The sequence below is a fragment of the Camelus ferus genome, chromosome 3 (genome assembly GCF_009834535.1).
Source record: "Camelus ferus isolate YT-003-E chromosome 3, BCGSAC_Cfer_1.0, whole genome shotgun sequence".
NCBI classification, from domain to species: Eukaryota; Metazoa; Chordata; class Mammalia; order Artiodactyla; family Camelidae; genus Camelus; species Camelus ferus.
Genome location: NC_045698.1, coordinates 61,385,948 through 61,962,663, shown reverse-complemented (window position 1 = coordinate 61,962,663; position 576,716 = coordinate 61,385,948). Strand labels below are relative to the sequence as shown.

Here is a 576,716-nt window from a genome sequence, read left to right as displayed (position 1 = left end):
ATTTACTAGCTTTGAGAGGCAAAAATCCTCTAAAAAAGGAATAAAAGTGTATTTAATATAATGTCATTGACTTTACGTACAAAGATTTGGCTGTTGTTTATCTCGTAACTATCAATTTTCAATTTGCTCTGACGTGTTCAAATGGCAAAACCCACAGGGTTTCTGTAACAAAACAGTGCTTATCTAAATAGTGCTTATTAGATGCACCATAATTCTCTGTATTTTTCTCTATGCTTCCCATTAAGTTTAAGACAGGAATTAATTTCTCTCTCTCTCAAAGGTCTAGCTCAGCACCTGGTAAACTATTGTCACTTCATAAGCTTTTATTATTTTTTCAGTAATAACCCATTAAATTCATAGATAGGATCTCTGCAAAATAACTTTGGTTTGCCTCCAGACCACACCTTTGCTCAACTACCCTGTTCACCCACAAGAAAGAAAACTAAATCAATTTAAAATGTTTAAAAACAATTGGCAGTGTATATTCTACTGATAATAGGTTCCTTTGGTATGAAAATCTTGGTAGGCTCAACAGTATCTTACTAACATGGGTTTTGGTCTATTCATTGTAATACTTTCTTCATTCAGTGTTAGACTGGGGATTTTAAATCTAAAATACCACTTCTGGATATGTATTTTCTTCTAGGGAAATTGAGAGCAAAATTTGATTTTAAAATCAAAGCACAAAATGAAGGTTTGACAGAACTAATTGGTAAGAAGTAGTTATGAATGCCCATCAGATCACTTTCCCATTCAATGAGTGATTCTTAGTGTTTTGAGTTAGCGTTAAGTGCTAATTTAGCATATATTTGTAGGAGAAAGTGTTCATGTTTATTTTTTAACAAATAAGTTATTGAGAAGTGAATTAGACTGGATACATATGAAAACTTTCTATTTTCAAAATGACTTATTCAAACATATGACTATCACTAATCAATTAATAAAACCAATAGTTTGCTGGATTATAAGATGCAATTAAAGGATATCAGAATTTCCCTTTTTTGTCTCCAATTTGGTGATTGGGCAGCCATAAAACGAAGAGGGATGTGATTGTAACTTTGAATTTAAATTTATCATGAAGATGGGATGAATGTGGACAGAATGATAAACAACTCATTTCAAATATGGTTCAGAATAGAATATAATTATCTCGAGCCCTAGAAAGCAGGAATTGACTTAGAAGCTTTGTAGCAGGTAAAATTTATAGAAAAAGCAAAGTTCAAAGCTTAAGAGAATTTTAAGGCAGGCTTAGAGAATACCAAGGGTGACAGACGTGGATAGTTGGCCACATACATAATACACATCCTAATATGCCTTAAGAATAAAACCACAGTTTTACTTGTGGCAGATCTGCCCAGTTAAGTAATATTTGTTTTTCTAGAATTTATCTAGAATCTCCATGTGATATGTCACTGGATTCCATAACAAGAACTTCTCCTCCCGGTCTCCCCTTTCCATTTAATAACTACTTGGTTTATGGATAAAATGCCTAAATATTAAGCAGTCATTTCGTACCTATATTAATAGAGGCCTCAGCCGACAGACAGTATCAACCACCAGATGTCTGAGTAAAAAAACCCTTAGATGATTTGATCACTCAGTCTAGAAGTCCTCCAGCTAAGGCCCCACATTGCAAAGCAAAAGTAGGCTATACCCTCAATACCCTGATTTCCTGACTCGTAGAAGTCATTATCATAATACATTATTAGATTTGGGATAATTTCTTACACAGCCACAGTAACTGGAACAATAAGTTGCTGAGTATGCAAATTACATTGAATATACAAATTAGGTAAGTAGAAATAATAAATGTTCCAAAGAAATCAAATATTTAATGTGTCTTGAAAAAGCTTGCTCATGAGAAAAATTCTTATCCAGGTTAAACAACATTTGAAACTTTGTTATAATGCATTAGAAACATTGCTGTAGGTATACTTAAATTTTCTCAAAGCTACATGGTGTTATCTGGAGTTAAAACCTACAATTTCAAAGGAGAGGGCAGTCTCATGAAATGAAAAGGTGCTTCCAGTTAGTGATCACTCATCTGAACACATCATTTTTGGTACTAAATAGAAAATCTGAAGAACTATGTAGAGAAATTAAACAAATTCATAAAGTATTTTCTCAGTATTTTGGGGAAAAAAGTTGTAGCATAGTAAGTTTTGGAATAAATCTTCATATTAGATTTCACCAATTACGGTTGTAAATAAAGATGGATCAAGAAGTAGCATTTCAACAAGCTTCACAGAATGTATCGTTTCTATATTGAACGCCACCAGGTACTGAGAATCACACAGACAAGAAGCCTGAGATGGAATGTCATTCTTGTATGTGTGCCTCTTTTCCCCATGGAGATCACTTCTATCCTTCTGTCCTATCCTTTCCTACGAGAACTTTTTCCTCCTAGGTAGCAGACAGGTGCAGCTACCAAAGATGCTTTTGTATCACTTCTACTATCATCACTCAAAAGCTCAGACAAATTAAGCTTGAAAAATCTTCCCATAGCAAGGGGAAAACACATTTCCTAAATAAGGAAAAATGTGAAAGCTTTGTATAATCTTTGCAAATACTCACTTTCAATCAGATTATTTCATTTACTTTTTCATCAGTTACAGACATCTAAACAACAAAGATAACACATTTTAGAAAAAGATGAAGTGTAATAAAGTCATGCTACTTTTAAACAAATTTTCGAATGATATGGATGTATAACAAAAGTAAAATAAGAAAAGTTCAAAACTGTGCACCTAATTTAATGACCCAGTAGGTTTGGGACTATTTATCAGCAGGGACTGTGTTTTATAATAACAAGAGAGCAAACAAAAAATACAATTTTTACATTGTACTTATGTATAAAACTAATGACATTATGTTAATTTAATTTTACAAAATATTTTAACTTGAAGAAATGTTTTGTGCTTAATCATGCTTTCATTTCCTGAGCAATGAGTATAATAAAGTTTACAAGTCTAAAGAGTTTATCCTTTACTGTGCCTTAACTATTAAAATTGAAATCTGAAAAAAGAAAAAGCAAAAAATAGTCTAACCTTCTGATGATAGGTAAGCACCTGTGTTCTATTTCTCTTATAAATGAACAGTAACAGGGTGTTTCAAAAATCTTATTACTGATGCCAAGAGCCATATTTAAATGGTGAGACACTGAACAACGAAGACAAGTGGGTTGCATTTGGTGAAGCAGCACTGTAATTCTAACCTTCAAACACTAGTTAAAATTTCATGAGATTTGGAAATAAAGACAGTTATCCTGCAGTAACTTTCAGCTGCATGTGTAAAAAGGAGAGAAGAACTCACTAACTTTGACTCCTGTAACATTCAATTTCATTAATTTGATTGATTCAGATACAAGTCATAATAGCTGAGAATTTCTTGAAAAATCAATCACTATGTAGGAGAAATGTTTGTTGAAATGATAATCAATGTACAAAATATGATAGTGGTACAAAGCTTCTTTTTTTTTTTTTTCTCAGAGAAAAACATGGAAAGTCAGAGCAATAGAAGAACACAGATAAAAATAACTACAGTAAGTTAGACTAAGTGTTACTATTACTTTCTGTACTCCAAATAGCATTCTAAATAAATAAATCTCTTTGAAAGTATAGAAAGAAATAAAGCCAAAAACCTTCACCAACAAGGATTCAGGATAGTTGAATGGCAAGATTAGTTCTAACAAACTATTGAAAATAAGAGAGGTAAAAGTTTCTTTTTTCCCCACTCTGAAGTGATTCTCACAAATGAGCCAATACTACTTAATCTGCACATAGAACAATGAGGCAAAAATGATTTGCCTGCAGTGAAAATTAATGAGGTAAATATCAGCTGTTTCCATCTATACTTAAAAATTTTTTACTTCAAATCTAACATTCTCTTCCTGATCATTGTACTTGATATGGGTTGATCAACATGAGGGTATATGGAGTAGGAGCAATTTGAAAGTCTATGCCATATGATCTTATAAATCTGAGATTTATTTAGACAAATGAATGAGAAATAAAACTGGAAGTTGTGCATGGTGTGTAATTAGGTGGCTGAAGATACTCTAGTAAGTTTGGTCAAGAGTCCTTGGGATTCCAATCAGAATGGCTAGCCCAAAAGGATATAGAAGTCTTGTTCAGGTGGAGAATGAAGGAAGAAAGGAACAGAAGAAATACTTGAAACAATGGTAGAGAATTAAACCATAGATCCAGGAATCTCAGAGAGTACCAAGCAGGACAAATCCCAAAAAATTATACTTAGTCATATCATTTTCAAACTTGAGAAAATCAAAGATAAAATTCTAAAAACATCACGTGGAGGGTAGGATGCTTTCCTACTGAGAAGCAAAGAACTGCATTCCACTTGTATTCTGAAACTATGCCAACTAAGAAGAGTAGACTGAAATATTTACAGTACTGAGGGAGAAAAAAAGAGGAACAGAGCACATGGACAACAAGTAGAAAATAGTAAAAAAAAAAAAAAAAAAAAAAAATTTCCAATTATATTAAAAATCACTTTAAACATCAATAGTCTAAATATATCAATTAAAAATAGAGATTTTCATAGAGGATCAAACCATAAGAACCAAATATATGTAGTATATGTAGTCTATAAGAAACCTACTTTAAGACACATACATGTAAATACACAAATAGATTAAAAGTAAAAGAATGGAGAAAGACATATCATGCTAGCACTAATCAAAACAAAGGGTAGGGTAGCTATATCAATTTAAGACAGATCAGACTACACAGCAGGTAAGTTATCAGAGATCAAGATGGCCATTACATAATGATAAAGAGGTCAATGATTCCAGAAGACTTAACAATACTTAATGTGTATGCACCTAACAACAGAGCATCAAGGTACATGAAACAAGAACTGACAGAATGGCAAGGAGAAATAGATGAATCCACACTATCAGAGCTGGAGACTTGAATATCCTTCTATAAGAAATGCACAGATCCTGCAGGCAAAAAATCACTAAGTATATAGTTGAACTGAATAGCACCATCAGTCAACTGTATATAATTGACATCTATAGACTACTTCATCCAACCACAGCAGAATATACATTGTTCTCAAGCTTACATGAAATATTCACCAAGGTAGATCATAATCTGTGTCACAAAACATACCCTAACAAATTTTAAAGAATAGAAATCACATCTGCTTTCAGACCACAGTTGAATTAAACTAGTAAACAGTAACAAAGAGAGTTGGAAAATCCCAAAATACTGGGATATTAAACTCCACACGAAGGTCAAAAAATTCTTGAAAACCTTAAAAATATTTAAAAAAAAAAATAAAAACTTACTAAGATGTGTGAAATAAAAGTACCAGCAAGATGGCTAACTAGGAGGCTCCCCATTCATATCCAAATGCAACAAGTATTTAGTAGGCATCCACGGACAAAAAAAACGCCTTTGTGGGAGCTTTGAGATCCAGGTAGGAGCTTGTAAAATTCCCAGTGGAGCCCAAGGTAGTGGAAGGATATTTTGAGAAGGGAGGCCTGTGCCTTGGTGGCAGAACTGCCAAGTATGATCTTGACTACAAACCTGGAAACAGCCCCAGTCCCTAAAAGATGCAGCTACACACTCATGTGGTCTTGGTCCTGCTATTAGTACCATCTGCCTAGGGATCTGGGAGGAGTCCTGTCTACCCAAGCCTTGGGTAACATCAGTCTTGATTCTGACTGTGTACCTTGTAGAAGCCTGTGAACCATCTCACTATCTCAGCTGCAGTTCAAGAGCAGTCCTGCCCACCCAGTGAACAAAGAAACTGTCTGCCTCCCCCAGAGGCAGCCTCGCAAACCTGAGTTGCAGCTGTGGGCCCTGAAGAAGCCCTGTGACTTCCATCCAGCCCCACTCAGAAACATCCCCAAGCCAGTCTTGGCTGCCTGGCAAGCCATCCCACGGCATGACGGGAGCCCCCCAGCAACCAAGGAACTGGCAGGAGCCACACCCATCTATGCACCTGGGGAAAGGCTGGCCATCTAAGGACCCAACAGCAGATGCTTGTCCCAGCAGCAGCCCTATTGACCAAGTGCTGGAGGCAGTTTCACCTGTCTGGAGATCAGACAGAATCCATGCCCACCCAAGTCCCTGGTAACAGACCTAATGATGGTGAACCCTACTCAGGCAGCGCAGCAGCCATGTGACCAGGCTCCAACTCCACATAATTGGGATCCCAGAAATAATCTCATCAGCCTAGGGGCATGATAGGAGAATGTCTTTACCTACCAAAACCAGTCTGTGAAGACTATAAGAGGTGTTTGCCCTTTCAAATGCACGAGCACCAATGCAAGGCTGTAATGATCATGAAGGATCAGGCAAATATGACACCGCAAAAAGAAACTAAGAAAGCTTCAGTAACCACTCCAAAGAAATGGACATCCACAAATGGCCTAACAAAGAAATCAAAATAGTAAACTTTAAAAGAAGTTCGATGAGATACAAGAGAACATAGACAACTAAATGGAATTAGGAAAACAATCCATGAACAAAATGAGAACTTTAATAAAAACATAGAAACTATTAAAAATAACCAAATAGAAATTCTGAAACTGAAGAACACCATGATGGAACAGAGAAATTCAACAGACAGCATCAACAGCAGACTTAATCATGCAGTATCATGTGGGCTATATTCTTTGTCTTTTGCCTCTCCATATAAAATTCAGAATTTTTTAAAATGATATCCACAAAATAACTTATTTGGATTTAGATTGGGATTGGATTGAATCTGTAGATCAAATTGGGAAGAAGTGTTATCTTGACAGTCATAAGTCTTCCTATCCAGGAATATGGAATATTTCTCTACTTAGTTGATTTAGGTCATCAGATTCCTGTAGTTTTTCTCACATAGATCTTGCATATATTTCGCTAGCCTCACACTTAAGTATTTAATTTTGGGGTATGCTAATATAAATGGTAATGTGTTTTTAATTTCAATTTCCACTTGTTTTTTAGCTATTGTATAGGAAAGTGATTCACTTTTGTAATATTAACCTTGCATCTTGGAGCCTTGCTATAGCTGCTTCTTAACTCCAAGAATTGTGTTGTCAGTTCTTTCAAAGTTTTCTACATAGTCAATCATGTCATCTGCAAACAGTTTTATTTCTTCCTTCTCAATCTGTTTACTTTATTTCCTTTTTTGTGTGTAATTGCACTAGCAAGGACCTACAGTTTATAGGAGTGGTGAGTGGTAAACTGAGTTTCTCATCCATCACATGTGACATTAGCTTTAGGTATTTTGTAGATGTTTCTTATCAAGTTGAGTAATCTCTCTTCTATTCCTCGGCACAGAGAATTTCTAGCACAGTGAAATGATTATGTGCGATACTACACTGATAGATTCATGTCACTACACAGTTTCCCAAACACACAGAAGGTACAACACTAAGGGTGAGCCCTAAGGTAAACTATGAAATTTATGTGATGTTTTGTCAATGGAGGTTCAGTGTAGGTCAATATAGTGGACTCCTCTGCACGTTCTAGCCGATTTTGCTATGAACCTAAAACTACTGCTAAAAAACACATTTTATTAAAAATGTATTTTTAAAAACTTTGCTGCAGTAACATATAGCTGCTTATTCTTTACAGTCTCTGATTGGCAAAGGTTTTCTCTTCCTTTCTTTAATAGTGTTGCTCTAATCTTCCTTAGCCTTTCGGATTTTCTAGCTTAGAATCCGTGTGTCATACTGGCTATCCATTCTTGTAATTTTTCCAGCTAATGCTAACATTGTCCTACGTGATTAATATGATTGGAGCTATAGATTCTGAAAGTAGTGAGAAGAACTAAGCTTAGGGGTATGAAAAAAAACACATCAGACTACCTTTGAAAGGTAATCTTCTCAGGTTACGTCATGAGGCAGGGCTAGATTCTCCATCACTGCACCTCTGCTCATCCAGGAGGCTCATCAGAGTGTTGGGTGTTTGGGCTCAGACATTTCTAAGCCTACTTAATTGCCCTTATTCTAATCCTCAGGGGCCCACTCTCTCCCAATAAGTGTTCTGACATTTATACAAGAAATCTGGCAAAGCTGTGTATTGAACTTACATTGAAATTCAACAAACAGCAGATTCTAGCTACACATCTAATTTCCAGCTGAGTAAGGCTTTCAGTTACAAGGAATGAGAGATACTTTTAGGGCCTTCACAAAAACCCCTTGGTCTCTGACCTTAACAAGGCATGAAATTATTGTCTTTCTTTATTCTCTTTGTTGTATTGACAGAGTCAGCCTTGTACAACCCATTCTCCCTTCAGCAGTCTGTAACAGCAAACTCTTGGTCTGCCAAAGACTAGCCTTAATTAGACACTTCATTCCATGTAATTTTAGGTAATAATGTAGTCATTCATCTTACCTCAATATACCACAGAGTTCCCTATTTCTAGCAGTAATGGAAATCAGATTTCAAACCACCAAGCCATATTCCCATCCTTCAGTGGCTCTAAGTATTGTAAGTAGGAAATGATTTAATTCAGGAAATTAAGTGCTTATAAAAAAAATGCCAAAGAGTTGAGGATATGTGTTCTAGATGTAGAATGATTTCCAGAATATTCTGCTGACCCCATCGCTTGATAAGAGCTATTACCTCTGGAGGCATAATGGAATCAAGATGCTACCACAACTGCTGTCAGGATAACTGCCTCTGGATACCCTGGGAAGCTGGACAAAGAACCAACTGTGATCCTGACATTAACCAGATCAGGAAGACTCTTCTGCTACTCATGCCTTTATAATAGTGTCTGGACGTTCTGTAAGCTGAGGAATGGATGATAGACTGAAGCAGAGAAAGTTCATGTTACCCAACAACTTAATACTACTTGTATTGTTTTATAATCCCTTGCAAGTTTGTACATGTACATATGTAATACATATAATTTTTCATTAACTCTTCAAGACTCCTATATGCATTTTTAATTTTTAGGCTGGTCTAGTTTTATTTTGTCTGTAGTAAGAAATTCTCAATTGCTGATCTTTTTAAGTAATTTTGTTAATTTACCACTGTTTTCAAATTGATTTAGAGACTTAAGCTAGGCAGGTTTTTTTAAGTTTTATTGTTCCTGTTCTCACATCTATGCTTAACTATTTCTGTGCAAAGAATTTCCATTTTCCTCCACAGGTGCTTTTGGTTTCCTCATCCAAAAGTAGGTCTTCTGTTGAATCCTGGTGGCTCCTACCCTCAGGGGATATTGGAAATATCACATGTCTGGTCTCTTTTCCCACAGAGCAGTGGAATACCTCCATGACACTTGTAGCTGTGCTGAGCTCAAGTAGAGTTGCAGCTTCAGCCCCAGTAATCACAGTGGACATTCTCTTTTGATCCACAGCAATTCTTATTTTTGGAAATGACTATCGCTTTTTAATTTTTTTTTAACTATTTTACCATTGCTATGAGTTTTACATTGTGGAATGGCCTCAAATGTGAGCTTTATTAGTATCTTTTAGAATGAATGTGTGTGTGTGTATGTATGTGTGCGTGTATACACAGGGTGGCAGGGTAGCAGCATACCAAAGAAATGTGCTGCAGAATTCCAGAGGCGGCCTGAGTGAGACATGAGACAGTTGAACCAGGTCTTAAAGGCATGGCGAAGGTTCTGGAATGAAGGATTCTGGGCCAGTCATGGGGAGCTAACTGGAAGCCGCAGCAGAGATGATGGAATCCAAGGAAACATCCTCACTTTGGTGAAGGGAGATTTCTTCAGTGGACAGCTGGTACCAGCTCTGAGAGCCCTTACTTCCATTTTCTGCCGTGATGTGAGTCACGTATGTATTCTCTATCGTATCATAAGGGACAGTGCTAATGTGTCATTCTTGTAAGCATCCAAACATGTATCTGTATTCCAATTTAAAAAAAAATGACACACCCACACGTACATATATGTGAATTAGAAAAACTGTCATTTAGAAGCAAGGCTGGAACTGAGAAGTGGCTGCCCCTTTATATGATACTTAAAACATTTATGAGTGTAACTTAGAGATACAAATTTTTTCTTGTACCACGTCTGCCAGACAAAAAACCAGATACTGAAAGCAGGCAATTTCAAGTGTGGCAAAGTCACAATGAACAAACGCCTGCTAGAGTCTGACAGCCAGGCAAGGGGCTATGCACATCAACACAATCTTCAAGTGCAGATCTGACCAGCACCCTGCTAGATGGTGTTGGGAGTCAAGGAAAAGTCAGGCACAGTTTTTAAACACATTGTTTGTATTGAATTTTTTTTCATTTAAAAAGAGGAAGTACCAACAAAAGGAAAGAAAAAAACTTCGAAGAAGGTTCCTCTGAACATGATTTACCACTGGAAAAAGAAGAAAACTTTAGAAAATGCTTTGCGGCTTTAGGGTTAAAATGGTAGTACATATACGTGTAATACTGTTCCTGTCAATCACCAATTTAAGCACTCATGATTCAAAGTGAACCAAAGAAAACACTATGGGCCTAAATCTGGGAAAGATTTCTGCTTAATAATTCTTGACATATTTTTGTACTATAGATAGAACAATCCATACTCTGGACCAAAATAAATCCTCCAAATAAGATAAGTACAAAAATGCAAAATACAGTGAACAACCCTATCGCCAACAAGTATTGGCCTCCTTTCCTCTTATACCTAAGTAGAACTATGTTGATTCAATCGTTATATTCAGAAGTACAGGACCGAAAAAAAGCAAGGAGCAGTACCATGGAAGAAGTAAGGATTTAGCATTATTATGTTCAAAGAAAAATTCCAACAGCAAATGAATATTGGAACAGGAGAAGTTTAGCACTGAAGCAGCAGATGATGGAAGCTCAGTTTACAGAACTACTTTACGAATTGCAAATCAAGCTTAGGATGGTGCTTCAGGCTGAGATAGAAGAGGATAAACCACCTACCATCAAGTAAATAGTGACAGGGGCTGTGAGACTGTGGCATCTACCCTGAGGGCAAACACTCTGCCCACCTAAGGTGAATAAAAATACACCTAAATTACTACCTCAGTATAAAGAACAAGGAAATTATACTTAATAGTCAAGGGAAACAATAACTTTGAAAATAACCTTCACAAGAAAAATATATACATAAAAAATAAAAATCAAGCAGCAGCTTGTTGTCCTCAAAATAATGCAAGAGGAAGTGAGTTATAGGAAGCAGAAGTAAAAAGCCTTAAGGATAAAACTGACTGAGTTAAGATGGAAAGGGTGCTGGCAGCATAAAAGAGTGGCATAATAAAAATCCACATTGGAGGTGGTCCCAATTGGATTTGATCACAGAAAATCAAGTCAGTGGTATGAAGGATAAATTTGAGAAACTTATCCAGAATGCAGAGAGAAAGATTAAAAACTAAGATAACGTGTATAAGGAAGGCATAAAAATCCAATCTAGGAATTTAAATTATTAGTTTTCCAGAGGAAAAAAACAAAAGTGTCACAATGCACAGTGACCCAGACAATTACTTCTTGATCTCCGAAACAAACAACAAAAGAAAACCTGAATGTATACAGATAAGCTATGAAATAGGCTCACTGAGAGTATACCACAGCCTCTGTTGGATGGACCTTTAACTGATGCAGACTTTTGTTCTTATAAATAACCTATATGAGAAGCTTTGCGTGCGTTTTGCTTTCTGTTTGTGGAGATCTGCCTTGAGGCTGCATTCCAATCAGTGGAATTTCCAGGTCAAAGAGAAAATATGTGTTTTTTTTTTTCTGATAGTGCCCAATATCCTCTAATGGATTTGTATAATTTTTCATGCTTATCAGTCATACATGAGAATGACTGTTCTCCAAAGCTTTGCCAACTGAGTTTATGGTCAAACTTTTGGACTTCTGCCACTCTGCTGGTAAGAAGTGGTATTTCAGTGCAATTTTGATTTACATTTCTCTTTGTGTTAAGTGATGTTGAAGACATACTCATTTTTGTGGGTAATTTGCCTTTTCTTTGAATTGATCCTCATTTATTTCCACTTTACTAATTAACATTTGGTGTGCTCAATTTTAAGAGCTACTTCTTTGGAGATTATTCCTTTAAGAGAAAAGCTGGTAATTTCTTCTAGTTCTTCACTTCGATTTTGCTTACAGAGCTTCTCTTACACAGACTTTAAAAGTATATTTTTAAATTTATCAATTAGATCTGTTACTTATACTGAATTTTGAATCATACTAGAAAGGTTTTTATATTCCAAGGTTATAAAGGAATTCATCCTCATTTTATACTAGTAAATCTATGGTTTTTATTTTACATACAGATTTCTGACCCATTTATATTTTACCAAATGGCTACCCAGATACCTCAAAATTTTTAAAGTCTTTGTTTCCCCCACCATACACACACTCATTTCTGAAGCTACATATACCACATTTATCTTATATTTTAGCATCTATTTCTGGATTTCCATTCTATTCCATTGGTCTATCTATTCATGTGCCAAATATGCCATTTAAATTTACACTGTTAATAAAGATTTTACACAGTATGTTATAATAATTGGGAGAGCTACCCTTTACTTTTTTCCTACATTCAGACTTTGCCTATTTGTTTTTGATTACTTTTCTATAGGAATGTTTATTGAGATTGCAACTGATTTATATACTAAGTTTAGACCTAAATCCTAATGATGTGGAATTATCTTACCTAAGAACACTAATGTCTATTTATTACTCTTGATTATTGTAATATTCAGATATATTTGAAGTTTCTAAATTTTGTACTTTTCTCATTTATGATCCTAGGTAATTCTCCTTTACCCACTTTGAAATCTCTTTTCACTGTGTCTTCTAATGGTTTACAGTATACTACATGATGGCTAATGGTTTTTATATATTGATTTTTATATACTGTTACCCCAATAAATAATCTTCTTGTCATTCTCTTGGGTTGTGATCAGGTACACTATGATATCATACTTTTCCAGTGCTCATGCCTCTTAATTTCTGTTGCCTGATTGCATTTATTAACACCTACAATATCTCCAATAAAATCCTATTGATGATAGTGTGAATACTTTCAATTTTCCTTACTCTATCAGAAAAATGTTTTCTCGTTTTAAAAAGATGCTGACTTTTGAAATGAGGTACATATTCTTTACCTTATTAAGGAACTATTCATTGATTTCTCTTCCATTAACTTTTTTCCTTCATTTTTTAAAATCGAGTAGTTATCGGATTTTATTGAATGCCTTTCTAGCATTAATGGAGGTGATCATAAGATTTCTTTTATGAGTTAATATGTGAATTATATTGATTTCCTAATGTTAAACTATACTCAAATTCCTGCAATAAACTTGGCCATGATTTATTATTTCTTAATATGCTAGAATTCTGTGCGTTTATTTAGGTTTTTCATCAATCTCCAGTTTTCTCTACAATGTACAGACTGTACATATGCGTTAAGGTCTCCTTTTAAAACATATCTGGAGTTTTTTTTTCATACTCTGTAAGATTTTAGCAGCATTGCGATTATCTGGTTTTTGCTTAATTGGTAGAATTCCCTGTAATACCATTTTGCCTTTGTGGTTTTTTTTTGTTTTGTTTTGTTTTGTTTTTTTTTTTGAGGTGTGGGGCTGGGATGAGATGTGGTCATAGGTCTTCGATAACTTTTTCCATTCTAGCGAAGTTAGTCTGGTTTAACTTTCTTTGTCTTCTTTGGACAATTTGAGTATGTCATATTTTCTTAAATTATCTAATTCATTTAAGCTTTTGCTATTTGTAGATCTATATGTAAAGTAGTCTCATATTCTTTTTCTTAATTTCTTGGGTTTCAATATTTGGCCTTCTAAATTCTTATTTTGTATATTTGTGCTCTTTTAATTTTATTGATTAAATTATTTAGCAATTGGTCTATTTCTCTATTCTTTCCCAAGAACTAGCATTTTATTTATTATTTCACTAATTTTTCTCATATCTACTTATTTTCTATCTTTACCTTCATTTCTTTCAGAATACTTTATTATTTAATGACTATTTTCCATCTCTATATTGATTCAGCATTTAGTTATGAATATTGCTCTGGTTAATGTTTTAATTGTATTTTGTAGAGTCTGATCTATAGAATTTTTTTTTATCATTTTTTAAAGTATTTCTTTAAAAAACTCATTTATTCTATTTAATAGGTTTTTAAACAAAGTTTTAAATTTCCAGGTGGAAGAGATTTGTGAGTTTTTAAATCTTTATTATTTTTAGCTTTAATTTCTTTACAGTGATGAGATAATATCTTTTGTATTATTTTTACCTTATTAAACTTACTGAGTTTTCTTTGTAAACTCATATATGCTCATTTTAAAATTATGTGTACTATCAGTGATACAAAGTAAATATACATTTTTAAGGGTTCCTAAGTCTCTTAGGTTTTTCTACACTCTTACCTTTATTTTGGCCACTTGATCTTTCCATAGCTCAATCTCTGTCATAATCCTATTTTATTGTGCTTCTATTTTTTGCATCTTCTGAAGTTTCCACATCATGGAGATGCTATCATGTTCCTTGATGTATAAATGTTCATAATTGTTTTATCTTCATTTTAAACTGTGAAATATATATATACACACACATATGTAATTAATCATTGTATTATTCAAAGCTTTATTTTTACTAAAACTTATCTTGACAAATGTCAATTATAAACCCTGCTTTTATTTTTTGTTTTTATTTTCTATATCCATTTGCTCCTGTACTTCTATCCTTCTAAAGTTTATATTCAGGTTACAGTTGGGTTTTACTCCATGATGCAATCAAAATGTATGTGAGCTGAACCCTACTTAATGATTTTAAATGTTTAATATAGTTTTAAGAGTGTTTAAAAAATAAAAGGTAACAATTAATACATTTAACAAAAATAACTTACTAGTTATGGTATATATCCAAAAGGAGTGTAAAAGGAAATTAAAAATCAAACTGAAGATTCTCACCTATTGCTTACTACCCAAGAGTCTGGTCATTTAAATTATATCCTAAAGTCTGTTTCTCTAAATAGAAATAACAATAGTATTTACATCATAGCATTGTTGAAAAGCTTATGAGTTGCTAGTGAAAATAGTACTTGGTACATAGTATGTAGTATTTTTTATTTTCAGTAAATCATGATAAAATTATAAAACCCAGAAATCCAAATTCAATTATGATAATTAAAATTAATAAATTAGTCAAACTGGAAAAGTCATATATAATTATATGCTGTTTACAAGAAATTCACATGATGTGACAAAGAAAGCATAATAAAGATTGCCAATAAATATATGAAGCAAAATTTTTTAAACTATAAGGAAATAATCACAATGAACCCCATCAATATGGGAGATTAATAGTCTTTTCTCAGGTTTTGGTGACCAGAGAGACACATGAATATAGAAATAAAGAGTTTGAGACATAAACTTAACAAATGGCAAAATAATAGACTCTTCACTTCACAAGTACTATCTTATGATATGTACTCATCTAAAAAAGTGGGGCATTTACTAAATTGTAAAAGAAATCCCTCGAGAAATTCCCCAAATCAAAAGTTAGGCGAGTAATATTTTTGGATACAATATCTTATTTTAATAATGAAAGTTCAAATAAACAAACACAACAATCTATCAATCACTATAAAATTAATCTGCTATTAATTCTTATGTTCACGGTTAAGTCATTAGAACATACTTCTAAATATAAAAAAAAATGGGAAGGTAGTTAGCCAAACCTGAAGTGTGGAAAAATTCTGAACATTTGTTAATAAATATGGAAAAGTAAAGGTAAATGAATGCCTAATTCTATTCTAGAAGTGAAGGAAAGGGTAGGGGTGCTAAAAAAGAAGAGAAAGTTCATAAAAAAAACAGAATTATTAGAGCAAAGAAAATGATATATTTGATCATCAAATCTTTGATCTTTAAAGAAGCCAATAAAAACAATATAAACCAATGAGTTTTTTTCATCAGAAGCAATTCAAATAAAAAATGACAGAGGGAGAACACAAAAAAGTTAAGACATGACCACACAGTAGGGGTTTATTTATTGTGTTACAATAATGTATTAGCTGTAAATCTATTCTAATAAGCCAGACTATTTCAAAGGAAATGGAAAAATAATTATCAAAATTAAAACAAAAAAATTTAAAGAATAACCATGAAATAAACTTCAAAAATTAACACAGACTTACCTAAAATGGTGTAGGAGAACAGACAAAAACCTGAGGTGTAGTAGCTGAAAACACTTTAGAGAGACTGAAATAAATGGCTGATTTTAGGATGAACTGGTAAAGGACCATTCTGGTTCTTCTGCATTGATCATTTAGGAGGAAAATACATTACCCAAGAGAATTAAAATTCTAACACAGAATGCTTTACCTATGGCAATTAATTGCTAAAAGACCAAAAAGAAAACAAAAACAAAAACAAAAACACTTATCTTATATTACCCATTAAAGTAAACTTCCTTTGATACCTGCCATACACATAGTTCTCACCTAGAAATACATGGCCTTGTAACATTCTCTGTAAGTCCATTTTATTAGCATGCACTCTTTCAGCAAATGTAACTGTTTAATTCTAATAGCTCTTAGGAGGAGCCTGAAACTTTCTTTTGGATTCAGAACAGCCAAAATTAAGAAGCTGTCTTTTCCAGTCATATGAATTGAGAAGCATTAGCCTCAGATGTGTTTGCTATAAATTCCCATGTTGAGAAGTAAGTTTCTTGATAGCAGAAGATGCAGAATGGAGGCCAATTATTTTTAAGCTGGATTAGAGATAGTTTGATAAATTTCTTGTCCAATGAGTAAAAGATACACATCTAGTGGGAATAATGTATAGATTATATTCATATTAAGATCAGTATGTTAATAAGTAGTTTGTAATAGTTATCTTCCTGGACGTGCGTGCTTAAAAAAATATTTTGTCAGCAAGTGCTTACTAAATTTATCTTTAATTTTCAGTTCATAGTTTCATAATACGCCTTTCTTTTAGATTTTATTAACCATTCCATTTACTCAATGTTATCTTAAAAATTAATCAATGCACTTTCACTATTGAGTAAATTTGCAATGTTTTCTATGATTCTAGGGGAAAAGGTGGTTTCTATAAAACTGCTAAATAATCAGTAAATACAAGTTAAAATACTTTATCAATTTTTCTTTATCAAATTTGGATGTTTAGATTTAACAGAAGGTATTGATAAATTGATGTAGCAAAATGTCTTTGAAAATTGACTCTACCAATATTAGTTATTAATGGTTTACTCTCCCAGGCATTTCTATGCTCACATGTTCTATGTGCTACTAGGTTGGGGTGTTCCTTAAAATTCACCAGATCATATCATCAAGCTTATAACTTTCAAAGTAATTTTGTGAACAGAGCTGGTGTTCAATACAGTCTTAGCCAATTGATTTTTTAAATATTAATTATAGTATAATTAAGGGTCAAAAGAGTCTCAAAGTACAGTGAAACAATCTTCAGATGTAAAATAGAATGTAGGATTTGGATGAAACTCAGACTAAATAGATTTTAAGGGTCTACAATTCTAATATTTAAAGTCACTTAGATGTTTGAAGTTTTACATTGACTTGTTAGTACAACAGATGTATCAAAATTAAAAGTAACTCCTATCTTAGTTATACATAGTGTCTCAATGAATGTTACTGTTACTTAGAGTAGCAAAAACTTATTTTGATGTGTACTGAGTGGCATATTGGGATTAACATTGAATATGGCCCCAAATGATGATTTTTTTAATAATACCTGTAAATGCATGCATAATTATAGATAGAGGACTGATTAGTATTTATTAGGTTCTGATTATTCACAAGCCATTAGGCTTGGATGATTTATGCATTACATATAGCTACATATTCAAATCAAGATGCTTATTTAGAAAATTCACTAATACTATTAGCAAAACCAAAGGCATATTGCCACTTAATACTCCTATCATGTAATACCATGTTCTTTTTTTCCCATGTTCTTAATATGAGTGCAACAAAGCACTATAAGCAGTGTGTCAGTTTCCATTTTGCATTTATTTACGTGATTAGCATCTCTGTCTCCTGATAGACTGTAAACTCCATGAGGGCAGGTACCATGTATGGTTTTACTTATCATTATAGCCCTAGTGCTCTATTTAGTGATTTAGCAGATAACAGATGCCCAAAAATATTGATTTAATAAATCAGCAAATGAGTAATATAAATAGCTACAGTGCACTCTGAGAATCAAAGCACTGAATTAATTTTAAGTGTAATTTCTCATGTATGTGTTCTTTAAAATTCATCCTATACTTTTATTTAAAATGCAAAAGACAAAAGCAGAAAACCAAATTAAGAATGTATTTGAAAGGAAATTTGATTATTTAAGAACAGCTAAAATTTATTGTGTTAACTGCTGTTCAAAAGATCACTCATTTAAGCTGCACAACCTCCTTGTGAAATAGATATCCTTGTTATTCCAATTTTGCTAATGACTACACTGAGTCTTAGAAAAGTTACTACTTCCCCAAAATTCTCCAGCTACCATGCAAAAAAACTGGGATCCAAACCCATGATCTCTTAAATCTAGTCCTGGATTAACCTCTGTAATATATTTTCTTTCATTTTCTCATGCAGAACTACAAAACATGTAATCATGTTTCATATGCTTACTATTTATTTGATTAAATATTTAAGAAGTTTTATAGTTTCTCTTAATGACAATAAAGTCTCAATGTTTAACAACTGGTATATTTTCTTTATTAAAAAAATTATTATCTATGCTGTGATTGAAGACCTTTTGTGAATTCAATGTAAAATTCCAAACAATCAGTAGGTTCACTGTTAAACTGAGGTTATTAGTGTGTATGTCATTTTTGGATGTGTGTTAAAGAGGTGACTCAATGATAGAAGATACTTCAAAACAAAAGGTTTAGCAGTTCTGGTTTGTTACAAGGAAATCTTCTACAGTATTTTCTGTAGGAAGGTAGTTCATCCCTCTTTGAGGCTCACATACTCCAATCTTTGATAACAGAGTTAGTCAAGTGCCAAAATCTCCCCAGAATATACAAAACAATGCATACCATCTGAGCTCTCATAAAGAAATTAAGGTGTGAGGTCAATTTGTTATTAGCCTTACTTGACAACACAGCATCGCTTTACTTTGACTCTACTGCTGGCATCACACTAACAGGCACATCACAACAAATGAACTTAGCAGCTGCCTGTGAACTTGTATTATTCATATTTCTGGATTTGGAGAATCTAGGTTAAGTGGTGGGTGCATTTTAGTTTGTCTAGTTCCAAGGACCTTTTATGTATGCTTGAATCTTCTAATCAGAGTTGCCACCATTTGACTCCTAGATACTCATCCCAGGCTAAGGTCCCTGGAATCCTGTCACTTTCTTCCACACTTTTTATAGCCATTTTATGAAGTTGGCAAAAGTTACTGGAATTCCTACAAAAATAAAGGGATGAAAATAAAGGTATGGAAGGAATACAGAATGTAACTACTGCTTAACCATTTCTAGGAATTGAGGGTACAACATACCAATTACCTATCATGTGATACCTTACTGTGAATAGAGTCTTGTCTCTAATAGAAAATGTTTTATTTTACCAGTGTCCTTTTAAAAATATTTAGCTCCTTTCCTTGGATACCCAAGCCCTAAGCCATGATAACTGTATTAACTAACCACCTCATCAAATAAAAGCAATTTTACTTCCTTTTTCAAAACCTCAACTGTTTTCTCTGAACATGTTACTGTCATTATGCTCATCCTAGACATATTTTGATCCTATTTTACTGCCTCATATCTAACTAGTACCATAGCTTTTATCTACCTTCCTACCAGCTATTGCATTTTATTCTTTCTATTCCCACTAATGCTAAAACCTTGTTCAAACTGCCGTCTCTCCTTTGTAAGCACAATCATCATCTCACCAGTTCTTGTACCTCAAAGTCTATTCTCTACACTGTTGCAGAATGGTCTTTCTAAAAAGAAAGGTGATCAGGGTTAAAATTATTAATTCCTCCCCTAATTTGAAGGATAAAGTTCAAACCCCAAGTTTAACATATATGGTCCTTGGATGCTGCCTACCTATGTAAGTTTAAATTTCCACCCTTCATATTAGACTGTATTCTAGATGTGATCATCAACCTGGAGTTCACTTGCAAATCTTCTTACAGATTCCTCTACCAGGAATGCTCTTTTCTGCTGCTCCCACATATGCCACTGGCTACTGGTCCTTCTAAACTTTGTTGGATCATCTTTCCTGTTGGAAAGTCTACATAATGCACTCAGTCTATGTTTCCTTCCTTTGCACCCTGTGCACACTTTTATCATGGCTCAACATCCTACTCTGACAGTTGGCTATCTGTCTTTCGTTAGACCATTAGCTTTGCGATAGGCAGCATCTAACTGGGCTCACAATGATCCCCAGCTCCTGGTGTGCATAACCTTGTTAGTCCTCTTTCTGGAGTTTGACTTAATGCCTTCTTTTATTAGAATCCATCAGAAATAATGGGATGACCCTTCGAATACTAGGATATAAAAAGACTGTGGCTTCCATCTTAGGGTAATCACTCTCTCACTTTCTTGGCCTGAGGGAAACTAGCTGCCACACTGTGAGCTGCCTATACAGAGAGGTTCATGTGGCAAGGAACCATGGCTTCCTGTGGTCAAGAGCCACAAGAATGAGGTTAGGAAAGGACAAGCTTCAGGTGAGAGACTCCAGCCCCTCTTGGCAGCTTGACTGAAGCTTCATGAGCCTCCTTGATCCAGAGAAACCCAGCTAAGTTGTCCCCAGATTCCTGACCCACAGAAGGTGAGACAATACAAGTCTGGTATTTTAAACTGCCAAGTTCTAATGTAATTTGTTATGCAGTAATGGATAACTAACAGAAGTATTAGTATTTAAGTTTAGAGAACACGGACAATTGACTTTGAATCACATATACCTATTATTTGTGTTAAGTGAATTCTCTTCACTTGAACTTTTACTTCTAACCCCTCGATCTAGTTAAGGCATTCACACTTCAAGCATTCCGAAAAAGTTGACAACTTTGTTCATCAGGAGTGAATAATTTTTCTTCAGAACAGCAAATACAGCCTTCCAATCATACAAATACATTATAAATCAACATGTGAATATGCATATCCAGGGGCATATATACAATGTTATAAAGATAAAATGGGAAGAAAAGATTCCAATGTTTTCCTCTAGGATCATACTTTCGATTCAGCCATATAATGTCATAATTTAAGGCATGAGTTTTATTTTAGGTTTTCAAAATCAAATGACACTCACGTAGGTGGCACCATGTCTACATATAAGAAGGATGCCCTATTTCCCTAGGCATTAATTTGACTTTTTAAGCTAAGAAAACCCATCTTTTTCCTAGAAAGAGAACTCCACCAATTATCCTTTTATTATGTTTTCATAATAACAAATATTGCCTCGTGCAAGATTTCCCCATTAGTGTTTTATATTTAAGTGCACAGTCTGTTTAATCCTTCGACTTTATCATACTTCACTGATTAATCTAGTTTAAATACCATAAAAGTCCATAACCATTCCTATAAAAACTTACGTTTGCTTATTAAACTCGCTACTTTGCCACTGTCAAACGCAGGCAATAAAACTGTGCATAAATATAATGGAAGCAAACATTTTTGCAATTGCTAAATAGATTATATCTGGTTCATATGAATGCTTTCAATTTTATACAAACTTTATGATAAGCTACTAAAATATATTTTACATAAATATATTTAAATATTTAAAGTGTGCCTCTGGCTGTCTCGTATGGTGCCTCTTCGTTGAATAGTCCGGGACATGATATATTTATTTTTACAACACACAGAAGGCTGTTCTTAAAATGTTCAAGACTTTCATAGCGAAAAAGCAACTTCAAGTTCAGAGAAGTTGAGACAAGTAAAATATACCTGATATTTATTGCATATACTTTAATTATCTGTTATCTAACTCTTAAATCATCATGGCTGGTACACTCAAAGCTTTGTGTGGGAAGGCTGAATATGAAGATGGCAAAGAAAAATACTTGAAACTCGGCACGAAGTAATACCACAAGTAAACTAATTTCTAAGTGTTTCCTAGGATGGCTGCCAAAATCTGTTAAAAGACAAGTTTTAACAATTTTTTTCCAAAAATTATGCCACGTTGTCAAAAGAGCTTTGAACATCGAGCACTTTAGGAGAAAAAAAGTCACATAACTGAAGGACTGGGTAAATCTCCTCAAAGTCCAGTCAAGTACATGCTCTTATAAATAACAGCAATGGGTTGTATCAGCTCAGACTGGAGCTTGCTCACCACCACAATGACAGATGGCTTTAAAAATTGCCCAGCATTGGATTGAGATGAATAGGCTGTTTGGTTTCTTACTCAGCAGTACTATATATACACATATATGTATTTTTTCCTTTCTTGGTTTATCACTGCATACTTTTCACATCCATAAGGGAGATTAGTGTTCTCTGGGAAATGGAAATTGTTAATACACATCCATCAGCAGAGAACAGAATGAACAGAGATAAACACGGAGAAGAACACATTCCATTTTTCATCAGATTCAGAGAGAAAATGATCTATTTTTCATTCAATCAATGATGGCTAAAAATACCCTGGACTTACTATTCCTACTTGTGTCTAAACACAATTCATAAGTCTTAATTCATTAGACTAATGTGTTTATAAGGCAGTTGAAATGTCAAAGCTCTGCTGGATTTAGTATAAACTTAAATCCCATTACCTGGCAGGCATTAATTGCTTATGGAGCATAGGGATCCTTCCCAAGGGTCTTATATGTTTCCTTTTGTCATTCTGCTAACTATTCTGTCTAGACGAACTTAAAGCCCTTAATCCACCATAGGGATCAATAAACTGCACAATAATTCAGTCCTAATAATTAGCTTTCACTTAAACACAAATGGTCATTTCATTGTGAACTGCAGTACAAAATGATAATGAAATAATTAAAAAGACAGATGAAAGAGTGACTTAATAGGGAAGAGGCCTTACTGTTCAATTAGAGGCATTACCATTCAACCTTTTTATTACTGCCACAACCTTTCAATTTTTTAAAAAAAATAACACTTCAAGCTCTGCTCATTTAACCCATGGCAGTATCACTATTATATGCAGTCTTATGATGTGATCCTTATGCTGTGAAGCAGCTGTCTCCCTGAAATTATTAAAATGGTGAAGATTTGATTCAAAGGTCTATAAATTGTATATAAATCATAGTACTGTATTGTCCTGGTTTCTCACATAAGGGATTTTCCTGAGCCTTCCCAATTTCTTTTTCAACAGTATTAGCTCTACAGACTTCTTCTGAAACAGCCTCAAAATTGTGTCGAACAGTTTTAAGATACTGGCTGCTCTGGAATAAATCGTAAAGGCATCTCATTTCCACCCCCTAGAGAATTTCCTAGGATATTCTATAGTACAAAAATTTTTCATATTTGCTGACCAGGCAATTTAGTTCTAAGTCCAAAAAGGTACAAAACTTCATTAACCTTTTAATACGTTCTCACAGATGTAGGGTGATAGATATGTTTGAATCTTTATGATCAAAGCACTAGCCTAATAGCAAAATCTTTCACTTTACCTTGGCCAGGTCCTGCTTTCATTTTAATTTCTACTATATCCTCACATCCTACTCCAGCTTTGCCAGTAGTTGGAGATATTCATGATCAATTTCAGCAAAATCTGCCACTGTTCTTCCTACTGGCTCAGGTGACAGGGCCCTTGGGCTTCCCAAGCCTCTTTGAAACTAAGGTACAAGTCTCCAGGAAAAGTCTCAGCTCATTACTCCTGATCAGACTTGGAAAGATATTCCACCAAATGGACATCCCACATGAGACATATCTGTATGTTCCAAATACTAAGGGGATATGTCTTCAAGTTAAAAAAAAAAAAGTAATTAACAAGATGTCAATATTAAAAAGAAAACTATGACCATAGTCTTCACAACATAGCTTCACAGTACCTGGCACAAAACAGGGATAGGGACTCAAATATCTGACGAAGGAATGAATGAAAGAAGCTTTAAACACATAAAGGCATTTACTCATTTCACTTCTCTTCTGTCTCTCATTCATTACTATTATATAGGTTTACAATCTCTTAACTGTTATTCCAAAGTAAAACAAACACACAAGATTTTTCTCAAGTTTGACACAGAAGACTCACTTGGTAAGAACTTGACCTGAACCAACAATAGGAGGATGCATGCAGGTGCACACACATGGTTTTCTCCATAGAGCACAGCTTCAACCACACTTGATACATGATGTAATATATATAGCATAGGTTCCATTTTCCTTTTTTAATACATGAATCATTCTGAATTTTGAAATCTATTCAGTGGCAAGGGTTTTGGACAAGCTATTGCAGATTTGCAGTTTACTATTTGTAAACTATAATGAAATAGCCAAAAAAGTAAGATTAATTGTTTGCAAAATTCTCCAGTATATGGTGTAGAAATTTGGTACTACAGAGACTAAGTCTCTATACTATACATCAAGAGTTACGCTTATTTCTCAGGTAAGTCATAGCAACTAAGAAGTGTTCTCAGGAATAAGCTATTAATCCACATAAATTTTAACATTAACCACCTGGAAACAGAAGTCAGAAATCTGCATGGACCATATTTGAAAAGGAGAATTAAAGAGCAAGTGCTGATTCAACATGCCCATGTTTCCAAAACTTGCCTCACAGGTAAGAATCACCTGAAACAGTTACAAGATTCCTGGTCCCTTTCCTGGAACTCCTGAGTCACTGTATCTGGAATGGACCTTAGGAATTCAGTCAACATGGGTATATAGATAAAACTGTCTTTATACTACAGAATGGTATCTTGTCCAGTTCTAGTCAGATAGCAGTTTCAAGTCATTTTACTTATTTTACTTTCATGCAAAACACAGAGTGTTCTCTTATGTAAATTTTCTTTCATGGAATTTGAACAAAGATATATATGTAAATAGCTATCTTGTGAATGAATAAATGAACATCATGGTTTATAATTTAGTATTTTATGAATTTGTTGCTCAAAACTAAACCTGAGTCAGACTTTGAGGAATTAATAATTGACTAATTTTTCAAACTGAATTTCTGGAAATGTTAAGCTGAGAATCTCACTTGATTATTTTAAACCCACTAGGACTTTTCTGACCTGCTCCTTTACACCCAAACTAGCCAGCTGGTCTCCTTTTAAAATCTATTATAGCAATATTTTCCTTTACAAAATTTTATTGTCTTGTGTTAACACTATATGAAAACAGTATGTGATATTTACGGTATTAATATTGACTCTGACTCTATCGACTAAATTGAACACAAAATGATCCACATAATCACGAAGACTAACTTAATACAGAGACCCAGCACTAACTACTGATGCCAAGTTCTACATGTGACTATTTCTACATTCCTAAAATAAAATGGGCACTTTTTACACAAAGCAAAACTAAGGTCAATATGTTCAAAAATCAGAAACAGAGGTCTTTTTTTAACAATCCTTTTACAATGTTGTGTCAAATTCTAGTGTAGAGCACAATTTTTCAGTTATACATGAATATATATATATATATATATATATATATATATATTCATTGTCACATTTTTTTCTCTGTGAGCTACCATAAGATCTTGTATATATTTCCCTGTGCTATACAGTATAATCTTGTTTATCTATTCTACATTTTGAAATACCAATCTGTCCCTTCCCACCCCCTGCCCCCTTGGCAACCACAAGTTTGTATTCTATGTCTATGAGTCTGAGAAACAGAGGTCTTAAACTCATGTAATATTTCTCCTGTCATCTGTCATTTTCAGAACTCATTTTATAAAACTTGATTTCTAGTTGCTCATTCACCTTATGGAGTTCAACCAATTATTAAAGACTTTTTACACCCTGTTCTTTTGATTGCATTCATGTCATTCTGTTTACATACATTCTTAAACTAAGATGGAAAAAAAGAGAAAGAAAATGGACCAGAACACTAAGACAAGTCTATGCGACTATTTCATTATTTTCTTTTTTGATTATAACTACCATTTTTGTGGCCATAATGATCTTACAATTTCTGAACATAGCCTGCAGTTTAATGCCATCTACGTTGCCATACACTGTCCCCTGTGCCATGGATCCCCTGCGCTACAGCCACTGGCTTTTCTGTAAAGTCAGCTCAGAAGTCCTATTCTCTGAAGCCTCCCTTCATCTTACATCCTGACCTTGACAGAATAACCCCACTCCTCTTTTCTGCTAACAATGACTGATTTTCCCATAATTCCCAGTTCAATCTCATCACTTAGCCATCCAAGCTGGAACCCTCATAATTGTTTTCTTTCCAAATCCTTCCTCTTCTCTCCCACACCTGTTCTGTCAGCCCTACCTTCTCCAGGCACTCTCCATTTCTCTTGTAAGCTCCTTCCTACAGCCACTATCTCTCAGCCCTTAACCAGCCTCCATGCTCCATTTTCTCCTTGTCCAGGCCTTCTTTGCCTCTTCAGCCAGGGTCATGTTTCTAAAAATGAATTTCTGATCATGGATGAAGTCAAGAAGTTTCAGCAGGATACAAGTTATTTCACACTGTGACAACATTCATCATTCTTGTTCTATCAGTCCCCATTCACTACAGGTAAGTCTGCACTCCAACCAGCTGAATTTCGCAGAATCCCCTAGATGCCTTTGATACAGTTCATTACTGTTCAGTTATTCACCCCTTTTCTTAACCAGGGAGACTGTAGTCCCTGCTCACCGTCACATAACCGCTTGTGCTCTTGAGCAGTATGTAGCACACTGACCCTGACCTCACTGATTTGGGGCTCAGCCATGGGACTGCTTTTGGCTGTGGAGAACATGGAAGTGTGACAGAGGCCACATCCGAACACAAGTGGTAAGTGTGATCTCAGGGTTGGGCTCACCCTCTTGCTCTTCCTTTTGGCCTGAGAGTGGCAGAGTCCCCCACCAGGCTGCTCCTCTCCCCTGCCCCTGAGTGAGAAAGACTGAGTGCAAAGCTCAAGCAGCAGCCGTCTCATCCATCCTGACTGTTTGCACTAATGAAGACGTATTTTCCTCTGTCTTCACCAGAAATATTTCTATTAGTACTTCAAGCACTACTCAGACTCCTTTGTGAGGCTTTCCTTTAAGTTGAAATTGATAGCTTTTCCAACACTATTTCATAGTGGCAACCACATTGTATTTTAATTATTTATTTCAATGTGTGTTTCAATCTCTTCAACCAAAATGTGACTCTTTGAGGGCAGTAACTCCCTGCCTACAATTTACAGTGGCTAACATTAATCCTGGCCAATACCAAGGGTTCCACCGTGTGTTTGACTAACAATGCAATGTCTAATATCAAATGAAGGAGTAAGTTTACCTCCAGCAACTCCACTGATTGGCAGCCTTCCAAAGGAAGTTTGTTATATGTTTTGAGCGTATTAACATGATGAAACAATTTATTTTGCACTTACATAGCATTTACTGTGTACTATGATTATAATTTCTTTTAAAAGGTACCTTGTCTTCATCATCACAATAATCTTATGAGATAGTCATTATTGGTATCCTTATTTTCAGATGAACTAGCTAAGACACAGAGAGGTTAAATAGCTTGTCTAAATATTTAGTGATAGAGCAGGCATTTGTATCTCAACGTTGGTCAGAGGTCACTGGTTCAATCTAGCAATATTAATACATAATTTAAAACCTCAACTTCCTTAATCTTTTTTAAAGAGAAGGTGTAAAATCAGATACTGCCTATGTGAAAGTCTGTGGTACCTAAAGACCAATAGTGAAATGAATTCCAGAAGCTAAAATTTTAATTCTCTGTATTAAATATTAAATCTGTGATAAGTTTGACTCTGCCATGTTTCATGGGGCCAGGCACCTCTGAAGGGAGTTAGACGGTGACCTCCGCCATCCCACAGATCAGGCCAGCTTGTCTCTTTGGGTTCACAGGGTTTCCAAGAGCTAAGAAATGGCCTCATAGGAAATTGCTTCTTTTTTAGTTGATTGAAAAAACCATGCAACTAGTTAATGAGTGTGAACAATGTTATTCAGTTTTCTGATGGAATAGCAAAGGTTAAATGGAAAGTAATAAATCTAATATATGTGCTCTAAAAATTCACCTATTCACAGATGAATTATTCATTTGTGTGTATCTCTATAGGAATTCTTAAAATGAATATAAGATGTGTTCATTTTCAACATACCTTGAAATAAAGCCTAATTGTGTTTTATATGTACGCAGAAGCCAGAACATTTGAAAAATCCCATGCATTAAAAGAAATGTGAGGTCAAGGAACTGAGACTATTACTGTTGCCTCCTAGGAAATTAAAAATGTACTAGAGGAAAAAGAGGAAATATCAGAGAGCGCTAAAAATGAAACCGTAATCTGATTTACTTAAATGAGTGTAGATACCACTTTTGCACCATGTACAAATGTGGTTTCTAAGCACACAGTTGTGTATTTATTTGAAGGAATAAAGCACTAACTTATTTACTTATTTAGCTGACTAAAATAGTCCAAAATTCTTAATGAGTCATTTGTTTGTATACAGTCCATCTTTTCTCCTACCAGTGTGTGAGCCTTCTCTCTTCATTTCACTACCCAGAAATTGTGTAGGTAATTAGAGGAACATGTTGTCTATGGAAGCCAACTATTTGAGTAAGTCCAGTGATCCTTTATTCCCAAGACTCTAACTCATACTCAGAGGGAGTTATTAGGTAAAATTTTTCAATATATATTTTATACATCTTATCTATACTATAAATCTACCTCACAGAATTTGGAGTACTCTTGTTATAAAGAGTAACCAATACTGAAAACATCTTTTATACTTTATCTTTTATCCAAAGGGAGACCCAGTAGCAGCAGTCACATCTTTGGCTTCATAACAATTACTGGAAATATGTTTATTTACCATCAAACTGTATATACAAATTCACAAAGCTATGAGTCTACTAGAATACATCTTTTCCTCAATCCTTAGAGAAGATATATCAAATGGAATTAGTTTTTACTGTAAATCATCTCTTCTGTGTTACTCCCATAAATGTTCCATAATTAAATATGATGGAGGGAATAATAAATATAATTAAGAATAGGAAGAACGGGCTGTTCTAAAAAAAAAAACTTTCCATGAAGGTCAATTGCTATCACTGGAATTTTCTGCCTTTTTTTGCCCAAGGACCATTGGAAGACAGATTTTGTATTTCCCTGTCAGCTCATGTTTGACTTTTGCCATTTATATAAATACAAAGTAAAAAGTCATAGAAGAGGTAATGGGTGCTTCCAGCTTTTCCACTAACATAAGAAAGATGCAAGGGCTCTAATATTCTTAGTCATTGACATTTACAACTATGGGTTTGTTTTTAATACAGGGCAGTGAGCAATGTACTTAAGGCCTCAGAAAATGCTTTATGGCATACACTAAAGGTGAATCACTTTTTTACTAGATTTATTAGCTAGAGGAATTGCAATCTCAAGAGGAAATTTAGCCAGTTTTAACCCAAGTAAGTGCTTTTCATAGTTATTTCCTCTTGAATTCTCAGCAGGACTCAGGCATTCTAAATGTCCTATTCAGGGATCCTGATTTCTTTCCCCCAGCTGGTTTCTGCCACCTTGGGTACTGACAGAGTACTCATTAACAAACTAATTGATTTTTATTAATTATCTGCGGTATAATCTTTCCACTGTTTTCCCCCCTAGTATCTAAGCTTATTAACTCTAAATACACACACACACACAACATAATTAGTCCTTAAGAAACTTTGGAATAAGAATAAACTCAAACATACAAATCGCACAGATGAAAGTATTAAGAAAAAGCTAAATTCTCCATTTTTACAATGCCACTTTACAAAAGTTATATAGAATTATAAATACTGAGTGAAAAAGAAACAGAATTAGGGAGAAGTCTAAGGTAGCTTTTAAAAGCAGTTCACATATTAAGACAAAATGTACAGTTGTGTATTTAAATCATAATTAGAAGAAAACTATTCAGATGAAAACATAACCCAGTAAAGAACAAATTTTCAGCAATCCCAGAGAACAGCCACTTTCTTACTGTTTTTCTGAAGGGTTGGTTACAGCAGGCTTTAATAAAGATATAAGTCAACATAAAATGCATTATTAAAATGTTATCATAAAAAGAAATAAAATTGTGGAAATGTCAATCTAATAGCCTCAGAGGGAAGCAATTTAATGGTACTGATGAAAAACACGGAGTTTGGGATACAAGTTCCCATATCCAAGTCACAGCTCTGCATCTTTCTAACTATGTGATTTGGGGCAAGTTCCTTAAACTCCACAAGCCTCAGATTCCTTATGTAAAACTAAGTTAATAATAGTATGCATATCATCAGGTTGTTGTCATGAAATGAAAGGAGATGATGCTTGGTGCCACTGCTAGCATATAATAAAGCCTCAATAAGTGACACATGTGTGATGACTATATCATCCTTTTTATTATTTAGTCCTACACTTACTGATGTACACGTATCAATACAAAATAAGGTACAAAATTGATTTTAAAAGAAAGTTACTCTAAATTTCCAATTGTTATTCAGTATTTTATGTTGATTCTTTCACGAGGTCTAATAAAGATTTCATTATGCTAGTCCCTACCGCCCTCAATCACACACACTTTCTCCATTATTTGTAATATCACAGGTACCACACTGACTTCGGCATCAGTATCATGTTTCGTTTGTCTCTTGATTGGTTCTCACAACAAAACCCATCATTAAATAAATAAACAAGTAAACTTAATTACCTCCTTCCAAAAACAAACAAAAACAAAGTGAAGTGATCTTTATGTCCATATCTAGAGAATGAAAATTTCCTTCTTTCCACTTTGATAAATGTTCTATCTCCTCCGTGCTCTGATTTCTACTTGTCAAGGAAAAAAAAAAAAACTAAGTGAATTTTTTTACTAACATATTACTGGTTGATAATAATTTAAACACCAGGGGGGTGTTTAGGAAGTGGTTCTTTAGTGATGAAGTTGCAGGTAGTACAGGATAATGAGAGTAGGACCAAAGAAGTTGCTACATTTCCCAAACAGATATTTCTTGTGTATTTATATAGAAAGTTGGACCTGAATGCAGTTACACTTCAATTTAAATCTTTAAATATATCAGGATATTCTTATTAGGTGATAAATACTTATAACTTAATGTGAAAAATACCAAAAAAAGTAACAAGTTGAGAATACCTGTGTAACATGGGTAATAAATTCACAATAGCAAAAATCCAAAAACAAGTCAAATGTCTGGCTATAGGTAAGAAGTTAAAAAATTACTTCATGTGATGAATACTGTGCCTCCATTAAAAAGTCAGGCTCTTTAGTTATTTTCACAAGACTGCCATTTATATGTACTGTAAGATCCTGTGAAATAATACATAGATGACTGAAAAAGAACGTACACTACATACATTCTGTCTTAAGTCACATTAAATGAAAAGTTATCATATCATATCATATCATATTCAGCAGTCTTCCTCAAAGAAGCTGAAGACTGACTATTGGTCAGTCATATTTTTATAAAGGTATAGGGTGAGAACAATGTCTGTTATGTCTCAGTTTTATTCCTTTCCTTAAAAATCTACTCATTCTTTGTAACCCTGTGCAATATACTGGAGAATCTTAGAAATCACACATACTTCTCAGATTTTCCACTAAATTTAAACAAAACGCTATTAACATTCTTTGGCTGTAGTTCTGATGTGGATGTGAATTTTTTCCTTTGCGAAAGGCAGATCACTGAGAGGGTCATGGAAATGGGGCTTTGCGTGCATTTCTCCGCTTCCTCTGGATACGCTGAAAACACTGTGTACCACATGTAAGATTATGTCCAATCACAGAAGCCCAAGTAGCCAAGCTGAAATGACTCCAGCCAGGCAAAATCCAAAGCACAACCCATATACGGAACGATTCACACACTGCTCATGGATGACCTTTCATCTGATGCTGAACAACTGGTTTTGAGAGTAAATCCTCAAGATTATAAACTGTAGCAATTTTTTTTTAAATACCTGTGGTTTTTCCCTGTTGTTCAGTGAACAAAAGAGCTATAGTCTAAAAAGAATGAAAACTACTAGCATTTTATTTCACTCTTAAGTCATCTAAATTTTGACTCAACTTTGTTACTTCTAGAGGAAAAAGTAAACGCAAATGAAACACAATTTTAAAACCTGGAAAAAGTATGAAGAATACAGAATAGTGTATGATGCAACTCTGTAAACCAATCAAAACTGTTAAAGCTAGTCACAGTATATAATTTTTCAATAAAAATCATGGTAGGAAATTAAAACACCACCACCATAGACGATATATAAATAAGAAGCACAATTCTCAGTGTTATGATGTTATGATGAGCTGCACTCAAATATAAATTCAAAAGCAATGATTTTAAAGCAAATACACAAACACTTCTCTATCTAGGCTGTATCAACTTAAAAAAAGTTTTCAACGGCAAGGAAGGAGACTACAGAATTAGAGAAAAGTCCTATATCTAACACGAAAGTACTATGACCACTTTGTTGGACAGAAACAAGATTACTACAAAAACTGCAAATCATGATTTGTGCTATTTCTGAACCTCCATTTACTTCCTTCTCAGGCATGTTTCCTGTGATAAACTGTGAGATTTAATGAAGTCATGCTAATAGGAATAAGCTCAAATCTTGGTGAGAATCACACAATAACAAAGAGAAAAATCAATGATTCTACTAGTTAGCTCTTTAGAAAAATGTTCACTTAGGCAGGGAACAAGGGAATTAGGTATCTACCTTTGTGCTTTTATCCTTGTAGGTCAGTTAATAGTCCTATCACAGGCCCAGTAGGATCTAATTCTATTTTATGCATGAACGCTAGTCAGGTGATATATTGCTCTTTAAGTTCTAGCATCACATTCTTTTTCTTCACTGTGCTTACTTTGAAAGCAAATTTACTACTCATAAAAATAAGCTGTTGACAGTGATTCAATGTCCACAAAGACTGCTATTTACCTGTTTCTCTATGCACCAACACTCGAAGCACCAAACGAAAGGTTCCAGTATTTGGAAAAGAGAAGCAGAGAAGGAGGATGAGGGGGAGAGAGAGATCATTTGAAAATGAAATAATTATTTACAAACTACTTTCAGTGCAAACACTTCCAATGACACTATTATTCTTTATATATTTTCCCTCATTTCCATTTTATTTAACAAAACGCACAAAAGAGATCTAAAATATTCAGAATTTGGGGGGACTAAGCTAAGCTAATATGACTAAATTATTTCTATATAGGACTTGCAAAGAATTAAAAACATTCCGACCCCAAAACTAGAAAGTCAACTTCAGAAAGCCAAAAAAAATTGCCTTAGATCTTGACATCTGCATGACCCCTCTCTGCATCCCAGCTATCCAGCAGTTTGGTGGCTGCAATCCAAACGGTGGAATCATTGTCCTGCACAGCTAATCTTCAGAGTAAAGATTCCCATAATTTTAGGTACCCAGGATGCCTCAGCCAATCCCAACTTTGTGATACATCATAGTTTCAGCAAAATTTTAGGCACACTGCAATTGCTCACTACTTGTTTTGTTTTTCATCTTCTCAAAAATGAAAATTACTTTCTTAGAAATAATTCTAGTGAAGAAAGATAGTTTTGAAATCAACAGCTATTAGATGTATATACATATACAAGACACGTAAGCTGTGTTATATAACATTTTGTACATAAACTTGTGACAAAGTACACTTTTACTCAGAAGAAAATAGTTGTTAAATACCCATTTTATCTTTCTTCTTTACTAGAAGATATTAGCCATGTCCTAAAAGCCATGCCTTAGATGTTCAACTTATGGCAACATATATAAGAATGAGATGGAACAGAATGATGTAAAACAAATAAGTCATGGGAAATGAGCACATGTATTAGAGCAAAATTGTATGTGTATGCAACTGATTCAAAAATTTTGCTCACCACCTATTTATTGATTCTCTAATGTTAGCCTGAGTGCTTATATTTTGAAATGTAAAACAGAAGAAATTCAATTTCTGTAACCAAAGAAAATCTATTCTTCCTAGTTTTAGAGAGCAATAGAATTTTTTAAAATATCAGCACGCTCTAGAAAGGGGAACTACTAATAAAAATCCTTAAAATTTCTATATTTACCTAAACGTCAAGAGAATGATGAGTCTGAGTAGAAAGTATAGCTATAGAGGACTAGACAGAGGAATCTCTCCTTTCTCTCTACCTGGGGTAGGAGTGTATTATATACAATGCTGTAAGGGGAAAGGTTCTGGGAGTCAGAAGACTTACCTCTTTTTTTTATTTTGTTCCAGCTGCACAATCTTGGATAAATCACTCAACTCATTAAAAATCTGAACTATGTGTTTTAGTTTGCTTTTAAGGATTTTGTTACAGATGCATAATCTCATACATGCTAAAACAACATTTTGGAGTAAAGAGCTTACCTCTTCAAGTACTAAATTTTAGGATTTAACTTATAAACCTGTATTCTATTTTATGAAAAATAATTAGTTTCCTGATAACATGAAACTACTGTTAATGGCATATTCACCTCATTAGGGAAAAATCCCACAAAAACAATTTGCCAAGAAGGACTTTTCAAAGATGTAATATTTGTAAAAAAATGTTGACTTCTGCTTATGACTGCTAGAAATGTGCAAAGTGACTTTTTTGTAAGCTCCATTTCTAAGACTTGGTTTTTATGACTTACTGCTGATAAACCATTTGTATGGTAAAATGCATTTCTGCAGTTCTGTATTTATGATAAGCTAATTTCTAGAAGTGGCTTGGCATTCAGGGTATCCTCGTGGACCAGCTGAAATAAATGCTGACTGGATTCTTCTTTTTAATAGGCTTTATAATCCTGAACTGTTTTAGTCCATGGTACAAGAGAAAGAATAGTGGAACAGCGAGTCTGATGCACTGAATCCCAGGCAAGTGAATGTGACCTTGCTACACACGGCTGTGTAGAGGGGGTAGATGAGGAGATGGAGCTATCTGTGAATACGTTCAGCTAGAGGACAAAAAGCAAGGAATGCTGCTCCAGAGAAGAAAATGCTTTATATGGTAGATTTGTGAAATACCACCTTGATACATTAAACAGAAATATTCCTTTATTTACCAGATTCTAAGATAATGATCTTGATTTTTCACCTGGTAGCAACTCTGTTAAGAATCTGCCTCCAATATCAAAAGTCTGACTAGTTTTGTAAAGGGCTCTGTGTGGACCGGATTGATTCTAGAAGTTTGAGTCACTGTCTCTCTTAGTCTGAGACTCCTGGGACAACCCAGATTTTTTTTAAGTATACGTAAATTTCCAATTAATTTGTTCTTGTCACTTGGGAAATACGTTGACCTGAAACTGAAATCAATCCTCTGAGAACACTGTCAGTAGCCTTTTCAAGAATTATGTAGCTAAACCTCAGTTTAATAATGATTTGGCCCAAAACAAATTTGTTCCTTAACCATGAATCGAATAATCACATAGAGGATTACAACCATGTGATTCTTCGACTTCTAGTAATACCTAAATAATTTGTTTTTATTTCACTTTTTGTTTCTGTACAATTTTTTAATATGCTACAATGTCTACACTCTTCTATAATTGGAATATTTTCTTCCAAACCTAACAGCTCAACAAGTACCAAGATAATAAGATATGTATCTTAAAAATCATTCATCTTCTTAAACTTCGTAATTGAAAGTATTGTGGAACTAGCATCAATTACTTTTATTAAATATTCACATTGAACTTTTCAGAGTAACCTCTTTTCATACCATAGGCAGGTATATTAGCTTTAATTTTTTAAATAGATTTGAGGGATTTATACATTTGATTTCTTAGTCAATTAGAAAATTGCCTTAAGAACCAACTATTTATGTAATTGTCTGCAGTTTAGGAAATCAGTTACCCCAAGTGAAAAAAGTCAAAAAAGAGAAGAAATACAACACCAGTATTTGAAGAACATGGTTTAGACATTTTAAGATGATATTTAAATGTTTTGAAGAATTTCTGGTTTATCCTAGGGCTCATTTAGCCAATAAACTTAGAAATATTAAATATAGGAGCATTAATATTCCTAAAATGAAATAGAAATAGGTGACATAGGAAAGCTGAGAAAGTCCTATTGAATGAAAATGGGTGAGGATAATAATATCTACAGAGAGGGTGACAAGGAAAGAAAATTAAAAGTCTCTTAGGAAATATTCTGGTCAAGGCGATTATATCTATATCTTGTTTTATGGTACAAGCCGGGCTGAAATTTTATAATGAAATGACCCTGACCTGAAGCCTCCTTTGTAAATGACTAGTGCCTTAATTATTTGCATCTGTGAACTCAAATGAACATACTTAAGGATATATCAATATGCTCATAAATCATCTGCAGGCGATAAGTAGTCCAACATAGATAATTAGAGAATTTACGGAAGGCTTACTCCCTCTGTTTATCTGCTTATGACATTTGCGGTACAGCCCTAACAGCAGGATAATTACTAGATTTATTCATCAAACAAAATCATGCCTTCTGGGAATGCACAGTGACTCCGGTTTTAGGACTAATAAAGACATTTTTCACCAAAACTCAAGTACTAATTTGCTCAATAACTAGCTGCAATAAGCTTTTATGGAAGCACTCAAAGAAAAAGCTTGGCACCAGAGGGCAGATAATTAAAGGTGCAGTATCCCCATACAAAAGGATCTGAACAATTCCCTGACCATATTAAAATTTAATTGTTGAATGTTAATTGAAAAAAATATAAGTCGCTTCTGTTCTCTGCATTTCAGTAATTATTCTCCTCAGATCAAAAACACATCTTCATGTCAAAGTTAGCAACAAAAGAAAGCCTAAAGTAAAGTGCTCTCAACACCTGTCATAGGACACCCCTATAAAAAAGAAATAAAAATTAAAATGTTTTCCACAGTAGTTATCTTAACTAAAGCTGGAATGCATCTGCTTTGAATCTTCCTCCCTCCCTCAACCACCCCTCCTCACACACACAAATGCAAGAGTTATGGTCGCTTGTTTTTCATTAAAAGTTTCAACAACTTTGTAATGGCTCGGAATATTTTAGTGATTTGAGAACCTAAGTATTGAACTGCATTTCCCCTTCATAATTCTTTGAAAGCCCCATTGTTTTATTCATTAGGAGTCCTTTATGTTCACAAAATGGAGCCACTTCAAATAGGGAAGTATTCTTAACCAAAATCTTTTGAGTATTAATTAGGTAAAGGGATAAGAATCTAGAGTTTACTTTTCCACATAGAAGGTTGTTTCTCAAAGAATTATTGAAGAATCTCAGTTAAATTCTAAATGTTTACACCATCATTCTGCTAACAGAAAAATTATGAAATTCTGCTAACAGAAGAATTATGAAATATCCTTTTCCAAATGTTTCTACGTGGGACCACGAGGGTGTTCCCCAGAAGCTAAGCTTTTACTACACCAAAATCAGAAATGCTCCAGCCCTTGGGTTCACTTTCTGCTGCAAAGGAATGATGAACTACACAAAATGCAGACTTTTAAACTCATATTTAATTGTTTAATGTCATGGCTCTTGGTAGAGCATTGTTGCTTGAAAAATAAATTGGGTAATTCAATTAAATGGCTACAGAAGATACATCATATCAGATGTAGAAAGGCACTAACCCCAGCTTGAACTTGACGTCCCACATCGCTTCACTTATTTGACAAATGGATTCTTGAAAATAATTGAAACACATGGCTGCCAGCATAGGTCAATAATACTTTTTTGCCATTCAGCCTCTTAACAGCTTCCATTTTTTCTTGCACTGTGCCATTCAGGGCAAAGATTGCATTTGCCTGGTAAATCATGCAAGCATTATTACTAAAATGGGACTAAATGCAATGAAAATGGACTACATAAAAGTAATGGCACTTAAGTAAAAGGAAGACCATCTACTAGGGCAAACACTAAATGTCAGAGTTAAATACTATATGACATTACTTCCATTACAAGCTCATATTATGCACATCAGAAAGCAAACTCACTAACTATAGCCGCATGCTACATTTTCATATTGTTAACTTAAACAATGTTTTCAAGACAACTACTGCTAATCCAGATTTAAAGCAGAGCTATGGATCTGCTATTGCAAGCTTTTTCTCCCATCTCTCTTTAACTACAATATTACATTTAAGCAAAAAGCGAATCACTGCCTAAATTTTCAATTGAACATCACTAACAGATTTAAAGACCAGCAGTGGTCTATGTGAAAACACTGGGGGGAGAAAAAACTGAATTATAAACAAAGAAATTTAAAAGTTCTATTCAGATAAAAAGCCTCTAAATGGGAGGAAGAAAAAAAAAGGGAAAATATGTGTTTTAACCTAGAGTATACATACTGGGAGGTATATTTTAAAAATCATAATTAATTCTTAACTCTCAACTTTGTGTTGATAAACTTTGAATGATCAAGAGGGAACTAGTAGATAAAGCAGATGTGAAGATCTAAATAACAGACTTCATTTTCCATTCAAAACAAGAGACCACCCGCTTCTTAGTATTTGTGTTTTGGTGTGGTTTTTGATAAGAAAAGGTGTCCCAGTTTCTTAATGTTCAAGCCTTCAAAAATTATTTCACAATCAGACAATACTGCAATCAAAATACCTAGGATTGACTCATGCCCCCAACCCGTGGCCAGGAGCCAATTACTAAACACGTTTATGCCTCAGTTTTCACATCTGTAAAATGAATATATAATTTCACCCTCATGAGTCTCTTAAGAGGATTAAAGTATTCAATAAGTTCCTAGTAAAAAAAAAAAGGCTCAGGAAATGTCTCCAGGCATTGTAGATAGACAAATATGAACCAATCATAAGGTATTCTCCTGACAAGAGATGTTCATAAATGAATGTGTGCATTTTAACATTGGAGTCTCACTGAAATATTCTTAGGTCATGTTCAATTTTTTGACCCTTCCTGAATCATAAAGATCTTAAAACTTTCATTTCATTGATCCTTATCTTTCCTTTTGACATTATAACTTCTTAAATTTATACTGCAACTATCAACATCCACTGATTTTAAACTTCAGATGAACCCAAACCCAGTTGGCTTCCTTTAGGAGCTAACTGGGCCATTGAAGTTCCTAAAGCACATTAGACAACTCCTCTCAAGTCAAGCCTCGTAAGCACTGGGAGAGCAAACTACATGGGCCCCTTAAAGAGTGTGATTATGGTTTAAAAATTTCTTCATGATTCAACAAGCCCCTTGTTTGTTATTCTTTTCCTTTTTAAAGCAGATCCCCTACCCCTGCTCCGACCCCTGCTGCCATTATTCAGCTCCAATGTAACCATTCCTTGAGACTTTCACTGCAGCTAAACATGTGTATATCTGACGGGGATGGTGGTTAGGACTTATGACAGAATCATTAATCAGCATTTCTGTTTTGCAGGTTTATGTTTCACAGGATTTTGGTTATTAAATAAAGTGAGTCTGTCAAAAAAATTTAATTGATTTGTGGAATTACATTTCTTAACTTTAGGTTTGTCTTGGGCTTTCAGGGAGCTAAAGCTTTGTTAAAAAGTGACACTCAAAACCCCAAAACACTGAGTGGATAGAAAACAGAGGCATCTTTTTTGTCAGAACTATTCTTCAAGCAATACAAAGAAAAAAAAATGTAAAAACAGCTATAACTAAAGAGAAAGGATAAATCACAGATCACAGACACAATCCCATGTTTCAAGCTTCAGGATGATGTTCTTGATGTATTATGGAGACCAATAAAAAAAACTAAGATGCACAGATTCATATTTACCAATCAAGAGTGTGCAATGAAATTAACTTAGTTATGACAATTAATATAATTCTGCTATATTTATCTTCATACATAAAGTATAGTAATTTAAGGGTTATTATTAGCTTTGGTTTGAAATACTACTATTTCTCTGCTATTCACTGCTTACTATGGGTAATTTTATTTTGTACAATCTTCTTGCAAAATAGTAATTCTTTAAATTTGAAAATCAAAGACCATACAGCAAGACATGTGTATGCACTCACAGGAATAAATGTTTCATTTCATTCTAAAATGGACTTCACACGCAAAAAATACATAATCTATTTTTAAAAGATTCTTTTAAAAAAAATCTAATGAGAAAATTTCTTGGCCCAGAAGCTTGATTTAGGCAGGGTATTTCAAAATTCTCAAGGCTTACTTTTCTCAATTAAGGATTATGGAAACAATCCTGGTAAGCCTAAAGGGTTTTGAATTGTGCTTGTAGAACATTAAGCAAACATGGGTATCTCCAGATTCACAAAGCTCCAATAAAACCATGTGTATATAATTAGATCAATCAACAGGAGCCATTATGAGATATATGTCAGAGTAAGTCTCACAACAAGCAGCCAGCCATGTACGAAGAATTAACTCCATCCACCAAAGCCCGAAAGCGCTCAATAGACAGACATCACTTAAATCTATAGTGGTATTAAATCTATTAATGGTGTGTGGGATAAATATTTTTTCAGAAAACAAGGAAACATTGTTTTTATTTTAATGTACTTTTTACTAATAAATGACAAAAGTAATGGAGTTTTTACAAGATAAACTAGGTGTTTTCCAAAGAAGTCTTACTTTCTTTTCTAAACCAATACCAAATGCTACCATTGCTCCTTGGAAAAACAAAAAGACCTTACACCAAAAGGATAAGGCGGTATGGAAATAAGGTTTTACCTTAAAGTCAGACAAAATAAAAGGAAAGAAATCAAAGGGTAACTCCCTTAACAAGAGCTACTACCTCAGGCCTCCTTCCAGTCCTATGGCTTATACGGCCCAAAATACAATGCAACAACTGCAAGAATTTTTTGTATCACTTCTTCCAAAACATTACAGCATTTTTTAGCTTTCATGAAGAAGAACTGTAAAGTAAACAAAGTACTTTATAACGTAATAGGAAAGAACAAATCTGAATCCATATTAGATCTGTTCCTTTGGCTTTAACCCTGCGCCCTGTTTTCTAGGCTTAGTCTTGCTAGCTCTGCACTCATGTAAAGATAACAAGTTACAGAATACAGAATGACATTTGTTTTGTTGGAGGTTTTGCAGGAGAACCCTTAGCTGGCCCACTTGGACAGCTGCAAGAATAAAGAATTCCTACACCAGGAAGTTTGCACCAACCAACCACACCCCCTCCCCTTTTTTTTGTATAAAAGGAGCCTGTTTTCTGACTGGGGGAGGATGGTTCTCCAAGACATTAGTCGGCCATCCTCTCAGCCTGCTGGCTTTCTAAGTAAAGTCGCTATTCCTTGCCCCAACACCTTGTCCCCCGATTTATTGGCTTGTCGTGCAGTGAGCAGAATGAGTTTGGACTCGGTAACAATAATAGCAAAAAAAAAACCTTGAATAGTTTTGACTCTAAACCCAAAAGTTCAGTGATTTAAACACATACCTGTATTGATTTGCCAGGGCTGCCAAAACAAGTATCACGGACTAGGCGGCTTAAACAACAGAAATTCACTGACTTACGGTTTTAGAAGTGAGAAAATCCAAGATTCAGAGGTCTACGGAGTTAGCGTCTTCTGAAGCCTCTCTTTGCCCGGCGGATGGCTGCCTTCCCTGCCTTCCCTGCAGCGTCCTCTCGTGGTCTTCTCTGTGCGCACGTGCTTCCTAATTGCCGTCCTTATAAGGGCACCAGTCACGTGGGCACAGGCTCACCATGTGATCTCATTTTACCTTAGTTATCCCTTTAGAGGCCTTATTTCCAAATATAGTCACCTTGTGAAAGGTTTATTCAACATATGAACTTTGGTGAGACACAATTCAGCCCATAAGAATGCCTTCAAAATTTCATTATTTACTTTTTTCTAACTTGACTCGTTAAAAATATTTGCACTGATTATTGTGGTCAGTGTTACAAACATCTCAATAGTGGTCGCCAAACTGAAGTGATTGTCACAATCACCTGGGAGCTTGTTAAATCACAGATTACGGACCTCAATCTGAGTTTCTGATTCAAGATATCTGGGAAGGAGCCTGAAAATTGGCAACCCTGATCAGTTCCCAGGTGCTGCTGATACTGTCAGGAGCTACATTTTGAGAACCAGGGATCTAGTACCAAGTTTTCAGAACCATTTTTGTAGCATTAGTATCCCACAAGATGTTAATGGGAACTTTTACAGACAAGTGACCAATAATCAAATCATTTTGGGCTATGCTACACATGCAAGTATCCTCTTAAAGATTTTAACGTATTATTAGCTTATTAAACACACATATCTATTGCATTATAATTTCTAAGAATGTCCTCAATAAGAGAAAATAATTTAGCTCTGTTAATTTTCTAAATGAATTTGTCTATGTAACTCAGGTTTTCAAACAAAAACTTCTAACATATCATACATCTTTGGAAACATAGGTTTAACATCTTCAGTTGTCTCACTTCAAGCCGACATTTCCCAAGCTGTGTTCCATGGAAAGCCACCAGGTATTTTAAATTTTTTTTTTAAGCTACATGCCTGAATTTTTTAGGGGGAGATAATTAGGGGTATTTTAATTTGTATTTTTTAAATTTTATTTTTATTTATTTTTTGTTTTGTTCTTTTTTTGGTGTGGGAGGTAATCAGGTTTGTTTTTAGAGGTGGTACTGGGATTGAACCCAGGACCCTGCGCACGCTAAGCATGCGCTCTGCCACCTGAGCTGTACCCTCCCTCCACCACTAGGTATTTTATGGAAGTGCTAACAGGTGTTTCAGAGATGAAAGAAAGGTCTTCCCAAGTTTGGAAAATTTCTTCAGTAAAAAAAGCCTTGCCATTTTACTTTATTTGATCTCAAATATTACAAACTCACTTGAACAAAGAATATATTTTATCATTCAAACCTATGTTTCATGAAACACGATCAATACCCTGCAACTGAGCTATATAATCACCTTATTGAACTATAACTAAACAAATTTCCCAACTCAGACATTTCCTTTATGTTCATTTCCATAATTAAATCTGCAAAGACTTTTTTTGGAAAGACTAGGAATATATATACATATATTCAATGGAATTCTATTCCATTATTAATATCTAACACAAACACACGCACGCACACACAACAGCTCCTCTACCATCATCCCCTAATTGTGCTTGTATCCCAGAAATTTGTAATCACTAAATTAAAAAGGTAGATAATCAGTGTGGGTTGGAACAGTTGCAGTGTTACCACATGGAAAAGAACTAGAAAATGCATTCAGCAATCAACTGCATACCAAATGCAGGCCTTTTTTGTTTAGAAATTTTCACAAATAAAAAGTGTGTTCTTGTGCTCTTTTTTTTCTACACAGATCCTTTTCTTCAATCCTAAAGTAGAGAGTGTTAAAGGAGGAAGAAATGAATAGAACTAGTTAAGCAACAATTATGTTTTGTAAGAAATATGCTGGTTATTTTACATACGTTATTGCAGTGGATCCTCTTAGTCTTGGATATGGATACTGTCATTTTCATTTTACAGAGGAGAAAACTAAAGCTCGTAAATGCAAATTAGGTGCACTAAAATTAAGGGATGATAAAGATATTGCCCCTGATATCAATGCATTCAAATCTTGTGAACCAAGACTATTCAAGAATTTAAATAATACTGTATTAAAAATTATGTTCTAGATTCAAGCCCATAGATGAGGCAACAAGGAAGGTGGGAAGAAATACTAAACAGTGCCATGCATCTCATTCTAGAAAAAAATTTTTAAAAGCATTTAAGAGTAAAACCATAAAGCATTTGTAAAGGTAAAATGAGTTAGCACAGATAGCCTGACTGATATTAATTGCCAAATACGGTCTTTATTATAGTTTCTCAGGGATATAAGATGTGAGCCACAATATGATAGCATTATTTTAGATTTTTATATAAAATTTATACTTAAAAGTATAAACCAAATGAATTCTGATAAAACCAGATAATTCCACTGAAGTGTGAAACTCATAAAGAGTAAACGGTGAGTCATGATCATAAGTGGATGCATTAGGAAGCATATCTGGGTATTTTTAAGTAATGCTGAGTAGCTATGATTTGAAATCTGTTTTCTCCATTTTTAGACACTTCTCTTGAAGAGTTTCTTTTTTTAAGCGATGTTACTCCAGAGAAGGACTAACGATCATCACCAATGAGGAGAAAAATCCAAAGAAAAATTATTTGAAGATAGCTAATAATTTTTTTAAATACAGCAACCTACGAAGGGAGAAGAGTAGAACCTCATTGTTCACTTACCATTAAAAGCCCCACTATGAGCCATGTGGGTGCAACTGACCAGAAGATGAATCATTCCTTCCATCTCTTAGTTTTCACTCTGTAGTAGGGAAGGTGTGACCTATTCACAAAGAGTTACAATGTTAAGTTTCAAAAGGAATGGAGGTTCATATTTTTCCCTCAAAATCAAGCAAAACATCAGGAAAAGAAAGTGGAATTACAGTTAGGCTTTGACATAGATGAAGATGAAGGAAGAGAGACGTCAGACTGAAGGACCAGCATAGCCAATTGCACAGAGGAGAGTGTTACTTAGACTTCAAAATATAATTGCATAGGAGCGCCAGAGGAACCTGATTTGAACATACTTCAAGTCAACTTGGACAACTCCAAACAAAGCAGCTAAAGCAGAAAACCTGATTAACCTTGTCCCTTAACCTCTGTATTCTAATCTTTTTAAAATCAGTTTGACTTGTATTTAAATGAGGATGGAGTGAAAGTATGAGTTACTAACCTTTAGCATTAACAGTCTAAGGATTGAGGTATATATCAAGTTTGCATAGAATGATTTGTATATTATTATTAATGACAAATATTATTTCATTTGATCTAAGGTATTTATAAATTATAATTATGGTTTGTTGTCTATAATAATGAGAAAAATTTGAATTAATCAGCAGGGAGAACACTAAGAATTCTGTTCCATTATTAATATCTAATCATCTTTTATTGACTACTTTGATTGCAAACACTTGAACTTTTCTTTAAACTAGGCCATTTCTTTTCAGGTAGTGTGTCATTTTGACAGACACTGAGAAGTTTTACATGTTACTGCTCTGATGCTTACACTGTGGAATTAGGGATGATTATGAAGACCAATAGAAAGTTAAAATCAAAGGATTTTCACTTCATTTTGAAAATCTGAAGAGTGTCATGGGTCCTCATTATATTGTAGGAACTTGTTTTGCACTAGTTTTTAAAAAACAAAAATGGAACACATTATTATTATGAATAACACTCTGAACAGAGATTTATTTAAAACGTATAAAATAGCATGAGAATGGAATTTGCATACATAAAATAAAATGACTGCAGACTACATAAAAATGTGACAAGTACCCAAATATCAGAGTACCCAAAAGTGCAGCTGTCTTCTCTGCTTCTTCAATCTTTGCAAACCTGTGTGCGAGAAACTGAGTGAAATTATCTTAATATAGTGATTATCATTTATATAATCACATATAAGTAAACCCTTTCAATAAATAAGTTCCAAACCTAGAATCTTACCATATTACAGAATTTTCATAAGGGTAGTTCTCAAGAATCCTTGATGATGATTTTATACACACACACACTCACACACACACATTTACATATACCCTGTGTTCTCATCTATCTTTGTATTTCTCCTCTTCCACAGCCAAGGGTAATACATTAGTTTTCTGTTACTCTTATAATAAAGTACCACAAACTGATGGCTAAACACAGCAAACAAGATAAATTTATTACATTAACATTCTGGAGGTCACAAGTCCAAAGTGGGCTTCAATTTATCTAAAATCCAGGTGTTAGCCCCACATTTCCTTGCTTTTTACAGCTTCCAGAGCCTTCCTGCATTCCTTAACTCTCAGTCCCTTTCCATCATGAAAGCCAACAACTGCATCACTCTGACTTCTGCTCCCATCACTACATCGCCCTCTCTGACTATCCCACCTTCCTCCCTTATAAAGACCCTGGGAAGTAGTGTGGACTTATCCAGAGAATTCAGGATAATCGCCCCATCTCAAAATTCTTAATGGAATCACATCTGCAGTGCATAGTAACATACTCCCAGGTGCTGGAGAAGAGGATCATTATTATACCTGCTACAGGTAATGCAGAGAGCTTGACCTTCCCTCCCTCTATTTTCTTAACTCCTAATGTATTCCTTAAATGTCTTCAAATTGGGCTATTACCCCAACCACTGGTCTGATATTGTTCTTCTTCACATCACAAAGAAATCCTGCTGCCGAATGTTCTCAGCAGGTTCTTACCTTCTCTGACTACTCTCTTCCACTTCTATTTGTTGACTCCTCCCCCTTTCCTCAAACTCTTTCCTTGGGACTTTCATGCTACTCTTTTCTTTTCCCCCCAAACTTTCCATTGTTCTTCCACATGTTTTCTTCATGAACTCCTCTTCCTTCTTTCTCTCAATACTGCCTGTTGTCCTTGACCTTGTCCTAAATCTATCCATTTTCATCAGTTCCCAATGATCTTTTCTATGTCTAAGTCTTCTACAGTGATTAGTCCCAAATCTCTGTCCTTCATTTAGACCACTGTCCTGAACCGTAGAAACAAGCTGCTTGTCCTTTTGGATGGCTGAAGAGAGGATAATCATTTACTAGAGTCAAGCCAGACCTCCCTCTCTCTCTCCCCTAAAAGCAATATTCCTTTCCTAGTCACCAATCGAGAAAATGTGGGATCATTCTCAACATATCTCCCTTCTTTTAAACCTCAGGTGTAACCCTACCACATAAGCACCAAGTCCTCTTGTTTTAATTTCTTAATATTTCTTGAATCTAGTCCATCTTCTCAGTCACTGCCTAACTGCTGGTCATAATCAGTTACTGCATTTGTTGATTCCACATCCTCATAACTAGTCCTTTGTCTCCAGCCTTAGCTCCCAGTGACCCCAGCCTCCACACAGCTACCAAAACCATCTAATATGCAACTATGACAAAGTCACAAAACTACTTAAAACCTTCAGTAACTGCAGCATAAAAGCATTAATTCTCTTTCCATCTAATTTTTATGATCTAGTTTCTTGGGCACATGGAGTGTTTGTTCTTCCATGCCTCCTTGCTGCACTGCCTTCAATGCTTTTCCCTAACTACTTTTAACTCCACTTTCTGAAATGTTTTAAAATTTAAATGAGGCAATGTAAGAAAAATGCACAGCATAGTTTCTAGAATATAATAAACATTTAATGAACATTAATCCCATTTTCTTCTTCTCTTATGAGAACTTCCCATATAACTTTCTCGATCACTGAATGTTATTGGTCCAACCAGTTAAATTTTGATCTAGTGGCCATCTATTAGGGCCAATTCAGGACATTTCTCCTTCTTTGGATTTTATGAACAACATATTTCATTCCTAGGGATAGAGTGCCAATGAAACATTTTACCAACTACTTAAGAATAAAGTTCCAAACCGTCAACCTATCACACTCCTTGACTAATCATTTAGCTTCCTCAACTTAAACATTTTTTTCTCTTTTTCTTTTAATTTCACCTAGATGATCTACAGTAGCACCACTGACGTATCATATAGCAATATCATACAAACATGCTTATTATAAATCTATGTGAAAAGGAAATCTCTACTCACAAAAGTTTTCCACCATTTTAAAAAAAAACGGTATTTTACTCCTTCCTGGCTAACGTGTACTTTGGAATCTCAACAACCCACAGATTAAACTTCTCCTTCATCCCACTTCCCACCATTTCTCATCACCTCCACCATCTCCAGCCTGGTTCATTTGCAGCCTGCCATCTCTTCTCAGCTCAGCAACCAGAATGATCTTCTTATAATATAATTCAAATTCCACTATTCTTCTGCTTCCTAACTCCCTCTGCATGAAAGTGTGGTTTTTATACAAGCCTGCTGGGACTGACAAGATCCAAGCTCTGGTGACTTCTCCTCCTTCTACTGCTGTTCTCACGCTCTTTGCTCCAGCCCCTCACTCTTCCTCAAACACGCCAGGCACCTGGGATGTCTCTTCGTCTGCCACCAGGATCGTTTCCCCTCTTCCTGTAGGTGTTTGTTTGAGTGTCGCTTTTTCAATCATCCCTCCCTGACCACCCTATTAAAAGCTGACACTCCATATTTTTCTTTCCTGCTTCACCTTTCTCCCTAACATTGACATTTTAATTTTATTTTTAAATATGTCTCTGCCTTCTCCTTATTAGACTGAAGGACTATGAGAATAGGGGATTTTCTCATTTTTGTTCACTGTATCACTAGTAAGCACCCCAAAAGTGCCTGATACATAGGTGGTGTTTAGTAAGTATTTGGGAAATAAAATTTCTGTGATAATTCTGTAGAGACTTAGTTTTCACCTTCACTTGACATCAAGTTTTTCAATTTATTTTGGTATCCTGGTAGGCATGGGAAATTTATCAGGACAGCACTGATAAATCTAATGGGAAAGAAATAAGTTTCGTACTTCATATCTTTGCCCAGAGCTGTTCTTCAGTGACATCGTACTGATAATATAATCTGGGGATTCAGTACTTGAGTTTAAAAATAAAGTTAAAAGGCATCAGATCAGTTTCACGGGTGCATTAACATTTATGGGACAAATGCCCCTAACAGGAAGGGTATTTCATGCTCCTCGTCACACAAGAATGAACAAGGATTTTTCAGAGATCTTGGTAGTATATGAATTACAATATTTTGAGCCATTGTGGTAGTAAAAACTTGCTACAGGGACTTCCCATAAAGGAAGGTAATCATGTTGCAGGTTTTAAGACATTTAACAACTAATGTTACATCTGCACATAAAGGAAAAAAAAAAGATCTTTTTGGATATTAAATCTCTCTGTGAATATTCATAAGGCAAAATATTTAACAATTTTTGCTTGCATTCTTCTCTCTATAAAACTATTTTTGGGTTATAAGACAGGATTTTTTGTGTATGTACTATGTCAAATACTTGCATACTATCTCTAATATAGCTTCCATATAAGTTTCCCTGCAGTACTCATTCTATATATTTGAAGGTCTCACTGAAATACATTATGTAGGTTAATTGCTGGCCAATCATAATTATTCATGTGTAACTTTTCTTCACAACTTAATGGTATATAATTTCATTTTCTAAAACCAAAGGATTCCAGGTAAACTAAGGTCCAAACAAAAAACAAAATGTAACCTCTACCGTTGAAAGTACTGTTAATTGGTAAAATGTAATTCTAGTTAATATCTCAGTATTTTTAGTTAGTAAAGAACCATATTCAAATGAATTTGAGACCAAAAAAAAGTAATAATAATGATTAAAGTGGCTTTTATAGGTCACTTAAAAGGATATGAGGAATTTTTAGTTCTCTCATAAGAGAAACAGAACATTAATTCTCTCCAGGCTGTCAAGAATCTATACAATTTCCCAAGTACAGCGGGTAAAACAACTCACATTTACTGGCCCTGCCTTGGAAAGCTTTCTTTTCCCCCTAAATCTGTAGTTTAAACTAATTGCATGTAAATAACATTCTTCAGTAAAAGTACAGTAACTATAAAACTATTTCTCTTGGGGACACACCTAAACGACTATAATCAAACATTTACAGAGGATTCTTTTGTCACATTACCTTTATAAAATTAGCCAAATATCACCTAAAAGCCTTATTGAATTCAAGCCCCGAATGCTGAAAAACTTAGGGTTAAATATCTTCATGGAAAAATTACAATAAATATTGTCCTGGTCCTATTTTCTTGACCCCAGAAATATAATTAGAATCAAGGAATAAAGTGTGTTCAGTCAAGTTGGGTACGTTTAGATAAAACAATATATTTTATGTGTTTATAATCCCATCTCCAGCTTTTTTTCCACAGCTGTACCATTAGGGATTAAACAGGTTGAAGGATCATGAAGGGATATTCCTGTTACTTCAGGTCTTCACTCATCCAAATATGCAGTTCTCTGGATGTTGATAAGGGAGACACAGATGTGCCAGAGATTATGTGGAGATACCACCTTGCAATAAGCAATCATTTCAAAATATTTACATTTTTGAAAAAATATAAATTTCATGAAAATCTAAGCAAAAAAATTAGCAAATGATGTTGAATATAATTGCAAATTTGGAAAACACATTCTATTGATTACATAGATTTGTTTTGTTTTGTTTAACTCTTGTTCTAATTGAAGTGAGATATTTTAAAAGCCATTTTACCTATGAAAATGACCATCAAGTTTATATATATATATATGTATTTTAGAGAAAGAAAGAATATTTTACTAGGTTATAGATAGTAACCTCAATTTCTTTTCATATCCAAAGAACAGACAGTTCTGAAATACCTTAGTAAATCACCAACATTCACCTTTTACTTATATTTTGATGCCATGGTATCCAAGGGGAATCTGAGGGAAGAGGATTAAGCTGAACTCAACAGCAGAGTTATTCATTACCTGACATGCCATGAAACAAGAAAATAAGAAAATGTTAAAGAGCTCTGCCATCACTCTCTATCCACATTCCTTCTCCAGCTATCACAGTACAGCGGGGAGACAGCGGAAGCCAATGGAATCACATCTCATCAATGAGACCCTGGAAATACCCACAGTTTCTCTCCATATCCTGCTTGTGTGAGCCATGTTTCTCACTTACAACGTGGTATGAGTGAAATGTGCAGAAATTCCTCAGTCATTGCCTGGCACATATTCTTACACCTTACCCAACTCAAACCCTCAATTGTGGCACTCTTATTTAACCTATTTATTACTTCTTCCCTGACAAATGTACAACTTCATGACTATAAAAAGAGGGAAGTTAAAAAGTAATAAATAATCTTTGTTGTGAAAGTAATTATAATTTAAACAGTCACATGAAGATACATTAAAATACAAGTGAGTATTATACGGGGTCTAGGTCCTACAGTAAGAAATAAAAGGCAAACTCCAACTGAGTATTTGGAGGGAAATCTAATAGGATCCCGCTGTGTAAAATGTGCAATAAAAATCTAAATGAGATGATGTTTGTCATTGATTTAAAACATTCATAGAGGTGGCATTAGATAAATGTTCAGGGAATCATCTTTGCATTAAATTATACAGAGGATTAGTCTAAATTTTAAATAGTTGTGCCAATTGCTTTTTAAGGATAAAAAGCTGCAGTTCATTAAAATCCTGAAGTAGCTTCATAATAGTAATAGATAGAAGTCATGAATGTTAGTTGACATGACTGAAATCAAGACATCTTCACAGATATCCAGGAAAAGTATAGGCAACCCTTCAGTAAAAGGTCACAAAATTGATGTCCATATGCATGTTTACTAAATGATTAGCCTCAGCTTTGTAAACTACAAATATCACAATTCTCAGATCTCGATATCAGAAGAACAAGAATTTTTCTGAATGCTTGTAATCTGTATTGTGATTAAAGTCTTAAAGTGAATTTTGAAAGGCTTTATTTAGACTATGTGTCACCTTAATATATGTTAATAAAACTGGACAGTTTTTATGTGTTTAAAAAAATAGTAGTGTAGGGAAGTCAGCGGGTTAGTGCAGTAACCAGGGACTACAAAAATATCAAAACACATTTACCACTCCCACCTCAAGGCCAGAAAGAGTGGGGAAGGGCAATTACCAGAACCAGGTGAGACAGAAAGAGGTCTGTGGGGCACAGTGCCCTGGGTGGAGTTGTAATCTGTGATGGAGAGATGTGGACAGCCTCAGAACAACCCTGTGGGGAGGTATTCTGGTGGAATAAACACCTAGCCTCAATTTCTCCCATCCCTCCCATCCCCGCTGAACCCCACATGCCAAATCCAATAGGAAGCCAGAGGGCAAAGAACCCTGTTAATATAATCCACTCAAAACCATCACCCAGGGAACATATCAAAGAGGAAAAAGACAGAGAGGATGAGCAGGAGCAAATGGAAGGTATCCAGCACATGCCTTTAAAAACATATACCACTGCCTTTAATTCTACACATACAAACGTCCAAGAAGTGGGGCTCCTTGGACAAGCTGCATTCTCATTTAATTCCAAAGTTTAAAAAATTCAAAAGAAGTGCTTCAAAAATAATTAGCCATAATAATGTGTCATATGATGATGAACAGTGGTATTTTCTTTGTGTGCTTATTAGTGTTTTGTCTTTCTCAGCTCTGTTATGAGCTACACAAATTCCTGAAAATGTAAAGCATATAGAAAAATTTATTCTGTGGCAAAGAGACTAAGCAATTTAGATTCTCTGAGCAAAATGCAATCAGGAAAACAGTGGTCTGAGAGAACAGACAATCTCCCAAACTAGGAAGGATTTAATCAACGAACACGTTTTTTTGGGGAAAAAAACGCGTTGAATACATTCAATATATTTAGAACATAAGTAAAAATAAACAAGAAGCGAGAAACTCTTTGAATAATAGATAATAAATATGAACTATTGCACAGGCCTAAATCAGACAATAATAATAGCTAATATTTACTGAGGACTTTTCAGGAGCCAGTCATATTCTGTGAGACACATTTAACGTGTGCTCTCACTTAACACAATATTCCTAAGAAGCAGAGGATTATTTGTCCCATTTTACACATAAGGGAACCAGTTTAAAGACTTTAAGTAGTTGTCCAGCCCACACAGCTAGCAAATCGTGCAGGTAGGAATCGAACTTGGCTTTGTCTGAGACTCAAACCCTAACTCACTTCATAACAGTATTATTGCATTATTATCCTTTAATTTTAAAAAAGTTATGTCTATCATACTCAGGAAGGACAATATTCTTATGTGAAATGTATCTAAACTATAAATATTTGGCATTTTAGAAACTGTAAGTTTGTCAGATCACATTTTAATTCTGGCAACTTACGGTTTTCCTACCTTATTTAAATCTACAGTTAGCATCATATTAGTTATGCCATTATTCAGATTAAAAGTGCAGACAATTTTTCTGTAAAACTTCTCTTCTTTTTCCATGGGACAGCAAGGATTATTTTGTTGTTTCCTTGGTAGCAACTTCATGCTGACAGTGAAAGCTGAGTAGGATTGCAGGCAAAATATATTGATTCTTTCCAAAAACAAGGGTCATATTTGTAAGAGCAGGGTTGACACAGAAATCAGAGAAAAAACATATAATGTGAAGATTTAGAAAATGTCTTAATTCTTATATCCTTCAAAAGGTGTCATGAGCTATCCAAGCCATATGTTACTAAGTCCTATCTTACTAAGTTTCCTTGCATATATTATATACTTACAGAGCTAACACATTGACTCTCAGCTATGCCGAAATACAGAACCCTCTAAAATTGCTTTGGAGAGTGGAAAAAAAAGATTTTTTTTAATTTAAAAAGTACCTGAACTAGTTTTGTGCTTTGCTTCTCTAATTACCTTAAAAATTTTACATATCAAAACATGACATGCTATAATCCATCAGCTGCTATAACACAGCATAGTAAATCATGATGTAATAGATCATTTGCCATGGCTCAGTGCTTTCAATAATGATGTGATATAAATTTATATGAAAGCATGTTTAACACACATATTTTCAAAATTTAGCTCTCTTCTTCAGGAATCAGCACACTAAATATTGAGCACTGCTCTTTAAATTTTTTTTGAACAGAAAACACAAGTATAATATTCTAAAGAAGAAAATTCTTAGTATATAATGGTATTTTTATCATTAGACTTTGTACAGATTTCAATCTAATGTCCTTCATACATCTTAATCTTCCATATATAATAATAAAAATCTTTATGATCTATGGATAATTGGACTGGATACGTATAATCAACCCTCAATTATCATTTCAGAGGCAAGAAAGGAATCACACAGACAAATGAAATTCTCAGATAAAACAAGAATCAGACAATCATGGAATTTAGAGCTGAAGGGACCTTAGAGATCAGAGACTCCAACCCCCTTATTTTACAGGTGAATACATTGAGCTCATGAAATGAAGGGGTTTTTAAAAGGTCTCACAAAAGGTTATTTGCCCATTGAGGACGTGGATCTTCTGTTTTAGGATCTTTACACAGTCCGACAGTCTTTGAAGAAGTCCTTCCAGGTGAAGTTCAACCAGTGCCTTAAATATATCCAGCAACACTGAATTACAGTTTTCCAACTCTGTCCTCTATGTTACTTCAAACTCCTACCTAACTGCTTGAAAATACTGCTCAAAAGTAATCACTGTTTGCAAATATTAACTACCATATATAAAATAGATAAACAACAAGTTTCTTCTATATAGCACAGGGAACTATATTCAATGTCTTGTAGTAAGCTATAGTGAAAAAGAATATGAAAACAAATACATGTATATATATGTATGACTGAAACATCATGCTGTATACCAGAAATTGACACACCATAAACTATTATGCTTCAATAAAAAAAAGAAAAGAAAAAGAAAAAAGTAATCTTTTTTTAAGACTTACAGGGATGCTTAGAGTATCATTTGTCAGTTGGCTAATAAAAGCCATTAATTTTCCTGAGTTCAATATCCTTCTGCTCAATGTATTTTGATGAGGATATCAGGGACAGAAAAAGCAAGAAAGCCAAAGAAAAACGTACTTGAGTCAATGTCCTTAAATAAGAAAGTCCAAAAAAATAAAAAGGGACTCATTCACTCATTTATTTGACTCTCTTTCATTAAGTACTTAAATGTTAATGACTTCCAAACTTTCCTTCTAATAAAACTCCACTCTTCAGGATTCTGAGGCAGTAGCCAGGGTGAACCCAGTTATCTGCATCTTTACTCGTGATTCCTATGATTAGACAAATTTGAGAAAATGGTACTATGTGAAAATAATCAGTGGCCCTTTAGGAAAAGAAGGATTAATAAGAAAGAGATACTAGTTTTGTGGAGTTTACAGTCTAGAAGTAGAGATAAAAATACGAATAAATGATAGGTGTGTGCTGAGCCCTCATCTGAGTAGAAAAGGGAAACTTCCTGGGATGAATAATGAGTGAAATTTTTATAGACAGAGATGGAGAACATCACAGGTAGGAGAGATGGTATGTGCGCAGTTAGACAAGAGACATATAGACAGATGGGAGGAAAAGGAGGAAGGAAAGTATAGCGCCCATGTGTGAGTAAGTGAAGAGCTAGGTTTGGCTACATTGGCGACACATGAAGAAGTGCAGGTGGATGCACGCAGGAATGGTGTCTTGGAACCCCATCCTCAAGGGTGAAGGTCCAGACTCAGCAATCTCAGATCTTCCTTCAGCGTGGGGGCAACCTGACTGCAAAGGTTGGGATGTTCTGAGAAGTAGTTTATATGATGAATTGGAGTAAGGATAAACCAAAAACTGGGCAAACCATTTGGGAACTGGTTGGCAAGACTAAATTAAACCTTCAGAGTATTTCCAAGAATATGAATCTGTATTTGGTGTTTTGGATATTTGGACGTAGGACATTTACAAAGGCGCCTCAGGACTGCCTAACCAATTGTTACACAATCTCATCTGTTAGGACCTTCCAGAATTAGTAGATACCTATCCAATTTTTAGACACCTCCAGAGCAATTCATTTCAACGTTTAATAATTCTGTCAGAAAATATGTACCAATATCTAATAAAAATCCCTCCCCTAATGTTTTGGTTCAAACCTCTCTGTTCATTAGTCATTGGGTAGAAGCAACCTGTTAATTGCTGTTGATCCTATTGCTTTTAAAACGGCCACTAAGACATAGCTTTCTCTCCTCGAAAATTAGCCGTTCAATTCCATTAACTTCTCCCTATATTCCTCATTTTCAGCTATCTTCTTGGCTTGTACTTATAATTTTGGCTTTCCTGTTAGCCCTACGCATGTTTAGCTATAAGGCCTAACTGGGTCTGTGTACTGAATACATGTTAGCTTTTTTTTCCCTTTTTTTAAGCAAGTCAGACACATTTTTCATAAAGGAAGTATATGTGTTAAGTATTTGAAAAAATAGTTCATGTAAGACAAAACAGAAATATTTTTGTATATTCTGTTAAATTTTAAAATCCCACTGTTTTCATTCCATTAAAATGAATAAAATGTTTCTATGATTTTAGTTAAATCTTACCAAGAAGGAAAGAGAAGGTAGTTGGAATTAGAAAGAACTTTCAATGCGTCACATGAAAACTTAAGACGATTTGCCTATAGACATTTTGTGAGGTAAAATGCTACAGACTAGTTTTAAATTTTAAAACAAATGGAAATACAAATGCAACATATGAATGTAACATACACCACCACATATAACTTCACTACTCCTAACTCTAACAGTTATAGTACACCTAAATGAGACAGAGCCAAGTTTAAGAAAGGAGAGAGTGCAAAGTACAAAAACAAACATTTAAAGAATACAAGATTTTTTTAACACAGAAATTTTTGTTGATATTGCTGAATTGTCTTTAAAGATTTTTCTATTTTACATGATAATTAACTAAATGTATATCTTTCATTTACTGCATCCTCATTAATTCTAAACATTATCACAGTGTGAATGTGTCTGTGTGTGTGTGTCTATTCCAACAAGTAAAAATCCCTAAAGTTATTTTCAATTTTTTGTGTTATTCTAGTGAGAGATGACTGACTAACTAAGCCTATTTAATTTCCAACTTTTTGGATTAAGGATAATAATAATAAGTTTATCATTATTATTCCTATATAGCACTGTATATTTTTATTGAAGCATCTCACATACATTGTATCATATGTATCTCACTGTGCTCCTTAATGTATGGCTTGTCACCTAGTTATTATAATTTAATGGTGAAGAGACAGAGATTCAGCGGCATGACGTTCACCGAATCACGCAGTGGTCACATGGCACTCTAACATCTGCTGAGTCCAAGCAGGTTATTACGGGTAGCATCGGCTCACTTTTTTTCAGAATTAAAGGTCTACATGATTATAGGCACATTTTAAGGAAGAAGGTGATAAGACTGATTAAAGTAATACTGATTTAGAAGTGAGTACAGGACTTCCAAGAGTTGGCAGTTGGAGTATTTGGGTTTGTATTCAGCAGGGAGACCAGTGTGGAGGCTGTATTTGTGGGTATAACAAAGACTAGGTGTAGGTAAGATCACTCGGCTTTGCGAAGCCAGAACTGTATTTGAAGAAGGAACAGGGTGAAGAAAAGAGGTCAGAGTGCAGAAGTGAAGGGAAGAGAATATTGATTTCTAGAAGAGAGCTGTGAGCCATAAACTGAGACGTGAATAGATTAGGAGCTATGCCAGTGAGAAAAGGCATATTGTCCAGTAAGTGTACCAGAGGAAGGTGAGAGAAGTTGGTCTCCAGAGGATAACATGGAAAAACTGGAAGAGACTTGAGCATGTTTTTAATGCTGATATGAAAGAGGAAGTGGAGGAGAAAAGGTAAGGCACAGCTAGAATGGGAATAACAAACGAAATGACGTTCTTATGAACAGGGACATCCAGAGCACTGAAAGGGGTATTTCCTTTAGGAATGAGGATCTCACTCTCATTTCTTTAGAGGGCATGTGGGTGGATTTGGTGGCAAGATGTATTTTTATCCAATTTCTAACATTTTCTCTGTAAAGCAGGAATTACAATCATTTTCAGAGTGTAAATACTGATGTGGCTGACCAAAAAAGAAAAGTTTCAAAGTCAGTACCATCGATAGAAAAGAGACCCAGCTGAGAAAGGAGGGCAGCCAGAGAGCCATGAGGATCCAGTTGACATTGGAGGTCACGGATCTGCAGCGTTTATTCAGTGATGGATTTTTCTTCCATCAGAACTCAGCAGCCCTGGATAAGTCTAAGAAAATACCAACAATTGGACCGATTTAGTGTTAGGACTTTGAAGAGCAAAGAGAAATGGGAAGGAAGGTAACTGGCAAGAGAGTGATTGAAGTGATAGGCTGTCTACTACCTTGGACAGTAAAGCAAAAGAAGGCAGAACCGTTTAATTCTCAGGGTAAAAAGAAGAGGGGTCAAGGTACTAGAAAATCTTGACTTTGTTGAAGCACAGTTATAAAAAGAAATTTATCTTTAGTCAGATCACTGACAACTCTGGCTTATAAATAATTTTGATCTCTAAAAGCAACATTTGGTAAAAATACACAGCTTTGCAGAATAATCTTAGGATCTGGCGACATCAGCCCAAGGCACAAACTGCATGAGTCAAAAACGTACTCAATCAGGAGAATGAGAAGACAAGTCACAGATTATGAGGAAATATTTGTGAAAGTCACAACTGATAAAGAACTACTATCCAAAATATACAAAGAACTCTTAAAATTCAACAATAAGAAAACAAACAAGTGAATTAAAAACAGGCCAAAGACCTTAACAGACAATTCACCAAAGATGATAAACAGATTCGCATCATAAGCCATCAGAGAAAAAGTAAATTTAAAAAATAAGATACCACTACACACCTATTAGAATGGCCAAAATCATGAACACTGGAAAAACTAAATGCTGGCAAGGATGTGGAGGAACTCTCACTCATTGCTGATGGGAGTGCAAAATGTTATAGCCACTTTGAAAGACATGTTGGTGGTTCCTTACAGAACTAAAACTCTTACCAAATGATCCAGCAATCTTGCTTCTTGATATTTACCCAAAAGAGTTTAAAACTTATGTCCACACCAAAACTGACATGTGGATGTTTATAGCAGATTTATTCATAATTGTCAAAACTTGTAAGCAACCAAGATGTCCTTTAGTAGTTGAATTGATAAAGTGTGTTACATCCAGCCAATGGAATATTACTCAATGCTGGGCGATAAAAAGAGCTCTCAAGCCTTAAACAGAACCTTAAATGCATATACTAAGTAAAAGACACCAATCTGAAAAGGCTACACACTATATGATTCCAAATATGATATTCTAGAAAGACAAACTATGGAAACAGCAAAAAGATAACCAGTTATCAGTGGTGAGGAGGGATAAATTGGTGGAACAAAGGATTTTTAGAGCAGTAAAACTTCTCTATACAACAATGTAATGGTAGACACATGTAATTATCCATTAGTCTAAACCTACAGAATGTATAACACCAAGAGTGAACCCTCATGTACACTCTGGAGTTTGGGTGGTTATGATGTGTAATATAGGTTTATCAATGGTAAAACAAATGTACCACTTTGGTAGGGGATGTTGGTAACAGGGGAGGCCATGCATGCGTAGAAGCAGGGAGTATATGGAAATCTCTGTACCTTCCTCTCAACTTTTCTATGAACCTAAAACTGCTCTAGAAACATAAACTCGTGTAAAAAAATCAGAACACATTCCATATGCAGTCTCTATTATGAAATAATGTAGCCCTTGGACACCATTAAATCACATATTTTTAAAAAGCCCAAATTGATATATCTGCCATATGATAAGGTTCAAAAATCGTAAGGTTTAAAATATCCTCTGGCTTTGAGAATGACAGCAGTGATTCTCAAAATGTTGTCCCCCACCAGCAACATCAGCAAACCTTAGGAACCTGTGAAAAATGCACATTCTCTGTCACCCAGCACACTACTAACTCAGAAACTCTGGGGCGGGGCTGGTGAACTGGTTTGGAACAAGCCCTCTAGATTATTCCAACGCACACGAAAGTGTGAGCACTATGGCAATCCAGTCATCCAGCTGGTGTAAGCTGACTTGTCCAGAAGGTCAGCCTAGATTTCTCTCTAATAATTATGATCTCCACTCATATTCTCTGCCAAAGTTCTTTCAAAAAAAGTCTCAGAATAATTTCTTACTCCAAGGAAAGACTAATCAGGCATGAGATTCAGTGGCTGTACAATTAAAGAAGAAAACAGAAATAAAAAGAAGTACTATAGTGCTCTGAATAAGGTTATTAAAAGACTGAAAAAAAATAACCCTTCAAATTTTGATGGAATATTCTGGGTTTATATACCTACAAATATACATGGCTCTAATTTCTTCAGTTTGGGCTATTGTTAGAAATATTGCCATCCATAAAATAAAGAAACCAAGGACTTTCATAGACAGTAGTAAATGGTTACATAATTTAAACAAAATGCAACAATGTGCCAGGATTGAAGAGAACAGATGCACTCGATGGGAATTCCCTGGGCCCTGCCTCCAAAGCAAAGTCTATAATGAAGTCCTGAGGATGTTGTTCATTACCCTTTAGTAGATCTGGCAGTGACAGGGAAAAAGGAGGAGAAAAGAAAGATAGAGAGAGGGAGGAGGAGAGAAAGGAATACGGGAAAGAGAGGATGTGATGGCTACAAGAGAAAATAACTGAATTGTAAAGTTATTTCATGAGACCTGGGAACAAAGACCAAACTTCGGTCCCAAGGCATTGCTTCTCTATGTAGATAAGTAACAGTTCAAGAAAATTCAGCAATACTGTTGTGGTGTGATAAACACCACTGTGATTTCTTGTTGAATTATATTTTCTGCTTTTTCTTTTTTCAGCAAATAAAGCTAAGGATGGCAAGACAAAAATGAAGCATCTGACATGAAACCAGTTTCTAGTTTTCCCTGAAATTGGTTCCTTTGAACTGAGGAAGAGTAATGTATAACTAAGCAAGATTCCTTAGTAAGAGTTGATCATCGCAATGAATCCCTCTCAGTTAAATAACTATTACATCACCTTGACTGGGAATTAAATCAAAGTGAATTAACCAGTTCATTGAGAATGGAAAGGGAAACAAAGTAAACAACTGTTCAAAGTCACCATGGCCTAAAAACATTTTGATTAAAACATTTATTTTACAATAAAATTCAGTCAAATTTTCACTAATATTTGCTTTGAACTTTTGGTTATAGTAGTACTTTTGAATGCAATTTTTCAAATTAATTACAATGAGGTTAAAAAATCAAATAATATATTTAATATCAAATTCAGAATGCCACTCATGGAACACGGTGTTCCTCATGAATATATTCTAAATTTATAAACAATACGAGCACAAAATATTCAGAATTTAATTATATAACTGGTGTATAAATTATTACAAATTATGAATTATTACAATGCCCTGTATATTGCAATGAAACTATTCTCACAGTCATCTATACTACATAGTATCTTAGATGCTAAGTCACAGCATTTGCATTTCTGTAACAAAGAATTTCATTTTCTTGAAACATTCTATGGCCTGGCCTCATTAATTCAGAAAAAAGAAAATACAATTAAAAAGAGTCTTCAGAGGTTCTAAAGTCACCTGAATTTTGGAATGGTTAATGACATGAGTGTTATTAGCTTAAATTAATCCTGTTACTCTGGTAGGTTATACAGAAACTATTCACATTTTAATCTAAAAATATTGCTGTAATTCTGTTTGATCTCTGTGAGAGAAATTTAAGACTGAAAATAGTATATGTGTGTGTGTGTGTGTGTGTGTATGTATATGTATATGTATATGTATGTATGTGTATATATATATATAAACTGTATGGAAATCAAATACATATCTCAGTATTGCACTCTATACAGGCTAGAAAACTTCTAAAAACTTATACTTTTTAATGATAAATTTCTATTCTACTAGATAAAAATAAAAAAGCTAGTTATTTAGAATGCATATGTATGTGGTTATTCAATAATAGTCCTTCCTCATTTTCTAGGTGTGGAAGCTCTTGCTTAAGTTTTGAACTGAAGTTTCCTTTATATTTCACATGACATTTTCAGACTCCACTTTTTTTAAATATGTGCCTGTTTGCATGTTTAACATATACTACCATATAAATATCTCACTTTAAGGAAAATACCATATATCATAGGATCACATAAACCTGCCATTCTTACAAGATCTTCTAACATGTTTTTTAATAGTACACAGATTCCACATGATTTTAGGACTAATAAATATAGAGATTTTTGTTTGCAAAATGTGATGTATTTCAATTTACACACAGTTATTGGGTGATAGCATATCAACACTCGTATGTCATACAAAGTTTTGTCACAGAGACCCTTGAAAGCATTCCTTTAACATGCTTTCTTCTTATTGTTTTCTTGAATGAAAAAGAAGAACAATGCTACTAAACAATAATTTAATATTAATGTGGATAAGTTAAACATAAAAGTGCATTGTCATATTAATGGGTAAAGTTTTTTGAAGTATGGTCAATTTATTGATTTGAGCATGTAAAACTGTTCCTGTTACTCAGGCAGCTTTCTTTTGTTGCATCAAGGATGGTAATTTTATTGAGAAAGGCACAATAGAAGATGATTGATTGTCTGCTTTTGTCATGGAGATGAATTATTGCAGAAGGCATACATGAAAAAATAAAAGCATTGTTCTATAAATTGGCCCTTGATGCTTTGTTCATTTGAGTTCATTGTTCGTAGACCCTAACATGAGCTAATACTAAATAGTATAGAAAATAAAAACATTTTTTTGCTGAAGCAAAATTAGTTTCTTCACTAATGAAACTCAGCTTTATGAAATAACAGTGTCTGCTAGGGTGCTACATTTAAAATGTATAATTTAATCTATGCCAAAAGCTGAGTAGCAACAGAAAGTTTGCATAGCTATTATCATTTTATTAAATTAGTAATAAGAGTGCATAATGAAAAATGAAAATCTTTTTATTTAAAACTTAATGGGAAAGCAGCTCACAAGCAATGCAAATTAAAAAGTGGTACATTTCATTTTAGACAGTTGAATAAAATCTATTAAGAAAAATATAATTGTCAGTAACTGTTGAATGACTTCAATAACTTTTTAATCACAAAATTAAAATCATGACTATCACATTTTCTAAGACTTTTAAAAGGATAAAATATTAGAATATAAAAAAAGTTTGATCATCAATTATGTCTCTAAAACAGGGCATAAAATACTACTTTTAAACAGATGAATGTCATGCCAACTTATTATTTGCTTCTTAGAGGAATTCTTTCTTCCTTTTTATGTGAGGCATGGATAACATCTAACGTAATTAGTCTGTTGTTTTATGAAGTTTGCTTTTTAGATAGATGTTAACATCAGTGACAATTGGATCTCTTCAGCTATGCTACCTTTCACTTAGTTTCTTTCTGATGCACTGTGATTTGCTGAGAACAGAACACTTCATTCCAGATACAGCTATCACCTGGTGTTTGCTAAATCACTGTGAAATTCTTGCAACAGCTGTTTGTTCCTGGGGAAACATTCACTTCATATTGCAGCAATAAACTGATCATTGCCAATTAAATGCCCATTAATTGTGTAAGCAAGGATTACTGCCAGATGTTTACATTAGAAAGAAAAATATCCTTTGCTATTTATTTTCCACTTGTAGGCATCCCTTTTCATGTAAATAATTATGACTTTTGTTTTTTATAATATGCCACAAATTTCAATTAAAAAATTAATAAAACAATGTCTCTGTAGGTTTGATTAACAGATAAGCTATAGTTTATCATTCATATAATAGGAACAAATTGGGGCAGAATCACTTTTTCAAAGAAAAAAATGCTGAAATATTACACAGTGATTCAAATTTTCTTGGAAGTTTATTTGCTATGGTGCATATTTTCTAGAAGTTGTATTTATTTCTTCTCTTTATTCCATTTGGAATAATAAGCCTATGGAATTATGTTCTTAAAAGCTGAGATAAAACAAACTCTCTTACATAACCTATAATGGGGAAGAAAACTATAAAAAAAATAAAGGAATCCATAGGAAATAAAGCAGGTGGCATTTTGATATTTTAAGCTAAATCTCACTGCCTTTGTATTTACCTGGGGCTTCATTCTTTCTCAAAATATTAAGTTCTCTCCAAAAGGCAGCAGTGATGAAAATGGAACATGCACTTAATAATACGTTGTTCCAAGTATTCTGTTTCTCAACATCAAAACAAAATGGGAAATAAACATTAACCATACTGAATATATTTATTACCTCTTTCAGTGTCTAAATAAGTGGCAAAAATGAAAGGAAAAGAAGTGCTTCCATGGCCAGACAAACCTATAAATCATGCTTTTTAGATAGGAGGGCTTTCACAGAACACATCATACACGTATCTCCTTGCTGTGGTGCCTTCGTGTTTCTATAAGGAAGGGCAAGTTCATATATATGTCCCCCCGTTAGAGTCACTGCTTCCAACCCCTCACACCCCAGCCAAACAGTGTGTGCAAGCAACAACAACAAAAAGATTAGGGGGTGTTCTGTTCCTCACCAGATTGAACCAAACCTCCTCTTTGGAAGGTGATCACAGGACACACTCAGAGCTGTGGAAGACGTGAAACAGTAGCATCTGGCTCCTTAAATATCTCCACAGGCACTTGTAATGGCATCTTTGAAGTTTTCTCTGCATCTGTCACATGTTTAGACTGCACATTGACTGCCCCAGCTGAGCACGATTTTGATTCTTTGAGACTTTGAATAGTGTAATCTGTTCAAGAATAAGGCTCAGGAAAATCCCTCATAATATCCATACACAAGCTCTTTCATGATTAAAAAAAGGGGGTCCTCATTCCCATAACTGTTATTTTTTTATGCTGAAATGATGCCAGCCTTTGAGTTAATAATACAGCCTACAATTACATTCCAGCTTTGCACATTTTTTGAGAACCTGTACTCAAAACCACATCTTGCCTGTTTTTTTTTTTTAACCAGTATTATAGAAATTACTACTTGAGAAGGCCTCTGTAAATGTGATGTGTGCATAATCGTCTTGGCACCTGATTATAAAAGAAATCTGACCACTGTCAACTCACTTTGAAAATCATTTTTGATTCAATCTATTGAGCATCAAGTGCATCAAGTGCAGAATTTAAGAATAAAGGGTGATTTGACTTAAATGGGAGATTGGGTGCTATTGACTTTGCATCCATTAAATTAATACACTTCTAACAATTAAGTGATAAAGACTCTATGTAACCCACCTCCATATATGGACAGACTATTTCCTACTAACAGTGGGCCCTCAAAATACATCAAACATCTCCATAAATACAAGTTGGGATTATTAAGTATAGCTTCATTCTCTCCAGTTCCATGGTTTAACAATTTTGAATTGTTAAAGTTGACAAAAATCTTCTTGGTGTCTCAAAATTCAATACTTCTAGTCTCCTCAATTGAGGAAGATAACCTAATAAGTTCACCGATACTAGGGTATCAAAGGCTTAATTTTATTTTCCTCTCCCTTAAAGTTTTCTATTTTAAAAGAAGACCACATGAAGAAGGAAAATGATTCTAAAGACAAATTTGAGCATGTGTGCATACACACAAACACACACCAACATAAACAGAAAACAACAGCTGTTTGAAGATAGGAAGTTTTTTGAGCCGCATTAAATGGTATCATTTTGGCCATCGTTTTCTCTGTTTATAAGATTGCCCTGATGGAACAAGTTATTTCATATAATTCATGAAAAGTTTCATTTTTTTTGCTATTTATCATTAAGGACATCACCTTTAACTTTAAGAATGCAAATATAAAAACAAGCCCCAGGAAGACGCTGACAAGGTATACTCCTGCCTTCCCAGTAGGTCATCAAGAGAATAAATTGGACTGTACACAAATGAGTTGCCTTGTGAGTTTCAGTAACCAGAACCCTGGGGGGAGGCATAGTATGTGATACAAATGGATATGAAACAGATTGGGAGAAATGGGAATTACTTCTAAAGAAGAAATCCAGATCAATTAATAGTGTTAATTAATCTGGAGACTTAATTGTGCTCAATTTGTTCTTCTGGAGTGTTTCCACACTTCCTTCAGAAGCAGAGTACTACAGAGTGTGTAGCAGCTTCTTTCTTCCCCATTCTACCAACTGGAGGGTAACTCTCTTTAGAGTTTCTAATTACTGAGGGCATTATATCTACCACAAAGCTCACCGTGTATTGATATGGCTTTGTTTGCTTATGTCTTTGACCTTCATTATATGTCTGCTTAATATACAGATGTACAATTCGCTTGCATGTGTGTCTTCATATTCACACAACTGTGTTTCCCAATTCAGATTAGGGGGAATTGTCAGTGTAAAATGTGGGGCTTAGGGATTCTGACCAAATCCATGTCATGGCCCCAGGTATAATACAAAAATATTAGAAGTATGCTACAGAGATAAACTGGGAATTTAGGATTAACAGATGCACACTACCATATGTAAAACAGGTAAACAACAAGGACTTGCTGTATAGCACAGGGAACTACATTCAACATCTTGTAATAACCTACAATGGAAAAGAATCTGGAAAAGTTATATATAGAGAGACAGAACTGACTCACTTTGCTGAACACCTGAAACACTGTAAATCAACTATAATTCATTTTAAAAAGAGTATGCTACATGTTCTCAGAAAATACAATAATAAAAGACCAAAATGGGGAACTGCGGATTTACTAGGTTCAGAGGCCACTCTTACTTCACAAATTAAAAGTACAGAGAAATGTCTACCATGAACGTAGTGGACAATTACGGTGCACCTGGAAGTCACGAAGCCTACTTTTGGCATTGGCTGGCAGGAAATGACATGAAGCATGAATGAGAATTCTTTTTCAAGGAACAACTTATAAGTCTTACCTTTGTTTTCAAGCATTCATGCCACATGGTTTCTTCCCTCATTTCCTTTATGGATAACTGAAGAATTCTGGAACAAATTATTGATTTTTATGATTGTTACAAAGAAACTTGGATGACAAATTAATTTACTTTGCATCAGAAGAATTCAGGTTTTAGAAAATGATGCTATAAAAGACTCTAGGAGAAAGATTTTATAGATTCTGAAGGGAGAGAGAGAGGAAGCTTTAGAGAAAACATGCAGTTACTTACATTAATTTCACCATGTATTTATTCAAGAAAGACTTCGAGAAAATATAGTGTAATGGGATTTAAAAAATAAAAAAACTAATTTGTTAAGATTTTAATTCTGGTTCTTCCACTAACTGGCTGCTAACCAGGAGTAGACCACTCTACTTTTATGAGCACTGATTCTCTCATTTGTAAAATAAGAGTGAAATACATATCTAAGTAGCTTCTAGTTCTAAAGCTCACTACTGAATTTTTCTTTTTTCAGTCAGATAGTGTGCCATTTTGTACATGCAGCCCATGGGTCTGCAGATGGCTACCCCAGACTCTTCTAACTGAACAGGGTATTTCCCACTCTCAAAATCCAGTTCATATCATGAGATTACCTGATATTAGTCTTCAAATGCAAAAATGTTAGAAAAAGAAAATACCTAATATTTAGAAAGGGAGCACAAGAAAAGAGATTCCTTAGAACACAAACAGAACTTCACGTCTAGAATGAAAGTATGCCTCCAACTTTATCACACGAATTTAACAAAACCCCATGTGTGTTTCATGACACATCTGTCCCACAATACTCTCCAGAAGAAGAGTCTGCTGATCAAATGAGTCTAAGCCATTATCTATGCTAAGAATCTTAAAGGTTCAGGAATGACAGTTCTGAGAAATCATAGTTAAAAAAATGCTGATCTTTTCCAAATTTATCTAGGCATATGACTGTAGAATCCAATTTAGAAAAAATTGCAGTAGGACATTAAACCAAGATTTGGCTTGTTTTCCTCAGGAAAAAAAAAAAACAAACCTAAGGCAGTTAAGGCTAAGACACAAAAGAAGACTCTATACCATAGCCAGCACAGAAAGGTACAAAACCAAGAGTGTTCCTTGTTGTCAAACTTTCTAGCATCCCACAAACTTCAGTACTTTTGATATGAGTCAAAGAGAAGTCAGGTGAATGCCATGTATCTCTTATCTTTCAAGCTATTAGTGCAAAGAACAGAGGCTTTTGAAGTATAGATACACAGAAAGATGAAACTCCCTATAAAGTTCCATGGGAAGGTGATTTTAGACATAATTGGATTGGATCTTGGTTCTTATCTTTTTATCAAGGATACATTCTCAAACAGTTGAAGGGTAAATTTCCAGTTTTCTACTCAGAGAGGCATCTGTACAAGAAGAGCTGGCCGCCTCTTCTTAAGAAGTTAGTAAGAGAAAGTATATATCCCTCCATCTCCAGTATCCCCTCTAGGCAATCTGGATTGAGACAGCAAAACACACATCATGTTTCATTTTATGAATCACTCCCACAGAACCACTAACAGCTTTCATTAATACTCAACACAGAGTAGACAAACACCACCAGGAGAGGCCAAACCATGGCCAGGGCAGATCTGAACCACTCAGAAGCACCCAGGGACCTTCTGACCTATTAGTAGACAAACTTGCCCCAGTCGTGTCACTACTCTTGCATAAACATGACCTCACACCCATTTCACCTAACTGAATTTTTTGGACACAAGTTATCACTTACTGGTAAGGTTTTACCAGAAATAAACTTAAAATTTATGATAATGATCCTCAGTTATCATGACCACACTGAACAACTCAGGAAGGAAATTTTGGGGAGAGTTGTTGAATGATCACCTCGTGGCCCTTTGAATCATTTCGGAATGCTTCTCCTACAAAGATGTCGAAAAACTGATAAAAGTTGTCTTAAATAAGAGGAGCTAATTTTTCTCACACAGGAAAAACAACAAACAAACAAACAAACAAACAAACAAACAGCTGCTGCTGACACTGAAAACTCTTCAACTAGCTCAATAATTCAGGTCCAGTATATCTATTTCTTTGGCCTTTTCTTCCCAGAGACAAGACTGGCACTACTGCTCAGGCCTCATTTCTACTTTCAACGATGGATAAGGGTGAAAGATAACATTAGACACAATGGTCACTTTTACCACTGAGAGCAACAGGCCTCCTGGCAGGTTCCCACAGACTTCTACTTTAGCTCAAACTGTCACAAAGTCCAGAGGGAGTCTGGGAACACATGTATCAATAGCGAGGAGAGCAAGGATGGTCAAAGGGTGCAGAGGAGCCACAAAGAATGACATATCCCCTCCAAAAATAATTTCACATTCTGTGGTTATAATTACACAGAGCCTTCCCAACATAGAAAAAAAATATCTGACAACAACTATTTAAACAATAACCCTACGACATTTCCTTCTCCCTGACAAAAAGGAGGGCTTTTAAATTTCAATTTAAAGCAATGCTTTTTTTTCCTACTTAAATGAGCTGTGAATAGCAGTGACTTACATATAGCAGTGTTAATCCTAAACAATGTCAATCTCCATTAATGAAATCATTGCAAAGGAATTGGTGATAATTTAATTCAAATCCAAGCTTTATTTTTTCTTTGCTCATGACTGTATTTCATAATCTTTCTAGGATACTCCCAATTGTTTGTTGTTTCAGTATGATTGTCAATAATACCTCTTTTATTTTCAAAAATGTCCTTGCTTAGATAATAAATGATATGGTTATCCAACCCATTACTCTCTCCACACTAATGATTTTGAGGTTTACATTATTAGAACCAGCCATATACCTGAACAGCCATGTATTAGAATTACTATGTATTAGAACTCCATTAACGGAGGCCTACTTAACATCTCCACTGGAAAACTATGCCAAAAAATCATTCATTCAATGGCTCTTACCCAGTCTTCTTTCCCTTAGTTACTATCAGGAAGGGGCCTAAAAGATCAAACAAGGAACCCAGCACTTTCCTTTATGTGCTTGAACTGCCAACTCAGCTCTGTTCCATGGACTTCCAGATTGTCCCTGCCTATAAATAGTGAAGAATGGGTAACCAAGATTAGCTTCATGCTAGACATTTCAAACTGGGATTGGCTGATACAGAAAAAAGAGGCAGTAAAATAAAACTTTACAAGACTATATGAATGCTCCAACCAGAATCACTGAGGTAATTTGAAGAAGTCAATTCAACATGACTTTCTGAATTGGGTTTATGAGAACCACAGATGCAGAATTAACTGCAGATTCAGAAACAGAAGTGTAGAAATCAAACAAGCACAAGAATAACAAAAAGTTAGAATCCCCCTCCAGGATCCCTTTTCTAGAACATTGATGGCAGCACTGCACTTTTGTGGACCCTCTGCACTCCTAGTCATGACTGCAGTCAGGACAACAGTCCAAGAGTAAGATCAGCTCACAGAACAGAGAAAAACACTTCCATCAAGAAGTATCTACTCAGCAGGAAAAGCAGACATGGAAGATTCTTTTTTGCCCTTGCCTACGACGTCCCACAGGTGAGCCACCACTTTATCCTAACCTTTTACTCTTCTGTGGTCTAAACTCCCAATCTCTCACCAAACAACTATAAAAGCCTCCTCACTGCCCTGCCACTATCCACTTTCATCCCACTCCAACGAAGCCAGAGGGATATTTAAAAATAAAAGTTAATTAATGTGATCTGTCTGTTTAAAGTCGTTCAATGATTTCTCATTACTTTAATTTAAGCATATTTGTTGTTGTTTTAATTGAAGTATAGTTGGTATACAATGTTCTGTTAATTTCCAGTGTACAGCATAGTGTTTCAGTTATATATATATATATTCCTTTTCATATTCTTTTTTTCATTATAGGTTACTGCAAGGTATTGAATATAGTTCCCTATACTATACAATAGGACTTTGTTGTATATCTGCTTCATATACAGTAGTTAGTATCTGCAAATCTCAAAGTCCCAATTTACCCCTCCACCTCCACCTCATCTCCCCTGGTAACCATAAGTTTGTTTTCTATGTCTATCTGTTTCTGTTTTGTAAATAAGTTCATTTGTGTCCTTTTTTTAGATTCCACATATAAGTGACATGGTATTTTTCTTTCTCTTTCTGGCTTACTTCACTTACTATGACAATCACTGGGTCCATCCATGTTGTTGCAAATGGCATTACTTTATTCTTTTTATAGCTGAGTAGTATTCCATTACATATCTATACCACAACTTCTTTAACCAGTCATCTGTGGATGGACATTTAGCTTGCTTCCATGTCTTAGCTATTGTAAATAGTGCTGCTATGAACATTGGGGTGCATTTATCTTTTAGAATTAGAGTTTCCTCCAGATATATGCCCACAAATGGGATTACTGAATCATAGGGTAAGTCTATGTGTAGTTTTTTGAGGAATCTTCATACTGTTTTCCATAATGGCTGTCTCTTTCTTTCAGAATAAAAATCCAAATTTTACTGTGGTCTACAGGATTCTTCATGAACTGGAATATGCTTATTTCAAAATTATAAATTTAAACAACTTTCCCCACATTCATAAATCTTTTACTACTCTGGATTTTGTTCAGTTTTTTGAAAGCACTATTTTCCCTTTCATCCTAATACACTGTTCAATCTGCTTCAAAAAGTCTCTACCATCTTTTTTGACACCTATCATCTTTCAGACCTCAGCTTAAACATCATTTCCCCAGGGAAACTTTCTCTATACTCCAGAACTACCTGCAGTATACTCTTATACCTCCACAAGTTTTCCTTTGCAGCACTCAACCTAAAAGTTTGTAAATTCATAAGTGTATACTTTTGTACAACTATTTGATCATAAATAATCTCTTCCACTAAACTTTCTTTTCATTGAATCTTTAGCATAGTGACTTTTATATCCTATGTTTTCAATAAGCATTTATGAAATGTATGACTGAATTAATGTCAATATAATACATATAGCAGACACTCCAAATGAGTCATCCTTTCAGAAGATAATCTTAATAGGTAAGACTATTATAGTCTCCCATAGAAACATCTGTGATTTTCTTTTTCATTCAAACACTTGTCCAAACTTCACTCATTTTAACTGACTATGATGTACTAGATTAAATAATTCATAATGATTATTCATTGTATGGAATAGCACTTTTAAATTTATCTTAAAACTACTTAAATTTTGAGAAATGGCCCCTCATCCTATTCATTTAGAATATTTTTGAGACATACCTTATATGACATCTCATGACTTTAAAAATATTTATCATATCCCTTTCCAGATGCAGCAGACTCTGTGATGCTCCACACAGATTCCCTTCACCAGACAGATACACCCGTCTATCAGCCACTGTTAGCGTTGGCTGCTAGTAGCTCATAGCTGATCCCTTCACCAGAGAAATTGTCCTTGGCTGATGGGGGTCCTCTCTCTCCCAGAAAAGATGAAATTATGAGTTCACGACCACCAAGTCACCAAAAAACTAGCACATCGTGACACATGTAAAAGTACTAATAAAAAAATAACATTTCAAAAAGGCATTTTTCTTCCAAATAAAATGTTTGTCATTGCTATTACAAAAGTGCAAGAATCGGTAAATGTCATTTCAAACTGTAGTTATAGGATTGAGATTTACAAAGGTAATTCTTCCTACCTACCCCAGTACAATGTGGATTAAGAAATTAAATCATTCTAATTTTATGATGTGTTTACCAAATAAATTTAAGCAAAGATTAGGTCATTGGTTCATACAGGAACAAAATCAACATGGTGCTACATGTGAAAAACTACATAATGAGAAAAACAACTAGACATTTTTAACTGTTCAACTCTTATTTTAGGAGCCAGGGAGGGAGAAAAAAACCTAACTAAAGGGTTAAAATTTAGCGGCTCAATCTACTATTCTGGACCACGTAGCCTAAGTCACTTATTCTCTAGAGATCCAGTAAGTGTTCATCAATTAAAATAAGAGAAAAAGACAAACAACCCTTGTCAAGATAGCTATTAATTTCAGAAGTATGGCAAGCTGCTTACTTGGTCTCAGCTTGATCCCTGGTGAATAAAACTGGTTGGTATATAACTGACCATAGTTCACATATGTGGCAGCTTCAAATCTCAAAGGTCCAAGATAAAGACTGCAGAGAGTTATAATGTCAGAGATTGCAGTCAAGGGTTTTCTTGGGGGGCAGAGCTGTGAGGTCAATTTCAGTTGTCAAGCTGAAAGAAGTCACAGTGACAAAACACATGTCAAGTATTTTATTCAACACAAGAGGATTCAAGTTCACTATCTAGACATTACTGTTGTTGTAAAAACTTGACAAGTAAATTAAATTAAAAATTGTTTCAATTATATTTCCTATTTTAGGTTCTTAAATTTTTAGTACGGAAATGAGCAATTCTACTCTGAATGTGCTATCAGTAGCCACAGAAATTCAATATTTAATTAGATTCCATTATACTTTTAAATTATTTTAAGTTTAAGAAAATGAACATTTTTATTAAATAAACATATACAGTTTTATTTATAATTTGGTTTCTCATTCATGCCATATTTGATATTAGCATGTACAGCTATCTGGATCCCACCTTCTTGCTTTTGAATACTGTTTATATTTAGAGGATTCAACTTTAAAATTAAGAAAACTGGATAAAATTTAAAGTAGTAATTTTTCTACCAACAATGTATACAAATAAAACCAAGTACTTCCAGTCTGTTGATTTAACTAAATAATAGAAATTCCTGCAATGAAAACCATTCCATTTGTGTTTCAGCATAAGTTTGTAGTAAAATACAATCAAATTCATGCTTATCCATTTACTCTGTTTAGGTTATAAGAATATGCCCAATTCAGTGGTCATTAAGTTTCACCTTAATTAGCTATTTTTGCACACACGTTCTAATTTTGGAATCTTCTGGAAAGAACAAATGAATCAATAATAATGAATAAAGCAGAGGAAGTATTGTATGTACTCATCAATATTTAAAATAACAGTGAATATTTTACACAATATAAAATTATTATTGTGGCTGTTTCTCTTTGACAAGACTTGCCACTAATGTTTACAGTTCCACTCTCTTCAATAATATTAATAATAACCAAATATATATCAATTGTAGAGTAAAACTCAGTAGACTCCTTGCACAGGGACAGCAGCAGATAAATAGTATCTCAAAACCAAAAACCCAAGTAGTCATTAGTAACGTGAACATTAAGGACTACCATCACTTAAAACCTCATTTCCCATTAAAAATCCTGGAAAGCTGAGGAAAAAGCAAAGAAACTGTGTGTGAAGGATAGAAATGATAGGATAAAAAATTAAGAAAAGACAATTTTTATAAGATAGGTAATGAAGAATTTTTACTCTAAATGCACTCTTCTCCATGGATGGTATTTTGGAATTATCTTTAGCCCCCAAAAATGCCAGATGAATTTAAAAAAGATTTTGCAGTTAATACACCAAGAAGTGATTCTAAATATCTTTACTGCTATAACCCACCTTAAAGGGAATCTTCCCAATAATTGTGTAAATGAGACTTTTCCTAACAGTTGATAGAAAGATAATTACCTAACAGGAAATTTTCAAAGTTATAAAGGCACATTATAGTTTAGAGTAATCTTATTAAAAATCAAATTCACAACATCAACAGATCCTTCCTGTGTTGTGTAATTACATTACAGACACTTAATTGAAATAAACTGGAAATGAAACCTGACCTAGCACAGGCATGCACGGCTGGTTCAGACTCAGCAGGGTGGTACTAGTTCATTAAACGGAGTTTTCACATATGTCTGCCCATCACGTTTTAAGAAAATATTAAAAGTAAGGACACTAGCTCAATTAAACACATTCATATATAAACACTTAAATACAATTTCTCTTATGGATGTAAAGACACACTTGAAAACAATGATATAGATAAAAGGAGTTTATGATTTTATGTGAAAAGAACTAGTTTTCTTTTCTCATGGTTACTTAGAGACAAAAAAGTACATACAGGAGAATTAAGTGTTTCTAATGATAACATACGAATTTATATAAAAATAAGTAACAAAAAGTCCATATTACAAAAATGTTGAAGTCTTAACATTTTGGTTTCTTAAAATCTTGAGAAGCAGCATGTAAGCCTGCTCAAACTCCCAGTAGTATCTTAAATTCATCATCAGTCACTGAAAGGCTGGAGCAAGAAGATCAGAGGCTATATCGCTGTTCAACCAAGCACCATCTACTCTGGATTCTGAAAACTCCTTATGGAAAGCAAGCCAGCTAGAATTTTCTCAAATTCTTCAACCCAGGAGAATAAATTTAACCAGGCATAAATTGTATAAGTTGTATCTTAAGCGCAAATAAACTAATCCAAAAGTAAGTTTCTGCTTGTATGTCTGTGGCATTGGGTACAAGGAATCGGGATTTACAGGTCAACCTAACAAGTGGACATGTATCGGGGGACAGTGCAAACATATTTATTAATAAATAATCGTTTATCAATTCCTTTATATAAATGTTGCACAATCCAAACACAGAAATCCCTGTATAGAAGCTGAGTAGCCCTGGAACACTGGACCAGCCAAGCAGACAAGGTTGGTGCTCTCAAAGCAGGTGGAGGAGAATGGGCAGCCACAGCCACAGTGAAGCTGAGAAGGAAAGACGGAGCCACAGGCCTCCAACGTCAAAGCAGGTCGTGAAAAGGATTCCTTACCTCCTGCAAAATTTCTAGGAATGGATTACTAGGAATTTTATAACATGAAGGGACTAAATTCCAATTATATTGTTTTCATACTTATATAAGGCAAGTTTAAGTTAAATATTCAGTATGTACTATGTTCAAATCACATTCATGTATCTATAAACTTTAGAGAAAGAAACAAAAATTTTGGTTGTATATAAAATCAATATATTTATGCTGTATATAGAGTAAAAATATATTTTATATATACTAGCACAAAATAACAAGAAATAAATGTCATCTCTCTTTGAAAAACTGTAAAGGTTTTATTTTGTTTTGACATTGGCTAACTTGCACTGAAAAGAGGTAATAATTTATTACAATAATTTAAAAATTGCTATTCTTCTTAATAAAAGGATGGACTTTAAAAATTTTTACAATAGATTTGCTAATGCATTTTTTCATAAATACAAATGTATTTTTCATATAATCCTTATTTTTAAAAACTAACAATAAATCAAAATCCTGGTGTATTATGAGGACTAACAATTAGCAGAAAACCTAAAACAAAGTAGGTCCAACACAAAAGGGGACTGACTGGCTCACCTAACAGTGGGCCTTCATAGTCAGTTGGATTTGACAGCTTAACAATGTCAATGTGGACCCTAATTTATTTTTTTTCTCCCTGCTTGGCCTTCTGTAGAGTCAGAGTCATCCTAAGTTTGATTTCCTTATTGAGACAAAATGGTAGAAGGAGTCATCTGCATCGAGACATTTTCCAGAAGAGAGAGATTTTATAATTTAGAAGATGTAACAAAATCTATCTGTCACTTAGTTTTGATCATACCAGCTCTGAAAGCATTCCTGTAGCCAGGGAAATGCCATGTGCCAATTGGCTAAAGCCTAGGCAACTAAACTAATCCCCACGGACAGGTGAATGAGGCACTGGCTTTCACTCATCAAGGACCACTGGAGTAAAGCCAGTTCCATCCAAATTATAGCGTCTGCATTACAATGAAGGGGTGAAATAGCAGACACCATTTCACGTCTATATCAAAGCTATTTCCTTCCTTCTTACTTTCTAAGCAAATCTCAGTGTTGACTGGAGAGCAAACAGGGATCCCTTTATCTCAGGCAAGGAAGTGTGACTTAGATCTGGCCAGTGAGATGTAAGGGTACATTTATTGGAAAGGTATTGCCTGTTTCCTCCCTTTGAACTCAGTCATGTGAGGATGAGAATTGGAGTGACAGTAGTTCTCTTGAGAATATTCAAAGAAAGCCCAGAGAAATTATAGACATTCTCCCCTAGTACTCTGAAACTGCCGTCCCACTAAATATCTGCAGCAACTAAAATGCCACTTTGTTACAGAATTTGTTGACCCTTTCATCACTCCCAAGTTAGCGTGGCCTGGAGAAACACAGACCGTAATATGTCAGCACATTACGGACATAAATGAAGATGACAGATGTATGCTAATAAAACGCAAGCTCCAATCGAGAATAAGCATCAAACAAAAGTGGGGTGACCTTCTTGAAAATTCTGGAATACAGACGCTTATGGGCCATATAACTTTTGGTGAAAAGGCAAGCTCACTGAGGCAGTGAAGCCAGCAGAAAGAAAAGAGACAGTGCAACACTAATGGAAAAACAATAGTATTGGAACATCCACCTTTCCCATCCCTGTTCCTTCAGAAAGAACTGGTTCTGTCTACTACCCAGAAGAGGATAGTTCCATATATTACATAACAATAACATTTCTCAAGCCTTAGCTGATTGGACCTGAAATAGGCAAATGAGCTAGAAAAAGCTAGTCCATTGGCCAACTCAAGTGAGTAGTCAATTATTTTTCTCAACTTGGGAATTTGGATTATGAATTTGAGACTATGAGAAAGTTAAGGTTAAACTACATTAATGTTAGATTGGACATGATATTGAAGGTCCAGGAACTCCTGCTATTTACAGCATAGATACATCTTGGTTCTATCTCTGAGCTTTCTCTTAAATCCATATATCCAATAACATTTCATGATATTCTTGACTTAAAATGAGTACACAAAACACTTAGTACCTTCCTTTTATCATTGATAGTTCATTTTAACCACATCTCTACAAAGACTTTGAGTACTACAATTGTGTCATAAGAAACAGGTATGTCTTTGCTTTATCTTTTTTACCTTTTAACATTAGGAAAATGTTAAAACAATACTTACAAAAGTAGAGCAAATAAATAAATGAACTGCCATGTTCCCATCATTCAGCTTCCATAATGATCAACATCTTAGGTAGCGATTTTTGATTAACTTTAAAAATACATTCTGTACAAACTTGAAGTGTTTGGGGGTCAATTCACAATCAATTAGTGGGTTAGCCTTTAAAAATTTGACTTTTTAAACTGAATTTTTCAATATTGCTTTGCTAGCAAAGTTATATTTGCACACATCTAAAAACAAACAAAAAACATGATTCAGCACTTTCAGGCAGCTTGCTATATTGTAAGTAAAATATAATGTGTTTGGTAATGTAAACTGATACATTTTTATTTTATTTCATTCAATTAATAGTTAAAACAAGCTACTGTATACTCAGAGGGTGTTTATTAAATACTATGATCATCACCTTCCACATTTTTAAGAGGTTATTATTTGCAATGTATTTTCTGATTTCAAATGCTTTATAGTAAATTTTATGAAGTTTTTATTTTGTATCATCTACATCTATATGGGGCCCTAAGCACTTCGCAGGGTTGGAGAGGATAAAAGTATATAATGAACAACATTATTATTGCTAAAATATAGAGTGGCTTTTTAATTCCCAAGAACCAGAAGTAAATCTCTCTATTGTTCTACACATTTGCCCAGCAACCCTCTGGAATTAAGTGTACAGTAATTTCGCAATCTTACATTTATGCCCATGCCATTGCATACATTTGGGGAAAGGTACTAAGAAGCCTATCAAGAAATAAAGACATTAAGGATACTAAGAAAGCCTGGGTTCCATTCCAGGATCTACTACAAAATAGCTGGTGACCTTGACAAGTCATTTGGCCTCCCAGGATCAGTTCCTTTACTTTTGAAGTGTGTAATTTAGACTACATGACATTTGATTTTCCTTCCGTTTTCAAATTTGATGTCTAAATACCCTTTCACAATGAACAAATAGACTTTTTTCTTTGTTAAATGCCACATTCAAAGTTAAATGAAATCTTTCCTTTTTGTCAATGATTACCACTCATAGCTTAGAAAACTTAAGCTTCAAAATGATCATTTGTAGTATATGTACTTTAGAAATTGATGCTCTAGTTATTTAAATATTTGGATTTGGGTAAGATTTTCTCTTCACTCTTGAGATGCTTTGCCTTGCAAAACTATAAGATCTCAGAAAAAAACAGAACACTATTACATAACTATTACCTCTTGCTTTAGAATTATACTTAAAAAAAGAGACTGAGTGTCTTAGATTACTTCAAAAACAAGGGTCTAGAGTTAAAATAATTATTCCATGCAGGCAATAAGTAAAGAAGAGCTGTAATTTTTTTTAAAAGTTCAGGCAAACTTATTTATCTTAACATTTCCTTAAACTTCATAAATTTAACAAGAAAAGTCTCAGCCTTTATAGAAATTTTATTGTTAAATAAGAAGCCTTAAAAATGTCAAGTCTGATCTCCAGTGAGAAGGAGATGAATGTCTAGATATGTACTAGTGCAATGTGGTTAGACTAGCCCCCTGGGATGATCGAGACCTTGAAATGTGGTTAGCGCCACTAAGGAACTCAGTTTTTAAATTTAAATTCAATTTAAATTAAAAATTAAATTAAAAACCTCTTCAAGTATTTGTGAAACAACTTGTAGCTGTGGAACTTACTTTTCCAGTTGTAAATTTTATGAAGTCAAAATATTAATTATTTCTGATTAAAATTTAGTGCCTTAATTGAGATGTAGAAAGTGTAAAATACATGAAAGAAAAAAAAACTGTAAAATAGACCACTTTAAAAAATTGAATACATGTTGTAATTATAATATTTTGGATAGACTGGTTTAAAATAGATTATCAAAATTAATTTTATCTAGTCCTTTCTTGGCTTTAAACATGATTACTAGAAAATTTTAAATTACTTACATGACCCAATCTATATGTCTACTGGACAGTGCTGGTCTGAAGCACTGGTTTATTTGAAGGGAATATTTTCTAAGCAGCAGCAGTTCTTGCTAAATTTACTCATATAACTTCCAATTCTGGGAGTGATTGAACAAAAAATAGAGCAGAACACCTGAGCTTAGATGAAATTATTTCTGTTCATCAGAAAAACTAATTAGAAGTATTTGAGGTTTTTATTTCTATTTCTAGGGAATAAATTTAGAATCACTGGCTGAATTTTTTAAAAATATATCCAGAATTTTAGAATTGGAAAAGACTATCCAAAGTATTAACTTTACACAGAACAAAGTGTACTTCATCTTGTATTTCCAAAGTCATTTAGAAAGTTTATGGTCAAATAGGTAGTAAAATTTCTAATTTTTAACCTATTTTGCCTAAGTTTGACAATGTATAAGAGAATTAAGTATTCAAAGAATAATTTCAATAAAAAAACTATCCAGCAAAGCTCATCAAAAATGTTTGTCTTAAGATTCTCTGAAAGTCCTTTCTGTACATAAATGGTCAAAACAACAGTTTATTTTAAAAAGAAACATCTTTTTTCCAAAGATGGCTTACTTCTTTTGTGATTAATCAGTGTTCTTTCCCACTGTTCTCAAGTGTTTTTGAAAGCTGTATCTCTAGACTATAAGAGCCAATATTTAATATGACTATTCATTGGAATATGAGAGGCCTACAAAGGGTTAAGATTAGGAACAAACTTAAGGCCAAACTGAATTTAAAAAGTTGCTGATGTCAAATACCAGGTCTCCTGGGGAAACAACATACAGGCTGCACCATTGACTTGCCAATTAATCCAAGGAGCTGCATGGCCATTAGTTCAGGAAAGAGACGCTTGCTTGCCCGCTTGCCTAGAGGTAAGAGCTAGGTTTGCAGCTGCCAAGCAGCAGGAAGACAGAAATAAATGGGGGGAAAATTAGGACTAAGAATTGAAGTATTTCATTGTCTTGTCTCAGCTTCAAAGGAAGACCTCAATGTCAAAAAAACTGTGGGAATCTGTTTATGAACAAAGTCTTCAAAATATAATCTTCTAAGTATCTTTAAAAGAGCATCTAAGTAGGTTCATTTTATTAATTTTGCAAAATTCTAAAAAAAAAAAACCAAAAAAACAAATTTACCTGAAAGTTAGGCCCCCATCACTTTACAGAACTACAAATAGGTTTTATATAGTAACCATGTCATATCTGAATCAAAGATGCCAAATTCAGCAAAGAAGTTATTTAAACTCTGTGGGTTTATTATTTGTACATTGGTATCTTCTTCATTTTTGTCATACTTGCCTATTTTCTTAATAACACACTGAAGTTCAGTGTTCAGGATTCTTTTAATTGCCACATGATTAACTTTTCCATGGGAATTTTCAAATATGAAACGATGCAGTGAACATCACTGTATTTGATCCTGACACTGGGAAATTGCTAGCAGCACACACCTACTCTGAAATTAATTAAGAGCATGCTGGATATGCTCTTTGAGGAAGTACTTCATGGTAATTCATAGGGAAAAAAAATTCAACTGAAGGCATCAAACTAAATAGTTGAAATCTCAACTCCATTGTTTTCAATCTACCTCAGTAAAATCACAAGAGTGTTGGGTCATGAGATGCAACTAATGAGGCCATTTAAATTATGCTTAGAAATGTATTTGTAGCTTTCTCCCACCAGCAGTTGCAGAAATATCACTGTATAATTAACATCTTATATTTAATACCTAAAACGTTTTCTGTCTGTCAGAGATGTATTGTCTTATTCTACTTTATCTTCTGTTTTAACTGCAGCCTGGTTCGTGGAGAAATATGCAGGAGATGTAACCCAGGCCTCACAGAATCTAGTTGGGTACCACTTTGTCCCATGCCACCCTCTTTGCACTGAATCAGAACAAAAAGAGTCTCGGGCAGTCGACAGCTTCATCACTGCTTCCAAGTTCAGGTTGGCTGGGCTCCCAAGTCTCTTGGGGTGTGTTGGCTGCCAAAGCAAATTAGTCTCACTTTATCTTTGGGGCAGTGACTTTGCTAACTTTATTGGCTGTGTGGGGCCTAGGCATTCCAACATAAGCAGGTGACAAATTTTTTAAAAAAGTATAGTTAAGATATCGATCCCCTTCCTACCCCAAAATGGTGCAACTGAAAGAATAATCAGAAAAGCTATGAGAGAAGAAGAATCCAGTTAGAAAACATGAAAGAAGTCAGGACTTAAATGATCGTTAAAAGTAGCCAAAAGAGTAGGACAGCATCACTGTAAGATGTGTAACACTGACTTCAGGCCTAAATTTACCATCGGGAAAATATTAATGCCACTGACAAAGCGAATGAAACAACAGATTACCTCCAATACATACAATTATTATATATTTTTAAAAGATGGCAGAAGGAGGAGAACAGAATGGAAGAAGCAATCAAATGTGGGAAACACAGAAAAACTGAACAGGCTTGAATAAGTCAAATGAAAAGTTTATGTGATATTAACAGAAACATCCTGCCCAAATAAAAATGTTTTAGATAAGCTTCCAGTCCATGTCTTTGGTCTTCCAAGTTAATGAGAAAATTAGAAGTTTGTGTGTGTGTGTGTGTGTGTGTGTGTGTGTGTGTGTGTGTGTACACTTGTAATAAGTAAAGAGAACTCTTTGTTTACTTCAAATATGAAGTTTCTGGGAAATAGATGGTGAAAAAATATACACTTTTAAAATTGTATCTCAAGTTGTGCTGAACCCTGAAATAATGAACTCTGGACACCTTTTCTCCCTGTTAGCAATGTTCCCTATAAATCTGGGGCAAAAGTTCAGGTAGCCTGAACATCAGATACTCTTATTTGGCAGGTCTGTGATGGGGCTGGGATCATTTCCTTTCTAACAACACACACATCTCTACAAGTAAGAAAAGATACTTTCTCTTGTACCACTGTAGCCCTAGAACATTAAACAGCACTTGGCACATGATAATACCTACCAAAAGAGTTCGTGAATGAATGAGTGAAAACATTAATGACTGACTAAGTGAATGAAGTACACATGATTTTGATGCAAATTGTCCAAGGACCAAGCTTTGAAAAACAGTGATCTGACATCTTCATTCTTTTTCTTTAATTTGGGGGAATAATGAAACATAATATTTATTGCCGTAACAGACTACACAGGACTTGCCATCTGTGGCATCTAGCTGACTGAGGTAACTGGTTTACTACTACAGGTGTCAAAAGTAATTGGATGCTATAGCAATTCTTTCTGTAAAGACTTCCTTCTTCAGTGATGAAATTTTTTTCTTTCACTTGGTAACTTAGACCTTAGTGCTAAAGTTAATTGGATAGAGTATATGCTTACCTAACTCCATAATGACTCCTCACCGTCAATCTTTTCATCTCCATAGTTATCATCGTGGATTCTCTGAACTCCATGCCTATGCTGATGAGCAAAAATAAATAAATATAGTGGAGGAACCCAGCACTGATATGACAAGTTAATAGCATGCTTACTTATATGATATGTTCATGGTCACTGATCTCAAATATCTCTTTCCACTCTCAGTGAAAGGTTAGGAAATGAATAGTTAAGCAACAGCAGGACTCATGGAAAGGACTCCAGAAGTTTTGAACATGAGGACTTAATATTGTGTCAGGCCCCCTTTATGATTTAAGATACAGAGGAAAGCAAAGATTAAGGGCCATTTCAAACTTCTGGTTAGACTAATTCTCAGTTGAGACAAACTTCAGTAACACTGAACACAAAATGGACTCCCAGTACAAACAATATTGCTCTAGGAAGTATTTTAAGTGCAAAAGCAAGGCTTATGCAAAAGTGGACAACAACAAAGAAAAACCAGGTGATTTTCTATCTGTTGTAAATTTTTGACAGAAGGCCGGAAGGTAACATGTCAAAAGCAAACCCAGGCTCATCATTACTTTATGAGTGATGACTCCATTTGTCTTAGTATTCTATTGTCTCAGTGGTTTCCAATGCATACTATTTTAAAAGTACTCTTGTCCATTTTTTTCCTGTTCTTTAGGGCATGCATGTATAGATCGAAATATAAAAAGAGGAAAGTAGAATAGCAACAGAGATTCAGAAATATGTTGGTTTAGAAACAAAATTAGTGGCTAATCTCCACCACTAAAGATTAGATAACTCTCAGAAAGTCTTTTGGCCTTTATTTTATTGCTTTCTGTTGAATGACCGTGCTCATTCTTCACTGTGTGTGCATTTACTTCACCTGGTAGAGCAATCCTTGTTCAATATTCATACTGCAAATAACAAAACAGGAGCACTTTCAGTAGAAAATGAGTGTGGTGTGTAAAAAGCCAGTCCTCCAGTCAAAGTATAGTTGTAAGACTAGAAGCATTCTCCTTGATTTAAAATTTGAACAATACCGACAGTGTAAGTAGTGATAGTTGTGCGCTTCGGATGGGAGAGGACTAAAATAGTTTCAACTCAAAACAATTATGAAACACTAAGTGAAGAATATACCAATGTATACTTCCCACTAAAGGACTTAGATCTTTGTATTACTGTACTCATATTCTGTGTTTTCAGGTTCATGCTTAACTGGTCAACATGAGAATGGATTTCGTTGGTTCCTGACAGTTCCGTCTATCTTATCCTTTCACTCTTTCATTCTTAAGACATTGTTTCTTAGACAATGCATAATTAAACTACTTCCCTTATATTTTCAACTGCTTATTTCTACTACCTATAAAAGTAAAATTCATTTAGCATAAATATTTGCATTTCTTTAAAATCTATTTGAGCCTCTGAGTTCTTAGATTTAAGAAAATTAGTCATTTCATAAAAACAATTAAGATCATAGTGGCATTTATTTAAAGGAAATGTGAAGTCACTACAAGTTTAGAGACTGATGCTATAATTGAGTAGGAATATTACAGAAGCAACACAGACCAGAAACTGACTAGACTTGTTTATATAATAATACTTTTTAAAGTAAGGGGTGTTCAAATGAAAAAGATTGCCAAAAATTAGATAACAGATATTGAGAGATATTAATACTGAGAGATATTGAACTGATAGTAGCAAGGGTTGGTGACTGAGAGGATCAATGGGGAAACATAATAGAAAAAAACAATAGTAATTATTTAATTTCTGTTTCCTTGGGATAATGGTAGCATCAATAACAAAACTGATGAAATTAAGGGAAAGGAATAATTTGATTTTTTTAATGATTTTGTTTAGAACATGTAAAATTTGAGCTACTTCTGGAGAAATCATACAAAAATATCTTCATCTCAGACCCTTTTACTCAAGGTACCAAGTACCTTTTTGATATTTCTTCTTGAGTGTCCTAGAATTAAAAGGTAACTCAACATGAGCAAAACCTTATGCATATTCTCCTCTTGGTTCTCTTATTGTTTTAATGCAGAGATGGCAAGTCAGAAAGCGGGTTGCCAGATTTAGCAAATAAATTTGGAGTTCAGATAAACAACGAACAATTTCTTTATATATACACATACACACATATATACACATACATACATACATACATACATACATACATACATACATATATATGCATTTAGATATACACACATACATATATTCCCAAATATTGCATGGGACATACTTATATATACTAAAAAAAACCTCATTGTTTATCTGAAATTCAAATTTAACTGGACTGTATTTATTCTGGCATCCCTATTCAGAAGTCAGGATTTTATCATTGAACCTTCTTTCAGTTTCTCTCACTGCCCATTCCACATCAATCCATCACCTAGTCCTGATGGTTTTGCCTCCTAAGTACCTTTTGAATCACCCACCAAGTTCCCCCTTTGGTACCACCACACAGCAGGCTAAACCACCATGATCCTTCAGCTAGGTCACATCCGTAAGTTTCTTCATTCTACTCCTCTAACTCTCTGGCCTCCCTCAAGTTTTTTCTCCAAACTGCATCTTGCATCATATTTTCAAAATGAACATCTGTCATACCACACAACTCCCTTGGACTGCTTGAAAACTGGTTCTCAGGATAAAAATAAAAATGCACTGTCACAGCTTACAAAGGCCGGTAAGATCCAGCCTCTCCTGACTAGCCTCATCTCACATGTGCTTCAACAACACTGGCCTTTTTGAGAGACAAACAAGGACAGTTCTACAAAGGCCTTTAAACCTGATTTCTTCCCATGGTCTGGAACACTCACATGTCTCCTCACTTAGTTAATGTCTACTGTCAGACTTTATGTGTCTTTAAACATCAGTTTAAGCATCACTTCTAACAGCAGCTTTCCCTAGATCAGATCTTATTACATGTTCTCAGAGGAGTCCCATTCATAATCTTCACACAGATTTAATTTTACATTGATTATTTGAGATTATTTGAATTTTCATTTTCTTGCAAGAACTGAGGCACCATGATGGCAATGACCATGTTGGATTTTCCTCACATTTGTATCTTCAGAATAAGCCTGGTGCTGGATATATAGTCACCACCAAATAAATATGGGTTGACTGAACGATATTCAGTAGACATTTGGAGAAAAGGAATTCACATTGGTAAGGTGGGCTGGGGAGAAATTTGAAATGATTTATTCCATAAAAACTTTATAAGATTTGACTAGAGATAGTCATAAAAGGAGGAAAAGTTGATCATTTAATCATGAAGACTATTTCTATTCAGGAATCAGGTGAATGGTTCAGGACTATGAAGGAAAGACAGAAAAGGGAATAATCAGACTAAGGAAGCAAAAGTGTGAAGTAGGGGTGGATCAGCATTTTCAAACACTGCAGAGAGGAAAAAGGAAAAAGAACTGGTACTTAATGTATCAGTTAGGAGGTTAGTGGTGATCTTGAATAAGAATTTTTTTAATGGTGGAATAAAAAGCCAACTGCAAAACAGTAAAGAATAGAAGACAGCCATATGGACAATGTGGGTAAGCCCTATTTTTGAAGAAAATACCCCAAATTTTTCATGTTGCTGAAATTGATTCCACTTAGAATTTTAAAAGAAAACAAATACATGTCCTATATAAAACCCGCACACATGATTCTCTATAACAATGTTAGGTCTGGAAATGAGAAATTATTTCTAATTACAAGAGTTTCCAAATACTTCGGAAAAGAGGAAAAACTGAACACTTATTCAGTATATTCTGTGTGTACAGGTTAAAACACAGGCAGTTTTCTGTAGGAAAGAAGTATCTGTCAGCAGTCAGTATACAACAAAAGAACAAGCCCACTCACTGTCCACTCAACGAAACCTATTTCTTTTTAATGAAAAAAATGTTCTCCAACTGTTACACAATTATAACAAAGGGTATTGGATAACAGAAAAGTTTCATAAAAATGGGTCCAAAATCCTTGTAAAATAGTGACACACTTTAAGATGAAAGTTTCTCAATCACTTAAAAAGCGTAACACATGCAAAACATGCAGAACCATTTTTGTGTACCTGACCTGGAGAGTATGTGTTTTCATAGGTGCTAATATTGAGCTAAATATAGGCCCATTCATGAACTTCATGCTGTTATATGAACTATAATGTTGTTATAACTCATTACAATTTTTGAAGGACGATGCTGTTCTTCAGTTTCTTTCCCAAGTTTTTCATGAACCATTGTTTTCCTTTTGCTGCTTCACTTAATGCAATATATAACATTTAAGCAAGATAGACTAAAATTGGGGGAAAAATTTAAATAAAAATAAAATTTATGAGTGATCATGTGTCAGAAACACTCTGCTGTCTTGAGACTGCTTTCCTCTCCCAAATCTTACTAAAATTTCTTTGAGATTAAAAGTCAGAGCCTTTTTGTGCCTTGATAGTTTTCAGCTGCTATTCAATGCAACTGCTGGAATATTTAAGTGAGAGGGCCCTGGAGAAAGACAGCGCAGACTCTCTTGTCAAGGGACCGACCCCTCACTAAAGCCAAATGGCTTTAAATGTCGAGGGTGGGAAGGCTGTGGACATTGTAGGAAAAAAATGTTCACTTTGGAATAGAGTGTCAAGTCTCCCTCAAACTGAACTAGAAATGAAAATTCAGCATTGCACCATTTTTACCCCCTTAGATATTGTTATGTGAATGAAGAATTATTGCAGAGAAAAGCATCTTTACTTTTATTGCTGTTGCCAGATGCCTTCCGTGAGTAAATATATCTTTCATTATACCACTGCATGTTGGCGTTTTAAGATGTGCTTTTTTAAAAAACTGTCTTATGCCTTGAAAGTACATAATAACCATGTTAAACAACTTTATTTTTCCAAGAAATGGTGCATTTTCTAAGTGTTATCTACTGTAATCATTTTGCATTTAACATGAATTGAACAGACAATCTCCTTCAGATGAACTTTCTGGTGACAAACTTTGAAATTGACAGATTAAAGCTGATTTGGGGTTGTCAAAATACAGTATAGCTATCTGCACAAAATATGCATAAAATTTTACAGATGGTGGACTGCTGGTTTACACGGCAGCTATGCTAGTATACCCACTGCCAGTTAAATTAATAGTGTCACAATCTATCTTCCATGGCAGGTGTAAATGACTTTTAGCACATCAATAACTAGTTTACAATGATGTCCCTTCAGTACTTATGGTTTACCATTGATTTTGCGCTTTGTTCAAAATAGCACACATATAATCCCCATATCTTGTTGTCGGATGAATTTTAAAATAAACCAAGTATTTATAGACTTGAGGAAAACCTATTTAAAAAACAGACCGAGTCAATTATCAAATTATCTGCTAATTACTCCACATAACAATAGGGATTCCAAGTTTATAACTTTTCATCTAACATAGATTAGCATTGAAAGTGAACATTCACGAAGACTATGATATATAAATGAACCCATGTAAAAAATCTTTTTGAAATAGCTGCTATTATAATGTGGACAGTTCAATGATTTGGAAGGTATTCTATGATGAATATTAAATTAACTGAACAACTCCTCATGGTTTAACTAGTCTTTAGTAAAGGATACTGATTTCATGATCACCATCAACATCACCATTATTATTCATAATAACACCTTAAATTTGTATAGCACTTTACAATCTGAAAAGCACTTTTACATGTAAAGTAATCCCTCTCCAATTTTAGTTCCCATTATGTGACTTTCAAATATATGCAAATTTATTTCTATATTTTTTTTTTGCAACTGCTATAATATCAGTTCCTCTCACTTCTACTGAAGATTATTTTGAATAAGGAAACTGGGTGTTGGGAACCTCTGAAGCAAGTTAAAGTGGGTTGTCTAGAAATAGAGATTCTTACAATAGAATCTTTGAGAAGATAAAGAAAGAAAAGGGAAGGAGATTCAAATCAGAAAACCACACTAGATGAGAAAAGGAATGGATGGAAGAGGGCTGATGACAAGCGCTTTGGCAGGAAGCTATTTTGGGGTGACATTTCTAAGAATATGTAACCTAGGATACAAGGAGGCAGTTTGTGAAATACCTACTCGGTGATATTAAGGAGATCATATAAAATGAAATCAACAGTTTTTTGGCTCTAAGCATCCAAGTTACTCTATATCTTATGCTTTCAAAAATAGAAGTTGAGAATCAACAAATCATAATCACAAAAACACATAAATATTACCTATTTGTTGGAAGACACAGAAACAGCAGAGAAAAGAAAAGAGCTCCCCAACATACTTACTATGTGAAAAATTAAAAACTAAATATGAGCATCTCCTTTAAACTGCAGAGGAAAGAACTTGAGAAGTTTACATTAAGTATAAGGTGATAAATGAAAATGGTATAGTACCCATTATTCCTACTTTAAAATGTATAAGCTGTCATTGATACTCTTATATTGAAATCTTAATCTAATGCTCCAGCTTTATGTTTGTTTCTGTGATATTTGATTAAATCTGTAACACCAAACCTCAGTTCACAATCCTATTTTACATTCCATTTCAAATGTTAATTTAAAACTATTGAGAAAATTTTGTTGAGATTTACATCTATTTTTCAGCATAAAATTTAGTTCCTCATGATTTTCTCTATGGTTTTCAAACTGTAAATCAAAAGAAGCTAAAGTAAAAATAAGAAAACTAGGAAGGCTACATTCAAATTTGATCTTCAATTGGTAGGAATTCTCATATTCTGATCAATAATACTGTGTAAACTCTTGTATGAGTGGCCCCTGATGAAACATACCTGCAGATATTCATACCTTTGTGTGGTATCCTCCTAATGTTGTGACTAGGTATGGTCATGTGACTTGCTTTGGCCAATGCAACATTAGTAAGCATGAAGCAAGCAGGGGCTTATTAAAACACTGGAACATGTATTGTTGGAACATGTATTCTTGGAACCTAGAAATCGCCATTCTGTGTGGTAGCCCAAACTGGACACGTGGAGTGGCTATATGAAGGAGAGCCTAGAAACAGAGTCCATATTCACAACCAACAGACTGTACATATTGTCCCATTCAAGCTGTCCCACTTTGCCTCAGTTTTCCAAGTGATCCCAGCTGAAGATCCTGACTTCTGTGTGAGCAAATAAAATACTGTTTGTTTTAAATGGTTTTTTTTAAACACTGAGTTTTAGAGCAATTTATCAGGCAGCCATAGAGGCTTTTTTACAGTGCTTGGTGAGTTTTGAAATGTAGATGATAAAAAAAAAAAAATCAGTAATTGTGGAGGCTGACTACTAATAAAAACTATAAAATGGCCTCTGATTACACAACATAACTCTCCAAAAATTGCACTTACTGTTTTTACCAAAATATAGTTTTAGCTTAGTTTAAAAACAATAAAAATATATCTTGGTTACTTTATTTGGCATAAATGCTATGCATTTCTTTGATTTTTTTTTTAATTTACAGGAATAATACATTCTAATAATTCTAATGCTGATATGTCCTAATTCTCATTCAGAACATGCTCTACTCCAAGAAATACAAGAGATTTAAATATCTTAAATGTTAGTGTGAAGAACACCTGAAAAGATAAATGATATTTCAAACAACACCATTATAGTGTTAGGCATAAAAATTTGTTTTCCATTTGTATAATAAACATATTTACTCAACTTTGCTCACAGTTACTGAATTAAGTTTTTGGTGTTCTATGCTGCAAAAGATATACTGACATCATATATTATTCAAGTGCAAATATCCCTGAATGATTATTAAATAAAAGAAACTATATTTGATCACATTTCCATTAATATACAAATTGTAAAATTACTGTTGAATTCTTTGAAAGGGAGAAAATTTGATCCTAAATCATTATAATGTAACTAATATACTTTGACATGTAAATAAAGGAAAAAAAATAAACCAGAGATTGTTCTCACTATTGACATCTATCATACATTTTCTGTGACACAGAGTAAAAATAGGGTCAAATACACTTTCAAAATTTTTTTAAGAAGACCTAAGACTATAAGAAAATCTGTAAGATTCATTGCTGTTTTATAATTTCCTGAATCTATAAGAATGATATAGAATTTAACTGCGGATAAAATAGAGTGCATTTCCGTACATGTCCCTTACCACCTCCCTAAAAACTTGGGAATTTGTCATCCTTATTTCTCATTCGTTTACATTTGTTTTACGTTATTTATAATGCTTTGAGGAAAGCTGTGACTTTTGACAGTTGAAAATGAACCAAGAAAGAGAGGGAAGAGAGTGCTGAATTTAGAAATATGAATTTAATCCAACATAAACAGAAGTAGCATTCAAATTCATATAATTTCACAGTAAAATTTTGCACATTGGAGGTGCTACCTATCAAAGAACATCTATATTCATCAGCACACGTCTCATCACAGGTAAAAGGAGTGCATAATTAGTAATCTCACCATTTGACATTAAAATCAGTTCATAAATAATGCAGATTATTTTCTTAACAAACTGAAGAAGCTGCTACCTTACAGCATAAAACAGGTTTTAGACAACAGTTAACTGTACTGCAACTGAGAATTCAGCGACTTTATACATGACTCATTGACATTCTATAGGCACCATATTGATATGAGAGCAATAGAGGGTCAATGTGTCGATGACATCACTTTAGTTTCCTTCAATATCACTACCTACCACCCTGGCAGAATCAGTGATGAGCCACAATTATCATTAAAACTGAAGAACTGATAAGGTGATCTCCGCCAAACCAATGTATATAATTTGAACCACTTTCTATTATCTTAAACATATATACACTTAAAAGACAGTCTGCACTTCATTTGGTTCAATTATTTTTATGTGATGATATATAAATATTTATCTACTGAATTAATGCTCACTGTACATTTGAGTTCTGAATTGTCACATTAATATGTTCAACTGAATATAATTCTTCCTATTTTTTGTTATTTCTTGACTTTAATACTTTACAAGAATATTTGCAGCACCTAGCCTCTTAAAGAAATAAAACTAATCAAAAAGTCTGACAATTTCTTGCTCATGAAATTTGAGAAAACAAGTTAGTGACATATAAGCTTCTTATGTACTAAACTTCGTATCATTAAGGTTTTATTCTGAATCAGAACCCATCCTAATATAAAGGTCCATTTTATTACATTTTTCTTACATGATCCTGGACAAAATTTAATCTATCTCTAAATATGAACACAAATATAAATGTACAAAGCAACTTGGACGTGGGTGTTTTTAGGCTAATCTGTGGAAATACTAAGAATCTCTTACAGTTTACACAATAAGGACAAAAATAAAGTGTTAAAAAAATAAAAAAGAAGAAGAAGAAGAAAGAAAGAGGAGGGGCCAGAAAGACATAGTCCAGGGGGAAACCAGCAGGGTCTAGAAGCTATGTGTTAATTCAACACTGGAGGAGAGGGTCAGCAAGTAAGGGCGTGGAGATACTGTGAAAGAAGTGAAACATTGCCTCTGGGGTAAGAGAACAGGAGAAACAGCCATAAAAATTTAAAGGGCACTAGAAATTTACTCAGATGCCAAAGGGAATCTGTGGAAGAATTTATTGGATTCTCTGCATGAGAAATTTAAAGTTCAAATACAGCATCTTTGGACTTACTGACTGATACGCTAAATAAATAGATTTTTTGTGTTTCCTCTATAGACAAACAGATGCATCATATATGCAAGAAAAAATACAAACCCATATACTCCCACATACAAAAAAGAATATATTTGTGATGAATCAGAAGCAGAATACTTCTAATTTGAATTTATTATATAAAGTATAATTTCTACAGAAGCATTTGTGGTAGATGATTCATTAATACTACTTAAGAAACAAAATATTTTATGTAGTAGAATAGTTATGTATTTATAAACCTCTTAGTTCATTTGTAGCATAAACTACCATAGAACATAATGCTTGTTAAAGCAAAAATTGTACCAGACTAACTTAAACAGGCAAGGAAGACTATTCAAGACCATTGCAATACAGGAAAATGGTCAGAGCTCAGTTTCAGCTCAATTCTACTGAAATAAAGAGAGTAATTTTTAAGAGCTGAGTCAGGGGGATTCATAGGCTACTCGTGTTTTCTAATAAGGCTTACTCAAAGGAAAAGTAAATTTGCACACATCTCTAGGATAGGAAGTAGTTTACAAGTTGGAGCAAAGTGTCCCAGAGAAGTTAGTTCTCATAAAGACTTGGAAATAGAAGCACCATCTTCCTTGATCAGACATTTCAAAGGGGTGGTTCCCAGGCCCTTCAGAAAGCCATTCCTGGATTGTAAAACTAGCAAGAAGCTTGTGAAAAGATTATATCTCAAAGGGCAGAGAAAATTTTATAATTACAAATTTCCTAAAGTAAATGATCTAAGAAAACGGAGGTTGGGGTCTAGAGTCAGGAAGAAGTCCATCTAAAGTTTAGTTAAGCTGAGGGGGATGTTAATGCCATTGTTGTCTTGCTACAAAAGCATTGTATTTCATTTTTAAATGATGGTTTTATATGAATATCTCTTACCTTTTACTTTTAGTTCCATATTAAGTCTTTTATTACTTCCTAATAGTTGAATATATCAAGGATTTTTTAAATTAAAAGTGAAAATATAATCTCATCTCAGAGTACAGGTCTATAGTGTCTGGATCTATTCATATCTTCCAAGAAACTACTAAATCTACTATCCTGGATAGATTTTAATGGAACAATCACTTTCCATTCAAGTTGCTCTGAGGAAAAAAAAATTTTAAGTCAATCAATAAACACTGGTTCCTAAATATTTGGAAGAACTGGAAGAAACTTAATTTGTGGTATCTATTTCTCAAGTCCCACCACTGTACTTTGAAAAATAATTTAATTTTGAGTACATTTTGTAAGATAAGCTGACAGTAAAGCTTTTAAGTAAACATAAAGTAAAAAAAAAGCAGAAAAAAGATTTTTCTTTCCTTTCCATTTAGTTTCTGTTTAGGCATAATATAATTTAATATTAAAAGAAAAAAGTACCTCATAGGAAAATTTTCAAACTTTTTCAAACACAAGTTTGCATTAAAAGGCAGCTGAAAGTTACAATTATAAAATTATTGTCAATTATAAAGTACATTATGCTATGTTAGCCAAATTCAAATTCCTCAGTAGAATTTGTTCATCTTCTACTGAAATTTAAGAAGGGAAGGTAGAAGTTCAAGAACACTTAGGACATCAGAGAAGAGTGTGGTAATGAGGCCAAGAGCTTCTCAATCTACACAGAGCTCTCTGGTATTCACCATTTCAATGCACCTTTGCTAAGAAAACACTTGTCCCTCAGATCCTTTTAAGAATCACCATATATGATGAGAGATGTTACTAAAGCTGTGTTGTGGATATAAATTTTGCAGAGATGGTGTAAAAAGATGGAGAAGCACTATTCAAAAACAGTGTTTGGTACATAATAGGCCTTCAGAAGTCACTTGCTGAATGAGTGAATAGCCTCAATTGACAAATACTGAAGAAAGTAAATATAAGTAAAAATTGACAGTCTCATCTTATTCAATTCAATAAATATTTAGTGGGGGGAGGGTATAGCTCAGAGGTAGAGCATGTGCTTAGCATGCTCAAGGTCCTAGGTTCGATCCCTAGTACCACTGTTTAAATAAATAAATAAACAAACAAATAAATAAATAAAAATAATTTTGAACATCTACAAAGTTCCTGTCATTCATATACAGAATACAAAATCTTTCAAATTTTCAAAAAGGTTAACTTGAGGAGATCAAGTCAGCCTTCAGACTATTCTTTAAGAAAGTGAGTCCACCATGTACAATGGGATGAACTGAAAGCAATCCATTTTTCTTGGGAGATAAAGTTGGGAGTCAGATCCTATTTGAAGCTGCTGATACCACCTCTTCTGAATGGCTCAAAGTTCTTCTCAGTGTATATGGTAGCCTATTTTAAAAAACTGGCTTAGAAATTCAGTAAAATATCCCACAGTGAAATAATGTTGAGTTATTATCTTCAAGGAATAGGATCAAAGTCACGTTAATGGAAGGATGTGCCTTCTTCACGAGGGACCAGACTATGCTGATTACTATTGTAAATGTTCTTACTTTTAAGTAATTCCTGCAGAAATTTGCCAGGGCTGCTGCTAGACTGTTCAGTCTGTATCTTACTCTTGACAGAATAAGAATTCACAAGAAAAAGGAGAAAAAGCCTGTGACTGAATCCTTTGACAGTGGAGATCACAAGATACACAGGGCATACGTCTGATGCAACGAGGTACTGGCAAAACCAAAAATTAGAGGCCAGAGAGGGTCTTAGAGAACATGTGCCTGCGTGCGTGCGTGTTGCGTGTGTGGGTGTGTGTGCGCCTGCATGTGTGTGTGTGCACGTGTGCATGCATGTGTGTGCCTGCCTGTTGGGGGGTGGGCAAAGTTCAGGGGCACAGAGCTTTGAGAAGCACTGGTGAAGATGTGGAAGGGAGACAATGCATGCAGCAGGCATGACTCTACAACCTCTACTCCTCTTCTGGACAAGAGAATAAATTAGTTGATGGGACAAATCCTTGCCTCCTGTTTTTTGACAAACTGCTATATATGCCTATCAGGGTCCAGCTAAGTTTGGTTTGAAGGAAATAGATGGTAGCTACTTCTGACCATTTTGAGTAAGCACCCTTTCTCCAACGGACATCCCAGAAAACCCTGATGCTAAATAAATGTAAACAGGAACATCCATATTTACTACAGATGTCTCCTACACAGCCAGGAACACAGGAAACCCTGTGCCACAACAGAAAAAGAAAGATAAAGGAGGAGGAGGTAGTCAGGAGTCTATAATGAAATCCTGGCAACTCTTCAGCCTTTCCTTTATTTTCCTCTCTTTCTCCATTTTTCCTACATCCCAGATTTTTTTCCCTTTCCTCTCAAACAGTAATACAATCCCTACTAACTGTTGATATGATTTAGACAAAGGATACAAAAACATATGATCTGCAGTGCTGGCCATCCTGATTTATATTCCCAAAAGAACTTGTTAACACAAAAGGATTGAGTTGCAAACTGGAGGAAAATTTGAGTAAGAAATGTATCTCTTCTGTCCCCTACCTCTTTTCCCTGTCCCAACAGCCCACCTCTGAACTCACCCAACTGGCCCAGCAGGGGATTAAGATTCAACTCCTAGCTACAGGCCACTCACCAACACTTCCTCATGAGCTGGAGTCTCAGCACAAGGAATATGGAATTTCTACATGGAAACTATACAGACGAGGAAAATTTCTGGCTGAGTTATTCAGAATTGTGTAATATAAAAGAAAATACAAAATCATTTTTAAATGCATGCCTAAGTGTGCATTTGAAATAAGAAATAAAGATAAAATATCAGAAAATAAATGAATACGTCCTTCCATCAGTTCAAAAGGGCACAAACCCAGGTAGGAACTGAATGATTAGGAAGTTTTTCCCTGTAACATATCAACAGTAACAGTGTCAGTGAAATACTTGGGAAACTAAAACATTATTACCAACCATATTATTAGTTCATATTTTAATCTCATCAAAACTAGCCTTATTCTTTATTTTCACTTTGATCCTATGACCAGCTCTTTTTTGCTCAACTACATCTCTCATTCTGTATCAACTCCTCTTAGTCATCTCTCTCTCAGCTGGGGGATACCCGAAGTGACCTTTAAGAAGCTGCATGCTTGAAGCAATTGTGAAATCAAACATCATTTTAAGAAAATCAGTAAAAACTAGATTTATCTGATCTTCTATCAATCGCTCTATGTTTTCTGTATGCTTTTTGTCTAGAATTCTATTTACTACTTTATCATAAAAGTCATTAAACATTTAAAAGTAAAGAGATACACAGAACTTTTATGATTGACTTTGTTTTTTGTAACTCAAAGGCAGCTTTTCTTTCAGAATTTTGGAAATATGTTGAACAATACAAAAATGGAAGAATTTTATTTTAAAAATGTCTTAAGAAGTGGCAGAGAATTCATAAATAGCAAATGTATAAAGAAGTGAGATTGATTAGAATAGAGCATAGATAGCTCTGAAATAATCATGCACAACTTTCTTCAGGCATCATATTTAAGAGTGACCTTTTGTAAACTGACAATACACACTAAGAGTTTATGATGTCCCTTGAACTTTACATGTATTAAATAGTTTAATCCTTACAACCATCCTAAATGGTCAATATTAATCCTCTCATTGTTTTGCATATAAGGGAACAAACACCCAGAAAGATTAATTTAGATTCCCCAAATTCCCACAGCCAGCAAGTAGAGAGGTGGGGTTTCTAACTGAGGCAGTGGCTACAGAATCCATGCTCTTAAGAACTACAATATTCTGCCTCTTATATCTCATTGATAATAGACTATATGGTAGGCGACACATTCCTGCAGGGGAAAAAGTTAAGTGACTTTGCTATATAATGCATTACAATATAGGGGATGGTAGCATAGTAATGGAAGTAAAGAATGTTAAGGAAAGTTGAATCAAAATGATAAATAGATTAGATACAGATATTTCTCTGACAATGTTTTGTATCAGATCCAAAGTATAACTCAAAAGAGGATGATGTAGTCAAGCCTGTATGTTTGCAATGAGCTCAGACTATGCAGGACTATTTAGAAAGGCATGTTACAGAGATTGATGAAACTCTACTAGACTTTGAGTTCATTTCTGGACCATGGAATCTAAGTCTATAACAGAGAGCTGAGCTAGGTAATCTATAAGTTTTTCTTTTTTCAAACCTAACATTCTACGCTCTCATAATAAAGGGGGGAAAAAAGAAAAAAATCATAATAAAGCCATTTAAATAAATTTCTCCTCTTAAAATTGCATGATTTGATAATTTTCTTTCTAAGCAATTAGTTAATGATAATGGAAATGTATAAAATATTTGACTTTTAAATTTAGAAGCAAAGGTGCATGATTCTAATAAAGTTTTAGGAAGAATATAATCAATAAGCAGATATTTACTGAATATATATTATATGTGAAACATTATATCTGATGCTGGGAAATATATAAAATAATTCTAAATTAAAATCCCTATGTTTTCACTATTTTGAATTTCTAACGGAAATGTTTAAGACCAACATGAAATGAAATCATAGCAAACAACTATTTGCAAGTAACAGAAAAGTCAATTCAAAGTAGCTTAAACAATGTAGAAATTTATTATGAACAGTAGAGAAAGTCATGAGTTATGGCAGCTCCAGGACTGGTTAATTCAGCTGCTCAGCAGTGTTAATAGAAGCCTGTGTTCCTTCTGTCAGATCTACTATTCCCATGTGTAGGTCTGTACATACTGAGTACATTTAGCAAAAATTGAAAATAGTCTGTAAGTTAGACAGCCATGATGTCTCGAAGTCTATTTCCTGATTTTGATGGCTGCAGTGTGCTTATGTAGAAAAATGTCTTAGGTTTTATAAATAAATATTAAAGTTGTGAGGCATCAAGTTAACAAGTCAGTCTCAAATAGATTAGGAACAAATTTTCTTCATATACTCTTCTTGAAGATTTCCTGTACAAATGAGATTAGTTCAAGATATAAAAATATTGAATACAAAAAAATATGAATAGAAGTATGAGCTTTCTCAATAAAAGAACAATATGACATAAAGCTTAGAATCATAAGATATATCTGTTACATTTATTTATTTACATAATGTTACTTGAGTACCTAATGGTTACAAGCACTGTGCCTACAACTGAGGACCCAAATGTAAAAAAAGAGACAGAGCCCTTGCCCTCTGGAGCTTAGTCTAGTGAACTGTTGTTAGGAGAACAAGAAAGCATGATATGTTCATGTGATGAAGGAAGTGCAGGATGCTATGAGTACACAGAGGTAGGACCCTAGATAGCCATTTGACAAGGTAGGTATTCTCTAAGAATTGATATCTAAGCTAAAATCTAATGTTTCAGTAAGAGTTACTCAGCAAGGTGTCTGGGAGTGAGGGTGTGCTCAAGATAAGTGATCTACACAGAGATAAGAGTCTGAACTAACGCGTGGAAATACAAGACAAGGCAAGTGTGTCTGACAAACTGAGAATGCTTGATTACCACACTCAGAGCCATTAATTTCCCTCATACCACAAAATCATGGTGGAAATTATTTTGTAGGAGGAGAGACTAGAGATCTGCCTTCTGAGAAGCTTCCCAATGTTTAGAGAAAGTTGGAAGCAAATGGACTTTGTTTCCTCTCTACTCTCAGAGGATGTCTGTTTTCTGATAAAGGATTTCGTTGTAATAAGAAATTTTAGACAGGAGTCAGAAAACTTTTCTTGCCTATGCCAATGTTGATCTACGTGTAACCTTACAGAAGTCACTTTTGACTCTAAAATTCAGTGTTCCCATTTTTAAAGCACGAATGATACTTTGTACCTCTCACTTAGATACTCTAAGGTTTTATAAAATATTCACAATACTGTACAAACACAGATTACTAAGAAATATGAGCTATATATAAATTACCCTTAATAAGGTTTTTTTTTAACCAAAATCTACATTTCCTTATGTACTTAATTTTAAATTAAGCATGACTTCTACAAATTTAAAGGGCATGTTTAATATTTCCTTCACAAAAAAATACTGGAAGAAATGCAAAAGCATCCCACAGATTCTGTATTCAGTTTGGAAGCATATTCTACAAAAGAAAATATATTCTACACTCCCAAAGAGAATGCCAAAAGAACGAGGAAAGCAGTCATGCTGATCCTACCTTTTATATCAACAACAAGAGGAATAAAACTTCACGCTTTCAACCAGTTTTGAATACAGGAAAGCAGCTGGGGCCTCGAATCTTCTTTCATCACCTCAGGGTGTGACGTGATTATTCAGGAAAAATCAAATTGACTTTATAACTTCGGAGAGATACATCTACAAAGAAAAGAAGTGAAATGAAAAACTGTAAATTACAGTTCTCTACTTGAGCAGGCCAAATAATTCACCCTGGTCTCAGGAATAGCTCCTGTGCTTCAGGGACGGAACACAGTTTCTGTGTGGAAAAGGGTAACGTTAAGTGACAGCAGCTAGTGAGGGTTTCATTCGCCTTTATACTTAACTGTTTTTTTTTTTTCATTCATAGGTATACTAAGAAATAACTTAAAGTGTTTTATATATATATATATATATATATATATATATATATATATATCTCAAGATTGACTTCTCTATGTGTGTGCATATGTGTGTGTGTGTTTGTGCACGCACCCTGGGATATATGAGATATCTAGATAGCTATCTATGGATTGATAGAGAGATAGAGACATAGATAGAAAGAGAGAATCCTCAGAGGATAAAAAGTGTATTTCCATCTGATACAATCTCAAAAAAATTATTAAAGTAATCATTAATTTATTTAAATCCTTTTTTTCTTAAATCTGTAATTCAAACCACATATGTGAAAATAATGTGATCTGACCAAAACTGTGGTTCTTAGGGAGGCCTGCATGCAAAGAATGTCCACTGGAAGACAAGTGCCCTTATTTTCAGATTCTAAGCTTCGCATATTTGGAGCATGCCAATAATGGTCCACAGACCCTAATAGAGGAAAGGAAACTCTTTCTCTGGAGAGTAGATAAGAGCTCAATTGAAAAAACCCTTCCCTACAACACTTGTTCACTCAAGTTTGAGGGCCTGGCTTTCACAGCTATTTGCATCGAGGAATAAGATTACAAAAAGGATACTACCTTTTTCTACGTGTACTGTCACCTCTTCAAATGTTGAGTGAGTTGCCTAAGAAAATTCTAAGGTATAGCCTCAAATAATTTAATACTGCCCTCTAGAGGCATTATAATAGCATTAAATTTGCTCCTTCTGGTATGGTTTTATTAAACTTTATTTCCCTAAATTTAAAAGCACAACTTTTTAAAAACCCACGAAAGATAATTAACATAAAGGTTTGCTAAAAGTTGGATCCATTTCAAATTTCATTTATCAAATTATGTTTTAAAAATTTAGCAAAGCTCAATAGCTGAATACAGTCTCTAAAATTAATCTTATAAAAATTGCAAACCATTAGCAAGGTGGCAATGTATACACTGGAGTCCCTTAGTTGCTATGTATGGCTTTTCTGTGAAATCCTGAAGCATCTGGAGGGGAGTGGTTGGTATAAACCAATGCCCTTCTCAGAACAATACCTTAATTAAAATCAGGAAACTCAGAAAATAAGAACTATTTTTTTCCTCTAAGAACAAAGTGAAGAAAGCATCAATCCAAGAGCATTTTCTTCAAGATGTGAATAATACGCAATTTGCTAAAATATGAGTCTGTGACAAAGAAAAATAAACTGCTTCTACAAGTGAACTCTTGAAGACTTTTAGGAATAAATAGATTAAACAAACCAAATTTGGATTTACTATAACAACAGTTATGAAATACATTCAAGGAGAAGATACTCAGGTTTTTGGGATTTCCATGAGAAAAAATCCAGGTACCATGAATTTTAGATACAAGGAGGAAACTAATAGAAGTTTGAAAACTAAGAAACTTTGAAGAGCTTTGTCATAAAACATCTGTGATTGGAGAACTGAAAACTAAGCATAGGATTCCTATTTTAAAAGAAAAGTTCCTTGTCCTCCACATAGGCCTGAAAGAAGAAATTTTACATTATAATTTTTTGTGTTAGGAAACGTGTATGAAGCCTGCTGTCTTTCTTGCTGGCACAGAGAAAGCTCTTTGGAAATAAAGTGAAGTCTGTTCCCTCCATAAGGACGACTTCCTGAAGTGTTTATATTGAATATGTTGGTTGTTATCAATACAAAGTAATAAATTACTAGATATACTGCGTTCTCTACCAATTTTAAAGAAAAGAAAGTGCTGTAGAAAACAGTTACTCCACAATTATCTGTAAAATAAATTACTTCCACTCATTTTTTCCATCCCATTGTTTGCAATCAATCATCCACTCCCATAACACAGAAACCTGTCATTTTTGTATATCAGCAAATGTCATGCACAAGTTGAAGTATAATTATAAAAACAAATATTCAGAATTTATTCTGTCAAATTTAAGCAACTGGTGCTAAATACAGGTGTGTGTTGAGGAAAATTTATCTACATTTACAAATATGTTCTTAATCCTAAATTGCTACTCTAATGAAATCTACATAACTTATAATTTAAATTACACACACATGTACACTTAATTTAAATGACTTTCAAAAAAGCAAATAAATAGCTTGTTTCCTTGAAAGGATCAAATTACTAGAATGAATTTATGGCAATTTGGGGAAAAAAATTTGCATGAAAAAACATTTTAGATTTTGGCTAAAATATTTAATTTACAGGACAATGTCCAGGTAATAAAAATATAAATTTAAAAAGTTTAAAGTTTATGCATTCATGTTTTCCCTCCCCTCTTTCTAGACTGCCTTAACTAACCATTCGACCAGTATGGAAAGGTCTAAGAATGTTGCAGTAAATGTAAAATTAAAATTAGTAGAGGAAGTTAGGCTTAAAAATGCCTATATCATTTATTTATAAAATGAGTACCAAAAGATGGTTTACAAATTCATTTTGTTGTATTTATATATGGGTAGGTTAATATTAAGATATAGTTTAGTAACATTTTTTAAAACTGGAGAACTTATGCTAATTCTCTAAGAGTATAGTGAAATGATGCATACCACAACTAGGTGATTATATGGACAAAATGGACTGGGGTCGGTGGACAGACATTTACATGTTGCTACATATAAACAATTTTGAGGGTGTATAACACAGAGAGGAGAGAGGGAAAATGCAGACCAAAAGATCTGTGTGTTCATCCCTCATACATTCTGAAGATCTTTAAAAGGAATAATGAATAAAATATCCACATCAAGATATTCTATACTTTTCCAAAATTATTCTTCAAACTAAATAAGATTTATGAGGTAAAACTACCTAAAGTAATCATTTTATATAAATGAAACAATAAATTTTAATCAGTCAGCCAGGATAAAATGATTTATTTGAAAGTCAAAATCTATTTCCACCTATAGGAACAAAAGAAAATAAAGACAATAAGATTATCAAGAACTGTGTGTGTTGAAAGGCGGGATGATTGTGGTTGGTGTATTTCCTTGAAATCCTCATTGGTCCAGCTACTAAAAAAAAATGTGATCACATTTCAAAATTAGATAGTATTAAAAGTAAGCATTAAAATAAGTTGGTAGTTCTGGAGTGATACTTCAGATACTACAAATACATTTTTTCCCCTGCTATAAGTAGTGCACAAACAATATTTTTTGTTAAAAATACAGAATTAGAAGTTGTTTTTGGCATCAATTGTTTTGTCCTTTTATATAAAAATTTGTGCACTAAAATCTTTCAATTTATCACTCTATGTTCCGAATATTAATAAGCAAAATAGCATTCATTCACTCAAATAAATGATTTATATAATATTTTAAAAGAGCAACTGATTGGTATATTTTCTATGTTGTTAAGTTTTGGAAATATTTGAACATTTGCTCTAATACTGACCATTATGGAAACCTTCTTCAGTTGGTGTCAGCTATAAACACCTGACTCCTCCAAACTAATATCCTCCCTATGTTTTCTTTACTTATGAACAAGTACAAGTTTTTATCTAAGATTTTCCCTGTTTCCCTCTGTCTCTTCCCCTCTTCTCTTGCTTTCACAGCTCTGGGACTCAGTGTATGACTATGACCCCCTTATAAGGTACTGGACATCCAAGCTCAAATTCTGGGTCTGCCACTTGCCAAGGGAGAAGTTGGCAAGTGTCCTGAAGTCTCTCAGCCTCAGAGTTACTCTGCAGATCAAATCAATACATGGATGCTAAATGAAATTTTCTCTCATTTCATTACAAATATAATTGTATCATGCCTAAAACATAATTTGCTTTTCTGAAATAAATACTGTAATAAATGCTATTTGGCTTTTTATAATCTTAAATTTATAGCTCTGGAAAACTTCTTTCTAAGGTCACTGATTTCCTCCTAAGGTTCAAAGCTATATGGTTCAATAGCATTTGACTCATCCTTTCTTAAAATTCTCTCTTCTTTTGACATCTGTGATAGCACTCTGTTCTGGCTGTTTATTTTCAGCTCCAAAAGATTCTTGTCAGTCTCCTTGTCCTCTTATCCCAGGTGCCTATTCTTGCTTTATGTCTCTGTGCTGTTGCTGTTGTTATTTTCCTGAATGAGTTTTCTTCAACCACTGAAGCCCCCTCCCCTAGAGTGAAATATCTAGCCCAGATTTCTTGCTTGATTTTCAACCTCATAAAAATATCCACTGATCCTCTCCATTTGGATGGGCCCCGAGACACTGCATATTAAGAACCCTTCAATAATAGAGATATATGGTGTTTTCTTCAGAAAGAAAAGAAAAGAAATTCCCTTGTACAAAAAATTTCAGATACATGCCAGATGTCTTAGACTTCAAACAGGACTAGGTGGATTTTCAATATGATTTGACTGAAATCCTTCATAAAATTAAACCAGAATTCATCACATAATTTTGGATGGTTTGACATTATTTTCTGCCACTCATGTATCTATGGTAAATGCAAAGTGCTACTAAGAATACTTCAGGAAATGGCTACTGAGCGAAATGTCACTAAAAATATCTTCGTCTTTTCTCTAAACTTCCTAGGTAATTTGCAGATCACTCTATTCAAAAGCTTATAATGCACATTATTATTTTCTTTCCACCTCATTGCACCACATTTTAACTTAACAGAAATCTTCTTGCCTTCTATAATTTGTCAGTCTTTTTGCACTCTGTCTCCTAAACAAAAGAATCTTTTTAAAAGTTCAAGTCAACCGTCCCATGCTAATAGCTTAAGAAGACAGGAAGTGATAGGTGAAACATAGCTATCAAATTCTAGAGAGATTTTAATAAAATACTTAGGAATAAATATGACCAACGAGGTGAAAGACATACGCGGAGAACTACAAAACATTGACTAAGTAAATTAAAGATGATTTAAAGAAATGGAAAGATCTCCCATGCTCTTGGATTGGAAGAATTAATATTATTAAAATGGCCATACTTCCCAAAGTAATCTACCGATTTAATGCAATCCTTATTAAATTATCCAGGACATTTTCCACAAAACTAGAACAAACAATCCTAAAATTTACATGGACTCGCAAAAGACCCAGAATTGCTAAAGCAATACTGAAGAAAAAGAATGAAGCTGGGGGAATAACCCTCCTAGACCTCAAACATTACTACTGGGCTACAATAATCAAAATAGCATGGTATTGGTACAAAAAACAGACATAAGGATAAATAGAACAGAACAGGAAGCCCAGAAATAAACCCACAAACTTTTGGTCAATTAATCTTTGACAAAGGAAGTAAGAACATACAGTGGAGTAAAGATAGTCTCTTCAGCAAATGGTGTTGGGAAAACTGGACAGTTGTATATAAATCAATGAAGTTAGAATACTCCCCCACACCATACAACACAAAAATAAACTCAAAATAGCTTAAGGATTTAAACATAAGACAAGACACAATAAACCTTTTAGAAGAAAACATAGGCAAAACATTCTCTGACATAAATCTTAGCAATGTTCTCCTAGGGCAGTCTACCCAGACAACAGAAATAAAAGCAAAAATTAACAAATGGGACAGAATTAAACTTATAAGCTTTTGCACAGCAAAAGAAACTATAAGCAAAACAAAAAGAAAACCCACAGAATGGGAGAAAATATTTGCACAAGATGAGACTGACAAGGACTTAATTTCCAGAATATATAAATAGCTCATATAACTTTATAAGAAAAAACAAAAAAAACCAATTCAAAAATGGGCAGAAGACCTAAACAAGTAATTTTCCAATGAAGACATACAAATGGCCAATAGGCACATGCTAATTATCAGAGAAATGCAAATCAAAACTACAGTGAGGTGTCACCTCACACCAGTCAGAATGGCCATCATTAAAAAGTCTACAAATGATAAATGCTGGAGAGGCTGTGGAGAAAAGGGAACCCTCCAACACTGCTGGTGGGAATGCAGTTTGGTGCAGCCATTATGGAAAACAGTATGGAGATTCCTCAAAAGACCAAAAATAGACTTACCATATGATCCAGCAGTCCCACTCCTGGGCATATATCCAGAGGGAATTCTAATTTGAAAAGATACTTGCACCCCAATATTCACAGCAGCACTATATACAATAGCTAAGACATAGAAACCACCTAAATGCCCATCGATAGATGACTGGATAAAGAAGATGTGGTATATTTATACAATGGAATACTATACCACAATAAAAAATAAAATAATGCCATTTGCAACAACATGGATGGAACTAGAGATCATCATTCTAAGTGAAGTAAGCTAGAAAGAGAAAGAAAAATACCGCATGATATCACTCATATGTGGAACATAAAAAAAGAAAAAAAATGAATACACTAATGAGCTCATCTACAAAACAGAAACATACTCACAGACATAGTAAACAATCTTATAGTTACTGAGGGAATGGAAAAGGGGTAAATTTGGGAGTTTGAGATTTACAAATGTTAGCCACTATATATATATATACCTATCTCTCTCTCTCTCTCTCCATATATATATATATATATTTTTTTTAAGTTTCTTCTGTATAGCACAGGGAACTATATTCAACATCTTGTAATAATCTTAATGATAAAGAAAATAAAAACAAATATATGTATGTATATGCATGACTGAGACATTGCATGCATGACTTACATCAGAAATTGACACATTGTAACCGACTATACTTCAGTTAAAAAAAGTAAATGGGGAAAGAATAGTGTTTTAATAAACAGTGCTGGGACAAATGTATATCTATATGCAAAAAATAAAGTTGGATTCCTACCTCATACCAGACACAAAAATGAACTCCAGCTGGATCACAGACCTAAATAGAAGATTCTGTAAGGCATTTATCCAACTAACAAAATACTGTTAGAAACATGTAATATATTTAATCATATTAATAAAGGTTTATAGCTCTGTTGGATACATTTGAGTAATTTTAGTAATAATGCACTTACAAAGCATTTTAAAATTTTAAAAATAAGTTAGCTGTAAGAAAACGTTTACTGGAAAGGAAATATAGTAATGATATACTTTATGATTTAACTTCTTTTAGAACTATTCATATGAATTACTATGATTTTTAAACTAAATTCAAAAACTAATAATAAATTCAGAATTTAAGGTGAAAAGGTTTTTTGGGACTGTCTTCAACTATTTAGAAAAATTATGAAAATATGGATTTTATTTTCTTAAATAGAATATAGGCATTCATTTATTTTTAAATGAATATGAAGCACAAATGATATTTTGTTTTTCATTTGTCAATTTTTTTGACAAAATTATATGATAACCTAAAATTCTGCATTTCATGCTTCACTTTCTCAGCACACAAAAAGAGTCATTTTGGCAAAATATATTTAATGGCTTCAACATTTTCCCAAGAACCTTATTTAACCCTTTTAATTGATTCATGGATGGACCTGAAGACTGTCATTCAAAGTGAAGTGGGCCAGAAAGAGAAAGAAAAATGCCATATGATATCATTTATATGAAGAGTCTAATAAATAATAACAATAATAATGACACAAATGAACTAATTATTATTTTGATTTCTTGAATATGTGTAAGCACGTTTGACTATCCTTTATGATTGGATTACCACATTCTCTTGATTCTTATTTTGTAGTTGGCTTTATTCCTTTGATAACTATGTAAGTTTAAAAAGTTAAAGATCGAATTTGTTCTTAGAAACAATAATCAGTACATACATGAAAACTAAAAAAATGTGCAGTATACTGTTTACATGTATTTATATGCAATATAATGTGTATGTGCAGTCAAACTATAATAATTCTACATAATAAAACTGGAAAAAATGTATTTTCTTTTTTTTTGACTGGTGCTTATTTTACATGTAATAACATTCCTTAATGTTAGGTGAAGAGCTTGATAACTTTTGACAAATGCATGCAGTACTCTAATCATCACTACATTATGACAGAGAAGTCCATGCCCTGATTTACTCACTGAACATCATGCTTGTTGACTTTCTGTTCCTTGTTAACTTTCTGACTCTGTCAACTTTTCACTTGTTAATCAGATCCCAATATCACTTCCATTGACTTCATGAAAATCTTCATTTTCATAACTTGCAACTTTTGTTTCTCCAACACCGTAGTATTAAGCTAAACAAGCAGGAGTCATGAAATGAAAACATGAAAGGAAGTTTATCATGTTATCAGTTTCCTTTTACATCAGGTTGATGTGTGTATCTTTCTTCACCAATTCCCATTCCCAGATGAAAACTCAGGAGGGGCCCCATGAGTTCACTGGTTACTCCTAGTACTAGTCTCAATTCAAAATTTTGACAGTCCAGATTCAAATAATAACTGAAAGGTTGAACTTGATACAAGTTAACCTTTCCAACTTCTTCACTTGTTAGAGGAAAAACCCTGAAGTCTCTTGGAGGCAGGGTGTAAGTTCCTTTCTCCCTCTTTCCTCATATGGTATTCCCATATGCCATTACTAACCTTTCCATTACTAACTAGAGCTTCTATCATTTCCAAAAAGAATAAAGCAAGTAAAGTTCAGAGAAATATGAAAAGAGGCAGGGGGGCCAGAGAAGGCAAAAGTTTCTCAAATAATTCCTCCTATTATAAGATGGCTTCAAGATCTTTCTAGGGATATGCTTAAATCTACCACATTTTCTGTGTTTTGGGGAAGGCTCTGGCTGGATTTCTTCATTCTTAACTCTCATGACACAATCACTGTTGCCCTTTGGCTCAGTGCTTAGTAAGTCCCCTCAGCTTCTTGCATCATCTTATGGCTAGGTTCCTTCATTCTGTGACAGAAGTTCTGACACTGCCCTCTTCTCTCTCACCTGGGCTGCTTTAGTCAGACTCCTGTCCTTTAGCACTCGGTTCACTGTGTTTTCCTAGAGCAAAGAAAACACTCCAAGCTGCTTTGTGATTCAGTTGAAAATACAAGATGGGGAGCTGGCACATCCCTATTTATACTTACATGCTCAGACAATGAGAATCCCAACCATGCTCTAGCCAAGAGCTCTGTAAATACAAGAGTTTCTATATTAAAAATCCAAGTAAAGAGGATGAATGTCAGAATTATGTATAATTTTTCATTAACTTTTAATTAGTTTATACTCATTTCATATAAAATGCTCTCAAAGCAAAGCACTTCATCTCTTTCTTTCATAGTACATTCTCCCTTTATGCCAAAGTTTCATATAATCAGCTCTATGGATCCTGTAAAGGCAAAGATGTAGTTTTACACGTGGAACCTTTGAAAACTTTCCTAGTTTACTTTCCTAACTCTAGATTCTTCCCTAATAATCCACTGAATGTGTTACTATTGGCCTAATCTTCCTAATCTTCCAACTCTGATCAGATCATTATGCAATAGAAATGCTTCAGTGACTCCCTGTTGACAATAAAATAAAACTGTAACCCCTTGGCCTGGTATCATGGCTCTCCAGGATATGACCATCACTCTCTTTATCAGCCTAATATTTTCCTATAGACCTTGCAAGTCTCACAAACCTTGTTTGTGTGCAAAAGTTGCAGAATCACTTTCAGTTCCAAGTAAGTGTCCAATACTTTCTCATATCTCTGGCTTTACTTATAGGATCCCCTAGGACTGGGATATGTGGGACACACACACCCGCACTCCACGCATTTCTCATCTTTGCATTTCTATATCTTATCCACTTCTCAAGATCCAACTCATAAGCTGACCAGTTGGCATTTCCTGATTCTTCCGAGGTATCCTAGTTCTTTCCTTCTTCTAAATTCCCACTTGACCTGTACCTACCTTATGATATTTATTTCCTACTTAGATGTTCTTTTTCAGCTTATTTTTGTAGCTTCTTTGTGAAAGAAACTAATTTTGTATGTCTTTATCTCACACAGAATTTAAGCCACTCCTTATACTTAAAGCCATACAATAAGATACATTGGAAAAAATAGTAATTTCTATGGACTTGCCCTATATTGCCCTGTAATTGTACTGAATTTGAATACCTTTCAAAGTAAGAGAGAACAAAATTTATAATCCTAAACAACGTTTCACTGGTTTAGTATCTGTAGGTATTATAATTCTTCCAAGTAACATACTTACTGCTACTGATGACAAGTAAGCAAAAAAGCACCTTAGGTAAGTTACTCTCAATCTCAGCTTCCATATCTGTAAAATGGGAAAATAATACACTATAAGGATTAAACAAAACAGCACATATAATGGCAGACAGATAGATGTGCTTACTCAATTAAACGATGTCAAAATTCTTAACAGAATATAAACTGTCAAGACCGCTATTGACGCAGCATTGTTCCTTAATTCTACTGCCGGTATACTCTTATTCCCTACTTCCTAAACCATTAAAATAAATATTTTTAAATAAAATTAATATGTGCTGATTTAAAAAGACTATTATAAAGACATGTGAAAATAAAGAAAATCTTTCATATCGTTACCACCTAGCGATAACTATTATTGACAATTTGGTATCAACCATTTCAGACTAATTTCTTTTCTATGTATTTATAAATGTATAAAATGTTTTATTAAATATACAATACTTAAAACTTGATTTTTTATTTAATAATTTATTATACCTCCTCTAAACACATACACATACATCTCTCTTTCTCTATCTGTCAGTCTATCAACCTATCTCCCTATCCACCTACCTCTGCCTCTGAGAAAACACAGAGAGGAATAATGTACAAGATATATATATACACATATCTACTTATAAATTCATGAAATTACCTAAAATTTTTGGTATAGATACACAAGAGTATAATTTCTATGTTAAAATTAAGATTTTATAGATCCTGATACCTATTGCTAAATTGCAACAGTATACAAAATAACCATTTTTTCACACTTAAAAATCTAAGCATTAATATAAAAATTTACTAATTTGCTAAGTGAAAACTAGAATTTTATTGTTTTAATAGGCACTTTTGTTTATTCATGATATTAAACTTTATCCATACATTTATATATATTTAGTTGTTTTATTGTATAATTCTGTCTCTAATGAGAAGTAAGCTAATTTTAACCTAAAGATACCTACATATTTACCTTTTAAAGATTATTTCTTTCTAAGTAACAGTATGCAGAAAATAAATTGAAAACAAACAGTCAGCAAGGTGCTTTTAGAAGCTGACAGGATAATATATTTTAAAAAGAAGAGAAAATAAAACCAAGAGAACCACCAAGCACACAGTGCCTTAAACTCCCACAACAGTATACTAAAACACATAGAAGCATAACACAAGGTTGAGTCATCACAAACATTTAAAGGTAGTTTAACATTAAAAAAAAATAAAATTGTGTATTAGTTCTTAGAAATATTTCATCTAAATTGTTAATACTAGGTACCCTAAAAGTTGATATTCAGTAGTCTAGAAATTTCACTTATGTGAATACTTTATTCCTATATGATAAAAGTTTAAGCATTAACTTTACCTTGTTATTCTATTGTTAAAAGATTCTATTTTTATAAGATTCTTTGTATACATATGGCTTTATGACATCTGAGTATAATTTGGGGTATATGTCAAAGTGACATTTGGACTTCTCAACTCCTGTGTTATTTCCATACTAGTGTAAACAAGAATATAGTATAAATTGGAGGTCCAAATTATCTCGTCTTAACTCTAAATTTTCACATAATATTTCCTTTTAGCTGAGTGAAGATGCACTAATTTTCTTTAAAAAATTATTTTTATCATCAAGATAAAAACACTGCTTAGAAGAATGCCTAGTGTATAGTAAAAACTCAAGACATTTGTTGAATAAATAGCAATAAACAAAGTGACATGCTTAATTTTATGAACAAGACCATGTTAAAGTCAAATGATTACTCTGTCAACTCAAAAATAATTCAGTCATTATTCAAATATTTGATAAAATACTGTTTATATTCCTTGCATATATAATAAATTAATTTCACCATGGATATGAAAAGCATGCAGTATCATCTAAAGAGAAAGCTCTTACTTACATAAGCTAATATTTACAACCCCTAGATTTTAGTCCTGTGGCTCCTCTAATAATTATGTGGTATTGAACAAACTACTTAACCTTCCTTAGTATTATTTTCTCCAGCTGGAAAGTGGTAATAATAGTAACTCCCAATGCAGCACAGATGGTTGTCGTAAAGATAAAGTGAGATAATAGATGTAGAAGTGCTTTCAAATACAAAACTTACATAAACGCAGGATAATATATAGATGTGTTCAGACAAAAGGAAAATCAGAACAAGTCCACAAACGCAGAATAGCTAAATCTGACTGCAGTGCTTTCAATTCTGAATAGAGTTAGATAAGGAAAGATAACCTAAATAAATTCCAAAAGAACTAGGTTTCCTTTATAGGAGCAGCAATTTGAAATAGATAACCTCTAAATGTCCATGTTGTATTCTGGATACCGGCCAAAGGCTCACAGTATTTCTAAACACGAATACGCAGAAGACTGCAAATTTGAAGTTTTCTGTAATCAAATTTTTTCTTACAAGGTAATTTTATTCCCTCATCTCCCAAATAAATGTACATGTAACTGACACAGGAAATCTCAGTTATAGTCACAGTTGGACCACACTAGTATTGTGATCTAAAATAATTATTTTTCTTAATCTCTCAAGGCTTCATTTTTTAACACTAGAAAAATGAAGAGTATGTATACACGATTTCCATAGAGACTTTCAGAACTAAAGATGTACATAAATATAAAGTATGGACATGTATGTGTGTGAAAACTTTGCAAATCCATACATTACAAACATTCAGAGATAAAAAAATCAGAAATTCCCTAAGCTATTGATTCAGTAATACTGTTTAGCACCTAAAAGTTGCCAAGCATTGAACTAGACCCTACTGATACCAAAATAAATAACCAAGGTTCAATGATTCTTAATAGGAGGGAATATTTCAATAAACAAAGAAGACAAAAGTATGTACATGTATGTATGAATTATGCATGGAAAAGACTCCAATTCCTGGCTCTTACCACTTAGCCACAGAATATGAAAACCAAGCACTTTTAAAAAGTTAAAATGTTTTTAGGTTGCTTTTTAATTTCCAGGAAAATAAAGATTTAAGAGATACTTTCAATATTCAGAGGGAAGGCTTATGTACATATGTTCTATTGCCAAAGGATTGTCTAGAATCGATGGCATTGTCTATCCAAAACCTCAAATTAATAGCATATAGCTTTCAATATATTCCCAAATTGCTGTCATATTTTAAAATAGGTATGTACCAATTGAGTTTGATTTCATTTAAACTTTGGAACTAGAGACACTCAAATCAAAATAAAAATAATTCCAATTAAAATTTAAGCCTCTTAAAAATAAAGTTAAATTTCATATACAAAATGGTTCTGGTTTAATAAAGCTAATTATTTCTTACCTTGCTGATTCCTTTATTACAATAATATTTACCAATTTTACTGGTTTCTGGAATCAACTCTTCATTTTTTAAAACACTGTTGCCTTTGTTTTATTCCATTTCTAAACAATTTAGCCCCTTAAACAGCTTACAATTTTTAAAAGTGTTACTTTCATCTTCTACCTAGAAAACTCTTTCTGCTTTTGTTTCTTCTATATAGTTATTGATAGTCTGACTGAGAAATAATGGCATTGTATAACTTTCAGATAATATGGTTAACATACTAAACTTAAATTGGAATTAATCTGTGTCCTGATTTTTTTTTCCATAGAAATAGTTAAGACTGTATCATGGAGACACTGGTGTTTTATACCCATTTTAATAAACTTTCAAATAAATGTAGATTGTTGATAGAAACATAGAGCTACATGGAATGTTTTCTAATTTTGGAAACATAATTATTTAATTTATTTTCTTCAAGGCTCTGGGTAACTTCAAAAAAAGTATCCAGTTCATCAACCTACACAGACATCTCCACTGGTGTTTCAAAAGCCACCTTAAAAGAGCATGGAGATTTCCAGATCTAACAGAATGACAGACAAGAATCTGGAGAATCAACCAGATAAAATTCACTGAAATAAATAATTAAAAAATAAGGAAAAATTAAAATGTAGCAAGGAATTCACCGTGGCTAAAAATTAGTGAAAAGAGAAAACCCAGGCAGCTTAACCTTTCCATGAAGTGTTTTGACAAAACCAGATTTCCTTGATTTTCCATTGATGATTGCATGGGGTCACATGTCATGGGGAACAGGATATAAAGCTAGAGCCTAGTAAGGCGAGGAACATAAGAAAAAATCCTCTTTATCAAAGTAAGACCTCAGTGGACACACCATCAGTGTACTGGTAAAGTAAAAATGAAGGTGCCACAAAGAAGTGAAGAACAAGAAAAGCCAACTGTCTCAAACTTGGCACTAAGTGAAGGGAACAAACAAACAAAATTTCTCCCCTAAGAATATGCTGTATTCATCTCTGCCCTCTAATGTGTAGTAACTGTTATCTGAAAAGCCTCATGTGGAAAATTTAATTTTAAGTTGCCCTGGTTATTATTTGAGGAACTCAACAGAAGCAAGCATGACTCTCTGAGGAAATCAACAGAAGCAAGCACGAATCTTTTTGGAAGAATATAATTTTAACTGAAGTAAGAATAAATTTCTAGACAAAAATCTCTAAGGTAAATAAGCAGCTTACATTTTTAAAAAATCACAAACACATAGGGAAAAAAGGCACCATGAACGATACCTAAAAGAATCAATTGATAGCAGATTAGTATCCTTTAAGACTTTAGATATTAAAATTACCAGCAATCATATATAAAATAATTATGATTAATATGAAGAAATAAATTAAAAAAACAAGTTTAAAAACACAAGCAAGGAATAAAAATCCATAAAGGGTATCCAATCATAATGAAAAAAAGCAAAATATAACTCTTGCAATGTATAATATAATTAAAATGTAAAACCAACTGGACATATTTAAGAGCATAACACTCACTGGTCAAGTGAGAATTATTGAATTGAAACATAGATCCAAAGAATTTACATAAAAGAAATATTCAAACAAACCAACGAATGGAAAGTTTAAAAGATAATTTAAAATGTTTTAATGTACCAGAACTTTGAATTTTAGGAGAAGAATATGATAAAGAGATGAGGCAATTATCAGAGATGATGGTAAAGAATTTTTCAGGCTTATGGGAAAGCACTAAACCTGAGACCAAGAAAGCCAAGTGAACTTCAAGCATTATAAATAAAAATATTCACAAATGTGTCATGGTAAAATTGCAGAACATCAAAGACAAAAAGAAGATATTAAATGTAACCAGAGATAAAAGAAAGATCCAATATAATGGAAAGCAACAGCAATAATGGAAGACAAAACATGGCATATTTTTAATCCTCCCTAATGTCTGTATTAAAGAATATATAGCCCTCTCTATTGTAAGTGGGAGAGCCAACTGGTACAAACACTTTAGAGATAATGTCTTGAAAAGTTAAATGTATACCTATCCTGTGATTCAGCAATTGCACCCCTAGATGTTTATTCAAGAGAAATAAAAATATGCATGCTCCAAAAGACTTGTACACAGATATGCATAACAGTTATACATGAAATCATGGTGCTTCTGGGAGGCTAAAGACAGTGGCAGTGCATAGCTTCCTAACACCCCTATTGACCCAAAAGAGAAACAAGCAAATTAAATTCTACATACAACGATGCCCTCAACATCAGTTAAAGACAGACAATACTGGAACATCAAAATAACTACAAGCAAAAAAAGAAGAATCACCACATCCCTGCATACCATCTTTTCTGCTCCTACTCAACCCCTGCCCTCTCGCCCCGTTGCAGGACTTTGAGGCAAGCAAAAGCAGAGCCAGAAAAACTTTAGGGAAGAAGAAAGAAAACTAGTGAAGGGATCCGAGGGGAATCCAAACAGTTGTCGGAAAGATTAAGTGCATTTTAAATCTAAAGATACTAAAAATGTGTTCAGGCAGAACACAGCAGCAACTATAAGGAAGGAACTTCAAAGTACAAGTGCTTTAAGAGGACAGGTTCAATCTAAATGGGGTACTTTTCAAAATGTATAGCTTCTGGGAAAGAAAATAGAACAAAGAAGAATGGAAAAAAATCACTCCTTGGCAATTGGCTGGTGAAGGGAAAATATATATATATTTTACACACATTTATATAAAGCCTAGAGTAATATATATATATTATATATAATATATATATATATAATATATATACATATACACACATTTATATAAAGCCTAGAGTAAAAGAATATTGCCTATTTCTCTCATAAAGTAAATGCAGCCAATTGAAGTATCATACAACTCTTTAGGAAGGAGGCCTGTCATTTAGGAAAGCTTCTCTAGGTCTGCCTTTGCTTACCTCAAAGTCCTAGATGTATGTGCGTATATGTGGGTAATCTAGACTATTGTCATAACAAAAGAGAACCATAAATGAGAGGACTTAAAACCTCTATTTCACCACACCAATACAAAAAAAGAAAAGAAAAGATAGATTAAGTACCTGGATTGTGCTCTACTAATAAATAAAGATGACATTAAGCTTGGAATCTTTTAAAACATAACACCATAAAAGTGAACAAGAGGAAGTTCAACAAGTTCATATGAAGCTATCATAAAATATCAGGAAACAAAATGTCACATAAACTAACTGAATAAAACCTTCCTGCAAAATAACCAGGAAGTAGAAAAAATGAAAAAAATCAACATTCCATATATGATTGACCATGCTTAATCCAGCCTTTGAGGATATGAAAAGACAGCTTGAATCAGAAATTCAAATACAATAAACAGGAACAGACATAAATCGGGAGAAATGACAAAAAGAAATTGAAATCAGGAAAAAAACGGAAAAATAACAAGTAAAATTATTTTAGAAATAAAGAATAAACTACAAGGTGCCCAAGGTAGAATAGATTTAAGTAGAAATTGAATAACGGGCAATGAAAACAGGCAGGAAAGCAGCCAAGAAAATAAAAATTGTATAATGAAAGAAGTAAAAAGGCATAGAAAGGAAGTAGCAGAAATAGAAGACCAGTAAAAAAGGAGTAATAGTCATATTACCTGAGCTCCTGAAGGAGTAAAACAAAATAATGAATAGAGCAAATACTTAAAACTACAATCCAAAATAATTTCCTTTCTGGTTTGCATCATTTCCTAAATGGCAGGCCTCCTTCCCCTACGGTTGTGTGACTCTTCATTGGCTGCCTTCATTTTTATGTTGAAAATAGTCAAAAATTACTATTCTCAATCAAACAAAATGATCTTAGTTCCTTGTGTACTTATAAAATTTTATGGTTTTTAAAGACATACAAACATTTTAAAGTATTGACTACAATTCTGTAAATTAGAGAATGTGCTATTCCCATCAAGCAGATGGAGAAACTTGGCATGAGAGAGAGACCTCGCTGAGGGTCCTCAGCTAGACAATCATGAATCCAATTCGAGCAGTCACATGTTGAATATTGCTCTCCAACATTCTATAAACCACACTCAAATGCAGTCACTGAATTGACCTGGTCAATATATGTCAAGTCAGTACCATGTGTCAGCAACTGAACCAAGTCACAGGCTGTCCAATCTCTCTTCAAACATCCTTTCTGTGTTATCATACACCTATATTGATGTTGCTCTTAGTGCCTTTCTTAGATCCTTTTAAAAAAATGAACACTCTAACCAGAAATTTTAGCATCTCATTTTCCAAGCCTTATATCAGATTTGCCTACTATGGCTTCTCTTTGCACAAAAATGTGTTGTTTTTTGCCTCTACCCTCCCTTATTACAACTGATATTGCCAAGTAGAGCAATAGCAACAACACAAGATTCTTTGATTTTTTTCTATCAAAAAAAAATTATTTGATTTACCAGAGTTAATAAAAATAGGTGTTTTTTTCCCCTCATGTAGCTGGATCACAATGATTTTACACACACACACACACACACACACACACCCCAAAACCTTTGTCTCCAATATATTTTTCTTCATTTCTACAGTCTCAAGAAGTTTTATCAAAAGTCACATTCTAATGACATAATAACCAGTCTCTATTTTAAGAGTACAATCTCTATTATCACCTACTTAAGAACAAATTAGCTACTATATAATAAATGGGAATTAAATTTAAGATGTAGGAGTTTCAAATGTCTTTTTCAAATACTGCTAACCAAATGTAAGTTCCTACTGAGACTTATACCACATGTAGAAGAAAAGTGTGGTTGATGTACAAAAAAATTGGTTTTGTATCTAAAAATATAGCTCAAATCAGTCTGAAACTCTCATCTTAAAGGATGGTTCTGAATTTCCAGCAGCATAATAGATATCTTCTGTTGAACACCCCACTGTTATCTTAAATTCAATTTAGTTTCTCTCAAAAATAACTTCATTTCCTGATTGACCTGTTTTCAGCTGATGAGTTCATTCTTTCATTTACTCAGGCTCAAGAGCTCAGAACAACCATCGTCTTGTTGATGTTTTCTTCCCCTGTATTAATCAGTCACCATGTCCATCTATTGTTTTTCAAGCTTCTCTCACTTGAACCCTTCGTTTTCATCATTACTACCATGCTAGTCTTCACTGTTTCACACTTGGACTCCTAATGCATTTCCCTGTTTTTAGTCTTTTTCCTCCAATAGATTCTATGTACTGCAACAAGATCAAGATCAATGTCACCAAGACACTACTTCCCCTTTGTCTACATGATGCAGGTCAATGCCTAAAATTGGAACTGAAGAATCTTATAGTCTAATTCCAACCTGCCTTTCTCACCTTCAACTCTTACATAAATTCTTCTCTGACTAGACCAGGATACTCAAACAAACTCACTACAAGATGTTTTGTTGTAAGCTCTTATGTAGATGGAATGTGTCAGCTAGAATAATTTGAATTGACTGACAGCAACTGAGACTCAATTCAAAATTACTTAAATAGTAAGGGGTTTATTATCTCACATAAAATTCTTCAAATGCTATTTTTTGGCATTTTGTTTTAATAGCTCAATGGCATCAATGACAGAAATTATTTCCAACTTTCTGCTAAACCATGCTTGGTATATTAAAAGAAAAAAACATGGATTAGAATTGTGTCAATCTTCAATCTCTAAACCAATCACTTGGTAAGAAGAATGAGGTCCTTTTTAGTAGTTTGGACAAACCAAGTTCCCCCCACTGTAGCTGGGGAGGTCCCAGCATCATCTGAAAGACAAAGACACTGCAAAGACAAATCAGGGTTCAGATAACGAGAGAGGCTAATACGAATTTGTTAATAAGAGTCTATCCTGCCCTCAGAAATTCCTGGATCAATTACACATTTAAGGATTAATATTTATAAAAGTTAAATTGATTTTAGCTACTATAGCAGTAGACTACCTAGAAGAGAAAGTATACTGGCTAGCTGCACAATAGGAAGGAGTTTAGCCAATTAAAACTTTTATAAGCTATTACCACTAATATAAAGAAATACACACACACACACACCTACCTAAACAAGAAAACCAACAGAGACTTCCAAAATGTAGCTATGTTTACAAGACATATTCTTCCAGATGAGCTCTAGATGAGCTCAGTTTGAATGAGGAAACTGGATTTATAGATGCAAATGCCAGGCAGGATCCCGTCAGAAGTACTAGAAGAATACATGAGAACAACTTGGCTTCCCTTAGAATTCTATTCGCGACATCAGTTTCCTTCAAAAATAAATCCAAAGGCACTTTCTTTCCAGGTAATTTTCCTGTTAAGGCCATCTCTGTCACCTCTCTTACACATTTATTCTTTCATTTTCAGGATTGTGTCTTAAGAAAAATTCAGTACTCTCCAGAAGATTCTTTAACTCAGCAAAACCTGTCAAGATAGGATCTTGTCAACTTATCCAGCTGGAAGTAGTGAGCCATTATTTTGCTAGCTCCTTCTTCACTATTCTTTATGAGAATGTTGTCATATATATGCAATATGAGCTCATGGACAGCACAAAGAAAACAATCTTATAAAACATTTGAGAAGAACTTATGTGGAAAAAGCTTTTACAGTTATTAAAAAGAAAAAGACAAAAAAGACAAAAACATTTCTAATTGGGAAACGTTGCATTGAAATCTCTGTAGGAAATGGTCACATTAGAGCTATAACACCTGAGAGAATGATTTTTCTGTTTTGTTTCTGTCCTTAGATTCCCTGTTTTTCTTTTCTTTCTTTCTTTCTTTTTTTTTTTCTCTTTTAATTTCTTTTTCTGGGAAAATAGTACTTGCACCCAAAGCCTCAGATAAAATTCTAGAAAAAAAATTCCACTCCAAATAGTAGCAATAATAAAATGACCTGCTACTTTGGATTCCTTCCTACATGCTAGTCATTGCCATGTGGAAACAAGATGTCTACCTTCCATATCTCTATCTATCTACTGAAGTTGTACTAAAGTATCTGTAGAAGAATGGATTTCAACAAAGACCAAAAACTACGAATCCTACAGTCTCAGGCTTCAGATGATTTTGTGTATCGATAGAGGCAATTTACATAAATATTCCAAATATCTGGAGTATTTGCATTCATTTGACTTGCAGGTGGGCTTCTCTTTTCTGAGTTTTTCTGCTCCAATTTTTCAAATTTCTTTGTCTGCTAACCTGCCTTCACAAATCAAGCTGTTCGTTGGACACTGTTGTCTCCAGTAAGAGAAACTAGAACTGAGGGGTATTTCTCTGGGCCAGATGCCTCAGTGGTAGTTCACAAGCAACTGCTGGAGCCAACTGGATGTTATTTACACTAGAAATTCATCATCAGTGCCACCTCCCTCCGAGTGAGAAGCAGGACTCTGTCTTTTTCTATTAACATTTCATCAAGGGCTGTCCCACAGCAAAGCAGCCTCGACCCCAAAGATTTGTAGCCCTTCTATTCCACAGACAAAGCCACTTCCTAAGAGCCCTCAAATGTCAAAGAGATGGCTAGGTCATGATGAGCCCTGCTGTCCCCAAGATGCTGTGTAAGAACTCACACTCCCCTTCTGCAATATTGGACTTGACCCTGGGCTCCCTTTGTCTGTCAGACTCCTTTTATGGTGAGCTCTTTCTCAAGGACCACACATCTCCTTTCAGTCCTGCTTTCTTTAAGGTATCCCTTATAGGTAAGACATATTATCTTTTTTGAAATATAATTAGAAATAATGATATAGTAAGACCTTAACTTCTCACAAACTTGGTTCAAATTCAATTCAATCTCATTCATGACCCTGGGTAAATCACTTACATTCCCAAAGCCTCATTTTCTGTTTAGAACAATAAAGAGTAATACTTTACTCACAATGTTGTTGTAAAGATCAAACACAATGCTTAGTGCTCCTAACATGCTCTCTAACAAATTCTACATACCAAATTTTACATGTTTTTGTTTTTTAATTTTAGAAGCTTTCCAAATGCAAAGGAAAATCAGTGATGCAAGAGCACAGAAGAAGAAAACAGGGCTGTTTCTGACCCTTTTTATCAAAAGTTTATCGGCTACATATCTGCCCAGACAGTATGTCTCAGGTGTGCTGTCCTAATAATAAATAGCATGAATTACAAATTCGTTTTGATATTTAATTGAGTTTTTAATTCTACTGGCAGATTGGGAAACAGTCACTGTAATATTGGATCTATTTGAAAGTAGGAATTATTTAATGCAACCTAAGAATGTCTAAAACAGTATATGAAAACTTGTTTGTTGACTGTTGTCTTTAAAAATGTATACTGAAATAGCAGATACTCACAGAAATTAAGAAAATATTAACAATAATTAAATATGTGAACCTACCAAAAAATTCTGCATTCCTTCAGAATACACGTGCACACATACACACATATGTGTATTACACTCTGTCACTTACACATGATCTATTCTTTAAGGCAAGTTGATTAGGTTTCTAAGAAAACATAGCAACATATTTTAATAGTGATTTTTAAACTATTGTTAACATTGTTGTAACTGACTGTGACTGAGAAACCTCCTGGAACTTGGTATACACTGACTCTGTTCCACTCTCTTCCTTGTTTGAACACCATAACCTGTGACATACTTGGCTTATTTATCCCCACTTAACAGGGTTATTTGTGTGTATAATTTTTGATTTATCATAAATTCTTAAAATAATTAAATAAGACCCAAAAAAACCCTAATAACTCTGGAAATTGACAAAGAGAGCAAGAATAGCCTCCATGACAATCATATATGCCAACACAAAAGAACTTATTTACAAAACAGAAACAGACTCACAGACATAGAAAACAAACTTAAGGTTACTGAAGGGAAAAAGGGGAAAGGAAGAATTAAACTTGGAGTTTGGGATTTGTAGATACTAACTACTATATAAAAAATAGGTAAACAACAAGGTCCTACTATATAGCCCAGAGAACTATGTTCAATATCTTGTAATAATCTATAATGGAAAAGAATATGAAAGTATATATATGTATAACTGAATCACTATGCTGTACACCAGAAATTAACGCAGAATTGTAAGTTGACTATGTTGTAATTAAAAATACATATATAGGCCATATAGTATATATCGACAGGAAAACTCTTGTAAATATGGAACAATTATGTTTTGGAAACATGTAAAGCATCAGGCAAGCGAGGAAGATCCCAGTGGGAATAAGTTTATCTGTCAGCTGCTTTCATCCAAAAGAGGATAGGTATTCTAAAACGTATATATTTAGCAGCCATTTTATGACTGGTCCCCCAAATGAGAAAGTCAATCATCTTTTAACTCGAGTGAAGTCTAATCCCACTGTCTAGAGATCTTTTTCAACAATAAAGTTTTCCAAGTTTTAATATAAAAAGTATTATAAATCTCATTACCTATTTTCCATTAATTATTAACTGGATGATATTTGAATTCCACTGCCCCGACCCTTCAATACATTCAAAATAAATAACACTTTATCCTCAATAGTGAACAATATTATTTTTGCACAATTTAATCAACTGCTACAAAACACACACTGGTTTCTATCTGTTTGACACTTGCTGTGTAAGATTTATTCCACTTTGTAAACAGAAGTTTTAGAAATGCTCTTAAATGTTAACTTTCTATTTCCTATCAAAGCATTTTTAACAGTGTTCTGATACATCAGCATTTTTCTATCTCAACACCCTAAAAGTAAGCTCTCATAATATTTGCCCAGTTAATAATGCTCAATAGAAATATACATGATTTTTCTCCAATACAATCACAGAAACATACTTCTGCAGCACTGCATTTTAAAATGCTCTCGACTGATTTCTCCACAGAGCTTGCTTGTCACAGCGCTTTGTTAACCCTCCCTCCACAATGCAGTATCTCAGACAACTTTGCCTTGCATTGTCAATTAGAAAGAAAAATAAGAATAACCAAAATAGTTTGCCTTCCAAATTCTTTAGCTGCCCCAATGCTGAAAGCCAATGATGTGTAGAAAAGAAAAACCCTCATAACTCCTTGCCTGATAAATGAGTAGGGAGAATCTGACAGATCAGAACGAGATGAAGCAGCCTAAAACATTTGGCACAATGTGCGTCTGGCATACAGAGACTGCCTGTCAAATGCCTATGACTCCATACAGCAGCTAGGGACCCTATGGAGCAGCAGATGGGCCATTAAGGTAGTATTAATGTAGATGCCATCAGTTTTCAGTTCTGACTGGGACATACTCCTTAGAACTATGAGCAGCTGCTGCCATTTATTGTGACAGCTTCCTGCTAACTTTTGCCAACTGGCACAATCTGACTCTTTGTACCTGAGCTGTTAAATGTGTGCCTTCCACCGTTTTATTCCTCCAGAGAACGCTTTTAATAATCCTCTAAAGAAGGAATGAAGCATTTATCACCAAAGTGAATATCCATACCGTGCGGTTCTATTGTATAAGACTCCCGCCCGGTGTACTTCATAGACCGTATATTAATACGTTTTTATTAAAACCAAACATAGATCTTTCCATATATAGGGAAATGTTAAATTGAAAATTATCACTCATATTAAATCTAAATCTTTAATGTAATGTTGGTGGACTTAACTATTAAGTACCTGGGAGCTTTTATCTTTAGAAATAGTTTTTCTCTAATTAGCAAATTTTTTAAAAAACTATGTCACATGAAACAGAATAATAAATTAACAAACCAACAGTAAGTTATTTTGTGGCTTTCTAAATATAGGTAAATATTTTCATCTCAAAAGGTTCAAATCCACCTGGTGGTTTATTTAATATGTATAAAGAAATTTTAGGTGTATGAATGGATTTAAAAGCTCTCTATCTGAGTAATGTCTACTATAGATCATGAACAATGCATTATAAATGATGGTAATTGTGTATTTATCACCTGCAGAATAATTTCAACAGAATATGCAACCCAACTACTGGCAGAAGCAGAACTCTGCTGCCTTCCATTCACCCAGCTAGACTTCTAGGGATATACTGCATCATTTTTTATTATGTCGAACAAGAAAGCTCACAGTACAGCACAGCATACGGTTTGTCAGACAATAAAAACTGCAGCAAGTCATTATAAAAATGGCTGGCAGACATATTCATTATGCTGAGCTAACATCTTTTCTGCTTCAAATATCCCTACAATCTGACCAATAATCTACGTAGGAGATTTCTAAATAGCTCTCACCCACTCAATATTATACTTCATAGGAAGCTCTGTCCATGTATTTCTACCTGTGCTCCCATACATGTACGCACACACACATACACAGAGACAAACACTAGATCCTAAGGCAGTGAAACTTCTTAAAATCATTTAGAAATGTGCAATAAGGAAAATGCTTCTGTCAGAAAGGCATAGGAAAGTCTCAAAGATGTTTATATTAATAAAACAGCTTTTGAAATGCTCAAGATATATGAAATATAATACTTTAAATACCCCATGTTATATGTCAAGGAAATATGTGAAATAATGATAGCTCATATAGACCAAAGAATAGTGAGAGGAATGACACCTGGATGTCAAGACACTCTCAGTGATTCCTGCGTTTTCTTTCCTGAACAAACCTATGACATTTGACAGCATTTCAGTTTTCTTTACTACCTGGGAGTAGTGTGTGTGTGTATTTCCATATGCATTTATTTGCCTTTGCTTATTATTTCTAAAGGAATTGAAAAGTATTTGCTTCTAGGAGACTCCAAAAAATGAAACATTATATTATGGAAATGGACCTAAAGAAGAATATTATTGAAATTGAGTATGATTTACAAGAGTACAAAGTAAACAAAAATTGTTCTAAAATCTAGAGCCTGACTCTAAAACATGTATGTTAAAGTTTTGATTTATTAGATTAATCTTAGTAGTTGATAATGTTGATCTACTTAAAAGTTACATGGTTTATTGTTGTTCTTGTTTTAACATTTCTGTTCCCACTAGTATTTTTTCACTTTACCTAAGAGTACCAAAATCATAAGACAACATGAACTTATTTTGAATACTTGATGAGCAGTGGTCATAAATGATGACATTACTTTGCAGTAGCTAACGTGCATAAGCCTCTCATAGGTTAACAACAAACAAACAAACAAACGAACAAGAAACTTAACTCTGTAAAAAAAACTGGCAAAATCTAAAACAGTTTTTGAAAATTCTCCATTATTTACTTTGACTCAGTATCAAAGAGGCCACTAGATGGTAAAAATTAGGAAAATAATCTAATAAAGCATTTGAAAAAAAAGGATCAAAACAGGAGGATTGCTCACATTTCATACCTGTAGCAGTGTTCCCTCAGAGGGGTATTTAACTGGGCTTTTGCAGCATGGGGTACTCTGTCTCTTCATGTGGAAACCAAAGGCCAAGAAATAAAATTACCGTAGTGTCTCTGTTCAACAAAAATGAATAAATCCATGGTGACCATGGAGAATCAGGAGAGCATTCTTTCAAGAGGAATTGAGAGTTTTACAATACAGTGCTGATACAATAAATCTAGAAATGATCCCAAAGAATTAAAGTGTACATGCATTTCCAAGAAAAACTAGATTCAGAAAGAGCTACATGAAGTTTATATTATTGCTCTTAGTTGAATGCTACTGCTTGAGAATGGTAGGTAATTTGGGATTTTAAAAGATGTGCCTTATATATGTTATTTTCAAGGAAAAAGCTGAATAAAATATTTTTCAAAAACCAAAGGACAGAAAGGCTATCTATTCCAATGAATTATTAAATAATTCTTTGTAAAATGTAACTCTAAGTAATAAAATGATGTCTGGATAAGAAATTGTATTTGTTGTGATCAGAGCCAGCAATTATGCTGATGTTTTCTACATGCGTGATTTAAATGTCTATTGAAGAAGTAAGAATAAGCAGCCTTACCTTTCAGATCCTATCTGCAAGGGTAGTTTTGTAAATCACTGCTTCATCGTATGTGGTAATGCTGTGACATCAATGAATATATGTACTCTCAAGGATTTTCATCGATGATGTGTTTCAAGCACAGTAGTGAAAACATTTTACTAAAAATGTAGGCACAGAATCTAGAATCTTTGAAATTCTGAGGCATCTTCCCATAGAGGAATCCCTTGTATTTCTAATCTGGTTCAAACTGCTATTGTCACTACTATCTGAATAGAAACATTTCACTCAACTATGAAAGGCATGTAAAGAGGTAAAATCTAAAGGCCTTAAAGAGAGAAGATATTTTAAGAGGTATTTTTATTAGAAATAAGTGCATCTGCATTGTGAACTTTTTTAAGTTAGCAGATATGGACTTCATCATCAATAGTCTTAGATAAATTCACCCCTTATGTTTTGGTTTTATAATCTAGGAACAGGAAAACTCCATTGCCCATTTCAGATGTTTATAATAAATTAAGATCATATGGTATTTGAATATAAAATGTGACAGACTAAGGGTCAATAATATTAATAATAAGTACCAAAATCATGGACTACATCTACAGCCTCACTCAATCCAGTTAGGTATTGTTGATTTAAGAAAATAAGCCAAATGCTCTAATTTTTAAAAATACCTGTTTCTCTTTATCAGTCTGCTTATTTTATGAATTTCAGAAGCATATCAGTATCTTCCGTGATTCAACTGAAGTAAACAGAAATAACTGGAACAGTGAGAGCCAACTTATTAGACATTTACTTGGCTAAAACAGGACACTCTAACGTACAAAAGTTTCCATTGTTAGTTATCTCTCAGAAAATTAACAAGGTTATGATGCCTGTTTCTCCTTTTGCTTTTTAACCATCAAGGGAATAGTTTATCTAGAAAAGTGTTATTAAAAACATACAGAAACTTGAAGTTAAAGCAAAATTCCACCCATTTGCATGTTCTTACTTAGCTCTTCACTTGTAACAAATAAGCATAAAAGTAAGAAACGTCTCATACACATAAAGGAACTGAACTTGATTTCCTTTGAATTTGAAAACTACATTCTTGGCTTTGAGTGATTTTTCTTCTTCACAAACAACCACAGCGCATATCCAAGCACCAAATGCAGATAAGGAGGAATAAAGTTGAGATCCGCCTCAATCATCTTTCACCAAACTTTATCTCTTCCCATTCGTACATATTTCTGCTTATAACTTACTTCCTATTGGAACCTTTACAAACCATGTTAACTAGTCTTAATTCAATGTATACCTTGATTAGGTAGAGGAAAAAATATCTTTGCTTAGCCTAGAACCACTCTAGTCTTCCTCCTAACCCCAAAATTGAGGTTATCAGAAAGAAATAAACAAGCAAATGAGCAATAAAAAGACTATTTTTAAAGTCTAAACTAAGTAATGCTATCAGTTGTTTATTTAAGGAGTGTTTTTTGTCTTGAATGATAACTCTCAGTTTCTCAGCCTCTCCGCTCCATGTTTTCCTTTGTGAGATGAAGTCTAGGTGCACCAAAGTGTGTGAGACATGAAGTAGGGAAAGGTCAGGTGCTCAGATAAAGTGTCCATTGTCTCCTCCAGGCTCTGAGGTTATAGGGGTGCTGCTCACCCAGCTGGCCATGGAGGGGGAGCACCTTAATAGCATAGCCTAGTCTGACCTCTTAGTCTCTTTGGGAAGAGGCAGTGTTCCCATATGATTCAGGGCTCATCCAGGCTCATGTTGATGCTACCAGAATTCTTTCATTTAATCTTTTATAATTGAATCTATAATCATCCGGCAGCAAGGTCCTTCTCGTGATCCCCTGTACTGGTCAAGTTTCTCCTGTTACAACATTGTATAAATAAACTTCAACTCTACCTTTTAGTGACTTGCAAATACAAATTTATTTTTCTTGCACAAAGGTTTGTGGTTTGGCTTGAGTGGCTCTGCTTTAGGCTCTAGGTCCTGTTCAGGTCTTTTTCATGTGTTTTTTATTTTGAGAACAGTCACTACCCAGATTAGGATCTTTTTGTGATGAATAGCAAAAGGGCAAGAGGGGCCAACAGAAACATATGATGCCCCTTAAGACCATGGCACAGACTAACATACTATCACTTCTGCCCAGAGCCTACTCGCCAAAGAAAATCATACGACCAAGCCAAAATCTATGTAGGGGAGGTGTATAACCATATACTCTTGTCAGAAGCAATGGAAATTTAAATATTAGAGAGCGTGAACGTATATTTCTATGACAGGAAATAGTGATGTATTAGGTGTAATAATTCAGTTCACCGCATCTCCTCTGGAAAACTCTAGACTGAGTACCATCTGCTTCATGGTCTTGTCTATGTCCCACTAGCTAGGCCCTGGTTTCTTGTTACCTGACCAGAAAGAACTGCTGGGCTTATGTGTCTGTGCTTCCACCCTGCCTCTCCAGAGACCTTACTAAGCCTGCCCTCCTTCCCTTCTCTAAATCTGAGATAAGAGAAACTGTGGCCAATTCTTTTTTCTTCATTTTTGTTCTTCACAGCTTCTAATAATCCCACTCTAGACTAGAAAAGAAGAAATTTCTACCATATCATATCCTCAGTCTTTGGTACCCCAACTTCCTGGGAAACATTAAATGGCAAACAAGGATATTTTCTTTGTGTATTAGAAGAATTCCATGATGCAAATCCTCCAGGATCAAATGCTAGACAACAACAACAACAACAACAAACAACAACAACAACAACAACAACAACAACAACAACAACAACAACAACAAAAGAAGGAATTTGGAAAATTTTCCCTCTGGGAAACTGCTTTGTTTGCAAAGCTAGAGACCAAATGCATAATCAATCCCATTTTTGAATATCAGAAGCTGAATACCAACTAAGTCTCTCTGACTTACATTTCCTTGTAACACACACCTACTTCCCTTTAGACTTGATGGTTAGGGAGAAGGTTATGTTTTCTAGAAAGCAAGAGATAAAAGCACATTAAGTTTTTTTATATTGCCATTATATATGTAAGTTTATATTTTCCTTAATTTTCTGAGTTTCCACTCCCTGACAATAGACTATGTTGTATATAGTTTTATTCCCCTTGGAAATAATCAGAATAACTATTAGAGATAAAATAAATATATGACATAAGTAATTCAATAACAATTGTCGCCTTGGGAGTTGATTCCTGGTAAAGAAATATTGATTGAAATAGCACTTGCATCCTCATTTGAAAAGAGGATGTCCAAAGGAAAGAAGGAAAAGGAGGGGGAGAGATGATTCTAGGAGCTCAGCTAAGGCAATATGGAGGGAAGAGCAGAATAGGTGTGCTCAGAAAGGAGATGTTTTTAAAACTGAATAAATAAAAACAAAATGAAATGTATCTTAACCCACATTTGTAACAGGAAATTCACATATATTAAAAAAAGAGATAGTGTAACGAAAATACATTGTAAGACACTGTAATGGTGGATACAGGTCATTTTTCAGTTGTCCAAATTCATACTTTGTATAACCAAGAGAGAACTCTGTAAACTATGAACTTTAGAAGTATCAATAGAGGTTCATCAATTGTAATAATAATAAATGTATCACTCTGTTCTTAAAAAACAGCCTTGAGAAAGAGACAGAAGAGAGGAGAGAAAGATATTTCATGTCCTTACAACAAAGGCCAAAAAAAAAAAAAAAAAAAAGAAAGAAAGAAAGAAAGAAAAAAATCAGGCTTACTCATCAGTCCAAGGATCTATAAATGATAGGTTGTGATTTGTATTCAACATTCAAAACTTTGGGCTTGTTTTGAAGGGAGATAATTATGTAGAGATCCTTAGAGAGCACACCCAATCTGGTTATAAAAAGCATAATTCTGGGAAGCGGTACCCAGAAAGAACAGCCTGATCTGGTTTATAATAATATGTATGAGAAAAGTAAAAAAAGTAATTGTGTTAGGGAAGAATATTTTTCAAATACACCTGCTGGAAGAGCCAAGATATTTCCTCGTGTTACCTTTTAATAGGTTGGACTTCATTTTATTCAGAATATTGGTACTTTAACTCAACCTACTTCCATTGACATCTCCATCGAAGGTTAGGATATAAACTGTACAGTATGTATAATTTGTGAAGCTGGTAATAATTTGCTAACGATTAGCCTCAAAAAGTGCCTGTTGATAATTAAGTATCTTTTGATACGAGTAATACAGAAGAAAGTACTCTGAATTAGATATAAATATTATCGATTCCACAACAGAGAACTGTTTCCTTAATGATTTGCCATCCAAGGCTCTCTTTTTAGAAGGGAGGAAACAGCACTGTTTCCAGCAGGCCACAGGCCATCTCATTGTGCCTGTGACAGACTGGCTGGCTAAAGACCTTCCCTCAAATGAGCAACACATTTTGTTTTTAAAATGGAGTTATTCTAAAATACTCAAAAATGCATGTGGTGTTTAACTATGAGTACAATTTAAATCATTTTAATATTTCAAATAAATCCAAGTATTTTTCAAAAGTAATTTTTCATACTTCAAAGTTTTTTTGGCACCTAGGTCATACTGGCAACATTAATAGAGAAAAATAGTTCTATTTAAAAAGAGACCAAAACTTAAGTACAAAGCGGCAGCCCAACTTAAAAACTCTATTTTTTTTGCTTGTTTCCAAATAATACAATTTTTATCATAACCTTTAAGATCTATTTTAGTGATGTATATTCCAGAAAAATTCTCCAGAATCTTATCAGGAAACAAATGGATGCATGTCTCCATATAGCCACATCATTATTGACAGAACTTGTTCTCCCTGAGGAAGAGTTTCCTAAGTGTTAGAATAGTTTTTCTATCCCCCAACTAGAATACCCTTAATACGTATTGTTAAGAAATTTATCATAGACCCTTATAGGTTCTTCTAGGGTTTATCACTGCTCTGCCACTTCATTAACAGTAAAAGACAAAATTCATGCTTTATTGAGCATTTGTTTTGTGCTAAACACTGACAAATGCTTAACATAGCTTATCTACTTTAATCTTCATGAAGACCTTATGGGACAGAAAACCAAAAAAGTAGAGAGATTCATTACATGACAGCAGATCCAACTGTTGCACTACTTGAACTTCATTCTCTAAAAATGTCATCATGCTGTTGAAAACTCCATGTGATAATGGTGAAGGGGTGGAAATGTGGGAGAGGGTGTGGAGGGAGGAAAGAGAGAAGGCACTAAGGAGAGAATGACACTAGCATCAGAACATCTAAACTCACATGGCCTTGGTGGGGAAGCTTCTGCCTTCCCTGCTAACACTCAAGAGGTCACACTGCCAACAGATACAGAGCTCAGCATCATTGTCTACATTTCCTTCCAGAAAGGCATTCGGGACTTTTGTGCAAAAGACTGCTGATCCGTTTTGTGTATGTGGGAGTATGTGTATATGTGTGTGTGTATGTGACAAGAAAGTATAAAACTTTACAATATTTACACTCTCCTAATCAGAAATTCAGAGAGATACAATACTATGACTGATGTAGAAACAGGATCTCTATTGCACTTTAAACCAAAGTCCAGCTAAGGAATTTAGTCTTATATATATGTATCACAACCTCAACAATTCTCATGCCCTTTTAGGCAATAATGAAGTTTCTCAAAATCTAAAATAAAAAGAAGATACCCAAATCAGATAGTTTTACATACCAAAAACTATCTTATATACAGTGAAACACTGGAGAAAGACTAAATGTTCACAACAGTGGAATGTTAAATAAATAAGTATTTATATATAAGTGCCATATATGTGGTAATAATATGTATCTGAAAAGCATAAAGATGTTTTAGAGTCTTAAATTCATGTAGTATCATATAATATTAGATGGAAACCACGGGATTCAATATTGCATAAAAATTCAGAAGGTCATCTTCATATAAAGCAAAGAACATAAGATAAGAGACCCATACCAACAACTCTGAGTGGTGATCCGAGTACCAGGATTGTTTATTTTTCCCGTGTTTTTGTTTTTCTTTACTTACTTTTTGTATTTACTACAAAGAGGAGTTACTATGTTTGTTTTTGCAAAAATAATGCATTTAAAATTATAAACAACTTATCTTGCTGTCCCTATGAAACTAGATAAAACTTTATGAAACTAGATAAAATAAGATTTTTGAATAAAAAAAGAGATTTTCCATTCTGATGATCAGATCTTTTAAAATTATTTCACAAATTACTTGCTAATATCCATGATATTTTCATATTTTAGGTTCTACTTTAACATATTTCTAAATTGTTTAATAAAAATTAATTTTGGTAATTGAACTTATTCAAGACATAGGAAATACCTTTTATTTGGAACAATATTAAGGAATAAGTATGATAGAAAAATACTTAAACAGCTATCATAAATCAAAGAATTGGGTTGAAAAGTGTACATAAAATGCATAAGTAATATCTGTACTGAGACTTAGCATTGCTAAGTGTTCTATTATACCACACAGAAAAGTTCGTTGGAAGAATACTTGCTTGGCTCATTTTGAATACTGGATAATTCTTTAAACTTTGTGTCTAGAGAAAGGGGTCTATGAAGAAAGGACTAGATTTTGCAGTTGAATGTTGGAGTTATGTTGCCTTATCTTTTATACAGCGAGTTATGTTTTCAAAGATCTACATTCAATTTATATTAGTCCTACAATGTCACTGCAAGGCATACAGACCAAATACTTAATGAAGTTTGCAGAGTTTTGTGACTTTTTCCATAGCCCACAGGTTCCAAATCTATGAACAGGGACCAAGTCTTATAGTCCTAAGTTTTTTAATATAACACCTTTTTTTATTTCTAAAGACATTTCTTTTTAACCCAAGTGAGAGAGAGAAGTTGGATAGTAGGATCTCATTGCATGAGTCAAATTATGTCAGGTGAGTGAACTTGTCTAAATACAGGACAAAAGATGAAAATTGGAATTTATATGTGCATAAACTTGTCTGTTTTCCTCCAGTTCCTATCTCAGATCACATGCTTCTCATCTACTATTACAGTGCAAGGTACCTAGAGTGTGTTCCACTGCTGCTCCCAGGGTGTGGAGACTAATAGTAACTTCCTTGTCATTATATAGGCACAAGAAAACACTAACATTTTGCCTCAGAACTCTCAATTAACAGTTTACTCAGGCACTTCTAACATGCAGATCCATTAAAACAGTTTAAAAGGAGTGGGCACTGTAGTCAAACAGTATGTCACAAAATCTATACTTGGCCTTATGGAAATATGTATGTTGTATTCATAGAGAAGCAAGGATACTAAGGTCAGAGTAGCCAGCTCCTTGCTGCCAAGTAATAGGTTTGAATTTTGTCTTGCTTATGACCATTAAAACATTTCAAAGAAATATCCATCACATGCGCTGTTGAGTAAAATAAACTAAGCTGCAGACAAAGCAGACAAAGACAATGGTGCTTCTGAAGTTGGTTAACAAGTAGATGTCAGTCTTTGCAAATATAGGACTTTATATATCAGTTTAATAAATTTTCAAATGCTTTATGACTTCAGTGATTAGGCATTAGAGCTAATTACTCTAAGTATTTTTTTCTTCAAGGCTTACTTGCTACTTTTACTCATTCAACTGAAACAATTAGATTCGCCAAGAGAAACGGGTAATGTCTTTTCAAACCATATTTCCCATAACACTTAGTTTCCTGCAGCAAATCATTAAACAATCAACAGATGCATTTAGTTTCCAGTCTATACAACTTTGAGCAATTATTTTGAAGGGCAAAAGTGGCTTTTTTTCTCTCCTTTGCTACCAAATATCTTCTCCTGCCCCAGTTAGACAGGTTATTAAAGAAACTGCTTTGCTTCTGTGTAACTTACACGCTACTTTCTGTTTCAAAATACTGAGTGTTAATATCAAATGGTATGAAAGGTCTTGGCGCAGGGAAAAGACGAGATTTAAAGTTCACTTTGTGGACAAGAAAATGAGTGACAGTTGATACCCACAGTAAAGGAACCATCCTTGTTAGCAAGGATAAGCACCCCACAATATCACCTAGGAAACTATATGCTACAGAACTGACAAATTATTGGGAACCCCTCTCACCAACTGCCTTTTGTTTCATCCCAAAAATAAAAAGCAAGTGTACTTTAGTGACATGATTTTTTTTTTTCTGGCACCTTTCCATAGCCAATTCCATTCATGCAGAAAAAGGATGAAATTCCATCATTCGAGCATGACATCTCAAAATTCAAACTTAATGAGAGCTTTGGCAGCTTCTGTCGAAGGCAGACAGTGATTAACAAAACACTTCAGAGTACAAGGCACAGCAGTGCTCAAAGAAAACAGTGATGATCTCCACTTAATTGTAGAAAAGCCCAAAGCATCTGCCAGCCGAGGAGAGCTGGAGCCATAAGGAGCTATTGCTCAGATAGGCTGTCATCTCCAGAGATCAACAACCATATGCTCAGCTCAAGCACAAACTCCAAAGAAGTTAATTTCTGACAAAATACAGGGATAAATATGACATTCAAACAAGTGTGCTCACCCATCCTGAACACACATTCATCTGCACGCATCAGATTTATGCATCGTTTAAACACAAGCAAATATAATTTGTTTGGAACACAAACATTGCTGCATGAGTACAGGTATAATTAATCTTTGTCTGCTCCACAGGTTCTTGTGTTCTACTGGTTAACCACGCTTTTCAACAAACTTTTGATGAATGGAGAAGGCACTTGTTGCTTCATACCTAAACGTATATACATCACATGTGTTCAAGCTCTTGAAATCAATGCAACTTTTTAAACTCAAGATGATAAATGAGCATTATTGGTATGATTTGAAATATGATACACATACACTCCCTCACATACACACACACAGATCTCTCTTCCTGTCTATCATCGGTCTGTTTATCTATCTGCCTATCTATCATTCTATCTATGAAAGTAAAGCTGAGATCTTGGTGAAACATTTCTGGGATACCTCTTTGAAAATACAAGCAAAGTTTTGCACCTGAGAGGTACACATTTCTCAGGATAAAATCACTGGAGAAGTTTTTTATTAGTACCAACGGTCATGATGTATTCTAGTTGAAAGTCACACAAGGTAAAAATAAGAAAATAAGCAATAAATGGGTGTCGAGAATAAGGGCTACAAAAAATTTAAAAATAAAACAATAGGAGATTGCATTCCAAGTTCGCTCATCATTGAGAGATTGGAGATTATTCTTGAGGTAATACTTCCTGAACAAATGCAACACGTAGCACCAGATGAACCAGCCTTAGCAGACTCTCAACTGTGCATGTCTTGAAAACAAGGTGTTTAAGCATTTGCACACTAGCCAAATGGCAGTTAATTTTTCAGAGGTGAATAATTACAGTCCTTATAAAAATTAAAGAAACTATCTGGTGGTAAACAAAGTGCTTCAGTAGCAAACCTAACTTCTGCTTTTAAAAGAAACTCTGAATGCCCTTCACAAAAAAGAACTCGATTTCCCCTTTGTTTGTATCATCAGCATCCTCCAAGGTTGCACACTGAAGCTTAAGCATTGGCTTATTTTCTAATCATAGTCACTCTCCCTGTGTGGAGGTTACAGTAGAAAATGTTACATTGTCATGTCCATTTATAAACTTTGTTAGAGTTTGAGTTAACCTGCTATCTTGTAATTTTGTAATTTTGATGCTATTTTGTGTTCAGCATTTTAAAATGTTTTTTAAGATTTCTCTGATCATAGAACCAATTTATGCTTATAATAGGGAATTTATCAAATGCACGCAGGTGCAAAAAGAAAGTTTAAATCACCTTAAAGCCATAATTGGCAAAAAAGAAAACTGGTTAATTTTGATAAATTTTTCTCAAATTTATATATACATATATATAAAATGCTCATACCATTAAACTCATTAAATATGTTTAATTTTCCCCCTTACACTATACTCTGAACTTTAAGCATTATTTGCATAATTACAGATTTGAAAACATTTTTAAACTGCTAACATTCCATTGCATATTTTGACTTATTTTACCATGATTTATTTAACCATTTCTCTATTTGGAGTTTCTCTAATTTTTTACCATTATAAATGATACAATAATGAAATTCACTACAAAAGCTAGTTTTAAGTTATTTCAGCTGGAGTTTCTAGATCAATTGATATGATTATTCTTAAGATTCTTGATACTTGTTAGTAAATTTTCCTCAAGAATATTAATGACAGTTAATTCTTACTGGATATGCATGAAGATTATTATCATTTAATGGCATCTTTACTGATAGATATTTCCTTCAGTTAAACCATGTTCTAGATTACTATCAGAAAAAAGGGTTTGTGGTCTGAGAAACAAAAATGAATATGACAAAATTGACTAAAATGCCTCCAAATTAAGATGATTTGGGTAGAAGGAATATTTACAAATAAATTTCAAATGGAAAACTATGAGAATATTCATAATTTCAATTAGAATTGAAACGTTACGGGTTTTGGGTTAAAATACACTTTTTACTTTAAGAATAGAGGAAATAAATAAAAGTCTATAAATAAGCCACAATAGAAAAGGTAACGAAAAATAGTTCAGAGACAAAGTAGTAAAAGAAATATTTTTGACCCATAAGTATAGTTTATCCTCAGGTCAATAGTATATATTGATTTAACACTTTTGTATACTTTTCAAGTCTGTCTTCAAGCATACACACAGGTTTCTTGAATAAGTTTCTTTGAACATTCTTAACTCTTGAACTGCTATAGTACCTTTTCCATCAAAAGTCATAAAATAAATGGTCTGCACCCCACTGCTTCCATTTCCTCACTACCCTCATCCTGTTTATCCAATCTGACTTCCAATCCCATTATTCCACTACAAACAGTTTTTGAAGCACATAATTATTCTAAGTGTCCCTGGTTTATTTCTAACTTTCTTTCCCTTGATTTTGTATTTCCTTCTTCTTGAAACCATTTCTAATGCTCTTCCCCTTCATCTGCCCCTATTCTTTCTTCCTTTGAGAACGACCTCACTTCCTCTTCACTATCTACATTCAAACAGCTTTTTTTTTTTTTTTTTTTTTTTAAGAAATAGCAAAATCAACACTTGCTTCAGAAAGCCTTCTCCTATGGCTGCAACTCGAAAGAATTCATGGCATACATTTGTCATTGATAACATATCACCTACTAGTACTGTTTTATGAACATGTCTTAACTCTCATAATAAATTTTAAATTGCTTGGAGAAGGCCTGAGGATCTTATATTTACACATTGATTTGCCTATTATTTCATTCTTGTCAGAGAAGCTGTACTAATGGCAGAGTCCAACATCTTAGAAGGACCAGATGACTCGTCTCTCTAATAGCCTATAATTAAAACTGTCTCCTCCACAGTCATTCCTACTGCTCCCTGTGTCATATGATGCTTATTCTACCACTCTGACAAAACCATGAGCATTCTCCCATGAAATAATGAATTTTAAAATATCTAATATAGTGTATATAGAATATAATGAATACTCAATACATCGATACTGCATTGTCTTTCTTACTTCAATTCCCAGTCCTTATTACTTCATTTTCTGTAGAAAATTGCCATTTCTTGGCCTTCAAATATCTGACTTATCTCCCTGTTTGCAGGAGTCTCTCTCCCACATTGTGTGGTATAGTCAGTTCCACTCTAATGTGGCATATATGTTCCTAAAAACTGCCATGCAATGCAAAATTATACAACAAAATTATTTGGCTTAGGGAAAATGGGGCTAGGGGAACAACTTCATCAGTGACCCAGTAAAATTTTTTAAAACCTAACAAAAAAAAAAATAGCATGGTTTTACACATGTTAAGTGGTTAACAAATTCGTATATACTACAATAAATATGGCACTTTATCATGAGAAAATCTGAAGTTTGCTTATGAGTGAGTGATGGTAGGGACAGAGCATGTGAGTTAGTGCGAAGTGGTGGAGGAGGGTTATCTGAAGTCAGGAGAACACTGTAACACCAGTGGTGTGACTCATACTACACACAGTGAACTCGGCTATCTGGTAGATGTCTGAAGTTTGTTTCTGGGTGGGTAGGTGGTTGTGTTTTGTGTATTCCTAAGTGGCTTAGGTCAGCTGAAAAGTTTTCTGCACTCACTTAGTCATTCTCACAATCATAATTAAAGAAACATGAAATTTGCATTATGCTCAAACTGTCCCCCCAACATATCAATGGAAATTTGTGTTTTCGAAGTAAACATGACGTCAGAAGTGCATGCACATACCACATTTAGATGTGCTTTTCTATCCCAATTACAGAAGGTCCCAAACATCACCAGCTTTGTGTAAAATTCAGAACAGGGACAGACTTCAAATGCTCCAGGTTCAATACAAATGCTTCTGTCATTTGGTCCTTATGAACCATTGGGTCCATTTGTACCCCATTTGTACTGTGCTGGGTGGAGCTGCAGTCCAGAGCTTATTATATACAAAAGGTAAAATCATATTAATATCTTTCAGAGTTTATAGCAAAATCATGCCTTCTATAAATAGCTGTTTTCTTTCTGAGAAATAACTTGACTTTTTCTACCCTCCACTGTTAAACAACAGATAACCATGTGCCCTGATCGGCTTAGTGTTATTTAAATTCATGAACTCAGATGTCCCCAACATCCACTGATTGTCAAGTGATGGTTTTACTCATTGTAAAAGTCAGAAGGGCCTGAATGTGCAAGTTGCAGGAAAACTTGACTTACACGCTCAACATGACAATAGTTGCCACTTGTCTATCAATTTCTTAATCCACACGTACGGACTCATAACTACGATTAGTTACCTGAAGAGGAAAAAACTGAATTTGGTTTATAGCTGGCTTTATATCATATGCTAGCCCAGAGTATACCCTCAGGACAGGGCAGGAAGGATAGAAAAGAAAATCTCCTATGGGGTATAACTCTGTGTGACACATTTCATTATCCTCTTTGTCTGGAAGGAAAAATAGTCTGATTTTATACAATACGTGCATATACCATACATGGATAGTGGCTAAGATATGGTCAGAGATTCAAAAATATTTGAAAATTAGTAACTAGCTTAAAGAAATGTATTTGGGTAGATCTATTGAAACAGTTTCAGCATGGAAGGATATTTGTGTCCTTGAATGTTCACCTCCACTGTCAAAAAGTTTCTCAATAATCAGGCAGACAAGCAACTACTCTCTGTGAATGCCATTTAGCCTCTGTTTCCTAGCAACCCACTCAAACTAGTGCTTTCACAATGGGCTTACAAACAAAGTGCCACCGTGGCAAAGACAGGGGCTATGTATGGGCCCAACTAAATGGACTCCCCTTCACCCAAGTGGATCTGGCTATGACTACTGCTAGATGTCATGATGCCAACATGACAGATCAGTCTTAAACCTAAAAATCCCTAAAATCAACCATCCACTTGTTGGCTTGCCCATTACACACCAGCCTATTTCCATTACAGAGAGAACAGAAATTTGACTCACTGGGGGAAAAAAAAAAACACTTTATGGATTTGAATTTTTCTTAACTACCTACCATGGTTTTGCCAGCAAAATCATCTGGTTACTTGCTGCTATTCCATTCATCATCTTCAGGGAATTTGCATTATAATTAAGAAAGTAGGTAAAGATCTGATATCTAGAAGTTTCATTGTTCTTATCATATTACAGAAATAGATGAACCTACAGAACTGGAAGATGGTATAGCAAATGCAGTAGTGTCAGGAGGTAGACAATGCCTTGAGCCATTGAACTGCTGTCCTATGTGATGAAGTGTTTGTTCTGAACCAGCAACAATGTATGAAAAGCTGGAGTTGCTACTCACTGAGATGGGACAGACTGCAGAAGGAGTAAGTATAACAGAGTTTCAGGATTTCTGTTTTGACACTTTGAATTTGAAGTGCCCTTTAGATATCAGTGTGGAGCCTTAGGGAAAAGGGGTCTGGGAAAGATGTACTTATATGAGAGTCATCAACAAGTAGATGGTATTTAAAGATAAAAGACTAGATGAGTTCACTCAGTCAGTGAAAGTTGAATAAATAAGAAGAGGTCCTGTGATTTTATGCTCTCTGAAACCCACCAGGGAGACTACAGGAAGCAGCCCCTAGGCAGGACGACCAAGAGGATGGTGTCTTGGAATCTAACTGGAGAAACTGTTTCAAAAAAGGAGCGAGTGATCAATTATTTCAAAAATGTTACTGCAAAGTCAAGTTGAAAAGCAATCATTACATTTCACAACATGGGCGTCACTATTGCCTATGACAACAGCTGTTGCAACGGATTGATAGGAGCAAAAGCCTGACTGAAATGGGTTCGATAGGGTTTGGAAGGAGAATTCTTGATAATAAATATGTAAACAATTTGGGGGAAATGTATTCTAAAGGAAAGGGGTCGGTCACAGAAATAAGGATAAACTGTTATTGCATGACAAGCAAGGGAAGGTAGAACACAGACACATACGCAAATGCATTAACAGACATGGGAACCTTTAGAAGTTCTCTTCTGATTCCTCCCTGCGTCTGTTTTCACAGTGAAACATGCAGTAAGGTCATCCAGAGTGTGAAAATATGGAGCTGGGACAAGAAGTTTAAGGAAAAAAAAAGAAAATGTGGGATAGTAGTCTAGGACAAAGGAAGAGTATGGGGAATGGAGTAGCACTAAGCAACGGAGACCAGTTCCCTTGCATCTATTTTCCTCTAGTCTCTTTCAGCTCTTCATGCATACTCCTGGGGTGCGTAGAGAGTTATTTATAAAAAGAGCTGAGGATTTGCTAAGCCAAGAAAGATAAGCAATAGAGAAGATGCAAGGGTGTGATTATAAAAATGGTCCACGTGATCTGAACCAGCGGAAGGAGAGGTGAAAATCATATGTATCTCATCCTACTGAAAGCACTTAAATTCCTTCATTTCTGCTTCATTCATTTGTGCTTATAACAAACACAGTTCCTTTACTGCCATTTAAATACTGTACTGTGTGTCCTGAGGAGAAAGTTCTTTCAAAACACAAATAGCATGATCCCGACAGCAGCTCAGTCATAAATAAGTGATCACTGACTAGTTACTACTTTTGTAAATAGTCAGTTGTTCTATCTGTTGTTTCTGATCCACAGAGAAGAACAAAAATTAGGTTGAGGGCTTACCTGTGCAGCAAAACATTTTCAGGAGATAAGAGAGAAGAGGACAAATCATGAGCTTTGAAATCATGCGGACCTGGGTGTGAATTCTGGCCCCATTGCTCATATGGTTTCTGTCACCAAAGAAGGTAACTAGACTTCTCTGCACCTGAGTTTCCTCATCTTTCAAATGAAGATAACACCTACCAGGCAGCTTTGCAGTGAATATTAAACAAGACAATATACATTAGGTAATACCTTGTAGGCCAGTTTATTTTTTAAATGTAGATAGTTTTCTCCACTGACAGTTGATATGCCTAAATTGTATTATCTGAAATGCTTGTTTCCCTGAAAATTGTGTCATAACGTGATTCTATGGTCAAATACATTTTAAAATGCTGTGTCAAACAAGAGTAAACAGTATTCTTGATTACAGAACTTCTGAGAGGGTTTGATATGTTAATAAGCCTTTGAAATTTGAGAGACGGTTATAACATGCAAAGTATATGTATTTGACAAGACATTCCTTTTTCCCCAAATATTTAAATGGCCTACTATTTTACAAGATGTACTGTTGGAAGAAACTGTCTTATATGTTTCTCTCCCTGTATTTCCACCCTAAAAAGTCATTCAAGGAAAGCCAAGCTCTATATACTCTATTTGGCAGAGCTAATGGCATTTTCAAAGGCCATGCCACACTTTTGAAGATTTGGCATCGTTATTTTTCAGGGAAAAAAATTCTACAGCCTCCTGACTAATGAAATAAAAAAAAAAAATCTACTTTTAAGGATAGCCTTCTTACCTACCCCACCAGTCGTCTGTATTTTAAGTTCAGTCAGCTTCTTCTTACTCAATATAACTTTGTTACAGTATGTGTTTTGTCACACCCATAAAATCTGAAAGTTGGAATAGCAATCATTTCATGTCTTAATTTTTTGTAACTTTTTCAATGAGTTTTCACATAATATAATCTATTAAACTATTTTTGTTTGATAATAAATCTTGCTAAATTTTTATAATCAAATTATTCCATGTCTTACACAGAGAAAACAAGTTAGCTTAGCAACTACCTGGATATACAGTTGTTGGAGGAGATTTAAAAAAACAAAAACCCCAAGCAGGGAATAGTTATAGAACTATACAGGAAAAAGAATATAAGGAACTGCTTTTTTTTTTAATCAAAATAATGTCATTCATTGAGCAAGCGCATGACAAACTTTTATTTTTAAAAATTGAAATCCATTTTTCTTTTTCCTTTATTTCCTTCTAGAAATTACCTTATGATGTTAGTAAAGACCAGAAAGTTACTCTTCCTGTCTCTCCCTGATCTTTTATACAGTTAACCAAGAAGTGAACAAATAGCAAATAAAAGATCATCACTTTTTTACATAATCACTTTTTCCTAGAATTGCACCCACATCTCTGGTCTGCCTTAACCACGGAAAACTGACATTTCCCATATCCTCGGATTAGTGTGACATTAACTGAAGCATCACATTCTGCTAGTATCTCTTTCTCTTATTATTTTTATGCATTTTATGCTATTTTTAAAGTCATGCTGTTGAACATATCATGACTCAATAGGAGTGAATCCAAATATCAGATCTTTTAATATGAATACAAATGTCAGAAGGCAGGCAGGTCCTTGCTGGTTGAATTTCCTAACAGAGAACAAGTCCCATGTCCAACTAGAATGCCATCTCAACCAGGTGTCCTTATAAAAGTACAAGCATAATGGTCCAAGCATAATTTTAAATGAATTCAGAAAAATGTGTGTTTCAGGTTAACTTTGGGAAGAAAGTAAAACTTCAAACCTCTAAATCTAGCATCAACCTAAATATAATATGAAAAAAATTCTAAATTGTGTCTTTCTAGGTAATTTAACTATCAGTTTCAGGTTGTTAGTGACTAATTTCAATGAGATAACTTAAAGGTAAAATAACATTCATTCCTTCTTTTTTTGTTGTTGGTTTATTCTTCTTACTGGGTAGTGTGTATAGCCAGGTCATTTAGATTTCCAGTAATCCATTTCAAAAAGTGACCACAGGTGACAGCGAGCCTTTTGACAGTCATCTTTTTAAAATCTTGATCTGAACAGTTGTTAAAGGAAATCACTGAAAGCTAGGTGACCCCAGAGTCTGGGGCCCTTTGACACAACATATTTAGAGCATCAAACGCAGGTGCATGCCAACCTGATCCTAATTATCTTGGCTGCTAGAAAGAAAGATTGTTTTACTTCATTTTGGACTAACCTCCATTTTGCCATTCAACCCAAAATAATAATACTTAATGTGAGCTATGTAGAGACATTCTGCCTTTGCAGCATCCCGCGCTCTGAGCAATGTCAATCTATACTTCTTTTATTTGGGTGAATCACTTTCTCTTCAAGACTATGGAAGAACACCAGCAGCAGGAAGGATACTTAGTGGAGTCGCAGTACATAAATAGCTCTGCTGAGAGCATTACAAAGGCTCTGTTGTGCTATCACACAGCAGAGCCAATAATACACAATATGAAAAATCCCTGCCAAGTGCACAGAGAATACAGACAATGTTTGCCATTTCTCTGGTCGGCTGTTTGTTATGTGTTACAAGAGTTTATAGCCATAGAGTCAGAAAAGCCTACCACACCCCAAAGTCTTTCTATTACAACAGTAACAACAACAACAACATAACAATAAACACCCCCCCCCATAAAGACATCAGAACAGCATCGACAACAACAAAAAGATAGTGGGGAGTGGAATTGAAACACAAACATTTCTATAGAAACAGAAATGGCACTTTTTTTTTTCACAAAGCGCCAAAGCCTTGTATAACCACTTCCCTGAAGATGTCTTCTGTTTTCTGAAAGCACATCAATTCACACATTTGTAAGATTTAGAATATCAGAAGTCTTAGGGAAAAATCACACCTTAAAAAAGCATGTGTGAACTGAGTACCTTCTTTAAATGCTGAAACAAAGCCATTTATCCTCCATGAAAAGATATAATTTTATTTTCAGAGGACAGACTCTAAAATCAGCATCATTGATTTTTGTTTTCAAAATATGGCTCAGACACATAGCAAGAAAATAAGATACTTGAAAGCTACCCCTTAAGATTCTCTTTGACTTTATCTGCTACATTTGAAGATTGCGGTTGTCAGATACACGTTCTGGGCATTCTTGATTTTTGGTACTTTCGACAAGCGTTTTCAATTTTTTAAGAGAAAAATGTTCATGAAAATTGTATTATCATATTTTTATTATAATGGCTTAAAATAACACTGCAGTCAGAGGTGGTAAAGCTTCTCTTACCTTCTCGCCCAAATCTCTCCTTCGTCTCGTTTACTGTGACTCTTCCCTCTTATTTCACCTTCAGTCCTCTGATCCCCTCTGTCCTCTTCCATTTCTGTCTTCCTTTTTTCCAGTTACTTCTAAAATCATTCATAACCCTTCTTTGGCTTTTATCTTTATTTTCCATATACTTACTTCTGAATTTCCCTCTCCTTTCTTGATTTCTGGCCCTACCAAACCTCCCTCTCTCAAAAGCATGAGGCCACAGTAAAATTTTTGGAAATAATACTTCATAAATTTTCTCAAGTTGCGGAGAACAAAATGTTCAAGGTGAACCATTCCAGTAGATTAAATTTCCTTTAGTGGAATCCAATCATACTTCATATTCCAGTTCAAAATTCACCTCTACTGTGAAATCTTTCTGTTCTTCCTTAGGAAAAAGAAATGTTTGCCAACCCATCTGCCTCCAAAGAACTGTATACACAATTTTATTTTAGAACTTGTCAGGTTCTATTATAGAAGGTGGTTCACATACTCACCTGGACTATAAAGTGTGAACCACTTGACTGGAAGATATATGACTTATATACCTTTTTCTTTCCTGTACCCCAAATGAAATCCTAAATCCAGCAGGTTCTCAGTAAACAGTTGGAAGAAACACATATACCTCAACTGTTCTGAGTTTAAAGCCCTGCTGTCTGCACATTGGGGAAGCCACTTAACCTCCACAAACTCAGATTCCTATTTTGAAAATTACTTCCCTGGGTGGTGAAATAATGCATTTAAAGCATTTGACACATAGTAATTGCTCAATTTGTGTTAGCTGTTTGTTCCCTAGGAAGGGAGACCTGGCCTCACAAAAAATTGTTTTGGTGTGGTTGTAATTTCTCTTAAAATAAAACTGCAAGAATTTTCCCAAACACTTTTTACGGCCAACATCAGCCTGCAAATGTGCTGCAGGATGTCTCATTAAATGATATCTAGATCCCTTAAAGGTGACGTTGAGGACTTGAAACTTTGCTGTAATGTGCATCACTAGGGAGTAGGAACTCCAGATGGTTCACGGCAGAGCCAGCTGTCCAGGGAGCACTGTTTAATGAGAGCTACGGCCCAGAGAGAACAGTGAAAAGGTAAGAGTCCGTCTGAAAGTCTGGCGCAGAGGCCCAGAGTAAGCCTGCAGGCACATCAGATATGAGATCCATCATTCGATCTACTCATGAGTCATTTATTATTAACCCATTCAGTGTCTTACAGCATTGTAAATCCTGCTACATTAAAGAACAAACTAGCTAACACTCCTTGATATATAATCACTTTCTTCTGGAGATATCTTATTTTCTTTTCAGTACTCTCAAAGGAAAAAAAAGTCACAATCTAAACTATACCAAGAACGTGATAGAGATTCCTGGTATTTCACTTGAAATAAATATATCTATACAACAAACGGCACATTGTTCCCGAACCCTGCTGTGCGTACTATGGGTAGAGATGAGAGAAAACTTCAGTCTTTCGTGTCTCTGGCAATCAAAAAATTTCACTTTCACTTCTTGCCTCACACATCCAAATGCCTTTTCCAAACTCCTCAAATTTCCCTAAATTCTCAATTTCTGAAACTACCCAAAAGAAAAGAATCTAGGTTGTTTCCTCCCTTCACTTGCCTTAAATATATGGATATTGGTTTAGATATGACCCAAATCTATTCTTTTCTATTCAGCTTCATCTATTTCTCTACTCTGTATTTGTATCATTATGTTTTTGCCCCCAAAGATACTGCTTTGCACATATATCAATAGAAACTCATCCTGATTTGTTTTGTGAAATCATTTTCCTATTTCCTCAAGCTCATTTTTATTTTCACTGTTACTTCTCTCAACCAATCAGCCCTTACGATAGCTCTGATGTATGTAGTTACCAATACATTTGGAAAAAAAAAAAAGCTTGACTCCCTTCCCTCTTTCTGTGATGCACCTACACTTCCAGGAGTATCAGGTGTTACCCTTCTTTTCCTTCCAGGTCTCTACATGGGTTTGTTTTTTTTCCTGGCTTTACCTTCCTCCTTATCCAGTCTAGAATTCTTTGTCAATGACTCAAGCCTACCTCTTGCTAGCATCTCAAGACCTCTGGACTCATATTTCCTCTGTTCCCACCTTACAAATATTTAGCCCTGGATAAACCCAGTCATCCACTCTCTTCATTTCTACATCAGTACTGAGCAGTGCCAGAGAAAAATCACAAAAGTATGTCTTTTGGTACTTTTACAAATATACGGCTTCTGACTTTCACAATGCTCTCTAGGTTGATAAGTAATTTTAAATACCTTTTATTAGTACTCTTTTCCATTTCTAGAGTATTTGTCTAAAGTTTCATTATTCTTTTGAAACTAGTATTAAAACTTTTCCCCATTTACTTCCAGACTATATTTGCCTCTTATTTTGAAAACCAAGAACATCTGAAATTTATTTCCTCAACTTCCTGCCACTTAGCCTTTTTTAAAAAAAAAAGATTTACTCCACAAACATTACAACTTCACCTCATGCTGCTTCTAGGGGGATAAAATAGCCCTATTCCTATTCAAGAATAGACCTTTGTCTCTTATCTGTAACAATGATGTTACTCAATGATCAAGTTTTTATTGGTTGACATCATAATAGAAAAGAAATAAGGAGTTTTTCACTCAATGTTTAATACCAAGGATCACCTTTATTCTAAGAGATACATTTCTACTGTTATTGGCATTAAATATTTTATTTTACAAATTAAAGAAATACTACATACAATTGATTTCTTTAATATTTTTCCTTTCAAGGAGGTTTCTCACTCATCTTCCATTGAAACAGAAAGAAAAAAGTAACATTAAAATGTTATTTTTATATATATATATATTTCTTGCTTGTGCAGTCTTTACATCACACCTTTTTCTTTTTTATTTCTTGTTTCTTTTAGAGTCAATCTTCTAAAGGAATAATATACATCCACTGTTCAATTTCCATAATTCCCAGTCACCTCTTAATCACCACCATTTGATTCCTAGTCACTAAATTTGCCTTTGTTAGGAGCAGTAATCACCTCCATAGTCATTAAAGCCAAAGGTCACATTTAAGTCCTCATTTTTTTTTTTTTTATCTCAACGATGCCTTTGGCACTATTGACAATTTCCATACGTTTGAAAGTGTTTCCTCCCTTTGATATTGCAACATTCTTTTGTTTCTCTTACTTTCTGACAACACTACTTTTGGAGCTCTGCTTTATCTGTAAGTCTCCTGAATTTTGACATTCCTCCTGTGTTCCCTTCTCAGTTCATTCTAGTCTCACATGACCATTCTCTGTGTAATCTCATTCCTATTCCCAACAATTTCAAATAATCTGCATCTCATGACAGATCCCTTTATAGAGCTACAAATATGTTATTCACTTCCCATTATGCATTTTTATCCATACATCCTGTTAACCTTCAGTTAAAGGTGCTCAAGTTACAAAGCCTCTTTTACATTTTCTCTCTCCATACATTCTATCAAAATGGTACTCCCCTTAAACTAGTTGTCCGAATCAGAAACCTGCTTCTCCCTTCCTTTCATTCTCCAGTCAATCAGTTACCTAAACCAACTTGTAAATTCCTTCTGTGTTCTCAATTCTGACAAGAACCACCTCAACCATTTTCATTTGATTTCTTGCTTTCATTAAAGCCATACCATTTATGACTCCAATCTCTTTCAAAATGCACCTAGAATGATCTTTCTAGAACCTCTATGGTTCCTACGATCTACAGGATGAAGCCCATACTCTTAACCATGCTTTTCAAAATCCCTGCCTTTCTGATCATATTTCCCTGTACCTGTCTGCATCTTTCTCATCTTGCCTTCCTAGACATCTCAGTGCACTCATCATGCCTTCTGCTGGGCACCTGCTTCCCTCCTGCTCGAATGTCCTTCTTTTCCTCCCAAATTCTTGAACAACACTCAAGATACAGCTGAAATTTTTCCCTCAGATACTACGTGTTAGAGGATTGCTGACTTGCTTTGTTCAGCACAAGATTACGAGCTTCTTGACTAGGAGGAGTTTGCCTGTTTCATTTGGTATGGAACTTGGTTTGCTGTAGCTTAACAGATGCGCACCAGTAAATAATATTCTCTTCTCTCAGCATAATCTAATTTCTCTCCTTGGTTTAAGCAGACTATTAAAATCTCCAGCTCACCTCTAGGAGTTTCTTAATTCTTTCAGTCATGAGCATTATGCCTAGCTTGCTACTGGCAATGTTAAGCTTTTTCCTTTAAAAACAATCATGAAGGTTAATTCACAAAATCTTCTGAGTCAAGCTGAAGCCTATCAGTGCAAAAATAAATTAACAATGACAGTAGAGGTATATCTTGGGCTAAAGCTATTGAAAACATATACCATTCTTTAGAACAGCTCACTTATAATCTGATATTGGCAACATCCTAAATGTTCACATCATGAATAATGTGCTCAGTAGAAAGTTGGTAACTGACTTGCAAACTTAATTAGAAATACTTTTTGAAATTAAGGGCTTTTATGTCAAAGGAAGAACTTAGTGAGACTATATCTTTTCAAATATTTTCTCCTCCCATTAAGAAAGGTGCCAGTGACAATGAAAACCCAATTAATTAAAAAAAACCCTCTTTTTATCCTTAACTTTTAGTATTATAACCACATTTTATTAGACTACTCACAGATCTAAAACTTTTTTTTTCTCATGGAATTTACAGGAAAAAGTGTAAAATACATGACTTGATCTCTGGCATTCTCCTAAGCCCCTATTTCACTGTCTCTCCCCCCCTCCCCTCTCTCACAATGCCCCCTCCCTATGCACCAAGACAGGATCCCCCACCTTTCCAGGCACCCAGATCGTTTTCTGAAGTTAGTAGAGCGATAGAATAATAAAGGATTGAGTTTACACTCCTTCATGATAACTTTTGTTTGAATATAGCACTCTGGAGGAGGGTGTAGCTCAGTGGTAGAGTGTGTGCTTAGCACGCATGAGGTCCTGGGTTCAATCCCCACTCCATTAAAAAATAAGTGAATAAATAAACCTAATTACCTCCCCCACCACCACCACCACCACACTCACACACACACACACACACACACACACACACACACACACACACAAAGAAAATGAAAACAGCACTATGAAAGATGAAAAAATTTTCAGGAGCCAAAGGAATTATACTCAAATGTGCATTTTAGACTCAGACTAGCAATTGGTGGAAATGTTTTTGTTTGGGGGAATGGGGTGAGAAGAGAAAACTATTCAATGCTGTCTAAATTATAACAAGTATTCATAAGACCAGATGTATTGTTAATTTCCTGGAAAACATATCAGAACTGGTTTGAAGATAGGCCTTAAGCTTGCTTTTTAAAAACTAGTTTGATTTTTTTTCAACATCAAGGAAATTAGGCTTAAATGGTACGCAGTTGAGCACAGAAAGTATCATTCAGGAAACAACTAACAGACAAATACAACTTATGGGGTGAAAAACAAAGCATACAGCAACATAACACAGTAATTTTAAAGAACTTTAGAAAGAAAACCAGAAAAGGAAGGTACTTAAGAAAGAGAAAGAAAAATAGCATATGATATCACTTACATGTGGAATCTTAAAAAAAAAAAAAAAAAGGAGAAGGAGGATACAAACGAACTTATTTACAAAACAGAGACAGACTCACAGACATAAAAAACAAACTTACGGTTATGGGGAGTTTGGGATTTGCAGATACTAACTACTGTATATAAAATACATAAACAACAAGGTCCTACTGTATAGCACAGGGAACTATATTCAGTACCTTGTAATGGTCTGTACTGAAAAAGAATATGAAAAGAAATATATATAAAAATGAATCACCAGAAATTAACACAACATTGTAAGTACATTATATTGCAAAAAAAATAATTTAAAAAAAATCAGGAAAAAAAAAAGAATACTTGGTCTCCAAGAAGTGTTAACTGGTGTTTGCATGAGCACATGCTTGGTGTGAGGGGTAGGGGCTGGAGGAACTGAGTAGCTTTTGGAAACTTTTATACAACTTATTTTAAGCCATAAACCACATTTACTCACTGCTTCTTCAATTCACAAGGAAAAAAAAAATTAAAAGATGAATAACATTTAAAGCAAGATAAATGATAAAGGGGAAGTATCTTGAATCTATCAACAACTAGTTCCTATGCTTGTAAACCAGATTTTGGAGTAGAAGTATAATTATTAGAAGATTTTTATGTTTGTCTTTATTGAGCTGAAGATCAATAGCATATGAGCTGAAGGGAGATTTTTCCCAGAGTTAGAGAGTTTTAGTGAATATCAATTTGCTAAGCCCTAGTGGAAATTTGAATTGCTATTTACAGACATGGAATATAAAAAGAAAAAAAAAATGCTTCTCTTCAAAAGTGTATTTCAGTGTTGGACACGATAATAAATTTCAGATTGATTCAAAAGTATTTAAATAATAAATATATCTTTAAACTCTGGCCTCATGAAATAGTTTTTAAGGTATATCTGTATCCCATTAATCATTGAAACTCCAATCTCCAGAAAAATATCTAACCCCAATCTCCAGGTACTCAGTAAATATTTCCTAAATAAATGGTGGAATTCATAAATTGCATTGATTTGGGCTGCTAATCATAATAAGGTTTAAGTGCTTATTGAGTGCTTTCTATGTACCAGGCATTGGAACTAGCACACAGAACAAGGGTTTTCTATGTAATATCTTTTCTAATCCTCCTGGCAACACTCTAAAGTAAGTGGAATTGTGATCCTCAGTTTAAATATAAGGCAAATGAAGTACTGAGAGATGAAGTAGTTTCCCAAATAGTGAATGATAGTGTCACCCAGGCAGAGGGATGTCAGAATCTTTGCATCTTCTACTATATTTGTTGATGCTCATTCATTTAATAAGCATTTATTGAGTGGCTTTTGAGTGCTAAGCACTGTTAGAGCACCAGGTATTCATGTTGTCATTAACCTTACTATACGGGGGAGAGGAAGGGGGAAGAGACAGAAACTAAACTGATAAAGAAGAGATAAAAAGAAAATTAAAGCAGAACAAAGGGGACAAAGTATGACAGTTCACACTTTGCTACTTCAGATAGGAGTCAAGTAAAGCCATTCTCTTAAGGTGATACTTGAGCTGAGACACAAAGAAAGGAGGAAGCCAGCTATGCAAGTATGTGGGCCCAGGGCACTCACGGCAGGGGCAGGGCCTCTTCAGAGAATCCTGAGGTGGCCAGTGTGGGCAGAGCAGATGAGAAAGTGCAAAGAGAGAAGGCAGTGAGGACACAAGCATGATGGGAAGAAGCAGAGGACCGTATAGGCCATGAAATAGGCTTTCGGTTTTGTTCTGAGTGTTTTAGGAGGCCACTTGAGGGCTATGAGAAGAGAAGTGATTTTAAAAATAATAAACACACAGACATATATCTTGTTATTATGTAGACAACAGATTGTCCAGGATTGATTATCTAGAAATGTGAGAAATACGAGTTTAGAAATGTTACAAAAATTAAATATTTTACTTCTGTAACTTAGTGCCTCTTAGGTCTAATGTGTTGAGCTGAGAAAACCTGCCTATAAGGAGCAAAGGAATGAATTACACCACATCACTGCCATTTGCATCTGTATATGGTCGTCTTTTTCAGGCAATACACACTCTCTGAACCATTTCTTTTCTTATTATTTTATTCATCTCCATATGCTCATAACTTACAGATCAATAATTCCAACCCACACTGTTCTCCTCAGTTTCAGATCCACATGTCAAAGCATGCTACCGCCCTTATTCTTGACTATCCCAGTCAAGAGAACTTTGAACATCACATATTCAAAATTAAACTCTTCATCTTCTACTATCAACTCTATTCTCTCTTAAATTTCCTTTATTACTAAATGATATCACCATTCACTTATGCAAAGTCACAGGCCTGAGTCTGCTTATTCTTTTGTTCAGGAATATTTATTAAGATCCTACCATATATCAGAAATAATATTGACCCAGGGGATGCAGGTGTGAACAAACAACTGTGGAGTCAACATATGAATCTCTGAGTCTAGTGGAGATGTGGTCAAGAAACAAGTAACACAAATGACTAGATATACAAGAAAAGCACAGAGTGCAAAAAGATTATATAATTTGGACTGAGAAGTTGGGAAGATCTCCCAAGGTGATTGCCACTGAATCTGAAACATGAAGTGATAAATAAGTGTTAAGGTCAGTGAGGACTGGGTGAGAGTGGAGGAGAGAAAGAGATAGGGGTTGAGGGAACAGAGAGAGAGAGGTAGAGTCAGAGAGGGGAAGGAAAAGAGAAAGAGAAAGAAAGAGATAAAGGCAAAGTTAGTTTACAGAGGGGAGGGCAGAGAATGTATTTCAGATTTTAGGCAGAAGGAGCAATTTACACAAAAGTCCTAGCAAGATAGTGGATAATGAAAAGAGAAGAAAGTTCAAGATGGTGCTCTGAAGAACACTAGCTATTAGAGACTGGTTTGAAAAAATAAAGCGCAGAAAAGAAGCAGGCAGAGATTGAGGAAAAGGAAAGGAAATGTAGAGTAGGAAAGCTAGTGTAGAAAAAAATCAGAAGAGTATGATGTCCAGCAAAAAAAAAAAAAAAAAAAAAAGGAGTTTTTAAATTCAACTGAGAAATCAAAAATCAAGTGAAATGAAAACTGAAAATTGCCCACTGATTTGTCAACATGGAGAACAGTAAAGACCTTAATAAGAGCAATTTTATGGTATGAAGTTAGAAGCAACTATAATTGGATGTTTCGGACAGAGACCAGAACTCCTAGCATTCTAAATAATAAGAATAAAAACCTAAACAGAAATTAACAAATATCTTGATGTAGCAATTCACAATGTAGAAAACTTCATGGGCCAACAAAATATAGGAAAAGCTGCTCAGCATTCTTGGTAATTAAAAAAATTCTGTTTTTTTTTCACATACCAGCACACAAAATTAAAAATATTCCATGTTAATAACATCAAGTATTGACAGTCCTCGATGAATATATAATATGCAATCAAATGAAAGCACAGGAATCGTGTGTAAGTGTTACAGTGCACACCTTGGAAACAACTTGTCTTTATCCAGAAAAGTCAAAGTTATCCCTGTTCTGTGACCCAAAAATGCCCTGGAGCAATTACACGATGTGTAAATACACCAGCATGTGCATATACATAGCATTATTTTTCCTAGCACAAAACCTAGAAGTAAATGTCCTACCATCAATAAAATAGATAAATATACTGTGGTATAAGAATATGATGGAGTATAATAGAATGCATTTGTGAAAAATAAATGAACTGTAGCTACAGATATCAACATAGATGAATCTCAAAAGCCCAACCCAGTGCAAAAAGCATAACGCAGAAGAATACTATACAATGATTCAGTGCATAAAATGTTATCAAACACGTAAAAGTGAACAATAGTGTTTAGTAATATATACATAGTGGTAAATCAATAAAGAATAACATAGAAAAAATAAAAAATTCAATATAGTGTTTATATTATTGCATTATATACAATATAACATATGAAAGATATGATTAAAGAGAGATACATTAAAAATGTTACATTACTTGTAATATTCTAATTATTCATAGATAATTGACACATGGGTATTCATTTCATCATCATTTGCTTCTTTGAATCCATGGTATATTTTTTCATTAATTTTTAAAAAGAATGACTGATAGGATAAGAAAGGAATAGATAAAGCGTAGACGATTCTTTGAAGAATCTTAGAGAGAGAGAATGATGAGAAGAAGATGTGATGTCCGAGATATTTTTTATAAGAGGAAAGAGACTCTTTTAATATCACTGAATAGGATCTTGAAGAGAACATGATCACAGCTCCAGGAGAGGCAGAGTAAGCTCTGAAGCAGGTGGGAGGGGGCATAAATGAAGAGAGGTTTGCATAGTTTCCTTTTTCTTATTCATTATTGAGGAAACAACACTCTTTCACAGAGATGTATCTGATAAAGTACCTATGGACATAAATCACAATGTTTCTTGGAAATAAAATGTAAAGTCAAGTGCCCAGGTACTCTGTGACTTATTTCTTCATCTTCCCTTTTAAAAACACTTTATTGCAGAACATTTTCAACGGACACAAGAGTGAACAGAACAAGTATAATAAACCCCCCATGTATCCATTGACCAGACCCAAAAATGACTGACATATGATGATTTTATTTCATCTGTACCCCTATTCATTTCTCCCATTCCCACATTATTTTAAAGCAAATCCTGGTTATCATATCATATCATATCATATCATATCATTTAATCTGTAAACATTTTCATATGCATCTCTAAAAGTGACCCTTAAAAAACCATATCTACAATGCTATCACTATACCATAATACATAATTCTTAATATAACAGTTGATTTCCTTCTGACACATCCTCAAACTCATCCCTTCCACCTTACTAGCAGTTTCCTCTGATTAGTACCATTTAAACATAATTTAAAATAGATCCACTATATCCTTGACTGGCATGAGACATCATCAATTTCCAGCCACTAAACCTGCAGATCTTCTCAAATTTACACCACTCTCTCCAACTTGACTTTTTTTAAATGGAAGAATATGTTTTCCCCATTCTCCTACTTGTATTCTAAGTCACAAGTTATTCAAACTAACTCATATTCCAAGATATCAGTCCTGGATCTACTTATGAATTAGAATTTTATTTTAATAATAATTAGAGTAGTGTTTCATAGGAAGGGTTAAAAGAAAGTTGTAAAGAAAATGAAGATCAAGAAAAATTCAAGTCTATAAAAAATTCAAAGTGGTGATCAAATTTTGAGTTTTCTGTACTTAGAGCAGAAAAAGAACTCAGTGCATGCACAAAGAAGCATGTCAAAATGGTTTGGTTTGTTCCCCGAGCTCTGACACCAGCTGACTTCGATTAAATAGCAGTGAGCTGGAAAAGCATTCTGGGTATTGGTATGCAAATGAATTCACCAAGCATTTCTTCCTGTGGTTTTGGAATTCCCACAGCCACAACTACAATGACACATGTACTTCAAAGTTGTATTTTAAGCGAGTAAATATAAGGCTAAAACTGTCTTTCCATGAGCCAAATATAATCCTAACAGAGCTAACAATTTTCTCTAAGAGGAACAAAAGTATTTTTAATATAAGATTATTATTAAGTATTTCCAAAGACACTTGGGAACATATGAACATGGCATAGCCTTTAATCCATAATTTCAGCCTCAAGATGCTGTGATGGCTTTTATTGAATTAAGACATTTCTATTTGGGAGTTTCAAAGGAAGGTCATAACTGACATGTGTACAAAACAATTAAAGATCAATGATTGGATAGTAAGAGAATGTTTGGATAGCCTCTAGAGCATCAGTTTTTTTAGTAGAAACTAATTGCACTCTGAAGCATTAACTAATTTGCAAAAAAGGGGAAAGAAAAAAAAATCATTCTCTCTCCAGTACAGAAATTCACATAGAGAATTTTAAAATATATTTATATTTGACACCTTGCCTGTCAATTCACTTATTCTAAAGAGAATGAATTATAATAAAGGCATCTCTGGCTCAGAGAAAATATTCTGGTGGCAGTGCTTTAGTAATGTGACATAGCATCTTGATTTTTCTCAGTGTGTAACTCCACCCTCTTCCCACTCTGCGCACCACCTCGCCCCGCCCCGAACCCCCCACCTTAAATAAAGTAGATTCAGTTCTAAAATTATAAACTGAAATACAAAGTGCATCATGCAAACCATCCTTTTTCTGTGTAAGCCAAGATCACTTTGCAGCATACCCCTGCAGGGGACCTAACAGGGAATTTCCAAAAACATTAATGCATTCAGAAGAAATGTCAAAATAAAGAAAGCCTGTAAACATTGTCTGTGGGAAGCATTTTTGTGCCCTTCCCGAGTGCAAAACAAATTCTCATTTTCCCACAGAAGTAGGATCTGTTTCTGCCATCTAGTGACAATAAGGCCATTGGGTACTTAGAAAAGAAAAACATCTTCTAAATAGTCTGAACAAATTCATCCGAAGCAAACAGGATTTTATACACATACACAGGCACATACACACAAACACACACATACACAAAGATTCTTTAGAAAGGAGTGTTTAGCAGGGTACCCAGAGAGTAAGTGGTGTCCAATGTTCCTGGCTATCTCTGAAGTAAGATTTTTAAAAAGATAGCGGTACCTACATGTGCAGAGTCAAATCACTTTCACATATGTTATTTTCACAAGGGTCCAAGACAGCGTTCAAGCATTGGTGGGGTTCTGGGCTCTAGAGTCAGCCTGTCTGTATCTGCTCCTATTATTTGAAATCTTGTTCATGACCCATCTAAGCACAGGATTCAGCTCTCCTGATTATTACGCTTTTGTTCACTGCCTCTGTCTCCTATCTTCTGTACATTAAGTGAAGTTATATGGCTGCATTATGGTGAAAGTAGTACAGTAAAAAAACTCACCTTTATTTAAAACATTCTGATTAAGAAATTTTACAGGAATATTAATGTCTACAAAAAATAAAAAAGCCAACTCTAATTTCTTAAATTAAAAAAGTCGCCATCTTATATAATAAGTCTCTAGCAAGACAGTTCCATACAGATTGGCATAATCGGAGTTTTAACCTCATCATCAGAGATGTCAGTGTGTCACATCTGTCCTCAAAATGATACCCTTGTGGTCATTAAGTAATTGCAGTAACTTCAAACATCATGTCCAAACATGACATTTAGAGGAAGAAAGACACTCTTTCTTTCTTGAGTTCTTCTTTAAGACTGAGGGAGTGACGAAATCCTTACCAGAAGTGCCTCCTAGACTCTCATGTATCAGCAGCCAGAATTGCACATTCCTGAACAAATCCCTGGTAAGGGAGACTGAAAACACTGTTTTGGAATTGTCATTCAAAGGAGACTTAAGTATTAACCACCGTATCACAACCCAGTAAGTCTGAGTCATCCCGATCTGTCTAAATAGGTCACAGTAAAATACCTTTTCAAAACATATAACTGGAAGTTAAATTACTGAGCACACCCATACCAATTCTCAGGGCTGGCACGGATATACTTAAATAAGCAGCTCTATTTATCAAGGTGGCAGCTCTCCTATCCCTTGTTCTATTGTCTGGTATGTGAATTAATGATGTACATGAACTATGCTAATTTCCAGAAAGTGTAACTACTAGTGTCTTTCTAGCCTGGGTTTCTGCCCATAAAATTTCATGTGTGGGGCTTTCATGCCAGAGTGCACATGCCAATTCCCCTGCTATTTGCTTATATCTCTCCTGGTAGTTGCTGTGTTGGAATAGAAGTAGAGTTGGGAATAAGGGAACAATATTTTGGCTTATCCAAGAGGCTAACACGTGGGAAGTAACAGATTTTTGGAAAGGGGCTCCAACTTGGAGAGAGTTAAATTTCAATAAATTTAAAATAAAATAGAAAATTAAATAGGACTCAGCCAACATGTATAGATTAGAGCTAGGTAAGAGAAATCTTTAGCTTTTCTCTCATGATGGAATAAATATCAAAAACTTAATTAAACATCTGAGAGTCCAAAGGATGCATACTCTCAACATTACTCCAGAATCTCAAAGGACAGAGCTAATCAAATTCGGGAAGTGGGAGTTCCTGGTACCAATAACAGCTTTCTTCCTTTTATCTTAATGCTCACATGCACACTCTCTCGCTCGCTCATGTTCTCTCTCTCTCTCTCTCTCTCTCTCTCTCTCTCTCTCTCTCTCCTCTCTCCTTTCTCAAGCCTGCTTAGAATATTTTCACAAGGATCTACTAAACAGGTGGCTAACAGTTACTGAACATATACTACAAATAAAACACTGGGTCACACACATTACTTCATTTAACTCACAGAACCATGGGATACAAGAATGCATACTTTCCTCTTATTGATGTAAACTGAGGCCCAGAGAAGTAGAGTAGTTCATACAAAGTAAGTGACTGAGTTATTATATGACCTAGATCAGTCTGATAGCAAAGCCACTGGGTAAGAGATTAAATTTTATTGAATCAAAAAATTCTTTTATCTCACAGATAATTCTAAAGGATGATGTCTCCTACCTACAGAAATTCTGACAACCCCTAGTGCATAAAATCAGAGTATTACGCAGACAACTGAAGTTTGTTCAGTAACTGTTATCAGTCAGGTACCACAGTTTATGTTGTGCTAATAAACAATGACAACAAAAAGTTTACTGCTACCTGTCACTGGAAATAATGCACACTATTTTGGCTCAAATGTCATTGCCCAGAGTAAGTCTCATGACCATGCCTAACGTTAAAGGAATGGGAACTTGTAGTCTTCTTGCATGTCCAGAAGCAGCAGAGATCCAGAGGTGCTGGTGAGTATTAGTGATGTCTGTGACACCTCTGCCTGGACATCTGTGCTCTCTGTTTCTTTGAAGGTGGATTCATAGAGGAGGAGAGCAACCTGTGCCTAGTGACATGGCACAACGGGAATTTCTCTGGCCATCTTTGCATAGTGAGTTCTACCTTCCTACATCACATGTTACATTTGTGGGTACTGAACACAAATAAGGTCTGAAATGAGTCTTTCTACATATATACCCCAAAAGAAACCTGGTATCAAAAGCCAAAAGTAGAAATTCTTAGGGAAAAATAGAAACACCTAGCCTAAAAGACAATAATTTTAATTATGATAAAAGTTTCCCAAATAACAGAGGCAGATACATTTATATCCCTCAATTTTTCTTTAAAAAATATTATATACCTTATCATTTTCAAAATTACCAAAGAAATATGTACTTGCTGCATCACACTGAATAATACAGAGGCATTAAAATGTTATTAGCTAGTATTCTTTCCCCAGGTATGTTGCCCTGAGTTAAATGTTAAATTTTTAGTGTATTTTCTTTGAGGCATGACTCAATACTCGTACCAATGTAGACAGTCTTTTTCCTTTTAAGAGAAATTGGTTCATACAAAACCTGTTTTTCTACAACTGCCCTTTTACAAATCAAGAGCATCTATTCACGTCAGGATGTATTAGTTTAACTCATTTATATGAATAGCTGCAAAATATTCCCTATTATAATTGCACCTTAATCTATATTTAGACATTCAGATTAATTCCAGGTTTTTGCAATTATAAACAAGAATAAAATAAACTCTGTTTTATATGTGTTTTATGTACTATCATTTTTATTTTTGTACAACAGATTCCTAAAAATGAATAAGCTAAGTCAAAAAACATGTGTACATCTTAAAATTTAATAGATAGTGGCATATTATTCTCCAAATGTTTGCTGTGACCTAATACATCATTTATCAGCTACCTATGACTCTATCTCAGAGGCATAGAGTAAAGATGGATTGATTTCACCTGCAACTCTGTAAAATTTATGACACCTAAAGATTTACTTGTAACTTGGTTTTACTCACCAAATGTAAACGACAATATCTCAAGAAATGATGTAAGGAGGGAACAATACAATAGCTGATAAAGAGATAAAGAGCAATTAAATGTACAGGCATTTGATTCATCAACTAGACTATATATGAGTTCTCCATGGCTTCTTCCTCCATTGACCAACAAAATAAAGTTTAAAGATCCCTACCTCATGACAAGAGACATTTCTCAAGAAAGGAAAGGATATTTCTTTAGAGGCTCATATACATCCATCCAAACGATACTAAGGTGCTCTGTTTGTAGTTCATTTGTCTACATGAATCCTGTTAACTTAGAAGATGAAGTAAAGCATCCTCACCATTTCAGTAGTTCACTTTGGATGATTTGCTTTCCAGCTGGGTTTTCCTCATGGGACCTAAAAGTATGTAAGAATGCTTTAACACAAATCCCACGTTCATAAATTGCTAAAGCATTCTATCTTTTAAGCAAACACATTTTTTAACTATCAATATCATTTTGGAAGTTCGGTAAAGCAAAGAGAAAATCACTCAGAATTGCATATCAAAGTGGATAATGTGCAAAATATCTTGACCAAAAGAATAAATCTTATTAATAACATTTAACAGTTCAAATCAAAAAGAAGAAAGAAGTGGGTTTCTTCCTCTTACTTTTATATGCTATCAACATCAATGGCCACAAGGCCATTACAACAGTCCACGAAGGCACTATAGTAATGAGAATATGTTGATAAACTTCACATAGGGGTGGCCAGTTAAGTGATCACAAGCTTTACCCCAACCATAAGTGTATCGTATAATGTGACCTGGGCTCTGAAGAGGTTTGAGGACTATAAACAGACAGAATGATTACACGTCGACACCCAAAGTGAAGAAATAACATGATGATGATATAAAAATCATGTTTTACTAACAAAAATGAAGCTGTAATATGGCTTCAATCTGATAAAGAACAGCACCTTAAGCAAGACAAAATTCCTGGTTTAAATGGTTTAATGATAAAAAAGAACATTCTAAGCTTTAAATTTTTCTTATATGCCATGATAAGATAAAATTTAGCCAAACATATTTCCTTAGGCATTATTATGATACTTATTACATATTCCATTCCCAATCTTACTCAGGGTTTCACAGAAACAGATTCTAACATGAGGCACAAGGGACATTACGGAAGAATTCCCTGGAGAAACTTGTAAGGGAGTAAAGAAAGCAGGGCATAGAAAGGGAAAGCAGTTTAAGCAAGGGTGAGATTTCAGGCAAGGTCCTGAAGAGGGTAACTTCAGACCGATCCTGATGGGGAATTCTGGAGTGTACGTTTATTTCAAAGTTGTCCTCTCTGTAGGTAAGGAAGCTGGGATTTCATGAACCAGTCAATCACTAGTTTGTCTGCTCCCAAGAGTAAATGGCTCCAGTAACTTGGGGACAGACCTCTGAAGAGAATTTCAAGTGCATGCAATTAGATGCAAAAGCACACAGAAAGTGGGAAAACAGTGTAGACTGTAAATGGGATCTGCAGGGTTCTGGGAGGAGTGCTGTAATTTCTAATTTTATTAGCACCCTCCAGAAAATGTCAAAACCAAACACAACCTGTCCCAGTCAATCTAAATTAGGCTATGCTGTAGTTTCAAATGTTTCCCAAATCTCAGCAGCTGAAAATAAGAAAAGTTTGTTTTTGCTCATGATAAATGTCCACTGTAGGCCAGCAGAGGGCTCTGATCATTGAACTAACTCAAGGACCTAGGTTCTGACTGGATAGTCAACATCTTGTGTTGTCAACCACTGCACCTGGGATTAACATGATTCTAGAAGATTCTGTACTGATAAGGAAATATTTTGATCCAGAACAGGCATACATTACTTTTGCTCAGAATTCAATGGACAGCACAGTCCCATGGCCCACTCCTCATGACCACAACAGGGCCTGAATGTTATGTACTGTCAAACGGTTAAAAGGTGAAAACTGGAAATATTTGGCAAGTTAATAATCACCAAAATGCTCAATGAATTCAATGCCTAAACCACCACTTCTAAAAAAGGAAAAGCTGTAAAGAAGTAAAATTCTACAATTTGAAATCATTAAGAAACACACAGATGGCTCAAAAAGAGCAAATAATTTCTCTACTATAATAAACTGAGTTAAATTCTGTTAGCTCAAATCAGATTGGAAAGTAACAGATTAGAAATCACATGTAAGTGTATTATAGAATTTTGGCTAGTGAAATTAAAAATGCAAATGTCTGAAAAACCCTCTATTAATGGAGAAGAGAACAGAGAAGCTGGAAGAAAATCTATATATTTTTCAAGGATAAAACCAAAATTTCCAAAAATCCTGCAGGAAAGGTGGATCAAGGAGAAGGACAACAGCAGAAAAAACTTGACCTTTTGCATGAATGAAAGTTTACCCAAATATACAATGTGATGTTATTAACATGCACAAGTGCATCTCCTGAAAGACGGAAATATGAGACTAAAATTATTTCCAAATGGCATCATTTTTTCCTTTCTTCAATTCTCAAAGAGTTTTATGTCCAAATAGACAAAACAGTGGCGTAAAGGAAGTGCTCCTAGCCAAGGGTAATTTTCAGAACATCTGTGATTATTCCTCTTAATGTTCAAGAAAGGGCTGCCAATAAACAGGCCCTTGAAGGAAAACGTTATTTTATTTTATTTTATTTTATTTTGTTTTATTTTATTTATTTATTTATTTTGGAAAATGTTATTTTAAACTGAGCTGTGGCAAGTTTGGAAATCTATAACTCAACATTACATTACATAGAATAAGAGAATCTAATACAAATATTGGAGATTGGATTTCCAAAGTGATATCAAAGAAAGTTGTATCATTTGAATAGAGAAAAATGTATTATTCTATAGAAGGATCATACATGGAGAATAAATTATTTATTAATAAAGATTAGGCTAAAAAATTTCAGTATATTTAGAAACCAAGGGTTTGTCCATCAATCAACTGATTTTCAGTTAATTTATAACTTTGCTCAGAATCTAGTAAATTAGGTCATATAATCTTATCACATAATGCCAGTCAAAATATCAATACAGAGAAAAGTCAATATTTGGGGAGGATTATCAAGAATATGCAGCTCATTCATTCTAGAATCTGGGTCAATGGTTAACAATTATTTTTTGAAAGCTAATATAATAGTGAAAAAAATATAAAAAACAAAAAACCTCTCCAAACTGTTTTTTATCTCCATTCAAAATAAAATATACCTACATGGAGGGGGGAAAAACATATTCTTATAACTTACATTATTTACTAAAGTTATGTCAGTCAGAACATTAGGACCGACGTTCTGGCCATGAAAATATTTATCGTGGAAGTGTTGAGATAATTTACTAACTTCTCATCTCTTACACTGGATAGTGTTTTAGAGTTTATTTGTTGATTCAGCAAATATTTATTAAGTACTTTTTATTGGTTAGTGTGCCCCTGTGTATTAATTTATCTTGCTCTGGAAATATCCCATTGAGGTTAGTATCATGATCCTTCCTTACAAAGGCAAAGTTATGTTCCTATATTAAAATGGTGAGTTAATTTTAGAGCTTGGGTCAGAAATAACTTCTCTACAAAGCAGAGCATACCTGGCTCCTATTGTGTGCCAGGCATCCCGCTAGCAGGCCCTGGGGTTATGGAGAATAAAAGAAATGTTCTCTGGCCCTCCCTTACCTGACCCTTTCTTACTCCTGGGTGTAGGACTTCCCTGCTAAAGCTGGTGAGGTAACAAGGAACGTTTTACTTGGAAGCAACAAATGTCATCAGTTTCCAAGAAGGATCAGGGGGATGCAAGCTGAACTGATGTTTTATTATAAAGTGGCTTAAGTTGAGGCTTGGGAGCCACTTATAGATTTGATGTTGCTCCTCACTTGCATTTTATTTTATTTTATTTTTTACTGACGTGCAACTGATTTACAATGTTAATTTCAGGTGTACAGTAGGTCCTTGTTGTTTATCTACTTTATATATAGTAATGTGTATCAGTTAATCCCAAGCTCCTAATTTATCCCTCCCCCACGGTCCCCTTTGGCAACCACAGTTTATTACCTGTGTCCATGACTTTTCACTTGTACTGATATTCTGGTATCTCTCCTTACATCAGCTGGATCATCGAGTAGTATGACAACATCATATAAAATAACCACCATCTCCCATAAAAGTACTTTTTAGTGCATCATACCATGGCCAGAGAGCATCTTCCAATATTTAGGGATTTTACACAAAACAGACCCATGGTACTCCTCACCCTGTGATATATATGTTTTCAATTTTTCTTTCTTACCATATACAAATATATAAAATTTTGTTACCCAATCTTGGTTTCATGAATAGTTAATACGCTTCTTCAAAGCAACTCATTTCCTTTTACCCTTAGAGATAGGGATCACATTTCTGTTTCCTGATTGGTTTCTACAAAGCTTAGAGTCAAATTCGTAATTCACCTCTAGCAAGTGTATAGAACTCCAGGGCAAATATTTTATATACCAACCCACTCCTCGCTTAATTTTACCTTTTTCTTCTTATTTTCCCTTACCCTTGGCTTTTTTACACATTTAAAATTCATTTCATCTTGCTTGCATGTTTATAAGTTCTGATAAATCATTTTTGTTACAACTCAGAGTATTAGTAAATAACTAAAAACTAAACACTCTGGAATTTATTTGCAAGGTAACATATTCCAGAGCTCATAGCATTTATTTGTTGAAAAGGTAAGAAAAAGGCAGTAGCAATATACAGTCCTTCAGTAAGTTCTTGAAAATAAAGATCATTCTGAGTAACATTGTTGGTAAAATTATATCGATGCAAGTCAGAGTTACAAGCAGAGATACAAATTACAGGTATAGACTAAAAAACAGCACACTTAAGGTCCCTGGGTTCAGAAAGAGACACAAGAGGATTTGCTAGGAGAACCAGTTTTCAGTTTCCTTGTTCCCACGCTGAGGAACATGACTATTAGTAGTATAATAAACAAGCACACGAGAAAATTTGAATGAGAAAGCATTATTCATATTTATGTATGGTATCAATGGAAGATACAAATACTGGTGGTCTAATGACTACATATTTATTTATAAGGTGAGGCTTAACTTGAAAGCTCCTCTGAGCACATTTATTCCAAATCTTATGAAACAAAACTAAGAGTCCAATAACAACAGCAATACGTAAAGCTCATGGTTTTGAACTTAACTCTAAATTCATGAATAATCACACTCATCATGCATGTACATTCAAGAAGATTGTCAAGAGTTAAGCCCACTCAGTAACTGATGAATGGGTTTCTGCAATCAGCTACTAGATGGGTTACAGAAACCTCTGTGTTGGGAGCATCAGGAAAATAAAGACATCACCAGGGCAGGAGGGGACTAAGGTGTACACATCTTTCCCTGCTCACTCCCACTTTAGGATCTAGAGGGCTCAATTACAAATAAACTTTCTCCATATTTTAAATTTTCACTTGGAAATGAGAGAAATTATCATTAACACATCAGAAATAATACTGTACAACAGAGCACGAGGAGAAATGACCTGTTTCGTGATCTACTGCATTGGCATATTTAACCAGTGTAAAACATGAGGGAAACAGACATTTCCCTGGGGAACAGACATGTCCAAAAAAAGCATTTTCCTTTTACAATTTCTCAATTCATATTTGTAATAATCCAGTTTTGATAAAGAACTACATCTGGGAATTACCATAGCATCTAACTCAGGTGCTGGGGTTCCAGGAATGAAGCCAGCAGAGCTGCCCTTATAAACCTCCCAGAGTATAGCAGGACAAGCAGGGGCCTTGGGCTCCTGTTCAGATCACTGAGGAACTTGAATGGCCAACTGCCTGGTCTGGAATCCTTATTAAATGTGGTCACAAGTTATATAACTCCTGGGCTTCAATGTAATTGCCAATAAAATGTAGATAATAAGAACACTGAGGAACAGGATTATTGAAAGGATTAAATGAGATGATGTGTGCAATGAAAATAGCAACTGAATAAACATTTGATGATTTCTAAATAAAAATGCTTTGTATGTTGTTTCTAAGTGAGAAATTTTAACCTAAATAATGTGTTTACCTCTTACCCATGAAGCTTTATTTATATTAACCAACATAAAGTATACCTTAAGTTAGCACAGTTTATAAAGGCTGTTATAGTTAGCTTAGATTTAAAATAATAGAATTAAGATCATGTATTCATCAAATATTTTTAAGCATGCAGAATTATGTTCACAGTTCAATTTTGAAATTAAAGAGAACACAAAAAAGATTGATAGTGAATAAATGTCTGACATCTTTTATAACTATTCTTTATTGAAAATTGTATCACTCAATCTATAAAAAGGGCTTTAGAAAACCACTTTCTCAAGTTAAACCTGATCAGATGGGAGGTTTTACTTGCATTAATAAATCGAATGAACAGTTTTAATTAAAAACTCATGCTATTTTCAAAATAATGCTGAAGAGTAGATTTCTGATCAATTGTAACTGCCAGATGGGAGATTTTCATAAGCTGTTTTTAATATTTCACTTTCATGAGCACATCACTTAAATATGCTGCCTACCAATCTCAAATACAAATGCTATTCAATCACAGTATTAAAATAATGCAATAACTTAAGTACTTTTCTGTAATTTTTGTTTATAGACTTTAAATATAAGGCATGAAATTCAATAATTGAATTAACAAAGCTTTTCATCAAATTACTTTAAGTAAATTTCCATAGCAAGCACATCGATGAGGAATTATGACGTACCTGGTCGATAAGTTAACATTGTGCCAGGATGATAATTCGACAAGTGTTGGTGATGACTGCAATGAAAAAAAATAATGTCTATGTGTGTTTTCCATAAGATTTTTATTTATATTAAGTTTCAGGAAATTAAGTTATATTGATATGTCTAATTGAATTGTTAGGGTTAGTATAAAAGAGAAGGGGGAAGCATTGCTCATACGGGGCATTATACATTTGTCAGAAACATGACATTTTGCTTTTGCAAAGGACTTTGACATTCATTATTTTATCTGATTCTCAAAATATCCCCTTGATGTAAGGAAGCCATTACTTACCTGTTTAAATAGTAAGAAAACTGAGAAACATAGAGCTTTAAGGTTTTGCTAAACACACAGCACTGATTACAGAGCCCAAGTCTGGAGTCTCCCACGATGGTGTTCTCTTTCAGTATATATCCTACATTTAGGTAGAGGTAAAAGGGATGAATCTAACTCATATTCCTCAGCTAAGTGTGAAAATAATTAGAATCAAGTAAGGAAAGAATAACAAGAATTCACTTTTTACTTTCTCTTAAAGTTCCTCAAGAAACCATAGCATATAACAATTTTTTGTTTTTTTCCTAATCAGGAGAAGAAAAGATAAGCCACAAAAAGCACTAGCTGCAAAGTGATCAAAAAAAAAAAAATCAGTCTTCATAGACCAACAATATCAGATGAACCACCAACAAACTAGATGAGTAGTCAGTCACCTTGTTCATCTCTAGCTCAGGACTGGGCTACGTCCTTTTTCATTTTGGCTTCATTATTACTCACACTCTCACTTTTTTGAAGTGAATTGTTCTCAAATCCCCTTGCCAGACTGAGAAAATGGTTTAAAGGATTTTCATAACGAGCCATGCTAGAAATTTTAGAATTTAGCAATCACAATGAAGCCAAAGGTCAAATGGGGATCAGGGTATAATACACAGTCACAATTAGGAGGGAAGGCATTTAGAGGAAACATCTTCAAAGACATGGGCATGTGTCCAGAAGAAGGTGAATTTGTAAGATCAGATCAAGAGGAAAAATACAGAGTACAGTGGCCTTTTTGTATATTAATGCCAAGGATAGACAAAATATCCTTAAAAGCAACCCTCAGGGAAAGCCAGATAAAACAAACACAGAGATTTAAACAATGTCAGCAAGAGTTTCAATCAGAATCAATGAGCTTAAACCCCAAATGACAATTTAATTTTTAAGGCAAAATATCTATGCTATACACTATACTGGTCACTTTCATATATGTTATTTGATTTTTGTAATATCCTTATGAAGTATGCAATGATATTCCCATTTTACAGATGAAGAAATTAAGACCCAAATATTTGATAGAAGGCATAAGCAGGATAAACCCAAGATTTCTGGAAAGCAATGCATTTGCATTGAATTCCTGGATGTACACCCACAATAGGACAGATCTGAATATGAAACACATCAGCACAGTTTGCAAATACCACTAAGTCTCTTTCTGAGAACAGGGGTATAAGCAGTGCCAAGCACTACAGTGCCACAGAGCATCAAGGAGGATCTCGGTGGTTCTCTCTGAGGTGAAAGCTAGGGTTCCTCTTTCCCATTTCATTCATGTCATAAAGAACCCACCTTGAATTCACCTTCATCCTGATTCAAAGACAACTTGATTACTGTTTGCTGACTCATGCTCCAGGGCTATTATGAAACTAAATAGTTTTTCAGTCAACTCTTTGCAAAGTATTCTTCCAGTAAATATGTTTGCCATTTTCATACTTTTTTATGGCAAAAACACCTCTAGTTGTGACTATTTCAACTGGTCACTTGATTCCAGTCTTGGCAATTGCTTTGTACGCCAGTTGTGGTATCAGGATTCTGTTAAGAGACAAATTAAAGAGAATATTATTAATCAAATCAATATTTTTTTCCAGCTGTTCTTTACAGGCAATGATGGAAGGATAAGAAAGTTAATTCCCTTGATGAATGCTAGCATCTTGCCTTTTTATTGAGAGAAAAGTTAAGGATAAAATAATCAGAGTGCATTGATTAAAAAGTCTTAGACTAAGGCACAGCTTATATAAAGTTTGCTATATTGCTTGCAAGGGTTATGAGTCCAATCAAGGAAAAGCAGTAGTCTTCTTTGGGAAGCCCAACATCTGTGAGTCTGGAAGGCTGACTCAGTAATGTGCATATGACATCAGAAGATTGTCATATAACCATTCTAGCCAAGGCTAAGATTTGCTTTGGTGTCTAGGGTAGAATTGATTCCCCAGTTAATTACTCTTTCCCGAGAATATAAGCTGATGATAATGTTGCAGGAACATATATTTTCTAAAATATGTAAAATTTGCTGTTATAAATAGTGCTGCTATGAACATTGTGGGGCAGATATCTTTTCAAATTAGAGTTTTCTCCAGAAGCAACCTAAATGTCCATCAGCAGATGACTGGATAAAGAAGTTGTGATATATATATAAATAATGGAATATGACTCAGCCATAAAAAATAATGTCATTTGCAGCAACACGAGTGGACCTAGAGACTATCATACTAAGTGAAGCCAGAAAGAGAAATAAAAATACCATATAACTTATATGTGGAACCTGAAAAAATGACACAAATGAACTTATTCACAAAACAGAAACAGACTCATATAGAAAACAAACATGTGGTTGCCAGAGTTGCAGGGTGCTGTGGAGGGATGGGCTGGGAGTTCAGGATTTCCAGTGCTGACTGCTGTATATGGAATAGATAAGCAACAGGGTCCTACTGTATAGCACAGGGAACCTTGTAACAGCCTATGATGAGAAGGAATATGAAAAGGAATATATATATACATGCGTGTATGCATGTGTAATTGAATCACTATGCTGCATACCAGAAATTGGCACAACGTGTGCAAACCAACTATACTTCAATAAAAATTAACTAAATATAAATAAATAAATTGATAAATAAAAATATGAAAAACCTGATGCAGAGGGCTAAAGAGTAGCAGTCAATCAAAATGGGTCATGATTTCATTATCTGAATAAATTAGAGGTCAAATAACACCTAGTACAGAATATTCACATACAGTAAAAACTTGACATAACATGGTCAGGATATGCGATAATGATGGCTAAGTATTCACAAAACTCCCTTTTTCCCTTCTGGGCATACCAGTCAATTACATTTCCTAGTCTCCCTTACAGTTAAGTGGGGCCATGTGAGGTTTTACAAATAAGGTGCAGACAAATGCCCCATGCCCTCCATGCTTTCATTCTCTCCCCTCACCTGATAGCCAAGTGCAGTTTCCAGTGGAGGGATCCTAGGGATGGCAGAGCTACTGAGTGAAAGGAACCTGGATCCCCTCTATCCATATAGAATAGAAACACAAGCAAGAAATAAAGTTCTCAGTGATTTAAACCACTGTGATGTGCACTTGGTTTTGCATATAGCAATTCCTAGCCTGTCCAGCACAGCCTCTTTATCACCCAACAACTGTTAAGTCTTCAAGACTCCTAACCTCCCTGATTTCTCTCTCGCTCTTAATTTTGAGGAAACACCTTGTGTGCCTTCTCAGATTCTCTTGACTACCTTTTTCTTTCTCTCCTTTGGTCAGGTATGCATCCATATCAGGTCACTCCTCCCTTTTTGGACTTGTATGAAATAACACTCTTTAGAATAAGCAATCTCTCTTCCTGAGGGTCACTAAGGGGTCAGATGATGTAACCCAGTTATATAAAGGTAAAAACTCTCCATGGCATTTAACCAATAGGTAATTGGCGGAGACAGACTTCTCCTTTCTTTCTCCTAGGTGTGATTTATTCTTACCATGCTTCCCAAGAAGGTCTATGTGCTGAGTGAACACATCCACTAAGTCATCTGCATATCTCTTAGCGACTCATCATGCAATGAAGACCAGTGTTGTAAGATAATGCATTAAGTTGCTTTGTAACTTTTCTTGCATCACTAGCATTTTCCTTCTTACTTCAGATGCCTTGCATCTTTCAAAAAAAAATAGCATCTCACTCCTTACCTCTCTCTATTTACTTTTACTCAGCATAAGTCCTCATCTGAGTAGACAAACCCTTTGAAGTCCAAGCACTTACCATCATTTCTGCCCCAGGGAAGTTTCAAAATGAGTTAACCTTCTTAGCATACAGCTGAATACCAGAAAAAATTAATAGAACCTAAAATCAGGTATTATTGGTATAATTTCATTATGTTATTATGATTTCCTCAAGATCAGAAATAACTATATTCAAAATTTAAATGAAACACATTTCAAAGTCAAATACTGGCCATGTGAGTTTTATAAGGAACATTTGTTCTCTTCCACCAATTCAGATGGTCAATAGCTTGTGCCATATAAAAAGAAAATAATGAATCCATTTCTTCTTTATTAGGCCAACTCCAGGGCGTTTCCTCACATAATTTTTACCATTGTCCCATAAGGTAGGTGTTACTATCCTCATTTTCTGCAGAGAAAACAGAGGCTCAGATGTTTGAAAAATTTGCATAAAATCACTTAAACCATCAGTTACTGAGATATAATCCACACTCAGAGTTGACATCCAAGTCCACGAAGATTTAAAAGATACGTTTACATTTATCAAGTACTTTTGAAAAAAAAGCAGAAGTATCTACATTATTTTGCTAAGGTGAACTCTTGTAATATATAGGATACCATAAAGAATACCAAAACAGTAAGTTACCCACCTCTGAATTGAAAGAATTAATTCAACTTTTGGAAAGCAACTTTAAACTAAAGCATAGTTTCCTCAGTAAAAAAATTCTGGCATACTTAATCAAGTAACAGATGCCATCTCAACGAACACAAAATATAAGAGCATTCTTCTTTCACTGGGCATTTGGCAACTTGTGAGAGAAATCAGGCAGCTGGGTCATAGCATAGTAAATTATTTAAAAGTCAAATATGCTCACCTCACACCATATGTCGAAACAAATTCCAGATGTAGTACTGAAAAGTTTAATATTTTGAAAATCAAGCCAAAGAAAATGAAAATAATATTGAATACTTATCAAACCAAAAGACAAAGAAATCATTTCCTGTGCTATGAATTTACAAAGAATACACAAAGGAAAGTAACAAATGTTACCATAACATTTGAAATGTTAATACTAAAACAAAAACAAAAACTGACTGCGAAATTTTTCAGCAAACATGGCATGGAATTAAAAGCTTGATTATATTTTTATGTGTATAAAACATGGAACATTCAAACTCCTGATAGAAAAGTCACTAGGAATATAACAGATAGACTGGCAAGAGCTTAAACAGATAATTAACATTAAAAAGAAAAACAGTATCAGATGTAAATTTGAAAATATTTAAACTTTCTAGTAGCCAGAAAATATAAGTTAAAACAAATACTATTTGACATGCAAAACAACAAAAATAGGTAAGTAAATAAATGCCAAAAATGCTGGTACAAGTGCAGTGAATTGACCATCCCATTCATTCCTGATGACAACTTAAATAGGTACAATTCTTCTAGAGAGCAATTTGGCAAACACCTTGTCAACGTTATTCCCATTATTCATAGTCCAAGAAATCTAGCCTAAGGAAATCAGCAAAAAATATGGACAAAGTTAAATATAGGAAGGCCCAGTATTACACTAAGGACAAACAGAAGCAATTCGCTGTCTAACAGTAAGGGAATGCTTTAGGATATCTTCATAGATCTACTGGATACAATATCTGGCTGTTTTTAGAATGTTAACTGTAAAGACTGTTGAAGAAATGGAAATTAAGTATTTCCTGAAACAAAATTATGTGGCTCTATGCTTTTTAATTATTTATTATTATTATATTATTATTCTAAGTATCTTTTTAAATGCTTTCTTTAAAACTAAGTAGAATACATTAAAATTCTAATAGTAGTTGGATTCATGGATGTACTTTTTACATTTGTCCTGATTTTCAGATTTTCCCTAAGATCAGTTCTCTACATCTACATTTTTGTAAGATTTATATACCAAAACTGTTAGGAAAAAACATGCCTGAACACTGGGATAAGAAATAGCAGGATTAAGATAAACAGGGACAGACAATAAATGTCAATAGCAAATGGTTTCTAAGTATTGCCTCTTAACCAGCTGGATTCACATACACCTGCTGATTCCAGTAGGACACATGTATCTGCTGAGTGAAGGAATCATCTAAGTTAGAGAACATAATTAGGTCTAACCCTAAAACTCAGAAAATATCACTATCATGGTAAAATATGACTAAACAGAGCATTGTGATGCAAGCAGCAAAATTAAGTAATACAGCAAGTGATTTATGTTGAATTTATCTACATCACCTGGTGTTTTGTACACTTTTTTTTTAATGGAGGTACTAGGGATTGAACCCAGGATCTCATGTATGTTAAGCATGCACTCTACCACTGAGCTACACCTTCCCCTTTCCAAAAAAAAAAAAAATTATTTTATTTCATTATTTTTTAGTGGAAAGACTGGGGATCAAACCTGGGACCTCATGCATGCTAAGCACATGCTCTACTACTGAGCTATACCCATCCCCCCTCACCTAATGTCTTGAAGAGTAGTGGCCCCAACTTGGCAAAATAGGTGCTTTTCAATAAAGAAATTGAAAAGTTAATTGAGCTGGCAGGTAGAGAGAGAGAGGGGATACATATAGATAAGCAGGCAGACAGAAGGACAGAAAAAGAAGTATCTCTTCTTTGTCTAAGTGTTTGTATATAGCCCCACCCCTCCAGGTGTTTACAACAATGTTTCTTGGCACTAAATTACTAGAAACAGCTCTCATTCAACCACAAGCCTGCACATCGCCTGGGCCTCAAGAATCAGTATGTGAAAGTCAAACTGAATTGAACCTGTTGATAAAGCTTGACAAATCTCATAAACAAAAGACAGTAAAAATGACTGATACCAGGCTTGGAACATGTTTATCTCCCTTTACATACAAGCCAAATGTTTTTTAGGACTTAAATGATATCTTGGAAACCAGGGAGTCCTCTGAGTCATCAGTATAGTGGTCTGCTTTCTCCACCCACTCTCCTCCCTACCCCTGCTGCCCTCAAGAGAACACCAGTAATAGCTACCATTTATTGAGCCACGTGTCTCCCACGTGCCAGGGACTTTGCATCTGTTACCTCATTTATTTCCAACCACAGCCTTGTAAGGCTGGGACAATGGCTCTCGGAGGGCTATCCACAGCTCTTGAAACACACTAGCAGCAACCCTTTCCTCCATGTGCTCATAAGACTAATTGGACCAGCTCTCAGAAATGCTGTGTGGAAACAATGTGTCAGGATTTATGATCTGCACAGTGATCTTCTCACACATCCTCTAACAGGTGATCAAAGAAAAGACGCAAACACAGAAATGAGGAGTAGATCGTGTTAGCAGAAAGAGAACAAGCCTCAACGTCATGAGCACAATTAAATGTGTTCTCGGTTCATGGTTCTGCTGTTCACTAGTTGAGCAATCTTAGTTACGTCACTGCAACTCTCCAACTCTCCAAGCCTTGGTGATCTCATATTCGCAAATCAGAATGACCACCATTTTAGTAAAGGCTTTTTTAAAATTTGAACAGAAATCGTATCAGACATGCTTAGGCAACCCCAGTTATACAGGGATGTTGTTGGAAATGTAGCTATATTTCCTCAGAATTTTGGACCAGAAACTAGAAAGTTTTCAGGAACATCAATAGCCCCTTTCTGAGGCAGACACTCCAGAAAACACCAGAAGGTCTACATTTAAACCCTCATTTCACCAATTAGTTGTCTCATCACTTAAACTGATTTGGTAATAGTGCTTAACACAGTATGTGGCCCAAGGTAGTCTTTCAATAAATAGGAGCTATTTTATCATTATTTTACCATCAGGATTAATTCAGTAATAATCCAGTAAATATTGGTGATATATTTACTTCACAGAGGTGTGAGAATATATTTCATAAATATACAAAAGCAGTCTAGAGAAATTACTGAATTTCAGCTCTTAGGGAAGTCTGCTTGAGTTCCAATTCCAACCCTACCACCTATTAACTGTTTGACTTTAAGAAAGTAACCATAGATTATGATAACACATTTGCTTAATGGTGAAGATTAAATGAGATAATATGTATACAAAGTTTACATTGATACCTGGTCAGTTTAAATTAAATGTTCAATAAGTATCTGTTACAAAATTGTTGTTTTAAAAAGTTTGTGTTTAGGAATAAAAAATTCTAGGTAAACTAAAGGGATAGAAAACCTGAAAGAAATCCAAATTAGTGGGACAACTACAACAAAGCAGCATTTAATGGGAAAACTCGACCTAACTTTGCCCCTAGTCTGTCCTTGTTGTATTTCACTTTCCCTTTTCTTCTTTCCAGTCATCAGGAATAAAGAAATGACTAGTGACATCACTGAAATAGCTTACCAAACATTCTCGTGCAGCACCAGCACCACTTGGGAACTTGTTAGAAATGTACATTCTCAGGCACTTCCCAGACTCACTGGATTGAAAGCTCGTTGATGTGCACAGGACATGGGACGGCGGCGACAGGCTGCATTTCAACAAGCCCTCCACATGACCCTGAGTTATACTCAGGTCAGGGAACATTGCCTGCATATTAGAATCACCTGTGGAAATTAAAAAAAAAAAAAAAAATATATATATATATATATTGATGTCAGGGCTCTATCCTAAAACAGTTGAATAAAAATCAATGAGGAGGGGGTCAGGACAGCAATAGAGATATTTTTTAAATATAACAAAAACTTTCCCCTATAGTCAGAAAGAGAATCACTGCAATAATCCATTCCACGCAATCATAGTGCAGTGGCTCCAAGGCCATCACCTTGGATGTCTCTGAAAAGCATGAGGCTGGAGGTGGAGCTGGTTTTAAGTATCTCCAAACCTCATATTATAGATACTTGAACACTAAGATCTCCCCTGTTCTCATTTCAGGGTTAACACTTCCTCATGTGCATCTGATCCCATAAGGGAACCAGTTCTTAGATCTTTCATTCCTACTGACAGAAATCTCAGCAACCCAGAAGATTTTTAAGCAAAATTTTATACATTAGACAAATGCAATTTCAGACATTGGCCAAATGAAATGGATAACAGGACAAGGAGGAGGGGATGCTTACCACTGTTTCATTTTAATTACCCAGCCTATTTTCTCAGCTACAGTGAATTACAAAGCATTGATCATTTATTATATTGAGTGGCATACCTTAATGAATACTAACTCATTTCAAACCTTTTTGGCAAACCCCAGAATGAACTGAACTAACTCTGTATCATTATGAGAACAGCCACTCAGCAGCAGCAAAGGTGCTAATTGGTACAGTTAAGAGCAGTGAAAACACACCCTGCAAAGATATTTGGAGGCAGAAAAATGGAAGCACATTGTAACATGGCCTAGAATGATAAAATTTCTATTATGTCATGCAACAAAAATAAAGCCATTTTAATAGACTCATGTCAAAGGACCCATGTCTCCTGCTTTGAAAACAAATGTGCTGGCTTCCAGTCAACATTTCCAGGGCTTACCAGCAGGAGGTCATTACCCTTTGACAATGTTCAGTTACACAGACATTATCTCCAATTAACAGGTTTTAACTACAAGGATTTCTCTCTTATTGAAAATAGTATTTTTTAAAATAAATAACTACAGAAATTATTCAGTAATCTTGTCTCATTGGCTGGGACTGAAATGATTACATTTACTGCTATAAACACACACACACAAACACACATCTGAGTCAACAGAGTACTTTTGGTGTCCCTGAACTCTTTCAAAAGCATGGTAAACAAATATTCTAAATATCCTAATCTGTACATAAATAGTTCATAAAGACATCTTTATTCATCTCAGAAAAACCTCCAAAACAAACAACAACAACAGAATACAAAAAAAAAAAAATCCTTCCCTATGTTGATGTAACCAAAACATTCTGGGTGTTTCAAATTTTCAAAATAAAGTAAGTACAAAGGACACATTTATCAATTGTAATACATTGTGTTTCTCATCTCACTGCAGAAGGTATTATGGAGTTCTGGATGAGGGCCAGAAGCTCAGAGGAGAATTTTTAACACCCTCTCAATAGACACATTTATGGCTTTAACTACACAGAGTACTGGTCTTATCAGTGCATAGCAGGGAAATGATTAAAATATTTCAGGCGAACTTAAACTTGGTTGTCCTTAGGTAGAAATGAAGCATCATTCTGGGCTGAAACTCCAATTATATAAGATAGGAAGTCACAGAAAGACATCAGATTCGTACACTGTCAGTCTACACGGCAGATGGTAGTGTCTGGCAATGCCTTTTTATAACAGAAAATATTATTATAAAAATATCCACAGAAGACATTTTTAGTTCTTTGACTTAATATGTGGAAAAATTAGAGATTTCTATAGAAATTAAAGGTTTAATGCCCAACAGTATGAAACAGTAATTTTCTTTGAAATCTATGCATTAACTATTCTGTCATTTCTTAGAGAACTTTTTCCAGTTGGAAGTCATCTGGTATTTTCATACCTCACTCTCTCTCTCCCTTTCTTGCTCTCTCTCCCTCTCAACCACTTATTTAAATTCAACCTAAATCTGTATGTTTTTATACAACAGCTAAATCACTCCATAGTGTGTTGTGGTGGGCAGTAAATCACATTTTAGTCTTCCCCGATGTTATTACAAAAGAATTGCCTTTATCTCAAAGGGGATATTTCCTTATAGATGAGGTTTCTTGCAGGTAGAATTCTCCTGAGAGCTACACTTTTGAGTGGCATGTTCTTAAGCATATTGCATTATGTGTCAGTACAATTAGCATATTCTTCCAGATTATAAAAAGTAACAATAGCTGACAGCTTAATTTGTAGGGAAATGGTCTGTAAAACTATCTAAGAACTAGGAAACCCAGTCCTTTTGCAGAACAAGCGGGAATAGCAGTTTTTGCGATCCTGGTTTGAAAACGGAGGAGGCTTAGGCTCCCAGGTGGATAGACTACTCCTGTCTTATACTGAGATACCGCGGTCAGTGTGGATATTGCTTGGGGAGCAGAGGAAGCCCCAGGGGTGGCTGAAAGAGAGGGAAGAGAAATGGAAATATCCCAGCCTGATTTGGGTAAAGTACAGAAGTTGTATCACTATAGCGATAGAAATGTCCCCAAAGATTTTCAAAGAATCTTACTAGCTGGAAAAAGATCTGTGTTCTCAGAAACGTTCTATTGCAGCAGTATGCGTTCTCCAACTAACAAAGCACTGAGTCTGGTTCTTCCCACCAGAATGAGCCTGGCAAGGTGGGCAGTGAGCTCCACTGCATAACTGGACACAGATTCAGAATGTGCAAAACCCACTGTCAGGTAGAAAACCACAACACAGGCAAAAGAGCCACAGCCAAAAACCACTATTTTGGAGAATTTTATGAAACACCATCTGTTTCCTTTGTGTCATTTACATTGCTAAAGTATGATGGACAGTATGATTTTTCTAACTTTGATACTTATGAAAAGGGTAACTGCATAAAAATGAAATTAAATATACAATCATAGATATATGACTCCTTTTCTTGGAGATATTCAAGAAGCACCAGAAGGACTTGGTTCTTCCAAATGCTTTAGTTTAGTAAGGATGTCCAGATAGGCTCTCAGAGCCTGGTCTCATAGTGGACTGGACTCATTCCACAGCAGTCAATCAATTGTTTGCTGAGACCCACAGGCTGAAAGTACTTTGTGATTGAGGTACAAAGAGACATGAAACTCATTCCCTGTTTGAAATATAGGTGACAAGCAGAGAGGTGTGCACATAGTTAACTGAATGTAACATAAGTTCTTGAGTTATTATTTGATAAATATCAAGATAGTGTAGGCAACAGAAACTAAAATACTCGGGAGCATATGTTCTATTTCCAAATGCTATGAACCTCTCTGCTAGAGTCCACGTGAACTCCCATTCATTTTTATATCAAACTTGTAACACTTAGCTAACATGTTAAAAGTCAGAAGCTGTGGTTGGTTCATTAAGGCAAGTGCTATTCATGCATCTCTGTATAATCAGAATGTAGCACAATATATTGAATCACAAAACATGAGAAAATAAATGCTCTTTTAAAAAGTCCTTGATTTAAAAACACGGAGGACATGTAATAATCTCTTAGTAATGCTGAGTAATATAACTGTTTTAGTTATTTAGTTGTAGAAATATGAGTGAACTAAAACAAATTTCATTCACTAACATCGCCAACATACAAGAAAGTGGAAGGTGTAAGTCACATTCTAATTTGTTCAGGAAATAGTGAAGAAAAAAATATAAATACCATTCTCTAATTATTCATTAAATTCATGTTAATGTAATTCTGTTCATAGAACTATTGAAGGGACAATGAAATGTAAACTTTATCTTACTAATTAACTATCCTGGAACTCAATCTTGTACACATAATATTGATGAATTAGAGTCAGAAGAATTTTTGGACATTTGGTGGATGAATAAATGTTGAGCCCGTATAGTCTTTCAAAATACAAACATAAGCCTATGGTTGTATATTTAATTTCATTTTTACACAGCTATTCTTTTCATAAGTACCAAACTTAAAAAATTAACCTGTCCATAACACTTTAGCAATGTAATTGACCCAAAGTAATGACAGGTATATAGATATTATATAGATAATGTAGTTATAGTTATATATACATATATATGTACATGTGCATGTAAGGGACAGAAACAGAGACAGGGAGAGAGAGGTATGACTATAAATGCACTATAATTTCAAATGGAAAAAGAAATGGGAAATTCCAAAATGCAATATTCCCTTTCTACATCCAAACATTCAAACTGCCAAATTCTACCACTTTTTCTTTACAAAATTTCTAAAATCCATCTGTTCCATGATGAAATATACATTTTATCCTACCCATTTCAAACATATCAACTACCTCATTTCTTACATCACAGGCTCCCTGAATGCAGGGATATGCTAAACATGTGTCTGGTCAAGCCAAAATTATGAAATGGGTAGAATAGGCCCTTCTCCTTCCCCCTCCTTATCTTTGCCCGACTGTCACTTCCACCCTGTCCCCTGATTGTCGATGCTTTCAGGCTTCCGTCTGGCTTCCTAGAAAGCCCATGTGTTCCCCTTCAAGGCCAACGCCCTCTAGTTCTGTTTGTAGTTTTCTCTCTCTCTCTACATAGTCTCCTCATTAAACCCACAAATCGGATCTCAATTTAGAACATACTTCAGTTTATTACATAAATTACAGTGAAATGTTAATAACTGTAAGGATGTAATCAGCTCCTAGAGGTTTTTCTATTTTAAATGTTGACTATTTCTCAATAAACAAAGTATTCATTTAGCACTGACTTGGCACTGGCTATGTAGCATTGGCTGAGTGAGACACAAAAGATATATAACAGATTGTCTCTATTCTTAAGGACTTTAACACTGTTTGCATGTGTGGAGATATTGCTAATATGAAACACTTTGAGCTAAGCTGTCAATCTCTCATTCCAATATAATTGGAATTTTCAGTTGGAAGCATTCAGGGTGGGATGGAGGAGGTAGAAAATCTTCAGGAAGGCCATGAGTCATTAACAGAACTCTGGGAAATATCCTGGATTTGACAAGGCAGAGCCAATGATTAAGGTCATTTTCAAAGCTGGAAAGAGTATGAGAAAAGGGGCAGAGATAGGAAAACAAAATAACCTGTGCAAGGGACTCTCTAGAGGCTAGGCTTCACCCCTAGGGACAAAGTGGATGAGAGCCACATCTATCAGGAAAGTGCACCACCAGGCAGTGAAAAATAAACTCAGGTAGGCTGGATGGAATGTTCATTTTCTACCGTCGCTTTCCTTTCTGGAGATTGTAGGGAATAACCCTTTGCTTTACCTTTTCCAGCCTTGAGAGGCTGCTCAAATTCTTTAGCCCCACCCCCACCCCAAGATGGCCAAAACGTCATCTCTGGAACCTGGGAACAGATTACCTACATGGCAGGTGAGACTTTATAACCATGATTAAGTTAGGAACTTTGCTATAAAAAGATTATTTTGGATTAGCCAGCTCAATCTTATCACATAGGTCCTTAAAAATCAGTGAAACTTTCCCAGTCAGGATCAAAAGGAGATATGACCACAGAAGAATGATCAGATAAATGAACTATTTCTGGCTTTCAAGTCAGAGGAAAGGGGCCAAGAGCCAAGGGATGTGGGCAGTTTACAGAACCTGGAAAGGCAAGGAAATATGCCGCCCCCTAGAGCATTCCAAAAGGGACAACAGCCCAGTCCAATAGCTCAATTATAGCCTAGCATCAGAATTCTGACCTACATAACTGCAAGATAAAAAATCTGTGTTGTTTTAAGCCATAGAAAAGAATAAGCTTACCTAAGTGCTGAAATAAGTGGATACTGTCTGCAAATAAAAAGCATCATACTCTATTCAAATTCCTGTTCTCCTGTTTAACAACATTTGCTACCTCCGTGTTGGGAGATAAGAAAGAGCCCAATAAACTACTGTATATTTATTTTTCTTGATTCCAAACTGTAATTTTTCTGAAGCCTTTCATAGATTTGTAGTGAAGTTGTCATAAATGTAGTACGTCACACTCTCATAAAAATATAACAATCAATCTTGCAAAAATAACATTTCTAGAACGAGAAAATCTTTCAACAAATCACTCTTCAAATAAACAATATTTGTTACTGTTTTTGCTTTTTTTATGAAGAAAATGAGACACAGTGAAATTAAGTTATTTGAGATCTTTAAGTTAGTGAGTGACAAAACCAGCATCTGACCTTGGGTCCCTCCAGCTCTTCATTACTGCACCAGCAGAAGCATTTGTTTTCTTAGAATGTGATAGTGTTCTTCCGCCACAGGGGAACTGTCCCCTGACTGTCTAGTACATTTTATTTTCAAGTCACGCAGAAAAGAAAGGAGAGGTAAGTGAAGAGAATCCAACACAGAGGGTTTTGCAAGTTTGGAGGGTTTATACGGCCGTAAACTCAAAAGACAATCCACATAGGCCAAGTCATCTCTGCCCTTTGTTACAAACGAAAGTATAGAAGTCATTCCAAATTAGGAGTCTACTCCTGTGCTATCTTTAGAAAGCCCACTATACCAGCCGTAGAGCTGGCCTCAGATCTCCTTTCAAGGAGGACTTGCTGCAGGAGTGCTGTCAGCCAACAACCTTGTGATGCAGCACCTTTGGAGTCCACCCAGGTGTTCACTGGAAGAACACACTTTTTATAGGCAGTTCCAGCCAGTGATGGCTGGAATGAGAAGTTTGAGGAGCTGGCCATCTTTGCCCATCACAGACCCCTCTCATGGTCACTCTCTCCTCTCCAGCTCTTCGTGAGCCTGCTGCCACTTTGTCAGGGCAGCACTGTTTTCTGAGACTCTTTCCATCCAGTCCTCCATCCCACCTCCCTCATTTCGTAGAGGTCAGACATGCATCACAATCTGAAGTTTCCCTTCTCTTTCTCCCTCTCTCCTTCTCTTCAATGCTTATTACCTCCAGGACATCTTTTGCACTTGTACCTCACCTGCACATATGATTACAAAGCAATCCTATCATTATAAGGAGTTCAGGAGTCAACTTCCCTCCAAAAATAAAACACACTTTAAAGTAACAAGGCTACTATGTCTCCTATGCAGCTCAGCTGCTGGTGTCCAGGATTTTCTGCTCAGCAGGTGGCCACCTGGATGCTTAGTCAATGTTGTTCCATGGGAGCATCGTAGGAGAGCAACACTGGTGGCAACAAGACTGAAAACTATCTATAAATACTTTCAATCTCCTTGCCAGAAAAGCTGGTGTGTTCTGTTGTTTCCTCCATACCTGCAAAGAACAACCTGTGCCTTTATTTCCATCTGCTGCTTGTGAGAAAATCAAACCTGTGTTTCCTCACTAAGTGTATTTCCAGCCTTCACTGATATTAATACAGCCTGTCCCCCTTTCATTTTATTAACCCAGGATGAATTACAAGCTGCCAGAAGAGGCATCACATCTACCGCACATCTGAGATCACTTCGAGATTATGATCTCTTCCCCCAAAATAATTCTAATGCTACTTATAAAAATAATTATGCACATATGCAAGTGGTTGGATTTTACCTGAACCATTTCCTAGTTCTATTATAAACCTTTGTTTTTCCTTGGGTTGCAACATGGCATATGTGCTTTTTTTAATACTCTGGTAAAGCAACTTGACAGTTGGTAGCTGTCTGGCTGTTTATTCAACATATGTACCACTTAATGCACAGGTCTCAGTGAGACGGTCCCCGAAGTCGATCCAACTGGGATAAAAGTCAACAAATGGAGCTTTGCAGGGAGTGCATTTACTTGGGGAGAGTTAAATATTTGAAAGGTGTTTAGCAGTTAAGCTTTAAGCCTAATGCCATAAGAATTTACAGGGTCAGGATCTCCCCCAGCACAGCACAGACTCCATTTCACATAGGAGCTCCATATGTTAGGAAATCACCTTTTTAATTAGATCTCTGTAGCCTTGTTCTAAGTTACCACTGTCACAAGTCTTGGATAAAATCCAATTCTCAGGAAACCTTTCAGTAAACAGTTAGCTGTAGGTTCTTACAAGAAGATATTGAGACAGACTCCCAGATTGCAAGTGATTTTAAATTAGCTGCTCTGGAAAGTGGGTGGGTGTGGTGTTATTTCAACATCCTCATCTGTTACCTGAGCCTGTTCCCCAAAGAAAACAAAATGCGCTCAGTAGTTCGCATTTCTGAAAGTGGAATTGGCTAGGGAGTTCTGTGGCCTATTCTGGCCTGTCTGGACTAGCAGATGGGATACAACAGAAATCCCCAGCCCGTTTTGGCCATTAGGACTGCCGGAGCGTGAATTCATCAGAGAAGTAAAGGTTCTTGAAATTTTAGAAACGATCAAGGGAGAAGGAAGTGAATGGAAAGTTATATATGAGGAGCTATTTTGCACCGTCTGTTAAACAGATTTTCAGGTACCATCCTTCCAAAAACCCTCAAGGGAAAGCACTACTAATATTTTCACTTTTTAGATGAAAAAATAATTGAGGCTTAGTGGCCAAAGACTTTCCCAAGGACAAACAACAGTACCAGTCAGGTTCTAGTCCATTCGTGGATGAAACCAAAGTCCTGTTCTTCACCAGCATGGTACACTGCCTATCAGGAGTATAGTCTATAATGAAGATGTCTCAAAACTTTTGTAGAAATTGCAGGGATACTCAAAATGAGGCTCTTTTGGCCCTGGAGTTAGCCTAGGCTCCAGAGATAAATTAACTTCTAAAGTCATCAATTCTCAAATTTACTCTATCAGTATGATAGTGTGGTATATAATAAAAATATGTAGGGGGGGAGGGTAATAGCTCAGTGGTAGAGTGTGTACTTAGCATGCACAAGATCCTGGGTTCAATCTCCAGTAACTCTATTAAAAACATAAATAAATAAGTGAAAAATAATTAATAAGTAAATACTTAAGAAGAAATACATATGTGGTCTTAGTCCTTGGTTCCTGGATCACAGCTCCCAAAATCCTTAGAATTGCCTAAGTGTTAAGAGTGATAAGGTTGTCTCCTGGTATACTAATAAATGGCTTTTGGAAACTGCTGAAGGATGGAGGCTGGTTGCCAGTGAAGCCAATTCTGTGACTGGAGGGTTAGAACTTTTGGCTCCACGTCCCACCTCTGGGAAAGGGAGAGGAGCTGGAGATGGAGTTCAATCTCCAGTGCTCAATAATTTGATTAATTATGCCTGTGTAATGAAGCCTCCATTAATAACCCAAAAGACGGGCTGGGGAACATGCAGAGGTGCTGGGGGAGTGCTGCTCCCGCAGAGGCCATGGAAGCTCTGTACTCTTTTCCTGTGTCTTGGTCTCTGCATCTCTTCCAGCTGGCCATTTCTGGGTTATACTGTTTTGTTAGTGATCTAACAAGTAAAATGTTTCTCTGAGTTCTATGAGCCTCTCCATCAAATTAGTTGAACCCAAGGAGGAAGTCATGGCAACCTCTCATTTATAGCCAGTCAGTCAGAAGTACAGGTAAAACCCTGGACTTTCAGTTAGCATCCTAAGTTGGAGGGGTTTTTTGGGACCTCCAATTTGTAGCCAGTCAGTCAGAAGTACCAGTAACAACCTGTGTTATGGGGGTTTGGTGTGGAGCAGTCTCCTAGGACTGAGCCCTTAATCTGTGGAATTGGACACTACCTTCAGGTAGAGAGCATCAGAATTGATTTGAATTGTAGGATATGCAGTTGGTGTCCTGGAAAATTGCTTATCTGGTGTGTGAGGGAACCATTCCTCTACCACCACCACCAACTTGGAATTTGGGGGAGCAGAATACAAAAGAATCAGACAAAAAATGTTTTCTTCTCCAAATTCCCATGGTCCTCCCATATCCGGGATCACATAGCTGACACTGGGGCACAACCAATCATGTTTGGCTACTCAGTGAGTGTCAAGCTCCCCTCCTCTTGGCAGCTGCCACACAACCAGGCAGACCAGGTAGACCTAGAGTTTTGACCCTTTCTCTCTATTGTTAGATTTGAATAAAGTCCCTTAGCTAAGGACATGGGATCTGGTACACCATGTTTTGCATCCAAAGTGGTTAGCATGCAAAGAAACTGGATGATACAACTTGGAAATGCTGGAGAGTTAACTCACTATAAGGAAAACATTGACCAATGGAAAAAAGAAGACACGAAGGAGCCCAGAAGACAAATTTCTTCTTTCCTGCATCAACTCACATGGATTATTCTATGCAGGATGCCCAGGAATATACTGTGTGCCAAGTAGTTACCCCTGCCTGGCACCATCACGGCTCAATGTACAGCAAGAGTCAGACATAGAAACACAGCATTTCATTTATCTTCCACATCCTTTCCTCATCTCATTGCCCTTATTCTATACTCTCCTTGTCTTAGGTTTGCACACATGAAATAAAACACTGGCACTTAATTCTCACCTCAGGCTCCATATTCTAGGGAAACTGGCAAGCAAAGCCACTTCGTGAATTTAAGAATTACTACATGGGATTGTTAAACATGCAGATTCCCTAGTGTTGACCTTCTCTGTGTTAAACATGGAAACTTCTGGATCATTATTTAATTACAGATGTTATCTTTCTTTCATATTAATCTATGCATTTAGATGGTATTCTGTGGAATAACTCAATTTGCCCGAGTAGTAAGTTTTTGTTTTCCTCCTCCATGCTAAGAAAACTACCAACTGTGTTAGAGTCAGATACATGTTTTGAAACAAGCAATGAAATCTGATTGGTCTAACTCAGTTATAACAGCACTGTTCCCAAATTTCGAAGTCTCTCTTGAAGTGGGGTGCCACCTGTCCCAGTGGACGGGATGGTTCTGAAAAAATTTTGCCTTAATAATAAAGAAGGATAGATGAGGCTGGCTTGGAGTCTGACCTTTTCCCAACCCTTCTTTCCTAAATGTCAACATGATGCCTGGAGATGCAATACCGTTTACATTTACCCACCAGCTTCAACAGGATATGTGACTATATGTGACAGGAAGAGGAGGAGTCAACATGGTGAGGACAATGGAGTAGAAAGATAGAATTGTGGGTCTGGACTTCTTACAATGTGGAAAAACAATCAAAAACTCTGTTTGCTTAAGCTATTTTACTTAGGCTTCCTGAGACTTAGAGCCAAATGCATTAGTAACTGATACAGATTCTTAGTTTTGTGCATTAGGTGAACAGCCTCTTAAAATCCATGATTTCACATGTGGAATTTATCTAACAATGACATTGACTTCAATCCCATAAAAATTGGAAAATTTTTAAAAAAGAAAACTCAACTAAGATAGCAGAGAAGTGGAATGTGCAGTGAGTTGATATATCACATAACCCACTTATTATCAACACAAGTGCAGGATAAATTGTATTTTCCCTACTTTGCAAATAAGAATTGCCATCTAAGGAAGAGCCAAATATTTTTTCTTTAGTATTATAATTAAATGGTTGAACTAGTATTTAAGCACAGGATTATGAGGTTTTAATATGTGTATTTTTGCCAGTATAAAGCTTTCCTTCCTAAATGTATATTTGAAACAGTGATGAAATTTTTAATAATAGTTTTACATTAATTGTTACAATGAGATCAAACAGGTTTTAGAAGCACTAGCTCTAATTCTACATTTCCAAGAGTTATAAATCTTCAAAATTAAAAAAATAAATAAATTTACATTTATTTCAACAGGGAGCCGCTTCCCAAAGAAGACCTATCAGTGTGTTGGGAAACATCAGTATTACAAAGAACAAAGTTTGGGAAAGTGGTATCAGCACAGTTACATGGGTTTATTCATTATTTATGTAAAGTACTAGAGTCCATCACTTACCATGATTTATATACACTACACACACATAAGTATCTCTATCTATCTATCTAGATATCTATCTATCCATACATATATTACATACATCCAAAAATCTTTAGGTTTCATTCTAAGAAGGGGCCAAATGTCTTTTTTGTATAACACCCTATGTACCTCAATGTATTAATACACATTTAACTCCAGTTCCTTACTGTACTTAATAGAAGTTCACAAGAAAAAAAGAAAAAAAACAAGTATAGGAAGGATTTACTAACTTGTTCAAGGTGACAAATGAAATTTCTGCTTTCAGTTTATTCTTCCAGTCACTGGACAATCCTTCTGTAGTTTACTTAAACTAACTTTTGAGTTCTGGAAGGTGAGAAGGGAGGAAAAAAAGTAGATAATATTTAATTTCAAAGGATAATTCTACTTTTCTCTTTTGGGTAAAAGAGGAAATAACAAAAATATGGTAGTATGAAACTATCACTTGAAAGAAATCATCTACGTTTAAGACTAATTAATTGTCAGCATTTCAATTAGCATGGATGTTGCTTGTTTTCAGCTTTGCAAGTTTACTACAACAGTCATATGGTCAGAATGGTGATGGAGCTCTTATTTTAATTATGAGTTTTGCTTCTGCAGAAAGAAAAATGTAGATTTATCATGCTCTAATAGATAATCAAAGGAGAAGAGTTCAAACTCTCAATAGTACAATGAAATCTCCCCCAAACAGACCTTTTCCTTTTAAGCACCAGATCAATAAATGACCCCTTTGATCAGAGAACAAACTAAAACCTCCTCTATATTTTGCTTGTTACTTTCATTTCTCCTTCAAGAAAAGATGAAGCCACTTAAGCAGCAGACCACAAAAGCACTGTGGCACTTTCATCCTAGTAAAGAGTTCAAAAAGTAAATAAAACTTTTTGGAACTTATCTTGAAGAACAAAGCTAGCACCCAGTGGCTCAATATGCCTTTGGGTTAGGGGTTTATTCAGAGCATCAAGAATCAGTATTTCCATCTAGACATACAGGTGATCTAAATAGCATTCATAGGACTTTAAAAGCCTTTTTGAAATAAAAAGTAGAGAGAACTACAAAAGTATAAATTCTAAGTTTTCCTACATTATTCCTACTTTGTAGAGCATTTGGTCAGAATTGGGGTGCCAGGACATCATACAGCAATCACCTATGAAAGGATACACTGGTCCCCATGGCCGTGGCACAGGAATAGACTAATGAGAACCCAGCAGCATGCCTCTCCTTTTCAATTAGCTTTCTGTCCATTTTCACAGGAAGCCATTGGGTGGGGAAACTTTGTGGGTATTTGCCACCCCCCCAGCAGAGCCTCATCTTCTCTTAATCTACTGAAATACAAACTAATTAAAGGAAGTGTAAATGCTGAAAAATAAAAAGAAAGGATACATGGGTATATCTGGCAAGGACTGATGCACACATTGGCAGCAAAACTGGATATTTTGGTGGAAAATAAATGGTTAGGGAAGAATAAAATATCTAACTCTCTGTAAGGCTGACATTTCTATTTTTTATGAAGTGATTTGGGGCATTCTGGGCATAATGGGATAAGGAGATTAAATTGTGAATAATATTAAGAAATATTACTCTTGAATGTATTTTAAATGTGAGGACAAAGTACAAAATCTCTCCCTTCCTCCACCCTCTGGCACATTGCCAAATTAAGGAAGTATTCACTGGGTGGGTGGTTTATTTGGTTCATATTTGTATCACTGAATAGGCAAAGCTACCGAGAATACAGTTGAGTCTAAGTTCCACATTTTGATCACCTGCTATTTATTTCCTTTTGGCCCTAAGATGATTCAATACCTGTTTTGCTCTCACAGTCACAGTTAAATTCACCCACACAATTGAAATCTAGTTGGAAAGAAAAAAGAAAAAAAAAAACTTAGCTATTTCTATGGAAAATGTGCCCTAAGGAAAAAAAACCACTCTAATGTCAGAACAAAAAAATGACAATTTTGTATTTGAGCATTTCTTACTGGAAATGTTAATTGCAAAATGTGCCAGCTAAGATTTGCTCTGTAGTTATCAGCACATGTGTATCTCATTTGCTCCTTTGTCTTGCTGCAGTCGGAGTGAGTGATGTTCTTGAATTATTGCTCTTTCCAAATTCTTTTTCCTTCTACTTCCCTTGCTTTACTAGTTCTCAGGTTTCAGTCTCCATTGTTCCCTTCCTCTGGTACTCCTCCTGGAATTCTAGCTTTGTAAAACACTGTCGTGAAAGGTTGCAGGATTTTTTCCCCTCCACTTGTATACTGCCAAGGGACTCTTTTTGAAGGCCTTACTTTCACCATCAGGAACTAGGGAGGCAGACCCAGTGGCCTTAAGGGATTTAATTAGAGTTCACCAAGTTAGAATCTCCAAGCTCTCAAAGACCTAATTTAAATACAAGTTCGCTCATTTTTTCAACTATTTCTTAGACTGTTATTAAAATTTCAGGTTATTAAAGGGAACATCCTGCGTTCTGCAATACCCAGAAAATAAACCTGGGTTATGCAGAATCTCAAACATCCTCCAGGTGCAAATGCAAAATTCTGCCAATTGCTAGGAAAGTAATAAGGAATAAGCATATAAATTATGGAAACTATTGTGGAATTGTGTTGATCATTATCAGTTACATTTATATGGGTAACATCAGTTTTATAGGAAATAATCATTGGCAGCAGATCAGTGAGAGAAAATATGTAATTTAATGTATTTGTGGTCAGTTGTCCTATTAGTACCTTGTATAAAAATGATTATTATTATGACTCTTTAATTTAGGTGGTGGTGTATTCCTTTTCTTAAGCTGTCAGCCAGAACCCTTGTTAAAAGCTGATGACAAATCACATCAATTTATAAAAACTTTCTGGTCAATCAAATCTCTGGAGCACACAGTTATGATAGGAGAGCCATGTATAATGTAATTTCTGATTGACAACATTGCAACTTAATGAGAAAAAAAAAATGCTGGTCTTTTTTTGCCCTTTCCTTTCTACACTAAGAAATGTGTCTTAATTAGACCTTCTAACCAGAGACTGACTTAAAACATGAATTGACTACACTTTGACGTCAAAAATTAAAAAACTAACTACATTAAAATCCACGTAGCTTGGCATGAAGAAGAACAGGGCGACACTGGTAGGTACCGCTAAGCCAGGGGTCACATAAATCAGACAAATGGGCAAAAAGAAAAGCTAATAGGTCTTCCAGAGCATTTAATGATTTAAAGATCACTCAAACAAAATGGAAGAAATTCATAGAGGGCAGAGACATGGAAAGAAAATGAATGCTTTGCCACCTCAATTTGATTTGGGGTGTAATTTATAAAACACTTCAACATTGTTTTGTTGCTTTTTTTTTTTTTCCCTAATCTCCACCAGAAAACTCCTTAGTGAAATAATTGTGAGAACTCTGTAACAGCCATTGTTTTCAGGTATTTCTCAGCTTACAACCTTAGTGTTATCATATAATTAGTATATTAGCTTGCTCAAAGTTAACTTCCACTACAGCTTCAATAAATGGATTAAAGATCTCGGTCTTTCAGAGAGCTAACTGGTGAGACACAAAGAATTTAGGTCATCTCTACACTTTGGATTTTTTATTATTTATATGCTTTTAGATGGCATAAAATCTTAGGTACTTCTCCATCTAGTATTTCAATCATTTCATTCTTAAAAAAATAGCAGTAAAGTTACAAATATGAAATATTTTATGCCAATTTATACTATAAGTCAAGTCATATTTTAAACCTGATTAGTTTTTGGCATTACTGAACAGAAAAATAGTAAAATTATCATCTTATAAAAGCACACTAATTCTCACTTACAACATTACAAGACTAGTTTATTGGTATGAATTCACACGAACTTCCCAAGATGAGATATTTTTCATAATTTAAAATTTTAAAGTTACGGTTTATAATGATCACCCTGGAGCAGTAAAGGAAAATCTGTTTCTTTAGTAGATGTGTTAAAAATTCTTTCCATTTGCTTTCCACCAAAAGATCATGCTTAAGTACTTCCATTAAATATAAAATAGAAAATATTTTTCAGGTTTGCCTTATTATTTAATGAAATTCAAAATCAGTTTGCAAAGGCAATCGCCCCATTCCCCCAACCCTCCAAAAAATCTTGTCATTTCATGACAAACATAGATTTCCTGAGAGATGGAAAACATTCACTGTGAAAATTGCTATATTTATCCTTGAGACATATTTGGTAAAATTCACTAATTTGCCCAGTGCATAATTTCAGTATGTTCATGGAAAACAAACTGTCTTCCCAATGACTTTGAAACAGAATCCCTCTGCTCTTAGAATTCGATGGAAGCAAGTGCTATGTAAATACTAATGATGAGTATGATCTTCCCAGGCAGTGGGAAGGAAAATTCTCATTCTGGTCACATATACACACACACACACACACACACAGTGTGTATGTGATCTTTTTAGGAAAGGCCTTTATAATACAGTCATAAAAATAATTAAAACGGTGCTTTGCAAATAAACATTTAAGTCAGAGACCAAGATTGAGACAACAAAGCAGGATGACTACTTTTCTTAATCACATAGGTGAGATGCTATCTGCCTTTCCAGTGGTCTCTGAAGATTCTAGCTGAAGTTAATTTGTTTTAATTGGATGCTGCAAAATTTTCTCACATAATATGCTAAAAACTGAGCCAAGTCTACCTTTGGTTCCATCTGATAAAATTTTTTGGTTGTGTATATGCTAGTTGATAAAAAGGAATTGAATTTCTCAAATTTAAAGGTGAATGCGGACTCACCTCGGAGTGGTGCTCCCAGTCTCCTGTCCAAGGAGAGTTCACACAGCCTCAAATCATGACCAGATTGCTTTTTGTGCATTATTAAGTAAAAGCCATTAGACATTTATTTAATTTTACATAAACATAGAATCAGATTTGATTTTGACTACTCACATGTAGGTTGGTACTGTATATTTATCTAAATTACTATGTAATAGATTTCACAAAGAACTTTCAACAAAACATAAGCACATAAAATATTCATAATTTAACCATTTCTTCTGCTTACAATTCTAGCATCGAAAGAGGCAGGGAAGTGTAGCCAAAGTGAGTGACTTCATGACCATAATAGACCATAAAAGGCTATAATGCATAGTTTAATGCCTTGCACACCAAAATGTTGTGAGCAAATTAAGGGTAGCTTCTATAAATTGAATGTGTAACCTCCCCCCAGCTAATTTATATGTTGAAATCCCAACAATCAATGTGATAATGTTGGGAGGTGGGCCTTTGGGAGGTAATTAGGTTATTAGGGTGGAGCCTTCTCAAATGGGATTAGTTCCCTGATTAAGAACCCAGAGAGCTCCCTTGTCTCTTCAGTGACACGACAGCCACCTATGAACCAGAAAGCAGCTATCATCAGACACCAAACCTGCCCTTGCCTTGATCTTGGACTTCCCAGCCTCCAGAACTGCGGGATATTGTTACAGCAGCCTGAGTGGGCTACGACCACAGCTATAACTTAACTCGTGTACATTTCTGGAAAAACACTTTCCTTCATAAAGAAAATTCCATCCTACATATCTGCCTCTCTGACTAGGGTATGTAAATTTATATAATTTTTACTATATCTGACTAACTAAAAATAATTACAAAAAATCAATATAAAAAGTAGACGATGTGAGATTGCAAAATCATAAAACATCATAAAACCGAGGGTGAGTGTTATGAGGTAGAGAAAGGACTAAAGATTTCCTGCATTTTTTAAAGATTCTGTGAAAATACTCTATGAAATCAAAAGGCCAAAGGAGAACCCAGAGAAAGTCCAGAGCCCAAGATTAAAACCACAGAAGAGTTTCAGAAATTCACTAACTTGAAGGAAAAAGTTTAAAACAATATATTCACAGCCTAAGAAACTGCTAGTTACAGTAGGTGAAACATTTTGATCATTATCATGAAGAAATGATACTCAAAATATATCTAAGATCTACCAGTTTTTCATGCCTATTCTAATCCTTGCTCTCTTCACTTTAATTCTGGGTTCTTGTACCACCTGTTGACACAAATGCACTTGATTGTAGAAAAAAACTAGAAGTTACAAAAACAGCTGCTCAGCTAGTCCTCAGGCCTCTTGCATCTGTCCTTCCTCAAAGACATTCTGTCTATCACTGACCACCAATATGTGAGACATACAACTAAAAATGCTCATTTTTAAGGTCTGGATTAAATTCTTACTGATAGGGTCACATCGATTATACCAAGACCATCATTGTTTTCACCTGATAACATAACCAAAAACTTGAACTAAGTGTAAAAGAACTGACAGCTCAGCAATTTTCTTAAAGTTTACTTGTGCTAATACTATGAGTATTGCTTTCACTGTGAACTTTCTGTATAGTTTTTTTTTTCAATTCACTAGAAATCTTTGAAGACTTAAGTTAGATAAAACCACAAAACATAATATATGAATCATCTTAACTGAATACTCATCAACTGCAAAATGTATCAAGACATGGATACAAATGAACAAGGCAGTACCATAAGACAGCGTGGAGCATCCTCCCTGCCTTGAGAATATCTCACACACAGTATGTAATTTGTGACTCTTTGACATTTTGTACAAGACTGGGTGCCAGTGTTGATCCTTATGTTACTAAGGAATTATGTTTGAGTTTTTATACAAATCACATGGTATAAAAGTTACATCTTCCTCTAGAATTCCACCATCATGTACCTAGTACTTCTCTGTAGTTAGTGCACAACCCCTCCCACACAGGATGGAGGGAATAACTGTATATTACCATCAGACCAATATTCATAAAACTATCAAATATGTATCAGTCCTCTCAAGTATTTTCATCATGATTTATCAGGGATTTCCTGTACAAATCCGTTTAATTCTAACATTGAAAGTTTTAATATCATCTACCCTCATTTTATCTTTTTCCCTCAGTTCCCATGACTGCTCAACACTGATGCCCTGTTTTCTCTGGCTCAATCTCTACCACACAATGGAGGTTTTTCTAAAACTGTCTTCTTTTTTTCCTATATTCCTGTCTAAGTTCCACTTCTTGAAACTTTCTGCAATTAAGTAAGTCCACACTGTTTACTCCTTTTATACAACTGCATTGTTCATTGTCCCATATAAATCATTCATTCATCTGAAAAACTCTGTCTTTGGTCTTCTTCTGCCTCCTCCTCAACCCATTTTCCAGTTTTCAGTCATTGTCTTTTATTTGTATAAAACACTTAAACACCTGCCCATAAGGTGAAAAATCTTTAATACGTTGTTCTACTGGATTTATAGCTACACTGTGAATAACAAAACACAACATGTGAATGATTTTAAACTGGGAACTAATTGCTGACTACTATAACACTATGGGGAAGGCATTTAAGGATTTCATGACAGCATTACTTCCAGTATCATCAAGGGACCTAGGGCCCTTCAACATTGCTGCTTTGCTGTTTGTTAGATTATACCCTTGCTCCCATGATCCAAGATGGTTCAACACCCCAAACACATTCCAAAAAGTAGGGTAGGAGAGAAGAGAGAGATGGAAAAACAGTCTCTCACTCGTAAGACAGATTCTACAAATAATAACACCCCATCTTCTCACACCACTTTGCCCTCAACTTAGTCAAAAGTCACACCTCACTAGCAAAGAGACTGGAAAATACAGTATTTATCTCAGGTATTTGTAAACCCAGCTAAAAACTGGGTATTTTTGTTATGAAAAGAGAAGTGAATAGATATAAGTAGACAAGGATTTCAGGGCTCTCTACCATTAACTCTATGTCTCTCTAGTATTCTCATTCTTTTTAATCCCTCTACTTTAGCAGTAATAAAATTCTTTCATTTCCTCAATCTCTACCTTTAGCCTGAGCCACACTATCTATCTTGGGGTGGTTAACATCTAGTCATTCTTCACCCCTCACATTAAGATCATTCCCTCAGGGAGTCCTCCATCCAGTTGAGCCTTATTATAAAGTCCCATAGCACTCTAACCCCTTTGATACATGCATTATACTTCTGTTTGAATGTTTAATGCTTGTGATTTTTCATTGTGCAATCCAATCCATAAAAATAGGTCAATGTGACAAAAGCTCAAAGTACCTTGAGAAAAGATTTATCATAAAAAGTCAGCAAAGCCTTCAGTTTGGAAGTTGGAAGTTCATTTTGGAAACTGAATTTTAATCTGTGCAGGCATAGGTAATGGGAAAAGAACTACAAGGAATGCAACTCATTAATTGGATGGACCAGACTTCACTGAAAGAAGCAAGTTTATTTTTTCTCACTATAGGAATCCAGTTTTCACTGTTTCTGGGATGAAATCTCAGACAGGTCCCACAGATTTTTCTAGTCACTTGTAGATTAATTGAAATGCCCAGTTCATCCTAATCATCCCATAACTGCAGGCCAGTCCAGTATACTTTATAACTCCAAACTACTATTCAATTTAGACTACTTCCAAGGCCTTGGAAGCCTAGAATTAGGAAGAGAAATTAGAAATGGAAAACTCTGTCTTGTAAAGGTGGCAGCATTATAATACAGCATTGGCAAACTCTGGGTGGCTATTGATGCATCGCTCTTTTGTCTTTCATTGGGGAATTTTGTGGATTCAACAGAGATGCTTCTACCTGAGCTCTCCAATTGTAGCTCCCATAGTGCTGGCCCTGACTGGCCACTTACAACTTAGCAACCCCGTGCCTCTGTTGAAATAGTTGAACACTTCTTTACAGTCCCCTTGAGTGGAATTTCTCACAAGGAAACATAAGAATGAATACTTTTCATGGGTTTCATACCTAGTCACCAAAAGACACCCTTTTTCCCTTCAAACTCTGAAGCTCATGCAAACACTATTACTTCCCTTTGTTAAATCAGCAGGAAAAGGCAGCTTCCACCAGATCCTCTGTCCTTTTTAGGTATGAGAGAGAAATTAGTCACAAGATCCCCACAAAGCGAAAGAAAGCATGTTAAACTCTCTGAGCTGTCCTTTTGAAGGTCCCTTCATTTAATCTGATGCGAGAAATACCCATTTTCATGTCCTCCATGAAAGGGATGGAGATCAAAACAATTTTAAAAATCTCTTCAAAGAAAAACATAGGCAAAACATTCTCTGACATAAATCTTAGCGATGTCCTCCTTAAGGCAGTCTACCCAGGCAATAGAAATAAAAGCAGAAATTAACAAATGGGGCCTAATTAAACTTATAAGCTTTTACATAGCAAAGGAAACCATAAGCAAAACAAAATGACAACCTATGGAATTGGAGAAACTATTTGCAAATGATATGACTCACAAAGGTTTGATTTCCAGAATATATAAACAGCTCATACAACTTAAGGACAAAAAAAACAAACAACCCAATCTAAAAATGGGCAGAAGATCTAAACAAGCAATTCTCCAATGAAGACATGCAAATGCCCAATAGGCACATGAAAAAAATGCTCAATATTGCTAATTATCAGATAAATGGAAATCAAAACTACAATGAGGTATCACCTCACACAGGTCAGAATGGCCATCATTCAAAAGTTCACAAGCGATAAATGCTGGAGAGGCTGTGGAGAAAAAGGAACCCTCCTACACTGTTGGTGGGAATGTAGTTTGGTGCAGCCATTATGGAAAACAGTATGGAGATTCTTCAAAAGACTAAATATAGACTTACCATATGATCCAGCAATCCCACCCCTGGGCATATAACCAGAGGGAACTCTAATTTAAAAAGATACATGCACTCCAATATTCCTAGCATCACTATATACAATAGCCAACATATGGAAACAACCTAAATGCCCATCGACAGATGACTGGATAAAGAAGATGTGGTATATTTACACAATGGAATACTATTTGGCCATAAAAAAGAATAAAATAATGCCATTTGGATGGACCTAGAGATCATAATTCTAAGTGAAGTAATCCAGAAAGAGGAAAAAAAAAATACCATGTGATATCACTCATATGTGGAATCTAAAAAAAGAAAAAATGAGTACACTAATGAATTCATCTACAAAACAGAAACAGGCTTACAGACATAATAAACAATCTTATGGTTACTGAGGGAAAGGGGGTGGGAAGGGATAAATTTGGAAGTTTGAGATTTGCAAATGTTAGCCACTATATATAAAAATAGATAAAAAAATATTCTGTATAGCACAGGGAATTATATTCAGTACCCTGTAGTAACTTTTAATGAAAAAGAATATGAAAACAAATATATGTATACTGTATATGTATGACTGGGACATTGTGCTATAAACCAGATATTGGCACATTGTAAATGACTATACTTTCATAAAAAAAAAAAAAAAACCTCTTCAAAGAAATTTCTCCTTACGTCAATCTTCTAGTAAAGTTTAGCTATAGGTGATTGAACAGTATTAGAACTGACTTTACTGTGTCTTAGTATGTGCTACAGAGATAAGGAAACACCTCGCATGAGGATGAAGAGATACATGATTCTCTTGTACATACAGCCTTTATGGCCTCAAATAAAACTAAAAGAGAGGCATTCATTTAACATCACATTTTAGGGGGAAAAATAAGGTTAATGTATAATTTAGAATCAGGCAACCTCTGGTTCTCCTGTATTTGGAGATAATCTAATAACCACCTTGACAGATGCAAAAGACTCATGCACCATACAAACAAACAAACCAACAAAAAAATTGAGAGAGAAAGCTGACAAGGGAGGTTGGAGACTTGAAGATCATTCTTAAGAGTTGAAATTTGTCCTACACGCTAAATAGAACCACCACAGAATTTTACTGTGAGATTATTTTCAAAAACACATTATATTTCCCTTCACACATCTGTAATCACTTCAAACCTTGAGAATGATAAAATTTGCTATAGGGACATTTCTATTAGTGACTCTATTATAATGTGATAGAATTGGATGGTCCCACTGGATTTACATATCTCTCCATTTGGTTCAAAAATTATAGAATTTCAGAGTAAAGAAATCATAATATTCAACTTCAATTAATAATACAATGGAAAAAAACCTTTGTGAAATTCCTAGGCCACACAAAGACAAGAATACTGCCAATGAGGGCAGCATAGTAGCCTCTAATATAATTCTTCAGTTGAAGTCATGCAATCTAGCTGAAGAAAAGTTCAAAGTAGGAAAAAAAATCTATAAAATAACTTAGATAAGTCAGTAGGAATGCTTCCTTATGAACATTTTTTCTGAAGGAACTGTCCTTATCATTCAATTCTAAGTCTTAATAAAGAAGAAAGGGAGTTGGAAAGTCATACGACTTGATTTTACAAGAACCAGTTAGTGAATCTGAATAATAGTGCCAGAGATACGATAATCAAATCCATATCTATTAATGACACTGCCATGAAAAGTATGTAAATATAAAAATAAAAGGACAAGAAGAGCCCCGAGGGACCATACATTTCACAAGAACAGTTTCTGATGAGCTGCTATCCAATACAGTATGCTGTGTGTGCTGACAGAGATAATCACATTTCAAACTAACTTAATTTTGTCTCAGAATTCCAACTCACGTTTCTGGAATATTTAACAATACATCACTGTCCTCTGTGTCAAAGGTGAGTGATAGATCGAACTTTGAGAGTAGGCATCCACTCTTTCCCAGAAACTCTCACATATCACTGAAAATAAACAGGTAGTTCCTGATAACTTAATTGGCTCCCCAAAATTCATGTTAGAATTTTATCAAATATTAATCATAGATAATTGTGTCTTCAGGCAAAATATCAAACAAGTTCCCATTCTTTTCTTTTTCCCTAGAAGAGACAAAAACTAGAAAATCTTTATCAAAGTCTAGCAGGAACATAGTTGATAATCCTTAAATGTCTGTTGAATGAACATATGCACACAATTTTACTCAACAGTCAATGAACTAGAGAAGAAAAGGCATGTAAAACAGTATGCTAATAGGTTATAATATTTTCATTTCTATTTAAAGTATATTCTGAATATAATTCCTCAATTATATGTGTCAGCAGAGCCAAATAAGTCCTTAAAATAAAACATAAAAAGCAAGATAATAAAACTAACTGCAACAAAGTTTCCCAAAACATGAAGAGATGTCTTATGTATTTTTCCAAGACTTGTTTTGAATAATATTTTTAAGAATAAAAAGGAGGAAGAAAATTTTATATCTATAGTGGGTATAAATCAAAGGCCATAAGCTAAGGTATGTGAATAAAAATCACCTTCATTATTTTCTTTCAGTCAATAAATTATATTCCCCCCTCCCACTAAAATGGGGGGAAGTCAGCTCCATTCATTCTATTGTGCTTCCCTCCAAGATGGTGGGAATGCCCATAGTCATCAGTCAACACCAACTACCACAACAACATTCTCTGTCTCAGCCTTTATTGTTCCTTCACTAGTCCCATTTCTGCTGTTTCAATGCCCTTCTCATCACCTAGTGTCTTGCCTGCAGCGATCTGCCACAAAAATGTGCTAATTTTAGAGTTACATACCAATTATTTCTCTCCCCAAGTCTCTGTGAATACTTTCAACTTAAGAGATATCTCCCTCTTTTTCTCTTGTCAAACTTTCCAGGACATCTAGCATATTCTTATTGGGACTGAGTTTTATCAAGATAAGCCAGGAAAAAAATTGCATTATTTAAGAATAAGTTGAGCTGTTATCACAGAATATTTAATAAGACTGAAACAACAAATTTACTTCTCTTTCACATAACATCCACAGAGGAGAGACCCTCTAATAATAGGAGAGTTTTACCATCTTCAATCTAGGGGTCCTTGTTTTTGAATCAAGGTACTTGCTCAGGTTTTCCTCACCTCCTAGCCAATGGAAAGGAGAAAGAGACTTCCATATTAAATTCTTATTTAAAATATTTCAATACTTTTATCTTTGACTTTGTATGTTGTAAGAAAAGTACAATGGAGCCTGTGCTAGGGGCATGGAGCCTTGATTCACTCTTGGTCCTACCTCCTTGAGATGTCCCCTCCTTCCTGAGACAAGTCTTGGCCACTTCCTGCCCTGTCTCACCCAGTGACTGCTACTGTCCCCCACCCCCAGCATAAAGTCATATCAACATTTGTGTATAGGCTTTTATGTGAATGTCAGTTTTCCTTGCTCTATGGAAAATACCTGAGACTGATATTACTGACTCATGGTAGGTGTATGTTTCACTTCATTAGAAACTGCCTGTTTTCCAGAGCAGTTGTACCATCTTGCATTCTCACCAGCAATGTATGAGAGTTAGTTGCTCTGCATTATCACCACACTTGATACTGTCATTGTTTTTTAACTTTTAGCTACTTTAGTAGGTGCGTAGTGGCATCCCATTGTGATTTTAATTTGAATTTTCCTATTACACAATAATGTTGAAGGTATTTTATGTACTTATTTTCCATACTTACATCCTCTTTGGCAAAGTGTTTGTTCAAGTTTTTGCCTGTTTTTAATTGGGTTGTTTGTTTTCTTATTGTTGAGTTCTAGAATTCTTTATATTTTCGGGATATAAATTATTTGTCAGATGCATAACTTACAAATATTTTCTCCCAGACTGTAGCTTGTCTTTTCCTTCTCTTGACAGTTTGGCAAAGAAAAGTTTTTAATTTAGATACAGTCCAATTTTTCAGTTGTTTTTCTCTTATGGATTATGCTTTTGGAGCCATATCTAAAATCTCTTGGCCTGACCCCAGGTAATAAAGACTGTCTTCTATGTTTTTTATTAAAAGCTTATAGATTTATATCTTACATTTAAATATATGATTCATTTTGTATTAATTTCTGTGTAAGGAATGTGTCTGTATGTCTGCAAATGGATGACCAATTTTTCCAACAGTATTTACTAACAAGACCAATCTTTATGTTTAATTTCTTTACACCTTTGTCAATAATTAAATGGCCATATTCATGTAGGTCTATTTCTTTACTCTTATGTGGTTCCATTGATTAATAGGTCTATCTCTTCACCAATACTACCCCATCTTCATTACTGTTTATAATGCTTATTGAGCAATTTTTTTTTATTCAAATAGGTTTGTTTAGAAGCATTTTCCCCCCTGTGGGCAGTCGGTGTTGTCAGAGCCCTTAGAGAAAAGGAGGTTTGATTTCATTGGGATGGGGACATAGCTTGAGATGACAATGGTTTTTAGCATGTATAGAGTATGCTTGGGGACCTGGCCTCCAAGATTGGGGCAAATGGTACATGGAGAAGTGGGTGGGTACTAAAGAATAATATTGTTTACTTGAAAATGAACATTAGTCATTTTTTGTGTAGCCTTATGGACTTTTGCTCTCTTCATTTGTAGCCTAATCCTTATTAAATACTGAAGAACACAGATGGAGCTTTTTCTATACAATTTTCTCTATCTCAGAACTATTTGCTGAAATTTCTAGTTGTCTCAGCTTCCCTGGACTCAAATTTCCAGCTTCTCAATTCAGCATGGCCAGCAGAGCCTGTCTGGGTTTTCTGGCCATGCCTGTAGTCTGAAAACTGCCACTGGGCAGAAATCCTAGGTCATATTAGGGCTCACCAACTTTGTTTTATTTTTCTCAGGGATAGTAGTCTTTTACTGTCATTTTCCAATGTCTGAGTATAGTTGCTTCACATATTATTCCCATTTTCTAGTTGCTTACAGGGAAAGGTTAAGGCCAATACTTACTACTCCAACATGATTGAATGCAGAAGTCTATTCTTTCATGTTTAACCCTTTAGAATAATGTTGGATTAGGTATGTGTGCATGCTCATGTGGATAAGAAATAGAATTTTATACATATTTACATATAGATATTTGTGTGAACATATGTTTTCACCATATGATTGGTAGGATGTGATAAGGGTACAGGAATTTTCAATGATATACTTTTGTAAAGTGGTTGTACCATTTGTATTCTCACCACCAATGGAAGCAGTTACCATTTGCTCCACATCCTTGTGCTTGGTATCATCCCTTTTTATTTTTTATTTATTTTTCCATTCTATGAGGTGTGAGTTTAACTTGCATTTTGCTGATTAATGATGTTAAGTATTTTTCACATGCTTATATTCCATCTGTTTATTTTCTTTGGTGATATGTCTGTTCAAATTGTTTAAACATATTTTAACTGGAGTGGATTTTTCTTACTGAGTTTTGAGAGTTCTTCATATATTCTGGATACAAATCCTACACCAGATGAAAATATTTGCAAATATTTTCACATTGTCTATAACTCATCTTTTCATTGTTTTAACAGTTATTTTTTTAAAAGCTTATGTTTTTCATTTTGATAAAGTTTAACTTAGCAATTTTTTAATGGATCATGGAGTTTTTTTGTTTGTTTTATCTAAGAAGTCTTTACCTTAGGCAAGATCTTTCCTATGTTTTCTTCTTGAAGTTTTCTAGTTGTGTATATTATATTTACACCTATGATCCATTTTGAATTAATTTTTGGTATGTATAAATGTTCTTTTCAGGTTTTTTGTATGTAGAGGTCCAATTTTTCCAACATCATTTGTTGAAATCACAATCCTTTCTACATTGATTTGGCTTTACATCTTAGTCAAAAATCAATTAACTATACTTATGTAGATTTATTTCTGGATTCTATATTCTGTTTCATTGATCTACATGTCTATCATTTTATTACTACTGCACTGACTAGATTAGTACAGTTTCATAGTAAGTTTTAAATTAGTTAGTATAAGTTCTACAACTCATTTTTGTTTTTGTTTTTACTTCACTAATTACTTTGTCTTTCTAAACAAATTTTAGAATCAACATGGCAATGTCTACAAAATCTTACTTGTATTTTTTTGGAACTACTTTGAATCTATACATTATTTTGGAGAGAGGTGATACCTAAACAACATTGAGACTTCCAATCCATAAACACATATCTCTTCATTTATTTGTGTATTCCTTGATTTCTTTCATTTCTGTTTTGTAGTTTTCAGTAGACAGGTCTTACACATATTTTATTAGGTTTACATATGAGCATATAAGTTGGTGCAATTATAAATAGTGCATTTAATTTAAATTTCCAATTGTTTATTACTAGCATATAGAAATAGAATTGATTCTTTTTATCTTGACTTAGTAACAAGCAACTTTGTTAAATTCACTAAAAAGCTTTAATAATTTTTTGTAGGTTTTTAAAAAATTTCTATGTAGGCAACCTGTTGTCTGTGGATTAAAACAGTTTTATTGCTTCTATCCAGCTTGTAGGTTTTTGTATAGGTTTAACCCTATTGCACTGGCTAGAATGTATCCTAGTATGTTGAATAGGGATTGTGAGAGCAATACCACTGCTTTACTGCCAATGTTAAGTGGAAAGACTTAATCTTTTATCAATAAGCACAATGTTATCTGAAAGTTTTTATGTAAATGTCTTTTATCAAGATAAAGACTCTCCCTTCTATTCTTAGTTTGCTAAGAATTTTTAACCATGAATCAATGTTGAGTTTGGTCAAATGCTGTACTGCATCTGTTGAGAACAGGGGTATGTTGGTAAATGTTTAAAAACTAAAATTCTGGAGGAAGGTATAAAGAGTGCTACTGTGAACATTCACATTCAAATATTTATTTACATATTTGTCTTCAATTCACCCCAGTTTGCTTTTTGATTAGTGTTAGTATGGTATCACTTTTTAATACTTTTTATTTAAACTATTTCTGTTTTTGAATGATTATAGGCAGCATATAGTTGGGTGTTGCTTTTTTTAACTCATCTGAATATTTTTTAATTTTAACTAAGGTACTTATACTACTTATATTTAATGTATTAGTTATAATCTTTATTTTAAATCTACCAAATAGCTAATTGTATTCATATCATCACCTTTTCCTTGAACTCTCTTCTCCTCCTGTCCCATATCCTTTTAAAATTACTTTTGTATTTTTTATGATTCCATTTTTTTGGCTTATCAGCTATACCTCTTTTTTAGGAGTTCCATTATGATTAATGAAATACATCTTCAACTATCAAATTTGGCTTTAAGTAGTATTACACCACTTCGCATAGAGTATAAAATCTTTAAAGCATATGCTTCAATCATCTCCTATTTGGCCTTTGCATTATTGTCATATATTTGTTTCTATCTATGTTATAAACCTCACAATACATCATTATTAGTTTTGCTTTAAGCTATCAATTATCTTCCAAAGTGATTTTTAAAATAAGAAATCAATTTTTAAGGGCACATGGAATGTTCTCCAGGTCACAAACCAAGTCTTAGTAAGTTTAAGAGGATAGAAATTATATCAAGCATATTTTCCTACCATCAAAGTATAAAACCACAAAACAACTACAGAAAGAAAAATGGGAAAAGATCAAACATGTGGAGATTAAACAACACACTACTAAAAAACCAAGGGGTTAAAAATGAAATGAAAGAAGAATCAGAAAATACCTTGAGACAAATGAAAATGAAAATATAACTTTCCAAAATCTATGGGATGCAGCAAGAGCAATTCTAAGTGGAAGTTCATAGCCATACAGGCCTTCTTCAAGAAACAAGAAAAATCTCAGATAAACAACCTAACCTACCACCTAAAAGAATTAGGAAAAAAAAAAGAACAAACAAAACACAAAGTCAGCAGAAGGAAAGGAATAACAAAGATCAGAGAGGAAATAAATAAAATAAAGATCATAACAGACAATAAAAAAGATTGATGAAACCAAGAACTGGTTTTTTGAAAAGATAAAGTTCATAAACCTTTAGCCAGGCTCACAAAGAAGAAAAAAAGAGAGGACTGAAATAAACAAAATAAGAAATGAAAGAGGGGAAATTACAACCAATACTGCAGAAAAACAAAAAGTCGTAAGAGAATAGCATGGACAGGTATATGCCAACAAATTGGAAAATCTAGAAAACTAGACAAATCTTTAGAAACAAACTGCTTAACAAGACTGAGTCAAGGGGGAAAAAAACAATCTGAATAGACCAATCATTAGAAGTGAAACTGAATTTGTAATAAAAAATAACTCCCTGCAAACAAAAGTCCAGGACCAGATGGCATTGCTGGGGAATTCTACCAAACATATAAAGAAGAACTAATACCTATAATACTCAAACTATTCCAAAAAAAAAAAAAAAGTGAAGAAGTTGAAGCACTCCCAAATTCATTCTATGAGGCTACCATTACTGGGATACCAAAACTAGACAAAGATACTACAAAAAAAGAAAATTATATGTCAATCTCTTTGATGAATATAGATGAAAAAATCCTCAACAAAATATTAGCAAACCAAGTCCAACAATACATAAAAAGGATTATACACCATGACCAAGTTGGTTTTATTCCAGTATCACAAGCATGATTCAACATACACAAATCAATAAATGTGATACACCATATCAACAAAAGGAAAGACAAAAACCATATGATTATCTCAACAGATGCAGAAAAAGCATTTGACAAAATTCAACATCCATTCATAATAAAAACTCCTATTAAAGTATATGTAGGGGAACATGTCTCAACATAATAAGTCATTTACTATAAATCCACAGTCAATACAATATTCAGTGGGGAAAAGCTTTAAACCTTCTCACTAAGTTCAGAAACTCACAAGGATGCCCACCCTTGCAGGTTCTATTTAAAATAATATTGGAAGCTCTAGCCACAACAATCAGGCAAGGAAAAGAAATAAAAAGTATCCAAGTAGGAAGTGAAGAGGTAAAACTGTCACTATTTACAGATGACATATTATATATAGAGAACCCTAAAGACTCCATCCAAACACTATTAGAAATAACAAATGAATTCAGCAAGATTTCAGGCTACAACGTTAATATACAGAAACCTGTTGCATTTCTACACACAAATGAACTATCAGAAAGACAAAGTAAAAAAAAAAATCCCATTTAAAAATCACATCAAAAAGAATAAAATACCTAAGAATAAGTTTAACCAATGAGTTAAAAAATATTCTGAAAACTATAAAACACTGATGAAGGAAATTGAAAATAATTCAAAGACATGGAAAGATATCATTTGCTCTTGGATTGGAAGAATTAATATAGTTTAAAAGGCTACAACACCCAAAGCAATCTACAGATTTAATGCAATGTCTATCAAAATACCCAGGACATTTTTCACAGAACTAGAATAAATAATTCTAAAATCTATATGAAACCACAAAAGAACCTGAACTGTGAAAGAAATCCTAAGATAAAAGAATAAAGCTAAATCTGGGGTATAACCCTCCCAGATGTCAGACCGTACTACAAAGCTACAGTAAACAAAACAGTATGGTACTGGCACACAACAGACACACACATCAGTAGAGGAGGTTAGAGAGCCCAGAAATAAACCCAAGCACCTACAGTCAAACTACAACAGAAGAGGCAAGAATATACAATGGAGAAAAGACAGTCTCTTCAAAAGTGATGGTGGAAAAACTAGACAGCCACAAGTAAAACAAGGAAATTAGAATACTTTCTCATATCCTACACAAAAATAAACTCAAACTGGTTTAAAGACCTAAATATAAGACATGAAACTATAAAACTCCTAGAAGAGAACATAGACAGAATACTCTTTGACATAAATTGTAACAATATTTTCTTGGATCAGTCTCCCAAGGCAAAAGAAGTAAAAGCAAAAATAAACAAATGGGATCTAATTAAACTTAAAAGCTTTTGCATAGCAAAGGAAACCATCAACAATATAATGGAATATAATCTGAAAAATACTGAATCGTTATGCTGTATACCTGAAACAAAGACAATATTGTAAAGCAACTATACTTCATTAAAAAAGAAAAAATATTGTCGTTAATCAACCATAATAGGCGATTAAAAGATTCTTAACTAAACCTCTCTCAGATTACATTATGATGTGATACCTAAAAGACACATTTCCCTCAAAACAAAAAAAAAAGATTTTTGAGGGAAATGTTCTACAAGAGATGTTGAGCAGCAAAATATCAAGCTTGAAGTCTCATATACTGGCTGCTGTCAAAGGCACAGAGAAAAAAATTGCTGAGACCACCTAACAAATCTTTAATCAAGGGTTCCTCAACCTTGTCACTATCAACATTTGGGGCTGGAAAATTGTTGTGGGGGCTGTCATGTGCATTGTAGGATACTTAGTAGCATTCCTGGCTTTTACCCACTAGATGCCAGTAGCACTCATCTAATAGTAACACTCAAACATTGTCAAATGTCCCCTGGGTGTGAAGTGGAAATACACTCCCAACTAAGAACCAGAACTAACCATCTACTGTCCTCAACTTCAGTTAAACCTGAAGCATAAATCCAAAGGTAAATAGTCTCATAATCTGAAAACTGAGGCTCTCAGAGTGCCAAAAGAGCTATATAATTGTATAGATAGAGATACAGATATAGATATACAGATTTTATATTGATCTTGATACAGATATAGATATTTTAGAAAAGTCTATAGGATGTTCACCAAGAAGGAATTAAAATGATGCGACCATCACTTAGATTTTCTCAGGATACTTCTATAAACTTGAATAGAAGTAGTAACACAAAACTTAGGCATTTAAACTCCATCAGCACAAATTTATTTCATATAACAATGCTCAGCTTTCTACATTGTTCTGCTGCTTACCAGATATACCTTTGTTAATCTAAATTAGCCAGTGAATGCAAGCCTACTCCTTAACTTGTGGGTCAGAGGAGGACACTAATGACATTTAAACTTTAATATCTGTCAAGTGCCCTCTGCTTTTATTTGAACTTCCACTCTGCTGAAACGATGGTATACTTAAATTTGTAACATTTTATGAGTTCATTTTCACTAAACCTCTTAATACCAAAGTGATTGCATATTATAATTTTTTAAATCAGGTTACATTTACAGCTGTGCTGTAGGTTGGAATCTTAAAGTTAATTATGCTGAATGGCAAATCATTATCATCCAAGACCAGAAAGGTAGAAAAATAAACAAGAAATAGCAACGTGGTAGGAAGGACAATGCTGCAGTATCTTGTGAAAATGTAATTTTTCCAACATTAGTAAAAGAACCACCCATTAAGAGCAAAGCTAGTATATCAGCCCATCAAGGTGTTCAGATGGTTAATCATCTGTTAGCTTCTTAAGGTAAAATCCTATGCCAAGTGGTGTTATAGTCAGAGTAAGCAGACAGAGAGTCAAAAGTTGTCTCTGATGTTACGGCTGTGAAAAAGGCAAGTGTATATTTGCTAATATGAGTTAGGCATGGTTAGGTAGCTGTGAAAAATAAAATCCACATCCAAAATACTTCTTTCCCTGGCCTTTTGTGAGCTTTGGGGCATACTCTTGCTTTTAGTTCAAACTATAGTTTTCAATTATTTGGCTCCAAATGAATTTTTCTCTAACATACTTCACATCTCTAAAACTACCACCTTTCCTAAGCAGAAAATTGTTAAAGAAACATCATTTTCACACTTTGACACTATCTTATCACATTTATTTCATATGTTTGGCAGTTTGGGCTTTTCGCCATTCAGAATTTGGCTAGTGAATTCTTTCTTTTTCTCTCCCCCCCTTTTTTTTTTTGAAACAGTAGTTATTCGGTTTTTTGTTTATTTTCACTGCTTTTTTGTTGTTTCTGCTGTTTTTGTTTATTAAAAGGCTTTATCATTCCCCTAAACATGAGACTCTTAATTACAGAGATCAAAACCAATAGGATAACTGATGCTTTCATTTAGAAAGGACTGTTAAAGAAATCATCTCTCATTATATTCAATATATTTTTCACAAAACAACATATGTTATAAACATGTTTCTAAACATTTAACAAATATTGTTTACTTTTATTTTATTGTTACTTTTACTTTTATTGTTTACACTTAACATCCACTTATAACTGAGATGAATTTTGTGCATATACGTGAAATCTCTCCTGAGTCCCCAGCTCCCTGGACTGTGTTTTCAAAAGGCATTTCAATACTGCCTAGGATCTTGTGCCCACAAAAGCCAAAATTCAACCAAATGTCTCTTTGATATTCCCCCTCCAGGTTTCTGCCTCAGGACTCAATGAATTAATAATAACTTATATGTCATTTAAAACAATGGAAAGGTGTCTTAATCCAGAGGTTTTCAACTGGAGCAGAATTTGCTAGAATTATCTGGGGAGATTTTTTTTAAACTTCATGGATCTATCTCCTTCTGCCTATCCAAAACCTGAAATATCTAATAGAACTGATACCTGTAAAAAATAAAATAAAAAATAAAATTCTTCTTCAGAACTGTATATAAAAATGATTTTAATGTTGCTAGCAGCAGAAATCACCTCTGAAATATTTAACCAGAGAAGACATTTACTGATAGTATACTGAGTTGCTCAAAGACGTGCTAGAGAGTCTGATTAGCCGATTCAGAATTGGGCAAACCCAAAAAGCCAGGCAAGAGCCATGGCAGTAATCAAAGTCACACCCCAAATCTCAACCCAAGAGAGCCCTGCTGGTCACTGAGTACCAGACGCTGTCTCCTGTGACCGACTCTGGGCACTGAACATGAGCACAGCCCTTATTCTTTTATTATACCTGGAACATGAGTGGTACTGGCCCTATGCCACCTACCATGAAAATGGCTTCTCACCCCTGCTCCTTGGTTTACTAGTTTCTAGTTCAGAAGCTGGGTAAGGAATCTAATTTGCTTAGATAAGCCAGAAGCAGTGCTGGGAAACTGAGTATCTGGCAGTTTCAGCTTCAACATTTAGAAGCTTAGAGGATATAGACACACTCCAGATTTTGGAAAAAAAGTGTACATATCTGACTCAGTCTCAACTAATAAAAAGCTACTTTGAAATCCTTCTCTTTATTGGTAAAATATGTACCTTTAAATATACATAATGGTTAAGTTTACTAGCAGGATTTTTGATCTAGAAATGAATAATCTAAAGCACTGGTTCATAATTTACAAGCAGATCTAAGCTTCATTAAAACAAAGAACAGAAAACAAATCCAATAATACTGAATGAGAAAAATATATATCACTCCAGAAGAGTGAGCATTTTTATTCTGCATTTGTTTTACCAGTCCACCTTTACTATAAATCTGAATTTGTCCTTTATTTCTTGGATAACAAAAATGGTGTTAGTCTGAGAATGAGGAGGCCTGAGTTTAGTCTTGGCTATGCTACTAATATACTGCACTCCCTTGTATAATTATTTATTTTCTCTCTGTCTCACTTTCCTATTCTATAAAATAGGTACATTAACAAAGGGTCAAAATACTTTTCAGAGTTATTAAAAGAAACGAATACTAACCTTCTCAGGGCTGCTTCTCACACTAGACCCCCTGTATCACAGTGGTCCTCCAGGATCACTCTATCTAAATTGGCCCCTCCTAGAAACTCATTCTCTTTATCAATCTAACTTGAGTTCTTTTATCACTCTTCAGCAACATCTTGTTCATTTAATTGTTCATTGTTTATCTTTCCACCATGAGAATATGTCTCCAGGGGGCAAGGACAAGGTCTGTCTCACTAACTAATGCATCTCAGCCTCTAGAACAGAGTCCAGCACACAGCAGACACTTAACAAACACTCATAAACAAACAGATGAAGGAGCTAAAAGACGCGAAAGCACTGGGAAAATTAAAATATCTATAGAAATTAACCTGTCTATAGGAATATTTATTTTTCAAGAGTTAAGACAAAAGTAATCTTTTTCTATTAAATCAGGTATCTCTGTTGTCAACTCTGCTGTTAACAAAAATTTAAATATTTTAGCAAATGCCAAAAATATTGTTCCCCTTCCGATTAGGGCAGCAGAGATCTATTTTTCCATATACGTAAAGAATTGCACACAAAAATACTTTTTGTGTCTCTCTACAAATATTTTTCTTTCCCTACAAGAAGAAACTTTCTATGTTATGTGATCAAGTACCTGCAATGAATAATACAAGACCAGAATAGGAGAGCAGACACTGGCATCTCTTTCCTTGGTGCGATGGTTCACCTAATACACTCTCATTCGGTCTCTTTTACAATGATATACCACTGCCACTGGCCTTCTAAATGCTCCTTAATTTCTTCCTCCTGCTGTACTGCATGATTTTTAGGAGAATGAACAAAGAATTACTAGTCCATTTTGATCAGCAGTAAATCTCCCTTTTGACGTTCTTGCTTCTTAACTGTACTTTCAGTCTTACTTTCTGAAAATGATTAATTTAAGTAGAAAGGTACTATACTGAAGCATCCTTGGATTCTACTTCTTTCTGACTAACTACTGTGTGGGTGAAACTCAAATGCATTGAACTTGGTCAGGTCTTTGACACTTTCCTTGTAAGATTAGATCAAATCAGGAGTATAGAGCCCATGAAACTGACAGATTCTATATTACCCTTCCTTATTAACTTGCATAAATTATTTTCCTCTTTGACCGGCTTCATTACTTGTAGTATAAAATTAAGAAGTCTACAGTGCTCTGTGAAATTCAATCTAGAGTCTAATGTACAATGTGGCTTGGAAAATTCCTTAAAGACTAAAATAATCTATCTTTGAAGTACAGATAAAACTAATTACAGTATTCCTTACAGATGCAAAAACAAAACTCAAGAATTATGTTCTCATTTTATATATGAAAAAAATAGGTATTGGTAAGAGATTAATTAACTAAGAGAACATTTGGTCAATTGAGGTTGAAAAAGCAGTGTAATATACTGAAGGCAAAAGTACCAATCAAAGAAATATTTCAAGTGTCATTTCTAACTTTGTCAAACAATTGCTTTATGACCTGAGAGCAATAACTTACAGATCTTGAGTCTTGTTTTCTTATCTGTAATTTGGGATGCCTTCTGTATTTAGAAGTACCATTGTCACTAGTAGATTCTCCATTCAAGATCTCTCTTTGACACAATTATGGCCAAGAACACGTGGAACCCACAGCAACTGATCTATCACATTGATGCCTGTTACAAAAGAAAAGGAAAGAACTAATTATTTGTAAGACATTCACAAAGTACAGATGTTGTCACGCACATGAGGGCATCCTAGCGTTTCCTTGTGATAAGGTAACCAATTGAAACTCAGCTACCTTAATAAGTAATAAAGATGGATGCAGAAATGTGCAGAATGAAAACAGCACTCTTCATATACTGATATTTATATACGAGGAGAGAGGAGATCTTTTTTCTTTGATGTAATGATGAAGGAAAGGACAAAGCTAGTCATAGGCCAAATTTTGAGGAACATACATTTTTAAAGCTTTTGACATTTTTACTTTTCTTCATTCACTAAATCCTCTAGTCTCAAGAAGATCATCCCTCTTATTTACTCCAAACGACACCCCAATCACAACTGTCTATATGGCAACTTCCATAGAAATCATTAATGTCCTAGTATATGACTTACAACAATTGTTCTAATGGATTAATTGACCAGTACAAATAAAGAGCTTTCTAGTGGGGAGCAATACATCTCAAACCATCCTACAAGGGTGAATGATACTGTACTGGAGGGAAGGCATTAGGATGTATCTTTAAAAGTGATGAGGATTGTTTGTGGCCTTTTACCTGTGACCTGTGACATATGTGTTCTTGGATCACTCTTCTTAAGAAAGTAGCCAGGCACTTTGAGTTCCTTTCTTGTGCACTTTCCTAAGAAAGGGTGCCTTTAATTTAGCTTAGCTTCTATTATAGTCTCATGAATATGCTTCACTTCAATCTATATGCACAGTGATAATACACAACTTCTTGTGGCTCTCAGGCCAAAGTTAGCTGGAAAGCTTCTTATGATGTTTGCTCCCACACTTTGAATTCTTTACTCTCAGCACTAGTTTTTAAGTAGAAAAATCTTTCCTTTGTTGTTTCAAAGATAGGGGCACGGTGATGTTAATTTCAGGGTAACAGAAATGTTAATAGACAGTAATACTACTAGGCAAAGTAGTAGGAACAAACATGAAAAAAAGACATAATAGCAAGAAAAGTATGTACACCAGAAATTGACACAACATTGTAAATTGTATTTTATTGTAAACTATACTTCAAAAAAAAAAAAAGAAAGAGAGAAAGAAAAGTAATAATAACAGTGGAAATGGCTAAAGACAAACTGCATAAAAGAAGATGTAGCAGGGGTATTTGCTTTTTTTTTTCTTTGTTTCCTGCTAGGATTCTTTCTATGTGTGGCTCCAGGATTAGTGGGCCCAGAGCGAGCCCATCTTTCCTAAGTTATAGAATTTCTCTAATAGCCCAAGTTTACTGCTGTAGGCCATGCTGCATAAACTGTGAGAATCATGGATGAGATGAAATGAAAAGCTAAGTAAACCAGTAGAAATAAAGGTTCTGGAATGTCTCTCTCACAACCTCTGCCAATCAGAGGATTTAGAAATCAAACACATTAATTAATATAGTACTTCTTTCTCTTAATATCTCTGATTGCCTAAAATAAAATTAAATGGTGAACTCTAATGCATTTCTAGTGCAGAGAAGATTAGACTATGGTTTACACAAAAGAGCAGCAGATGAATGCATATCTGATGCTTAAATGCATTAATCTCTCAAAACAGACAAGTGCTATAACGAATGGGCCATAGAGTGAAACAGGACAGCAGCCTTAATCCAGTGAGCTATGAGAAAAATCTCTGGGTAGCAGGATTAATTAGCAGCTCGACTGCTGGAGGATAGCTGTGGAAAGGGACAATAGGTAAGAATATGTCAATTTAGAAGAAGAGAACAAAAATCCATTGCAAAGCTATAGAACCCAGAAACAGCACATTTTAGAGACAAGATAGATCAAGCATTTCTAAATCAAGATCTATTACGGTTTTTTTAAAGAAGAAAAAAAATCAGTACAGTATATAGTACATAACGGATGTTCTTCTCAGATAGTAAACTATTAACATTTAAATTTTAATTCTACCTGAAGGTTTAAATTATTTTTTCCATTGAGCAAGGTGAAAAAAAATCTGATTAAAACAAGAGCAAAAAAGAAAAATTGTCCATAAAGAAAAATATCCTGCTCTTCATTACAACTTGTCTTTAGTTGATAAAATTCCAACAGCTCTATTCCATTTGGAGGGGTAGAGGGAGGAGGCAGCATCTTTCCAATTCATATAAACTAGAAGGAGAAGTCTAACAAACAAAATATTGACTATCCTTTCAAATAGCTCAATTGGGAAATAATGATTAGTGTCAGACATAATATCACAGGGTCAGTAACCTTTCATCCCACAGTGCAATATTTCACTGCGTTTGCCCCAGAAATCAGTTACAATAGACTCTACCATTTGTCATGTACATCATTTGGATTTTCTGAATGTAAGACTAGTTGACCTTAACCATTCTACAACTACTAGAAGTTGAAGGTCATGCCTTAAGTCATTGAAAAGAGAATTTCCTCTGAATTGGTAATAAACTCTTGACTCTGACCTGTGACATTAATGCCATGAAGTAAAATGTTTTCCATCTTTGAAATTTACATAGAAAACACATTTACTTTATTCTACCAGATCATTCTCTTACATCTTTACAAGAATCTTGCCCCTTTAAAAGCAGTTATTCAAGCAGTAAGATTTACTTACTGCCAAAATTAACTTGCTTCCAGAGAATTTGAATAATTTCTCTTATTTTCTCTACTGTATGTTTGATAGCTAGAGAAACAGAGAGGTAGATATCAAAAATCTGAATAATCTGAGAAGCCATAAATATGATGTAGTTGAAAACTGGAAAAAAAACCTGCTTTTTAAAAAATTCTGTAAATATTTAAGACCTATATTTCAAAATCTCTGTCAATTGTTAACTTTTCCCTGCATATCATTTGTTTAAGTAAAAAAAAAAGAGGAAGGACCCTGGTTAAATACTATACTGTATTTAATATGTTTAATATCTCATATAACATTGTTACAATTATATACACCTGGATTTTATCTGAAAAATGCTCTACGAGAAAATGCAATGTACTCAGATACCAACCCCCTCCAAAAAAACAAAACAGAACAGAACAAAAACCCTAAGGTTACATTGTTTAGTTTGAAACCTATCTTTCAGACTTTTCATTTCATTTTATTTCCTATCATACCATGTAAATGTGGTTTTGTGTTTCTTAGTGAAAAAAGAGAACAGAAAGGTTCTAAAGGCTGAGCATATTGAGTAATCAAGGCACCATGAAAATTCTCTATTTTTCATCAACTTAGATTTAGAAGTGTCCTATGGAGAAATGTAAACGTAAAGGTAAGAATAGAATATACTCTTCCTTACATGAATATATGAATAGCATGACTATCTCTGTTTTACAAACAGTGATTTGTGCATCACAAGTATCTACTGAAATCTCTCTCACTCTCTCTCTCATCTCCATATGTTTCATATATTTAATTATAACAATATGTTTATGTATATACCTTTCATTTATTTTCTCCTTTCCAACATGATTTTGATTTTCCTGTGCACCAGAAGCACACCGTACACGTCTTTCTGCATTAATGCCTGGTACATATTGGGTACTAACAAAATTCCTGTTGGATATTGGTAAGGAATGAAAAACAAAATTTTATATGTTTAGTATTGATTCATTATGTAATACTTCATTTAATTTTCTTAAAGCTAGGAAATAGCTCCTGTCAGCTGGAAGGAGCTTACTGTATTTGTGTGCTATGTTTGAGTTTAAAACTTGGCTCCTACACTTATTAATTATGAGATACTTAAGGATAAGTATATTTACAAGATAATTAGGCAAGATACTTAGCCATTTGTGCCTCAGTTTCCCACATGTGAAATGGATATAGTAATTGTACATACCACATAGGGTTATTAGGAGTTCTATTTGGGTCACAATAAGTAAAAAAGCTCAAAGGGTGCCTGGCAGAGTAAGTGCTATGTAAGTGTTTGCTAAGATAATTATTAATATGCCCTATTTATCTGAAAATAGGATAATAATACCTACTTCATAGGTTTATTGGTACTAAGACAATAAATGTAAAGCAACTAATAATTCTCTGGTAAATTGGATGTGAGATATGAAAGAAAGAGGAGTCCGAGATGACTCTTAAGGCTTTTCTCCTGAGCAACTAGAAGAAAGGAGATGCTGTTCACTGAGATGGGAAAACTGGGAGGAACACTTTCAGTGGGAGTAATTCAAAAGCTCAATATTGGAAATGTTAAGTTGGAAATTCTATTAAATATTTGAACCTGTATTTTGGGCAAGCAACTGGATATCCAACAGAAAACAAAGAATACAAATCAGTAATCCCAAAATGAAAGTACTAACCTATGGGGCCTATACTGAGTTAACTGAACCATTTAGATACATCAGTTGTTTTTAATTTATTAGATATTTGGGATCTTTGAAGAAGATAATGGTAGACACATGAACACATACACACAAAATGTGCATACATTTAATTTTATGCTTGGAAATTTGATTTCATTCACATAAGCCATAAAGACACTGTTGACAAAGCTACAATCTTCTCATTCTAATTTTTCATGCAAAACAACACTCCCTGAAAAATAATTTTAGCAAATTACACAAATAAAATCAAATATAAACTTTATTTCTACATAAAAGTTAATTTCAATAGACAGCTGTTATTCTATGGCTTGAAAAGCTAAAAATATGTATGATACATTCAATTTATGTAGATACTAAATGATTTTAGACTTTGTATTTCAATGGTAACAAGGTTTTAAAACCAAAATCCACATAAATACACTTTAGCAAATAATATCAGAGTTCTCATGATTCACTTTACAACATCCTTATAGAATTCTGTAAATGAGTAACTGCATTTTCTAAGAATGTGAGTTGAATATCTATCAATATCTTTGTCCTCAAACCCATGAGATCATCTGGTAAAATGTGTATAATCCTCATAAAAATGTATTCCAGTATTAAAACATTGGCATAGATATCTATCTAGTATCATGTCTTCCAAAATGGCGGCATGGCCAGAATATTTCTAAATTTAAGATCATTATTCGTGGTAAAAACGAGAACTCAGATCAACTTATTTTCCCCATTAATAAAGTCAAACTTAGGATCTAAGATACCTAAACATTGCATAAATTTATTACTGTAAAACTACTTTGAATCAGTTGTAGGAATGAACAATAGAAAAGAAAATTAAGAGCACAAGTAATTTACTATAGCAGAAAAATATTTAAGTACTTAGGAATAAATATAACAAAAGAGGTATAAAACTTGTACTCTACAAAAACTACAAAAAAGTAAATACCTAAATAAATGAAAAGATAGCTCATGTTTCCTCATAAGAACACTTATCATTAAAATGGGAATACTTTCCAAATTGATTTATAGATTTAAAGTAATTTGTATCAAAATCCAGTTAGCTTTTCTGCAGAACTGACAAACTAATACTAAAGTTCATATGGAAATTTCAGGGACTCAGACTATCCATTTAAAATTATACTCTATGAAGTTGTCTTTTAAATCAATTAGAGGAAGAAAACAGCTATACAGTACGTCTATACTACCTTTTGGATTTATCTATCTAGTTATCTTTCCTGGTGCTCTTTATTTTTTTATGTGCATTCAAGTAAGTGCCTAATTTTTTTTCACTTCAGCTTAAAGAAATCCCTTAGTATTTCTTGTAGGGCAGGTCTTCTAATGCTAACTATTCTTAGTTTTTATTTATCTAGGAATGTTTTAATTCCTGTCATTTTCTGAAAGACTGTTTTGAAGGATACAGAATTCTTGGCTGACAGTCTTACTTTCAACACTTTAAAAAGGTAATTCCACTGCCTTTTGGCCCCCAAAGATTTCTGAAGAAAAACCAAATGTGAATTTTATTGAGGATAACTTCAAATGATGAATTATTTTTCTCCTACTGCTTTCAAGATCCTCTCTTTGTCTTTAGTTTCAAGTTATTCTACTTGTAGCTCTTTAAACTTCTTGGATATGTTGATTAAAGCTTTTAATCAAATTTGGGTAATTGTTTATCCTTATCTCTTCAAATATTCTTTCTGATCCTTTCACTCTCTCCTTTGATATTGGAACTCCCATTACATATATATTTTTATTCTTGACATTGTCCTACCTGTCTCTGAGTTTCTGGTCACTTTTTTTTTCATTCTTTTTTGTCCTGTTTCTGACTGGATAGACTCAGTTGACCTATCATCAAGTTCACTGATTCTTTTCTCTGCCAAAACAAATGTACCTTTGAGCCTTTACTGTAGATTATATGCTGATATATAACCCTTATATCTTCTTTTAGTATTCTAGAAATTGTTTCCTTTACTTCTTTAAACATATATATAATAGATGTTTTAACATCATTCTAAAATACAATATCTAGGTTACTCAAGAAGTTTCTATTGATAAATTTTTTTCATGTACATGGGCCAGACTTGTCCATTTCTTTGCACATCTTGTACTTTTTTGTTGAAAACTAGACATTTAAATAATATAATGTTTATATTATTGATATTATTTTTATATGTTATTTATACATTTAAATTATTACACTATCATTTGTATTTATTTTTATTTATTTACTTATTATATAAAATACTCAAAGTATCAGATACCTACTTCCCAAGGTTTGTTGTTTTACTGTTTATTTAGTGACTATCCTGGACTAATTCTGCAAATTCTGGATACTTTATCACATGTGGCCACTGAAATCTCTGTTTGGTTACTTCAGTGGTCAGCTAATTACTGGACAGAGAGGTTCCCTTAAATCTCTTGAACCAATAAGTTTTCCAAAACTTGCCAAGTGACTGTGCATTTGGGGGCACACTTTTAACTCTCTGGCAGGAAAATTATAACTCTACTTTAGCCTTCACTTCCTGCTGGCATAGAGCCTCTAGATCAGCCAAAGGTGAGAGACTAGCACCTTCTCAGGTCTTTCCTAGGCAAATGTACAGCAATGTGCATATTAGTGGCCTTCTAAATTCCTACAAATATGTTAGACCTTTATAAAGCTCTTTATGAACATCTCATTTTCCCATATACTTTCTAGGTTTTTTGGATCATTTGTTAACCCCAACTGATACTGCTGCCTTAAACAGCCGTTACATTAAAAAAAAAAAAAAAAAAACTGCCACTGATTTTTTTTTTCAAATAAGTGCCTTGTACACACAAAGGGAATTCTAAATCAGATAAAATAAAGGTAAGTCCTGAATACAGAGCTTTTTATGGAACTGTAAGACAAGTAAAGTAGTGAAAATTCTCTGGGGATAGGATCTGGGGAAACTCCAAATCATTTTTGCATCCTTAAGTGACCAACAGGCTGCTGGCCCACAGATACAGTAGTTGTAAGGCTGTTGGTTTTTCAAAGCTGCAATAGACTGAGGACAGGGGCATGGATTAGGACATCAGTAAAGCTAAATGTTATTACTGTGAATCAGCTGGTTAGTTTTCTGTTTTGTTTTATTTTGATTAAATATGTCTCAAATTTTTACAAGTATTTAGCTAATTTACAGAATTCTGAAAGTGAATTTTAACCATTTTTGCCAATATTTTCCTTGCTTTTTTGGAGGAGCAGATTTTTGGATGCCTTTATCTCACCATTGTGGAAAAGGTTCTCATGACCCTCTGTGAGCAAACAATCAATATGACTAATTCAAAGATCCCATGGATTATATAACATGCTCATGTAAGTCATTACTAAAAAATCAAAGCATTAAAATCAAACCATTCCAGTGTTATGTTTCTCAATTTCACCATATTAATCCCTTACTTATTTTACCTTCATTTTTGATCTTAGCTCTTGTTATTTTTACAAAAATTTTTAATCTCTATTGGAGGTGAACAAAAAGAAAGATGGAAGGAGAAGAAGTAATAATGGACAATGATATAACACAAAATACAAAGAAATGATAAATTTCAAAAGTTAAAACATTAAATATTTTTAAATATTTTAAAGAAAATTTTTCTTGTAAATTCTTTACAAGCTAAATAGCCCAGTGTCTAATAAATGTAAGAATTAATTGTTTTAAAGGCAAAAAATATAAAGCAAAGCCAGTACAAAACTGCTGTCTATGGGGAAATAAAGTGAATTTAGTATTTTTTAAATATTTGAAGGTTTAAATTGAACTGTAATCGGGAAGGAGATCAAGATGGCAGAGTAGGAGGACATTGAGCTCACCTCCCCCCATGAACATATCAAAAGTACAACTATTTGTGGAGTAACTCTCACTGAAAACAAACAAGGCTGGCAAAAAGACTTTTATACAACTATGGCTGTAAGAAAGATTCACAAGAAATCAGAAAGGATGGAAAGAGAAGCAATCAGGTTGGGAACTGCATCTCTGGGAGGGGACACAGAAGATGAAAGGGACCCAGAGCTCCTCCCTGGGTATTGAGCAATTTAAATATTTATTGAGCAAAATAAATAACATTGGGCACCACAGCCATGGAGTCCAACACAGGCAGGACAATTCCCCTAGCTGATTTGAAAACCGGTGGGACTAACAGCAGGGCTGTAAGAAATCTAGACTCCACTCATGAAGAGCACACGTACTTGCTTACTTCTGAAACAAAGTAAAGGAAGCAAATTGAAACTGCCCAGGACTCTAGCCAGTTTCCCTCAACCATCCCAGCAAGCACATCAGCCTGAGCTGAGTGACTGCCCCAGCCTGGTTTGCTCCTTGGCACAGCTCCTCATTAGGGTAAGCGCTGCAAAGACCAAAGAGATTGCACAGTTGTGAGGGACAGAGCCAGCTTAGACCTAGCACGGCATCTGAACAGGGAGAAGGTGGTCATTGCTGGTGATTACAGAGGCAGCAGGTGGGAAGCAGTCCAGAAATCTGACTGTTTCTGGGATCACCATGGCATATGTCCCAACTCACACCAAGTGCCTGCTCCAGCCCTTCTTACTCTAGCCCTAATCTCCTCCAGGTCAAGGCTGTCTGTGCTGGTAATGGAGAGAGAAGGAATGATGTCAGCTCAGGCCCAACTCTCAGGGCTTCTCCTTCAGCACCTAGGAATCTGACACCACACCCAATAGAATGGTATAGCCACTGAATAGGGGTAAAGCCCCAGCTCACACCTGGCTCTGGCTCTACCTACCCATTTTCAGTTCCACCCCGTGCCAAGTTGACAGATGCCAGCACACTCTGGGAAAATGTGACTCATCCAGCAGATCCAACTCTCCCACCAAAGTGACTGGGCAAACACAAACCTATAGGGATGCTCCCATGTAAGTTTACCCCTTCAAGACTGGGACACAAAGCTGTCCCAAACATTTCATAGAGATAGAGAAAGTTAAGCAAAATAAGACAGAGGAATTTATTTCAAATTACAGAACAAGAGAAAATCCCTGAAAAAACAACTAATAAAGCAGAAACAAATAATTTACCAGATAGAGCTCAAAGCATTAGTAATGAATATACTGAGTTATGGAAAGGAATAGATTAACACAGTGAGAATTTTTAACAAAGTAACTAGAAAATAGAAAAAAAGACCCAATCAGAAATGAAGACTACAATAACTGAAGTAAAAACACACTAGAAGGAATTAACAGCAGACAAAGTGATACCAGTAAAACTGCATAAGTGATCTGAATGACAGAATAATGGAAATCACCTAATCAGAACAGCAAAGATAAAAACAAATTTTAAAAAATGAGATCAGCTTAAGGGACCTCTGAGACAATATCAAGCACACCTATATTAGCATGTTAGGGGTCCCAAGAGAGACAAAGCGGTCAGAAATGTATTTGATAAAATTATGGCTGAAAACTTCTCAAACACAAAGAAGGAAACAGATACGCAGGTACAGCAAGCACAGAAGATCAGAAACAAGATGGAGCTAAACAGATCCACAGAAAGACATCTTGTAATTAAAATAATGAAAGTTAAAGATAAAGAGAGAATTCTAAAGGCAACAAAAGAAAAACAAAGAGTCATATACAAGAGAACCCCCATAAACTATCAGGTAATCTTTCTGAAAAACTTTTCAGGCCAGAAGGCAGTAGCAGGTTATAAAGTGAGGAAAGGAAAAAACCTACAACCTTGGTTACTCTACCCACAGATATTATTATTTATAATGGAAGAAGAACTTCTCAGACAAGCAAAAACTAAAAGATTCATCAAAATTAAACACACTATAAAAGAAATGTTAAAGGGTCATTTCTAAGCAGAAAAGAAAAGGTTAAAACAAGAAGTTTACAGTAAGAATCAGGGAAGGCAAATTACCACTAGTAAAGGCAAGTATATAATAAAGGCTGTGAATCAGCCACTTACATATGCTAGTAAAAGTTTAAAAGACAAAAAATTGTAAATCAACTATACTTCCAATAAACAGTGAAGAGATAAACATAAAAATGTAAAATATGACATCAAAAACAAAAAATGTGAGGAGTTTAAAACGTATATCTTTTAGAATTTGTTTGAACTTAAATGACTGCCAGTTTAAAACAAGTAGATATAGTTAAAGGTCAACATATAGGAACCTCAAGACAATCACAAGTCAAAAACCTGTAATAAATACACCAAAACGAGAGAGAAAGGAACATAAGCTTACCATCAAGGAAAATAATCAAACCACAAGGGAAGAAACAAAATGAAAAAGAAAAGAAAAAATACAGAAACAACTGGAAAACAAGTAAAAAACAAACAAACAATAACCACACACCTATCAATAATCAGTTTAAATGTCAATGGACTAAATGCTCCAATCAATAGACACAGAGTGGCTAATTAGATTTAAAAAGAATAATATGATCCATCTATATGCCTCTTAACAAGAGACTCACTTCAGAACTAAAGACACACTCTGAATGAAAGTGAGAGAATAGAAAAAGGTATTTCATATAAATGGAAATGACATGAAGGCAGGTGTAACAATATTCCTATCAGACAAAATTGACTTTAAGATAAAGTCTATAATATAAGACAAAGAAGGGCATTATATAATGATAAAGGGATTGATACAAAAAGAGGGTATTGTATTTGTTAACATACATGCACCTAATATAGGAACACCTAAATATAAAGCAAATATTAACAGACATAAGGGAGAAACTGACAATAATACAGTAACAGTAGGGGAATTTAACACCTCACTGACATCAATAAACAGATCATCCAGACAGAAAATCAGTAAGGCAACACTGATCTTAAATGACAAATCCGATCTATTAATTTGGACTTAATAGATATCTATGAGATATCCAATCCAAATACAAAAGAATACACTCTCTCATCAGGTGCACATGGAACATTCTCTGGGGATAGATCACAGGCTAGACCACAAAACAAGTCTCAAAAAATTTAAGAGGACAGAAATTATATCAAGCACTTTTTCCAACCACAAAAATATAAAACCTGAAACAATTTACAGGAAGAAAAATAGGAAAAAAACAGACACATGGAGACTAAACAACATGCTACTAAACCAATGGATTAATGAAGAAATCAAAGAGGAAATTAGAAAAATCTTGAGACAAATGAAAATAAAAACAAAACTTTCCAAAATCTGTGGAACATGGCAAAAGCAATTCTAAGAATGAAGCCACTACCAATTCAGGCCTTTCTCAAGAAATAAGAAAAATAACAAATAAACAACATACCATCTAAAAGAAGCAGAAAAAGAAGAAAGATAAATTCCAAAATCAGAAGGAAGGAAATAATTATCAGAGTGGAAATAAATAAAATGAGATCAAAAAACAGTAGAAAAGATCAAGAAAACCAAGAGTTGTTTTTTGAAAGGATAATCAAAAGTGATGAACACTTTATTCAAAAATGGACAATCATCTAGAAATATACAAACTTCCAAGACTGAATAAGGGAGAAATAACAATCTGAACAGATGGGTCACTAGTAGTGAACTGATTTGCAAGAAAACAAAAACAAACCAACCAGCAAAGTGCAGGACTGGATGTCTTCACAGGGGAACTCAACCAAACATATGAAGAAGAACTAACCCTTATCCCTCTCAGACTATTTCCAAACAACTGAAGAGGCTGAAATACCCCCCAAATTCATTCTCTGAGGGTGTTATTAGCCTGATGTCAAAAAAATACAATACAAAAAAATGAAAGTCACAGGCCAAATCTTTGATTATATATGTGCAAAAATCCTCAACAAAATACTACCAAACCAAATTTAACAATGTAGAAAAAGGATCATACACCATGAGCAAGTAAGATTTATACCAAGGATGCAAGGATGGTTAAATATTGGCAAATCAATCAATATCCTACACCACACTAAAAAGAAGAATAAAAAACATGTGGAAATCTAATTGGACATAACGAAAGCATCTGACAAAATAAAACATCCATTCATGATAAAAACTTTCACTGAAGTTGGTATCAATGGAACATATCTCAACATAATAAATGCCATTTATGACAAAAGCACAGCTAACACCATGCCCAATGGTGAAAAGCTGAAAGCCTCTCCTAATAAATTCAGGAACATGACAAGGATTCCCACTCTCATCTGTTTAACATATATTGGAAGTTCTCTGTAACATAGTCCGAGTCCTACCCATAGCAATCATATAAGAAAAAGAAATAAAAGCCATCCAAATTGGAAAGAAAATAGTAAAACTACCATTATTTGTGGATGACATGATATTTTATATAGGAAACCCTAAAATCTCCACCAAAAACTATTGGAAGAAATTAATTCAGTAAAGTTGCAGGATACACAATTAATATACAGAAATCTGTTGCTTTTCTATGCACTAATAATGAAATATCAGAAAGACAAAGTAAAAAAAAATCTTGTTTAAAATCACATCAAAAGAAATAAAATATCTAGGAATAAACTTAACCAAGGAGGTGAAAGGCCTATATTCTGAAAACTATAAAACACTGATAAAGGAAACTGAAGATGATATAAAGAAACAGAACAATACCTTATGCCCTTAAATCGGAAGAATTCCTATTGTTGAAATGACTATAATATCCAAAGCAATCCACAGATTTAATGCAATTTCTATCAAAATACTCAATACTTTTTTCACACAACTATAATAAATAATCCTAAAATTTATATGAAACCATAAAAGACCCTAAATTGCCTAATCAATCCTGAGGAAGGACAAAGCTAGAGGTATCATATCCTGCTGGCTTAAGACAATACTATATAGTAATCAAAATAGTAGTACTGGCAAAAAAGCAGGCGCATTGATCAGTGCAATAGAATAGAGAGCCCAGAAATTAACCCACACACTTATGGTCAACTAATCTATGACAAAGGCAGCAAGAATATATAATGGAGAAAAGAGAACTTTGCAATATACAGTGCTGGGAACACTGTACAGCTACGTGTAAAACAATGAGATTAGAACACTTTCTCACACACACAAAAATAAACTCAGAATGGATTAAAGACCTAAATGTAAGATCTGAAACCATAAAATTCCTCAAAGAAAACACAGGCAGAACACTTTTTGACATAAATCATAGCGCTATTTTTTTACAACTATGATTAACAAAAAATAAAGGTTGATAATATAAAGTTTTGATGAGGATGTGAAAGAAGTAGTACTCTTATCCTTGTAGGGAGAGATACAAACTGGTACAAACTTCTTAAGAGATAATTTTATAATATCTAGGAAAACCAGTCAATCACTTAGAAATAAATCACACAGACATAGAGATTCCTTTACATTGTTTGCAAACAAAACTTTAAAATAATCCAAATGTCTATCAGTAGAGAAATGGTTTAAAATACTTAGTCCCATCCACACTCAAAAATAGCATGGAAAAAGTAAGAAAAACAAGACATATAAATCAAAGTATTGATCCATTTTATTTCAAGTGAAAAATTTTAAAAATTGTATGTGGACTATATAGATATATATGTGTGTATATATATATGTATATAAACATAGATAATGTGTAATTCCTTTATGTAAGTGTGCATAAACACACGTCCAATACATAGATATAGATGATAATATAATTATGTGAACATATAGGAAAGGGCCTTAAAGCTGCCTTTCAAATTGTTTATACTAGTTACCTACAGTAGGACAGTGAAATCTTACTGCAGGAGGCTAGCAGGTAACATCAAGATTTTATTATTGCCTGTGTTGTTTTTTACTTAATACTATTATTCTTAAATATTTTCCCTTCTTTAAAATGAGCAAACATTCTTGCATTGTTTTTATAATTTAAGTTTTATTTATCATTTAGCATTCAAAAATTTCACCCAATTTAAAATGTCACAATTTTTAATGTTGTTTATACTTAGTCTAGTTTTTTTTCCTATCATTGTACCCATTGCCTATTTGATAGAAACTTGCCTGGTTACATTTCAATGGAAATGAATTGGTTTCCTTTTCTCTATAAAGAAAACAATATAAAGATTATGTAAAATACAGTACCCTTCAACCTGTCCAAAATTTTCTAAACAGACGTAATAGAATTTATTTGTCTCTTATAAAAAGATGGAGGATCTTTGTTCATTTGTTTAGAAATATTTAGGTATTTGGCAACTCTGTTCAAATTTAAGCAAAATTTACACAACTGATATTATTTAATCAGAGGATCTAAATCACACCATTAGAAACAGTACTGGTTTCATTTTTCCCTATGAAACATCATGTCATACATGGCAACAGATAATATGCAGTTTTGCAAGACCCAAAGTAACTGTTACATGTGTCTAAAAGAGCATTTAATTTATTCTTAACAATTTGAATATTTTCTCAAAGTCAAAGACATCTTTTATATCAAGTTGCTTTTACATACATTATTGTTTTGCAGGAAACAGTAAAAGTCAAGTTGCTTGGGAGTACATTAAATTATACCAGTTAAAAGTGTTAGAGAGATGGCTTAAAAATAAATTGCCCATAATACCTTTTAATAAAGGTGCTAAATGCACTTTTTTATTCTTTGTTAAAAACAGATGCCTATTTGGCACTGCTCAGAATCCCATTTGCCATGTATATTTTGATTAATATTATACTGGGTAATCTGCTTTACGTGGTCTAGGTTCAGTAACCTCACTGTAAAATAATGAACCTTCAAGAATAAAAAATATGCTCACTATAAAGTTGCATATTCTGAGAAGCCAGTGAACGTATTCAAATGAAATGAAAAAATGAGGTTTTCACCCAGTAAATTTGCTTGAAGTGAAACTTACATTTCTCAATTTGTATTTAGCTGTCAGTCTGCACACTAAAAACTGGACGAGCCATCAACCTTTTGCATATGTTTTCTATAAATACCTTTTCTTCTCTGATTCAACTGCCACAGGACTCTGCAGAGGTAGTGAGTGGTCTTAAGGGAGCTTACAGCAATCGGGAGGCAGCCAATGGCAGTGAGTTCACACACTAAGTGGCATCTTCAGAAAAAGACCAGCACTCATATTTTATGAAATGTGTAACATGATTTACCCAGGGTTGTCAAAAGAGATGAATTTCAGCCAATGCAAGGTAATAAATAGTAATATGTGCTGCATATATTTGACTTATAACCCTTGGCATTTTGAAACAAAATTCTTTTGAAGAATTCATTTTATACATCATAAACTTTTCTATTGTTTTTCCTGTTTGGGCTGTCTTTGTCAACAGACTTCTTGTGAAAATATTATTCAAAATTGTAAATGAAGCAATATTTTTGAGAATACTCACCTAGGACTTTCTTTCCAGGGAACACTTGAAATAGGAAAGTTAGTAGTGTAGAAAATGGTTGGTTTCATTAAATCAGAACCCAGGCAGGAAAATAAAAAAGAAAACCCAGTGAGTTGTTTGTCCATGATTATGGGAAATTTGTTATTAAAGTTTAGTGCTATTTTATCTTGTGAAACATTTACTGTCTTTTAGAAACACAGAAAAACCATTTTGTTATATTTATTTTTACACATTTGGAGTGAAATTTGAAGGCTCAGATAATGCACAGATGCAAATTTTTGATTCAAGGCAGAACACTTTCCATTAAATATAAATTTAGCTTCTTTCCAGATTCCAAGAACCTAATGAATGTCTTACTTTGCTGTGGTCCAGCAGATAATTGCCACAAGATCATTCAGATAGTCACACATAGCTTTGCATTTCAGCTTACAGTTTCTTCTTTGTTTTCCTCCCGACACATAAACACACAAATATATTTTAGAGATTCTCATATGTCCATTACAAGTATCTAGTTCATGTTTAGCACCATATTATAGCTATACATAAAACACACGAATCTGTTTAAAAGCAAATTTTAAAATCTGCCATCCACATTTCTGTGTGTAAGAGTATATATTTCCAAATTATATCCATAGAGAGATTTCAATATCTGGTTATGTTCACAAAATACAAAATCACCCCCCACACACACTCATATTCTTGCTGAACACACATACACTTCCCATGTAATATGGACACTGCCCTTGAAACTGTGCCTGCTTTTTCCAGTCATGATTCCATTCTGAAGTTTCTCCTGCCATAGTCTCTTGAGTTCACAAAGGAAACTTGAAGCTGGTCCTTGTAACAAGGCCCCAGAGGCTCTGCACGTGCAGTAGCTCCTTACATCTCAATAACAGAAAATCACACTTGGGAACAGACATGTCTTCTCAACCTTAGGGGGATTGTGAAGACCACTATTTGAATTATTCATTCAGCAGAGAACAGGAAGATTATGTGACCACAGCCCACCTTCACAACTGAACATTTTAACATCATTGTAAAAAAACATGTATTACGTATCTGTTATGGTGCTGAGCCAGCCACTGTGTAAAGTGAATTTATGAGAATTATATCCTCTATAAATTTCCAGTTAAGATACAACTGAATTTCCGTAAGACAGATAATGAACATCTATGTAAATTCTATAAATATGTCTATAGATAAGTTAGCCAAAGGTGAAAATGTGCACACCATATTTAACTGAACAAGGTTTCGGGGTTGTTTGCTTTTTATATCAGCTTTTCTAGACCAAGAAGTAATAGAATGCAGTTTTAGTAATTGAGAGAGGAGTCAGAGCAAACAATAAACTTCAGTATCCTCCAATTTGAATGAGTTCCCAAGCTTTCAAATTTTATATATAATGAATATAAATTATTCCTAATTTCACCACTGTCACCAAAAAGGCTTTGACATAGGTCAGCAAGTTAACTTTGTGTAAGCTCCTCTAACTGAAGGTAAATTGAGAAGGGAAATTAAGATTGTACCTGTGTTGACACTCAGATTGGCTAATCTAATAAACAGAGAATAGAAAAGAGAATCAGTAAAATAAATAGATAATTATAGTCAAGTACCCTGCATGGTGTGTTAAGAGAATTTAGAGAACATCTATCTAGCTTCGACTGAAGATGTGCAGACTGTATTCCACAGGACAATCACACGTTACGGAGACCAAGGACACACTTGGAGGGACTACAGGAGTAAAGGCGAGGAATGCGAGTGATAAGAGGAGCGTGACACACACTGAGAACCTTGCGCAAAGTACAAGAGGCACAGGAAAATTTTGTCTCTTCTAAGAAGTACGTGTGGAGGAAGAGTAAGGGAGGAGCAAAAAATTGGCATTAATCATTGTAACTAGCACAACTGGCACAACCTTGGAAAGAATGAGCCTTTGTAACCAAGAAGACCGCCCTGTTTCTCACTTCAAATAAAAATATTAGCAAAATGTTACAGCCAAAGATAAAGAATAAGAATGTATTGTTATTCTATATCCTCCATTTATTTAGATGAATTGATGTTCTCAACACCTGAATATTTTCCATCTCCAATGGACAGACAGGCAAGTTTGCAATAATGATAGCAGTCAACTTTACGCATCCCCTATTGCCCAAATTCCATCACTTATTCCTAGTTTACTAATAATTGCTAATAATTAGAAGAGCAACTAAATCACCTTCTAGATTGAAGGATGAGTTATGTGTAGGGGCCATCAGTGACAGCATGTCAGCTCTGGTGAAATGATTAAATCACAATCTTGTAGTAACCTATAATGAAAAAGAATATGAAACCAAATATATGTATGTCACACATATGACTGAAACATTATGCTGCACACCAGAAATTGACACACTGTAAACTGACTATACTTCAGTTTTTAAAAAAACATGAAAAAAAGGACCCAAAAAGGATATTCCCAGGGTCAGACAGTAGGCAAACATTAGCACCCAATTACCTTCCTTCACTGTTCTCTAGAATCTAAAAGCCTGCCTGAAGATGGTTACACCAGAGAAATATTTTTTTAAAGGGCACTAGCAAAAAAACTCAGATAAAACACTACCTTTGGCCACCCTGCATTGTGTTCTTAAATTATTTGTACTTTGGATAATGAATCTTCTCTTGTTTTTTTGAAAGTTTATTAGGTGAATAAGCTTTATTTTCAGTAAAACCAGAAAAAGGGGGGGTAACATTGAGAATGGGAATATAATATTTAAACAAAAAGATTTAAAACCTAATGTTTTAGCAGAAAACAGCTCAGAACGAGAATCCTCTGTAGATACATGACTCTATTACTTCAGGATTAGAACTTTAGGTCTGTTAACCCCAAGTGAAGTTGAAAAGTCAAAACCACTCCTCTCTCCTTTCTGCACTTGTTTTCTTTCTTTCATTAGATGATAGATAGATAGATAGATGATAGATAGAAAGAAAGAAAGAAAGAAAGAAAGAAAGAAAGAAAGAAAGAAAGAAAGAAAGAAAGAAAGAAAGAAAGAAAGAAAGTAAGTTAAGAGTCCATCAAATTAAGGTCAACTGGGAATTAGTCAACTAAGATAGATCTGAAGAAATTACAGAACATACAGTATGGAAAAAATTTAATTGAGAGCAAAGTTATGAGACATAGAGTAAAGAGAGATTCAAAACTTATCAAAGAATTCTAAGAAAAGAGGAACTCTAGAAAAAGAGAATATACAGAATCTTGGAAAGGCAATAAGAATTTTCCAGAAAGACAAACTCCAGAGAAATGAAGGACAATAATCCTCAAGCAGGGAAAAGAAAAAATAAACCAATATCTAGACACCTCAGTCAAATGTATAATGCTAAAGAAAAGACAATATTTTAAAAGCCAACAAACAATGCAACCATAATTTTGAAGGTAAAGTGAAATCTAACAGCAATAGTGAAAGCCATAAATCATTGAAATGTACATTTAAGTGATAAATCAGAATAGGATTATGTATCATGAGAAATTATCTTTCAACAAGTGAAAAGAGCACTTTGGGGTAAATAACAATTGAGAGGCTTTGCTAGCACCAGACCTTCACTAAAGGAAAAAATCATAGATGGATTTAGGAAGAAAGAAAATCAATGTAGAAAAAATGGTGAGCATATGGATAAGTCTAACATGATGCTGGTGAAGTAAATAATATAACTGTCTGACTTAGGAGGTTAAGAAGTAAAAAGAAAAAATCCTACCAAAATAGTGTGAAAATCCTGGGCAATAATACCATGTAACTTGAGAGGGAGGATGATTGGATTTAAAGCATTCCGAACTCTCTTTTAAGAGCTAGATTGGATAAAAAAAAAAAAAAAATCCCATTATATGCTATTTACAATAAACACTAGTAACCATGGCATTGAAAGATAGAAAATAAAAGGGTAGGGGAAATAATATACCAAAAAAAAAAAAAAAAAAAAAAACAGTAACCAGAGAAAACCAACACAACCTCTTCATTTTAGATAATATAAATTTTAGGGCAAAACAATTAGTAGAGAGAAAGAGAAATGGCATATATTGACAATATGTTTAATTCACCAAGATACAATAATTCTAAAATGTTTCATGGCCTCTATATATATAACTGAAGTTAATATAAGCATCCAACATAAGGAATTTGTAAAAGAATGACATAACAACCTAATAAACCCAAGGAAAGCAGATAACGAATCAACAAATTACTATAGTATAAAATAAAGACCCATAGAGAAAATCAAACAACAAAGTCAAAAAAAGCAGGTCCTATAAAAAGACTTCACTAACAATACTGAGACTCTTCTAGCAAGACTGATTAGGAATAAAATAAAAAGTAACAATTAAATAATATTAGAAATTAATAAAAGGATAATCTAAACACAGATGTAGTAGAAATTTCTAATAACAGTAAATGAATGAGTAACTTATGCTAATATGTTTGAAAACATACAAAAAAATTGACAAATTTCTAAATAATGTTACTAATTTGAACAGAAAAGAATCTGAAGAGTTCTATAACCAAAAGGAAAAACAACTGGTAATTCAAATTTTTCCTACAAAGAAAGCCACACATAGTTTTATAGGGAAGCTCTGCCAAATATTCAAAGAGCAGACAATTTCAATCCTACAGAAATTCTTTCACAGAATAGGAAAAGCATGAAGACTCTCAAATTCATTCTGAGGATATATCCCCTTCATACGAATTTTAAATTTTTTTTTTTACAAAACTAAAGACCATTCTCACACATAAAAATTTATTCAAAAATTATAAAATTGTGAACTGAATACACACAGAAACATTGTTCAAATTAGTGAAACATTTAAACAACCTAAATATCTACAGACAAGAGAATGGATAATTTGTAGCTCCAGCATGATGGAGCACAGGGATATATGTATAAGATAAACCCACAATAGAAAAGAGAGGAACTATTAATAACCACAAATTTCAAGATAACAATAATTTCATTGGAGAAAGGCACATTATCAGAGATAAGAACTCACGAAGTTCCAAAGGTACTATTTTATTTCTTAATCTGAGTGGTGGGTACCCAGATATGAGTTTTGTGTGTCACATTTGAAGATACTAAATACCACATGGGAAAATTTAAATTTACAGGGTGTCTCATTCTCTAACTATCCATGCTATGAAACTAGATACACTATTATTTGTAACAATATTATGTGCTTATTATTAGAGCTTTGGGCATGGAGTTTCTCAATGTATAAGCATCACTTGATTTACTCATCAGAAATTGATATGTAATAATGTTAAGAACAGGTTACCAGGGGAGAAACGGGGTGGGAAGGTATAAATTGGGAGTTCGAGATTGGCAGATACTAACTACTATATATAAAATAGATAAACAACAAGTTCATACTATATAGCACAGGGAACTATATTCAATGTCTTGTAGTAACCTAGAATGGAAAAGAATATGAAAATGAATGTATGTATGTATATGTATGACTGAACATTATGCTGTACACCAGAAACTGACACAACATTGTAAACTGACTATACTTCAATAGAAAAGAATAACATTAAATTTTAAAATGTTATGGTGGCTTTGCATTTTATGAATAAACTCCACTTTGTTATGAAAAAAAAGAACAGTTTTCCAAGCTAAATAGCTACAGCATTTAATTTAACTTTACATTCTGAAGTTTTTAAGTTGTTAATTAACTAACAGTATTTCTATTTTACATATTACTCAGTAGTTTTTCGCCTAGATTCTGACTTCAGTATACCTTGTCATATAAACAACTTCCATCTTCAAAATGTGTGTGTCCCGCATAAAACCACATAAGCCCTAAATAATTAATTTACTGTCAGGCTACATATAATATCGAGTTAGCCTATTCCCTTCAAAGAGTCATGGACCCAAGAGTTCTTCAGGTTTACAATTTGTTAACAAGTAACAGAGCTCTTAGCTGAGATTTTTTTTAAAGGAAATAAAAAAAAAAAAAGTAGTTTTACTAAATAATTGCATACTTAACCCCTACTACAGTTCCACTTCCAACAGCATTTAAACCACTATGACTAAATATTTTTCCTTTTCCTATTTTCCCTTGTAAATGTTTGAAAATGCTTTCTATAATTTTTCAAATGCTTTTACTAACAATGATATAAATTCCATCTACTGTTAAATCCAAAAGAAAATGACAATCTTTATAAATAATTTTTAAAATTCTGCCATATAATAGACTTTTTTCTCTTTTATATTAGGGAATTCAGAAGTCTAAAATGAAGCTTGACCTAAGATACTGAAGATATAAACATAATGACAAAACTGTTAACATTAAAATATAACTCTTCCCAAAGGACTTGACAAACATCATATTTGGATGTTTCATTTATTGTCCTAGAATTTGGGGAATGTTTTATTTATTTTTTCAAAAGTTACAGATTTTACTGGTTTAAATAAATGCCTAAATATGAGAACCTAAATATATTGTGATCTTCACAATGGCCACAGAGTCCCTGTGGTATCCATAGCAAGCTCTTCGATCCCTTTATGTTTTTTTCTTTATGGACATAAAGAGAATTTTTAAAAGTATGACTTTTAATTGATAAATATTATTGTATACCCTAAAATAGAATTATTTCAAATATAATCATGCTAGGCGTGTTTGATAAATTCGCTTTGTCTTACAAACATTGAGATAATCTGTCCTACAAACAACTGAAAACAGGACTTATTGTCTTTTACTATTATTTGCCTTTTGTTGGTTGTATTTTAATGTGTTTCGGGCATGATAATAAACATTTCAAAACTGTATATAATGTGCTTTCAAGTGTCTGGTGCACTATAGCAATTAAAAGCAGTAGGATTGTTTACTTTCTTATTTGATGTCATCATAACTTGGATGCAAGGAGTTTTTTTCTTTAAAGTTGTACTCCCTCTCTTTAAGACCTCAGTGTTTGGTGCATTTTACACTAACTATTAGTGTCTTATATAGGACATATATGATATAAATGAGAATTAATAGCCTATTTCTCTAAATCACAAGTTTAAATTCTAAAGTTTAATTTAAGAAAAGCATTATTTCAAAAAAAAAAAGCATTATTTCTATGACATGCAGCAGAAGAATAGCTCTAGAGGTTCATGTCAGTCATGCTAAACATAGTATCATTTTGGCGACCATCCAAATTCTGCTAGCAGTTTCACTGACAAAATAAGGATGATAATTATGAAACACGCGCATGGGGAGAATTACACGTATGTATGTACACACATACAGGTTGAAGGACACGCCCAGTGGTAAAGTCTCATGGATGTTTTCTAAGGTCGCTCCTAATGTGCAGAGATGGGTATTGTGCCTGAGTAACCCGTTGCTCGTGTGACGGTTTCATTCCCATTAGTGACCAGTATTTAGAGTTTGAAGCTAATGAGAAAAAGAATTTAGACCTAAATTTAAAAGTTTAAATTTAAATTTAATTTATCTCCTCAAAGAAGATACCCCTGACCATCAACTCAAGGATAAAAACCTGTACCTAGAGGTTTCAAGTCTTCACTTTTCATAGCATGCAAAATACAGAATTGTAATTATTTGTTGAATCATTGTCTTAGGTTGGATTCTCTATAAGCAGAGCCTGAAACAGGATTCATGAGGCAAGTAACTTATTAAAAGAGGGCTCTCAGAAGAAACCTCTACGGGAGGAAGGAAAACAAGGCAGCTAAGAAGAGAAAGTTTAGCAAAGATATAGTTGAAGTTTAGCTTTGGCATGAGCCACAGGGGAGCTTTGGAACATAAACTGTGCCACAGAATACATCCTGCCTTGTAGTAAGGTAAGGTTATCAGACTTTCACATACAGCATCAGTCATTCAATCAACAACTGCCTCAAGGCAGTGGAGAGGCAAGGGCTTAATTCCTAGACATCTCCAAGCAAGATGACTTAAGTATCCTCAGAACAAAACTCCAAAAAAGGTTACACATGTGAGTCATAACTGCAAAATTCTACCATAGCAGTTGGGGTGGAGGCACAGCAACCAATAAAAAGGTCCTCAGGAGATCCAGGTAGGGCACCAATGAGGCTGTGGCAGTAGCCCTTCTTCCCCAAAAACTAAAAGCTCAGTAATGGCAGAGGTGGTTAGGTGGCTTCAGTCTCGTTCAGGGGTCGAATGATATCAGCACATACTAGAGACTCAAGAAATTTTTAAATAAATGAATCAATGGAATCATCAGGCATTTGGCAAATTGTGTTTCTACTTACTTTAAATTCACTATCATCTTAATGAGAGTTAGCCCTGTGTATGGATTGCATGCATTGATACTCAGATATAATATTTGAGTATACAGTAAAGCCCAGTAGATTAAGATATACATCACCTAATCCAGAATTGTTACTATGATTTTCAACTTAATCATTATTTTTCAAAATCTATTCATTCAGATTTAGGTCAATACATTACTTTTGTATGTAGTCAGGGCATGAATAATAGCTATTTATCTAGTAGGGTTTAGGTAAACAGTAAGGCAAAAAGATCTAAAATTCAAAGATTTCTATTATTTTGTTATGCTAACACATTTGCAAGCCAATGAATTCATGTTGGTTAATTTATGATTTGTGGCACATATAGTTATATGATTGTAATATTAATGTAATGCATTTTATACTGTTATTCACCTATATTATGTCATAAAAATTTTAGTTTATCTACATGCCCTTCATATTTACAGTAATGAATATACAAATACATACATACATAAACAAATATATATATGCACATTTTGTTGGATTGTATGGAATATTAGTGAAATATTTTACTACTAGATACTTTCATTTTGTTTATGACTTGCTGTCATTATTAAAGTCATAGTGAACATATCTGGGGATATTTTTATTCTGTTTATTGTTTACTTGGGATAAATTAGGAATAAAAACATAATATTCAAGCCTAAAGTAATTTAATTTCTCTGCCATATTGTTTGACAGGCTATATTAAATTATCAGGTAAGTAGTAATGAATGAATAGGGCAATTTCTTTGCAGTGTCCCCAGAAATGGATGTTCTGGATTTTGTTTGTTTGATTCTACTCTGTAAAACAATATTTTTAAATTGCTTTATTTTAATTTCTTTGATAATTAGAGAAACCGACATTTACCTCTGTCTTTTTACCAACTTATTTTCCTATTTATAAACTATCACATTGGCCATTAATTTATGTGGAAACTTGAATCTTCCTTACAAATTTGAATATACATTATCATTATCATTTTGAAGAAAATATCTATAAATTATATATAACTTAAATAGTAGACAATATAAACATTTTATTTAGGTTTTATTCCTTATTTCCCAGCAGATTAATATATATTTATACTTCATCATAATCTCTCTTGAATTTTCTGTTAATTCAAAACAAGAAAAATGTTATACCACCAAAGAGTTGTTAATTATTCTATTCTATTATTTGATAATTTTTCTTTTGTTTAATTTTTATTTACTGATTTTAACATTTATTTTAAATTCACTATTTTACGCACATACCATTTATTTTAAATTAGGACAGCAAGAGATGGAAATAACATTTTCCCACAATTGTTCCAAACATACTTATATAATAATTCTGTTTTAATTTTGTTTAACTTAGAAAGTTTGTTATCACATAACAAGAGTTGGTGTATAATTAAACGATATCTCAAATCTTTACCTTATATTTCACTCAACATTCGAAATGTTGAACAAATTACGTAGTATTTTATATATTGATGCTAAAATATATGTTTTACTGTCTGATGGAGAAGGTTGCTTTTATTATTATTTCATAATCCCACATATTTTCCCTAAATGAACATCTTCAAGTTTACATTTTATGCAAAATCACATTGCCAAGTTCAAATCAAATTTTGATGTATTTAAATTGGAATGTTTTATATGTACTTGCCAGAATTGTTTTTTTTGTTAATATAAAAGAGTCCTTTCCAGGAATATGTCTATATCTCCAATTATTCAAATTTTCATTTAAATCTTTTAGGATATTTCCATCTAAAATTTCCATCTAAAGTTTCTCCACATATTAAAATTCAATTTTACCCTTAAATATTTCATATGTTTGTTATTCTGACCAGTTTCTCCTTATTGAAAATTATATTTTATAGCTGTGAATTACTAGGATATAAAAATAGAAGAAAATTTCTACCTTTTATTAGGAGTAAATATTTATTAGTCTATGATGGATTTACATGTGTATATTAAGTATATAATTTCATATATATACACACATATATAATATATATATATATACACATTCCTAGCCAACATTTCTCATTTATTTTTTCCTTTGTTTGCATTTCAAGAAATCTAAATGCTTCACTAAAAATAAAGAAGTATTCTACTTGATTTTAAAATTAGTCCATTCCCTTTAAGACTCTGAAAACAGTTATATGACTATTTTCTTAAAAATGCACACACGTACAGTCAGACATACACATACACAGAGAGATTTGTGCATAAATGTTGCTATTGATTGTAATACTGTTTTTCTATTTAGTAAGAAAGAATTTTTTCTTTTTATATTGTATGATGCATTTATTAGAATTCGGTTTTAAATTTTAGCTAGTACTTTTTAGGCAACTATTAAATTATTACATGTTATTTTCTTATCTTACTTGTTGATGTGGTATTATGTTAAAATTTTTGATATTGATATTGATCCTTGGATTTCTAAGGAAGAAAAAACTTTTACTTGTTCACTGTGTAGTTTTCTTTAAGTATAGCAATTAAGTTTGAATCCTTAGTACTTTATATAATAGTCAATCTCTTTATCAGTGAGATGAGTGAGATGTTGGTTTTGTCATTAGAAAAGACAAAGTGCTGATATACAGTGAGAAACTAGACAATTCAAGAAGCTATTTTAAAGGAAGACAGGAAAATATCAAAATATCAATGGAAAAAATCAGGAAAATATCAAAGGCAGGAAAACAAATGATCCCAAAAGGCAAATATCACTTATAAGAACTTTTTCCTAGGGAAAGCACAGTGAAAAATAATTAAAGAATATTTTGTGTTAAATTATAATCGAGGATAAATATAACCATCAAAAATATTTTCAAGTAACTATCTCTGCAGTTGCCAACAATGAACAACAGACAGTGAGTCCTTTGAAGTCAGAGTACCCCTCCCCTTGTTGTTGCTGTAAATAAAAGAATACTTTTGGAATCTGGTATTTCATTTCTGATTTTATTTTAATTATTTTCTTAGTTATCAAATTACTGGAAGCAGCTCATTTTTTATATAGTAAAATATCTGGTTCTTATTTGTATAATAATTATGGATACATTCTCTAAATAAGAAAAATATTCTGGATAACTCTAAAATGTGAGCGCATGCTTCTGAATGCTTGCAAGTAAAGTGCTCTTCATCTTGTCAGTGTTTTAAACTCCTATTCAATCTCTGAAACATTTTTAATATAAAATCTGTCTTGATTCTACCTACAACCTTGCAGGAAGGGTTTTTTTCTCCTTCCCACTCTCAATTGTGTCTTTGTTTATGTTAAATACAGTGGAAATACATAGACTTAAGAGCTGAAAAAAAAAAAAAACCTCAGATATTCAAATACTGTATTGGCTGTTTAGTAGCAGTGTGAGACTGAATGAATTACTGAAGAATTTTGTTTTCTTTTTTGCTAACTAGAATAATTTCACTTCCCTCACAGGGTAAGTTTGAGACTTTTCTGAAAGAATGTGTGTGTTAAATCTCAACAAAAATAGCTCTTTTTCACTCTTTTCTAATATTTTTAATGTTTATATTTATATTCATCATAGAATTTTCCTCCTATTATAATGTTTTTTCAGTCCACCTGAGGTCAAGGATATTATTTATTCATCTTTGTACCTCATGTTCAACTCAGTGAGTCTGGGAAATCAATTACTGCACTCCAACCCTTGGGAATCAAAAAAGACCAGAAAGTTCTTGCCTGATTAATTCCTTAAACTCCTTTATGTATTTGCCTACAGTGCCTCCTGTGGTGCTTGTATCTACTGTGTATTACTCTGGACACATGAGCAATAGTCCCTCACTAAGTGCTTGTTGAGAATGTTTGGAAAAAAATAAACTGGAGCTCAGATCAAGATGGTGGAGTAAGAGATATGGAGCTTACATCCCTCCGTGAACGTATCAAAATATACATATATGTAGAATAATTCTCACTAAAAACTAACTGAAAACTGGCAGGACTCCTTTACAACCAAGGTTATAAGAAAGATATACATGTAAGCCAAAAGGAAGAGGAAAAAAGTGATCAGGTTGGGATTTGTGCCCAGGTAGGGGACTCAGAGAAAAAGGGGGATTACACAGGTGGGCACCCACCCTGGGGAGTGAGTGGTTCAGGCCACAGACTGGGTGCCCCAGGCCTGGGGTTCTACGCAGGGGATAAAGCCCCCTTGGCTGTTTGGAGAACCTCTAGGACTAACAAAATGGCTGTAGAAAGCTGAACTTCCTCTGTGAGGAGCATGCATACACTGGCTTGCCCCCAAGGCAGGGCAAAGAGAGGTCTGCTCTAGGGGCTGTAGGGTTTCCTGCAATTGCCTCACCACACTCCCCAGCCTAAGGTGAGTGAATGTTCAGGCCACACTCGCTCCATATCACAGCATAGCACTGGATGTGGGACAGCCACAACGAAGGGAAAGACTTAACCAGGAGATGTAGAAGTGAGCTGGTCACAGGGCAGAGCCTGGATGCAGAAGCAGCAACCACTTTTGGAACTCACTCAAGCAGTATCTCAGAAGCAGCCCAAATCTCTGATGGCAGCTGCTCCACCACAGCACACCCCTAGATACATGTCAAGAGTCCACAGGTGCCCTTGCAGAGCAGTTCCACAACAGGGTGGGGGAGGCAGAAGCTGGGGGCAGTGATTCACTGTGAGGGACAAAAGGGACTTGCACCTGAGGCTGCATCTTAGCTGAGCCATGAGTGGCTGCACAGGCAACACACTGGATCTCTGTCTACAACTAACACAAGCCAAGAGTCCACGTAGGCCCCACTTGTTCCAGCACTGCCCCTCTCTGGGACAAGGGATCCAGTGAAGGGAAAGGGAAAGATGAACACTTAAGGGGAACAGAGCCAACTTGGACCAGATCCTCAGTGCTTCTGCTCCAGTAACTTGGGATCATATCCCACCTCCAACAGGGCAGTGAAAGCCACTGAATAAAATGGAAGTCCCCCTTCACTCCTGGTGTCAGCTCTAGCCCCTCCATCACCAGCCCCACCCCATACCAAGATGATAGTTGCTAGCACAGCCTGAAGAAAGATGTGACTTATATCTAAGTCAAATCCAGCACCACCACCAAAGGCATTCAGCACACACAGTCTGTATAGGGATGCTCCCACATAAGAACACGCTTTCAAGACTGCAACAGCTAACAGTTTCACCTAAATTTCTAGAAGCAGAGAAAGTTAAGGAAAACAGAAAAATAGAGGAACCATTCTCCATTGAAAGAAAAAGAGAAGAAGACTGAAAAAAAAAATACTGAAACAGAAATTATCAATTTACCAGATAAAGAATCCAAAGCATTGGTAATAAAACTGTTTTCTGAATTAAGGAAAAGAATTGATGTACACAGTGGAAATTTTAACAAAATAGAAATCATAAAATGACCAAATCAGAAATGAAAATTTTAACACCTGAAATAAAAAACACACTAGAAGGAATGAATAGCAGACTAAATGATACCAAAATACACAAGTGATCCGGAAGATAGAATAATGAAAATCACCCTATCAGAAAAATAAGAAGAAAAACAAATTTAAAAAAATGAAAGCAGCCTATGAGATCTCTGAAATAACATTAAGCATACCAACATTCACATTACAGGAGTCCCAGAAGGAGAGGCAAAGAGAAGAGGATTGAAAAAGTATCTGAATAAATTATGGCTGTAAACTTTCCAAACATAAAGAAGGAAACAGATATCCAGTTACAAGAAGCAAGAAAGTCTCAAACAAGATGAACCCAAACAGACCCACACCAAAACATATCATAATTTAAATGGCAAAAGTTAAAGAGAAATTTTAAAGGCAGCAAGAGAAAACAAAAAGTGTCATATACAAAGGAATCTCCATTGTGAAATCAGTTGATATCTCAGCAGAAACTTTGCATGTCAGAAGGAGTGGCATGATATATTTAGTGCTGTAAAGGAAAAACCTGCAACCTAGGATACTCTATTCAGAAAGATTATCATTCAGAATCAAAGAAGAGATAAAGAACTCAGAGAAGCAAAAAATAAAAGAGTTCATCAGTACTAAACCAACCTTAGAAGAAATGTGAAATGATCTTCTCAAAGTGGAAAAGTAGAATCAACAGGAAAGGGAAAATCCCACTAGGAAAGCAAGTATGTAGTAAGGACTAAGGATCAACCACTTAAATAAGTTAGTACAAAGACAAAAAAATTGTAAAAGCAACTATAACTACAATAACAGTTGTGGGATAAACTTGAATATATAAAATATGATATCAAAAACAACAAATTTGGGGGAGGGATGTAAAAAATGTACATCTTTTAGAATGTATTTGAACTTAAATGACTATCAGTTTAAAACAAGAAGACATAAGTCAACATATAGAAACGCTATGGTAACCACAAATCAATAATCTACAATAGATACACAAAAACTAAAAGGAAGGGAAACAAGCACACTACTATAAAAAATCATCAAACCTCAAGGGAAGACAAAAAAGAACAGAATAGATAATAACTACAAAAACAACCAGAAAGCATGTAATAAAATGACAATAAATAAATAAAATGACAATAAGTACACATCCATTAATAATTACATGTCAGTGAATTAAATGCTCCAATCAAAAGACACAGAGTGGCTAACTGGATTTAAAAACAAGACCCTTCTATATGCTGCCTGTAAGAGTCTCACTTCAGGGCAAAAGATGCATATAAACTAAAAGTGAGGGAATGAAAAAAGGTATTTCATGCAAACAGAAATGACAAGAAAGGGGGTAAAGCAACATTTGCATCAGACAAGACAGAATTTAAAACAAAGGCTATAACAAAGACAAAGAAGTGGATTAAACAATGACAAAGGAATCAGTACAAAAAGAGGATATTACTCTTATTAACATATATACACCCAATACAGAAGCACCTAAATATATAAGGCAAATATAGATAGAAAAGGGGAGACTGACAATAATACAATAATAGTAGGAGACTTTAACACCCCACTGACACCAATGGACAGATCATCCAGACAGAAAATCAATAAGAAACATTGGTTTTTAAATGACACAAGAGACCATTTGGATTTAACAGATATCTATAAAACATTCCATCTCAAAACAGCAGAATGCACATTTTCTTCAAGTGCATATGGAACATTCTCCAAGATAGACCAATGCTAGGACACAAAACAAGTCTCAACAAATTTAAGAGGACAGAACTTACATTAAATATTTTTTCTCACTACAGTATGAAACTAGAAGTCAATTAAAGGAGAAAAAATGGGATAAGAACAAACATGTGGAGATTAATGAAAATGCTACTGAAAAACTGTTGAGTCAGTGAAGAATTCAAAAGGGAAATCAGAAAATACCTGTAGACAAATGGAAATGAAAACACAATACACTAAAATCTATAGGATGAGCAAAAGCAGTCCTAAGAGGGAAGCTTATCATGATATAGGTTTTCCTCAAGAAACAAGAAAAATCTGAAATAAATAACCTAATCTATCATATAAAGGAATTAGAAAAAACAAACAAACAAACAAACAAAGCCCCAAATCAGCAGATGGGAAAAATAGTAAAGATCAGAAAGGAAATAAGTAAAATAAAGATCAAAAACAATAGAAAAGATCAATGAAAACAAGAACTGTTTTTTTTTTAATGATAAACAAAATTGATAAATATTTAGACAGGATCAACAAAAAGAAAAGAGAGCATACCCAAATGAACAAATAAGAAATGAAAGATGAGAAATAGGCAATACCACAGAGATATAAGAAAATCATAAAAGAATACCATAAACAGTTATATGCCAACAAACTGAACAACTTAGAAGAAACAGACATGTTTCTAGAAACTTGAAACTTGCAAAGAATAAATCCAGAAGAAACATAATTTAAACAGATTGATCACTAGTATTGAAATTGAATTGTAATTAAAAAAACATCCAGCAAACAAAAGTCCATGACCAAAGGGCTTCACAGGAGATTTTTATCAAACATATGTAGAACTAATACTTCAAACTATTCTAAGAATTGAAGAGAATGGACCCCTCCCAAATTCGTTCTACAAGGCCACCATTACCCTTCACCAAAACCAGACAAAGATAGTTACAAAAAGAGAAAATTGCAGGCCAATATCTTTGAGGAATATAGATGCAATAATTTACTACAAACTATCAGCAAACCAATCCAACAATGTAAAAAAAGAATCATATACCACAATGAAGTTGGGTTTATTTCAAGGACTCAAGGACAGTTCAATATTTGCAATCAATGTGATACAGCACATTAACAAAATGAGGGATAAAAATCACATAATTAACACAGAAAAAAACATTTGACAAAATTCAACATCTATTCATGATAAAAATTCTCATCAAAGTGTATATAAAGGGAATATATCTCAACATAATAAAGACCATTTATGACAAACCCACAGCTAACATCATACTCAGTGGTGAAAAGCAAAAAGTCTTTCTTCTAAATTCAGGAACAAGACAAGGATGCCCACTCTCACCACTTCTATTTAAGACAGTATTGGAAGTCCTAGCCACAGCAGTCAGACAAGAAAAAGAAATAAAAAGCATCCAAATTAGCAGGGAAGAAGTAAAACTGTCACTATTTACAGATTACCCATATATAGAAAACCTTGAACTCTCCACCACAAAACTATTGGAACTAATAAATGAATTCAGTAAAGCTGCAGGATACAAGATTAATATACAGAAATCTGTTGCTTCTCTATACACCAATAATAAACTATCAGAAAGAGAAAAATTTTTTAAACCATTTGAAACATATCAAAAAGAATAAAATACCTAGGAATAAACTTTACCAAGAAAGTGAAACACCTTTACTCTGAAAAATTATAACACACCAATGAAGTAAACTGAAGATGATACAAAGAAATGGAAAGATATCTCTTATTCTTGTATTAGAAGAATTAATATTGCTAAACTGATCATACTATCCAAAGCAATTTACAGATTATATGTAATCCCTATCAAAATACCCATGAAATTTATCACAGAACTAGAATAATCCTAAAATTGATACTAGACCACAAAGACTCCAAATAGCCAAAGCTATCTTGAGAAAAAAGAACAAAGCTGGAGGTATCATGCCCCCTGACTTCAGACTACCCTACAAAGCTACAGTAATCAAAACTGCACAGTACTGGCACCAAAAAAAAAAAAAAAAAAAAAAAGACACAAGACACATAGGTCAACAAAACAGAATAGACAGCCCAGAAATAAACCCACATACTTATGGTCAATTTATCTATGATAAAAGAGGCAAGAATAAACAATGGAGAAAGGACAGTCTCTCCATAATCAGGGCTGGGAAAACTGGAGAGTTATATTTAAAACAATGAAATTAGAACATTTCCTCACACCATGTAGAAAAATAAACTCAAAGTGGATTAAAGACCTAAACCTAAGACCTGAAACGACAAAGCTCCTGGAAGAGAGTATGGTAGAACACTCTTTGACATAAATCATAGCACTATTTTTAATCTGTCTCCTAAGACAAAAGAAATAAAAGCAAAACTAAACAATGAGACCTCATTATGCTTAAAAGCTTATGCACAGAAAAAAGCCATTAACAAAACAGAAAGACAATCTACAGAATAGGAGAAAAAATTTGCAAATGATATGATCAAGGGGTTAATACCCAAAACATGTAAATAATTCATACAACTCAATATCAAAAACAAACAAACAAACAAAAAAACTCAATCAAAAAAAAAAAAGAAACAGAAGATGTGATATTTTTCCAAAAAGACATCTGGGTGACAGGCACATGAAAAGACACAACATTGCTAACTATTAGAGAAATGTACATCAGAACTACAAGATATCACCTCAAACCTGTAAGAATGGCTATTATCACAAAGTCTACAAAAACAAATGTTGGCAAGGATATGGAATAAGGGAAGCCTTGCACACTGGCTGGTGGGAATGTAAGCTGGTATAGCCACCCACCTGAATACTTACTTACCTGGCAGGGGAGATACCATAATCACCAAGGTAATTTTCCCAGGGCAAGGCTCGACCATTACACCCCAGATGTGATCCCCCAGATGTGGGGAACCCGACTGCATCATTTGTCACAGTGGAGAGGTGTGTTCACACTTTCCCCTGAATGGGGAGGGGAGCATTTCCTTAAGGCAAGTACAGACAAACATTACGTGGGATTTATTTCAAAGTTTGAAAGATTGAATTTTAAAAAAACAATAAATCAGTATTGTAGGTTTATATTTGTAGAAATCATCTGGAGAAATAAACAATTTCCACACAGCAAACAATCCCTCTCTGGATCAAGATGATAATACTAGGGAGGAAAGGAAGGGTAAAAAGTCACTCAGGTAATACTGATAGTATTTTGACTTATTACAGTTGTTACTACGATTGCTTCTAATGGATAATCAAAGTATCAAGATATTAAAACACATAACTTTATAGAAAAATGGAGCCTCTATCCCTTTAATTTTCTGCCTGCATTAGGCCTAATCTGTTGTTACTAATAGCATCAATTAAATTATTTCTGTTTGTTTTGTCCATAACTTCTAACAACCATATCATGTTCTTCTCCCACAAATAACAATCCTTCTAAATGTCCAAAAAATATATCGCAGGTAGGCCACACAAGTCCACTATAAAACAGGTCAATATATTTTCACACACACACACACACACACACACACACACACACACACACACACACACACACACACACACACACACAAACTTTCTCTCACACATATCCATTAATGTTTTTCTTTTTTCCTTCTTGGAAAAATGATAGCTATTAAACAAAGATTAAGTTATATTTTTAAACAGGACATTGGAAATTTATTTGCAAGTCTAAAATGCATTTTGATTACACCTAGATTGTTTGCAGTATTCCCAGGAAGATACTGTCCCAAGAGCACATAGACACTTTATTATTCTTTTTAAAATAGTATATCAAATAATTTTCTATCAATTATATGTTTTATTTATAAATATTACTTTTAACATAATTTTTAGTATGTACATCATTTAGTATTCCACTTATCAAGTAAAGGAAATCATGATTTAATTAATTAATGCTAACCAAATTAATTATGTAGTCTTTAATTATCCTTTAAAAATATTAGAATCAATCCCTGGTAGAAAGCACAAAGACATTTTATGCTTTTGATAAATTGATCAAATAACATTATATAATTATCAGTAATACATTTCTTTCGATCTCAAATAAGCATCCACCTACTCAGTGTGTTAACTGGGGGAAAATCAGTTAAAAGATAACCCTATGAGGTACAGCATAAAATTGTACAAATCAATTTATACCATCTTAAAATGGAAAATGTGAATTATCTGTTACAAAGCCGGAGCTCACAAATTGGCAAGAATGTCTATTATAGGAAGTAATCTATTAGAATGTAATCTGGACCAACCAGAGCTATCTCTAATAGAACTGAATAATCAGAAGAATTTAATCATTTTCTAATGAACAATTATACAATTAATTGACCTTACGGTTAAGTTTAGAATTTCACTGATGAAATCTTCATAAAGCAACGCCAATAAGAACCATATTTACACAGGATCTCTGGAAGAACTCCCAATAGCAAAAGCCAAAATCATTTGATCAATAGTAAATAAATTACCACAGTATTGAGTTTTAACAATGAATAAAATAATTATCCTTGAGTCTGTATTGATTTTATTTTTTATTTTTCATATTTAGAATTTTCACGCAGCAATACTGACTTTTTTCTTTGGAAGTGCATTTCAATAAATTTTAACATCTGTATGGACTTGTGTAACTACCACTACAATCAAGATACAGAACAGTTCCACCACAACACAGAACTCATTATGTTGTCTTTTTATAGTTACCTCCTCACCCAGCACTACATCTGGCAATGACTGATCTGTTCTCTAAAACTGTAGTTTTTCTTTTTTAGGAACGTCATACAAATTGAATCATACAGTATGTAACCTTATGAAACTGGCTTTTTTCACTCAGCCTAATACCTTTGAGATTCACCCAAGTTGTTGGCTATAACTGCAGTTTGTTCTCTTTTGTTGCTGAGTAGCATCCCATTGTGTGCATAAATACAGTTTATCCATTCACGCACTGAAGGACATTTGGGTTCTTTCCAAGTTACGTTTGGTTTGGTTTTAGCAAATATGAATTGAGCTGCTATAAACACTTTAATACAGATATTTGTGTAAATACTGGCTTTCAATTCTCTAGGCTAAAAACCCAGGAGCGGGATGGCTGGGTCTTATGGTAAGTGTATGTTTAAATTTATAAGAAACTGCCAGAATGTTTCCAGAGTGTCTATTACCATTTTGCCACCAGTAATGTATGATCTCCACTTCATCTGCGTGCTTGCTAGTGCTTTTTCCCCTTAGCCATTCTAATAGATGTGCAGTGGTATCTCACCATGACTTTAATTTGCATTTCCCTAAAGAAATTAGGTGAATGCATTTGCACATGCCCTTTTTTGCCATCGTTGTATCTCTTTTGGCAAATGTTTATTCAAGTCCTATGACCTGTTTTTAAATGTACTGTTTGTTTTCTGATGGTTGAATCTGAAAAGTTTTTAAAATATCCTGAATACATATTATTTGTTGGATATGTAACTTACAAATAGTTTTACCTAGTCTGTAGCTGTTTACATTTTCTTAAACTGTCTTTCACAGAGCAAAAGTTTCTTTTTTAATTTTGATAAAGTCTAATTTATCTTTTTCTTATATGAATCATGCTTTCAGTGTCACATTTAAGACTTCTTCATCTACCAGCAGATCACATAGACATTCTTTCTATCTTCTAAAAGTTTTACAGTTTTACATTTTGCATTTAGATCTATGATTCATTTTGAGTGAATTTTTGTTTAAGGGATAAGGTTTAGGTTGAGGTTCATTTTTTTCTCTCTTTCATCTTGGTGTATGTCCCTTTAGCAGTGTCACACTCTCTTGATTACAGGAGCTTTGTAGTAAGTCTTAAAATCAATGAATGTGATTTCTCAAAATCTATATATTATTTATCAAATATTTTCATTGTCATATAAATAAATGTCTGAATAAATCAATAAATACATGGAGAAGAAGGAGTAGAACTTTCTTACCAAAGAACTGAAAATAATCTGGAAGGAATGAGGGAAATATAAAATTACCATTAGGCCATCACATTAATAATTGCTCCAGGCAATATACACTAATGAATGCTAAAATTTTTAGTGGCCAAAACATTAAGGAGAAACAGGATAGTTGCATGGCCTCTAGGTAGCTCCCAAAAATATTTTTAAGTTACTATGGGGGTTTTAATGTATATTTTCAAATTATTTGATACTCCTCCCTGAAGGAGGTGGAGCTTAATTCTCCTCCCCTCAAGGGTAAGCTGGACTTAGTGATTCACCTCTAATAAATAGAATATGGAAAATGAAGAATCATAATTTTACAGTGGGAGAACCTGGCAGACAGCACTTTAACCAAATGATTATGGTTAGAATCACCAGTAATAAATCATGTTGATACTAGGTTCTCAGACATAATGCAGTGAAAAGGGCACATCACCTCTGTGGAATCCTTTCCAGTGGTGCATAACCTCAATCTAATCAGGAACGATACAGAAGACAAACCCAAATGGCTATAAAATACTGACCAGTACTCTTTAAAAATGTCAAGGTCATGAAAGATGAGGGAAAACTGAGGGACTAACTGCAGATTAAACAGGACTATAGAGACATGATGACTAAATGCACAGGGTATCCTGCATTAAAAACATGGAACAACAACAAACCAGTGAAAAACTGGTAAAAATCTGATAAAGTCTAGGGTTAATATCATTGTACCATGTTAATTTCTTAGTTTTGATAAATAAACCACGGCTATGTGAGTTAACATATGAGGAAGATTTGTGAAGTATATGGTGAACTCTCCATAATGTCTTTGCAACTCTTCTGTAAGTCTAAATAAAAAGTCTAAAGAAACATGTTTCCCTTTGTTCAGTGATAAATACCCAAGCATTAACAGTGAAAAAAGCAACATTCTTTGTTTACATCCTCTTTTAAAGGAATTAATCATAGTCATTAAACAATCCTTTCACTTACAAAAAACTTAAATTTTCTCATTTTTTATCAAGTAACATCTAGCAGTGAATAAGACCACACTGAATATTTATTCTGCTGTTAGAAACTGTAGTGTAGACTTTTGGAATGTATATCTATTGATTTTGCCAGTGTTTTCTCAACTTTCCTTTTATTTGATAAAATCACCATAATTTTCCCTGATGAATCCCTCTCCTGCACTCTCACTTCATTTGGTTTTGGACGGGGCTGTTTTAGGGGAGGCATAAAGTTCAAGACCTGGCCTTCAAAGTGTTCCAGATGCCCGGTACTATCAATGAATTTTAGAATGAGTGCAATTCTTTTGGTGATTCAATCAAGACCAATCCTGGAACAATTTTTTAAGTGCCTGGAAAACAACTTTCTCACATTGCAATGAACTGTTAGGACTGGTGTAATCTTAATCATGAAGCTATAGGGACCCACGAGGTGGAGCCTGGAGATAAGATCAACACAATAGAAAGCAGACCCAAGAGATGAGGAAACTGAGAAAGAGAAATATCTGATCTCGATGACATTGTTTAATCCACTTTGTTTAGCTATGTCTGAAGATTATTCTGGAAAACTGACCCCAGAAAGTTCTGGGTCAATAAATTCCTTAACTTCTGTTTTGTAATTTAGGGGGTATTGGAATTAGGGCATGTGCAATTTGCCTCAGGAAAAAGTCCTTCAAAATTACCAATGTACATGTTGGATAAAATAAACCTGAGGTACTTATTTGTGCCATTTTTAGACAAGAAATGAAACAATAGTGATTTATTTTGAATCCTACTGATTTATTCCATATCCATTCTATTTAAAGCTGAAGAATGACAACCCATCTTTCCTTTCGGTTGCATACAACACAGAAGATATTACAAGAGAGTTCATGACACATATCCTGGTAATGTAAATGCAATCAATCAACACTATAAAATTAATAGATAACTACATGTGCATTATTTTAAAACTTGAGAGAATATATTGGAGAGCATCTAGAATAGACCCCTAAAAGAGTTGGAGAGTTCAAAGTCAAGAATCTTTATATTCTCACATAGGATATATATAAACTTTACTTATATTTCTGGAACCAAATTAAAGAAACCATATAAATAGAGGGTTTCACAAAAGCAAGACTTCAAGCAAGTTAAACTCTGCCATGGCACTTGTACTTCTACTCATCTCCTCAGCAGAAACTTCAAGGATTAAGTAGAGTGTGTATATGCCATCTGTGTTCTTGCACAATCCATGTCTTCAGTTCCATACAATTTCCTCAATTAAAATAACACACTGAGTATATAATTCCTAATTTAAAGCATAAAAAGATAAGTGTTGAGTTATTTCACTACATACTCAAAAGGAAAGCCACCCTTTTGGAAGAAGATCTCCAAATGGAGGCTGTAGTAGTAGCAGAATGCTTCCTTTGAAAATCGTATCAGGTGTTATAAGATTCCATCCCTAGCACGCAAATGACAAGATTTTAAAATTAAGAGCCATTGGATTCTCTTTGAAACAGCCCATTTTAGCATTCTTTAAACTTCCTACTCTTGACAAGCCCCTTACACCCTCCCACCCTTATCCACCCAAAAGGTTCCCAAACTAAGTTGTATAAAACTCTACATGGAAGATTTACAAGCGTACAATGTGAGGACAGGCAGATGTTCTTTGATTTGCTCTTTGAGTGGGAAGGGCATGTAGAGAATGGCACTAGTTTGAATGACATTTGGAGTAATGGCCTGCCATTCTGCTGGCACTTCTAGTGTTAAGCAAGTGATCTGCAAAGTAAAGTGGATTCACAGTGAGAGTCAGCACCAGTGCACAGGTCGCCCGTAAAAATAGAAGATTCCATTATTCTTCGGGCTCCCTAGAGGGAGCAAGGTCTCTAGCATCATTACCAGGACTAAATCTGACTTTTCTACCTCCCCTAATTTCCTGCTAGTAATTATAGGTCAAGCACTCTTTTGTAAATTATAAAACCTTTGTTCTTATCAAAAATGAATAGCTGAGGAAAAAATTATAGACAGAGTCCAAGGAAAAAAATTTCAATTAGAAAACCAAGCTAATTTGGTATGACCAAAGACTGTCAGGCATACTGACAGTGCTCTATTATGCAGTCATTTGGGCTCTTTCAAATTAGTTATGTTAATGTCCTGTGAGTGAATGTAACACTTGGATGGGACAAGATTTCTGCAATTAATTTCTGCAGTCAGTGGAGAGACAAGCAAATTTATTTTCCCCCCTCTCTGGGAATTGGTAGTGGAGGGTGTGAGGTAGCGAAAGTGCATTTAGGAACAGAGTACAAGCTAAACACAAGCCCTAAATAAAGCAGAAACAATGGGAGCCAATGCCTCCTCATTCATTCAATTGACAATGTTTTGCAGCTTAAACCTGTTTTATTAATTATGTTTGACATTTCCTTAATTAGTTTCATTTACACCAAATCAATCCCTACTGCTGTATGGCATCATTTATCATTTTGAAAAATTTGCATACTGAGTGCTGACTTTTCCTACTTAATTATACATTAAAAGTGTCAAGAGCGCTTGCTGCCTGGCATTATCTGCGGCAGAAAGGTTTGTGGCTGGACGGTGATGGTATTAATCATTAAGAGCCCCCAAGTGCTGCTGGGTAATATCTGGGGAGTAGAGTGGCTCTCATTTTAACACTAGAGAGCAGAAGTGCTTTTGTAAAATGACCCAGAGCAAAAACAAAATAAATGACCTAAAACATTCCGGTGTATTGTAATGCTTTGCTCTTTCAGTAAAAATATGCTTTGGCGGATAGGTTTACTATTAACTATTCATTTTCTGTAAATTAAAACACTATGAATCCACTAGTAGCAAATTGGTGGTCTCTGCCTAGACTCGAAAACAACATATTGTGGTTGAATACATAATGGTGACTCGGTAGCAGACATTCCAATATACGCCAACTCAAATGTGTTACTTTACAAGTGAAAGCTAGGAAATTTAGTATACCATTAATACCGTGATTGATGTTGCTCATTGCTTTTCTACTTAAATCTTTCAAGAATAAGCATCTATGTTTCACTGAACAACATGGAGTGCAACTAAACACAGAATACGGTTAAAAATAATGGAACTTCATTGGTACACTCTAATGGTTAGATTTCAATATTATGGAATTTTCAGTGATGAAAAAATTATGATGGTAAAATTTTTAAGGACAAAGCATGATTGGGAGTCACAGCAATGAAAGAGTTAACAAGAACCTGTTTGTAAATTGTGTATCAACTATGCCTTCTTTCATGTCAGAACCCAAACTTAGTGCATTTAATATTCAAATTCATTTTCAAATGCTTGTCCATTAACATAATATATGCCACTTTGCAAGCCTGGTCAGAGAAATCTGTAACTAAATAATTTTCAAGTTTCCTTCATATCAGATGCATTATATGCAGTGTGAAATTATTTCCCCATTCAATTCCTTTGCTGAACAGCAGAAAAGCAACACACAATATTGTAGATATCACTGCAAGTGCATACATTCTTTAGGAGCTACTATATATGCAGGAAAATTTATAATTGCTAATTTTTAAGTGAGCATTTATTTGTATAGCTTGTGTATAATTATAAGGTTAATATGCAATTGCAATACAGTATTACTTTAAACTTAAAAAAGAGGAATGTATATAAATATGTATATACATGTATATATAAATATATATGCCATATACATGGCATAATATATTTATGTAAATGTTATAAATAACTCATTTATGTTTTCAGTTAAATATGCTGTGCTTTTAATGATGCCATCATTAAATGGACTTGTTTGTTGTCACATGAAAATAACTTAATAGTGGAAAACAAGTATCTAATTTAAATACTTAATGTTGGAAAACACCAAAATAATCCACATATTTGGTGACAATTGAGTTAAAATTTTTAAATGTTGAAACCAATATTATACGTTTATATATCTTGTGTTTCTCAAATATTATATCTTTAAATCTACATTTACATTCTCTCTGGCCCTTTATAGCCATGGTCCTTCATTCTAGTTACAAATTTTAAATGGGCAAATAGCTTTTCTCACCAGGAAAGAATAAAAAAATGTTGTAAATAATGATGATCATGATACAAAGACACAGCCTATTTTAACACTATGTCCTAGTCACTATGCTAAATGGTTTATATGTATTGATTTTATCCTTACAGTAATCTGATGAGACAAATATATGATGACTTCACTAAAGCTAACAATTTTAAGTAACCAATCTAAGGTCACAGATCTAAGGGCAGAGTTCAGCATCACAAAAAGATCTCCCCTCTGAAGTGATGTTCCCAGTGATTTCGCTGAATTACATAAGTTTATAATATTCCACAGACTTCTAGAGGTACATATGCTGTGGTGAAAGGAAACAGCATTTTGAATCTGACTGATAAGGTGAAATTCGAGTCTATCACCTACTGATTCTGTGACTTTGGGCAATTTACTTAAATTGCGCTCTTTTCTCATTTGTTTCATGTGGTTGCTGGAAGAAGTAAGAACTGGTCACATCACACTATCTAAGTAATAAACATGACTTGTCCTGTCCCTATTAGATATAAAACACTTGTTAACATGTGACCCTTCAATGAGGATTAAGCCCTCCTTCATCAGCTTTGTTCACTATGGTTCACCAAACACCGACAACAAAACTGGGCAATTTGTAGGAACTCACAATTACCCATGAGTCTGTGTGAAAGTAATGTCTTATAATGTTGAGTCCTGCAACTTCCTCTCCCTAGTATTCACAGTCCAACTAGAATCTGTGCTTCTTTTAGAAAAACATTACCTGTCTTTTCTCCTCTACTGCTCCTCCAATGCATTCCTACTCTATGTCCAGGATCGGGGCACTTCTGATGCCCCTTTCTCAACCTGATTAGTGGAAACTGAAGTAACAGCCAAGGCGAATATATGTTCATAATCTAATCAAAGCTAACAGAGTTAAACCCAGAGAGAAAACCCGGACTTGACTATGATTTTTCACTAACAGTACATTCTCTAATATGTAGGTATATAACAGTTTTAACGTAACAGTTGATAACCTTATCCAAAGACAAAAACCAAAATTTCCCCAGAGTACTTAATATTTGCTTGCAACATTTTGGATGGTATTTGATATTGCAAACTTTAGGACTGCAGTAGATTTTTCCTGGCACTGGATTTCATTACATATTTTTAAAAGAAAAAAATCTTCAATGTGTGAATCGAAATTCAAATAATCACACATTGAAATAAACATATGCATGTATGAGTCATATAAACATAAAGTTCATTTATATACATACTCCACACAGCTTTACTTGCTTCATTATATGGAGTAGCTCCAAATGCATGTGGCCTTTCAAGGATACACACATTCCAATATATATATAAAATCTACAGTTCAGAAGCTCTCTACTTGTTAAAAAATTAGAAAAACTCATTTACTTGGCTCTTACAGGATTCATTAACCTTTGTCTTCTTTTAAGAAACCAGGAACTGTTCTAAAACTGACATTGTCATTAAAAACCAATAGGAAGCCACCATTTTTAAATTAAAGTCATTAGATAAGTTTTTCAAGAGTTAAAAAAAGATTAGAAAAAAAATTCAAATGAGAAAAATAATTTTGCTTTGGGTGTAAAAAGGCCCCAAGAGGAATTCTTCAAGTTTTGTTGGAAAGTACTCTTTTACTATCAGAATATCTGTGAAATTTCAACCTCGAGTGTTTTGAAAGGATTTAACTGTTTCATGCTTCAAAATGAAACAATTCTTCAGTAACAATTATACGATTATCACGTATAAGAAAAATATCACACGATAGGCTAACAAATATTTTCCAGTGACAAAGTTCTAAGAACCACAGTAATATTTCATGGTTTGTTAATACTTAATTAATTTATAATTATACATCAGTATAATTGTACTTCCACTATCATCAAGGAAACAGAAGAATCCTCTTACCTTGATTTTTGAGAATATAATTCTTTAGGTAATAAAATAAACCAAGTATATAATTCTTTATAAGTGCACTGACATCTTTTCCTATTGTCCAAATGGTGTCATATTTATTCTCACCCTTTTGCCTAGATATGTCCACACCACAGCTTTCCATTGAGAGAAATGACATATGTAGATAAAGAAGAGTTAAGAATAGGATTGGTAGTTGTGATGTGTTAAGAACATGAAGTTAACTCTCACCATAGTCTCACGACTACCATTCTTTAATGCACTAAACTTAGTAATACTGGACATGACTTTGCAATGTAATTTCTACTATTTCTCTTTCATACTTAGCCAGAAAAACACATCAGCTCTAGAATTGTAATAATGATCCCACCATTAACTCCCTGTATTCACATTATGCTGTCCTACAGCCTTCAAAGAAAACATTCTCTCTCTAGGCAGCTCCTCTTTATTTCTGTTTATATACCCACCACCAGATTTTTTTTAATACCACTTCCATCCCCCAACTTCTCATCTCAGAAGCACTCCAGCTTTACACCTTGGTTGCCAATTGTTTTTATGTTCCAGTCAAGAACTACTCTCCCTTACATATGTCTTCTGGCCTTCTCCCATCTCTGAGGGTTTTTAGTATAACTTTGCTCTAAATTGGAGAACTCTCCCACTTGCTACCTGCATATCCAAATTTTACTAACTATGTTCTCAATTGAAAGTGCTATCTCCTTCTCTGGTTTCCTACAGCACTGCCAACACCGTAGCATTATATTTATAATTTACCCCATGGCAGTGTTTTTAGTGTTCACTGTTTGTATGTGTTCTTTCCCAGACTACATTTTAAGTTTCCTAGAAGATGATACTATAATTTATTTTTCTTCATCCACACAGAAACGCCATGGAAAATGACAGTTATATTAACTTCTCTATATCCTTGTCTACACTGAGTAACTTAAGAGATAGTACAATGCTTAGAAAAATTCCTGCTTCACAATCAACATTCAAGAAATTCTGTTTGACTATTAAATAAAAGGAAACTTTCTTTTGATCTATTATTTCTACAACATATAAACTTATTATGCAAATGTACAGAAAATAAATAAAGCAGAGTATCATTTTAAAATATTTAATCCTTCTAAGAACTTGCCATACTTCCAAGAACTTGTGGAATTTAAATAATTACATTATAAATTAATTTTATATAATTAACTATAAAATTTCAATATCTTAAAAGTGGAGTATACCTGCATTAAACTCTTTAGATTAAATATCTTCAGTCATAAAAGAAAGCATAGAATGACTTTTTTCAGAAGGGCTAACTTGGAATATTTATAACTATTTACTATTTTAACAATGAGAAACAAAATCAAACACTTCCAAATAAAATATTTTCAAAGGGTAGAATAGAAATCAAGTACACAGTATTACAACTGGGAAGCTTCTGAAACAACTGAACATGAAATTGTGGATTCATATTCTAAGTGTCATGATCACAAGTTATTTAGTATAGCTCTGTCTATTTCTAAATTTCTGAGTCTGCAAAAGGCAGACATAAGTAGTGAGCAAAGCCTCAAAAAAGTAAGACCAATTGAGATTTCCTGCTATAATGTACAGGGCTTTGGCAAAATAATGCTTTATTAGTCAACCAAGCAGCAATCCCACATTATCAAAATTAATTAATTTATTAAAGAGAGAGTAATAAAATCAGTATTTTGACAGAGTTGTTTTATTTTTGCCTGAGTGGATAATTTGTTAAAAATCTAATATTATAAAAATAAAAACTATAAGATAGTCTTTTTAATTAATGGGAATTAATTTTTTATTCTCTAAATTTGACATATGAAAAGAGAGAGGGAGAGTGAAGAGAAAAAGAGAGAAAATAAAGGAGAGAAAGAATATCAATGAGATTATTGTTAAATGTAATAAAAACTTATAATTGACATGAGTAATACCAAGACAAAAGTTAGTCACAGATTTTTTTTAAATGTAAGGTTAAACATCAAGAGTGACTTCTCCGCAGGGTTTCAAGCTTTTCCTTTAAGTGGGCATTACTAAAGTTTATTTAAAATTCAAAAACTATTCTTCCCTACACACACCTAATGGTTTAATAAGAATATAGAAAATAACATTTCACAAAATACCTAAGACTATAGCCACTCTCCCAAGTATATTAAATATAGTAGTAGTATCCATATTTCTATATTATATTTTAGCTTGTGTATCAGTACCATAAATTTACTAAGTTCTGAACATAGTTCAGGACTATTGGTCAGAAGAACATGTAGTCTAGTCTGTTATTTAACATGATCAAGAAGTAAAGTACTCTAAAAGAACATTACCATTAATTCCTTATATGTGTGGATAGTGCTCTCAGCTTAAGTCATTGCCTTCTACCAGCAACTTTCAAGACACATGCAAGCAAGCATATTTAATAAACTGGCAAAATTTCATTTGTATGTATGCAGAGAAGAATTCTGGGAAAGAATTTAAATTATGTCCACTCTGGGTTCCAGCTATATCTAAATTGTCTTGTAAACAGTGGTGCCAGACATGATGACCCTAAATCAGCATCATATCCTCAGTCATTTCAGTTGAGAGGCACTCTGAGTATAAAATGGTAGCTGTTGATTGAATCCATTGCCAGTACAGCCCCTGGATACAGGATTAGTTCTTGGGCAAAAGACAACTAAGTGAAAATCAGAAAGCTGCAATACATAGTGAACACAGCAGTATTATCTCAAGATCCCTTAATAGTGCCATTGTTGACAAAAATTGGGAGAGAGAGTTCTCCCAATTCCACTGTAGGCCACATTCGAGTTTGGCTCCAAGGCAGTCATTAATAGAAAGGGCTGCTGTGAGCATTTCAGTGCAGCAGAGGAACAGTGGACATGTCCACTGTGCTGAGCAGAGTAGTTCTGGGGTAGCAGCAGGGTCCATAAGGATTCCAAAGAACAGGAAGGTGGCTGTTGCCTCAGGAGCTGCGGTTCAGCAATAGAAAATATCAGTGTTGGGCCAGTAGGTGATGACTCATTTCTGAGCAAATGTGAGACCTACCTGGGAAAACAGAGAAATGCTGAAGGAGAATCTGTACTTCTGCCATTTACTAGCTATATGACACTGAGCAAGTGAGGAATCTCTTCCATGTCTCAGTTTCCTCATATGTAAACTAGAGATAATATTATCATTGTCGATGAGAGGATTGAGTTAATATACTTGTTGGACATATACAAGTATTATGTCATGCTATTGTTTATATTCTTTCTCTAGTAATTTAAGTGATAATTCCAAAAACCATAAGATACTGGAGAAGAAAACTGTAGATACAAAGAAATAGAGATAGCCCATGCTTTTGGATTGGAATAATTAATATTGTCAAAATGGCCACACTCCCCAAAGCAACCTACAAATTCAATGTAATCCCTATCAAAATGCTAATGGCATTTTTCATGGAGCTAGAACAAATCTAAAATTTGTGAGGAACCACAAAAGACCCTGAATTGACAAAGTAATGCTGAGAAGAAAGAACAAAGCTGGAGTAATCAACCTCCCATACTTCAGACTACCCTAAAAATCTACAGTAATCAAAACAGCAGAGTACTGATACAGAAAAAGAGATACCGAGGTCAATGGAAGAGAATACAAAGCCCACACACATACAGTCAATCTACAACAAAATAGGCAAGAACATACAGTGGGAAAAGACAATCTCTTCAATAAGTGGTGCTGGGAAAACTGGACAGCTATATTTAAAACAATGAAATTAAAACATTTCCTCTTACAATATACAAAAATAAATTCAAAATGGATTAAAGACTTAAATGTAAGACCTGAAACCATAAAACTCTTAGGAAAAAAAAAAATAAGCAGAACACTCTGACATAAATTGTCACAATATTTTCTTAGATCTGTTTACTAAGGCAAAAGAAATAAAAGCAAAAATTAACAAATAGGACCTAATTAAATTTAAAAACTTTGCACAGCAAAGGAAACCATTGACAAAACAAAAAGACAACCTACAGAATGGGACAAAATATTTGCAAATGATGTGACTGACAAGAGGTTAATATTCAAAATATATAAACAGATCATACAACTCAATACCAAAAAACAACCCAATCAAAATATGAGCAGAAGACCTGAATAGATTTTTTTTCCAAAAAAGACATGCACATGGCTAATTGGCATATGAAAAGATGCTCAATATCACTGAAGAAATGCAAATCAGAAAAACAAGTAGATGTTGTCTCACACCTGTTAGAATGGCTATCATCAAAAAGTCTACAAATAAGAAACGGTGGCAAGGATGTGGAGAAAAGGGAACCCTTGTACTCTTGGTGGAAATATAAATTGGTACAGCTACTATGGAAAATAGCATGGTGGTTCCTCAGAGAACTAAAAATAGAACTACCATACGATCCAGCAATTCCACTACTGAGTAGATGCCCCCCAAAAAACACAAACACTAATTTGAAAAGATATGTGTACCCCAATGTTCATAGCAGCACTGTTTATAATAGCAAAGATACAGAAGCAACCCAAGTGCCCATTAACAGATGAACAGCTAAAGAAAATGTAAATATCACACACACACAAGACACACCACACACACAAAGGAATACTACTCAGACACGAAAAAGAATGAAATTCTGCCACTCGCAGTAACATGGATAGACCTAAAGAATATTGTGCTTAGTGAAGTAAGTCAGACATAGAAAGACAGATATATATGATATCACTTATATGTGGAATCTGAAAAATAACACAAACAAATGTATATACCAAAAAGAAATAGACTCACAGATATAGAAAACAAACTAGTAGTTACCACAGGGGAGAGGGAATGGGAGGAGGCAAATTAAAAGGTATGAGATTAATAAATATAAACTACTATATATAAAATCAATAAGCAACAAGGATATATTGTATAGCACAAGAGACTATAGCCATTATCTTATAATAATTTTAATGGTGTATAATCTATAAAGTTACTGAATCACTATGCTGTATACCTGAAGCTAATACAACACTGTAAATCAGTTATACCTCAATTTAAAAAAATTAAAAATAAAACTACAAAAAAAGAAAAAAGAAAAAATTCAGAATCTCGCAATACCTTGGGAGACAGTGCAATATAGTGGAAAGAGCATGAACCTGGGAGTTTTTAACTAAATTAATGGCTATTTGACTGGGGGCAACTTGCATAAAATCTCTTAGTTTCCTTATCTATAAAATAATTATATTAAATCTTTTATCATGATAAAATATCTAAACTATCAAATAATACTAACCAAAATTTATTGAGCAACTATGTTCCAAGCATTGGTTTAAGGGGTTTAATGTGTTAACTCATTTAATGCTTCCTCAATAGAATATTATGAGGTAGATAAAATTATTATCTGTTTTTCAGAAAAAGTAACTGAGGCATAAATCACCCTTCTAAGTCTCCACAAGTAAGTGACAGAAGCAGCATTTGAATGGAGCTTCTGACTTAAAAATCAATAGCCTTAGACAGTGTATAATACCACCATTCAGTGTTTGGAAAATTGTAAGTGTTTATTAAGTGGCAGCTGCTATTATCATCTGGATCATCACAAATAATGATTATCATTATCCTATAGATGTGCAGAAATATTGGTGAATAAAGTACCGGGCATAAAAATCTATTTACTGCATATATATTTAGAATCACATTAATAGTTGATAGATTTTTAAATATTTAATAATACAGCACACAATTTTTATTTTTTGGTAAAATATTATTTTAACAGTACTATTTAGGATCACATTTTTCATGTTTGGTCAGATTTTTTTTAAAGCTTTTCTTTAAAAAGAAAAAAGTTTCAGATTTGGCCCAAAATTCATAGAGACCTAACAAATTCAGAGAGACCAAATCACATGTACTCTCCCTCTATGAGTTCATTAACTTTAAATGGATTAAATTTGTTGGCATAACTCCTTGCAATGAGAAAAAATCTTTTTATACACTTCTAGAATTTGTCATTTTAAATCTTAAACAATCAGGTTAATACAATAGAGGTTTTCTTGAGTAAGCAAAATACTATGCTAAATCATGTTTCTTTGAGGGTTCAGGGGGTTTACTGGTCAAACTCTGTGGCTAGACTTTTATTTTTTGTTTTTTTCATTCCATGGTCAAGTTTCATTTTTTTCCAGGTTTATTGAGGTATAGTTAACAGTAAAATTATAAAATACTTAAAGCCCACATCATGGTGGTTTTCTATATATATACACATTGTGAAAGGACTCCCACCACCTAGTTAATTAACACATCCATCACCTCACATATTTACTTTTTTTTTTTTTTGAGTTATAGTCAGTTTACAATGTTGTGTCAATTTCTGGTGTACAGCACAATTATATTTACCTTTTTCTAATGAGACCATTTAAGTTCTACTCTCTTCTAACAAATTTCAATTGTATAATATAAACACAGTACTATGAACTATAGTTACCACGTTTGACATTAGATCCTCAGACCTTATTCATCTTATAGCTGAAAGTTTACACCCTTTTACCATGTTTTAATAAAAAAATTGCATCTCTATGTTGAATGCATTTCTCTCTAAAATCATCCTAACTCTATGTGAATAAGATCTCATAGAAACGGTGACTATTTCAAAGTAATCAGTGGATAAAGATGATCTTGGATCAACCTAACAAAGATTCTAATTAGTTATTGCTTTATAAACATACATTATTATGAGTTGTTTTTCTTTTAGAAGTCATAAAAAATTGTCAGAGTCATCAAAAGGTGTTCTAGTTATTAAGATTGAGCATTATATAGTCACACATTTTCATGCTAAATTACAATCAAGTGTAATAATGACTTTAGATTTCTGAGCTTTAATTTGACTTTAAAATTATAAATTTTATAAGATATATTTTAGTTATTGATTTAACTCTTTAGAAAATGACATATGAATCAAGAAGAATTATCCAAACATTATTTTTCATGTAAGTTGTTAGCTAAAATATTAAATTTAGATTTTAGATTGTAATTATTTTGATAATGTTGGTATTTAGAAAATGTCATTTAAACAAATATCCCTCAAAGTGGAAAATATTGATGTAAACATAATTCAGTATATTAAATTTTATACTATTTATATTCTTAGAGTTCATAATCTACATAAGGTAAATTTAATCACAAATTGGTCTAAAGTAGTCCATAAAATAATTTTAACCCATATTAACTTTAACTTTATCCCTGCCTATTTTGAGTAACATTTATTACAACAAAATTCTTCTAAAGAGAAAGGAGACAAACTTCTTAATAGTTATTCTAATCCAGTTTGAACTTTCTGTACACATACTCACAAACACGTAAGACGTTTTTCCTACCTAAATTTTGGTCCAGAGAATTATTTCTTATTAATACTTAAAACAAAAAATAGATAACATATCAAACTTTGTATTTAAAAGCTTTTTTTTTTTTTTTTTGGCTGGCTGCTTTGTTGGCACTAAAGTTAAAGAAGTTAATGCCAAATTCTCCATTTTAAAGCAACTTGTACAGATTGCCATTTTTCCTATTTGAATTCAATTTTTATATTGGGGAATATGTTATTAAAAATCAGACTTGATTAATATTTGAAGCTTCTAATACCACAGTGAATTCAGGAGTGCCCCTGTCTCCCAACACCAGCACCCTGGGGTGACTCACACAGCTGACCGTGGAATACATTACCAGGCTCCCATACACAAGCTTGGCATTCTGTCGTAATCATTCTTTTCTTAGCACAAATTTGTAGGTCTCTGTGATATGAAGCTATTGGTAGTTCTGCCTATACTCAAATGAAGTGATACTGAATTTCTATTATGCATGTGCCTTGGAAACCTCACAGCTCTCCATAAAGATTTTATTCACACAGCAGATTTGTTGTGACTTAGATAGTTTCAGACAATTTTAGATTTGAATGGACATGGCAGGATTTGACAGTATAAAAGAAATATCAGGAAAAAGAAACATGCAGAAGCAAATGATACATTAAGCAACCTACAGCACAAAGCAAACTGTATTGTAGTAAACAAAACCAGCAAGTACATCTTTGAAGGACCTCTCATGGGGGCTAATCTTTTCATGTTGCATATATGAGTTGGTGATGGAATTTTTCAAGTCCTTTCATCCTACGAATTAAGTTTTGATAAAGCCTTGTTCCTTATATAACCTTCATATTTTTGAAATAAATTGTTCATAATAAGACAGATTCTAGTTTTCATTTATCTTCCCAATGGTCTAGGCCACAAATACAAAAGGGAAAATAAACACAGTTGCAAACAAACATTTATTTCTCAACTAAAATTGAGAAGATTTAATTGGAAAAAGAAGAAGAGTAATTTTTAGTGGAAATATGAAGTGTGGAGTTCAAATAACAGTGAATTAATTCATGGCAAAAGGTGGGGAGAAATGAGTTAATATATTTAGGGCAAATAACAGATTTAATATAAAGTTTCCTTCATTATTGAGAGTGTACTATACATCAGGCATAATTTAGACACTTTAGAAATAACACTGAACAATGCAGACAATATCCATTATTTCATGAAGCTTATTTACTAATGGAGGAGATAGTAAATAAAGAAGTAAATAAATTAGAAAAAAGAATAATGCCAGGTAGTAATAAATGCTATGAAGAATAATATAAACTAGACTGATGGAACTGAATCTATCTGTGATAGTAACAGGGTACGGGGAGGCAGCTACTTTACCTTTGGTGACTAGGAAAGACCTCAGAAGAGAGGTCATGTGAGCTGAGATATGAATGACAAAAAGAAGCTAGCCATATGAAGGCCTGTGGGCTTCTGGATTGACATACAGCAAATGCAAGCTTCTTTTTAGGCTAATGTTGCTATCAGAAGGGATTTCTTCTTATCACACGCATTTATATTACTTGAAAAATAATTCACCTCTGGACAGTATGAAGGTTCCTCAAGAAATTAAAAACAGAACTATCATATGATACAGCAATAACCACTTCTGATTATAGATTCAAGACAAAAGAAATTATTATTTCAAAGAGATATCTGGGCTCCCATGTTCACTGCAGCATTATTCTTGATAACCAAGGTGTGGAAATAACCTAAATGTCTAATAATGAGTGAATTGTTTAAAAAATTATATATATGTATGTATACATATATATATGTGAAAAAATGGTATTTTATACACACACACAGATGCACACAAACACACATATAAATACAGTGGGATATTACTCAGCCTTGAAAAAGAAGGAAATCCTGCCATTCGTGACAACATGGATGAATGTGGAGAGCATTGTGCTAAATGAAATAAGTCAAAGAAAGACAAATACTACATCATAGTAGCACTTTTAGACTTACATGTGGAATCTTAAAAAAAAAAAGGCAAATATGTGAAGTGGTAGGTGAATTAGTTTAGTAGATTATGGGATCCTTTCACAATATCAAATATCCTTTCACATATATCAAATCATCACTTTAAGTACTTCAGATATATTATGACTTTGTCAGTTATACCTCAATGAAGTTAAAAAAATGTTCGTATGAACATATACACACAAATATTTCAATTTTGGAAGAAAAGTTGGATAGAGATTAAGGGAGAAAGAGGAGAAAAACAGAAAGGAAAATATGTAGTAGCTATACTGAGAGAAGCCAAAACACATTTGTCCCAATAGATGTTAAGAACCTGATATACCTAAGCAAAAACAAGATAAATAGCACATCAACCATGTATTTTTGGAAGCTTTAGTTCTGACCCCAAATCAATCATTTTTTTTTTTACCATAGTCATTCTCTAATTTTACAAATAATGTTAATGTATTTGATTTCTATGAGTATCCATTTTATGTGAATTATTTAATGTAACCACAACACTTTAGTTCTGCCGACATCCTTCAAGAACTGCACTCTGAGCATTCTCCTCCCTCTAATCCTCTCTAGCCTAACTTCCCAAAATTCCTGTGATACCCTGGCTCTCTCATGTTGCAAAGGAGGACTATATGATGTATTATATCATACTAAGATATTAACTATTTATTTATCATATTTGAAAAGAAGTGAAATAAAAGGTAACTGTTAATACAAAATAACATGTCTACATATAGGATTTCAGTCATCCTCTAACCCTGCTGGAGAAGATATATTTCTAAGTAAAATACCATTTTATTACTCTTCAAAAACACTATTATTCATCCTGCATGTAAACCTGGTTTTGAATATAAATTTGGGATTGTTCTGATCCAGAAACTTCGAGGTAACCATCATCAGTCTGAAGGACCTCTAGAATGCCCAAGTTTATAGATAAATTCAAATGTGAATTAAATTGTATCTCTGATATACATTTGATGCTCCCCTTGAAACTGCCTTTACATTCAAGTAATTTTTATGACATTAATAATTCATAAGGTCTTTGAGGGCAAGAACAACACCTATCCCAATCATGTCTTATTTTTATTCCCCACTAGTATAGGATTTGGAATTGTCAATGGGTCATGCTAGAGGAAAAGTACTGGATAATGTTAGGGAGGAGGGTGGTTAATGTGATCAGGCCATGTGTGTCTCCTAATCGGCACTTATCAAAATTATGCTCCTACCTTCCTACCAAGACTCAAAGATAGGGATGCAATTTTTTTTTTAACTCAAACTTTAGATTCTTCTTTGGAGTAAAACAGGCTCTTCACTGTTTACAAGGTTATTTCTGAGTTGCAAATATTCTGTTTTTTAGGGATGCCTTTTTTTTTTTTTTTTTTTTTTTGATGATGATGTATCAAAGAGATGGCTGTCAAGTTCTTGAGAAAGACATTCCTGGGTTGTAAAACTGGCAAAAGGTGGGAGAAGGTTTTCATATAAAGGAGTAGAGAAAGAATTTACAGTTGAAAGTTGTTTAAAGTAATTGCTCCATGAAAAAAAAGATCAGAAGCCTATGGTCAGAAAGAAATCTGTCTAAAGTTTAGTCAGGCTGAGGGGAAACTTAAGTCTATCTCAGTCAGAATGTGGTACTTGCTTAATAAATATTTTCTGAACAAATGGATCAATTTCCCTGCAAAATATTTTAGGAGTCTAGCCAGACTTTGAAATCTTTCAATCACAACATATCTGAACAAATCATTGTAAAAGAAATGCCATGCTTAGATTATTAATTCCATAAAATCTAAAGCTAAAACTGTCACATAATTATATTTCCATATATTCTAATACTCAGCATATAGCATATACTGATGGTAATTAATAGCATAAATGCATACATAATGTCAGAAGCTCAGATCTTTTGGGTTTCTATTAAATTCTTGCTTGTTTTTAGGTTTCCTTTTTTTCCCACTTTACTGTGTTAATTTGGGAGGAAGGGAGGTTGGGCATTCAATTATGAGATACTTTAGGACTAGGGTGATTTTAACTCTCATTTGAAATGAATAATTTTTCAACAAAAGCTAATGGAGAGGAAGAAACTCACTTTATTAAAGTGATCACTCAAGCCAAAAGTATTTTATTTGCCCTTCTCCACTGAGAACTCTGCCCAATTACTTAATTAAATCTGAAATTATCAAATAGAGTGCACTCTCCAGGGTACAGTAGTCAAAAAAAAAATTCAAAGAATGAATGTTTATTTTGGCATGTTAAGATTCCCTTACAATCTCAATTCATTGTTTCTTCGAATGAGAGTAGACCTGATGGCAGGGCAAGGAAAGTACCTCAAAAAGCCCTTAAGAGTGATTTACAGTCTCCTTTCTGCCTTAATTCCATGGAACAGAACCCGACATGCCAAGATGTTCAAGCTCTACCCTCCCAGTAGTGCATTTGCCAAGAAACTATGGTAATCTCAAAATCCTACTGATGCTCAAAGACTTTTCATCAGCAGAAAAAAATCAGGAGTAAATACAGAAGTTTTTTTTTCTATTTAGAAGAACTCGGGTTATATGAATAGGTCTCATGCGGGGAGTCTTTGGAAGCTAGGAACTTCAAAGCAGATCACAGACTTCCAGTGGGTTAATCACTTAATGCAAGAGTGGGGAGATGGAATTACCACCATTCAGTCAAGCTAAACTTATCCTTTTCTTTAGAGAGCAAGCAAACGTCCATCTTTTAGTTTCTAACAGTACTCCAGGTGAACACGTGTTTGTGAGGCTGCTTTGCTTGCAAGGCATTTTGTGTAAATCAGAGTGGAAAGAATTTCTAAACAGCTACTAGTAGCATCTCATGCACTACTTCATTCAGGCAGCTTCATCTTTCCCTTTGCTGCAAATCCTAGGTTTTGATCATTAAAACACATCTACTTGACATTTAACAGAAAACAAAAGAGCGGCAAGATTATACAGGGTTAGGACAGAAAGAAAACTAGACTGGTTGACTACAAAAACAATAAGAAAAGAGCTCTGTATACCGATTAAAGTTCTTTAAAATTAGCAGAAATTATCTGATATGCTTAGAAACTAGTTGGATATGGAAGGGATGAGTGTTATTTCCACTGAACTCACATACCATGGTTATCAATGTCTGAAAAATCACATGGCATGATTAGAAATGAATATGTGGAAAATCCATAAACCTTTGGGAAAAAGGCCATGTATTCCAGCTTCATGGTTTGGTGATATATTGGTAACAGTAATAATAATAGAAGTTAATCAGAAAATCCTCAGACAAGTGCTTGGATAGGAGCCAGGGGTAGGCTGTGGATAGACACCATCTTCCTGGTGACTATGTGATATTTTTGATCCCTCAGATGATGCTCATGAAGGATCAAACTGAGTTTAATAACAGTTCATAAATACCTACTGAGAATGACCAAGAAAAAAAAAGAAAGAGAAGCATCCATTAGCTGTATTACTGCTAGAACTGCAATGGAATTGTAATGAAAATAGTAGTTGTGTGACAATGTAATATAAAATCAAAAAGTATATGGTATTATCATTTTATATGTTTAAATTATAAATGTTTATAGTTTATTATATATAACTGTATTATTTATTATGTACAGAATATAAATGAAAAATTAAAGTGGAAATAGAGTAGAGGGCCTGTGCCTGGTACTTATTCCACAGATGTTTTATTAGTTAGGGTAAAGGCTAAACTATTATAATAGAGACCCAAACAATTCAGTGGCTTAAGACAAAAGTTTACTTACCTCTTACAGAATAGTCCCGATAGGAGTAGTCCTGGCTGGATGGCTATCTGGATGGCTCTTCCCCACAAGGTCATTCAGGGACCAGGTTTCTTCCACCTCGTTGCTCCACCACACCACTCGTGTTGTCCTTATTTGAACACTGGAAATGGAGTCCCTGCCACATCTGTCTTCAAGCCTTTGAGAAGGAAAAAGAGATAAGCCAGCATATTCCACCTTGTCTTTAAAAGAGATGACCTAGAAACTTCACACATCATTTCTGCTTATACGCAAATAACCCAAATTCAATCCCATGAGCACTCCTACTGTATTAGTTTCCTAGGGCTGCGGTAAGGAAGTACCACAGACTGAGCGGTTTAACAACAGAAACTAATTTGCCTCACAATTCTGAAGGCTAGATGTCTGAGACCAAGGTATCAACAGGGTGGGTTTCCTCTGAGGCTTCTCTCCATGGCTTGTAGACGGCTGCATTCTTCCAGTTTCCACATGGTCTTTCTTCTATATATTCCCGTGTCCTAGTCTCCTTTTCTTTTAAGGACACCAGTCATATTGGATTAGGGCCCCTGCTAACCTTAATCGCTTCTTTAAAAATTGAATATCCAAATGTAGTCACATTCTGAGATACGGGGGTTAAGAACGTCAACAAATAAATTTTGAGAGGACACGATTCAGCCCATAATACCTAGCTGCAAAGGAGACTGAGAAATGTAGTTTGTAGTTGGATGTCCATTTAGCTAAGTAAAATGTAGTCCTGTTTCTAAAACGAAAAAGAGGAGAATAGATATTAAGGAATATTTAGAAACATCTGTCACATTATTCTAGAATTACTAAGCACAAGGCCAAGTGCATACTACGTAAAAACTGACCAAGAAAAGAATAGGAAGGATATATAATTGGTAATGAAACTCAAAAGCAGTTGAGCCCCAAGACAGAAATCCTGTTTTTATGTAACTGCCTGGTTGTATTAAATTAACTCAATTTTAGGAGTAGTGAGGCTATTTCAAGTGTGGAGAGTATAATTTAAGATAAATATAGTATCTGCATAGGTTTCTTAAGCATTAGGAGAAAAAGATTTCTTAGGATGTTATAACCAGTCTCCTTTGGCCACCACAAAAAGTGGATATAATAGAGCCATTTATAAAGAGAATTTTATCAATGTGATCACTCCTCTTTTTTACTTAAATGTTTGTTCATGCGTGCCATGCATAAGATTCTCTTAATCTAGAAATAAAGAAAACAAAAGGATTTTGCTAAATGCAATAAAGCCCCGTAGTTTATGTAAGCCTGATATACAAGCAAGCTATAGGAATTGTTGTTTATAAAAATTATCAGGTATACATAAGATGACGGAAGATGGGAAATAAGACTCATGAATTACTGAGCAGAAAAGTTTCTGGCTAAATATTGGTGTTTTTAAATAAACACTCAGATGTGTTCAATGACTTTTTTAATCCCTCCACAAACTTAGATCTGAAGTATAATTCAGGAACCTACATATAACCTTCAATTCATGTTCTCAATTCCCATGGCAATTCTATACCCTGAAACCATAAACATGTGAATATAGTTACAAATAGTTAATTTACGAAATTTATTTGAGTGGATATTTGCAGGTCCCTTTCTGCTGTGACTTGCATCTGGGTACATGCCAGGAGCACCCATTCCTTTCCACTTTACACATACAGGAAGAAAATGGGAGCATAAGGCACTTTTACCAAGAAATATTGTGATTAAAAAATAGTTATACAGCAAAAAACAGTTGCAAACACACAGTATCATTCACTGCTAATGAGTTAAAAGGATACCACAGTGCACATATAAATCACTATACAGTATCTTGCAGTTTATTTAAATTCATTGTGCCTCATTATAACTGAGCTATGCACCTTTAGGTCTGAGTTGATTAGGAATGCGATAGCTCAGAATAGCTTTTAATTCAGAGAAACATGGCCTGACCTTTACCATAATCCTGTGTGAAACACACTATAGTTTAGACATTAATAATGATGCTACCTCTTTTTCATACTGGGGAGATGCTACTTAAAATTTGGTATTATTAGTTAACAGGCTCGAGCCAATACATCAAAACCAAATTACCCTTCTGTGTATAACTACGGTACTTAATTCTGAGTTCTTCATCTCTCGTAACTATTACTTCCTCTTTAAAAATGCTAAAAACCAAAATGTAACAGTGTCATGTCACAGCAATAAGTCACAGATACAAACTAAAGGCACTCCGCCTCACTCCCCGCGGACTGCCACTGTACGCTGTTAAGGATCCGAGCTTCATGATATACGTTCTAACAGCTAAGGCATTGCTTGTCTTTGACCTTTGTATCTCCATTTAAGAATGCCATTTCCTTAAATCACCTTCTGCTAAGTCAACTAGCACAAACAATAGAACTTTCTTACTATTCTCATTCAGAGGCAACAGAAAATACAAATCACAGGTTTAAATGTCCATTTTCTTTTTTAAAAATCATTTTTTGTGTTTATCATCATAAATACAGTAAATAATAAGGGAATACATTTACAGAATTTAATTGATCTAATAGCTCACCAAAGCTCATAATGGAAAATAACATTCCTCTGGGCCACTCATTTCCACCCCTTTTTATCTTTGCCTCCCACTTGCCGGAGGCAACTCATTTTGGCTCTCTTGGCTGTTTCCTCCAGCATTTTTAACTCACATTCCTAAATAATGTGTTTATATTGTTTAAATCTCAATGTTCCAGTTTCAGACATTACATTTTGAGTTTTTGTGATAAAAAATAATATATAGCCCTTTTAGAACACCATACCCTCAAAACCTAAGATGTCCTTTCATGATCAGTTATAGAGATTTCCTCTGTTACTCTTGTCTTCAACCCCCTTTCACAGAATCCCTTTCTTTGAGTTAGAATTTCCTTTGTTTCTGACAAACAGAAACTCAACACAGGGGATCAAACAAAAGAAGAGACTGCTTATCACCAGCGGAAAAAAAACAAACAAAAAAAGGTGATCCAGGAGTACAATGACCCTTGGGTCTCACTGCTTTGAGGTGCTTGCTTTTCATTTCCCAGGACACCAGGTCACAGTGAAAGACTGCTGCCAGAACTTCCACCATTATGTGTCCCCTACAGAAAAGGAAGAGGAAGGGCAAGTCCATTCCCTTTCAGAACATGTACATACTGCCTCTGCTGAAATCCCATAAGCAGCACTTAATCACATGGCCATACCTACTTGCAAGGAGACAGGAAATTGAGGTCTTTATTTCAACAGTTCTACTACTAAAATAGAAGGAAGGAAAACTAGAGTCATACTTTTTGAGGCCTTGCCTCTCTTTAAAAATGTCTTTATTTTTATACTTTCACACTGGACTGAAAGATTGGCAGGGGTACAAAACCAAATTGTAAATGTTTTTTTGTAGAATTTTTAAGGTGTTTCATTGTCTTCTGGCTTCCAGAATTGACACTGAGAAGTCGAAGTCTGTTGTGATTTCTAATTGTTTGTCTGTGATCCTCTTGTACCCCACTCCAGGAGCTTTAAGGATAGTCTCCTTACTCCGGTGTTCTAAAAATGTCACAGTGGCATGCACTATGTGAATCTTGTTCCATTCACTTACTGTACTCAGTTCTAGGAGAGGCTTTCAACCTGGAAATTAAAGTTCACCAATTCTGGAAAATGTTTTTGCCTTATTTCTTTGGTAAATTTTCTCTCCTTCTGAAAGTTGAGCCTTAGCATCAGTCAAAATGAGCTGCATTGTGTTGCAGCAAAAAGCAAACTCAAGTATCTGTGACATAACACAGCAGAGGTTGTTTCACTGACACTACAGGTCCAACAGGGACCAGCTAGGGGTTTGGCTCCACGTTCTCCTTACACAGAGGCTACAGTGACAGAGTCTCCACCCTCCCAAGGACCTCAGGATGGCAGCAGAGGAAAAGCAACATGGTGAGTCACATGCTGGCCATTAAAAACATCCATCCAGAAGTAACTTGCATTTCTATGAAGATTTTATGATTCACAGAAAGTAGCATGTCCATGCCTAACTGCAAAAGCGTGGGAAGTTGTAATCCCACAAGATCCTTGAAAGGAGGATTACCAGAATATAGATTAACAACCCTAAGGATTATAACAGGTCTCCTAGAAGAATACTCTAATTTTAGTTTCACTTTCTTTCCTTTTTCTTGTATTGTTGAGGTTTATCTTATATGAAATAAAGTGCACACAATTTAAGTATATATGTTAATGAATTTTTTCATATGTATATACCCATGTACCATGATCTAAATCAAGATATAAAATATTCCCAACCCCCCAAAGACTTCATCCTGCCCTCTCTCAGTTAGTACTCCCAAAGGTAACCGGGAATCTGACCTCTATCAGCACAGATTAATTTTGCCTGTTTTGAACAAAATTCAAAGAGAAGTATATACTCTTTTGTATCTGAATTCTTTCACTCAGCTATATGTTGGTGAGATGCATCAATGACATTAGATGTAACAAAGTGGTTTTCTTTATTTTACCATTGCATTTGATTATATGAATAATACCTTTTATTTAGTCATTCAACTATTGTTGGACATTAAGGTTATTTCTAGTCTTGGGCTAGTAAGACTAAGTTTCTATAAACTATACTGTACATGTCTCTTAGTGAAAAACATTGAAAACTGAACAGAATCTATTAATTTTAATGAATTTCAATTTTTAATTTTTAAGTAGCTTAAAGGTTAGTGCTTTTTCTGTCCTATTTAAGAAATCTTTGATTATCCAAGTTATTTTTTAATATATATTTTTATTGAAGTTTAGTCAGTTTACAATGTTGTGTCAATTTCTGGTGTACAGCACAGTGCTTCAGTCACATATGAACATACATATATTCGTTTTTATATTCTTTTGCACCATACGTTACTACAAGATACTGACTATTGTTCCCTGTGCTATACAATATAAACTTGTTGTTTATCTATTTTATGTTTAGTAGTTACTATCTGCAAATCTCAAACTCCCAGTTTGTCCCTTCCCACTCCCTTCCCCCCCTGGTAACCATACATTTGTTTTCAATGTCTGTGAGTCTGTTTTTGTTTTGTACATAAGTTTGCCTGTGTGTGTGTGTGTGTGTGTGTGTGTTTTTAGATTCCACATATAAGTAATAGCATATGGTATTTTTCTTTCTTTTTCTGGCTTACTTCACTTAGAATGACATTCTCCAGATCCACCCTTGTTGCTGCAAATGGCATTATTTTATTCTTTTTTATGGCTGAGTAGTATTCCATTGTATAAACATACCACTACTTCTTTATCCAATCATCTGTCGGATGGACATTTAGGTTGTTTCCATGTCTTGGCTATTGTACATAGTGCTGCTATGATCACTGGGGTGCATGTATCTTTTTGAATTAAGGTTCCCTCTGGATATATGCCCAGGGGTGGGATTGCTGGATCATATGGTAAGTCTATTTTTAGTCTTTTGAGGAAACTCCATACTGTTTTCCAAAATGGCTGCACCAAACTACATTCCCACCAACAGTGTAGGAGGGTTTCCTTTTCTCCACAGCCTCTCCAGCATTTATCATTTGTGGACTTTTGAATGATGGCCATTCTGACTGGTGTGAGGTGATGCTTCATTGTAGTTTTGATTTCTCTGATAATTAGTGGATTATCCAAGTTATGAATATACTCTCCTAAATTTTCCCCCAAAACTCTTATATTTTATTGCTTACATTTAAGTCCATGATCCACCTCAAATTAATTTTGGTGTACAGTGTACAGTAGGGGGTCAAGATTTTTTTTTTTCATTTAGATAACCAAAGAAAGATATCATTTACTACCACCATTTTTTACAAGCGGATTTGTGGTAATGCCCCTTTTTGTAAATCAGATGATCACGTATGTTTCAATTTTCTGTCTCTTTGGCCTTTATTTTCTTTCCTGGATGATTTATTCAACATTATATTATAACTCTTACATATTTATATTTTAAATTTCCATTATCATGTTTTAATTTTCAAAAGCTTTTTGTTCTCTGATTATTCCTTTTAACATTGTAGACTTTTTAAATCAAGGACACATTGTATTCTCTCACCTAGGGGATCTTGTATTTGTGGGGATTGATTATATTTTTTCAACCTCCTGAACTGGTTCATCCTCCTCTGGTTTTGGTCTCTGTCTTTCATGTAAGAGATTTTCTCAAGTATCTAGTGACCATTAGCTACCCCTTCAGTATGCAAAAAGCTGACTAGAATTTTACTTCAGGTGAGAAGAGCTTATTAGCTGAAGAGCCTCAGTGTAGAATTGCTGAATAGAGACTAATATTTTACTAGCTTTTCTCTTGGTTTTGCCAATTTCTGTGAAAAGATCTTCCACTTTCCACTGATGGAGATACAAACCCATGACTTGAGTACAACACCATCTTGCTCAACAGTGCCCACTATCCCTAAATCCAGATTCCTTCTGATTCATCATCCCAGAAAAATAAACATACAGACCTCTGCTAGTGTTGAGAAGGGAGCAGTCCGTTTGGAGTGGAGACATAGAACAAGTCACCTAATTGCTTTGTGTTACCAACTTCCAACATTCTTTGCTTCTACCCCTCCACCATTATATCCCATATTCCAATATGCCGTTGCTGTCAACCCCAAGATCCTGTGAGATAAAGCAGATTATTTCTTGATTGATTTTTACTATAAAATTTTAACTAAAATTTCAGGTTTTCTAGTTTGCTTAGTGAGTTGCCACTTGTCCACTTCAGTTATACTTAAAAATATCAGGTTGATCGCCATTATTCACTATTTCCTGTCCCCCAACCCCTACCCATTCTCTTCTGCTTTCTGTGTTTATGATTTTTTTGTATTCTTGTCATTATTTTAGTGGTGTTTGGGTAGAAAATCATGTTTTCTACATTTATTGTCTGATTTGGATTCACTGTTGGCTCTCTTTGGCACAAGATAAATTATGTTCTGGAAGCAAAACAAAACAACAAATGAGTTGTTTCTGTTAAATTGAAATGAAAAATAATTAATCTCACTGCCTAAAGTTCAACACACTTTAGTTTATCTATTTTTTTCTTTCACAGTTAGAAAGCACCTATAGGTTTTGTGAACAGCAACTCCTAAAGCTCACATTGACCAAATTTAAAATATATGATTATATTTTTAATTAAAGTTTATAAAATATTAAACAATTTATATTGAAAAATATTGCCATTTTTCCAAACTTCCAACAGAATGTCTCTTTTCTAAGTCTAACTGAATTTAGACAATGCCTCCTAAAATTTCTTTTTTAAAAAATAGATAATGTGTTATTCATTGCCATAAGAATTAAATAAGTCACTATAACTGGCTAGGTAATTTTCTCCTTTCATCACTACTCCATGTTTTATCCATGCTGGGAATGTGCCCTGGAATGCAAATTTCCCTTTACAAATAGACAAGAAAATTTCCTAAGACTGATGTCAAAAAGGGCTCACTTCTCCAACCAGCACTACTAAGCTATATGAGATTCATTTTTATTAAGACACAAGTATCAAACAATCAACGTAATACGAAGCTCATAGAAACACTATGTAGTATTTAAGTCTTGATTTTCAAATAGGGTAAGAGGGAGGCTGGTAGAGGATACAGTTTGGCTACTTACAAAAGAAGACTGTCATTTCCCCACTTGTGTGCATCACCTCATTATATTAATGAAAAATTAGGTCCAAATAAATAAATAAGTTTTCCTTAATTATACAGCCACTTGAACCAGAATAAAACTAATCTCTCTCAGAACCCCAGTCCAGTGTGTCAGCTTGGTGTTTTCCATTTACAAATTATGTACATTTAACATCCATTTTTTACCTTTCCCAATTGTTTGGACTAGTACTCCCAGAATAATGTTAAATAATAGCAGTACTTTGGATAGGCATATCATTCCTGTCTTCCATAGCTATGTCTCTTGTACTACTAATTAGTCATGATTCAACTCTGGGGTGGAGATGCACATGCATTGCATGTTAAAATACTATTGATTTACTTATTTTATCAAGAATTATTTTAATCAACAAGGATACTAAATTTTCAGCATTTATGGAGAAAGATAATATGATTCTTCTTTTATATGTTAAATTATGCTAACAGAATTTGTATGTTAAACCATCTTTGCATTCTTGCTATGGATCCCACTTGTTTGTGGTTTAGTATATGTTTAACATGTTGCTAGATTCTATCTGCTAATGCTTTAAGAATATTTTTAGTGACATTTTTTAGTTCATCGTATTCTTGTCGTAGTCTTTTTGCCAATTTTATTGTTAATGCTTTGCTTGCCTTATTAAAGAATCTTGAAACCTCATTTACTTAACTCAAGGATTTTTAAATAGCAAAGGGATTGTATAATTGTTTTGAGTTTTGGTAAAATTCATCTGTAAAATATCTTGGTGTGGTATTTTAGGAAGTAGAGGCAGCCCTTTGACAGTGTTCTCTCTGTCCTTATATAATTTGCTTCTGTGGGTTTTATGCCTGTTTTCTACAGATTTTTAAAAGTTTAATTTTTTTCATAAAATCATCCAGGTATAAAAATATATTGGTATAGAGAAGAACAAAACAGCTTCTTGTGATTCTCTTAACTTGCTTTGTCTCTCCAATTATTTTCTCATCATTATTCCTTATTTCCTTTTGTGATGATTCCTTTATCATATGGTGAGTTCATGTATATGTTCATTTAATTAAGAAATATTTAACCTAGACAAACAGTAATTGTTTAAGTAGCTAGAATACAGTGACAAATAAAAGAAGGAGGAGGAGAGAAGAGAGACCATATTTTTTCTATTGGTGAGTATGTCTGTGTGTGTAACTTGAGTGGGATAAATAATTTACATGCTTATAGTATTTTATACATAACTTCTAAATTTTCTAAAATAAATTTAAACATCTTCAAAAGTTATACATCTTGAGAGATGTAGAAAGGAGGTGAAGTATGACGCTAAGACAATTTCTTTGGTTAAAAAAAAAAAGTCTCCAGTATTAAATAGTCATTTTTTAATAAATAACTATTTTTTTCCTCAAGTACATTGCTAATCTACTTCTAGTATTTTTCCTGGAAGGTAACTTACAAATGGATCCTCCCTCATAGGAGACATTAAATTTGTCTCCTGATATGATTTCTGGTCCTTCTGTAGTTTTCTAGAGTTTTGCTGGTTAATCTAGCCCCTGAGTACAGATGCTGGGACCTACAACAATACTGCTGGTCCCGCTTATTGCTGAGGATTCATGCTGTCACCCTCTTTAAGCTGCAGAAGAAACTTAAAGAATTCTGCCTTCCCCACTTAATAAAAGTGTATACTGTGGAGGAAAAGGTGGACTGTAATCTCAATGATCCTCCTTCTTGCTAACTTGACTCTACTCCATTTATCTCTGGTGCTCTTGGGCCCTCCAAGTCTTGTCCATGCCACCCATTAGATCCTTAGCCTATATATTCTATGCATAGCATCTGCAACAGAGTTCACTTTTACCTTTCAAAAATTCACAGATCCTTTGAAGCATCTGCAATAAGCCTGTATCACTCAAAATCTCATTGCACCCAAGTCCCTCAATTCATTGAAGACCTCAGTACCTGGTAAATTACCTAGCTTTAGTTTCATCATACGTCATGGCAAATTCAACATCCACAGAGGCAATCCATCCATTATTTTAAGTCTACCATGTCAGAAACCCTGATGTGTGAAATGTCACTTTCCCTACTGTGATAAATATTTATACCATTGAAAGCTCAAATTAATTGATCTTACGAAGTATTTTTTTCCCTTCTGAGAGGCAGCACCCCTTTTTCTTTTTTCCCTCTCACTATCTGTCATTCTCACCTAGCAGAATCTTGTGGTTAAACCCCGTGTTAGTTACTCTGTGGACAGGTGAATACGGATAGAGAAAACCATACCAGTATGCCATTCATTCACTGCCACCTGGAAATGCTCCAATTCCATAGAAAATGTACTTTTCCACTGCCCAAGACAGGCTTTTACAACTTCTCTGTTTTCATACTTCCAATATCCTTGTAACTCACTTTATTTGATGAACTTGTCTTTTTTTATTCTTGAGGAAATAAAACCACCAGATAAGAATAACTTAGACCACCACTAAGTCTACAACTTACCTGCCACACTATGCACTGTTCCTAAGTTTTCCTGATTTTGCCTCTATTATATTTTCCTGCACAAAGACTTGTTTCTGAAAGTATTGTTATCACCCATATATACACTTCATTCATTTTTACCATTTTACAGGATTTCATTGTACAAATATACAGTATTGTATTTGGTCCTTTCTCTGATAACGTACAGAGGATTGAAAATAAATCAATTTCAAACTTTTCAGCTCTCAATATTAATCAGATGTTTTCCCTGAATAAATATATACAAGTTAAGCATCATATGTTTTTCTCCTTTGTTTTCTATTTCCTTTTCTTTGAGTAGTATGTTTATATTTCTTTGTCTCTATGCATTTAAATGTGTAAGAATTTTCCCTTTATATACATTCATGTTCATCAAACAGCAATGTAATTTTGCTTCAAGTGCATCTGCCTTTAAGAATAGAATTCACTGTAGGGCTCGGGCTCATGAGATTGTCCAAAACATTTTTCTCACCAGGAATTAAGAGGCATTCTGGAGACTTCCGTTTCTGGTAAAGATGGCGTAACAGGGACTGGACTTACTCTCTTGTATGAAACAACTAAAACAGACAAAGTACGTCAAGCAATGGTACTTATGACACTGGAATTCGGGTCAAAAAGGACAATAAATACTAAAAGATGGGAGAAAAGGGAGATGAGCCCTGCTATTGCACTAACTCACTGCCTGGAGAAAGTTTCTAGGTTGAAACTTCAAGATGATAAATAACATGCAGTTGGGATCCCTGAAAAGTTGCATGGAAGTATGGGTGGTAAAAAGATATATGAAGTGATATTGGCTAAAATTTTTCCAAATATGATGAAAATTATAAATCACTAGGCTAAGCTGTTTAGCTAATCCCAAACACATTAAAGATTTAAAAAACTACACAAGACCCTCATAATCAAACTGCTTAAAATCAGTGATAAAGAGAAAATTTTATAAGCAGCCAGAGCAAAAGATACATAACATACAGAGAAACAAAGATACGGATATTATATTTATTGTCAGAAACAATGCAAGAAAAAAGACAATGGAGCAACATCCTTAAGCACTAGGGGGAGATTTGGCCTGTAAGTTTTTACCCAGTCAAGATATCTTCCAAATATGAAGGTAAAATAATGATTTTTTAAGATGTATAACATGGGAAAGAGTTCTTCATCCCCAGACCTTCACTGTAAGAAACATTAAGGGAGGTCCTCCAAGCAGAAGGAAAATATTACCAGATTGAAACTTAGATCAACACAAGAAAATTAAGGCCACGAGAAACTGTAACTACGTGGATAAATGTAAAGACTTATTATTTAAATCTCTTTCAAAGATAATTGGTTGTTTAAATAAAAGATTAAGAATAATGTATGTCAGAGAATAATAACACGTAGACATAAAATGTATGACAATAGCACAAAAGTCAGGAGAAGGAAAATGAATGCATAATGTTTTAAGGTTACTTTACAACACACAAAATAGTATAATGTTACATGAACACAGAATGTTGTAAGTTAAAGGTACATACTATTAATACTAAAGCAATCACTCAAATAACACAACAAGCTATAACTTGTTATTTGAGTCATTATTTTAGAATATACAAATGCTAAATATTGGCTAAAATGAGCAAAAAGGAGATAAAATAAATCAAAAAAGATAATTAATGCAAAAGAAGTCAGAAAACATAGAAAGAAAAAAAACAAAGAATAGACGGGACAAATAGAAAAGAAGACAGTAGATTAAAATCTAACTATATCACTAATCACATTAACTACAAATAACATTAAAGGTCCACTTAAAAGGCAAACATTGTCAGATTGGTTAAAAGATAAGACCCATTTATATGATACCTAAGAGAAACACACAGCAATATTTTCTTTCTCTCTGCTAACAATATTTCTTTCTCATATTTTCCTTCAAGTGTGTATTAGTATGATGTGCTAAGAACCTGATTTTTTGTGTATTAATCCTGCTTAGTGTTTACAGAATTTCCTGTATCCTTGGCTTGATGGTTTCAGTCAGTATAGTTAGTTTATAAACTATATATATGTAAAACTACATATATCTAAATTTGTGAAGAAAGATTAATTTTAAGAAAGGCTAAGCTTGACTATCTTATTTTTTAAAGAAATTTGAGTTAAAAATTATTTTTATTTTTAAATAGGAGGAAAAACCATTCTTGTGCATGTCACATACTATGCACCATAACATATTAGGTGTGGTACACTTTGTACAGATACCCTTGAATAAGATAAAAATGAATTATATTTTTTAAAGGGAAAATTAAATTTCTTTCTACCCACACTACTGAATTGCATTAGATCGATATCTTTGGTGGGAAAGAGAAATAACACAAAAAGAGAAGGCTAATATAATAGCAAAAAAACAAAGAAAAATATCATAATTAAAAAGAGCATTGAAAATTAATAGTACATCATTATATCTACAATTAGCTGATCATACTAATGTACCATGAACTACAGATCTAATAATTATTATGCAGCACTTCCCTGAGACCTGAAAATTATTTCAAGGGTTCTTCTAGGAAAATAAAATAGTGAGAAAGTATGTCTTAGAGATTACAATATTCATCTTTAATTTATTATCTGCTAATGTAAGTTATGCTTTTTATCATTTCCCAGAAAATTTTATGACTCTAGAATACTTTTACTCTATGTACCTACCTATCCCATCTTTTGTGTTAGTGTATTAAATGCACTTTATTTTAACATACAATTTAGACTTCGTAAGACATTTTGCTATTTTTTTGTACAGTGAATATTCATTCATATTGATTCACATGGTTGTCCTTTCAGGGCTCCACCTTTCTTCATGCATATCTGTATTTCCACCTTCCAGCATTTTCCTTAACCTAAAGAATGCCCCTTAGTATTTTTGAATGTGTAAAATTTAATTTGTATTGAAAAAAATTTCTCCCTTTTTTTCCTCAGGAAATACTTAATTTTACCTTGGAAGGATAGTTTGACTACTTTATAAAATTCCAAGCAGACAGTGGTGGTCTTTCAATACTTTAAAGATGACATTCCATTGTTTTTTGATCTTTTTCATTTCTGCTGAAAATGTAGCCTGTGAAATTTATGTCCTTTTTTCTCTCTGCTAACAGTATTTTTTTTCCTTGTCTTTGTATGACTCAAGGTTAAGCTGTAGGTTTTGTAAGGTTGATTCTCTACCTCTAATTCATGATCATGACTAGAACCTAGCCCTGCAGATATGAAAGCCTGGGTCATTTAGTAGGGCTCTTCTTCCTTGGCATTTCCTGATCCACACATTTGTCTCCTTGGAATTTTTGAACTTGCCTCTCTGCTTTTTAGAGGCTTTCTGCTTACTTCTTATTTTGTTGAAACTAAGAATGCTACAAATTCCTCAAAGAGAAAGCTGGTGAACATTGGACACTTGGCTATATCTGCCATTTTCCAGGACTTTGCTCCCTCAAGTCCTGATTGCTTCAGCAGCCCTGAACTCCATTGTTCTATCTTTCTCATCTATAAGATTGTCCAAAACTCTTTTGGATTCTTTTCTTCTGATACTGGTACTCTCAGTCTTTTGCCTGACTCTTAACCTCTCATCCTTCTTCCAAAAGCTTCTTCAAAAGAAAAATAGTAGAACAGTATCAATAACCAGTTCTCTCAGTCTTTCTTCTCCTTTGGTTTAACTGAACCATGAAGCAATGTATTTTTCAGTGCCCAGAGTCTAATCACATGCAGTCAATTTTTGTTTTATTACTTATACATATGTCTGAATACTTTATTAAATTGATAGCCCTTGTCACGACATTCTCTCTAGAGACCCCAATTGTTTCAATTCTACATAAGCTTTACAAAGGTATGTACACTCATACATATATACACATACAGACAGACAGACACACATATCTGAATCACAGTTTGAGTTTCAGCCTTTATCCATCAACTTCATCTATTTCTATAAAAGCCAATTGAATGTAGACTGCGGTTGCTCTCTTCATTTCTCTCTATGATACTCTTGCGATTGACTTAGGGACCCACTGATCTCCCGAAATTGCCCTCACAAAAGTAATGAATGACCTTTTTCATCACTAGATAAATGAGAATCTATTTTTTCATATTTTAGTATCTTTTCAATACCCACATGGTTAATCTTTATTCCCTTATGAATTCCCTAACATTTCTGGGTTTCTGAGGCTCTACTGAATCATGGTTTTCAAAGCAGTCAAAACCTGATGCAGTCTTTCTTTTGATTATTCCTGCTTCACTCTTGTGATATACAGTTATATAAACTTAAATTGAATGTTATATAAATTTAAGCTGTATTGAAGATCATTCCGTCGTCCTATTTATTTGTGTATCTCAGCAGTATGTTACACATTGCAGATATTTAGTGGTAAATTTGAATAAATGAAAACTATGAATCATTAAAAATTTGATCTTCTATGAACAAAATAGTAGCAGAATAAGTAACTTCCATTTAGCAACAATCTTTTTTAAACATTAAAGATACTGAACTAGTAACTAATATAACCAGGAATGGGTTTTAGAAAAATCAATGAAGGGTTGGTATGTGATTAGATTAAACTTAGAAAGAAAAAAGGTTTTAATGTATTTTTATCAAGAATAAATTGTTTCTTAAAATAAGAAACTGCTACTAAATATTAGTAACAGTGGCTTGCCAGGAACTAAGGGGACACCTACATGGAAGTCTTTCTCGAAACTTTACCCATTCAATACCAAAATTATTGTTTTCCTCTTCCAACAAGGCTGCTTTTCTACACTGCTCTTCTACTCTATATTCGTGAATGATACTACAGTTCAGACAGTAACCACAGGTATAAACCTGAGAGTCATAAGGAACCATTTTATCTTCATTACTCCCTACACCCAGCAAATTCTATAGATTTTCTTTCCAAAATACTTCTTGACTCCGTCTACCTCTCTCCAGTTCTACTGCCAACTTCTTTTATCAACTCCAATTGCACTGCACCAGAATTATTGCAACACTCAAAATTCATGTTGCTTCCTTCCAGTTTTTGCCACACTCAAGTGTTCTTTCTTTACAAACAGCAACTCTGATTATTTTCTGCCCCTGACTGAAATTCTGTAAGGGCTCCACATTGCTAATGTAAACTCTAGCATATTTTACCAGGTGCTTTCTGATCTGTGCATCCTTCTCTCCCCATTCATATCCCTTGCTACTTCTTCAGATGCAACATTTCAGGCTTAATCAACTTCTTTAAATTTCCTAAATAAGGCATGATCTCTCTAGTCTCAGGGAATTTACACATGTAGTTCCTCTGCCTGCAATTCTTTTCCCTACCTCGTTCTTTGATTAATTCCTACTTATTTTTTGGGTCTCATCTTATACATAATATCCTTTAGAAAGCTTTCCTAGACTCCCAAGATAGAGATAGTTGCTTCTCATGCTCTCCCATAATCAACCTCCCCTTTAACATAACTTATAATGAATTGCAATTTTCCATTCACATATCTGTTCCCCCCAATGATAGTATTACTTGAAGAAATGCCTATTGTAATACTTTTCTCTACCATTTCCTTCAAATCTAACATAGGAAAGAGCATGTAGTAACCAATATACATACATATGATATATATTTTATTATATAATTTAATAAATTATCTTGAGACTTTCCAATCCATATTTATTATTTTAAAATAAAGCAATTTAAAAGAAATATATTTTATTTTTGTTCTCCTCAAATTAAATATTTTTGTTTAATATGTCAAGAATAGTTTAAATTTATTGATGCATTTATGAAGTTTTATGCTCAATGTATGTTTTTGAATCCCATTCCTTTATTCTAGCTCAAATTTCATCTCCCCAAATGTCACCCTCTGGTATTCATAATGCCTACCAAAGTGCCTGATACATAACAAATACAGCTGACAAGTTTAGGATGCTCTCTGATCTAATGAACTGTCCGCATACTGCAGTGATTCTAGCCAGAAGGGAGAGCATCATTTGCCAATTTTGTCCAGTCATGATCCCTCCTCCTCCTTTGTGTGGACCCAGAGTGGAGATCTCACCCATGAGCTGAGTAGATTAGAGTCCCTCTCTCCAGAATTTGAACTCAGAAATACAGAGCCTAGGAGTAAGTTGACAGTGGTCCTGAACCTGGAAGGTCATGCTTCTCAGAGAATGGTGTGCTGTCATTTTTGTGTCGTGTGTGAAAAAAAGCTAGTTGAGACAGATTTACAAAGAAAATGAAGAAAATCAGGCAGACACAAAGTAAAAACCAGAGATAAGAGACTATGTTTTGTTCATAAAAAGAGAGAGATCCAGTAGCTATTTTTAGTAAGTAAACATTTTCCAGTTCCTAATTCCAGCGTCTCTTGAAATCTCCCTGTATTACCTCCACATGGATTCCAAGATGTACCCTGGTGGTTCTTTTCTTAGACTCCTTAATGCAAGCCAGCCCCTTTCAGGCATCCAAATTCTCCCCAAGTGTGTACTTTAAACATATTTACTAAATAGACATGGCAGGATGGAGGGAAAGAAAAAAGGAGACAGGGAGGGCAAGAGAAAGACAAGGCAAGGAAAGAGAGAAGGAATAAGGGAGAGAAGGGACAAACATTCTTATCTCACAGGGCTTGTTAAAATCTAGTTGGAGAACCAAAAATAAACACACAGAAAAGTATAATATCTTAGGCATAATTTTATAGTTTTGAGTCAGAACTGTTGGGGAAAAAAAAACTCTCACGCTATAAAATAGACATGCTGTATTCTTCAGAATCGGTTAGTCAATGTTTTAGGCAGAACAGAGTTAAAGGATATGTTTGAACTTGGTACCATTAAGACTCATGAGCTCAAAATTTAAGTACAGTGTATAAATAACTTTCTCATTTATTTTTTGAAGCAGTCATGCTTTCTTTTCAGATTAAACAATTCTATAGTTTGAATATTTTCTGTGCGTGAAATCTCAGCAAAGGTAACATGGGGTAAGTAACAAATTAACACTGTAGATAGTAAATCTTTTTTTTCTAGAAAGAAAATCTTCTTCCAAGGAGTGGAATCAGAAAATTTATGAAGAAGATAGGATTTTGGTTATGTCCTAAATTATTTGTACAGGCAAGGATATATGAAGACCAAAATTCAAATACTGTCATATCTAGAGGGAGCTTCCTTCTTATTGAATTTTAAGATTTATGAGGTAGTGTCAGATTTGGGGAGAACCTCAGAAGCTCAGTTCTGGAGTTCATTATTCAATAAGGAAACTTTAAAACCTGGAAGGTAGGAAAGGGTGACACATGATAAAATACAGACTGAAGACACAACAGAGTCAACAAATGATATAAAGAGAATACATAAAAATTCTAAAATAATCCTACTTGGAATTTTCGTAGTATATAACATTACCTCCTTGGGGGCTCCTTGGGGACTATGTCCCTTTCCTAGCACAAACTTCTACCCAGTAGCAGAGAGCTAGGTACAAGACACTTCCCTAGAAAGCTTTCCCTAACAAACTCAACCTCTAAGTTGAAAGAGCTTCTGTGCTCCTACTGTGTGCTCTGATCAGTTTATACTCCCCCTGCCACATGTCAATTCATTGCAAGATATTATTAAGTTTTATTTAATCATCTGCCCTCCCTGCTAAACCAAGAATCAGATTTGTAGACATAGTAAACAATCTTATAGTTACCAGAGGAAAGGGATAAATTTGGAAGTTTGAGATTTGCAAATGTTAGCCACTATATATAAAAATAGATTTTAAAAACTTTCTTCTGTATAGCACAAGGAACTATATTCAAAATCTTGTAATAACCGTTAATGCAAAAGAATATGAAAATGAGTACATGTATGTATGTGCATGACTGGGACACTGTGCTTTACACCAGAAATTGACACATTGTAATTGACTATAATTCAATCAAAAAAAGAAAAAGAAGCTCCATGGAAACGTTCCTGTGCTTTATTCCCAGCACGACTCACACTGAGTAGGTGCATATTACTTCTTTTAAGTCAGAGATCTTGTCCTTGAGCAAGCTCAAAGAGCTCTGAAGGTTTATGCCTCATGCAGGAGTCAATAAAGAAAGCTACCATACCTCACCGCAGCTAGAAAATCTGCCTAGAGCACTAACACAGTGGCAGTCTGCCTGGTTTCTTTCCTGGAATTCTTCTCCTCTAACACACTTGATTTATATTTTAAATGAGCTGTTCTCTTAATTATTGAGCATTTGCAGAACATTATGCACTACAAAGTACTCTTAAACATCCTGTAAATTATTTCCATCCCCACAAAGATATATGGTATTCATGATACAGCCATTTTTTTCAGATTGACAAACCAAGTAAAAGACTACCATCCTGTCACACAACCAGACAGAAAACGAGTCACTTATTTGTATTGTCCCCTGAGGCACACTATTACCTTGAAAATCATAGTTGTGAATTCCGTTCTGTTGCTTCTGTACAGCTTCAGAAGGCCTTTCTTAGTCTATGAAAGTAGGGAAGAAATAAAGGTGTGCCTTTCCTGAAATATGTGCTCAATAGGAAGATCAGAATTTCCCCTTTCACATAGGCAAACTGAGTCTTCATTTAATCATAAATATTGAAGCAATGATTAGGCAATACATTGATTTCAGCAAATATTAGTGAGAAGAATATGCTATCATACTATAAACTTTCACTTTAGTTTTTTCAAGAGTCTTGTTCACGTTTTATATTTACCATGACACTTTTTAGTAGAATTACATTTGTGAAATACACCCATCACAAACCTTTAAGCTGTCCTGAGCCTTGAATTCATATCTACTTGATCAAAAAAGTTATTTCTAAGTTCCTATATAATATATTGTAAGAAAATAGGCCTATAACCTTTCTATGCCTCTATATATATATATATATGATAGATAGATGGATAGGTAGATATCTTATAATCATATATATATAAAAATCATCTACTCTGATATATAATATTGGAACTTCTAAAATAAAAATGTTTACTGCTCCATAAAATCATATCTGCAGGCCTGTTTTTATGCATAAATTGTTGTTTTTTTAATCTGTAGATTTTTAAATGTGTTTAAAAATTTGATATATCTGACAGTGTAAGCATCATTTGTCTTAAATTTCAAGTTACATTTCAACTTGCATTGTACAGGTTTGCTCTTAATAAGTGAATAATGAGATTAATTCTCAACAAAGTCAATTTCATTTGGTATATATTTAAGAAATAAACCAATCACTAAGAAAATATAAATAGGTCAATTATTTTAAAACAAACAAAACGAAACTATGCTCCTTGGTGACTATCAAGATCTATTATAGGCATAAAACATATTGTGCTTTTCTGAATTAAGTTCTCAAAGATGAAGTTCCATTAACAATATCCCATATATAAATTCCTGATATAATCAAGGAAACTGTAAAAATGAAGTTTAGCAACTACTGAGACAACATCAAAATTGTTTTCTCCCAATAAACCAAGCCTACTATTCATGTTATCAATAATCACTCTCCAACTCAAATGTGAAGTTCTCCTACAGTTACGGTCCTTTTTTCTTTTGGCCACTTCACATTAAAAATTAGAAAGACTACACCAGAAATTGATATATTGTAAAAAATTGATATACTGTAAACAGCTCAATTTAATTAATTAATTAAACCAAATCATGTTTAAAAAAATTATAAAGACTAACAGACCTCACCTACCTAACCGAGAGGTGGAATTTTTTTGAGATTTTTGAGTATTACCTATGTTCAGAAACTTCCAATCCTAGTCTACTCTTGCCTATCCCTAACATGGCATATTCCAATACAAAAGTAGAAAGTATTATTTAGTCTTTCACTTGAGGCCATGGAAATTGTTTTAAGAGTTTTGATAATGATCCAAGTTTCAACAGGAAAACATCTGATGTATATGGCATATTCTTTACCGGCAGAATATTCTACCATTAGCAAAATCGCTTTTGGTACTTAAATTCAAATGCAAACACTTAAACCTAAGAGACTCCTGCAGTGGAGTAAACCCAAATACATTAAAAAGCCTCAAAAAAGCACTTATCATGAGAAATTTCTTTGTATATAAATATAGCTGGAATTTGTCTCAGTGTAACTTTAATTTCTTATTTCTATGCCTATCCTCTGAAATAACTCAAACATCTTCCCTCCAAATAATGACAAAAATTACGTCATGGAACAAGTAATTATTCTGTGCCTACAGTATATCTGAATGAAACAGAAATGGTCCCTACTCCTTTGGAGCTTGCTCTTTAATAAAACATTTATCAATTATTTCAAGTTAATTTTTTTCACCATGGTCTTCGCATGCTAGCACACTTTCCATGTTTATCTTTGAGGAATTTTATTTTTTAATATCCCTACTAGAACATGAAATGAAATGAATATATGATTAAATCTCTAACTTTATTACACTATGGTACATTATTTTCTATTATAATATTTATATAGATATGATATAGTCTAAGATATTATTTTACACTGTATATTATAATCTTCCACTCAGATCTGCATACATTCAACACAGAATACCAAGTCAGGTCTTTCTTCCTCTGGATGTTACTCTGATTCATTCAGAACAATGCTCTGGAAAGACATATTGTGTTCTTGTTATGACCACTGGAACTAAGATCAAAATAAATCACTTTGCCTCCATGAGTTCACATTAATACTTAAAAGTAAAAGAAGCCCTATCTTACCTGTCTTACAAAGTTGTAGGGGGCCAATTAAAGTTAAAGAAAAATTTTAATCAATAGTAAACTATAGCTCATCACATAACATAAACTGTAGTTTGCTGTAGAGGTATAACAGGAATGTAGTCATTGTTGCTATTATTAGTCTTACTTCTTTAGGAGTTCCATGTACCCTTGACATTATTTTATTTTATATATTGTAACTGTAATTTCAAATTTAAAAAAAAAAAATTGGATTAAAAAATTTAAGTCCCCTAAGCTAATCGATGTAATTGTTATCTGTGTGGCCCCCGATGCCTCACAGAGTAATTCCTATCAACACATATGAATCATAAATATATTTACATAAATTTATATATTACATAGAATATTTTATTCTTTTTAATAAGATTATGGAGGGTAAGACTACATAAGCTATTTTAGAGAACACATCATATTATTGGCTTAAATGAAAGCTTCATAGCTTAGTCTGTTTCTTGCTTTGCTTTGTTACTAATTAGTATTTATGAGCACCTGTTCTCAAGCCAGGACTTGCCCTAACCTGTATTTGTGCAGTTGACTTTTTGAGCTCAAGTTCAGTATTTACATATATCCTTATTATATTTCCATTTGATTATTTTAGCCATCATTCATCTTCTTGAAATCGTAATTCTGTCCTCAAATATTTCCATTCCCTCTTCAAGCTTTCATCATACATATTTTTAATGAGCCTGCATTCCCCATTTTCAACCAAGTCACTGATTGAACTATAAAAACGGCCATCAGCTTTGAGAGCCTTTCACACAGTTCAAAAATCTCTTTATCCAGATTAATACTGCCCTACTAATTGTGTAGTAAGCCCTTTTTCCCTCTTCAAAAGTATAGTATTTTTAAAAACAAGACCACAAGGCTGAGGGAAGTCTGAACCACCACACAAAACCACACAATAATAGTAACAGGTACGTCCACATCCTATCCTGGTGTTCCTTTTTAAAGAAGAAATGTCAATAAAAATGTGTCTTAAGTGGTTTCCTGATGGGTTGTGGTGAGAGCATCATGATTTTTAATGGTGAAGCTACTGGGTGCTGGCAGAGAACAGAGGGAGACAGAGCGTGGGGAATCAACTTTCTCGAGAGGAAGCTACACGTTCAGATTCTAGAGGAAGAGCTGATGATTAGTACAAGTCACGGCCCTGCAGAGGAGAACAGTGTAGACAAGGGACAGAGACATTTGTGAAAGTACAGGTGAATCAAGAAGTTATGATAAACTTTCTGTGGTCAGAGGCCTGGGATAGGCTGCTGCCTTCAAGCTCAGTGAACCACCTCGTCCTCAGTTTCCTGCATAACTCAGTGCCCTCATTACCACTGATCTTGCTCTACTAGAATCATTTGTATCCACATCTCTCTGCAGAATATATAAAGGACTTAGCATGCAGGTAATTAAGTGATAATATTTTTGGCATAAAAGCTATAGACATCAAAGAGAAAGTAGTCTGCATTTTCAGGACAAAATTATGTGGCAGAAATACTTTTTAACTTCTGCTTAGGTAAAATGGGAAGTATAGGTGTATTATCCAGAAAAGTTGGAATGGAGAGGGATGTGGCTCATTGGTAGAGCTCATGCTTAGCATTCATGAGGTCCTGGGTTCAATCCCCAGTACCTCCATTTAAAAAAATTAAAAATTCAAAAAAACATGAAGTGGAAAAAGAAATTAAAAGATAAGAAAACTTAGAATGACCCAAAGGCCATAGCTAGTCAACTGCTGGTTGTAGGAAAAACAATGACAAGAATGAGAAACTTGAAGCTGAATAAATGAATATGAAAGTGCGTATGTATGTATATACCTTGTACCCTAAAAAGCCATAATCCCAGTATAAATGACTTGGGAATTTTAATTCTCCATAAGGATGAAAAATACTGAATTGGATATTATTCAGAAAGGAACAGGAGGATGAAGAAAATCCTCACTGTGGGGTCATGGGTTTGCTGTAAAGTCTTCCCCTTCACTTTGCTCCACAACTTCTTTACTCCAGATTCCATCCCTGATTCAGTAGATATCTATTCAGGCAGCTGAGGGGATAGAATAGGAATCATTCCACTCCCTCATAGTGAGCAAAGAAGGTAACTAGGTAATTTCTGCCTAAATAGTCCCAAGGAAGGCGGGGTGTAGCTGGACTAGCCACGTAATGAGCTTAGAGGTGAAAAGCCCTGGCAATTTTAGGATGATGTGAGTGCAAGGCAAACATATAATTACTAGACTAGAGAAGACTCTTGTTGAACTCTCACGATTTTGTTAAATATGATAAAATAAGCACTGTGTATAGGAATTTGCTCAAAAATGCTTCAGATTTATATGTTTTTTGTATCGACACATATGTATGTAGATACACTACTCTGGTGTAATAATAAAAATTTTCAAAATCCTGTTTGTTGACTTACATATTCTTCAGGCTCTCAGAATCTTAATGAACAGAAAAGTATAACCTTATTTATATCTACATCCTTAATGTTTAAAAGAATCAAAAATATACTTCATTACCAAAGAGTTCTAAAATTTTAAGATCAGTGTACAAATAGAGCTTAGAGAATAATGCCAAACTGTGTTTTTCCTCTTCAGTACACAATACAAAACATGTTCACCAAAGAACATTAGGGTATGCCTTCTCTCTTGCTCCCTTTTGCTTTCTTTTCCTCCCTTTTACTCCTCTGCCCTTTCTGCTTGGGTCCCTCTATCTCCTCTCAGCCTGATTCAGTCCTTGGGAGATTCTGCCACTTTCTGATTTCATTCCTTACTGTTATAATGAGGCATCAGCCTTCAAATCCAGCTTCTAGAAAGAAGGGATGAAGGTAGCAGCCTTACCAAGCTCATCCTCTTGTGGGCACATTTATGGAACAAATAAACCTTCCTACTGCTGTACTGAACCACTTCTTAAAACTGACTCCATATCCTATTTTACTGATAGAGCATCACCCCATTTTGTTTTCCTTCCTAAAGACTGTTGAGTTGTTTCTTAGTATAACTCTGGTGCTTTCCTCTACTTACTGTGTTTTTGTTAATTTCTTCATCCTTTTCGAAAATCAATTTCTACTATCCCAGGAATCAAGATAGAAATTTGGGAGCGAAGGGAGCAGAACCCTCCACAAATACTACATTTGCACAAAACTAACGACCATTATTTCTGTCTCTATGATACACTACTGCTTGATTCAATTCTTAATCACATTCTTCAATGCAACGTAAAGAAAATATTTTCCAGATGGAAACAAAGAGGTAGAATAAGTTACACAGTTTTACTTTAATTTAACAATTTACTGATTAATAATGTCAACAAATCCAAGTCCAATTCTAACCAAAATTGCCCATTTCTGCCCTTTAGCAAACCAATGATAATTTCCCAACGATAATCAAGTGAGTTAAAAAGGGACATATTTTCTTCTCTGTCACAGTATCCCATGACCATTTTATTCCCTATTTGATGGCCTGCTCTGTCCTAAACTACACCTTTTCTTTTAACATCTTTTTTTATTGAGTTATAGTCATTTTACAATGTTGTGTCAAATTCCAGTGTAGAGCACAATTTTTCAGTTATACATGAACATACATATTCATTGTCACATTTTTTTTTTTTTGCTGTGAGCTACCACAAGAACTTGTATGTATTTCCCTGTGCTACATAGTATAATCTTGTTTATCTGTTCTACATTTTGAAATCCCAGTCTGTCTGTTCCCACCCCCAGCCCCATACACCTAACTTTTAAAAGTAAGAGCCAGATGTAAGGGAAAAAATCTACTAGCCTGTATACTTTTAGGTTAACTAGTACACTGAGCATTGTCAGTGGATTTTCATTTGATGTTTAGTAAAAGTATTTTCCAAATATATTATTCCCACTCTCTTGACCTCAGAATATTTATTCAATGAGGAATGTGTTAAATTTTTTATTGCGGTGTAAGAAATTAACACAAACTAAGCTACTTAAAACAAAACCCACTTATCATCTCACAGTTTCTGTAGGTGAGAGTTTGGATTGTGCTTAACCTGGCAGTCCTTTGCTCAGGGTCTGACAGGGCAGCAAACAAGGTGTCAGCCAGAGCCACAGTCTCACCTGAGGCTTGGGATCCTCTTCCAAGCTCATGTGGTCATGGGCAGAATTCATTTATTTGTAGATGAATAACTCATTGTGACTTGCTCTTCAAAGCCAGTAGCAGAGAGCATCTCTGACTTCTAGACCCTTTCATAAACAGCTCATCTGATTAGTTCAAGCTCACCCAGAATTCTGAATGACTTCAAGGCAATTAATTAGAGGAGTCAAAATCACATACGCAAAAACCCCTTCATATAATTTAATTTGCTCATGGGAGAAACATCCTTAGTTTCATCTATCCTCAAGGAAAAGGGACTACCCAGGACATGCCTATCAGGGAGTAGGAATCTTAGGGGGCATCCTAGAATTCTGCCTCCTCTATGGAAAAAAAGTCAAATTACTTTAATAAGTCAGCAGCAGAGGTTTACAGAAATCATTTAGCATTTAGGTATGTCACAGTCCCTTACTCTAAAAATGTTGTATTAATTTTATACCAACTTATTCCATTCTTTAATTTCAACAAAAATCTTTTTTCCTATTCTCTATAACCCTCTCCCCTCTCTCACCCAAGTTTTTGGTATTACTTCTTTTCACTTGCTGTGATCTGGAGCTGCTGAGAAGATGGCCTGGGAGTGCAGAACACTGGTGCTTTCACAATCTGGCACTGTGCGTCTGCCCTCATTAGTGAATGCAGTTGTGCGTATTAAAGAAATAAATCACTCAAGTGACTACTCCATGTCAGAAGTACCTTCATTTACATGAAATTAAAACATTAATGTGGGATTTCTGGGAAAAAACGCCACATTCCACTTAGAATTGTTCTCCAAATCAGTCTGCAAACATAACTTTTCATTTTCTTCTTCTTTTAAGAGATGTCCTTTTCAGAACACTAAAATAAAATTGGGATGTTTGACATTTGAGGGTAGATTGTGCAAGTCTTTTCCATTCTGGTTGATTTCAAACAAAGCCTTCAAAGTATTACTTCTAAATCACAGCCCAGGTCTCCTTTGACCAAAAATATCCAATAATCCACCCACCTACTCTACCCCTGACATCTATGGCACCTGCAAAATGTACAAAGTGAGCTTCCTAAAGAGTAAGTCCTTGTTGCTTGAATTTTTTTTTCCTTTTATATCCATAGATTTTAGCACAACAGAAAGAGTAAGGTGCTTAATCTTTATTTACTGAATAGAACTGAAGGATTCTCTTTAGCCCAACATTCAAGGTTCTCCATACATAAACTGACACAAATATTGTCCAAAACGTCTCAGTTTCTGATCTTCTTCAATTCCTCCATGCCTCAGTCAGGCAGAATGTCATTATGTCCTTCATACTATAAGCATGGCACCTCTACATTTGACTTATATCATTCTTATAAGGTCCAACTCAGTGCAATGCTACTTGATCTGTGGAAACTCTGTTGATTCAACTCACTTTCCATCCTACAAGTTGGGAGTGAAACTCTCACCTTCCAACATTCATATTACTTTTTCTGTACCTTGATTATGGGCCTTATATGTTCTACCCACAACTGCAGTTACTTATGCTGACATTTTCCTTCTGCTGCTAGATTTTTAAGATTTTTGGGAGAGAGAGATATTTATATCTCCCACAAAGTTTGACAGCAGACACTAAGTAAATAAATACTTTAGAGGATCAAGAAGTTCTTATTAGTATTACAAAAGCTATCTTAATGGTTAAAAATTAATTGATAATAATTTTATATCATGATATTTTCCGTAACTTTAGATAATCACTTTTTAAAAAATGTTACAAACTATTAATTCTCTCTCTTCTCATTACCAAAACCCTTTTGGAGATAGTAATATCCGGTGACCCACGATGTTTTTTGTTCTAGCAATGTAATTTTGAATTCTACTTATACTTATCCTACTGTTCCATCTAATTAATAGCATAAAATACAAATTATTAGGGAACGAACTCTAATAACTTAAGTATTTTAAAGCAAAATGTTATGTCATTTTTCATTTGGATACAGTATGTGATATATTCTACATTCTTTCTCATTATGTATCTCTCAACTAAAGTTTAAAATGAAAATAACCTTATTTTAGTGCCTCTGTCATTGATAATATTATGAGTCAAAGAAATTCCAAGTGACCTAATTTTTATACATTATAATTTCTGTTTTGGAATTAAAAGTCATTTTGAAAGAAAATATTTTACAAAATTTCATTAATTTAGTGGTAATTGTATATGATGATGAGGGAAAGATGAAATAGAAAACTATTAGAAATTTCTAGTCAGACTGCTGATGATCACTTTCCTTGTTTTGACCTTCCTATGGCAGATATTGAAATTGTGTTTTCTTTCTTTACAGTAAACACTTAAACATTAAGCTTATCTAAGGTGCAAAGACCTGAATAATAGAAGCAGGGAAAACTGCTAATTTATAGATTTTAAATGGAGAAAAATTGTAAATGGATTATGGAAATTTAAACATAACAAATCAGCTTTAATCATGTAGTTAATGAACTTCTACAATTTAACTATGAACTTTTCAAATGCTGAGTTATGTTTATATTCAAAGTCAAGTACACACAAACCAAGGGTATGTCAGAAACACATTAAAGGTCTTCAAACTACAGAATTATTAGAGGCAGAGATGTGTGCCTTGATATGCATTTCTCTTTCTATTCTCACCAGTTCCACATAGGGTAGTCAATACATGTCCACTGAATCAACCTGTGTAGTGCCTTGGAACCAAACTATTTTTCAACATGATTACTACAGAGAACATATGGAGCATGAACCCTGCCCTAAAAATTCTCATCATCTCTCTCATCATTACCTGTTAAAGCATTTCATCATAGTTTGAATCCTTTATGTTAGAGGTTGGCTGAGGCCTGGAATAAAGAATGAAAATGTGACAAATGGCCACTTATTGGTCATTAACTATCATGATTAGAGCAGCCTGCCTCTCAGAGTGAGGGTCAGCATTAAGAAACGAAACCATCCTTTAGAATATCCTCTTGATAGGAATGAAGCTGTTCATTATCTGTTCATTAGGGTCCATGCCAAATAAAACACATCTCTCACACAACCCAAGTCCTAATTGTTCATTTAGTCACTGGCTTAAGTGGAAAGCAATGGATAAAGTAAGTAACTAAGCACCTGAACAATCTTCAGATCTCCATCTAAGTGCTTGAGGATATTTAACGCTAACAAAATAGCTCAAGGCAAATAAGTATTAAGAACAACTCTAAGAGATCATATGTGGCACCCAACCACATACGGAAACGTTAATTATTGGTTCAGCTCAAAACTGCAGTAATGAGTTGCTATCTTGCCTCACTACTAAAATAATGAATATCAAACAACTGACTTCAAACGCTTGGAAAATAATTCATTTTTCAAAGTTATAAGGACATAAAGCAAAGAATTAGCATGTTTAGGAAAGATGAGTAGGAAAAAATAAATCTTTTTTTTTTTAACTACAAGGATATAAACTAAAGAATTATCATGTTTAGGAATGATGAAAAGGGAAAGGAGTATAGAATATGGAGTCAGAGAACCAGATGATGCGAATGTAGAGATAACAGCAATGGATATAAATAGTGACAAACCAGTGGCAAATATCTTGATGCCAGCAGCAAGATACAGAAGGATTTTTTTCATTGGGCATTTGAGAATTCTGAGTTCTGAAAAATTTTTACAAATTCATTGTGTGACCTTGGAAAAATAGCTAAGTCACTTGAGCCTCAGTTTCCTTATTAATAAAAAGTGATTAATTGCCACCTGCCTAACTTATTGGGCTACTGGAAGGAATTAGCAAACTGCTTTAGAAACTTGGAACAATTTTTGAAAACAAAGGCCTGGAGGAAATACAAATGACCTCACTCATCCCTTTGGCTCCAGTCCTTGACCTACTGTCAGGAGGAAAGACTTATCTGTTAGGAGAAATAATACTGAAGTAAATGTTGATGTGATCTTTGGTTTCCTGGCTTTATTTGTTTGGGTTGTGTACTTGAGTTGCTGAACTAAGGTATAGTGTTAAAACGTCCTTTTCCTCTTTCTCCTGTTGAGAAAGCTGTTCTCCTCCCGCTCCTGGGGAGTTATCTTTTGATCCCCAGAGCTGCAAGGGCCTAGAGAAAAACAAATAAACAAACAAAAAGCTAAAGGCTTAGGGTTTTCTTAAGAGTTTCTGGTGATGATGAAAGGGAACTTTGGACTCCTTCTAAGTGGTTGTCTAGCCCAGTTCACAACAGTAGAAAAGAGGTCATAAATTCAGAGCTAAACCACATCCAGAAACTTAAAATACGTATTTGGTTCTTAGATGTCTCAAAAATCTGAGAATAGGAAAAGAGAACATGAAAGTAATGGAATCCTGGGCTGTTATCTAGTCTTGCCATCTAGGCTTAAGACATTTGACTCATCCCAGGGAACCCACAGAGCAATTTAACAATCCAAGGCAATAAAAGTGCTGGATTAAGGAACACATTAAGGATGTAGAAGCCAGATCACTCAAGGCAGGTTAGGAGAAAAGCTGCATTCAAAAGAAAGAAGAAAATCAAAGAGGCTGCTGAATCGAAAGATGTTCTAGAAATAGCTGTCAAAAAAGGATATGATTGATAGTTTATAGGCAGCAGATAAATCAAAAAATTGACAGAAAGGCAAAAAGAAGGATCCTAACTATTGAAGGGACAAGAAATACAGCTGCTCAAAGTCTATGACAAATAAGGGAATAGACGTTCCTCAGTGACTTGAAGAACAGGGGAAGAGTTAAGATGCTCCCAAGACAAGGAGTCAGAACCAGCTTCATAGGAACTGACCTGTGCAGTCATACAGGGTCCTCACTTGGTTGAATGCTCTGCTTTTACCATTGTGAAATTCTTAATAAATTTTGAACAAGAAATTCTGCATTTTCATTTTACAGTGGGTCACAAATTACACAGCCGATCTGTCAAGGAGTCTTTGGAGGTATCTTTCTGTCCCACATGTAAAACCCCTTGTAAGTTTCTTTCTGGCTATGTTACAACAATCAACTCACCACATGCTGCCTCTAGAATGAAACAATTCTCCAAAGTAGGCAAACTCTTAATGGGGAGGGCTCATAGGAACTGGCAGCAAAGATAGGGAAAGGAGATAGGGAAATAATAGCAGGAAGAAAATTGGTATAAAAGTATCTTGATATTTTAAACAGAATTTCCCTTCATCTAAAAACTATCAATGCATTTATTTTCACAAATCTCCCAGGGTACAATCAATACATAAGAGAATTTTTCTAATTTTTTCTCACTAAAACAAAAAAACTTTCCAGACACAGTAATGTTACCATATTTGCATCGATCAAACCTCAAGAAGCAGATCTGAACAGCCATCATTAAAAAGTTCACAATTAATGCTGCAGAGGGTGTGGAGAACAGAGAACCCTCCTACACTATTAGTGGGAATGTAGTTTGATGTATCCATTACGGAAAACAGTATGGAGATGCCTCAAAAAACTAAAAATAGACTTACTATCTGACCCAGCAATCCCACTCCTGGGCATATATCCAGAAGGAACTTAAATTCAGAAAGATACATGCACCCTAATGTTCATAGCAGCACTATATACAATAGCCAAGATATGGAAACAACCTAAATGTCCATCAACAGATAACTGGATAAAGAAGTTGTGGTATATTTATATAATGGAATACTACTCAGTCATAAAAAATAAAATAATGCCATTTGCAGCAACATGGATGGACCTGGAGATCATCATTCTGAGCGAAGTAAGCCAGAAAGAGAAAAAAAAAATACCATGTGTTATCACTTATATGTGGAATCCGAAAAAAAAAAAAAAAAGACACAAATGAACTTATTTACAAAACATAAACAGACTCACAGAGAAAACAAACTTATAGTTACCGGGGGGAAAGAAGGTAAGAAGGGAAAAATGGGAATTCCAGATTTGCAGATACTATTATATACAAAATAGGTAACAAGTTTATGTTGTACAGCACAAGGAAACATATTCTATATCTTACAGTAACCTATAGGGAAAGAGTATGAAAAGGAATATGTATATATATATTATATCATATATTATATCAATATATGTATATTGATAACTGAAACATTATGCTGTACACCAGAAATTGACACAACATTGTAAACTGACTATACATCAATTTAAAATAAAGGAATAACGAAGGAAACAGATCTGATGTGGAGATAACTGGTGTTACTGTCATGCTTCTAGTAGAGCATGACCTTCAATCAAGGATGCAACAAAAGCTCAATGATGAAACATGCATGGCAAAAGACCTATTGACTTGCAGTAATCTTTTTGGACATTATCTAACCTTTCCTGTTGATATAAATGATCAAATGCTGAATAAAATTTTAGTAAGTGCTGCTTTTAGAAGAGGAGTAGCAAACAGAGTTCGTTTTTCACTTACTTATATTTTTAAAGTCTAGAGTAAACACAAATAAACTAGGCACATTTTCCCAGGTCATAGGAATAAAAGAAAGATAGTTACAAATAGAATTTCCAATTTTTATCTTTCTTGAACATACTTGAAAATAAAAATATATTCAACTTAAGAAGATATAGTTTATCTCTCCATATATATGCCATTCTTCTGATCACTAATAAGAGCCAGTGGGATCCAAAGAAATATTCAGGACACCTTATATGCTGAACTTTCCTAGATAACACTTTGCTAATTTAGAATTTATGTAATAATCTTCAGGTTTTCACCTTAAGTAGCACTTTAATTTCTCATAGGAAAATTAAGACTCTCTGGAAATATTACATGCCATTTCTGTCCTTCCCATGTCAATATGATAGCATGTAAACACATGCAAGCAACAGGAGCATTTATCATGTGCTTCACTAAAACCAAGAGAGTTCCTACAGTTATGGAGTAAACTTGGGGATGGGTCCAGACAGGGCCGTGGCTGGTTCCTGGCCCTTAGGAAACAAGTACGTAAAAAGAGGTGCTCTTTGAAAATGTCTGTAAGTGTTTTACCATTATAATGTTCCTTTCCATTACACATTCCATAATGTGCTATCAACCGTATGTTCAACATTTCCTCTTGAAGAAAGGACTGAACAAATGCCACTTCTGGGGAGCATGCTTCAGAAAATAAATTGCTCTTTCAGTTCCTCTCTGTATTTCTGCCTCCGTCTTGCAAGGTTCATTGTATAGTTAAAACAATGAGCATACAACAAATAACTTTCCCAAACATCATTTGAGCAAAAGCTTGATAATGTGATAGAAACTCAGCCCAAAGGATGTGCTAATCCAGGAAGTATTTCATCAAGGAGGTCAGTCAGTCTTGACTGAGGTTTGTTTTGAAACAAACAAGATATTCAGCATCAACCATACTGACAGAAAAAGCAGAGTTGTCTACTAATGGTAGCAAGGTGACTTGGTATGGTGTGAAAGGAAGATTTAAGGGTATAATTTACACATAGAGACACTTGACTACCTAGAGTTTGGATTTCAGTTTAACTAGCCCATACAGTTGAGATATCTAAGGAACATCTAATTTACGGCATGGCCTACCAAAAATATAGGCAAACTTGATTTTACATCAGTTTGTTCTAAAACTCTAGTCAGTTGCTTCCCTTTTTTATTTGTATGTTGACTAACAGAAACCCAGTAGTTACTATTGACAAGAGGTCCTAAAAAGACTTAGAATATGCTAGATAGCAAAATCATATTATCTCAAAGTCCCTGGTAGTGTTCAAATGTGAGATCTTATCCCTTTCTCAAATTATAATCATAACCAACTAATTATTCATAAGACACTAAGGACATGCCAGCCTGGAAAGCATTTTATGAATACAAGCAGTACTCAAGTGAGGAAGAATCAAAATGTTCCATGACTCTTGATTGCTTTGCAGGATTTAAACAAAAAGAAATCATTCTGTTTGGAAGCAAGGAAAAAGTCTTGCAATGACATGTAAAAGAATAGAGGAGAGCAACATATATCATGTTGTTTGATCAGATCAGCTCCATCCTCCTTTATTTACATTTTTCCTATATCTGCTTTCTAATGCCTAGAAGAAAATAAGCATTTTTTTAAGGAATAGAGAGAGAGAGTTTGAGTATGTAATTTTGAGAATGTAATCTAATTCACTTAGATTATCCTGATACCCTATTAATTAGGTTGATTTTTGACAATGTATGTATGACATTCACTCCTAACCAATATTTACTGATATTCTATTATATAGACAAAAGAAAATCATAGCGAATAAAACATACATTCTTTACCCTCAAGGAGTCACAGTTTAGATATAAAGACAATTCATTGTGTATATTTAATGATATTTTATTTCTGTGAACATAATTGATGTCTTGAAATAAAACAGATATCCCTGACCGTATAATCTGACTTGGAAATAAACTGATTATTTCCTTTTTTAAAATGTTAAAAAAATATATAAAAATAATTTTTAACCAAAACAAGTAAACAAGTGTGTTGTCACTAGATATAAACTAGAAATTGAGAAACCATAAAAAACTCCATCAGGAAGGATTGAGCTGAGACTAAACAGATGTTTCAAACAATTCCAACATGAGTAGGTCATATGTGTCAAGGAGTTGATGCTCGGCATTCTTGTTGCCATGACAGATTTTTGAAGATTTATTCCAATGACTATGTAGATCAATGCCAGCCAAATGTTGTATCCAATATGAATTAAATACCCATGAATTAAAGTTTAAGGATTATCATCCAGATCAAAAGACCAACAAAATATAAAATGTCTCCTACAAAAACCATTAAAGAAAATTTAATTAGCTCAGATCTTCTCTCTCAAGGTTCTTTCTCTTAAAATAGTTCTTAAAATGAATGGTATTACTTTAGTATTATACAGCCTATAATTTTTCCCTGACATCTTATTTGTTATAAAACTACATTCTTTTTTTTTCATGACCTTCAGAAAGCCTCACATTTAAAAATTATTTTTGGCATACTAATTTGGCATTGTGGCCTCAGAAGCATTTATTCATTATATTTATTATATACCACCTATACTTGCTATGTAACATTGACAGAAGATAGCTGGACTTTCTTTTTTAAATGTGATTGTAAAAGAAGCAATGTTGATTACAGGAATTTTGAAAAATTCACATCAACAAGCAGTGGCGAGACAGAATCTTTGGGAGTCAGCCTATCCCTGAGAAAGGAATAATACTTATGAGCCAAAGAGTCAATCCCAATTTTTATCTGTTAAAATTATTATATCCTGTAACAGTTACATATACAAAAATATTTTAACAGCTGCATAATATCCCATTATACAGATATAATATATTAAATTACATACTGTTGAATGTTTATTTAGTAATATTTTTTGAGAATTATAAAAAAATACTGTGATGAATATTTTTATAAATTAATACCAATGTATATCTCCAACTCTGTCTTTGGAAGTAGGATTAGTTTAATGAACTAGATATTTTAAAAACTATATCACTCCTTCTGAAAATGTATCAAAATTGATTCCCACAAGCAATATATAACATTGCCAACTGCATTATTTTCAGCATGGATATCATATTTTTAATATGCTCCAATAAGACAAAAGTGGGATTTATTATTTTTTAATTTGTATTTATTTCATAAACATTAAGGGTAAAACTTTTTCCCAGTTAGCCATGTAGGAACTGCAAACTACCAGCTGCAAAGAATGGACTGACCAAAAAAAACATGATCACTAGCACAAAAAGTTTTAGGAAAGCAAACTTCTGTGACAGCAAAGAAGCACGTGGGAAGTTTTGGGGTGAAAGATGACATTCTGTATCTTGACTGTGTGTAAATTATAAATCAGTAAACATTGCTTTAAAAAAAAAAAAAGACCAGGGAGATTCATACTATACATACTGGTAACCCAAAAGATGACAAATAAAAGAGTGGGCCACAAATTAAAATGTATAACTCAGGGAAATAATTTCAAAATAAAAGAACTCTTGAATATACAGATTGAAACAGCACACTGTACCACAGGAAAAACTGATGTGGAATAACCAATCCAAATATCGATTTTACCAAACTGACTGAGGTTTAACACAAATGAATAAAACATGGCCAAAAAATTATCACCTATGTGACAAGAAAATTAAGCTGTTAAGTTAAAAAGAAAGAAAACTATTGGTTTCATAGTAGTTAATTCAGAGAAACTAATGTGTAGTACCTAACTTATTTAATAAATATTTGTTCTACATATTTTTTTTCTGCAGGACACGGATTGTAGTTCTAATATTATCCCAAATGAAACAGAATATTTTCATTTCTTACACTTAAAGACAAAATAGCTCATTTGATAACTCTTGGTAAACAGAACTTAAAATATGTACAGAAATATAGATTTCTACAGATGCAACAGAAATCTTGCATACAGTAAGTAAATCTCCAACTGTGTTGAGGAATGTTTAAACTTGTTAGAAGGACAACTGAGAGGAGGATGGTACATCTGGCAGGATATTTTTGTTAGTTAAGACAGGAGTTCAGGAATTAAACCCAAACGTCTCAGCAAAGGCATATTTTATTTGGGGGTCTTCTTGTTGGCATAAGTAGAACTCAGGTAGATAGAATGGCAATAAACTAGAAAATCAAAATGGAAGTCAGGAAGCATGGGGCGCCAAGGCTGGTCAGGTTGGTCCTCTGGGAAAGCTAGATGGTATAGCACATTCAGGTGTCATATCAGCACCTGGGCTTCCCACTGGGGCTCTGGCTACCAGAGCAAAGGAGCTTCCCTTTAATGGCACACATTGTCTCCTTGTCAAAGGCCAGTAGTTGATTCCTTAATAAGAAGCCATCTTCTTGCACCTCAGGTAAGTAAGCTTCCTTAAGAAATACGGGAGTTTCTGTGCTTCTTAACAGAAGATCTCAAACTCCAATGGATTTTGTCAAAATGCTAATCTGACTAACTGGTAACAATTAATGATGCTAATCCTTACTTTTCATTTGCTCCATTCCATTCGAAAGACACGCATCCTACTACTGTATTATAAAACTCTGACTGCCATTTCAACTTGCCCCTTTGTTTCTCCAAACAGCTAGAACTATCTCTTTTTGTACTTAAAAAAAGTATATGTAAATTGTGAAACATTATTGTCTTGATGTAAAATTTGACAACCCCACATTTTCTCCGTTTCTTTCTTTGATAGGTTGGGTTGGCATATTACCATCCTGCCTGCCTTTATTCAGGGCATTTTCAATTTCTCTTCTGCATAGGGAAGTGATATGATGTTCCAGGTGACTGGGTAGTTTGCCATCCTTAAACACATAATTTCCTACTTGGCTTCCTTATGCCAAGTAGACTTGAACATGTTCAATACATTGAAGTGCAAAGGATTTCCTCCATTAGCATTTTAAATATTTCATTATCACGTGTACCTTCCATAAATCTAGATAATTCCCTCTGTCCATCTAGCACAAGGTTGTGCTCTCAGCAAGCCTGTACAGCAAATGTACAGTTAACCAGAGAAGTCAAATATTAGACAATCTGGCTGAATTATAGGTAACCTTTAAATTAAACAAACCTTTGAATTTCACCCCATATTGTTTATGAAAATCCACTTTATAGCCTCAGATACTATAAAACAAATGTGAAATTGCTTTGATATAACATTTCATGTTGTTTGGGGGTCATCATTACAAATATCAATTATTTTCATAATATAGTTGTAGACAATAGTAAAATTTTAGGTATATCTGTAAAAACTTTAAAACATTTATTGAAGTAGAAATTAAATCTGGTGTAACATGTATTATGAGGTTATGCCAGCTATTAAGCAGAGAAAAGATTCAGAAGGGCCTGATATAACTCAGCCTTTCAGTGACCACAAGCTCTCCTGAGCTCAACATTTCTTTTACATTTACCAGGTCTGGACCACCACTGAGCCATTCAGACTTCTGGCACTACCAGGATTCCTGCCTGCAGAGTTAAGAGGATGTTGGTGATATTTTTGTTTTGGAAAATCTTGTATCCAAACATAGTGGCAAATCTGCTCAGGATTCTGGTATAATGGCTTTAAAAAAGGATACACTTCCTTTTTAAAAACACTTTTTAGCAAAATATGTTCACCATGAAAATGAATTTTTATTGCTAAGCTTGTATGAATAAATAGCCTTCTTAAAAGATGTATATTTCACTTCTTAGTCAGTTGCTAAGAATCACATCATGTTCAAAAAGACAATTTCTCCTCTGGTCATACATAGGTTATACAAGAGGGAAATTAGGAGGAAGGATTAAAGGTAAGAACTCAGTACCACCTAGGAGAAATGGAATAAGTTCTTCCCTACTTTGTTGATGAGAAGACAATCTCTCCATAAATGGATTGGGACATTTAATTAGGCACATAATCTCAAGTAGCCAAAATCCACAAATAGGGGGGGGAAAAGAAACTATGTAAGAGAGGCTCATCAGAAAGCTGCCATGAAAAGAACTAAGAAGTGAAGCTAGACCTGCAAACTTCTGTTTTTCTCAACAGTTTGATCATATGGTAAGTTACAGCAGAAAAGAACTCAGACATTTTAGTTGCTACTCACTAAACCTCTGACAAGAAGAAAAGAATCATCAATATTGCTCATAAGAAATTAGGAGTTTATTTTTACTCACACAAAATTTACTGAAATCCATTTCAGACCTTCTCCTCATGGCCTGTCCTTAGTTAGTTCAAAATTTCTGCTACCCTAAATCACATTTACATATAAATTCAGAAATCCACAAGGGACAATCGCTAAAGCTGAAACTCAGCTCTTGACATGTGCTGACATGGTCCCTTCCTGAGCTTTGTGCTTTCTCTCTCTACACTTGGATGTCGTTTGTAAGACCTGTGTCTCTTCTTGATCCTATTTCACTTCACAGACTGATACTTTTGCTCAAAAATCAAAGTTAAAAAATAAGTATATTCTTCTCTATCGCAACATCTCAAATGGAATTAATTACCTTCTCACTAAAACTGGTTCTCCTTTCTTCCAACAATGTAGGTTCTGTCCATGGTAATCACCAAAAACTGCCCATTTCAGTGTTGAAATACTTCTTAGCTGTCTCTTATATCACTGCTGCCACTACTCTAGACCAAGCATCCCCTCTTCCCAGACCACTGGATTTTACCAGAGTGCTGTCTCTCACACAGATCAAGCTGGCCCCAAATCCATCTTTGATAAAGCCGTCAGAGGGATCATTATAAAATGGGCAACTAGTCAAATTACTTCCTCCCTTGATTATCATCTATCAGTGATTCTCACACCTACACTCTTAATGCCTTCCTCAGCCAGCTAAAATTATATAATTTTCCCAAGCTCGGGGCCCAGCCTACGTGTCCAGATTTAACTCGAATTTGCCTGGTATCCTGGTTTTGGCTTCAGCTGTATCAAAGCACCCCCATACATACACTTTGCAGTTTTCTGCCCCACCTCTAGAACGCCCCTCAGCCCACCTCGCACACCCACTGCTGCTGTGCCTTCTCCAGAAAGATATCGTTGACCATTCTTAGCTGTGGTAATGTTACCCCAGCCTCCTCACACCCAGATCTAGCCCACGATCCCACCAATTACTATAAAATGGCTCTTGCCTTACAGAATTTCAATTATCACTGTTTCTGTACACTCATTATGGGTGAGAACTGAGTGACTTCTATCTCAGTGACCCCAGACCCTATGACATGATTTAGCCCTTAATAAAACTTTCTTTAATTGAAATGACTAAACTTTCACCAAAGTTTCTGGTCTCAGGCTTACGATTCAGCGGATTTCCAGAGGCAAATCTATTGTTATTCTAATCTTATACATGAGAGATCTAAAATGGGATATTAATCCACAGCATTCAGAAATGCCCCAAGGCCTCCAGAGTTGTCTGGTTCTTCTTAGATAATCTATAGGCAAGCTCTGCTGTATTCCAGATCAGAGAATTGAGAGCACACATGCAGCTGGTATTGCAAGTCCTTAGTTGCCGGCGATCTTCTACTGCTCTACAATAGTCACGTGACTCGGAATGACCTTCTTCAGTCATTGCAGGAATAATATGACCTAAAAAGAGGTTTCTAACATACTTTTGCTACTCCAAATATGCCATTTGTTCACCAAGCATTCCACTCCCTCACTAGCTTTCTGCGCTGCCATGTCACAGATCTTTTATTGCCCTCTCTGGCAGGTGTGATAGCAGCTTTTTATTCTTCTTTTTCTTTCTGTCATATTCCTGGAAGTGACAACCCCCTTGCCTCTTCCTTGTTGATAAGTAGCTCTATAGACCTGTCACATCTCATGCAAGTCTTTGCTTTGTTGAAAGAACTTGGGACTCTGTCCATGGTGCTCTGGCAACAGCAACACCAGCTGCAAAAAGAAGAAAGAAGTGTCCGCTCTCCAAGAGCCTTTCCACTGAGACCAGGCAGCAGTAGGGGTGGCTGGCCAGGGGCCGGGCCAGGCAACAGAAGCCTCTGCCCAACCTGAGCTGAAATTTCTAGCGTGACTCTCAGCCCTAAGTATGCAGTTTTGGATTAGGAAGGCCAATTGGAAACAAGAAACCATGCTAACATAAAAGCTTCTGTGAACTTCCAGTCTAATTTACCCAATAAAAATAATGTGTTTAAAACCTAATTATGCTACTTGATAATCCTTGGTGTGACAAGTACAGCGGCACTAAAGTTTTTTTTTTTTAAATAACCTTCATTTTTTTCATTTCTTATATTGTTTGTTCCAGCATTTCTAGACCCATTAACTGCTGCCAAGAGTACTCTTCCTAAAATGCAAATGAGACAGTACCATTCCATTGTTTAAAGACTGAAGTAACTCACGTATCCCTCTAGGATAAAGCGAACTTCCATACTAAATATAGTATCCAAGGCTCCTTAATGTCTCATCTTTCCAGCCTTTTCTCCTGCTATACCTTCATATGCATCCTTTAATCTAGCACGTAGATCAACAAGCGTCTGGAAACTGCCCGTTCCGCCGTGCTGTCAACTTGCCTCGCTGTTGCGGAGGTTATTCTCTCCCTGTGATGCGACACCGCCTGGTGCCCACTTTCACCTACCGGCTCCTCAGGAAGCAGCTCGCCCGCTCTAGGACTCCTCCCACCTCTCTCGTTCTCCTGTTCTTATATTCTCCACTTAGCAAAGCGTCTCAAATATAGCACTGTTATGACCTTTCTCCTCTATATTCCCGTGTGCTGCCCTTGGTCTCTATCTGCCTGCCGCAGGAGTAGGAATTATTTGGGAGAAGAAAAAGCTTTATACAGCTCAGTTATCATAGTGCTTGAGAGCATCTCAGTAAATGGTGGTTAAATTAATGAACACATGATGATGAGAAAATATTCACAAAAGTTGATTTTTGTTATTTGAATACCCTATTTGAAGAAAATATTCTGGATAGTCATTTTTGCAAAATTGATAAGAGAAAAACTAACTGTTGCTCAAACAAAGCAATTTTCAGTTTAGATAAGGATTCACCTCAGGGTTCAAACAGCGAGTACTTCTAGTGCATTTAGGGTTTAAATGAATAACTACTTGATAGGAAAACTGGGAGGGAGAGAGAGAGAATTTTAACAGGAAAATCCAACACCTACTGAAAATAAACCCAATGAAAAGAACATGCAAATAAAATGTGCTTCTGAAGACTTTATCAAAGAAATACAATTGAATTTACGTTTGGTTTGCACCCATTTCAGAAAAATGTCCACTGTATACAACAATGATGACTCAGCATCTAACTTCACATGTAAACTCCTAGAAGTAAGATTTATGATGTGTTACTTTTCCTCTTGTGCATATTGATTACATTAAAATAATCTATGTTTGTGCCCATTTTCCAAGCAAGGCTATAAAGTTTTTAAGACCCTAGTTTATGCCTTATTTATATTTATGTCAGTAGGACTTACCATAGTAGCTGGTACTTAGCAAATATTCTATGTTTACTGAACTGAAGTCTATATTGGAATTTTACTCTTCTGTTGAATATGTCACATTCAGTAAGCAACAAATTCTCCCTTCAAAAGGCATTTTTAAACACAATATATATTTTGTATCCCAGAATCCAGAAATTATGAAGTATACCTGAAAATACCCCAAATTTAAGAGTACATATGTTTTCGAACTTCTAGAGAAGAGTCTTGATAACCTCTTTGTATATAATCATGTCCTTGGGTTCTGATGACTATGAAGGTTGGAATTATCCCTTAAAAAATCAGATTCTTAGTGTAAAATGTAGGATTCAATTCTAAAAAACTAGGTATCAAAAAATGCAATGCTAGAGTAACAATGATTTTTTTTAAAACTTCCTACTTTGAAAACTAAATATTAAATATTATCTATTGAATGCATTAGCAGAGCACAGAGAAAAAGCACTCCACTGTGGCTGCCTCAGGGTACCAAACCATCTCTAACCTATTTCAGATTCCTACTTATAAAACTGTGGGTGGTAACAATCTGGATATATTTTTGCTTAAATCTTTCATTGATACAACATCTGTCGAACAGCCAACATGCCTGACCCAGTTGTACTGAGTAAACCCTGCAGATTATTTGTCAAACAAATTCAGTAACCCAATATTTGTTTCTTTATTTTAAAATTTAATTGGTATGCAAATAGGGCAACAAGACAGCATTTGTGCTGGATACAGTTGTCACTTCAGATTCTGGGAATGCTCATTATCATGCTTACAGATGTTTTTTATTTTTTTCCACCAAACATCTGCCAATACTACCTAAACCCCAGGAAATCCACAAACCTGTGCAAACTTCCTCTCACTGTGGATCTCTGTTATCTGTTCCACGCACACTAATTTTGAGCATCTGAGGCCTCTGTACGCCAGGATTATGCCTGCTTCCTAACACTTCTGCCTCCAGAGCTTTAGGTTTGAAATTGAACAGACACAGAGCCAATTTATCATAGGATGACATGTGTCATGTTCACGGTATTAGCAGAGGAACCCTGGTATGCACTGTATTTATCTTTTTGTTGTCAGCATGGACCAAGACAACACAGGATAGAGAAGCTATTATGTTTTTAATAATATGATCTATACTTTAAAAATAGAACATTAAATACCATCGCCTTCACAATGTGGTGCTAGATCATTCTGCTTAAGACCAGAATTTCTTTGTCAAATAATCATTTGTCATTCAAGAATACATCCTATTGAAATGAGAATAACAAATAAAAGCATTGAGATATGTTCTCCCAAAGAAAAAGATAAAGCTTTGTTCAAACCAACAATTTATTTCTTCTATCTATCTCATTTTCACATAAATTGTAATCATGCCTAATAATGGCTTTATCTTGAATACAATATAAATTCACATCATGTGGCTTTTGTCAACAAATATAAATATCCAAGAGCATCTTCATTCCATTTCCTACTCACTAATATATGTACTTTTAACATCCTAATGATGCATTTTTTTACTGTTTCTAGAGCCAATATAAAGCAAATATATACAGAGATAGTAATATTTCAATCATAAACCTAATAGCCAAAAGGAAAAAGCTTTTCATTTGAACCAAGTTTAATGAAAAGCCCAAAACTTGAGGCAAAACTTTCAACTGAAACTGGCTGATCACAGAGTGACATCCTCTTAACACCTCTACAAAGATCTACTTTGTATCAGGAGCAAACATTTGTTCATGCCAAACTTGGCATCTAGTTCCTCATTTCAATGTGTCATTAATTTTGATTTCCAGCATTCTTCCAATTACATTTTTAACATTTGCAAATATGTTCCTCAAAGTAAAGAGCAAATAAGACTCAAGTGCTTGCACTTCTTAGATTGTATTAATATGCAGTAATTATATACAAAGTACCAACATGCAAAACTAACTATTGCACCTACACAAGTAGAGTAACAAACTCCAGTGAAGGGCTAAGCCTGCCTCTCAAATCCGATGATGGGTTTGCTTGACTAAACATAGGTCTTTACTGCTTGATCTCCAGAAGATATAAGCAGCTCATATGACTCAATAAGAAAAAAATAAACAACCCAATCCAAAAATGGGCAGAAGACCTAAACAAGCAATTCTCCAAGGAAGACATACAAATGATCAATAGGCACATGAAAAAATGCTCAGTATCACTAATTATCAGAGAAATGCAAATCAAAACTACAATGAGGTATCACCTCACACCAGTCAGAATGGCCATCATTCAAAAATCCACAAATGACAAATGCTGGAAAGGCTGTGGAGAAAAAGGAACCCTCCTGCACTGCTGGTGGGAATGCAGTTTGGTGCAGTCACTGTGGAAAACAGTATGGAGATTACTCAAAAGACTAGGAATAGACTTACCGTATGACCCAGGAATCCCGCTCCTGGGCATATATCCAGAAGGAACCCTACTTCAGGATGACACCTGCACCCCAATGTGCATAGCAGCATTATTTACAATAGCCAAGACATGGAAACAGCCTAAATGTCCATCAACAGATGACTGGATAAAGAAGAGGTGGTATATTTATACAATGGAATACTACTCACCCATAAAAACCGACAACATAACACCATTTGCAGCAACATGGATGTTCCTGGAGAATGTCATTCTAAGTGAAGTAAGCCAGAAAGAGAAAGAAAAATACCATATGAGATTGTTCATATGTGAAATCTAAAAAAAAAAAAAAAAAAAAAAAAAAAAAAAAAAGCATAAATACAAAACAGAAATAGACTCACAGACATAGAATATAAACTTGTGGTTGCCCAGGGGGCTGGGGGCAGGAAGAGATAGACTGGGATTTCAAAATTGTAGAATAGATAAACAAGATTATACTGTATAGCACAGGGAAATATACACAAGATCTTATGGTAGCTCATAGAGAAAAAAATGTGACAATGAATATATACATGTTCGTGTATAACTGAAAAATTGTGCTCTACACTGGAATTTGACACAACATTGTAAAATGATTATAAATAAATAAAAAAAAAGTTAAAAAAAAAACCACACAGGCCTTTACTAAACAAAGCTACTCAAGAAACATTTTATTAGTATGAATATGAATTAATTACCAGAAGGAGCGGTCAAAAGCCAATAGTTGAACTCAGGAAACAGTTGACTATTACATAATGATAACTGAATAAAGTTTAAGCAAAAGACAATTTGCAAAGATTTGGGCAGGACTAAGGAAACTAGTAACAGAGGATGAAGGACTCAAATACCCAAAAAGCAGGACACCATCACTACACCTGGGCCTGAAAGGGCAAGGAAAGAGAGGTGTTACCAGAACCCTGGTGGAGCATTTGCCCAACAGGAGCAGTGGCCTTAGTAAAAGAACCCAGCTACTGCAGGGAAGAAAGAGATGGAATAAATATCCAAACTATTTTCTCCTCCACCTTGCAATATGCCACACTACTTTCCATCAGAAAAACCCAAATGAAGCCCAGAGGTCAAGGAAGCCCAGTTGAGGCCATGGCACAGAGAAAAGTAGAAATTGGTGGAAAGTAAATCATCAGGGCAAGTGGAAAACATCCAACACATTGATTTTCTCTGTAGTGTATCTTTTCCCCATCACCAAACGACAGAACCGCAAAGATCCAATAATTAGACAATGTCTTGAATATCTTCCTATGAGATTCACATAAACCCCACAAGTGCAATCCAGGAGTTAATGTATGTACCAGAATTTGAAGAGAGAACCACCATTCTCTTAAAAATGTACACATCTTCAGTGGGGACCTCCAGAGCCCCAGGACCAAGCTCCCAAACTCCTATTGGTTGAGGGAACTCTGGATGTCTATTCAACTAGAGTCAAGGAAAAAATGCAGACTCATGCTAAATCAAGTCTAGGGAATTGCAATCATAGCACTGTCTAGAAGAATATGATGGGCTCACTTCTAAGACATAAGGACCGTTTCTGAGAGTGCTGATGCATGGCTTGAGTGGCCCCTAGAAGAGTGTGTAGAACAATTTTTTAAATATCATCTAACTCTTTAGCTTAGAGTCAAACACCACCTAGCTTCAACATCTCTTTTCCACTTCCATCTTGCATTAAAAAAAATTTTTAAGAACGTTTCACAGTGGCACCTAATTAGGCATTTTAACATAAATTCAGTCTTAGTGCTGTTATGAAGGGATTAAAGGTCTGTTCTTCACAGAGATCAAAAAGTAATCCTATATTTTTCATATATTTTGTATTTTTAATACTATTATTTTTAATCAGTGAATTCTACAAGTTCTAACAGGTATCTCTGTTTTTTTGATGGCTACTTCTTGGAAACACTGATATTTCTGACAAGCCATGAGGGTTTAAGCGGACAAAGCTTCTATCTTTTCTGTGTAGACAAGAATACTGTATTAATTATATACATGCCAAATATTCACTGACTCCTAGTAAAATTTCTTTCATATGAAAACTCATAGAAAATATAACATTTTTGAGCAGCAAAAGACATACGTCCCAAAATTTCTATCTGTATTGTAGAATGCAAATACGCCAGATTAAGTTGAAGCTTAATATTTTTAACTTCATTCACTCAGTGCAGATGCACATTTATCATTCTTCTAGTTCTAAGCCATGATTTTCATTCATTAAGCAACAAAACCACTTCCTTCTGCTAGAATTTACTAAGCCAGAAACAACAGAAATGTGTATTTGTATTATTATGCATATAAAATTATCGACTTTAAAAGGATTAACTTGTGGGTCAATATGAGAGAAATTCATTACACCAATCAACCCCCAGGAACTCGAGCTAAACAAGATGCATCAGTCTAAGTTGAAACGGAATTTACTTCAGTACTGCTACAGTCTAAAACAAACCATAAAATGACATCAACACATTGTACCAGGAAATCTTGCATAAACAATCTGATGGCTTCTAGTATGTGAGGGCTGCATATATACCAGCCTCTCAGGCTGTATGAAAAATGTTGCGATCAATAGATGCTGATGAGCAATATTTAAATGAATTTCTAAATGACTATAATAAAAAATTTAGTTGACTCAACCCCTGCTGTTCTGGGCTGTAAAGTTATGAGCTCTATTTACCTGAAAGCATGTATGCTTATTAGACTTGGCAGGAGTTTCTCAACCTTGCTATTAAGTAGAATATCTATTTTAAATGAACCAAGCGTCAGGCTCTATCAAGTCTGTTACTTCAGACTGGGATAAAGCAGTATGCTATCCTCATGTACATGATGCAACAGCAGAAGAGAATAAATCTTCGTGGCTTTTCATAACCTTCTTTGCGAGCAAACATTTTTCTTGAAATGCGGCCAGCATTGACTTTCACAGGTATTAACTATAAAATGACTAAATAAAAAGCGACATAAGAAAAAGCAAAATGAATTAAAAGTATAAGGGTTGCATTTTAAAATCCACCTTTCAAAAAGCTTCCACATCTTTCTGGTGGCCAAGAAAAACCTGTGGAGCTAATGAAGAGGTTATTGGTTAAGCAGGGAAACAGAAACCAGAAGGGAACATTTTCTTATCAACTGCAAAAGAAGGAAAAAAAAAAATAGAAGGAGAATATTGGGGGCAGGTGGAGATTTAGCACTCAGTGCCAATCAGAAGTAATACATGAAAACTGGTGTGTAATAATTTGGTTAAAACTCGAAGAATGGGACCAAACCACACAAATAAGTAAATTTGGAATTAGAGAAATTAAATGTTGCAGTTACAGGGCAAATGTAAATGGATATGAAAAACACTATTTCCAAAGTATCAGAGTAAAAAAATCTGCCTTTTAAAAAAAAGCATCTTTCAAAGACTTCCACACCTTTCTTGAGGCCAAGAAAAATCTGAAGAGCTAATGAAGAAAGGAGTGAAATCTGTAAGACATCAGTCTACTATTTATCAACAACAGAAATTAAACCAGGGTAGAAAAAAAGAAGTCAAAAATAATATGAAATATGGCTAAAGAGAATTGTTTATAGTGAACTCAAAGGCAAGAGTTGAAGATGCAAAGAGATGACATATATTAAAGTGATTTGTAAACTCTCTAGTGCATGCTGACACTGAGCATTATTTTCAAATAGACCAATCAACAGTGAGAGGAAACAAGAAATAAATAATTCTAAGATTGAATTTATTCTTTTACCTTTAGCAATAAAATATTAATTGTGAGATGGGGAATTATGTCGATTTTTTTGTTGTTTTTGCAGAAAATGAACAAAAGAAAAAATCCAATTAATGTTTAAAAACCATTCAATTAAATGCCAAAAACTGATATCAGATCAACAATCTGTCAACACATGTTTTTATGGATTATCTGCTCTGAGTTCTGTATTCTGTTTTGTGATGTGAAAAATATTGTAAAACCCCTTCCCAGAATGGAAAGGGACTGGGAGATATAAGGATAAGCCTGCCTGAGAACCACTCCTGGGGCTTCACCTGAGGGCTTCAGGGAGCGCAGGAGCCTCACTGTGAGACCAAGTTGATAGGATTGGCCAGTTGATCTATCCTTGTAGGAGTTCATATTTGGGCCAAAAAAATAAAATAAAATAGCATCACAGAGGTAGGAAGAATAAGATCAGGCCCCCCTCCAAGTGGCTGTGTCCCTCTGCCAGTCACAGCTGCTGTCTGGGCTCTGGAAACAGCTCCCTCTACTTGTCCTCTCAGGCCAGGGTACTTGGGACACACTCCCCTTTTTGATGCAGCTCCAGGACGCAGCACCATCCCTTGGAGAGTCCACAACTTTGCAAAGAGTCCCTCTGAAAATCTTACAATTTCCTGGTATGAGTAGTTCTTTCTTTCTGGGGTCCTGACTGATGCAGGAGTCAAGGAGTTTATGACTCTGAGAAAGCAGGAATCATTACTGTAGAACAATTGGAAAGTAATGTAAGACTTCTTTAATGAAGTACTATGTGATGTAACAGAGAGTAAGTTTTCAAGAAGGGAAGTGTGAACCAAATAGGAAAGCTTTAGGAAGGACTTCTTATTCTTGAAAATTAGGATGGACTGAGAGAGAGAGAGAGAGAGAGAGAGAGAGAGGAGATGAAAAGGATGAATTCCAAGCTAGGAGAAAAGTCACTGTTAAAGAAAAAAAGAAGTTCAGCCCTTGCAGATAATTACAGATTAAAAGCAAGCATGAACATATATATCCCAGGTTGTCCACGACATCCCCAGTTCACACCTATTGTTCCAGTGTAACTCATTAACAGTATTAAAATTATATAGCAATGCTTTTTTGAATGCATTAGACAGTAGAAAGTTGTTTTCAATTCCTGAACAAGGAATTACTATGACAAAAGAGGTATTTTACTAAAATACATTTGGCAATGGAATGCAATATGAATTTGAGATAGAAAGGGAAGTTTGGAAAATTATTATTATGAAGAATTATTTGATGAAAATTATGATACTATGAATGAAAGGAAAAATGATAAGAAAAATAAACTGCATATTCATAACAAATCTTAAGTATATTCAAAATATAACTACTGGTTCTTTGTAACATCGACTCTGCTGAATCTCATTCAAAGAAACAGTCTTACAACCCAAAGAAGTTAAAAGATATTAAATCTTTACTTCATGTATTTATTTATCAGGTTAGTTTATCACCTTCTGTTGCTGGCAGTCTCCTACCATACTCTATCCTGGCTTCTCATTCTCACTTCACACGTTCTCTCTGTCAGAGACAAGAAAGAATCTTGTCCTTCCTTAAGTCTCCTCTTCCCTCCAATCCCAGCATCCTTTTGGCCCAAGCTTGCTCTTAAAATGGAAATGTTTTTAGCTTGGTTTATTGAAGTTGTCACATCGGAAAACTGTGGCATCTTCAGATGGTATTTTTATAAACACCTTTAAATTTTTATTAAAGTGACACATGCACAGGGTGATAAAACAACCAGAATTTACATAGAGACACAAAATTCTCCTGCCTTCTTCCTTATTCATCCCACCTCACCTTGCAGAGTAAACCTCTTTTCATTGTTTTTGGTTTGAATTCTTCATTCAGCTACTGTGTGACTTTAGATAATATGTTTATGCCATTCGTATTTTATCAACTCCACACAATATCTAATGAACTCCTGTTATAAAATATAAGGATTGAATGCACTTGCAACATCTCCACTTCTACTCCTCTTACCCTGCAATATTTGATAGACAAATTATTATTTTTAATTTTTTATTAGATAACTTAGCAAATTTAATAATGCATTTAGACTTTTTTCTAATTCCAGTGTCATTTGTCATTGTCTCTTTTCAATGTAAAATGATGTTAGTACCTAAATCGTTCCTTCCCCACATTCCCCCTCTATTTTCCTCCTTCTGCCAGTTATACTTTTACTTTTGACTTTTACACTGTCCATGTTGTTTGTATATAAATGAAATTTTAAACCATGATGGACTTTCATCATGCTTTAGTTATAGGTTGATTATAAAAATCTAAAGCCAATGAACAATATGTATTTAACATTAGCTTTCTTCACTGTAAGGCCACATGGTATGTGAACATTATATTTCTTCTCTATGTGTGAAATATCAGGCTTCTTGGCACCTTGACAAATGTTCCTACCATTAATGGCAAATACATTTCCTGTTCTTGCATTCTTCCAAGTGATTAAAATCATTCCATATTTCAGTTTATTTTGAACCATGCTTTAGAGGTAGAATATTTGTGATATATTATTTTTCTCATATAAAAATTAAAGTGTTTTTAGCATATCCTTAGGATCATTCAGACTCTCAAGATATCATTTCTCAGATGGGAACTCATATTTTCCTGAAGACTACCCTCCATCAGCATGTATATAGTTGCCAAGAAAGCCTCGGGAAATTACAGCATGGGACCATGAATTCAGTCAATTCCATCAAGTTTCTCTTCCCAAACCACTTACACTGAACACCCTTTTCAATTGCTATACATGGAGGGAATACTATAAACATATTGATTAATGGTGCTGTAAAAAACATATAGCCCCACTTCCAGTTATGATAGTTAACCAACCAATCTCCTGCCAACAACCCCCACCCCCATAATTGCATAGAAATATTAAAATTAACGCTGGTCAGAGGTACAGGAGATCAGCCAAAGCAGTCGGATTTTGAGAATCCAAGACAATCTCTGTTGATTTTCCAGCAGAGACACCAGAAAAGCATAAAGGGCTCTAACATGCTGACAGAAGATAACTGTTAGCCAGAATTTTAGACACTACAAAAAATACCCATCAACAGAGAAGTTAAAATTAAAATATTTTCAGATCAAAACAGAGAATTTTTTCATCAGCAAACATAGAAAGATGAGTAACCCGACCTCTCTGGTATGCAGTCAAAAGCAACTGAATATATATTCTTTCCAAATCATATGGAACATTTACCAAAACTGTGTGCTGCACAAAAAAAAACATGACTCAACACATTTTAAAGAATTAAACTCATTGAAGATATCTTTTCCATTTTAAAAAGAATTTTAAAAACTAGAAAATTTCCAAATATTTGGAAATAAGTAAAGACATTTCCAAAGAATCCTCAGGGCAATGAAAAAATCTCAATGGGAAATTTTAAGACTTCTAAGTGAACAATAATAAAAATACACATATGATATAGGGAAATTTGGGGTGTGCAGCTGAAGGGAAGCTTAGAGGAAAACATATGGCCTCAATATATATCAGAAAAGAACAAAGGCTGACTACCAACGACCTAAGTATCCATAGCTCCTGTAAATGGCAGAACCAGAATTCAAACTCTTACAGTCTGGCTTCAGGGCACATGCTCTTAATTCTTTTACTGCCATATTTAACTAAATACTATCTCCCAGCCCAACAAGAGATCATCTTAAAACTCACAACCACCTCTAGATACCACCTCCCCTCATCTTAACTTCACAGGAAAAGTTCTTAAAGAAAGTGTCCGTGTCTGCTTTCTCCATTTTTTTATCTTCCAGTCCCTCTTTAATCTGACTTTTTTTTTTTAACTGTTTTCGTGCCCTGCCAACCCACTGAAACTACTCTTACTAAGGTTATCAATCTATCTGCCAAATTCCATAGTCTTTGTTTTCCTCACTTTCCATATGTGTCTTTTCAATGTAGATATTCATACTATTATTTATTTCTTAAAAAATCATTTCTTCGCTAGCTAACACAGTAGCATCCTCCCCTGATGCCCTACCTACCACTCTATTATTTTTCTATGTCCTCTACTTCTGCCCACCGCTTAAAAGTTGAAATTCCAGATTTCTCAGTATTTTGCTCGTGATTCACTACTCTTTAATCATTTGTAAGCTTCACCTATCCACAGTTTGAGCCAGATATTGATGATTCCCACATCTGTATTTGTAGCCACTTCTTTCCCAAGCTCTAGGCTAATTCTCAAAGAAACCAAAATTCTTTCTTCTCAGAGAAAGCCCCAAAGGATTAGGCTAAAACACATCTCCCACACATCTTTAGCTCCCTTAAGCTCTGGTAAAACAGAATGATCACTGTACTTAAAACCAGAAACTTGGAGCTCAAGCATCCATTGACTAAAACTTTGGCATGACAGTCTATGAAATTGGTCAAAGGAAACTGTGATTGATGCTATTTTCAATTAATTGTGGAATAATATCCCAAGGGAATCTGTGAATCGTTTAGGACCAGGAAGCTGGCATGTGGGAAAAATAGGATGAAAAGAAAGGGTAATCATATATTAGCAGAAGCCAAAAAGTTCTCTAGGGGGTACAAATTGCTAGTCTGAATACCAGCGCTAGATCTACTGGATAACGTAAAATGGTTAATATATACATACTAGGGCTCCACAAGCAGAGACTATAATTTCAATGTGTCTAGGGTGAAACAAAAGCTCTACACTTTTAAAAATCTCCCCAAACAATTCTGATATGTTATATATTTTATAACCACTACATTAGAGTAGCATGTCCCAATCTGTGGGCCATAGACCACTGGAAGTTATTGTCAAGCACAATTTTTTAAAAGTATTTTCTGGAGGCTAAAATAATGAATACCTTGCAACAAAAATTTTAATATTTTTAAATGAGTTGCTAAAGTTATAGGAGACTTTACCACCTTCCCCAACAATCAAAAACTAAAACTACCCCTCTTTTTTTCTTTCTCATTGGAAGAAGTCCTTGAACTTGAAAAGCTTATAAATTACTACCTACAACACTTTACCTCAAATATCTTGGAAATATGTTCATATTTGTTAGGACTTCCAATTTGTCCATTTCACAAATAAGAACTTTTGTCCTTGTTATTGCAAAAGTTATATTTTAAAAGAAAATGAATTAAGCAATTTATGTGTTGTTACTTTTGAGAGAGAACAAGAAAATCATGGAAAACATACTGAAAAAATGAAAATCTATTAATCATATTTTGAATTATTTTTAATTTTTAATTTATTTCATCTAACTTCACAATCTACTTAAGTGAATCTTTATTTCAGAACCAATTTGCAAAGTAAGACTACACAAAAGTGAAAATTTGTGTGGTTACAAATTGTCACACATTTGTAATTAAGTCAAAGCTGTACAAAATTTAAGCAAATGTCAATCTAAGTAATTTATTATCAAGAAATAGATATAAAGATTGATTAAATTCTGCATGCCTAAATTTCATTAAGTTCCAGTCAGAGAGCACAATGTTTTCTCTTTTAAAATGAATAGTATTCCTTAATATTGAACATTCTAATTTGGGCATATAAATCTTGATAGATTAATAAGCCTTCAGTGATCATAATTATAATGTGTAATCTCGTATGCATAGCTTCAGCAGTTGAAAGAATGCTCAGATATAATGCATAATCAATAAGAAAAGAAGCCTGGGTTATTAGAAGATTGTGAATATGTGTGGTGTCTGAAAGACAGTTCAACATAGCTTTGCTTTTCCTTTTAATTAGGTACTATTTAGTTTTAGTGCCACCAAAGCAGCCTTTCAGATGAGGGTTGGGATGTAAGTAGTTTACTTGGCATACCATCTCAGGAAGCACAGTTGGAGTCCAAGGGAATGAGACAGAGAAGGGAAGAAGGACAACAATGGGAGTGTTGATAAATAGTTAATGGGACACTGAGGCTCAATCCTGCAGTGTACCCTCAGAGACAACGCAGAACCCAGCACAGAACTGTCCCACTGAAGAGAGAAGTACGTGAGATACTTATATGTGAAGTCCTGCTCTTCATTCTTAACTCCCTGGCTCTTCCCTCCTGCCCAATGCCCAGGTTGAGCATGCTCCTTAGGTGAGAAAATGCCTTTGGGAAAAGATTCCAGAAGCCTTAGGGATGTAGAGAAACTGTCTGCAGGTGACTTCTTGGGTAGGGAGAGGAGGTTGGAGCAGGAAACCACCAGTGACAGCCTCAGTCACCATTCTCTTGATACTATGTCCACCTCAGTGGAGCAACCAGCAAGCATTTCCTCTTCTTGTGGTCTCTACTTCCCTTATGATGCAATCCAGCTTTCTGTCTCTCTCTCCTCCCCAATGAACTCAATGGGATAAGAAAACTACTTAGGCATTCTAACATGCATTTTTACTGACCTGAGAGTCTTTTGTTAATTCTAAATGGTTTTCTGCTCACGTTTAAAAATTATTCACTACAAGGAAATATAGCATACAAGAAAACATAAGTGGTATGAATATAAGTGATTAAGTGTGTCAAAGTCAGAAACAATCCATTAATTTCCAAGTTATCTAATCTGCCCCAGCCAATCCTGGATAATCTTTCTACAAGCACAGTCCTTGTGCTAAAATGCAACTTCAAGAATAAATCTTTTACCTGCTTATGACCGGACCCCTCACTTTATCTACAGATATTTGTCAGCTTAAATACCCCTGACCTCAGCATGTAATATACATAAAGCTTGCTCACTAAAACAGGTATTTTATTTTTTATTGAAGTATAGCTGATTTACAATGTTATGTTAGTTTCAGCTGTACAGCAAAGTGAGTCAAATATATATACAAATAAATGGGGGGAGGGGATTCTTTTTACAGATTCTTCTCCACTATAGGTCATTACAAGATATTTAATATAGTTCCCTGGCTATGCAGTAGGTCCTTGTTCTTTAATCTATAGTAGTGTGTATACGTTAATCCCAAACTCCTAATTTATCTCTCCTGCCACCTCTTTCCCTTTTGTAACCATAGTTTGATTTCTATGTCTGTGAGTCTATTTCTGGTTTGTAAATAAGTTTATTTGTGTCATTTTTCTAAGATTCCACATATAAGAGATATCATATAATATTTGTCTTGGGGTGATACATGCACCCCAATGTTCACAGCAGCACTATTGCAATAGCCGGGACATGGAAACAACCTAAATGTCCGTCAACAGATAAGTGGATAGAGAAGATTGGGATATATACATGATGGAATATTACTCAGCCATAAAAATGAATGAAATTATGCCATTTGCAACAATATGGAAGGACCTAGAGATTATCATACTAAGTGAAGTAAGCCAGAAAAAGAAAGAAAAATATCATAAAACAGGTTTAGAGTTAAGTTCATCTTACAGTTCTCTAGTTGCTAGTTCCTAGGTCAAATTTCTCTGTTGGAATTCAGACTTCTACTGTCTTGACCACAACTGTCATTCTAACTTCTACTCTTACTTACCTACCTGGATTTTTGCCCTCCTGATTCTTCCTGAACTCAGTAATTAAATATTCCTCAACTCTTATTCTGCCTATCTAGAGTCTGTTCTCTGAAACCTATTCCAGTATATTGTCTAGTTCTGGCTCCCATGTCATGATTACTACCACATTGGCACCAATATAACTTTGTCTAGCAATTCAAACAAGTATTTATTGAATACCTACTATGTGCCATACATTGTTGTGGAGTTGAAACACAGCAATGGATAACAAATCAACTTATAGCTCTCAAAGAACTTAAATTATCGTGGGATGATTGATCATGGCAAATGCCCTGTTAAAACATGTATATACCATTTAACACTAGGGAAAGCAACTAAAAAAACAATCTGCAAGACTTAAAATACAAGGCTTCTGCAACTAAAATGTGAAAAATAGTCATTAATTTCCCGATTATTCCAAAAGAATCTCTGTCAAAAACCTTTTAGAAACAAACAGAAAAAGTATTTTGCCTGCTTGTGGTTGATCATTTTTTTAAATCATTATCAAATACCTCAAACTGTACAACCTAACTTTTTTTTAAAGTCAAAAATGGAGTGATTCATTTGTTCATCCATGTACTCATTCAACATATATATTTTGAATGTCTGTTATGAGTCAGAACCAAGAGGCTACTGCCTCATGGAGCTAATTTTCCAAGTAGAAGGACCCATACTAAGTAAGTGAACAAATAATGTGTGATAATATATATGAAAGAAATAACTTGTATATACTGACACAGAAAGAAGGGATGGGGTGGAGGGAAATTATCTACATAAAATAAACAGAGAATGCTTCCCTAAATAGTTGAGCATCGAGAAGTGAGACACTCTTTAGTTATTCAAAATGCAAATGTGTGAAATATTCTCATATGCATTAATATGAATTATAACAGCCCTGCCCTTTATTTCTGTCTCCCACAAAATTCACCTTTGTTCTAAAAATGTAACTAAAATCCCCAAAGTTAAAACCAAGAGAAAGTTTGAATGGATGTGAAACAAGGACTTAGAATGTAATTGTTCTTTCAGCATTAATTATAATGTACATTTTGAGAACCTATAATCAAGAATTGAAAGCTGCTTTGTGTCTTAGGTTCAAAATCATCAAGCAACAATTTTACACAGCGAATGTATCTTTGTAAGAAATTCTGAAACATAAAATAATGACCTGATTACAATTTCCTACATGAAAATGAGTCCAGACGAGGGCTATCGCCTGTTTGCTCTTTTTATAGGTTTGTTTTGTTGATGCTGTTCTGTGGGCACAGGAGGCTAGAGGGCAAACAGAGGAAGGTACAATACCCAAGCATTCAGCATAAATAAATTTTAAAGGCACTTTTGAGAAATCAAATATGGCTTTAAAGCATGAGAACAAGAAAAATAATTGTTAGCCAAGACAATTTTCCAAAAAAAATCATTGTTTTTATTCATCAAAAAATAAACAAGCTATCTATTGCTCTCTCTCTGTTGACCTTATTAACGGATTTAAATGCAGATGTTGTTATCACTTGGCATCAGCTTCATATTTTTATATTTTTTAGTAGTCCTATTCATCTGTTTTTTTCCAAGTATCATTTTGGTTCCTTTTCCTACTTCCTGGTGCTTAGATGAAAACACAGGGACATAGAAGCCAAAGACCATGCCTTTTTTTTTATCTTTGTTTCACTGTAATTCATCAAAATATCTGATTCACAATAGGAGCTCAATGGGGGAGGGGATAGCTCAAGTAGTAGAGCACATGCTTAGCAAGCACAAGGTCCTGGGTTCGATCCCCAGCACCTTCTCCAAAAATAAATAAACCTAATTACCTCCTCCCCCCAAAATAAAAAAATAATTAAAAAATAATACAACAGTAAATAAATAAAATGTTAAAAAAAGAAATTGGGAGACAATAGGAGCTCAATAATGAACAAATAATTGAATGAATAAAGGAATGAATAGGGAATGAATGAATAAAAAATTCAAAAAAGTATCTGATCACCTAAAGAAAATAATGCCTTGAGCTTTTACTATGGGATCATTATAGGTATTCTATTAGTATTCAGGCACTAGCAAATATTTAACTCTAGTAGACACAAATTCAGATGAAATTACCCTGGAAAATTAAGTCATATTGAATAATTAAACTTTATTTAAACAAACTGCAAAGGATGGCACATTTTCCCCAACAAATGTTACTTTATTACAACTTTTAAAAAATCTTCGCTGACCTAATGTTTCAGATGGAAAAGTTTTAGGAAACTTTCTTTTGTTTTTCAGTGTTTGAAAACTGGTAAATTTACAAGTGCCACTGATATGATCCTCCATTTTTAACCCCAATTCTAATGATAATATAAATGAACAGAGATTTCATTTCTTATTCAAAGAAGTAATAGTTTACAAGCCTTTTACCAAGAATAGAGCACCCCTGATTAACTCATTCCTGTCTCCTTAATATGCCTTTGAAAGCTGATAGCTCTAATTACGTTACTATAAAGTAAGAATCTCACTTTGCTATGAGACCCTCAAACTGATTCTGGAAATAATCCTAAGCAAGAGTATAAAACATTATGAGAAATGTCAGCTTATAGGTAGAGAAAACATTATTATGATATTCAGATGGCTTTTATTTATACATACACATGCACATACTGCAAAATGATTAGTAAGAATCTTCCCTTTGAAAATATGCTTTAATTACTGTTACATACTTTAAAACTAAGTTTTTCCTTAAAATTATATGCCTAACTTATAAATACCAAAATTGAATGTAAGTCTGACAAATTTTAGTGATTCATTTTAAGGAAGCCTTTAATTAATATGTGCTCCCATTTACAAAGTTAGTTAATTTAACCTCATTAGTCACTTGAGCTGAATTCATAAATATATCTTATTACCCTTTAAATACTTTAATTCTCTGGCTGAGTAAATTTTCGCAGGTATATAAGTAATTCTTGAAAATCCAAGAGGGCTTACCTTATATTCTACTAAGTGTTCTGTTCTAATAAATTGGTGAGATTTCAATTTAAAGTCACAAATTTATATTAATTATTCAAGAGCACATCTTAAATTGGATGTGCAAGACTGACTTACTACTGTAAAAGGCCAAAATCTCTTAAATATTTCAAGTAACTGAAGTACCAAATATGCTTTGACTTCTCAACACACAAAAACTATCAATACTACAGGATTTTCTGGAACATATCTCTTCGTGACTACACATAAATCTTTACATGGTTAGAAGATGCTGTAATACATTAAATAATGGTCCCCAGAGATGGCCACATCCTAATCTCTAGATCCTGCTGTAACTGTATCATCCTACATGGCAAATAAACTGCAGGTGTGGGTAAATTAACGCTCTTGAGATAGGAGATTATTTTGGACTATCTAAATGCGCCCAATGTAATCACAACAGTCCTGATAAGGGGAAAAGAGGAGCAGGAGTCTAGAGATGGAAATGTGATTATTGAAGCAGAGGTTAGAGTGATGAGAAGACTAGCTGTGAACATGGACGGTAACCATATGGAAGGTGAGTCAAGAAATGCTGGCAGCCTCTAGCGGCTGGGAAAGATAGGGAAACGGATTCTTTCCTAGAGACTCCAGAACGAATTCCATCCTACCAACACCTTGATTTTAGCCCAATGAATCTTACCTCGAACTGACCTCTAGAACTGTAAGATAGTAAATTTGTGTGGCTTTAAGTAACTGAGTTTGTGGAAATGTGTCAGCATCAATAGGACACTAATATAGATGCTTACCCACCAAGGAAGCAATTGTGCTATTTCAAACAAATTGAAGGCTTACCTTCTTAATTGATGAAGTTGTATCATACTCATGAGGCGGGAAGCCCCATAAAAAGACTGGCAGGAGCCCTAGGCAGGGCTGCTGCTCTCCTCCCAGCACCTTCCGGTTCCCTGGCCCAGAGGCTCTATCTCACTTTCTTGCCTCTAACGCGGCTAACTTACACCTAGAATTCTATTGGTTCCCTGAGCTCACTTCTGATTGGTTATTTCCATCACTCCTGATTGGTTATTACTCTCACTTCTGATTGGTTATACTCTCACTCCTGATTGGTTATAACTCTCATTTCTGATTGGTCCACTTCCCTAACTTCTGATTGGTCCATTTGTAGTACTTCATTTGCATGGAGCTCACTCCTGATAGGTCTATTTCTACAAAGCTTGTTCCTGGTTGGTCAACTTCTGTTATACTTTATCTGCATATGATGTTGCAAAGTGTAAAACTGGCAGCCTATAAAAGGCCTGTGTAAACCTACACACGGGGTCCAGGGCTTGAAGTGTTAACTCCTCTGGGCCTGCTGGTGTAATAAACCTAAGTTCTCCGACTCTCTGAGTGCTGCTTGGTCTCTTGCCCAGATCCAGGTTGCTGTCACCACTGAGCTGTAACACCGAGCTGTAACACATTTTTCCGCAACACTCAGAGAGATGGGCTAGTATGCTGATTTCCTTCCTTTTGGTGAAAATAATGAAAACATATTGAATCTTAGTTATAGTCCTTCCAAGGAGCTAAGTTATTTAAAAAAAAAAAAAGAAGAAGAAGAAGAAGGGTAGTTAGCTCATATGACTTAGAGTCATTGTATGATGTAGTTAATCTATTTATCCAGAGGAATTTACAAATGTTGCTACATAAATTGATTTTATATTGCATTAATTCACTTCTGAGTTATTTAAATATCCACCATTCTAAATCTAAAGACCATAGAATTTGATGAAATATTGTTTTTCCCCTTCCTGTCTGATCAAATAATATAATTCCTAAAAACAATAAAATAATATCTAGTTGAATCAGTTATGATTTTATCTGATTTTGTGCTTGAAGAATAAGAAATGGAGAAAGGGAAAGTAGTGCTATTTATTGAATACTCTATACTCAGAAGCTGTTCTGTTGAACAAATGCATTATTTCGCATTTTTAGCTATTGTCAGTAAAGTTACTGTGAATATTTGTGTACAAGTCTTCATGTGGATATAGGATTTTTTTTCTAATACCTAGGAGAAAAACTGGAGGCTCACACAGTAAGAGTATATCTGAGATATAAATGTAGCTTACATCGTCATAAGAAACTGCAAAGCTTTTCCAAAGTTGCTGTACAATTTTGACTCCTACCAGTCATCTATGAGAGTTTTAGTTATTCCACATCCTCTCCCACACTTACCATTGTTAGGCTCTTTTTAACTTCATCCACTCTAGTGGATACACAATAGTATCCCATTATGGATTTAATTTACATTTCTCTGATAACTAATGATGTTACGCATCTTTCCATGTGCTTTTTGGCAACTTATGTGCGTTCATTTATAAAGTGTTTTGTTGAATCTTTTGCTTATTTTTAGTTAGGCTGTTTGTTATATTATTGAGTTCAATGAGTTCTTTGTATATTCTGGATATCAGTAATTTTTCAGATACCTATATTGCAGATATTTTCTCTAACTTTTCATTTTCCCAATGGTTACATTTGAAGAGCAAAAGTTTTCAATTTGACAAAGTCCAAATTTTTATGTTTTTCTTAACAGTATTTCGTATTTCTTCCTTGGAAATCTTTATGTAATACAAGGTCACAAAGATTTTCTTCTATGATTTTTTCTGGATGTTTTCTAGTTATAGCTTTTAACTTTTTGTCCATTTTGAGCTATTTTTTATATATGGCATGAGGTAAGAGTCGAAGTCAAGGATCATAGACCTATATTTGGTGTAGGTTACAAGAAGACATTTATCACACCTTACAAGCTGTACAGTAAAAATAACTGCAATTTAATGTAAATTATCCCTCAATATAGGTGATTCAAAAATGTATTATGGGTGTCTAGCAAATGTCAGAAGCTGTGAGTAAAAGATCACTGAAGAACAGAAATTTTCTCAAACACTTTTTTTAAATTAATAAGTTAACAATACTGTTTTGCACATTTGAAAGTTACTAAGACAGTACATCTTAAAAGTTTTCGTCACATGAAAAAAATGTATTAACTATATATGTTGAGGGATGTTAATTAAACCTATTGCGGTAATCAATTCACAATATACACAAATATAAATAATTATGTTATACACCTAAAACTAATACAATGTTGTATGTCAACTGCATCTCAATTAAAAAGAGGGGGGAATCTAACAGCAAAGGGCAGAAACATGCACAAAACAAAATCAATATACATATTTATCAAAAAATACAGCCTAAACTCCCAAATATTTGGGTTAATCAATCTTTTTCTTAGCGAGTATGTTGTATAGGAAAAAAATAGCATATTCAGAAGAACTGTAATCAATTTTTGATTATCTACATTGTAATCTATGCATTCTAATTTTTATTTTCCCCATCATCTACATTTCTACATCATTCTCCAACTGTCAATCAGTTACATATTTTAGCAAATACAAACATATTTTATTTTTAGCATAAGCAAAACCAAAGTGAAATGTGCATTACAATGCCTCAATAATAATTTAGGGAATTATTTCTTAACCTTCTATTACTAGATATAGTAAGAGTTCATTTTACCTTAACATAATATGTTCTCCATCTTATTAACATTATTACATATTTGTAAGAAATAACAGGACTGATAAGGGCCAACCAAGACTCTAGAAATATGGACATCAGGGGAAATTTCTGAAAAGTAAGTTACCTCAAACATTTTCTATTATTAAGATCTAGGATTTTATGCATCTCTGGCAACATAGGAATCTACAAAATGGGATGTAGCAGGCAGAATAAAAGAAACAGAAGGCAAAGATTCTGCTTTATCAAATTAGAAAGGTACTGAACTTCGAATGAAGCACCAAAGATGTTCAAGCCTCTTGATGTATTTTTTAAAATTCCAAGTAGCAAACTGAATTTACAAAATTTTCTTTGAATTTAGAGGAAAGATAAATTCTATAAAATTCCTAGCTTTGAGGGTGATTTTTTAAAATGTATTCTCTTTGATTAGTGTACAAACTTGATTTATTTTAGTTCAAGTGAAAATATAACAAAGCTCCCCCTCTCCCAGAGTCTCCACTGACTATAGTCACCAAAATACTCTTTTTTCTATTAATTTCTGTTTCTAAATACAAATTCTAAGTTGGAATTTTTCCAAAAAAAGAAAATTCCAAAGACTCTGCTCTTCTGATGTTGTCCAGGGATTTATAATTAAGTATCCTGGTACCAAACCCACCCATCCACCTCCCCCCACCTCCACCTGCACCATCACAAGTATCAGCAACACTGTAGCAGACTAAAACTTCCCAAACATCACGGGAAGGCCAACTGCCTGTTTAGGGAATAGAATCCCAAGCGATGGAAAAAAGAAAGGGAACTGTGTTGCAGTGGATCAGGTAATATAAACTACTTGCTAATAATAAATCAATTCTATAATTTCCTTCTTGTTCTCAAAGTAAATCTAGGCTCTTGATTCTAACTATACTTTTATAAAATATTTTAAAGCCTCTTTAAGTTTCTTTGCCATCATACAAAGATTAAAGTGGAAAGAGTAAAATTCCTCAGCTTCTAAATGAATCCCTCCACCACCACTACTCTGTCATTTTTAATGAAGTATGCATTTTAAATGATTCCACTTTTTCCACCAGTTTTCTTCATCTGGGATAAACACTGTTAACTGTTTCTTTTATACCTTCTCAATATTTTTCTCTAAATATTTTAAACCTATGGAATGATTTTATGTTCTGTTCTATGATCTTTTTTACTCAATCAATAAATTGCTCAGGCAATTTTTCATTTAAGTACATAGAGGTAGGCTTACCACATTTTTTGTTTAGTGGTTGCATGATTCCACTTTCTTTTCTTAACAGCCACTGAGCAACATATAGGCATGTGTAAGAAAAGAAAAAATGTTCATCCTCTAATCAGCATACAAGTTACACACACATATAAAAACTTGAGTATATATATATATACATGCACACATATATATAAGTATATACACATGTGTATGTGTGTATATATATATATCTGCTGCTGTCAGCTAACAACGTGCTATTTCAGGTGGATGCTCAGTACTCACAGAAGACCCAAAGGATGCATATCACTGCTAAATAGACAGATGAAGTGCCAAAATGGATGTTGCCTTTCTTTTATTCAGGCAAATGCAATGTTTTGTCTGCCAAGAATTTGACATTTTGCTTAAGGGTAAGATGAGAAAATATTTAAGTAGGCATTAAAGGAAAGCAGAGAGACTTGAATAGTAATAGCAAAACACCAGTAAAAGGACCACACAAATTAGTCCCAGTCCTTTCGGCAAAGGTCAGGAGAATGCAGAATAGACCTATCAGAAATAATGGTTGAAAAAAACTGCACAGAAATATAACATAACATGGAACACTTTCAGTCTATGACTATCCACAGCCAAAATACACCTGGTTGGAGAAGATCAGGTAAGAAAAATACGTGAGCAGATGATACATCCTTTTGAGGCTGCCTCTACTGCTGAAGAACAGGCAAAAAAATAATTCAGCCTTTAACGCTATGTAAAATCTTGCAGCAGAGTTGGTACAATTCAGTAAATGCCATCCATCCACAAAGCCCATCCCAAGCCAATTTCCAACAGCCAACATTTTCCAGCTTATTTTCTCTATAATATTTAGCTTTTTGCTTTAATTACGCTTGATATTTATAAAGAGAAAGCTGGCGTGGTAATAATTGGATAGATTTTTTTTTTAATCTACGTTGGCAGCAACAGAATTTTCTCCTATATTTGAAGAGCAATACAAAAGCAAAACTTCCTTTTCTCACATACTCAGTGCCAAAACTATCCTGTGAGTCACACAGTTTCTCTAAATCATGTTGTTCTGAGAGTTGAGACGTGCTGTCTTAAAGCTGCTGTCAGGCTCACACTGTACCTCACTGAGTACCGAAAACTACCCCATCAGTTCATCAAAATGCATGTACCTCTCCAAGGCACCCTTTCTTTTTCTCCTTCTTTCCTTTCTTCTCTACTTCCTTCTGACATCCTTACATATTTCTTTCCTTCCTTCTAGCCTTTCTTGCCTGCTTTTTTTCCCCTCTATTCTTTTCTCCCCATCTTCCTCTATCTCTCTTGTTCAAGATGCAAAAGAGACCAACACAACAACAAGCTCTTAAAATCAGAAATCCGAAGGAAATTTGGGGGATCCCAACATAACAAGGAAATTCTCCTCCTCGTCATATTTTTTTCTGTAATTCCAGCACAATGCTTTCACCCTTAAGGAAAAAACGAATCCCCTAACAGGAAAAACAATTTTGTGTTGAATTAAAGACTTTAATATCCATCAAACATTTTAATTATTGGTAATAAATTTTTATTTATTAATATTAATCAAATATAAATGTATTCCTAAACCTTTTCATCATGAAATATGTACTTAAACTTGCATTATGCAATCTTGGAAAGGAATGCTTTTTAATAAGCACTAACAGCATTGTGAGTTGACTGACTAGACAAAATTCAAATACATGTCTGTAAACTGATATTACAAAGCAGGTCTCCTAAGTTCTTATTCTCTTCAGTTATTCTCAGTATTTTTTAAATACCAAAAACCTTTCTTTAAATTTTAAAATTCACTTTGCAAGCAAAACAGATAACTCCACAAGCACATAGCTACTGAAATTTCCATTTATATATTCAAAATACCTGTTTTGAAAGGACAATTACCTGTTTTCAGTCACAACTTAGGTGTAAATCTCTAAAATTTTAGCTGACAGGTTTTACTATGTAATAAAACATGTCAAATTCAAACTGACAAGTGGATTTCATTTTTGGAGGGTTTTTCCTAACACCTTTTTCCATTATAATACAAGTACTACTTAGCCATATGATTTTCTGCAAAACTTAACCAAAAATGTAAAACATAATGCATGTCGCCACATCTTAACACTCTTACGGAAGGTTCTGTGGGGAGGGGAAGAGCCTTGCTAAATTCAGAGAAGTGTACTGTCTATAAATGAAGAGGTTGCCAGCTTTCATCTGTTCTTTCTCTAGGTACACTCCTGCCTTCTCAACGGGAACCAGGACAGGTAGCTCATCTCTTGCTGTATCCCCAAAATTCTTCAGATACTCCATTTGTGGACTTAGAATATCAATATTGTCCAGACACACTTATTCTAAACAGATGATCTGGACACAGAGGGATGTCCTCCGAAGGGAGCTTAACCACTGTATTTGTAGCCTATCTTTTAGCAGAGATCTGGAGAGATGTAAAGTGCAATCACCCTATTAAGGTTGCACATGGACCACTTTTTTTTTATCAAACTGGAAATTATAGGATAATATACTACGTTAATTTATTTCCAGTCACAATTGATATTGGAAATAAATACTGATATAACAAGGTTTTCTTCCTTTTTTTCCTGTGTGCTTTTATTGTGGGTATTGATTCTTGTTTGGTGAGAGATTAAAATACAGTTCACTAAAATTGTGTGTGTGCGTGTAAAATCTACTCCATTACCCCAGTCATCAGCATGGGCATTAAACAATAAAAATTGGTACTCTAGTCCAGCTACAGCAAAACTTGTTAATTTCATGACATATCCTTAGATAAGAAACAGGCATTAAGATTGTATTTGCATACAAACTTTTAATTATTTAACTTTTTAACCTACCAATAGATATTTACAATCTTAATTGTTCATACAATTGCCTCAACGTTAAGTAGAAAATGATATTTATGTATTATCAAATGTCATATAACAAAAGAGCTTCCTTGTTATTAAAAGTGGACCACTAGTGCCCCCTTCTGGTATGAAAAATGAAGAACGATTATTCTCAGGACTTGAAAAGACACTCTACGCTAATCCCCTAAACAGCTGTTTCAAGTCAGATTTATGCCAATTGTTTTCTAATTTACAAATAAACCCCTCATTTTTCTCCTAAAATGTTGAATATTTTAATGTTTACCACTTTGAGTTACCTTCCTATGAAACATTATAAAGCCAGGGAATCTTGTAATTCTTAAATATAATCAAACACCTTTATTGAAATTGAGCTTTAAAATAAATTCTGGTGGGGAAAAAATCTTTTAAAAAGTATATGAAGTTTTATCTTCATTGATTTTACATTTGGTTGTGTGAAAGCTAAAAAACCTGAACCTATACCTGCCATAATCGCATTAAATGTCATATTGCCTCGCTTTTCACCAAATTCAAACTGATGCTCACAGACACACTCATTCATTACATCTCTCTATGATATAACATAAAGGGCAAAAGGCAGCATGATAAATTAAAAAGATATGATGGTACAATATTAATTACAGTATCAGCACCCTTTTCAAGCTCAGACCACATATAAATGTCTATTTTCACTTTTACATTCAGAATATACTTTGAGGGAGAATGAATCTATTGCATAGAAGTAGTAAACGGGAATTTTCGTTGGATTTTCTCATGTCAGAATGGCACCAAGTGTGAGCCAACTAGAAACTTTGGAATTTCTGTCTTTAACCCTATTTGTGTCTTGTACAATTATTTTAAGAAAGTGAGACTGGAAAATACTATACAAATCATAATGTGACCAGGTAAAATAAAACAGAAACATTTAACTCAAAAATTCTTCTCCATGAAACTAAAACTCCAATAATATATTTTCCCAAATAATTTTATAGAAGTATAACAAAATAATCATTTCAAAAGTGACATATTAAAATAAATAATACTGTATTCTTAAATTATAATACTTTTCTTAGTGTTGGGTGTATTACAGTAAACTTATGAAACCCTCCATTAGTAAAACTGCACACAAATCAACACTAACTTGTAATACCTTTCAAATATGTCACAATAAAATATTCAATATTTAGAATATACTTCATCAAACTATGAATTTATATTCAAGATCAACCTCAGAAAAAAATTCAGCTTCAATCAGGAATGTCATGCTAACCCTTCAAATAAGCTTGCTAAATGTTCCTGTTATCTGATTAGGCTCAATTCATATTTTACTCCTCTAGGACCCTTATTCCATGCAATTATTACCCATATCTCATTACATAATAATTTTGCTTTCTGAAAAATGTAATGACTGCATAGTTCTCAATATTTCCTGCTGCCTGCTTCAGGGTTGTATTTCTTTTCCACTGATGCAATTTAACTTTCACACATTGCAAATGACAACCACTCCAATTTTGTGATGCAAAGAACCAAATACATCAGGCCTAACTGGATTTAATGACATGTTTCTCAATCCTCTATCGCAAATTGGAAAGTCCTACTCTGGGAAAGTACGAAAGACCGAAAAAGTAGCTACCCAGGGGATAATTTCTGAATGGATATGTTTTTATCTATCAAATTAGGGACTCTCCTATAGCTCATCCTTCTGATGAGGAGTAACAGCGGGGTGAGGATTGCTGACTTCGGTAGTTATTCCTTTCCTGGGCATTTGGACAGAATCACTTCTAGCTACTAAAAATCCGCGGTGTGATCCAGATGTCTCCATTCCCCCTTTTCTCTTTAGATTTTCAAAAAGATACAAAGCAATCACTATATATTCAGAATTATAAATCCAATGAGAAAGCAATTTAAATTATAATCCTATTTTTAAGAAGCAATAATGATTGCATCATATCACAGAAACACTAAAATGTATTTGATTTCTAGCTTTAACTGTTTGCACTTAATTATAGCCCTCATTTTATTATCACTACCAACAGCCATATGTGGGGCACCTTTGAATACAATCTCTCTGACACTCGGAGGCCAATTCTCTCTGAATGCAAACGACACACAGTACAGCTGCTGTGTGTTGCTGCTGGCGTGCGGACACTAGAGAAATGCAATTGTTGCTAAGCTGAATTGCATTAATAAATATCCAGCTAAAAAAAGAACTAGGCATTAAGGTATCAGGCAAATGAAGCTTTCAGGCATATTTACACTATATTCAGAAATTTCTGATTTGCTTCTTGCAGTTTAGAAGGAAAAGGATCCCTAATAATTCAGTCATAAATGAAACAGCAAGATGAAGTTAAAATATCGCTATTATAATCAAAAGGCCTGTCAAGAGAGAGCAAATGTGATCTATGAAGGTGGGAGAAAAATCATCTGTACGAACTTACAAAATAAGCCCCAAATTCTAATTTTTAATCCGTATTTACAAGTTATCCAAATGTTTAAAATATTGGGGAAAATAACTAGGTTTTCCCAATTCTGTAAACATTTATAGCATTTGTACACATCCTGGTTCTTCTAGTTTTATATTTTCCAACCTACATTTTAAGTTTGGTGTATGTATACTAATTGTGAGAAGCATAAAATGATGTTCAAACAGAAACAAAAATAAGGGAGAAAAAGGTGCTTCAAAAAATTAGCAAATACAACTGTTATACCTGTTACTGATAAATTCCAAGTATAAGTAAAGATTTTTTTCCCACGGTAGATCGTGGGAGTTCATGATAACTATAGGTATGATCAAGGCTTATTTCAATGCTTTGAAATGTCAAATGAGTAATTTTATTCTCTTTTATTTTTAAACTATTTGCAGAGACAACACAAAATTATATAATGTTACATTTATTTTAATCTACACTTCTTTCTTCATACGGTTACTTGTCTAAACATTTCACTAACATTGTGCAATTTTAAACTGAGAAAAAGAACAAAGTTACAAGTGTGACAATTTATCAGGAATAGATTAAGTGACAGCTGTAACTAGAATCAGAATTAGTAGATTATTTTAATAGTTCCAGGAAGAGTATAATTTACAAAAGTACATTTGAATGATGTTAGGAAGATAGCAGGAGGAATTATTTGCTTAGCAAAAGATGATTCCTTTAAATTAAACTTTGGTAATATTCTCTCCACTAGAATAATTTTTTTTCAGTATAGAGAGATGTGTCTCTTGATTCAACAATTCAATTCACCAATGAGCTCATTGACATGAAGGAAAAAATTAGTATTTCCCTAAAATTTTGCTCAAGTCATGGAATCTATTTGCAAATTTTTTATTTTTTTAAATCAACTTCTGACACGCTAACTGTCCTTCCTCTTACTATAACTCTTAAAAAATTATATGTGCCCCTCAATTTTTGATATGTTAAACTGGCTGCATATCTTTCTCATAATTTAATTTCTAAAAAAAAAACTTATTCAAGCAAATCTTCATTATGTCCCCTTAACCAAGTCTCCAAGATTTAGAATTCTTTCCTTTTTTTCCTGCAAAAATTGCCTACAACTCTACTCCTCCAAGAAATCTCAACCATTTAACAGACAATAATCCAAATTTTCCTCTAGTCTAGTATCTTAATAGTCAATATGTACTCTACTACCAGAAATAACCTACTTGACATCAATATAGTTATGTTTCCTGATATACTTTCTATGAAGTATCTTTCATTATTTGCATCAGTCTGTACTTCTGTAGTCTATTCATTTGTATGCCATTTCATTAGATTAAAAAAGAAAAAACCTTCCAGAAGACCCATTTATCCCCTGCACAGTGATATGTACATTCAGGCACTTACAATGTTGATGATGATCAACATGATTCTCATGATAATACTGATTAAAAACATTATTATTATTTTCATAAATGTTACTGAAAAGGGAGAACTTCAATTTGGTAATCAGACTGAATGCTAATAAGTGGTTCAATTCCAAAGTTTATAATTTTAAAATTTCTCTTACTCCTTCTTGGGAAAGAATAATCTGATAACTACTCGTTATCCTCTTTGACTTCAATAAGTTTTACGAAACTGAGTATATGTATCAGGGCACTGAATCTTTCAATACTCATTATAAGCCAAATCAGGACTGTATAAGGATAGTAAGGAAAGAAAATGCATGATATCTTTACCCTCACAGTGATTACCTTCTCTTTAAAAGCAAAATAAATTTATTATAGAGCATAGGCTCTAAGTTATGGAGATTCTTATAGTCTCTTTTAAATTTAAACTATGCATTCAGTATTATATTTACTAAGACAAAGGTAAAAATATTTTCTCCATTAACTGATACAAATGTTTCTTCAACAGAGGCAAGGAAAAAGAAAAGCAAATGAATTATAAATACACAAACTGAGCAATACGTAGATAGGTAAATAGATACATGCTAGAAATGCAAACAAAATTAAAGATTTGAGCTGTGTTATGTTATTGATTTTGGTTAAGTAGAAGAAAGAGCATTTTTAGTATAGTAATATCCATATTTATGATACACTTAACTTAGTCTCCAGTTTGCTGCCTGGTTTTTGGTTTGCTAAAGGAGAGGAGAAAGGAGTTCTACAGTCTCTGGGCAAAAACTCTAGGAATTTGACATCAACTGACCAAATTCTTTCTAATCCTGAATTGTAATTGGAGAGTCAGTACCTATCAAAGTTCTATTGTAGAACTAAAAAAAAATGGCCATGTGTAAACTCAGTAAATGACCATGTAAGAAAATAAATGAATAGAAAGAAAATCAAACATCAATCCATAGACTAAGGCACAATCAGAGACAAATAAAAGAAAATGTGACTTGAAAATACTTATTAATGTAAATCTTCATATGACAATTTAAACTACAGTTCTACAAACACGAACACTCTGTACAGGAAAGCAGTTATCAACAGAAATTAACATTTTATCATATCATAGTTTCATCTGGAAAAAAGTTCTTCATTTTACCCATTGGTAAGCAAGGCCTTTCTAATGGATTCTAAATAAAATCAGAAATAACATCAGGAAAGTTCATTAAGGACATTCATTCCAAGTACATCAAGCTTTGGAAAGGAATGACAGTTTTTTAATGGTAGTGCGTCTCCTTGAAATGAATTGTTTTCTTGAATTTCCTCTGTTGGAACTTGTACAGTTGGACACATGCAGTTGATCATTCCTAGTATTTGCATGAATGTGTATGTGCTTGTGCCACTATGTGTGAAGTCTAGGGGGACTGCTCCATGTTAATGAGAAACCAAGGAATTCCTCTAACAGCATCTGGCTTAAGTGTGAATCACATAATTTAAAGCTGTCTTACATGTCTCGTTTCAAATTTCAGGCCTTCTTTCTTTAAAAGCACTTTAGTCACTGTAATATTAAAAGAGGGAAAGTGTTTTCCCTCATGTTTCAGGTAGCAATTATGAATTGGGACTAGCACCATCTCATGTGTTCTGATGATACAGAATGAACATCACAAGCTCATAGTGCTGCTTTCAGTAAAACTTGAAAAGGCAGACATCCCACAGTCAGGTGCATCCTAATCTGACAATATGCCTCTCGTGAGCACAGGTCTGCAGTCTGTAGGCAAAATGATCAGTCAACCCAATTCGCTCTAATGCTGAACCCTTTGAATATGAAAGTCCACCTCGTCTCACTAGACTCAGAGCCTTGTTTTTTACACCTTTCTTTGTAAAGATCATAATGTAGATACTCATCAAAACTTTAACAACGTGTTGCCAGCAGTTTTCCTGACAAAACCAAGACTAATGTGAAATTTGAAATCAAAGTTGCTTTTATTTGAATTAAATAAAAATAATTGGCAGTATATTTTAATGATGTCACTAAGTTAAACCCACATCAAGCCTTCATTTTGATAATTCCATGACTTTTAAACTAGATTCATGTATAAGTGAACAACTTCACAACAGTGAAGACACATTTCCAGAGAAAAGCAAGTTTGCAATTAACATCTAAAAATAAATTATTTAAATTGTTCCTCTGGTATCCAAAATCTTAAGATTTTTTTAATCCCCTGCTTTTGGTTAAGATTTTACAGAAATGCCAAGCTATGGATAGATTAAAAATAGCAATAAACTGGATGAACTGGATGTCTCAAATTTCTAATATATATACCACTGTATATTCCATATCAAATTGATGTGCAAACTTGAAAATATATGACATGCTTAAGAATTAAGAGCTCTCATTTAAAGTACATTATTTTACCAGAATTATGGTGTGGCATGCAGATCTGAAAAACTGAAAATAATATATTTAATATCAGATAGCAAAAATATATCCCCATATTGGTGGCAATGCAATTTATATGGATAACTTCAGTAAATCTGTATTTTTATAGTTAATGAGTCACAGGACAAAATTTTGTTTTTCTAATTAAAATTGCAAAAATTTTAAGTAAAGATTAAGATGACCAGAGACAACTACATTAAAATTTAGGGGTCAAATGTCTATGGCTCAAGTTTCTTCAAGAGTTTTACTACTTGAACATTCTATCTGTCATTGTTAAATTTGTTTTACTTTTAATCCAGTCTTAGTGAGCAAGAATGGCTTTGAAAACGAAACTTTTCTATCTTTAATGAAAAGAAGGTAAGAACAGAAACATGACTTTTCCTCCTAAAAGGGACTCCCATGAAAATAATAATTAGCTGGTAAAAGGCAATACTCTCTGAGCTGTCAATAGCCCTAAAATCAGAGCCTCTGGTTTGATCATCTTAATATGATAAGCAAAGTACTCTTCAGGAACCCATAACTAGGACGGATACAGAAACAGCACTAAAACAGATAGCACCAAGTCCTTTTATTTTCCAGGAGTAATCTCAGTATATGGAAAACTGAAAAAATCAAAATTTTTCTCAAAATCTGTAATTAGCACTCAAAATTAAGTAATGCTACACTCAAGGATTTTACTGAAATGTTTCATTCTTCCCAAAAAAGATCTACCAGATAATTCTCATTCTGAAACTAAAGAGTAGGTCCTGCAATGTGTTCATTTGTATTTGAAATACAAGACATTGATTCCCAAAGAAATCGCGTAATATATTATAGCTGCAATCAAGCAACAAATGGAAAAGTTCAAATACCACAACAATATTGATAATTCTAGGTATGCTGAGAGATTTTGATTAGAGGAGGGTCAGTTCATTGACTCAATTAGACATTGATCCTGGATCACAAGCTGGAACTCAGAACACTGAAGCTAAGGGCTTTATTTATGCTCCCTCTTTAAAAAAAAAAAGTATATCACCTAGGAGAATTATTTAAAAATAAGAACTGTTCTTCCTCATTTCCCTTTTTGAGTCATATTCAATAGACAAAGGTATCAGAATAAATACATCCAAGTTTAGTCAACTTCAAATTTAAGCCAAAAGCAACTATCTAACTCACAATTTCCTCTTTGCTCCGGCTTCACTTTTCCCAATAGATTTTTGTTTTCTTTTGCATTATGATTTGTTTTGCTTCAGAAAAGTCATCACACTAAGCAGATATGAAACAAAGAGATGTTCCCAGGCAAACAATTACTAAGAAATAAATAATATAAGTTAGTCACAGATACTTAGTGCTTTAAGCTCAAAAACATATGTTTAAATAAAAATTTTTAATTTAAGTATTTAATTGACCCTACCTCTGCTGATTATAGTTCCTTTTTAAAATATGCAGTTATAATTAATATATGAAATTATAAACACATAAAATTACATTTAGCAGAAATAGGTTATCAATTTTTAAATCATTTAAAGAATGTATTTAAAATATTACTATGCATTTAGAATAGCCAAATTTAAGAAAACAAAGCTGCAGCAAGGAAATTTTTTTTTCCATCCTCACAGTAAAGCATACACAAACTGAACTATGGTTCTACATTTATCTTAAAGGCAAATACTTTTGTTTCATGACAAGTGTTTTCCTTAATTAGAAGAGTTGAAAGCTTAAAAACAAAATGCTTCCTTTGCAATAATAAATGTGATTTTTGCTGCTTCAAACAGTAAAGTTACAGAATTATTAAAAATTTCTGAAGTCAATCTTTCTTGTAATAATCTTTTGAAAAATCATGTCATTAGTTCTACAACAATTATCCCTATTTTACTTGGGTAATTTTTTTTTCTCAAAAGCAGTTTCAAAAATATATTCATTTATAATATTCTTATAAGGTCTTGTGATTTTGAAATGTGGCACTTCATTCAGCTTTGGGTCTTTGATGTGTGTTTTCCACTCAATCCATGCTCCAACAATTCTGTCATACAGAGAACTGAAAATTAAGTTATTCTCACCAGCAATACACCCCCACAAAGAATCTATCAAACTATAGATATAAACCTCAGAACAATTCCTGCCAGGTTTCTCATGCAAATGCTGCAGAAAAACTTACAAGAGCACTTTAAGATATTGAGAACCTTTCAATACAACCCAGTATAATAACTTTTACTTGCTAATTTCTATGGGTCAGTTGCAAAGGAATAGACCTGTCAATCAGTTTCAGATGTAGCAGAATTTGTCTGTCTACAAACAGGGATACTTTGTCGTTGCCATAGAGACTAATCCTCCACTTTCCTTCTGTTGACACAGCTAGTCACAGTCTAAACTACCTGATCACACTTTTAATAGGCAGCTGACTGGAGTACCATAAAATGCTCAAATCAAGTTTGCAACACTTGAGGCACACACTGTTGCTTTTTTAAAAAAATATTATAATTTAAACCTTGTCATATATTAAGAGTCCTATTTGTTCCTTTACCAAGCTAGGGAATAGAGAAATAGTTAACTATTGCTTTGTTAAATGTCAAATTAAATACTAAATTCCAACAAAATACACAAGAAACAAACAGGAATAAAATATAATTTATGAGGATTAGAGTATTTTCTATTCTATCTTCACAGCTTAATAAATAGGATAGATTTCTTTGTTTTTCTATATTGTCTTTCAAATACATATCTTTGTCATCTGGCTACCTTAGACATTAAAATGAAGAACTTGAGTCTTTGAAGTTATCATCTGCTTACATTTTAAAAATTCAAAATTGACCAATGTGTCAATTTTATTCAATTTTTCAGGTTTATGTAAACCAAGATAACCAAAATGTATGCTTTCAACTAATCTGTTTTTTAGTCAGTTTTACTACTACCAAAATATTTAATATTTTCTATGAATAAAATGTTTTATTTTCAGATATTGTAAACAGATAATCATTAGTTTCTGGCCAAGTATAGCTTGATTCATAAATTACTTAAGACAGTTGTCCAAATTTCAACAAAATCTTCCTTGGCAATCTTAACATGTTGCATATAACTCTGTTTCCTATGAAGCATTAATTTCTTTGAAAGTTGTTACATTATAAAGTTCCATTTAAGATTTCCAAAGGTTATTGAACTACAACAGCATGCCCTTTCAACGGATTTAATGAAAATTTTGTCATGACTCCTTCAATTAAGAAGGAAAATTGATGTGTATCATTAATTACGTCAGTAGAAATCATAAGTCATCAGTGAGTGCTGCAATTAATTATTTTTAAACCATGTGAAGAAAAATGACAGTCACAAGATAAATCCATAGGCTCTTCAGATGAGAGGGATATGAGAGGAAAACTATGAAGAAAGGATACTACAAATTAAAAGCAATTCATAAACAAGTAGCCACCTTATTTTTTTTTCTGTAGATCAATATGAAAAATGATATTGGGACTACTTAAAACATGAACAGCATACATCTTTGTTAACTCAGTAACACTCGAGTTTCAAGAGTTGGTTATTTATCCATTTTATTAATTCACATCACACTGGTACAAAGTGAAATAAAAATTCTCAGTCCAGATGCAATTTTTTTTTTAGACTAACAGTGAGAAATGTTTAAGCATGTGTTTCATTTAAATGAATAAATACTTTTTTTCAGCAGTTTTTGTCCTTGGATTATCTGATTTAAAAGCATCTATTTAGTTAAACATACACAACTTGTTGAAGAGTCTTTCAATTTTAAAATTACTTCAGCAAGTAGAAATTGCATTGATAATTTTCAAATTTATTGGTTTACCTAACTAGTTAACCAGTTTTTATGTTATATACACTTAATGGATGCCACTCTAAATCTCTTTGATTTTCTGACTTTTGGGTTGTCAAACATCTCTTCTATGTGTACTTATAAATTGCTCATTCTCCAAACCTGTATTTGTCTGTATTAAGATAAAAAAGAACATACTGAGAAGGAAATTACAGCTGTAATATACCCAAAACAACTAGTGTTTTTAAAATTTCATCAATAACTTAAAGATTTCAACTAACTAATATTAAACCTTAAAGTTAAATAGTATATTTGGAGGTCATTCTTAATATTCAGTACTCACCCGCTCGCTCGCTCGCTCTCTCTCTCTCTCTCTCTCTCACACACACACACACACACACACACGTACACAAAACCACTCTATCCTTTAGAGCTATTTTATAGCCTTGATTATCACCTGTAACACTTGACTAACCAACATGTAGCCACAACTCCAAGCTCTGTCCAAAGCTCTAGGCTCAATTTCCCCACTTTCTCCTGCACTGAACAATCTGGGTGCTCTAGTAGAACTCCAAAGATATTCTATATCCAGAAAAGAATTTATTTTCTTTCCAAGCTTAGTTTTCTTCTTGTATCCCTAGTTGAAAGAATGGTATTAATACCCTCCTAGCAACAGGCTCAAACTTTGACTTAACAGAGACATCATTTTCCTTGTCTATGACATTCAGCCTTTCCAAGTTTGGTTGTGTCCTTCCCTTCCTCTTAACCTCCAAACCTCTATCCTCATCCAGTCCATTATTCTCTCTTGTCTGTTCTATTTCAGTTGCTCCCTAACTGGTCCCTTACCTCCTACATTTTGATCCTAGTATTTCATCTTCCTATTTTTGCCCAATGAATTTGCTTAAAGCATAGCTCTAAACTATTCACTGCTCAGAAAACTTTATGTTGACAACAGAATAAACCTCCAACTAAAATATTTTTAAGAGATGAAACAAAGTATTGAATGATGTCTTAGTTCCCAGCCTGTTGTTCAAATTTTCCCACATTCTCCCATCTGGAACATTATTTTCTAATATAATTTTCATGCCCCCCTGACTTCTCCAAAGAGTGTGATGTGGTAGAAATTGTATGATGGCAAAGTAATGTAAGTAGGAAAAAAAAAAAAGACTTTCATCAATTTTGTTCATTGATGTAATTCTAGGCTTAACAACATCAGAGCGCTCAAAAAAAAACGCTTAACAATTGAAAAGAGAGATTTGATTTGGAATCAGTATATAGGATATGGTAAAATTTATTTACTTACTTTTTGTTTATTTAACCTACATGTGTGTATATGAGTTATAGGCTAATTAGGACTATGGGAGGGAATTTTTTGACCAATAAGCTGTGTCACTTATTAGCTATACTAACTTTAATTAAATCTCACACACACAAAAAATGAAGTCTTCTATTTTATCTTTTAAATGGAGCTAATACTATCAAATTTGAAGGGTTTTTTTTACCATTAAATGAAATTGGTTTTGAAAAGTGTATTTCTTAACACATGGAAGATGCTCAATAGAAGTTTATTCTTTTTTATTTTCTTTTCCATTCAGGCTATTCTCTAACTAAATTAAACTTGCCTCTCGCACATACCTTTTGCTCATCCAGGTGCCTGAGATGCCCCTTCTTCCTGCTCCAGCATGTCCACATCCTTCCTACTCTTCAAGAATGAATTCAAGTGACACCTCTTTTATACCTCTCTTGCCAATTCCTACTGGTCCCTGCACATAAACATCAACAGCAGCTTATTCACAGTTGTAGAAAACCAGAAGAAACTAAGATGACCTTCAACAGCTGAGTGGATAAACAATTTGTGGTACATATGTGGAATGGAATATTATTTAGTGATTAAAAAAATGAGCTATCAAATCATAAAAAGATGTAGGTGAATCTTAAACACATTGCTAAGTAAAAGAAGCCAGTCTGATTCTAGTTATATGAAATTCTCGAATAGCAAAACTATAGAGTTGGTAAAAAAGATCAGTGATTTCAGAATTTGAGGAGGGGAGGGTTGAACAGTTGAAACACAGGGGATTTGGGGAAGCAGTGAAACTATTCTGTACGATACTATAATGGTAGCTACATGACACCAGCCATTTGCCAAAACTCAGAATGTTTAACACAAAGAAAAAACCCAACTGCATGCAGGTTTTTTCTTTTAATTATTTAAGAAATCAGGGGATAGAATGCAGAATGTACAAGATATCTAACTGTATTACAAATGTACACAACAACCTCACTTTGTAAAGAGTGGAGTCTGTAAGACTAAAGATCAAAGAAACTATACATAAGCACTGTACTCTAGTTCAAAAGGTTCTTTCCTAAGGTGGTATGTGTTTGCAATTCGGATATCTCAATACATGTACATGGGAATTGAACAATTAAGTAAATGGAAGGTGGACGGAGGAAGCTAGGCTTCTCACCATAGAAGTGGAAGGTTACAGGTGAACAAGGGGAAGAGGCTAAAATGATCCATCTAGTAATAGATGAGAGGTAAAGACATCGGTATAAACTCTTATTTCACTAAATATCGATACAGATGGCTATATACAGAAATATTTATCTGCACATGTATATGCATATGGTTAACACACATACATATATTTCCTCACTCTGCCAACTAAGAGCACCTAGAAGCAAGAAGATCTCATTTAATAATGTGGATACCTAGTACCCAGATCTTAGTTTTTAATATTATCCTTCACTAAAAGGAACCAGGGCTCCTTGGAGAAATGGCTATTTCAAGGTCTGGGGCAAGAAATAGACAAGATAAGCCTGGAGCCTCCAGGGGCCAACCTGGAGCACCCTGAGAACCACAATAAGTGAATGAATATTGGATGATAACACGAAGTATAAAATAAATATGCTGATATAAATAAATGATTTAATAAATAAATAGATAGATAGATAGATAGATAGATAGATAGATAGATAGAAAGAAAGAAGAAGAGAAAGGACAACTCTCCAACGCAGAAGAATTCCAAATAATTTAGGTAGATCAAAAAGGTGGAGCATAACTGCCCACTCCTTAAGCATGGACCGTCCATAGCAAGTTCTTTCTAGAGAACACAGTAAGACAAAAAATTAGTCTGTTTACAGTGGAGAATTCCAACCACCACCACCACCTTATCCAGGTGACTGATAATTTCAACAATAACCCATGCTGATAGTCTATATTCTTGACGTGATGTGATAAAAAAAAAAAAAGGCACTCTTACCTCTGTCATCTGCCTCCCAAAAATGTACAACACCAGTCTAACCATGAGAGAAAGTCTAAGAAACTGTTGCAGCTGACAAGAGCCAAAGGAGACATGAGAACTAAATACAATGCAGTGTCCTAGATGAGATTCTGGAACAGAAAAAGGAACTCTGAATAAAGTGTGCACTTTAGTTAATATTAATTACTAAGATTATTAATTGTAACAAACGTACCATGCTAATGTAAGAAGTTTAAAAAAGGAAAATCTGGTTATCAGGTATATGGGAATTCTTTGTACTAACTTCATAATTTCTCAATAAATCTAAAGCTGTTATAAAATTTAAAAAATATTCAAAACTGGTAGGCTTGGAAATAGATAAAATTATGCCCTGGATGTTGCCAGGAAACACAGTTTCTTAAGAGTGCTCTGCAGAACAACGGGAACCAGTGTAGCCCTGCAAAGATTAGGAGGAGCTTCACACAGCATGCTACTGTTCCATCTGGCTTCAAGGTTGTGGCTCTTAAATAAAGGGAGAAAAGGTCAGAGCATGGAGCCCAATCTTCAAGCTCCAAAACTCGTGGGTTTAAGGCTACATCTAGGCAAAGATCTTTGGCTGTGGTTCTTCATGGGTAGAGATGGACTGAATTCCTACTAAAGTTTGCAGAGAACTGGACTATTAAATAAACAAGCTGGCTGAGAACTCTTGTAACTGCACACTCAGCAAGGGAATCCCCAGGCCTCCAGATCTGCAACACAGGAAGTGGGAAGAGAGGTGCCTAACCACCAAGGGGGCTCATCCTCCAAAAACCCAGACCAGATGTGGCTACATGGCACTGAGTATGGAAACTCCTCACAGAGAGAAAACAGGACCAGGAGCTGCTAGGACATGAAGCCCTATTGCTACTTCCAACGAGAGGCAAACACTGCTATGGACCACGTGGCTGTCATGTGCTCCATTCTCCCCACTTCAAATGGGACTATTTCACTGTAGTAACTGTGAACTGACCTAAACCAATGTGGTCTTCACAATTGTTAGATTCTATTTTGTAAGTATCTTTGGCCTCCTATAGCTACAGGTAAGTGAAGGCTAAATTTTCACCTCCCATAACCTTGTAAGACTGAGATCAAATTCAGCCATATATGTATTTTATTATGTGTATAATTATACAACCTTTTCTGCAAATGCAATGAAATGTCAGTTCCTATTCTTTTTAGGTGCTCTAACCACACTATGCATGAAAGGATCATCAGAAACAAATGAGCAAATATATTTGTAGCAGGATTCAGCCACAGTTAGAGTTGGATTAAGTAAGTGAGCCCCTGTATATATGTCTAAACACAGAGCTATACAAAAGCCCAGGCCCAGAGTGTCAGTCCCAAGGAAACTAGAAACAAACAGAAAGGAAAGGCTGCTGAAGTCACTAAATTGTTAGACCTTATTCATGCAAAGGCAGAGGTGTATGTAAAACATTTCTGGACAGTCCACGTACCTTAAACATCACTTATTTCATGAATGAGTAATCATTTCTAAAGTTAACTAATAAAGAAGCATTTCCTGGTGGCGAGATAAAGATAATTGAAGGGCTTATTGTAGCTGCAGGGGTGGAGGTAAGTTTTAGTGGATGCCAAGTAAAGTGCTTCAAATGTTAACCAAGTATTCATAGGATATATTTAAATGACACACACACATACAGATCTTCCTCTACTTACGGTGGGGTTATGTCCCAATAAATCCATCCTAAGTTGAAAATAACTTAAGTCAAAAATGCATTTGACGTACCTAACTTACCAAATATTATAACTTAGCCTGGCCTACCTTAAATGTACTCAGAACATTTACATTAGCCTACAGTTGGCCAAAATCATCTAACACAAAGACTATTTTATAAGAAACTCTCCAATAGTTCACGTAATTTATTGAAAACTGTACTGGAAGTGAAAAACAGAAGTTGTATGGGTACATAATGGTGTAAGTGTATCAGCTATTCACCCTCGTGATAAAGTGGCTGCCTAGGAGTTGCGGTTTACTGCCTCTGCCCAGTATCACTAGAGAGTATGTACCACATACCACTCCCCAGGGAAAAAGTCCAAATTCAAATTTTTAAGTATGGTTTTTACTGAAGGAATATCACTTTCGCATCATTGTAAAGTGAACAAATTGTAAGCTGAACCATTACAAGAAGGGGGCTGTTTATATTGCTCTATGCTTAAAGTATTTTCAAGTTACAGGTATAATTTTTTTATTTTCAAATTACAGATCAGATTTTTCTCCACTATTGTGTACTGGGCATGCAGGAGGCAGGTAAGTTTTGGTTTTAGGTAACTCAGTAACAGGAAACCACATCTTCACCAATGAAGAGAATTAATTGTTGATCACCTAGAAATTCTAGGCTTTAAATTAGATGTAATAAGGCAATGAGATTTAGGGATTGTCTACTTCAGAGAAAAAGGGTGTTCTCTACAGTCTTCTGAAAAATAAAATCATAGTCCAGGATTCTGTCTTATATCCCAATATCCAGCCAACATATTGATTGGCAAGGATATGACTTTTCTCAAAAATTTAACCAGTTGCCTCTAAAATATTCAGGCATCAGTAAAAAATTAAAACTAAAAAAAAAAAAAAAAAAAAAAACCCAAACAACAACAAAAAATAAACAACAACAACAACAAAGAAAAAACAGAAAGGGAGCCTAAGGAATATAAACAAATACATACACACACATAGCTTTAGAAATCATTAAAATTGGGCTGATAACAAGACACTTAAACACCAATATCAATCTAATAGTTACATAATGCCAAGTAAACCTCAAACCACCTATATTAACTTAGAAGATATATTTTATAAGACAAATAATTTAAAAAGTGGATTGTGTGATGTGCTACCTCACGTCTTTCTAGTCTTTACTTAAATGACACCATCTCATCTAGGTTCTCCTTGGACACCATATCTAAGACTGATCATCTCCAATATTCCCTCTACCCCGTTTATTATTTTCTTAGCACTCAACACTACGTGTCATACTATGTACTTATCACTCTTGTTAATTGGCATAGAAATTACTTGAGAGAGACCTTTTGTCTATTTGGTTCACATATTACCAGCGTCAGATCAGTGCCCAACACACAGTAGTAATGGCTCGGTTTTTGTATGGATTAATTAAATAAAATTAATAATGCTTTTCTCTTGTGGGGAAATGGAAGATCATTATTGTGTTATGTTGCATGTTGATTTCAGTGGTAAAACTAGAAAAAATTAATATGAGGATTTTTTTAATTCAAAAAATCAATACCTTGAAATCTTCTCTAAAGGGCAAATGGTCATAGACAAGAAAATAAACAAGGTCTGGGCAAGTATGCTCAGGTAAAAGTCCTTGTGCTCACTGTAGGTCCATTATTTTCCTATCCTCATCTTGAAAATATGTAATGTTTTTAAACTAAATAGTTCCCTGGGCACTTTTTATACTGAAAACTCATTTTTTAGCTTTTTTTTTTAAATCAAAATAAACTTAACATTATTATATTAGCATTCTGTAATGAATTTTCTCCCATTATATAGAAGTACATTACCCAAAAGTTGCTAATGATTATTCATTTAGCTGTTCCCTATAATAAGATACAGACTCAAAGCCAAGAGTAATACGGAAAAGACATTTTTAGTAAAATAAGGAAAGAAAATAAACTATGATTGTGACCGAAGCTCTAAGTAGACAAACATGTTCCAAACCAAGAAACAGAAAACCTCTTCCATTCTCTGTTTCCCAGGAACATTTTCACTACTATACATTGAATTAGAAAATACAAACATAAAACATAAATTCTATATATGAAACAATCATTCATCTTATCATAAAAAGTGACGGGGAGCCAGTATACTTGGACTAAAAGAGTGATTATTTTGGAATTATATCCTAGGTTTGTCACTTATTAGCTTTGTGGTTTGGGGAAAGTTACTTAACATCTTTGAGCTAGAGCCTCAGTTTATTCCTCTGCAAACAGAATGAGGAGTTGGGGTGTAATACTTTCCTCTCCAGGTTATTGTAAAGAGTAATGATATAATGTCCATCAAGTGCTCAGCATAGTGTCTGTATGCATTATTTCCTTAACAAACTGCAGCTCTATTTAACCAATCTGCAACTAAGCCATAAAACCCATACTAATGCATATCCTTTACTATACTAAAGACACAGGTTAATTCAAAAGTATTAGTATGCTAGTCAGAAGACTTCTATATTGGTAAACTTCATGGCAAGCATGAGATTATTTATAAAAACTTGAGTTTTAAGATATATATAATGAATCAGGATGTTCCATTAATAGCCAGTGGGACATTCCTAAGGGAAGAAAAAAGTTTGTTCTGAAGACAAGAAGATATAAATGAAAACACAGAGTGCAATAAATTATAAATTGCATAGAAAACGAAAAATAAAATGTTGATATCAGTAAAATATATACAGGGACACTCAAAATGAGTCAAACTACAAAAACTAGGATGCAGTACTAGCGTAAGTTTATTTTCTTGACGGTAGAGCCATATCGAGATACCCTGTAAGTGCTCTGACTCTTCACACCCAGTCTAGGGTTCTGCATCAAATTTCTCATTCCTATTTTTTCACTCTGCTCTTTGAAAGGTGTCTAGTATGTCTGATATTATTATTTCATCCTCAAAGATTTCGTTCCAATAATCCATTATGGATAAACAATCCATTTTTGTAGGTGCAACTTCAGGGAACAATTACAGTATACCAGTTGGTCATCTAAGACTAGGCTCATTAAACAGAAGTTTTGTTTTGTTTTGTCTTTAAAGCTTTAAAATACAGAGTCCTGTCTCCCAGTAATAAACTTTTATAACAGAGATGAGTCTTTTTTTTTGTCCAGCCTTTACTTACACATTCAAATTGGCTGATTAGAGATCTACTTCTAACTCCAACTCCTTTGTATTTCTTCTTGCAGATAGAAAGTGTTCCGTGTGCTGGTTATCACCTGCAAAAAGGAAGACAAGGAATTCTGAGATCAAAGGCTATTGATCACAATTCCAAAGTCAGTTTCACATATCTTATCCTGTGCACCAAAAAAAAAATACTGGTTAATTTGCAAGCAAGCAGACCAGACCCCAGGGCCAAGCTACGATTACCATCAAAATTGGTGTTATCAGTAAAAACTGGTGTTTCGCATCAACAATAATTCACAAAGGATCCCCTACTACTGATGGACAACCAACTCACTTGGGACACACACTGTTACTGGCTTAAGGAATACAACTTAACTTGTTTAAAAACTGTATTTGTAGTTTACGATAATAAATTCTACTAGAGCCACACATATTGTTAACTTATGTTTTATTTTTTGTTAGTAGTAAGTTTTTATTTCTTTGGTGAATGTCTTTAAAAAGAGATCTTACTTGACCGAGACTTTTAATAATGACATAGGGGTAAAACTAGCTGAGAATGATGAAGTTTTTTTCAAAAGAAAAGGAAGTCTCAGTGTCACACCTTCACATTTGAAATACATCCAATGATCTGGGGCTCCCATTGCCCAGTTTCCTTGAAGTTTCAGGCCCCTTCAAAGATGCTAAGGGTATATAAAAATTTCGAATTTCTAAGAATAGGATCCAAATATACTGATGTACCTACTCCTCTTTCTCTCATGGAGCCACAGCTTAGTCAGGGAGATGGAAAGCAATTAGAATCAAGTGTGATATGGGCTAAGATACAGAGTGTACATCTGCTATAGTGACACCTTCAATGGATAAAATAACTACTCAAACGGATGAGAATGCCATTTGAGAGGGAAGTTTAAATTTCCTTCCAACATGTGGACTGTGTAAACTTCTCCTGAAGGCTGTCTCACACACACAAAATCCCAAGACCTTTTTTCACTTTAAGTTCTTTACAACATGTAGATAAGCATCAGATATTCCTCTGCATTGAATATCTTGGGATAACTTCTCTTCCAGAAACTGTTTCATATTCCTCATCACTTATACTCATGACAATAATACACCCCAGAAGTATCTTCTAGAATAGATAACTATAAATTAGGAAGGATGTTACCTCACATTAACTCTAAGTAGATAATACGATTGCCTAATTTCATAACATTTGGTAACCTGCTTTGAGAATCATGGCCATTCTAAAAATTATAAAAGGGACTTTTTACTGAGCCAGAAAATAAATGGAACTAAACAACATTAAATGTAGTAGCTTGAACACTAGAAGAGATAAAAGAATAACAATTCTTTGCTAAAGTCAGTTGCCAGGTTCTCTTCTCAGCAAAGACCTTAAAATATGTTCTCAAAATTCTCTTGAGGTGTTCATTCTTCTCTGAGTATCAGATATCATTCCTTGCTTTATGATATAACAGTTTTCCCTCAACAAGAGCCACAATTGATTATTACATAACAGACTCATCTGCTGATTATAAAATTCCTTTGTGTCAGTACTACAACCACTGTTTTGGTTCCTACACAATCACTACCCTGTTTATTAAACTTAAGTATATATTATAGTAAATAGACTCATCAGCCTTTATTTACACCCAACTAGACTACTTTTAGACCCAACCGGGAATTTTTTTTTTCTCAACCACCTTCATAGTAAAATTGAAAACAAAACAAGGGAAAAAAAAGAATCTAGAGAAATATGTGAAAGAAATCAAGAGTTTAAAAAATATTTTTATTTAACCACCATAGCTTATTATTACTAATTTTAGAACTAGGATAACAGGTGAAATCATGATTGTAAATATTAATTCTTAAACAGAGCTACATTGTTGATTAAAGTGTGTGTGTGTGTGCACGCGCATGTGTGTGTTTTCATACAGAAGATGTGCAGTGTGAAAAATGGAAAGTATTCCACAGTGTTGCTGGCTAGATGGATGTGCTAATAATCTGGGTCAGCACACATGCTCCCGTTCAGCAGCTCTGGGTGCACTGTGATGTTTAGGAATGCTATTTTGAAAGGTGGAGCAAGAGGTCTGCCCTTGCATACACAAAAGTACAGTCCTAAGCAACTAGATGATAATTACCCATTCCCATTACCACTCTTTATAAAAGAATAAGCTATTAGTTGTAGAAAAATTACATACATGCACAGAGTGTACTGGGAGAAATGATTGAGGACCATAAATACTATTAAGTGCTTAGAAACCCTAGTGTCGAGAAATTATAGATGAATATAGTGAAAGCTTAGCATCTGAAATAAACTCTGCCTACATAAAAGTCACTTAAGACCGTTCTTACTATGAATTTTATATCTTGTTACCTATGCATTGGGTATAAAACTTAACTTCATGTACCAAGTCCACAGATTCTAAGTGATTTGAAAGGGTCAGAATGGAGAACAGGACTGGTAACATTCTATACTAGATCTCATGTCCATAGGTTCCTGGTGTTCTTATTCTTTTTTTATATCCTTGTGGCCTCATGTTTCCTTTTCTTCTTCTTTAGCTATCCTAGTTCTATATCTCAGGCAGGAAGTGGTAACTGTTTGCTGTCCAGGAAACTGACATATTGAAGGGACTCTCAATAAATATGTATGTAGCATAATCGAAAAATTGCATCAATGAGTTAAAATTTACTTTTGTAAAATTCTTATTTTTAAAAATAATTTTGGAATAAAGAAATGTGGGGAGTGGGGAGAGACATTTTTCAAGCTGTTGAGATGTTCTCAAGAGACTCTCTAAAGGTCAGCATTGACAATGCAGTGTGCACCATCATTATTTTCTTTTATCTTGTTCTGTAGTGGTTGAGGGGACACATTTTTCTTTCTTTCTTTTAAAGACGTTTAAAAGCAGTGTTCCAGTTCTACAGCCAGCATCTTCACACCATTCAAAAGACATACAGTCAATCATAACCCCGAACAGGAAGAAGAAGGTTAGTTTTCACTTAAGTAAAGTTTAGTGAAAAGCCAACCGATCAGTGTGACTATGGCTAGATCAATGATGCATAGTTCTGAAAGGTTTTACACAAGCAGCAGTCTTAGGATGTAGCTCTAAGGAGCAGGTAGGTCAGGAAAAACATAAACACAATGCCCAGCACATGTACCTCCCTTTGGGTCCATAAAGAATCTGACCAGATTGTCTAACGGGAAGCCATTCTTGCCACAGTGGCAGGGTCAAAGCGTTTCCATTTCTGCTGACTGCATTTCAGACTTGACTATGTCAGCTAAGGGTTTCTGCTGGTCAAAGTCACAAAAATTCTGGTCGATATCTTTTATGAGGAATGACAAATGTAAAAAGATAAACTCTACTGTGTCAGATAAACTATATGGGGTTTTACTAGATCCCAGGCAAAGATTTAACAACATGGAGTCAATTTCTAAGTCTTCTGCTACTTCAAAGTAACAAAAAAAACTCTCACTAAAAAGATTCCTGACCAGGCTAGAGACTGTTACGTTCAAGGCTATGAAAATCTTGAGAGCTATCCTGTTTAGACAGGAACTGTTTTAGAGAAGTTTAAAAAGAAGTTTCTCATGACATATCAGAAAAAAATGGGAATCTCGTCAAGTCTCAGAAAAGATGAATTTTGAGTAATCTACCTGTGGCAGAATACTTTTGGAACTTTTACTATCCAGCTTTTCTATAACCCCTAGAGGAACATTTTAATACAGAGACAACAGAGTTGCGTGAGTAATCAGTCCTGGATTTCACCTCTAAGCAGAAGAAAGTCACTCTTCATTTTATCTAAGTGTGTTCTAAACCATCTCTGGATTACTTCAAAAAAGAAAAACACGGGGGTTTAATCTAGCAGAAATGTAAATGAGAACCTACTTACTCTTTTGAGCATTACAAAAATTACAAAGTCTTCACCCCCGTTAGCATAAATGCTACTTTTGCATATATCTCAAGTGAGGTTCTTATCTGATCTTTTCTTTTGAAATCTGGAAGACACAGCCAAGACTGTTTTCCTCTTTTTCTTGTTTTTCTTGCTCTTCTCTCTCTTTTGCTTCCTTCTTCTTCCAGTTCTGAATTGGACTAGTCCAATATTTCTATTGCAATAAACTGTAATTACTTACCATTTCATTTTATCTCACTAACCTCATCTTGAAATAATTTCCATTTGGAAGTCACAAATAGGCACCAAAGAGATTATAATTGGGTCTGCAGCATGTGCTACATGGATTGTAATCACAGCTTTGTCACAAACTTGCTGTGTGATCTGGACACAGCCACTTGCCGACTCTGTCTGATTTTGTCTGAAATATCACAAAAATACCTCCTCCACTAATATGCACAGCAGAATAAAGAACACTTAGTACATCAAAGCAACAAATTCTCGTTAAATGTTTTCATTAACTATAACCTTAAAATAATAGCATTTGCAAACAAGTATCTTGATCATATCTGCCATGCACAAGTCGGTACTGTATTATATCAGTCAAATAAATTGTATGTAGATACCCCCAAGCACCAAGGAAAGTCTAAGGTTCTTGTGTACATACAGCAAGTCTGTGCTCAAGATAATAGTGAAGTAAAAATGACTTCTTTACAAACGTCCTTAGTAATAAAGAAAAGGGAATATATGATACATAACCAAAATGGTGTTTAAATAGAATGTTTTTCATATTTTTCACAGCTTCAGTAGCTTTCAAAGAAAGATTTCAGGGGCTACACATCCTGTAGAAAGCATCAAATCAAAAGGATCAACCATTAAGTTAGCAGCATGATTCATTTTACCAACTTTCCTCAGCCTTCTAATACTCCTTTTCAAAAACTGCAAACTGCGTGAGAATGTGAGTGTATTAAATTACACCATTATGTCCTCAGAGAAAATATTTTCTATTATCCAGGCAAGGAGCAATCTTTGCTCAACCATGTCAGATTCGCAACTGGGTGATCTAGAATTTCTGGTGTTGAACACAAGCCAGTCAAAATCTTTAACAATGAAAATAGTTATTTATAAAGAGTTTTACTGGTGCAGTATCCTAGAGTCAAAATAATATGAAAACTTGGAGAGAGAAGACCTTGTACCTATTATTCTGCTTCCTATAATAAAGTAATTCCAGTTATATAAGCACACAGAAGCTACTTAAGTTTAAAATAAAGATGATTTTCTCATTTGTGGCTAAAATTTTTCAATTTAACTTTAGTTGCTTGAATTGAATTGACTTATCTGTCAATAACACATGTTTCCTTTTCGATAAAATAGGTCTACAAAGAAGCTGTCAAACTGTTGTCAATAGTGCAGGACTGCAATGGATCAGAAGATAATTAGCTTGAAATGTCTGGTAAAATAGCTTTTCTAGTTCTCTTTATGCTCACAGCTATTGCTACATCTCTTCCAAAGCATTTGCTTTCACCTTACTTGAGAAATTTCTTTAAATCTATTAGTTCCCTTTCCCAAAAAGCAAATCATATGTCCTAAAATGCACTTTTTATTTCTTCTAATAATGTCAAGTTCAAAAAAATTTAACATCTGCAAAAACAGTGATTAAACCAAAGAATTTGGTTTCATATTTTACTAAAGCAGACAAATCAATTGCCAAAACAATGATTCATAAACAAGAAATAAAATAAAACAAATTGCTTTTTCAAACAGATATTGAAGTCAGGAAACAATTCATGATTAGAACTGAAATATTATGTATTCACAGCACCATGACCTCTCACCTTAGGTGATAAAATACACAGGTCAGAATTGACAATACATACTCATGGCTGATCATGGCTGCTAGTTATTGATCAAAGGAGAAAAAAGTACTTTGCAGGAACAACATTGCTCTGAATTACAAACTTCCATTCTCGTGAGACTCAGCAACTCTCTAGGTTTCTCCCTCTGGAACTGGAAGCAAGAAGTGAGTTCAGCCAGTATTTAATATCAAGAGAATGCGGTGTTTAATCAATAGTCTTCTGCTTTGTTCCTCGATGTGGAAAACAGTGTCTATTCATTCAGCAAAGGTTAATGCCAAGGGTCAAGTGATTTCACACTCTCGGTAGGATCCACAACATTGCAGTAGTTCAGATGCCTTTGACAGTGATGACTCAGTTGGACTGATTTACTGCCACTCGAAGGCCCTGCCTAATACTAAAGTGCTCTCTTATGATAATATCTCAGAAAATAGCACTGATAAAAGAGGAGGCAATAATTACCTACATTTTGAGGTAATGTCTTCATTTCTAACATCCTATAAAGATGTAAGATCCATTTTAAATGATCTGCTTCTTGTATTAGCAAGCCATTTAAACAAGATCTTAGCAGCAGCATCTATTTTATGAAATATACCATGAAAGAAATGCAGTAACTTTATGATACAAATGTAACATAATACAAGACTTTACATGTTTTAGATAATCCTTTTTTAGCATTTACTTATTGTGATATTCTTCATATCAGATAAGAAAAAGGAAAAATATTTGCAGATGTGAGGAAAAGTATGATTTAATATAGTTAATTCTATCAAACAATGAAGACACAATTTGCTATTTGATTTCTTTCTTTTTGACCAAATCTAGCACTAGACAGGCAGGCTGAACAGACATGCCTATACATTCCTCCTAAATGTGGTTCACTTAAAGCAGTATTAGTTGAGGTCACTGTTTTAAACCAGAACACATTTGACTATGTCAGGGGTCCAATCTTTAACATGTTAGCATCCATGATTATTATTCAGCAATGCCTCATTCCAGATGTGTTTCGTATAATGAAAGAAGTTCAAATGTCACCAAGAAAACAGTGTGAGAAGAATTAATTGGAAAGCTTATCATAGGGAAGTCATTTAGAATCCAGCTTTCACTAATATATCTGTGGATGAATTATATATAGCAATCAATTAGTAAAGTAAAATAAATTCTGTAAATTTATCTAAAGACATTCTATCATTACAAGTGGAAGGATATTTGAAACAGTTCATTATTTCCCATTCTTGGTGATTAGTATTTAAAGTACTCCAATAAAAATTTTCTGCCTTCTACTCCCTCTTTTCATAGGAGATAGTTTTCAGAACTCTTAATCTGAACTATTTAAGACCATGATTAATTCAGAAACCCTACTTCAAACTATTTTAAGCAATTATTTTAAAGAATATGCAAAATAGTATGCACTAAAAATAAACTTTCTTATATTTATGTAATTCAAGAAAACTTATCTTTAATCTTCAACAACAGTATTTGCCTTAAAAACAAACAAAATGGTGAACAAAGTAATTTTGATGTGAACAACAATTACATTGTAAAGCAAACACCTATATGATGTCCAGAGGCCTGAATTTACCTTTTATTCAAACTTGTCTTCAAAGGATGATGACTTTTCTGCAATTCTTTCCCAAAGGAAATGATTTTTTATAGGCCATATATTTTACAACCTATGATCAGAAAAAGAAAAATAATTATTAGCAAAGCTTTTGAAAATAAGACAAAAAGATCAACAAACTAAATACATTGCTTATTCTTAACAAAAATAGCATTAGTGACCAAAGTGCCCTAAAGAAAAGACTGTGAGCAGACAAGATTGGACTTTTCAAGAATTTTCCAAGGGTATTTTTACTCAGTAACTTTCCCATATACTGTCCTTCAGACTAAAGATATTTACTGGGAAATACAACCCAATTAATTCAGACATGGATAAAATAAGTAGCCTAGAAAGAAAATATGCGCATGTCTAATTTTGCATCTCAAATACAGCTAAAAAATTACAAACAATGTAATCATTTTGAATGGCTAATAAAATATTTGCATATTTTGAGTTTTACAATTGCATTTAACATGTATATAATGGCCAGAATAAAATATGCTACATTGTTATTTTGCCTATAGTCATAATAAGTATGAAATTTAAACAATTGTTCATATTTCAGTATGACTGAGGGAAAAAACATTTTTAAGGGTGAATTTTTTATTTCAACAGTAATTATCTCTTGAAATCATGCCAACATATTAAAAAAACAGTATGTGTGGTCATTGTCTTTTCTACTTTTATGTGTTCATGTGTATAAAAAAGGGAAAAAAGATATGTATGAAACTCTATTAATACAGCTCTTATCTCAGAAATTTAAACACTATTTAGAACTTTAAAAAAATTATCAGCTTTGCACACTTGTCAGCTGTAATTTAAAACCCTTTAATACTGATTTTAGTGCCTTAAATGAGAATTATCTCGAGTAATACGCTTTTCTCAATAAAAACATACTTAGGTCAGGACAGCAAGCTTAATGAGCTGATTTTTGATAATTACTGCAAAACATGTCTGTAGCTAAGTCCCTTCTATATATCAATTTCAAAATACCTAAATAGGAAAAAGACAGAAAAAAAAACCACACTGCTTCCTTTATATTTTCAAAATCCTTAGTCAACAGTATTCACAAAACCTTTATTCAAAGGTTTAAACCATTACTGTAATGAAGTTGCCAGATATTCTCTAAAATGAATTTTCTATAACAATGTTCACTAACGAGTCCAAAATGGTAATAAAGTATATTATTTTTATTCAATACAAAGACAACACATATTCATTTCATAAAATTCAGAAAATTAAGTACAGCATGGTGACTACAATAAACAATACAGTATTATATACTTGAAAGTTGCTAAGAGAAGAGACTGTGCTCTTACTTGAAAAAAAGAAATTGTAATTAAGTGAGGTATTACAGTGTTAATGCTACTGTGGTAATTATTTAGCAATATATAAGTTTATCAAATCAAATTTGTATACCTTAAACTACACAATGTTATACATCTGTTATGTATCAATAAAGCTGGAAAATGTTTTGAAATTTTTTTAAGTAAATTTAAGAAAGCAGAAAATAAAATTAAAAAGACCTTTAAACTTATCTCCTATTTTTCCATGCATCTAGTCTTTTGTAAATATGTTATATATATGCATGCATATTTAAAAAATATCTAACATATCATGTGTTCATAATGAGGTCAGAGTGGTACATACCATTTTCTAACTAATTTTTCACCTACAAATATACTATGAATATCATTGCACATACTTATGTATTCATTTATTAATAAAATAAAATTTTATTTTATTAATTTATCACAGTAATTTAGCCATTTTTTCTCTGTTTAAGCATTAAAATCATTTTCCTTTTATAACTAATATAGATAAGGCTGTGATAAACATATTTTAATTAAGTTTATTTAGGAAAAATACCCTAAAAAAAGAATCACAGGCTCAAAGGATACAAAAAGACATAAAACTTTAGACAAGGTGGAAAAGTTATCTCTTAAATTATGAACATTTTATTGTTAAACTCATGAAGCAAATAAAGAATGGAAACATTTTTGACCATTTTAACCACATAATTTCCCAGACATTATAATTATGCTCCACAGTAGGCTTTATATTTTCTAATACTTTTCTTAATAGTCAATAACTAGCAAGTTTCCATTCACTGTTTTGTTCAAAAAGTTATTTTTAATGGGCAATACTGGATATAACCTTCCTCAGTCACACAATTGGAAATTATGAAAGTTTCACCAGCTTTTAAAGGCTGCATACAGTGTAACAAATATATACACTTTAGAATGTCCCAGATTCTTAATTTTGTAGCCATTCTAAGGACACAGTTTGACTCTATTACTGAGATTACATATTATTCAGTACAATGTATAGTAATAAAACGAGTAAGTACCAAATCACAAATCTTACTTAGATGTGTTGAAGTCACCTTGGTTAGGGAATTCAACATAAAAACTCATTATTTCCAAATCCCAACACAAGCCAAATCCCAATTAAAGATTTTCTTGGTATAATCTCCTTTCCAAAGAGCTATCCAGTATGGAATTAAATAAAATATTTTAAGTATTTATATATTGCCCTTTGCTTATTTATCAACATCATTAAAATTCACTTTAAATATTTTGATTATATATATATATATGCAGATTAAAGTTGCCCTTCATTCCAAAGACAAAAAAACCCACAAATATTCTCACATTAATGGATCAGTAGTCAACATTTATTAATCATTTTCCACATTTTTAACAGATGACAAGTTAAAAAATAATTTTACTAAAGTATATTTGAAAATCAGTATAAAAACCAATAGGATAGTAGTTTTTAAATCATAGTACTAATCATGGAATTTTTAATTTAGAACAGTTGTTAATATCAATTAATACTATATACCAAAAGTATCAAAGGATAAAGTTGACAGTATTCACTGTGAAGTAAATTTTATTTATAACCAAACATATTGTTGTCCATAAGTTTTGCTTGTTTTTAGATTAATAATTATCCAAAAATATTGAAAAAGACTACTAGAGAGAACAATTAAATGAAAAATATGATTTGCCATTTTTTCTCTTGACTTAGTATTACAAATTAGACATGCCATTCACACTACTAGCTAAATCACAATCTTGCTGGGGTTTAGGAAGAGCCATAGGCTTTTAGAGGTAGCACTTTTTTGGTTAACTATAAATTTTTTAAAATTGTCACAGCATTGTTAAAATGTTAGTACCTAGGCTGCTATTTTTACATACAACCTAAAAATCGTGATAAACTGGGATATCTCACCTATTTTATTATATGGAGCTAAAATGTTTTTGAATATACATTTCAAAGATTTTCTTTTATCTTCGCTTACTTTTCAGGTATTGCATTCAAGAGAAAAACATATCTAAACATAATTGTACAGATTAGAATAGGCAAAATTATATAGCATAAACAAACAATACCCAAATATTAGTGGCTTGATGTAACCGTATTTTATTTCTAGCTCACACTACCCAGTCAACAGGTGGAGAAGACAGTCTATTCATTGTCGAAGCCCAGGCACCCAGACTGATAAAGATTATCTCAACACAGATTGCCATGATCACAATGTCAGAGAGAAGATAATGCGACGATCACACACTTCTCACAATCCATTTGCCAAAACTACACTTCATATACCTAACTTTGAAGAGGGAGAGTAGTGGAAATATTGGGTGATAGGCTCTAATTCTACCACAAAAACTTAACAAGCTTAACTAGTGATAAAAATGCATTTTATTGGATAAATAATGTCAGTGAAAAAGCAATGTATATCAAAAATGGGGAAATAGTAAAAATTAAAAATTCCTCAATATATTTGTGTAATATTGAGTTATTAACATAAAAATAGGCCCCTTTCAAACGTTGGAGAATTAATGAATGAGTAAATTAATGAATGAGTTTGTTAGTGAGTAAATAATCACAAACCTTCTCACTGAGAAAAAGATAATGACATCATGAAGATAATTCTACTATATTGTAAGAGAAATTGGCCAGGCAGAAAATTTAACAAAAGATCAAAAATTTTGTATTTGCTAGCACAATAAATTACTTTTTCGGCATTATGTGGATTAAGCATGGGGAAATAAAATATTTCTTAACTTGCTTTACTTTAAAGATAATTGTCCATCCAATTATGGGCAGTTTTCCCCTCAATACCACCCAAATGTGTTATATGCTTCTTGATTCTGCAGCAAAATTAAAAACTAAAAAGTATAATGTCATATTTAGACATGTCCTAGCATTAGAGGACTTTTCAATGGGCACAGGAAACAAGCTATGAACCATCTGATTGTAATATAGAGCAGAATGAGACAAGTACAACACAGATCTGAACTGGCCCCCAAACAAGAGTATTCTGTCCCAAGAGCATGTTATTTCAGCATTCTTCAAAATAAATGTTCACAGCTCAAGTAATTTCTGCAGCTGAAATATTTCTTCTAACTATAGAAGGAAAAATGATCCCAAGTGGTATATTTTAACAAAAACGCATCCTTAACATTCCGTAGGTAAACCTGCAGAAAGTGGTCTCAGTTTATTAGAAAAAAAAATCAGAGATGTTAACATAGCTTTATGATTATGTTCGTCGGTCTTTTTAAAAGTCTACAAGGTACCCTTCACATATACGTGAGTGCACATGCAGACATATAAACACACACACACAATTAACTTCTTTGATATTTAGTAGTTTATATAAGGATGAATTTCACTAATTTAAATGTGACTCACACTGGTAAATACAATTTCTCCATTGGCAAATGACCCTCATCAACTGTTCAAATTATCCTATTCTTAAAGTAATTTCACATTCAGGTTTTTAACTTTCCTATCTGCATTAACTTAAAAAAAATGTGAATGTGTTCATTTGTATTTAAGATGTAATGTCATTTAGTCTAAAGAACACATTTGTTAATCACCTCATAACTAACAGGCAACCAGTTCACAAAACAGTGTGAATCATCCTTAATCATTTTTAGGAAAAAAACATCAGGTTAAGGGCTGTTTCAAGCATTCAACACTGGCTTATTCTTAGACCACAGGTGAGACTGTGTGCCCTTCCAGATATCTTGGCAGGGCAGCAGAAATCTCATTCTGTATATTTCATAATGCTCCTTCAGCTCTACAATTCCACGATACTCTGCTGAATACTGCAAAGATAAAACTATTCTCTGCCTTAGGCAATCGCAAGCAAGGATTATATAAAAAAGAAAGTAAAGAGAGAATGCTGCAAACATAATGCAATATTTAATATTGGAGGAGGGAGACTAGCTGAACTTTAAGACATATAAAGATATATACGAAACCTTACTTCAGAGACCATGATGAAACTAGTGGTTTAAATCCATATGCATGTTTGAATCAGGTTAAAACTCAGTAATGAAGCTATTATTGATTCTGTGGAACATGACTTCAAATCTGAGCAAATACTGAGCAAACTACGAGGAGCTCTTAAACTCTGGACGTATGTACCTAGACATCTCAATTTAACAACCAGACATACATTAAACAGCATTAATAGCCAGGCACTTAATGGATCAATTCCCACTGTTTGTGTAATGTAGGAATAAAAAAAGGCTTATTAAATGACAAGCTTTCCATGGTTTGTGCTAATTAATTATACACCGCATCTGACTGCTAATTTAGTGGGGAAATGCAGCCCCAAACCACGGTTTCAGCTTGAACTTTGCCTCGGCGTCACCCAGTCCAGCACAGAGTGCTACCGCAGCCCGACTCTGAACGACACCAGTATTAAATTAGAGCAAAAGGCCATCAATTTAATAAGTGCTGTAGCAGGTAATTTGAATAAGGACGTATTAGTATTCTACCAGTGCACAACTAAAAGCGGCTGACCTTTCAGACCAAAGAAGATCCTTGAACACATTCAGCTGAATCGGAGAACACAGTAATAATCTGACAGTGGTAAGAGTGCCAAGAGAGACGTTTACGATTCTGGACCCATTTCTATACATCAGGCTCTCTGTGGTATTATATGAACCGTTTATATACCTCGGCCTCTCATTTTGTTCTCGCTCCCTGCCATGATAGAAAAGAAATTGAAATAAAGCTTCTAAAAAAGTCATATGTTCAGTGACATGTTTTGAAACCCTTATCATTCGGATTTATGGTACAAAGAACACATAACTAATCAATGCACATGAAAATTAGATGTGAGCCTCCACATTAGAAATCATTCATTTCCTAAACTATAAGGCAAATCTAACATTAACAAAAATAAACTTGCATCCGCCAGATGTGAAACCACTGGAAAACACAGCACATTATAGCAGATAAAAGCTTGGTCCCAGGAGTGAGAATAGAACTAGGCTGGAATCCCTGCTCTGTCATGGGCTCACCATCAAATTTGCAGGAACCGAATTCACTGAATTCAGTTCAACAGACATTTATTGAGTTCCATCGCATACAGTGTTGTAAGCCCTAAAATTATAAAGATGAAAAAGATTTGACTCCTGTTTTCAGGGAGATCAAAATCTAGCAATGGTGACAGAAACACAGACTATTAATCACAATACAGAGTGAGAAGTGCTTTCAAGCAGAGAGAATAGTGATCAATTTTGCCTGGTGGTTTCCAGGAAAGGTTCTCAAACATGGCGATAGCTGTGCTGGGCATTGTGAACATTTCACCAGCAGAGAGGATGGAATGCGATCTAATGGGAAGTATTAATCAAATGGAAATCTATTGAATTGGGAGAGGAAGATACACTGGATTAGGTAATAAATATAGCGGATGTGTTTGGTTGAAGGATGTGTGGAATGTAATGACGTGATTCTGTATATTTGAAAATGGTTTCTATGTAAGTAGAAATAGAACGTATTAGTGGATTTAAGAACAGGATGTCTTATGCCACAGTCTTGTCCTTCTGCCCAAAGGATCCTGGTCTTCAGGGCTGTATGGGAGACAGGTGCCTTCTCTGCCTGTCATTAGAGGTGATGCTAATCTCCTCCTTAAGCCAAACATTATTCCAGCCATTAACCCACTCTAACTCTACATCTTCCTGATTCCCTTGCCCAAAATCTGTTCCCTGGTTCCCCAGACAGCATGAAGAAAGATAAATCCCTCCCTTGGGCAGCAAGGTCAGGATGGGAAGGTGGAAGAATGTGGGAACATGTGAATAAAATGGCAATGAACACTGAAAAAAAAAAAAAGAACAATACATCTTAGTAAAATTAGGACCCTAGATTTGGAGGAATGTTTACTTTCTTGGCTTCACAAGAACACACCTGGGGTTCAACCCCACAGAGGGAATTTGCAACTAAGCATAGAGTGCGCTAACACCACACTCTGGTTACAGGGTGCCCCCACCTTGGCTGACAGCTAAGCCATCCTTTTTCTCTATGACTTAGGTAGCACACTGGTGTAGAAAAGCTGGTATCACAGATCTTGAATCCATTTTACTTCTTTAAAAATTGTAAGCCCTGACACATCACCTACCATTACTCACAAAATACTTCTTCTGCATTCCACCACCAGCACTGACATCAACACAGTATATCCTGGTGCTGATCTCCTGATTATTTACAGCTACATCTGTTCTAACTAGTTGTTGCCCATGCCTTACAAGTTATTAAATATTTTGAGTTATCACCTATATTTGCCAGCACCAGCACAAAAGAGATGCTACTCGAACAAGGTAAGTGAAGAGACGAATTATTCAGAAAGTGCAGGTAGGAGTAAGAGAAACAATCAAGCGATAGTGCAATGCCTTGGGGCCAGTAATTGTGGGACTGCAACAACCCTAAAACCAAAGAGGCAAGGAGAGAAGCCATCAGAGAGATGCAGTCAGTGCTCAGCAATGTGCCAGGACAAAACTTGGTGAATCAATACCCTGACCTCACTGATCAGTGTCTCTCATTGGCCAAGCCCAACAAGAAGCTAACGTTTGAGAATAACGCACTGATGCAGAAGGTTCTGTGCACCTACAGGGCAGAAAGCAGAGAAGAGAAGGGTGGAGAGTGTCTCTGGAAGGGCAAGGAAAAGTATCTAGCACATTACTCCTCCTAATACTGACTGAATTACACCATCATGATGCAACTCAGTAGAGGACTTCTTCCCAAGGCCAAGTCAGTCTTCTATGTGTCTAGGGTCCCATATAACTTATACACAAGGAGGCCCATTTCTCATCTTGCCTTTGCCTACAAACAACCCATTGTCAACAACTTTCTGCAAATCTGAGTTGCCTATTAAAACATTCTGTCCCTCTAGGCTTCTCTCTTTTAAGTGATAGCTAAAGCTAAAAGTAATTTCATACCAATAGCTGCTGATAAATTCATGTGTGTTCTTTTCAGTTAACTTTTGAAAACTGCCTCCTTTGTGATGCAAAGCTGAACCGTAAGAACTATCAGTAATAAGAGTCTTTTTAAAACCTACAAAACCATGTAGCAGCCTTCTATTGTGGCCAGTAAAAGTCAAATGAGAAGCAATGAAGCCTTGGACTAGGAGAGTGGCGTGGAGATAAGATGGAGAAGAGATGACATATTCACAAGATAGGACTTCGTGACAACTGAACTTGGAGGAAGGGGTAGAAGTCATGAACAGCTGGTTTGAGTGACTGACTTACTGCATAAAAATTCAATTAATCAAGATGAAGAATAAAGGGAAATGTATAGGCTTAATAAAATTTGTGAACCTTTCAAATTCTAGATTTTACAACACTTGTTTTTTCCTCATTCACTAAAATACAACAATAAGAAAACAATTAAGTTTTCAATGATTTTTCAGTGGTACATTTTAGCAGAATTGAGAGAGTAAGCAAGTGATATTTGGGCATCCCTTAAAGAAGCCCTACATTTTTTGAGTGGTATAAAACCAAAATGAATCCACCCCGCAAAAGTGACCTAAAGCCTCTTTACATTCTGAATAGGAGGTATCATAGTACAAACATCAGTATATCTTAAATAATTGTCATTATCATCCTTAGTTATAAGTTACAAGGTAAAAAAGGAAAACACTTCACTCAAGCATTAATTTTCAGTAATATGCAAGGAAATAAAAACAAAACAAACACAGTTGAAGTAGCATAGATAACAAATGTATTCAATGTTACACTCAATTATTTTTAAGCCTACCTTGATAATACTCATATCATCAAGGTACTTAGCTATAGGAAAGACAAACCAACTCTAAGCAGAAAAATGTTATTAAAGTGATGTTGGGTTATAGACGTGAACAGAGAGCCTGCAGGAGCCTCCAGATGCAACAACAGGGGACCTGTGGGAAGTAGGAGTGAGAACACATGAGTCCATGAGTCAGTGTTACAACTGGCAGTGAGAAGCAACCCCTAGGGCAACTGTTCCATTCATCCCGACTCTGCCTCATCCTTGCTGCCAGTATTGGTCTCTGTTAGCAGAAACCTTTAGCATGGGTAGTAAAAAAGAAATGTAGAAATCTGAAAGAGAATAACATCTATATCCTAGCAATAACAAGTCAGATTATCTATAAAATCATAGATGTTATTATGTCCATCAGTGTGCTGAGAATGCAAAGACGCTCAATGAATTATAATTCAGAAAGTGCTGACCCTCCTTGGCTGTTTGTATCCTTGTAGAGAAGTGGGAGTATGAGGAAGCCACTTTAGACACAGGTAAGAAGAAAAGAGCTGAAATTTTAACTGATCTTTAAATGCCAATTAAGCGAGTGGGGGCATAGAATTACCAGGAGAACTAAATAAAAAGAGAGACTGTACCTCTTCCACAAGCCTTCATCAAATGTTCATGAGGCACTTCTGGGAGTACTTCCAAAGGAAGTTAAAACATTAACTCAAAAAATACCTGCACCCCCATGTTCATAGCATCATTATTTACAATTAGCCAAGACATGGAAACAACCTAAGTGTCCATCAATGGATGAATGAATAAAGAAGTTATGGTGTGGTGATGAATGAAAAAAGAAGTATGGTTAACACACCATATATGGAATATGTATGTGGAATGTCATTCAACTATTTAAAAAATGATGAAATCCTACCATTTGCAACAACATAGATGGACCTTGAAGGTTTTATGCTAGGCAAAATAAGTCAGGCAGAAAAAGACAAATACTGTATGTTTTCACTTATATGGGAATTTTAAAAAATAAAGCAAACAAATGAATATGACAAAATAGAAACAGACTCATAGATGCAGAGAACAAACTAGTGGTTACCAGCAGGCAAGGGGTAGAAGAGGAGCAAGATAGGAGAAGAGGATTAAGAAGTATAAACTACCAGGTATAAAATAAAAAGATAACAATGATGTAATGTACACCATGGGGAATAAAACCAGTATCTTCTAATAACTTTAAATGGAGCATAATCTATAAAAATACTGAATCATTATGTTGTACACCTGTAACTAATATAATATTAAAAATCAACTACACTTCAAGTATAAATAAATAATTTTTAAAATGGATGAATGAATAAAGAAGATGTGGTATGTGTATATATATGTGTGTGCATGTATGTGTATGTGTGTATATATCTATATCTATATCTATGGAATATTAATCAGCTGTAAAAAAATGAGAAAATTCTATCATTTGCAACAAGAATGGGCCTTGAAGGCATTATGCTAAGTGAAATAAGTCAGACAAAGAAAAACAAATATTGTATGAACTCACTTATCTGTGGAACCTAAAAAAAAAACCAACAAACAAACATAGAAAAAGAGAACAGATTTGTGGTTACCAGAGGAAGAGGATGGGTGAAGGGAATTGGAGGAAGGTAGTAAAAAAGCAAAGACTTCCAGTTTTAAAATAAGCAAGTAGTAGAGATGTAATGCCCAACATGATGACTATAGTTAACACCGCTGCAAGATCTACAGGAAAACTGTTAAGAGAGGAAATCCTAAAACTTCTCATCACAAGGAGAATTTTTTTTCTTTTTTCTTTTATTCTTTTTTTTTTATTGTGTTATTATATGAGATTATGGATGTTAGCTGAAGGTACTGTGGTAATCATTTTACAATATGTATAAATCAAACCATCATGCTGAATACCTAAAACTTCTACAGTAATGTATGTCAATTATTTCTCAGTAAAACTGAAAAAAAAGTTCATCAGAAATATTGGGGGAAGTGCAAAAGAGATGAGGGAGACCTCCTCATCCTGAGGCATGGGTGTGGGCCTGCATAAGGCTTGGGGGAGGGCAGAGGAGAACCAGAGGAAAAAATTCCCTCTGGGCACTGCATTCACCAATACTGGGAATTTGAAAAGGAGGTAGTACAGAACTCAGTGACATTAAAACATTAATAATGAGATATCATGAACAACCTTATGCAAATAAATGTGATAACTTAGATTAAATAAACAAATTCTCTGAAAAAAAACTTACATAAACTGAAAAACCAAACAGAAAACGTGAATAGTACCATATCCATTAAGGAAAATGAATTCTTAATTCAACAATATCCTATAGGACTTCCATTCCTAACCATGACAGAATAACAGGGCCCAACCCCCACCTCATCACCAGAGGAGTAGACAGAAATACTCTTGCAGACTGCACAGGGCTGGAAATGTTTGTGTTGCCATCAGAGTGCAAAGATTAATAAATCATGGTACAACAAATCAGAATCCTCAGAGGGATAGCTCTAGAAGTGGAACTAAATTAGCCCTAGACACAAGGATGCTCTGGACCCTCACTAACAAAGCCTTAAAGCAAGCCCCAAAAGGATGAAAAAACTAATCCCTCCAAAATTAACTGCATTACTTTTTGTTTTAAAAGTGAGTATTATAAGGAATATAACAAAATTCTACAGCCTACAACAACAACAACAAATTTCCAATGTCAGGAGAAAAATCAATAGAAACAGAAGCAGAAATTACACAGATAAAAGAATAAGTAAACAAATATCTTAAAACAGTTATTTTAAATATCCTCAACTTGTTCAGGAATGTAGAGAAAAACATGAGCACAATGAGGAGAGAAATAAAAGATTTATCAGAACTAAACAAAAACACAAAAGAAACAAAAATATACAGAACTCCTAGAGATGAAAATCACAATGGCTGAAATTTTAAAAAAACATACAAATAGTATTAACAGATTATACACTACAGGAGAAAAGATCTGTGAACTTGGAAGACATAGCAAGAAAAACTATCACATATAAAATACTCAAAGGAAAAAGATAGAAAAGAAATGCACAGAGATCGATGACTTGTGGGAAAATAGCTAGTGGTCTAAGAAACCTATAATTGCAGTTTCACAAAGGCAGGGGAGAAAAGAAAGAGAAATATAAAGAAAGAGTGGCCACACATTTTCAAAACTTGATAAAAATTATAAAAGCAGGTCCAAAATATCAATATACCCTAAAATAATAAATATAAAGAAATATGTAACAATGCACTTCATAAGTGAATTGCTGAAAACCTGTGGTAACAAAAGACGACCTTAACAGCAAGGCGGGGGTGGGGGGTTGAATGTTACATACTGAGGAACAAATAAGGAATAAGAATTAAAATACATTTCTCATTAGAAACTATTCAAGCCAGAAGAAAAGAGAGTAACATCTTTAAAATACTGAAAGAAAACTGTAAAGCTAGAATCCCATACCCAGTGATACTATCTTTCAAAAATAAAGGTGAAATAAAGACTTTTCCAAACAAACAAAACTTGAAAATTGATTACATTAGAACTACACTACAAGAATTCTTAAATGAAGTCCTTCAGAAAGAAGAAAAATGATATCAGATGAAAATTTGGAAACACAGAGGAATAAAGAGAACCAGAAATGGTAAATATGTGGGCAGATATAAAAGCTATTTTTCTTGGTTTTTATTTAATCTCTTTTAAAAGTAATTTACTCTTAGAAAACAACATATTGTAGGATTTATAAAATATGTTGAAATAACATATATGAAAATAATTACACAAAATGTAGGAAAACAAATGAAAGCATCCTGTTACAAGATTTTTTCACTATACAAAAGCTATAATATTATTTGAATATACACTGTGTTCTGTTAAAGATTTATATTATAAATCCTAGAGCAACCACTAAGATGGAAACAAAACAGAGAAGTGAAGCTTATAATCCAATAGCATAGATAAAATGAAATATTTTTTAAATTTTAAATTAACTCAAAGAAGGTAGAAAAAAACATGGAACAAAGAATACATAAATTAAAATTATGCCCTTCACAAAAACCAATTCAAAATGAATTTTAGACCTAAATGCAAAACATAAAACTACTGGAGGACAACAGTAGAAAATCTAATGACCTTGGGCATGGCAATGACTTTAGATACAACACTAGAAGTGTAACTCATGAAACAAATAAGCTTGACTTTATTAAATTTAAAAACTTCTGCTCTGAAAAAGACACTGTCGAGAGAAAAATATGACAACCACAAACTGGGAGAAAATAGTCACAGAAGATATATCTGATATATCTATCCAAAATAAGAGAGTTCTTAAAATTCAACAATAAGAAAACAAACAAAAAATGGGCATGAGACCTGAACAGACAGTTCACCAAGGAAGCTAAACAGATGGCAAATAAGCATATGAAAAGATGTTCTATATGTATGTTCACATATAACTGAAAAATTGTGCTCTACATGGGAATTTGAAACAACATTGTAAAATGACTATAACTCAATAAAAAATGTAAAAAAAAAATGTTCTACATCATATGTCATCAGAGAAATACAAATTAAAACAATAATGAGATACCAGTGCACACCTATTAGAATGGCCCAAATCATAACACCAACATCAATAAATGCTGACAAGGATGTGGAACAACAAGAACTCTCATTCATGGGAATGGAAAATGGTACAGCCACTACTGAAGACAGTTTGGTGGATTCTTACAAAACTAAATATACTCTTACCATATGACCCAACAATCATGCTTCTTGGCATTTACCCAAAGAAGCTGAAAACTTACATCCACACAACCTGCACACAAATGTTTGCTTTATTCATAACTGCCAAAACTTGGAAGCAACCAAGATGTCTTTCAGTAGGTGAACAGATAAACTGTGGTGCATCCAGACAATTGAATCTTATTCAGAACCAAAAAGAAATGAGCCATCAAGTCATAAAATGACTTGGAGAGACTTAAACACATTTTACTAGGTGAAAGAAGCCTATCTGAAAAGGCTATATACTGTATGATTCCAACCAGACAACGCTGTGGAAAAGGCAAAAGTATGGAGATGGTGAGGAGATTAAAGTGGTTACCAAGGGTTGGGAGGGAGGGAGGTATGAGTGGGCAGACAAAAAAGGATTATTGGGGCAGTGAAGCTATTCTATACAATACTGTAATGGTGAATACATGTCATTGTATATTTGTCAAAACCCATTGAATGTATAGCACCAGAAGTGACCCCTAGTATAAACAAACTATAGACTTCGGGTGATAATAATATGTCAATATAGGTACATCAATTGTAATAAATCCAACACTCTGGTGTGGGATGTTGACAGTCAGGGAGACTGGGTTGGGGGTGTGGGGGCTATGTGGGAACTCTCTCTGTAGTTCTGCTCAACTTTGCTATGAACCTAAAGCTACTCTAAAAAAAATTAAGTCTACTTTAAAAATTGCAGGATAATAGATTCAAATCTAATCATATAGACAATTCTATTAACTTCAAATAGTCTAAAAGCTTAAATTAAAAGGCAAAGTTGTCAAATTATATTGAAAAAGAAGCAAAACTCAACTATATACTACATATAAGAAATCCACTTTAAATATAATGACACAGATAGGATAAAGGGATGGGCTATAAATCACAAGGAAGCTAGAAAGGCTATGTTAATGTCAGATAAAGTAGTTTTCAGAACAAGGAATATTACCAGATATTAAAAAAGAATATTTCATGAAAAAATGCTCAGTATCACTAATTATCAGAGAAATGCAAATCAAAACTACAATAAGGTAACACCTCACACCAGTCAGAATGGCCATTATTAAAAAGTCCAAAAACAATAAATTCTGGAAAGGCTGTGGAGAAAAGGGAACCCTCCTATACTGTTGGTGGAAATGTAGTTTGGTGCAGCCATTATGAATAACAGTATGGAGATTCTTCAAAAAACTAAAAATAGACTTGTCATATAATCCAGCAATCCCCCTATTGAACATACATCCTGAGCAAACTTTAATCCAAAAAGATACATGTACCCCAATGTTCATAGCAGCACTTTTTACAATAGCCAATATGTGAAAACAACCTAAATATAAACAGATGAATGGATAAAGAAGTTGTGGTGTGTATACACACACACACGCGCGCGCTTGATGGAATACTACTCAGCCATAAAAAATGATGAAATATTGCCAGCTGCAGCAACATAGATGGACCTGGAGATTGTCATACTAAGTGAAATAAGCCAGAAAGAGAAATAAAATACCATATGATATCACTTATATGTGGAATCCAAAAAAATGACAAAAACAAACTCATTTACAAAACAAACAGACTCACAGACATAGAAAATAAACTTGCAGTTACTAGGAGGGAAGGAGAGGTGGAGGGATAATTTGTGATTTAAGGATCTGCATGTACTACTATATATAAAATAGATAAACAACAAGGTCCTACTATATAGCACAGGGAACTATATTTAATACTTTGTAATAGCTTATAATGAAAAAGAATATGAAAAGGAACATGTATATAGGTATATATGTAGCACAAAACCATTATGCTGTACACCAGAAACTAACACAATATTATAAACCGACTACACTTCAATTTAAAAAAAAAAAAAAAGAAAGAAGACTATTTCATAATGACAAAAAGGTTAAATCACCAACAGGAAAAGATAATCCTAAATGTGTATGTACCTAAAAATAGAGCTGCAAAATATACGAAGCAAAAACTGATAAATCTGAAAGAAAAAATTTAAAATCTCTAATTTAGTTGGAAATTTCAATATTCTTTTCTCAGTAATAAACAAGTAGACAGAAAAATCAGTAAGGGTATAATCTACTTGACCTAATTGACACTTCTTAAACTCCACCTCAAGACAGCAGAAAACATGTTACTTTCAAGTGCGTATAGAACATTCAATAAGATCCACCATACTCTTGGCCATAAGAGAAATCTCAAAAATTTTCAAGGAAATCTTACAAGTACATTTTCTGAGATGGCAAGTAGAACAACAGACCACCACGATGTTTGTGTCCTAATCCCTAGAGCCTATAAATATATTAAGTTTCATGGAAAATAGAAAATAAGGTTGCAAATGGAATTTAAATTGCTAATTGACATTGGATTTTCCAAGTGGACCCAGTATTGTCCACAAAGTCCTTAAAAGTAGGTGAATCAGAAAGAAAGCAACAGAAGTACCCTGCTTAACATTGCTGACTCTGAGGATGGAGGAAGAGACTCATGAGCCAATAATTATGGACAGTCTCTAAAACCTGGAAAGAGCAAGGAAATGAATTCTCCCCTAGAGGCTCCAGAAAGAAATGTAGCTCTGCTGCCTTTTTCACTTTAGCCCCATGAGATTCACTTCAGAATCCTGACCTACTACACTGAAAGATAATGGCTTAAAACTGGGATATCCCAAACTAAATTAGAATTACTTAAAGAGTAAATACAAAACTTACGCATGCACCTACAATATCTGTACAACATGAGAACATAACCTGAATATAATATCCAGCTACAGATACAAACAATTTATGTCTTAAAATTTAAGATGCATCTAAATCACAAAAAAGATAAATCTTAATTTCTTGGAATGTACAATTGGATTCTTGACATCTTTTAAAATCCTATGGGTTTCTCTAAAAGGTCCACACAAAAACTACTACGAATATTGAAGAATTCAGCAAGGTAGCAGGTTACAAGACTAACGTTCAAAAATCAGTTGCATTTCTTTACACTAACGATGAATCAACAGAAAAAGAAAGTAAAGAAACAATCCCCTTTAAAATAGCACCCAAAGTAATAAAATATCTAGGCATAAATCTAACCAAGGAGGTGAAAGACTTATACATGGAAAACTATAAACCACTGATGAAGGAAATTAAAGAAGACTTTAAAAAATGGAAAGATATCCCATGCTCTTGGATTTGAGGAATCAGTATTGTTAAAATGGTCACACTGCCCAAGGCAATCTACAGATTTAATGCAACCCCTATCAAATTACCCAGGACATATTTCACAGAACTAGAACAAATCATAATCAAATTTATATGGAACCACCAAAGACCTAGAATTGCCAAAGCATTACTGAAGAGAAACAAAGAGGCTGGAGGAATAACTCTCCCAGACTTCAGACAATACTATAGAGCTACAGTAATGAAAACAGCATGGTGTTGGTACAAAAAACAGACATATAGACCAATGGAACAGAACAGGGAGCCCAGAAATGAACCCACAAACTTTTGGTCAACTAATCTTCAACAAAGGAGGAAAGAATATACAATGGAATAAAGATAGTCTCTTCAGCAAATGGTGTTGGGAAAACTGGACAGCAGCATGTAAAGCAATGAAGCTAAAACACTCCCTTACACCATACACAAAAATAAACTCAAAATGGATTAAAGACTTAAACATAAGACAAGATACAATAAACCTCCTAGAAGAAAACATAGGCAAAACATTATCTGACATACATCTCAAAAATGTTCTCCTAGGGTAGTCTACCCAAGCAATAGAAATAAAAGCAAGAATAAACAAATGGGACCTAATGAAACTTACAAGCTTCTGCACAGCAAAGGAAACCATAAGTAAAACAAAAAGACAACCTACGGAATGCGAGAAAATGTTTGCAAACAATGAAACCGACAAAGGCTTGATCTCCAGAATATATAAGCAGCTCATACGACTTAATAAGAAAAAAACAAACCCAATCCAAAAATGGACAGAAGACCTAAACAAGCAATTATCCAAGGAAGACATACAAATGATCAATAGGCACATGAAAGAATGCTCAATATCACTAATTATCAGAGAAATGCAAATCAAAACTACAATGAGGTATCACCTCACACCAGTCAGAATGGCCATCATTCAAAAGTCCACAAATGACAAATGCTGGAGAGGCTGTGGAGAAAGGGGAACCCTCCTGCACTGCTGGTGGGAATGGAGTTTGCTGCAGCCACTATGGAAAACAGTGTGGGGATTCCTCAAAAGACTAGTAACAGACTTACCATATGACCCAGGAATCCCACTCCTGGGCTTATATCCAGAAGGAACCCTACTTCAGGATGACACCTGCACCCCAATGTGCATAGCAGCACTATTTACAATAGCCAAGACATGGAAACAGCCTAAATGTCCATCAACAGGTGACTGGATAAAGAAGAGGTGGTATGTTTATACAATGGAATACTACTCAGCCACAAAAACCGACAACATAACGCCATTTGCCGCAACATGGATGTTCCTGGAGAATGTCATTCTAAGTGAAGTAAGCCAGAAAGAGAAAGAAAAATACCATATGAGATTGCTCATATGTGGAATCTAAAACAAACAAACAAAGAATCAAACAAAAAAAGCATAAATACAAAACAGAAACAGACTCATAGACATAGAATACAAGCTTGTGGTTGCCAAGGGGGCAGAGGGTGGGAAGGGATAGATGGGATTTCAAAATTGTAGAATAAACAAGATTATATTGTATAGCACAGGGAAATATACACAAAATCTTATGGTAGCTCACAGAGAAAAAAATGTGACAATGAATATATATATGTTCATGTATAACTGAAAAATTGTGCTGAACACTGGAATTTGACACATTGTAAAATGATTATAAATCAATAAAAAAATGTTTAAAAAATAAAATAAAATAAAAAATTAGAAATCTAAAAAAAAAAACGCAAATTTATTGTTTGTTGTAATTTGTTACAGCCACCATAGAAAACTAGTACAATAATTATGGTAGAATTAAACTAAACATCAATAACAAAAAGTAATCTAAAATAATTCCTCAATATCTGGAAGTTAAGCAACACACTACTAAATAACCAATGGATCAAAGAAGAAAATTTCAGGAAAATTGGAAAATATTTTCAACAGAATCATAGTGAAAACAAAGCATACCAAAATTTGGAAATACAGGTATTAACCAGAAATTCTACTCTTAGTTATTCACCCAGGAGAAATCAAAGTATATGCTCACAGAGGATATCCGTAAGAACGATTATGATCACTTAGTCAAAAACTGGAAACAAGCCATCAATTATAGAAAGGTTGCATGAATTGTAGCATATTCATAGAATTAAATACTACTCAGCAGTAAGAGAAATGAACTATGGATAGGCATGGCAACCTGGATGAATCTCAAAGCAAAAGAACCCAGACGCAAAAGAATGTGAACTTTATGATTCCATTTATACGAAGTCCATGAATAGGCAAAACTAATTTATGGTAATGGAAACAAGAAATTGTTTTTCTTTAGTGGGAAAATCAGGTTGTACTGACTGGAAGGGAGCACAGGATGATGTAAACATTCTATGTCTTTTAGCGGTTTGTGGTTTCCAGGTATAAAAAATTATCAAAACTGATCAAACTAAACACTTAAGATATATGCAATATAACATATATAAATTATACCTCAATTTTAAGTACTCATAGAATTTTTGCAAAGGCTGTAGAACCAAGTCAAAAACTCAACAGCCAAGAACAATGATCACAAATTCTACTTCACACAAGATGTCACAGCTTGGATCATCGATACAACCATCACTGGACTGTGGATGCAGCCACTGGAGACACCATGAAGGCTGCCTCCATAAACTGGATGCAGCGATACAGCTGTAGTCATCATCTCCTGAATAGGTTCCTTAATAGTGGTACTAGAAATAGTGGTGGGAGACAGAGTGTTAAGTCTAGAGGGTAGAAAAGAATCAGAAGAACTTTGCTTCTAAGATGCAGTTTAGAAAGACAGAGGGATTCTGGATGTCAAACTTCATATGCATGTTGCTCCAATTTGAGAAACATACATAGCTGTCCTTCGAATCCAAATTAAAGAAGAATGTAATCTGAATATTATCTTTTAGGATTCAAAGGAATATTCTTCTTTATTCATATTACTAGTTAAATTAATTACAGAGGATTACTATTTGGTCTTCTTTTGTCTTTCACAAAATGTTCAAAATCAGTAAAACATTTCTGGAAAAAAGAGCTTTAGCTTCCATTGCACTCACCACCTTGCCTACTGAGATAAGAAAGCCAACATGATGATTCAAATATATAGGGGAACATCAGATCCTTGTAATATGCACATCAAGATCTAAGAAAATGCTATTCTACATATTGATTCAAAGGAAGAAGTTGAGAGTGAACCCTAATGTAAACTATGGTCTTTTAGGTGATTATGATGTGTCAATGCAGGTTCATAAACAGTGAGAAATGTGCCATTCTGGTGGTGGATACTGATAAAGGGGGAAGCTATGCACATGTGGAGGCAGAGGATATATGGGAAATCTTTATACCTGCATCTCAATTTTGCTTTAAACCTGAAACTTCTCTAAATAATAGAGCCTATTTTTTAAAAAATGAACTATTATATTAAAAAATAAAGCTCAATAAAGCTGTTAAACTAAAACAAACTGAATGCTGCTTGCATGGTATGGAAAAGATCTTGGGAAGAAATCTGTTGATATACTGATAAAGACACTACCTAATGTTGGAACATACCCTTTTATGTTGTATGTTCTTAAAAGAAAAAGGCACATTACTTGTTTTAAAAAAAAAAAAAAACTTCCATGCACTAAATGAAAAATAAGGGCATTACTTACTTGTGACTGGCACCCTAAGCCTAGAACGGGGCAGCACGCCTGCTGTCATAGGTACAACTTATGACTAGAAATGGATAAAGTTTCCTTTTTTACAGTTATTATAATTTCTTCTCTGCCTTCCAAGTGAACTTAATTCCACACATCAAGAACTTCCTCAAATTTCAGCATCAAATATTTCATAATTAAAACATTAAATACATTTACTAAAACAAGTCAAAGTATAATCTGTTTTATTTTTAAAAGGCATCCAATTTCAGAAAGCCCTATTATTTATAATATAAGTACCTCATTTAAAATACAGTCTTGCATAATACTACACCTGCTAATTCTGGCAAGCCAGAGACAGTAGAGATGAAGTGTGTGGTATCACTTATATCAAACTCAAATATGTGACACATCACTCTGTAGTTATAAAAACAGATTCATATTTTTCATACAAGATATGATACCTAATTAAAATGGAATAAACTTAGTATCCAGAATACTTAATTATTATTGTGATACAGAACACACAATTAAATTACCTTTTTTTTCCCTTATGCTTATAAAAAAAGAGCTCCCTGATACACTTAGGTTCATAAATTAGTAATTTTATAGGACCCTCTCTCTTTATTTACTATTTACCTTCTCTTTCACACTTAAATCTTTCAACACTACTGATCTGCTCTGGTCAGTTAGTTAAAAAAAAAAAAAAACACTGAGAATGAGCTGACTTGTCATTACATAATGTAAAAATGTATATATAAAATATGCACATGTATGTATATACGCTGTCATATTCTTTATAGAAAGAAGATTTGAAATCTCTTCTACCAGAATTTCATTGCTTTTTAGATACTCTTATTGTGGTAATTTGACGTTAATCTTGTATCCTAGAGAGTACAACAGAGCCTGACAAAATCTAATGTGATCTAAAGGGATCAAAGCTAAGTACTTCCAAAATTTCAAAAATCAGAAATAAAAATAGAATGGTAATCATATCCTCTGAACTAGAGTTCTGGGATATCTGATGGACCCTGTGGCAAAGTATAAGCAATAGAATTTTTCCCTGTTGAATATTTGGAGAGCAGGCTCAAAAATATGTTTTAAGTTTTCTCTCTACTTCTTTTCATACTCAATCTATTCAGTTAATATTTGTTAATAACTATTACATGCAGCCCTACACAAACTGCTATGGCTATCATACAGGCTCCTCAGGAGGGAAGCTGACTATCACTATGTGCAACAGGAAGAGACTGCAGCATTTATCTTTTGTGGACTTTTGAATGATGGCCATTCTGGCTGGTGTGAGGTGATACCTCATTTTAGTTTTGATTTGTATTTCTCTGATAATTAGCAATATTGAGCATCTTTTCATGTGTCTATTGGCCATTCATATGTCTTCACTGGAGAATTGCTTGTTTAGTTCTTCTGCCCATTTTTGGATTGGGTTGTTTGGTTTTTTCTTATTAAGTTCTATGAGCTGTTTATATATTCTGGAAATTAAGCCCTTGTCAGTCTCATCTTTTGCAAATATTTTCTTCCATTCTGTAGACTGTCATTTTGTTTTGCTTATGGTTTCCTTTGCTGTGCAAAAACTTGTAAGTTTAATTAGGTCCCATTTGTTTAATTTTGCTTTTATTTCTATTGCTTGGGTAGACTGCTGAGATGTATGTTAGATAATGTTTCACCTATGTTTTCTTCTAGGAGATTTATTGTGTCTTGTCTTATGTTTAAGTCTTTAAGCCATTTTGAGTTTATTTTTGTGTATGATATGAAGGAGTATTCTAACTTCATTGATCTACATGCAGCTGTCCAGTTTTTCCAACACCACTTGCTGAAGAAATTGTGTTTATTCCATTGTATGTTCTTGCCTCCTTTGTCAAAGATTAACTGACCAAAAGTTTGTGGGTTCATTTCTGGGCTCTCTTTTCTGTTCCATTGATCCATATGTCTGTTTTTCAAACAACAGCATGCTGTTTGATTACTGTAGCCCTGTAGTATTGTCTGAAGTCTGGGAGGGTTATTCCTTCAGCTTCATTCTTTTTCTACACTGATGCTTTGGCAATTCTGAGTCTTCTGTGATTCCATATAAATTTTGGAGAGGCTGTGGAGAAAAGGGAACCCTCCTACACTGTTGGTGGGAATGTAGTTTGGTGCAGCCATTGTGGAAAACAATATGGAGATTCCTCAAAAGACTTAAAACAGACTTGCCATATGATCCAGCAATCCTACTCCTAGGCATATATCCAGAGGGAACTCTATTTCAAAAAGATACCTGCACCCCAATGTTCATAGCAGCAGCAGCAGCACTATTTACAATAGACAATACATGGAAACAATCTAAATGTCCGTCAACAGATGACTGTATAAAGAAGTTGTGGTGTATTTATACAATGGAATACTACTCAGCCATAAAAAATAATAATGCCACTTGTAGCAACATGGATGGCTATGGAGAATGTCATTCTAAGTGAAGTAAGCCAGAAAGAGAAAGAAAAATACCACATTTTTTAGATTCATATGTGGAATCTAAAAAAAAAAAAGACAAACTTACTTACAAAACAGAAACAGACTCACAGACATAGAAAAAACTTATGGTTCCCAGGGGTGGAAAGAGATAAATTAGGAGTTCGAGATTTGCAGATACTGACTGGTATATATAAAATAGATAAACAAGTTTATACTGTATAGCACAGGGAACTATATTCAATATATTATAGTGGCTTATGGTGAAAAATAATATGAAAATGAATATATATACATATTGATGTATGACTGAAGCAATGTGCTGTACACCAGAAATTGACACAACATAAACTGACTATACTTCATTTTAAAAAATACAAAAAAAAAAAAAAAAGGAAGAGACTGGTGCTAAGAAATTTAGTCAATCTATTGAGATACTCCTAAGAACTGAGTACACTTTGGTATTGCTACAAACCAAGCCACATTCTCGTGTATTTATTTTAATATTGCTAAAAAATAGAGAGAGACTGGTGTGGAAAATGATTTCCAGTTCAACCATTATTTTTGTTACTTACATGGAAATACCTTAGTATAATACAGTCAGTTTTCCCATAGAGCATTTGGAAGGGAAGAAGGAAAAAAAACCGAAGGGAAAAGAAGGAAAGAGGAGAGGAGACAAAGAAGAAAGGCTGGGAGGAACTGAGCCTTCTGTGACATTACCTCCATCGGTTCACATAAGAATCCTGTAAGGAAGAGTTATTGTCTATATTTTATATATGAAAAAAACTAGCTTGGAAATATTCTCTTTCCCAAGGTAAATATGTAACAGGACTGGTATTTAAATCCAGGTCTTTGCACAATCCAAAGTCCATGCCCTTCTCTCATGCCCAAGATACCTTCTCCTGCCACCTGCTTTTGATTTAGGAATAATATTAACACATGCTTAAAACCAAGTTCTGTCCGGTAGGGAAGATTCAACTCCCTTTGATAAATACTGCAGTAGGTGGTCAGTTGACTACTGGATGTGTGCCTAACCATTCAACAAATATCTTTCCCTCCTTTGACCACAGTAAATGACAGGGAGATTTCTCACCTTCTAGTTAGTATCCATTAGCAAGCAAGCAACACTCTGGAAGCCTTGTCCTCAAAAAACCACAATGCAACCAATGTGTTGAGGATAATGCACAGAAAGACTGTCGAATGCCTCACCTCCTGCTTTTTTCTCCCTCTGGGTTTGTCACCCACTGTTATTTATTATTTATATAGAATTGTAAATGTGAAGCTCTGTTGATGGGGGTAAAGCTAGTGCCAGAAAGGTCAGAGACTGAGTTCACTTCCTGTGCCTTAAACAGTCCTTTGATTCATTCGCTTTTTAAAAAATTAATCAGTAAGTTTTTTGAGTGCCTAATTGAGGGGAAAACCCATCAACCTTTAATGAATTGTTGGAATATTTTTATATGTACAAGAAATATATATATCTAATTAAAATTTGGCTAAGGTAATAAACTTTAACATTTTTAAAAGACTTTTGTCCATATAAGAGGTAATGTCTCCATTGATAGATGAGTCGGTGTCACTGAATGTCACAGACCTCCATGGCAAAAGCAAAATTAAATTACTTGCTCAACATTGTGGATTTGGTTTAGGTGAAACAACATACGTTACTACAAAGTAACACTAGGATTAAATATTAAATAAAGTGTTTAAATAAAATTAGGGTTCATTCCCTAATCCTAACACTGGGCCCATAACCCAGGGTAGAACTGGCCCCCTAGCAGATATATTGAAATGTAGAGGAAAGAGGTTGTTGTAATATCTAGAGCTGGGGGCTGGGGGTGAATGTGGGGTGTCTGCATAATTAGTTGCAAGGGACAATGGAGGGACACAACAATAATCATCTTGAAAAGTGCAAGACAGTCCTTTACAAAGAACTGCCCACCCAAAAAGTCAATAGTGCCCTGTTAAAAACACCACACGGACCCATTAAAATTTTAAAAATTGAACATTTTAAGTCCAGTCTATAATGTTTTGTTCAGCTTTTACAGCGTTATAAAATAAATTTGAATGGAGCATATGCATGCACTCCAGGATGACAGAGACCTACCACTCTATTTTCTTAAACCTGTCAGTCCTCTAGAGACACCTAAAGTTGAAAACTTCTAAATCCTGATCGTTGTACAACCACGTAAATGAGTGGCTCCAATCAGGTTAAATAAATGGTACATTCTCTAAAACTCTTTTAGTTCTAGATGTGCCTATCAATCACAGTTCCTAAAACCTTGAGCAGGTCTTTTTCCTGGTTAGAATTCAGGAAGGAGAACAGAAAGACAAAATATGCTTGAATAATACCAAGATTTAATAAAGTTATTTTTAAATGGGTCCTTCCATAGATAATTTTGTGGTTATTTAGCCTCAAAAGTCCATAGACGAGATCTACAGCTGTACTTGAGTTGTTGATGTTGGTAGCTTTCTCTTTGCTATGACTTAAGAAGAACAGTGTCAAGACTGATCAGAAGGCAGCGCCACCCCTAAGGCTCCCTCATGGAGAGAGCTAAGATACATTCATTTTCTTCTGCATCAATTCATGTTCAGTATTTGCAAATATTTGTTGTTTTCTGATTTAAACTTCTAATGTAAGAATCGTTTTTGCTCATGTCCAGTTTTATTGCAAGTTCAAATTGCATACTGCAATTTCTTGATCTGGATTATAAAATAATTTGTCAAATCTTTGATAATTCCTAAATTCTTTGGCTTAATCTTATTATATCTCTTGAGCTGAATTTCAAATTTTAACTCTAATACATGCTCTCTGAAGCAAGCAAAATAATAAAATACAAAAATGTTTTAAGGCAAAGCTAAATGGCATCCCCTTCTAACAATGCCCATGTTCTGTGCTAACTCCCTTGTTCCTCCTTATCATAACAAGTAACTGGCAATAATAGCTCACCATGGTAACATTCACATATTTCTCTTGTTCACAGACATACATAAATAGATATACCAGCATATACATGATGCTAGGAGTTTTGATTTGGTGGGATTCACTATTTATACTGAAATAGAGTCATTAAATATGCATTGCTCCAAACATGCATGTTTTCACTCATGTATATCCTGGACATCTCTAAAAGTCAGTAAATATAGATCTCTGAATATATTTAATTGAACTTAATGAGAAGGAAATGGAAAGAAATTAATGAAGGTTGTCAGACTTGGATTTTAAAGAACAGGACCATAAAGATGTTATTCAGAAAATGTGCCCTATTCTTTAAGATGAAAGAATGACCCCAAAGGCGATTTAGAGATCAGGGATGCCTCCTCAGTTTCAAAATGGGAACCCATTACCTCACTTTCAAAAGGCCAGATGACCTCTGCCCAAAGCCATAGGCTCAGGGCCACCCAAAGTCATGGAGTGGAACTACCCAGCAGAGGCCTAGGGACTCCTTCCTGGCAGAGCTGCTGGGGCAGGACCTCTTCCACAGTGGGTCTGAAAAGCAGGACTGCCACCCAGTGGGTCCAGAAGGCAAAGCCAAAGGGGAATACACCTGAGACTTTAAAATTTGATGGAGCTTGCCTTGCTAGGTTTTGGATTTGCTGGGACCCATCATCCCTTCCTCCTTCTTTTCTAATTTGTCCCTTTCAGAAGGGAATTGTCTATCCCATGTCTCACCATTGCATTTTGGAAGCATGTAACATATCCAATTTCATAGGTTCAAAAATGGAGAACAATTCACCTCAGGATGATCATACCTGAAGTCTCATTCATATGATTTAGATGATATTTAAATGAGACTTTGGACTTTAGAACTGATGTTAGAATGAGTTAAGACTTTTGGAACTGTTGGGATGGAATAAATGTTTTCAGGATTGAGAAGAATACCAATTTGAGGGCCAGGGGCAGAATGTAATGAGCTAAATGTTGATGTCCCCTCCAAAATTCACATGCTGAAATCCTAATCTCAGTGCACTGGTATTTGAAAGTGGGGCTTTAGGGATGTAACTACGTCATGAGGATGGAGCTCTCATTGATGGGATTAGTGCCTTTATAATAGGAGGCCAGAAATGGTATTTGGAAGCCTTTTAGTATTTTCACATGAGATAATTTATCAACTCAGTTAATTTCAAAGATAAGGTTTCTGAGAAAGTGCAAAACAAACACAGGTAAGCTTTAATTCGGGAAATGGCTTGGAAACAGGGGGGCACAAGTCTGGTTTATATTATCAATTGGGTAGTTAGAACACTGGATTCTAATCCCCTAGAAAAGCGTGGGGGGTGAAATTGAACCAATTATGACCTGTTTCTCAATATTTCTAAGATTAGCCTATGTCGCTGGTACTTATTCTAGTAACTCAAATACTATCACATGAGGAAAAGAATAAGGACAAAATCATCTTAACCATAAACCTAATTGATTTCTATAAGCATTATTTACAAATACTTATTCCTTGTCAAATCAAATCAAAGGAATTACTTGGAAATTTTTATACCCTAATTCTATCAGGTTTCATTGGTCCCACTTAATTGAAAATTTTTCCACAATTTACCACTGACTGCCTTTACAATTGTAGCTATTTTATGCCCTCCTTTAGTAAAGACTGAGTTTAACACAAATTTAAGACAAAAAGCCCCACTAGCATAATAAATGCCTCCACCAAATACAACGCTTTGAACACAACAGAAAATGAATATATGCTCTGTGATCAGAATAATGTAAAAATAACCATCCCCAGAGGATTCTTGTGAAAAAAATTTAGTCAACCAATCTGAATCTTAATTTATATAAATAGTTTCTATATAAATTTATATAGTTTCTTTTAGTATATTTTAATACCACTGAGTCACTTGTGCTAAAAATTTTGGTGAATTAAAATAGAATTATTCAAGCCTACCATGAATACATGCTGTATTTGAGGAAAGATTATGTTTATAATAACCAAATGTTTAAAAAACATATTTACTACAAGTAAATTGTCCTCCATTTGTAATCACTCAATCAAAAATATATATTTTTCATTCCTTATTCTCTTTTTATCTTTTACAGTCTACCATAAATACTATTTTTCACATCACATTAAATTACAGAGATTAACCTGAGTCCTGTTGTAAATGATTTAAGGAAGTGGGGATTTGTTTTGTTTTTTGGGGTTTTTTTGGTGAGGGGAGAGGGGTGGGCTATGAATGGGGTGATTGGGATTATGTTTATTAAGGTATCTACATCTCTACTGTTCCTTCTGGAATCACAGAATCTAAGAATTGGAAGAGACATTGTATGTCATACAGTTCAGCCTCTAATTAAATGCTAATTCCCTTAACACTGCTTACTGCAAGTAATCTAAGTAATGTCTTGCTACTTCTAAGCGTGGGGCACTTACCACTGCACTGAGACTATTCTTCACGCTGTTTGATGCTTCTAATTTCAAGAAAAATCTCTTTCATCATATTGGATCAAAATTATTTCACCTAAAACTTTAACCCAATGTTTTTAATTATTATTCTCTTAGCCGCAGAAAAAAATTAATCTGTTTTCTATGTAAAGTTCACAAAGTATTTGAAAGGAGCTATTATGTACCCATTAAACCTCTCTTCTTCAGGGTAAACATTTTCATTTTCTACAGTTTTTCCACTTAAGAGATGTTCTCCATCCAAATCAACCTCCTCTGGCTTCCGCTTCATTGACGAACCTTATCAAGCCCTTTCACTCAGCTCCTGGGGAGTCCAGATGCCTTTTTAAGCAATGCTGTTGCCACTTGCTCCCCAGCTTTGCATCTATGGCCTTCTCTGGTCTGTCACCTTTCTTAAGACAGAATTCTCACTGCATCCCTGTAGTCCTTGCTTACACATCTCTAAAAGGAAACAAGTTCAACAGACACTGCTAGAATGGGTTTCAGGATGTCCCAACAAACATGGAGGAGAATGAAGCTGGACCTGTTGTCTATAGGTAAACAAATAAAAGAGCACAGAGAAGAGAGAGATGAGAATCCTCAGCAGAGTTTTGATAAGGAAGACCATTCTCATGTTCAAGGTGTGGAGGAAAATAGGGAAAAAGAAATTAAAAGTTTAGAAAAAGGGATCAATTTGACAATAAAAATTTATAATTCCTCCTTTCTTTTATAATAAAAAATAGTAAATAATTCAAAGGAATTATAACAGCTTGCCCAGCAAAGCAAAGTGTCCACAGTATCACGAAATGTTACAAAGAAAAATATCTACAAAAACAATAAAATACTGATGCACTCACAATGGCATCACTTTCAATACTTGTGGAATCTTTAAGTCAGTTTTTTTTTTTTTAATATACTCAACTTTACATAAAAATCTTATCAGGGTCATGAAGCAGTAGTTATATAACATTGTATTGGGGTTTTTCTGGGGTAGGGGGTTACTTTTTTTATTGAGTTATAGTCAGTTTAACATTGTATTAAGTGAAGTTTAGTTTTATATACTCAGCCATTTACCTAAGTTCCAAATTTATTGTTTGCTTCATTATTAAATCTAATTTATCATAGGCAATTGGTGGTGGTGCAGCTATTTAGAAATATTGACTTGTCTCTCAAAAGCAAGTGTATGTTCTGACATTTAACACTACAGGCACTCAGGCAACAAACTGGTGTTTGATCAGAGTGTGACATACATATAGAAAGCACACTAATCGCAAATAAAAACACCCATCTAACCAGCAACTGTCAAGAAACAAATGTTACCAGCACCAAGAATGTCCCCTCATGCCTTTATACTCTCAGTCTCCCACTGAGGATAACCATTAATCTGACTTCTAGACTTCTGACAAATAGACTTTGCTTGTTTTGAATTTATCAAAAGAAATAATAAGGCATGTACTAATAAGGATCTGGATTCTTTTCATCAATATTATGATACTGAGATGTAACTAAATTGCCAGGAAATTTACTTTTAATAAATACTAAAGCAGCCCCATGCTTTATATACCACCTGCATTACAATTACTCAAGAATGTTTCATTTTTAAAAAGGCAGGATCCCAAGCCCCACGTTAAACCTAAAGGATCTGAGACTCAGAGAAGAGGGAGGAGACTAAGTTCAACTCTCTAATTTTTATAAACTCATCCAACAATTATTCTGCCTACTGAAGCTTGAGATAATACCTGAAAAACGTAATGCTTCCATTCACTTCCTTAAGTCTCAATTCTTACCAAAAGGACTTTCTATAAGAAGCGTGCTTTTTCTGGCATCATACCAATTTTGGCAATACTTCAGACTCTGAAACTGATTAGTTGCATTTTTAATAGTTTTAATAACCTGAAAAATCTATTAATATTTTTTCCTAAATTCACCATCTTAGCATCATGAATTTCATGAGAGTATCATTCTGTAGCCAGTATCATTTTTTGTTGTGTTTTTAATTTTTTCTAAAACTTCCCTTGCCTTTCATTATGCAGTCACTAAGTGCTTTAAATCTAATAGAGCCAAGTTAATTTTGATGGTTGTCTTAAATCTACTTATAATATGATGACAGTTTTACTACTTAAGGGCCATCATTTCTAGCAAAATTAGGATTAAAAAACAGTACGGAAATATGCAATGGATATGGAAATGAATATATGTATGTATATACATGCCGGGAACATTGTGCTGTACACCAGAAATTGACACATTGTAACTGACTGTTCTTCAATTTAAAAAAAAAAATTTTAATGTGCAAAGGAACAGTGAGGAAACTTCTCTGGGGCTAATTGGTAAGGGAGGCATTTTCTTCTTCCTAAAAAAGAAGAGGAGTAACAAAAGAAACTGTATTTCAAATGTTCCTTGATGATTCAAAAGATACAAGAACTTGCTGACATGCTGTGGTCACTCGTTTATGACTAAGATTAGAAGTGTTAAGTCACAATGAGACTTACATATATTCAGGCTAGAGGATTCTCTAGGAGCCTCCAAAAAAATCTCTCTCTTAACAAGATCTGGTACAAATCTCTCTCTGATGATACCATAATCACGTTGAGTATGAGTGAATTTCAGCAGCTTATTGATGCTTCCTCAACTAAACTAGCACTTGCTGAATGACAGGAGCTTTTCAAAGATGCCCTTAATCTGTATCTTTTCAAAGATGCTTTAGTTTTTTGGGGTGTTTTGGGTTTTTTTTTTTTCTGAGAGAAACTCAGAAATATTAGAGCTAGTATTGGGTAAAATGGATCATAGTTTACACTCAAAGGCCAATGGTTGTTGACTAGTAAATTTGAGTTTTAGATTTAAATACTGAAATAGGATTGCTAAACTTAAAAGAATGTAAATAATTTTAGAAACTCCAGATTATTTATATACTACAATTTTTTTCACTGAAAGCCACTTAAAATAGCAGAGAAAATACACAATTACAGTGTTTACATTACACGTGGAAATCACAACACAGTATTCTGCAATCTTAGCATCAGTGAGAAGAACAATTCTCAAAGGATTCCTTAGCTCATTCCCTTGCCTTCTGGCAATATGAGGACTTTACTATTTCCAAGGTCTTCAGAAAGAAAGAGCCCCCAGCTACCAGTTATAATAATTTTCAAGAGTTATTTCTTTCCCTTTAATATTTATGTCTAAAGACACACCATTCTGTACTAGCTATGGAAAGTTCAGTTCTGAATTCCTCAAGTTAGAGTTATCTGTGTAAGGGAAGAACTCTTCCCTCCTCCATGTCTTTACTTTGAATCACAGAGAAGAGAATGCCAGCTGACTCTTTCATTCTCTTGAGGGAGGAAGCATCTGCACTTTTCTCCACCCTGCTACAGACTGAATGTTTGTGTCTCCTGAATGAGATTAGTGTCCTTATAAAAGAGACTTCAGAGTGTCCTTGCTCCTTCTAACAGGTAAGGACATAAGGAGAATACAGAATCTATAGCCAGGAAGCAGATTCTCACCTGACTTCAAATCTGCCAGTACCTTGATCTTGGACTTCCTAGCCTCCAGCACTGTGAGAAATAAATTTCTATAGTTTATAACTCACCCAGTTTATTTATTTTTATTGAAGTATAGTTGATTTACAATGTTGTGTTAGTTTCTGGTGTACAGCAAAGTGATTCAGTTTATATATATTATATATATTCTGTTTCTATTCTTTATAGGTTATTACAGGCTATTGAATATAGTTCCCTGTGCTATATAGTAGGACCTTGTTGTTTATTGTTTTGTTTCTAGTAGTGTGTATCTGTTAATCCCAAATTCCTAATTCAGTCCCCCTCCTCACCTTTGTTAACCATAAATTTGTTTTCCATGTCTGTGAGTCTGTTTCTGTCTTGTAAATAAGTTTATTTATATCATATTTTAGATTCCACATATAAGTGATATCATATGATATTTGTGTTTCTCTTTCTGACTTACTTCACTTGGTATGATAATCTCAAAGTCCATCCATGTTGCTGCAAATGGGATTATTTCATTGTTTCATTCTTTTCTATGGCTGAGTTATATAGTAATATTCCATTTTACACACACAAACACATCATATCACATTACATCACATCTTCTGTATCCAGTCATCTGTCTGTGGACATTTAGGTGGTTTCCATGTCTTGCCTACTGTAAATAGTGCTGCTATGAACACTGGGGTGCATGTGTCTTTTTGAATTAAAGTTTTCTCCAAATATATGTCCAAGAATTGGGTTGCTGGATCATATGATAACTCTAGTTTTTTAAGGAATCTCCATACTGTTTTCCATAGTGGTTGCACAAATTTACATTCCCATCAACAGTGTAGGAGGGTTCCTTTTTCTCCATACCCTCTCCAGCATGTTATCTGCAGTAAGCCACACCGTTTATGATATTATGTTAAAGCAGCTGAACAGACTAAGCTGAACACGTCCCTTATTCTTTTTACCAATGGAAAAGCAGCCATATTAGGCATATCCCATGAATCAGAGGTAAGGTTCCTTTGTCTTAAGAGCAGGGAATGCATTCCATTATTTTGCCCTTACTCTATGCAGCAATTTCACTCAGCCTCCATGATAAGGAGATCATGAAGCAAATGACCTTGCAGGACCAGCTAAATCTCTGTCCTTGCTCCTGCAATGTCTTTATCTGCCACTAGGTGTGTAAATCACTAATCCTTTGCTGAAGGGTTCACTATCTTAAAAGTCAGCATTTTTAAGGCTTCCTACTACTTTGAAGTATTGAACTTCTCAATTATAAATAAGGACATAACAATTCCTCAGATGATAACTGGTGAAGAATAAATGAGATGATATAAAGTGTTACATAAACAATAAGCACTGTAAGAATACATGCCTCCTAGGAATAATTTTCCTCATCTATAAAATAATGGGTTTGGATGAAATTATTTCTAAGGATCCATAAAATTTTAAATTACCTCCAGCCCAGATCTATCTTCTGAATCTCAGACCCTTAATCCAACTGTCTAATTATGGACATACAGTAGGTAAGTGTATAAATACTTAAATTACTTGGCTATTTCAAAGAGATCCAAATACAGCATGTCTCAAAAATAAAGTTGTCCTGTTTTTTCGTTTTGTTTTGTTTTGTTTTTCTAGTGTTCCCCATCTTGGTAAAGTGGCATGTCATCTACACAGTGACATAAACCAGAAACCAAGAAATTATCCTTAACGCCTATATCACACTCGAATCCAATTAACAATAAAATTTTGATGATTGTTCCCCCTAAATATCTTTTGAATTGTCCTCAGGTCTCCATGTAAACTACCATCACCTTAGTTCAAATCAGCATAATCTCTCTGCTTGACTATTGACATCACTTCTGAACTAGGCTCCACATGTCACTGTTTCCATTCTCTAAATCCTCCACCTCACTAGAAACAGAGTGATCACTTTAAAATACAAATCTCATCATGATATATATCTGCTTAAAAACATGCAGTAGCCTCTTACTATTAATACAAAGACCAAGCCTTCAAGATGCATGAGGAAGCCTCTGCCTCATCCAATGCGTATCTCCTTCTGCAGCTTCTCCTCGTGCTTTGCTGATGCATGCTTTCCATTCTCCAGTCCTTCTGCCTTCCTCATTCCTTGAATGGCCCCTGTCCACTTCCCTCATTCACTTGTCATCTTTACTGTTTTGTTCTCAGCTTCAGTGTTACTTTCTCATAGAAGACTTCTCTGATTCCCCTAACTCTCTCTTCAGGTAAAATCTCTCATTCTACGCTCACTCAGCACTATGTAATTCTCCTGTGCATGTCATATGTAATGAATCAATTATGGGATCATTTTTTTCATGATAAACTGAGTCTTTGTAGGCAGAAAATGTGTTTGTCTCAAATTGGCTGTATCCCAACCATCTTGTGCCTGCCTGGCATACTTTATGTATGAAGGAAGGAAGGAAGGAAGGAAGGAAGGAAGGAAGGAAGGAAGGAAGGAAGGAGGCAAGGAAGGAAGGAAGGAAAAAAGGTAGGGAGGGAAGGAGAGAAAGGACTGATGGAGAAAGGGAAATCCTGCACATACGGCTAAATACAAAGACAACTGTTATAATCCAAACACAACACCAACGTGAAGAAAACAACATGTTTCTCATGGTGTTCTTTTTTTTTTCAAGGGTCAGTGTAGACAAAAAAATAAAGACCTATGACTTTTGCTTCTATGCAATTTTTAAGTCCCCTTATATGCCAAAGATTTCCTAATTTTTGTTGCCACCTATTCATAAGAGTCCCTACAAATAATAATTGCTTATGTCACTGAAATAAAGTCCTTCACAAGTTTTTTTAAAAGGATATATTTTTAAGGCTATCTACAGCTTGGATAGATTTAAGAGCATACTAAAAATTAAGAGAAGATTACCAAGAAATTCCTTGTTTACACTTGCGTGCATTAAGGTAATACTAGCGATCGTACCAAAATCAAAACTTGTGTGATGACTTGAATGTAAAAGAAGTTTACTTCTAATGTAAAGTCCAACTTATTTTTTTTCTGAGCAGCAAGGGACCTTTACCTATGTAGCAATTCAGGGAGTCAGAGTCCTTCCTTTCTATGATTTCTTATCTCCAACATGTGGTTTCCAAGGCCTCTCGGCCCAGCTATGCCAAGTGGGTGGACGAAGAGGCTGGAAAATTTTCTGTCAGAATCTACAAGCCAAACCTCGAAATGGAGCTTGTCACTTCTTTTCATAAGACATTGGATAGATCTCCAATGCACGGCTACACCTGAGTACAAAGGAGACTGGAGAATGTGGTCTAACTATATGGTCAAGAGGAAGAGAAACTAGGGTTCAGTGAATAGCTGGTCAGTCTCTACTGTACTACTACCTCTCCAGTGAGATTTCACATTGATCTACTTTCTACCCATTTCCCTTAACTTATTTTTCCTCAAAGGTTACTCTTTAAAAAGTTGACAACTATCACCAATAACTGAATATTTCAAGTATAATAATATAATTATTATGTACTGCATGCAATCTCCACATTACAATACTTGTATAGTAATTTTCCCCTTAACAATAATTTTATGCAAATGAATGCACATCCTTCCCATTGTTAACTTTATACTTATAATTCTTCCTTTCTAAAAAATAGAAAAGGGAAATAGTCGTCATAGGTATATTTATAAAGAAGTGTAAAAACAAAGTTAGTAAGAGAAAGACTTTAGCTTAGGAAGTATTCATTTCATAACAATCATATAATGAAACTTGAACAACACAACTTAATTTATGCACATGGTAAATCTGAATAATAAAATTAGCATTCAGTGAATGTCAGCTACACTTATGTGGATACTAATATTCATTTGCATTAATTGAGAACAACTCTCCATTACTGATAGGAGAAAAAAGTGAAACAAAAAAGGAAGATAAAGAGACTAATAAATCTGTCAGAGTGACTATAATGGAGGAAACATGGATATTCAAGAAAGGCTTGATGTATCCACCTCAATTTTAAGCCAACTGTTTGTACTGGAACACTGAAACTTGCTTCAATGAAACTGCCAAACCAATTTGATTCTCTTCAAATTTTTTTCACATGGCCTACCCAAATTCTAGAAACATTTCCAAGGACCTAAGGTATCTGAAGGCACTGTGGAATGTGATATCTTATTAAAATACATGAAGGCAATGATAAAATGTCTCCTTGTCCAAGAATTAGATCATGATCTTAAAAATAAACTAATAAAGTATTAAATATATATAAACCTGTAAACCTACACAGTCACAAACACAAAGAGCAGAAGTGGTTATTCAAATGTAAGAGTGAATCAAGATATCTGTGATATTTGACTATGGAATTCAAGATCCACCAACACACCAACGAAGACAGGCATATGAGGACAACTGAGTCACTTTGAAACATTAACAGTTGCACAGTAGCCTAAACAGGACTATAGAAGCAGAATGTACATAGATGGTCAGCTTTGTAGCACAATTAAAAGAAGCATAAACACCAGAGTCTGGTTTTTGAACAAACATGGTATGGGGAGAGGATGTCCTGAACCACTGATTCATGCACTCTATTTCAGATGTTTATCACACAACTAACCCTGCTTGTAATGATTCTGTCCTCATGTGGTCTTCTGATTATAATTTAGTTTCCCATGTAGTTTTGCCTAAAATGAAAGAATGTCTTAGTCATGCCAACATGAGTAGGTCAGTCCAATTGATGGTCATAGTTCTCACTGTTCATTAGCAATTTGGTCTTAGTTGCTTGATTACCATAACTCTGATCCTGAAAAATAGATCCACTCTCAGTGTCCAACAAAATCAAATTTCTGATCCTAAAGAGCAAGTCAAAAGACCCTGAACTGTGATGAATACATGACAATTCTGTCTCGACATGACCAGGACAGCCTGCCAGTCATGTAATCAGTATCATTTCCTTACTACTGGCTTTTCATTCAAATTACAACAACCTATGGCACCTGCTAGGCAATGAACTGGTACACCCAAATGGGCAGCATCCCCAAACACACTCAACAACAAGTGTATAAATTTTCTGATCTATAACCTCTACTTTGACAGAGCAGCTCCAGATAAAACTCGTAACAACTTGCTGCCCTTTGATTAGTCCTTCACTCTATTTCAGCTTATTTGCCTATTTTTGGTGGAGCCCTGAAACATGTCTTTCTTTACACAGTAACTTGGAAGAATTTCAAACATGGCTTTAATTTCTTTGTGGAAAAAGTAACATCTCATTGGTACATCAAGTCATTTTAAAATCAAACGGTTCTATTATTTATCTTTGTCTTTCCAACTGAATGTCACTGCACTCTATGGCAACAGCCCACAGTCCAAACTGCAGGATATTTCCCAAGAATACAGAACCAAGCATGCTGAGGAGAGAACTGAAACTTACAGAAAATATAATGCTCATTCTGTCTCTGATCTCTTAACCATAGAGAAGTAGAAGATTTTGTAATATGTAAGACAAAAAAGTTGATATTGACCATTGCTTTGTATACTAATAACAAGAAAGAATGCTAATTAAACTATGGCATTATGATTACAAGATGTATCTTCATTTCAAGGAGTTACTATGTGAACAAAAAAATGTACAACTTAGAATTAATGAACAACAGTATTGGCTTCGACAGCTTACTGAGCTCCAGATTCACCACGGTTGACATCAAATCCAAGACACCATTTATTGACTAGATGTGGTTCAGGAAAAGATTTCAACAGGTCAGAGTGAGTCTCAGAAACTTAGATCAATAGTCTGCCTGGTGCTTCTGATTTAGTGCTACCAGTTATGTAAACTTCCACCCACTCACTGACATTTTTGGCCAGAATTCTTTAAATTCTGTACAATAAACTTCTAGAGCTTCATTTAAATACATCTCATCTACATGAGGGGACTTTTGGGGGTGATGGATATGTGTGCTCTCCTATTGTGGTGATGGTCCAATGAGTGCATACATATGTCAAAACTTACCAGATTGTACACTTTAAATATAAGCATTTTATTTTATGTCAATCATACTGTTAAAGCTCTCATTTAAAATAAATAATGTTCAGACTGAAAAAAAAATAACCAACCTATATAGTTCAATGAACTTCCCTGGGGCTGATCATCAAGTGGAGAAGACAGTCACATAAACAAATAATTACACTGCAATAAGAGATCTGAAAGAGCACTGGGGGAAGGAGGAGGGGGACAGCCACTAGCCATGGGGTGATTATCAAGAATTGGAGTTCAAGGACAGCATCCTGGGAGAGATGATGTCTCTATATGTCTTGAAGTGAGAAAACAGTAAAGAAAAAAACAGCAAGCAGAGAAGGATGAGTCCTCTAAAAATTAGTTTTGGTTGATTAGTTTCATAGTATTGTTAAAAATAACATTTTAACCTGCTCCACTATAGTTTCTACTAATGAGAAATACTCAAGGACACATGTCCTTTTCACATATATATTTATTCCCTTTTCTTTTTTTAGACTTCATTGTTAAATGTTTTTGCTTTGTGGATAAAGTATACATGATCATGAAATATGCCAATGCTAGGTGAAAACAAAAAATTATTAGTATCTAATTAATTCAGCAATGACAAATTGAGTCGGCACATTTGGGCATAATTCGAGGAGATACCTGATGCTACCTGGTAACTATATACATGGTAGAAACTCCTGAGAAAATCATTTTGAATGGGGTCCCGGATCCCTAAAAATGTACTAGACTGTAACACCACAATTCCTTACATAGTTGAAAGCATGCAGTCTTTGTATATAATCTGGTAACTTGCTAACAATAATACAGTATGAATTTAGTCATCAATGCTATATTTGACGTGCAAATGCATGATTGCCCTGTATCAATGTGTTCTGAAAGCTTCAACTTCTGTTTACTTAGTCACTCCTTGTGCTCCATGTCTGAGCACAAAATTGCATTAATTCCCTCAGTCTGCTGTAACAAAATACCACAAACTAGAAGTCTTAAAGTAACAGAAATTTATTCTCTTAAAGTTATGGAGGCTAGAAGTCTAAAATTAAGGCATCAGCAAGGCTATGCTCCCTTTGAAGACTCTAGGGAAGAATCCTTCTTTGCCTCTTTCAGCTTCTGGTGGTTGCCAGCAATCCCTGGTGGCGTTCCTTGACTTGTAGATATATCCCTCCAATCTCTGCTTCCGTCTTCACATGACCATCTTGCCTGTGCATTTGTGTTTTTGTGACTTTACATGGCCTTCTTATAAAGTCACCAGTAATTGACTTTAGGATCCATCCTAATTCAGTATGATCTCATCTTAACTAATTATATTGCAAAGATCTTATTACAAGTAAGATCACACCCTGAGGTTCTGAGTGGACATAAATTTTGGAAGGACGCTATCCAACCCAATCTAGTTCAGCTCAACCCTCCCCCCAAATTTATGTCTATACCACATGCAAATTACATTCATCCCTATCTCAACATCCTCAAAAGTCTTAAACATTTTTAGCATTAATTCTAAATTCAAAATATCATCTAAATATCAATATGAAAAGTTCCAAATCTAGTCATATAAATCAGGTATGGGTGAGGTTCTGGGTCGGTCCATTGTGAAGCAAAATTTCTCTCCAGCTGTGAATCTGAAAACTAAAACAGAAGTTCTCCTCTTCCAAAACACAATGATGGTCCAGGCATAAAATAGATATTCCCATTACAAGAGGAAGAAAATGGAAGGCACAAAGGAGTCACAGCTCCCAAACAAGTCCAAAATTCAGTAAAGAAAAATTCCACTTGGTTTCAAGGCCTCAGAATAACTCTCTCTGTTTCGATGCTTTGTCCTCTGGGACCTCCAGGGCAGCCCTGCCCTTTTGGTCACTAATTTTGAAGTCATTTTTTTAATCACAGATAAATATTACCTAATAGACAGGTAGAAACTTAATAATCTGAAAAAAGTACTTTATTGGCATAAAATACATGTCTTAGCCACCTGACAGAATCTAGGCCAATGTACTGCAACTTAAATCTTCATAAATCAGTTTTTTAAAAAAAAAGAAAAAAGAAAATTACAGAAACAGTTAGAAAGTTGCAACTTTTATACTAATACATATTTTTTCTCTTCAGGGCTATAAGGAACTTGGAAAAGCCCAAATTTTCTTAATCTAAGGATCTGGTATCTTTCTTCCAAACACATCTAATAAATTGCAAAAATGCAGCAGAATTTTGCTGTCACCTTTCAGTACCCTAGGGCTAGAAATCCAATTCTGCTACATAGCACTAAAATAGAACTGTAGATAGTTAAGGACAAATTTAATGAATTACAGAATTAATATAAAATAGTACCTAAAATTATGGTATCAAATAAAATGGAAAATAATTAACAGCTCTTCTTAGAGAAACTTGGGTCATATATTAATAAACATTAATATACTGTATAAATTTATATAAAGTACACCTTAATAATAATATAACAATAGTGTATATACTTGAGATGGAGACACTAAGTACAGTATATGTTATTCATGGTCAAAAAGTCTCATATTGCTTTTATTATAATTTATCTATTTCATAAGTTACCTTTACAGCTACAGCTACTAAGGAGTTGTCTTAACTAAACAGAGTGTTTTAGTGCTTATTTTTCCTCTAATGCATTATATTACTTTGAGAATGTCATTCAACTTTACCTGAATACTTTAGTTCTATTTTCATCTGTGGACAATGATTAGCTGAAGCTTAGAATTTCCTAATGCTGTATTATATTGCCATGTAAAGCAATCATTAACTCATTTGTTCCATTTATGTCTGACAAGTAGACTGGCTTATTAATTGTTATAATGGCTAATGTATATGTCAATTTGACTGGGCCACAGGGTGCCCAGATTTTGGGTCAAACATCATTCTGGATGTTTTGTGAATGTATTTTGGGTGAGATTAACATTGGTAGACTTAGTAAAGTAGATTGTACTCCCTGAAGTGGTGAGCCTCATCCAACCAGTTGAAAATCTAAATAAAACAAAGGGGTTGACTTTTCACCAAATAAGAGGGTTCTTCCTGATTGACTGCCTTCAAGCTGGGACATGGGCTTTTTTCCTGCCTTTTGACTCAAACGGAAACATTAGCTCTTCCTGGGTCTCAAGTCTGTCAAACTTCAGACTGGAACTACATCATCAACTCTCCTCTAACTTCAGCTTGCAGGCTAACCTTGCGTATCTTGGATTTGCAAGCTCCCATAATTGTGTAAGCCAATTCTTTATTACATAAACACCACAACATATACGTGCCTGCACACACACCCACATACCCTGTTGGCTCTGTTTCTCTATTTCACATTCTGTTTCTCTGGACAACCCTGACTAATACACGTATGTACTTCAACTCATGTTCTCTTGCCCTCACCTCTGACTGCAGTCTCAGCTAGGGAAGACCATAGCTTTGAGAGCTTTGAATAAATTTATGCTGATAATGTCTTCTGCAAGTACTACCTAATTTCTGGATGGTACATTAACTCCATGGCAACTCAGGACTTGGAAGTGTAAGAGAGTTAAGAACCTTGCAGGTAATCCTCAACCAATGAAGGACAAAAGCTGATGGATAAATGCATTCGCCTCTGGTCTGGGAAGATGTGTTTCCATGGAGGTCCTGGTAAAGCCAAGCCTCCAACGCTTATAGCAGTGACCTCAGTAACACACTCTTATACTGGTTTGTTCTCCTTTCCCATTTTTATTCTTTCTGCTGCTTCATCTTGGCTCCCTAGAATTAACTTTCAAATAAACTACCTCCACACAAGTCTTTAACTCAGGCTCTGCTTCCAATAAAGTCAAAGCTAAGACAACTGATTTTAATTTGAAACAATGTAACAAAAGGTGAAAGATTAGCTTCACAAAAAAGGTTTTCATGACATCAGTGAAAATAGCAAATAATGACCTCTGAAAATTCTCTCCTCCATAAAAGCAGGAGAAATATTGGCAAAAATTGTCATTAAATTTTTTCAGAACATTACAAATTAACCAAAGGCTTATAGCAAACTGAGGAGTGTTTATTCAAGAAAAATAGCTGAATGTTGACAAGATCAGTGAATTTTGTGACATCTGGCGTTGCTCTATTTTCATTCCTTCCTCTGCAAAACCATGGTAATCTTAAACGCCAAAAATCTGCATTTATGGTGAAAATCAGCAGCCTGGCAGCCGCTGGAGGGAGAAAACATAGCTGAAGTGCTTTCAAAGTTCCATTCCCAGACAAATGTCATTATTTGACCTGTCTGGTGATTCCTTCAAAGAGCCCACTACCAAGACTGGCTTTATGTTACCTGACTCAGAGCCTGCTCATTGCAGAATAGCTTTTATCCTAGGGGTGTCTGTTGAAAACAGTCAGAAGCAACTACTGAACAAATCAGCTACCTGAGGTAGTGGATTATGATTGAGAAAAACAATAAGCTAATCAAAAAGTCTGAAAAGAAAATAAGGAAAATATGGGGAACAAGATGTCCACCTTTGAAAAGCTCTGAAATATTCCTGGGAATCTAGAAGGTCTTGAATGAATAGGACTGTGCATATGACCAAAGTTGTGCATATACTCAAGAAAGAACTGAGAAGAACATAAACTCTCACCTGTCTGACTTTGACACTCTGCACAAGCAGGAAGTGAAGGCTGAGGCAGAGTTGTCAATGGCTAAGTGGTGAAGACATGCCCCATGACATAGAGCTCCTTAGAAAAAACTGGAAGACTCAATGGTTCTAAAAAATCTAAGGAAATATCGGATGAATCATCCTCTTACCACAGAGCTTATTGAACAGAGACCTCAGTGGATACATATGACAAAGAATACAGACATTAAAGAAATCATTAAGAAAAGTTGTTAAACAAGCAGGTAACAGCAGCAACAACAAATACTGGGAAGAATCTGATTTTTTAGTTGCTGCATTATATTAAATGTCTAGTTTTCAACAAAACATTAAGAGGTATGCAAATAAACAAAATAATATGGCACATACACAGGGAGAAAAAAGGCATCCAATTGAAACTGCTCCTAAGAAAGCCCAGATGTTGGACTAAGCAAATATTTTGTATTAACTATTTTAAATATGTTAAAAAAGAAACTAAAAGAAATGATGTTCAAAAAAAAACTAAACAACAGTATGGAAATGAGATCTCACCAAAGCCAGAATATCAAAGAAGAGATAGAAAAAAACTTTTTAAGAAACAAATTAAGATTCTGGAATTGAAAAGTACAAGACCTGAAATTAAAAATTTATAAGGAGGGCTCAACACCAGATATGAACAGGCATAAGAAAGAATTAATAAACTTGAAGATAGGTCAATCAATATTATCTAATCTGAAGAATAGAGATTTTAAAACAATAAAGAAAAGTGAACAGACTTAAACCTGGGGACATGACTGAGCATGCAACCATACATTTAATAGGAGTCTTAGAAAGAAAGGAGAGAGAAAACAAGGAAGAAAAAAATTTTGAGGAAATCATTTCCAAAAACTTCTCAAATTGATGAAAAACATTAATCTATACATCTCAGTCAAGAACCTCAATGAAATCCAAGTAGGATGAACTTACAGGGATCTATACCTTTGACACCTGTTGAAAGTTAAAGACAAAGAAAGAATCTTGAATGAAGCAACAGAAAAGTAAATCTTTATATGGAAGGACCCTCAAAAAACTTGAGTCAATTTCTCATCAGATACCGTGGAGACAGGAAAACAGTGGAATGACATGTTAAAGTGCTGAAAGAAAAAGACTGTCAGTCAAGAATTCTGTATATAGTAAACCTATCACTCAAAAATGAAGGAGAAATTAAGACATTCACAGATAAACAAAATTTGAGGAAATTTGTTGCTAGCAGATCTGATTCAGAGGAAATGCAAAATGAAGTCAGTCCTTCAGGCTAAAATGAAATGACACTAGACACTAACTCAAGTTTACATAAAGAAATAAAATATACTGGTAAAGCTAACTACATAAGTAAATTTAAAAGACACTATAAATGTATTTTTATCCTAACACTATTTTTCTCTTATATGATTTAAAAGACAAGGGCATAAAGCCATAATTATAAACTTGTATCCATGGGCATACATGCTATTACTGACCTTAAGGAAATTTTTTAAAATTATTAGGGAATACTCTCACTAATTATATGCCAACAAATTAGATAACCTAAATGAAATGGACAAATACCTAAAAAAGACACAAACTACCAAAAATTACTGAAGAACCAATGGAAAATATAAATATACCTATGACAAGTAATGAGACTGGAATACTAATTTTTAAAATTTTTCACAAAGGAAACCCCAGGACAAGATATCTTCACTGGGAATCTACCAAATATTTAAAGAAAAAAATAACCAATAACCAACCCTTTACAAATTTTTCCAAAGAAAGTATAAAAATAGAAGAGGAGGGTACTTTCCATTTCATTCTATCAGGCCAGAACAACTACCCTGATATTTTAAAAAACAAAACAAAGACATTACAAGAAAAGAAAACTAAAGTGCAATGAGCTTCACAAATACAGGCACAAAAATTCTCAATAAAATGCTTGCAAACCAAATCCAGCAACTTATAAAAATGATTATACATTATGACCAAGTGGGATTTACTCAAAGAATGCAAAGATGCATTCAACATATGAAAATTGATCAGTGTAATACACCAGAGAAACAGAATAAAGGACAAAAAAGAACCATTTCAGAAAATGCATTTGACAAATCCAACAGCCTTTTTTGATTTAAACACACACGCACACACACACACACACACACACACACTCAAGAATCCAGGTTTAGAAGAGAAATTCCTCAACTGCTATCTACAAAGAAATCTACAGGTACATCATACAGTGGATAACTGAACACTTTTCTCCTAAGATCACAAACAAGACAAGCATATTCACTCTAGTCACTTCTAGTCAACATTGTACAGATTGTAGTCAAGGCAATTAGGCAAAAAACATAAGTAAAAGGCATTGAAATTAGAAAGAAAAAAATTAAACTATATTTGCAAATGACATAATCTTGGATATAGGAAATTCTAAGATATCCACTAAAAACTATTAAAGGTAATAAACTACTTTAGCAAGATTTCAAGATACAAAATCAATACATGAAAATTAATTGCATTTCTATATACTAGCAATAAACAATCTTAAAATTAAATTATGAAAAAAATTCTATTTACCATAGCATCAAAAAATACTTAGGAATAAATTTAACCCCAAAAATGCAATATATGCACTGAAAACTACAAAATATTGTGAAAAGAAATTAAAGAAGGTCTAAATTAAATGGAACTATATCTTGTGTTCATGGATTAAGATGCTCCCCAAATAGATCTACAGATTCAATACAATCACTATCAAATTCCCAGCTGACTTCTTTGCAGAAATTGATAAGCTGATCCTGAAATTCATATGGAAATGCAAGGGATCCCATATAGGAAAAAGAGATAAATTGGACTTCATTAAAATTAAAAACATTTATGTATCAAAGGACATTATCAAATCAACCCATAAAATGGGAGAAAACAGTTGCCATTCACATATCTGGATCTGGTATCCAGAATGTAGGATATAAAGAATCCTTTCAACTCAAAAACAAATAAACAAATAACCCAATTTTAAAATGGACAAAAGGTTTGAAAAAAATTTCTCCAAAAAATATTATAAATGGCTAATATGTCCATGAAAAGATGCTCAATATTGTCAGTTATCATGGACATGCAAATAAAAACTAGGGTGAGATATCACTTTATACATACTAGAATGGCTATAATAAAAAAGACAGAAAGTATGGAAGAGTATGTGGAGAAATTAAAACCCTCAGGCACATCTGCAGGTTATGTAAACTGGTACAGCCCGGTTGGAAAACAAGCAGTTCCTCCAAAAGCTGAACATCAAGTTCCCATATGACCCAGCAATTCTACTCCTAGGTATAGATATATAAGAATTGGAAACATATGTCCATACGAAAACTTGTGCAGGTATATTCATAGCAACATTACTCATACTAGCCCAAACGTCCATCAACAGGTGAATGGGTAAACAAAATGTGATATATGCATACAATGGAATATTATTCAGCCATTAAAAATGAAGCACCTATTCATTCTACAACATGGATGACCTTGAAACTATTCTGCTATGTGATAGGAAGCAGACACAATAGACCACCTATTATATGATTTCATTGGTATGAGATGTCCAGAACAGGGACATACTCACAGAAACAAATAGTAGACAAAGAGTTGTAAGTGGCTGGGGAAAGGGGAAAAAAGGAGTGACTGCTGATAGATGGTTTCTTTTTGGCATCTGGACAACCTTGTGGAATTAGATAGTTGTGATGTTTCCACAACTTTTTGAATATACTAAAAGCCACCAAACTGTATACTTAAAAGGTTAAATTTTATGGCACATGAATTTTATCTTCATAAAAAGAATTTAAGGCAAATATTATGAACTATTGATTCATGAATCACTGTACACTTTACTGATTTGTCTGTTATCCAGTGGGCTTTTTCACCCAGTCTGAAGTTGTCCAAATGACAGACATTTCTCCAGTATATATTTATTCTTCTGACTTCAAAATCAGATTCTTAGATACATTTTGAAAATTTAAGAATTATCACTAAAATCCTTGAAATTAATGTCGACTTCTGCTAGCTTTGCATAAACTAGGTGTTTTCTAGCTCCTATAGCCTATACCAACATTCAAGTGTGGACAGTTTGTCTTTCTGTGTGTATACGTGCACAATTCCCTTCTCCAAAGGTCTCTTAGCTGTTTTCTGAGAATTGAGTATGCTTCTAAAGATCTAAGCCCTACAATGACTCTGAATCACCACTGTACCTGCTCTTGCCACGTCCTACCTTCTCAGTGCTCTTGCATGACTATCACCTATGCATGGTGGTATGTTTGTCCCAGAGATGTGCTTAAGGCTTGCATCCTTACTTTATTTAAACTCCTGCTGTACTGTCAATCTCCTACCTTCTTGGCCACCCCTTTAAAAATACCACTCCCATTATAGTCTGTCCCCTTTCACCTGTTCACCAGTTCATCCTAGCCCTTATCTAATCTACTTAGAATACATATATATACATACTTTTATGCTTTTGTTTACTCCAAGTGATAAGGGGCAGAGTCATGGACCTGGTTCTTTTTTTTTTTTTTTTTATCGAAGTATACTCAGTTACAATGTGTCAATTTCTGATGTGTAGCATAATGTCCCAGTCATATATATATTCATTTTCATTAAAGGTTATTACAATATATTGAATATAATTCCTTGTGCTATACAGAAGAAATTTTTTTAATCTATTTTTATATATAGTGGTTAACATTTGCAAATCTCAAACTCCTAAGTTTATCCCTCCCACCCCCTTTCCCCTGGTAACCATAAGATTGTTTACTATGTCTGCCAATCTGTTTCTATTTTGTAGATGAGTTCTGGTTCTTAATTCTCAACATCTAGAACCATGCCAGCAATAGAAGAGGTGCTCAAAAAATATCTGCTGAATAAATGACTGAAATGCTGTCTTAACACAATCTTGAAAATTATTTTTATCATGTCTCCAATAATATGTTAAAACTTCTTTAGATAGGCCTCCTTGTGCCTCTGAAAAGGCATAACACTAATTAGTTTTAGCTTTCATATCCTTCAGTTCCCAGCCCTCCCTTCCTTTAAGTGAAGTGTTTTGGGTTTTTTTCCTCTCTAACTTTCCTAATCAAATGGTTAGGGGGAAAAACTGTCAATAAAGCAAACCTTAGATTTCCAATATTGTAATGTTCCCTAAGTATATTTATGGAAAAAGCACCAAACATAAGCACAAAGCTTAATAACCCAAGACAGTGTATTTTTGGAGAAAACATTATTTTCAGTAATATTTCCAAATATGTGTGTGAAAGAGTAGTAAAGCCAACTAGTGTTTGACTAGCCACATGACAATATTCTTAAAAGTGCATCTCTCAAAGACGGGAGATATGATTTTCTAATAGCATGAGCATTTTATACTGGTATTTTGAACATGTATCTCTTGTGTAAGATGAATTCCCAGCTTATGAGGGAATTAGATGCAAGTACATACATTAAGGGCAACAGAGTAAAATGCTCCCCTGTATATACAGATTTCCAAACAGAACAGAGGAATCTTATCTCAGCAGGAAACGTGTGAGATGAATTTCTCACTTAGCCAATTAATTTACACTTTAGTCACCAGTGCTAGAAGGCAGCTTGGTGGACTTAGTGGTCTAGGCTAGAGTGAGTAATAATAATTCACATTTATAAAGGGCTTCAGAATATTAATTATTTAATCCACACTATATTGCTGCGTGATATTTCAGAATTATTGCATGTGCATTTTAGGCAAGAGAAACTGATCTAAATCAATTAAAATCCATGCTAAAAGCAAAGTTCCTGGCCTTCAAGTTGGTGCTCAGTCCATTTTGCCTTGCTACTCTGGCCCTTTGGACTCTGTGATGGGTTAATTAACCTCCCTTGCTTTGAATTTGTCCATAAAATGGTGATAATAAGACTAACCTTACAGTAGTATATTGTGCAAATTAATTGATTTTTGGAAAGCACTTTTAGATCCATGGAAGAAAAGTATTAGTTGTGAATATCTCAATTGATTTTAAATGATAAATGAACATTTTTCATATCATTTTTCAACAGCAATAGTGACAGAGATATTGAATAATATATAAAACAATGAAAAATTTTTTCCATCACTCAAAGAGAGAGCGCTTGAAACTCCCACCTCCATTCAGCCAGCCATGACTCATTCATTGGAAGAAAGGCTATGATTCATCCCTCTCCACAACTACCCAGGCTAACATGCACTTTCAGTACAATAATACTGGCTATTCCTGACAGTGTGGTCTCCTGTTTATGGGTGAATTTTAAATATGTGTACAATAGCCCAACCTGCACCAGACTTCTGTGCAGTTTGGAATGTAAGTTGTCCAAGAAAAGAACACATTTCTTAAATTTATATTTTCCAGTGCCCCGACCAGAGCTGCAAAACATTTGTTTCAGCACAAATATCTTGTTAAGTGTTATAACAAACCAATTTACTAATAAATAAACACTGTATGGCTTCAGTGAAAACACTATCAACACTGTCGATCTCAAAGAAGAATTATTTCATTTCTATCTACTTTCTTAAATGAGTTTTTCTACATAATAGTTCTATAAAACATGTTGAATTTGATTCTGAAAAAAATACAACTAAGTTATTTCATCTTAAAACTACAAATAAATAATTTAAGGACTTTTATTTCAGACATGAACCCAAAGTTGAAGCTCCAAAGCCATATAAACCTAGAATTATATGGTGATAAAATGTTGGTGCTTAGTACAAGAAATGAAATACTAAACCTTAAAATGTGTCTAACGGATGGTTTGTAGCCATCTTCAATCAAAACTCAGTACCCATTGATTTTTTTTCCCAAAACAGGAGGCCTAGTTCCCCTCTGAGTGGCCTCTCTAATGTGGAACTCTTCTCCCAGCACCAAGTCTCCACATTTCCCCAGCCAGAAGTGCAGACTTAACACAGCACAATCTTTAAAAAGGCACTAATTACACTCAAATCAAGAGGCAGATTTAGTTCCTGGCTTGAAAAGGAAATAGTCATGATTTAGAATGTGCCTAATAGATTACACCTGTCTGCCCGGAAAACCAGTGCATCCTCAGTAAAGAGGAACCCTGAAATCCAAGGTCAGCTGGGGTATCTCAGGTTTTGATAGCCATCAAGACCCCAATTAATCTACTCATATCTTCTCTGCATTAGCCTCTTGATTATAGAGATAATGTAACTGAACGTGGTCTGTGTGTGTCTGACACAGACACACACACACACACACACACACACACACACACACACACCTATCCTATTTTAACCTATTAAGCAAACACACAGGCTTCTACCTAAACAATAGAAATGCCCTGAATTATAAGCTATATTGTTTCATTTTGTTCATGTAGTTACACATTTTATCACTGTTCTTATTTTTTCACTAAGATAAAACTACTTTTCTTTTTAGGCTTTCATAAAGGGTTAAAAATCATTTATATTTGCTTTTTGGCATCACCTTTAAGCAAAAAAAAAACCTTCATATTCAGAGTCATGGAAATTAACCAAATAAATAAAAATAATGGAATGATTAAAATTAAAATCATTCTAAACTACCAACATAGTACAAATTTGCATAAAATTAGTAAATAAACATTTTCATACAATTATTCAAAGTATCTAATTAATTTAACATAAAAATCACAAGGTTAGGATTAGGATGGTTATTATTTTAAAAAAAGGAAATACCATGTGCTGGCAAGGATGTGGAGAAACTGGAACCTTCATGCATTGCTGGTAGAAATATAAAATGATGCACTCACTGTGAAAAACAGTTTGTCAGCTCCTCAAAAAGTTAAACATAGAACTACCATATCATCCAACAATACCACTCTCAGTTTTATACTTAAAAGAACTGCAAGTAGAGAGTCAAAGATTTACGTCTACATCTATGTTCATAGCAGCATTATCCCCAATATCCACCCCAATGTCCATCCCAAAGTCCATGCCAATGTCCATTAACAGATGAATGAATTTTAAAACTGTGGTATATACACACAATGAAATAGTCTTCAGCCACAAAAGGGAATGACATTCTGATATACAGAGGAACCCTGAAAACATTATGCTAGTGTAAGTGAAAAAATTACACTAAATGAAATAAGCCAAATGTAAAAGGACAAAAATTGTATGATTCTACTAACATGAGGTCCCTAGAACTGCAAAAGGACAAAAATTGTATGATTCTATTTACATGAGGTTCCTAGGACAGGCAAATTCAGAGAGATAGAAAGCAGAAAAAGGTTCCAGGGGCTGGGCTACAGGGGAATGAGGAGTTACTGTTTCATGGGTACAAGGTTTCTGCCTGGGAAGATGAAGGGTTCTGGAAATGGATAGTGGTGATAGATGCACAACCTTGTAAGTGGGCTTAAAACCACTGAGTTGTACATTTCAAAATGGTTAAAATGGTATCTATTGTGTTATCTGTATTTTACCACCAAAAAAAAGAAAAACCACCTCAAGGCTAATAGAAATCGTTCTAGTATATTTGTTCAGAATTATTCCTTGCCACTTGATCAACTATGTTTTTCATAGCAACTGGTGTCTTAATTTGTTTCCAGGACACATAATATAAATGTATGTTGTGTATATATATATAAAATCTAAACCCAGAAAATGTAAAAGGGTGCAAGCAGAGTTCTAATTTATTAGATCAGGGAGTAAACATAAAATTTACCTTTGTAATCTTGCTGAAGTTTACAGCAAAATATCCTTCTTGAGGTTTATTAAACTCTAATTATTTTCTTGAAAGATTAGCAGCAATTATCATTAAGGTTTAAGCATTTAACTGGGACTACTGCAATAAATCTTATTAAAATAACTGAAACATACTTTTTTCGCATGTGGCAACCTGTCTCTGAATCACAACCATCTGTAAGTGGTGATTGCCTGGTGCACACAGATGGGTGTAAAACAACTTTCAGGCTATACCATTCTTTCATCATCTCTTGGTACCAAACAAACTGAAATCTGAGTCAGACTATTTGCATTTGAAAGATTATATGATCTCTGTAATTAACAAATACTCGTTGGCTTTCTGATATAAAACGTGCGATAGATACCTGGTTGAAAATAGCACGAACTGTGCAGGCTCTCTAATCTGACAGCCTACAAAAAAATTAGATGTTAACAACAGAAGAACAGGTTTCAAATTTTTATAGTGCACAGTTCCTTTACAGATTTAAAATGCAGAAGAAGGGAAGAGAATAATTGATTCTTTCTGGCTTACAGCACAGAATCACAGGGTCTCTAAGCCAATAACTTGAGGGCTACACTTTAAATTCATGTTGGTTTCAAAGGTGAACCTCTGCCCCACCTTACTGTTCCTTCAAGACAAGGAAAAACAGACCCAAGTTACTCACAAAGCCCACATCATTAAGTAAGAAAAAAGGAAGCCAAAAATCAAGGAGATTAATATCTTTCTAGGTGTCACCACATTTTGGCTAATAAGATCTACCTCTGTTGGATTATTAATCAGAGAAGGGAAAGGATTTGAGACCTGCACAATGACAGAGCACTGGGTTTGGAGTTGGGCAAGCCCTGCTTTCAAGCACTTGCTAATTACAGAACACATTACTGAAACCAAATTACTGAGCTTCAGTTCCCGCATCAGTAAATTAAAGAGAATGATACAGACACACATGCTGGGTTCCTCTGAGGTTTGGGTCAGGTAACTAAGAAGGTAAGAAGGTACTTAGCACACTGGCACACAAGAAACACTCAATGCTTTTTTGTTAAGTGAATAAATACTGTATCAAGGGATAACGATAAGCTGCCTTAACACTTAGTGAATAATTTTGTCTATGAGGGGTTTGCAACCTTGATGAACTTCAGAGTGTGTTCACTTGACCAAGAGCCCATTTGGTAGTTAAAAGCTTGGACATAGAATCAATCTGCTGAGGCTTAAATCATGCTTCCTCTATCTACTAGTTGTGTGACTTTCACAAGTGACAATTTCTCTGTGCTTCTCTTTATTTACTTATAAAGTAGGGATGATAGTAGTCCATTCAAAGTTTTGCTGAGGGTATTAAATGGGTCAATATACTTGAGTAGTTTAGAACAGGGCCTGGCATCTGTTACCGCCAATATATATCAATGAGTTGTTATTCACAAATGAGTAGGTCTCTGAGTACATAGTGAAGGACAGACACAGTCTTTGACCTCATGGATGCTGCAGATTCCTGGGAAAACAGACATTTAAAAAATAAACATAAAACCATATAATTGCAAGTTGAGGGAAAGTAAGAGAGGACAACAGATCTTGTGATATTTGAGCTCATTATTTCATGTCAGATTCTTCATCTGAAAGATCTCAAAGATGTTACCTATATAACAGTTATTGTAGGAAATAAATAAGCATTATAATGCAAAGTCCCTAATGAAAGGAAAACCTTGGTGCATGTTAGTTTCTTTCTTCTCTTTTCTCCATGGCATCATATCATTTAGGTAAGTGCTTGCCTTTTTCATTTATTGTCTGAAGATTATTATTATTATTATTATTATTATTATTATTATTATTATTATTATTATTATTATCACAGGGAAAAGTTTCTTAACCTCAAATGACCTCCTTCTTTGAGACGCCAGATGCTGAAGAATATTAAAATTATATTTAAGACAGTATTACATTCAAATTAAGATGTATTTTCTACTAGATTACATCTTTAAAAGACAGTCATCACATATTATATACACTTAGATATCAAATGACTGCATTTACATTTGAACCAAAATAAAAGATGAAAGTGGTTAATGAAGTTCTAATTCATTGCCTTGAATGTTTTTAGCCTACTACATCCAAATTATTTTTTTAAATAACTACCACTAGAAAGGCTAATGCAGTGCAGATGACTCCCCAAATATTTGCAATAGGTCATGTGACCACCGCTGCGGCATCTCAACAATTGACTGTAATAGATTTAAGGGGGAATGAGAGGCTGCCTTGACATTTAAATAGATAATATTTTCTATTAAATCTTTTTTAAAAAACCTTGATTAACACCAGAAATATTTCTCACTTAACCAAAAGAAACCCTCATTAAGGAAATTTTCACTGAGTGACATACAATATGCTCATCTGTGCACCATGAACTTGTTTTTACTCTATATTCAAAGCTGTATGTTTATTTCTCTGTTCTGGTTCAGTTCTAAAAGCCAAAAATATGAAACAGATGTGGTGACTTTCTGTGTCGTGTGAAGCACAATTATGCTTCTTTGAATTGCTTAGGCTAAACAGTTGCCCTCCCTAAAGCATATCGAAAACGTCTGAGATTCTTGGCAGCCCAGAATCCAGCCTGCTACCTGTCAAGAGCTGGAATTGGAGGCCTCAGCTAGCTGACTACAGGGGATGCTCCTTTACCTTCTCCCCACCAAAGTCGGTGCAACAGAAAAAATATGCAGGCAAAACTTCAGCTAAATGGGCACACTGTCTTATCCTTAAGAAGAGATAGAGATGTTTGATAGCCCATTTCCAGGTCCACTTTATGTGGCCCATTTAATAGCACTCAGAAAATAGCTCAGTGGGTCCTGCTTCTGAGTTCACAGACAGTACTGGCAAGAGCCAAGAGCGAATGCAGAAAAATCTCCCAAATTACTTGTTGTCGCCATGATGTCTATAAACCTGTGTCAGCCGGACCAGTCTCATTAGCAAAAGTGCAAATGTGATTTCTCTTTTGCTGAGACTGGTTTAAAACATGTGGAAATTGCTATAATTGAAGAGAAAGCTTGAAACAAATGGCAATTTTGTTCTCAAAAAGGAAACTTTCCTCAGGCTGTGGGAGGTGAGGAAAAGAAGCTTCCTTTTCTTCTAAAATGAGTGAATGCTGAAAATAACGGCATTCATAGAATCATGCATCGATCTTGCTAGTTTACAACTTCCAAAGAGTCTAGAAACAAAAGTTAGCAATGGGCATGTTCATATAGGAACATTCACAGAGTGCCATGCTCATGGAGGTCAGAAGTTTGATACAAACAGGCACACCAGCAGTCTTATAAAATGTACATTTCTCATCAAAGTGAACCATGTATCACCATTCATTCATTCAGCATTCTTGGATTTAATGGAGATCCAGGCATTATGCTAGATGCTGAGGATATGGAAATGAAAAGACTAAGTAATGCTACAAGATGTTCATATGGAAAGGAGAAAAAGACATTTAAAAGACATGTAACAGACAAATACAGTATTTTTACTGCTACTGAGGACTCATTTTCCCCTGTAGTCGGGCCTCTGGGTCTTGGAATAACAGAAATGAAGACATGGGAGGTAGAGATGTCTGGTCTACATAATCTTAGGAGGTTTTATCATCATCTCTTTCTAGGAGCCAGGCAATGTTGCAGACCAGTTCTTAAATGGCAATGACTTCTCTAGGCTCCTCCTACCAATCCTACCTTTCAACATACCACTCATAGGAAGCCAAGAGGGTGAGAGGAAACATCATCAGGAGGGCCTGCAACCTCTGCTCTTTACCCTGAGAGATGTTAGATTCTATCTGGTTATTTTCAGTTTTCCTGATAGAGTATGATCATTTTCATCCCTCTAAAAACACTGAGGAAATAAGCTGGTGTTTTCCTCCTCAAGATCTCTGCTCAGATCCAACACTGTGCAGGCTGTGGCACCTGGATCCCAGACCAACCCTCTATTCTTAAGGCTTTCCAGTGCCCGGGGGCATTAAAGAGAGGTCACTTGTCCTTGTGGAGTCAAACACAGCTGAGCATCCTTGGGGCATAAGAGACAGTGAGGCACAAAGAAGCAGCTGTTTCCCACAGCCAACCATCTGTATCAATGAGAAAGACAGCTGTCATTATTCTTGGGAATAAATTTTATATGGTTATACATCAAGCAGAGGATGGATTCATGTAGTGTTGGCTCCTCACTGCCTCAGACCTTAGCTCTGGCAAGACCAGGTACTTTGGGGTAGAGCCCTGAAAACTGATGCTAGAGCCTACCTCCAATCATCTCTCTTTGAATTTTTGCCTTACGAATAAACCAAGACCTGGGACTTAGATACCGATCATTTAATGCATTTGTCCTGTGGGTCCATATCAAGGGAGAAAGTAGAATATCCTTTGATGAAAGGTCCTTGGAGTATATGTGAATGAAGAGTGATGGGGTCAACAAATCCCAATTAATAAAACCATAAAACCATACTTGTTTAAAGTGAGTGCTGGCTAAGAGGTCTAGATCTGGAAGTATGTTTATTACACAGAGTATTCTCTTCTCACCAGTTGTGAGGAAAGAAACAACGACTCCTTAACAGAAGCCACCCTGCTTTAAGATTCAGCAAAGCAAGAGTAGAGAAACTCTACCTCAGTTCTTCATCTTCCATATTAATATTACATCTCAACAGATATGAACACTATAATCGCTGCAATGATAGTGTATAAAAACCACACCAAGATCAAAGAGGAAAAGATTACTCAGGGCAGTCAATAAAGGCCTTATCTAAGCCACAACACTTCAACTGAGACGTGAGTTTGCCAGAGACAAAAGCAGGCAGAGAGAGCACTGCAGATTGAGACAACAGCCTGTGTAAAAGCCCACAGCCTGAAACCACATGAGAGCCCGGGACATGTTAATGGGAACTGCGGACTGGAATTGGAATCAGCAAATGCAAGATGTGAGGCATGTCAGCATGTACGGGTGCTGGGTCTCACTGTCTCGACCATGGAGTATCATTTCCTAATTTTAAGCAGTGGTGTAATGTGATTGGATAGTAAGCAGACGTCAGAAGCATCATTTTCATATACAAGTGCCGCCACAAAAACCGCTTTGTGTGTATAAATATATAATCTTGTCTGTGTATAATTTGCATCACAAACTGTTAGGTGCAGTTCTCTCAGGGAAGTTTGGAAATTCATCAATTTGAATGGACAATGCAGAGAGACCATGAAAATATGCTAAATAGTTTCTACAGAAATCTCCAATTACAATGAACTTTAATTATTCAAGAATACAATATGTTATTTCAATTCCAGGAATCTGAACTGTAGAATTTGCAATGTCACTACTACATCAGCTCTAAAGGGTAGTGGTTTTAAAAGAGAAAAGGAAAAAAAGTGTTCCAAATTGTCAAAATGATAATTATTTAACATAATGTTTCCCACCCCCATAATAGTTTCTCCTAAAATGTGTGGAATAATTTATATATAAATATGTAGATGTATACAAACTGAAATGCCAAACATTGAAAAGAAACTCAAATGAGTGGGTATTTACATATGGAATAGAGCTCATAAGAAACCATGTTTTTGTGATAATGAGATGTTTTCCAAACTTCCTTTCATTCTGGAAATTTACTCAGAGACAACCCTATATATTCATTAAACAACAAAGTAATTCAAAAGGCATTCTTAGAAATCTGAAAAATCTGACTTACGAAATGACCACTGAGTTCAACAATGGGTCAAAGAGTGAAATGAAAATTCCCAGGACACAGAAGGTAGAAAATCCTACAGCTAACCATGTCTTTAACTGATACAGGACACACACCACCAGAAGCCCAGAGAAACTTTAAATGGATTTAAGCAAGTTTCCACTGTTTAGGTACATTCTACAAGATCATTAACTACCTATGTACAATCATAGAAAATAAGGAGAGAAAAAAAGGTTCTCTTCCATAATGTTTAGGAAATGGGTACTTATGATCCATAGAGCCCAAGTAGAAAACGAGGTAGTTAGTTTTCAAATCTGTCTAAGAACTACTGTGTTCAAAAAGTTCATCAAGATATAATCAACTGTCTTGTTAGCAAGATAGTAAGTCCCTCTGAGAAAGTACTACTTTTTAAGGAAAACAAGAAAAATGGCTTTAAAGCCTTACATTATTTCCAACAAGAAAAGTAAGCATAACAATCACAAATCTATTACATTTCTCATCTAAAGCCTATATTCAGATTTCTAACTTAGCCTAGTTTCTTTCAGTTACAGAAGATAAAAATTCAACTCAAACCAACTTCAAAAAAAAAAAAAAAAAGGAAATCTGTTGTCTCACATGATTCAGTTGTGTGCTGAACCCAGTTGCTTCAATAAATTCTTTAGAACACTGTTCCTGCCTCTTTATGTCTTAAATCTATTTTCCTCTGTCTTTTATTGTCAAATATGCCTTCCCCACGCAGTGGTGGAAGGATGCCTCCTGAGAGCTCCAAGAGGATTTTCTACCATTTGCTAATTTTAAGCAGTGGTGTAATGTGATCGGGTAGTTAGCAGAAGTCGGAAGCATCATTTTCATATATAAGTGCCACCACAAATACTGTTTTGTGTGTATACATATAACCAAAGTGGAAAGGGAGTCTCTTTCTTCCAGTAGCTTCTCCTAAAGTCTCAAACCTACACCGACTGAGCTTAAGTAAACTCGACCTCTGAATTGTTTGCTCTGTCCAAGGGTGTATCATACTGACTGGCAAGACTTGGATCACATGCCTACCCCTGAAGCCATGGTGAGTTCAATCCTCTAAGATACACTGACCAAGAACAAAGGATGAGTAATCCCCTCAAAGAGACAATGAGCAAAAAAATACTTATTTTCCACTCCACAGATAAAATACCATCATAAATTTCTGAATATTTCATATATTTCCTTTTAACAAAATGACATTTTACAGTTTAAGTAAGTTTCACCCTCTGTAGGGATAGGTACTGTACTGTGGTAGATGCTCTAAAAGTCAATGGGAAATATGGCAAATCTTGTACCACCAGCAAAATCATCAAGAGTGTTTCTTGGCTCCAGACCCATTCCATGTCCTTCCTTCCTTCCTTTCTTTTTCTTTAGATCCAATCAGGTTAAAAATTCTTCTCAAAACAGTTCATTGCAGTGAAGTAGAGAGAGAAGTTACATCCAATAACTACACATAGGTTATAACAGCTATCCTGAAAATTTATGTAATAGCAGGGATGGTCACAAGAGGCCAAGGATAAAGTCCAGTAGTAACCAAAAAAAAATAGATAACTTCAATATAAAGTCCCAGGAAGTCCATAAAGTCAGGAAGGTAGGACCAGAAAGACAGGGTCCAGAATTCGGGAATTCAGAGGTTTAATAAGCATGACTGTAGAAAACAGGAAACTGGTTCTAAGGAAGAGGATATTCTTTACCATCTTTTGAAATTGTTGCTGAATGCTGAATATTGAAAAACAAGATCTCACCAACTGGAACTGTATTTCCACTCAAAGGTATCAACAGGGTTCCCAATGTGTTTTGTCCTATTTGAAGAAAAGGAAGATGACTAGGGCTTTGCAAGTTTTAAGTATGTGAGAACAGGTGGCCTAAACAAGTCAATACTAATCATGAACAATTATGAGATCACTGCTTCCAATTTTTGAAACAAATCTTCTTTTAACACATTTCTATTTCTGATACATAGAAAGATAAGGCTAGAGGCCACAATGATGGGTAGATAACGCTCTAAATCATAGGGAATATAGCATGGCCAGCTTACTGTTAGATCCCCCACTGGCTCAACTGTGTGTCTTCTCAGTTATTACCCTCTCTAGGAGACCATGTGATTTTGGAGTGGGGCTCAGTTCAAATCTTTAGCACTAAACATTGTTGATCTACATATCGGAAATTAAACTAATTTAATCCTCCGGTTATCTAAAAGTTTTGGGATAGCTGTATGGTAACAATTAATGGTGAGTTCACAGCAATACCAGTTTAATAAAGGTGATTTATTTAGTGAAAAGTCACTGAGGATCTGTAATGTTCCAGGTGCTGTGCTAAATGTTAACATAATACACACACACTAAAACAAATAAACTGTCAAATGTGATCAGTGTTATTTACAAATGCATGAGAAATGTGATCACGGCTACAGAAAGTATAAGGATAAGTAGGTATTTGTCCATTTGAAGAGGTAAAAAAAGGCAATTGCTGGCAGAAAAAACAACATTTGTAAGGATACAAAAGGCATAATATACTTGGTAAAAAGAAAAAACAGAGTTCAGTGTTATTGGAGCACAAGCATGAGGTGATAGGTGAGTTATAGATACTGATAAAGGTCAGACTGCAAGGAGCAATGTATACACCAAACTAATTTTGTTTAAATTTTAAACTTCAGTGAGTCATGAGGTCTTGTCTTAAAAGAAGTGAGACAAGATGGTCTCCTTCACTTCCATTTAATTTTTCAGTAATATAATTGCTCCACCAGCATTGAAGGAGGACCAAGGTGAATGGGAAGTAGGTAGGAGCCAACTGGCCACACAAGAAATAATGAGATAGCAGTGGAATGGAGAGAAACTGAATTAAAGAAATAGAATTGGTGGAATTTGGTGACCAATTTCAAGTAACTGAGGAAACAGTACAAACAATTGATAGTACGTCCACAACTACTAAATTTGAAAACTATGAAAAAAGTGAAAGCATTCACTAAAAGTTAAGAAGATGGAGTGTTGTGTGTAAGACTGGTAACAGATCACCAAATTCATGCTCCCCTTCTGCCCAGGCATCCCAGTGGACTACACTTCCCAAACTCCTTTGTCCTTGGCTGGATACTAAAACAAGGGCAGTTGACTATTGGGCTCAGGAGAAATGTCTGGAAATATGATGGAAGACCATCAATACATGATTCAAGTCATAAGACTGAGTGGGGAACTCCCTTCAGATCACTACCAGACCTAATTCATTGCAAGGTACCAAATATTTATTTGATTATATTATTCTTACAAGATTATAAGATTAAGAAACATTGAAAATATAATGATACCTGATACTGAAAAACAACAGCAAGGAGTATCTAACACTATCATTTCTCTAGCATCTGTGGTCAGATGCAAGAAATGTAAAGGGCAAAACAGGAAGTAGCTAATGTTGCTTTTTTCTACCCTACAATCACATAGCACATATGTAATAACTGATTTTCTCCACTATTGAGTACCTACTAAATAAAAAGTTCAGATATTGTGATCATATTTATTTTTTTGTATCCCACCACTTTGCAGAAAGAATCTGAGGCATCCCATATGCTGTATTCTGCAACATATAAAAATTTTACCCAACTGTTGAACTATAGCTGCACCTATATACAAATATATATTATTTAACATAAAGTGCAGACTTTACTATACTTTTCTATTTAAAGTGTTTAGGAGGAGGGTATAGCTCAGTGGTAGAGTGCATGCTTAGCATGCATGAGGTCCTGGGTTCAATTCCCAGTACCTCCATTAAAAATAAATAAACCTAATTACCTCCTCCTCCCCCCCAAAGAAGTGTTTAGAATATGCATTAATCTACTTCCTTATTCATCTAAGAATTGTGACTAGAATGAAATAAAAATGGAAAAACATACTGAAATGCAATTTCTGAGAAAAAAAACATTCTACTAACATTTAGAAATGTTTCCATTAATTCCTAGCAGGCTGTTTAAGTCAAACTATACAGATTAAATAGTTTATGTCCAAACAGCTTTATTCTGTAGTATGACTGATCTAAGAACTAAAAAGCCCGACCTGAAAAACTACTACTCACAGCAAAACAATATTAACACTATACCAGAAACTGCTCCATGAACATTTTAAGAATACGGGTGGGGGAGGTGAGGAATAACGATACTTTAGCCATCCCTTGTTTCATTCTTTATTCAACTACTTCCCATTTAAGTACTGACCAAGTTTGCCTTCACTTAGTTTCAGAGAGCCTGCAGGCAAAAAATTATAAGGTGTCTGAATTATCTATTTAAAACTTTAAAGGCATCTGAGGCATCTGCTATATTTTATAGACTTTGAATGGATCACTGTCAACTACTAGAAATGTAGGCTCAATGATCCTACAAGCCCAAATGGCCACTCTGTACTCAAATGAAAAATGTCACGTGAGTTCTTTGGCCTTGGAGAATCTAACCCAGAACTGGCTTATTTATGTGAATTACATGCTTTAGTCACTAATAAATCTTACAACCATAATCTATGAAGAATCAGATTTTCTTTATATTAAGTTATGGGAGTCAATGATGACTGTGAGGTAAGCTGCTCAGAAAGTAGTCTGTAAATCCAAATCAATGAGGTAAGCCTTTTAAGAACATTTTTCTCTTAGCAACAGAAGGAACGGTACTTCAGTTTAGATTTTATTTCCTTATGGAACATATTCTAGTGGTAAAAATGACTGAGTATTTTGTGACTCTGAAATGCAATAATTAAAACATAATCTGTTCCTTAAGAACTTGAAATTTTTCTAAATTTGAGATGCTCAACTGGGATATCCCAAACTAAATTATAATTACTTAAAGAGTAAATACAAAACTTACGCATGCACCTACAATATCTGTACAACATGAGAACATAACCTGAATATAATATCCAGCTACAGATACAAACAATTTATGTCTTAAAATTTAAGATGCATCTAAATCACAAAAAAGATAAATCTTAATTTCTTGGAATGTACAATTGGATTCTTGACATCTTTTAAAATCCTATGGGTTTCTCTAAAAGGTCCACACAAAAACTACTACGAATATTGAAGAATTCAGCAAGGTAGCAGGTTACAAGACTAACGTTCAAAAATCAGTTGCATTTCTTTACACTAACGATGAATCAACAGAAAAAGAAAGTAAAGAAACAATCCCCTTTAAAATAGCACCCAAAGTAATAAAATATCTAGGCATAAATCTAACCAAGGAGGTGAAAGACTTATACATGGAAAACTATAAACCACTGATGAAGGAAATTAAAGAAGACTTTAAAAAATGGAAAGATATCCCATGCTCTTGGATTTGAGGAATCAGTATTGTTAAAATGGTCACACTGCCCAAGGCAATCTACAGATTTAATGCAACCCCTATCAAATTACCCAGGACATATTTCACAGAACTAGAACAAATCATAATCAAATTTATATGGAACCACCAAAGACCTAGAATTGCCAAAGCATTACTGAAGAGAAACAAAGAGGCTGGAGGAATAACTCTCCCAGACTTCAGACAATACTATAGAGCTACAGTAATGAAAACAGCATGGTGTTGGTACAAAAAACAGACATATAGACCAATGGAACAGAACAGAGAGCCCAGAAATGAACCCACAAACTTTTGGTCAACTAATCTTCAACAAAGGAGGAAAGAATATACAATGGAATAAAGATAGTCTCTTCAGCAAATGGTGTTGGGAAAACTGGACAGCAGCATGTAAAGCAATGAAGCTAGAACACTCCCTTACACCATATACAAAAATAAACTCAAAATGGATCAAAGACTTAAACATAAGACAAGATACAATAAACCTCCTAGAAGAAAACATAGGCAAAACATTATCTGACATACATCTCAAAAATGTTCTCCTAGGGTAGTCTACCCAAGCAATAGAAATAAAAGCAAGAATAAACAAATGGGACCTAATGAAACTTACAAGCTTCTGCACAGCAAGGGAAACCATAAGTAAAACAAAAAGACAACCTACAGAATGCGAGAAAATGTTTGCAAACAATGAAACCGACAAAGGCTTGATCTCCAGAATATCTAAGCAGCTCATACGACTTAATAAGAAAAAAACAAACCCAATCCAAAAATGGACAGAAGACCTAAACAAGCAATTATCCAAGGAAGACATACAAATGATCAATAGGCACATGAAAGAATGCTCAATATCACTAATTATCAGAGAAATGCAAATCAAAACTACAATGAGGTATCACCTCACACCAGTCAGAATGGCCATCATTCAAAAGTCCACAAATGACAAATGCTGGAGAGGCTGTGGAGAAAAGGGAACCCTCCTGCACTGCTGGTGGGAATGCAGTTTGGTGCAGCCACTGTGGAAAACAGTATGGAGATTACTCAAAAGACTAGGAAAAGATTTAACCATATGACCCATGAATCCCACTCCTGGGCATATATCCAGAAGGAGCCCTACTTCAGCTTGACACCTACATCCCAATGTTCATTGCAGCACTATTTACAATAACCAAGACATGGAAACAGCCTAAATGTCCATCAACAGGTGACTGGATAAAGAAGAGGTGGTATATTTATGCAATGGAATACTATTCAGCCACAAAAACCGACAACATAACACCATTTGCAGCAACATGGATGTTCCTGGAGAATGTCATTCTAAGTGAAGTAAGCCAGAAAGAGAAAGAAAAATACCATATGAGATGGCTCATATGCGGAATCTTAAAAAAATAATAATAAAAGAACATAAATACAAAACAGAAACAGACTCATAGACATAGAATACAAACTTGTGGTTGCCAAGGGGGCAGTGGGTGGGAAGGGACAGACCGGAATTTCAAAATGTAGGACAGATAAACAAGATTATACTGTATAGCACAAGGAAATATATACAACATCTTACGGTAGCTCACAGAGAAAAAAGTGTGACAATGAATATATATATGTTCATGTATAACTGAAAAATTGTGCTCTACATTGGAATTTAATAAAACATTGTAAAATGACTATAACTCAATAAAAAAAAGTTAAATAAATAAGTAATATTAAAAATGGCAGACTATACACATTTACTTTCCCTCTTCCCTAAAATCACATTAAAATAACAGAACTCTGAACAGAGGAGACTAGATGGTGAACAGTACAGACTGCAGTACTATGATATATATAATAGTAGCGACTGAGAATGAGGCAATCAGCAGACCAGAGAATTTTCTCAACTTAGAGGCAGCAAGTGGCAATATGATAGTTCTGAAAAGCTGCAGAAGACCACAGCAGAGGTGGAAACTACTTTATGGCAGATTCGCAGAGGGAGACAAGTTTGGAAGGAACAAGAACAGGGAAAAACAGGATGTTGTGGGCTGTAATCAAGGCTGTAAATGAAGGGACTTTGCCGAGATCAGTCAGTGAGCTCTTCCCTCAAGACTTTCTCTTCCTTCTCACAGAAGACTAAGCAGAAGCACCTGCCTCAAGAGAAAACCAATGAAATGCTTTCTGAAGAAAGTGAAGAATCTTCAGGGCAGGCTAAGACTCCTGAGAAAGGCATAGCAAGGAGATGGAAGTAAATCCAAACTCTACACCACTACATATGGAGAGAAGGAGCACATCTGAAGAGAAACCTGACTATTGATATAATTTCAGTTAAGACATTTTGCCTTTCTCAGAAATAAGATCTATATCTGATCAATTTTCCTATAATTATGGTCTACTGAGTTGGCCATTAGTATTAACAAAAATACCTGTGTTTCTTACAAGTATTTTATTATAAGTTGTAGGGGCTATAAAAATTAGAAGTTTTGTCTTCCACATGTAAAGAATAAATTCTGCTTATTTCATAATTTGTAAGACCCTCTCTTTTTTCCCACATTAACACCTTTGAAATTCAAGTGCTTCTTGAGATAAAGGGCATCAAACAGTGTGTCAGTCAGGAGCAGGTGTAACACAGTGTTGCCACTGCTTTCTCATGCACTTACTTGGTTGTTATCCCAAGGGGCATGGCTGGACAAACAAGCCCTCGACATTTCAGAGAACAAAGTACTTAAGTAAGGATAGTGAGACCTGGTTGTTGACTTAAAATTTCCATTGATACCTGCTGTCAAGAGCACGAAAACATCAGCATCAGAACATACTGAAGGGATGTCAATGGTTTGGAAGAAAATCCCAGAGATAGTTGGTAGAGTGCACTTCTAAAAAATGCTCCATCATCAATACTCTCAACAGTAAAAAGGGTGAAACTGTGTAGACAAACTAAGACACTAATGACTTTCAGTCAAGAAGTGGTTTAGAAGACTCAGAACTTTAAAAAGTTTTAGTTATACCTTAACTTATTTTGCTTTAATTTCCCTTTTATGTATTGACAAGGATTAAAATTACATCTAACTGAGTCTAAATATTCTAAATGATTAGAAATATTTTTGCTATGGTATAATTGGCAGTGATTTTCTTTTTCTTGGTGATATAAAAAAAATGATACATCTTATACTCAAAGGCACCCTACATTTGCTAAGATACAGTTGCTACCATTTCAAGGAAATTTGGCATTTTAGCACAGGGAATACAGCCAAAATTTTATAATAACTATAATTGGAGTATAACTTTTAAAAATTGTGAATCACTATGTTATACACCTGAAGATTATATAATAATGTAAATCAACTATACCTCAAGAAGAGAAATGGAAAGAAAAGAAAATTAAGCTATTTTATTATTTTTAGAACAAAATGTTGGGCTCCTTCTAATTGATGAATGTGTATTTGAGATTTGTAGTTAATAAATTGGGTTCCTTGTCTACCCAGTTATTCTAATATTTTCTAAACTCTTTGTCACATTTCTGCTACTATCACATTTTCTCCCCAGAATTGTATGGTTCACTCACGAGTTTTGATTCTTTCTTGATTACAGATAGAAATAACTAAATATGATGTTTTACAAACAGACATATGCTTAACATAACACAATATCCGTAATTTCCTACTTATTTAAATCAATAAAAATTAAGCATATTTTAATATATTCACCCTTCTTTGATAGTACCTCTGATTTCATGTTAATCTACCTCATCTTTTACTCCTAAATATAAATGGACAACCTAATAATCTTTTATTTCAGGAAAACCAATAGCAAAAAAGTGAAGGATCAAGTTGAATAAATGGGAAAACTGACCCATGGTAGAATAGAGGTAACTCCAGAAAGGAGAATATATAACAAAAATTGTAACTGGTTTTTCAGAGGATTTGAGGTGGCTATTGTATCCACAGAGCAAGAATAAGCTGGTATGGGCAAAAGCAGCAATCATAGAACAAGAATCCTTGCAAAAATAAAAACCTGATCCAGGCACATATTTAGAGAAATTTCAGAATTTAAGTAAAAACAAAAGTTTACAGATTACAGAGAAAAAGGGGGGAAAAGATTACCTAAAGCAAGACTAATACTGGAGCTTCACTGTGTTAGTTTTTAGTTCTCAATGCTAAACAGGAAAAAAAATGCTTTAAGATTCTGAGAAAAAAATATTGATTTGAACCTAAAATCCTTTACAAAACTAATCAAAGAGCTAAGAGAATAGACTGAAGATAGACTCTTTTTCAGATAAGCAAGGAGTCAAAAAAATGAACTTCACTTGCAGCCTCTTTAAAGAAACAACTTTCTAAAAAATTGGCAAACACTACAAGATACTGATCCACTACCCATTCTCTCCTCTATTAACAGGAAACTTATTTTATTGAGGATACTATACTGTAGCTAAAATTTGACAGACTCATGTATAGCTTGAGGGCCATTGGGATGTAAATGGAAGTCACTAGGTGAGGCTTATGAGAAGGTTCCTTAAATGTTGTACACCTGAAACTTTTAATTTTGTACATCAACTATACCTTGTTTTTTTTTAAAAATAATATTTAGGGCTCTACATCCTCTTTTAAACTTGTATTCTGCAATTTTAATTTTTTTAATCTAGTGTTTATAAAGTAAAATTGCATTCTAGTTTTACATTGTATTCCCTTGATCTTAGTCAAACTGTAAATATTTTATATTTTCATGGTTTATTTCTATGAAATATCTATTCATGTGTTTTGTCCAGTTTTCTATTAGGTTCTTTTTCTTTTTTATTCTTATATTTTCTGAAAACTAATTTGGTCAGCTAAATATGTTTCAAAAACATTTATTTTTTGTAGTTTATCTTTTGATTTTATAATGTCTTTTGACAAGGCAGTAATCTCACTTAACACAATTGAATATAGCAACTTCAAGAAGTCAAGGAACCTTCAACTTTGTCTTCGGGGTAATTTAGGTGTACTCATCAAAGAATGAGTAGAGAATGCATTTTTAGCTTAATTAATAACTTTTAAATATTTAGACATGTTCTGTGGTCCTTCATGGTAAATGCTTACCTCAGGCCCTGAACATGTGAGGAGTATGTTTGCTTCCAGGATGTGCGTTTGCCGCACTCCCAGCCTGCCTTTAGCTTCCACTCCCACTGCTCCTTGACCAGTTTTAATAGCTGGAAAAAAGCAACCTAGGCTTGAAGAAACTTACAAAGGAGAGTTCCACACAGAATAGCTCCAGCATGAACCTGATATTGTCTACATTTCCAAAGACTGCATTTACCCACTGTGGGATGCTTTCTATACAAGACTTCCCACCATTGCACATAAACAGACACCCAGCAGCCAGACCAATGCTTTTTAAATATAAAACTGATGATGCCAAGCTCTCGCTCAGAACCCTCCGATGGCTTCTCATCATATCAAATAAATAAAAAGTTCTTTCCATGGCCTTTAAACCCCATGTGATTTGTTCCCTGGTCAACTTCTGGTCTCTTAGTTGCAATTCTACTATTCTCCCCTCTACTCACTCCACTCCAGGATGCTGGCCTCTGTGCAAGTCCCCAAAAACACTATGTCTCTGCTGTGGGAACTTTGCACAAGACATTCCCTTTACCTGGAGTGCTTTTCCTCCTGATGGATCACTCCCTAGTTTCATTCCTGTTCAAGTGTATCTTTCTCCTAAATGCCTTCACTGATACTTTATCTGTATGTGCCCTACTGTGTATTTTATTTTTAAAGAATTCATCACTACATCACATCGTATTATATATTTATTTGTTCCTGTTTATTAACAATATGCCTTACTAAAATGTCAGCTCTATGAAGACAGGTACTTTGTTTAGTTCATGTTTGTATCCCTAAAACCCAGAACATGCCTTCATATGATAACTAAGTATTTAACAAATGTTTATTAAAGAACACTTCACCCTCATACTTCGTGACAGGTGCCCACAGAAACACGACAGCAGATAAATGTGGGTCACCCTTTGTTATCTGCATCCATTGCCATGGGCACATCCACAGCTATGACAGTTGGACCCCAACCCTGGAAGCATTTTAACAATGGGAAAATCCTAACCTACGGCTGTGGGTTCAATATCTTGATATTGATAGGACCCTATTATTAAAGAATAAAGGATCTCTTTCTCTTGGTTTCATCAAATTCAGATTCAATAAAATAAAAAGAATTTGCTTCTTGAGTTGGGGTTGAGGGAGTAAAAAAACACCTTAAAAAGTACCTCTCAGAGAGGGATTGAAAATAGGCATAAGGTCAGGGTCAGTAGATTTTACTTTTTACTTGGTACCATTATGTACTGTTTGAATTATTTTATCCATGTGCATAAATCCCTTTTGAAATTAAAAAATGGAAACTTTACAATAAAATAAAATATTTTAATATTTTCTGGAAAATGTATATTAAAATTTTTAAAAACTGCTTCTTCTCTCTCTCCTCATTTCCCCCTTACATGTACAGTAGCATCTTCGATAACAAAAGGGCTCCAACTCTCCTGAAATACCAGGGTTCATTTTTAGTTCACTAAGTCTCTCAAGGAAGTTGAGACTTCTTATCTATCTTTTTTTCTTCTCATTGCAAAATCAAATATGATCTATTTACGTACTTGCTTCTGCTTTTAGACTATGCCTTCACACATTATCTAACTAGAAAATGCAAATATATCTTCATTGTTAATTACAAAATTTTTTTTGAACCAGTAATATATTCCAAGCACTTTGTATTCGCATGGAACAAAAGATTACAAGATTTACCATTAAAGAAGGACCTCTACAAATTTACACTAGGTAATTAACCCAGAAGAAAACAGAATGAGTTAATAGTGATTATAAAAACAGTCATGTCTTCATGTGAGATATTTTTTTCTAGGTTAAAAATTAACAAATACTAAGTATATAACTTCCAAGAAAAAGAATCAAATGTATACTTACTTTCATTTTTATTTTGTGTGTTACAAGCATGAAACTATTTTATTTTTATATTTTAATTGAAGTATAGTTGATTTATAATATTATATCAGCTTCAAGTTACAACAGAGTGATTCAATATTTTTACAGGTTATATTCCATTTAAAGTTATTACAAAATAATAGATATAATTTCCTGTACTATACAGTATGTCCTTGTTGCTTATTTATTTTATACACAGTAGTTTGTGTCTCCTATGTCTCCCCTCCCACTTTCCCCTCTCCTCACTGGTAACCACTAGTTTGTTCTCTGTATCTGTGAGTCTGTTCTGTTACATATTTTATTTTATTTTTTAGATTCCACATATAAATGATAACAGAATATTTGTCTTCTTTGTCTGACTTATTTCACTAGGCATAATACTCTCTAGCTCTACCCACAAGTGAGAGATTGTTTATTCTAATATTTCTAATAAATTTAATTTTTAAGGAACTTTACTCTGTTTCTGCAAGCCAGAGAAATATATGTATATATGTATGTGTAGGTGTGTGTAGTATGAAAATAAATAGAAAGAAGATAGAAAAGATGCTCATAAAATTATTGACAGTGTTATGTCTCAAGAGGGGAATGGAGATGGGGAAATAATGAGAGATCTCCACATTTTTCTGACTATAGGTCTCTATAGCTTGATTTTTTTAACAATGAGATATATTTATGCTTTGTGTAATGTGATCATGTGTATCAATGACTAATTTTTAGAGTGTTTTAGAGTAATTACAACTAACATTTCCAAAAAAACAAAAACAAAAGAAATAATTTTAAGGCACTGAGAGCTTAGTATTTAAATACCATGGAAAATATTAGTATTAATTTTTCTGTCTTTATGCCTAGATTTCTACATTGGTATAGACTATAAAGTGTGGTCACCCTTATTCCATTATAAGAGTAAATATATTAAAACAAATCTGATTTCTATAACCTTATGATATTGTAATGTATAGCCACTTAAGGGACTATGATGGGGGAGAAGAAGGAAGTAATAAATAAGTTACAAACATGTATTTTTGACATATTTCTAATGTATTCATGTATCAGGAAAAAAAGATGTATCTTATTTCCTAATTATCTCTTGTACCTTTCTAACTGGTAGACAAATTTAAGGGAAATGACAAAAGTGCCTGATTGGTCATTACCTTCCATATCCATGAGCCACTTCCTGAAACCTAACTGATGGGCTATCATGTGGAACATTTCCCATCAGTAGTTGAAATTACATTTCGGAACCTCCAACATGTTTCAGAGTCTTAGGATGAATAATTAATGCAATTGCACTCACAGACCTTTGTAATGAGCACATATTTTATAAGTAAATAACTAATGTCCAATACCAAATGAATACCAACGCAACAGAGATTTCTGGGAAGTAGGCTTGGTGTTTTGTGTGAAGTCTAAACCTGACACTGATAGGCCAATGTTCACAAACTCCCTCTTTTATTAGTCAGTTTTTAGACCCATTTACTGAGTGTGTCAGTTTAATTCTCATACTGGCAAATGAATGTTGTTTGTAGCTCATGAAAGAGAATGGAATTAGCTGTATCATTTAACCACAGGAAGTCGCAAATAATGTTAACTGATCAGCTGGCCATAAATTTATTCTATTTAACTGTTGAATTATGCATTTGGTACACTGCACCTGAAAGCAGTTTTCTTCTCCTTTCCCGTATTTGTGTCAGTCTTTTCTACTTTGTGAATCATCTCTACATTCATAGAGGATATTACATGAATCAAAAGTTTGTGCATATGTATGTATATGTGTGTGTGTATGTATGTGTGTGTATATATATATACACATATATATATATATATAAATAAAATAGTTCACCCTCAAATGCCTACATGAGTTTGAAATATTTTTCCATTTAATTTAATATTTTCTTAAAAGCCAGACTTAATCAAATCTAATTTAAAGGCCCTGCAATTGCATTAAACCACATAACTAAAAGAGTATTCATGGAATTAACCATTTTCTCTAGTCAGTACCAAAGAAACCATACTTCCTGAATTACCTCTGTTTTTACAAGTTTTCCTCACCATCTACAGATTTTTTTTCAAGTGAAACTATTTCAAATGATGATAAGGTTGTTAAAATTTTTCCATTCACTTAGGACACATAAATTATGCCTCATTTTCTATTTGCTTTGAGAGCCTCAAGTGAAGAGAGGGAACTTGTGACACAGTATTTTGTAACATTTTACAGAAAATACCCGTGAAGCGTATTGGCCTAAGGCAAAGGAAGGCTATTGGTTAATGCGAAGAATCTACTAGAAGCAGCATGTTGGATTAACAGGGTCTGAGCTTGGTCCTGCACAGTTACTGGGAGAACATGGAGAAGTAACTTGACTTCTCTGTATCTCAGTTTCCTCATGTGGAAATAGGAATAATTATTTCTCTCAGAGCTGTTCTTGAAATTAAACAGTGCATTTAAAGTGCATAACACACACAGTAAAGGCTCAGTAAACATCAGTGCTCTCCACACTCTCTCCCGTTCCCTTGTTCAGTTACAAGTATCACATCTAAAACTCCCCGATATCATCTCTCACAAAGGATTGGTATGAATTCTACTGTGCAAGATCTGAATATTAAGGCAACCACGCTCAGGTCAGCCTGCTTCCCCCTTTAACTATACTTTCCTTTCATAGCATTTGTCTCAACTAATTAATGACTCTTAAAATGTAATTTCTGTCTCATCTAAGCTGTGTCTCCATGAAGACCATGTCCATTTCTGTCTTCCTTCATTGCAACCTCAGAACTGAGCACAGGTACTATCATTTAATTGGTGCTCACTAAATGAATGAATAAATGAATGCCCAAGTCTCGGTCTCTAAACTCCCTATGGTCAACTGCCTTTTACCCAAATCATGGCACATTTCATGATGAAATAGACAATGAAAAATACAATTTCCAAGACAAAAAAAAAAAAACCAACATGAATTTTTACCAATACATAATCAAAATCAAGTTCAGCATTTCCATGTGTTTCAGAGAGAATGCTTTTAAAGGGTTAAATGCATCATCTAACATTGTTGGTCACTTTCCAAAAAAAATACTGATTCTACTTCAATTATTTTACAGCTATTCATGTGTGTAGGTTTTGCTCAAAAGATCAATTGGTAATGATCTTACTATAAGAAGAACATAAACATCATTCTTTGATTTGTTGCTGAAGCTGTTATTTGCAAAGCCTCAGGCTGCTGAAGACTTTACTTTCAACTCAAGTTTTACCTAAAACCTCCTTTACTAAAGGAGGGGAAAAAATTTATTAGCATTCCATTCTATGAGTTGTCTGCTGCTGCCATTATTTATATTAAATCAACTTTAATCCATTAAAAATAAACTGTTTCAAAATGATGGTTGAAGATTCTCTCCCAAAAAAGCAGCAAACAAGTAAAATACTGACTTTCACAGACCCCACAGCAATGTGAATTTTATTTTTAATGCATGTTAAGTGAATATTCTAAAACTGTGAAAGAAACGTGGCCACACTACAGAGCTGGGAAAGGACTGAACTCCTTGCAAACTTTGGATACATATAAAGGAGTAGCAATGGTGAAAACTGTTCAGTAAAGAGAATTCACAGTAGTTAGACTTGCCAAAAACAGATTATTTAAGGATGTGAATACACACTGACAGGTTTAATTATAAACATTCCTATAAGGCTTTTATTAGGTCATTACAATGTGTCAGACACTTTGCTAAGCACTTTAAGTAACTTATTTTCCCCTTAATTCCTATTTTTTACAATGATCCTACAATGTAATAATAATTACGTTTATTCTGTAGATAAATAAATGGAATCCTTGTTAACAAGTAAAGTAACTAGGACCTTAAATGTGTCTCTTTCCAAAATTTCTGGTTCTTAATGGCTATATCACACTCACTGTATAACTCGAAGGGTTAGACAACCCCAAAATGAGAAGCACTTCATTGGGATAACAATTTCAAAAGCACAAAGTTAAAAACGTCTGCTTACAAGTCAGCAAATCTGTAATTTAAAATCTGAGCACAGGGAACCTGAGCAGTCTTTGCAAATATCTCTGACATTGCTGCTTTCTGTGGTCCCACTAGAGTAACTCAACTACCATTGTAAGCATGTCAGCAAAGACTAGGAGATGTCCCTATAGTCCCAAGTTCTACGTGCATCTCCAAGGAGACAATCACCGGGGCTTCTTTCTCCTAGAGTCAGAAGAGAGCTAAGGAAACATCACACACACACACACACACACACACACACACACACACACACACACACACACACACACAAATAGCTTCTCCTTAAAGCCCAAGGCAGAAACTTCAAATTTCTTGGCTTTCCAAAGGGGCACAGCTAGGAAAAGTTAATCAGAACCCACTGATCCATCAAACAACAAGAGAAAGTTTCTCTGGGGTACTAGCTACGTGAAATCCTTGGGCCAGCAGCACAATCCCTCTGGGCCCAGCTGTCCTGCAAGAGAGCTAGCCACATGAGGACATTAAATAGCTACCAGTTTCTGTAATGAGAGGACCATCCTAGCACATTTAAAGTCTCAGAGAAGAGAATCTTCTTCCCAATAAATCGTACTTGGCCAATTCATCCCTTACTAGCTCAGGAGAGTGAGAAGTATCTCTACAGATTGATAAAAGATAAAGAGCCAACATAAAAGTGGGAGAACTTAGGAAGCACATATCCAAACTGTGAACAAACAACTGAAATAATATACGATCTCACTAATACTCAGTGAAATTGAAATTAAAACAAACCTAAGATACCAGATTCTTAAGAGTGAAATCCCACTTTGGGAAATATATCTGACAATAATAAAAGCATTAGAACACAGGGATATATGTACAAAAATTTTTAAGTGTTAAAGGAAAACTGAAATCAACTCGACTGTCATCCACAAGAAGACGATGAAACACACTAGAGAGTGTGTTTATTCTGTGCACTATGCACCAGCCAGTAAAAAGAATGTTTTCTATTAATCTGAAGATCTACAAAAAAAAAGCAATGTGTGGAACAACAGGAACAGTAGTATTTTCTTATTTAAAAACCCATTTACGTGTGTATGTGTTTGATACATTTTTATGGACATGTAGAGAGGTGGAGAATGTCACACATTGCACTATTAACATGGTTGATTTCAGGGAACTAAAAATAGAAAAATATGAGAAAATCATTCACTTTTCCTTTACATCATTAGATTGTTCTATGATACCAGTAAGATATTATTTTGGAATTTTTTTTTAACTAAAAGGAAAAAAGTGTTACATAAAACTACTTTCAATATAGCACAGAGCTGACCTTATATGAATTTACATACTATTTTTTCAATGTTAAATATCCAAAGTGACTAGATTAATAGATATTAAGTGCACTGCTACAATTTATTTCTATCAGGAAAATAAAAGATATTAATCATGTCCATCTACACATAATTTCTAGCCACCTACTTTACTGAATGAATGTTAAAGTTATTTTATGGTCATTATTTTATGGTCATTTTTAATCATCTCCACTTTTAAAAAAAATGAATATTTAAATGCCAACTAAACAAGAGAAAACAAACCTAGTCTAAATTCAGAAGGTTTGTATCTTCTAAAATCTCTTAACTTGACTTTTTTAGTTCCTTTAGGAGAAACTGAATTAAATGTTAAAATAAAGTGTCACTCCCATTCCCTTTTCTCCCAAAAGGTTTTCTATCTTCTCCTGAGCACTATAAGAAAAACTACAGGGTTTCAGTTGTTGGAAAGAATTGTTGGATCAGTGTTAAGCTTTTGGAGATAAAACTGTTCCTAGTTTTTTGAAAAAGCTGAAATAGGAGGACAGTCCTGGAGTATCAGACTCCCACTGGGATGTGGCAGTCAGAGAGGAACAATGGGCTCCTGACATAACACTCCCTCTGAGCTTTGGAGTGTTCAGATTTCCTGGGTTAAGGGAACTTGGAATACGAGCAAACATATGTAAGCATCCCAAGGAAATCTAGAATAAAAAGAAAGATAACCATTCAACATATCTAATCCATTCTACTCTTCCACCATCTTCTATTTACTTTAACCCACTGACCCATGGGTTAAAGGAAACCACTCTCTCTCATTCTCAGGAAATTACTCCAAATTAAGCTTAAAAAAAAATCTGTTCCCTACAAAATGGATCCAAAAATGCTTCGTTCTTTTCCACCCCTAATTATAGCTTACCACGTATTTAAGCAAATTTTTGGTTCTTGATTTTTGTTTTTTCATTTCTGGTAACTCCTCCATTCGATTGCCTCTGTACCTGTTTTGACTTTCTCTAATACTTAGGACCAGAAGCTGCACTCAAAGTTGAAATACTTCATAAACCACCAAATACCCCATATGACAAAATACATGTTAAACGTGGACGATTCCAGAACTTCAAACACACCATTATCTTACAACGGCTCAGTATGCTGCAGCTTTTCACACTGTTTTAACTTATCTTTGCATCATAATATGCATGCATTTCTGAAATATTTTTTCACCTATCTATGGTCCATTAGGGTGCTCCTCCACAACCAGGTGAATGTTATTTTTCATACTGTAAGTTCATAGAGGAGAAAAATATATATAGTATAATTCCCAAAATTAATGAACAGTTCTTAAATAATCTAAGGAGATAAATATATACACACATATATTATTACATTTTTAAGAGTAAATGTACTAACATACTGTAAGTGTTACTATTTCTTTTTTTTTTAACTGTTACTATTTCTGTACTTGTGTTTTATTACAACTGACTGACACAGGAATATCTATACTCTTAAGAAAGTCTTGCATCAAACAGCTTGTTTAGGCGATAGAAAGTAGATTGTCCAATAATCATTTTGAGAAGGTTCTGATGGTTTTGAGATTCTTTTAAAAAGAAATTTGAACAACAGCAAACAGCTTAAATCTACTACTACTACTACTACTGTAAATAAGCAGTTAAATGTGGCCTTTTCTCTGCAACTGAACAAACTATGAGTCCAAATGTCTGCTCTAGAGAACACAGAAGACATTACTAGTAAATCTTTCTCACATAATGAGGACTTTTCATTATTATTACACATGCATTTACTAATTCACCAGGCATTTACTAAGTGTCTACCATATACTAGGCACTGTACTGTCAATAATGTGGGGTATGAAATCAGACTCATTAGAGTTTAAATCTTGGTTCACTCTCTATTAGCCGTGTGATATCTGAAAGTTTCTCACTATGCTTTAAAATGTACAGGACTCACTCTTTTAAATAAAATAGATACAATCGTAACACTTAGCCCAAAACACTATCATTTGAGAGTTAAGCATTAAGTAATACAGTTGTCAGTATCTAGCAGTTAATAAGTACTCGATAAATGTGAACTATTTTTATTATTATTATCATTATTATTTCATTAGTCCTGTCTTGAGGATTTCCTGTTACACACAGTAAGTGATAGGAGAATAATGGAGAGGATAGAGAAGAAAATTCCATGTCAGGGAACAAGTTATGCAGGGATAGGAGAGAACACAGTAAACCTTGGTATAAAAGAAAAGCAGATAACTGAATTTAATGTTTTTAAATTGCAGCCTTGGGGAAGAAAAATATTGTTGCCGAGATGCTAATATTATTCCTGAGATGCTAACAAGGGAGCCATGTTAATTAGCAAAAGACAGTGTCTTATCTTTTTATCTCCAGGCATAGAACAGTTCCTGGCACATGGCTGATGCCTAAAAACATTAAGGAATAAACCCACAAATGAATACAAAATATATATTTGAACATAGAGCTCTTGAAGGTTTTCATGTATCATGCGGACATAATCACATTTGCATTTTAGAAGTATAACTTGGTGGGCAGTGTCGAAAATGAGCATTAATGATGAGAAACTGGAATTAGGAGAATAATAAAGTCATCACTAACGCAGGTAAAATGAGACGATGACCCACACCAAGGAAATACCAGTGAGCACAGAAATAAAAAACACTAATTCAAAGGATATCTAGAATGCTAGATAAAATTCTTTCATGTGGGCAATGAGAAGGAAAAGAGAACAGCAATGATCTCAACGTTTATAGGTTAGGTTATGGAGTATGTTAAGATTCGGGTCATTAAAATAGAAAGCAAGGATAGAGAGCAAATGTGGAAAGGGCATAACGAGAAGAGAAATATAAATGGATACTGAGGTGTTACGAAATAAACTCCAAAGTCATAAACACGTAAATGATAGTGGAAGTTGTAGAAGTGAGTGGGATTATCCAGGCAGAGCACAAAGAGGATGAAGAAAGGAAAGACCAAAACTGAACCAGGTAGAACATCGACTATTACGGTGCTGGGTAATTAAAGACTATTCCACCAGAAGTTCCCTACGTGTTCACATTTCTCAAGAAGAAGATAAGACTAAGGAGATGATAAAGAAGGTGGTATCAGAAATGTAGAAGGTCTCCAAGCAAATGGACTTGGAAAATCATGGGGGCAGAGAAATTTTTGAAAAGATTGGGATGTGGGGGAGGGAGAGTACCAGCATTGTTAAATGCTGAGATGTCCACAGAAAGCAGACAGAAAATTTTTCCACTGGCCCAAATGCATAGGTAGTCCATGTGGGGCTTAATAGTTTCCACTCCTTCCAGCCTTCTTCCTACAGCCTTGTCAACAGAGTGACATTAGCAATCTTTTGCATTTTCGCCAAGCTTATGTGTGAGAAAAATACCATCTCACTGTAGTTTTAATTTGAATTATTCTCAGTATGAATGACACTGAATATTTTTCTATTATTGAAGGCCATGTTGTACTTTTTTATAAATTGTTTATGTATTTTAGCCCCTTTTCTATAGGGTTTCTGGGTTTTTTCCTCTCAATTTTTCAATGTTCTTGATGTTTTGGCGATTTTAGATCTTTGACTTTGCTCATGATGTTATTTTTGATAGCAAAAAATCTTAATTTTTATACAGTCAAATTTATCAATATTTTTTAATTCACCATGATTTGGAATCACATTTAGAAAATCTTTCCCTAAACCCAGATTTTAGCAGGACGTGGTTATTTTCCCCCAGGTCCTACATGGGTTCATTTTTTACTTTTAGATATAATCCATTTTAAGTTTATTTTTGTTTATTGGTATAAGAAAAGGATATAATTTTATCTTTTTCCAAATAACTATCCAGTTATCTCAATACCATTTATTAAATAGTCTATCTTTTCTCCAATGACTTGACCCTTTTCTCATACACTTAAATTCCATATCTACTTGGGATTATTTCTGGATGTTTCAGACTATTCCACTGGTCTGTCTACCTATCCATGCAGCAGGCCCACACCACTTTAACTACAGAGGATTTGTGGGGGATTTTAATACAGTGGAGCTAGTCCCTGTCATAGCTTTTCCTTTTGTGTCATCCTAGTTATTCTTGCATGTTATTTTCAACATGAACTTGGCTATCAACTTGTCTTACTCCACTAAAAGGCACTTGTTGGTATATTTATTAGACTCATATTAAATCTATAAATTAACTTAGGGAGCACTGACATTTTGATAATGTCAAGACATCTTACCCAAGAGGGAGGGATGTCTTTCAATTTGTTTACATCAGGAGTGTTATATCATTTGCCGCATGCAGATGTGGCCCATTTATTGTTAGGTTTATTTATAGGGAGCTTTCCTTTTTGTTGGTGGTGTTGTTGGAGTTTTCTCCAAATGGAAATTTTAAATTTTTAGCAGATACGGGATTTCTGCTACATGGAACTTTTCATTACATCTCCTACCAAATTATTACTTGTGTATATAAGGGTAGCTCAAGCTTGGCACTGCACTATTCACATTTTGGGCCCAATAATTCCTTGTTGTGGGGGCTGTCCTGCTCATTGTAAGGTACTTAGAAGGTCAAACCTCTACCCACGAGATGCCAGTGGCACTAACATCCCCAGTCATAACAACCCAAAAAGTCTTCAGACATCACCACGTGGGGGAGGGGTTGAGAGTGCCATCGGTTAAGAAACACCATTGTATATGAAGTTTATTGGCTTTTGCACATGAATTATATATCTCACAATTCTGATTAATTGTTACAGTCTCTGCCTGCATCCTGAAACATTTGAGAATTAAAGCAAGAGTGAGTCAGGAGTCCAAAATACATCTAGTAAAATTAACATAGGAGAATGTGGCTCATACCTGCAGGCCTATGAGGATTTCTAATGTTAAGCCTAGAGTTATATATGACCCCCAGTCAAGTCACAGGTAGCAGAGGAAAACCACAGGCTTGTCCAAGTACGATAGGTTCTTCTCAATCCCTAGCAGAGAGAAGAAGCCTACAGCCAGGTTCTTTTCCAAGAGAAAGAGAAGACGGAGATGCTGAGCATGAATACCTAGTTTCTCCTTTAAAACTCTTCTAATAGATTAAAGGGAAATAGACAGGTGAAGAGCTCCCTCCCAAAGAAAAACTCAAGAGTAGGGTATGAATGTGCCTTTGAACACAAAGACCTCACTCAAAACCTTCCCCAGTAATGTTGAAGAATCACTAAAAGTATCTCACAGGTGCCTAGGAACAAGGTGACTTGTTTCTGAGCCAGCATTTTTACCGCCTATGCCCTGGGTGAAAATGAGCAGGGCTTCATACTCATGTAAGCCCAGACCCTCACAGCACCAAGGCTACCTTGCAATCTAGAGCTCAGTCAAAGAGAGAATAACTTTGTCCTCAAAAGCCTGTCGCACTTTCTTCTTGGATGCCCAATCAGCCTAGCTTCTGCCCAAAGCATCACCACACCTTCATAACACAGCTCCTCCTTCAACTTCCCTTGGGGCTCTGAACCAGTTCCATAGACCAGTCAGAGAAACAGTCTTCATCCCATCACCTCCAACGTCCTCACCAACTTGTTCTTTCCTCACCAAGAATCCATGAACAATAGTATTCCTTTGTCTCCTTTCAGTTGTCAATCTCGCCTCCAAAAGCCCTCATATTATATTAGCTTTACAAATAGATGCCCCAAGGACTGCCAGTTCCACAAACAACCAGACTCTGAATCTTGTGATTCACAACAAATACTTCCAAAGGTGTTCACTATTTACAATTTATTCTCAGTAATTCAACAACAGTTAGGAAGCATTTACTGCATGGCAGGCATTATACCAGAACAAGTACTCCAGAGGTAAAGCCACACCCTTAGTTATGTCATGGCCCACAGGACTGGAAAGTTTGGGCTTAGTATATAAGACTATGTGCTTACCCACAATCCTGGAAAGTGATGTCAGAACATCAGGCCACTTGGCAATTCAGGGCCCTCGTTACACGTTCTACTTCCCCAAATTGTGAATTTCAGTACCTCACTGTCTCAGCTCCAGACAGACCAAATCACAGGAATGACATGTGGAATTCCAGATAGTGCCCCATCATCAGTTGCCTGAAGAGGTAAAACCAAGCTGCCAATATGAGTTTCTGCCTGTGAATGCCTCTGAGGGATTAAATAATATTGTTATTTCAAAAGACAGTTGTAATGATCCTCCCCTTCCCAATCCATCACTTCTAGAAATCATTAGCTTGAAAGCACTCACCAGAAGCTGTATCTGGTAGCTTAGAAATGATTTTGGTATTATTGCCTTAAAATATGTACCCTGACCATGTTTCTTCAATAATTTGAAACATGCATATACATGGCTAATGATGAAAAATGAACGTGAATTTACACAAAAGGAGAAAAAAAGCTATTCTGTAACTGAGCACAAATTTAGGCCCTGAGTTTCCGGCTGTCACAGAAATAAAAGGAAAGGTGATTTATCACTCATCTCCTGCTAACTTTGAGGAATTTTTCCTGTAAATATTTATGTTAATAATGTTCAGCTACATAAATATACTCAAAAAAGCTGTTCTACAAAAGATGCAGAAATATAGTTTATAACATCATTTCTTTAAATAATAAAAGGGCTGTAATCACAGCAAAGGTCAGGTGATGTGATCACTGGCTTTAAAGATGGAAAGGCCATGAGCCAAGGAATGCAGACAGGCTCTAGAATTTGAAAAAGAGAACAGATTCTCCCCTGGAGCCTCCAGAAGGAACATAATCCTGCCAATAAGTGAGTTTTAGCCCAGTGAAACCTATTTAGACCTCTGATTTCCAGAATTGTAGGATAATAAACTGGTGGGGTTTTTAAGCCACTGAATTTGTGGTAATTTGTTTGCAGAAGCTGTTAAGAAACTAATCTAGAAACAAAGGAGAAAATACATGCAAAATGGTAGTACAATACCCGACACACTGAAGTACTCAATAAATGTTATTGTTAACATGACATTGATGGATGATAATGATGCATATTTTTGTTCTGATAATAATTTCCAGAAAATTTGACTATTACATTAAATTGCATGGAATTGCCAATATTTGATCATTTTTGACTTATAAAAATTAGTTCATACAGTCCAACCTAACATTTCTAAGCCTACTGCTAATTCATAGGAATTTAAAAACAAAATTAAAAGAAGATGCCAGTCTCCTCAAAGTTTGTCTTAATATTACCTCATCAACTCCAACCATCTCATAAGATTGTCATAAAGATTCAGTGAGTTAATACATGTAAAGTAGTAACAAGAATACATGTTAGTTATTATTACGCTCTTTAATGTAAGTTTAATGTAAGGGACTTCATTTGTTTTATTCACTGCTGTAACTTCTGCTTGAAAAATATCACATTTTAATATGTTGCTTATTAAAAAATTCAAACCGACTTCCGGGAGAAGATGGCGGAGTAGAAGGACGCTTGCAGGTCACCCTCTCCCACAAATACACCAAGACCCACATCTACAGACCCACTCAGCCAACCAGAGCACCTGTGGCACTCCGACAGAACATCGCCCTCTTCAAAAGATAAAGACGCCAAAAATCTGGTAGGAGAAAAGGAAAAAAGAAAGAACAAAAGGCAAAGCAGCGTGGGACGGGTCACGCGGGGAGGGAGTGGCAAAGGAGGACTGGCGCTCGCTCGCTGGGTCTCCCCTCTCCAACTGAGAAGCCAGCGGGACGGAGGGGGAGCCTCCGAGGCTCGGATCTGTACAGAGCAGCCCTTGACTAACAGAACTAAGTTAAACGGGCACAGAGCGTCCCCCTGACACCCAGCCTGAGACGCGGGCCAGCAGCCGCGGGCAGGGCCAGGCTGCACAAGCCGGGCGGAGGACGGAAGTGGCTGCACGGAGGCAGCCCCGGGGGAACGCAAGGGGCTGCGCGCCGTGGCTGTGGGTGCACAGGGCAGAACAACCTGGGCCCTCCATAAATCAGCAAGGTTGATGTGCTCTCGGGGGAAGGGTGCACACCCCCATCTCTGAAAACCCGCGGAAAGTTTCTGGGGGAAGAGAGGCGGGGCTCAGGCACAGCCGCCATATCCTCCGCGCTGAGCACTCAGGCGGGGGCGGGGGCGAAACCTGCGTCTGCACCGAAGGGCTTAGCAGCCTCAAAGGCCAGACTGAGACTGGCCTGCAGCCCGGGACAGATAGGATCCTCCATCCTGGTCCCTCAGAGAACTTGCTCCACAAAGACAAACAAGGAGCTGGGTTCTGGCTCGGAGCAGGGACAGGGCTGTCCCTCGGTCTTCCCCGAGCCCACCTAGGGAGCGCCGACCAGGGCGGAGCGCGCAGCCGCACAGAAAGCGGAACTACCGGCGGCGCAGGTAGAGCGAGAGCGGCCCCCCGCCTTTTGGGCAGGAACACAGCCCCTGACCGAGGTGCTGGGAGGGGGCACGACCCGCCCTCCTACCCGGCCAGTCTGCAACATCTGACTGCGGCATCCGGAGGGGCAGCGACCCGCCTGCCCACAAGAGAGAGCTGCACCTGACCCAGTGTTAGGAGGCGCGATCTGCTTGCAGACAGGTGCTGGGAGCAGCACAGAAGAGGGCGCCAACGGAGGGCCTCTGAAAACAGCAAGCTGAGCTTCCAAAACAGGACGAAGACAGAAAGACTTCACATTAAAAGCACACAGACTCCAGGAGAACACCGACAACCACCCCCCCCTTTTTTTTTTAATGTTTTTACCTGTTCTATTTTCTGTTACTCTCTTAATCTTTACTTCTTAATTCATTTCTATTTCTCTTGGGTTTTGATGTCCTGCTATTGATTAGACACAGGTTTCAAATACATCTATTCATCCCCCCCCCCTTTTTTTGTAAAGGTTTTAAAAGGACGTCTCAACCCGATTAATACTCTGCTTCAACTCACTCTTCTATTATTCATTATACACTGTTTTCAAACCCTCTTTCTCCCTTCTTTTAAAATTCTTTCTCTCTCTCTTTTTTTTTCTTTTTTTCCTAAGTTCTACTCCTAAATAGGCATCAGATAGATAAAATCCTTAAGGACCAAAATAAACAACTGATACTCCATAAACCACAGTGCCAAAGAGGTATGAGCAAGATGAAGAAGCAGAAAAACCTTTCCCAATTAAAAGAACAAGAGAAATCCCCTGAAAGAAAGATCAACGAAATAGACATCGATAGCCTACTAGATCAAGATTTCAAAAAAGGAGTGATCGAATTGCTGAAGGAATTAAAAGAGATAGTGTTTAGAGATATAAAATATGTCAAAAATGAAATTGAAGCTATAAAGAAGAGCCAAGTAGAATGGGTAAACTCATTGACAGAGATGAGGAATGATCTAATAGCTGTGCAAAGCCGACTAGATAATGCAGAGGAACGAATTAGTGATCTAGAAGACAGGGCAATAGAAAGCACCCATTCAGAAGAACTACAAGATAAGCTAATAAAAAATAATGAAAATAGCATAAGGGACCTATGGGATAATATAAAGCGTCCCAATCTTTGCATAATAGGGGTCCCAGAAGGAGAAGAAAGATCAAAGGGGATTGAAAAGGTTTTTGAAGAAATCATGACTGAAAACTTCCCAAACTTAAAGAAGGAATCAGATATCCAAGTACAGGAAGCTCAGAGGGTCCCAAACAGGAAGAACCCAAATAGACCCACACCAAGACATATCATAATCAAGATGGCCAGAGTCAAGGATAAAGAAGTGATTCTAAAGGCAGCAAGAGAAAAGCAAAGAGTAAGTTACAAGGGAACTCCCATAAGGCTCTCAGCTGATTTCTCTACACAAACACTACAGGCCAGAAGGGAGTGGCAAGATATATTCAAAGCCCTGAATGAAAAAAACATGCAGCCTAGGATCCTTTATCCAGCAAGGCTATCCTTGAGGATAGAAGGAGAAATAAAGAGTTTCACAGACAAAAAAAAGCTTCAGGAGTTTAGCAACACTAAACCCATGCTAAAAGAAATATTGAAAGGGCTATTCTAAATAGAAAAGCAGCAGGATGCTACAGAAATGAGAAACACACAACCGGAAAGGTGATAACTCATGAATTACAAATAAAGTAAACATGAAATTATAAAAGAAGACATACAAATCACTGAGAGTGGGAGAGGGAGGCAGGGAAATATAGAATATTTTTTTCTTTCTTTTTTAATTTTTTTTAACAGTAGGATGGGTTTGAGATCATGTTACTATCAGTTTAATAAAAACAGTTATAGTAATGGGTTGATAGATTTACAAAAAAGGGTAACCACAAGCCAAAAATTTACAAAGGAGTCACAAAAATTAAATAAAATCCATGATAATACAAAGGAAAATTACCAAACCACAAAAGGAAGGAGAAAGGAACAAAGAGGATATACCAATTCAACTGCAAAGATAAGTTCAAAATGGCAATAAACACACATCTATCATTAATTACTGTAAATGTTAATGGACTAAATGCTCCAGTCAAAAGACACAGAGTGGCAGACTGGATAATAAAGCAAGAACCTTCAATATGCTGCATACAAGAGACCCACTGTAGGGAGAAGGACACATATAGATTGAGAGTGAATGGATGGAAAAGGATATTCCATGCAAATGGAAAAGCCAAAAAAGCAGGTGTTGCAGTACTGATTTCAGACAAAACAGACTTTAAAACAAAGGCCATAAAGAAAGATAAAGAAGGACATTTTATAATGATTAAAGGAGTGATACATGATGAGGATATTACACTCGTTAATATATATGCACCCAATATAGGAGCACCTAAGTACATACAAGAATTACTAACAGAGATAAAAGGGGATATTGATGGGAATACAATCATAGTTGGAGATTTTAACACTGCATTAACATCACTAGACAGATCTTCCAGACAGAAAATAAACAAGGCAACAGAGAAATTAAATACTACAATAGAAAAACTAGATTTGGTGGATATTTTCAGAGCATTACACCCCCCCAAAAATAGGATATACATTCTTTTCAAGTGCACATGGAACATTTTCCAGGATCGATCATGTACTTGGGCACAAAAGAAACCTCAACAATTTTAAGAAGATAGAAATTATCTCAAGCATCTTTACTGACCACAATGCCATGAAACTGGAAATCAACAACAGAGAAACAAAGGAGAAAAAAAGGAAAGCATGGAGATTAAACAATATGTTATTAAAAAAACAATGGATCAATGAGGAAATCAAAGCTGAAATTAAAAAATACCTTGAGACAAATGAGAATGAAAGCACAACCACTCAAAACCTATGGGACACAGCAAAGGCAGTGCTAAGAGGGAAATTTATAGCGATACAGGCCTTCCTCAAAAAAGAAGAACAATCTCAAATAAACAATTTAACCCACCACCTGAATGAATTAGAAAAAGAAGAACAAAAAGCCCCAAAAAGCAGCAGAAGGAAGGAAATAATAAAGATCAGAGAGGAATTAAATACAATAGAGATTAACAAGAGCACAGAAAAAATCAACCAAACCAAAAGCTGGTTTTTTGAAAAAGTAAATAAAATCGACAAACCTCTGACCAAACTCACAAAGAAGAAAAAAGAGAGAGCACAAATTAGCAAAATAAGAAAGGAAAATGGAGAAATTACAACAAACAAAATAGAAATACAGAATATCATACGAGAATATTATGAAAAACTATATGGAACCAAACTGGATAACCTAGAGGAGATGGACAAGTTTCTGGAAACACACTGTCCACCAAAACTGAATCAAGAAGAATCTGAACACTTGAACAATCCGATCACTAGAAAGGAAATAGAAATAGCAATTAAAAACCTCCCTACAAATAAAAGTCCAGGACCGGACGGCTTCAGCGGGGAATTCTACCAAACATACAAAGAAGAACTCATACCAGTCCTTCTCAAACTCTTCCAGATGATTGAAAAGGAGGGATTACTCCCAAACTCATTCTATGAAGCCACCATCACCCTGATACCAAAACCAGGCAAAGACACTACAAAAAAAGAGAATTATAGGCCAATATCACTGATGAACATAGACGCCAAAATCCTCACCAAAATTTTAGCAAATAGAATCCAACAACACATAAAAAAGATTATACATCATGACCAAGTGGGGTTCATCCCAGGGACACAAGGCTGGTTCAACATACACAAATCAATCAGTGTAATACATCACATCAACAAGAGAAAGGACAAAAACCACATGATCATCTCAATCGATGCAGAAAAAGCATTTGATAAAATTCAACACCCATTTATGATAAAAACTCTCGCCAAAGTGGGTATAGAGGGAACATATCTCAACATAATAAAAGTTATATATGACAAACCTACAGCCAGCATAGTACTCAACGGTGAAAAACTCAAAAGCTTCCCACTAAAATCTGGGACAAGACAAGGATGCCCACTATCACCACTCCTATTCAACATAGTCCTGGAAGTCCTAGCCACAGCAGTCAGGCAAGAGAAAGAAATAAAAGGGATCCAAATTGGAAAAGAAGAGGTAAAAGTGTCATTATATGCTGATGACATGTTACTATATATAGAAAACCCTAAAAGGTCCACACAAAAGCTAGTAGAGCTGACTGAAGAATTCAGCAAGGTAGCAGGGTACAAAATTAACGTTCAAAAATCAGTTGCATTTCTTTACACTAACGATAAATCAACAGAAGAAGAAAGTAAAGAAACAATCCCCTTTAAAATAGCATCCAAAGTAATAAAATATCTCGGAATAAATCTAACCAAGGAGATGAAAGAATTATACATGGAAAACTATAAACCATTGATGAAGGAAATTAAAGAAGACTTTAAAAAATGGAAAGATATCCCATGCTCTTGGATTGGAAGAATCAATATTGTTAAAATGGTCACACTGCCCAAGGCAATCTACAGATTTAATGCAATCCCTATCCAATTACCCAGGACATATTTCACAGAACTAGAAAAAATCATAATAAAATTCATATGGAACCATCAAAGACCTAGAATTGCCAAAGCATTACTGAAGAGAAAGAAAGAGGCTGGAGGAATAACTCTCCCAGACTTCAGACAATACTATAGAGCTACAGTCATCAAGACAGCATGGTATTGGTACCAAAACAGACATATAGACCAATGGAACAGAATAGAGAGCCCAGAAATGAACCCACAAACTTTTGGTCAACTCATCTTTGACAAAGGAGGCAAGAATATACATTGGAATAAAGACAGTCTCTTCAGCAAATGGTGTTGGGAAAACTGGACAGCAGCATGTAAAACAATGAAGCTAGAACACTCCCTTACACCATATACAAAAATCAACTCAAAATGGATTAAAGACTTAAACATAAGACAAGATACAATAAACCTCCTAGAGGAAAACATAGGCAAAACATTATCTGACATACATCTCAAAAATTTTCTCCTAGAAGAAATAAAAGCAAGAATAAACAAATGGGACCTAATGAAACTTACAAGCTTCTGCACAGCAAAGGAAACCAGAAGCAAAACAAGAAGAAAACCTACGGAATGGGAGAAAATTTTTGTAAACAATGAAACCGACAAAGGCTTGATCTCCAGAATATATAAGCAGCTCTTAGGACTCAATAAGAAAAAAGTAAACAACCCAATCCAAAAATGGGCAGAAGACCTAAACAAGCAATTCTCCAAGGAAGACATACAAATGATCAAAAAGCACATGAAAAAATGCTCAATATCACTAATTATCAGAGAAATGCAAATCAAAACTACAATGAGGTATCACCTCACACCAGTCAGAATGGCCATCATTCAAAAATCCACAAATGACAAATGCTGGAGAGGCTGTGGAGAAAAGGGAACCCTCCTACACTGCTGGTGGGAATGCAGTTTGGTGCAGCCACTATGGAAAACAGTGTGGAGATTCCTCAAAAGACTAGGAATAGACTTACCATATGACACAGGAATCCCACTCCTGGGCTTGTATCCAGAAGGAACCCTACTTCAGGATGACACCTGCACCCCAATGTTCATAGCAGCACTATTTACAATAGCCAAAACATGGAAACAGCCTAAATGTCCATCAACAGGTGACTGGATAAAGAAGAGGTGGTATATTTATACAATGGAATACTACTCAGCCATAAAAACTGACAACATAATGCCATTTGCAGCAACATGGATGCTCCTGGAGAATGTCATTCTAAGTGAAGTAAGCCAGAAAGAGAAAGAAAAATACCATATGAGATCGCTCAAATGTGGAATCTAAAAAACAAAAACAAAGCGTAAATAAAGGACAGAAATAGACTCACAGACAGAGAATACAGACTTGTGGTTACCAGGGGGGTGGAGGGTGGGAAGGGATAGACTGGGATTTCAAAATCGTAGAATAGACTACACTGTATAGCACAGGGAAATATACACAAAATGTTATGATAACTCACAGAGAAAAAAATGTGACAATGAGTGTGTATATGTCCATGAATAACTGAAAAATTGTGCTGAACACTGGAATTTGACACAACATTGTAAAATGATTAGAAATCAATAAAAAATGTTAAAAAAAAATTCAAACCAAAAAAATCTCTATGCCATTTCTTGTAGTGCCTGACCAATACGCTTTTTTGTTAGTATTGCTGTGCTTAAAAAAAACTTTTTGTTGGATTAAAAACTGTCACCTGGGTCTCATTTTGTCTGTTTTTCTTTTGTATCATGATTTTTCTCCGTCTGTATCTTACACATCACATGTGTTTTTCATAGGGGTTTAAGAAAAATTCTCTTCACAGATTGACTGATACAAGTAACAATGTCTTTTAGCAAAGGTATCTTCTTTCTGCCTCCTTCCAGGTTAAATGAAACACAAGCCCACATCTGCTTTGTTCATAGCAAACAGTATGGAACTGAACCAGAAATTTAAAGGTACCAAAAATATGGCAAAAGTGTTACTGCTCATGGCAGATACACGCACTCCCCCACATTTCCTGCCCCCTTGTTATCAGGTAAAGCCAGGTGACCAGTGATGGCCCATGGTCAATGGGAGGAAATGATAAGTGCACCTTCTAGACCAAAGCATTTACAAGTCCACTTGAGACCCTTCAACTCTCAACCCTCATCCAAGAGGCATGTGTCTCAGCCCAGCTAGATGAAGCAGAGCTTTCCAGAGCCCACATTTCTGTGTGACCACGAGGAACAGAGCCCACACACTCGTAGCATACATTACACTAGTAGTATAATCAAGAAAGAACTTTCACGTGCAAAAAAGCCACTGATATTTTGAAATTGTTACCATAACTCAGCCTTTCTTACCTTAACCAATAAAAAGAAAAAAAAAGTATATTTAATAATTTAATGATCCTGATTATAGACTGATTAGTAATTAGTCATCCTTACCCTTATAAAAACAGTTAGTTTCATAATAACCTCAAAGAAATTATTTTGGAGAGAAGATCGGGGATGTAATAAAATAGCAAGGGAAAAAAAATCTAAAGCATTGGCTATGATAAATGAAATAATAGCCATCAGAAATAGAGTTAGACAAAAATTGAGATTTATGCCACTGGTTCATAACACATAGAAAGAAAAGCAATATTCCAGGTTTCATAATGCCAGAGAACAGACACCCTTGTTCAACATTAATGGATATTGTATGTTATTACACACTATTATTGCTTGTATTAGAATTCTGGACAGATGTTCACCAGCTGACAACGTAACTCTTTGAGAATTTCAAATAGATAGAGACCATCTGAGAGAGTAGATTGTGAAAATAGCATTCTACATCAGTGGTTCTCAAACTTTAACATGAATAAGAATCACGTAAGGATTTGGTGGAAAATACAGGTTCCTGAGCTCTTCCCTCAGCTGTTAGTACACACTATGTCTAAAAATTCCCCTCAACGGGCAATTTTAGCAAACTTTCCAGGTGACTCTGATGCAAGTGGTCTATGTACCACACTATTGGGAAATAGTAACTGGTTACAACATAAATGTAAAACACCCTCCCCACACATACTCCAATGCTGGCCTTTCCCATTAAATTTGTCTTATCAGAGTTAATTTTATTATGTTGGAAATATTTTCTACCTTGACATAATGTATACATGTATATATGTTTTCTTACACTTACACTGATATTTACATAGTTATTCAACAGCTTGAACGTTTATTTGCTTTCAATAATCAAACACATTTTTCTAACAAGGATATATTTCTATAAAGATGTGTTACTTTAATTTTTACTGTTAGTGATGTCATATCTTAAAGTCTTATTACATTTTCAATTAGACCAATCTAGGAGCATTGATATAAGGATTAAATGAGATATCATAGGTATAGTCATTAGGAGAGTACTCAGAACGTAGCAAGCCTCAATAATAATATTATTCACTAGAACACAAGTCTCATTGGAACAGTGACTTCCTGTGTATATTCATTGCTGTCATTTTTGCTCCAATACACAGAGGACACTTGATAAATCTTTGTGGGTGGATAGATGGATGGATGAGCAGGACTATGAAAATTCCTGTTATTACCAACACCTACTTAGGTTTACACCATTAAAAAGCTCAATTTTTAGATAGTTTCACCACCTGTCTTTCCTTCCTTGCCCTCCTCACCCTCATCCTCACGTTTTCACCACCCCCAACCAAAATATACAGTCCTTCTAGTTTCTAATTCTGGAAAGACAAGATTTCAGAGTTGCCTCCATCTGGAGTACCCTGAAAGTAGAAAGACAAACACTTGGACCGAGACACTGCTCAGCAGCACGGGATCTGGGAAGCAAGGCTGAGAACTAGTGGGTCCAGGTGGGCAGCTTCAGGTATGCCAGGAATCCATGAGGTCATGTGATCATGACATTCCAGCCATCTCTTGGAACTTAAGGGTCTCTTGCAGTAACCAGGTAATTTGTAAACTTGGAGCTGGGACTCACAAGATGCTCAGACCATGTACAGAGACAGCAAGGGGCTGTCACAACCCAACCTGACAGCAGCACATGTCAACAAGTATCTCTGCCCCAATGAGGGGTAATCAAGTTGTGAGGAAGAGAAAACATTTGCTTAACTCTTTTTCAACTTTAAGATGACAGGCAGCTGGATTTAAAAAGATTTTGGTGGAAAAAAAAAATAATAATAAAGCCCTTCAAAAATCAAACGCCTGCTATCAAACACTGCAACACATTGTCCCGACAAAGAAATTTTAACTCACAAGTTACAACACATCTGCTAGTAATTATTACGATGATTTTAGTCCCTAATTTTGAATAATGGTTGTGTTCCTACCTTTTAAACCACCCAGACATACATTGTACATGACATTAATGTTACATTTGTTTCTCATTATATGCGTTTCTCATTAACAACTAATTAGTCTTGATTTTTTTCCCTTAAACTACGTAGTATTAAAAGAAATAGACCTTAAAAAATGTCAACAGCAGTCAGAGTTAAGTCAATATTAAAGAAACAAACAGTGCTGGCCTATAGTTAACCTCCCAAGCAAGAGTAAAAATTGACCAAACTGCATGTTTAAATTAACCAAAAAAGAGTGGGAAAAAAACAACATGTTGCACGGTACATTTTCTTTTGTGGAGGGAGAAAAAAGACTAGGTATGCTGCATTTGGGGGGAAACCAGCTTATACTCGATTTAAACCACCAACGTGTTTTTACCCCTCTTTTTTCTCACAGTTGTAGATCTGGAAAAGGTATGTTTTTCGAACAAAAAAAGAAAAAAACTGCTTTCAGTAAGTTACGCTACACTAAAAAAAAAGTTTAAATACTTAAAATATTACTGTCAAAATCTAAAACACCAACTGTCGAACTAAAGCATTCTAAGAAAGTTGAAGACAATTCTAAACAATATGCTGGTATGAACAAACTGAAGGAAAAAAAATATTTTTTTCTTTGTTACAAATCCTAAAATGTTACATCACCTGTTAGAAATAAAGCTTATAATATTCATTCCATCATTCTATACCTGACTGCACGGACATTTAAAATAGTAGCGTTTCCCATTGATGTCACGTCTACTCCACAAATAATTTTAAAGAAGTCTGCAAATTGTTGTAATGATTTGACTAGAAGCAGAATACTTCTAGTTGCTTACCCAGCCAGCAACGCTGCCTCGTGGGAAGTGATGCCGGGAGTTGCGCGGCTGCCTGCAGCGTGAGAAGGTAGAAGTTCAGCACGTCTGCTCGTCAAGAGCTCACGGTAAAACCGCGCTAACGCTGACGTCTCAAAGACCCAACAGCTGAAACCACCTTAACAAGTATTAACACTGCAGCGGGCTTCATAAACTCTTACCACCTGGAACGGGGGCGTTGGGTGAGCAAGGTGAGGCATGGGACAAAGAGACCGAATTAAAGAAGTCATTTCCCAGCTGTAGGGCACAGGGGCAACAATGGGAAATTAAAGAATACACATTTAGTGGCGCTTTGTGTATAACTGCTCTCTTTCGGGACATAGTCTTAACACAGAACAAAGTTCAAACCGCTAGAGCTCTTTTACATTTCCTCTTCCATTGGGTCTCAATTTGGAGTTAGGAAACGTTAAAGAGGTGCCCTTTTTAAAATTTTTTTTCTGTTGTCTCAAAAAATTTTGAAACTTCTTTCTTTAATAATGTTCTCTGGAATGTTTTATGAAAATGAGGGAAAAGGAGGAGGAGGAAGAGTGGGAGAGGGAAGGAGAGATGGACAAGAGGGAAGGGGAGGAGGATGGCGAGTGGGGGGAGGAGCGGGGAGGGGAGAAGGAGGCGGGGCTTCAGCATTCAAAACTTGAGGCCGCTGAACTATAAAAAAAAAAAAAAGTAGCCTTTATTCTAACCATGACCTAAAACCGTTTTTGTCACACTATAATGTTCATGACAATCACCTGGAGATTTTGCTAAAATGAAACTTCTGATTCAGTAGGTCTGGAATGGGGCCTGGGAGTCCCGATTTCCAAAAAGTTCTTTGGTGACGCTAATGCCGCTGGGTCCGTGGACCACGGTCTCAGGATCAATGACCTGAATGCCTCTGCATATCAACAGAAGTTCCTACCAGATGTATCCATTCAAGCAAATGTTGTAATTCGTCTGTTTTGCTCTAAGGTGTTTAAAGTAGACTTGATATTTGGCATAACTTTGTGACTTCTCCATTATTTCTCTTTTGGGTACTATTGGTCATATTCTTCATGTTTCCTAACTGCACTCCACAGGAACTATGGGCTATTTGATAACTGGTATTTAATTACTGGTTCCCTTATGTCCTGTATATCCTGCATATTGGTTATTTAACTACTGATGAAACATTCAAAAATCTATCTCCTCCTAATGTAGAAGGAAGAAGTCAGTTGCGGGCTGACTGATCAGCTCATCAGGTGGCAGGCCCACTAACAAGCCAGCACCAGCCACACCTAAGAAAAGCTGGGTGCAAGGCGAGAGGTCTGCAGGACTGAGAACAGTGTATCCTTACATAGCAGAAATCAGGTTCTGCAGAAAGGGAAGTCTTGAAAAAAGGGAGGAGGAGTTAATCTGTACCTAGGTCTCAGATGTATTAGTTTCATCATGTTTGCTTGCACAATAGGAAAAAACTATTTAATAATAGTCATGAGAAACATAACCTTGATGAGAAGCCCTGTTCTCAGGTAATTCCAAAGACTTAGAACTCTAAGGAAGAAACTCCCCAAGAGGCAGGAGAGGATGAAATTAGGAGGTAACAGTGAAATTTTGAGGAACTGTAGAAATGGGAAGAAACAAAGGCTAATTCCATCTGAATCCAAGTATCTAGTCTTTTCACTGGGAATAAATATCAGTCCAAGTAAAAGTTTCATCAGAAGTTGTAAAAACTAGCAACTGGTCATCTAAATCGGTTTCTCAACCAGTTACTTAGGTGTCATGTCATAAAAAAATGAGAAAGGTAAATTGGGGAAAACAAACTTGTTATTTTCAGCTTCTATATTGTTATCAAAGATTAATGAAAGATGCTAAGAAAGAAAGCTGGATACGACTACAGAAGAAACTAGATTTAGAAGAGTGAATAAAATAAGGAGAAAGCAGCACTCACATCGTCGTGCTGGAAGCCTTCATGATAGAACTGTGCTGCCGGGGAACAAGAGAGGGGAAGAGCAGAGAAAGAATCTCAGGCAAAGGAAGGGAGTAAGGAGGAATTCATGTGTCAGAGCTGGGATGAAATATAATAAAACCTTTAGGATAAAGGAAATGACTGTAAAACAATATTAGCATTCTGAAATATTAAAAAGTGAAATCAGAAGTCCAAATCCTGACTATTTTACCTGAAATAAAATCTGCATATTAAGGCAAGGACTAAAACGGGGGAGGAAAAAAATTAAATCTTCCTCCTTTTGAAAAATCTTCATCATGTAATTTAGGCAGTAAACTTCTGTGACTTTTAACAAAACTAGGTATCTTTTAGTCAAATGGCATTCATAAAGGTGCTGAGCTACTTCTATTAAACTCACTGAGACTGTAGAGTCAAAAGAGCATATCACCAACACTGCATCACTCTGAAGATATACTGTTTTCATAAATGTGAATAGCAATCGTCGCAGGACACTGTCTTATGTCTGCTTTCTTTTTATTAAAACCACAATTTAAAATACCATCACAAACGGACAAGCCAAACTCTGGGTCTAAACTCTACCTACTTTTGAGTGCATGAATATATTTTAAAACCAAAACTAATTTAAAATATTAACTCTAAATAGATACCTACCAGGAGTTACTTTATTTTTCTGCAAGTGATGTAATGTTCTCCAAAAGGTAATGCAATAGAATAAAAAATATATTGAGAATAAAAGCATTCTTTTTTTAACCTTAAAATGTATGCCTTATTACTTCTTAATCCACTTTTTCTCTGAAGAACAGATGACTCGGGGTGCCGCGGGGGAGCACAAAGTAAGTCATTTAACTTTAGTCCTACAGTGCCATCTAGTGGCGATAAGTAGCAACACTCGCTAATCTATTCCAATTACTTATAAAAATAGAAATTGCTGCTTTGAAAATGAGAAATCTCCCCTTTCTGTGTAAGCGCACAAAGACGTTACCGAACTCAGTTTCTACCACTCTGTGTTCTTTAAGAGACAATTTTATACTGCGTTTAGCACCCTATTACTGGCTTGTCCCTCTTGCCTGCATGAGAAAAAAAATACAAGATCAAGGCTGTGTTTGCTGTCTCACGTTCTTTACCCATATGTTATGAGTGTACAACACGGGTGACTCAAAACAAGTATTCAATATGTGGGGAAGTTTTTTTTAACATATACACAAGCACAAAACCTGCCCAATAGCCATCTCATTTTGCTTTCTCCCTCCTCCTGAGCAAGAGAGCAAACCCACAGGTAGATGCCCTAGCCTGTCTCTTCCCAGCCTTCCTATCCATAGCTTCACCACATTGCAGACAGTAAGAGCATGAAAAATAAAGGCAAATAGACCTGGATTTTATTTCTGTGTCTTAAAAAAATATCTATGTGACCAGGAAACATGGTTTAACCTCCATAAGTTTCATCTTCTTCATTGATGAAATGAAATCCTACCTCATAGGATTTTGAGATTAAATGACTCCGTACGTGAAAAGCACCATAGAGTTTGGTCCATAGAAAGTGTTTAACATGTTTGGTAATTTGCTTTGGTAACTTTCTTCCACTAGATTCACAACCAGTCAAACATGCTACCAATTCCCAAATATCCCAGGTATATTCCAAGTCCTGTGACTTGACTCAAGCTGTTCCCTTTGTTTGGAAGACCCTTTCTTCAAGACCTAATTTAATCACATCCTCCTTCATGAAGACTTCCTTCAGACTGCTCTCTCCCAATTTCTCCTTTCTCTGGTTCCAAGCCATTACTGGGCTCTTGATATGATTCACTTTGTTTCCCTAATATTCACCCACCTCTCAGCTGGATTTTAAACCACTTTAGGACAAGCATCCATAACCAGGGTACAATACTGACTAATTTCATATAGGGGCCACTCAGTGGTCACCAGCTGTTCATAACCCTGACAATAGGTGGGTGGTGGAGAAATTCAAAGTGTATGGCAGACTTCACTCCAAAGGCAAACCACAGACCTATTTTATTTGATGAAAACAGGGTTTTCAAGTGTTTGAAAGTAAATAAAGAATAGGTGCTTTCAAGTCATTATTAGTGGCAACTTTTCTTGAAACTTCTTGTTTCCAAGTAAAGAGACCCTCTGGGGGCACCCCTCGCCTCTTGCCCCATTTTCTTCCCATGATTAGGAGTGATGGCCTTGGTTGGTGGGTGGTGCATATTTACTAGAATCTATAAGGAAGGAAGAGCAGAGATTTTCTTTCCTGCTGCTCTGAACCAGTGCAAAACCAGGCAGGCAGGCAAATGGAACTCCTCTAAGCACCTTGTTAGGTAGCATAAAGAGATTTTACTTCTAAATGACTGCCAGCAAGAAACTGGTTAAAACCTGACAGCCACAACTGCTCATTGTATTATAATGAGCACTGAGGTTTAGCCCCCCACCCCCACACAGTTTTACTGTGTACACTGGGGTAAGGACATGCGCAAAGGGGCCAAACATGACTAAGCATTCCTGAGACAAGAGCCGTTAATGAATCAAGAGACCACCTCGAAGCGAGGATATAAGAGAAAGGGAAGACAAAAACCACCGCTTTTCCTCCGTTGAATCAGCCCACCTCCGATTCTAAGGAGTGTAGTTTTCCCTTTTTAAAAAAAATCATTTAAAATATTTCCCTACACAACGCACCGGCTCCCGAATGTAAACTTGTCTTTCGAGTATGACAAGAATCGGGGTCTTTATCTTTGGGGGTAACAACCTGACCTTCCCTCACTTCATATGTGGTACCCCGAGTTTATATCCAGTGGGTGAGGAGGCGGGTATGGAGGAGATCAGTGGATCATTACGAAATCACTTTCCCCAAGAGCTTTATCAGGAAAAAAAAAAAAAAGCAACGTTTTTCAATGTTACCTGCCTAACCTGATAGGCATGCGTGGATCTCTCATCTCAACTCAGGCAGAGGAAAAGAGTATCAAATTAGCTTTTTTAAACCCTAACAAGTTGCCTCAGTAACTCTTTTATCTTACATTTTATGTTTTCTCCCAAAGGCTTTTGAATAAAATATCACAATTTTAAGCAAAGATGGACTCTGACCCTGCACTCTCATGACCCGGCCTCACTGGCCCACCTAATCTCAGCCCTGGTCCCAATAAAACTTTATGAACCAAAACAGTCAGTCAATCCAGAAGGCATAGGTGGCTGATTTGATGTTTTTAAATATTGATTAAAACATTATTTATCTTGACTTCTGAATTGCTCATCTTATATTCTGCATCTGAAGTGAGTGCCTAGTCCTGGCCCCTCTGAAGTATACCTTCTTCTCAAGGTGCTTCCTAGCAGTAGATAAGGCTCAATGAAACATGGGGCAGGACAGTCAAATCAGAGTGTCTCCTCTCTCTGGCAGAAAGGCGGTGTTTTGCAAGTAGTTGGGCACAGGATGTAAGGAAGCCCAGAGTCCTTCCATAGAACTGGACTGCGGAAAGGAGTTCTCACTCTGCCGAGGTCGCTAAGTCTAGGAGGCAGGACTGGGGCTACCAGCAGGCATCTTCTCCATTGTTTGAAAGGGCTTGTGTGTAGAACAAAGCCCATCAGAGACCAGTAGAGATAAAAGCTGGATAGAAAGAGAAAGTGAGTCCCGTGGTACTGAGATCCCTTCTAGGATCTGAGGTCCTGGTTCCTTCGGGCGTGTGAGCTATTCCAACTACAAAAACCATCACATTTCCTTTCTGCTCAAGGTAATTTGAATTGGATTTTTTTACATGTCCAAAAGAATCTTGAGCAATTTCAGGATCTTATCATTAAAGGTTTTTGAAGTCTATTATTATTTTCTCCTGAATTCTTTTGGCTGGTCTGACATTTAGAACCTTCAATTCCAGGATGGTAAATCTTCCCACATGGCGAGCTAAGTGTTGTCTTCTTACAAACAGAAGAATGTTTAATAACACAACATATTTCCTGTGGTCCAAGTCACCAACTGTTCCTTAATCTGTCTGATTCTAGGAGAATCTGTGGAATACAAAAATGTCTACAAGGCATCTAGAATTCTTCCCCAAAATGTCCAGGAAGCTTAATAAGGCTAATAGCAAAGAAATTCTACTTTCAGTGAATCCTATTGAGAAAATTTGTCTTCATAAAATGTCAGATATCTCATCCGACTTTCTCCAGGGAAACTGGAACTTAGAGTTAATGAGATTACAGAAACTCTTCATCTAAGGGTTCCTGGCCACATCTGGGCTCTCTGAGTAGCTGATTCTTTGGGCGGGCCCCCACAGATGACAAAGCACTTAGTCTTGATTCATCATACAAGACAAAGCCTGATTTATTTTCTTTTTACTTACCGTAAAATAAGATTGCTTGTAATGATGCTTAATCATCTTAAGTAGCTAGAGATCTGTACATTTTTATTTTAAAATGCTTAAGTTTTGTCTAAAGAGAGGGCATGGTTTTGTATTGCCACCCACAGAAGCCAGCAGAACAAAGTTCAGCGGGCTTATTTTGTACTTAGCTCTAAGCAAAGCCCTAGGGGGCTTCATAAGACACCAGGTCGCCCTTTGATGGCTCAAAGTGGGATGCCAATAAGGGTTTAAAGCAGAGGCTGGATGCATGGGACTCAGTCTAGAGAAGTTGTAAGTGAGGAAGGAGGGTTTTTGTGTATAGGTTATACCCTGCTGAGATGATGCTGTAATCTGGCCCTAAATTTCTTACCAATCTATGCATCCCAGCACCTTTCTAATTGCTCCACCTGGTGGGGAAAGTTGGGAGGCAGGGGCAGCGCAGCTTTTGCAGTTTGTCCAGGAAGAAGTGGGATATACCAGAGGAAGTCCAAGAGGATGACAGAGCCAGGGTCTGAAGTTCCTGCTCTGAGCAGCACATCCAAAGCAAGGAGAGTAGAACCATGGAGCTTTCTGTCTGAGTGAGAACCACTCAGGATTCCAATTTTGAATGAAACAACAGAGAGCAGCAAATAACTTTGATCACAAAATGAATTTCTTTCTGATAATCAAATGAATTTGATAAATAAATTTTGTGTGGTAGAGAGAATACTACTCCCTCACACATGTCCTAATTCCCAGAACCTGTGAATATGGCAAATCGCATGGCAGAGGGGCACTCAAGTTGCAGACGGAAGTTAAGTTTGCTAACCAACTGACCTTAAAATATGGACAGGCTCTATAATTATCCAGGTGAGTCCAGTGTAATCACAAGGGTCCTTTAGAACAGCCCTGGTGAAAAAGAATCCTCTAGTTAAACAGTCAAGGGAGAAAAAAGGGAAATAGGTTAGGCAAGCCTAGGTGCGGTCATTAAAAACTTACATCTAGAAAGTCTCAGCCATTGTGACATTTATTTATAAAAAGAAATTAGAAAAGCATAAATATTTTGTACTTTGTGACAACTTCACAGTCATGCACCAGTTTTAGAAGGGCTTTTTCCTGTGTTAGAAAGAAACAGAGAGACAGAGAGAGAGATTGGATTCGCAATGGCTAAAATCTTACCATACTTTAATCAGTTTTTATGGTTAAGTTGACAAACTTATAAATCAAGGTCTTGTTTATACTGTTTATAGGGAAGGATAAGCATGTATTCAATGAAGTACAAAATATATGCTGAATCTGAGTAGTAGAAATCTAAAGTATATGAACTTAACTTACAGAGCTGCATGTATATTTTTTTACACTAAGAGCCACTAATGTCTTCAATAGGTGTATAGATTTAGGGAAGACACAAACATCATTACACTACATTATATTTAGCCTCTAGGAACAAAGGTTTTATCAACCTAGAAAATGTTTACAAAATTAAACACGCACCTATGCTATGGCCAGAAATTCCACACTAAAGTACATACCCAAGAGAAATGAAAACATATGGCCACACAGAGACTTGGGGTGACTCTACTCATAATGGTGAATAACTGAAAACAGGGGTCCATCAACAGGTGACTCAACAAAGAAATTTCAGTCATCATATTTAAGGTAATACTACTTGACAAAGAAATGAACCATCTGTTACTTGTAACGAACATTACGGTTGACTCTTAAAAACCGCTCAGTGAATATCCATATGAACGATTCCATTTATGTGTTCTAGAACAGCAAAACTAATCTGTCCTGAAAAAAATCAAAACAGTAGGATGGGAATAGGGATTGACTGGGGAGGGGGGCAAGGAAACTTTCTGGGTGGCGTGAGGTGGTTTGGGTTACAAAGGAGAATGCATTTACCAAGACTATCAAACTGTACACACATAAGACTTGAAAATCTCATTGTATATAAGTCTTACCTCAAAAAAATAAATAAATGCTAAATTCTAGTGTTCATTATGTTGAAGTGCTTAGGGGGAAAGGGTACTGATTGGTGTCTGCAACTTATTTTTTAAATGCTTCAAAAAACATAAGACAATGCATTACAAACATTTTCATGCCTTATCTATTCATTTTCGTAACAATGTCTTTTGATAAGCAACAAATTTTAGGTTTGATGAAGTCCAATTTATCGAGTTTTTTTCTTTATGGTTATACTTCTTGTTAACACTAATAAATTGTTGCCTGTTCTAAGCTCTCAAAAATATATATAATTACAGAATGGACTGATGAATGGATAGAAAGATAGAATAGATATGTGATAACACAAATAGCAAAAAATAAGCTCGAAAGTATCTCAGTTTTAAAAAGCAGCAGTTAGTGGATATCAAGCAGCCACAATTAAGGAGCCAATTAAAGAACCGATTTTTAGTTAGAGTCTCAGTACTCACCCATCCGGTTTGCCCTTGTGCTGCCACTTGACGGCCTGTGGCAGGCCTTGTAGTGGGCACCAAGACTCACTACAAGAAGCTTCCTATGGCATTTTATTTGCTCAAACATCACCTTGTAATTCCATCTCCCAAGGCTCAAGAACAATAGGTCAAGAAGGGTGAAAATTCACTCAGGTAAAGCAGAACAAGAATTTATCGAACTAGAAAGAACCATTTTCAAATTCTGAAGTTAGGATAGCCAAAGTCTCTGAGTTCCCAAGAACAAATTCTTAAAACAAAGGTCTGGCTCAAAAAGAATGAAGCTGATCTTATCTCGTCAGTAAGGCTTAGAATTTCCCTCACAAATGCTAGCAGTCTTGAGCTGGGGGGAAGATAACTTTAAGGTCTCCATTAGCACATATATCTCAACATTTGAAAAAATTTTTGTTCTCAGCACATTATATAAAGTTTACCTATTTACAAGATCTTCATCACTTTTATTTTTCTTTCTTTTCACACAAATAAGGACTCCAGACTTTCTTGATGTTGCCTTCTTTAGGATTTATTTTGTTCCAGAGCTTAGGGGAAAAAATGGCTGTGTCATAAAGAATGCAAACACCGCACAATGAGCAAAGTAATTTAGGAATAGTCAGAATTTGTCCTTGAGTGTGCCCTTGCCCTGAAACACTTCTGCTCCTCCCGCGTAGAGCTGCTTGGAAATTGCTGGGCTTCTCTCTTTGCTAAGCCCAGTCCCTTAATAATGTCCCATAAATCATCACAATTCTCAGAAGTCCTTTTGGAGGGAATTTAGACTAGGAAATTTTAAAAGTTTCTTAGCAAAAGGAACCCAACTCTCCAATACAAAGAATTAGTCCAAAACTAAAGATCTGTCTTTACAACTCCTAAGATAAAACTCAGATAAAGATTAGAAATAGCATTGTTTATTTGCTATCTGCTATTTTGGAGAATTATTTATTCTGGCTTTTAAGGATTTATCCCAAGGGAATATAAAACTGAAAGTTAAGACAAAACAGAGTGGCAGATGTAACTTAGACAGCTCTTATTGTTGTTCTTCCATAGAGATGGCTAAAATTGAAGAAATGTCCTTAAATTCAACGAATTAGTCTCCTTCTATGAAACGGTCTGCTCAACAGACATGTAATATTTCCCAGAGTCTTCTTTTAGTTTTGATTTATTCAAAATACTCTTTAGCCTTTGATATTCAAGAAAATGACACTGATACTGAAAGTTCCACGTAAATTATTAGAGGGGCAGAGAACTTAGCTTCCTACTAACCTTCCTTAGCCTTGAGTCAGAAAATGTTCCAAATATAAAACCTTTCTCACTTTTAATCTATGAATTTAAGCAAGTGTGGAGACCTAACTGTAAATTAGTTGGATGCTGTCAGTGCCCCCATTCCCTTGTGTTTCGAACCCCAAATGATAGCCTTGTGCAATGAATTTTCCAGGACCAATTTTGATGGATGTGAAACCTCCTTAATCGGTTTACAAGGCTAAGATCTCCTTTATTTGAGTGTGTGTATGAGTGTTTGTATGTGTGGTGTGCAGAAGAGAAACTGTTAGCCAAATAGACTGAGGACAGTTAGTCTTGTTACTTCATTTTTTCCCATACTCCCTCTTTTAACTATAATTAACCAGCTCTGCAGACAAATCTAAACTATCAAATGCCAAAAGATTTTGCTACAACTTACTATTCAAAAAGCATTTATTGAGCTCCTACTTTGTACCAGAGCCAGAAGAAACAGCTATTTAAGATGTGTCTGTGGCTTTAAGATGCTTATGATCACAGTATATGATCAGCTGGTAGAGCAAAGAGAGGGACTTTATGGTATTTCCTCCTTGGCACTGAAATTCTTCATAATAAAAATAAATAGGAAAGCATTTTGGCAAGATGTCTCTAAATTCTGTTGTAAAGCTAAAATTCTGTGATCATATGAATTCATTATACTTTTCTTAGATGTGTTAGACTTTTTGAAGTTGGAAGAAAAGTGAAAAGCCCAGTTTAATATTGTTAAAGTTAGCTTCCTGTACAGATACCCAGGGAATTGAAGAATAAAAAAATCATCATCATCATCATCTCAATAGCTTTCTTCCAGCCACTGAGCCCACTTTCAGCCCTCCTTAATGACAAGTTCAAGTTCCTGATGGTTCATTCCACTACTTTATATTTCAGCTTGTATAATGTCTACTTCTCTTGCTACTCATTCAGTAATTCTGCTCTTTTTCCTTCAACCTTTGGCTTTTATATATAGTGGCTTTGACAACCTTATGGAGTCTACTAGTTGATTTCTTTCTGTGAGTCTCTGTGCTTCCAAGGTGCTTTACCATGTGTGTGTCTCACTTTTGAATGCCTTAAGAAGATCTAACCAGGACCGGTCTCCTACCTCCTGTAGAGAGCATCCTGTTTCCCAGGGTTCTTATGCCATGACCCGCCACACCACAGATCACCGACCAGTATGGTGCTGCCTGCCTTCCTTTGACGTAGGTGCTAATCATTGACCCAGTCAGCTGTGCTCCCAAGCAAGATCTCCCCAGCCCAGGGTAAGGACCTCCCTATGTCTGTGTTCTTCAGAAACAGGATATGGATTTAAGTGGCATTAAAACAAACGCCTAATATACTTGGACAGCATACATTTTCTCAGACTATACTAGACCATCGTCAACTTAGATCTCATGTGGTGTGTATATATACACATAAAGATGAAATTCAGAAAATTTGGCTGGGCTACCTGTATAGCAAAGGCAAAATAAGGAAGTCCTCACTTCTATACTAAGAACATTACCTCAAAAATTGCACACTTAAAAGCAGAAGTTAAAAGGAACAAAATTTTAAAACTCACCTATAGCCTTTTCAAATTATGAGCCCAAAGTTTTTAACATAATAAAAATGCAGATGCAGTTTCTGATGAAAAATCCAAATTAAAAAAAAAATAATAATCTACCCATAAAGATCAGAAACATTTATCAGCGGGGCTTATGTTTCTGATAAATATTTAAGTGTGTAAGGCAGAAACACTGAGAACAATAAATACTTTATAGCTGGCACTTTGTCAAACCTATAAGTGGCTCTGCCTTAGGATTTTACATCATCACTGAATTTACAGTCATTTGATAAGTGGAACAGGACAAGAATTACTTCTTTCTAAATCTAAACCAGGTAATAAATCTAACATCAGGATTCTTCTTATTGTCTGTTATCATCTGATGACAATGCCTTTTACCTTCATTGTCTTGGCAGAAATATGCTATGTAAAATTATAATGTCATATCACTCATGGTGATTTAACACTATCCAGCCCATACCATTTTAATCAATCAAAATTGTCGCTTTTTAGTGTAATGATTTTGTGGTGAATTCCCTGTGTTTAATATGATATATGGTCCTATCTACCCATTGATTTACTATTCTCTTCCAAAGTCGAATAGCTCAGGAGGCTGTTCTGGCTTTTGGACATCTTTGGAATTAGCAAACAAGAATAATTTGTGCTAATAAAAATGCTAATTTCCACAGCACAATGAAAGCTGAAAAAATATCTGAAGTGACAGTAGCTGCAGCTACTTTTAAGTTGAAATAAAAGATGGTTTTGTTTTTTGGTTTTTGGTTTATTTACTTGTCTATTTTTATTGAAGTATAATTGGTTTACAATGTTGTGTTAATTTCTAGTGTACAGCATAGTGATTCCATTAAGTGTGTGTGTGTGTGTGCGTGTGTATATATATATGTGTGTGTGTGTGTATATATATATATATTCCTTTTCATATTCTTTTTCATTATAGGCTATTACAAGGTATTGTACATAATTCCCTGTGCTATATAGAAGGACGTTTTTGTTTAAAAAGATGGTTTTCTGAATTAAAACCATAGAAGACCTAGAGCTTTTTCCTCTGTATCTACCTATGTTCAAGGCATCTATAAGACTATAATCAGGTACCTCAGTACATGATTTTTCCTTCAATACTATGAAGAAAAATCGGGAACACACAAAGTATTCCCCTTTATTGAATTCAGGCATACATTGTACAAATTTCTTTGTTCTTTGAAAAAAAATTGTAAGATAGTTTAAAGTGATCTCTTAAACATTTATAAATCTTTTCTGCTAGAGATAAGCAATAAAAAAAATCAACCTCAGTTCCCATTTCTCAACTATATTATGCATTTAGAATTGGCTCCACTGCAGTAACAACCAACCACAAAATCTCAGTGGCCAAGCACAAAAATTTTTGGCTCATGCTAAGTACTACAAATAGGTCCACAGATAGTCATTTAGGGACTCAGTGGCTCAGGGATCCATGCTATGTACTCCACATAGGTCACTAGAGAGCCACTGAGGGAGTCTGAGGTATGGGGGCTCTACTGTCTCACAGCTGTACCATCTGGAGTATACAGCCTCCTGAGACACTGTAGAAGGGAAAGAAAGAGCTGCAGGTCCCAAGTCAGTGATTATACAACTAAATTATTAGTCTCTTGTGCTCATAGCCCATTGGACAGAACTAGTTACATGGCTTTTCCCAACTGCAAAGCTGGGAGAAATCATAATCCTCCTATGTGCCTGGAAGAAGAAAATAGGATATGGGTGAGCTCAAGAAGTCACAAACTTACATGTTCTTAAAGAATAAAGATTTCCAAATCTATTACTGGCAACTCTCCTTACAGAATCTTTAAAAAACATGTACTTCCTCTAGAATCTATACTGTTAAACACACTCAGAGAGAAATTTACCTATATGAGACCATATAAATTAAGATTAATAACTGATTCCATTATTTAAGCTGCCACATATATTCAAATAAGAAGAAACCAAATATTCTATTTATAGTTTAAGCTAATAAAAATACTTATCTGTAGAATTTTTTAAACCTTGCTCCAATTGGCAAAGTAATAAAAAATTAAAACAAAATTTTTCACTTTGACACTCCGTCATCCCATCTCTGGCTCACTTAGGCATAAACACAGAATTTAAGCATAAAAATATTAATAAGAAATCTAAGACGCCAATATTTTTAATTTAACCTCAGCAGAAGGAGTTGAGCTCCTTTCAACTTGTTAGTTTCCCTCCCCACTGTTACCACTCCCACCAGTCAGCAGGTGGTCACTGCAGTCCCCAGTGGGCACAATCAAGAGCCCCTGGGTTGAACTTCCCCAAGGCTCCCCCAGTGCTGATGGGGGAGAAGAATATGAGTTTCTTTATTCATTCAACAAATACTTATTGAATACCTGCTGTGCACGAGGCAATCCACCATACTCTGAGCAATAATGGAAATAAACAACCAAAAAAAAAAAAAAGCATTATTCTCTTGGACCTCACATACTAGTGAGAGAGGAGGGCAAACAAGATTAAGAGAAGCCATAGAATAAACAAACAACAAATGAGGAGGATAATTCTATGTAATGATGAGTGCTATGAGGAAAACAAAGCCAAATAAAAGGATAGAGAAGGAGTAGTGTTTGCAGCTACTTTGGAGTACATGGCCAGAAAAGGTCTCTGAGAAAAAGACATCTGATCTGAGAAGAGGAGGGTGTGAAGAAGCTAAGGAAGACAAGAAAGGCAAAGATTGAAGAGGTAAAGCCAGGGTTGAAGGATACCCAAAGGTAAAGGTCTTAAGACAGGAAAAAGCTTGGCATAAGACAGTAAAACTACCAGGGCCATGGGTAAGAAACGAGGAAACTCGGTAGATGGGCCAAGTCAAGACAGGATCAGAGTATCACTTATGCGTACAATCAAAAAAAAAGACAAAAATGAATTTATTTACAAAATAGAAACAGACTCATAGACATAGAAAACAAACTTACGGTTACCAGAGGAGAAAGGAGGGGAAGAGGGATAAATTGGGACTTCAGGATTTGCAAATATAAACTATACTACTATATATAAAATAGAAAAACAACAAGGTCCTACTGTGTAGCACAGAGAACTATAATCAATACCTTAATAATTTATAATGAAAAAGAACAGAGAAAAGAATATATATATATATATGTATGTATGTATGTCTATAACTAAACCATTATGTGTTATACCAGAAACTAATACAACATTGTAAATCAACTATACTTCAATTTTGAAAAATAGAGAGGATCAGGAGAAAATAAGATAACAGATTAATAGCAATTCAAGATAAGCCAGTAGTCATCAGAACTCCAAGCCATTAATGTGGTATACAACAGACAATTTCATGTGGTGATTAACAGTTTAGTAGGGCTGCTAGGACAAAAGAGAGTGTTTTCCATCCAATTCTAAAAAGTAATCCAGAAGATATTTAGGTAGTTGAAATTACTGAGTGGTCAGTATAAACTTGGAGGTTGTGAAGGAAAAGGGGTGAGGGGGAAAGTAAGAGACTGAGTCTGTCTTAAGAAATCAACAACTAAATAGAAAAAGCAGAAGATGTACTACTTGAGAACGAGTCAAGGACTTTTGAAAACAAAATATAACTAAGACAAATTAACATGAGACAAATTATGTCTCAAGTGCAGAGGAGAGAGTCAGAAACAAGTGAATTACTCAGGAAAGGAGGCAGTGAATTTTATTTAGAGTTTTGAAGTAGAGGCCATGTGAAAAATTTTCTTGTGGAATGCTATAAAAGTCTCAGAGCAAAGTATTCCACATGGAGCGAAAAGGAGTATGGAAGGTGTGAAAAATGGTTATTGTTTTGCTTATCTGTCGTTGTATAACGAACCATTATAAAATCTATTGGCTTAAGATTTTATAATCTCTCATGGTTCTATTGACTGAGCTCTGCTGGGTGGTACTTTTGGGGGGTCTCTGGTACAATTAAAGTAAGACAGTGGCTAAGGCTCAGCCAGGCTGCTAATCCAAGATGGCAGCTGATGCTGGCTCTTAGAGAGAGCTCAGCTGGACCATTCAACTGGAGTGCCCACAAGTGGCCTCTCTGTGTCTCCTGGGTATCTCACAGTAGCAGCTAGTTTCTAAGAGAGAATGTCTAATAAGCAAGCATCACCAGAGAGCAAGGCAGAAGCTGTAAAGCTTCTTACCATCTAGCCTCACAAGTCCCATAACATCACTTCCACCACATTCTATTGGCCAAGCAACTTACTAAGATCAGCCTAGATTCAAGGGGAAGGAAATTAAACATCACTCTTCAACATGAGTAGGAGCATGTATATATAAAAAGCAACAGAATTTATAAGGGTAATCTTTTACTATCTATTACAATCTACCCTTTGGCCACCAAAAATCCATGCCCCTCCCACTCACTTTCTTAAGACTGTCAACATTCTCATCCCACTATAACATCAGGCTCAGGCTTGAGGGCCAAGATCTTATCATTTACATCAGTTCCAAGTGAGGATATGCTGTTTCCTCAGGTTTTGCTTCTCAAGTATAGTTTCTATCAGTCTGAAGACCTGCTAACTAAAGAGACAAGTTATCTGTCACATACACAACCCCACACAATGGCAAGAAGGCATAGGATAACTGAAATAGATAGTCCCTGTCACAAAGAGACAAAATGAGAAGGACACAGCAGGTCCACAGTAGTTCTGAAATCCATTTGGGCATGGGTAACCAGTTCCTTGATTATGGCATAGTCCTGTTCCCTGAGAATAATTCACTGGAGTTTGGGGGATCTTGGTTCTGCCTTCTAAGTCATCCTTCTTTCCCCATGAGAATAATCATCCTTGTACTAAGTAGTTTTTTCAGCCTGCTTCCTGCAGGTTAAGGGAACAAAAACTTCTTTTCATTTTTACTATCTCATCTCTATCATTCCAAGCTAATACAGTTCCTTTCAAAGCTTTATTGGCTTCCTGTATGTCAAATCATAATCCATTTCATTCAACGAAAGTCACACTCCAATTTCTTTCCAAAAATTACTTGACCTACACACCAAGATCCCACTGGACAATGACCTGAGACTACTTGGAAGCCTTTTTATCTAGTTGAAAATATCTAAGAGTCACACTCTTAAGATTCCTCAGGGCCTCTATTTTCTAGTAGGAAAGATATACCAGAATATTCTTAGAAGTTCTATTAAGCACCCTTAAATTTTTCTCCAGTTATAACAAAGAGTCTCACCGGCATATTCTTGAGATCTTTATTTGTACCATCCTGGATTTGATGTTTCTCTGATGTCATTACTGACTTTGAGAACCTTTTGGTGAGAGATACTGAAAATGAAAAACAATTTTACATTTTTAACACAGAAAGTCCTGACTTCCTTATACTTCCTCTTAATTTTGCTTAAAAACTGTTCCTTAAATTTCTCTAAATTCTATTCAAACCGTTCCTTCTTGAGTTCCTATCTCGCCTCCTATTTTATCACAAGCAGTAAAAATACTATTTGGTAATGTCTAAATCTATTGAGCAATATTCTTAAGTTCCTTAGGTACATGTATCACATTGTAATGGCTGCTGCTTCACTTGTGCCCCCACCCCAAATTTCATTCACATTTCTCTTGTGGCAACTCTAACCCAGAATCAAACAGGAAAAAGGATAGGGAAACACAGACCAAGCTTAGCTGACACAATAAAAACTATCACGGTTATAGATGCAGCAAAAGTTACATTCCTCCTTTTCTTATAAGCTTATCCCTCTTTGTCTACAAACATAGCAGAAATGCTTAAAGAAAACAAGTAAAAGTTTCATATTCTATAACAAATTGTTTTTTTTCCTTAACATGTCAATTTTTAGGAAGGCAGAACTATTAATTGTCACTGCATTATGTAGTCACTATCTCCTTGTGCCCCTGTAAAGCCCTGCCCTTCTCTCAGCTTATCCCTCAGGTCTGATTGTCCTCCAGTCAGGAAAAACTTCATCAGTTGCTGTTCTGCTTATATAATCGTAAGTGTTGTTTATAAATGAAATTTAACCAATACAGAAAAGCATAATAGGGCAGGCAAAAATCATTAGAAATTACATGACACTGCAATGACCACCATTAATACTTTAGTGATCATTGCCTCATGGTTCTCTTTATGCATCTGTGCATAAACACACTTTTATGTTGACCAAGGTATTTGTCATTGTAAACAACTGTTATTTATTTACCTATTTACTAATTTATTTATTTGGTTATGTGTTTGTTTTCCTTGTCTTCCCTCTACTTTTCTGTAAGCCATCACATCTTCATCAAGGTAACGAGTGTTAGAAACCTACAATAGAGTTTTCTGTGGCTTTCACTGTGTGTATGTGGTGGAGGCAGGTGGGGATTGGCATGGTTTACCATGGCTTATCTCTACTTTTTGAAAATCTCTTCAACTCAACTGGTAGAGAGGAGACAGTTAATAATTTACTTCAATGAATTCATAGTATATAAATTCTTACTCCTGTTGGAATTTGTATCTTGTATACGACAAAAGGAATGGAGAGCCTGTTTTCAATTTCGCCAAAATGAATAACCAGCTGTATTAACAATATTTATTAAATAAAACCTATGTTCCCAGAAAATTGCCATATGGTAAATCCCTTGTATACTGGCTTAAATTCTCTATTTTATTCTTCATATATATATGAAATACATGTATATATTTCTGATACTATATAAATACCATATTATTTGTTAATAATGGATTAATGTCTTAATATATATTAAGACAAAGTTATTCTTATTCTATCTTTTCTTAATTTTTTGGCTGTGCTTCATGGTTCATTCTTTTACATTCAGATACTTAGTCTCATTTTATGTAATATATTTTTAAAATATTGAGATTCTACTTGAAGTTGCACAAATGTATGTATTAATTTCGTATTATTGACATTTTATGTTATTGAGTCTTTCCATTCAAGAGCATGATGTCTTTCAGATTGGTTAATGGACTTCAATAGATATCATATTTTTCTTCATATAGGTATAGTTTCCTTCTTTATAAGTTTACCTCTAACATTTCGTAGTTTTCCTAGAACAAATAAGCCTAACTAACTAAACTTGTTTTTTGGCTCCTTGGATAATTAGCATGGGCCATGACCAACTTCTCAGTCAGAATTATACCAGGGAGCTGAGCTAATTAGCTTCAACATTAACAAAGTCAAGATCATAGGGCAATCCCAGTTGTAGACCAGTTACAACACCCAGCCAGCAAAAAGTAGGAGTGAATGACAGCAAATTTGTGGTCACTAATAGACAAGAAAAAAGCATTCTATTTATTCCCTGATAAATGTTTGACTGGAATGTTTATAAGAAGTAACTTAAAATACACACCACACACATACATTGTTTCACAGTTAAATGGTTTAAAATAAAATGCAGACTAGAGGCAAGAGCAGGAAAACCCCGTCTGCAAATTACAAACCACCTTGTTTACACTTGACACAACTGTCTCTTCAGCAAACTGCCTCTACAAGTAACATCAGTAATGAAACAAAGTGTTGGTTCTCCATTCTGGATATCAGCTTCATAACTTTTTAAAGTTTTATTTTTAAAAGTCCTAAATGCAATCATTTTCATCTGGAAGATTCTATAATCAAGAATTAACATAAATCTTTTGCGAGACAGTACAAACAGGAAGAACAGTACGTGAATCTTACCGACTATTCTTTCTGGTAATTGGTCTGTAGCTTTAACTATTTGGTCCTAATTTCAAGACACATAGGAAGACAGATCAGTTGGTTAGCTGAATAGTTTCAATCAAGATGTTTCTGTGTATCCCTAAATACCAAATTATCTTATAATTTCTACGACAGTATTTTAGGGTTGGGATGAACTTAAGAATTCTGTATCCCAGACATTTAAGCTCTACTTGATTTTATTATGTATATTTCCAATAAACATGTCATCCAACAAAATTGAATTAAGATTTTGGTAAGCTAGACAGCGGCCCAGGGTGCCAGGCCATAACAGACACCAAAAATCCCTTAAATAAATTAAAAACATGGCACCAGTCAACTGAGGTTTGACATATGATTACTTATACAACAGTCAAATTATAAGCGAATCCTGTCCTCATTTAGTTCCTGGTTTTGAATATATGTATATCTGGAAAAATACATATTTACATTATTCATAATCTCTACTGCCTTTTATGGTGAATGGATCCTTTCACACGGAGGATATTTTAGTAGCTCTGTTTTAAAAAATCTCACAGTTTGGCAGTTGCTAAAGGTAGAGGGTGTGAGGTGGGCAAAATGGCTGAAGAGGATCAAAGAGTAAAAACTTCCATTCATTAAATAAGTAAGCCTAATAGTCTAATAATGCTGCATTGCATATTTGAAAGTGGCTAAGATAGTAGATTTTTAAAGTTTTTATTACCAAAAAAAGATTTTGTAACTATGTATGGTGAAGGATGTTAACTAGACCTGTTGTGGTGTTTCTGCAATATATACAAATACTGAATCATTATGTTGTACCCCTGAAGCTAATATAAGGTTATTTGTCAATTTTACCTCAATTATACCTCAAAAAAATAAAAAAAGACTGTCAGGTGGTTAAAAAAGATTTTTTTTGTCACTCATTTTAATGGGCTTTCTGATTCACTTGAGGAAAATGTTAATATTTACTAGCCATCATAATAAGGACACCAGTTAAGCAATGCTTCGAGGAAGGAAGGAAGGAAGGAAGGAAGAGGAAGAGAGAGAAAGAAAGAAAAGGAAAGAACAAAAGACACACCAAGTCTTTCTCTAAACATTCCCATAACTTTCAGAACTGGCTTCATTGTCATGGTTTCAAATCCTCTTCCAATGCCGGTTACGCTTCCCTGATCTCAAAGCCCAAGCTCTGACTGATGAAGACAATAGTTCTCATCCATCCCACCAACAGAAACCACCACCCTTCCTCCTTCCTTTAGACCATAGCTTTAAAACAGTTAAAAATTGTATTAACTTTCTTTGACAGCCTCATCATCCTGTTGCTTTATGAGTTATCTTTCTATAAGTAATCTTTTAATATTACCTTATTACATTCAAAGTTTGTGTCAAAGTACTTAATTAGAAAAACAGACATGACATCTTTCAGAATCTGTTAAATGAATCTATTTGATGGCTTTGAATACCTGCCAAAGTACTTTTTCCTCTAACCCAAAATACATGAATCAAACTCTCCTAATGCGAAATATATTTATTCTGCTTAAATTAAAATTTTCTCAAAAGAAGTGTTTTTATACTTACCAATTTAATTAACATTTCCATGATGGTGAGAACCATCTTTTATATCAATGTTTAATTCACACATCAGTAAGCACTAATGAAAACTGTATTACCATATCAACTTCTAGCAGTTAGTATGTCAGTAACAGGCATCATACAGTTAAACAGATAACTAATATTCAAGAAGACTGCACTAAAAATTATTATGGTAATTACCAATGTCAAAAGGAAAGAGTTTTAATCAAATCAATTTCTTGGGCTCCTATATTTCCGTTTAAAAATGAGTTTGAGAAATCACAGAGAAAGTTGCTGCTTTCAACATCAAACATAAGTCTAATTAGTGTCATTTTACTGCAATTAATAACTATTACACTCAGCATTCTTTAAATCGGCATAAATAATTTCTTGCTTTTCTTGCCTCACCTCACTCTTTGTCTGCTATATTTCTTACTAATGTATGGCAACAGAGTAGAGTGTTTATTTTGCTTGAAAAATATAATTGCCATCCCTACTGTCCTGGAAATTTCCTCATGACTAAACAGAGTAGATATCTGAAGAGATTTCCAATTTCCTCTCTTGCTTATGTTGTGGCTTTTAACAGATTCTGAAAGATGTCATTGGTTTTGTATGACAGTATCTCATAGTGTAAGTTCAGACAAAATTTGCTTTCCATCAGTGCTCTATTTATTGGATAATATAAATTTCCTTTTGTCCCTCTATTGAAACTGGATTTTCAAAAACAAGTAGTTTCCTTTAAACGGTACTTCATAATTTTCTGGCTGCATTCTTCTTCCCCGGTATTTGCTAGATAATTATTACATGAGTGTTAAATCAATATGCACTCATTCATTTAATTATGAAGATGCTAAAGAGGAATTCTTACTCATGCCCTGATACCTCCAAATAGCAGAATAGCAGAATAGTAAAACTGAAAGAGCAGTGGAGCACAAATCAGAAGACTTGAACTGGACTGCCCCCATTGAGGTTACTAGCTGTGGGATCATGTAAACATTTCTTAAACTCTCTAAGCTTTTCTTTCCTTAATTACAAAATTATGATGAATGTGTCAGCTAAACTGGACGTAGCAAGTAGTAGAAAACACAGACTCAAGGATAACTGAGAGATTTGAGGCCTATGCAAATTAAAGGATGATTGTGCTATTTACTTAGATAAAAAAGGTGGCAAGAAAATATTTAAGGGAAGAATTGAGGGTTTGTTTACTGGACTTGTTAAATTTGAACTACCTATAATATATCAAAGCAGAGATAACAAGACAGCAATGGGATATGCAAGTCTAGAGTTCAAAAAATAAATCTGAACTGAAGCTATAAAAAGCGTTACTCATGTAATATGGTAATAATAGTTACTTCCACTGCCTATGCACAAAACAATGTACTGAATGCTATAGGTAAGTTATTTATTCCTCAGGACAAACTTTTGAGTTTATCATGAGTATTATTACCATTATTATTGTTTTCTAATGCCTAATATAGTATCTGGTTATAAAAGCCACCAAAACATTTTTTGAATGAATTTGCAGCTAATGAGTGAAGTCAAGACTCAGAAAAGAAACTTAACCACAACTTAAAGTGAAAAAAGTAGTGGGACTAGGATTCAAAATTAAATTTGTCTCTAAGTCCAAGTGGTTATTCTTACCCTTACTTATTCTTACTGAAGAGATTTTGTCAACTACAAGGCAACTTCACATTCATTAGTTTATTTAGTCATCACGATAACCACTTTAGGTAGGAGCAGATGAGAGACTGAGGCTCAGGGCAACAGAAGTCGCTTGACAATATTATGCAGCTTATCACTGAGCCAGGACTTTCTACCACCCACAGCTAAGCATGACCACAGAAGTCGACCATGCAAAACACCCTAAACTAAAGATAACGACCACAGAGTACCTTCTACTCAGGTCTTTTTGAAGACTGGTTCTCCTGCTTTAGCAAACACCATAATCAACCAGACTTCAAAACATTGTATCATGCATAATGTGGCAAAATAGCCTTTTGCAATAATCATTGATATTTTCTATAGCTTCTTTCAAGACTCAAAAGAATGAGAGATGTTGTCCTCTCCCCACTACCAGACAGCAAATGAACTCTGGACTCCTTAAGGGCTAAGGACTCTGTTGACAAAGGGGAAAGTTAATAGGGCTCCATTTCAAAAATCTTCTACTTATATGAGGCCATAAGGTCTGGAGAGGATGGTGAGTGGCCTTATTCAGGACAAGAGGATAACCTCCCTGAACCTGGAAAAATGGAAGGTGTTTGGGTTGTGAGGGGTGGAGACCTCTCTTCTTTTGCACACAATGCTCTGCATGAAGGGGAAGGTTTTGGGATGGGCCATGGGAGGTGAGTTGGTGGGCTCTTCACTCTGCCTAGAGTGCTTTCCCCCAAATACTCACATGTTTGTTTCCACACTTCACCCAGGCCTCCATTACATGTCATGAGCTCTGGAAGCTTTGCCTGACAACGTGAAAATATCCACCTCCTTCACCTTCTCTTCCCTAATTTGCTTTCTATTTCTCTCGAATGCTAACCTCAGCCTGAAATGTGATAACATATGTATTGTACCTGTCTACTAATGCATTTATTCATGTAGAGGCTTATTGTTCTTCTCTCCCACTAGAATCCCTTTGAAGGCAGGGATTTTGGTTTTTCAACCTTATATAACTAATACACAGTAGGGAATCAATAAATATTTATTAAATAATTAGTTCCCCATGTCCTTTTCAAGGATATGAAAGATGCAAATGTAATTTTTAGGGAATCCCCCCAAAATTTATTTTAACTTTTTTAGACTTCCACATTTTTATTAAATATTGTGTGTATATCAACAAATTTTAAAACATATATATTAGGTGAAAAGAATTTTAAAAACCACCACATATCACTAGTTAGCTTAAGAAATGGAACATTTCGGTAACTGCGAAGCCCTCACCTCAATAAGCCCCTTTCCCACAGGGAATTATCATGAATTTCTGTATTTTTCATCTACTTGCTTTTCTTTATAATTTGCATGTTTGTATCCCTTTAAAACCATTGTTGACTTCTGCCTGTCTTTAACTTTATGTAAATGAACCATATGCTGTATATTTTTCAACTTGTTTCTTTGGCTCAATATTATTTGAGAGAGAAACTCACCTGTTGCTTTCAGCCATGGTCCCTTCATTTTCACTTCTTCATCGTATCCCATGGTATGAAAAGCACAATACAGTTATCTTAGTGTTTTATTGCAGGATGTTCAAGTTGTTTCCAGTTTTTTGTTACTACAAACAATGATGCTATAAAATTCTTGTACATGTCTCCTAGGTCACAGATTCAAGAGTTGCCCTAATCTATTTGCAATAGAGAAGAATTTGAAGGTCATAGGATATGTGTATACTGAATTTCACAGGATATGCCACATGGTCTTCCAAAGTGGGTGTATCCAGAATTAGTGTTCAGCAGGTACACACCAGTACAGCTTCACTAGTTTTTAAAATATCAAAATAATTCCACACTTAAGAAATAGCTGCTACCTTGAGTTCCTTGAGGGTCCCCCTGCAGCTGATACGGTTATAGAGTGGCTAAATTATTCTGGTTTGCCTAGGGACTGAGAGGGTTTTGGGAACACAGGATGTTCAGTTTTAAACCAACAAAGTTCCCAGCAAACCAGGACAAGTTGGTCACTCTCCCTGGCCAGCCTCCCAGATGTCAGAGACCTTCCCACAATTCAGTAACTAAAGGGTCAGTTCCTGACCCAGTGGTTAAACATTGTGACTATTGCCTGTGGTTGTACCTGTTTATACTCCTATCAATGACTTATGTGTTTCATTTCTCCCTGTCTTCAACATCATTTATTATAGTCCTGATTTTTAATTTTTACTATCTAGCAGTGGAAAATGTTATCTCATTATAATATTAACTTTCATTTTCCTAAGATGGCTGATCATGCTTCATAGGATAACTGGCTATTTATGTGGCTTTATGGAAAATAAAGTCACTAACCCAGAGAAGGGCTGATATGAGCAGACCAGGTAGAATGGCTGCAGGCTAGTCAAAAATTTCATTTTCCAATAGTCTTTTAAAGCTTTGGAAAGATTCCCTCTCCTAGCTTTACTTAGAGTGGGTGCCTTGCACCTCCAAATTGGCCATCAAAGTTTGTACCTTGAATGTCTATCACAATGGTAAAAACAAGTTAAACGGTAACCAAAAGCATTTCCCTGATGTTTTCAGGATGGATAGGCCACCTGAGCATCCTATGCCCTATTGAAAGAGAAGAGAGCAATAAAGTATGGCTAATATTGAATAGCCAAACTAAGGTGTATAATGAATACATAGATTTTATTTGACCTAGAAATAAATCAGTATGATACTTGCTTGCACCTTCATCTTGTGGCCCCTATTTATACCCCCTACACTAGACTCCCCTGACCACCAAACTGAACACAGTTCAATCTGCTCTAAAAGTTCAATCCATACAAATTATTACATGTCTAAAATCTGGACAATAATTAGCATAATGTTGAAAAGTAAAGCAAATCTAAAGGTAGTTAGAGACTTAAAATGAAGTGCCACACCTCGCCACCTCATCTTTTAAGATCTTTTCAGGATGTCCCAATCATGTCTTGGGAAAGGGTTGGGTCAATGAAGGTAACTGGGAAAGGCTCCACATAATTCCTGCATCAAATGTATGATTTCTTAAATCAGTGACATCTTCCTAGTTAAGAAAGCTTTTGTCCAGGGTCCATGGCTGATAGGAATAAATCATGATTTTAACCCTGATCAACAATATTTCTCTGGCTTTTACATTCAATCAAATCATATATTTGTGATCTTTCTACAACTTTAGTGTATAATAAAGTCTTTCCCTGCTTTCATGATGTCCTGTTTAAAAGAAAAAGAATTTTTCTAGCAATGTTTCTGGCGCATTACTCACAAATACTTGGGTATGTAGGTAGTGAGGGTAGAGGCAGTAGGGGAGCTGAAGTAGAAGAATGGCTCACAAAACCATTTAGAATAAGCTTACTTGGGTAACATAACTTACGAGGTTCAGGAAATAACCATCCAATCCCAAAATATTCTCCTAACTCCTTGTTTCAATGCCAAAAATTTGATCATTACACACTAATTATTAGGCCCTAATACTTCTCAACAAGAGCATCCTACATATTTCTTTTTTTAAAAGCAACTATTTTTAGAACACGTGACTGAAAAATAATATAGTGGATAAGAAAGATGGAGGGAGTGGGGAAGCTGCATCATCCAACACAGAAATAAGTTCTTATAATTCTTAGAACTGTTCCTTATACCCCTACTCAATTGGCTGAACATGTATGAAGGAATCAAAGGCAAGACTTATGTTCTTTATAGCTTACCCTGATCAATAACTAATGAGTCATTTCCCCACCAGCCACTTTGCCCCTTGTCATAACCTGGCAATAGTCTTTCTCCACTATCGCATCTTAAGGTTCCCACTGGAGAATGTAGGCTGGTGCAGCCATTGTGGAAAAAAGTATGGAGATTCCTTAAAAAACTAAAAATAGACTTAACATATGATCCAGCAATCCCACTCCTGAGCACATCTGGAGGAAACTCTTAATTTGAAAAGTTACAAACACCCCAATGTTCATAGCAGCACTACTTAAAATAGCTAAGACTTGGAAGTAACCTACATGTCCATCAACAGATGACTGGATAAAGATGTTGTGGTGTATATATATATATAACTACTCAGCCATAAAAAGGAGTAAAACAATGCCATTTGCAGCAATATGGATGGACCTGGAGATTGTCATACTAAGTGAAGTAAGCCAGAAAGAGAAAAAAATACCATATGATATGACTTACACGAGGCATCTAAAAAAAAAATGACACAAATGAACTTATTTACAAAATAGAAACAGACTCATAGACATAAAAAACAAACTTACGGTTACCAGGGGAGAAAAGGGGTGTCTGGGACTTGCAGATACTAATTACTATATATAAAATAGATAAACAAGATCCTACTGTATAGCACAGGGAACTATATTCAATAAATTATAATAGCCTATAATGAAAAAGTATATGAAAAGGAGTGTGTATGTGTATGTGTGTATGTATATATATATATATATATGTGTGTGTGTGTGTGTGTGTAATTACATATATATACACACATGTGTGTACAACTGAATCACTATGCTGTATACCAGAAACAAATACAACACTGTAGGTTGACTATACCTCAATTAGAAAAAGGAAAAAAAAAGATTCCCACTGGAGCCCAGCCAGCTTCTGATCTTTCATTCCTCAAGCCACAGAGATGGAGTATCTGGCTTGCATCTTTCTAGTTTGTTGGAAACCTTATGCTGCTTCACTTACTAAATACTACAAAGATTTTTGTCTAGTGTTGTTATTGTTAACTGTAAATAATATATCAACAGAAAATGAAACCTAAAGAACTAGATAAGTACTAGAAAACAACCTTTGCATTAAAACTTGAGTCACTATTCATGCCGAACATTTGGGGAATTCTAATGGCTAGTATGTAGATCATGTATTGTTCTGTAGTTTTATATGCAGCATCTTTTAATTTAAAGAGCTAAATTTAAAGTCACATAGAGCAGTAAGAAACATAAGGACGAGTGGCAAATCTCTACAAACGTTAATCATATAAACCTATTTCTAAAAAAGGAAATTCCTTTTCTCTGTAAATGGGCTGCACATAAATCTGCCCTGATATTTGAAGGTGGCACCTTTAGGAGGTAATTAGGTCATGATGAGGGTGAGGTCATGAAGGTGGTGCATCTCATGAGATAATTAACCCTCTTAAGAGTAAGAACTGTGTGTCTCCAAGTGCACGCACCAAGGAAAGGCCACATGAGGCTATAACAAGAGGACGGCCATCTGCAAACCAACAAGAGGGCTCTCACCAGCACCGAATCTGCTGGCACTTTGATCTTGGATTTCCCAGCCTCCAGAACTATGAGAAATAAATGTTTGTTGTTTAAGCCACCCAGTCTACTGTATTTTATTAAGGCAGTCCAAGCTGACTAAGACAACATGTTATACAAAGGCAGGAGATTGCCAAATTATTAATAGCTATGATTATACACACAGAGACACCTACACATAGACACATAAGAATGAAGGGAAGAGATAAATCAAGCAATCTGTATTTTTAAAAGCTGAAAGAATCAACAAAATCACATATACAGGCTAAACACTGAGGGAAAAATAAAGGATTTGGCATAAATCTAATCAGTCATATCAATAGAGAGAGGTTCAGGTCGGTTTAGGTAAACACTGGGTGGTTTTTGAGTGCAAAGTAAATAAGGGCACTGAGGTACTATACTAATCACATTTGTTCTAACATTGACCTTATAATAATTAAAAATTGATGCTTGCAACATAATACAGCTGTGCAATCATATTTAAAGCTAATCACTTCATAGAGAGAGGAAAGTTGTACAAAAAGGTCAAAAACACTTTAATTTCATGATAGTAAATTTACTCTTTATTCCCAAAGTGAAAATGTCTAATTTCTAAAAGAGCAAACCAATAATTACTTCTTATAAAGCTATTTTAGTCAATACTTAATTTCTCTATATTGATTAGTGTTTAGACATTTTAAATGTACCCTACAGCAAGAATATGTGTTTACAGTACAATATTTGTAAGTATTACAGGTATCGATTGAAGACATGTCTCAAAAATGCCAAACTTAAAAGTAATCATATAAAAAAGAGTGTGACTCTTTTAAAACTGGGATTTAATTTTTAAATATTTGAATACTAGTGTCCTTAAAGGTCTCTATCCTGATTGCTATTTCTGCCATTATATACTTCAAGGATGAGTGCTCAGTTATACTGTGCATTATAAATTCCTCCTCTTCCCAAAAGCAATAGAAAGAGATAATATAAAAATGATCAACTCTACCACTCACAACTGGAGCAAAATTTTCTTTTTATTTTATGAACTTCTGATTGTAAAATAAAGACTGAGATATTATTTCCCCCTTAACTTGCATTCTGTGTAACTTAGAGCTCTGTGCAATAAAACAAAATGATGCTTCATCAGGACGTTACTGGGAGTACCAAGGCAATTTACAAACTTTCTATCATTAAGTCTGAGAACATCACTGTGAGGTAGGTATTAATATAACACTTCTCTCCTGAGGAGTTCAATGCACTTTACATAACTTTACTTTATTAACTCTTCCTCAAGCTGGGCCAAAAGGCTAAGATGTCTAACCATGTACCTTGTTAACAAGGCAGATATAAAAATAGAAAAGATTCTAGATAGCCACATGTTTTTAATTTGCTTTTGCTTCGAATCTGAAATGATGACTAAAGATAAGGCAATTGAGTCACTAAATAGATTTGGCTTTTGTTCACAGTGATTTTAAACGGGTCTCAATTTCATAAATTTGAAGTCAGAATTAAACATAAAAGACCATTAATTCCATTAATTTCTAAGTAGTAAGTGTTTCGGAAGATGGAAAATACGTAAGCTTAACAATCAACTTTTCCCTTTATATGGTATGCTAAAAACTGCAAAAGCAGATTATGATCTGAGGGACAGGCGTTGCAACATTTTTAAGTGAATCTATGCATTTCTTAGTGAGTGTGCAACTATGCACACATGGAGACACCCAGAAGGGAGATAAAAAGCAAATGACATCGAAGTACTAATAATATCCAGTAGTGCTCCCCAAGTGTCAGCCACTATTTTAAAGAAACTACATGTATTAACTCATTTAATCTTCACAACAACTCTAAGATATGAGTAATATTATCCCCATTTTATAGATGAGAAAACTGAGGCTCAGAAAGCTGAGCTTGCCAGAGGTCACAACACTACCAAGTAGCAAAGCTGGAATATAACCCAGGAAATTATTCTAGAGCCAGGTTCTTAGCCAGTTTTCTAGAAAGGAAGAGAAGCTGTCCCCGGATGACCTGATCACAGAGTTCCAAGTCCATAATCCTTTTCCACTTCAACTGCAACATCTTCCTACCTCAGAGTCAACCTCACAACCATAACAGAAGAACAGCTGCTCAAGTCTGTGTATTGTACTTTCAAAACAGGACACCAGTATGTAGAAGATGGTCACAGGGAGGCAGTAGAGTACAGGTAGGAGGACAGATGGGGGTGTCAAACAGACTTTAAGAGGCTGCCACTAGGCAGGCTACTTCTACCCATGCGTCATAAAATAGAGAAAATGGAACTTAACGCCAGTGCGGTAATGAAAATTAAACAGGTTAATATTAGGGTTTAACACAGAGCCTCACACACAATAAGCACTCAATAAGTGATTGTTATTATAGTAAGTTAATATAAAATTATTTGAGCCATTCTCCAAACTCTGAAATTCAGAATGAACAATGGATTTAGCATACACAGTACTGGTGGCAAATTAAACTGAATCAATTCTTTTTTCAAATATATGTTGTAGGAATTATCTTGTTTCATCCTCAGAACAAACTAGAGTTGAAGTGTAGTTATGCCAACTTTCAGATACTCAAGAAGCTTAAAGATTTTACCTGTCCACCATCCTGCCAATAATAATGAGATGATGAATCAATTAACTAGATGTATTCCACAAAGCAGAATGAAAACCAGGAAGTGAAGAAATGATGTGAGAAATTCTTCTCTCTCAAAAAATTGGGGAACTGCAAAGTTCCTGGACTAAAGTTCATGTTGTTTAGCTTTTGCTATAATTAGAGTGCAGCTACACCCAAAGAGAGGAGTTAGAAAAGAGATAATAAAGAGGTGAAATACTGCCCCCAAATAATCCCCCACATCCAGCACATACCAGGTACTTCAGCCACTTCCATCAGAGCTGCCAAGGAAAATAGCAGGGTCCCAGCTTAGGGTGGGAGCTTTCAGAGGGGACTGTGCTATGGGAGAAGCAGGCACTAACTCTGTACTCAGGGACTGGGGTTCCAGCCAGGGGGAGCTAAGACCACAGTACTGTGAAGCAGATTTGCCTCAAATTAGCCTTACCTGCAATCCAAACATCCTGTAGAGGTCAGTTTCTGTTCTATTCAGAGAAATCTACAGAAAAAGAGAAAATACATTATACTGGTCTTTCACTGACCTCCTCCCTGAACCTTGACCTAATGCTATTCCCTAAATTGAAAATGTCTTCGTTATGCCAAACAAAAATACCTCCTGCTGAAGTAGGACATTATTTCCTCTTTCTTAATGCAAGTGAAAAGTTTTGTCATTTGCATAATATTCACTGCATACAGGAAGAAAATTGTTTATCATTCTCATTTAAAGAATATGATTCAGAATTGATTATAATCAATGCATACTTTATTCCCACAATGACTGAAGAAAAGCTCTAAGGGAAAGAATAGAATTTCCTATTGCATTGGCCAACATACAAGCCAATATGGAGAATGTGGAAGATATAAAGTAATCATACATAAAAAGAGACACAAGCTCAGTGATAGGGGTTCTGCTTACACAGGTGTGGAAGTAAGTGGAAAACAATCGACCCACAAGTCAGCAAGAAATATCACTGAAATATATTTATATTATCTCCAGAACATATTAGAATTTGTGTTCCATTGTCAATTACCAGGCAGTACCCACTCTAACCATTTCTTCCACGTTTAGAATATACAACCTCTCTAGATAATTCATTCCAATTTTTAACAATTGTCATATAAAGGTAAGCCTTTTTGATCTAACTTCAATCACTCATAGGATATGACTGAAACACCCAGAATGAAGCAAAGCACATACAACGTACTTCATAAACCTGCGTTTATGGGATGGTGGTTTTAGTCTATTTCCCTTTTCTCTGACCTTAGTGGAGACAGGGGAAATGCTTAGACAGAAACATTGGCCAAATGGTTAGAGATGAGAGCAAGCTGATAAGGGACAAGTGCAGAGTAGAACTGACAAAGAAAACAACATGTAATGACTCACTGTGCCTGAGGACAGTGTGATCTATTTTGGAAGACAGCCAGTCACCAGCAAAATGTGAATTGTAAAACAAAACTTGCTAAAGCATCTACTCAGAGAACCTACTGCTTCTCTGCTTTCCTACTCAAATTCATCTGAAAACTCCCAGATCAATCAACCTCTTTCTAACCCTGACCTCTCCAAGGGTTCCAGTCCCACTCATATAACTATACAATTGTCTTGAGTGGTAAGAGGGAATATTCTTTCTCCATGATTCACTCTGTCCTTTCTTCATGCCTTTATTGCTAGTTTGGAAGGCATCTTTAGTAAGGTCTAGTGAAAAGAACCATCATGGGTTGCCCTTGACATTTTATCATGGGAAGTAATTAATATTAACAAGGAAAAACGTTTACTTGTCTTGCAGATTCTCCAGTCTCTTGAATCCAACAACTTACAAAAAAGACCTGATATTTTCTGTGCCAGAAGGATTTAAAGAACCCTGGTGGGAAGGGTATGGAATCCACAGAGAAAAGTAAGGTAAGCGATCTGGTTAACAGCAGGACACTCTGGTAATGGAATAGAACTGCCTGTTATCCCTTGCAATAAAAGATCCAATAAAAGGGTTAAATCTGGATACCCAGAAAGCACCTCAAACTTAAAATTTCTAAAATTAAACTTCCCCAAGAAACAGTTTTTGCTGACTTCCTTGTTTGTTAAGGGCACACTTGTTCTCTCCAGCTCCAACATGAGTCATCTTGCCTCATTCCTCACCCACCCCCATCAGATCTAATTAAACACTAAGTTGGAACAGTTTTTTCTTCAGCACTTTTTTGCAACTCTCTGCTGCTGTCTTTTCCCATTGTTTCAACTCTAATTTGGGTTTGACCTCACACTTGGCTCCCTGACTATACAGCCTCTTGACTCTTCCAAACAATCCATCTGGCAGGTCGCTTCAGCTTTGAGTTTGAACTCTGCCTTGATTGGGTCGCTATTTTTATCAGAAATATTTTGTAAATTACTAGGAACTCTGATGTCTTCTGAGTATACAAAGAATCTAAGGGAAAGATAAGCTCTCTTTAGAATTCCAAGTACTAAGAACTGATTGGTCTTAAAATAGCAACAGGTTGACCAATGCCTAGGCATATAGTAACTGAATGTTGAATGAATGGACTAGAGCTTGTGTGTGTGTCTGTGTGTGTGTGTGTCTGTGTGTGTGTGTGTCTGTGTGTGTGTGTGTGTGTGTGTGCATTTTGTGACTTTTCCCTTGTCTGCTATTCTGAGATATCTGGAGCTACCCCAAACTACATGTCAGTCTTACCTTCTCCTATCTTTCTGGGCACCAGCCAAGCTGACTATAACCCTCCTCCCCATGACACTCCATTGCCCTAACTCCTGCATTTCCTTTCCCTAAAGGACAATCTCCCCGGCCCTGGCCCAATCCAACCACTTCTCCCCCCAGTACACACACCCGTGTTTTGGCATCATCTTAGATGTCCTCTACACCTTTAAGTTTCATTTCACTTTCCCACAGACCACCCCTCAATCAGAAGTTTTTCCTGCTCTCTCTTAAGAGCCTTCAGTTGCCTTGATTTTATAGGAAAACATATTGCTTTGTACTGTACTTGTTGTTTTTATACAAGGATCTTCTTTCCCCACCAAGCTCTCTGCTCTTATAAGGAAGGACTGTGTCTTATTTGTCTTCTTATGCCCCTCAGTGCCTGGCATGGTCCCTCCCCAGACTGAGTGTTCAGAAACTATTTTATGTGAAGAAATGCAGAAACAAAATGACTGTTTCAGATATACTGTTTTTAAAACAGTGCTTTTCAAGCTGTGGAATGCCACCAAGTTCCCTGTGATGCCTGTTCAGATATTCTGACTCAAAAAATATGGTCTGAGAACCAGGAGCATGTATTTTTAAAAGTTTTTAAATCTAAAACTCCATTAGTCTCCATGGAAAAAGGTGTTGCCTATGCAATTCATAGTCTGAGAGTTGAAATAGATTCCATACTAAGTTATCATTCTTTAAAAAAAAATTTTTTTAACTGCACACTTCAACCCAGCAAAACAATTGATCTTCAATAATACTAATACACTGATGTTTGATAATAATAATAAACACAGATATCATTTGGAGTTAAAACTTTATATTTTAAGGATCATTTATTGGGTCAAATAAATCAAGTAGGATAATATTTTAATTGGTAGTTTCTACTGCAAATAGCATTCTAAGCAAAAAATAGTTCTAGAGTATTTACTAGAATACACGATCAAAAAGCACACAAAAATAATAATCTACTCCCTTACAGAAAGGTTTTGGTTAGCAACAAAAATTCTGTTGACTTCCCGAAATCAAAAAAAAGAAAAACCAAAAAACTTGTATTTTAAAATTATACAGTAGCAGATAGAAGAAAGGAAAAAACAAAATGATTTTCCCTAATTTATAATAGAACAAAGACTGACTTTCCCTATTTGTACTCCTGCCCCATCTTGCTTTGCTGCAACCATTTCTCATCTGTGTCAAGTTGATTTTGTTCTTAGTACTTTATTTTTATACATCACCTATAATAAATGTAATATTTTTATAATCAGTACAAAAAAGAAGGAACCCCTGCCACAGAGGCAGTCTTCTTTAGCCTCCTCACTAGGTCTTAGGGAAGACATTGTTCATGCAAGGAGATTAAGCAAACACAGAGAAAAATGGAACTTTTCCTTCCAAGAAGCCCATGAATTCAGAGAAAATTAATTTTTCTATAGAGTTTAGAGATGGACAATGTGAATTATATAAAATTATAAATTTCAACAATTTACATTTTATTATAAAATATTATTACAACTAACTATACAACTAATATGAAAAAAGAATATTTTCCCTTTAAAGCACTAATTCTAGCTCTAGAAATATAGCCAAAATAAATAATCATGGATATAAAAAAATTTGTGTACAAAGATTGAGTCATAATATTTAAATTTTTAATATTTTAAAGTAACTGTAAACTAAATACCCAAAAGTAAGAGATTGGTAAAAACATAATATAATTCACTAATAGATCAGAATAGCATGTAATCACTGAAAGTGATGCTGTAGAAATCTGTTCACTGAAGTAATAAAAAAGTTTTAAGAAACAGATTACAAAATACTACCCACAATGTTATAATAACACTTTACAAAACACATATAATCATGGAAAATAAACAATGGAAAGGAATTCACCAAAGTGTCAGTTATGGTTGTTTCTCACTTTGGGGGTTATTGTTGATTTTTCATTTTGTTCTTAATACTTTATCTATTTTATACATTACCTATAATAAATGTAATATTTTTATAATCAGTAAAAAAAAAGTTTGGACTCTAGTGATAGCTGGGTCACCTTGAGTGAGTCACTTAAGCTTATCCAACAGCAGTTAGTCACTCCATGTAAAGAAGTGCGCCAATAATTGTACCAACTTTACAAGGTTGGATAATAATTAAAATAAATGATATAAAAAATGTAACATACTTAGCACTGGTACATAAGTAAATAGGAGTTTGAAAAGACCAGCTAAAGACACTCAATTGGAATTTCAAGAATTCCTCTCTTCTTTTATTCTTCATCATTTTAACCATCAAGCCAAACTACCCTTGAGTTCAAATCATAAATCAAATAATTGTTTCATTATCTTGTGGAGGTTTGCTGAGCCGAAGAACGTAACTATGGCTGTGGCCCAAGTTGATATTTTCCACCAGCTGCATCACACGTTGGTGGTTTCAATAAATGGCCATAATGGTCAACAGGGGAAAGAAAAGAATTATCTTCCGAATCCACACTCTTTGGGAATTCTACAAAGGAAACACATAATTACTAGAATTTGGCTGGCATATTGAACCTGGTGCATTAAGAAAAGTCATGGGACTTCTAATGACAGAAAGTGGTCCAGACCTCAGGTTTGTATGTCATCAAATAAAAATAAATCTTTTAAACAAAAGTACTCTAATGAAGCCATGTTTTACTTCTGGGTATACTTTAGTCATTTTAACTGGAAAAATGTATTATGATTCTGTATAATTATTATATTTTCATTTTTCTTGGATGTCTATATTGCTGTTAATCAGGTAATAACCTGATTGAAAACATTCACAAGTTCAGAGATACACTTCTTCCTTTCTTCATTCTTTCATCCAACAAATATTTACTGATCACTTAGTGTATGCCATTTACTCTGTAGGTACTGAGGACACAAGGAAGATCTCGTCTCTTGGAGCATAAATAATAGTGGGGAAAAAATTATTCAAATAAGTACACAAATAAATTTATAAATATAATGTAACTGATGCTACAAAAGGGAGGTAATGTAGTATCAGGTAAAGAATTCAGAACATCAAACTTTTAAGATGCTGAGGGTTTTCTACCTTCTCTCTCTCTCTCTCTCTATCTCTATCTCTGTCTCTATCTCTATCTCTCAGTGCCCATCATGGCATATCCATTCCCATGCTTTAACTTAGTAAGTTGAAAATGTTAAAGGTACGTATTAGTTTTCTGGATGTGCCATAACAAAGCACCACAGACTGGTGGCTTAAACAACAGAATTTTTTCTCACACTTCCAGTGGCTGGAAATCTAAGTTCAAGGTGCCAGCAGAATTGGTTTCCTCTGAGGCTTCTCTCCTTGGAATGCAGATGGCCGCCCTCCTGCTGCCTCTTGGCATGGTTTCCCCTATGCGCACCGCTCCTATATCACCTCCTCTTCCTGCAAGGACACCAGTCATGCTGGATTAGGGCTGCATCCTAAAGGCCTCATTTTAACTTAATCACCTCTTTGAAAACCTTACTTTCAAATACAGCTATATTCTGAGGCATGGGGGGATGGGATTTCAACAGATAAATTTGGAGGGAGGGGGACACAATTCAGCCCACAACAGGGTGTTGGGGGCAGAGCTGCCAGATACGGTTGTGCCAGTTATGTAATGCACCCACATCAAAGTTATCATAAATGTATTTATTTTTAATTGAAAATTTCCCAGCAGAAAGTTTTTTTAATCAAAATCTTTCTGGAGGAAGGTTTACCTGTTTCTGATTTTTACAAAGGATCTTTGGGCTAGTAGTGTTGCTTTGTGGAAGGAAATCTTTCTAGATGGAGGGGGCCTCCCTACAGTAACCCTCCTGGCCTTGGTGTGCCCCTTCCTCCACACTCCTCCCATGAAGAATGACTGATTTTGAATGATTGATTTAGAAGGAACTCCATGAATGTCCTATGTCCACCCACATAACAGAGGCAGTGTGAGGTAGAGTTAAACATGCAGCTTCTAGGATAGACCCCAGTCCTTAGACCCCAGTCCTACCATGGTGTGACTATACGACTTACCTAACATGTGTTTGTTTAAGATGCCTCATCTCTAAAATAAAAATGATAAATGTATCTACTTTTTAGGGTCATTGCAGGAATTCAGTAAGTTGATACCTAGTCATAAAGTGCTTTGGATAAATAAACATACAATAAAAGGCTGCTGTTACTCCTGCATCATTTGGGGGTTGCCCCTCCAAATTCCTCCCCACAAGCTGAAGAGGAACAGATGGGGGCCACCTTGATGATGATTTAAATGTAATTCCAAGGGGCCTGTAACTATGTTCCACTAGACATCAGGGCCAAGGAGAGCTCCCAGCGTGGAGAAGATATTCTAGATTTGTTAAATGAATGAGTTTCCTAAAGGAATCAAGGCTAGACTATAGAATTCCAGTCACCACTAGAGAGCTGGGGCTTTGATCTTGTTAAGTCTGTATATCCTCTGAACAGCCTAGTATGAGATCTTGTTTCTTGGAGGTACCAAAATATATATTAAGTTGCTATAAGGTTAAATAAACATAAAATATATTAATTTAGTTTCTACAATTGTTCCTTTTTCTGGATAATTTTTCCTTAAGAGATTAAAGCTCCTTGATTTACAAGAAGGGTTGCATGATTAAAAATGCCAGTCATGGAGTTCTGGGGCTGGATGGTGGTGACAGTTACACAACAACATGAATGCACTTAATGCCACTGAACTGACAGAATTGCACCCTTAAAAATGATTAAAACTGTAAATTTTATGTTATGTAGATTTTGTCACAGTTAAAAAAAAAACTGTCCACTAGAGATCTATGGTAAGAAGAAAAGGAAGTTGTGCTACTGAAACACATGGTTGTTTTGAGAATTGAGTGCGATATTAGAGTGCCTGGAGCATGGCAAAAGCTCCATAAAACTTAGTTCCCTTTTCCAGTAGTTCTAGATAACAACTGCCCCTGATGGTGACAGGTCACCCAGAATGCCCCTCGGGGTTCCTATTACCAGATAAAAAGTTTCCTCTGAGGGGGGAAAATCTCTAACTCTTGTAGTGCTTCATGCCCTGCTCCTGCAGATGGTGGCGCTAATCCCTCTGGAAGAAACCCTACAGTTTGGTCTCTATTATAATCAATTCTAATCATAAATTACAACGTATCAAAGGAAATGCTTGAGACTATTAAAAGAAGACATGCCATCTACTATACATTTGGATAGGCATCTGTAACATTTGTTTCAAAATCACATAGTATTTTTTTTTCAATTACAGCTCTAGTGAATTTATGTGCCTCATTATAAAGTAATTTCATAGGAGTTGAGGGATAGAAAGTAGTCATTAACTCTTTCTTCAGAGGAAAACCACCATAACCTACAAAGAAAGAATGAAAGATGTAAATAAGCATTTCATATTTAATGCACAGCCCAGTATTTTATTTTAAAAGATATATTCCTATTCACCTACTAATCAGTCTCCTTGAATTTGACTTTTTTTTTTTTAAATCAACCTATTCTTGACTGTCTGAGTTTAAATAAATCATGACATGATCCTGAGAACTTGGCAAGAACAGTAATGATTTTACATCTGGCATCACACACCAGCTGCGTGTTTGAAGGCATGAAAAGCTTTTCTATTTCTTTACCTTGCTTCATTAGTGAATATGTGGTGATGCATGCATTACCACGTGTGTGCAGTCTCTGCTCCCCATATGGAAAGTCATCTAGTAATGTCACAAAACCCATGCATCATTTGCTATGATGTTGAACTTTCAAAGATAATAAGATGATATTCTTCAGAAATATTTTTGTCTACAAATGGACATATGTTTCTTACTGATAGAGCTATATGCTTAATATATATTGGTAGAACCTGTTGCAAAAGTCTAATGGAGAAATAACTTTAGCTGTCACAGTTGAACATATGTACAGTATGGTACCCATCTTCAAGTCATCATACAGCAAAAAACAATAATTTCCTTGCCAAATCTATGTCCAACACATTTTCTACTTAGTTCTTGACAACTACACTACTTACTAGAAAAATATCTGTACTGTGAGCTTTATGGTTATCTAATTAAAGAAATCTCTACACTGTTCTCATCTCTTCACAAGTATTTGCCTGGTATTTGCATATTGTACATTTAATGAACACCTCTTCTTATTAGCTATATGCTGTGTAACAAATTACCACCAAAACATAATAGCTTAGAAGAATAATAACATCTTTATCTCAAGATTCCTGTGGGTCAGGAAACCAGAAGTGGTTTGGTTGGGCAGTGACAGCTCAGGATCTCTCACAAGGTTGCAGATGAGGTACCAGAGCTGCAGTCATCTTAAGATTGGACTGTGGCTGGAGGAACTACTTCCAAGATGGCTCACTCATGTGACTGGCAAGTTGATGCTGACTCTTTTGGCAAGAGGTATCATCCCTTTAATGTGAAACTCTAGAAAGCTCCTTGAATGTCCTCATGACATGAGAGGTGGATTCCCCAATGATTGATCCAAGAGAGCAAGGCAGAAGAGGCACTGTCTTTGATGACCTACCCTGGGAAGTCACACGCCATCACTTCTGCCATATTCTTATGGTCATACAAACCCATCCTGGCACAGACAGAAGGGGACTACACCATGGCTTCAATATTAGACGTGATAGTTAAGGACCACTTTGAAGGCTAGTTACCACACTCTTATAGAAGCTTTATTTTCAACTGTATAAGCTTCCATTGTACACACATTTTTATTTAGTTGAAATCTGATTTTGTACATGTTCACTTTTCTGTCTTGGCTGAGCATTAAAATAGCAGCATAAAAGTAAAAATAGAGGTTCTCAACCATAATAATTTAATCAATCTAAAAGTTACAAGCATATCCACATTTAACTGAAGAAAAAAAGGGTATCTGTTCTAACAGCGAAACTATTTGCAATCCACTGAAAGCACTTACCTAATAATTAAAACAAAAATCACTTTGAGTCACTGATTAAAATTATTGATAAGGAAACTAATTATTTGGAGAGATTTTTGCTATTTCATCTTATTCAATATTCTAAGGTAATACCAATCATTTATCTCAAATCAAAGTATTTTTTAATTTAAAAAAAAAGCTTCTGCCTATCTGCCTATGACTGATCTTCTGAAACCTTTTTATTAATGACACATTGAGGGAAGAGAATCACCTTTTTGGGTTTTTAATCAATAAAACAGAAATATTAGTGTAGAACTTATCACTAAGCTATTTGCAAAATCTCTAACTTGGTCCCTAACCTCATTCATTCAAGAAATATGTCTGAGTACATGTTGCTTTGAGATACCCCAGGGATACAAAGAAAACTAAGCCAAGGTCTTTGCTCTCAAGAAACTTGTATCTGGTTAGCCTGATAAGGCAATTTGACACATACTTTAATACTAAACATCCTGCAATAAGCTTCACAAGAGAAGAGAAAACTGCACTATGAGTTTGAAGAGAGAAATCAATTCTGCTTGACCAACAATGCAAAGCATTAGGGAATACGGGCATTTGAGCTGACTTTTTCAGGATGAGTAGATTTTAACAGTGGGACATAATAGGGTGGTTATTACAATGAAAGGAGAGCAAAATCAAAATGTAAATACAAGGAAATCATGACATTACTAATATACATTAAGCCCTTCCCAAAGTAGGCACATCCTCCCATCGCCTCCATATTTCAAGGTGGGAGGCCAGGGAGATTCTGCTCCTCAGATGATCACGAGCCCTTCCTCTTCCATCCTCCATCCAGGGCAACCTTGTTACTTGTTACAGGCTTTCCGGTACGAATTTTCTGAGACTGGTTTTCCATGCCATTCTGTAAGTACTATAATTTACACCATAAACTTTCAATAAGTTCTTTTCTGATTTCTTTCCTGCTTTAATTAGTCAGTGAGGGTTTCTGTATAGGATTTAAATTTTAAACTATTCCAACATAGCTACTACATCAGGTTGCATTTTTCAACATGGCCACAAAGTCCCAGCCCTAGCCACCCTCTGACGGCCATGACTAGATGGAACTCAAGTGAGAAATGCCTAACTAGGCCCAGTCCACCCTAGAACCACTGGAGGTGAGAATAAACAGACTGTGGTTGTTTTAAGACATTATGCCTTGGAGTGGTATGTTTCATAACAGTAGATAATTAAGAAGGATTCTGGCTCCAGGAACTGGGATGTTGTTGTCACAACAAAATCCTAGGATATATAGCATTGTCTGTGAGACCAGGTTGTGAGCAGAAAGTGGGAGAACACTGAGGGGACTGTTAGTGGAAAACTAAAGAACCTCCAGGAAAGCATTAATGGAAACTGAAGGCTCAAGCAAAGTAAGCAAATGTCACTAGAAGCAGAAGGAAAGGGTGCGCTTGTCACGAAGAGGCACAAAGCTGGGCAACACTGTTGCCTGGGGTAAGGGGAAAAACACAAAGTGTACCTAGTGAACTTGAAGATCTAGCTAAGGAGCTTTTCAGGAAGAATATTGAAGTCACCACCTGGCTTCTTCTCACTGCCAATGATAAAATGAAAAAAGAAAGAGATAAGCTAAAGAATGAACTGTTAAGATAGAGGCGCCAAGACTTGCTGGGTTTGAAAATAAAACTAATTCTTATTCCCAGCCTCTCTAGATGGCAAATGATTCTAAAATTAAAAGTTGCTTCTGAGCAGAGATGAAATCCAGTGCACTATCAGGAAAACATGGTCTAAAAATGAAACTGAGGGCATGACTAAAATTCTTTGATAAGATTTTAGAAAGATTTAAAATGGTACCTCATAGCCCTTCTCAATCAGACCAAAAGCTTTTTAAGGATCTTGAGAGCATGCTTTGCAGATCCTCTCAGTTAAATAATTGGGCCTTTAAAAATCTTAAGGATGTCATCCCACACTTGCGTCACATAAACCCAAGGTATAGAAGGGCTTATCTTGAAGAAATAGAATGATAAAGTGATACATTTACACATACACAAACACAATGTTTTTAATAGAATTATTCTGGTGGAACCACTGCCGTCTTAGACAGACAAATACTAAATAAAAAGGACTTTTGAACCCCTACCATTTTACAGGCAGGAAGCAGGCTAAGAAGGCTATTCATTTGCAAACTAAGGTTTTCTTATTGGGGAAAAAAAAAAAAAAAAGATGACTCAGGGCAGAACCAAGAGCCCAGAAGGTGGAGACAAGAGCCCAACAGGTGAACTGAGCCCTCATGTAGACTCCAGAAACAAGCTGTAAATCAGTGACTGTCCCTCTTGTTTTACCCTCAGGGCACTATCCCACAGTTGTACATTGGGATGTGGGTGAGAGAGAGTCTGTCTCTTTAGTTCACGGGTCTTCAAATTGAAAGGAAGGGGACTCAAGGAGATGTACCCAAGGATACACATTCAAGAAGCCCCACCTGTACCTGGACCTGAGTTCCATGACATGATCCTGGACCTTGAGCAAATGCCTAATAGAATGAGACTCAGGGGAAGGGGACAGAATAAGTGTATTTTGCACAAGGGAGGGGCTGAAATTGTTATAGTCCTAGGGTAGACTGTGACAGGTAGTACTCTCCAACATGACCACAACAAGATGTCCCATTACAGATGCTCTTCTTACAATGTGACCTTGAGAGCTAATTCCTCTCACAGAAAGGGTACATATCCCCTCCTCCTTGAATCTGTCCAGGTCTATGATTATGGCAGAAGTGATCTGATTTCAGTGCATAGCCTATAAAAGGTGATACAGTTTCTACCTGGGCCCCTTGGGACACTCCCTCTTGGAATCAGTCACCACATCAGGAGGAAGAAGAAAGACCTTACTGACAACCATATGAAGGTTTTCTGGTCAACAGCCCCAGCTGAGGTCACAGCCAAGAGCCAGCAAGTACCTCTAGACACATGAGGAAGTGAGCTTGGAGATGATCAAGCCCCAGTCACTATCTGACCACTATTGAATCCCAAGTAGGAACCACTTACATGAGCCCAATTAACCCCAGAATCATAAGAATAAAAAATTAAATTATTCTTGTTGTTTTAAGCCACTAAAATTTTGGAACAATTTATTACATAGCAATAGATAACTAAAACAGTTACCTAGAAAAACCTTTTTCTAATGCCAGGAAAATGAAGTTAATATTAGAGACTATTTTTTTTTCCCCTATAAGCATTTTTAAGGTGATATCTTTCTTTTACATAAAAGTTTGCTCTTAAGGTGATGTCTTTCTCACATAAAATAAATGTTTTTGATGTCTGTTGTAGTGAATATGTGTTGCTCTTTGTCTGGCACCCTATCCTCCAGTTCAGGTTGGTCTGTGAGAGGTTCCCATGATTCAGGGAGTGCCAAGTGGCTGACTCATGACGTTGGGATAGTCTATCTATAGAATGAACTGCTATGAGTTAGATATAAGTTAAGTTACTGTAACAAAGAAGCACCGAAATATAGTTAGAGAAACAAAGAGAATTATTTTGCTCTCATGCAACAGTCCAGAAATGAACATTACAGGGCTGACAAAGTGGCTCTGCTCTACAAGGTCATCCAGGAATGCCATTGTTTCATGGTCTTCTAGTGTCACCTCCTAGGCTTCGTCTTCATCTGCAGGGTCAACACCACCCACCAACAGCATATTCACATAGTCACTTGTGGGAAGGGGGAAAGAGCAGAGTAGCTGGCAAGAAACTTCCTTATTAAAATAGATTCCAAAACTTCCACCCATTACTTCTTCCATCTTCCCATTGATCAAAACATTGAGCCACCCCTAACTACAAGGAAGGCTAGGAAACCTAGACTCTAGCAGATATATATTCACTTTCAGCACACAGACTCTGAGATGGCCCTATGATCCCTTTTTCCTCATTATTCACACCCTTGTTTAATCCCCTCTGCCTGAGGGTGGGCAGGACCTGCGACTTGCTTCTAACCAATAGAATATGGTAATGGGATGCACATGATTACATGTATGTGATTACATTACTTAAGATGGTAATGAAAATCATGATAGGAGACTCTCCCTTGCTGGCTTCAAAGAAGCAAGCTTCTATGTTGTGAGCTGCTGTACAGAGAGGGCCACACATCAGGGAAGTGAGGGCAGTCTCTGTCCAACAGCCAGCAAGGAAATGAATGATGCCAACAACCACAAAATATGGTATGTTAAAACACAGAGAGTGGTCCCATCCTTCAGCAAGAGAACAACAACAATGCTGATACCGGAAGGCAAACTTAAGGCATTTAGTTAGAGAACAGTCACAGGAAACCAGCCACTCAACATGCCTGCTCAGCTCAAGTTGTGGAGGTCAAATTACAATTGGCACATAAGCATACAATCAGTACAAAGGAGTGATAATATGATTCAGAAGCTGAACAACACCAGAGTAACTTTGTGAGCACTACCATTGCACAAGTAGGAACACACTTGCAAATCCAACTCCCCAGAACAATGACTGGATGAACAATGTTAATGATTCCCCAGTGACTCTCTTCTGTTTCCTGGGTAAGTGGACAAACCATTCTGACTGACACATTCTTTTCTAAATACTCTTGCAATCCAAATTTTCCAGGCAAGTCGACCATGGACAGTTACATGGATTGTATGAGGTTTACACACACATATATATACATATATATGCAGTGTACAACAAACACATGTAACCAGATATCATCGACATTCATGTGGATTTCATATATTTGTATATTTGACATTTATCCAACCAAACAGAAGTCATATGCTTTGAGGAAAGGGTACCTTTTGTAGTAAATTACATAAAATTCGGTGTGGACAACTGGCATTCTGGCATTCCTTGGTTTGTAGATGAATCATCCCAAGTTCCACTTCCATGGTCACATGACATTCTCCTGTGTCTGTGTCTGTGTCTGTGTCCTACTTTCTCTTTCTTGTAAGCACACCAGTCATTTGATCAGGGCCCAAACCTAAATCAGTATGACCTCATCTTAACTTGATTACATATGAAAAGACTACTTCCAAACAGGGTCACATTCATAGACACCAGGGGTAAGGATTTGAACATCTTTGTACAGACATAATCCAACCCACAACAATATCAAGAATTAATTTTCCTCCATGGACAACATAATCTAGTATACCTGAGGAGAGTACAATCCTGCCATCAATATGACTTGCACCCAACACTCAGCAAAATAATATCCCTGATTGATGATGCTAAAAAATTTATCCATTTCAAAAGCCTTGAACTATTTTTTGTTTTTAACTGTTAGGTTCTCTAGAGTTTCTGAGTTTGCAATCCCTTAGATAGAGTCTACTTTTGCTGGCCTAGAACCACTCATATTTTTAAGGTTATGTGTGTATGTATCAATGTATGTATCAATATGTCCTCTTTGTACTTTTCTTTAAATTTAACACTCAAAAAATAAATTTTACTTCAAACTTTTTTAAAGAAAGTTCCTGCATAATAACTGCCACATACTGACAGCATGAGCTTTGTGTTACTTTTAGACTAATACATAATGGTTCAGTGGGTCAAAGTTTACAGAGATACAGATTTTACTAAATTATGGAACAAATTTCTAACCATTAGTCTGAAAATGGAAGGGAGACTGGTCTAACATAGCAAGTAGTCTGCCCCATAGGTATTTATTCAAAGGATCAATAGTGCTATATTAAAGACTAAAATTAGAGAGGCCACAGTAGCCAGCACATAGTAAATGCTCAATAAATTATAGGTGAAGCAATGATAGAAAGAAGGATCCTCTGAGGTCTCAATCAAATCTCAGATTCTGTCATTTCACCAAGGGTCCATTCAGAAGAAAGTCACTTAGTGTCCCTAACATTTTGGGCACTTTGTATTTTTGTTAGTATTACTACTACTAAATATAATAGCTGCCAAACATCAAAAACTCGTATTTCTAAGGTATTATGCTAAGTGTTCTACGTTGTCTCATGTAAATACTTACATGAGGGAAGTATTATCACTCCCACTTTACACTTCACCCTGTTTACATGAAATATGCAACACTGCACAGCTAATAGGATACAAAATCAAGATTCAGTGGGAATCTTCCTGGCTCTAAAGCCATACCAGCCATTATATCATTTCAAAGAACAACATGGCTGATTATCTTTCAGTGAGAAAATATCAAATGGATAGTAATTTTCAAGTAAGGCAGAGACATAGATGGTGTCTCAAATACACATACTTCTGACTTCAATCAAGGAGGTACCATTGCTCTTCCTTGATAAGGTCCCAGGAAGGAAGGAGACCACACGGCTAGATCAGAGGGAATTTGGCCTTTACTGAGCTCCATCCTTGGAGACAAAAGCCCAGAGCAAACCCTACTGAGGCTTCCAGCAACTGTTTTAAAGGGAATTGGGGGGCTATGAACCAGAATCACTGCTAGGAGAATTTGCACAATTTGGAAATTTCTTAAGTGTATTTATCTTGTTAAGTTCTTTTTCCCAAAATGATTTGTTAAAAACCCATAAAGAGAAGACAACCTGAGTGCTTGTCTTCATGCGCAGTAAAGAAAAAAGGAGTTCCTTTTTTTAACAAGCAGGCTGAGTGGGGAGAATGAAGACCCTTAGTGACAGAGTTTGTAGTGCAAGTGTCTACGAGTGAAAAACCTAAGTGAAGTGGCCAAGCTCTGTAGCAAAAAAAGAAAGGAGAACTGGAGTGCCTGGGAGGTAGTTGGGGACCATCTCCATAAGCTGTAGGACATTTCACCTTCTCCCCTGAGACACAGAGATGACTGACCAGAGGACAGGCACTTGGAGCTGCACTATAGGAGTGGTGGTCAAAGTGTGGCTTCCAGGATAGTGTATCATCTTCATCTGGGAACTCATTTGATAGACAAATGCCGCAGCCCCACTGCTGACCTACTGGACCAAAAACTCTGGGTATGAGGCCCAGCAATTTGTATTTTAACAAGCCTCCAGGTGAGACTGATACATGCACAAGGTTGCAAACCACCATGCTAGGGAATAGGATTTGGCTCATGGTAGCATTTACCTCAGGAAGTAACTGGTTCCCTGATACAAGGTGAGCACAAAAACAAGTTGGTTAGAAAGTAACTGTGCTGGGAAAGCTAGAGAAAATGATTCATTTCTTCAAGATCCATCAACAGAAAATGTCACAAAAGCAGAAAGGCAAATAATCCATCAAGTGATCATGATTCACCACTCTTGGTAGCATCTATCTTCTACGTATATTGCTGTACAATCCACAGTTGTTTGCTAACAGTTTCACTTGTTAACCAAAACCAAGAATACACACTATAAATAATATAAAAATGGGACTTAAAATTAGTGAAACTTACCGTATTAGTTAGTAATGAATTTGGCTGAAAACAACATATGTCTAAGATAAACACATATTATTCATTCCAGTCAGACCCTTTAAAGAGAAAATTTAAATTAAAAATAGTAATAATAATCCAGACTGGTTATCAGTAGAATATCAGGCACTGATGTTCTAAAAGGAAAGATTCAAATATACTCAAGAATCTGTTTAAAATGTGACAAATCCTGGGGGGAGAGTATACAAACCTAACTACTTCCCCCACCAAAAAATAAAAATTTTTTAAATATGTGACAAATCCAACCACCCATCAGGCACTGGTAAATGTAGCATATTCTAGTGAGTTGGAAAAATTAAGAAAAAACAGTATACAAGATCATGCTCAAATTCATCTAAAACCATGATGTTTTGTTTCCCAGATTTCAAAACATGAATCTTTAAATTCATATTTCTCCTAACAAATAACTAATGTCCTTGTCATTAAATCATATAGAACCTATTTTCAAACTTTTTCTTTTCTTCCGAGATTGAATACAGCAGAACAAGAAGAAATATTTTATGGCAAATCTTTTATTAAAAAAAAAAAAAAAGAATTGCAAGGCCTCTCACCATGAAGGAGATGAAGAAAGGTAGCTTAAGCCAGAACTAAAAGCAGGCTCCCAGCTGCAGAACTTTACACCAATGTCAGTGACGCTGAAGTGATGCCAGAACTTCTCAGAGCAAAAGCCTGGGGACTTGAGTCACACAAGTTGACACAGGGAAAGGTCAGGGGAGCAGCCTGGAATTTTATTCGCCAGAGCTACGGTAGGCAACAGCAGACATTTCTCACCTTCAAGTGCTTAAGATAGTACTTCTTTAATGAAACAATGATAACCCACAGAAGATACTGTGGTGTTGGAGGTGGGGGTGAGGGGAATAGCAGAGCAGCAAATTATTTCCATTTAATTCATACAGTTCTCTTTCCAACCTTGCTGTATTCAGAGGCACCTAATTATATCACCATATGCTTTGAAAAGAACATTTTTTCACTGCATCTAAAACAAGCATATGGTGAAGTATTTTTTTTTCAGGGTTATCTTTTACATGAAGTGAAGAATAATTGATGTAGTATATAATACTTCTAACGTATAAGGGGCTTGAAGACCTTGGAGACATAACATCTGAATAGATGGATTAATAGTTTTCTTGACATATTTTTGCATGTTTGATTAATTAATTGGTGTCTTGAGACTCTGTCATTTTATTTCAAGATTTGAATGTACATGGGTTAATTTAGTAATGGATATCATTTTAATTGGATTCAAAATTGGGATGTATGTCTCTGAGGATCTTAACTGGTCAGGGTAGTGAAAAGTATTAATTAATGCACTTCAGAATATTAACTTACTTCCTAAATGCTTTATGGTCCTCCTCAGTTCATAGATTTGTGAAAGTTTTCCTCTCAGCATGAACTCATGCTCATCCATTTGGGTGTTATAAAAGATTAGTCAAATGTAAAATTATGAAAAAAAGTTTTAAAAAATTTATCATAGGCCTTCTGTTACTGATTTTTAAATTAGTTTACTGAAAATTCACTTGTAGTATCTAGGAAAAATTCAGCTGTGTGTTTCTTGAATGCCTAGATCTATTTTCTATCAAATATAAATGATCAGCCATTGTTATCAGATTAAGCCATTTAAATAATGATTGTGGTTGATCTGTTTAGAAATACATGTGTCCAAATACATGTCAAGTAGGTTGGAGTTCAAAAAACATGAGAATTAGTCGTGGTTCTTTCGTTCACAATTTTTGCAACTCTGGCCAACTTGTCTTTCTGTGTTGGGTTAACCCATTCTAACAAGGCTATGGTTCACAGAGATCTGGGTCTATGAAGCCTGCAAAGTGAAGACACTGTGTCTGTTGGCTGACTTTGTTGTGCATTTTGAGAGACCTACCAGTCCCTCAAGGACATCAAATACAACTCTGCAGTTTAAGGAGGTGAGGTTTGGAGAAATTCTGTAACAATTTCAGGCCTCACAATGAGCAGAAGTCAGCCTCATTGTGTTCCTGTGCACATCAGTGGATCCCAATATACTTCCAGAAACTTCCTGTTGTAAGGCAAGTGGTCTAGGAATACCTTCCAGGCAACATGCAAGAGACCCTGGGCCCATCACCTTCCCAATGCAAGAGTCTTGCTCCATGAGAAAACAGGCTTTGATGTACACTGCCTCTGTTTTCCTTTCTTTCTTTGTGTGGGTTACTAAAGACTCTCCAGTGTTATCTAGAACCAGAGGGAAGCAAAGCCTCACAGGTATTTGATGTGATCTACAAGGCCCTGTATGATCTGGCCACCTGCCTACATCTAACTTCCCCTACCTCGGCTAGCAGTGGGGCTCCCCACTCTCCTCATACTCCAGATATAGCAGCCACCTTGCCTCCTGCCTCAGGGCCCCGGAAGCTGCAGCTTCCTCTGGAAAGCTCCATGCACAGTCTTGATCTAGTCAGTCACTCCAATCTTTCTTAAAGTATCACTTTCTCAGGGAAACCTTCCATAACCACCAGTCTAGATCAGGTTTGTTGATGATGAACTCTAAAGGATTATGATCCTTTCCTTCACTTACCTACACTTGCAATTATGCATACATGATGAGATTATTTCAATAATGTCTGGGTCCCCAATTCAGTGGTAACATCCATGAGAGTGTGTACTTTGAGCCTTTTGCTCACCAGTTCTATCGTTCAAGTTTATGGTAGCAAGCAGTGGACACCAATTATGACAGATTTCCAACATAGGAGACATTAGGGTAAAAACCTATGTCAGGCACCAAGTTGCCTGGGTTTGAATACTGACTCTGCCATTTATTACCTCTGAGGACCTGGTTAAGTTCCTTAATCTCTGTGTGCCTCAGCTTTCTCATATGTAAAATGGGGGTATAAGGGGATCTACCTATTAGAACCGTAGTGAGGATTAAATGAGTTTATTCATGTAAAGTACTTAGTAAGAACAGAACAAAGCAAATGTTAAGCATTCCATAAATTTTGGTTATTATTATTTAAGCAGAAAATACATATATTAATATTAATTTTAAAGGTTATTAATATAGTGATGAAAATTATTACAAGGTTACTGGGTATTATTTGATGACTCTGGAAGAGGGAAAGCTATAGGAACAGAAAATGGATTAAGGTTTGAGGTGGCTAAGGCGTGACTACAACTGTCAAAATCCATAGAACTGTCTACCACAAAGAGGGAATTTATTGTCTCTAAATCTGAAAAAATGAAAGATGACTTGATAGCTCATATAATCACCGTATGTTTGGAGAACTAGGTCTAGACAATGAGTAGAAATTAAAAAGGCCAGTCAATATTGAGAACCGCAGCCTAAATCAGTTCAGTGGGGACAAGGCACCACAACTTCTGGGGTCTGGATGCCAGAGACCGCACTGCCGCCATCATTCAGGGCATGGAATATGCAGAGCTCCATTGGGGTTCATGCCCTTGCTATCCCTACAGCCCCTGGAAACTGGATATTAACACCTCATGGCAATCACCTGCCAGCTGAGAGAATTCTCTGTCCTGACTTTTCAGGCCAGTAGCAACTAATTCAAAGTCTAATGTGGGTGCAAGATTAGCCAAGCCTGGATCATGAGCACATATCTTAGCTGCAAGGGAGGCTGGATACACAAAGGTCTGTTTCTGCTTTATAATTATAGGCAACTGCTACCTCCAACGACATTAATCAGGTAGAACATTATCCTGAACATAGGCATGGGTTCAGATGCTGGGCATCAAAAAATAAAAACCAATACAAAACAAACATGTCAGTGATAGTTTTCAATAAATACTTGTTGAATCAGATTTATACCAGCTGAAAATAGACCTTTCAGAAAAGGAATTCTTATTAACAAATAACTTTAATGGCAGCCAATTATTCTTGTTCAATTTCAATAAAAACTAGCATTTAACAAGAAGCAGTATGTTAAAGTGGAAAGGGAACGGAACCAGGTAACCACAGATTTTAAATTCACAAACGCCTTGACTTTCTTAAGGCTTTATTCCCATATTTATCAAACAGGCCCTACACAGAATTTTTGTGAGAGTGAAATTCTAGGAAAAATACAAAAGTTTTTAAAACTCTAAAACCCTATATAAATGTAAGTTATGAAATACTATGACCCCTTTAAAATGATTTAAAACCCTGTGCTGAAATGATAAAATCTCAAAGATGTGTTAGCTGGAGAAGAAATGTCTGTCCTTCTGCCTCACGTTTCCATGTCCACCCATGGGAGAGGGCATCCTCCCACCCATGCTTCCAGGCCATCTCTCCACCCACTTCCCAGCTACTCTTCTGCCTCCTATGAGAGGAGGAATTGTTAATGTCACTAGCCTCATTCTTAGATCAAATTTTACTAGTGGCGGGGCCACTATTCCTTAAAAGCAACTGATTTCCTATGACTTTCAGCTCCTGTGCTGTTGGTTCACAGAGCCAAGCGCAGCCTCAGAGGCAGACCAGCCATGTCCAACTATAGGCTGGCTTGGTGACTTGTCTTAGGAAGCAGGGGGCAAGAAGCCCTGCTTAGACTTCTACCCTCTTCCTCATGGAACACCGGCATTTCACAGAGAAACTTTCCTTCTAAAGCTATGGGCAGGTGCCCAGCTATTCTATTTCGGACATCATTTTCTATACTGTTCCCCTGCCCTGCTGACTTTGGGCTGTTGTTTACTAGGCAAGAGTCCTGGAGAGAAGGTGGGTCAGTGGTAGGATGTGGTATTAAAATTCCACCCAAAACAGCAAAAATCCCTTAGTAGAAGAAAGAAAAGCCTTAGAACAATATCTATATTATAATTCTGTTTCTGTCAAAGTAAAAATGTTCCCAAATTCTATGTATGCTCTTATATGATTATGAGAGTAATTTTTGAGAAGGTCAGAAAGGATGCAAACCATGCCTTCTATTCGAGAGGATAATGGATAAGAAGGATTTAGAGGGGGGAAACTGTAAAGAGAGATGGTGACTTTTTCCCTCAGTAGTTCTGCATGTTGTTTGAGTTTTCACAATGAACATATATTCATATATTATGTGTGAGTGTTTCAAAAGATAGTTTACCAGTTTAAATACACAGAAAAATAACTTGCTGAGTGTCAGAAATCTAAGGAAAAACAAATCTTATATACAAGAGATTTCCTTAAGCAAATGTACAGGCTTATCTAAAATAAAATTTCCCCTTCCCTCAAAAAAATCTGCAAGAACTATAAGAATTTGTGGGGAAAATCACTTAAAAAAGATAATAAAATATATAATATAAAATAATTCTTATTTTAAGTTTTACTCTTAGTTTGCTTGACCTGCTGTCATCTCTGGGCCTTTCTTAGAACTAGACTATTAAACAACAGGGGTTTTGAGGAATGAAAGAAGGATTATGGGATTCTCAGAGAACAGAAGAGAGGATGTAGTTTGCCAAAGCAGGATCTGATGTCTGTCTTCTGACGTCAGGTGGTATCATTACCAAGTGCTACATTTTATACATATATACCTAGACATATAGCACACATACATACACATTAATCCTCCAGCTATTAATGCAATTCACACAAAATATATATTACTGAGCTTCCTAAAAGCAAGGGTCATAATTTAGACATCATTGTATCAGAGTACCCATTGTGATAACCTGACATCTTATTTCAACACAAATATTCTGAGCTGTGTAGCAATGTTTTAGCTACCATTGATTGAAGATCATGATGGCCACCGAAATACACTGTCATTTAACCTACAACTTACTAGGTAGGTATTATGGCCTGCATTATGTTCTCCCCAAACTCGTATGTTGAAGTCCTAACCCCTGGTACTTCAGAATGAGATTCTATTCGGAGATAGGGTCTTTAAAGTGGTAATTAAGATAAAAATGAGGTCGTGGGGGTGGGCCCTAATCCAACATGACAGGTGTTCTTATAAGAAGAGAACATTAGGGCACAGATATACACAGAAGCAACACCATGTGAAGACACTGGAGGATGACTGCCATCTATAAGCCGAAAAGAAGAGGCCTTACTTCGACTTTCTGCCTCTGCCTCCAGAACTGTGTGGAAAATTAATTTCTTTTGTTTAAGCCAATCTGTGGTGCTTTGTTATGAGGCTTTAACAAACTAACACACTGGGTAAATTATTTTACCCTACTACCTGATTCTTTTGAATTTACTCAAGTCTGGATAGTGTGGTCCAATGGACTTGTAATGGATATCTGTTTTGGTAACAGCACTTTGTTCTTTCTAAGGGTTTCTACTCCATGGAGTCCTTATGAGTCTGCCAAACAAAGAGTGAGTACATGATCAAGACTATGACATCCTAAGATTCCTTCCCAATGCAATTGGCCCAGGGGAAACTTCTGGCCCAAGGGTTCAATCAGCCTCTCTCTCTTAGGATCTGAAACCTGGGTCAAGTCACAGAGGACAGAAGGAATTGGGAGCTGAGGAATTTCAAGTTCAGTGCCCTAAAGAAATTCTCCAAGAGTTTTCACCATATGAGTCCCTGGAGCCATACTGGTTGTTGACCTTCTCAAGGCCTTAATTTTCAACTCTTCTGCATCTGAACCAGTTCATTCCCTTTTTTGGCCTAAGCTCACTAGAGACAGTCTCTGTTCGTTGAAGCCAAAAACACCTCAGTGATACAAAGATTATTTTGTACAATCAACTACCTCTCCTGATAATCTGTTAACAAATTAGTTAACTGTATATTCTTGGACCCCATTGGGGAAAAAAGTTTGAAAATGCCTTGCAAAATGAAACTCTCCATCACACATATCCAATGTTGGTAGGTGATAATACCATTTCACAGATGAGAAAGTTCGAAAACAGATGCTAACAAAAAACAGACTTATGCAACATACAAACAAAACAACATGAAAATTTAGGACAAAAGAAAACAGTACGTGGAAAATTCGAAGTGCAGAAGTATAGAATTTGTCAATAACTAGGTTAGAGTTTGTACCTGCAGTGCACTATGACACACAGCTAACAAGGAGCTGGAGAGCAAGTGAGTGCAGGAGTTTTCCAACAATAACTTTGCCCTACTGAACTCTCACCCCTCTAACCAGATGGTTTCTACAGAGACAATCTACCTCAGTACCTATGTTACTTAGTTTCATGCCTTGGTAAACGAATTTTAAAATCATTTTCAATAGTACTGTTTCCTGATAGCCCTACACAAGTAATATGCAAAACAGTTTTGCATCACACAAAATCACTAGTTGCCAAAACAGTGATTTCCCACAATGAAAATTATTTATTCTGCATTTATTATTTATATCAGTGTACTTTATTGGCATACAGTTTATAAAAAATATATTCTCCCCATCCCCTATTATTCACAATTTTAAAACTGCCTGGAGCCAGATAATACAATTAGATCTCAGAACTAAAGTAACTTTTTTTCAGCTTACATTTTAAAACATCAGTACAGCTTTCATTTATTTTTCCATCCTCCTTCAACATTGGAAATTAAATTTCATTAACTCTTTTTCTAACACCTGGGAGATTTTTACTTGAGGTTTTCGCTTTTCTTTACCCATCAAAGAACTGCTAAAATAGTTTTCAAAAGCGTCATAAACCACAATCTAAACTGATTTGATCATTCATGAAACTGGCATCATTCACACTTGCCAGCTTTAGCTACCAAAATTAGGAATGACCTTTTATATTCCAGTGAAGTAAATCACCTACTAAGGTAGGTGAACAAATGGATCAGCAGGAAAACCTTATTATCACATCCTACGCCTAAGGAAATTTGCAGGTGACCCATTACCAGCCCCAGAGCTAATATTTTGCCCAACTACAAATCTACAAATCAAAATCTCTCCTTTTTTCTCCCTCCCTCACTTCCTACCTTCCCCTCCTCTCCCCCACCCTCTACCTTCCTCCAGCCCTCTCTCTCTGTTTCTGAAATGTTTCTAGTTCAATGTGCTGGATCAATCAATCCCAGCTCAACAAACTAGCTCCCAAATAGATACAGACACAGGAAGAGAAAACGTTATGACTTACGAGTTGCTAAAAGCCTCCATGGAGCCTTTTCCTTTACTGTAACAGTTTACATTGCCCCCAAATTCCCACACTAATAACCACAGAAGTTTAAGGCCTGGTCTCTCCAGATCAACTCCGTTAAAGTACATACTGCTGCCCTTGGTAAATCAGCACATGAACAGCCACTAACATGGAAGGGGGCCGTGTGCTAGGGATGAAAAACCGCGAGCAGAAAGTAGCACAGACCCAGATAATCAGCTCTAGTGTGATCTAGTCCTAGTAGAAACACAGATATAAAGGCAGAGATGAAGAAATGGGAAGGTATAAGAACTAAGCTACAATCTGAAAGGATATAAGGAAAAGTCTGTAAGGTGGATTGCTTCAGTCAGAACGGCAGGGACAGATGCACATTTGTATGACATGCAGACTTACAACTTTTTTTAGATGTTTTGACATTGGCACAAAAGTGAATATTTATTTAGAATGAAAAAATAAATAACAATGAATTACTTATTTTTTAAAGCTGACATATCTGACAGACTTTTAAAACTATTTTCTACAAGTTTTTATCTGTATACTCGCTGACCATTTCCTTAAATGACAATTAGCTCATATTTTCTACAGATGGAAAAGTCCTTCAATCTTCCTTCTAGCATGGTTGGCAGATTTTTGTTTTTTATTACAAGTAGGTTCTAAAAGTTTCTCTTACTTTCACAATGACTAGCGTGTAATGTCGAGTAAATTTTTAGGATTTTCTTTTTCAAATTTGACAACGCTTCTTATTAAATTTATTTTCACATATGACTGATTTCTGGTCTTGTGTGTTTCAAACCTTGTTTCTCTCCGCTGCCTACATAATTTCAGTGTCAAGAACACGTTCACACTGTAAACATTCCCAGTCCTACACCTTTGAATGCAGTGCCCACACAGAGCCAGGAGCTTTTGGTTGTGAAACCACATGTTAAACATCAAACACACATCAGCAGCCATTTCCTTTTTAAAACATTTCTCTGCAACCAAGTCGCAAGATACAGAAGCATTTAGAGTATCAAGCAAATCTACACCCGCTTTTAATTGTATGTTAAATGGAGTAAATCACAGGAATTTGCTGATAATTTCCTCCTCACCAGAGCAGTTGCTTCTTGTGATTTGGCTTTCTTCCAGGACTTTTTACATAGCAGCGCTGACCAAATTATCCTGTTATTCAGAAAGCTCAATGAAACATTAGATCATATTTATTTTCAATAATTAAATTCATACCCAGCTGCTGAACAAGAAAAGCAATCCTCCTAACACAAATCAAAATCAGTTTTAAAAAGACATCCATCGCTTACAAAGAGTGCATGTAATGAACCGGAATATCCTACATTTAAAGCTACACATAGCAACGTGAGCAACTATGAATACATTCATTTACAGGCAGTGGGGGATGTCTTCCTACTCACATTATTTCATTCTTACAAAATGTAATATTCTATCTAAACTAACAGTTTATTAAAGAATTGATAATCTTCCCCAAAATGCCTAATACAGAAGCTAGATTTTAAAACCATGAAATAAAAAAAATATTTCCATAGAGTTAACTGAAACCATCTATTCACACTTCTCTTAGGATGATGATGAAATTTCTAGTTTGTGTCACCATAATTTTATAAAATTAAGAAACTAACTATATGGGTTTTTAACTCTGATTTTAGTAATTTACTAAAATGTGAAGACCTAAAAATACTTCTTTATCACTCATTTGGTCCTTAGATAACTCCTAAGAAAAAAATGTTTAGGAGTTCAAGACAAAATAAATATATTTTAAAATTCACTTTGATTATAAACAATAATAAAATGTTGCTTAAAGGCAGCTGTTCTCAATTTTGGATGCACATTAGAATCAACTGGGGAGCTTTTAAAACTACTACTATCCAGACCATACCCCAAATTAATTAGGATTTCTGCATATAAGACCCAGGCATCAGTATTTTTAGAGGTCCCAAGTGACTGTGATGTACGTTAAAAAGTGAGAACAATTGCATTGCACTGTATTTGTAATGAGCTGGCAGGCAAGAACAGACAAGAATATGTGCTGTTATTTAATTCAGAGAAAAAAGCTGTAGAAAGTACCAAAGTCATTCCCAATCTCTCCAGGCAAGAGGTCCTAAAAGTAAGAAATATTTTCAGGGTAAAGATTATTTTAAGGATGTGGCTACAAGACTTTCTGTTAAGACTTCAAAAAAACTGACCCTCTCTACTATTCCAACTAGTTTCTATGACATACAGGCTTTGTCTCACAAGCCAGAGAGGGATCCATTTTGAAGAGACTTGTGGGTGTGACTTTTATATAATGGCATAAACCCCAACAAGATTCACTGAAAACTGAGAAAACTCCTAAGAAAATTATACTAACAGGAGCACCTAGCTTAGACTGAAAGGGACAAGGAAGAAGAGCTATAGTGTTACCAATATTCTACGGAGAGGTGAAAGCAGGTTTAGTCTGCCCAACCACCACATGGGCCATGGAAAAGGAAGGATAACAGACAGAACCAAAGATCTTAGAGGGTATAGCCAACAGCACAGAGACTTATAACCAGGGCAGAACCAGGGTCTGATCAACAAACTGGCAACCTGTGTCCAGCTGGGTTTCAGAACTGCAACTGACTGGGGGACTCGTTTTCTACCATAACAAATTATCACAGATTTAGTGAATTGACTCCACACAAATTTATGATCTGGTAGTTCACTAGATCAGAAATTGGGTTCAAGTTTCACTAGACTAAAACCAAGGTGCTGGCAGGGCTTTCTGGAGGCTCTAAGACAAAATCTGTTTCCTGTTCATTCTGGTTTTGGTAAAATTCAGGACCTTGAGATCACAGGAATGAGTTTCCAGTTTTCTTGCCAGCCATAAGTGGAGAGCCATTTCCAGCTTCTGGAGGTCATCATATTCCTCGGCTTGTGGCCTCTGTTCTGTCTTCACTTCCAGCAGCAGCCTTTCTCTGATGTACTCTTCTGCCTTCTTCTTCCACTTTTAAGGACTCAGGTGATTCAGGTGACCTGGACAATCCAGAATAATCTTCCCATCTCAAGTCCTTAACCTTAAGCACATCTACAAAGCGCTTTTCGCCATGTAAAGTAACATATTTAGAGATTCTGGGGACTAGGATGTGGATATCCTTCGGGGGCATTTTTCTACCTACCATAATCATTAAGTGGTAAAGCCTTTTGTCCTCCTCCTTTTTAATGGGAGTGTCTTTTGCAGTGAACCTATCTCTGTCTTTCCAAGGTACACATTGGGGCAGGGAGGGCTAACAGCAGGGAAGATGAACAGATAACCAGTCTCTTTGATGCACAGGTCTTCAGAGCAACTGGATCTGAACTCAAGAAACTGTATCCAAGGAACCACAGGTAAGGGGCCTCAGCCATATCTGGATCTGATTTAGATAAAAAGCTCCTGGATTTTGAGCTGAGGCTATAGTAGAATGACATTTTCGAAAAGCTTGGAAGGGGTACATATGTTTTGCATGTGAGAGGAACATAAATAGTCTGCAACCAGAAAGCAGACTGTGGTAGACTGAAGATGACAGCAAATTCTTCATAGTCCTCCCAGTGAGACATGGAGCCTACATCCCCTCCCCTTGAGTCCTGTGACTGCTTTGTCCAACAGAGTGTGGCAGAAATGATGCAGTGTGACTTCCCAGACTGATTACTGTGTCTGTCAATAAAAGAATGCTCAAAAAACATGTGTCAAGCGGCTGGATAAATTAAAAACCTACCCTCTGTAGAAGTCAGGGCAGAGGATTACTTTAAATATTCATAATTGTATATGGTCACATAACCACTCATTGGAAGCTTACTATGTACCAGGCAGCATGCAAAGTACTTTTATATGTGTATTATAATTGTATTATCTGTACTTCATAGATAAGAGCAGAGAGATAAAGTGATGTGACTATAATCATACAGTTAGTAAGTGGCTTGACTAGTGTTCAAATCTGGGTCCCTCTAATGCCAGAATCTTCTTGCCTGCTTTCTTTCTTCTTACTTTATTTCTTTCTAACTTCCTTTTTAAAGTTATTCATATAAACAGTCCCCAAAAAAACACAAATAGTGTAAAAAGTGTACAGTGAAAAGTATGTCTCCCTCTCACTTCTCATCCTGGTCTCCTGTTCCTGTCCTCAAAGAAAAGCATAGCTACTTGTTTCCCATGTATTGTTCTAAATATACCTTAGGCATATACAGATATACGTGAGTATCTCTTTTTACACAAATGGTACTCTTTTAAACGCAGTAATTCAACTTTTTTCTCATGTAACCATATTTCTCCAAAACTGTTAAACACTATACTGCATTCACATACACACACACACACACACACACACACACAAAGAGGGAAAAACTAGGAAGTATCAGAGTAATTTGAGGCAGTATAATTGTTTAAACAATTAAATATTAATGTGGCTGAAACAAGTCAAATATTTTACTCCTTAGGGTTTTTTTAATTAAATCTTTTAAATATGGGTTCTATTCCTTATAATAGTTTAGGAGCATCTAGTATTATGTTCATTAAGCAAAGGAAAAAAACAAGCAATGTAACTTAAGTAGTAATATTAAAGTTTTACTCAAGGGATAGACTCCAAAGAATCTTATAAGGTGAATGGCAGAGGATTACGTCTGACACTATTTAACTAATTTTAACTAACTGCTAAGGGAAAAAATGAGGGGTATACAAAGAAAAAATATGGACATTTTCCCCAGAGTTATGAAATATTTCTTTTAAGCCTTCTGAACCTGTATCTAATTATCATATGGAAAAAAGTTATCTTGGCTACCTCTTCACTGAGTTTGCTTCCATCTATTATTGATACAAAATAAAATTTGAGCAGAAGTTTTCTGAGGAGGAAGCAGAAAAGTTTTATTAGTATAAAAGGAGAAAATATAAATTTTACAGAAGATGAAAGGAAGATTTTGCAATATGAAAGATTAATTCAATACTCCAAGAACCACTCTTCTGGAACAGACATTTATGTTCAAAAATATGAGAAAATTATCAAACTGCATCTTTCAGGATAAATTTGGCCAATAAATGTCAGACAGAATAAAACTATCAATTAATAAAACCTGTCTTTCCTTTAGTAGTAAGGAAAAAAATGGCCCAAATGTTTGGTTATAAATTTTTCATCACACTTGGGTAGCTTATACATCAAAGTGACACCCTAAATAATATATATACACAAATAATTCACATTTATCTTAGTTTGGATTTCCCCTAGAAGCACACACTGCGATAAGGATCCTAGTACAAGTAGCCAATTTGGAAGGAGATCTCAGGAAACACTTTGGTAGAGTGGGAAGTCCAGGAAGGGGGTTTTATCAAGGCAGTTAGCACTGTGGCAACCAGACTTAAGACTCAAGGAGGACTCTGACGGTCAATGTCAAACATGCCCAAAATAAGGATAAGGGAGCCTGGGCATTTAACCATTAACAGTCATTGATGGAAAGCTACTCCCCAAAAGTGCTGATTCATGGATGCTTCTGACCTGCTGAGAACCCAGGCAAGGGGGTTCAGACCCAGAGAAAGCCCTCAGCCAGTGGCAAAGGGTTTGCACTACAGGGGTGAGTGGGACCTGATGGGATATGGATGGTCTATGCTGTATTTCAGACCAGGGGTAGGCAAAGGGTTTCTGTAAAGGTCCAAAGAGTAAACATTCTAAGCTTTGCAGCCCATTACAATCTTAGTCACATCTGTTCAACTGTGCAGTTGTAGCACAAAAGCAGCCATATACGATACATAGATGAATGAGCCTGGCTGTGTCTCAATGAAACTTTATGTTGGCATAAAAACAGACATATGTATAAATGGAACAGAATAGAGAGCCCAGAAGTAAACCAACAAACCTATGGTCAATTAATCTCTGACAAAGGAGGCAAGAATATACATAGGCAAAACATTTTCTCACATAAGTCTTAGCAATGTTCTGCTAGAGAAGTCTACCCAGGCAATAGAATATGAGCAAAAATAAACAGATGGGACCTAATTAAACTTAAAAGCTTTTGCACAGCAAAGGAAACCATAAGCAAAACAAAATGACCATCTACAGAATGGGAGAAAATATTGGCAAATGATGCAACTGACAAAGGCTTAATTTCCAAATATATATATATATATATACAGCTCATACAACGTAATAACAAAAAACAAACAGCCCAATCCAAAAATGGGCAGAAGACCTAAACAAGCAATTCTCCAACGAAGACATACAAATAGTCAATAGGCACATGAAAAAATGCTCAGTATCACTAATTATCAGAGAAATGCAAATCAAAACTACAATGAGGTATCACCTCACACCAGTCAGAATGGCCATCATTCAGAAATCCACAAACAATAAATGCTGGAGAGGCTGTGGAGAAAAGGGAACCCTTCTACACTGTTGGTGGGAATATAGTTTGGTGCAGCCATTATGGAAAACAGTAGGGAAATTCCTCAAAAAACTAAAAATAAACTTACCATATGATCCAGCAATCCCCCCACTAAGTATATATCCAGAGAGAACTCTAATTCAAAAAGATACATGCACCCCAGTGTTCACAACAGCACTATTTACAATAGCTGAGACATGGAAGCAACCTAAATGTCCATTGACAGATGACTGGATAAAGATGTTGTGGTATATTCATACTATGGAATACTAATCAGCCATAAAAAGGTAATAAAATAATGCCATTTGCAGCAACATGGATGGACCTGGAGATTGTCATTCTAAGTAAACTAAGCCAGAAAGAGAAAGAAAAATACCATATGATATCACTCATATGTGGAATCTAAAAAAAAGGGGAAAAAATGACACTATGAACTCATCTACAAAACAAACAGACTCACAGACATAGTAGACAATCTTACGGTTACCAGGGAAAGAGGGTGGGAAGGGATAAAGTGGGGAGTTTGAGATTTGCAAATGTTAGCCACTATATATAAAAATAGATTCAAAAAAATAAGTTTTTTCTGTATAGCACAGGGAACTACACTCAATATTTTGTAATAACCTTTAATGAAAAAGATAATGAAAATGAATATATGTATGTCTATACATGACTGGGACATTGTGCTGTATACCAGAATTTGACACATTGTAACTGATTATACTTCAATTAAAAAAAAATTATGGACACTGAACTGTGAATTTCATGTAATTTTCATGCATTACATACAAAATGTCATTCATTTTTCAATTTTTTTCAACCACTTAAAAATGCAAAAACTATTACTTTTGCAGCCATACAAAAATAGATGGTAGGCTATGTTTGGCCCACTAGCTATAGTTTGCCAAGCCCTGTTTCAGACTATGAATATATTTACCAAACATTTATAAAATCCCATGGGAGATAACATTCAATTTGCAGGAATTTCATCCAACAGTATTTAATAACCAATCTAATATAAAAACTGCCCTAGTGTTTTGAAAATAGTTTATTTCCATTTTAGTCTACTAATCTATGCTGGAGTGACGAATGAGTTATTAAATTAAATGAACACATACATGAAAATCTAATACAAATTATCTCAGACTTGTTCAAAAGCTGTTAGAGTTCACCTAATTAACCTGCTCTTCTGTCAGAGTAACCTTATATCTGATAGCTGCCCAAAAAAACACATGAACTACTGTATCACAGTTTTTCATCAGTCTTAAGTGCACGTGCTAATCTGCATATTTAAATCAACTGTGGCATCTACATAATGCAATCTAAATAAGTAAGAACAGAATGTCATTTTATAGAAGGGACTTACTTAGGTGAACTGGTTGGAAGGTGGGGCTAGTCTTGGCAGATGTTTGCAAAACAATGTTACTTTTCTTTAGATTGTAAATTTGTGTGGGAGAAGAAATGCTGCACATTACAGAAAAGTGTAATCTCTTCCTTAAAGTGCCCCTTGAAGTCAGTACTACAGCAGGCAAAAGTGTCAGAGAATCTAAGCTCAACCTCCCACAGAGAAGCATATTACCTTGGGGAATCCATCTGACCCCTCTGATCATCATTTGTTTTAAAAATAGTCATTAAACACCAATTGTAACTATGCAAAAAGCACTTTCTAGATGCTGGAAATGATCAGATCCTGTCTTTTAAAAGTCCAAAATTCAATGGACATATCACAACAATTCAACATGGTAAGTGCTCGATTTAAACATGTACATAAATGCGGCATGGAATTTCAGAAGACAGAGTGACTAACAAGTGTCACACAGATAAATTCTTAAAGGGTAAGCATGGCATGGCACACTGTGGGAAGGACTTTAGAATTTATCCTGCGGACAGTAAAGAGACGAAAAGTATCTGAGACAGAGTGTGACACACACTGGAGCACAGGCAGCAGAGCTGAGATAAGCAGTCAGACTGAGAGACATATCTGAGCTAAAGTGGGCTGGAATTCCCTGATTAGATGTGGGATGAAACAGAGCAGTCGTCAGCGAGGATTCACGTGGCTATCTTGGTGGATCAGGTGAACAGTATGGACATTGATCTTGAGATACAGGAGGAAAAGAAGTTTGGAGAGAAAAATAAAAGTTTGGCTTTGAAAAAGGATGTTTAAGTTACCTGTATTGTAACCAGAATACTCATAGTAATAGCAGCCTAAAATTAAAGAAATGTCTGAGCTAAAGTGTTAGGTTTAGGAACCTCTAACCCATGGAGAGCTATGAGAGAAAACAGAAGAGGCTGAAGACAAAATTCTGGTAGACACAAAAGTGTTCCTGTGTGTAAAATGATATAATTATGGGCCTTAGAGAAGTATTCTGAATGCACAGACAGGATTCAAGAAGTTCTACCAAAAGTTATTTATTTGTTGACTCAGCCAATATTTATCAAATACGTTCTAGGTACAAAGCCCAGTTCTAGGTCATAGGTTTGCAGCAAATAACCAGATAGACAAATTTAATGACACACAGAACTTTCAGTGTGTCGTGGAGACCCATCTAACAAAGAAGTAAAGTAATTCTAGACTATTCCAAGTACTACAAAGCAAATGAGGCCAGTACTAGGTCTGAATAGCAAGGGATCTACTTAGAAATTTGTTATTACTATGTTTTTAATTATGGTTTGCCAGGACCAAATTTCTCTGAGGAGATTTCATTTAAGCTGAGACCTGAGAGAAAAGATAAAGGAAGCATTTCAGGAAAATGATACCAAATGCTTTTGTAAGAAAGAGCTTGATCGGTTCTCAAAACTGCCAGAATGGCCTGCACGACCAGTAGTTATGAAGCCAGACAGAAATGAAGGTAAAGACGGAGGTAAGGGACAGATCTTTTAAATCTTGTAAAACATGAGATTAGGATCTGAAAGTTGAAAACAAAAAAGAAAGGAGTGGAAGATGACTCCCAATTTTCTGACTTGAGTAACTCTATAGATAGTTGTATAATTTGCAGAGGAAATGGAGACCTGGGAACAAACAAACTGGGGGCTAAAATCTATACTTTGATTTATACATATTAGGTGAAAGTACATGGGAATGGCCGAGTAAGGAATGTCAAAAAGGCATTTGGGTATATGAGTCTATAGTTAAGAGGAGAGATTTCGACTGAAGAAATACTTAGGGAGTTTTTACCTTATATGTGATATTGTAAGGTATGAGAAGAAATGAAATTATCTGACAAGGGTGATATACCATTTAGCCAATGTCTGCTAAATGAATGAGTAAACAGCCCAATAAAAATATGTCTTATAAGTCAGATAAAGATTTAAATTTTGACAGTGCCACTTGTGAGCTGTGTAACCTCAGGTAAATTACCTAACCATGCTCAGTACAATTTTCTCGTTTGTAAAAGTGGAAACAATAATAAATAGCTCACTTGGTTGGTTTTAGGACTAATGAAATTATGGGTATAATGAGCTTAAGACTGCATGGCATATAGCAAATTCCAGTAAGTGTTAACTTTCCATCACCCTGCTTCTACACTACATGCCATGGGTGAAGCTTCTTACTGTACATTTACCAAAGCTTTTGATGTGCCAAATAGAGGACTATTTCCTCTCCCTTCCTGCCTTCCCCTCCTCCCCCTCCCCTTCATACACACACACATACACACACACATATCCTTGCTTCTCTTTTTCTCTTTCTGTCCAAACCCACTGAATGCTTACTTTATACTTAATGCTTCCTTTGGATAACTAGAGACAGTAGTGAACAAAGTGTAGTAGGAAAGAACACAAACAACCCTTTACCCTTCATTATCCTAAAAACAGAATCAAACCAAATACCCATGTAATCTAATTAACAATGATAAAAATCAGTCCTTACAAAAGAAAAAAAGGTGAAAAAATCGATCAGTTCAGTTTTTCCGGCACAGCTTAACAAATGAGCAATTGTAATCATTCTATTAAAGTTGGCTTTCTCCCAAAACATTAGCATTTATGTTCTTAACCTCTTAGACTTCTTCCTTGAGCAGTAAAACTAAGGCAACACCATTTGATCTGCAGGGTGGCGATGGGGAGTAAGTGAGACCACATCCTGAAAGCATCTAGCACAAGGCTGAGTACAATGCAGACAATTAGCAAAGTTATTTCCAGCTCCCTTCACCTTCTCCTTCTTGTATTTTAAAAATAATTTCTGAAATTAGACACACACACACCTGTAACTCAAGCTTTTATAGAAATGTGCAAAAATAAATTTAAATCTCATTGAACATAGACAAGTCTAACTTCTTTTTGGAAAAGAATATTCTTTATATTAAGAAAAAAGTGGCAGTTTTATTTGTGCATTGTTCTCAAAAATTAATTAAGTACAAACATAAAAGATTCACTCAAGATTGAAACCCTGTCATGTAAATGTAAGTAGCTTCTATTATACAGAAATAGGTCTTTGTTTTATGTGCATTAAGTTCTTGAAATTTATATTTGAAATAATTTTACTTATTTACTTACTGGTATTTATTAGAAAGTATAATCACAGTAGTTATTGAAAAAAGTCACAAAAGGGAATCCAAAAAGTTGGTATTTAACCAGCAGATGGCACCAAGCTCCCAAAAATCTTCGTGCCTGGAGAACAGAACAGCTTTCAAAAGTTAATTCAGAGCTAGAAGGTTAATCAATTGCTTTATGGATGTTGGTGGTTACATACAAAACCATCTTGAAGAATCATGGGAAATCATTCCCTAAGGGTCAACTCCTTTATGCGATCCTACCAGATTTTTACTTTGCTGTTCATATTTTAATCTACCCCGTTGAAAAGATACTTTTCACTGCCAGACCTTTACCACATAAGCTCAGTGAATGAAGAAAAAATGTTAAATGCAATTACTCCCAGCTCTTAATTTTTAGTTATATTTAAATCCAAAATAACACGGTATAAAAGTATTCAAAGCAGCTTTCTCAGGATAATTAAGGTTTGTAGTCGGAAGTTGAAATATTTTAGATGTATTAAGGAGACATGGAAATTCCATTCTTGAGAATTGCATATCTGCTTCTTTTCAAAGGAGTTTAACCTTCATATGTATTTTAGTTTTCTATTTGCCACTTTCAGTATTTCACTGTATATTTTAAAATCTGTTCTACTTGTTTCTAGATGATACTATGAGATTTTGAGACTTTGGTATTGATCTCATTGAAATGATTCAGGTTTCAATGTTGTTCTTTATTTTTAAATACAAGAAATAGAATATGTTGAAATTACAGGTATTTTAGACATTTCAAATAAATTAAATTTAAATTATCAATAAAGAAAATTAGAAATGTTATCTTTTTTTAATTGAAGCTTGTATTGGTATCAATAGATTAAGCTGTGCTGCTATTATCGACAGCCTTCAAAATCTCAGTGGATTAAGAAACAAAGGTTTATTTCTTGCTCATACTTCAAGTCCATTTTAGGTTGTTTGGGGCTCTCTTTCACATCACATTTGCTCTAGGATCCAAGCTAGGGGTAATTATCAACTGGAATCTTCCTTCTCTCTATGGCACAGGGAAAGAGAGGTAGTAAACCTACAGTTGCTCAAAGCTTCCATCTGAAAGTAACAATTCACTTTCACTCACATCTTATTAGCCAAAACCAGTCACCCAGATACACCTAATACCAGGAGACCTAGAAAGCAGAAGGGTGGAAATATATTGGTGAAGAGTCACTACATGTAATTTATAACTGTGACACCATTACACCATATATAACAGATTTAGGACTACTATAATATAAAACATTTTATATGAATTTTTATGGCCTTACCAAATCTTCTTAGTATTAAAGAAATGCAAAAAGTGCTTTCTTGCAATTACAAGCATTAAAACCTATAAGACATGTTTGAAAAACAAAATTCTTCTGACAACCAATGCCAGAGGTAATAAATAAAGTGATAAGTGATAAAATAAAAATATCACAAAGTAAAAAATAAAGATTAGCTGAAGGAGAGGAAATTTGATATGAGCATTATAGGAAGTGTAGAATTTGTACTGAAGTAGCAGGAGGACTTTGAGACAACAGGAATGATCATGAGAAAAGATAGAAGTGGGAATAATTGTTGAGAATGAATTATGTAAAACGACTGAGATCATTAAGTTTACCTGATCTGCAAAAAAAAAAAAATTGTTAAGAGAATATATATGTATTTGTGTGTATGAGAGAGAGTGTGTGTGCATCTGTGTTGTGTTTCTGTGGTGGGGAGAAGTGAGAGGCGTAGGGAGGTAGGAAGAAGGCAACCATCAAAGTTGCCAACTTACACTTTTCCCAAGGAAGATCTTTTTTAAAATTCTGCCATCAACTATCACCAGTATTTTATGAAGAATGAATATTTCATCACAAAAAGTAGGAAAAATAACCTCAAAAATTTTAACTTGAATAATTTTGGTTTTACACTACTCTAACCACATTTTCCATATTTTTATCATTTTACCATGGGCCAGTGAAGATTGTCACAAATAAGCTTTGGTGAGTAACTGGCCTGAAAATGGAGAGAGCAAACTGAAATGAATGAAAAAGTTAACACCTCTTCAAAACAAAGCTGAGTGATTTCCTACGGTTGGCAACCAGTAACTACTGTACATCTCTGAGTAGTTCTAGAAGGCCAAGTAGAACTGGGGAGTGCGGTGGGGGGAGGGCCTAGGAGAAAGAACATCCAAAATGACCTGCAGTAACCCAGAAAGATAGAGGGACCGAGATTAGGATGCAGACAGAGGAAAAGGAGAGGCCTGGTGGAAGGAAACCAAAAACAGACCTTAAAATCCTGGAAGGTTTTCTTTTAATGATTTGTATAACAGAGTTCTTAAATGTCTGACACATCAAAATGTTCCACAAATCTTGAAAAAATGCTATATAAACAAAGCTATAACTCAGCAATTAGAAAGTATTTCAACATGCTCCACTAGTGTGGGACTATCATGTAAACATCTAGTAGACTTGGCCCCAGTCTACTGCAGTAAACTAATTGTGTTTATGTGTGCTAATCTCACTTGTGTTTTTACTTTCATTGTGACCCATTTAACCACACCGGTACATGAAAACCAACAAGCACTAAATGGTTAGTTATTTGTACTTGTGTAACTCTGGAGAAAGAAAGCATTACTTAAATTAAACTACAAGTATTTATCAGAAGTTACTGAAATCAATAGCACATTTTTTATTTTCAATTAGTTTTAGCCTAACTCTAAATCAGTGTTTCTGGAAAAAAATAATAAATGCTTTTTTGCATTAACTTTTAAAAACATATTTCTTTATACCGGGATTTCTTTTCCACTGTAAATAAATCTGATAGATGCTTTAATTTTTTTAAAGATGAATTTAAAAATCCAATATCCAATCAAGTTCACTCTAATGTTATGCATCATTTTGGAAAATGCCTACTGTCAGGCTTTTTAAAAATAACAATAGTGGATTTTTCCATCGTTTTAAATGTAAAATATTTTAGGCCTATCAAAACATTGAGTAACAGTAGAAATAGCTAAACTCATCCTGAGCTTAAAACAGAAAACAGGACATGAAATTTCCAGTGCACCTCCACACACCCCCTAATCCCATCCCAGAGATAAATACTACCTCAGTTTGATGTATATTATTATGATCCAGCATGTTGCTATATCCTTACTACACGTGTAAGCATCTATAACCAACGTATGATATTTGGCATACCTTAAATTTTTAGACACATAGTGTTCTACTGTATGTATGCTTCCCCATTTTGCTTTTCCATCCAACACAATGTTGTGATTTAACTACAAGTGACACATCATAACTACGGGTCATTCAGATTTTCTGCCCCATACTATTTACTTATTCATTCTTCTACTGTTGGACAGTTAGACATTTTTCCATCCTTACGTTATGAACAACACAGTCATCAACCTTGTTCCAATTTCCTCATACACATATGCAAAACTGTCTGAACTCCACATCTTGATGTACACCATTGCCCTACACAGCCTCTCAGTAGTAATGAGTTCTTTTCTCTTCTCCAAAACTTCTTTTTATGAAATTTTCTAATTACACGCCAGTGTGAAGGGTGTGAAGTAGTGTTGCAATGAGGTTTAATTTCTTTTGTCCTAATTACAAGTGAGGTAAAGCATCTTTTCTTGCATTGATGGCCATTCAGTTTTTCTCTTCTCTGAAATGCCTCTTCATATCTTCGCCTATTTCTCTATTGGGTTGCTGATCTCTTTATTATTGACTTTGTGTTCTTTGTATATTTGGAAGACCATTCCTTGGAAAGTCAGTAAGAAGCATTGCAAATGTCTTCTTTCCATCTGTGGCTCATATTTTTACTTTTAAATGCTTTTTTAATGCACATAAAGTAATACTAGGAATACCTACCATGAAGCTTCATTTCTTTTGCTTTATGGTTTTTACTTTTTATAACTCATGTCCTATTTAAAATAACAATCACTATTCTGAGGTTGTCAAGATATTTCTTCATATTTTCTTCTAAAAATTTTCAAGTTTTTCTTTCACCTTGAAGATTTTAATGCTAAAATAGATTTTTGAGTATAATGTTAGGTAAAATTTTTATTTTACTTTTTTCCATATGGGCAAAGAATTGTCCTGCCATCATTTATGGAACAGTGCACCCTTTTCTCCTTGATTTTTAAAACATCTCTGTCATTTATAATTTTTCTATATATATGAGGATCTGTTTGAGCTTTATATTCTTTCTCAGCATCAGGGAATCTTCAAAGAACAAAGTTTTATCTAACTTTTATCACTCACTATCTGAATTTTTTTTCTATAGGTGAAGTATAAATTACAAAAAAATTTACAACTACATCTTCAAAAAGATTGACAAATGACCTTGATAAAATAGGTCTCTGCTTTATCATCACCAACTTTGCAGCATAAATTTCAATACAAAACTCTGATTCCCTAGGAAATATTCCACATTCTTACGATCACTTCAAGTTAAAACAATCAATTCCAGGTTTTCCCTTTTTTTCTTCCACCTAGGTCGCAGTCAATGAGATGAACCATTGTCCACAATGGTAGAATTTGCTGAGAAAGAGAAAGTGGTGTCAGGGGTGGGGTGGGGGAGGAGTTTGTGCACGTGCACACACACTACAGTTCAATGCTCACTTTGTTTCTTCTCTCTTCTGGCTCATATGCTACTTGCTTAGACTCTTTCCCACGTGTCTTCCTTAAAAGGAGACCCCATTTAAGACCCAACTGGTGTGATGAAAAATCATAGTGCCTCTGGAGCCAGACCACTTTTGATGAGTCCTGGCTCTGTCACTGTCTAGCTGTGAGACCTTGGGCCTATTACTTAACCTCTCTGTGCACCAGTTTCTTTACCAGTAATGGTAGATTAAAATGATACCTACCTCACAGGGTTGTTGTGAAGAATAAATGAATTAATATAATTAATATTCCTAAGGCATTTCAGAAGTACAAGTGCCAGTAGACTCCACTGTCTTTTGGCTCCCAATGTATAACAGAGAACTCCGATATCAGTCTGAGATTTCTCTCCTTGTAGACCTTGTTCTTTCTGCCTGAAGTCCTGTACCATTTGCTATTAGTGACTGGAGTTCAGGGATTTTATCACGATATACTAAGTGTTTTCCCTCATCTCTCCAGCTTGGAACTTGGTGAGATATTATAATCTGTAAACTCATTTCTTTCATTTTACAGAAACTGACTTCTTTCCTACTTCTTTATTTGTTCACTTATTGTCTGTCTTCCTTGTTCCTTTTCTGCAACTACCATTACTCACATGTTAGGCTTTCTGGACACATTTTCTAAGTATCTAATTGCTTTCCTCAGATTCCCATCTCTCTATTTTTTTACTCTGCATTCTGAGAAATGTCTTGGTACTGATTTTTTAGACTATTTCAGATTTCAACAAGAGCACCTTCTCACCAAGATCCTCTACGAAATTTTATTTGGTTGGTTTGGTTGTTTTGTTTTTCATTATGTTTTGGTTTTGGCTCCAGAAAGCCTCTTTTGTATTGCATTTTTATTTCCTTGGGTGCTTTTATTTTTGAATTCAGGATTTCCTTTTTCTCCTTCCAAAAGCTCGATTTCACTTAATATTCTGTCTGACCTTTCCGTTTTTGACTTTTGACCCCCTACTCCTTCTTGATCATTTAGAAGCTAAGGAGACTGGGTCTACTCATGCTAAGTTTGTTCTGACCCTGTCCCTCAGGGTCTGAAGTCTCCCTGAATCCACTGCTTTCTCACTTTCCTCTGCCCACTCAGCCACTGGCCCTACTGCCTACCTACACTCAGCTTTCTCAATTCAATCCAGGAGAAGCACAAAAAATGGAATTGGGAGTGAAAGGAAAATTTTTCCAGGTACTATCTTCCCAGCATCTTTTTATGCAATTTTTAAAAACTAAGGGGGAAAAAAGGCTGGAAGAAAATACACTCACAGAAGTCAGTGTAGAAGATAGAAATTTTATGGGTGGGGCATGTTTGTTATTTCTACGATTTCAAATATTCTAAAACAAAGATATATGATTTTAATAAACAAGAAAAGTTATATGTTATTATTCATTTTAAAGCCAACTGTTGGCTGCTTGTATGCCACTTAAAAAGTCTATGCTTATTATTGGCTGAAATATGTCACATGCTTTAAATGACAAATGAATTACTATCATGACTTAGTTTCAGTTAATGAGAATACACTTCTAATCCAAATCACTGAATTAAAGACTAGGCTTAAAATGAGATCCAACAAATACTTCACTATAATATGCCATCAATTGTTATAGATCATGATTGACTACAGATAACTTTATACAGATTTCAGTATTCAGTCATACATATTGGAATTGCTAAGGATCATTCTATTAGCAATACCTCACTTTCATAATTTACTAATGAAAATTTTCTATTTCAATAGGTTAAATGATATATTGGGAAAATGTCTACCCTGAGTGGATATTTACCTCTATCTATTCTTAATTTTGAACTTGTTATTTATAGTTAAAAAGTACACAAGAATGATTTAAAGTTTCAAACAGTACAAAAGGTACACACTGAAAATGAGGCTTATGAATCACTCATCCTCCTACTTGTCCAAGCATTAAATTTCTTATCATTCCCAGAAAATGTATATATGATACAAGTATACACACAATTAAATATCCTTTTAAAAAATGTAAACATACAGTAATTTTGTCCTGTGCCTTGCTTTTTTCCAACAGCAACATATCTTGGAGATCATTCCTTATTTTTGAATAGCTGTGTAATCTTCCACTTCTACATAATCATTAAATGGGTTTCACATGTCCCTGATCACCCACAAAGGTAATTATCTCCTGGGGTCCAAGGCTTCACAGACATGAGAACCAGAATTCAGAAAAGATTTGAAATATTACAGTATTCTATCCTAATTTTCAGTTTTATACTTCAGAAATGTATTTAATTTAATCATTATTATGCTTCTGTGTTGAAAAAGATATTTCACCAACTGCTGCTATTTCTGGCATGATTTAGTTTCCCTAAGCAGAAGTCCTTTCCATTTCCACATGTTCTCTCCTGTCTGGCCTGTAAGGGGCACACTGACTGGTGTGCAGGAGGCACAGCTGTTGAAGACCCTACCAATACTTCCATTTCTCAGGCCATCCCTTCACACAGTCTTGATTTCTTTTTCCCCAACACCAGACATTTTTCTAGCTCTTTCATTTTAGCATGTTAAATATACTGAGAAGCTCTTCTCATAAGGTGGTGGGTGCTAGACTAAGCTATTTGACTATAAATTAAAGCAGATTTGCAAGGTCAGCATTTCTAGGTTAGGTGCCTGTTTTTGTAGCATCCTAGAGGGAAGAGCAGCAGAGCTAGCTGCAGAAGAGGGCTTGGCAGGGGCTTCAGGGCCAGTGTAGGAAAGCCACCATTCCTTAGCCCCTTGCCAAGGTAGACATCACTAGTTGATCCCTGCTGTCTATGCTGCTGAGACCTGATTAGGATTCAGTCTTTCTCAATACAGCATTCCAGGCAGGCATTCTCAAGTGACTACCAGTGACCAATAAGATTATGCTATCCCAGGTTTAGGCTAAATTACAGATGAGGCAAACTGCATTCTTCCACAGTAACATGTCTCATTATACACAAAGTGGTTCAAATATTTTGCTCTTACTACCTCTTATTACCTCTCCTGGTCTTTTTTTTTTTTTTCCTTTTAAGCTTGATTTTTATGATTATATTATTATTATTTATTGCTTTATTTTATTTGGTCCTCAATCATGAACAATTTGTCTTTTCAATTATCTGATGCTTTTAAGTGTAGTCTTAACCCCAACTACAGTTTAGTTACTGAGTGCTCATATCTAATACAAATAAATCTGTTTAAGCAACTAGTATGTGATCAGGATTTTGCTGAGTTGATGAGATGAATTCATCCATGATCTCACTGTTGATACACAGTTCAGAGATGCACACTGACAAGAGTATCAGGTGTAGCTGCACTTGCTGTGAAATCATATTACACATTTTTACATCTTACAAGGATGTATACTTTTAGTTTATCCCAAGTATATAACTAACCATCTAATATACCCTGGATTCTGGACACTAGAGGATAATGTCTCAGCCTAAAAAGGTGAATAAAAATTTATTTATAGTTTACTGTAATTGAAATGAAAACATGTCTACATGACAGGAGAATAACTAAGTTTTAGCAAGAGGCCCACAGGCTAGAGAATCCGGGCTCATTTAAGGACCTAGTTTACCTTACAGTGGAGTTGCCTCTGGAAGGCACTTCCCTAAAATAACAGGACAGAGTCTGACCCTGGTCAATAGTTGAAAGAGGCGGGCTTTGAAATTAGTCACTACTCAGTGTCTTACTAGCTATATGATACTTAGCAAGTATTAATCTTTGAGAGCCTCCATTTCCTCATCTGTAAGATGGAACTAGTATCTCCTAACTTGGAGGATAACATCATAAAGATTAGAAATAGGTTAAAAAATTTTTAAGGCAAAGCTCTATTGGTTATTTATAAAGTTGTTGTTTCTGATGGTTTTGTTAGACTTGGAGCTAAGAAGGCAGTGTTGCACAGGCCTGGGTCTGGCAAGTAACCGCAGGGTAAATGAGCAAGAGGTCCACAGACTACTGAGTAGCTGCCCTCCTGTCGGGTTTGGATCTCTGACCCAGGCTCTGAAACCCAAAAATTGTCTTGTTCCTTCCAGGTAAACATGACACGGCAGACGCTGACCTTTACGATGTATGCACAAAATATTTCTTCCCGTTCTATCACCCAGGTGTCCACTGAGGCATCCCTGCTGCCCTGGCACCTGCAACTGTAAATGTTGTCACTATGCTTTATTCTCTTTGTAGCTTTTTCACTACTCGAAATTATATTCTCTGCTTATAAGTTAACTTGCTCATTATTTGACTCTACCACTAAAAACATAAATTCTATGAGAGAAGGTAATTTGTCTCTCTTTTTCACATTGGATCCTCAATGCCCAGAACAGTGGCTGGAACATGCAGTGAATTCAACAAATATTTGTTAAATGAACCAAATGATTTAAATAATTGTACTCTTTCTATGGAGCTGAACATAACTCAGCTCTGATTCAAGAAGTACTAAATAATTCAGTCATACAAAAAATACTATTGGGCAATGTTGATTTTACTGAACATTTTGTATGGGAAATGAAGACAGGATTTACACTGGCACTCTTCATTAAAAATTGCTCAACCTCACTCATAACAAAAAGGATGCAAATTAAAACTGCACCAAGAAGCTTGAGGAGCATAAGAGGAATGAAGAAAACTTCTTTGGGAAATGGGGGGAGGGAGGACAGAAGGGGAGGCACCTGGCACAAAGCCTAAAGGAGCATGGAAAGTCTTTATGTGGGAGATGGGTGATGTGTTACATAGAAGGGAATGATCAAATAGTGAGTATGTAAGGATAATGTGAGCTAGGTTTCTCACTGTCAGAGAAGGGAGTTAAAAATACGGATAGGGAGAAAACTAAAACGAATCATGTGGTGTCAGAGAAGAACTGAAGATATGGTATCAACTTACAGTTTTTAATATAGAAATACAAGACAAATATAGACTTAGATCCGTATCTGTTTATTAAGAGGGCCTAGGAACAGAGATACCCAACAGCAAGGAGCATACCTAGCACTAGATCTTGGCTTCTACATACCATTCTCCACTAAAAGTTTCCTTGAAGAAATGAATAATTACAGGTCTGGTGCAGGAAAAATACAAGATGACCTTGGAACATCTCTTTGAATCAGAAAAACAAGGAAATGCTCACAAAATGATGGAAATAAGTTAAAAAAAAAAAAAAAAAAGAGAGAGAGGAGCAAGCTTGAAGGAGCTCCCACTGACCAAATCTAGGACAATTTGACCAACAAAATAAAAATGATAGTAACAGGTTATGAACCACTGAATATAAGAGAAACCAATGAGTCCATAGTGATGTAGCTAAAAGAAACAAATTACTAAATTGAATTTTAATACCAAAAGAGATATTTACATAATTTCAAAGTAAACACTTATTAATTACAAAAGGAAAAGACTAAATTTACAGTGACGAAAACTGGCACCCATGACTTTGATTAGATGACCAGAACGAACATCATCATTAATACAATAATTCAAAATTATTCACCACCTGATAGGTTACCAGGAGAATACAGTATCACTTCTGTGATATTCCTGCCAAAGACGTATAATCTGTATTGAGTCAAAAGGATATGTCAGGCAAACCCAAATTAAGAGGAATTTTATAAAATATCTGGCCTATAATCTTTAATATCAAGATTATGAAAGTTAAAGAAAGCAGAAGGAAACATTTCTGACTGAAAGAGGTTAAAGAGGTCAGGCAGCTAAGCGCAACACATGATTCTGGATTGGATATTTTTGCTATCAAGGACATAGTACATATGGATAATGAGCAAAACATGAATGGAATCTGAGGATTAGATGGTAGTAATGTATCAAAGCTAATGCCCGGAAATTGATAGTTTTATTTTGGTTACAAAGAGAACATACTTGTTTTAAGATATCCATCCTAAGTTTTCCATAGTGCAGGGATGTCATGTCAGCAACTTACTCTTAAATAGTTCAGGGGAACAGTTTTTTGTGCTTGCAACTTTTCCGTAAGTTTGAGATAGTTTGATGTTTTTGAAAAACTTAACTTTAAAAAAAAAAAAATAAGACACCAAGATGCCATTATTCACCTTTCAGGTTTGTGGAATTGTAGAAGTTTGACAATACATTCTGTTGGCAAAGCTTTGGGAAAACAGGAACTTTCATTTATTTCTGTTGGGAGCTATAAATTGGTACAGTCCCTTAGGAGGGAAATGTAGCAATGTCTATCGGAATTCCAGCTGCATATATCTTGTCCAACAATACCACTACTGGGAATTTATTCTATGGGTATGCATGTGCTAATGCAAAACAAGCTCTATATAAGTTTACTCAATATTATAAATGCAAATAATTGGAAATAACCCAATGTCCATAAATAGGTTATATTAATTATGGCACATTGATAAAATGGAATACAGTGTGATAATGAAAAGAATTAGAAAGCTCTCTATGCGGTGATAGGAAAGATGTCCAAAATATATAGTATAATCTGAAAAAAATTAAGGTATAGAACAATGTATGTAATAAGCTAAATTCGGTATAAAAAAAGCAGAGGATAAAAATAAAAATCAATATTCATATTTGCTTTTATGTGTATAAAGAAATTTTAAAGCTTACATAAGAAAACAATAACAGGGGTTACGTGGAGGGAGGGGTGAGCACTGAGGGACCAGGATATTAAGGAAATGTTATGGTCCATGTTCCCATACTTCTGTCAAAACATGTATTTCTATCATCTATTCAAAGTTTTATTTTAAAAAATTCCTCATTAAAAATTTTTGTTTTTCAAAGTCTTTCCTTAACCAAATAACTGCTTCCATTTATTTCCTCTTTAAAGTGTCTGGCAAGCTGGTGCCTTACTCCTCCCCGTATTCCCCATAATCTCACATTCCAGTCACTTCATAAATACCCCAAAACTCAGCCCTCTCCTAAACTCAACCTCCAAACCTACTTACCAACTCTTGAGGAAAGTGACCGAAACAAAGGGCCTTACATGGAAGGGAATTCTCCCCTGCAGGTGAGGGAGGTGGGTTCTGATAACTACTCCCAACTAGTTCATCAAAGTATTTTTCAAATACTATGCATCAAAGTAAATATATACATCCTTTTTCCAAGAGAAATGCCAAAGAATGGGATTTCCTCCACCTCAGGAAGTACTCGTTTGCCCATGAGTGTGCCCCTCTGGCCACACACACAGCATTTTCCACCCCATGACTTTCCCCTGCTCTTCATTTTGGTGGGTCCTAATACACAAGGGCCACCATCCCTCTTATCTAACAGTGAACTAAGCTGCATCTATCTCTAAATAGGCCAAAGGCTCTGCCCAAATTTGGAGAAACATTTAAGAACTAGTCAAAACTTAGGATTTTTGGCTCAAACACAAGATGAGAAGGATAAACAAACCCGGCCCAAATGGAATCTAGTTCTGATGTATTTTCCTGCTTTCCAATTAAAGCCAAATGTTTGGATACTTTCCAAATTACCACTGATGAAATTTGCTGTATTATTTTGCCTTTGAAAAACAGATAAACTTATATGTATATTATTAATAGACTAATGCATGCTAATGTTTAGTTTGTTTGCCTCAAGATGTCACCAATCTCCAACATGCCTGGACCGATGAAGTCTCTGATGGACTGACTGACACATTTGCTCCCTGGGCCACACATATACCAAAGAATTGTGGGAGCCACATGTGGTCAGAATACCCTCTCACAACATTCTACCATTATTTTCCTCCCTGCCAAGGACATAGGGGCGCCAGGGAAAAAGACTCTATGGTATCAGGGAGCAGATAACACCAACATTAGAAAAAGTAAAGTTTCTGACATAATCTTATTTCAAAATAATCTCAACATTTCAGCAGGGCATTTCAGAACCCAATGTCATAGTTACCCCATTTGATTTCTACAAGTTGGGGGTGGCTATAATTATCACAATTTCATATGTCAGAAAATGAAGACTCAGAGACCATCAATGAATTTTCCCAGCTCACACAGCTAGGAAGGAATAAGGACCCTCTCAGCCTGAATTAGCCTTATCTTCCATGACCTCAGAGTAAACCTCTGAATATCAAGTTTAATAACTCTATCAGTAATGGGTATTTCTAAATTCAAATGAGTTTAAAATTCTACGAGGCTATCTAATGCCTCGAGAAGAGTGTCTGCAGAGGCTGGGAATTCCAGAAAATAGGAGCTAAAAAGGTTAATTTATTCTGACAGAAGGATGATTAATATAAGGTAAGATTATCTATCTCTAATTAACCTAATCCATTATTGAGTTCTTAACAAGAAGGATATAGAGATCAGAAATGTCACTCAGAAAGAATTCAGCCGAGAAAGTTTGAAGACAGTATTGCTCTGGGAATGATAATCATTCTATTTGTTAGCCATTGGGGATGCTTAAAACCATCTTCCTATTTAAGCCAGAACCTAAAATACTTCCTTATTCAAACCTCTCTTAAGAGGACTATGAGGTGTAAGATTAACAAGTAAATTTTAACATCTACTTAAATAAAAATTGTCTTTCAAAGTTCTTAAATGGAGATCTGTTTATTTTTTTCTAAATCGACACTAATTCTGCTTATTACATTCAAAGTCTTCCTAATAAAAAGTCAAATTTTGTTACTGAGCTATATTCTTGACTGACTGACGATTTAACAACAGGCTGAACTCTCTCTCGCTGACCCATCTTATTCCTGCCATCTTCCAATAGGAAGTCAGACAAAACAACTATAGTATTATTCATTAATAGTATTTCTGATGACTGTGGAAAACCAATTCTGCTTTAAGCATGCCTAACTAAAAATCTTAAGACACTGAAAAGATCTGATTTGCCATATCCTGTGGCCTAGAGTTTGTGCTTTTTTTCTTTTCATTGTAAACTGCAGTATCAAATAAGAATGAAGGATATCATTCAGTTCAGTTTTATAAAAATAGAACAGCGAATGGGATTTTTCTTGTCTTGGAATTAGTTATTCTGACTGAAAAACGATGTCAAAAAGGCACGAAGATTCCATGCTTTTAAAGGCCTCTCCAACCACTGGGGCCAAAAGCCTCCTGAAGGACCTACTCAGAGGCAGGGGAACCACCACTGCTCCTCCCAGCCAACGTCTCAGTCCTAGGTGGGCAGAAAAATACTTCCCCTCAACTCTCCAGAAGCCAAGTGAACAGAGTTCCAATGGAATACAGAATGCGAGTGCTGGCAAGGAGGAAGGATTGACAGCCTACTACCTAGCTGAATACTTGCAGAGTCAGGGACCTAGAAAACAACATGATGCGATGCCTGCCTTCAAAGTGCAGAGAATCTGTGAGGGAATCTGGGGAAGAATTTGACATGTGTCTTTCGGACTTCGGGACTGTATCTGAACACCAAGAATTGTGCCTGTTTCTTTTCTGCAATTTTTTAAGGAAGAGGATTTGTTGGCTGGGCCCAGGAAAGTGGGGCAAAAGACATCATGTTATACAAACTTAAGAAGGTGGTGAGAAAACCTCCAACCCATTTCAGGTTTCCTTATCTATCAGAGGGTGCAGAGGAGGACTTCTATGGTTGACTTGATATGAAGAAATACAGAGAAGAGGGGAGAAATTGTTGGGATGTGGACCAAAGGCAAGACTATAGGAAGACATGGGAACTCCCTCTGGGGGTGTTCTCAGTGATGTGGTGGACCAGGGTGAAACTATACAAATCTAAAAACTGCACAAAGTTATGAGTAGACCACATCCTCAGAGACCACCAGCAGCAACAGAATCATGTACTGTCTTGTGGGGAGGGGCACTCCTCATCCCCAGTAAGCAACCCCTGCCGTCTCACAATACTTCTCCCCAACAAAGGAGCTATATGCTAGTAGAGGGAATTGAGAGGATTATATCTGAATCAGATTTGAGATTAGATTTTTATACTGGAGTGAAATTAGTCTGGTTTTGCTTTGTTTTTTTAATAGCTTAAAGTGATGAGAAAGTTGTGGAATGTGCCCAAGAAATTGTCTTGGGAGATTCTACATAGCACCACTGGGAATTGCGATTTGAGAAAAATGAAAACATTACTGTGTTAATACCCACAAAGTAGAGTCTATTCAATAAAACTGTTTACACTGAAATGTTGACTTTTTAAAGCAGGCTGGGAGAGGTTGCTTGGGGGTGGGGAAGTTTATTACACATTGTCCTAAAAATGGACAATGAAAAGAACAACATAACAAAAAAACAAGTCATTTCTTAAATGTAGGGATTATGGAAGATTCAAAAGAATAAAAAATCATACAGATTTTATTTTATTATATAAATTGAAGACACATACTACCCATGTCTTTTCCAAAAGGAGATATTTTTAGTAAAACCAACCTAGGATTTGTTAAGACCTTTAAGTTTTTAATGTACTGCTTTGTACTTTATGAGTAAGGGACCAAATTTTCAGTATGCACTTTCATATCCACAGTGTCCATGACAGATCTGAACCATAATGTTCAGGCCATGATTTTCAAATCAATCTATCACCTTCTACCCACTTCTTCCTTTCCTGTCATATCTTGGTCATTGTTCCAGTCACTGAAGATTTGGGAAAGGGGAATAGTTTTAATGATTTTTGCAATGTAGACTTATTATTTTTGTAATTAAGAAAAATAAAAGAATTCGTATTTTATTCATCATCTTCCCCTCTATATCAAATCATGCTTTATCCTGCATAAATTCAACACCACACATGCAATCTGCTGGTGCTGAACATCTTTTGTTTCTGCCAGCATAGCGCCTGTTCTCTTTCTTCTCTTAACAGCACCTTTGTTTTTCTTTGAGGAACTACCCCTATCCCATTTCATGCAGGCTTGGTAGAAACCTCAACCTCCGGGCCAAGGAGATGGGCACAAGACCCAAGCAAAACCATCAAACTTTAACCTTTCCCTCGGTATGTGAATCCTGAGAAGTAACACAGGAATAGATGATGGAAGAGCTGATTCATCCCAATAGTGATCATCTTAAGAGACTTCCTAACTCCTATAACAGCAAAGCTGCAAGCTTCCTGTACATCTGGGGCATGATTGTTCAGCCTTTTAATTCTGTGAGCTATCCAATATACTTATAAAAAATCCTTTCCCTCCCCACTCCTATGCACATACCCTTAAGTTAGACAGTTGGTTTTGATTGATAGGGACCAAATCTCACAAGGACCTTGGAAAAGGCATGACCCATCTACTATCCCTATTCCAGACCCCCTCCTCGCTTTCTCTACTTTCCTAATAGTTTAAAGAATGATTCATTTCAACATTCAATATTCATTTTCTTCATGTCAACCTCTCTCTAGCCAATATCTTCAATTTAGGCATACCATGCCTTTCCATTTAACTGCTTCCCTGATAAAAACTGCCTCCTCCACTCCTAGGGCCAGGGGGCACTGGAGGAAAAACTACAACCCTTCAGGTTAGTGTCTTCACTCATTTTCAGTTTCTACTTTCAGTTAGATCTTCCATACTGATCAGAAGTCTTCCTGTGTTTTTGCTCATTTCACTTCTCATTCTCTGCAATGAACTCCTTCCACTTTCCTCAAATCTCCAACTAAGTCACTCCTTCTCAACAATGTCCATACCAAGAAAGTAAAAGCCATAGGATGGAAATTCACTCCTCTTCCAGGAGGGAAACTTTCCTCTCACTCGTTGAAGTGGGAACATGGTCTTTCCTTGTACTTAAAACTAATCCTAAGGATTATGCTCTAGACCCCATTCCTTTCTACCTTCTGAGAGAAGTAGCTTTATCAATGATCTCTCTTCTATATCTTAAACCTCTCCCACCAGATGGGCATCTTATAAAAGACAACTCTTCCCTGAATGAGTCACCTTTTAGCTACTGCCCTTTCTCTTCTCATTCACAACTAAATTAAAACAGTTGTATATCTGCCCTGCTTGTGGAAGGAGGGGCATGGGAGAAGGAAAGGGAGCAAGGTGTGAGTCAGAGCCCACCGGGTACAGGGTGAAGACGGTATCACACAAAAGTCAGTCCAGTATGGAGAGGCCAAGCCTGAGCAGGGTAAGGATACGTCCATGAAGGGGGGCAGTCTGATGTGGATGACAGAGCTCACACAGGAGAAGAGTGCATCTGTATAGGAGAGGAGATGGCAGTGGATGGGAGAGATGGATTACACACAGGGAGACTGACTACACAAGTAAATCTGATAAGGCCAATAGGAGCCAAGTTTCTCAGCATCAAAGAAGGGGATTGCATATATGGAAAGGGAAAAGCAAAGAGCACACTAGTGCCTGGATCTTATCTTCTACGTATTATTCCCTACTAAAAAGACTCATGTCTAAAATGACTGATTTCAGGGCTAGGAAATCAGGAATAAGAAAGTACAAGATAAACTTGTTAATACCTGTGACTGAAAGAAAGAAAGAAAGAAAGAAAGTGGGTAAAAAGTGACGGAGGCATGTCAAGAGACAGATAAGCCACTTGGAAGGAGCTTTCACTAGCTAAAGCTAGTACAATTTGCATACAAGGTAAATAATGATAATAATGAATTAAGGCCCAATAGTACTATAAATAAATAAATGAGTAAATTGAAAGATTATTGAGGAATATGAAACTTGCAAAGTCTCAAAGAATTTCCCCATAAAACATTTACTAATTACCAACAGAGAAAAGAAAATTAATAATTGAGAATCCTGACAGACATCCTTAATTAAGTGACCATTAGTAGAGACAAGTCAAAATTGTGTGCTATCTAATAGGATTCAATGAAAAGAAAACATCATCACTTTCGAGGTGTTTCTGTCAAAATCTAATAATTCAGCCTTTTCATCTGAACCACAGAACACAGTGACTATTTCCTCAACTTTCTCAAGAATGGCATGTAACTAATAAATACTATTTTAGCTGTATTGGAAGAAGTTAATTTGTTCATAAAACATACCCCTTAGGATGTTGGGACTTAATTCTCTCCCAGAATTCTGGCTGGAAAAGTTCCAGAGGTACATTCCGTAAAATAACTAGTCTGTAATCTTCAAAATATCAAGGTCATTAAAAATCAGGAAATGATCATGTTGCTGCTCCCAACTGAAGGAGACTAAAGAAGCATGACAACTATATGCCACAGGTGATTCTAAACTGTATCCCTTTGCTCTAAAGGACAGTATTAAGACAACTGGTGAAACTTGATTGGGTTTTGAGGAGTAGATGGTAGTAATGTATAATGTCAATGACCTGATTTTCATGGGTGCATTATGGTTATGTAGGCAAATGTGTTTATTTGTAGGAAATGCACAGTAAAGTATTCGGGGGTGGTGGAGCATTGTACTGGCAAATTACTTCCAAATGTTTCAGGGAAAAAAAGTTTTTGTACTGTGCCTGGAAATTTTCTGTAAATGTTTTGTTTCAAAAATGTTTTAAATCAAAAAATATTAAAACTAAACAAATACAAATTCATCATCATCCTCACTCCTTCCCATGTTCCTCATCTTAATGAACGGTTCCACCATTCAGTCATCAAATTGCCTGAGACAGAAATCCAGGGTCGCCCTTCACTCCCCCTCCATTACAATACACATCCAATTAATACGTCTCCCTCTGAATCCATATCCAACTACACACCAAGTTCTAGTGATCCTACACTCTAAATATCCCTATGCCTCTCTGATACCACACAATTCTGGCCACCACCCTCATGCTCCTCTATTACCAATCCTAAAATAGTCTCAAATTTCCTCCCAATCCATTTTCCATATATCAGTGAGTTATTCTAAAACACAAAAGTCTGATCACGTTATTTCCCTCACACCAGTCAGAATGGCCACCATTCAAGAGTCCACAAACGATAAATACTGGAGAGGGTGTGAAGAAAAGGGAACCTTCCTACGTTGCTTTTTTTCTATTTTAATATAAGTTAATGAATTCAAAATGACAATAGCCATTATTATAATTAACTCTATAAGTTTTTCAAGTTTCTAAGGTAACATGAATATATGCATAAAACGAGTACTGTAAAATATCCAAAAATATATACAGATTTCACAATTTCTTTCAACTCTGATTATTATATATTTTCACTTAAATCTTATTTTTGATTCTTTCATCTCATGCAGTTTTGTGTGGTTGTCTAGAAAAACGTCCCAGAAGATTCTACAATCTTAGAATGGAAAACTGTTTAAAGATAACATTCCATTATCAATTTGTCACATATCAATAAGTATTTATTGAGTGTGTGTTATGTACCAGGCTCTATGCTAAGTGCTAGAGACAGAAAAATGATGAACACTTTAGCACTAGATAAGACATGGAGAGTGCCCTTGAGAGGCTTGCAGCATTATGGAAGAGACAACAAATGTACAAACTATATAAAAGATTGATAAGGAACAGTATTATTTAAAAGGTGCTATGTACAAAGAAGAGAAATGTATAATCCAAACTAGAGGAGGAGAGGATGGTTACAGGAGACTTCTTGGAGGAGATGTTGAGAAATAAGCCTACTAACTCGCTTGCAGTATGGCCTAATAATTTAAGAGCACAGGTTCAAAACCAAGCACCATTTGTTCCTAGCTGAATAAGTATGGGCAACGTATTTCATCATCCCAAGCTTGTTTCCTTGTTCATATAATGGATGTAACAATATTTACCTAATAGGGCCATTAAGAGACCAAGTAAGATGAGAGGAGAAAGCACAAATAAGAGTAGAAAGCACAACGGTTATTATGAGATATGCTATTTTGCTGCTTGTTATGATGATGATTTCTTTCTCTCTCACACACATCCCACTCAGCATACAACCTGGTGGTTTCTGTACTTCTCAGCCAATATACACATGACCTATACATCTATAAAAGAAAAAACTGCTCCATCTCACTGACCCAACCCTCTCTGCCTCATCTTCTGTCATCAGCCAGGCTTCCCAATTCCCTGAAAAGTCTGTTTGAATTGCTGTCATTATCAGACATGCCAGTGCCACATCCACTGTTTGAACATGATTCTGACGATCGAGTTGTCTCTAGACTATCTGTCCACCACAACTCTCCTCTCACCCTGTATTGTCCCCATATCCACCAGGAGACAGATCTCTTGGCCTTCACCCTCACACTACCCTCTGATGGGTCTTTCTTACCAGTATTTTGGTGATTTTTATGCATTTCACTTAACCAGATTTGCCCTCTAACTATTGGCTACCACTGTCTCCAAGCCAGTAGCAAACATTTCATTTCATTTGGAGCTATCATTGCAGAGACAGAAAAAGAAAAAAAAAAAAAGTGGTAAGAACACAAAATTGTCAAGGTTTATAAAGATGACAAAGACTAGTGCTAGAAAAAGAGTAATAGTTGGGCCTTTTATTCTTTCCTATAGTATCTTCTTTAGGATCATGACTCTTTTACAATCCCGTCTTTCCTCTTTCCCTGCAATAATCTCCCACTGGCCACTCATCTACCAAGTGACTCTTTCTGAAAGGTTTCTCCTTCCTCTTCATTTGCAGAGAAACCTAAGGGAGGGGCAGGGCTCAACTCAGTTTCTTCTCATATACTCACCTTTCGAGGGCTTTTACCAAGTTTCACCAAAACAGATCCAAATAATAGCGGTAACTAGTAATAATAATAAATAACAAATTAATGTTAAAAGTCTTCTCCCGGTTTAAGTAGCCCACTAGTAGAAATAAAGTGTTCCCTGTTTTTAAAAGTGTAAAAGATACGACTTGAACATTATAACTATTAGGTAAAAGGTATCTACTCTAACTTCCAAATTCTGTTTTCAATTCATACCTTACTAAATTGTTGTGGCTTTATCTCAGCATTACTCCCACTTTCTAAAGACCAAGACATACTGCATTATTTTAATTTGTAAATTATTCATGATTTAATTCTGTTCCTCACTTTGGATACTTTGCCTTGTGTATCTGCACCTCTACTCACACAAAATCCTTCATATATGTTTCAAAGTCCAAAGCATTAAAGCATTAAATTTATTTCTATCGATTCTCTGTAGCAAAATAATCTGATATTCATACATGACTACAAAAATGTTATATCAAGTTGAGGCAGAAAATTTCAGTTGCCTCATGTATCCATTGAAAGGTACGAAAGTAGTTTACACAAGAACTAAAAAGATGTTTATGTTACAAAAACAACAAATTTAAAGCTAATGGCTGATTATCTACATATGAATTTACTAGGTCATAGACTGCACGTGTGATTTTAAGGTTTAGATATCACCTAACCTGTTTTCTGACCCTGAAACAAAACGTCATTTGAAACTCTTAAAATTCTGGATGCAGTGAGTCCTCAGCAAACTTTTAAACTTAAACTGCCCCTCCTCTTCCCCACTTTTCCTAATAAACACTTCCTTCATCATAGCTACATCTTCAATGCGGTAGCAAGTAAAATTCCCCAACAACAGAAACGATGTAACATGAAAACGGAGCTGACTACAGATGAATGAGAAGCAAGAATTCTCTTACACTTCTTAAGTTATGGTAACATAAGAATAATAATTACCAACAGTGAGTAAAACTAACCTTTGATGGCAGACCCTTGGAAAATACTTCCATTAAATAGTATTTACAAGGTAGTGGCAGTAAATAACAAGTTCTGAGTTGTTGTTTTTTTAATTTTTTAAAACTGTTTTTTTAATTATTCATAATGATCCTTTTCATCAAAAGAGAAAACTTAGGTGATTGGAAGGGCAAAATTCCCCAAGGAAGATATGGAATATGAAATTCCAGTTAGCCAAATATGAATTTGATATAAGAAACTGATTACTAGTTCCTTTCAATTATACTTTGCCACTAAAACTCAGTATCTATTAGAAAATATTAGTCATTATATTAGAATTTTTTTTTACCCTCATTCTATAAAGCTGTGCCTGGTCAAAAATCATAGAATAGTTCAGAAAGGAAATTCAGCATTTCTGATCCTCCTTGTAGGCCCAACGCCCCACGAGCCTGGATGAATAAACTTTATCAACTCATCTAACCTAGCAGGCCCTATGTGTTACAAATTCATTAAAGAGACTATCCCTTGGAGCCACTAATCAAATCTGTTGTCAAAATATTCTGCTGGACTCAACAACAAAAAAACAAATAAACTGATTAAAAAATGGGCAGAGGATCTGAACAGACATTTATCCAAAGAAGACATACAAATGGCCAATAGGCAAATGAAAAGATGTTCAACATCACTAATAATTAGGGAACTACAACCACAGTATCAGCTCATATCTGTTAGGATGACTATTATCACAGAGACAAGAAATAACAAATGTTGGAGAGGATGTAGAGAAAAGGGAACCCTCATACACTGATGGTGGGAATGCAAACTGGTGTAGCCACTATGGAAAACAGTAGGGAGATTCCTCAAAAAAATCAAGAATAGAGCTACCATATGACCGAGCTATTCTACTTCTGGGTATTTACCCAAAGCATGAGAAAACACTAATTTAAAAGATAAACGCAGCCTATGTTCATTGCAGCATTACTTACAACAGCCAAAATATGGATACAATCTAAGTGTCCAGAGATGGATGAATGGATAAAGGTGTGGTATATACACAAAATGGAATATTACTCAACCATAAGAAGAATGAAATCCTGCCACCAGTAACATGAATAGACCATGAGGGTATTATACTAAGTGAAGTAAGTCAAACAGAAAAATGAAAGTACCGTATGATTTCATTCATATATGGAATCTAAAATAACAAAACAAGTGAACAAACAAAATAAAACAAAACTAAACTCAAAGATAATAGAGATCATATTAGTGGTTTCCAGAGAGGAAGGGGGCTGGAGGGTGGATAAAAAGAGGGAATGGGATGGTGACTAGACTTGCAGTGGTCATCACTTTGTAGTGTGTACAGATGTTGAAATATAATGCTGTACACCTAAAACTTACACAATTTTTTTAAAAGTTTAAAAATTCTCCTTGATAGAAAGCATTGTCATAGATTAACTGGCAATGCTGTTCTTTCTCAGTTGTACATCTAGATGAAAATGTGTCAAAATGTTAACCAGTGGTATCTCTGGGTGAATAGCAGAATTATGAATGATTTTATATTAAATCAAAAATGAGATTAAATGGCATCCACATAACACATATCACATTATTTCTTAACAATGGAAAACAGAAACTATATTTGGTACTGAATTTCATCACAAAATCCATAAGACATTTAAAATGCTTATTAAGTAGGAACAACATAGCAAACATACCATGTAATTACCAAATATAAAAAACAAATCTTATTCATTTTGCTAATAATAAGCAAATTTTACCTCCAGTCTCCACATCAAAGTCAAATTTGTTGCATTTTTGAATTGTTAAGAAGTCAGAGTTACAAAATCTTGAAATACAGAATTAAGACTTAACAAACAAAATCCCTTAGTTCTACAGCACTCAAGCCTGTCAGGTCTCAGTTAAAATAGGGATTAAGCATGGATTTCATACATTTCTTTGAGAAATAGGTTCTGATTGCTGATATAATTTTTCTTACAAACACATACCAAAACTTTCGGTTGAGATGGCTTGCTTTTTTTTAAATAATGAAATTGGGCATTTTGATATAACTTTCGAAAAACTCCAGACTTGGCAGTAATTTTGACGTATTGCCTTAATATTATATATCTTGATAGAGATTATCATTTGTCAGTTTTTGAAAGAGTTCTTGAAATTCAGTTTAAACCTTTATATGGTAAGATGGAACACCCATTGAATTTAAAATCCAAGAAACAAATACCATAAAAAGAGAACCCTATTTAAATTCTGAAGAAGCTATAAAAAGGGGAGGGGGAACTGGTTATACCGTCTAGTTTGAATTTTATTCAGTTGTGCCAACTGAATCTAGTGGAGGGGTTGGAAGAAGCGAACGGAGACAACACAGCAGCGGGATGTTGTTCTGGGCACAGAAAGCAGCCTGTAACTGCACGTTGGCAACAGTGAGCCAAGCTAACAAAGGGGGCAGAGGATGTACTTGACAGGAGTATAGAGAGAGTTAGCAGATGAGTAGGAGGATATGGCATATGAGACGTAGGCTGTGGTGCAGTAGGAAAGAGCCTTGGTGGTAAAGATGAATAGCTTAAATTTAATGCAAAATACAATAAGGGCCCAGTGAAGCAAGTCCAGGAGCCCAGGATAATGGCTACCGCACAGCATTCCAAGCTGTCAGAGGGTAGATATTTAGACATGGAGTCTTGAAAAGGGGAGGTTATAAAAGTCATGAGAGAAAACATTCGAAACTTAGTCCAAGTGGGGTTTTATCCTTTTAGAAATAAAAACATAAGCAAGAATTTAGAGGTATCAGCGTTGTTTGTTTCTGATGTTTTCATAGTTTGAATAAATAGGAGGAAAACAAAATGAAGCAAGTAAATTCAAGTTTAGGTGCTGAAGAAACTGTCACATGATCAAATCCAAAGAGAAGAGTAGGATCTTAGGTAAGACTGATAGGGGATAAGAATTTCTTGGCAACTTGTCAGTTACTAAAGTGTTTAGGAAGATACCATAAAAAGAAAATAAAGAGAAGTAGAAAAACAAATAATAATGATAATGAATTATAATACCCTAAAACTTTCAAACAGAAGGAATAATGTAATACACTGACAGGGAATATATCATTTAATTGCTAAAACAATTTTCCAAACTACAAATAATTCTCTTAAGAGTTCTTTTTGGTTAAATGCAAATCTAGTTTGTTTAAATAGCTGATTCTTATTTCCTCAGAAATAAGCTATAGCCCTTAATAATTTAAAACAACTTTAGTAATGAAGGCCTCATTGTGAACTGCACTTTTAAATCCGTTCCTTGCCCAATGTAATTTGAATGCTTAATGTATATCATTTAACCTTAATGCTAAGGAGCTGACATCTTAACAAATTCACCACTTTTACCACTAGGTGGCGAAAAAACCCAAATAGTATCTGTTACCAAAGCTAGTACAAGATCCCAACTATTTGAACAACTAGAACTGCCAGCAGGTGTCAACCAAGAGAGGGGGAAAAAAGACTTCCCCCAATTCAAAAACACAAATTCATAGTTTTAAGCACAACTATCTAAACTTTATTAGAGATAAATGGCCTGCCCATTAACTGCTCAAATAGTTTGCATATTTATACTCATTTATACAATGCTCTTGAGTCCAAGATACTGCCTTTTCAATTAAAATTCAATTAAATAAAATTCAGTTCCATCCATCCAAAAAAAAAAAAAAAAAAGCAAGCAAGCAAGCAAGACCAATGAGCTTAGTATATTGTAACTCACAGGTTCAACCTATCCAAATATACTGCACAAAAGAATCTAAAGTGGTTTAGACAGACAAAAATCTTCCAAAGCGTTATTTGGTTATGTATATATATTTATATATATATTCCATATTCATATTTTTTCTTCCTGTATTTCTCTCCTATAAGCAATTTTATTGACCGCAAAAAATCTAGGTAAGTATATGCTGTTAGCCTTGAATCCCAGTGTGATTTTATGAAAGCATTGCCATTTGTTACCAAAACGTTTACAATAAACAGACAAACGTACCTGTCCGTAAGACAGATGTATTATGAGAATTACTATGTTGAAAGGTCCAAAGCTAAAAATTAGAATTAAAGCTTTACAGAATTGAGCTCTATTTATGTAACAAATCATGGTTCTTAAAAATTATCTTCTGCGCTTCACTGACTGCTAACAAAGATTTTTTGATCCTATTGTAAACATTATGTCAGCTAAAACACTGTGTCATACTGCCTTTTATACAGGCGGTACTTTTTTAGGCCGAACTCTATTCTTAATCCTCTGGACACAGGAGGTGTAATCATGTCATACCCTCAAATCTAGCTGTAGGTGGTGTCTCAAAAAAGGACTTTTTCTTTCTTCGAGGAAGTGGTCGAACCTTTTTCCTCCCTGCTGTCATCATGCAAACAACTTGGTTGTTTTTCATTGCTATCGAATTAAGAAATGAAAGAGAAAGAAAACATACTGATTAAATTATACTTGATCCTTACAGCATTCTCTTTTAAGGTCTCGAATCGGTCTCGACTGGGTTCATTTCCACCCTGCCTACAAAGCACTGGTTTTTAAAAGAATCCAAGCCAAGAATGCTGTCGTCTATGAACATTATCTCTTGCCTGATTTTTATTACTTTTTTTTTAATTCGTTAGTTTATGCTCACAACCAGCCCTTGCCCAACCGGTTTCTCCCCTTCCCCCATCTCTCTTCACACATCCCTTTTTCCTCCTCCCATCCAGGCAGTGGGCAAAACCCTGCAGTGCCGCTAAGGCATGCTCCGGGCTGGTCACTCAGCAGTTTATCCTCACTTGACTTTGCAAACATCTCCCCACCCAACCTTGTCCCCCAGTGCCCCCCTCGGCCATTATCTTTCCACTAGATTGTGCTCGGTAAGGGACTCCAGATAGCACGTCGAGGGCTTACGGTAGCCTGCCTACCAATAGGAGCCCACAATGAAGAGAAGTCAGGTTCAGACTCCCGGCAGCCCGTGTCTTCTTCCCTAGCTGTACACCTACTGTACCCGCGAGCGAGCGAGCGAGCGAGCGAGCCAGGGAACGAGCCGGCGCGGGAGGGGACGCGCAGGGAGGGCGGACAGCAGCCGCGGCGTGCGCATGCGCGCTGGGGTTGTTTTTCACAAAGCTCTTAAAGTGAGCTGGCAGCTTCCAGCCGCCCGTCTTTGTAAGGAGACCACTGAGACTAGCAGGAGCGCGGAGCAGCATCCTCTCCGCTGCCCTGACTTTTTAAGAAATCTCAATGAACTATTTGTAAAGAATCACTGATCCTGCCTGCAAGCTTTTTGCACGGCAAAGACATCGATCAGTGTTAAGTGAAGATCACGTTTTATATGTGATCTTGACTTTTTTGTCTTACATTATATTTTTATAGATTTTGTTATAAACATGGTGCTGGGAAAGGTAAAGAGTTTGACAATAAGCTTTGACTGTCTTAATGACAGCAATGTCCCTGTGTATTCTAGTGGGGATACAGTCTCAGGAAGGGTGAATTTAGAAGTTACTGGGGAAATCAGAGTAAAATCTCTTAAAATTCATGCAAGAGGACATGCGAAAGTACGCTGGACCGAATCTAGAAACGCCGGCTCCAATACCGCCTATACACAGAATTACACTGAAGAAGTAGAATATTTCAACCATAAAGACATCTTAATTGGACACGAAAGAGGTAAGTTTTTAAATCATTCAGAAATCATTAGACCTGCTTTCTTTGGGAAAGTTATCTTTTCAGTTTTTCTGAATTAATGTAATTCTACTCCTAGCATAACATGTAGCAGTTTGATAAATGTTAGCAAAGTTAGATTTGGTTTCTCCTTGACATTCATCGTATGTTAAGCCGTAATGCTTGCAGGCATCTGCAAAGTGACTGCAAACTGCACTTATTCAACTACCTCTATACCGGGCTCGGTCTGTGCCATACGCACTTGCAGTCCATTTCCACCTTACTTGTAAATTCTGCTTAAAGCCTGATTCAATAATTTTCCTAATATGTTTTCAAATGAATTGCTAAAAGCTGCAGTCCGTATTAGATTTTTTTTCCCTTGTACTCTGCAACCTTAGGTCTTAAAAAACGAAGCTTCAGTGAAGAAATAGAGTAACATTTTTAAGTGGGTTAATAGGTATATTTTATTTCTAATATTGACACGCAAAAGACTTTAAAGAATTGATCGTTGTTCTTTGATAAAGGGTTTCTGTGTCTTATTTTGACATATGGTATCAACACCCCACGTGTTTTTTCCCTATTCTTTCCAGTTCCTTTAGAAATTTACATCAAGCATTCTCTAATTTAAAGGACAGTATCTGTCATTATGGTATGTTTCAAATCAGTTTTAGAAGGCATTTAGGGTCAGTAATTTTCTTTTCTGAGCATCATGCTTAACTTTGGAACGTGCATTCAATGAAACCCGTGCCAGTCAAATGGAATAGAAAAGTATGCGGCTCATTGGATTTGATTTTTGGTTAGAAAAGGGAGCTAAAGCGTTGTCAAAGGGAGAGAGGGTCCTGAGATTTCCAATCTATTGTTTAAATGGTTACATTGTGGAAATATAGGAGACTCTAAGCTTGTTTTTCTAAGTTTCCACCCTTTGTTAGAAGCGGTTCAATCCTGTTTCGGACCAGTTCTGGGGGGTGGTGAGGAGGGGCGCTTATTCTGCTCTCAGCAGATTGGTTACACGCGTCAGGTGGTGGCGATGACTTAATTCCTAGCCCAAGAAGAATATAATGTTAAAACTGGTTATGTAATTTTGTGCTTCTCCTTTTTAATGCAGTATTTAGTTCGAATGTTGACGGTTTTTCAAAGAGTAGAGCACATTTTACTCTTTTTATATTAAAAAATACACATCCGTGAGGAGGTGCTAATTGAACTAAGGCAAGTGTGGAAATGTAGGGTGCTTTGAGTTACAGCATTAATGCATTATTTTTTAAAACATTAAAATGAAACCCATTATTTAGTTGGGTTTTCAGTTACACATAGGTAATTTGCATCCTGAAAAATGTCTAGTTAATCTCTCCGAGCAGTGACACTGATAAGAAATGCAACTGCCTAATGACAGTCCTGGTGTTTGCTGAACAGCAGACATAGGAGTTTATATTTGAACCTTTCTGTACGTGGCAGTTTTTTATAAAATGGATAAAAAGAAACAAAGGTTTTTAAAGAGTTAAGGTTTGCAGTGGGGTAAAAGTAGAATCACGACTTATGTGGACAAACACAATTTCATTAGTTGCTCCATGATTTCACAGTAGAGAAAACTATGTGCCCTGCACCCCACGAGATGCCCCTCAACCCCTGCAAAGCATGGAAGAACTCTAAGCCTGGAATAGTTTCAATGACTTAAAACCTGGGACCTCTCAAACTAGCCTGGTGACTGAGACCCGCCCCGGGCGGCCGGCGATAGGCGGAGCCGCGTTTGTTAGCCTGTTGCTAAGGCGATGCCAGGCTCTGATTGGATTGGGCGCGGGCGGGTGGGGAGAGTGGGCTCGCCGGCTGGGGCGAGGCTTGGAACCGGCGTGCGCCGGTAAAGGTCCCTCCTGAGCGGCCGCCCCCGCCCCTCCTTGCGTCCCTGCCCGGGCTTCTAGAGGCGCCCGTGGCTCATGTCACATACCGTTCTGTCGCCCCTCACCTCGGCCTGCTGGCAGCCCCCGGAAAGAGCGGCTTAGGTTTCGACAGAGTGGAGGGGAGAAGCCCCTGCCGGCCTCCCAGGTGCCGAATGGCTCTGGGCGCAACTTTTTAGCTGACGATCCTATTCATAGTTGGGCGGGCCGGGCTGGTGGGATCCCATTTTCCAGTTTTTCGGCTGGAAGTTGTCAGGCAGCTTCTGCGAACGCTCGTCTGCCTCTAGCTGAAACAGCGAGTTTCCCGGTCTGTGCAGTCACCAGACGGGCTACCTTGGTTTGACCTGAGGGGAGAGAGCAAAGGCTGGCCAAAAGAGGAAAGTGGCACTAACATCAAAAGCTAGGGGGGGGGGGCCTCGGCGAGTATTCCCTGCCCCTCCCCATTGTTTCTCGGGGCTGTTGCGTTCCCCACCCTCCTCGCCGCCGCCCCAGTTTCCCTCTCCTCAACTGTAAAGGTGTCAGGGTGGCCCAAGCCAGATCGAACCGGTCACCGGCTGGGGCGTGTAAAGCGGAAGCGCCGCAGCGCGCTCGCTCCGCCCTCCCCCTCCAGCAGGCTAGGCTGCGCGGCCGCGAGCGCGAGCGCCGCGCGACATATGCCGTATGTATAGCGGGGCGCGCGGGCGGCGGCGGCGCGCGGGCGGGCCGGCTGGGATCTGCTCGCGCCGGTTTAGGCCGGTCCTCTCCTGCTCCGGTCTAGTTCTTGATTGACAGCCCGGCACTTGTTTACCACCGCGCGGCCGCCGCCGCCGCCGCTCGCCTCAATGAGACTGCTGAGCTGGCACAAAAAGGGAGCAAGAAGGAAGAAAGGGAGAGGAGGCAAACTTTGGGCGCCTTCGTGGGGAGCGAATTTAAATGGCCCCCAACTCGTAAGGCAGTTTTCGGTGCTGGAATCTGTACAGGGAGCGAGGAAAGTATTACTGAGATAGAAGCGAGTCGTCGTGGTTTTTGAACATAAGTAACCACGTATTGGAGCCTTTTTTTTTTGGTCCCTTTTCTCCTTTGATGGGAGGGAAGCATCACGTTTTTTGTGTGTATCCAGTACTTTGGTGACGGAAAGTAACCCATTTTTTCTACTCTCGTAGTTAATGATGAAGCTTTCTACACCGAGAAAATTACATTAGGAAGACATGTACTTAAATTACCTAGTCAGAACTCTTTGGAAAAAAAAAATCCTTTTAAGAATCCAGAACCACCTCCCATATTTCACTGTGTTTATTTCGGAGACTTTTTTAAAAAACTGACCAAAAGAAATTGGTTATAAAATGAAAGGTCAGCCCTCTTTTCTAGCGATTGGCAACAACCTAGTTCATTTTTCAAGGGTGTGTTTCCCATTAGCAGGCACCTTTGAAACCTAAGGTATATTTTATATAAATGCACATTTTTAGCTATTGCTCATGCAGCCTGGGTGTTGTCATCATTTTAGGTTCAATAAGAATTTTTATTTTTAGCTATGAAACTGACATTAAAATGACTGTTCCTTTTTTTTTAACTCCAGATCTATTTGACAGCTTTTTTTTAATGGTTTTAGAATTGTCACATTCACATCTTCTAGTATCAAAACTGACATTTTAAAAGGTTTACGTGAAGTTTTCATTTTATATAGTCTTAACAAGATTAATTTAAGTAAATAGTAAAGACTAAGGTAACATCTTAGTATGAGGTTTGAGATCTTAGTGTTTTGTTGAGCGTGTACTGTGTGAGATGTAGACATTTTACAGTTAGGGTCGTTTTCCATTTAAAAACCACCTATGCAGCGTAAGTATTAATTATCCCCATTCCACAGATGAAGTAACTGAAGACAGGACTTTTATTTTACTGAGAGGAAGTGATGAAGTTGGAATTAGAACTCAGATCTCTCAGACTCCAAAGTTTGTGGCCTGAATTACTATATAAGCACCTTTAAAGTTATGCCATAGCAAAGAGAGTGTAAAGGTGTAATAATAAGTTTTTTGTTCTTTTCTGTTTGTTTTAGATGATGATAATTCTGAAGAAGGCTTCAACACTATTCATTCAGGAAGGCATGAATATGCTTTCAGCTTTGAGCTTCCACAGACGTAAGTATTTTGTAACAGGCGTTTTTCATAAACATCTATTCTTCTGAAATGAAACTTATTCAAAATTTAATTATTTTTAGTTTAAAAAAAAACCCTTTTCATTAAACTTGCTAGAGGAAAACAATATACTCAAAAAAGAGACAAGCTTTTTTTTTTTTTTTTATCTAGTGTGGCAAAATTATAGAAAGCAAAGTTCAACTCTTGGTACTCTGTCTCAAGATTTATAAGGTTTTAAAAACTTAAATGCATTTCATTTAGTGAGTGAATTGAAAGTTGCTAATCAAAATAGCGCTTAATATTTAGTTTGTTATCAGCGTTAACAGAGAAGGTAGAACATACCAGGTCTCACTTAGTAGTTTATAAAAAGTCAGTGTTTTATCTTTTCTAGTGATGCTAACCAACAGCAGTAAGCTAAGAAGATCAAAATAATTAGGGATATCCTAGCTTTAGAAGCATTTATGTGTGTGTGTGTGTGTGTGTGTGTGTATATATATGTGTATATATATATATATATATATATATATGAATTCATTAGCTTCTGTGAGAAGAGCTATTGAGAAGGTCACACGAGATGTTATAACCTGAGCATGAAAGGAAACATCTATCAAATACCTAAATTACCTTAACATAGGCTTGGAATCTAGTATGAAAGAAAGAAGGAAAGTATTACATTCTCAATGTAGTAACAAATTGTTAGAAGTTATACAAAAAACAATTTTTAATAATGCCTAAACAGGTGTTAAAAACCTCAAAGTGGCACTTGTACTGATTTTTCTGAAGGATAAACTTTAATTCTAATACTTAATATATGCGGATGGGGTTTATAAAGGGTATTTTTAAGAATATTCTATTTATCATATTATTTAAGAACATTTTTAACATAATGCCCTAATTACTTTGAGAGAAAAAAATTTAAGTCTCTGAATACAGCCGGGCTAATACAATTGGGACTGAATATTTTCAAAGAACAGAGATAATTTAGTATGTTTCTTAAAAATTCTATCAGTAAACCAAAGTCATTTAATATAAACTCCAGAAGACTAGCACAGATCCTGCATTTTATTTCTCTGTGCTATACAAGTTAATGCAGGAATCTAAAATGCAAAAAAAGAGAAAAAAGTAAAACACCACTACTCCTAAGCTAGCGTGCTACCTTGTAAAAGACCAAACTTAGGGCATTTTTCTAACAAAATTATGAAAAAAGAGACTCAATTCACTGAAATAAAATCTTTCACAAGTAGTAAAATCTGGGAGAGTTGAGAAAGAATTCTGATTCTCTTGTGTAGAGCAATAGGAAAGATTCTTTTCCTAAGTCTATAGTGTAGTTAGAAAACATCGCCAAAAAGAGTTAGAACATAAGTAAACTAGGAAATGTAAAAGCAGTTTTCTAGAGTTTCAGTGGACTTAATGAAATATGAAAAATTTTTTGAAACTATAATGACTATTCCAGGCCTTTTCTAGATCTTAATTAGTTGGTATAAAAAGAGATAATAATAATTTGTAGCTAATGAAAAGTAGAATGCCATAGAGAATTTGGTCTGAATATTTGACCAGTGTCTAGAATTTCTCAATAGAAATAGTTAAACCATTCTTAACTTTATTTTTAAAGTAAAATCTTGACCTTTTCAAGAACTGTTTTATTTCCAGACTTTCATAATTTTGCCACAAGCATTAAAGTAGCCTCTTCTTAAAGAGATTGTATTCTGGCTTTTTTAAGCAAAATTTCTGTAATATTTAACAATTACTGTTATTTGAAAACAAGGTTTTTTTCCCCCAGTGACTTATCCCTTTGGAAATTCTTTTAAATTATGGCTTTGATACCTCATTGATGTATAAACGGTACAATATAGTAACACTTCTATGCTGACCTACTGTATAATTTTCAGAAAGAGGTATAAGATTAATATATTGACCTTTATGTTCTGCACAGACCACTTGCTACCTCATTCGAAGGCCGACATGGCAGTGTGCGCTATTGGGTGAAAGCCGAATTGCACAGGCCTTGGCTTCTACCAGTAAAATTAAAGAAGGAATTTACAGTCTTTGAGCATATAGATATCAACACTCCTTCATTACTGGTAAGAATTGACTGAATTCTTCATTCTTTATTTTTGGCTTATAAATACTGAAGAATAATTACCTAAACTATGTAATTTTTATAATTTTAAAATAGTGGTTTTATTTTTAAATTCCATAAATGTTATTTTCCCAAAACATATACTCATGAGCACACAAATTAATGCAGAATATGCTCATTTTCTGATTGTAATAACATTAATTTTAAAAGAAAGACCAATATTTGGTAAGAAATACCTTTTACTCATAAGATAATAGCAGTAACAAAAAAATAGATGTTCCCTGAATAATTTTAGTGGAAAAGGAACAGTAGTATCAATTATTATAACAATATCATTTAATTTGAAAATATCATAATCTAAAGTTTGTACTGCATTGCATTATTCCATTATAGGGATAGTTGTCAAATGATGGGGAGGTTATCACTGTCATGAAAAACTTAATTCTGTTTTAAATCTTTTTTAATTGCATTTTTCACAAGATTCAGATTTGGCTTCAAAAACTTTATTTGGTTTAAGCAAATAATAACATCTTTAAGCAAATAAGAATCTTAAAGATGAGCAATTTGCCCTTTTTTACAAATTGAATTTTATATTCTCAAAGAAAGATGTCATTATTTGGGATTATAACCAAGTTGCTTTCCAAGCTGCCTTTTTTTTTAAGGCAGTTTAAATGGAATGTGGAAAGGGTTTTTTTTGTTGTTGTTGCTTGGTTGGTTGGTTTCTTTAATTACTGTATATGTAAATAGTGTGGGCTAAAGTATGTTTACAAAATATGGTGTTAAGCCCTTTACCCTTTTTTCTTTAATTGAATGGGAACTTGTATAAAGACAAAAATACTTCTATATATCAGAAGCCACTGGTTAGTGGAAAAGTATGTTTGGATACAGGAAAAAAAGCAACATTGCTTTTAATGTTAAATTCTTCAAGAATTTAGGATTGTATTTTAAAACATTCTATTATTGTCCCAACTCTACATTGATCTTTTTCTCTAAATTTATTTCTTACAGTCACCCCAAGCAGGCACAAAAGAAAAGACTCTCTGTTGCTGGTTCTGTACCTCAGGCCCAATATCCTTAAGTGCCAAAATCGAAAGGAAGGGCTATACTCCAGGTATGTATGAGGTGGAATCTCACAAAAAATGATCTTTTTTCCCTTAGCTTTCATGTATAAATTTACATTATTTCTACTGAATGCAAACATGATACAGTATTCTTTGGTAAAATAACGTAAGTTGTGCTTATCCAGTTTCCTTTCATAAATTAGAATTAAGTTGTCTTTTTTAGTAGTTACTGTCAATGAGTAGCTTATTTTTGTAACTGTAAGTTCCTTGCCACTCTTAGGATCCTGCTTTTTATCCATGTAGTTTATTGAACTTTCAAACTTCAATCTAAGAATCTACATTTGTTTGGGGTTTATTTGTTTGTTTTTTAACAGTAGATGTATATATGTGTGCGTGTGTGTGTGTATATATATATATTTTTTTTTTTTTCCTCTAGGTGAATCAATTCAGATATTTGCTGAGATTGAGAACTGCTCTTCCCGAGTGGTGGTGCCAAAGGCAGCCATTTACCAAACACAGGCCTTCTATGCCAAAGGGAAAATGAAGGAAGTCAAACAGCTTGTGGCTAACTTGCGTGGGGAATCCTTATCATCTGGAAAGACAGAGACGTGGAATGGCAAGTTGCTGAAAATTCCACCAGTTTCTCCCTCTATCCTCGACTGTAGTATAATCCGTGTGGAATATTCGCTAATGGTACGTACAGATTTAAAGGTTTGGGGTTTTTTTTTTAAGTCTTAAAAGTCATATGGATATCATTTTGTCTTACATCCAGGATTTGATTTTTTTTTACTCCTTATATGATACATATAATTACATATAAATCTCTATATAGTTAGGATTATAATTACTAATTTTACTTTAGGTAAATGTACTATATAATAGGGTTACACAGTGGAGAAACTTTTCTTGTATATCATAAGTATATAAATTTAAAAAAATGACATTAAAATTGGGTTATTAGTTTTAAAAATGAAATAGTACTTGGTATTCTGAACCTAACATCTCCTTTCATTGTTTAGGTATATGTGGATATTCCTGGAGCTATGGATTTATTTCTTAATTTGCCACTTGTCATCGGTACCATTCCTTTACATCCATTTGGTAGCAGAACCTCAAGTGTAAGCAGTCAGTGTAGCATGAATATGAACTGGCTTGGTTTATCCCTACCTGAAAGACCAGAAGGTAATTTGATAATGCATATCTAAACATAATCTATTATTTTCAAGAAGATGATTTTGCTTCTGTTAATTTTATGATTAGATAAACTGTATCTGTACTTGAAGAGAGTAGGTATGCCCCTAACGTTAGGTTTAAAACATATATGCCCTTAGTTTTGAACACAAAACAAATAATTGTTACTTTACCTCGACATTCCTTTTTAATACCTACTATTCTGTGTATTTTGACATGCATAAGAACATGCTGTTCGAATTGCGTGTATCTTTTTCCTTCAGCACCACCCAGCTATGCAGAAGTGGTAACAGAGGAACAAAGGCGGAACAATCTTGCACCAGTGAGTGCTTGTGATGACTTTGAGAGAGCGCTTCAAGGACCATTGTTTGCATATATCCAGGAGTTTCGGTTCTTGCCTCCACCTCTTTATTCAGAGGTAAGCATCAGATCATCCAGTACAAAATGGGCTGGCTCTCTTGGGAAACAGTATTGCAGACTTTTTTAAAATAGACTTAGGTTTTGATTATCATAAGAGAAAAACAAATAATTTAGAACAATAGATTAAAAGATTAAGATTGTCAATATTTACTAAGTTTGACCCAGAGGCCTCGTATTATTGGGAAAATAAAGATAATGATCTAACCTTATGCTTGTAAAATGCCAGTTAAAGGGATAATTCATATTTTAAAGCATCCATAGAACTGGCATTTCGCAGTCATTGACCAAATAGCTAGAATTTATCTTATCCATTATTCTTTTCCAGTTTAACTTTCGTATTTTAACATTCTCAGTCATTGGGGAAAGAACATATTTGCAGTAACATCTTAACAGCATTCCAGCACTGTTAGATTATTTTTATTCATCTCAAGTAACTAAGCACTTCCATGAATAAAACATAGCCTTTACTTGGGAAAAGTTTACGGACTGTGAGAAAAACAAACTTAGAAGAAAAACATTATATAACAATGTGATGGGAATGCACAGTTCATCTGAGGAGCAGCTTATTGGCCCTTAGGAATCAGGAGGGGCTTTCCTGAGAAAGTGACTGTTAAACTGATTCTTGATGGATAAGTAGTCCTCAAATGTAGGATGGTCCAGGCAGGAAAAAAGATAGGAACAAAAGCAAGGAGGTGGGGGGAAATTCAGCAATTTCAGGATACTTCAGAATGTATATATACATAATACACATTGTGAGAGTTGGCCTCAGTACCACTATAATAACAATTTTGTCAATCACTAGAATCAGCTTTTTCCTTTTCATTGCTATAATTTAGACACCTATTTTACAGTGAAATATTACTCCCAAATAAGACATAAAGGGATTGTTTTCTCTCCAATAAATCTCTATTATTTTTTATTTTTTTCCCCTTAACACCTTGACTGGAAGAGTCATTTTTTCCTTAGGATGAGGTTAATATGAAATCTACTTTATTTATTGATTATAGGAAGTTCAGATCTGTTCCATTCTTACAAATTCTTTATTAGACATAACTTTTCTATTCCAGTATTTTAGTTCATAAAATTTTTCAGTAGATGCTGCAGATGTTCTTCCACTTGTTAGAAACATGTTACTACATTTTTATTCTGACATTTCTGTCTTGCTGGTTAAGTTGGTTACTTGTGATTTGATCTGAGGCTTCCTAGCTGTCCAGTAGGCATTTTAAAAGAATGGTAATCTAAGTATCCACTTTTAAGCAATTTGTTGTAAAATTCTACCACCTTTTAAAATGAACTAAAGATAATTAAGAGAATTAAAAACTTTTAAAACCTTAAATTGGTTCATGGTGTGATTTAATTATTTAACATCTAACCACTTAGAGGGGGAACAGTCCTAGATTGTATTAAAGCTGTTCTGAATTTTTATATTTTTTTCTGTAAAGGATAGTCAGTGAAAGAAAGAAAAATTATTTGACTTCTTTCCTTCAAAAATGTGTTTTCACACCTAAAGTTTCTGAGGCAGTTTGGATTATTCCATATTTAAATACAAGTAAATGGGTCTTGTCCAAAAGATCTTTCAGTCAAACAAATGTATTAAACCTAACAGTTTGCCTTCCTGTGTCTATTCTTTTTGTTTCTGAGCAGCAACTAGAATATATTCACTTTTATTAAGTGTATGTATATATGAAAGTCACTAAAGAAATAGAGAAGGTGGGAAGCCTCTAGAGCATTTTGGATTCAACACTGCTATTTCTTGATACGCAAGTGTATTCCTAGGCCCTTTCTAGGGCTTTACATCCATGAGTTATTACCTCACATAAGCACAAAGAACTTTCCAAAGCCTAGGGAAGAGGTAAGCTGAATTTTTTTAACAGGATGAAATGGCTCCTTTATAAAAGGAGAACACTGCTATGAAAATGTTTGCCATAGTGTATTTGAGTTATAAGTACTACTGAGCGCTGAGTAAAAAGCTCCATTCTCTGATAAAATTTATCATTAGCTTTTGTGAAGGAGAACTATTTGGGCATACCTTCATAAATGTTATTGTTAATCTAGTTGAATAGCAGGTACTTTTTAGATAATCCTAGTACCCTTTCTTCCCCATACAAGCTCTCTATGTTCTTCCTGATTGCATTTCTCAACTCATACTCAAAATCTTTGTCCTATTTGGTATATTCTTACTAGACTGTATCAAATAACTGTGTTTTTTTCCTCTTTTCTTTCTAGATTGATCCAAATCCTGATCAGTCAGCAGATGATAGACCATCCTGCCCGTCTCGTTGAAGGAATACTTGGTTAAATCAAGTTGACGTGGATTCCGAACTATATCTCCTCCCTTCCCGGCTGAGGACAGAGAAGTATCTTGGAGACATGTTTTCAGAGGAAGTGGAATTGCTTTTGCCCAGAAAAATGACAAATACATGAAACAACCAGTGATCATGCTTTAGAAGCCTACAGCAACATTCTGGGACTGCTCCAACATGCTTGAAGATCTAAGCTTTTCTCCTTTAAACCTGGCACATACTAAGAGCAGTCTTCTTAGCCTATGGTCATACGTGTCAAGACACCACGTTGTAAAGAGGGATGATGTCCTTCTTTTGATTTGAAAATTTGCACATGCTCAATGCTTATATTGTGCGGTTCAATGTCACTACAGCTTTTTTTTTCCATTTATGCCAGACTCTTAATACTCTTTTATAACTTGTTTGTGGTGAGCACAACAAGGAACAAAAGCTTTGAAAAAAACTTTAACATGAAAAAAACGCACTGACTTTTTTTTAATTTAACATAGCCTGGACTTTACCTGCGTATGCCATGCTCAGAATTGTCCTACTAGGCTGACCATGTATCACCTCTTCAGCTTGGATCCTATTGTGGATTTATTTACAAACATCAAATGCCTTCAAGCCAATCCTTCTTGCTGTATGTTTTGCAGCCTACTGTAGTAGATACGCAACAGTATGTGGGAAAAGAGATGAAAGGAGGAAGCTAATAAGAGACTTTGTCAAGATTGTATACCTTCTTGGTTTCTTTTAAGAATTTGTTGCCTTTCTACTATTACAGCAAAGCAGCATTTTGTTACTGACTGCCTAAAATCACTTAATCTCAGGTGAACGCATCACTTGCCAAACTGTTGGAATGCTATTTGTGTTTTGTTGCACTGTTGAGTTATTTTTTTGTTTGTTTGTTTGGTTGGCTTTTTGGATAGGGAAATTTGGAAAAGGGACATACACAAAAGTGATAACCCACCCGCATTCCCTTTTTATCGTTACATATAAGAAGAAACTAGCAGAGCTAAGAATGGAGTAAAGAAAGGCAGTATGGCAGGCACCAGCAAAGAGTTAAGGGCTGTTGCTCTTAAAAATTAGTATTTTTATTATTATTTTAAAAGTATGAAAGTTTTCCAGTCACTGGAGAGGAGGAGAAAGTGCATTTATTTTTATACAGAGTTACCTAATTACCTCCAAAACACATATGTTGGAAGTCATTTTTGCTGGTGCAGAGTATTTTCATGAGCAGGAATATATATATACGTAGGTTCAGTTTCTGATTAGAGAGCTCAGTGGATACATTTCCTATCCTGCTCAAGCTTGACAGCTTGAAAACCCAAGCTTATTCTAAAAGTGTGTAACTCCAAAATTATGAATACTACAGTGTGTGCTGGAATAATAACTTTTATATTTTTGTGGATTTTTTTAATGAAAGTATTTTTTTCCATTACCTTAAAGAACATTTTGCTAAACATGAGAAATCATTCACTCTCAGTATATATAGATAAGATAATGAAGAACGAACTCATCAGTAAATTATAGCTTATATTAAAGATAATTTCCAGTTGGCTCATAACAAATATACCAGCATTCATGAAGACACTTAAAACTGCATTTTCCAAGGTACCAAGTGTACTGATTGATTGTCTTATTTTAGAAGGAATTCAGCTCTGATGTTTTTTAATGGAAATCAGCATCTCTGATGTTGCAACATATGTGTGAAATGGGTGTTACAACTATCCTGCCATTTAACCCCACAGTTAATAAAGTGGCTGAAAATAATAGTAACTCTGGCTTGGTGCTTGACCTGGTTAAATACTGTCTTAAAGCTTCATACAAAACAAATAGGCTTTTCCATAAGTGGCCTTTAAGAAAACATGGAAGACAATTCATGTTTGAATAATGCTGACAGGGTGAAGAAAGCCCATGTAAAAATGAATCGCGTTTTAAGTGATTCGTTTAAAGGGTTTGGGCTCCCGTAGCAAACTAATACTAGATAATAAGGAAATGGGGGTGAAATATTTTTTTATTGTTGTTAAATCATTTTGTGAATGTCCCCCTCAAAAGAAGCTAATGGAATATTTGGCATAAAGGGCATTTGGTGGTTTTTTGTTGGGGGTGGGGATTGTCAGAAAATCCCTTTTCTTTTCCTCTTATGTCTAACTGACTAGGGAACAATTGTTGATATGCATAGCATTGGAATACTTATCACTATATACTCTTACGAGTAACACATGAGGAAAGAATGACCAATATTCTGATAATTGGCACTGGGTCACAAAATAAAATATGATAAAATTTTAAATATATAAAACTTTATCAAATAAAGTTTTATTTTCCCCATTAAAGTATTCCTTTACTTTCTTATTTTTAGAGGCATTACTCCTTTCTAAATATTGGTCACTTCTTGATATAAGATGTGAGGTTCACAGTTGTATTCCAGTATTCAAGATAGATTCCTGATTTTTCAATTAGGGAGAGTAAAATCCAAAATGTTAGCAAAACAAAGTGCAATATTAAATGTTTGCTTTATAGATTATATTCTATGGCTGTTTGTAATTTCTTTTTTTTCTCTTTTATTTGGTGCTGAATATGTCCTTGTAGGCTGTTTTAAGAAAACAATATGTGGGAAATGATTTAATTTTTCCTATTGCTCTTCCTTGTGGAAAATAAAGTGTTTTGGTTTTTTTCCTTTTTGTAAAATTGGAGATTTATTTGAATCTCAATCATAGTAACTCAGCATACATGCAAACACTATTAAGACTACAATTAAACTCTTATTTTAAGCCTTTCTGGTTAAGAATTTTTTTTAGATTTCTCCTAAAGAAAATGATTGAAGGTCTAAAGGAATTTTTAATATAAATAATCATTGTTTTTCTTAATATTTCATTAAGCTGTGAAGCTTTTTTAATAAAACTTAAATATATAAATTTCCATCTTATATGTGAACCAAACTTAACCAGATAAAGTAGTTTCAGGTACCAGCTCTTTCTTGCTGTGATGAGTCTGTTTCTGGTATTTCAAGAGCACATAAATTTAAAAGTTATATTAATTACTTTAATCTTACAAAAACACAATTTTTCTAAATTTCAAAAAAAGGAAATATTTTTCTCAAATGTCTGAATTTTATAGTGATTTGTAACACTGAGAAGTACCTTTGGAATCACATTTAGAGATTATCTTCTTTCAGTGTTCCTAAATTCATGGATGAGCTATCAAGTTGTATATGTGCCTTACAGTAGGATTCTCCCCTATTCTCAAATGTATATACACGTAGAAAAAGAAATGTTACAAAGACATTTAGACAAAAAACATTTTAAATCAATTTTGTGGAAACACACTGTCATCTTTGTTAACTTAGAGCCAGCAATCTATACAATGTCATAATACGGAATAAAAATAGAGGAAAAAGAATTACAGCATGAGAAGGGGAAACTCGGTTCTGGGTTCTGTAACTTTAGATGGAGCCTTGAAGATGTGTGAATTTTGACTTCATGCACAAAGTGAAAAAGTAGCTATCCAAAGTCCTTTTCATAATTGAAGGTTTGAGGTTATAATACATCTTTAGATAAAGAAATGATACTCTATGTCAATTATTAAGACATTGGAAATTAGCCATGTTTCCTCTAAATTTGCATCAATACTTTTAGACTGAGTTCAGTACATGTCTCAAGTTATATAAAGGTGACAGTTATCTGGATCTGCTTTTGCAGTAAATCACCTATACTTACCAAACTCCCCTTGTCATTAATTATAATTTATTGAATGGCTCAACCTTGGTATATTTATCAGGACTTTTCGATTATAACAGAGGGAGAAACTCAGATTAGCTTAAGGTAAAATGTATAAACTAGTAATTCCAGGGATAAACTATATTAAGGACATTTGGACCCAGAAGTCCAGATAATGTGCTGGGGACACATTCGTTTTTCATCTCTGTTCTCTTACCCTGTTTCTTACTAACATTATTCTTTCCTATCCGCCTTAAACTCTTCCATGTTAGGCCAGGAAAGATGACCCCATCTCTTATAGCTCACAGAAGAAATGCTATCTCAAGTCTCCAAATCACTTGTTAGGAGATCCTGATTGACTAAAACGTGGGTCATGTTTCATGCTACATAGAATGGATTTCCCAGTAGAGAGAGTTCTACTTCCAGAAGGAAGAAAAGAGGTCACTATATTCTGTATTTCAAGTGCTGCCCAAACCAGCAGCAATGGCATCACCTGGGAGCTTATTAGAAAAGCAGAATATCAAGATCTATCCCAGAATGTCGACCAAACACCTGTTTACATGATTCCCAGGTGATTTTTTAAGTGCAGCAAAGTTTAAGAAACTGCAGCACACAAAAATAGTAAGAGATGCAAACACTAAATAGGCAACTCCGTATTCATGAATCCTAAGCTGTAACTGAGCTGAGGATTTGGTGCACTTAATAAGTGAAAAATACTCTCACCATTTTAAATCCCAAAGCATATTTATGACTTGATGTTTTTGAGATAGCACTTTGTAACCGCTGAGATGCTGGCAGTTGTACCTTCAGATTCAGAACTCCTGTGTCAACAACCAGCATTTCTCAAAGCTTCCACAACTGAATGATGAAATATTTTGCCTTTTCATTCCTTGATATTAAATCAATACAGAGGGGAAATGTATTTTTTGATTCATGAGAAAAAATTATTGATGTAAGAAAATTTATTTTGACTTTTGAGGAATGTAAGTCTGCAATCCTTCGAAGAAAAGAAGTTTTAGGAACGTAACGAGATGTAAACACATGAATACAGAAAGGACACCTCAAAGCCAAGAAAACTAGTAGCTTAAAAATCCAAAAGCACATGCCCAACTGGAAATAGATCCAGTATCAACTGTCTTTGATGAACAGCACAAAGGTAAACATAGAAGGAAAAGATTTTATTTTTTCAAACCAGCTTCACAGATACCAGTTTAGACAATGTCAAGAAATTATATAGAGCCAAAAAACAATAAGTTACTTTATAGTAGTTTCTAGCATTTATATATTAAAAGTATATAGCCTAATGTGATTCAAGAAAACAAGTATTTATGACATGTATATTAAGAACTTCTAATACATCATAGGTAATTCTAACTGGAAGTGGATTTTTGCTAGTTTTAAATTCAAGACTTACCTAAGTTCTCAACACTAATTTCCAATCCAAACAAAATACTTATTATTTTTGGCACTGGTAAGTATCTAGGAACATTAATAACGTTAAAATAATGAGCTAGAACATCACTTTGTATAATTTAGAGGTCTGTTTACTAGTTACACAGAACAGTCTTACCAGTGAACAGAAAGACGTGAATGATTATACTCTCCTAATTTTTAACTTTATAAGATGATTATTAATTTTGTCAACTCCTAAGCCTAACAGTGATGATACAACTAATGAAAGTCAAAGTATTACACTGTTACTGCTTTAGATGTTATAAATTTTTGCCAAATGGAAAAGTTATCTGATCCTTACAGGAATTTGAATTTATTAGGTCATTTCTGTGAGATAATAACTTAAAGATAAAAATGCAAAAAAAATTGTTACAATAAGCAGCGAGTTTCTGCCTTACATACACACACACACACACTGTTTTAAAGGAAATCAACATTTCCACCTTCTAGTTCAAAGCCCACTTTTATGATCTAAACATTTTAGCAGGTCTGAATGCTGAGAAGTAGTATTCAAGATGTTTAGAATAATTAGAAAATAATAGGAAACTAAGATATAGCACAAGCAACATGCAAACACAGTATGCTGGCATCCATAAAAGCATACCCAGAACCTACAACCACAAAATCCACATGCATTCTTCACCAAATTGTTAATCCCAAAATTCCAAAAGCAGAGGAGAAAACGTCCCCCGCCAACCCCTCACCCCTTCACTATTTTTCCTCCCACTTGGAAAGCCAATTCTACAAAAACCCTTGCGAAGAAACAGCCACAGGACTACATGCAATGGACAAATGCCTCAGGCTGGTGAGCTTTTATGAATGCTTTGAGCAGACGAATCTGGAAAAACCAAATAAATTGCCTCATTACATTTCCCCCTATGTTCGTTTCCTATCGCTGCCCTAACAAAGGACCACAAATCAGGAAACTTAACCGAAATGTATTCACTCACAGTTCTGAAGGCTAGAAGGACACAAAATCAAAGCAGGGCCATGTTCCCTATGAAGCCTGTAGAGGAAAATCTTTCCTTGCCTCTTGCTTCCAGTGGTCACTGGCAGTCTTTGGCATTCCTTGGCTTGCAGATGCATCCCTGGAATTTCTGCCTCTGTTATCTAATGGACATCTCCTCCCCGTGTATCTCTTTCTCTTCTCGTGGCAGTCTTCTCTCTGACTCCCTCTTCTTCCCATTAGGACACAGTCATCTTGGATCAAGGGCCCACCCTATTTCCTGTATGACCATATTGTATTAACTATTACATCTGCAATAACCCTTTTCCAAATAAGACCACATTCTGAGATGCTGGGGATTAGAGCTTCAACATATCTTTTTGGGAGATGCAATTCAACCCAAAATACCTTCCTCTCCTCCCTCCAAAAATGGAACCATAATAATAATGTAGTATTTATAAGGAAAAGCTACCTATTTAGGGCACATATAGTTAGCTATTCCTCACTTTATAGAGATTTAGTCCTAAAATGTAAAAAATGTAAAATCAAATTAGATCAAAGGAAACTCCACCTTTTCTTTCTTTCTTTTTTTCCTTTTGGCCTGATGAGATACTGTGTAACTCTCAACTTTAAGTTTGTGCATTTTATTTCGTCAACAGTAAGCAAGCACTCATCTGAGAGAAAAGAAACCTGAGTTCTGGTCCATAGACACTAAGTGACTGAACTTGAACAAGCCATTTGAGTTTTCTGGGGCCCCATTTCCTGCTTCCTCATTTAAGAAACAAAGGTCTTTGGGGGCCCTCCCAGCAATATCTTTCTACTTAGAGTACCTGATATAATTGAGTGAAAATACTATAGCTTTGTGTTCAGGCTCAGGTCTTCAGGACTTTCTATTCTTGTAAAATTTGTAATTTCACTATATTTAAACCAGTGTTGTAACTTAAAAGTGACATAATTGAATTGCACTCTAAAAAATTGTTAGTGGTAGTACATAGGCCACTACTTTATTTCAAAACAGTAAAACTCACCATGTTCTTTTAAAGGTAGCCACAATATCATCTAATATATTACCACTGTGTTTTACAAAGCACACTGTGTCAGGAATCCAGAATTCCAGATCCCAGTCTTCCTATAGCCAGATGGTAACAGTGCAAAATGTTCTCTCGACCTCAGTTTCTTCATTCTTATCATCAGAAGTGAAACTTTTCCATACTGTCTGCAATTTCTTCTAGACAAATTGTCAACCTCTTATTCAATGGATATGAAATTCACGTGAGATTCTGCTGTTAGAATGCCACATAATCGAACTATGTGATTTGGGGTTGGTTTTATTTACACATAAGTCTCTTTCTTACTTAAGGTAACAAGAATCTTCCCAATTCTAACATCAAGATGTGCATTTTTACCTAGCATTGAGTGATTTTAATATACATTCCCAATGCTAAGACAGAGATAAAATTTTTAAAATTTCAGGATATGACTGTTACATAAGAAATAGATGTCATCATATAAAATTTATGACAGCAAACATTAATTCATAGGAAGAGCAGTTGTGTCTTAGTTTAAGAGTCAGAAGAATCTTCTGAGGAAGATTTGGCTAATAATCAGGAGTGGCTACAAAGTCACCTGCCTGCTTATTTATGGTGAAGATCCTGGTGACCCTGGTTTACATAAAGGAGGGAGGAAGGTGATAAGACAAGTTGGTCAAAACATTCCCTTGAAGGGAAGTTGAATAGTTCTCTGTGCATATGAATGTTGTTTACTTTAAAGATAATCTCCATTTTAAGTGTTAACACTAGATTCTTTCAAGAGGAGAAAGCGAACCTGGGATATTTCCATCTGGGACAATGTACCAGGTAGAAAAACTTGGGAAAAAATCACTATGAAGTTTTGGCTACAATCCCCACTTACTACACAGTGAAATTTCCTTCCAAAATACCTTGGGCTCAGCGCTAATGGAATACAACATAATAGAGTTTTGTTACCTTTGGGTATTACCTACACCATTCTATGCTCTTTGACAGTTAGCTTTCTTGATTCAATAAAGGAGAAGAAAATTGTTCCAATTTAAGGAAAATCTATTAACTGGCTTAGTTCTCTGAGGTACTATTCTTCAGTACGCTGAAGCACTAGCTTAAAAATAACATTATTCAAATCGAAAAGCTCTGACCAGGTAGAATCTAGAGTATATATTCCTAAAGTAGGGGGAAGATTGTATGTCTGTCTGTCTGCCTTAATCTTTTTTTTCCTAAGCCCATGTAGAGCGATTTGCAAAGTAGAGAAATGGGACACGCATATGTTTCTTTGGCCTGTCTTTTAAATACCATCCTACGAAGCTCCAACAATGTATTGGATACTGTGTGAGGTCTCGTTATGTATATGATCTTGTTCCTCCTTACAGCCACTTTCAAAGATAGTTCTTATGTGTAGTATTTTTCAGTTGGGTAAACCATTTCCAAGAAAGGCTGGGCAACTTTCTCAAATCACACACCTGTCAAATTAAAGACCAGTGATTCACATCCAGGATTGTCTCTGGATTTAAAGCCCTGCTGGCCTTTGACCATAATGCTACACATAGTATTAATTAACCCCTTGTCTGAGCCAAGGCTTTGTCTTCAGAAAGCCCCCAGTTTGCATCAGAGTCATTCATCCTCACCAGGACACCTCAAGAACTGGACACGAGAATGGTAAACATTGCCAAGAGGAGGGCAGAAGAGGCTGGGGGATCTAAAATACTGGGTGTGATTGTGAAGAGCATGGGCTCCTAACAGAGGACAGAAATGTAAAGGCAGAACACTACACGCTGTCTTCACAGAGGTAACCAAGGCCCGACTGTCAGCAGCAGCTGCTGGTATGGGAAGAAAGGTCAGTGAGACCAGAACTGCCAAGAGGGGTGGGGGGTGGCCAAGGTAAGCCAGGAGACAAGACCTGATTCCAAGGGGAAAACTAGGTCACAGCACAGTGCCGTGCTCTCCCAGGCTCCTTGCCCACTGGGAATGCCTCGGTGAATGTACCTGGACTCGTCTGACAGTCAGATGACTCCTCTGAAAACTGAGCTAATTAATCCCTTCATGGGATGAGAGAACCATTTCAGCTAATCATTTCTTCAGTGGATGAGTAATAAATAGGGTTCACCACACTCACTTAAATGGCGGTGGGAAGCTACTTGACTTCAAAACATTCATGATGCACACTAGGCATTTAGGATTTGAAACTTCTAACATTCAGTCATTCAATTATCAAGCCAACCAAAACATGTTCATTTTATATAGCACTAAATTCTGTGTCTACCCTGAGAAAATGAGAACAAAATTCATTAAATTTTCAATAGTCTTATACCACCATTCCATTTGCTATTGTGAGATCCTTCAGGGTGGTGATGATGGCTATTAGCTCTTTGCTTTCCATACATCTCTCTACATACTTTTTCAAAGCAATCTTTCATTCCCTTAGCTTCGGTTATCAACTCCATGATAATGTCTCAAATAATCATTTTCTCTGGTCTGGTCCTGCTTTTTCTCATCTCTTTGCCTTTATTTTCCAAGACATTAACAGATATTTTACTTAGTAAATTCTTCAGTTCCTAAAAACTGATACTTCTAACATGAACTCATCTTTCCCCATGGACCTAACCCCCTCCCCAACCATACCTTCCCTTTGTCTGGATTTTCTGATCTCTGTTATAGAACTACTCTTCTCACTCATTCACTTCATGCCAATCAGCTGTGAATTTTTTTTCAGTCTTCTTTGTAAGACCTTTGTGGTCCCTGTCCCTGTCCCTCCATTCCCACTGCTACCCTCCTGGTCTAGGTTTTTATGCTGTCACACATTTCTTACTTTCTTCTACCAATTTTAAAATAGAACTGGAGTCTTGACTTAGTGATGCCTGAAGAAGGGAATTAAGGGTAAATGAGGCCATAAGAGAGGGACTCCGTTCTGATAGGACTATGGCCTTATCAGAAGAGGAAGAGAGGTCTCTCCCTACGTCTTTCCCTTTCTCTCTCTCTCTCTCTCTCTCTATTATCCACGTGAGGAAGCAAAAAGGCAGTCATAGGCAAGCCAGGAAGAAAGTTCTCCCCAGAACCCAAACATGCTGGCACCCTGATCTTGAACTTCCCAACCTCCAGACATGTGACAAATAAATTTCTGTTGTTTAAGCCGCCCAGTCTGTCTTATTTTGTTATGGCAGCCTGAGCTGACTAAGATAGGCACTGAGAAAAATTGGTGTTAACAATATCACTTTCCTTAACCTTTTACAATTAAGGTTTCATCCTTATAAGGAAAAGAGAAGGGCTACCATATGAAGTATTTTTTTTTTCTATATGTGAAGCAACAAATGAAAAGATAATCATAATTAATGAAGGTTCTTCTTGGCTAAACTTCTAAAGAGGGTGTCTCTATCCAGCTTTCTACCCCTCCTTCACAGAAACAGTTTTTCCTACCCCACACCTTTTAGCCATGAGGTATGAATGAACTAGTAAAGAGTAAGCCTTGGTTGACTTAGTCTTGTTACCATGGCACAGTAAAGCCTTCAGGGATTGGTAAATGACCCAATGCTGACCAGAGGGATGTAAGAAGAGTTTTACAAAAATTTCTGGGAAACTTCTTGCTTTCAACAAATAGTTGTCAGGACAGATATTCTCTTTTCCACAGGAAGTTGGTGTGGGTGGAATTACCTTGACTGTTTATTTACTGAGTAGGAAGGCAGGCTAAATATGAAGCAGACGCAAGAGAGGGGCAAAGCTGAGAGACTCGAGAAGAGAAATAGAACTGGAGTCTTGATTGGATGACGCCTGAAGCCCAACCTCCCCCTGCACTTTTTGGTTCTGTGAGCTTGTAAATGTTCTTCGTTGCCACTGAGAGGTTGGCCTTCAATTACTTGTAACAAGAAACATCTTTCTTATAGAAAGGATAGGTAAGTCCATTACAATGAGGAAATTATTATTCACAGGAAAAAATTCAGACCTTTTCACTCTGCATCACAATCTGACCCAATTCATCCCCCAAATGCTTTGTAAGGACATTTATTCTTACTCTCCAATACCTGTCTCTGTGAGTGCCGGCCCATCACGCAGCCTGAGGCACTTTACTCCAGGTACACTAAATGGAAATTACATAAATTTGTCCTCGCAGAACAAAATAAAGTCTCTGATAAAATAAGTAGAACAACATAATGAACAATTGAAGAAGCAATGCAAAGGTGTATATTATGCAGACCGAAACTCCACTGAGAAGAATTGAGGGATTATTATAAAACCACTGAAAAGAGCCGGGGTCCCACTGTCTCAGCAGCAGCATGGGAGTCAGCAATGTAAAAATGAGGAAACCAGTTGCAAGCACAGGAAGCCCAGACTCATGTATTTTTGTCCTGGTTGGATAAATACACTCTAGCTAAACTCTGTGCTAGTTCAGGGGTCAAAAGCCTAATTTTTTAAACATTATTTTCAGTGGGAAAAGTTCAAAGAGGATCTAATGACTGCAGATTAAGACCTATGGAGGAAAGTTTAAAATCAGGATAAGGTAGCCCAGAGATCATAAAATCAAATGCTGTCAGTGACCAGGTAGGTGGAGCGTGTGAGTGAATTGTGAGCAGTAGGGGTGGAGAGGACAGAGGACCAGTGCTGTATCTAAAGTGCGCAAAGAACATAGGGACTGCTCAGCTCCAGATGACTGTTGCCCTATAGAAACAGTACCCTTGTGTTGTCAGATTTTCCAGTTTTTTCAAGAGAAGCTGGAAACATGTTCATATGGAGTGTGTGCGTGTATGTGTGTGTGCGTGCATAAAACCAACTAATCAAAAAAAAAAAAATTCACTGTTCAGTCTAGAAAAAGGAAAGAAGGAAAAAAGAAAGTCAGCGAGCCATTTCTCTGAATTATCCTTTAGAGAAGTCATCTTCCAGGAGCCTGAGGAGCAGATCATCTGAGTGTCATTTTCAAACTGCGTTCAAGTCTCCGCTCCGCACACATAAGACCTGCCTGCGCAGGCAGCAGGTATGCGTCATTAGGCAGAAAAGCCAGGCCCGCCCCAAACAGGGCTTCCTTAGGCCAAAGTGCAAATGAGAGTCCCTGGGGTTCTGGTTAAAATGCAGACTCTGACTCAAGTCCGGTCTGGGGCAAAGCCTGAGACTCGCATTTCTATGGAACTCGCTGCTGTTGCGATGTTGCTGGTGCACACTTTGAATAGGCAAGATTTTAAAGTAGGATTTCCCAACATTTTTTGGACCACGATCTAAAATAACAAATGTATTCTACTTGGCAACCTAGAACACATATACAAAATAGATATATAATTGAAACACAGACAAAAGTTATTTTATTGTATGGAGGGTACCTTGATTTTTTTATTCGATTCCACTGTTTTAACCTATCCTATTATATATTTTTTTAATATTGATCTGTTTTTACTCATTAAAGAGATTTTATAACCCACTAATAGGTGATGCTATAAAGCTTGGGAAATACTTCCGTTAAATTTGTATTCAAACCCTTTCTACTACATTTTTTTTTTAAAGTATCTTTCCATCTTTTTAAAGGATAGAACAAGAAGAAAAAAATCTGTAAATGTTTCCTGAGGATTGTAGATCACCAGAGATGACAGTAACAGCTAACAAGGTTTGAGCACTTCTATTCTTTAGGAGGGTGGTTAAGCACAGACCTCAGGATTCTCACCCTAGCATAGCCACCCACAAGCTGTAAAACCCAGGCAAGTTACTTAACCTCTCTGTGCCCAGTTTCCACATCTGTAAAGTGGAGGTAACAATAATACAAATGCCTCATGGGGCTTTTATGAGGACTGCTGTATAGGTAAAGCTGTGTACATATAGGAAAATGTACTGCACCCAACAAGTGTCATTGAAGTGTTTGTCATTGCCGTCATTATTACTGGGTACTTTGTAGGAGTGTGTCATTTAGCTTCCTAATAATCCCATGGGATATTATAGCAGAACTGTTTGGTGGCCCAGTTTACAGCCTTTCCCACCTACTTCTTTGCTGACAAATTCCCATTTACTCAGGGCATCCATCTCTCACAGGTGATTCAGGGGTGGGTATAGCTCAATGGTAGAGCATGTGCTCAGCAGGCAGGAGGTCCTGGGTTCAATCCCTGACATCTCTATTTTAAAAAAAAATTAGTGATTCAGGAGTGAATCCTAGTTGGTAAAATGATCACAAAAAACCCTCCTCCCTTGCCAGTGATGAATTAAGGAAGAACATGTGATTCAGCTCTGGCCAATGAACCATAAGGCATCTGGGAAACATTTCTTCTCTCTTAAAGTAAAACAGAAGAAAGAAACTTCCTATCTGCTTACACTGCATGTTGTTATGTCTAGCTGTGATGGCAGAAATTGCAGCATTCATTTGGCAGCCATGAGGGAAGCCAAAGACAACAAAGTGAAAGGCACGCTCATGGACATGGGGAGGTCTGGCTATTGTCTCCACTAGGGGTGAGGAAGGTGAGGCATAAAGCAAGGATAGGAAATTTCCAAGAGTCACACTAAGGAAGTCACCTATTCTTTATCCACTATGCTACCATAGCCCCACTTTTAAAGAATTCATAATTATTTTCTTTAAATGCCCTAAAGATATGAATTGATACATGTGGAAAACATTTCCAGAATCAGTTGCCCATCTCAGGACCTTTAAGGTCAGTTAAGATGATCATTTGTTGGGGGTAGGTAGGTTGTGAGCCTGTCAATACGTACAGCAATTACACGTTTACTTTGCGCCATTCTCCACCACTTGGTACATGTTTATTACTTGCAATTATTCTCTTCTTATTACATGTCTATGGATTAGTTTTTCTCTACGTAGGCTGTCGATTTCATAAGTACTCTGATTAACAACCTTGACCCAAGGTGTTATTGACTAATAATAGATTAACCCATCACTGTTTTCAGACTGTTTATGTTTTTAACACGTATCTTCCCTAAGAGGGGTTTAAATACTTTGGAATTTCAGACCCTCTAGTAGGGATATTAGAGTATTTAGTGGGGAAAGGAACCACTTTGACCCCTAAAAATAACAGCCCTTCAAGGAGCTGCCTTGGAATCTTGAGTCTGACATTTCTCTTCCAAAACATAGCAGGCATAATTTTCGTGGCAAATTCTCTTATTATTCCAGTGAACATAGGAATACCCAAATAAAAAAGTATTACAGAGGCATGATGTTTAAAATTTACTCAGTCATTTTACAAACTCACAACAGCCTCATTTGGTTTTTTAAATCAATTATTTTGATTTTAAGAAACACAACTTCCTTTAAGATTTTAGCGTCTCTGAAATTGGACAGGATCTTGCAATTTTTGTCGGCCAAGCAGGAATCATGATGCAGTTGCCGCTGGCTGTGCACAAACTTTTAGTTATTTCTTGTGGCAAGACTGGAAAATTCTAAACCCATGTCTTTTCAGGCCCACCTGGGTTGCGGTTGCTATCTAAAAACCTTCTGTTGATATCTTTTGGTAAGATGAAGAAAGCCACAGCATAAAAACTTATAAATAGGTATCAGAAGCTTGGTGGGGGGGGGGGATGTACAATGACAGCATTCAAGCAATCTTTTGGAAAATGCTGCATCAACATACATAGGGATTAATAAATCTGAAAAAGGGAACCTGAAAAGACGGACTCCAAAGAAATTTTAGGAGTACCTTAACTAATTATCTGACTTCTATTTTCCTTTTTCGATATACAAGAGTAAAATATGACAAAAATCTGTATATAGGGCTAAAAGAACTCTTTCCACTACAAAAATAAATAATAATTCTAAGGGATAAAAAGAATTGTCAATTTAATTGGCATCATTCTTGTCCTTTCTTAATGATACCTAAAATTATGCTGCATCTTCAAGTCAATGGCATCTTTAAGTCTATGAATATATTAGCCATAGAAGAGCAAACAGGATCAGAAAGGCTAAGTGACTTACACATTTGCATGTGTACACACACATATATACACAGGACTAAGAAGATAGGTCTTTTCTAAGCACTGCAGTATTGTGCCTCTCCTCTGGTTAGCATGTGGGCATGAACCAGTTTCCTAAGTCTCCCTCTAAATCAAGGATTCAATTTGGAGACAGTATTTGCCACCCATGGAATGTTACCTGCATTTTTTCTTAAACTCAGTGCATATGAAATGTAAAATGACATAGCAAGGATCATGTTTTCTCTTAACATAAGTCATCGTGAAGAAGGAAATTGATTGTCCAGATTGTAGGTAAGCACTGCAGTTGTGTGAGACACAAACTGTATGTGTTAGGGGGAAAGTCACATTGTACACACATGCTCTGTCTGCTATCACATGTATGTTACCTCAGAGCCTGTCAGCCCCTGGAGAAAGTCACATGCTTTTACTAGGTTGATGTGCAAAACCCACAGTGCAAAATGTTGTGATGATCTCCAGGTTATGTTTCAGAGTTTAGCTTCAGTGATCAATGATGTAAAGGAGAGATAAAAACCTCCCCAAATTTTAAAATCGGAAAGTGCCTGAGGGGAATTCTAGTTTGATTCCGGTATTTGTAAGCTCAGATTTTTACAATCCCCTGCTAGACCACAAGGAAATATTTCTTTGAAAGAACAGTATGTCCTGGGAAAGAAGTTGGAAACCATATAGGAGCTCCTGGACTGTACGATGGTGCTGAAGCACTCAGGGTTTAAGAAAGAGGCCAAAGACTATATTTGTAATACCTTCAGAATGCAATGCTTTAAATTAAAAACAATAAATCTTTCTAAATTCCACTGATCTGCCAATAGTGATTTGGAAACTGAAGCACAGATCATTCAGATGAACAGATCGGTGGAAGGGTAAGGACAAAATCCAAGACAATTTTTCCTGCCATGAGGACATTGAGAGCAGTCTGCCAAAAGGACAGTTTTATGGCTACGTTGACTTGGGGGGCGCGGGTGGGCAGGGAGAAGGGTAAAGCTTATGTACCATAAAAATCCTAACAGATCCATTCTCAGTCAGACAATGATATTAAAATCCTTACCCTAACTTAATTTTACCTTTGTTAAGGCAAATCATGAACAATTTAAGAAACAAATTTAGGGCTAGATATTTTTTCCCAATGCCATCTCAACAGCTAGTCAAATTTAGGGATTTTTTAGACAGTAATAATCTAATCAACACAATTCTTTGGCAGTGCACAGTTATAAAGTGTTAAGTGGAATCTCCAAAGGCCTTAAACCTGAGTTATTTTTCATGCAAATCTAAAATATCCAGGCCTTATGTTCAAGAAGAGGAAATAATCACCATCAGTGAAAATTCTTCTAAGTTACTGTCTATATCTACATTTGCGAAGTATCTACTTCCTCTTAAGGAAATGTTATATAAATAATCAGGAGCACATCTCAGTTCTGGGACATTATGTCAGAGTTAAAAGAAGAAAACCTCAAGAAATACCTTCTTTTAAAGTTCAGGCAAAAAAAGATTTTTTTTTCTATAGTAATAAAAGGTGTGTAGAAAATTTAGTTTGAAATAATAAAACATGAAGTTTGATAATGGACAAAACTCCTTTTCCAAATCAGTGTCCTTTTTTTCCTTATTATTTACATAAACTAAACTTTTGTTGCAGAATATTTCTACAAGCATCCAGTTTTGTTATGATTTTCATCTCAACCAATTTCAGAGAAGCCAGGCTGGAAATTTTTAACATTTCTTGGATAATTTCAAATAAATAAATATCTCTTTTCATATAGCCCAGCAGTTTGCAACAGGGACAATTTTGCCTTCTCCCCTGCCAAACTCACCAAACTGTAGGGGGAATTTGGAAATGTCCAGATACACGTTTGGTCATCATAACGGGGAGAGAGGATGAGGTGCTACTGGCATCTAGTGGGAAGAGATCAGGGAGCTGCTAAACATCCTACGATGCACAGCACAGCCCCGCCCCATAACAGGAGTATCCCACCCAAAACGTCGATAGTGCCGAGGTCGAGAAACCTTGATAGAGACACATCTTTGTTTCTCTTTATTTGAACTATGCAATGTGCCACAGGACCCTTGGAATAGAATTTGGTGCTCAAGGAGAGAAAACAATTTAACACACACCCTTCCTGCCGCGTGCACTGCCAGCACCTTAGACCATTCCTCCATGAATTCTTGTGTGGAATACTCGATCACCTCCCGCTGGCCTCTCTGTTTCTACTTCTGCTCCCTCTACTCCAGTCTCCCCTGGAGCCCAGAATGGCTTAAATGACTGGCAAGGAGGAAGGTTTCCCTCGCAGTGGTCCACACTGATGTCAATATCCTCTGAGGCCCTGCAGGATGTCCCTTCCGCCTCCCTCTCTCCTCAGGTCACACTGGCCTGGCAGTTGCTCATATTACCTTGATTCGTCGCACCTCAGAGCCTTCCAGTTTTGCCCCCACCCCTCTTTAGTCCTTCGTATCTGTCAGATTTAATCTCAATTCTTGGAAATGTTCATTAATCCATCTTCACTAGATAAAGTCAATCTGCTATAAACTCTCATAGCCCCTTGCACTTTTTTCTTCATACTCTTCATAACTTGCATTACACACTCATGTAAACTATCGCTGCTAGGTGACCATAAGTATGTTGAGTGCAGAGCCATTACCTAACCTGCCTATTTTTCCCTCTCCAAGGCCCAGCACAGTACCTGATATAGTACCTTGATTGTATTATTGAATAAATGTATCCCAGGTTTTGCCTTCTAGGATAGTTACCACAATTGATGGGGGTTGGAATAAATGTTTCTTACGTTGCTCAACATACTAAAATGCATCTGCTTGCTATGGAAGGGGAATCTCTGGAAGGCAGAGTGCAGATGGGAAGAAAGTATTAACAGGTATTTTAAAAAGTACTAAAACTATAAAAAGATGGGAAGAAAGTATTAAATTGCTATTTACGATGAAATAAGAATTAGTCGATTTGGAGGTGGGAGGTGACCTGAGAAAGAAGAGACTTGGGGCTGCAAAAATATGTTTAGGAGACAGAAATTCTCTATGACAGGGACTAACTGCCAGATTTGAGGAGAGACACGGGAATGATTTTGAAGTTGCTTCCTGTACTGTGCAGCTCTGTGACCCTTTATTATATGAATTCTAGCAAAAACTTAGCACACTTGACCTTGTATTAGTGGTGCTTTGTGAAACGGGAGTAATCCAGTAGTGCCCAATGTTAGGAACAGGATGGAAAAAAGACTTCACAGAGGGGTGGAGCCTGAGATCTCAACGGATAACATGAAATTGGAGTAGAGTGATGAGAAATGTAAGATCCTCGTGGATTACTGAAGACATTGAGATAGAAGCTGGGTTTCCCCCATATTTATACAAAGGGCTTGAATCGATCTCATTTTAATATTAGATGTCTAGTTGCCCCCAAGTAGGTGACGCCTGGGCACTGGTGTTATGTGTGTTACGTAACAATGTGGAATGGATAAAGCATTGAGCTAGATGATCTCCAAGGTCTTGTTTTCAAACATTTCCCCTCTTTACTCTTTCTAACATAAAGGCTGAACCATGAATCTGAGAATAATTGCTTTTAACTTTTATATCTGCATGTGTGTTCACTTTCTCTGGCATATCCAAGTATTATTTCTTGTGTTCCTTTAACTCTCATCTCACAAATCAGCAAAGGGAAATCATACTTACCCTTTGTTCTGAAGTTCCCAGAAACGTTTACAACTTCCTAACTAGAAGTTACCAAGTGACTCATTATGGAAAGAAATGGGAAAAACCAACTCTAATGAGGTGTGGGAGAAAGAGTTGCAACTTCTTCACAGCTGGTGTTTAAACTTTATTGTTTGCTAACATATGTGTGCCAGCTTCTGTTTTAAGTGCTTTTATATATCAACTCACTGAATCATATCAACTCTGTGAGGTAGATACTCTCATTATCCCCATTTCACAGGAAAACTTTGAGGCACAGAAAGCTTAAGAAACTTGCTCCAGGTCACATAGCTAGTAAGTGGGGAGCCAAGATTAGAACCTAGGCAGTTGGCCTGTAGAGGCTACATACTTAACCAATGTGCACTCACGCCTCAGTGTGATTAAATTCATACTGATTGGTGGGCTTCTGAATACAGGGCAGGGCTAGGGAAAAACATAGGATGACATCTTAGTTAATGCCACCTCTGTCCTTCATTTGCTCAGTCCAGAGAAACAACCTTGAATTCTTTCTCTTACATTTCACATGCAATTTGTCAGGATACTTCCATGGCCCTGCCTTCCAAATATGCCCAGACTCCAGCGGCTTCTCACCATCCTCACTGCCACCATCTTGGTCTAAGTCACTGTTACCGCCCCACTGGATTACTGCACCAACATCCCAAATATCTTCTAGGCTTACCTTCTAACAAGTCATTCTCAACACAGTAGTCAAGTGTGATCCTTTAAAAACAAAAGTCAGATCAAGTCACTTCTCTGCTCATAACCATTCAGTGGCTTCCTATTTCATTCAGAGTGAAAGCCAAGTTTGTCACAATGACCTACAAGGCCCTACATGTCTACACCTCTTCCCTCTCGGTGGTAACCTCATGCCCTCCCGAGCACACAGCCATCCAGCCACACCAGGCCACTTGCTCTTCCTCTTCTGGAATACCCCATCCAGGCTCTCTGCCTTAGGGCTTTAGCACTAGCCAGTCCCTCTGCCTGAAATTCTGCACAGTCATTTTCCTCACTTCCTGCAAATCTTTATTCAAATGAGAGGCCTACTCTGAAAACTCTATTTCAGATTATAAGCTTTACTGTCCCTGGTCCTGCTGAACCCCATCTCTCTGTCTCTCTGTTTTGCCATGACACTTGCCACTTTCTAATATCTAATTTACTACTTATTTATTGTGCATCTTCCCTACCAGAATGTAAGCTTGTTAAACCCTAATGTAGCATAGGTGCCATCCAGATATGTTGAATGAATGAATGAAAGAGTAAGTGCTCACAGATAGTGACCCTAAAGAATGAGCACAACTGGTTTTTGAAGTTAATACGGTGTCTATGGATGTCTGTGAAACATATTACTGTTGGGTGCATCAATTTTTTGGCATGCAGATACAAGGAACTTTAGGGACCTAAATTTTTTCCCCATGAATCACCATTAAAATATAAATTTAAAAGCAGTGAACGTTACCACTGTAATTATGAAAGGCCACATAATACCTGAATACCCTCTTTCCATTCACCTTATAGGCCCCCAAAAGAAACAGAAACAGTTATAGAAAAATTATAACTGGGCTTTTTTTTTTTCCAGAACCCTTCATCCTCCTGTTCTGCTCATATATCCTTGTAAGTTTTCTTCTCTCAGAGAATCACTCTGTTTGTGATTATATCCTTGGGATAACATACAGGAACGTATTCCGGTGGAAAAGTGAGGAAAGACTATCAGCAGGTGTCATGGCTCCCCCAAGCTGATGCCCATCCCATCAGCACCCAAAATGTGGTCCAGGACAACCTGCATCAGGGTTCCTGGGACCCCAGCTATTCCCACCAATTTAGAATCCCAAGAGGTGGGGCTGGGCATTTGCATTTCAGTTTGATTCTAGTGTGATTCTTACATCCTACTAATGTTTAAGAACCACTGTCCTCGTCTAGACTTTCCTGACCTATCTCCCAGGTACAAATATGCCTCCCCAAACCTCACTTCCTTGTGCCAGATTCTCTGCCAAGGCTTATCTTCTGAGAGATGTTTAGGCAATAATTATGGATAATGTTTTACTGTGTTAATTCCCAAGATCTCTGCTCCAAAATTACATTCAATACATTTATGCAAACTAGTAGGCAATGCCGGGGACGATCTGCATACTTGCAGGCTCAGAAGGGGAGAGAATTTGTGACAATATTTCTTTTGTTCAAGGCAATTCTTCCTCTCTAATGTCCTGCCTGGTGTGAGTTTGACTGAGGGGAAGGATATTTCTCTCTATAAGAAATAATATTTCTTCCTTCCAAAATCTTTTCCTTTAAGTCATATATTTGGAAATAAAAACTATATTCTTATATATCATGTTTATGTTCTATTTTATTTTTCCAGCTACCAGTTTGGCCTAGACAAAACCAGGGGAACCCTAGTTAGAGTGGCATGAATTAAGTTTGGCCTTGTCCTTAATATTTGCTGGGTTATATAGCAAGTGTTGAGGTAGGTAGGTACTTCCAGTATTTATTAGAATAAAGTATTTCTGAGAATTCTGTTAGTATTGTTTGTGTTGAATTCCACTAAATAGCAAGTGTATTTAAAGCAAGTCTCCAATATGAATAGAGTTGATTCTCATTATTCATGGTAGTTATGTTCTTTTTTTTTTATGGGGGGGGTAATTAGGTTTATTTATTTATTTATTTTAATGGCGGTACTGGGGATTGAATCCAGAACCTCATGCCTGCTAAGCACACACTCTACCACTGAGCTATATTTTCCCCTCCACCCTCCATACTTACATTCTATAAAGTCACCACGGACACTGAATTAGTAAACACTGAACCATTGCTCTTAGAGGAAATACAGGGTTAGGTTCCTGCAAGACTTTGGTCATAGTATTTTTGTTGACTGATCAATCTATAACATGTGTGTTTCTCTATTCAAATACACCTTATTTAAGGATAACATCGTGACCATCAGCACCATAATTCATGCCTGATTGAAACTTATGTGACACATGTATTTTATCTGTAAGATCCATCACAAGCCTCTCGCACTTAGGAACAGCACTATTGCACTACGCTTTGTGGCCAACGTACACAGTGATATCGCCAACAACAAGCACAAAAAAGAAAAACATGGCACTGAACAGACCACAAAAAGGACATTTGTTTA

The 576,716-nt window shown here is 35.1% G+C and overlaps 1 protein-coding gene, 4 long non-coding RNA genes, 1 other non-coding gene and 1 pseudogene across 7 annotated transcripts; 4 read left to right on the top strand and 3 right to left on the bottom strand.

Moving 5' to 3' along the window:
* Positions 1-72,339: 72,339 nt before the first annotated feature.
* LOC116662256 lies at positions 72,340-108,443 on the bottom strand. Its single transcript, XR_004318297.1, has 6 exons — positions 108,399-108,443; positions 107,406-107,563; positions 106,216-106,257; positions 99,127-99,284; positions 82,422-82,497; positions 72,340-72,506 (listed from the first exon to the last, which is right to left on the bottom strand). It is a non-coding gene; the product is annotated as an uncharacterized LOC116662256 (long non-coding RNA).
* Positions 108,444-109,396: 953 nt separating this feature from the next.
* On the bottom strand, positions 109,397-174,752 carry LOC116662255. The gene is made up of 5 exons (XR_004318296.1): positions 174,556-174,752; positions 167,789-168,031; positions 166,173-166,228; positions 159,751-159,807; positions 109,397-109,577 (listed from the first exon to the last, which is right to left on the bottom strand). It is a non-coding gene; the product is annotated as an uncharacterized LOC116662255 (long non-coding RNA).
* A 70,262-nt stretch (positions 174,753-245,014) lies between these two features.
* Positions 245,015-245,164, top strand: LOC116662873 (annotated as a pseudogene).
* Positions 245,165-256,943: 11,779 nt separating this feature from the next.
* Positions 256,944-545,893, bottom strand: LOC116662252. Its single transcript, XR_004318288.1, has 5 exons — positions 545,776-545,893; positions 358,524-358,614; positions 351,205-351,298; positions 268,191-268,365; positions 256,944-258,123 (listed from the first exon to the last, which is right to left on the bottom strand). It is a non-coding gene; the product is annotated as an uncharacterized LOC116662252 (long non-coding RNA).
* TRNAA-AGC lies at positions 419,214-419,285 on the top strand. The gene has a single exon. It is a non-coding gene; the product is annotated as a tRNA-Ala (tRNA).
* LOC116662261 lies at positions 490,612-512,300 on the top strand. The gene is made up of 3 exons (XR_004318302.1): positions 490,612-490,621; positions 499,443-499,447; positions 512,123-512,300. It is a non-coding gene; the product is annotated as an uncharacterized LOC116662261 (long non-coding RNA).
* ARRDC3 (arrestin domain containing 3) lies at positions 543,323-557,543 on the top strand. 2 transcript variants are annotated; one of them, XM_006187974.3, is made up of 8 exons: positions 543,323-543,824; positions 547,740-547,821; positions 549,752-549,899; positions 550,907-551,009; positions 551,396-551,652; positions 551,979-552,141; positions 552,414-552,568; positions 554,797-557,543. In XM_006187974.3, exons 1-8 carry the CDS (start codon positions 543,545-543,547, stop codon positions 554,851-554,853), a joined length of 1,245 nt encoding a protein of 414 aa, XP_006188036.1. In that variant the 5' UTR covers positions 543,323-543,544; the 3' UTR covers positions 554,854-557,543. The 2 variants fall into 2 exon arrangements, with proteins under 2 accessions (XP_006188036.1, XP_032331937.1); XM_032476046.1 differs by lacking the exon at positions 554,797-557,543 and having other exon boundaries at positions 543,324-543,824; positions 552,376-552,567.
* Positions 557,544-576,716: the final 19,173 nt, after the last annotated feature.

Excerpts from the sequence above, each read along its gene's own strand:
- ARRDC3 (XM_006187974.3), top strand. The coding sequence starts at position 543,545 with ATGGTGCTGGGAAAGGTAAAGAGTTTGACAATAAGCTTTGACTGTCTT. Across the intron at positions 549,900-550,906 it reads TCAACACTCCTTCATTACTG|TCACCCCAAGCAGGCACAAA; the intron begins GTAAGAATTGAC and ends TATTTCTTACAG. Across the intron at positions 551,653-551,978 it reads GTGTGGAATATTCGCTAATG|GTATATGTGGATATTCCTGG; the intron begins GTACGTACAGAT and ends TTCATTGTTTAG.